At 40.0% G+C, this 576716-nt stretch overlaps 7 protein-coding genes, 3 long non-coding RNA genes and 3 pseudogenes across 18 annotated transcripts; 8 read left to right on the top strand and 5 right to left on the bottom strand.

The window, feature by feature from the left end:
- Window positions 1–2164: 2164 nt before the first annotated feature.
- On the top strand, window positions 2165–78347 carry PDXDC1 (pyridoxal dependent decarboxylase domain containing 1). Of its 3 annotated transcripts, none has more exons than XM_058286412.2 (23): window positions 2165–2727; window positions 31784–31857; window positions 32366–32431; window positions 34329–34409; window positions 36312–36458; window positions 37961–38150; window positions 47309–47377; window positions 48572–48650; window positions 53506–53590; window positions 55337–55385; window positions 55528–55629; window positions 56474–56599; window positions 65186–65236; window positions 67333–67396; window positions 68506–68600; window positions 69651–69756; window positions 71813–71984; window positions 72532–72650; window positions 72923–73044; window positions 74501–74593; window positions 74682–74778; window positions 75749–75853; window positions 76281–78347. In XM_058286412.2, exons 1-23 carry the CDS (start codon window positions 2707–2709, stop codon window positions 76535–76537), a joined length of 2370 nt encoding a protein of 789 aa, XP_058142395.1. In that variant the 5' UTR covers window positions 2165–2706; the 3' UTR covers window positions 76538–78347. The 3 variants fall into 3 exon arrangements, with proteins under 3 accessions (XP_058142395.1, XP_058142396.1, XP_058142394.1); XM_058286413.2 differs by lacking the exon at window positions 2165–2727 and adding an exon at window positions 2761–3117; XM_058286411.1 differs by lacking the exon at window positions 2165–2727 and adding an exon at window positions 23115–23212.
- Window positions 78348–78936: 589 nt separating this feature from the next.
- NTAN1 (N-terminal asparagine amidase) lies at window positions 78937–92700 on the bottom strand. 2 transcript variants are annotated; one of them, XM_004471863.5, is made up of 10 exons: window positions 92545–92700; window positions 86981–87083; window positions 86839–86904; window positions 86430–86538; window positions 83975–84048; window positions 82721–82774; window positions 82150–82203; window positions 81076–81173; window positions 79671–79784; window positions 78937–79266 (listed from the first exon to the last, which is right to left on the bottom strand). In XM_004471863.5, the coding sequence occupies exons 1-10, from the start codon at window positions 92623–92625 to the stop codon at window positions 79087–79089; spliced, it is 933 nt and encodes a 310-aa protein (XP_004471920.1). In that variant the 5' UTR covers window positions 92626–92700; the 3' UTR covers window positions 78937–79086. The 2 variants fall into 2 exon arrangements, with proteins under 2 accessions (XP_004471920.1, XP_004471921.1); XM_004471864.3 differs by lacking the exon at window positions 86981–87083 and having other exon boundaries at window positions 92545–92666.
- A 4665-nt stretch (window positions 92701–97365) lies between these two features.
- RRN3 (RRN3 homolog, RNA polymerase I transcription factor) lies at window positions 97366–146370 on the bottom strand. 2 transcript variants are annotated; one of them, XM_071211340.1, is made up of 19 exons: window positions 144937–146370; window positions 128355–128562; window positions 126988–127093; window positions 126253–126309; window positions 119869–119958; window positions 119588–119717; window positions 119111–119170; window positions 118686–118749; window positions 117457–117526; window positions 112796–112894; window positions 111110–111202; window positions 110102–110240; window positions 107979–108109; window positions 106742–106872; window positions 105575–105759; window positions 103725–103833; window positions 101642–101794; window positions 100028–100115; window positions 97366–99136 (listed from the first exon to the last, which is right to left on the bottom strand). In XM_071211340.1, exons 2-19 carry the CDS (start codon window positions 128441–128443, stop codon window positions 98954–98956), a joined length of 1977 nt encoding a protein of 658 aa, XP_071067441.1. In that variant the 5' UTR covers window positions 128444–128562; window positions 144937–146370; the 3' UTR covers window positions 97366–98953. The 2 variants fall into 2 exon arrangements, with proteins under 2 accessions (XP_071067441.1, XP_004471918.2); XM_004471861.4 differs by having other exon boundaries at window positions 128355–128990; window positions 144937–146365.
- A 97-nt stretch (window positions 146371–146467) lies between these two features.
- Window positions 146468–310064, top strand: LOC131275614 (acyl-coenzyme A synthetase ACSM5, mitochondrial-like). The gene is made up of 9 exons (XM_071211342.1): window positions 146468–146576; window positions 147879–148042; window positions 183022–183178; window positions 209644–209703; window positions 290136–290267; window positions 303277–303487; window positions 305897–306040; window positions 308242–308385; window positions 309911–310064. The coding sequence occupies exons 5-7, from the start codon at window positions 290169–290171 to the stop codon at window positions 305932–305934; spliced, it is 348 nt and encodes a 115-aa protein (XP_071067443.1). The 5' UTR covers window positions 146468–146576; window positions 147879–148042; window positions 183022–183178; window positions 209644–209703; window positions 290136–290168; the 3' UTR covers window positions 305935–306040; window positions 308242–308385; window positions 309911–310064.
- On the top strand, window positions 165406–167316 carry LOC101417394 (G protein-coupled receptor kinase 5-like; annotated as a pseudogene).
- LOC101416094 (acyl-coenzyme A synthetase ACSM5, mitochondrial-like) lies at window positions 306208–337360 on the top strand. Its single transcript, XM_071211473.1, is given in 11 exon segments — window positions 306208–306211; window positions 306468–306675; window positions 308242–308385; window positions 309911–310178; window positions 311572–311651; window positions 313085–313208; window positions 314087–314167; window positions 314310–314411; window positions 336149–336276; window positions 336367–336466; window positions 337132–337360. Coding segments are annotated over 11 exon segments (1380 nt in total). The 3' UTR covers window positions 337273–337360.
- LOC131275615 (uncharacterized) lies at window positions 321284–324953 on the top strand. Its single transcript, XR_009183026.1, has 2 exons — window positions 321284–321363; window positions 324908–324953. It is a non-coding gene; the product is annotated as an uncharacterized lncRNA (long non-coding RNA).
- Window positions 321357–324899, top strand: LOC139437419 (zinc finger protein 709-like). Its single transcript, XM_071211341.1, has one exon. The coding sequence runs from the start codon at window positions 321420–321422 to the stop codon at window positions 323001–323003; it is 1584 nt and encodes a 527-aa protein (XP_071067442.1). The 5' UTR covers window positions 321357–321419; the 3' UTR covers window positions 323004–324899.
- An 8784-nt stretch (window positions 337361–346144) lies between the features above and the next one.
- Window positions 346145–348986, bottom strand: LOC101415663 (echinoderm microtubule-associated protein-like 4; annotated as a pseudogene).
- A 73593-nt stretch (window positions 348987–422579) lies between these two features.
- LOC101440527 (acyl-coenzyme A synthetase ACSM1, mitochondrial-like) lies at window positions 422580–465170 on the top strand. Of its 3 annotated transcripts, none has more exons than XM_058286414.2 (14): window positions 422580–422760; window positions 427148–427382; window positions 441323–441533; window positions 444306–444513; window positions 446115–446255; window positions 448464–448623; window positions 451781–451860; window positions 454010–454133; window positions 456137–456217; window positions 457211–457312; window positions 460912–461039; window positions 462025–462124; window positions 463007–463126; window positions 464821–465170. In XM_058286414.2, the coding sequence occupies exons 2-14, from the start codon at window positions 427197–427199 to the stop codon at window positions 464923–464925; spliced, it is 1746 nt and encodes a 581-aa protein (XP_058142397.1). In that variant the 5' UTR covers window positions 422580–422760; window positions 427148–427196; the 3' UTR covers window positions 464926–465170. The 3 variants fall into 3 exon arrangements, with proteins under 3 accessions (XP_058142397.1, XP_058142398.1, XP_058142399.1); XM_058286415.2 differs by having other exon boundaries at window positions 427152–427382; XM_058286416.2 differs by lacking the exon at window positions 422580–422760 and adding an exon at window positions 422833–423045.
- Window positions 439444–439539, bottom strand: LOC111758736 (U6 spliceosomal RNA; annotated as a pseudogene).
- Window positions 465171–467390: 2220 nt separating the features above from the next.
- Window positions 467391–480771, top strand: LOC131275702 (uncharacterized). Its single transcript, XR_009183148.2, has 3 exons — window positions 467391–468014; window positions 470356–470430; window positions 480248–480771. It is a non-coding gene; the product is annotated as an uncharacterized lncRNA (long non-coding RNA).
- A 30009-nt stretch (window positions 480772–510780) lies between these two features.
- LOC111758731 (uncharacterized) lies at window positions 510781–523736 on the bottom strand. 3 transcript variants are annotated; one of them, XR_002792906.2, is made up of 5 exons: window positions 523552–523736; window positions 516733–516793; window positions 515958–516028; window positions 514874–514977; window positions 510781–510958 (listed from the first exon to the last, which is right to left on the bottom strand). It is a non-coding gene; the product is annotated as an uncharacterized lncRNA (long non-coding RNA). The 3 variants fall into 3 exon arrangements; XR_009183027.2 differs by lacking the exon at window positions 523552–523736 and adding an exon at window positions 517472–517563; XR_009183028.2 differs by lacking the exons at window positions 516733–516793; window positions 523552–523736 and adding an exon at window positions 516434–516685.
- Between the last annotated feature and the right edge of the window lie 52980 nt (window positions 523737–576716).

Below are 576716 nucleotides of genomic sequence, written 5' to 3' on the forward strand. Positions count from 1 at the left end.
TTTGGTAATTTAAAATTTTTTACATTGCCATGAGTAATAATTAAACCTTCCATATGTGTTTCTTAGTTGATATTAAACGTTAAAGACCAAAAAACAGCATCTGCTGTTATAGAAATATTATTCAGGACAGAACAAAATTGTGTGAATGGACCCAAAGGGAAAAATAATCACATACCTTCTTTATTTGGTTTGCTTTTTGCTTATTAATTAAGGTCTGTAACATCATACATAATCCAAATGTCATTAAAAATTAAACTTCTCCACAATTAGTGGTTTCATGTTTTTTAAATTTATATTTCTGTACTAGTCCAGGAAATGCTGCATTATAATTTATCAGCTTAAATATCTGTCCATTCACAAGCCAGATGGCTTAATTTCTCCCCTTCCTGCTACCTGGGGGTGAGTGGTAGGTGATGTCACAGATTTGTCTGAATATAAAATGAAAGCTATGGACACCTTCCCCCAAAAATGTACTCACACATGCAAAATTTTGGGTATCATTGTTTCAAAGGTTTCCTACTGAGTTCCAAAGTAAAAACCTTTGCCCTAAAAAGTGTTTCTCTCCAGGGCAGAGTTTTTGTCTTTTTCTTGTTTGTATTTCTAACACCTGTCCAAGAGATAGCAGTCAATAAATGTTTGGGCAAATATTATATGAACCAAATATTTCCACTTTTTCTGTTGGATTTTCAAAATCTCTTAAAATATGAAAGTTCACTTTTGTCTCTTCTTTGTACTTAGTGCTACTTTAACTCCAAAATGTAAGGTAAAAGTATATAAAAACACTCAGTCATATCAGATATCCTTACAAATTTCGTCTTCTTGAAATCTCTCCAAGAGCCTTCTGTCTTGCTCAGGTCTGAACTGATTAACTGCTGTATTGGGCAACCAGGGACCTCTTTTCACCTTCATCCTAGGGAGGCCCTGTTTTCTCTATTACATGACACAGCAGTTTTTAGTTTATACCCTCATTTTGTTGGAGCATATCCTTCAGTAGCTTCCTGGGAAAGGATACATGGACAGGAAAATTTTGAACTCTGTTTTTATGTCACTTGTGACTTTGGGTAAATGACTTCATGTCTCTGAGCCTTAATAAGAATTTCCTATCCATAAAATGGGAATAAGTATTTTTGCATGCCTCAAAGAGTTATTGAGAGTGGAATGGTATGATGCACATAAATGAAATAATGTACCTAAACTACTGGAAAAGAAATTACCAGTTTTTAATGATACCCAGTCTGAAATGTTTAGAGATGAAATATACTGATGTCTGAAACACTGAACTACTTCAATACAGAAGATGGATTGATGGATAGAGGAATACATATATGATAATGCAAATATAGCAAAATGTTAATCCTAGGATCTAGGCAGGGGGTACAAGGGTGTTCACTCTACAATTCTTTCAAATTTTCTAAATGTCTGAAAATTTTCATTACATTGGAAAAAATGACTTGGTTTGCTCAAGAAGAGGTACATTCAATTTTTAGTTCCTGGAATATATAAATAATTCCTTCTCTTTGCCAAGCTCTTTGGAAAATCAGAACAATTCCCACTGTACACACTCTAAAGCAGCACACTAGGTTTCCTTTGGTAGAAAATGCTATTATTTAACGTTCAAAATAGGGACCCAGTCATTTACACAGATTTGGGAAGAGATGGGTATAAAACAGGAGAGGAAGGGATGATTTTACGGTTGTCACGTCAACGGTCATCTAGCGGTGAAGAATGTTACTGACTGCAACCGCGGCAATAGACGAGTTTATTTCAGTTTCCCTCATTAGGGTTCCAAGGAATATAATAAGCAAATTCACGTCCTTTCTCATTCCTTAGAAACGCATTACGATTAGATACCAAGGGTGAAAGCCGTTATGGAGGCAGTATAGTGTAGCGTACAGGCAAATGGAGACAATAATGATGTCTACATCATAGGACCATTTTAAGATAAAATGGGAAGAGCAGCAGCTAGTCTATTATTGCCCAGCCATCACTTGACAAGTAATAATTGTGGCTTGACATGAAGGAGACTCGGCCAGCTGTCTCAAAAAGTATTTTCCGTCTAGAATTCTGCGAAGAGTCTGGGACAAAGAATTCAGCGCTAATCGGCACCTCTTTGGAGGTGCGGTCACTCAGCCAATCCTTGAATCCCCGAAGCCTCTGATCACCTAGGAAACTGTCTATCCTGCGCATGCGCAAGGGTTCTTGCACGCGCGCCCCGCCCTTCTGCAGTGAATGGCCTGTTCCATTCGTAAGGAAAGATGACGGGTGGGGGAAGGTTTTGAATGCTTGAAACCGAAAGCTCAGGTGCGTTACTAATACTGCAAGCGTCTCACTATACGAATAACAATTCGTTATTGTTATCTTTCTATTCTGATGGTTTGCAAGAGTCCTCTGAATAGAGGGAATTTGGAACCGCTCGACCGTCCTTCCTCCCCCTCTCACCTGGGAACGTTAGGACTGGCCAGCTGAGGGCCAGGTACGGAAACCTCGAGGGCCCCGCCCACCCGACGGGCTCCGCCCCGCCCCCCGGCTACCCGCAGGTCCTCCAGCCCGCGGCGTCCCCAGGCGGCTCCTCCTCCTCTCCCTCCGCCAGCCGCCGGCGCCGGGGACGTCAGAGCTGCCAGCGTGGAAACCGCGGCCGGTCGCGGGAGGCGGAAGTAGCGCCCGGGACCGCCGGGCCACCATCGGGCTCCGCCGACCGCCTCAGCCATGGACGCGTCCCTGGAGAAGGTAGGTTCGGGGAGGGGGGCGGCGCTGCGGCCCGTAGTCCCCGCCTCCAGGGCGACTATTTTCCAGTTGCGACCTGCCATTGTGACCCAGGGAGAGGACCGGGGGCCCCCGGACCCGCCTGTGGAGGCTTGGTCGCCAGGGCGTCTGGCCCGGCTCTCGAGGCTGGGGCCTGGTCATGTCACCGGGCCCAGGGCCGCGTGAGTCTAGAGAGGGGCTGGGCGGGACCGGGTTCTGCCGCGGCCCGCGAGGGGCCCTCAGCTCTTTGCAGGTGGGGGCCGCGGGACCGGCTTGAGCCCCTCTCGTTCTTTCGGGTGTCAGGAACTAGCGGTTTGCGGCCCCAGAAACCCCTGGAAAGAAGCCTCCAGTTGTTTCGGAGCCAGCTACAAACATGTAGGTCTTCGGGTTAGGAAGAAAAAACGTTAAAGCAGTGATTTTCCAACTTCAGCATGAATAGGAATCACCTAGGGCCCCGGGTGAAAAAAACTCCAGATTTTCAGCCCTCCCTTCAGGACCTCTGGGGGGGCGGGACCCGGATCTGCGTGTTTAACTCGTTCCCCCATGTGATTCTGATGCTGTAAGTTCTGACTATCGGTTAAAAATCTGGCGGGTCCAGAAAGGCGTGGGGGGAGGGGGCCGGGTGTTCTTCAGATCGTGAATTTGGTGTCGGGCATCACTGCTGCGGCACAGCTTCTTTGAACCCCCATTACGATGGTGAGGACTCGAAATCCCCTGTAGCAGCGCCTGCCTCTGGTTGCCCCTAGGAGAATAGCAACGTGATAAACCTGGCTGACTGCCCTGGCATGTGAAATGGATTCTAATTGTCCCGGATTTAAGGCTGGTAAATGAGAACCAATGGTTGGATTTCTTGATATAGTCCTTCCTTTGGTGACTGACATTATGCCTTCCCTCAAGCTCCTTCTGCCTGTTCAAGCTTGGGGTTCTGTTTCTCCAGTTTATTCCCCACCCAGTTTTTCATACGAGTGAAATTCAGGAGCCGTGCAATGTTCTAAGACTGCTTCATTTGAAATTTGAACTGGCAGAAATACCATATTTTGCCGTTTTTCAATGCGGCAGATGCTGTAGATTTGTTCACGTGTCCCTGGGAGTTCAAAGGAGTAATTGTACAAGTTCCCCCAGGTGTCTTTTTGAGCACAAAATGGAATATCCCCACCTGGGTCCTTTAGCCTAAGTTGAGTGGAAGAAATCAAGAAAAGAAAAAAAATTTTTGAGACTCTTTTTGGTGAATGTTACATGTTTTTCTGGCAAGGAATCAGGTCTTTCCAGGCTTTTGATTAGCACAATGTCTGCTTTTGGTACATTGAGTTTCAGTCTAGATCAGTAGTTCTGCCATTTTATTCCCCAGGGGACATTTGGCAACCAATGGAGATATTTCGGGTTGTCACAACCTGGGGGGTGGGGCAGGGTTGTACTGCTGGCATCTAGTGGGTAGAGGCCAAGGAATCTGCTAAACATCCTACAATGCACAGGATAATTACCTCAAGAGAAAATTCAGTCTCAAAATGTCTATAGAGCTGAGGCTCAGAAACCCTGGTTTGAATCATGTGCGTAACACCAGTAGTTGAATACAAATAATGATGCTAAAAATGTCCCTTCAGTGTGGTTTCCTTTCCAGTTTCATGAAAAGATGAGATGGGCTTCGTGGTCAATTCATTTAGACACCTAAAGAACTAGGGTGATATTTCCTCCAAGAATAGTTCCTTATGGGCAAATCTGCAAAGCAGAGTGGGCTGGAATTCGTCTTTATGTGTTACTTTTTTTTTTTTTTTTTTTACATTTGATTAGATTACAGTGGTGGTTCCTAAATGTTAATTGATGATAAAGAATCTTAAACTCTTCAGATGAAGTTTTGAAGAGGTATGGAAACTCCAGCCTGCTCAAGGCTGGAGCAGTCAGCAAAATTGTAGGCGATCTTTTAGGAATTCAAACAAAACATGTGGACTGGAAGTTTCTGCTTAAGGCCTGTGTGAAAATTCTGAATGTAACTTTTTAAGAAACAGGAGTGTGTCTATTTTTATATTTCCCTAAGTAGTTAGAGTGCCTTATATGTAATAAACAATTTTTGTTGTTGCTAAGTGGGCAGAATAGAAAGAGCAGTGAGGACTTGGTGTTCTGAAAAATAGTTTGAATCAAAGTAAAACATTGAATTGTGTTCTTCATTCCTGTTTCCTTGAGGATTAAAATATTCTGGGTTAAGTTCTACATTGCTAATATTAATTTGAGAGCTATTTCAGCAGTTCTGAATGATCTCATTTAAACTGATCCTTGCATAATTTATACTGCCTCCAGAAACAAGGTTATTTGATACCTATCTTATAAAATTTCAAATAATATGTTACTCTAAAATGTGTTCTGCCATTATCATTTAGTAGAATCACTCAGTACATTTTCTTTGGTCAAAATATTCTGTACCATTGCTTTTTTTTTCAGGTAATATGTACAGACCTGCAACAACAGCCATTTTGTCTTGATTTGCTTCCCTCCCGCCCCCAAACATAGTGTCAGTTTTCTTGTATCTGAAATTAGTGCCATCTCAAGAAACCAGAGAGGTTAATTGAGGGAGCAGAATTTCAAACTGGGAGAGGAGTTGGGGCATCAGTCCCCAATGCAATATATCTAAGACCTTGTAGAGGTTTGAGTAATCAGAGAGATAATTCATAGTCTCATAGTATTTACTTTTGTTTATATTCAAAGGGAAAAAAATGCTACAGGTAATAATTACTCTGATGCTGAAGATCTTAATAAGTTATTCAACACATACACTTTTTAGTAAAATTTTGCTACTTTAAACTTGTAGAACAGCCTAAGCCTTTTTCTCTTGGGTGGAAAATCTCATTCTTCCTGGATATTATGTTTAGACAAGGTGTACTGCCGTTTGTTTTGCATTTACTTCAATTCCATCCCTAAGTAAACTTAGAGTTTTTCAACCTTGGCCTACCAACATCTTGGGACCAGATAATTCTTTGTTTTGGAGGCTATCTGTGTCTTGTAGGATGTTAAGCAGCCTTCCTGGTCTCTAGATACTAGTAGGACCCCTCTCTTTTCTACTTGTGACACCCCAAAATGTCACCAGTCATTGCCACATGACCCAGAGGGGGAGGCAAAATTAACCCATCATTGAGAATTGCTGATTTAAAGCATCTAGAACTGTGCTGTCAAGCTACATTTGGCTACTTAAATTTTGATAATTAAAATGAAATAAAATTAATTCAGTTCTTTAGTTGCACTAGCCACATTTTAAGTGTTCAGTAGCTATATGTGGCTTGTTGCTACCAAATTGGACAATGCAGATAATAGAACATTTCTTTCACCATGGAAAGTTCTGTTGGATGGGGCTAAAAAGCTGGGCCAATTTAACTTATTTGTTGTTATATCTAGTTCTTAGAGGCACCTTTCACCCTGTTTCTTACCTAACTACAACTCGGCCCTTTATTGGTTCTTGTACTCCTGCTGCACTAAGTTTCCTCCTTTGGGCCTGTTTGGAGAATTCTTTATCACCTTCCTGTTAATGCTTGAAGTTTATAAAGAGCTGCAGGAGCAACATGAAGGGAACTTTTTTGATCTCTACTTACTAATGCAGACTGCCAGAATTTCTATTCTTGCGTTTTACTTAAAAAGTGCGAGAAAAGAACCCCTAGTAGCCAAGTTTGAAAGGACCAACTTCTGTGTATGCCTTTGTAGATCCCACTTTTATATAGAATGGGAGGAGTTCTGTGAGCAGATAATGGGCTGATCCTTACATCTTCTAGGTCAGAATTTTGCGTACAGATGTGTGGTGGCTATGGTGGTAAATGATTATCGAATGCTGGGTGTCAGGGAACACTGATAGCACTTAGCTGTGGGTACAAAGTTCCTGATCTTAAAAGTTTATGGCATTGGTGATTCTTGATTTACTCCAGGTTGCAGAGGTAGTTTTAGTAGCAGAGCTATTGGTGGTTGCCAGCACTGTGTTTATTCAAATATATATATATATATTTATATATTTGTATATATAGGATTATGAGTTGTAATTATGGGTAGGGATAACTTGAGCTTAATGTCATCTATTTTCACCTAAAGCAGAAACCTGTTTTGGTTTATAAGCTTTATTATTTAAAGGCCATTTACAGTCAAAGCCTAGTGCCAGGGGCTAAGGGACACACGAGGTAGATACGACATGAACTCTCCAGGAGGTTACATAGCCCTTATACAGCAAGGGGGTAATAAATATCACAGGAATTAAGAAACAACAGGGAGCGCATTTAGTGTGTGACCAGGAAAGATTTTGTGAAAAAGATCATCTCTTTAGGAGAGAATGTTTAGTTTAGAATTAGGTTTTCTAAAGTGTATCTGCATTTAGTGTAAATGTAATGTATAATTTTACTTTATAATTGTCCTCACGTTTTGTTCATACAACACAAATCAAGGGAAAGGAAAGCCATTTTCACCTTAAATTTTTTTTTTTTAAATTAGAGAAGTAGGTTTGCAGGAAAATCATATAAATGATGCAGCATTCCCACGTATTCCCATATTGTTAACACTTGGCATTAGTGTGATACCTTTGTTAACAATTGATGAAAGAATATTAAAATTGCACTACTAACTATAGTCCATAGTTTACATTAGGGTGTTTTTCCCCCCATATACCACCCTATTATTAACACCTTATACGTGTGGTACATTTGTTATAATTCATGAAAGAATATTTTTATAATTGAACTGTTAACTATAATCCATTGTTTAAACTAGGATTCACTATGTTGTACTGTCCTATGTTTTACCCTTTAATTTTCATTCTCGTAACATATATAGGACCTAAAACTTCCCCTGCCTTTTAATCACATTCACATATATAATTCACTGCTGTTAATTACACACACAGTATTGTGCTACTGTTCCCAGCTCCAATTCCAAAACTTAACAATCAACCTAAAAACAAATTCTGTACTAATTAAGCATTAACTCCCATCTCCTACCCCAAATTCAGACCTTGCTAACCTGTATTCTGGATTCTAACTCTGTGAGTTTCGTTATTCTAATTATTTCATGTCAGTTAGATCATACAATATTTGTCTTCTGTGTCTGGTATCTTTCACTCAGCATAATGTCCTCTAGGTTCATTCATGTTATTGTATGTATCAGTACTTCATTCCTTTTTATGGCTGAATAATATTCCCTTACATGTATATACCACATTTTGTTTATCCATTCATTGCTTGATGAACACTTGAGTTGTTTCCGTCTTTTTTGCAGTTATGACTAATGTTGCTGTGAACTGTGGTGTGTAAATAACTGTTGAAGTCCCTATTTTCAATACTTTAAGGTATATAACTTGAAGTGAAATTGCCAGGTCACATGGTAATTCTGTAATTTCTGAGGAATTGCCAAACATTGGCATGCAAATATGTTTGAGTCCCTGCTTTCAACCCTTTGGAGGTATATACCTAGTAGAGGATTTGATGATTCTATATGATAATTATATACTTAGTTTTCTAAGGAACTACCAAAGTGTCTTACACAGTGGCTGCAACATTTTACATTACCACCAGCAATAAATGAATGTTCCTATTTCCCCACATCCTCTTCAACTCTTGACATTTTCTGGTGGGGTTTTTTTTTTTTTTGTTGTTGTTTTTTAATAGTAATCATGCTAGTGGGTGTGAAATGGTCTCTCATTGTGGTTTTGGTTTGCCTTTCCTTAATAGCTGGTGATGTTGAGCATCTTTTCATGTGCTTTTTAGCCATTTGTGTATCTTCTTTGGATAAATGTCTATTCAAGTCTTTTGTCCATTTTTTTTTTATTGGGTGTCTTTTTATTGTTGAGTTGTAGAATTTCTTTATGCATTCTGGATATTAAAACCTTTATAGGATGTGTGGTTTTCAAATATTCTTTCCCATTGTGTAGGTTGCTTTTTTCACTTTTGTGATAAAGTCCTTTGATGCCCAAAAGTTTTAAATTTTGATAGGTCCCATTTACCTATTTTTCCTTTGAAGCTCTGGGTGTAAAGTCTAAGAAACCATTGTCTAACACAAGATCCTGAAGATGCTTCCCTCATTTTTTCCTAGGAATTTTATAGTCCTGATTCTTAAATTTAGGTCTTTATTTATATTGACTTAATTTTTGTGTGCAGTGTGAGATGGGGGTTCTCCTTAATCTTTTCTGAATGGATGTCCAATTTTCCCAGCACCATTTATTAAAGAGACTATTCTTTCCCAATTGAGTGGAGTTGGCAGCCATGTCAAAAGTAAATTGGTTATATATGTGATAGTCTATTCTGAACTCTCAGTTAGATTTCATTGTTTTATATATCCTTATGCCAGTACCAGGCTGCTTTTTCCACTGTAGCTAAGTATATGCTTTAAAGTCAGGAAGTGTGATTCCTCCAGCAGCATCCTTGTTTTACAAGATGTTTTGGCTATTGAGGGCCCCCTAATCCATTTATATAACTTTGATAATTGACTTTTCCATTTCCGCAAGGTAGACTATTAGAATTTTCATTAGTACTGTGTTGAATCTATAAATCATTTTGGGCAGAATTAACATCTTAACAAAATTTAGTGTTCTAATCCATAAGCATGGCATATCCTAACATTTATTTAGCTCTTCTTTTATTTATTTTAGCAAAGTTTTGAAGTTTTCTATTTTTACATAAATGCTTTAGTTCCTTGGTTAAATTTATTCTGAGGAAGGTTCTGGGAAGATGGCATCGATGTAGTGAGTCCCTGGCAAGATTTTGATAACTTAAGCTGGGAAGTTTTAAAGACTTAGGATAAGTTGAACCAAATATCAAAGAAGAGCTGTGAAAAAAATAATAACAATAGGCAAGAGAGAGAGAGGCCATCAGCATGAATTCACCAATGTATTCAGATGCCCAGACATCAACAAAAAACTACAAGCCATACTGGGAAACAGGAAGACATGGCCCAACCTAAGGAACAAGCCAAGATGCTGATGAGATACAAGATTTAAGACAACTAATCAATGATAGTCACTCAAATGTCCTAAATCAATTCAAAGAATTGAAGGAAAATATGACTAAAGAGATAAAGGATATTAAGATACTGGGTGGGCATAAAGAACAATTTGAAAGCCTGCAAAGAAAAGTAACAGCTTATGGGAATGAAAGTCACAATGGATATGATTATAAGTAGATTACAGAAATCAAAGAGACAGAAAAAAGGGAAAATTCACAAATAATATGGAGATTAAACAACATGCTTTTAAATAATCAGTGTGTCAAAGAAGAACTTTAAAGAGAAATCAATGAATACCTCGAGATGAATGAAGATGAGAACACAACATATTAGAACCTATGGGATGCAGTGAAGGCAGTGCTAAGAGGAAAATTTTTGCTCTCAGTGCTTATATTACAAAAGAAGAAAGAACTAAAATCAGTGAGCTAACTACACATCTGAGGAACTAAAAAAAGAACAGCAAACTAATTCCAAAGCAAGTAGAAGGAAGGAAATAACAAAGATCAAAACAGAAATAAATGAAATTGAGAGCAAAATAACAATAGAGAGAATTAACAAAACTGAAAGTTGGTTCTTCGAGAAGATTAACAAAATCAACAAGCCCTTTATTAAACTTACAAAGAAAAAGGAGAGAAGATGCAAATAAATAAAGAAGTGAGAGGAGGGACATTGCCAATGACTCTGGAGAAATAAGAGAGATCATAAGAGAATACTATGAGCAACTGTAAGCCAAAAAACTAGACAATGTAGATGAGAAGGACAGATTCCTAGAAACACATGAACAACCTACACCGATCCTAGAAGAAAAAGAAAAGAAGGCCCCCCAAAACCAATCACTAGTAAAGAGATTGAAGCAACCATCAAAGAACTCCCCAAAATAAAAAGCCCAGGACCAGATGGTTTCACAGGTGAGTTCTACCAAGCATTCAAAGAATGTTTAATACCAGTCTTACTCAAGTGCTTCCAAAAAATTGAACAAGAAAGAATGCTATCAAACACATTCTATGAAGCCAATATCACACTAATAACAAAGCCAGATAAAGATATTACGAAAAAAGAAAATTACAGACCCATTTCCCTAATGAATATGGATGCAAAAATTCTCAACAAAATACTTGCTGACCAAATCCAAATGCAAATGAATTATATACCATGAATGAAGTGGGTTTTATCCCAGGTATGCAAGGGTTTTTCAACACAAAAAAAATCATCTTCTTTAAAGTTGCTAAAAAGTTACAGATTAGGAACTTTGAAGAAGAAAAATCACATGATCCTCTCAATTGATGCAGAAAAGGCATTTGACAAAATACAGCATCCTTTCTTGATAAAAATACATCAAAAGATAGGAATAGAAGAAGATTTCTCAATATGGTAAAATGCATATACAGAAAACCTACAGCTAGCAGTGTAGTCAGTGGTGAAAGAATGAATGCTTTCTTGCTGAAATCAGGAAAAAGGCAAGGATGTCCATTGTCACAGCTGTTTTATTCAGTATTGTGCTAGAAGTTCTATCTAGAGCAATTTGGCTAGATAAAGAAATACAAGGTACCCAAATAGGAAAGGAAGAAGTGAAACTTCCAGTATTCACTGACATTATCTTCTATCTAGAAAATCCTGAAAAATCCACAACGAAGCTACTAGAACTAATAGACAAGTTCAGCACGTGGTAACATACATGACTAATATGCAAAAATTAGTAGCTTTTTTTATACACTACTGACGAGCAATCTGAGGAGGAAATCAGAAAAAAAATCCATTTATAAGAGCAACTAAAAGAATCAAATATTTAGGAATAAATTTAACCATGGACATAAATGACCTATATTCAGAAAAAATAACAAAACATTCCTAAAATAAATCAAAGAAGACTTAAATAAATGGAGGGACATTCCATGTTCATGGACTGGAAGACTAAATATCATTGAGATATAAGTTCTGCCCAGACTGATTTATAGATTCCACATAATTCCAGTAAGAATCTCAACAGCCTTTTTTGCAAAAGTGGAAAATCCAATTACCAAATTTCTTTGGAAGAGTGAACTATTAGCGTATAGATTACTAGGAAATAGAAGGTGGTTGAGAATGGGAGATGATGCTTAGTGTATGTAACATTATTATTATGGATAATTATAAAGAAGTGGAAATGGAGTTGAGAGTAACACATTATAGTGAGTATAACTGACACCATTCATTTATAAATGTGATTGTGGCTGAAAGGGGTAGTCTGTGGAAGTAAATGTCAGTTGAAAGGAGACTAGAGAATATACAAAGGAATGTTTAACAGTGATTTCAGTAGTTGTTGGAGATAGTGTAAATATAAGAATGCTCTTTATAAAGTGTTAAGAATATGGTGATCCATGGGAAAATTACAACTAATGTAACTTCTTTTTTATATATATATTATGGGACTCTGTTGTGACATGCATATATATTTATGGTCATTTTTTTTTGCTGGACTGTACCCATTTATCAATATAAAATATCCTTCCTTGTTTCTTTATTTTTCTTTTTTATCAGTTTTATTGAGATATTGTCATATACCATACAAACCATCCAAAATGTACATTCAATGGATCTTACTGATAGTTAAGTAATATTGTAATATTTTGTAGCAATGGTAAGAAGATATTATTTCAATACTAAGGGACAATAATAGAGGTATAAAAGGGAGTATGGGGGAAGTGGACTTGGCCCAATGGAGAGGGTGTCCGCCTACCACATGGGAGGTTTGCAGATCAAACCCCCAGCCTCCTTGACCCGTGTGGAGCTGGCCCATGTGCAGTGCTGATGCGCGCAAGGAGCGCCCTGCCACCCAGGGGTGTCCCCTGTGTAGGGGAGCCCCCCACACAAGGAGTGCGCCCCGTAAGTAGAGCTGCCCAGCGCGAAAGAAAGTGCAGCCTGCCTAAGAATGGTGCCGCCCACACGGAGAGCTGACACAAGATGATGCAACAGAAGGAAACACAGATTCCCGTGCTGCTGACAACAATGGAAGCGGACAAAGAAGAAGATGCAACAAATAGACACACAGAACAGACAACTGGGGTGGGGGGGAAGGGGAGAGAAATAAATAAATAAATAAATAAATCTTTTTTAAAAAAGGGAGTTTGGGATTTTTCTTTTTGGAGTAATGAAAATGTTCTAAAATTGACTACGATGAAAATGAGAGCCACTGAGAGTACACTTTGAATGGATTGTACAAAGCATGACTGTATAACAGGTAATCCAGTGGTGGATGATGGGCTGTGGATAACAGGACATATATGAGAACATTTTCTCCTCAATGATAACAAATATATAATATTAATATAGGATGTTAATAATTGGGTAAGTTGGGGAAAATACACCAATTGTAAGATAAGGATTATAGTTAGCAGTAATATTTTGATGATACTTTTTCATAGTTTGTAACAAATGTTTCATAACAATGCAAGATGTTGGTGGTGGGAAGATGTATGGGAGCCTTGTATAATGATATGCATGTTTGTTTTATAAGTTCACAAATTTGACTGTATTATTTGTGTATGTTCACGTATGAATGATACATAGTCATTCCTTGTTACTTGACTGTTTTGAAACTTGTTGAATTTATTACTTGACGTATTTTGACATGACAGTTTTGTCCTGTTACTCGTCATTTGGTACTCGATGCACAAGCTAGAACTTGTGAGTGCCTGTTGCTTTGTGACTTGCTCCCCTTTCCAATCAACAAAGGGTCACACGTTAGTCACATGGTAGCTGTTGCCCTGTGCACATCCCATTACAGTCTTGTCTTAGCTTTTGTGGTCATTTTATATATTTTTGTGTCTTTTACTCATCATGGGTCCTAAGAAAATGAGCAGTGATAGTGCTGAGCAGAAAAGAAATGACTCTGCACCACCACTGAGGGAAAAAAAAGAAATAAGTAAATATGAGAGTGATATTCACATTACTGATCTTCCTGGGGAATACCATATGCCTAGTACAACAGTCTCTACCATCATTAAGAATAAGGAAGTGATAAAAAAGGCTCATGTTGCAAAGGAGTTAAAGTAGTAACAAAGCAGCATTTCTAAATATTCGAGGAAGTTGAAAAGCTATTATTAATTTGAGTAAACGAGAAACAGCAGGCGACAGTGTATTGGAAGCCATGATATATGAAAAAGTGAAAGTTTTGTGTGCCAATCTTTTGAAAAACATACCGGAACTGAGTGATGTGAGTGTTGACGTTTTTAAGGCCAGCCACAGCTGGTTTGATAATTTTAAAAAGAGTACCAGCATCCATAGTGTCATGAGGCTTGGTGAAGCAGCCAGTGCTAATAAAAAGCCTGCTGGTGAATTTGTCAGTGAATTTCAGGACAATGTAGAGGCTGAGGGTTTTATTCCCCACCAAGTTTTTAACTGTGATAAGACCAGAGTATTTTTTGGAAAAAAGTTCCGAGTAGAACCTACATCACAAAAGAGGGGAAGGCATTACCAGGCCAATAAGCAATGAAGGATAGGCTCAGTTGTTGTATGGTAATACTAGTGGGGACTTAAAACTCAAGTCTTCTAGTTTATCATAGTTAAAAAAACCACGAGTTTTCAAGAAGCATGTCATAAAAAGCAAACTCCATGTGATGTGGAGAGCAAACGGCAAAGTGTGGATCACGAGGCAGCTTTTCACCAAGTGAATAAATGAAGTGTTTAGTTGCTCGGTGAAAAAATATTGTCCTACATCTGGACGATGCGCCTGCCCACCCTCCAGGCTTGGAAGATGACTTACTGGAGGAGTTCTGCTTCATCACTGTAAGGTTCCTGTCCTCCCCAACACTACTCTCATCCAGCCCATGGAACTGCAGGTCATTTCAAACTTCAAAAAGTTGTACACCAAGGCACTTTTCCAGAGGTGCTTTGAAATCACCTGTGATCACCTGTGACACCTGGTTGACCCTCACAGAATTCTGGAAGGAGCATTTCAATATCCTGCACTGCCTTACCTTATTGATATAAGACCTGGGATGAAGTCTTTTATAGGACAATGAGTTTGGCATGGAAGAATTTCTGACCAGAAGCTGTGACTCAGAGAGACTTGGAAGGGTTTGAGACGGACCCTAAGCCTGCAGGTACAGAGGGTACAGTTGTGCAGGATTGTAACTTGGGCCAATCCATGGGTCTAGAGGTTGATGCTGATTTTGAGGAGTTAGTGGAAGAACATCATGAAGAGCTCAGCATTGAGTTGCTGCAGGAACTACAGAAGGAGCAGCAACAAGAGGTGGCTGAATAGATTTCTTCAGATGAGGACATAAGGGAGGATATCTCCAGTTCCTTGATAAAAGAAATGTGCAAAATGGGCAGAAGTTCAGAACTTTGTGGAACAGTACCATCCAGACAAAGCTCTGACAAGCAGAAATGTGAGTTTATTGAATGACCAAACAATTTCATGCTTTCAAAAAATTCGATAAAGACAGAAGCAGTCCTCATTGGATAAGTTTTTAGTGAAGGTGACAATGTCAGAGCCTGTGGTGCAACTTGAAAAAGGCAGAAAAGAGAAAGAAACCTGAAGTACAAGTACCCGATGTTCTATTGGAGGGGGACTCTTCTTCCAAGCAACACTCCATATAACCTCTGCTCCTCACTATTCTCCTCCCACCATCCCATTAAGCCATGGACTCCTCTCAGTATAGATAAAGTGAAGTTTTTATCTTATTTAATCTAAGTATTTAATTTTTATTTTTAGGTTTATTTTTCATGTAAAGTAATGATATACAACCCTATCTTTTTACGTACTGCTTTAAAAATGTGCATTGTCTTGGTTTGGGAACACATTAAATTTATTTATATTATTCCTTATGGGAAAAATTTGTTTAGAACTCATCATTTTTAGTACTTGTCATGCCTTCCGGAACCAATTAATGATGAATACCGAGGTACCACTGTACTTCAATAAAGTATTATTTAAAAATTTTATTCCAAGACATTTGATTCTTTTAATTGCTATCCTAAGTGGAATATTTTCTTGATTTCCTCCTCAGAATGCTCATTTTTAGTGTATAGAAACCTAATTGATTTTTGCATGTTGATCTTGTACCCTGCCAATTTGCTGAATTTATTAGTTCTAGTAGCTTTGTTATAGATTTTTTGGCTTTATATAGAATCATGTTGTCTGCAAAAAAAAAAAACTGATTAAAAAAACTTTTTATCAAGAAATGATGCTGGATTTTGTCAAATGCCTTTTCTGCATCAATTGAGATGATCATATTTTTTCCTTTTGGTTGTTGATGAGATATATTACATTTATTGCTTCTCTTATGTTGAACTGCCCTTGCATACCTGGGATAAAACCCACCTGATCATGGTGTATAATTCCTTTAATGTGCTTTTGGATTCAATTTGCCAGGATTTTGCTGAGTATTTTTGTATCTATATTTATAAGAGAAATTGATCTGTAATTTTCTTTTCTTATAGTATCTTTATCTGGCTTTGGTATGAGAGTGGTGTTGACCTCTTGATCTGGGTAGTGTTCCTGTTGTTCTGTTTTTTTTAGAAGAGTTTGAGCAGGATTGGTATTAATTCTTCTTGGAATGATTGGTATTCACCTGTGAACCATCTGATCCTTGGCTTTTCTTTGTTGGGAAGGATTTGTTGTTGTTTGTTTGTTTTTTATTGACTCAATCTTTTCACTAGTTATTGGTCTGTTGAGATCTTCTATGTCTTCTAGAATCAGTGTAGGTTGAGTGTTTCTAGGAATTTGTCCATTTTATCTAGGTTGCATAAATACTTACGATTGTTATTTCTTCTTGCTGGGTTGCCACTTTTATTAATATATAGTTCCTTCTTTGTTTCTTATAAGTTTTTGACTTAAAATCTATTTTGCCTGATATTAATATATCTACCTCAGCTCTTTTTTGGTTACTATTTACATGGAATATCTTTTTTCTGTCTTTTCATTTTTAGCCTATTTGTGTCTTTGTGTCTTAGGTGAGTCTCTTGTAAACAACATATAGTTAGATTTTTAAAAAAATCCATTCTGCTATTCTGTATCTTTTGATTGGGAGTTTAATCCAAAACATCAGGGTTATTGCTGTTAAGACAGTGTGTACTTCAGTGATTTTTGTCCTTTGTTATATATGTCTTATCTTTTTTTTTTATTGGTCTCTTTCTTTATATGTTCTCTTCATTTTCTGTATAGTTGATCTTTTGTGGTATATCTTTTTTTTTTTTTTTAAGATTTATTTATTTATTTAATTCCCCCCCCCCCCCCCCCCCCCCGATTGTCTGTTCTCTGTGTCTTTTTGCTGCATCTTGTTTCTTTGTCCGCTTCTGTTGTCGTCAGCGGCATGGGAAGTGTGGGTGGCGCCATTCCTGGGCAGGCTGCACTTTCTTTCGCGCTGGGCGGCTCTCCTTATGGGCGCACTCCTTGCGGGTGGGGCTCCCCTATGCGGGGGACACCCCTGCGTGGCAGGGCCCTCTTCGCGCACATCAGCACTGTGCATGGGCCAGCTCCACACAGATCAAGGAGGCCCGGGGTTTGAACCTCGGACCTCCCATGTGGTAGATGGACGCCCTAACCACTGGGCCAAGTCCGTTTCCCTTTTTGTGGTATATCTTAATGATCCCTTCCTCATTACGGTTTCTGTGTATTTTAAAAATACTTCCTTTTGTATTTACCCTTTGGGGTTTATATTACACACTCCATATCTATAATTCACTGATTTGAAAAAGTACCTACTTAGTTTCAATAGCATACACATTTACTGCTCCCATATCTGTCTGTCTGTTCTCTTTGTCTTATTTTTGTCCCACATTAGCTCTTTATATTTTGCTTAATAGTTATCAGGAAATATGCCCTTTTCTTGTTCAATTGTATTTTGACTCTTGCAGAAAATAAAGAGTAGAGTTGTGTAATGAGGATATAGTTTTGCATTTTCCCTTTCAGTACCTTTACTGAATATCTTCATTTTTTCACACTACTTGAAGCCACTCTCTTCCATCTTTTCTTTTCAGCCTGCAGAACTCCTTTTAGTAATTCTTGCAGGGCAAGTCTCTTGTTGACTAAATCTTTCAGTTTCTGTTTTTCTGTGAATATTTTAAACTCCTTCATTTTTGAACGTCAGGTTTGCCAGATAAAGAATTTTTGGCTGGCAATTTTTTCTCTTTCAGTACCTTAAATTTATCTTAGCACTGCCTTTTCACCTCCATGGTTTTTGCTGATCTGTTTAAATTCTCTCCCTCACTCAGTGGCCCTTTTCCCTTATACATTTTAATTCTGGGACCTGACCTGTCTTATAGCAATTTTTTACAGATTTAATTAATTAATTTATTTATTTCTCTCCCTTTCCTGCCCTCTCCCTGCCCGGTTATCTGCTCTCTCTGTTCATTTGCTGTGTGTTTGTCTGTGTCCGCTTGCATTCTTGTCAGCGATATCGGGAGTCTGTGTCTCTTTTTTGTCACGTCATCTTGCGGTATTCGGTCTCCATGTGTGTGGTGCCACTCCTGGGCAGGCTGCACTTTTTTTTGCGTGGCGCGGCTCTCTTTGCAGGGTGCACTTCTTGCACGTGGAGCTCCCCTATGTGGAGAACATCCCTGCATGGCATGGCACTCCTTGTGCGCATCAGCACTGTGCATGAGCCAGCTCACCACACGGGTCAGGAGGCCCTGGGTTTGAACCCTGGACCTCCCATATGGTAGGCGGGCGCTCTATCAGTTGAGCCAAATCTGATTCCCTTATAGCGGTTTAGTGTCCCATTCCCCCCCGCCTCACCTTTTTTTTTCTTTCTGTGAGCCTTTTCTGCCTTCTGTTTCTTCCCCATGAGGGTAACCCACCCTGGGGGCCCTGATGGAGTCAATCCAGAAAGGTGGGTGTAGCAGCTTGATATGGTTCATGAATTCCAAAATAGATATTGAATTATGTTTGTAAACTGGTCTGTACCTGTGTGCGATTAAATTATGATTAGGGCTTTGATTGGGCCACATCAGATAAAAGATATGGCAAAAGACAGAGATGGAGTTTTGATGCTGAAGTTTTGAGCTGGAGCCCAGGAAGTGAATACACAGGAGAACACAGAGGAATAGAGACGGCTCCTTAGACTCAGCAGAAGCCCCGGGGAGAGAGACAGAGCCGTTTACCTGATAGTCTACAGCTGACCGTTTGGGGAGAAGCAAGGTCTAGAGGGCCTCATAGTCTACAGTGGACCTTGGGGAGAAAACAGACGAGCTGAGCCTGGAGAGAAATGAACCTCGGGAAGAGAGGAACCAGGAAGCCATTTTGTTCCAACACATGGCAAAAGACTTTGGTGAGGGAAGTAACTTACGTGTTATGGCCTGGTAATGGTAAGCCTCTATTCCAAATAAATGCCCTCTATAAAAACCAACTGATTTCTGGTATTTCTGGTATTCATCAGCACCCCTTTGGCTGACAAATACGGTGGGTCAATCCAGAAAACTCCATTTTGTGTGAGTTGGTCCACCCAACAGAAATTAAATTGGGTGTGCGCAGCTCTTGCCAGCAGTTCTGCGTGGTTTCTTTTTCCCCTCTCTTGGAGCCTTTTTGTATGCCTCAGCAGCTTATATTCCATCCTGGGTCTCTGTGGACTTAGGTCCCTGTGCCTGGATATGCATGGGGTTCTTTCTTACTTCTGAGAGTGGCTCTATATTCTGCATCTGTGGCAGGAAGAACCCAAGTGATTCGAGGGATCTAGACTGGCAGGTCTGGGATGGAAATTTCCCACCTGATCTTGGAAAATATTTTTCCTATTCTTCGATTCAGCTTTTGTGGATTCCTTCTCCAATCTCTGTCATCCTCCAGAGTTCTAATCAAGTGATATTTGTCCTTTTATTTGTTGATCCTGAGGAGAGACTTTCCCAGGGGATATCTTACATTGCCATGTTGATGACATCACTCTTGCCATTTCACCTTTTGAAATATTTAAAAATCAGATATAAAGAAGGAACTGCCTCCAATCACCTTGAAAATGTTCAAAAATTCCTTTTGTGTAATTTTTTAGAAATGTAATTTTTCTAGCTTAAATTAAATCTGTTCTCTTCAAGCAACATTCAAGAGCCATAAAAGTGTTTTGGCTTTAAGTTTTTTGTTTACTGTTGTTATTGTGGTAATTTTTTGTTTTGTTGCACATGTTAAGTATTCAGCTGAGGTAGAGTTAATTCTTCCTTGAGGTCTAGTCTGGAGTTATATCCAATCTTTATTCCTGTGAAGAATGCATTCTGAGTTTTAATGACTGAGGGAGAAGTAAACTTTTCTAATATGATCTTTCTCCTATGTGCAGAAAAATAGAAATGACAGAATAAAGCCTTTACTTTGAAAGAACAGCTTGGTGACTTTGGACATTTAGCTGCAATGAACCTTACAGAAGCCTAGTGAGACTGAATTACTTAATAGACTGCGTAATGTATTAATTAGATGGAACCATGTAAAGTTGTTCGAACATTAAAAAACAGTTGAATACTGGATTTTAATGTAGTTCACACTTAAAGTGCTTAAGATACACAAGCATCAGGAATTTATGGTTTCCTTAACTCAGAATTATTCTTACTGTTTTTAAGGTAAACCAGGCAATATTAACTAGTCCTGCATAACTCCAATCCAATTTAAAATATAATGATATTGATAAAAATAGTGAAGATCTTTGTTCTTCTGATTTGATTTCCTGCTGTCTAGGAAACACTCCCTTTAAGAAGCTTTTTTCTCAGTGAAAGAGTTAGTGTTTTTCAAAAACCATAGTATGTTTCCCTTTAAGCAGTTTTCTTTTTGTTCCAGAGTTTAAGTATATGATTCCAGTTAAGCTAGTAAACCTTTTAGAAATTGAGCTTGCTCTGCGATAGTTTTCCATCTATGGCATTATTTGGAAGCCTTTACTCATGTTTGTCCAGAAGTAGTGACCTTTAGGAATACAGGTTTTGAAACTTAGACTTGGATCCCTAGTGTTCTCAACATGTATCTTAAGGCAAGTGATTTCGCTGCTCTTTTTTTCCTTCGCATACTTCTGTGGCTGAAGTTTGATCTGGTGTTAACTTTGCTTCTGATCTTTTACCTCTCTTGTGTAGTCTTGCCTTTCTCATTCCTATTTGTTCATTTCTGCCTCTCAGAAATTTGAAAGGTTAACATTAATAGTTATACCTTATACAATACTTGCATATCTCTTTTCGACTAGGAATAATACAGTGCTTAATGAGCCAGTAATTACAGTATGTTTTCATGTTCTCACAGGCACAACCAAGCATAGAGTCCATGAAAGTTAAATACAATTTTTTTTTAAAAAAAAAAAGAGTATCCAGTTCTTAGATGGCAGAAAGAGCCCAAAACCTGGTTCTTAATTAAATACTCTCTCTTCTCTTAAAATCAGTGCCTGTTTTGCAAGGTACAATATCAGCTTGGAGAATTTCTCTCTTTTTCTTTCATCATTGACTCAAAAGGAACTGTTGTGTTCTTGGAGGCGCTGCAGCTGCTACATTTTTATTACTCAGAGATATGCAATGGGTAGGTACATATGTAGTATTGGAGGCATTTGTTTAAGTAGTGTTAGACAGCAGATATATGTTTCACCTGAGAGAAGAAAATATGATTTTTAGAGGAGTGATGGTTGCATGGTATCCTTGTTTAGAAACCTGGGGAAGGCAAGAATAGTTGATGCGTTTGAAACTCAGTGATTTGGAGCTTTGTCTAATCACTGTGATCAGTTGAAGAAAGGTAGTGGTCTCCAAATAGTGACATAGTCTTCACAGTAGAGCAGAGATTGTTTTATGTGTTTGATGCATCTGTATAGCATTTGATAACACCAAGGTCTTCTAGCTGACCCAAGCTAGATTATACTTTAGTCTATATTATATTATAATACTAGATTATGCTTTAATTTTTCTTTGTTAATAACCCTAGAGCACCCCAAAAAATTCCTACCCTAAGAAAACTGTTTATTGAAACTACAGTATTATATACTTCCTTTATTAATGCTTTGATTTATAGACTTTAAAAAATTACATTTTAGCTTCTTTTTTTTTTCCTGGAGGCTGCTTCTCTTTAAAGGTTTAGGTTTGTATTTCCCAAGAATAGTTATTCACATACCTTCTTTGTGATTTTTGTCACATCAGAGTACTACTGTACTAAATATTTACTTAATATGTTCTTTTATAGTGACTTTAAATCAACTCACCCTCTCTTTATACTGAAGAACAGTTTACATGCAATAAAATTTACCCATTTTAATTGTACAATTTGTGTTTTGGCAGTTGTATGCAGTCACCTATCCACCAGCATGATCAAATATTGACCATTTCTTTCTCTGTAAAAAGTTCTTTTGTGCCCCATTGCAGTGAGTGGCTCCCTGAGCAGATCAGAAAGGTTAGCCCCACCCCTCCAAAACCCCCCCATACCCACCTCTTTTGGGAAAAAAAGCTTAGATTTGTGTTAACCAGTAATGTTTGAATTCAGGAGTTTGAGGCATTTATTTTTTCCTTATTTATGTAAACATAAATGTATAATTTTTTAAAAATGACACTTTGGTAAATTGGTTTAACTGAAGAAAATATATATACAAGAACTTGATTTCATGCCTGAAAACTAAGAAAAAAAGTTTAATATATTTTTATTTATTTTTAAAAGATACATAGATCACACAAAATGTGAGGAAATTTTTTAAGTAACTCTGGTTTAGTGGTGCTGAAATCTTAAGGCCCAAAGATCCTTTTAGTATTTTTCTACTGCAGTTTTCACTTTTGAAAGGTTATGGTAAACAACTTCATAGTTAGTATATTAAACATTATTAGCAAATGATTATCCCATTATTAATCATTGTGAACATCTATTAAAATGTTATGTTTTCAAACTTCAGGTTATATCCTATATTTGTGGTGTCAAATCAACTGAGCAGTTATGGCTGCTGTTAAAAATATATAAAATAGAAAATAGAATGTATTTCAAGTAATAAAGGTAGGAATCGTACTAGTATTACCTCTTACTGAATTGATATAATTGTAACCAATAGCAAAAATAAGTGCTTTTTTTCATTAATCCATGCAGCTTTATTTAAAATACATTTATGATTTTCTATTAGCTTTTTAAAAAATTTTGAGAATTGCTCCCTGACTTCCTTTACTACTTCACCTCGTATTTGACCCTTGATTTTTTTTCCCTCCAACATTTTAATTGGGAGAACTTTAGGTAATATAATTTTTAAAGATTTATTTATCCTCCACCCTGCTACCTCCACTTGCTGTCTGCTCTCTGTGTCCATTTGCTGCATGTTCTTCTGTGTCTGCTTGTCTTCTCTTCTTATCTTCTCTTTGGGAAACACTGGGAACTGATGCTGGGACCTCCAACGTGGGAGAGGCACCCAATTGCTTGAGCCACCTCAGCTCCCTGATTTGTTGTGTTCTCATTTTCTTTCTTCTTTGTCTGTTTTTGTTGTTGTTATTGCATCATCTTGTTGCGTCTGCTTGCAGCGCGGGCCAGCTTCACTTTCACCAGGAAGCCCTAGGAACTGAATCTGGGACCTCTATATGGTAGATGGAAGCCCACTCACTTGAGGCACATCTGCTTCCCAAGGTAATAATATTTTAATATTACCTGTTTAATATCTCTTCTTCTGATAGTGGCAGGGCTTTTTAATACTTCTTCCTGACTGAAAGTGATGAAAATCATCTAGTATAAAAATGATTCTTGGGAAGCGGACTTGGCCCAATGGATAGGGCATCCGCCTACCACATGGGAGTTCCATGGTTCAAACCCTGGGCCTCCTTGACCCGTGTGGAGCTGGCCCACGTGCAGTGCTGATGTACGCAAGGAGTGCCCTGCCACACAGGGGTGTCCTCCGCATAGTGGGGCCCCACAAGCAAGGAGTGCGCCCCATAAGGAGAGCCGCCCAGTACGAAAGAAAGTGCAGCCTGCCCAAGAATGGCACTGCACACATGGAGAGCTGACACAACAAGATGATGCAACAAAAAGAAACACAGATTCCTGGTGCTGCTGATAAGGATAGAAGTGGTCACAGAAGAACACACAGTGAATGGACACAGAGAGCAGACAACGGGGGGGGAGGAAATAAATAAAAAATAAAAAATAAATCTTTAAAAAAAATGATTCTTGAAGAAAATGTTCATAAAGCAATGAACAGTGAGGCTTCTTGTTTTACAAAGTAAGCTGCCTTTTAAAGTCTCAGTTCTGTGATGGTTACCATACATACAATTGAACCGTTCTCCTTAGGAACCTTGAAATTGCATTAAGCCATACCATGCATCTGTGTTAGCTATAATTGCAACAAAAATACTGAATCCATTTCATTACACAGCAGAATCAGCAATAGCTGAAATATAATTTAAAAATTTGCAGTCTAATAAGTATAACTATGAATTCTCAACAATGAGCATATATCACTTTTGTAATTAGAAAGTATGTATGTGAATAAACGCACTCTGTAAATGCTTTGTTGCTTCTTTTGTTTGTTTTTAGTGTGTAATTGCTACAAGACTTATTAAGGCTCAGGGACCCCAGGGTGACCCAGGTCCTAGGAGTCCAACACAGAAATCTGTATTGACTACAACTCCCTTTCCTAGAAAAGCATTGGAAAACACCACATTCACATCTAGAAACCACCTCCAGCTAAGCCCTCTTAACTTTGAACAGCCCAGAGTGGTTATTGAGTATGTTCAGTGTTTATGACCTGGGGTGGCTTGCTTCAGGACAGTAGGAAGGGAAATGGAGAAGAAACAGACTAAACACCAGATGGCCTCAGAAGGAGTGAGAGGAAGTCTGTTGAGTTTTGTTGTTGTTGTTAATAAAGAGACCTCTCTTCTAACATTGTTTCTAGTAGACTCCAGTGTGGTCAAATCACTTTACTCAAGATTTAAATAAGGGAAAATGTATTCAAATGGGGAAAGAAGTCGTTGTGGCAATACTGTTGTATCAGTCTCGGAGTACTGAGACTGAAGCCCTAGGTAATACCTACACTGCAGGTGTACAACTTCTGAATTATATGTTGTTGTTTTAATCTAAAATACATGCTATCTTCTTATATTGACTTGCATTCAGTGCTAAAACAGAAGTCACTTAGTGAACTTTGAAAACACTATCTTGATTAGATATTTAGAGATTTTTTAAAAAGGTATTTAGATTACATAAATGTTATATTAAAAAATACAGGGGATTCCCATATGCACTGCTCCCCACACCACCCACATTTACCCCCATTAACAACATCCTTCATTAGTGTGGTACATTCATTGCAATTGATGAACACGTTTTGGAGTATTGCCACACAGCATGGATTATAGTTTACATTGTAGTTTACACTCTCTCCCTCACAATTCTGTAGGTTATGGCAAGATATGGAATGGCCTGTGTCTGTCGTTGCAGTGCCATTGCAAGTCTTGAAAATGCCCCTGTATTACACCTGTTTTCCCTCTCTCTGACCTCAGAACCTCCAGTGGTCACTGCCTCCACATCAACGATATAAGTTCTTCCATTGCTAGAATCACAATAAGTCTATAGCAGAATACGAGTAAGTCTACTCTAGTCCGTAGTTCATTCCCCAATCCTGATGATTCAGGGATGGTGATGCCCACTCCACCTCTAATTGAGTGGGGACTTTAGTCCCATATGACTGATAAAGGGGACTTTCTTGCTTGCAGTTGTAGGCTCTCTTGGTTGCTTGATATGGTGATTGTCCATCATCACTTCCTTGTTAGTTGTCCTGGGTGAATCTGATGAACTGGAGAGAAGGTGTTGCAACTCCACTGATGCTTAGGGCCCAGCTGGCAGATGGACAGTCCAAAGATTCAAGTCTCCTGGGCATACATCTACCAATCCAGCACCAACTATAGGTTCAAATTGAAGAGACCAAAGAGCCATGTGTAGAGAAACCACAACTGAGTCCAACCCTGTCATACTGGGGAGCCCAAGCTCCAAAGTAGGACCTACTGGCAAGGCAAGAAACTCAGGAGCTGTCTGCCCTGACTATAATGCCTGGGTGTCTCCAGAGCCCTTTGGAGCCTCACTATTTGGGAAAGTGTCTAATTTGGCAATCAGATCCTGCTGAGACATGCATAAGCTTAACCTCTGGAATGACCTCCCGACTCAATTTGAAGTCTCTTAGCCATATAAATTCATTTGTCTTTATCATTTCCCCCTTTTGGTCAAGGTTTTTTTCCAGTTGCATTGCTAGTTGGTGCTTGGTAGTAATCCCTCAGTGCCAGGGAGGCTCATCCCAGGGAGTTATATCCCATGCTGGGGGAAGTTATTGCATTTATATGCTGAGTTCAGTATAGAGAGAGGCCATATTTGAGCAACAAGGAGGCTCTCAGGAGGTAATGCTTAGGCACTCTATAATACTATGTGAAGTTTCAATTTTAAGAGTAAAGGTTCATAAGCACAGTCATCAATATCAAGGGCCTGTCAATGGACCATCCTCCTTTATTAGCCATTGCCTCTGTACTTGGGGTATTCTCACTGTTCCATCAGAGAATATGGCAAAGCTCCCCAGGATGGGAATTCAATATATATGTTGTCTTTTATTTTACTTTATAACTAACTCATGAAGTACCTCATAAACTTCACTGCAGAAAATTTGCATGGGCTTCCCTAGATGGAATAATAGTTTAAGATCTGAAATATGCATTTAATTGAAGCCAAAGTAACCTTACCTATGGGTAAAGGTAACTTTATGATCATTTAGTTAAGGTTGTTGTAGAGTAGAAATTTTTCTGGTAGGGAGAGTCTTCTGATAACTTTTACTCTAGGTGAAAACATTAATCAAGGATGATCTTTAAAAGTTAGACCTTGGTTTTCATTAAGATTTTGAGTGTAGAGATTTTTGAAAATGTCAGTTGTTTTATTTAGTTATTTGATAAAATCGAGAAGCAGTATTGCCTAATGGTTCCACTCCCCTCAAAATAGGACATAACCCCCTCCTGGGTCCTCTAATGCAGATATTCCTTTGCCACAAGAGAGCACTAACTCTAGAGTCATACAGACTATGTTTTAAATTCCAGCTCTAAAGTGTACCAACTTTATGACTGAGTAATCAGAAGATATTGCTGGTAAAGAGATTAGTTAGGGGGAAGTGGACTTGGCCCAGTGGTTATCCGTCTACCACATGGGAGGTCCGTGGTTCAAACCCCAGTCCTCCTTGACCCATGTAGATCTGGCCCATGCACAGTGCTGATGCGCGCAAGGAGTGCCATGCCATGCAGGGGTCTTCCCCGTGTAGGAGAGCCCCACACGCAAGGAGTGTGCCCTGTAAGGAGAGCTGCCCAGCGTGACAAAGTGCAGCCTGCCTAAGAATGGCACCGCCCACACAGAGAGATGACACAACAAAAAGAGACACAGATTCCCGTGCTGCTGACAACAGAAGCGGACAAAGAAGAAGATGCAGCAAACAGACACAGAGAACAGACAATTGGGGTGGGTGGGGGATGGGGGGGAGAGAAATAAATAAAAACCAAAACAAAAATAAAAAACAAAAAAATTTAAAAAAAACCAACAACATAAGTTGGGGAAGTGGATGTGGTTCAAGCATTTGAGCATCTTCCTGGCACATGGGATGTCCCAGGTTTGGTTCCCAGTGCCTTCTAAAGAAAAAACAATGGGCAAAAAACAACACGCAAATACAGTGAGCAGATGAGTGCAAACAACGAGCGAAAACAATGAGCAAACAGACAAGGGAGCCATGGCAGGGGACAGGGGGGAGATTAGTTAGCATAAGGCTTGGAATATAGTAAGCAGCTCAGTAAATGTTAGTAATTATTAAGGATGTAAATCTTATTGAGCTCTTTGAATCAGACCCTGTGCTAGGTGCTAGGGATACAAAAATGATATGACATTCTTCCCAGGAACCTGGCACAGAATATTATTTTTTTCCCTCAATATCATTAAACCATCTCCTTCTGTATACTTAATAGAAGTCTTCATACAATTTAATTTCCCATTCACTTAGCTTTGTGCCTGGCTGTTGTTCTGCTATTGTTTATTAACATTTCTCACTCAGCTACTGTAACAGGTTACTGGCATGTGAATAAGAACATAGCTACCCTCAAGAGGTGTGTGGTGATGAGTTTTTTTGTGTGTCTTAATTAAATATTTAATAAATGTATACTTTTTCTTAGAACATTCCTTGACTTCAATTCTTGGGCAACTGGATAACATTTATGTCTTGGATTATCCAATGAATGTAGCAAACAAGTGATGGTCTGCAACATTGTGCACTGGAGTCATATCATATTCACAGTAAAGTTTCCCAAATTCAGTAATAAGTGCTACTTTCCTTACCCACCCACCCCTACCTCCATTCACCTCCCAAAAGAGAGTAGGAACAAGAACAATTTTAATGTAATCCACTCTACTCTAGAGGGAGAAATGTGAATCTCCTGTTCCCTCCTGCATTTTACAGTTTATCTTGTTATTACATGATTCTAGTGTTTAAAAATACATACTGTTCTTGTAAAGTATTTCATTCATCTGCTGCTTTTGTGCAATGAAATCTCAGGCAAGCCTGATGGAGGAAAGAGGGGCAGGGAAGGCAGGTGGGAAATCTGCCTGAAGATTCTATTAAATATACTCTTTTGTTGAACGCAGTTAGCTACTGATACGTTCATGTTGTTACGGGAGCCTTTAAAACAAATCATGGCAATCACACCCCTTCCTGTCCTATCCCTCGTCTCTTTACTTCTCAAGGAAAAATAATTTGGTATATAGAATATTTATTTTAAGAACTTTAGTTGCATCTTTAAAGGTACCCAATTCAAGAGGTCTTATCATTAAATGCAGCCAATTTGTAGGATTTCTGATTCTCTTTTGCACTCAGAATTAATGTGGTTTTATTGAAATGATTACTGTAGCTGCAAAGTGTTTATGCAGAAAAATATTAGGGAAAATCTAATATGTCAAGATGACATAAGATAAAAAACTTGAAATTAAAGATTAAAAAATATATTGTTAATACAAAGTAGCTTCTCGGTGTAAGCCACCAACATCTGTTCTTTTTTAAATCAATTTTATTGATGCATATTAATAAAGCATACAGGGAAGCAGCTGTGGCTCAATCAGTTGGTCTCCCGTCTCCCATATGGGAGGCCCTGGGTTCATGTACCAGGGCTTCCTTATGAAGGCAGGCTCACCCGCCAGCACCATGGAGTGCTGCCTGGCCTGCCAGCGCAGCGGAGAGTCGACTCAGCAAGGTGACACAGCAAAAAGGGAGACAAGCAAAAACACAAAAACTATGGGGGACCTAGACCCTTTTTGATTGGTTTCTTTTTTCTCCTTTTTTAATTTGCTTTCTAACTCGTCTCATGGGCACACTGAAATAGTGAATTTTATTGAAAAAGATTTTTTTAAAAGTATTTTTTCTCTTTTGTTTAAAAACTCAGGTTGGATGTGACTAGATGATTAAATTGTAATCCCTTGTGGAAGACTGATGTAGCAGAAAGAGCCTGGAAACAGGAGTAAGGAAATGGGGGTTCTGGCACCACTCTGTCATTTACTAGCTGTATGACTTCAGGCAGGTCACCTAAGTTTCTTCACCTCTAAAATGTTAGACTGTAAATCAGGTACTTTCAAGCAATACTTTTGTCTTTTTATTGAAACTTTTTACAAATGAAACTTTACTAAAACCCTCTTATATCCCAAGGACTCTGGGGACATCTGAACATCATAGGCAAGTCACATGACTTCATAAAAGCAGTACTTCCTCAGTGGGCCTTATTTGGAATGTATGAAAATCTGTTTCCCCAGTATAACATAGTAATACTCATTTATTATTCTTCTAATCATGATTCTTCTATTCCTTTTATTCAAACCTATACTTTTTAATATACCTATTAAATGTATTTTTCAGAGACTTAAATCTTTGGATTGTTTTTATGCCAGTTGAGCTCTGAAACCCAGCAGAGTTGTGGCCAACTTCTACTCTGCAGTTGTTTGGGCTTGCCTTTGACAACTAACAAAATGATGATGATGGACAAGTCCCATCCCCAAAACAAAGGAAATGCAAGCAAAACAGTTCCTTTCCTCTTCTGCGTAATGTCTAAGTCTTCTCTAAGCCTGAAGCAGTCAGAGCAGACATCATGCCATATCTCTCAAGATGGAGGAATGAACAAACATAAGTGGGGGGAGTGTAGCCATGGATCAAAGTGTATTTATTGTTATTGTAGTTATTAACGTGTTAACAGTGTAACTTGTAACTTTGATCTAAAAAATAAAAATTGAAAAAAGTTAAACAAAAAACCTCGTATTAAACAGATCTGATCTTATTAGGGTATAGAGATAGGGAGCTAGAAGTCCCAACTGCCTCCCCAATTCTTCTTCCCAAAAATTCTTTCCTGAGCATAAGGCTTAGTGCAACAGAGATGGAAAATCCCTAGGGTCCCTTCTAGAATTGAACATTTTCTGATTCTTACATTGATAAAGTGAGTAATAAGTTGAGTAGAATTTCTTTAAAACAGTGTTTTGAAGAATTAATGCAATACAGTATACAATGCACACTCCCCTACCCCTGCCCCCCTGCTGTTTTGCTGTGTCCATTCATTATGTAATCGTTTGTGTTTCTTTTCCTTTTTGTCTTCTCTTCTTGTTTCTTCCTCTAGGCTTTGCTGGGATTCAATTCCAGGGATCTCCGATGTGGGGGAGAATTGTTCCCTGTCGCTTGCGCCATCTCAGTTCCTGCTTTCTGTTGCGTCTTGCCTTGACTCTCTCCCCCGAGTCTCTCTTTTGTTCTGTTGTCATCTTGCTGCATTGCTAGCAAGCCCAGCACAGGCCCAGCTTGCCAGGTGGGCCCACCTTTACCAGGAGGCCCCAGGGATTGAACCCCGGTCCTCCCATATGGTAGATGGAAGCCCGGTTGCTTGAGCCACATCCACTTCCCCATGTACGCTTATTATACACTATGTATGAAATAGGCAATAAGAAGAGAAAAAAAGGTAGTTACAGGCCCTCCTGTACTTGTATTGTTCCCTTGAAGAATAAGACGGTAACGAGAGAGCTTCTGTAATTTTTGTATTATATAGAGATTCAAGGCAACAAGATTTTCTTCCCAAAAACCACTGTAGAGATTAAGAAGGAAGAAGGAAAATGAGTGTGTGTTAATTCTGCAAGGATATTTAAAAATTTTGTTTCATTTAATTTTCGAATGGAAGATAGATGTACACATGGTACAAAATCCAAGGAGAACAAAAGGCTGCGAAGTGTTAAGACTCCCTCTGAACCCTGTGCCTGTCTACCCAGTTCCCTTTTCCAGAGGCAGTTCCTATTACTTCCTTGTGTAAGCTTCCAGAGATATGCTCTGTTTATAGAGGCATTTGCACATTATATATGGGCTCTATTAGTAACCTATGGCTGCTGTAACAAATTAGCACAAACCACATGGCTTCAAACAACTGAAATTTATTTTCTCACAGTTCTGGAGGCCAGAAGTCTGAAATAGGTATTCCTGCTGTCTGTCTCCTGAGTCTCCTAGAGGAGAATCCCTTCCTTGTCTCCAGCTTCTGGTGACTGCCAGCATTCCTTAGCTTGTGTTGCATCACTCCAGTCTTCGAATCTTGAAATCTCCGCTCTGTCTTCATGTGGCATTCTCCCCTGGGTGCACAGTGTCAATCTCCCTTTGCCTCTCTCAGATTAAGATACTTGTGGTTGCATTTAGGATCCACACAGATGATTTTGGATAACTCCCCCTCTCAAAATCCTTGTCTTAATCACATCTGCAGCAACTTTCCCATATTAAGGTAACATTCCATTCATCCAAGACTGGTTAAATAAACTATGGTACATCATCGAATGGAAATAGGTGTAACTTTAAGAAGAATGAAGTATATGTTTACATGGAAGTATGTTCATTATAAAGTAGAAAAAAACAAGTTACAAAGGCATGTATAAGTCAGTTTAAAATTTGGGAAGATGTATGTCAAATTTAAAAGTGCCTTCATGGGAAGTGACACTGGAGGTAATACTTCTTATGTTACATTTTTGTATTGTTTGTAGTTTTTACTGAAGCATGTACATTATAATCTATGTATTTTATAATAAATCCTGGAGAAAATGGGGCTGCATTTAATTTTTCTAGATGAATTATTTTGCAGAAGTAATAGAGAATTATTAAAATTTAACTTTTTGGGGGGTTTTGTTTTTTTTCAGTTAGCAGATCCTACATTAGCTGAAATGGGAAAAAACTTGAAGGAAGCAATGAAGATGCTAGAGGACAGTCAAAGGTAAGCATGTGGAACCAAAGCAGCCCTGGTAAACATGTTCAACCTGCTGTGAAACTGGTTTTACGCATTTATAATTCTATCAAAGACACCTCTTGGTTTCAGAGTGTCACACTTAACTTTGACCAACAATTAATTGGTATTTGTCTCGGGGAAGATGGTGCTTTATAATTAAAGGATTTTGAAATTGAGAGGGAGGACTTATAATTTTCAGTTCTGTCTATTAAGAATTTCATTTACTTAAATTGATTTCAATCTATAAATACTTGTTACATATCAGGTTGTGTAGCACATCAGCTAACCAAGAAATGGGTTGAAGTATTATCTTTCATGTTGTTTTCTATTCCCCATTCTTAAATTATACCCAAAACTGGGGCTGGGGTGGGGAGTGTGGTAAAGGGTTTCAAATCCTAAATCTTGTGTTTTAAATGGACGCATATTTGCATGCTCAAATGTTAGAAATTCGTTTTGATAAAACAAGTAAATAGTTTTTTAATTTCCTTTAAATTAGAAGAACAGAGGAAGAAAATAAAAACATGCTCAAAGCAGGAGACATTCCAGGGCCACTGCAGGGCAGGTAGGTGTCAATGAAGATAAGTAACTTTAGTGAGGTTGTAAAATTCTTTTTAAGCCAAGATTTTATCATCAATTGATTTACAATTTTAGTTTTAATGAGCCAAAGCAAATTGAAATATAATTATCTGCAGTAGAATATTAGAAAGTTGAAATATCATTGGCTCATTGATCATTCTGAACCTACCCCCGCCTTCTCTTTTCCTGGACAGAATTTAATACAACCTTATGACTCAAAAACGATGCATGAATTTATGAATTTTAAAATTATAACTGGAATATCATACCTAGTTCTTCTTTTAAACTTGTAATCTATTTGGTAGACTGAGATTTCTTGTGAGATATATTTTAATTTGATAATTTTTTATTATAAAATAAGTAAAAGGGAAATGTCAACTTTAATCATTTTATTGGCACACTGGTTTATTTTTGGCAGCTAAAAGGAATCTGTCAAGTCTTTTTGGTTTGAACTAGCAAGGAAAAGACCAAGAAATAAGTAACTATCTGATTAGAAATTTCACAGCATGTTATCGTCAGTTTGGAATTAAAGTCCCAGCCCAGCTTCCCTTACACAAACTTTTTTTTCTTTTATAACCAGGAAGCTGCATGTAACTAAATATTGCAACACCCTTAAAGTGTTCTTTGACCTGAATATAAATATGTACAACATTGAAAGGAAATGTATGGAGGAAGGATTACAATGTGCTACGAAATGTCACATTTTACATGCCCAGTTACTAATATTTGAAAATAGTGTTAACTCCTACTTGCAGCATGAATAGTGCTGATTTGAAACCCTCTTGGTGTAAAGTGCTTCCTACAACTCAAAACAGGAACCAGGCCTATATTAAAGGGGATAAATGGGCTTGAGGTTTGTTTATTCTTGTTTCTACTGACTTCCCTAAAAAAGACATACTGTCAAGAAGTGACATTTCTCAAAGTGGTAATGCATTAAAGCCATTGGCCAGGAGTGTTCACACACAATGATACTAATAACCGGCATTCATTGAGACTAATAATATGCCTGGTATGATGATAAATGCTTTATATGCACTGTCTGATTGTATCCTCACAACATTCTATAAAATATGGGCTTTGTAAATTTGAAGAGCTAAGTACCCAGGTCTGCCTCCAGGGCCCTTGCTTGTAGATCAGCACCTTGTGAGGATGGGTTTGGGGCATTGTTTGGACAGTGCTTCTTTTTCATTAGTCATATTTTTTTTAGTTATATTTTTATTAATGTGTTACAAGTTGCCTTGCCATTGGTTACTACTTTAGGTATTAATATTCTTCTCATAAGAGTTTTTACCTCATGTAGTGAATGTTTAGTAACATATCTTGAATAGAAGTAAATCTGTTTATACTTTAAGCAGATCTGAGTTTCCCAGCTTAAGGGGTGGAGGGGTGGTATAATTGATGTTTGCATTATATGTTTCAGGCTGTTAGTCCAAATAGATAAGATTCCTACATGGAGGGAAACTAGATATACCAATGGCATTGGTGTATTCTTGCAGCTTCTGTGACTTTCCAACATCTTATGAGGGCCTTTGGCTCTTACAACATGCTTATTAAATATTTGCCGTCTTGTACCCCAAGATTCCAATTAATGGGTATAGAAATATTGCTAAAGCAATGCTGATGAAATTTTAAAAGTTCAGATTCATATTCAAGTAGAAGATTTAATTCAATACAGATACGGTCATATTAAGAATTCAGTTCCTAATTTCAGGTTTGTTTTTAAAAGTTGTATACTGTATTGTAACATACATTCTTTCTCTTGGAGCTACACAGTTTTAAAAAAAAAAACTTTGTTCAAGCTAGTTTGGATGAGAGAAATAGTGGGAGAATTGTGAGGGATATGTGCTCTTTCCACCAGCCCATCAACTGTTTTTCTTCTCTAGTGGACAAGATATGGTGAGCATCCTCCAGTTAGTTCAGAACTTGATGCATGGAGATGAAGATGAGGAGCCCCAGAGTTCCCGGTAATGGAGAATGGTTGCAGCTTTGAAAGTATATGTGTTTTTTTTTTTTTTTTAAATTGTTTCACATGAGTTGGCTCCCTTGCACAGTTTTGGGTTTTTTTTCCATTGCTCATTGTCTCCTATTTGTTCTTGCTTGTTGTCTGCTTGTTGTCTGCTCGTTGTTTGTTTTGTTTTCTTTAAGAGACACCAGGAACTGAGCCCAGGTGGATGCTCAACTGCTTGAGCCACATCCGCTCCTCACATGTGTGTTCTTTTTTTTTTTACTTAAAAAAAATTTTTTTGTTTTTTCATTTTTTATTTTCGTATGTGTGTTCTTGATGTCAAGAGTGATTGTAATTTACAAGTTGCTCGAACAAGCTATGTTTCATTAAGAGTTATATATAGTATTAAAATTATGTTTATTTTTTTCTTTCTGAGAGCCATTTTTGTATTTAAGATATTTTGTAAAAGGAAGGTACTATATTTAACTAAAGTATTTATTTTTTATGATGTAGTATCTTAGGGGCTGGCAGGAGACCAAAGGATAACTGCTGTGTGCTTGCTTTTCTGCCTCCTTTATGATTGCTAAGAATTGCTGCACCTGAATTCGTTGGGTAACAAGTCATATTGTCTATGGATTACCCATTTGTTTTATCTATTTAGTTAGGTTCATTTTCTCTTTAAATCTTTAAAATCTCAGTTTTTAATAAGTAATGCATTCATTTTCCTGATTCAAAATTCAAAAGATTAAAAAATGATAATTTCCCATCCTACCTTTGCCTCCCTACCTAGTTCTCTTCTCTAGAAGTAGTCATTGTTACCAGATTCTTGTGTGTTTTGTATTCTTCCTGAGATATTTTATGTGTATGTATACACAAGCAAAACCATCCATACCTACCCTTCCAATACATAAATACTCCACACATTGTTCTGCACCTTTCATTTTTCTTGTGGTTCATTGTCAGCACACAGGCTCTTTGTCCTCCTTTTTTAGAGTGTTTAGTTTTACTTTGAACAGATGAACCAAATTTTATTTACCCAGTCCTCTATTAAGGTTTTTCTGTTAAAATATTGTTGCATTGAATAATTTTGTACATGTTCATTTCTCATAGAAGCAAGAATGTCTGTAGGATAAAGTCCTAAAAGTGGGATTGCTAGGTCAAATAGTATATGCGTTTGTAATTTGATAGATATTGCCAAATGGCCCTTCAAAGAGGTCGTGCCAGTTTACAGTCTCACCAGCAGTGTAGGAGAATACCTTTTTCCCCACACCTTAAGGATCTTTGCCAATCTGATAGTTGAAAAGTGGTATTTCAACATGGTTGTAATTTGCATTTTCTAAATTATGCACAAGTTTAAGCAACTTTTTGGTTTTTTTTAAGACCCATTTATATTTCCTTTCCATAACCTGTTTTTTGCTTACTATTTTATTTCGTTGTCTTTTTCTTATTAAGTTGCAGTTATCCTTTATAAGGGAAATTAGTCTCTCGATTTTAATTATATAAAATAGTTAATTCTCCTTGAATTTGCTGTATTATTGTTATAAATAACTAGTTAATGCAGGAGACTGCTCTTCATTTAGTGATTCTTAAAAACAGCTTTCTATGCATTTATCTCAGCTCTATCCTTCGTGGTTCTTAAGACCAATCTTTAATTTTAAAAAAGTTTTAAGAGAAAATTATTAAAAATAACAGCTTGTATATTTTTATATCAATAAAAGAGAGATATTTATTTCCTAGTACTTGGATTTTAAAAATGTTTTTCTCTGCAAACTAGATTTATCTGAATTTCTTATGGGCCATTAAGTAGATTTCAAGTCTGAAAGAAATTTCTATGAAGTACTATATCTCCCAAGTTTTATTTCCTAGTAAACATGCCTTGATACTGATAATTTTTTTTAATCTAATGAATTTTGATTAACAGAATCCAAAATGTTGGAGAGCAAGGTCATATGGCTTTGTTGGGCCATAGTCTGGGAGCTTATATTTCAACTTTGGACAAAGAGAAACTGAGAAAACTTACAACTAGGATACTTTCGGATACTACCTTATGGCTATGCAGAATTTTCAGGTAAAGACATTTATGAGTCAGGTACAGATTGTGAGATACCTTTTTTCTGTAGTTATACAACCTAGGTTCAGATATGACTTTCTGTCTTAGAAGTGTTTAACCTCTCTGTGCCTCCTTTTCTTCATCTATTAAATGGGGATAGTATTAGCATCTATTATGTGGAACTCTTAAGAGGATTAAATGAGCTAATGAACCAATGTATGCGAAGAGCTTAGAAGATAAAAACATAAGGGTTTTTTTTTGTGTGTGTTTATTTTGTTTTTTTTTTTTTTTTTTTTTTTTTGAGGTACTGGGGATGAGGATTGAACCCGGGACCTCATATGTGGGAAGCTGGCTCTCAACCACTGAGCCACATTGACTTCCCTGAGTTGTTTGGTTTTTTTATTTGTTTCATTTGTTTTGCTCGCTTTTGTTTTTGTTTTTGTTTTTTCAGGAGGCTCTGGGTATTGAACCCAGGACCTCCCATGTGGGAGGCGGGCACCCAATGTTTGAGCCATATGCTCCCCCTAAGATTTTAATAATGCCAGCAGTTATTTATTTTTAGGATTCCTAATTGGCACATATTAAAAGAAGATAAATGATCTGAATTCAGATATTTTTTATCTAATTATAAGCTTGTACATTAGTAGAAAGGAAAATCTGTCAAAAGGAAAATGAGAATTTGTTGTGAAATTGTAATTTGCTTTATACTGAGATAATGTTGACATTATAAGGAATTACATTTGTCAGATTCAGTAAAAGCTACAGGTTTATGGTTTTTATATTATTACTTTTATGGAAAAGCAATGTTTGCTAACCCTGGAATATTTAACATTGAAGACTACTTGTTGGGAAAGAACTTGGCCTGGCAAGAAAATAATTATGCCTAGCTTTATTACAAAGAAGACTTTTCTTCTTTTTTCATAAAAATACCTGTAATTGAAATTCTTCCTCCTCTAGGAGATTGGGAAGAATAAAGAGTCTCAAACAGATAATAGTAAAAGCAAAAGTTAGCCTGACTGGGTTTTTGTTTGTTTTTTGTTTTTAAAAGGCACCTGGGATCGAACCTAGGACCTCATACACAGGAAGCAGGCACAGACCCTCAACCATCTGAGCTACACTCACTCTCCTGACTAAGTTTTTGACAGTTTTGTTTACTTCAGATGTTTCAGCACTGCTGATAACTGTGCCTGCGTTATCTATTGCTGATCCTGTGGAATGAGCTACAACCATGTGCTTAGACCTTTTTATACCTGACCTGGGGGGCTACTATTCTGTTTTCATAACTTTGCTTTTTATAGAATTGGGCAGAGATGTTATCACTTCACTCCTTCATAACCTCCAGCTGTAATAAGTTGTCAGCCATCCACTATGAGAGTGTTTTACATTCATATCCCCTTTGGCTGATCTAGGTGGCAGTCTGTAGCTTAAGAAAGGAATTCTTTCCATGATTATAATATTGGGACATAAAATTTGAATTAACAAGAAATAAGAGTGTATTGATATGTGGATGTCTCTTACAGGTATGAAAATGGCTGTGCTTATTTCCATGAAGAAGAAAGAGAGGGACTTGCAAAGATCTGTAGACTTGCCATTCATTCTCGCTATGAAGACTTTGTAGTGGATGGATTTAATGTGTTATATAACAAAAAACCTGTTATATACCTTAGTGCTGCTGCTAGGCCTGGCCTGGGCCAATACCTTTGTAATCAGGTAATGTAGTATAAGGTGGATATTTTAAAGAAGCTTGAAATTTTTTAAAAGTGTATAGACTCGTGCTAGCTGCTGTTCTTTTCCAGTAAAAAGAAAAATGACTTTTTTTTAAAAAAAAGCTTGTCATTGTAAAAAATATAAATATATATTAATGAATTTAGAAATAAAGAATATGTAAAAGATATAAATTTTTATAATTGCTCACAGGCAGACACAGTCAAGATTTTACGTCCTTTCTTTCCAGACTTTAATCAAAGGTATATGTGTGTTTTTACATGATCATACCTGGCTTTTTTTTTGCATGTTTTTTTCCTAGCCCTTTTTTTCAATTTATTGAAATGTATCACTCATACATAAACATACATAAACAGTAAGTGTATAATAATTGTGAACTTACAGAACAAACATATATAATCAAACAAACATATATATAACATCTCACCCTACCACCAATAACTTGCATTGTTTTTAAATATTTTTAACTAATAATTAAAGAGCATTGTCAAAATATCATTACTAAACAAAGTAGTTTTCCCCTAACCAATCCGATTGTTATTATCTTTATATCATTTATATATGAACATACATAAACAATTAAGTGTATAGCAAAAGTTGTGAACTTACAAAGCAAACATGCATAACATCATACAGGGGTCCCGTACATCAACCCTCCACCAACACCTTGTATTGTCACGAGACGTTTGTTACAAACCATGAAAGAACTCTGTCAAAACCTTACTAGTAATCATAGTCCTTATCTTATATTTGGTGTGTTTTTCCCCCAACCCACCCTATTATTATTTTTTAAATATATATATTTTTATGAAAGAAGTTGTAAACTTATCAAACAGTCATGCACAGGTGCAGAATTCCCAAACAACACCCCTCCATCAACACACCAAAATGCGGTGTATCATTTGCTACAGATAAAATAATATCATCTGATTGTTACCATGTCCATAGTGTACATTTGGCTCACATTTTCCATACTGCCTCAGTATCAGCACAGTACATCATTTGCATAGATGCAAGACTATTATCTTACTATTACTAACCACAGTCCATAGGTCACTCTGGCTGTATTTTTCCCATGCTTCTCCATATTCCCATCACCCTGCAGTAGTGATGTACATTTGTTCTTGCTAACAAAGGACACTCTTGCATCTGTACCATCAACCACAATTCTCACCCACCTCTTGGTTTACTGTGCTATCCAGTTCCTAGATTATTCTCAAGCATTCTGTCAATGGGCATTTACATAACTAGATTACCATTTTCAGTCACATCCCCATTTATAAACTAGCTCTTACTCACTGTGTGTTACCATGCACTCTATACATTTCCACAATTTTACAGTAAAGCTAATTAAAACTTCTACATACATTAAACATCAGTAGTCCACTCAGTCCTTCTCTTATCTCCTTTAAGAATCTACCGCCTTCCACCAGGCCTTAAAGATATTTTCCAATAATTTCTTCTAGAAGTTTTATGGTTCTTTTATTTTCAGTTTTTTGATCCATTTTGAGGTAACTTTTGGATAAGGTGTGAGATAGGGGTCCTCTTTCCTTCTTTCAGCTATGGATGTCCAATTTTTTCAGCACCATTTGTTGAATGGTTATTTCTGCCTGAGCTGTGTGAGTTTGACAAGCTAGTCAAAAATCATACCTGTTAGCAAAACATACTTTGACTATACCTGTGAGGGTCTGTTTCTAAACCATAAATTTGGTTCCATTGGTCTATTGTGTCTGTCTTTAGGCCAGTACCATGCTGTCTTTACCACTATAGGTAGATATGATTTAAAGTCTGGAGATGAGGGTTCCCTTTTCCTTTTTATGATGTTTCTAGCTATTCAGGACTCCTTACCCTTCCAAATAGATTTAATGGTCATGTTTTCAATTTTTTCTTTAATGCTGGTGGAATTTTTATTGGGTTTGCATTAAATCTATATATCAGTTTGAGTAGAATTGACATCTTAATGATATTTAGTCTTCCAGTCCATGAGCATGGAATGTTCTTCCAGTTATTTAGGGCTTTTTCGATTTAACATTGAGTTTCAGTTTTCTGAATACAGGTGCTTTACATCATTGGTTAAGTTTATTCCTGACTATTTGAGTTTTATCTGTCATATTTTATTTTCACCACTCTTTTGACACTTTTAGTTACTTTTATTGATATAATCTTCATATCTAGACTCTCTTCCAGGCCCCTCTCTCCTGTCTTTTCAGGCTCTAGCACACCCTTTAGTATTTCCTGAAATTCTGGTCTCTTGCTTAGAAATTCTCTCAGTTTCTGTTTATCTGTGACTTTTCTAATTTTGCCCTCATTTTTGAAAGACAGTCTGTTGGATATAAGATTCTTGGCTAGAAGTTTTTCTCTTGTAGTATCTTAAATATATCAGACCACTGTCTTCTTGCCTCCATGGTTTCTGTTGAGAAATCATCACTTAATCTTATTGTATATCCCTTATATGTTATGCATTGCTTTTCTCTTGCTGCTCTCAGAATTCTCTCTGTGTCTTTGGCCTTTGACGTTCTGATGAGTATGTGTCTGGAGTTGGTCTATTTGGATTTTTTCGGATGGGAGTACATTGTGCTTCTTGGACAGGGATATCCATGTCCTTCAATAGGGTTGGGAAATTTTCTACCATTAATTCTTTACATATTCCTTCTGCCCCTTTTCCCTTCTTTTCTCCTTCTGGGACACCAATGAAACGTATGTTTGCACACGTTTAGCTGTCATTTAGTTCCCTGAGACCTTGTTCAATTTTCCATTCTTTTTTTCATCTGTTCTTTTGTATGTTCACTTTCAGAGGCCGTTTCTTTAAGCTCACTAATCCTTTCTTCTGTCTCCTCAAATCTGTTATTATATGGTTCCAATGTTTTTTAATTTTTAAAAAATTTTTAAAAAATTTATTTCTCTCCCCTTCCCCCCCCACCCCCCTGTTGTCTGCTCTCTGTGTCCATTTGCTGAGTGCGTGTTCTTCTTTGTCCACTTCTGTTGTTGTCAGTGGCATGGGAATCTGTGTTTCTTTCTGTTGTGTCATCTTGTTGTGTCAGTTCTCTGTGTGCGGCACCATTCCTGGGCAGGCTGCACTTTCTTTTGCATTGGGCAGCTCTCATTACGGGGCGCACTCCTTGCGCATGGGGCTCCCCTACATGGGGACACCCCTGCGTGGCATGACACTCCTTGGGCGCATCAGCACTGCACATGGGCCAGCTCCATATGGGTCAAGGAGGCCCGGGGTTTGAACCGTGGACCTCCCATGTGGTAGACGAATGCCCTATTCACTGGGCCAAGTCCGCTTCCGTCCAATGTTTTTTTAATTTCATTGATTGCACCTTTCATTCCCATAAGATCTGCTATTTTTCTGTGTATGCTTTCAAATTCTTCCTTGTGCTCATCCAATGTCTTCTTAATATCCTTAATCTCCTTAGCCATCTCATTGAATTTATTAAGGAGATTTGTTTGAACATCTATAATTAGTTGTCTCAACTCCTTTATGTCGTCTGGAGGCTTATCTTGTTCCTTTAACTGGGCCATAGCTTCCTGTTTCTTGGTGAGGATTGTAATTTTTTGTTGGTGTCTTTGCATCTGGCTTACTAGAGTATTTTTTTCTTGGTTTGGTTTTTCTCTTTAGTTTAGGGCTTCTTATTGTTTCTCCCTTACTAGTTATGCAGTAGGAGCCAAGCATGTAGTTGGTGCTGTAAGCTGTCGAGGCTCAAGGTGCCCTTATTGCACCAGGGACCAATGAAGCTGCTTCGAACTTTCTCCTTTGCCAGGGGTAGGGACAGCATCACAGCTATGTGGAATAATCCAGGTGCAGGCCTAGACTATAGTTGCCCAGAGAAACTGATGAAGCTTCACATCCTTCTCCCCTGCCTGGGACAGGGATGGAACTGCAGGTGTGGGCAGCAATCTATGCAGTGCGGGTCCAATATGACTGCAGTTGCCCTGGTAGACTTCTGATTTTCAGTCTTTGCCAACCAAAGTTATTTGCAGTTACCTGTATAGGCTGGTGCAGGGCTCCTCAGCCTCCTCCCCGCCAGAGATGGGGCTGAAGCCTAGGTGGGCTGCAGGCTGATCTGCATGAAAGAAACTGGTTCCTGCCGACACCCAGAGTTTCAGTTAGCCTGGCTTCCTCTCAGGCTGGGGGTGCAGCCAGAATGGCGGCTACTGGCCTCTTTCTGACTTGGGCTGGTTCACACCCCAGCTGTTCCCAGGGTTATCTCTTAGCCAGCCAAGTCTCCCATTCAGTAGCTGAAATCAGCAGCCAACCATCTCCTCCTCCCCTGTTTTTGAGAAATGGAGCTTCCAATTCCCATCACAGAACAGTTCCTGGGGTGGTTCATGCCGCCAGAGTAGGACAATCACCGGCCTCCTCGGTTTGGCCGGTAATTTCCCGGAGAGGCTGGCACAGGTCCCTGCAGCTTCCTCCCTGCTGGAGGTGGCACTGGGGCCTAGGCTAAATCTGCAATATGATCTGGATGGAAAGAAGCTGGTCCCCACCAGCACTGGAATTTTCAGTCCACCCCGCTTCCCCTCGTGCCAGGTGTGGAGTTAAGATGGCAGCTCCCAGCCTCTTTCCGACCTGGACAGGCTCAAGCTTTAGCCATTCTCAGTATTATACTGTAGCCCGTTGAATTTCCTCATCAATAGCTGAAATTGGTGCCCAACCATCTCTTCCTCCCCCGTTTTGGGGAAGTGGAGTTTTTAATTCCAGCCGCGGAACAGCTCCCGAGGTGGCTTGTGCCTCCAGGGGAGGATGGGCACTGGCCTCTGGGCCATGGAGCACTCTACTTACGAGTCTTCTCTGCAAATGGGCAGTTTTCTCCTTCCACTCCTTCATGGATGTGACAGAATGCTCTTTTGGTCTCCCAGAGCCCCCAGGGAGGTGCGTCAGCTAGCTTCAGAGAGCTCTGGGTGTTTGCTAACTGCCCTGTAGCAGGAGCTGACTCTAGGAGCACCTTACTCTGCCGCCATCTTGCTTGTTCTCTAGTTTTGCCATACCTGGCTTTTTTTGCTTACTATTGTTACAAGAGCATATCATGTCTTCAGAGAAAGTTTATTTGTAATATGTTCGTCATATTCTTCACTGGTGGTTTCATTATGGTTTTTATTTGCAGTTTCCTAATGACTACTGTCTTTAGGTTGCCTGGACTGCTTGTAACAAAGTACCATAAGTGAGTTGGCTCTAACAACAGTAATTTATTGTCTCATAGTTCTGGAGGCTAGAAGTCCAGAATCAAGGTTTTGGCCAAGACCGTGCTTCCTCTGAAGTCTGTGGGGTGGTGGCTTGCAGGCGATCCATGATATGACTCAATCTCTGTCTCTGTGACATGGTCTCATTCTTTCTCTGTATTAGTGGTGTGTATCTTTGTCCATATTTCCTCTCCTTATAAGGACTATAGTCAAACTTGATTAAGTCCCACCCTAAACAAGATTGGCCTCATTTTAACAACATCTTCAAAGATTCTTCAAATATCCTTCAAAGATCATTTGTAAATCCAAGTGAGTACACACTCATGGGACTGGGTGTTAGAACTTGAATATGTCTTCTGAGTAGACATGATTCAGTCCATGAAAGCTAATGACTCTGAATATCTTTTCATGTGCCTTTTGACTATCTTTATTGGAAAAATGTCTGTTAAAGTCTTTTGCCTATTTTTAAATTGGTTTTTTTTTTTTTTGGTTGTTGGTCAATTGTAGGTGTTATTAATCTATTTGTGGATATTAAGCCTCTATCAGATATATGTGACTTGCAGGTATTTTCTCTCATTCTGTAGGTTCTTTTCACTTTCTTGGTAGTATTAGTGATGCACAAGTTTTTTATTTTAATGAAATCCATTTTATCTATTTTTCCTTTCATTGCTTGTGCTTTTACACCAAATCCAAAAGGATTTGATTCCCCTATGTTGTCTTCTAAAAGTTTTATGGTTTTAGCTCTTATATTTATTTTTGCTCATTGATCTGGTTTGTGTTAATTTCTCTATATAGTATGAGATTGGGGTCCAGCTTTCTTCTTTTGCAGTTTTCTTAGCACCATTTGTTGAAGAGACTATTCTTTCCCCATTGCATGTACCTGGTACCCTTCTTTAAAGTCAGTTGGCCATAGATGTGTGGGTGTGTTTCTGGACTCTCAGTTCTATTCCATTCGTCCATTTGTCTTTCCTTATGCCAGTATGACACTGTTTTGATTACTGTAGCTTTGTAGTAAGTTTTCAAATTGGGGAGTGTGAGTCTTCCAATTTTGTTCTTTTTCAAGATTGTTTTGTCTATTCAGGGTCCTTTGCAATGCCTTGTAAATTTGAGAATTGGTTTTTGTTTCTGCAAATAAGGCTGCTGGAACTCAGGTAGGGATTGCATTAATTGTGTAGATCACTTTGGGAAGTACTGACATCTTTTTTTTTTTTTCGTATTGACATCTTAACAATAATAATTTTCCCAATCCATGAACTCAGATTGTCTTTCCATTTAATAGATCTACTTTAATTTCCTATAACCATATTATGTCATTTTCTGCATATAATTCTTCCACTTCCCTGATTATGTGTTATTGTAAGTGGAATTGTTTTCTTGTACAAAAACACAACTGATATTTTATGTGTTTACCTTTTACCCTGTGATTTTGCTAAATACGTGTATCCATTCTAATAGCTTTCTTGTGGATTCTTTGGGGTTTTCTATAGATAGGCCCATGTCTTCTGAGAATAGAGATAGTTTTACTTCTTCCTTTTGGTATTACATTTTGTCAGATGCCTTTTCTGCGTCAGTTGAGATGGTCATTTTTTCCCCCCTTCATTCTATTAATGTGGTGTGTTACATTGATTTTTGTATGTTGAACCACCCTTGCATTCCTGGGATGACTCCAAATGGATCAGGGCATATAATACTTTTAATATATTATTGGCTTCGGTTTGCTAGTATTCTGTTGAGGATTTTTGCATCCATGTTCATAAAGGAAACTGATCTGTAATTTTCTCGTGCTGTCTTTATCTGGGTTTGGTAATGGTGGTAATGCTGTCCTTGTAGAATTAGTTAGGAAGTGTTCCCTTGTCTTTAATTTTTTGGGACAGTTTGAGAAGGGCTGGTGTTAATGGTTCTTTTAATGTTTGGAAGAATTCACTAGTGAAGTAATTTAGTTCTGGACTTTTCTTTGTTGGGAGAGTTTTGATTAACCATCCAGTCTTTTTGCTTGCTGTATGTCCATTCAGATTTTCTATTCTTATTGGGTTAGTTTATGTAATTTCTGTATTTCTAGGATTTTTTTCCTTTCATCTAGTTTATCTCATTTGTTGCTATATATTTCTTCACAGTGCTCTCTTATAATCCTTTTTATTTCTGTAATGTCAGTAGTAATATTACTGTTTTCATTTCTGGTTTTAGTTTTGTGCCCCCTCCCCCCCACTTTTTTTCTTTTTGTCAGTCTAGCTAAAGGTTTGTCAATTTTATTGATCTTTTCAGTGAACCAACTTTTAGTTTGGTTGGTTCTCTCAATTTTTTTCATTTATCTCCTCTCTAATATTAATTATTTCTTTCCTTCTGTCATTTTTGGTTTAGCTTGTTCTTTTTCTAGTTCCTCAAGATGTGAAGTTAGATTATTGATTTGAGATCTTTCTTTTTAAATATGTGCATTATAGCTATATAGTTCCCTCTGAGTATTATCTTTACTGTATCCCGTAAGTTTTGGTAGGTTGTGTTTTCATTTTCATTTGCCTCAAAATATTTCCTAATTTCCTTTTTGATTTCTTCATTAAGCCATCGGTTATTTAAGAGTATGTTGTTTAATTTCCACCTGTTTGTAAATATTCTAGTTCCTTCTGTTACTGATTTCTAGTGTCATTCCATTGTGGTTGAAGAAGATCGTTTGTATGATTTCACCTTTTAAAATTTATTTAGGTTTGTTTTGTGACCTAACATGGTCTAATCTAAAGAATAGTCAGTGTGCACTTGAGAAGATTTACTTTTTATTCTTCTTTTGTTGGATGAAGTGTTTTATATATGTCTTTTAAGTCTAGGTGGCTTATAGTATTATTCCTTGTCTAGATGTTCTATCCAATATTGAAAGTGGCGTATTGAAGCCTCCAACTATTATTGTAGAACTTTTATATATCCCTTCAATTCTGTCAATATTGCTTCAGATATTTTGGGCCCTGTTGTTAGATGCTGTGTGTTTATAACTGTTTTCTCTTCTTGTTGAATTGACTCTTTTATTAATACATAATGTCCTTTGTCTCTTCTAATAGTTTTTGACCAAAGTCTGTTTTGTCTGATATTAGTATAGCTATTCAGCTCTCTTTTGGTTATTTGCATGAATTATGTACATTTTTTAATACTTAAAATCTTTTACAAACACTAGGTATATTTTGATATCTTGACAAACATATATTCATATAAATACATATATTTATCCTGAGAAAATTTCTGGATGATTATATACTAAGTGTTAATATTAGTAGATTGGTGGTTTACTTTCTGTATTTGTTTTATTTACTGGGATTTCACTCATAATTATTTTTTTTTAAATCCTTTAAGAAATTATGTGAATTAAATTCCCATTACATTTTTGCCTTTAAATGCTGCTAAGTCTTAGTTATAAAGAAAAAATATGCTACAAATGCTTAAAATTCCTAAAACTATAAATTCCTTGTGCATTTCGAAGCTAAAAATGAAGAATATAAAGTTAATTTGACAATAACTCTCTCCTTCCATAATAGTGGTTTCACTTCTCTTAAGAAATGTGTATCTGCTAGCCCATATTTATTGCATTTTAGGGGTGGGTGAACCCAGAAATAAGATGTTTTTTTCTACCTTTGGCTGATGTTATTTATCAGTATGACTGGAGGAAGAATCCCAAATTATCCTCCCATTCTCTATTGGGGAAGGTGTTTTTGTTCTTGTGTTTTGGTATGTTCTAGCATACACCAAAGATGATTACTTGACTAACTTAGAAAGTTCTACATCTTTATCTCCTTATAAGACATCTCAACTCCTGAGATTTCTATCTATTTATATTATCTATGTATAATATTAAGAGCTCCTAAGGAGAGAGCTTTTTTTAGAAAAGAATAATTATGGCTTGTTTCAATCACAGTCTTTTGGGGGCAAAAGTGAATGGTGACAAAGATCCTTTCTGTTAAATTATGTGTTCCTTCTTGCAGCTTGGCTTGCCCTTTCCCTGCTTATGTCGTGTGCCCTGTAACACTATGTTTGGATCTCAACATCAAATGGTGAGTTAGCCTTTCAATCTGTAAAATGGTAGCATGGAATTGTGTTTTAGAAACTGTATCTTCCTCCTTTCAACTGAAGTTCTCTTTGCTCGTCTCTGATAAATAAGTGAATAAGCTGATACTTAGGTCTTTCCATTGTTTTTGTGTTTGAGTATCCTTGAAGGTTGGCCAGCATATGGTGCTGTTAGGGAATTTTGTAATCCCTATGTCTCCTCTTTTAAAGAGAAACATGCAGTCCAATTAGGAACCAGAATTTCCTTTACTTTTATTTTTATTTTTTTAAAGACACATAAATCACGCAAAATGTTACATTAAAAAATATGAGGTTCCCGTATACCCCACTCCCTACACCCCCCACTCCTCCCACATCAACAACTTCTTTCATTAATGTGGTACATTCATTGCATTTAATGAGTACATTTTGGAGCATTGCTACACAGTGTGGATTATAGTTTATGTGGAGACAGAATTTCCTTTTAAAGCTCATGATTTTAAATGGTTATTGCTGTTGCTTGGATTTGTGAATGGGCATTTTGAAAATGAGATTCTTCATTGTATTCCTGGGATTGGTTTCTACTGCTTTTTAGATATGTTAGTGATAAGCATCCCCATACCTTAGCCAGAAGCAAAAGAGAGATTTTAGAGGTCTATATTTTTTATTTCAAGGTAGTTTCATTTTCTGATTCAGGTGCTTCAGTGAGTACTATTAGAGATACTTTCTTGGCTGATTTTTGGAGGGTGCAGAACATCTTCTTTAAATGTAAATGTTTAAAACTAGAGAATTTTTGGTTCATTGTATACAGTTTTTAACTTAAGTCTAATCTCATCCTATTTTCGAATTAGTTTTTAAGGAAAACTATTTTATTTTCACATTTATGCTTTAAGTAAACAAAATTACCAAGGGGTTAGTTTGATAGTCATCTGGTTTGTATGTTTGAATGTTTAGAAGGAAATTCTGGTGCTTATTTGGACTACTATGTTTCTGTTTAAAAGAAGAGACATAGTAATTACAAGGTTTCCTAAAAGCCACATGCTTCTGACCCATATGCCAGTCAACCTCTATGAATATTCAGACATGTGATTTGAGAGGTTAATTTTGAGAGTCATCTGTTTCATTTGGAAGTCATAATTGCTCATTTTAATAGCTTTTATATTGGTCACCTTATGTTTTCATGGTTTGTCTTTTGGTCCCAGGATGTTGCTTTCTTGGAGAAACTGATTAAAGATGATATAGAACGAGGAAGACTGCCACTGTTGCTTGTTGCAAATGCTGGTAGGTATCATGAACCTGAATCTTCAATTTTGGTTGTATGAGAGAGAAGCTAGGTACTTAGCCTAAAAAAGACCAAGTCTTAAGAAGTGTTTGTGTCACATGTTTAAGATAGTCTATAATGGCATTATGGTGAGAACTATAATATCAAATTTGGCTTGTCAGTCTCTTTAGTTGTTGGTTTGTTCTGAGAGTTATTTTGTTTGTGTCGGTATAGAGTTTTTAATTTAGTTTGTAAATGCTTCTCTCTTTTTATGTATTTTATTCTTTCCTAATTAAACTAAAAAAGAAAGGCACACTTAAATACTAGTGGCAGGTCAACTACCACTATCTCCTCCACTTACCATCTTGTATTCAGCATTGTAATTGAAGCTCTGTAGAGTACAAAAGTGTAAGAAGAATAATTAAGTGGCATAGCGTTTGGAAAGGAAGAAGTAAAACTGCCTTTATTTGTAGATGACCTGATTGTATAGATTGAAAGTCCAAACAGAACAAAAGAAAAGCTATTAGAACTAATGAGTGAATCTAGCAAGGTTGCAGGATTTGTGGTCGATATGAAAAGATAAATTGTTTTTCTTTATACTAGCAATAAATGATGGGACTTGAAAATTGAATTTAAAAATACCAAAACACATAAAAAAATGTATGGATAAACTTAAAATATATGCAAGACCTGTACACTGAAAACCAAACTACAAATTGTTGCTGAGAGATATTCAAGATGTCCCTAGTAAGTGGAAAGATATAGTATTTACATGTATATGGTATTGAAAGAACTCAGATTTCTCGAAACTGATCTATAAAGTTACCCCAAATCCAGTCAAAATCTAAGCAGAGCAGAGTGGATGTAGCTTCCCAATACAACTTTTAAAATGAACAGATTTGAACGGTGATTGACTAAAGAAGATATATGAAAGTATAAGTACCTGAAAAGATGCTTAACATCATCAGTCATTAGAGAAATGAACAGGTGTTGGTGAGGATGTAAGAAATAGGAACCCTCATATGTTGTTGGTGGGAATGTAAAATGGTGCAGGCACCATGGAAAACATTTTGGTAGATCCTCAGAAAGCTAAACATAATGACTACCATATAATCCAGCAGTCCCAAATCCCAAATATACCCACAGGAACTGAAAACAGGGACTCAAACAGATATCTGTACACCAATATTCATAGCAAAATTGCTCATATTATACAAACAGAAGCAACCCAAGTTGCTTCCATCCATCAGCAGATAAATGGATAAACAAAATGTGGCATGTGCATACCATAGAATAGAATGTTATTCAGCCATAAAAAGGAATGAAGTTCTGACTCATCCTATAACGTGGATGAGCCTTGAAGACACCATGTTAAGTAAAATAAGCCAGACAAAAAGACAAATATTGTGTGATTTCACTTACATGAAATATCTAAAATATGCAAATTCATAGAGACAGAAAGTAGATTACAGATTATCGGGACTGGTGGGGGTGGAGGTGGGGAAAGGGTGGGAGGATGGAAGGGAGGATAGGGAGTTAATGCTTACTGGGTACAGGGTTGCTCTTTGGAGTGATGAAAAGGTTTTAGTGATGGTTGTTCGTGATTGATAGCACAATATTGAGAATGTAATTGCTATCATTGAATTGAACACATGAAAGTGGTTAGGGAAATTTTATGTTGTATGTGTTACCACGATGGAAATTATTTTTAATAAAAACCCACAGTAAGGTACTGCTGCAGTCTGTTAGAATGGAGTAAATTAAAAATTTTAATGCTAAGTGCTGACAAGGATGCAGAGCAACTGGAGCTCGTATACATTACTGGTAAGAGTGCAAAATGTTACAGCCACTTTGGAAAATAATTTGTCAGTTTCTTATAAAATTGAACATACATTTACTATGGGATCCAGCATCCTACTAGGTATTTATGAAAGAAAAATGAAAACAAGTGTCCACACAAAGATTTGAATGCACATGTTCAAAACTGGAAACAATCCAGGTGTCCTGTAGCTGGTGACTGGATAAACAAATTGTAGTATGTCCACACAATAGAATATTATTCAGCAGTAAATGGAAAGAACTGCTAATATACACATCAACATGGACAAATTTCAAAAGCATTATGCTAAGTGATAAAAGCCATACACAAAGAGTTACATACTATTTGATTTTGTTTATATAGAATTCCAATAAAGGCAAAAGTACAGTGACAGAAAATAGACCAGGGTTGCCTGGGGCAGTGAGGAGTGGGAAGAGGAGTAACTGAATGGGGTATGAGGGAACTTTTGGAGTGATAGAAATATTCTACATCTTGATTGTGTTGGTGGATACACAACTGCATAACTACACATTTGTCACAACTCACTGAACTGTGTACCTAAATGGGTACCTTAATAAGACTTATTAATACCTTAATAAATGTAATTTATTAATACCTTAATAATGTAAATTATACCTTAATAAAGCTTATTTTAAAAAAAACAACAAAGCTAAATATCTATTGCCAGCATGAAAACTATCATTTCTTGCCTCACTTACCATATTGTATGTTTAAAAAGCAACGTAAATCCACCATACACACTTGATAGATTGAAGAGGCTATGATTTGCAAGGGACTGATTGACTTACCAGTATGTTGGCATTGCAGTTGCTAGAGTACACATCCCAGGGATTAGTCAGCAGGCATTGCCAAAACTTATGAAAAGGGAATCTGAATGTTGTCCTGTCACTAAATCACAGTACTTTATTTTATATTTTGATGAAGGGTTTCATGTGAGACAACCCATACATTGGCAGATGCTCTTTTTTCAACTAAATCAAATGTGTCAGTTGAGTTTTTTGTTGTTCTCATCGTTGTTTTAATTTAAGGTAGGTTATGTGTGGGGAAAAACATTTTCAGTCCTTTTCTTGGCACAACAGAATCACTTTCTTTAGTGTGTTTTAGGCAGTTGAAGTCTTAAAATCTTAGTAGTTTAGGTCATTTGGGAGAGTCATAACTCTACATTTTACTTAAGCTCTGTCTTTGAAGAGAGGATTGGCACAGCAAAATCTGTTGTGTAGGCAATTTACTGTTTAATATAATATTTTTAAGTGGCTTCAGAATGCGTGACCTCTATTAAAAGAAAGTATCTCTCAGATTGGGAAAAAAAAAAAACAAAAACAAAAACAACAGAAAACAAGCAAAAACAATGAGAAGACAACAAGCAGACAATGAGCAAACAATGAGCAAACATTGAGCAAAAACAAAAACGAGCAAAAACAAACAGGGAGTGGATGTAGTTCACGCAGTTGAGCACCCACCTCCCACATGGGAGGTCCTGGTTTTGGTTCCCAGTGCCTCCTAAAGAAAAAACGGGCTATAAGCAGACAACAAGCAAAACCCCCCTTCCAAAAAACCCTGAGCAGATAATGAGCAAAAACGATGAGCAAACAGATGAGGGAGCCATCTTGGGGTGGGTGGGAGTGAATAAGGTCCTCTGCCTTCATGGAGCTTACATTCTGCTTCTGTTAATTTTCTTACACAGGCATTTGGCAGGCACTGAGGTATAACATCTCAAATCATTTCTTTTTAAGGAAGAGCATACATAAAAATGTTCTCTAATTTTTATCAGTTTGTTTTCTTTATGTTCTTTATTTTTCACACATTATTTTTTTTAGCTTTTTATTTTGATATATTTTAAACTTTTACTGAACAGTCAAAAAAAAAAAAGGAAAAATCCCATACACTGCAAGGGAATTTTTAATTTCTTTTACTGTGGTTTTTAGCTCTGTTTATTCCCTCTTATAATTTCCCTCTGACGTGTCTGTTCATTAAACTTGTATTTAGCCAGTGTTATGGCAGAGCTTTCTTTGAATGCCAGGAGCTAATAAATTAAAAAGGTAAAAAAAAATTCACCTTACACTCTTTCTTTATACTGAACACACCTAAGCTTAAGTAACAAAGAAAGTGATTCAAAAAATAAAAACATGGAAAAGGCTGTCTAGGACAAATGCCAACAAATAGAAAGCACTGTAGCATATTAGTGTGAATTGAAATAGACTTTACATTTAGGAAGGTGTAATATAAGAGATATAACGGTGTGAATGTTTTGAATGTACCTTTGAAAAACATAAAGGAAAAACTGTTACAATGCAAGTATAAATGGACAAACCCACCATCTTGGTGGGAGATTTTGAATAATCAACAGATCAAGTAGAAAATAAGTATAGAAGAGGATTTTAATTAACATAATTAAAAGGCTTGACTTAATAGATACATGTAATGGAGAATACACACTTTTCAAAACTTGCATAATCACCTTGCAAAAGTTGCTTTAAAAGTAATCCAGGGAAGCAGACTTGGCCCAATGGATAGGGCGTCTGCCTACCACATGGGAGATCTGCAGTTCAAACCCTGGGCCTCCTTGACCCGTGTGGAGCTGGGCCATGCGCAGTGCTGATGCGCACAAGGAGTGCCGTGCCAAGCAGGGGTGTCCCCCACATAGGGGAGCACCATGCGCAAGGAGTGCACCCCGTAAGGAGAGCCGCCCAGCGCGAAAGAAAGCGCAGCCTGCCCAAGAATGGTGCCACACACACGGAGAGCTGACACAACAAGATGATGCCACAGAAAGAAACACAGATTCCCAGTGCCATTGATAAGGATAGAAGGGGTCACAGAAGAACACACAGCAAATGGACACAGAGACAGACAACGGGGGCGGGGTGGGATGGGGAAGGGGAGAGAAATTAAAAAAAAAAAAGTAATCCAAAGAAAATCTCAATAAAATAGGAACATATTGTTACTTCCTCCTTGAGGAGATATTGTATATAAAAGCTTCTGATGCTATCTCAGAAAATATTTGTTCCTTTTTGTATTTTTTGTTTGTTTAATCCTAGGAACTGCCGCAGTAGGACACACAGATAAGATTGGGCGTTTGAAAGAACTCTGTGAGAAGTATGGCATCTGGCTTCACGTGGAGGGGTAAGTAGGTGATGAAGTTGGCTCCATGTTGGCCCTGCACACGGCTGTCATGGAGGACGGGCATGCAGGCTCTCAATTTGTAGTAACCTTTATTCCTAAGGGCTCTTTGAGTTGTAAATAACAAAATCATCCTGATTTGGCCTAAGCAAAGGAGATTTTATTGGCTCAGATACCTGAAAAGACCTGTGCTAGAACTGGGTCTAAGCACAATGTGAACTAGGACTTTGTGTATGTCTCTCTCCCCCCACCACTGGACTTAATTTCCTCAATGTTAGTTCAAGTTAGAGTTAAAGTATTATGGTCAAAGTAGCTGCAGCCAGGTTCTTGTTCAGTGGGCCAGAAGTCTACTGAACCAACTACTGTGGACAGGGAAATGTAACACTGGTGGTTGAGGTTATTTGCCTCTGGAGCAGGTGGTGGTATCTCCTCCATTCAGAGCTTGTGGTCTGATAGAGGAGAGGGAGGGGGGGTGGTCCCAGAAGGCAGGTGGAATGCTGTTAAAAGAAGAGGGGGGAAGTGAATTTGGCCCAACAGACAGGGCGTCCGCCTACCACATGGGAGGTCCAAGGTTCAAACCCAGGGCTTCCTTTTTTTTTTTAAGATTTATTTATTTCTACTCCCACCCCGCCCCCCACCCCCAGTTGTTTGTTTTCTGTGTCCATTTGCTGTGTGTGCTTCTTTGTCTGCTTCTGTTGTTGTCAGCAGCATGGGAATCTGTGTTTCTTTTTGTTGTGTCATCTTGTTGTGTCAGCTCTCCATGTGTGCGGCGCCATTCCTGGGCAGGCTGAAATTTCTTTTGCGTTGGGCAGCTCTCCTTACGGGGCGCACTCCTTGCGCGTGGGGCTCCCCTATTGGGGGGACACCCCTGCCTGGCATGGCACTCCTTGTGTGCATCAGCACTGCACGTGGGCCAGCTCAACACGGGTCAAGGAGGCCCAGGGTTTGAACTGCGGAACTCCCATGTGGTAGATGGATGCCCTATCCACTAGACCAAGTCTGTTTCCCTAAATCCAGGGCTTCCTGACCCGTGTGATGAGCTGGCCCATGTGCAGTGCTGATGTGCGCAAGGAGTGCCGTGCCATGCAGGGGTGTCCCCTGTGTAGGGGAACCCCATGTGTAAGGGGTGCACCCTGTAAGGAGAGCCGCTCAGTACAAATAAAATGCAGCCTGCCCAGGAGTGGTGGTGCCACACACACGGAGAGCTGATGCAGCTAGATGACGCAACAAAACGAGACAGATTCTGGGTGCCGCTGACAACGATACAAGCGGACACAGAAGAACACACAACAAATGGACACAGAGAGCGGACAACTGGGGGGGGGGGGCGGGGAAGGAGAGAGAAATAAATAAAAAATAAATCTTTTAAAAAAGAGGGAGCAGAGGAAGCAGGACAACCCTAAGTAGCCTATACCTACTATGTCCTAGTAGGTAGCTTTCTTTTTTATTTAATCCTTATGGGAAAGAATCATGACTGGAAAGAAAAAACTGAAAGATATAAAATGTTACACCCATTATACTAATTAAGTAGGAGGCATCCCCTGAAATGCATCTTGATTAAAATGTATTTTCAAAGTTTTCCTGAAATTTATATAAACTACATTTTCTGTTATAAAAGTTAGTAACACATCTGAAAGACGTTTAACTGTCAGCTTGCAACAATGCAACCTTTTTTTTTTTATAAAGTTCGTGCACAGTGAATAAGCAACAACAAATAATTCATTCTTACACTGGTGTCTTTTCTTCCAGTGTGAATCTGGCAACACTGGCTCTAGGATATGTCTCCTCATCAGTGCTGGTATGTTCTTGATTTACTAAAATTGGGGTTTTTAAGGAGGACTTTAAATTCACTCAGTCACTGTATTTATGAAAGGAAGAGGGTGTTGAATTGAGTGTATTTTTCTCAGATACTCTGACAAAAGTTGTTCTCCTTTTGGTAGGCTGCAACCAAATGTGATAGCATGACACTGACTCCTGGCCCGTGGCTGGGCTTGCCAGCTGTTCCTGCAGTTACACTTTACAAACACGACGATCCTGCCTTGGTAAGCTTGCTCTCACCAGGGAAAGGATGGAGACTGGCTAATCATCATTATTAGGTTTTGGGACAAAATTCAGAAATATAAAGGGAAAAAGGGAAAAGTTTCCTTAATTCTATGTCTCTTACATTTTCTTGAAGTTCCTTCTAGCTTTGTTCCGAAAAAACTGTTAATGTAAGTGAATCATACCATGTATTTTGTTTGTTTTCCCCATACTTCCCTATGAGTATAAGAATTTTTATGACATTTTATGATTGCATAGTATTCTATCATTCTCCATTAATGAACTTTTAGCATGTTTTCCAATTTTTGTTACTGAAATAATGACAATGAGCATCTTTCTACAATTCAAATTATTTCCTTAGAATAGGTTCCCAGATGTAGAATTACTGGGTTGGAATATTTTAAGGCTCCTGATCCATATTGCGCAAAAGGTCGGAGCATGATATTTTATTTTAAAAAAACATAGTAATGGTTCTTGATAGTGGATCAGTTAGTAATGGGCACCTGCAAAATAAGCTTTAAGTGATTCCTACTAAGACAATTCATGTCTTGTTCAGTTGATAATGGCCATTTATTTGAGTATGCTCAGAGCAACCTTGGAAGGGTCTGTCTCTTGAATGGCTAAGAGCTCTGGCTCTGGAATTTAAATGATCTGAATTCTCATCCTGGCTTTGCTGAGTTGCCTAGACTACTTACCTCATAGAGTTTTTGGATGGTCAACTGTGTAGCGCAAGCAAAGTGCCTACCATGGTATCTGTCATATGGTAAAGGTGTGATTAATGGTAATTTGTTTGATTGTGTGATTTCAATGGTTTTGATTAGTAAAACCCATATTGGCATTTTTCAGACCTTAGTCGCCGGTCTTACATCAAATAAACCAGCAGACAAACTCCGTGCCCTGCCATTGTGGTTATCTTTACAATACTTGGGACTTGATGGGATTGTGGAGAGAATAAAGCATGCTTGTCAATTGGTGAGTAGAAACCTGAAGTTTAAATGGGCCACAAATATTCTATGGCAAAGGCAGAAAAAGACTTCATATATTTACCCTCCATCTAATAACCTCAATTGTCTGGATGTACTGTATTATGAGCAAGCAAATTGTCTTGTATTTATATGGTCCTTGTTCAAAGTTTTGGGAGAGACTTATCAGGATTTGTGTCACAATGAAACTGGTTTAAAATGAAAGCCAGTGTCAGCATGTGATCAGAAAAAAAGTGTAAGATGACAGCCAAGTAGTGGAGAATGATACCAAAGGCAGGGGTAAATGTTCTGCTTGACTGACTGATTCCTGAGCATGGGGGAATATGGTGGTTAGCGGTTTGTTATGCATTGCATGTGTATTTTGAACAGCAGTTGCTTTGGGTTCCCAAATTGCAGTGCTCTAGAAGTAATTGAAATTCTTTTCATTAACTTGAGGTGTTCTAATTGTAAAAAATATATCTAACTATGCTGTAGTCAAAGCCTCAGGATGGAGAAATAACGTATGAATTAGAGTGGACTTACTGGTATTCTGCTATAGAATTACTGTGACTGTAGCAATGGAAGAAACTGTTTCATTAATATGGAGACAGTGGCCTTGGGAGTTGCTGAGGGCGGGGAGAGGGAAGAAGTGTGATATGGGGGTATTTCCAGGACTTGAGTTGTCCTGAATGATATTGTAGGGACAGATGCAGGACATTACATATCCTGCCATAACCCACTGAATAGACTGGGAGAGAGTGTAAACAACAATGTAAACTCTAATCCATGCTGTGTAGCAGTGTTCCAAATGTATTCATCCAATGCAATAAATGTGCCACACTGATGAAAGAAGTTATTGATGTGGGAGGATTGTGGGGAATGGGGGTATATGGGACCCTCTTATACTTTTTAATGTAACATTTTGTATGATCAATGTGTCTTAAAAAAAAAAAAAGAAAGCAAATAAATGTCATATTTATGCAGTTTGAGAGCTGAGCCCTTACCTAAGCTTAATAGCATAATGTCACTTCTCTCTACCTTCATTTTCATATCTGTAAAATAGGGATAATATAATAAAAGTTAGTTATGAGGATTTAATGAATTCATGCACATAAAGCTCTTATAGTAGTACCTGATCATATAGTAAGTTATGCATAAAGGTTTGAGAATAAATATTTGTTTTAAATATCTTCTTGGGGAATTTGCATTTCCTCAACTATCATTCTGATGTTTAAGAAAAATCAGTATTTTCTGTTACGGTAGTCCTTTGATTCATAATATGTTAAGATAGTTCTTTTTTACATTAAAAGTGTTAAGATTTATGCTCATTATGTTTACAAAGCACGTTTAAAGAACAGTTTTCCCACTGTGCTATTGCCTCCTGCCTTGAGGTTTAGCTCTGTGGAAGAAGTCCTTATTGCCATAATAAATTAGTCAATTTGGGGAAGGTTCTGGTTCTCAAGGGAGGGCTTTAATTCCTCTTGGTCTGTGGAGTACAGGAAAATAATGACATTAACCATCAAACCCTTGAAGTCACATAGCTCTGGCATCTAACTCCAAGTAAAAACTGTGATTTCAATTATTTGCATGGACTTGAAGATATCTGCTGCTGACTCACCACCGTTAAATGTAGGCACTTGTGAAACTGGTTGGAAATTTAGCAAATGCGGTTGTCTGTGTACATTTATGTCTTATATTCCATACTAGATCACAGGTTCCCTGTGAGCAAATATCAGTATCCTTCTTTTCCTTGTCCTCCTCCTCCTCCTCCTCCTCATCCACATCCCCTTTATCATCATATGTAGCAGTTCTTGAGCATTTACTTGGTGTCAAGCACTGCAGGCACTTTATGTGGATCGTGGTCATTTGATCACCACAACTTCACTATAATGTAAAATCCACCAATAACAAATTAAGAAGTAGTTTTCATGAGGGTCTTCCCAGGGTCCAATACTCAATAAATAACTGTTAAGTTCATGAACCCCAGCCCCAAGAGGTAAATGCTATTGTTATCTCCAAATCAGTGATGGAACTGGGATTGAGAGGTGAATATAACACTGATGGTCCTGAGGATGGTAGCCATCACTTGCATGGTGCTTTCTATGTTCTAGGCACTCTTTTTGAACACTTAACATATCTCCACACATTTTAATCTTCACAACAACCCTGTAAAATAGATACTGTCATCCCTATTTTATAGTTGAAGGAACTGAAGCACATGGAGGTTAAATAACTTGTCCAAGGTTGTAGGTAGTAGGTAGCAGATTAATTTATCCATGTTATACAACTGGTAAATGGCAGAGCAAGGGTTTGAACCCAAGTATGTCTGATTCTAGACCCAGCTGTTAAGCATCACGCTGTGCCCTCTCTCCCAATATACAGTACTATGCTTTACATTCAGTAGTTTTTGTGAATGACTTACTTAAATTGCCAATATGACAGATCCACGTTTCTCATTAGAAAAAGTATTTCTTGAACCACTAAATGTAAGTTTTAATGGAAAGGATAGGGAATATGTGCAGATCTTGAAATAGATTGATAGCCAAATTTAGAAATCACCAAGTTGCCTGAGATCTTGTTTGCAGACCTACAAAGAAAAAATACATATGTAAACTTTTTAATTAGAGAACTTGTAGGTTTGCAGAAAGATCAAGTAGAAAATAGAGTTCCCATGTGCCCTCTCACACACACAGTTTTCCCTGTTAATTAGTGCGTTACTGTGGTACCGGTGTTAAAATTGACAAAACAATATTACTGAAAGTATCGTATTAACTATAGTTCATAGTTTACACTAAGATTCACTGTGTTGTACAGTTCTGTGTTTTTTAAGAGTTTTTATTCTAGTGAAATATATACAACCCAAAATTTCCCCTTTAAACTACTTTCCTATCTACAATTCATTAATGTTAATTACATTCACAGTGTTGTGCTCCCATCACCACCATCTATTACCAAAACTTTTCCATCACCCCAAATTGATATTACCAATTAAGCATTAATTCCCCATTCCCTACCCCTACCCCAGCCCCTGGTAACCTGCCTACTAATTTCTGACTCTTTGAATTTACTTATTTTAATTATTACATATCATTGAGCTCATACAATAATTATCCTTTTGTGTCTGGCTTATTTCACACAACATACTGACTACAAGATTCATCCTTGTTTCAGTATGCATCAGAACTTTATTCCTTTTTACAGCCAAATAATACTCCATTGTATGTACAATATTACATTTTGTTTATTCATCTGTTGATGGACACTTGGGTTGGTTCCATCTTTAAGTAATCATGAATAATGCCTCTGTGAATGATTATCAGTGTGCAAATATCTGTTCAAGTTGCTACTTTCAATTCTTTTGGATATACCAAGAAGTGGAATTGCCAGGTCATGTGGTAATTCTATACTTAACCTTCTGAGAAACTACCAAACTTTTCCATAATAGCTGAACTATTTTACATTCCCACCAGTGATGAGTGCATGCTTCTATATATCTCCACATCCTCCAACACTTGTAACTTTCCATTTTTGTAATAGTAGCCATTCTAAGGGTGTGAAATTGGTATTTCATTGTAGTTTTGATTTGCATTTCCTTAATGGCTAATGATGTTGAGCTTCTTTTTATGTGCTTATTTGCTGTTTTTATATCTTCTTCAGAGAAATGACTATTCAAGTGTTTTGCCCATTTTCTAATTGGGTCATTTGTCTTTCATTGTTGCGTTGTAGGATTTCTTTATTCTGTATTAAGTCCTTATCAAATATGTGGTTTTCAAATAGTTTCTCCCATGAAAAACTGCTTCTTATCAAAGACTTAACCTCAAAACTGGAAAAACTAGAAAAAGAAGAGCAAGCTAAATTCAGAATGAGCAGAAGGAAGGCAATAAAGATTAGAGCATAGACAAATGAAATAAGGAATAAAAAAACAGAATGAAACCAAAAGTTGGTTTTTGAAAAGATCAATAAAATTGACAAACCTTTGGCTAGACTGATGAAGGAAAAAAAGAGAGCGGACACAAATAACTAAACTCAAATGAAAATGCAGGCATTACTACCAACCCCACTGAAGTAAAAAGAACTGTAAGCACGTACTGTAAACAGTTGTTTGCCAACCAGTCAAATAACCTAGATGCAATGGACAAATTCCTAGAAACACGTAAACTACCTACCCTGAATCAAGAAGGAACAGATCTCTGACAAACCAATAACTAGTAAAGAGATTGAATCACTAATCAAAAACCTCCCCAAAAAAGAAAAACTCAGGACCAGATGACTTCATTGGGGAATTTTACCAACCATTCTAAGAAGAATTGGCACCAGTCCTGCTCATACCCTTCCAGAAAATTGAAGAGGAAGGAATACTCCCTAATTCATTCTGTGAGGCCAACATCACCCTTAAACAAAAGGCAGATAAAGATACCACAGGGAAAGAAAGTTACAGACCAGTATCTCTTATGAATATAGATGCAAAAATCCTTAATAAAATGCTAGCAAACCCAATACACATTAAAAGAATTATACACTATGATCAAGTAGGATTTATCCCAGGGACACAAGGGTGGTTCAACATAAAAAATTAATGTAATACACCACATTAACAAAGGGAAAAAACTACATGGTCATCTCAACTGATGCAGAAAAGGCATTTGACAAAATCCAGTACCCCTTCTTGATAAAAACCCTGAGAACATTATAAATAGAAGGAAGCTTCCTCAATGTGATAAAGGGCATATATATGAAAAACCCACATCTGATATCAATAGTGAAAAACAAAGCTTGCCCTATAAATGAAGAACAAGATAAGGATACCTACTGTCACCACTGTTATTCAACATAGTACTGGAAGTTCTTGCCAGAGCAATTGGGCAAGAAAAATATTTTATCCATATTATAAAGGAAGAGGTAAAACTTTCCATATTAGCAGATGGCATGTTACTATATACAGATAATCCTGAAAAATCTTCAGCACAGTTCCAAAGAGCTACTAAATGAATTAAACAAAATGGTGGGGTACAAGATCAACACCTCAAAATCAGTAGGGTTTCTCTACACTAACAATAATCAGAAGAAATCTAGAAAAAAATTCCATTGACAATAGCAACTAAAAGAATCAAATATCTGGGAATAAATCTAACTGAAGATGTAAAAGATTTGTACGCTAAAAACTATAACCATCAAAGAAAACCTAAATAAATGGAAGGATATTCCATGTTCATGGATTGGGAAGACTAAATTATTAAAATGTCAGTTCTACCCAAAGCAATTTACAGATTCAGTGCAATCCCAATTAAAATTCCAACAAATTTCTTTGTGGAAATGGAATAGCCAATCATCAAATTTATATGGATCTAGAAACAAATAAGGAGGCATGGGGAACAGTTGTCATTTCTTTCCACTCTCTCTTGAATATTACTTCCTTAAATACATTGCTTTACCCCTCCAACTAAAACATATCATTGGCTTGCTTTATCTCCTGTCCCTTGTTTTATATTCCTTCATACTTCTTATCATCACTTGAAATCAAGTAAAACATTTGCAAGCTTTAAAAAATTTATATGCATCTGCCCCATGGACTCAAGGCCCCTCACGATTAAGAAGCAGGGGGGGGCATCACCATCCCCAAATCCTCAAGATTGGGGAATGAACAAATGGACTAAAGTAGACTTATCTTTATTCTAGTATAGATTTGTTGTTACTCTAGCAATGGAAGAACTTCTATCATTGATTTGGAGGCAGTGGCCACCAGAGGTTCTGAGGAGGGGAAGAAGGAAAAATAGATATAATATGGGGGCATTTTCAGGACATTGGAATTGTCCTGAATGACATTGCAATGACAGATACAGGTCATTATATATCTTGTCATAGCTTACAAAATTGAGTGGGACAGAATGTGAACTGTAGTGTAAACTGTAATCCACGCTTAGTAGCATGCTTCAACATGTGCTCATCAATTTTATCAAATGTACCACACTAATGAAGGATGTTGTTGATGTAGAAAAGTGGGAGGAGGACGGAGTGGGGCATATGGGAATCCCTTATGGTTTTCATGTAACATTTATGTAATCTAAAGTTTATTTTAAATAGCTAAAGCCATCTTGAAAAAGAAGAATGAAGTTAGAGGACTCAGACTTCCCAATCTTAAGCCTTATTACAAAGCAACAGTAATAAAAACAGCATGGCACTGGCAGAAGGAGAAACATACAGACTAATGGAATCAAATTGAGAATTCAGAAATAATCCCTCATTTTATATATAGCCAATTAGTTTTGACATGATTGACAAGTCCACTCAATTGAGAAAGAATAGTATTTTCAACAAATGGTACTGGGAGAACTGGATCTCCATTTGCAAAAGAATGAAGGTGGACCCCTACTTCACACCATATGTAAAAGTAAATTCAAAATGGATTGAAGACCTAAAGAGAATAACCAGAAGTATCAAACTCCTAAAAGCAAATGTAGGACAATGCAAGGTATTGGTGGTGGGATGAGGTAAGGGAGCCCTGTATTATGACACACGTTTGTTTTGTAAGTTCAAAACCTTTACTGTACATTTATTGTTTATGTATGTTCATGTATGAATAATATACTTCAATAGCATTTTTTAAATGAAAAAAAAAAGTAGGGAAGCATCTTCAGAGTCTTGGGCTAGGCAGTGGTTTCTTAGATTTTACACCTAAGCACAAGTAATAAAAGAAAAATTAGATAAATGGGAACTCATCAAAATTAAAAACTTTTCTGCATCAAAGGATTTATCATGAAAATAACAGTCTATACAATGGGAGAAAATATTTGGAAACCACATATCCAATAAGGATTTAATAACCAGAATATATAAAGAAATCATTCAACTTAACAACAGAAAGATGAACAACCCAATTTAAAAATTGGGAAAAGACTTGTTTATACATTTTTCCCAAGAAGATACACAGATTGCCAAAAAGTACATGAAAAGATGCTCACCATTAGCCATTAGGGAAATGCAAATTAAAACCACAATGCGATACCATTTCACACCCTTAGAATGGCTACTATTACAAAAACGGAAAATTATAAATGTTGGAGGATATGGAGCTATAGGAATACTCATTTCTGGTGGGAATGTAAAATGGTACAGCCACTGTGGAAGACAGTTTGGCGGTTCCTCAGAAAACTTAGTATAGAATTACCACATGACCTGGCAGTTCCACTTCTTGGAATATACCCAAAAGAATTGAAAGCTTGATCTCGAGCAGATATTTGTACCCCGATATTCATAGCAGCATTATTTACAGTTGTCATAAAATGGAAGGTGGGAAGTGGTTGTGGTCAGCTGATAGAGCATCCGCCTACCATATGGAAGGTCCAGGGTTTGATACCTAGGGCCTCCTGACCCGTGTGGTGAGTTGGCCCATGTGCAGTGCTGCTATGCACAGGGAGTGCCGTGCCACGCAGGGGTGTCCCCCATGTAGGGGTGCCCCCCCATACAAGGAGTGTGACGTGCAAGGAGAGCTGCCCTGTGCAAAAAAAGCGCAGCCCGTCCAGGAGTGGTGCCACATACACAGAGAGCTGACGCAGCAAGATGTCTCAACCAAAAAAAAAAAAGTGACAGTTTCCCAGTGCTGCGTGACAAGAATGTAAACAAACACAAAAGAGCACACAGCAAATGGACACAGAGAGCCAACAATGGGGGGGTGGGGGAGGGGGGTGGCGGTAGGGGAGAGAAATAAATCTTAAAAAAAAAAAGATGGCAACCCAAGCGTCCATCAACTGATGAATGGATAAACAAAATATAGTATATATACACAGTGAAATATTATACAGCCTCTAGCAGTTTGATATAATTGATGAATTCCAAAAAGAAATATTGGATTATGCTTGTAATCTGATCTGTACCAGGGCATGATTGAGTTATGATTAGGGCACTCACAGACAAAAGGTATGGCGAAGAATAGTGTTGAGGGTTTCTGATGTTGAAGTTTTGATGTTAGAATTTGATGCTGAAGACTTAAACTGGAGCCCCAGGAAGTCAACACACAGAGGAAAGAAAAGCCAGGCGCAGGAAGGAAGGAACCTTGAAGCCAGAGTAAAGCAAGCCCCAGGAACATAGGAACCCAGGAAGCCTGAACCCTCACAGACGTCGGCAGCCATCTTGCTCTAAATAAACTTTGGGGGAAGTAAATTATGCTTTATGGCCTGGTATCTTAAGCTCCTATCCTAAATAAATACACTTTATAAAAACCAACCAATTTCTGGTATTTTGCATCAGCACCCCTTTGGCTGACTAATACACAGCCGTTAAAAGTAATGACATTCTGATACATGCTAAAACATGGATGAATCCTGATGATATGTTCGACGGCATAAACCAGACACAAAAGACAAATACTGTATGATCTCACTAATAGGAAATAATTAAGCAAACTCATAGAATCCGAATCTAGAATATAAGTTACCAGGGGATGGTGAGGGCAGGGAATAGGGAGTTAACCACAATGAATTATATATTTGAATGTGGTTAAAAGAAATTTTAGGTTGTACATAAATTTCTATAATAAAAATTCAAAAACTTTTCAATATGTTGTATCTAATTAAATTACTTAAGCTATTGTCATTTGCAGAGTCAGCGGTTACAAGAAAGTTTGAAGAAAGTGAAGCACTTCAAAGTCTTGGTATGGTATATAACTTCAGCTATTTTTAAAATAAATAACTTTTGCCTTCAGCAGTTTAGAATATTTTCTCCAGATTTGATCCATTTCGATAAAATTATGGTAGCTCCAATAAACATAGTCATTATAGTCTATTTCAGATTGTTGTTTTAGTATCTCAGTCTTGGAGGCGCAAATCCCATCCTCTCCATTGTGTCTGCTGACTCATGCTCCCTGTGTATTGTAATTTTTTATTAGAAGCTAGATTTTTTTCCACTTTGGGAATTTATGCAGCCTGAGTAGGGGGTTCAAGAGTTTGACTAGCCTAGGTCTATTTATTTATGTTAGATTCACAGCCTTGGGAGTCCTACCCTGTATAGGACACAAACCCAGGTGCAATGCACACCTGACATTTTGACTTTTTTATGAGAGAATGTGTTTCTCCCTTTTTAGAGCTTCAGGCAGAGTTGAGTTAAGCTTTCCTGCTAGTCAGCGAGTAGTTTTTCTGTCCCTTCTTTTAGAAGGAATATTCTTTATGCAGGATTCATGGTAACTTTCCAGGCTTACCACCTGTCTCAGTCCCAATCTTTGTCTCTTGACCCTCACTTGGGCATTAAAACCCAAGACCCTAGACACTGAAGACACATTCCAGACTCCATACGTGTCACCCACTATCCCTGCAGTTCAGCTTACACATTTACAGATCTTCTCTTTTTTCTTTTAATTTCTGTGATTCACCTTTTTTGAACCCTGCAATGATTTACTCTTTTTTGTTTGTTTGCTGTTGTTTTTTTTTTTAATCCAGAATTTTAGGTATTTAGAGTTTGGTGGTTTCAGTATTAGCTCAGTTGATCATGTTACTAGAACCAGAAATTTATGTATAGTGTTTCTTAGGCCCATTGACGTTTGAGGCCACTGAGCTCAAAGAAAGAAGGAAACAAGACAATCTGTATATAGAAGTCACACACAAATCATTCTTATCCTAATGAAGGATGGAGAATGAGTGGAGAACTTTGTTGCCTTTTTTGTTCCTTCTTGCTCGTTGGGCTTATTCCATTCTATTTTAATAGTAAGGCCCTAGAACTTTAAAAGTATTAATAGATGTATCTGTTTATGTGAAAGTTAAATGAGATAATAGATGTGAAGGCACTTCAGATAGGAACTGGCTCAGTAAATAACTGCCTTTTTGAATGTCAGGTTTGCTTGACAAGAACCACAAAAAGAAAAGTTAGTAGAGTAGATCTTGACCCATCTACTTCCTCTCTTTCCAAGTCAGCATTTCCTGTTGTGGTCCTATTAATGAGATATCACACTCAGAGCCTTGGGACCTAGGTTTTATGCCTGGAATCATAGTACTGGAATTGGTGACTGTTGAGAGATCTTCTCCCACAGGCGCATCATCCCCACACTGGCCAAAATTATTGAAAAGTCTGTCAAGGGCATTGCTGTTCCCTTTGTATCCTGATCCCATGGTGATGCTCTCAGTGGAGAGCATGAATTTAGTGCTGGATTATCTTACTACGTATTTTTATCTGTTTATGAAGTCCATTAGTGAAGAAGTTGTCTACTTGACTCTAAGTGCTGCTTTAGAAAATATATAGATTTACTTTTAAACTGTGGTTATATACATTGCCAGCAGGACTTGCATCCTGTTCTGAGAGTTTTGGAAGGTGAGAAAAAAGTACTTGTCTTTTTTCCAATGAGTTTAAAAAGTTACGGTCCTGAGTGGATTAGCATGATTTCTGGTATTCTTGAAAGCATTGATCTCTTCAACAACACTGAATCTGTTTCTACTTTTTCTTGCATTTTTTTTCCTGATCTTTGTATGTTTCACTATGTTTATCTATTATTATTAAAATTTCTCCTGCTTTAGGTTCAGTGTACTCGTGTAAAATTATTAATCTTTTAAATCATTAGTTTGTACTTTAGGACTGTTATTCATAGTTATTTCTAGAATTTTACTAAACCCTGATTCCTCTAACAACTGAAATTAACCCTCAAACTTTTTAATTTAAAAAATATATCATCTCTGGCCTATTTTTTCAAGCTCACCATTTTATCTTGTAGGTGTGTGTGGAATTTAATTTGTTACTTGGTAATATCAGATTTCCATTTTTCAGGTGGAAGATGAGCTTAGTTCTCCAGTAGTGGTGTTCAGATTTTTCCAGGAATTATCAGGCTCAAGTAAGTGATTTTTTTCTTTATAAGAGGGCTCTTTGTTTATCTGCATTTAAGGACTTTGATTTGAAACTCTCTCAAGCAAATAGTCCAAAATATTTTCATTACTAAAATTTTCAGTCATCATTTAAGAAGAGTGTAACCATTTTCACAATAATTCCAGTCCTAAATGCTTTCACATTTTACTGTTAGTTTCCTGTTATTAAACCAGTATTTCCCAAATGCTAGTCCCTGGACTGGTGCTGGAATGACTGAGAAAGAATCACTTGAAAATACAAATTCTTAGACCTACTCCCCAGATATTTCGATTAAGTAGGTTGGACCCAGGGATCTCGATTTTTAAAGAATGGCCCAAGTGCCACATCCTGGTCTAAGCCACCATTTTGTTTCCTAGAATATCCCCCACTCTCTCCTAGTGCATGGTCTTTGCACTTGCTGTTCCCTCTGCCTCAAACACATTCCCCCTCGTTCTCCTCATGGCTGGCTCCTTCTTACCATTTAGGTCTCAACTAAATGTCCCTCACCTCAGAGAAGCCTTCCCTCTCTGTCCTGTCTAAAGTGACTCCGTTGTACTCTGTTAGAGCCTCCACCCTCTTTCATGGCACTAACGACAATATATAGTGACGTTCTTTCTTTATGGTCTGTGTCCTCAATTAGAATGTAAGCTCCAGGATGACAAAAACCTTGTCTGCCTCCTATCTTGAGTGCTAGCACAGTACCTGGCACAAGGAGGCACTCAAGCCGTTTGATGAGTGAAGGATAATTCTATTGTGAAGCCCAATTTGGATGCTCTTAGGTACTCTGATTTACCTTGTATAGTGCATGGTAGACTAGATAACTTATCACTTTACACTTTGGTATCCTCCCAAAATCCCTTGAGAGAAAATTATTTTTAATGCAATTAATAATTCTGTTTGTGCAAATGTTTTCAAGACTTATATTTTTCTTGAGAGCATATGTGGAACCTATAAACTGTTTATCAGATATTCATTTCACTTCTGTAATATTGGAGAATATTCCCTTGGATTAATACTGGGATCTAGGTGAAAAGATTTGGAGGGTGTTTGTTTGGGTTAGATATGTTTCTGGGAGTGAATCCCCTTCCTGTGTTTTAGGGTCTGACCCAATGCTTAAGGCTGTACCAGTGCCCAATATGGTGCCTTCAGCAGCTGGCCGGGAGAGACACTCCTGTGATGCACTGAATCGCTGGGTAAGAATGGCACCCATCTGCTTTTTCTTTTACATCCCAGAACATCGTCACCTGATCTGGTGGTTTTGGATAATACATTGTAATGCATGGGAAATCAGATATGCATGCACCTCCTACAAGGGTGGTGGGCTTTGTTCTGGGTTCTGTTATTAAATCACCACCTCACATACTGCACCACTTCTGGCAAGTCATTTCAGCATAGTTCCCTCAGTTTCCCCATGTGACTGTTTCCTTGCTGCTATGTAAAGATGTAAAGCAACATGCAAAATACTTATCACAATGCAGCTGCTTTGAAGTTCTGGTGAGCATTCTCCTGCGATATCAGAAAACACATAAGCTAGATTTTCTTGAACTCTGGCAGTCTGGACCAGAGGCATTATGTTGGGGCAGCCTTTTGACACCAGAATTTACCTCCAAGATTTTAGTCTAAAGAATCAATCATGGATGCCCTAAATAGAAGGATGTTCATTGCAGGAGTATTAATCTTAGAAAAACCATGGACATGCCTAACCTTTGGTAAGTTATGGAACATCTATACAGTGAAGTTCAAAGCAGTCATTAAAAACCATGTAGCTGAATGTTCAAGGCAGAGGGAATTGTCATCATAAATGAAATGAAAAAATATGTGTAAATTAAATGAGAAAATGGTGACATTTTTGTTGTTTTTACAATTAAAAAATATAAATACATACCTGACTCACGCGTAGAGAAAAGACCAGGAAACAGTATACCAAGATGTCAACAGAAGGTATTTCTTCTGAGTGGTACATTCTAGGTAATTTTTATTTTATTTATTTATTTTTTACTTACCTGTATTTCCTAGATTTTCTACAGTGAGCTTGTGCGTTTTAGTAAAAAAAAAAAAGTGAAATGTACTGTTTTTTTTTTTAAAGAAGCTGTCTTAATTCTTCAAGGAGAATCATAAAACTAGAGGAAATAAAGCCCTCTAAAGAGCTTCTTTGGTCTGGGTCTGAGTGGCTGCATGTAGGTCTTGAGGACATTTGACTTCCTCGCTGAGGGAGTGTGTTCACCCTGCCCTTTGCTCTGCAGCTGGGAGAACAGCTGAAACAGCTGGTGCCTGCAAGTGGCCTCACCGTCATGGATCTGGAGGTTGAGGGCGTGTGTGTGCGCTTCAGCCCTTTGATGACAGCAGCAGGTAAGTGGTCTCAGCAGATTTCCCTCCCTTGGGGAGCTTTGTTCTGATGAGAAGCAATTGCATGTCCATTCAGGTCTAGGCTCTTGGGGTCAGTAAACTTTCCCTTATGATAGTCTGTCCATCTATAGTTACCAGAATCACCTTTTGGAGGGCTATTTTCTTTTGAACTAAATTGAGGTAGATTTGCCTTTCATTGTGACTTCTCAGATATAGACTCAGACTTTTGAAGTTATTTGAATCCCTATGTTTTGATATCCTGTGACCCTTTTCTTTTCCCACAGTTCTTAATCCTCACTTCATATTAGAATCATCTGTGAAGCTTTTTAAAAAAATACTAATTCTGATTTAATTGGTCTTGGTGTAGTCTGGGCATCTGTGTATTTTGGAGCTCCATCAGTGATGCAAATGGGCCAGTAAAAGTTGAGAATCACTGTTTTAGACTTATTTAAAAGCAATATCGCTGAAAGTACTTGAACTTTAATGACAGAAAATCCTGAGTCTCATGCCACTCAGCCACTTTATAACTTTGGGACCTTGAGCGAATTTTTTTTTTTTTAATTTTTTAATTCATTTTGTAAAAATATTACATTCAAAAAATATGAGGTCCCATTCACCCCCACCGCCCCCACCCCATCACTCCCCCCCCCAGCAACACTCTCTCCCATCATCATGATATATCCATTGCATTTGGTAAGTATATCTCTGGGCATCACTGCACCTCATGGTCAGTGGTCCACATCATAGCCCACACTCTCCCACGTTCCATCCAGTGGGCCCTGGGAGGATCTACAATGTCCGGTAATTGTCCCTGAAGCACCACCCAGGACAACTCCAAGTCCCGAAAACGCCTCCACATCTCATCTCTTCCTCCCATTCCCCGCACCCAGCAGCCACCATGGCCACTTTTCCCACACCAATGCCACATTTTCTCTGTGGACCTTGGATTGGTTGTGTCCATTGCACATCTATGTCAAGTGGGGGCTTAGATTCCACATGGATATGGATGCAATCCTCCTGCTTTCAGTTGTAGGCACTCTAGTGAGCAAATTTTTTGATCTCCTGACTTGTTCTTACTTTAAAAATAGAGATACTAACACCTCAGGATAATGATTTGAAGATTAAAATGAGATCAGGTATTAAAAAAAAAGTGAAATAAGAAATGCCTAATAGAGTGCCTGGCAGATAGCAGGCACTAATTTATAAGCTGGAGGAAAAAAAATTGGTCATGCTTTTTAGGGAGATGACTTAAACATTTTCAGAAAATGATGTTATATCATGAGATATTTTCAAGAGTTTTGGAAAAGTATTTCCTCAAAGACATCAACTTAGGAAAGTGCAGGTGTTACTTATTTGTCCGGCAAAGAAGGCATCATGAAGATTGCTGGTGGGTCTTCGCCTCGTCTCTGCTAATGTTTCGCAGTGTGGTTTCACCCCCAGCTTGAAGCCTCCTCTCTAAAACTGGAAAAGCAGAGACTGAGGACACCCCGAGGCAGCATCTGCTGGGCTTAATAAAATCATATCCAGCATTCGAATTGGAATAAGCAAGGAGGTTGACATGTGGACAAGCCTCTTGGATCCCTGAAGCCCTGAGACTTCTCAAGCTCTGACCTTCAGGAGTGAAGTGGACACTTGGAACTGTAGTCATCACCCTGACCCTCCTGCCCTCTCCCCTTTCTCTCCATCGTGTTAATGGAAGAGGGAACCATGTGGTTGCCATTTTACTTTTAGCCTATTTATAACTTAACTGAAGCAGATTCTTCCTGCTTCTGATTTCTGAATTAGAGAGTTGCATTATGTATTAAATCAGAGGGGTGAATTCTGTCTTCTGTGTAAGAAAAAAATCTGCACATGGAGCAGCCTGCTTTATTAATTTTTAAAATCTGATTGATTCATTCCTGAGTTTCGTGGCTTTTTCCCTCCAACTCCTCAGCTCCAGCTAATTGGATGTACCTAAAGTTTTTGACCTTTCTGAGAGCAGAAGTGGAACGCTACGCTCATTTTTTCAGCCATTCCATTAAGTATTTCTCAGAATATTTTGTGAACATTCCGTTTTCAGTTTTAGGGACTCAGGGAGAGGATGTGGATCGGCTCGTAGCCTGCCTACAGAGCAAGCTGCAGGTCCTGACCTGTACCTTCCAGCTGAGAGAAGAGTTCAAGCAGGAAGTGGAAGGAACAGCTGGTCTTTTGTACGTGGATGACCCCAACTGGCCTGGAATAGGTGTTGTCAGGTAAAGTTCTGGCTTGGGATCTTGTGAAAAAATTTTTCTTTTTTACATAAAGAACATGGATGTATCATTTTTGGAACAAGCTTAGAAATCCAAGATGAATATATACAGTCACAAATATATGTATGTGTCTTACAAAACGCCAGCTAAGTTTTCTGGGTTTTTAAGAAAGCATAGTGCAGCAGGTGAATCTGCCCACCATTGCACTCAAATGGGAGTTGCTGTGTATACTTTATTTGTGACAATCTTAAGTTAGTAAGAGAAGGCGTACATAGGCATGTAACTGACAAATCATCACCACCTAAAGTATACAGAGAATTACAAGTCTCCTTTTTCCTTTTAATATTGCAAATGTTGAGACTTCCAGATATGACCTCACTTTCTAAATTTCATGGCTTTCCTCGTGACATACTTGAAAGTGCTAGGTCTTGAGACACTATCGTGGCTCCTTTGCCTATTTGTTTTGTTCCATGTTCTTTTGAATCTGCCTATAATCCTGTGCCTAAAGAGATACTTTGTAGACTGAAATACTGTTTGATATTGTTTATAGATATGAACATGCTAATGATGATAAGAGCTGTTTGAAATCAGATCCTGAAGGAGAAAAAATCCATGCTGGACTCCTGAAAAAGTTAAATGAACTGGAATCTGACCTTACATTTAAAATGGGTAACTACTATTTTATATAAGTCAACTGAATTTTGGAAGGATGTTTTCTAGTTGGCTCAAAGGGAAGTGGGGTTTATCTCTTTGGAGGAAACTGGTTTCATTCTGTGATGGTGTGGTTCTTAGGCTCACCTGCGGTGGCTCCCCTTCCCCTTCCTCACTCCATAGAGGAAGCCTCCTTTTCTGTGGTCATACTGATATACAGGAGGGCAGACCCACATCTGACTCATGACAGAGGACTTTGGGAACTGAGTGTGTCTTGTTTCTTCCCTCAGGCCCTGAGTATAAAAGTATGAAGAGCTGTATTTACATAGGCATGGCAAGCGACGACGTAGATGTTGCTGAACTAGCAGAGACCATTGCAGTCGCAGCCAGAGAAATTGAGGAAAACTCAAGGGTCAGTAAGACTCATTGGTGTTTCTTTCCTTTTCTGGGGCTTGCCTAGCCAACTAGCTGGGGTCATGAAGGAAACTCTCCTCTGAACTGTCTGTCCAGTCAATCTTTTTTTTTTTTGTCCAGTCAATCTTTGACAAAATGTTTTTAACTGCTTCCTGTGAGTATTTGGAATATTGCACCAAGATTACACCAACACCTGAGAATAGCAGGTTGATTTCTCACAGTACCTGCCCTTGGTGAACTTACAGGCTGTGGTGTAGCGAATGCCCTGGCATAGAGTGAGGGGTAGCTGAGCATTAAGGAAGACTCCTCCAGCTCTGCCTGACAAGGTTAGGGAAGATTTCCTGGAAGAGGTAACTAACACTGGAGCTGGGTCCTGAAGGATGAAGGGTATTTTGGTAACATAACTTCCCATCAGTAATAGACCTGCTTCTATCAGGCAGTTGGCATGGAGGCCCAGGCTATAAAGTTTAAAAGACATTTTCTAAACCAGATGTTTGATTCACTAGCAATCTCTTAAAATGAGAGAAAAGAAACTACAGCAAGAATGGCCTTAGAGGAGACAGAAAGACATGTCATGTGGCTCATTTTTGGTCGCAGTAGGGAAGTGTAAAATGAGGCAAAGGGGCCAGCTTAATTCATTCTTGGATAGACCAGATTTCTTCCAAATCTGGCAATGACTTCTGGCTCCATTTCCATAAATGTTGAGTTGTGTGTCTGTTTTCTACTGATATGTTATGCAAATTAGAGGAACAGTTATCCTTCTCTGTTCCCTGGCAGAGATGAGGCTGGTCACCAAGGTATGTCTGCCTAGGCCTCCTTGAGCATTTTGTCTTCTTCTATTTGATCTTTTTTTCCCTAAGCACCTGGTTCTTTTAAGATAAAAAATTATTATCCCACTAATGATACACTTTAAGGAACAACATATGGTTGTCTAAAATTTCTTACAGATTTTAGGAGGTATAAGCAAAGTCTGTCAGAAGTTTATCCCTAGGACACATTTTGAAGCACATAAAATTCTTATCAACACTCTCAGGCACTGTATTACAGTAAAAGTGGTTGACATGTTCTGGACATTATGCTCAGAAACATGGAACTCTAAAAAATACCAGTGCATGGTTCCCATTCCAGAACAATGATATGAGACCCTTTGGAGATGGGGTGGGACCTTGGCATCGGAGATTTTTTTAAGGTCTCCAAGTGATTCCCGTATGCAGTCAGGGTGGAGAGTCAGCATTCTTAGTGCCCTTCTGGACAGAGAGAGCCTGAATTTATAATCCCAGTTAGTGAGGTGATGGAATTATCCTCTTCTATTTGATTTTTTATTTTGTTCTTACACTGACATTTTAAAAATACAGAATTCCACTTACTGACATACTTCTGAAAAATGTCCCTAGTTCTTCTAGGCCCCAGGCAAGAATCTTAGACAAGTAATGCCTTTCTTGGTCTTAACACAGCTGCTGGAGAATATGACAGAAGTTGTTCGGAAAGGAATTCAGGAAGCTCAGGTTCAACTGCAAAAGGCAAATGAGGAACGACTTCTGGAAGAGGTGAGTCTGCACATTGGACTTCCCAACTGGCATCAGGCTCGGAGCAGATGCAGCAAGCTGACCTTGAGCAACGGGTTGTCCTTTGCAGGGAGTGTTACGGCAGATCCCCGTAGTAGGATCCGTGCTGAATTGGTTTTCTCCGGTACAAGCTTCACAGAAGGGAAGGACTTTTAACTTAACAGCAGGTAGGACAAACTATCCTCTCCACAGAGCTCATTTACATTGAGAATTTTGACCAAACACCCTTGGTCCTGACACTTTTCATGCTGGGGATCCTTTTATGGTTCTCATTCTTTATTACTGAGTACTGTGCTAAGTGTCTAAGGAAACAAGATTTATCTGCCCCAGTCACACTGTCTTCTCCTTTCTCCCACCCCGACTGCTGAAATAGTATGAAAGCATTTCTTATGACAAGCAGACTCATCTTCCTAGAATCCAATAAGAAATGTGTTCATTCAGCTGTCCATATACTCAGGATAATATGTGTTGGACATTTTGGTTCAGTGTTAGTATTCCTTGCACTCCTTGTTTTGCCCCAGTAAATGTCTTCTTTTGAAAGGGGAAATTAAAAGATTCTTGTATGTGCCACTGTAATGTGTTATTTCAAATCAGGCAACCAGCAAATACTACCAGTTGCTAGGATCTTGGGGAGAGGATATTAAACTATATGATTTCTTTCCTTGGTGGTGTTCTACCAAGAAAATCATTCCCTAAATATGTAGTCACTTCCTTTATTCTTTCCCTAGGAAATGACTACATTGTCATATGATAGAAAAAGATAATCTGATTTTTAATCAGCCAAACCTCAGCCTTTAGCAAAGAAACACCCATTTCTTGCTGGTAAATGACATTTCTCAGTTGTGCCTGGTTGCTCAGGCCCACTTGTGTCACTGCAGCAGTAGCTGTTTTCAGCTGTCCTCAGGGTACTTAGAGAGAGAAGGGTAATGCAGGACTGGGACTTGGGAGCACAGCTGCCAGGTAGCTTTCTACAGTTCCAGGCACATTTCAGGAGGACCAAAGCCTCTGTCAGTCTTTGGGAAGCTGAATGGCTGGAAGAAGCTTATCAGCAAACAAGGTTGAACAAGGGCAGGTGGTAACTCCCAGGACAGCCTGTGCCCAGGATTTACCAACCTCCGTCCTTTCTTCTCCCGGCAGGCTCTCTGGAGTCCACAGAACACACATACGTTTCTAAAGTACAAGGTACAGGAGTAACACCGCCTCCAACCCCCTCAGGCCCTCACACTAAACAGAGACTTCCAGGTATGTTCCACCTCCACGTTTGAATTCGTTAATATTGAAGAAAATTGTGTTATTTTGGGAAAATAGACCTTTGCATCATGTAATGTGGTTCCCCCACCCCCAAGTTTGCTGGTACCTGCATTCTTTTGTCTTTTTGGTTCTTTAATCCAAAGTTCTTTTTTTCTTCGTTTAGGACAAGCTTTCAGTGATCCTTTAAATTAGCCATTTTAGTAGCTGAGGGAAGGCTTGAGCCTTGACAAGAAATACCTGTGTACACCCCAAGGAGAAAGTGAGGGTCTTTAACTTTAGTGCCCATGGGATCAGCAAAATGCTTCTGAATGCTGAGGCTGTTATAATTAAGCATAGCAATTGCTTGTGCACAGACAGCTTTTGTCGCAGATGCATCCTGTAGTGACCTTTCAGCACTGTTCGTCTAATCTTTCTCTAGGCCAGAAGCCTTTTAGAAGGTCCCTGAGAGGCTCAGATGCCTTCAGTGAGACAAGCTCAGTCAGTCACATTGAAGACTTAGAAAAGATGGAGCATCTGTCCAGTGGGCCAGAACAAGACACCCAAGAGGCTACCTGCCCTGGGCAGCAGCCGGGGGATCCTGCCCTTCAGGATGCAGACCAAACCGAGGCCCTCCAGGCCGGGACCCAGCGCCCAGAAGACTGCCCACAGGGAGAAGAGACGGAGAGCTTAAGATAAAATTCAGTGTTGGTTTGAGACTGTACTGAATATTGTTTCAGGGAAGATGAAGTTATATTGAAAATGTGAACTGTGCCACATACTAATAAATAGGAATTACTGTTATTTGTGCTTAACTGGGATTTTTGCACAAATATTTGCCTGAAGGCCAGGCTTTCTAGGAGGGCAGTTGAATGTTCAATTTAATGGTATGTTGAACAACAAACAACTATTGTTTCTATCTTAACCAACTGTAGTTAATACCATTTTTCCCTAAGTTACCACAAACACTTTTTATTCAAAAAGAACACTTATAATTTCAAGTGCCTGCCACTTGGAACATTTGCTGTTATCTTTCTAAACATAGGTGTAAATTATTAGGTTGCACGTAACTTTTTCGTAAATAGCTTTCTTTTAGAACTCTCTGGGTTTTCTACTGTACTTCTACAGAGGAGAGACAGCATTCTTTGCCATATGTTTGAGTTGGTGTTTTAGTTTGATCAAGTTGCAGTGTACAACTGGATTGTTTTTGGCTTAAAGGAGAATGGGTTTCAGTGGGACTGTAAGTAAGTGTGTCAGAAGCCCTCTCCTGCCACCCCCAACTGCTGCTTTTCCTGGAGACTAAGTAAGGACTGTGTCCGCTCAAGCTGTGGCAGGGTTATCACACATGGTAGACTGGGCAGTGCTTCTGTCTGTGACTTTCCTCTGCCACAAATCTATTTCTCCCTTTATATACTATTTGTAAACAAATTAAAAGGACTCATCTGTTAAGAATAACTGTAAAGTCTGATCATATATATATAAATTTTTTTAATGCTGGTAAAGCTTTTAAATTGGCACACAGTACAGAGTGTGCTCACTTCTATGTTTACGATATGAACACCTGATACATATTCCCCTTAAGAGCCTAATATTACATATGCTGTATAGCACCTAGTTAAGTTCAAAATAAGTATACCTTTGACCTGTCTCACAATTACGAAGCTTCTGTAGCTTCTGTTCCTTCAGCAGTTCACCCTCTTTGGCCCAACTCAGAAATAAGAACCAGAAAAGTCATCTTTCTCAGGCTGATGAAGCCAGATTGCTACTGAAATAATTGGAAGCAAGCCCTGAATTACTGCCTATTTCTACTCTTCCAAAGTAAACTGCATCATTTCATTTATTGTAAGTAAAGGCTGGCCCCTGTGCCTTTTTCATCCAGCAAATTCAAGGTATAGATCTTTTTAAAATGGTGGGGAACTCACATTGGGTTTGTGGCTTGGAGTATTGTTATCCCTTCTATACCACACTAAGCTTAATTACACTCTGATTTCATGTTATTTCTGACATTTGGCATTCAAAGTCATCAGAGTAGGTTTTTGTTTTTTTTGGTGTTTGTGTTGGTGTGTGTGTGTGTGTGTGTGCAAATGATTAAACAAAGTATGTTTTTCTTTTCTTTTTCTTCTGGGGTACCGGGGCCAGGTAGTGAGCCTGGGACCTCATATGTGGGAAGCTGGCACTCAACCACTGAGTCCCATCAGCAATCCTGAGTTATTTTTTTTGTTTGTTTGCTTGTTTTTGTTTTGTTTTTAGGAGGTACTGGGAACCAAACCTGGGACCTCCCATGTGGGAAGCACACATTCAACTGCTTGAGCCACATCCACTCTCCCGTTTATTTGGTGCAATGAAGTATAGCAAATAAAATGGGGAAGGGGTAAATTATCACCTTTAACAAGATTAATTTTTAAATGTTTTTATATTTGAAATTGTTAATTTGGTTTTACTGAAACAGAATCTCACCCTTAAGATACTATTTGAATGTTGGTTTCAATAAAGGTTCTTGAAATTGTTACTAATGCGTTCAGTTCATAAGTCTATTACTTGGGCATGATGATTATACGAGCTTTTCTGTATATCTTAATTTGACTTCCTTGTAGAGAGCAACTTCAGGAAAACAAGTGCCTAAAAATAAAACTTGCACAATAACCACAATTAAGGCATTATTTAATGACCTAATACCTAAAAAAAACAGATTTACCAGTGGTCTTATATAACTCTGAGATTAAATTTAGCTTCATAATAATGATGTTTTAGAGATAATTGGAGAACTGCAGAGATCAAATCCTATTTTCTCTCTGAACCTTTCATCCCATTTATTCAGAAATCAGTTTTGAAGAACTAAAACATTTGGGGGCCAAAAAAAAGCCTTTGAGATACATAAATCCTCACTGAATTACTGTTTTAATTTTTTTTTTTTCCCCCACAAACTCGACTGCAGTTTTTACCTTGATTCATTAGAAATTCCTAACCTATCTGAAATAGCTGCTTATAGAACAAGTGAGACAGGTAGCTTTCTCCTCTGCCCTTTATTACTAACCCAAAAGAAAAGGCTGGCCCAATATTGACTTTGTGGTAAAAAGCAAGAAGTAAATTTAAACAAATGCCTTTGACAAAATAAGATTTTATTTTGAAAGACACTGAGTAAAGAGACCTAAGACTCAACTGGTGTAGATTACAAATTCATAGTCTTTCCAACCCCACCAATGGTCTTTGTCATACCAAAAAGTTGCTTTCTTTGGTAATTCCTAGTTTTAGCTTCCTGGAGAAGAGATCTTTTCCCATAAGCCGTCTTCATTTTTTTTGTAGAGTAGAGCTTTATTTCCAGGAAACAGCGTGTCGGTTGGAGATGGGTATTTTTTTAAAAACATCAAGGTGGATCGGATATGGTCCACAAAGTGGGAGGGCTCAGCCAGAGGTGACGTGGAAAGGTTCTGAAAAAGAAGGTTAAGGGCATGAGAGAAGAGCACCCTTAACTCTGTTGCCCTACTTTGATAAAGATGTCAAATTGCTTTGTGTTCCTTGGACACTGATCAAGATGTTCTCAGAATTCTGTGTGTATGTGCAGCTTTGGAAAATTACATAAGAAACAAGTTGCTGGGTTAATGAGGAAAAAAGCAGTTCACTGCTTCAGCTTTACCTATGCAGATTTCTATCCAGGACATTATTTCTTATTCCCAATTGATAATAAAAGTTAAATGGGGTCTGCCAATGGCACCCTAAAAACAATGCCCACAGAAGGAAAAGGTGACTGTTATCTTATCTAAACCCTTTTTTTCCTTACAGATGAGAACCAGGGTCCAGAGATTTAAGACTTACCCAACCAGTAAATTCTTACCTCTAGTATTTCCTTATCATCTTGCTGCAACCAGAAATCCACATGGGGAAATGGCATCCAGTAATATGGTCCTATACGAAGTTGTTCTGTCTTTGCATCATATATGCTAATCATCTAAAAAAGAACATTTCAAGGATACAATTTCAGGAGTAATCTCTTCTCACATCTTACCATTAATGCAAGTTCCAGTGTAATCTAGTATTTAAGCATTTGTCTGGATAAAAATTTTTAAAATTCTGTCTCACATAATAAGAAAAGTTGCTGCTTACTGAATACTTTCATTATGTCTGGTACTGCACTTTGTGGATAACATGTATTATTTTGTTTAGTCCTGCAGTCCCATTTTGGGTGAACCTGCCTCAAATAGGAGGCCCACTGCCCAGTCAGGTGTCCAGGAAGCATGAGAATAGCTGATCACCAAACCCAGGTGTGTCTGGCCAAAACAAAGTCCATGGTCCTCCCTCCTACAGAAACATTGCCTTATCATATATATCCCAAGCAGCTTGCAGCTTACAAACATACAACTCTTGTTGCCCCATCACAAGAAAGGAAAAACCAATTTGCAAAAAGCTAATTTACCAACTGACCTATTCTCTGAATTCCCAAATTTGCCAGTGGTAGTTTTCAGCTTGACCAGCAGTTGTTCAATTTTGGTTTCTGAGACTGAAATACGTTCTTCTGAATATTAATTAAATTAAGGTTATTATGCTCCTTAAGAAATTGCACAAGGAATCCTAAAAATGTTAAAGGATTGGCAAAACCACTGAATCCAAATGTATTTTTCATTGAAAATGTCAGCATTTCATAAACGAGCAGATTGCTTTTTGGGTGCTCTGAATGTGATTTGTTTTTTCACACTTTAAGCATTTTTAAAAATTCTATCCATCCCTCAAATGGCATGCAAATGTTAGATTTTTGAGTGTTTAAAATTTAAAAAAAAATTTTTTTTTCATTAAAAAGCACCCGAAAGGAACCAGAATTTTAAATTAATTTGATCATTTTTCAGGTAAATTAAGTCCCTCCAGCAAAGTGATCTTCAGTGACCTGGTCCAGAAGACTGCATTATCTCAAAGTACAGCGAGGAGAAACCTTACTTGGCGCTTCCTGGCTTCCCTTGCTTAAAGAACCTCTAGATATATATTCTCTTTGGATCTGGATGCCGTGCATTCACACGTACCTCTCTCCACTTTTTAGACACTGAACTAAATTCTTGAGCTTATAATCTAAAAACATTTATTACTCTTCTATGTATGTGTGTGTGGGGGGAGGTGGTCCCTGATAATTTCCATCCTCAAAGAAGCCGATATAAACTTTTCCTTTCTAAGATCTATAAAAATTAAGGCTTAGGAGTTTGATGCCTTCCCCCCGCCTCAAGCCCTTAACACAAAGATGATTTCAAACTCACCGGTCCTCCTGTTAGAGCACGTGCGGCACGCAGCTCCTCCTCTGGACCTCGATCTTGAAAGGAGGCTCTGTAAATCTCTGCAGTTTTAATGTTGACAGCTGTGAGGGGCAACAGATGACTTTCAATTGGCAAAAGATTAAAATGGAAAATGTGCATAGTCTCAACGTTTCTACAGAGACAGAATATATGGATAAAAGAGTCGCCAAGAAAAAGAAAGAATGGAAACTGAACAAAATTACCCTTAAGTGCCTGTAGTTCCCCTTTTCTGGAAAGGGAAAATACAACCTTTTAGCCAAGCATCTCACTACAAATAGCTGGGGCCTGAGTTGGACTACTCATTAGGGAAGACTTGCTTCCAGAGAGCGGCTGCTCCTCCTAACAGCCCCGCTTCCTGGGGCATGTTCTTCCAACAGGCGTGGGCCACAGCCCCCTGGTCAGCTCTGCGGCCAAATGTGTTCACGGCTGAGAACAGAAGTGTGGCCTGTGATCTCGGCAAAGTCTAGTGTTTTTCGTTTCTGCGGATTTCTATTTACTACCTACCTCAGACTTTATAAAGTTAAAGAGAATAAAATAACGAACACCTAAGTAGCCACCACCCAGCTAAATAAATACCACGGATCCGGCAGAAGCCCTAGGCAAGCACAGCCATTTTCATCCCAGACCCTCAGAACACTAGGGGCTGTCACAGGAGGGAGGCCGCAGGGTCTTTAGCCTAATGGCCTGACACTTGCTTCTGTGGAAACCTTACTCGGTTCCCTATGTATAAAAGATTAAAATGCCTCCTGGACCCCAGCACACCTGGCCTCGGAGGACATGCGGGGAGCTCTGTTATGGGGTGACACATCTGTATTTGCCGCCTTGTTCTTCAGTCGCAGAATGTGGATCTTCTCTCTTTTGTAGAAAAAGAGAAGAGAGGTCCAGCTAACTTGCCGAAGGTCTCTCAGCAACTATACCGAGGAGCTAGGTAGGATTTGACCTCAGTCTGTAGGAGATCACCAGCAGTGGGGAGCACTATTTTGCCTGCCTTGTCAACCTGTAACCACACCTCCAACCCTGAAATAAACCCCTACTTACCAATGCCATAAATTATTGGAAAGTGTTTTTCATTTTCTTCTCGATCATTTAATTCTAACAGGAAAAAAAGGAAAAAATTTAAGAAATATTAAACAGTTTTTATTTTACATAAAAATGGCCAAGAAGGAATCCCCCATTGCAAAGGGAAAAAAAAAATCCAGGAATAAATGGACTTTTCCTGTTTCCCTACTGAGAGGCAGGTTAGTTAAATTTACATTGAACAAACTGCCACTCCCAGAATTCCTGCGTCCTGGCAATCTGCTGTGCAAGGTGGTAGCTCCTCTGTGAAATCCAGTCCCTGTCTCCCTTCCAGGAGTAGAGAGAGGCTTCTGGAAATCCCAAGGACAAAAAGATGAGTTGTACTTGAGCAGGCTCAGCATCTGATTTGAAGGCTGAGCAGGATTTGGACACCGGGAAATAGAGGAAGGCAGTTCCAGCAGATGGGAAAAGCTGGATCCAAAAGTCAGCAAAGCATCAACTAATTGTGCTTCTACCACTGAGGTCCTGCTTGAAGGAGAAGGGTAAGAAGTTCCCAAAATCGGCCTTGTTTGGGAAAGATGGCAGAACTTACCTGTCACACATAATGTCACCAAGTGAATATCATCTTCTTGTCTGTCAAATTCACCTACAATTAGAATTTTAAAACTGATGTCAAAAAAAGTTCCTTTAATTAGCAGAACATACTCTGAGCAAGTTAAGAGGGGGAGGGCAGGGCCAGAAGGCAGCTGCTCAGTCTCTGCTCCACTGCCCTTTCGGCCACAACCTGGCCTGCGAGCGGCCAGACCCACGTGAGCCCTCCCCCACTGCCGTGCGACAGACACTCCCAGCCCTGAGACCAGAGGAAACCCTGACGAGGCTTTCCGCTTCCCTCTTCATCCTCAGAGGGCCGGGGGAGAGATTCCTAAGAGCAGATATTTACTCTTTTCCTAAGTAACGTTTTTTTTTTTTCCTGATTATCAGAGTCATAAAAAATTTGATCATTCTGAAAAGTGTGGAAAACACAGGAGAGTATAAGGAAGGTTTTTAATGCCCATAATCCCACTGTTAATAGTCATTATATTTTCTTCCATATTTCTCTGTGCATAGCTGAGTTCATACCATGTAGACAATTTTATATCCTGATTTGTTTTGGATACAGGCATTTTTTTCGTGTAATTAAAACCTTTTACTAAGTATTAATTTAATGGCTAGGTAACTATTTCCCTACTGTTGGACACTCAAATTGTTTCCTATTATAAATAATGCTCTACACCTCTCATCTTTGGGCATAAATCTCTGCATATATCAGAGTATTTTCTTAGAACAGATTCCCAGATGTGGAATCACTGGGTCAAAGGATATGAACCATTTTAAGACCCTGGACACACTGCCAGATTGCTTTCTCAATAGGTTGTTCCAATTTATGTTCTGACACTGTGTGAGGCTGCCTACCTCACTGCCTCATGGGTTAACACTGAACCATGTCTTTCTTATAAAAACAAAACAACTAATTTAATAAGGAAAAAAGTGTTTTAATTTTCTGTAACAGATGGAAACAGAAATTTCTGCCAGGAGGGTGGTTCTGTTTTACACAACTGAGTTTAATATTTTGGAATGAATCCATTTCTATTTTAAAAGACAGCCTTGTTCCCTATTCCTGTTGGCCCCCAGCCATTCAGCTCTCTGCTATCAATCTTTATATACTACGATTCCAAACGGAGCAGTTCCTGCTGCTTTGTCACCTCAAGTGTGTGTGCCTCTCTTAAGTTTTGTGTTAATTGGGATTTTTATCCAAGAAAAAATAGGTAGAAGTTTTAATCAAATTTAGGGGGGAAAGGGAACTTACTAAGAAGTTGATGAGTAAGTTTTTGTGACAACTGCCTATCGTCACTGAAGCCTCCCACGAGGTGTACTTCCAGCCTGGCAAAGAGATGGGACGGAGGTCAGAGGCCAGCACAACACATTGACAGCGTGCACTGGTTTCACTTTGAATTTTAGTTCTCAGCTTCCACGAACCATTGCTCTACAGCAGGGCTTCTGAGCCTTATCCTGTCATGGCCGACAGAGAAAAGATTTGTGGCACACTGAAGAAACGGGAGGATGCCACGGCAAGCTTCTGGGAACCCTGCTGAGGCCTGAGGGGATCCACATCGTAACACAGATGTGAGGCCTCGATGCAGGAAGAAGCAGCACTGTTCTAGAAGAATATGATTACATCATGTTATTTACCCACCCAAAGCAGGGTACTTCCAAAAACCTCTTAAATATCTTAGCCTAAGAGGACTGGGGTATAGGACTGGGAAGGGAAGAAAATGTAGGTCGATTAAAGCCCGTTTTAGACACCAAATCTTGGTGTGTATTTCCGTCTTCCTCTTCCATTTCTCAGCAAGCTCTGTTCTTTCCCCATTTCCCAATAAAGTCTTTATACTGGCCAAATTAAAAAAAAACACCCATTTTGTGGAGGCGTTGAATTAGTTTCTTGACAGGTTTTCTCATTTGATGTCTACCATATCTTGGTGAGAGAGTATCATCTCCATTTTAGAGAGGAGGGAACTTGGAGTCATCAAATAAAACCTAGGTCTGTTTCTAAAGCACATGTTTATTCCACTATACCAGCTTTTCCTGAAGTGTATTCCATTGAACATTATCTGCATGAGATGGAAAAGTGTTCTTGGAATGAAATAAGAACAGGAAATCCTGTCTACTGTAGCTCCTCCCTAGAGAGTCACAAATGCACATTAGCAAAATAAGGCCTAGGAAGCTGTACAATTAAAAAACCAAACTAATTTTGTTAACCCTGGGTCTCCCACACTCACTTGCCTACTAATTCCCTTTTCCATGGCCTACAACAACATGGGAAACTAGTGCTTGGGAAAATGCTGCCATATTTCACACTGCCTTCTACCAGAGACAAAAACTTCTAAGGAATGATCCAGAATCTTATATGTACCCAGTACCAGGCCTAATTATCAAGTAGCCTCATAATAGACATTAAATAGTAAGAGGCTTCGCTCTCCACTGAGCTACCATGTTTGCCATCTGAGAAACCAAGACTCACCAAGAGCAAACCTTCCAGAATGGCCAAGAACAGATAAGGTTGACCTCACAATCATGTGCTGAGAACCAGAATCAGGTCTGCAGACAGGTCTGGTTATTTACTCTCCGGAGTGCAGTGCAAAATGGAATTGCAGGGCCCTGGTAAGCACAGGTCACATGCCCATGAAGCAGGCCTGCCTGTGGCATGGACTCAGCTACAAGAATTAAATTAAAAAGTTGATCTACATTGCCCTTGCAGAACTCTCAAAGAAAGATTTTTTTTTTTTAAGCCCTGGGGTTCCAAAAACTTCTATGCAACTGGAATTGTTCACTCAATGGCTACCTTAGACTTCAAATAAAATGACAGCAATGCCTGCAAAAGTTGACATAAGAAAGGAGACAAAAAGAGGAGGTTATGAGTGAGCACTGGTTTTATAACCAGACCCATGTCCTAACCAGCTGTGTGACTCCAAGAAAGATGAATCTCAGTTTCCTCATCGGTAAAATGGAGATAGCACATCCTTCAGGTAACTATTGAGATCAGATGCTGTTGTGGACGGTGAGGTCAGAGGGCAGTCTTTACAGCAACCCATGGAGAAACAACTGACCCAGTGACATTTAAATTGCCACTCCTTGGGAAGCAAATGCAGCTCAGTGGTTGAACGCCTGCTTCCCACGTACGAGATCCTGCGTTAATCCCTAGCACCTCCCTAAAAAAAAATAGCAACCCCTTACCACCTACCCACCCCATGGCTCTTCCCTGTTTTACTTTTCTCCAGTCCTTTCCACCATTTAACATCTTTTATAGTTATATTGTCTGTCTCCTTGCATTAGAATATAAACACCTTATGTGCAGGTTTTCTTATCTACTCTGCTTGCTGTTACATCCTTGGCACCTGTAACAAGTTTTTGCTCACAGGAAGCAGTCAACAAATAATTGCAGAGTGAATGAATGATTAAATGAGGAGATACCACATCATGGGTAACAAAACAAAGCCAAGACAATAGAAAAAGAAAATAAATCCATAGGTTCAACATCAAGCCTTCCATTTAAAACCTAGTACTGTTTCCATGTGCAGGCCCATCGTCCATTCACTCAACAACAACTGGCCAAGTGCCAATACTGGGCCAAGTTCTGCTTTAGTGGAACAAGGCAGACACAGTGGTGTTGACATTCTATGTTGCTATAACACATCCAAAGCCATTTCCTTTACACAATGGGGCACAGTTCCCAGTGTCACATAGCAGTGTGTTGTGGAGCTCACCTTCCACATTGAGAGTGGTTGGAAAAGGATTTTATGGAGTTCATGATCAAGGGGACCTCAGCTTTGGTGTCGGATCCATCACAATGTGTCAAGCAGGTAGCCCCATTACCTGAAGAACAAGGGTGAAATGACTCATGTTATTCCTGATGAGAACTGAGTAGGCAAGCCAAGTCTATTCCTGTCCATCTGGACCACCTCATCTTTGTCCGTCCTGCAAGAAAGGAAATAGGAAAGTGTGTGCTGCCCAGCCAACCCAATCTGACCAGGGCAACTGGGAGATACCATGCAGGCTGGAAAAAAAGGTGAGCAAAGTCAGGTTTCAAATAGAACATCAGGAAACTCAAATTCAGAAATCAAATGGTCCCAAATGTTGGGTCAGTTAAGTAATGGTTTCCTTCATCTCTCATACCTGTGTGCCTCAGGACCACAATGTGACAAGTGGTGGCATCATCAGAACCCAGAATGGAGATGGAGCCTGTTTAAAAAAGAAATAAAATAAAATATCCAATAGCCTTTTGTGATCATGCCCAATTCACTGCTTCCTAACCTACCATCCTTTGGGGAGGTCACTGCAAGCTCTCTTTGCTGAACATACAGAAGGCCCTGGGGTCCCACTTGTTGAACAGACTGACCTCTGAGAAGTCTGGCTCTTTCCTGTTTAATTAAAAAAAAAATAAAAATAGTGATGTAAATTAGTGAGGCTTGAGTAACTAGAGAGGAGGAGAGAGCCAAAGTGTACTCAAAGTGGGACACACTAGTTTGTCAGAGGTGTGTGTATGACTTGACAGAAAGGCTGAAATAAAAAGACAACAATAATAATCACTTGGAACAATGCAAAGAAAACAATGAAATTCTGTCTTTTTTACCTATAAATCAAGATTTTAGTAGCTATGAAATAAGATGCAAAAACCCTTTATCCCAATCCCTTACTACAGAGTGTGAGACCCTTAACAATTTAAATTTTACAATTGTAAAAACAATCAGATAATATGAAATAATGGCCTGGGTGGCTAAGAGACCACATGATTTTTTTTACTTTAAAGAGGAAGAGGGGTTAAGAACTTCTGCTAGCTCCTAATTTCTTTGACCTTTGAAATTCCACTTCTGGAAAGCTATATTGAGAAAACAGCTCTCAAATGCAGTTAGCACTGTGTTTAGGAAGGCAGAAAGCGGGAGCAGTGACGGAAGAGGTAAGGAAATTACGCGGAAACAACTCACCACTCACTACTCAGTTGTAAAGAAATGAAGACTATGGAAAAAATAATTTGGAAATGTTAACTGAAAAATAAGATACAAACACATAAACTTGAAAAAAATGCTATAATACAACACTGCTAAAATGTAGGTCCACATAGGAAAAATTACTGGAAGGCAATTCACCAGTATAACCAAGGCTGTGTGGGAAGAGAGGAAATGCGAGGGATTTTACAAGCGGTTCTACTGGTGCTGTGGTCTTCTGTCTAGTCTCCAAATGTTCTGTGATGTAGTTATGCTATTATTAAATGGAAACACAAAAAGGATTCCTCATAAATAAACGCATTTATGACAGGAGTATGTTAATATTAGGTGCCAAAAATTTGACTAACAGAATATTTATATACATTCTTAAGCAGTAAGCCTGTAAAAAGAACTTAGGTATGTTTAATTCTTGGATGAAAACTGAATTAAACTTTTGTTTTCAAAAACGTCATATCTCGATATGACAATACTGGAAATACATCAAAACTTTCATTTTAATTGCAACAAATTCTTATTCACATGTGTAAACACAGCCTATGTGTATACTGCCTGGACTTGAGAACAGTGTTGAGTCTTAAACAGGCTTCTCTTCATTTCTTAAGACCGGTGCTAATTTAGGTTATAGCTTAAAGTACAAGAAGATGTCGTCAACAGAATGATCAGTTTAATTAGATACAGTGTGTTCTTCTTTCAAAAAACTTTCATTAATTGGAAGCAAGCCCTAAAAATGAGGCAAACACCTCAATTTAAGAAACACACTAAGGGTTAAGCAACTGCAGAGTTAGAAAGGCAAGACAGCTTTGCTGGCCTAGAAGTCAATGCGAAACGGATGTGGCTGGCTGTTCTGACACTTAGAACACCTGCTATCAGTGGGAACTTTTCATTTCCATACCACTTCTCACTCCACCTTAATTTAAAATAATGTAAGAGAGAATTCCGAATTCCCTTTTTATTTTTCCCTAAATACTTACCCTTTTGCTTTGTTCTTTCCCGGGCAGGGGGTGGGAGGTGGGAATAAAGGCAAATGTTTACCCCTCATTTTCACCACTGGGTCACCACCCAAGAGCAAAGCTATTTGTGAGGAATGAATTACCACTTTCATACCGTGTGTAAAAAATCACCAAGTCTCTCTTCACACAGTGATTTCCCAAAGAAATAAAAGCAAAAATTATCAGAAGACACAGTGCCACCACGCTAAAACGGGATGTGGCTTTGTCTTTCACTTCAAGAAATGAAATCGCCCAACTGCTGCTCTTTGGGAAAAACACACGGTCCTACTTTATAAACTCCCCGATGTTCTGAAATAAAGACAGCCCCAGTTTTCTTAACTTCTAATACTGTCTGGACACTAACATTTACTAACAACCTTTCCTTCGACCTCTCCCCACTGCTCCCATCCTCATTTCCCAATTCCCACTCCCTGGTACTATTTTCTTAACCCCAGGATCAGCAAACTTTCTGGCCAGGGCCAGACTGTGCAGGCTTCGTGGACTGGGCGGTCTCCAGGGCAGCTGCCCAGCTCCGCGGCTGGCGCACGGAAGGAGCCGGCGCCGGGATGGAAGCAGACGCGCGTGCCGCTGAAATCTGAATTTCAGATCATTTTCACATCATGAAACACATACTTTTTGTTTGTTTGTTTGTTTGCAACCACTTGAAAATGCAAAACCCAGTCCCGGCTTGCAGGCGGTACAAACCCGGATTTGGCCTGCAGGTGGCAGCTCCCCGACCTGCCCGAGGCAGCCCGGCCCTCAGCTGTAGCCCGGGGCTCGTCACCTGTCCCGTCAGCCCTGCTGCCCTTTTCTGCCAGTTCTTCCTTCAGAAACTGAAGAGCAAGGATGACGGGGCCTTGTGAATTGAAAACCCAGTGGGAGGGAGATTATGGCTAAAATGTGGCGCTCTCAACTTGAGCCTTCTTTTCCAGTCCCACTTGTGCTGCCTTAATTCAGTCCTTTAGCATTTGACTAATATGGAACTTAAGAGGAGAAACAGGGCAAGATGTCGCTGGGCACGGCGCCCCGGCCCTGCCATTCACCTCTGCGCTTCCGTTTCCTGCCCTGTAAGTGGAGAAAGCGATGCCACCTCATCAGGCTGCCGTGGGGACTAACGGAGGGGAAGGGTGTGACGGGCTTGCACCCGCCGGCGATTCGCCATCTGTGTCCCTGCCACCGGGCCCCCGTACCCAGCCCATCCACTGACGGCTGCCAGCATCGCTGCTTCGAAACACTGATTTTCTTCTGTCACTTTTCTGCTCATGAACCTTTCCGGGTCCAGCAACATATAGGAATACAAACTTGAGAAACTAATTATGGGGGCTTCTAAAGATTTAGCTGAGAATGTTAATACACATAATTATCATGCATGCATGAACTGCAGAAACTAAATTATGGTGCATTCACGTGGCAGTCTAGGGGTCCACCAAACAAGATGCTGTGGGAGTGGTGATACTGGGCATCCAGTGACTGGTGAAGGGGGAAGGCTTCGGGCAGTACTGCCCAAAAGAACTTTCTACAAGATGGAAATGGTCTCTCCCTGCGCAGTCTCAGACAGTAGCCACGACCCACACGTGGCTGTTAAGCACTGGAGATGTGGCCACTGCGACTGAGGAACTGCATTTCACATTGTATTTAAGTTTTATTCATTTAAATGTAAACAGCTGCATGTGGCTCATGGCTATTGTAGGGGGCAGCACAGTTCTAGGTTCAAGGACAACGGCCACGGTTCTAATCCGAACTTCACCAGTTAGACTGTGTGACCTTGGGCAGGTTACTCAACCTCTCTGTGCCTCAACCATCCTCATATGTAAAATGCGGATAGGGATCCTTGGCAGATTCCTTATCACTGTCATTTTTATTTTTATCATTATTATATTCTTGGCACAGCTATGGAAAGCTTATAATAGCTGGTACTATATACTCATACTGTTACAAGAAAAAGGCACACTATAAAACAATATACAGTATGCTATCATCGTTTAAAAGTATATTATATAGAAAGCAAAACCTCTGTAAGGATATTCCTCAAAATGTGAAGAATGGCAGTTTGACTTTCACTCTTTCCCTTCCCGCACTCACAGTGCCAGGGGCCCTGGCCAGCCCCCTGGTCCCACACACACGTGGCAGCTTGCCCGACTAGAGCGCCCTGCCCTCGCTCCTTGTTAGCTCTCTCGCCTCCATCCTCTTCCCCTCAGGCTGCTCCAGGGGAAAGCCATCCTCCTTCCTCCGCAGTCCTGGAAGGAGAACTGGTCCACCGCACAGAATGTCTAGGCCGTCTCCCTAACAGGCCACCGCCTCCCTGGGAGAGAAGCCTGCCCTGGCTAAGCCACCAGATCCAGCCCCCTCTCCACACTCGGGGCACTGCCTGGGACACGGATCCTTCCAACTTATCATGGAAATTTTTTAATAGACATAAAAGGAGAAAGTGTCACCTAAATTCTTGAGACAGCTGAAATTGCTTTCCTTGGTGAGTCCTACTCCTAGTTAACCATGTGACAGTGACAGTACAAGGAAAGCGCTTACTCGGCACCACGGCTGGATCTCCGAAGGCCCCTAAATGTGGCTAACATCAGTACAGTTTGGGGAATGCAAGCTGAGAGCCACCCAGAGCTGCCTGCCTTCCTGCTGTCGGTAACTCTCTTAGTTCCGTTGTCATTTTGTTCACTCCTTTATTTAACACCTATCACTGTGCACCGACTCGTTATGCCAGGAACTGCCCAAAGCTCTGAGGATACAAAGGGAATGGCAGATACTTTCAAGAAGTTTACGTTCTTTCTGGGAGACAGTTCAAAGGAGAGGAAACAAAACAGGTAAGCAGACAAACAATCGCAAACGGTGCAGCGCTTGGGAAGAATCTACAAGCCCCCTGGAGCGTGCCTTTCCTAACCCCACACTAGGCAGGCCCTCGACTGCACACCTCCGAGGGAAACTGCATTACCTGCACAGCACTCAACAGTGCGTGATATCTGACCCATTCTTTGGTTAAAAAATCACCACCACCCACCCCCAGACTGTAAGTGTCCGGAGGGCAGGGACGGTGCCCAGCACAGTAATTAGCTCTTAAGTCAAGGAATGGGGGCCTGATCATCCCTGAACTGGATCTTTGGCGAGGAGGCTGCCTGGCCCCCAATTTTTTGCGCTAAGAATCCCTCCCCAACAGTCTCTACATTAGCATGTGAATCGGATTAAGGGGTTCAGCGATCTAATTGAGGACAAAAGCAGGCGGAAGGAAAAAACTCTTCCATCAGGGCGTGGTCCTCTCCACCGCCCAGCGGGGGAAAAGCAGAACCCTTTCTTTCTTTCGGCTAAAAATAACCCGGTGCCCTGGGCCCCAGGAAGGGGGAAGGGCCCCGCCAGGACGCTCCTGCTCCAAGCTGTGCGAAGCCCACCCTGGAATAAGCCCCGCTTCCTGAGGACGCCAGGACGAGGCGACGCGCACCCCGGGGCGGGGATCATCTGCGAGAGCCAGTGGGCAAGGGCGGGGGCCCAAATTTGCCTCTCCGAGCCAAGTTTGTCTGGAGAGGAAGGATAGCACAAATCTGGGAATGTAGGTCGTTCCGGGTATCCTCAAGTCGCGGTGCTGTGCGACGTCGGGCAAATCACCTAACCTCTCTGGGCCTCCGTCCGCCTCTCTACAAGAGGCGCCTTGGCAGATGCCCTCTAAGGTCTAGAGAAGGTAAAAGCGCCACAGACCTCTCAAGTGAAAGCAGAAAGTCGGCGGCCGGGGCTGCGAGGCGCCGACCGCACCTCGGCTGCACCGAGTTTGAAATCTCTCGGGGAAAACGCGGGGCGGTGGCGGCGGGGGTGGGGGAGGGGGGAGTCTTCCCGTCCCGCAGGTTACACTCGGGTCCGCCCCGAAGCCCTCGCGCCCGCGCTCCGCTCACCTCCAAAGGCGGGTGGGCTCGGACGAGGTCCCGGGCGGTCTGCGGCAGCCGCACTCGCCGCCCCTGGACGAGCAGCGGCATCGCGGAGGCGGCCGCCGGGGCAGGCCCAGGGAGGCGGCGGCCTCCCCAGCCCCGGGCCGCCCGCCGCCCCCGCCCCTCGGGCCGCCGCGCCCCGCCCCGCCCTGCCGCGGGCGCTGCCGGGAAGTGAAGTCCGGACGGAGGCGGCGCGGCCTGCGAGGGCAGGGGAAATGCCGGGCGAGGCCGCAAGGAGCCACGGGAAATGTAGTCCAAAAGCTAGGAAGCGGCGTCGAGAGTGGCAGGCTGGCGGCTTACCCCGCAAGGGGCGCTGGGAAATGTTGTTCCAAAGGTGCGTGGGGGTGGAGGCGCCCGCCACGACAGCCTTTGCTTGCACCCTGCGCTAACCCAGCTCTGCTGCCTGGGGTCAATCCCGTGCTCTACAACTCTCAGTCCTATGACCTCGAGCAAGTCATCTGCCTTTGAGAACCTATTGTGCTGCTCCAAAAGACTGTACTGCATGAACAAGGCACGTAAACCAGCCTACACTGGGAAAAGAGGTCTTTAATCTTAATAGCCCCACGCTTTTAGAAAGCGCCAATCACACCGGGCTTGGCATCCAGTAGGCACCAATAGATGAGCCAGAACACTGGGGATAAAGCTCAGCGAGATACTCAGAGTGGCCAGAGAAGACAGCCAATGCCTGTGCCCCAGCCCCAGCTTATCCAACTTCTTACCAGACAAAAGAACTCTCTAGTGACTAGAAAATTATTTCTTTTATGACATCTAGATTTCTCATTCGCTTCTCACAAACCCAGAGGCTAGAATCAATACCTGTTATTACAGATGAAGCAACTTGGCCATGGTCATATAAATAAGTGGTAGGAATGAGATGAAAGCCAGCTTCATATGATTCCCAAAGTCAGAGCTCTCAATCACTTTCTATACTCCTAGATAGTAGAACTGTAATCAATTTATTGTTTTGCAGAAATAATGAAATAAATCCCAAGTAAGAAGCTCAGGGCTAAGAACAGGGTTTGAATCAGGAGTGAGCAATTACCAACTGTGTGACCTTGAACAAGTTACTTAACCTCTCTGAGCCAGTTTCCTCATACATGGAATAGAGAAATAACAGCATCTATCTCTTACCTGACAGTAAGGAATTCAGATAGCTATTACTGGAACTGCAGAATAGAGACTAGTCAATAAAGGTAAGGCATTCGGGAAGTGGAAGGTCTAGAAAAATGCTGTCCTGATCTTGCCTGGGGTTGAAGCAGTTTGCCTTAGCAAATTGACTGTTGGCTTTTCAAGGGTCTTTTCCCAAGGAAGTTCAGGTTTATGAATCTCCTAGGCTAAGAATCCTTGTATTAAAGGATTGAATCAATCAGGTAAGAAGGGAAACCAACTGTCTGACCCCACAGTCGGGCAGTTTAGCCTGTAGGTAATGTGGAAGCAATCAGAATTTCTGACTTTGGACTAATCATGAGACTGCAAAGCCCATTTTTTCACAGAACAAATATATGCACAATAGAATCGGCCACCTCCCAGAGCGAGGCCTGAAGGGGATGCAGGAAACCTGATCAAGGGGATGCAGGAAGCCTGGTCGGAAACCGGGTCCCAGGGGAGAAGCTCTGTAAACTAAGTCTGCAGCCAGAGGGCGAGCGCAGCAAGAGTGGGCGGGATCCAGTCTCCAAGTCCAATTAATTCAGAAATGAAAAGGATAAAAAGAAAAAGACAAAATAAGACAAAAGAAAAAAAAAACCACACAGAGTGATTCAGAAATGAAGTTGCCTTCACCCCATGTAAACCAGCCGGCAAGGGGCTGTGCAGGCTGGGTTACTGAGCCAAGGACATGGTTTCCCCATAGGTGGGAAGCTGAACTAGGAGAGTATTTCCCCCCCCCCGCCCCGGCAAACGTTTATCTTGGTCACGGTAAGTGGGTGGGGGGTTCCACTGTGCCAGGCCCTGCCTTGCTGGCACACCACTTGCAGCCTGGAGGTGACACGGATTGGCCCACATACGTGCAGTGAACTCCCAAGAATTTGCATATGACAGAGGAGAAAGTGTCGCCGAAAAGTGGGTTTCACTGGGCCCAGCCAAAAGGGCACGGGGCTGCCCTTTCCCTCCCCAGCCCCCACTTCCCACCTCTCAGCCCACTTGCATCCCAGGCCAGGGCCTCACCTTCCTTTTGGACAACCCAGAAACCTCAGTCTTCTGGAACTCCTTCGCCTTTCAAGTCCACCCCATACATCTCTGTGAAACCCTGCCCCCTGCCAACCAATCCTGCCGACCCTAACAGGGTCCCCCCTAGACCCCGTGCCCACCTCCCACTGAGCTCCCCCTACTACCTCTCCAGGCCCATCTCATCTCCACTTAGCAACCAGAGATAGTTCTAAAATGAAATCTGGCCCACAGCCCTTTCTACAGCTCCTACTGCCCTGGGGTTGAAGCCCCTTTCCTCAGCCACACCAGCGCCTTCCCTATGTGGAACCGGTCGGCCTAATCTGACAACCACCCAGCTTCCCAGCCCTGCCCTGACCACCTCACAAGATGGCTGACTGCAAGGTTCAAACAATATATTTATATGGAAGTGTTTCTAGAAACCATTCACCTAAATAAACCCAACCAAGTATCACAACCAAACAAAAAACCACCCTTCATGGATGGAAGATGTTTTTGCAGCTTTATTCATGATAGTGATAATCATGATCAACTTTTAAGGTATGGCATAATCCCAGCTCAGCAACACTGTCGTATATCATGATTAAGAAATTACGTTATGTAGATACTTTTAAAGATTTAGCAAAAGGATTCAAATTAGTATATGCAATGTAAATACAACTAAAAACGCATATGGTGATTAACTGAAATATACAAAAAGAAAGCATTTGATGAGTTAGCAACGTGGAGTTATGGAGTTATGTATGCTCATCTGATAAAAAAAAGTGCAGCTGTGAGCCAATAAATGAGTCTCAACTCTGCCTACACTTCAGCATCACCTAAGGGACTTTTTCAAATACATCAGTGGTATGATTCCATTTGTATGAAATATCTAGAATAAGCAAACTCATAAAGAGTAGATTAGCATTTGCCGGGGTGGGGGTGGGGCGAGGAAGAGTGGGGAATGATGAGGCATTACTGCTTCAGGGATAGTTTGTTTTGGGTGACACGTTTTGGTAATGGATGGTGCCATGGTAGCACGTTTTAAAAGTAATGAGTATCTCTGAAATGTACTCTAAAAATAGTTAAAATGGCAAATTTTATATGTTACAAAATGAACAGATCAATGCTCAGCCCCTTGCTCTGGAGACTGATTTAATTGGGCTGTGGTAGGCCTGGGCAGCCAAAGGTTTTCAAAGGTCCTGAGAGGATTCTCAGGCATAACCAAGGTTAAGAACCACCATCACAAGCCACTGGCAAAGCACTCTGACCCTTCCTCTCCAGTACAGATCTCCTAAATTAGTGCCAAGGAGGTAATATGGAAGAAATGATCTTTGTCTTGAGAAGACTTTTCCCTCAAAGTGCTTCCTGGTAAACTAGACTTTCTCACAAGGCAGCCAAACAGCAGCTGTCCTTAAGTGACTGCAAGCACCCTTTATTGAATCCTCAGTTTTAAGCAGATATTTCTACTTTACAGATCAGTGAAAACGGGGAGGCAACTTGCTGAAAGTCACACACCTGGTGTATCAGTCAGCCAAAGGGGTGATGATGCACAACACCAGAAATCAGTTGGTTTTTATAAAGGGTATTTATTTGGGGTAGAAGCTTGCAGCCACCAGGCCATAAAGCATAAGTTACTTCCCTCACCAAAGTCTACTGCCACGTGCTGGAGCAAGATGGCTGCTGCTGTCTGCCAGGGTTCGGGCTTCCTGGATTCCTCTTCCTGGGGTTCATTTCCCTATGGGCTCCGCTCGTTTTCTCCACAAGGTCAGCTGTAGACTACGAGGCTCTCTAGCCTTTGCCTCTCTCCACAGGGCTAGCTGTAGACTATCAGGTGAATGGCTTGCTTCTCTTCCTGGGGCCTTCTCTCTTTCCTCATGACCAAGCTCCTCTGTGTGCCTACTTCCCAGGGCTCCAGCTCGAGACTCCAGCAGCAAAACTCCAATTCTGTCCTTTGTCATGTCTTTTATCTGGAAGTCCTATCCACCAAGGGGTGGGGACTTAACACCCTACTGACATGGCCCAATCAAAGCCCTAATCATGATTTAATCACACCCAGGTACAGACCAGTTTACAAACAGAATCCAGTATTTATTTTTGGAATTCATGAACCATATCAAACTGCCACACCTCGATAGGTAGGGAAGCCAGGTCTGATACCCACTAACCCTTCTGCCACACCTGCATGAATTAGCCCCATCTCATTAGGGAGGATCCAACCAGAGCACACAGAATCACGAGAGATGGGCCCTGAGAACTCCAACCCAAATGAAGGTTCACTTCTCAGAAGAGGGAAAGAAAAACCCCTTGGTTCTCATACAATTTCCAGGGAGTTTCACCATTTTCCCCATAGATGTTCCTTCAAAACATGTAACTATTTTGAAAAAGTGTTCGCTTCCCTTGAAATACAGGACAAGTTCAAGTCAATCACCCCTGGCTGAATGCAAGCAGGCAGTTACTGACACTTAAGATGATATACCTGGAAGCCACCCTCAACAATGGCATGCAATTTATTTCTGAATACGCCCAATCACACTGGCAATGCTTTCTCTTTAATAGTGAAGGTTCAAGGAGCAATTTTTCTGTTGCAAAATGGTGCTTTCATAACATTTGAGCAGTAAAAAATACGCAGAAAACAAAAGAACATTCATGTGAGAACTCTTCTTTATTAAGGTACCTCCCTTTAATGGCATAAGAATTAAAGTTCCAGATTAACCATGTCATTGTCTTATTTTCATGGTGGTCTTTTCTGAAACTCTTTCTTTGAAATTAAACACTTATTTGTCAATATATCTTCCTACATTAAAACTACTTTCCAAGCCTCAGAGAAAACCCCACTTACCTTTAAAGTCAATAGACATATTTTCATTTACTCTTTTTATCCACTACAAAAAAATTCCACTTGTCAGCAGTTAAAAAACAGAACTCTTAAGGTTCTCAAAGTTCAGTAACTTTCCCCAAGTTACTGAAAGATCACCAAATCTGAAACTTTTTAAAGCAATAAAAATTTCTATTTTCCGAAAAGATATTTACAAACTGAAATTTAAATTCTACATTACCATTGATATAATTATACAAGAGTGCACAAAACTCTAGGAAAGAGCAAGTATTGTATTACTACAAAATATCTGTGATCAGCAAACATTACTGGCTTTTAAGAACAGAAAAATAAATATGTTTAAAGATGCCTGTTTTCATAAGTAAACAAAGAGGTACACACAGAGAAAAAAGCAAAAATACTCACGGGGTTCAAAATGACTCTAGCAATGCACAAATTTGTTATAAAGCAAGGCTGTCTTAAGAATCCCCTCACTGGGGGTTTGGTTATAAAAATACAAAAAGAGCCTCACTAGAGGATTTCATCCAGCTGAATCCATATGACCAGCCATTAGATAGCAGCTACAGTAAAAACCTCAGTCTATTGTTACTAGCAAAGTCACTGCGCCAAGACAACTGAAAAAACTCTTTTTTTCATATTTGGACAAAGAAATTCTCAAAGCGGTCAACCAATGCTGGTCCAAAAAAAAACTTGCAATAACATTTTACTAAAAACGAGCAGTTCCACTCTTAAGCCAAAGAGTAAAATACTACGAATATATTTTATAAAAGTCCAACCCAATTTTCAGTCAAAATGAATTACATTTACCTTGAAATCAATTTTTTCTTTTAAATTCAGTTTTATACAGCACAAGTGTATTATTTGTCTGGTTCTGATTCCCTAAATTCTCTATCTCTTCCTTACTGGCCTTTATTGGTCTCTCAAGTCCCTGGAAATCTAAGTGCCAGCCCCAACTTTGGGCATCCCAGACCAACTCTGGTGACCATCCCCACTTTCCAGCTAGATCCCCCACACAAAAACAAATACAGCAGAAGGCAAACAATGTGTCCAAAATAAACACATTCTAGCTCAAGTCTTTAAATAGTGTCCTAGAAGATTTTTTCACTGAAAAGAAATCCACACAGTCCTGTGACTATGGCTTTGACTACAACCTATTTTTAAAATGCAGTCTTTAAAATAGACTGGTGCAATTAGAAATTTCACAATAATTATGTCAAGTCATAACAAAAAATGTATACATTAAACATACAAACAGTCCTCAACATTTGCCATCAACCCCACTGCAAAATATTGCACATAATATTCAGTCTTTTCCTTTTGTCTGTAAGGGAAGCAAAAAAGAAAAAGGGAAAGAAAAAAACACAAACAAAACGTGTCCAGATTCTAGCGTAGCTCTCAATCACAGATCCTTGATATCAGAGGGGACTGGTCTGGTATATACAACACTGGGGGGGAGCCCACACTACTCGAGGGGCTTCGGAAATGTGAGTCAAAGGAGCTCGGTGTAATCCCAATCACAGGATCATTCTGGGGAACTTCACCTTTCAGAAAATCATCATCTTCATCTTCCACCATCTCCTGTGTAAAGAACAGAGCTTATCAATCAGATTCACAAGTGATAGTTCAGAAGCTTTCAAGGGTTCCTTTCCTCAGAAATGTGCTACCTCTGTAAAGATGAAGGTAAAGAAAATAACTGAAGCAATTCCAAAAGTGTCCAAAGCATCCCTCTGATATGGTCTTCTATATTATAAATCACTGACATAATATTCACCATGTTCTTTAACTATCTGGTGAAAAAGTCTGATTTTCAAACAGATTTTAAGCTCAACGAGGGCACTGATGTGACATGTTTATCTTGCTTGATGTTACAGCTCTGGTATCTAACACAGCATGCCCCCATGCCCCAAGCCAAATATAAAGTAAACTTAAAATGGCCCTTCTGATGATTATCTATAAAAAGGAGACAATCATGAAAAATCTGACTTTTAATGTGGAAAAAATTTGCTATAAAGAAAGAAAATGATAGCACTAATTACTACTGATTATAATTTTCTTCTTTGACGATAACTGACCCAGGCCCACCTGATACTGCACTGGAGGATATGCTGCACATCAGTATCTTTACTACCTATTTATTAGGAAGATCTACAAAATCATTGTAATCGTCCAGTATAATGTCAGTATGAGGTAATTTAAAATTGTTACTTGGTGGTAATAATCAACAGATAAGATGTAAATTTAAATTTGTTTAGCTCGTTTTCAATTAAATTTCATTTCCCAAAGTCAGGATGTAACTTTAATTAAAAAACCAAAAACTCTTTTCATAAGAACTAAATCTGTGCTTGGAATTTTAAAAAACAGAATAAATAAAATGTAGTATTTTTAAGTTTAGCATTGCTGTTCACTATTTGACTGGGACCTGTAACCACAAAGGAGATTCCCAGAAAGTATATGGAATCATAAATTCACCTTCTTAATGGGTTTCTTAAACTCTTGAAGTTCTTCAGCATTCATGTCTTCCCATATCTGATAAACAGGATCAATGAATTTCTTAGATCTGTAAACAAAAATACCAGTTAAATGACTTTTCAGAGTTAAATATTATAGAGAAGGTCAAACATATTTAGTTCTTTTCTCACAAGACCCATCTCCCAAAGTCAATAATGAAAACTATGGCTCAAACAACCACAATGTCAAAAAATACTGTATGCAAGTACCATATCTAATGCTTTTTAAGAGTTCATCCATTCACACAGATGAATTATTTCATCTACTGTGTCTCATCCTTTCACTTTCTACACTTTGTAAAGTCTGACAAGCAGATTATAGTATATGCAAATTGAAACTAAATTATAATATTCTGGAATATCCTTTTATATATTACTATAGTAACTTGCTGCAAATTAAGAAGTCTGGGGAAAAAAAACTAACCTAGTTTTTTAGTCAACCAAGATTTGGGGGACCAGATAATCCAAAGTAACAGTGTTGCTAGTTAGAAAATGTGTAATAAACAAAAATCTGGCTTCCTTATATGGATGCAAAGTTAAGACTGGCTTAGTGGTTTTCCAAAATTATCCAACTAGATAAAACACTTGGCTTTTGTTTATCCTGTACAGCAGTATGGGATGTGGTCTCTAAAGGAAGGAGCAAGTCACTTGGCAGAGCTAAGAAAAGGCAGCATACTCCCTTCTCTTGGTAGCTCAAGATAGATTTTAAGCCCTTGTATATTTCAGTCAAGGATTTAGAGAAACACAAACAAAAACCTTTGCTGTCAATCTGGATTCTTACTGAGGGAAAGCTCTACCAGCTCTGTGTGTCCATGACATTCAGTAGACTGTGACAGTCATTTCCTACCTGGGGCCTGTGAGCTATGTGCAAAGAGACCATGAGACTCCAAAGAACAGCAAGAAAGGGGCCGCTTGTGACAATGACTCCCTACATCTCAATCTCAGGAAAGGCCAGTAAATATATATGGCATTTACATTTACCACTGCCAGCATCAACTGTTTAAGAGTGTAGCAGTTTGATATTACTGATGAATTCCAAAAAGAAATATGGGATTATGTTCATAAACTGATCTTTTCCTCTGGGCATATTAGATTATATTCGATTCATAGGTTTACTTGATTGAATAATTATGTAGCCCTCTTGTGCCAGCAGGGTGTTAAGGAAAACCTCACCAAAGGGTGGGGACTCACAGATAAAAGGCATGCAAAGGACCTAGTTGAGGGTTTTTTGATTTAGAGTTTTGATGTTGGAGTTTGATGCTGAAGCCTTAAATTGGAGCCCCGGGAAGAAAAGCTCACAAGGGAAAACAGAAGCCATCCCCAGGAAGAGAGAAACCCTGAGCCCAGGAAAAAGAAGACTGAGAAAGAGAAGAACCCAGGAATCCTGAACCCTCACAGACATAGGCAGCCATCTTGCTCCAACACGTGAAAAGACTTTGGTGAGGGAAGTGACTTATGCTTTATGGCCTGGTATCTATAAATTCCTACCCCAAATAAATTACCCTTTATAAAAACCAACCGATTTCTGTTATTTTGCATCAGCACCCCTTGGCTGACTAATACAAAGAGTACCTACCTCTTAAGAATGCAAGGATCAAAGGGGAAGAAGGTGTCAAGTGGATTTGTGCAGGTCTGCACAGAGTCCCCGCCAGCTGTATTTCGAATAACTGGTAGCATCTGGCGATTGTTCCTCTCGATGATGGTGTAGCAGAAGACTAGCTGATATTTACTGTGGGACACCAAAACCGATAGACAGAGCTATTAACATGATGGAATCCCTCCATCTGGGCACAATGGTTTATGTGTGACCACTACACTGACCACGCCAATACTGCTAAAGATAACTGGAGTAAATAATAATAATAATAATAGCAACAACAACAGAAAGCAGAAAGCAATGCTTTTATGGTACAGTTCTCAGGGTCTGCTATTTCTAAGGTTGATAATGAAAAATGCAATGTGGCTACCACTTAGAAATTCTATGGGATCAGGCTTAGATTAATAGGTATTATCCACTAAAAATTAAAATGATTATAAGGCACAAATTTGCATAATTACATAGCTTTTTTTAAAAAAATGTTTGCAAAAGAACTAAAAGGTTTGGTTAAAGAGATTGAGGACTTAGTGAGAAGGAATAGTTGGTTGTTGCTCGAGAAGCCTGGTTGTTGGTGGAAAAAATTAGAACTTTCCTGAGGGAGGGACACAGGGTTGAATGAGTCTGGAACTCCCCTCCCACCCTCCCCTCCCACAGTATTTATTCAGATATGTTTTCTAAGGTTTTCAGATCACTAGTGCAACTTTAAGCAACAGACTTCTATTTCTGTTCCATTAACCAAGGATTGTATTTGACTCTCTGTTCCTGGTGGGAGTGTAGCTCAGCAAAACCACACTGGAAAACAATTTGCAATACCTGCTAAAGCTGATGAGGCGCATCGCCTACACAACCGCACTTGTGTGTGACACGTTAAGGGTGAGCCTATATACCCGGACACATAAAATGCTCCTAAGCCACTGTTACCAATACTCAAAAACCAACACAACTCAAATCCCAAAGAACTCATCTAAAAAAAATAATAGAACATTACACAGCAGTTAAAATCAAAAGGTTACGTGTCAATATGGAGGACTGTCAAAACCATTAAGTGAAAGGAATAGCTGAGAATCTGTCTTAATAAGCCTTAGATACAGACTTTTATTCTGATCCTGTTCTTAGCCTTATAGCTCACTACTAACCTCAGCTGCACATACCAAGCCCAAATACATTCTTAGGTGCAGCTGCCTCAGTCTGCCTCATGAGCCCTTACTCTTTTTCCAAGCTCCTTCCCATCTCCCAGCAACATGCTGACATTTTTTAACTATGAATCACTCTTGCCTATGGTAGGTTTCTATAATCCTTTTAATTCTTTACTATTGTTTTCTGAGATCTTAGGAGAGAGAGGATACTATCATCTTGAACTAGATGGCCAGCAAAGGAGAATTAAAGTTGCTGAATGAGAGAAGCAGGCTAAAGGGGCCTGAGGAATGAAGGATCATTCTTGTCCTCTAATAGAACAGACTCTTTCTGTTAAGGATATTAACCTTTGGTCCAGACTGAACATCTTGATTAAATTAATGCCCACAATCTCCAGTTCACTTCCTACACAAAGCAGACACACACACTGAATGCTTATGAAGAGGCCAGACTGCCTGTATTCAAATCTTGGCTCAGTGTAGCTATAGGACCTCAAGTGAGTTATTTAATGTCTGTGCCCCTCTTTCCCCATTTACAAATGGGTTAATAATGCAGAGTTGTATGAGGATTAAATGAGTTAAAGTGCTTAGAACTGTGCCAGGCACACAGTAAATGTTTTATGTGTGTGCTGCACCCACAGGCCTGAGAAAAGGCAGTCCCATTCTAAACCAATCTCTTCTGGCTGGATATTTATCTATGTCCAGTTTACATCTATTAGGAGTCAGTCTATTAAGCATCTTTGGTTTGTACCTCTTAGCTTACTAGTTGCCTTCCTTATTTCAAAGCACCTAGGCTTCTGTTGAATAAAAAGTAGTGTCTATTCCAATGCCTCCACAGTATAAAAACAACAGCTCCACTGCATTCTTCACTGCAAAAACTGGTTCATCAGTTTTAAAATAATTTCTAGCAAAAAGTGTAAATAATTTACCTTGTGATAGCAGCAAAAAAGTTAACCACTGAGGGCAAGCAAATCTTCAGAGGATTTAGCTGACTCATTACGATGCGTTCAAAATTTAGACTCTGAAGGTACCTCAAGCCTTTGATTAAAGAAAAGATTTTTAAAAAGGAACAGATATAATTTAAAAATCTAAGATACATTTAAAAGCACAGATTATGTCACATTTTAAAAACAGACTTACATACTATTTATTTGTGGAATTGCTTAAAATAAAGGTACAGGGAGATAGTACACAACATGCAGAAGAAGCAGCAGCTCACTAAGCCAAGCACATTTGTTTATGAGCATGCCAGCTTTTCCTTGATGTAAGGCTCGTGTTCCTAGTGGGCTCTAAGCCTGTATTTCAGTTTGGAATTTGAATATATGCAAGCTCAGCATACACTGAGTTGGTAGAGAAAAAAACCCTAAAAATGAGCATGTGATTTGATTTTCGCTAACAATTATGAAATTTAGAAAGGCTTCCTTAGAAAGCGAAATTTTTAAAAAATCATCTAAGGTTATTGTAATAAAATGTAAATAAGAAAGAAGTTAAAGCAACAAAGTAAAAGCCCCCACACTTCCTAGAAGTAATGACCATGAACAGCCTGGAAGGTCTCTTTGAATTCCTCAACATAAATATTCCAACCTGACAGCCAACGAAACAAAATAAGAGAAAACTCAATTTAACTTGCATGACTTTATTAGTCATGTTGAGCCTTTTTCAAATATGCATTAGTTGTCTGTATTTCACGAAAACTGAAAGTAGAAGAAAAAATTTCAACTAAGACTACTGCCTTGGAACTAATGAATATAATTCTCCTCCTATATTAATGAAATAAAGACACCACACTTATTTAAGAAGCAGAACAAACTGTGCTTAAGTATATTTTCTTAGGCGGTTCTTCAATGTATATTTTTGATAAAAATGACATAAAGGGCCGTTGTCAGGAAGTGGACTTGGCCCAATGGATAGGGCGTCCGCCTACCACATGGGAGGTCCGCGGTTCAAACCCTGGGCCTCCTTGACCCGTGTGGAGCTGGCCCATGCGCCATGCTGATGTGCACAAGGAATGCCGTGCCACACAGGGGTGACCCCCGCGTAGGGGAGCCCCACGTGTAAGGAGTGTGCCCCGTAAGGAGAGCCGCCCAGCATGAAAGAAAGTGCAGCCTGCCCAAGAATGGCGCCGCACACATGGAGAACTGACACAACAGGATAATGCAACAAAAAGAAACACAGATTCCCGGTGCCACTGGTAAGGATAGAAGCAGTCACAGAAGAACAAACAGTGAATGGACACAGAAAGTAGAAATCTGGGAGGTGGGGAGGGAGGAAAGGGGAGAGAAATAAATAAAAAAAATAAATCTTAAAAAAAAAAAAAAAGGGGCCAATGTCATTCATGGCTTACATACAAGAAGTAAATCTTCTTTAACCAAAATGTCTGTTATTTATTTATAAAAACAAAAGCAGACATTTTGCTTACCTGGTGATAAAGCTTTGTCCTACTACTAGTTCATACAACTAATTTTAACCCATACATCTTTTTAGAACTACTCAAGATAAAAACATATATAACACAATAGGTACAAAAATTTCCATTTAGAACTAGGATTCTCAACCAGAGGCAACTGTGTGCACACATCCCCCAACTGGTTTTGTTTTAGTTGTCACAACTGGCAGGGGGATGCTACTGGCCATCTAGTGGGCAGACGCCAGAGATGCTGCAAACCACCCTACAATGCACAGGACACATCCCTGTATAATAAAGATTAATTTGGTCCAAAACGTCAAAAGTGCTGAGGTTGAGAAACCCTAGTTTAGAGAAAACAGCCACAAAACTGACCTTCCTTCAGGTTTCCACTTAAAAGCTGCTTGTGTCTAAAAACAAAAGTGTAAAACACAGCTTGGCAGGCTGAATAAAATGGTCCATGGAGAGCAACATCACAAAAAGCTTTTGTTCCTGAATCCTGATTATTAAGGTATATGTGCAGCCAGTTAACCAAAAGGTCTAGGCATGATTTTACAGTTCTAGAGAGAGAGAGAGAGAGAGAGAGAGAAACCAGTATTACTTGCTTTGTAAAAAAAAACAACAACAAAAAACTGGAGTAAAAACTGTGTTTTTATGTTACTGTGTGTTTCCATGTAGTGTGTTATACACACTACAAACTATGAACACTCTACAGGCTTCTTTAAACTTTACCCCTGGCACAGAAAAGCAAACAAAGGAATGAAAAGAATGGGTTGAGGTGGAAGACAACCTCCCAATTACAAGGTAGTAGCCCGGAATTTCTAGGAAGAACTGGTAGATGCGTGAAGTCCCAAGGGATGGGGAAAGTTTCTTCTAATCAACTCAAAAGGGTTTCTTCAATGCTCCCCACCACCACCTCCAATTCTCCAAGGGAGATACTGTCAAAGAATGGGGTATGTTTACCAACATCTTACAAGGAAAACATGACTGGTTTCACCACTCCTTACAGGGTTCTGATGTAATCCTCAGGTCAACAATTTAGGGCCAAAATGGCCAGAGAGCCTTCAGTTGTTGGGGAAGGATTCTTAACAGCAGCCTTGCCCAAAGACCAGTTGAAGAAACAAGGGCCAGAGCTGGCCCTCCTAGATAAGGTCTTTCTATTATCTTTAAAAGATACAATTGATTCAAAATGCAAATCAAAAACGACAAACCTATAAAAAGAATTGGAATAGTATAGAACACTGTGTAGTATGCATGAGAACAAATGGGTCTTCACGTTCAAGTGCAACCACACAGAACAGATGACAAAAGCTATGCATATAAGACTCTCTTTATCTAAAAAAAAAAAAAAAGGAGGCACTTCATTCTGAAGTTGTCTCTTGGAAACAATCACTTACATAAAATGAGGGGTAATTAATAGCTTTTTTTTTTCCACTTCAAAAACAGACCAAAAAATAACGCAGATAGTTCTCTGATTTGAGACAATGCTTTAATTTTTTAAAGCATGATACAAAAATGCATTTAGAAAATTAGGTTACTTACATAGGAGGAATAAATTTAGCTCTTGCCAAGAAGCTTCCAATGTAATTTCCAGCAGCTTGCCTGATGACGGCAGGATTATTCGGATCCTGAAATTTTTTCCAGAGATGCTCCAAAAAAGCTTCTGCAAATCCCTATAAAAAGAGAAGGCATTGGTCTGACCTTCTTTTTTTTTTTTTTAATGTCTAAGACATGCTGGCTATCAGAATCCTAAGATTTTAGTTCACGGATGTGGGAAAATTCTAGGGTCTCAGTTACACTCATAAATAAATAATGAATAAAGTTACCAAAGCTCTTATTTTTAAAACACTTTAAATAAGATACTACTATAAAAACACAAGGCATCCTGGGCAGTAAATGATCCAATGGATCCCAAACCTACCTAAGCATCAAAATCAGCCCTGAAGGTACAGGAGGTTTGTGACAAGGGCTTCGGAATCGCATATTTTAAAAGCTCTACAAGTGATTCTGATGCTCAGCTGGAATTGGAAACCAGTGATAATCCATACTTGCATGGGAATTCCTTCTACAGTACCTTTCAGAGTATGAAGTATCCTTCCAGTCTTTGACTGCGCATATTGATCTTAATCAGAGACAGAACTGTGGATTAAACTACAGTCAGGATTCAACTAATTATGCTAATCATGGAACAAAAGTGTTTCTTTAATAAAGGGTGCAACTCTTCCCTCTACTGCTACCCCAAAAAGTTCTTTTCAAAAGCTATCAACACAAACTTTTGGGGTAAATTAACTTTTCTTACCCATCATCAGTACTCTCCTAACTATTTTAGGAAGCATCAAAAGAGAAAAAAGAACCTTTCATGATTTTTGTTTCCCAAAAGCAAAAGGCCTAAGGTTTTAAAACTCTGGATTAAAAAGTTTATTTGAGATATTGAGGAGTCCACCTGAGAGAGCACAAAGCTAACTCAACAGCTCTCAGAGGAGCTTAGATTTGAAGAAAGGCTTGAGCTGAGGGGAAGGGCACTGCTTCGTGCCCAAACGCAGGTGACGTTTTCAGGGCCCTTAGCTAGCACACAGGCAGCAGCAAGTCCCTCTGCCCTTCCCACATGTCGAAAAGGGAGTGCAGCTTAACGAGGGGCAGCGAAATGCAGAGCTCAAGAAAAACAATCAGAAAGACTCAGTTAAAGAACTTATGGTCTCCCCGCCCATTTTTTAAGAAAAAATTATTAGTGGGCGAGACCAAGATAAGCTAAGATGATGTTAATGACGGTCCTACTTACCAATTTGAAGCTACAGAGGTAAAACATGAAAAACTGCACATGGCAAGAGGCATGAGTTGGCAAGAGGAGTTTGTCAAAAATGTTTATCAGATCTCGATATAAATCCTTAGTTTTGCTGTTATCAATCTTGCCTATAGGGAAAATAAAGCATTTCAGTCTCATAAATATGTATTTGTAAGCTGTTTTCATTTGCCAAAATTTAAGAAAGAAAACAAGACCATTAAGAAACACATCAACCATTAAGCTACGATTAAAATGAAGTCCCATTTTACTTTGCAGAGATTTTTCTTTCTTTTTAAGTATAATAATCCAGCCCTGGTAAGAACGCAGGCCTGAACCTGCCACATATTGTGATGGTTTCCGTATGAACACCATTCTGGAGAGCAATTTTATTTCATGCAGCAGAAGTCTCTGACACAGTAATTCTACTTCTTAGGAATTTATCAAAAGCAATGGGTACAACTGGATGGATTGTGTGGTGTGTGAATAAAACTGCTTTAAAAAGAAAAAGCAACATGTGCAAGGAGGCTCATTATAATGGGAAAATAGGGAACAGTTAAATCAATATGATGGGATACTAGAGCATCGTTAACAATTACATTTTAGAGGAACAGTGAATGTTATGAGAAAATGTTTACAAGAGTTAGATGAAATGGGCAGGTTATGAAACTGTACAGTGTGATCCAAAATTTATAAAGAAATAGTAACTGCGACAATAGACATATATCAAAATGCAATAACTGTTTTCCAAACAGTGAGAACACAGTAATTTAAACTGTCTTTTTTATACTTTCCTTTATTTTCAATATGTTTTCTATTCAACGTGTACAACTTTTCTAATAGGAGGAAAGTTAAGAGAGAAATACTACTCAGACTCGTCTATTATTCTAAGTGGTTGAGCTCATTCTTAAATCTTTGAACAGAAAAAAAAAAAAAATTTTTTTTTCTCATAGCAAAATCACTAGACTGAAAGCTCCATGAGAGCAAGAAGGCTATCAGGGTGGTTCTGGGCCACGCCTGGAACAGCAATGGTACCAGGCAGACCTTCTCAACCCCACACTATACCGAGCACCACAAGCCAACATCTCCTGTACCGTTCTTAGATGTCTAGAGTGTCTTGAGTATAATTTGCTCTCTGCCTAAGACTAACCAAGCTGCTTATATAATTTTATTTTTAGACTAAGAGAACTGAAATTCTCACAACCTACAACGAACCATTTTAAAGTGTACAATTCAGTGGTAAATGTGCACTTGGATGTTGTACAACCATCACCTCTCTCTAGTTTCAAATTTTTTTCATCAACCCAGAAGAAAACTCTGTACCATTAAGTAATCACTCCCTATTCTCTCCCTTCCCCCGGCCACTGGCAAGCACTAATCTGTTTTCTCTCTACAGATATATCTATTCTGGGTATTTCACGTAAAAGGAATCGTACAGTATGTGGCGATCCTTTTGCTTAGTGTTTTCAAGGTTAACCCATGCTGAAGCATGCATCAGATCATTTATTTTTATGACTAACATTCCATTGTACGTATACATCACAATTTGTTAATACATTCATCAGTTCACGGACATATGGGCTGTTTCCACTTTTTGGCTATTATAAATAATGCTGCTGTAAGCATTTGTTTCCAAGTATCTGTGTGGACATACGTTTTCACTTCTCTTGGACATAAACCTAAGAACAGAACTGCCATGTTATATGGTAATTCTATGTTTAACTTTTTGAGAAACCACCAAACTGTGGTTTTGGTTTCCATTTCCTTAATGGCAATCATACTGAATACATTATGAGCTTAGAGACCATTTCTATATTTTCTTTGGAGAAATCTCTATTCAGCCTATTTTTAAAATTCTTTACACATATATTTTTTGATATATTATTTAGTGGAAAGATCAGGTACTTAGTAGATAGATATAAACTGAGCCAGAATCCTAATACTGCCATTCTCAAGATATGTGACATTAGGAAGTTACCTGACTTGTCTAAACCTTTCTTCATACTCAAATATATTTATAGGATTATTATCATACTAGAGATAAAAATATGTACAATGCCTAGCACATAACCAAATGCAGTATAAGTGATCAGTAAACAGTAGCTGTTGTGACAGGCTATTACCATCTACATAGCAGACATCCTTAATGTAGGACAAAAGTAAAGACAGCAGGATATCCAGGCGCTCAGCTACAGGGTGTACCATCTGACTGAGCCGTTCAGGATCAGCTTTTGTTTCACCTTCAGCTTCTTCATCTTCATCCTTTGAAGATTAAAGTAAAGAGTGACCTCAAAAAATGCAGTAGTGTGGCTCAGTGGGTAAACTCACAGAAGTGCTTATTTCCTTTAAAAGCTAAAACAAAACAAAAACAAAACTACAGATAACTTTCCAGGCAGGGACTTTGAACCAGGGGTGTAAATCAGAACCACTGAATCCCATTTATAAGACCCAAGAAGAGCCTAGCTGTGCAACCATGATCCATTTCCCCAGCTCCTGGTGTCCACTGCAGTGGGCACTGTTGGGACCAGATATCCTTTTCCAGGCCAGGACACCCAGGCCCCAGGTGCTGTGTTGACTTGGCAGCTTGCAGCTGCCTCTTCTCCAGAACAATGCCCTCACCAGAACAGGACCCAGAAATGCCTTTCTTGCACTCTCTTGCCTATCCCTCAGAGCCAATTATTGCCTAAAGAGAGGTCACAAGGGACCTCAAGCTGGGACCAACTCTGTGGTGCTATTAATTAGTGTGTCTGACATGCAAGGGGGATCAGGTTGCAGTGACTTTCCAATTGAGACTAAACCCTTGCTTGGTTTGTTCCCCTTCCTTTCTCTGCTTCGTCATACCCTGTGTCCCAACAGCACCTGAAACGGTCTCAGACTCTCCTTCCAGGAAACCCAAACTTAAAGATCTCACCGCAGGTAGAAGTACTGCTCTAAGGTATACAACTTATAAAATAGAGAAATTAAACTGGCATGCTTTTCTATTTATCATGCCTTCAAAACAATATGTACTTATCAAAAAATATCAAAATAAACAAGTTTATAAGAATAAAAGTGAAACATTTTTGGCTGTCCCTTCTCACTCTCGAAAATGCAAACAGTGTATGTTTGCTTTCATTCGTATAAATGCTGACCATATTAAACAAGCGTTCTGGGGCATCTGTCCCACCACCAGTTTGAGTTGCTGCTTCCTCAGCATCTTCAATATCCTGCCGGGATGCATTCACCTACATCATAACAAAGGAAAGAAAAATAAATAAATAAATAAAAGCATTTAAAATACAAGTATGTTATTTGGGGCTAGAAGTTCATTTGATATACCCACTTTGAAGGTATCCAGATTAGCACCTTTTATAGCAAAAAAACACAACATAAAATTAGGATACAGACCTTTCAACTTGATCGGGGTCATTAATTTATAAGATTATAAACCAATTCACAATTGCTATGTATTTGTATACAATCACCATAAACTGTGACAAGATGCTCTAAATCAGATTGCCTTGACGAATTCAGCATTCATTTGATCTCTTATTATGCACAAGGAATGTTGTATGTAAGAAGCATACAAATGAATAAAGGATGAAATGCAAGGCAGCATTTGAAAGTTTTTGGCACAGCACATCAAATATCTTGTTGAATACACCATTCAATTCAGGTATTTTTTCCTATCCTATGCATGACCTTCTTTCTAAACATATTCTTAAATGTCCCTCATACCAAAGAAAGACTTTGCGGATTACATACATAGTTAAACAGAGAGGTGCAACTCAATATCAGCACTGTACCAGTGTAGTGTGCCCAATTTCCACTTCTTCCAAGACCTGCCTCCTTGCAGCTCCCTTCCCCCATTAGCATCATCAATTATTTTTTCTCCTCCAATCTCCTCTGTCCACAAGCCTGGTCAAATCTTTCCAATCCTAAAAAAATCCTTCTTATTTTGTTCCATCCCCCTTCCTTTCATCACAAAACCTGTAAAAGCCTCCATTTCCTAGCCATCCAGGTTCTCTTCTAAAATGGAGTTTCTACCTTTTCAATGAGACTGCCCTTTAGAAGGGAAAGAAAAAAAAATCTTCTAATCATCAACCGCAAGGCCTTTTGTTTTTCCCACCCTCCTTAAAAAATGTCAGCAATACCAACGCTTCTTCAAATCCTTTCCCGGTATCCATAGCTGTGGATTTCCTCCCACTCCTGATGACCGATCCTCTCCCCTACCTTTAAGTGTATTATTACTCCACAGATTTGTTCCCGGTCTCTTAACTGCAGTTACATGCTTGGTGAGTATTCTCCACCTAGCTACCCAACCCAGCTACTCAACCTGTCCAAACTGGAACTCATCATCTTCAAAATTCTTCCTCTGGACTTGTCTTATTATTAATGCCAACACTAAGATTCTATTCCACAAGGAGCTTCTTTGAAGGACTCCTTTACTTCCCCTTACTTCTTTACTTCCAAACCCGTCTCAAGGACCACCTTTCTTCTAATGTTGCTAGAATCCACCACTTCCATTCCATTCCCACTGTGCCATCTCGGGTATCTTTTTAAAAAAAAAGTTTCTTTACAATTATAATTTGCACTCATACTATACTTAAATTTGTGTCACTATCTAATAAATGCTTCTTTCCCCAATCATGAGACAGGATTGTCCATAAGCCCCAGCACAAGGATGGAGTTCAACAAATATTGCTGAAGGAAATGAATCAAAGGATGTGCGTTCTTTTTCATTGTTGTTATTGTTGCTCTGCATATGGCAATTATAACAAATGTAATATGTTCAATAAGTGAAAATTAAGGAGAAAAACAGATTATTCAGTACTTACATCCAACTTGAGTAATTTTTCAATAACAAGCTCCAGAATTTCATGCCTCAAGGTTGGAAAATATACACTAGTTCTTAGTAAGTTATGAACATAACATTCCTAAAACATAAAAAGATAAACATTTCAACAGAGAATATATTTTATAATAATGTATGCAAGCCATCAATTATACAAACTTTAGTTTCAAAATTTAAATGAATAAAAATATAGATTCTCCAACAACAGAGAAACTATATGAATCTGTTATTTTCCTTTTATTGCCATCCTAGTGGGTGGGAATGATGATTTTATTCCAGGTTTGATTGGCATTTCCCTGATGGCTAGTATTTGTTGGGCATCTTTGCATGTGCTTGTTGACTATTTCTATTATCTTTTGTGCAGAAATATCTACCCAGATACATTCTTTTTAAATCTGTTTTTTTTTTGCCTTTTTATTACTGAGTTAAAATAATAATAAGAGTTCTTTAAATATCCTATGATTATATTCTAAATACAAGTATATATAATTTATTAACTATTCTAGGTATAAATCCCTTATGAGATATGATTTTCAAATGTTTCCTCTAATTCTATGGGTTGTCTTTTCACTTTACGGTATCCCTTGAAGTTTAAGAAACAGAACGCTGTGAGTGAGCAGTCACAAAGTTCTGCCTAGGGCAAAAGATTGTTGGCTGCAGCACATAGAGTGAAGTGTCTGGAATGGTGAGGAAACTGATTCCTAGGGAAGAGGGAACACTTGGAACTGGGTAAATAGAGGACAAGGAGAATTCTTACAGCCACATACACAAGCCCAAGACAACACAAGTTCAGAAAGGATCTGGAGGCCCCTATACTTTGGCCTGGGGTTATTCTCTAAATTCAGTGTATGAATAAGCCCTCACAAAGTCAATCTGCAAAGATGGGAAAGGTATTTACTTTGTTGTTGTTAGCTGCTGGCATTCAAAGAAAGCTGTGTCCTAACACTAGCTGGATATAAGCTTAGGGAACACAGGCTTAGAGTCTGAATACCAGAGACAGCAAATTAAAAGATCAGTATGTCCAGGTTTCAAGAGAAGGTCACAAAACTTAGAAAGAAACAGGAGGCGGTGACCCAGGCAAAAGAGATTAAAGCATTAGAAATGATCAATGAGGAGAATCATGTGAGACACATCACAAAGATTTTTCAAAAATGGTCCTAAACATGCTGCAAGAGCTAAAAAAACATGGACAAAGAACTAAAAAAAAAAATCAGGAAAACAATAGATGAACATAAAGAGAATATTAAAAGAGATGGAAATAATGAAAAACAACCAATCAGCTAAAGACCACAGTAAAAGAAATTACTAACTCCCTAGAGGAATGCCCTGGCAGAAGAAAGAATCAAAGAACTTGAGGATAAGACAAGTGAAATCATCTAGTCTAAGGAGCAGAAAGAAGAATGAAAGAAGAAAAGTGAACAGAGCCTGAGGGACTCATGAGACATCAGCAAGCATACCAATATATGCATTGTGGGTATCCCAGAGAAGAAAAGAGGAAGGGCCACAGAGAACATTCAAAAAAATAATGGCTAAAAAACTTCCCCAATTTAATGAAAACATACGTAATATACATTTAAGATGCTCAATGAACTCCAAGCAGAATAAACCCAAATAGACCCAAACAGTGGCCTATTACAATCAAACTGTCAAATGTCAAAGACACAGGGAGAATTCTGAAAGCTGAGAGAGAAGCCAGCATGCCACATACAAGGGAGCCTAATTAACATTAAGTGCCAATTTCTTATCAGAAACCATGCAGGCAAGAAGGCAGTGGGAAGATATATTTAAAATGCTGAATGCTAAAAACTGCTACCCAGAATTCTATATACAGAAAAACCATCTTTCAAAAATGAGGGAGAGATCAAGACATTCCCAGATAAACAAAAGCTAAGAGAGTTCATCACCACTAGATATGCCCTATAAGATATGCTAAAGAACAGATTAAAGGAAAGGGTAACAGACAATAGATGGAAGCTGCATGAAGAAACAAAGATATCTGGTTAGAGTAATAACATGGGTAAATACCAATGCCAGTACTATTGAATTTTCGGTTTGTCACCCCACTTATAATTTCCTACAGGATCTAAAAGGCAAACGTATAAATTGCAATGAAAAATCAGTGGGTCTGGACTCATTATCATATATATAAGTATATAGACATACATATATATGTGTCCAGAACTGCATAAAGATGGGGGGACAGAAGGGTATAGGAACAGTGTGTACTACAGAAGTTAAGACAGCATCAAAGCAAAAGAGATTGTTAATTTAGGATGTTAAATTTAAGTCCCATGGTAACTACAAAGAAAATATGGGAGAATATGCAAGCTCATAGAGACTGAAATTCAGGTATAGGCTATCAGGAGCAGAGGACAGAAGAAATGGGCAGGTAATGCATATTGCATGATGGGTGTCGGACTTTGGTTTGGGGAGATGAAAAAGTTTTAGTAATGGAAGGTGGTAATGGCACTGCAAATACTGTGATTAATCCCACTGAATGGTCTAACAGTTTGAAGCTTTGGTGACTCCCAGAAAAATAGCATGTTTTTAGAAAGGACCAATTTCTGTGCATGTGGGACCCTCTAATTGCATTAGATTCAGTTAAGGGATCTTCTGATCACTTTTGATTAGATTGCTTTAGGGCATTTAATTGGACTACATCAGTGAGACATGACTTGATCCATTTTGCTGGAATCTTATATAAGGGGAAAACTGAAAACAAAGACACACAGTGAAAGATAGCTGCCATTTTTACCCTGCCATGTGAGAGAGGACTCCAGAATTGCCTATCACTGCAGAAAGAGAAACCCCAAGATAGTGAGAGACAGGCTGAAGGTGGACCAGTCAAAAGTTAAGGTTCAGGCCCAGGAAGAGACCCCTATGCCTGAATGCCCACAGCTGAGCTCAGGGAAAAAGTGAGCCTGGAGGAGAAGGCAGAGATGGCCACCATCTTGCCTTGCCAAGTGGAAAGAGTCCAGGATTGCCAAAAGTCAACCTTTGGTGAGATAATAATCTGTGATGATGCCTTAATTTGGACATTTGCACAGTTTCAGAACTGTAAGCTTTTGCCCTAATAAAATCCCTTTATAAAAGCCAACCTATTTTTGGTATTTTGTTCCCAGCAGCTTTAGCAAACTAAAATAGTATGCTCGGGAATGGATAAGATGAGGAAGTTATGTTGTATATATATTTCCACAATTTAAAAAAGACAGAAAGAAACAGCATTTAAAAAAACAATGACAGGGAAACGGACTTGGCCCAGTGGTTAGGGCATCCATCTACCACATGGGAGGTCCGCGGTTCAAACCCCAGGCCTCCTTGACCAGTGTGCAGCTGGCCCATGCGCAGTGCTGATGAGCGCAAGGAGTGCCCTGCCACGCAGGGGTGTCCCCCGTGTAGGGGAGCCCCATGTGCAAGGAGTGCGCCCGTAAGGAGAGCTGCCCAGTGCGAAAGAAAGTGCAGCCTGCCCAGGAATGGCGCCGCCCACACTTCCCGAGCCGCTGACAACAACAGAAGTGGACAAAGAAACAAGACGCAGCAAATAGACACAGAGAACAGACAACGGGGGGGCGGGTTAAATAAAAAAATAAATCTTAAAAAAACAATGACAAATAAGTGCAATATATGATTCTGTCTGGGGTCTAGTAAGGTAAAGGAGAAAAGGCTCAAAGGGTCACTCGGGTATATGAAAAAAATAGGAATACAGACCATAAGCTTTGTATCAATGTTCAATTTCTTGAACTTGATAACTGCACTTCAGGTGGTTACGTAAGTGAATATGCTTATTCTTAATAAATGTACGTGGCAGTACTAAACGTTCAAGGAGCATGATGTATACAACCTAAACTCAAGTGTTCAAAAAATGGAGAGCAAGGAAGAAACAGGAGGGAGGAAGGAAGGGCAAGCAAATGAGGGGTGCAGTAGGGGTATGTTGGAATTCTCTGTATGGGATTTGCATTATTTTATAACTGAGAGTTTCAAAGTATTTCAAAATAAAAAGTGCTAAAAAAAAAATTAACCTTCAATTACTGGGATAAATTCCATGTAGACATGGTATACAAATTCTTTTATATTTGAATTCAGTTTTCTCGTATTTTGTAAAGGATTTTTGCATGTATATTTATACAAGACAGAGTGGTATTTAACACTCCACTTCAAGCACACTAACACAAAAATTTGCAAAACTATCAACTTTTAAAATATACATAATATCAGGAAAAAAATCTATGCTTAGGTGGAAACTTAAAATTATTTAAAACTACACAGAAGATCTAAATATTGCACAAAAATTTAAGCAAAATTCATCTACAGAAGATTCCGGTTTCATCTTCAAATAAGGCAATACTTATATTTAGCAACACAGGAACGATTAACTTCTAATAGTTCTTAACCATATAAGCATTAAGTTTGTAAAAATATTTCTGAAAAGGATCCCACCCCCTAAATGCTCACTGTAGTAACAGGAAAGAGGCATTGGGAATGCCTAATCTCTTGATAAAAAAGATAACTGGGTCAATTTCTTAGCCTTGGGTTTAAAATCTAAAAGACAAAACAACTTTTAAGAAAAAGACATAATAATATCAACTAAAACCAAATCACACAAAACAACTTTTCTATTATTTTCCCTTTGAAAAGATTTCTTACCAATGTTCTCTCTGATTTTCGAACAAATGGAAATTTTTCCACCAGTATCGGCATAAGAAACCACGGTGTCCTGTGGGGTATCAACCAATCAATATTAACTGAACTGTCCAGGAAGATATTATTTCCACTCTCAGAACAAATAAATACAGATAAAGGAAACAAGCAGTACCCTTTCCTTTAATCAACTGGTTCTTAAAAGAAATCAGAGAAATTCTATGACTTTGGGGGTGGGGGGGAGAGAAGCTTCCCAAGTTATATCTGGAAAAAATATTAACTTTGATATCAATAAGCAAATGAGAGGGGGAAGCTTTTTTCCCATAAGCTAAATGAAGAGCTTCAGTTTAAAATACATATATTTTCTACTCTCTATATACATTATTTTTAATTCAAAAAATTATTACCTTGGGTGTTTTTGTACGTTAACAGATAATAAAATGGAAGTCCTGCTACCCTTCCAAAAGAAACCAACAAACCTGAAAAGGTTTTGAGAAGTGAAATTTTTATTTTTATGGGTTAACACAAAACACCCAGGGGATTCTCACTGAAAATTTTTCTATATTACATCTGTTGAAGATAAAAGCAAACAACCACTACATAAAGTTTGGGGGAAAATCTCCATATAAGTTTTGAAAAAGTAAACAGAAAATACAGCATTCTGTAAAATGTAATGGTTCATCAAGAGGACATAAAAACACATGGTATACAACTTGAGTTTTGATGCAATTAACATTTTATGAGGGAAGTGGATTTGGCTCAACTGATAGAGCATCCGCCTACCACATGGCAAGACCAGGGTTCAAACCCAGGCCTCCTGACCCATGTGGTGAGCTGGCCCATGCGCAGTACTGATATGTGCAGGGAGTGCTGTGCCACGTTGGGGTGTCTCCCACGTAAGGGAGCCCCAAGTGCAAGGAGTGCGCCCTGCAAGGAGAGCCATCCTGCGCAAAATAGTGCAGTCTGCCTAGGAGAGGCACCACACATATGGAGAGCTGACACAGCAAGATGACGCAACAAAAAAAGAGACACAGATTCCCGGTGCCGCTGACAAGAATACAAGCGGACACAGAAGAAGACACAGCAAATGGACACAGAAAGCAGACAAGAGGGGAGGGGGAGAAGGGAAAATAAATTTTTTTAAAAAATCTTAAAAGACATTTATGATTTTCTATGAATTGATCACAATTTTCTTGAGAACTAAACATCATGATTCAAAATAAAAGTATACTCACGATGGGACATATCTCGCTATTATTTGCAAGGCTCTGTGACATGTGTCAAAATTTGCAGGAAGATCTATAAAGAAAAATGAGAGGATTAGCATCAAAATAAAACTTTAAAACAGAAAATTACACACTCAAAACCAAAAACACCTGTTAATCAAAACTCGTTCATAAGAGAAGTTAATAATTTCAAGATTTTTCTCTGCAACCAAGTGTCAGTGAAAACTAAACTGGTTTATTATACCAATAATGCATTTAGGGCAATTTTGCATAAAAATGCTAAATACAACAAAGCATTCCCTAAAAAGCTGCCATTTGTTGCAGGCTACTTATTAGAACATGTCCTGGAGTCGCAAGTACACTTTAACATTCAGCATGTCATCCTCTAAGACAACACACGAGGCATTCTTTGCTTTAATCTTCTTTATACTTACTATCATCTTCATCATCAGAGTCTGAAACATCCAAGTCACCTTCCTTAATGATTACTCGGGCTTTTGAGAGAAAAAGAAAATGTCTTTTTTTTTTGTCCTTGACTGAAACAACAAACAGCTCTATAAAAAAGCTTTTTCCTAAGCCCAAACTTTGCAGAATGATAAATCTACAATCTGAAAAAAGTAAAATAACTTCCTTGTTTTTAAAAAGTTAAAAATTTCTATTTAAGAATTCTAAGACTGTCAGATGTTCACTAAAGCAAATTACAACCTGCAAAAATCACAGCAACAAGTGAATGAATCTAAACAACTTATGGAGGTCAGTGTAGAAGGCAAAGGTGTACCAGAATTGGTGTCAAAATATACCTGAAATCTTCCAAGGTGGTGCAATCTCAAAAGTGTACTGGGGAGGCAGGATTTTAATAAAGAGAGGTATTTAGAAAAAAAAATCAAAGCAAGCAATAAGTAACCACTTACGAGGCACAAAGTGGGATGCAATCATGCTAAGACAAGGTCTAAGAAAGACTGTCTGAGCTGATACAAGATTACCAAGGAAAGCCAAGTATTCCTCCACTACCTTCTGACTTCTATTCAACCACTTCAATCTCTAGGGTTGGGAGAGAGGGAAGACAAGAGAAACATTTTATTTTTGTATACACAGAAAAATATACTATAGATATGTTGATAATAGTATCAATATATACTATTTTCAAAGTACTGAATTCCAGATTAATCACCAAGATAAATGATGGACTTACCAATAGAATACTAATAATCTGCTCAAAGTCTTTTGTTAAGTACATGATGGAAGAGCGGAATTCTAGCAGCCAGTTAATGATCTGGTCATCCTTAAATTGAACAAAGAAAAGTACTTTCAAAATCATAAGTCCTCTAAAATAACAAGAAAAAAATACCTACCTTGCACCAATCACCTAATAATATTTAAGTTGGGGAAAAAAGTCACAAAGTTGGAATTAGGATGAAAAGTTTTTAGCTTATATCAAAACAGAAATATGGCACAATAAACTTTTCTGATGAAAAAATGGTAATCAAGCAACTGATATACAGTAAAAAGGAGTTAATTAAATGCAATTTTAATGATTAAAACCCTTATAACTTTTGTTTGCTCTAAAAAAAAATGAAAATGTTGACACCTTGGACTTTTTTTAAACTGCAGAATTATAGCAGATTCAAATACTGTAAGACCACAATGGACCAACAGCCATTAACATTTCCTCTGTATTCAAACTGACCTGCAAGTGCGCTGGTATCATTCAATCTAGGCTAATCAATTGGAGTCATCAGTAAATAGTTTTTTCTAAACTCAAATCTTTAGTTCTCCCACAGGAGAAATCAGATTCTTATTTAAACCAAACAAACTTCAGCTGGTAGAAATACAAGCAGTCCTTTCACTCTGCATGACTCCAATATGCACAAATTTCAGTTACCAGAGTTTAAATAACACCAGTCTCCTAACACCATGGTTCAAATTTCAGTCACCATGGCATGTTAACTGTGAGTAGATGCGTAAAGTACAAACTTCACTACCAGCTGTTCAACCCACAAATCACTACATAAATAACAGGCATGCATCATGACTCGTAACAAGTCACTTCACTTCTTTCAAAGTCTGTCACTGTGCATCTGTTATTCTGTCATTCAGACAGGAATACATGTCGTTGTGTTGCCTCCAGGTCTCAAAGTACAGCAAATGCGAAGTGCAGCAAAGAAATGTGGTAACAACGGAAGTGAAATTCTAATGAAATATAAATGAAATTTTAGAAAGAAAGAGCTGACTGTGTAATATTGACATTGCTGTCATTTGAGACTCTAAATATGGAGCCAGAAAACTTGGTGAAGGTAAATTTATTAACCTAAATGAGGAAAGTGGTTAGGATGAAAATGTTGAAGATGTCCCAAACAGAGTGATGAAGACAGTAACTTTCATATGAAAGGAACTCTAAGATATTTTATGACACTGAAAGCACAAAGGAAAAAATACTGGAAGCTGAGCTAAACTTACAAAGGAGTATGACAATTCACCAAGGCAAAGAAGAGGTGTGTGCACCATATTACACACTATATGAGAAGGCAATCAGTGTTCAGTTCAAACTACTTTTGGTAAGTTTTATCTAAAAAATAAAATATTTCAATTCTCAGTGTTTCTAATGTTTTAAATTAAAGTGAACTAAATTAATATTAGTTCTATTTAAAAACAAAATCTCCCAGGCAGCGGACTTGGCCCAGTGGTTAGGGCTTCCGTCTACCACATGGGGGGTCCGTGGTTCGGGCCTCCTTCACCCGTGTGGAGCTGACCCATGTACAGTGCTGATGCGCGCAAGGAGTGCCGTGCCACGCAGGGGTGTCCCCCGCGTAGGGGAGCCACACGTGCAAGGAGCGCACCCCATAAGGAGAGCTGCCCAGCGCGAAAGAAAGTCCAGCCTGCCCAGAAATGGTGCCGCACACACAGAGAGCTGACACAACACCACCAAAAAAGAAACACAGATTCCCATGCCGCTGACAACAATAGAAGAGGACAAAGAAGACCCAGCAAATAGACACAGAGAACAAACAACCGGGGTGGGGAGTGAAAGGGGAGAGAAATAAATAAATAAATCTTTAAAAAAACCAAAAACATAAAAAAACGAAATCTCCCAATACATTTTTAAACAACAGTATGAGTGTTTTTTAATGCTTGCATGGTCATTTTTGTGGTCCTGGACTACCACACAAAGCAAGGAATACCTGCATTAAATTGAGAACTTTTCTGGTAAATACCATGGGAATATGTTTATCTACTTTCATCTATTAATTTCACTTGCAGTTTTGCAGATTTGTGACAAGAGATGTTCACGGTAGGGTGTTTTGTTTTGTTTTGTTTTTCAATTAGCAAAACCAAAAATAAAAACACACAAAAAAAGGGAAAAAAGGAAATAACCTAAATATAAAACAAAGGAAAAATGGCTAAGTAAATTGAGTAAAGATGTCCATACATCATGTTTCTAAATAGTTGGGGATTTTCCAGAGATCTTACAGATTTCTAATAACCTCACTGTGGTCAGGGAATACATATATAACTTACCATTTGAATGCTTTTAAATGAGTTGCAGTGTGTTTTATATAAATAATGGTTGAACCATTCCATGAAATATTTTTCAGGCGATAAAAAGGATATTCATAATATTTAGTGACATGGGAAAAATCTAAATAAAAAAAGAAAACAAGCTATGCATATATTATGGTATGAGTTATGTCAAATAAAGGTATCATTTGTATTCACACACGTATAGCAAACATATATGAGAAAAACCCATAAGAAAAAGGGCCCTCTTTTGTGTAAGTGGTTAATGCTGATTAAGACCCAGTAGAGGGCAGACACAAATTTTTAAAAAGCAATGCAATATGTACCTATCATGATAGACCATAAATAGGCAGTACTATTTAGTGAGGACAACATTATGTGCCAGGCATGGTACGAGGCAACACACACATATCTTTTTCTACCCCTAACAACTCTGCAAGATGTTATTTCCACTTTACAGTTGAGGAACCTAAAGCTAAAAGACATTAACAAGCATCTTGCCCAATCTGGCAGCCAATAAAGAACTAGGAATCAAACCTGTCTGTCAAAGCCTATGCTCTGACCACTCACCCACTAGGCCTTGCAGAAGCTCTCCACCTTTTCCCCACCTTCATTCAACCACTGAGTACTTTCTACCTGATATCTATACCATAAACTTCCAGGGCATTGACCGTTTTCTGATGAAACCCCAAGTAACTTGAAAGTGAAATAAAGTAAGGTACTTCTCTGGTGCACTCTGGTAATTTCATGCTCACAGCCATTAAGAACGAGAAATCAATGTGGTTCACTAAGGCCACAGGCATGGAGACGATAAGCTAAGTTATGTGTAAATAAAGAAGAGTTAGGCTCTCCAGCCGCGACCGCGGTGGCAGTGGTGGGAGAAGGGTACAGGGAGGAGGTCTGGCCCTACGGCAGCCATCACTGGGCCACCGCCACCACCCGCCTGCCCGGATCGCCGAGGGGGACCTGCCCGAGACAGCGCCTGGCCCACGGATTCGCTTTGGCTCAGCCACACGTATATTTTCCTTCCTCCATGATCTCCAACACTTACAAAGTGGAAGAAACTGAGGAGGTACCAGGGATTGAACCCAGGATCTCATTGAACTGAGGACCTTATACATACGAAGCAGGCACTCCACCACTGAGCTATACCCACTCCCCCACATGGTCACTTTTAAAGCTAGTTTTGGTGAGGAAGTTTTAGTTAACAATTCAAGACTATGAGAATCCATTACAGTTTAGAATTTTTAAATTTAAGAATTTTATCTATTTCTGAAGAGAATTTATATAACATATGTCTATCACAAAAAATATTAAAACGAATACATGCACCCATAATCCACTTTAATAAGTAAGAGTATTTAAAAAAAAAAGACGAGTTACATCTATCCTATTATTTTCTCCTTTATTTAAGTTATTTTCTCCTTTAAAGATAAAGTGCAAAAAAATTACAAGGATAATGCTTAAACTGCTCTTGTTTTAAAATAAACCATTCACAAACCTTGACACCTGAGTACTTTATTATTAGAAACAAATTACTTGTGACACACCTCCTAACTAAGAGACACAACTGATGTGATTCTTGGTATATCAAGATACCAAGAATGAGAAGTGCTTATATAAAGTACAGTGCAACCCAAAGAAAGAGGTCCTTTCTACCTACAAAGGAAGGTGAGGGTCAATAAAAGCTTCAGAGAGGTGATGCCACAGGAGTCGTATTCACTGGGATTTATCTTCCCTACAGAGAGAAAAGTACATTTTCAGGAAACTGAAAGTAGTACAGCAAGGCTGGAATATATGGTGAGCAAGTCAACAGACAGATCTGGGAGACAGCTCAGGGAGGGCCTTGAAAGCCAGTTTTGTAATTAGAAAGGTTGGTTGGAAGTATGGAAAATGGGACTGAATGAAGGAACAACCATGTGCTTTGAGAACTAGGGAATGCACCACAGAAGAAATCACAGCTGAGCTGGGTCTTGAAGAGTAGGAGGAGGGGTGTACATTTAATGGTAGTAACTGTAACAGTGATAAGAAAACAGGAGCATAGCACTTATTATGTACCAGGCACTGTTCTATGACAGGAACTAAGATTCTAAGTTATAGATCCATGCGACTCTTTAATCCTCACAACTATGCCATGAGGCAGGCAGGTCCTACCACTTGTTCACTTATATATATGGGGACACCAAAGTACAGAAGCAGAGCAACCTGCCCTAGGTCACACAGCTAATAAGGGAGGGAAGAATATAGTCAGAGCCCATGCTCAAGGAGTTAGCAAAAAAAGATACAAAGCTTTCCTCCAGCCAGAAATAAAAGGCATATGCAAAGGCATGAAGGTGAAGAGCTGACAAATTCAGGAACTGAAAAATCCAATGAGACTAAACAAAAGATTATATGTGAAGTGTTTGGAAATGAGGGTGGAAAAAAAAAAACACAACAGAAAAATGTTGCAGGCTATGCTAAGAAGCTGGTCCCTTTATGCTTTCAAAGGCATGATAATTTTTTAGTAGGGCAATGGCATGCTTAGACATGTTTTAGAGAGATGATTTAAGTGCACTGTGTAGGAAATGGTTTTTGAGGGTGGAAGGGAGGTATAAGGTTTTCCAAGAATCCAGACAAGAGGGCACAAATGAAACAGGAAGTCTTGAAAGATTTTTTTCCAAAGTATGTGGTGAGTGAATGGATATCAGAGGTCAGAACATCCAGAAAGAATTCAAGGTTCCTAGCTTAAGAACTGGGTAAGGAATAAAATCAGGCAAGATAGAGAAAGGTTGCAGGAGGTGTAAGTTTGGGAGAGGTAGAGTTATTTTCAAGCCATGCTAAGTTAAGGGCACCTGTTACACTTCTGAGTAAATCATATATCCAGCAGGCAATTAAAAAAATCTGGAGCCCATAAGAGCAATCTGAGCTATAGACACAAAATTGGGAGTTAAAAAGATACAGGTGGATTTCAAAGCCTTGAAGACATAAGGAGATTGCACAGCAAGAATTTGCAAAGAGGTCAAGTTTGGAAACCCAATCAACACCAAATTTAAGATGAAGAACAACTAGTCAAGAGACTGACTACAGATAAAGGCATTACACAAGACAAGAGAATCACAGAAGCTGAAGCAGAGTTTTTACAAAGTGGGTGGCCAAAGGTGCCAACTGCTATTATACAAAGAACAAGAATGCCACCCAAAAGGTCCACTGTCAGTTTGTAAGAAGTTACTAGTATCCACTGTTAAAATTTCAGCAGTGGTAAGAGAGGTAGACTTAAATACGACAAGGAAGCGAGAATGTACAGACTGTTGGGAGTAACAACAGAAAAATAACAACTAACAAATACAAAACTCTTTGTAATTTGAGCCAGGGATGGGCTAAGTGCTCCTCATGGAATCATCTTAAAACCTCCATGAGATAGAAGTTATTATTTTCCTGGTTTTATGAGGAAAACAGAGGAAGGGAGGTTAAGCAACTTGCCCAAGATGACACAAAAGGATCATTTCATCCCAGTCAATTGGAAACTACTCTTTTCCAATACTGGACAGTGAAGGAAGAAAAGGGAACCCAACTTACTGGTTGTTTCTACATGGCAAGTATATAGCTTCAAAGACAAGTCTTTTGTTGTGGGTTTTTTTGTTGTTGTTGTTGTTTTTTAGCATCAGAGACTTGTAACTTGCAAGCCAGTCTAAAGGAAAAAGGTACTGGAAAGAGATGAATTAAAGGCAGGGTTTCTCAACCTTGGCACTACTGATGTATTGGACCAGATAACTGTTCGTCGTGAAAGGCTCTCTGGTGCACAGTAAGATGTTTGGCAGCATCCCTGTCATCCACCCACCAATGCCAGTAGCAATTCCACCTGTCTCCCTCCCTGATCATGCTGTGGCAAACAAAATGTTTTCCAAGCATTACCAAATGCTAAATGTCCCCTTGGGGACAAAAGTGCCCCTACCTGGAAACTTTGCATTAAAAGAAGAAAGTATCTTGGAGAGAGCAAGGATGGAATAGGACCAAAAGTGCAAATCAGTATCTGTATAAAGTGACAATAACTTGGTGAATGACCAAACACAAAATTAATTACCTTTATGTCTGGATCTGACAGCTGGTTCTTCAGCAACTCAAAATCACTTGTTTCACCCTTAAGAAGGGAGAATAAAATGATGTTATGATTGCTTTGGTTTCCTATTAAAGATCAACAGCAGGACTTTCAACAATACCTTAACATCTGATGAAATTACAAAACGAACATTATAACTTTCACAATCAATTGCAGATTATAAAAAGTTAAAATCGCATGTTAATGGGGCCAAGGGGTTTGGAAAAAAGAAAATGCCAAATAACTAAAAGCCATATTTAACTATGATATATAGTTATGTATTAACATTTGAATATGACAGCAATATTCTGAGAATTTTCAAAATACATAAGAAAAAGTCTCAGTGTAATGATCCAATTAATGGAGAACTAAGATATTATCCATTCATATATATGGATACAAATAGGTATTTTATATATACGGACAGTCATTTACATTTGCCCTCCACTGCTAAGATTTAATAGCATCATTTGTAAACTAATCCTAAAAATTAAATAACAAACTAACAAACTTATCATCAGAGTTATTTGTCCCCAAGTAATGCTTAATTACTTAAGGAAGATAAATGTTCTGATCTAACAGCAGCATGCTCTTATTAAATATCTGATATCAAGACTGATACCTAAAATTTCATTTTACCGTGTCTACTGGTCTTTAGTATAGCTTCTATGGTTGTATTCTGACCAATAAAATCAATCATCATGTTATCTCCTCTTTTACCTTTTTGTACTTCAGTAAGACTTCCGTTACAGTTCCACCGAATCGAACAGTTTTTCTTGGGGGAGAATTGAAGAAATCATTCTCTGGTGCTAGCATATCTGAAATTCTGTAAAACCAAGATTATCAAGCTATTAAGTACATGACAGAGAATAACATAAATGATTAATAGCCAACATTTATTGAACCAAGCAATCAATATCATTCAATGGGACTACTGCAAAAGTTTCCTGACTTCCACTTTTGTCCTCCAATGATTCATTATTTACTCAGTTGCCAAAGCAATCTAATGATCTTTTAAAAAGTTAAAACAGATTATGCCACTCTACTCTCCGCTTAAACTCTCTACTGTCTTCCTGCTGCACTTAGAATGAAAAATCCGACTCCTTACTATTGTCCTCAAAGGCCTACATTAATCTGGCCCCTGCCTACTCCTCAGACCTTGTCTTCAACCACAGCCTCTAACGCAGACATAATGTTCCTGCTGTTTTTCAAAGTTGTCAGGCTGTTTCCCATTTCACTTGCTATTCCCTGATATACACATGGCTGGATTCTTGTCTTCATTCCAGTCAAAGCTCATGTCAAAGAGGCCTTCCCCACCAAAAATCTAAAGTACCCACGCTTTCCCTTCCCGTTACTCTGTTTCATTTCTTCACAGCACTTACTCCTATTTGAAATCATCCTATTCATTTATTTATTGACCTATTTATTGTACTTCTTCCCTAGACCATAAACTCGCTGAGTGCTGGGACAGATTTTGCATCTTCTGATAGACTGTCTCACCGACTCAATGAGCTGGCATTAAATATCTATAGTGAGTGGTATTTTGCCAAGCGTTTTAAAAGCTCTGCCTTATTAAACCACAGCAGCTCAGTGAAAAAACATAGCACTCTACTAATGACTTGTTAAAACAAGGTGTTGCGGGGGGTGGGGAGTGGGTAGGAGAGCTTTAAAAGACAAACCAAGGAAAAAACAAGGAAAAAAACAAACAAAAACAAAATTAGGATTCAGTTTTCCATCAGCGACAGCGTTTGGCTGATAGTCCAAATAGCCCAGGAAATCACTTTAAAATCTAGTCGAAAAAGTGGGAGGAAAGAGTGAAAGGAATGGACGCTGTATCTAGGCCCGAGATGCTAAAAGGGAGCCCAGAGGGGGAAAGGGAGACTTTGAAACAGAGAATGGGCTCGTTTTCCCAGCGTCCCCTATCTCTTCCATTACCAGCCTGGAGAGAAAGGGCTCATTCTTGAAACCCTGGGATGACCCTCTATCCCCTGCTCCCACCCCACTCCATCACTGACCCAGACCCTTCCCCAACCCCGGTCCTGGGCTTTGGTCCGAGATGCGCAGAAGGAAGTTGTCCAGACTCTCACCCAGTCTTCGATGCCCCCAGCGTCTTGATCGCAGAAGCCGAAGAAGACGCATCTCCAGGAAACCGCGTGTGAATCAGCGGGGCCGCCATTGAACCAGACACGCACGACTGCTTCGCCTCGCGCCGGAAGTTGTACTCCTTCCAACCACCGTCTCTGTTCCGGAAGTCGTGCGGGCAAGTGGCGGCCTCCAGCCAATCAGGGAGCGTAACTGGAGCGAGAGTAACGAGTTCGCCGGCTAGAGTGCTGCCAAAGCTTTCTCCCCATCAGGCACCTCCGTCTTCCTGGAGGACTTTTGCTTGGCGGTCAGTGCTAAGAATGCCCTGAGGATCTCAGACAGGGCTTAAGCAGTTGTTTGGTTCCCCTGAGTATTAACTTTTGGAGTCAGAGTATTCCTCAATCAAAGCGCTTTTACCAACATTATAATTGAAGATAAATGAGAACTGGTTAATCAGGGAATAACCCAAACCCTCACATAGAAAAGGGGTGGGCCTGGAATTTGAACCAGTTTCCCTGACACAGGAGCCTGGGCTCTATATCCACCAAATTCTCAAGATACCCAAGATAATCTTATCCTCAAGGAAAATGAGGTTTGACGAAGTGAATTCTCCCAAAGCATCAGAGCTGTGGATGTTGAGGCTGTAATGAGAAATCAGAGGAGAGAGAGGGGACGTTTCCTTAGAGGAGTTAATTTTTGAGCAGGAGGGACAGGAGTCAGCCACACCAACAATGCAGCAAAGGGTTCCAGGCACAGAGAACTGCAGACCCCTCCTTTCAATTTCTAAGAGGTGAAAAATGTTGCACTTTCAGAACTATATACAACTATCAATAGCACATAAAACCAGCTACAATGATACATGTTAACTATAAAGTACAGTTCTGTTTTTGCAATAGTGTAAAACCGGTAACTCTTTCTGCTGTTTCCTTTCTGTCCCACCACCATTTGTTCCCTCACTGTTTTAGAGTTCACGGGGAATGGTAGGCAGAAATCATCAATGTCCCAAGAGCAGAGGAAACAATTAGCTCACAAGGATGCTTCAAGACAGCTGTTTAAGTGGGAATCTCTTTCCCTCTTTGACCAAAGCAAAAACAAAATAAAAAAAAAAACACAAAATGTTATCGCCATTATTTTTTTTAAAGATTTTATTTATTTATTTATTTCTCTCCCCTCCCCCCCCAGTTGACTGTTCTCTGTGTCTATTCGCTGCGTGTTTTTTCTTTGTCCGCTTCTGTTGTTGTCAGTGGCACAGGAATCTGTATTTCTTTTTGTTGCGTCATCTTGTGTCAGCTCTCCTTGTGTGCGGAGACATCCCTGGGCAGGCTGCACCCTCCTTTGTGCTGGGCGGCTCTCCTTATGGGGCGCACTCCCTATGCGTGGGGCTTCCCCACGCGGGGGACACCCCTGCGTGGCTCGGCACTCCTTGCATTCATCAGCACCGCCGGTGGGCCAGCTGCACAAGGGTCAAGGACGCCCGGGGCTTCAACCGCGGACCTCCCATGTGGTAGACTGACTCCTCGACCACTGGGCCAACTCCGCCGCCTGTTATCGCCATTAGTTATTACAGCACTGTCAGTAGACATGCAGCTTTGGGCTGTCAAGCAATTTGGCAATTATTGTATTCTTTCATTTTTTAAAAAAGTCTCATCTGTACCAAATAATATATGTTAACATTTTAATGTATATAAAACATAATAAAATGAATAATTATGACTACAGTGTATCACCTGTTGAGACTTGCTGTGTGCTCCTCCCATTGCCCACCTTCTCCCTGATTTCCTCTCAAAGATAATCACTATCCTGGTTTTTTAAAAAAATTTTGTGGCAACACATATGTAACATAAAATTTCCCATGTTAACCACTCTCACGTGTACAATTCAGTGATACTGTGCTACCATAACCACCATCCATTCCCCAAACTTTTTCATCACCCCAAACAAAAAGTCTGTACCCATTAAGCAATAACTCGCCCCTCCCCTCCCCTCACAGCTCCTGGTAACCTGTAACTTTTTCTCCCTATGAATGTGCTTATTCCAAACATTTCATTTGGGTCTAGCTAATTTCACTAAGCATAATGATTTTTTTATTTTGTTTTGTTTTATTCCCCCCCTCTCCCCTGTTGTCTGCTCTTTGTTCTACTCGCTGTGTGTTCTTCTGTGTCTGCTTGCACCCTCGGTAGCACTGGGAAACTGCGTCATCTTGCTGCATCAGCTGTGTGTGTGTGTGGCACCACTCCTGGGCAGGCTGCACTTTTTACACGCAGGACAGCTCTCCTTGTGGGGCGCACTCCTTGTGTGTGGGGCACCCCCACGCAGGGGGGGGGGGGCCTGAGTGGCACAGCACTCCTTGCCCGTGGCAGCTCTGCATGTAGGCCAGCTCACCACATGGGTCAGGAGGCCCTGGGTATCGAACCCTGGACCCTCCCACATGGTAGGCCGACGCTCTATCAGTTGAGCCACGTCCGCTTCCCTAAGCATAATGTTTTTCAAGGTTCATCTATGTTGTAGCATGTATCAAAACTTCATTCCTTTTTATAGCTGAATAATATTCCATTGTATGTGTGTGTGCTATGTGTTTATTCATCTGTGGACACTTGAGTCACTTCAACCTTTCAGCTATTGTGACTAATGCTGCTGTTAACACTGGTGTTCAAATATCTACGTAAGTCCCTCTTTTCAATTCTTTGGGATATACACCTAGAAGTGGAATTGCTGTTATCATAGGATAATTCTATGTTTAAATTTTTGAGGAACGAAAAACTGTTTTCCACTGTGGCTGCACCGTTTTACATTTCCACCAACACTGCACAAGGGTTCCTATTTCTCCACATCCTCATTAACACTTGTTGTTTTATTTGTTTTGATAATAGCCATCCCAGTGGGTTTGAAGTTGTATATCACTGTGGTTTTGATTTGCATTACCTAATGGCTAATGATGCTGACCATGCTTTCATGTGCTTATCAGCCATTTTTATATCTTCTTTGAAGAAATGTCTATACCAGTCTTTTGCCCATTTTAAAATTGGGATGTTTGTCTTTTTGTTGGTGATTTGTGGGAGTTCTTAATATATTCTGTATACTCTCCTGATTTTTAAAAAATATTCTAACTTTTCTTTATGTAATTACCATATATAAATATATCTCTAAGCAGACACTTTCATTTATCTTTGAATTTTATAAAAACTGCTTGCTTTATTAAATTAACATTCTTCTTCTGAAATCAGCCCCGTTGTATGTAGTTATGATTTATTTATTTTCCCTGCTCTATATCATTCCATTACATGAATATACCATGATTTATCTATCCATTCTATCACTGGACATTTTGGTTGTTTCCTTACTTTTTTATTTGCATTATTATAAACATCACTATGAATATTCTTGTATAGTCTCCTGATGCACATGCACATTTTTCTAGGTTAAAATTGTTGGCTTGATGGATATACAAGAAATGGTTAAAGAGCTTTCCAAAGTGGTTGTCCAATATATATTCTCTATAATATCTTCTCCTTAAGCTTAAGCACAGTTCCTTCTTTATTTTCCACAGTACACCTAAAACTAGGCTACCTTGATTTTTAAAAATTGAAATTGACTTTGCCAAGAAAGTAAAAAGCAGCCTATTCAATGGGAGAAAATATTTGGAAAACACATATCCAGTAAGGGTTTGAAATCAGTGTTATATAAACAGATCATACAATTCAATGATAAAAAGACAAGCAACCCAATTTTAAAATGAGCAAAAGACTTGAATAGATATTTCTCCAAAGAGGAAATACAAATGGCCAAAAAGTACATGAAAAAAGATTCAACCTCACTAGCTATTAGGGCAATGCAGATCAAAACTACAATGAGATCCCATTTCATATTTTAGAGAATGGCCATTATTAAAAAACAAACAAACAAAAAATCTACAAGTGCTGGAAAGGATGTGGAGAAACAGCAACACTCCTTCACTGTTAGTGGGAATGTAGAATGGTGCAGCCTCTGTGGAAAACAGTTTGGCAGTACCTCAAGTAGCTGTATATACCACTGCCATATAGTCCAGCAATCCTGTTTCTAGGACATATTCAGGAGACCTGAAAGCAAGGACACAAACCAACATTTCCATACTGATGTCCATAGCAGCATTATTCACAGTTGCTAATATATGGAACCAGCCCAAGTGTCCATGAACCATTGAATGGATACACAAAATGTTGTATATACATAAAATGGAATACTATTCAGCTGTAAAAAGAAATGAAATCAGGATAGTTATGACAATGAGGATGAACCTAGAAGATACTATGTTGAGTGAAATAAGCCAATCACAAAAGGACAAATATTGTATGGTCTCACTAACACAAACTAAATCTAATGAGTAAACTCGCGGAGGTAAACTCTGGAGTACAAGTTACTAAGAAATAGAATGTGGGTTGAGAATGGAAACTGATGCTCAATAAATGTAGAATTTTTAGTAAGATTTCTTGTAAAAGCATGGAAATGAATAGAGTTGATGGTAACACATTATAGTGAGTATAACTAAGAGTGCTGATTTATAGACAAGATTGTGCCTGAAAGGGGTAGTCTGTGGACATAAATTTCAATTGAAAGGAAAGTAGAGAAGAATCTAGGTCATGTGTAATAGTGATTTCAGTGGTGCATGAACATTGTGGTTAATAGTATAAATATAAGAATGCTCTTCTTTTACAATGCACTAAGAATATGGTGATACACAGGAAAATTACAACTAATGTAACTTAGGGATGATAATTAATAGTAATATTGTAATATCCTGCAGGAATGGCAAGAAGATATTATTTCAATACTAAGGGACAATACGTGTATATAAGGGTTACAAGATTTTTCCTTTTGGAGTAATAAAAATGCTCTAAAATTGACTGAGGTGATGACAGCACAACTCTGTGATGAAAATCAGAGCCACTGAGCACACACTTCGAAAGGATTATACAAAGCATGGGACTGTATAACACAGGGAATCCAGTGGTGGATGATGGACTGTGGTTAACAGAACAGATATGAGAACATTTTCTCATGAGCGAAAACAAATATAAAAGCATTTTCTCATGAATAATAATAATTGGGTGAATTGGGGGAAGAACACACCAAATGTAAGATATGGGCTACAGTTAGTAGTACTATTTTGACGATGCTCTTTCATAGTTTGTAAGAAATGTTTCTCAACAATGCAAGATATTGGTAGTGAGGAAATGTATGGGAGTCTTCTATCATTATATACATATTTATTTTGTAAGTTCACAACTTGTTGTATGCAGTCATTGTTTATGTATGTTCATGTATGAATGATATACTTCAATAAAATTATATTTTAAAATAATTGAAATGGAAGCCTAAGAATAATACAAGAGAAAACTTAAAACCAAATAGCACAGGGGTTCTTAACCACTTTTTTGTTCCATGGACCCCTTTGCCAGTCAGGTGAAAACCACGGACCCCTTCTCAGAATGTAGTGACAGATAGTTTTATGACACTCAACATCAGATGTCAGAGAAGATAAAGACAAGTTGATTTTTTTCAATTCAAGCTCACAGACTCCTTGAGATTTTTCCACAGACCAGTTGAGGGTCTGTGGAAGCCTGGTTAAGAATCCCAGAAATAGCATAATTCACTATTTGAATTATTTGGTCATCCCTTTCATTTGGGACCCTCTACTCAGTCCCCTGTTAATGGACCAATTCATCTTTCTGGGTTAAAAGTCCCTTCATCCAATCTTGTCTTCCCTAGAACCCCATCTTCCTTTATGTTCAGCCCTGATCAGAGAAAATAAAGCACCCCTCTCTCCAAATATGTTAACACAGTACCTACAAAAGATGCAGCCTTGCCCATGGTGTAGTCATCATTTTATGACACTATGCTATATAGTTATTGCTAATTATTCTGAGTTACTTCATTCCAGGATGAATTTTTGCTTTACTTTCATATACCCAGAAGACTCATTAAACTGTTGTTGGTTTTTTTTTGTTGTTTTTTTTTAAAAGAGCAGTCTTTCCCTAGGGATGAATTCTGCAACTATCTCTAGAGAAATAGGTAGTTCTGTTGGTTAAAACTTTTTGGTTTGCAAGTAACTAACTTGAGCTAGCTTAGGCAGAGAGAATTTGCTCTAAGTATAAAGGGATATCTTAACATACCAGAAAAGGATTTCCTATTGGCCAAGTTTGCATCAACACTGGCTAGAGTGGGGAGATGATGTTTTTACCAAATAACTTCCAATGAGCCTTTGCTGTGGGTGACAGGATCACTATAAAATGCTCAACGAAAGGTTTTCAAATGGCTGAGTGGTTGGGAGGATCCAGATCGATAATTTCTGAATAGCAAAACCAATTGTGTGTATCCTATATGTTCCTTTCTCTTTTCCAAAAAGAATCAACAATTATTTTGAGACTATTATTTTTATGAGAACTCCATTTGCTAACAGAAATACAAGATCTCAATTGTAAATCTTTAGTGAGATAGGTAGGTAGGTAGGTAGAGAAAGAGAGAGAGAGAGAGATAGAGAGACAGACAGCGATGTGTGTGCAAATAAGCCATTATTTTTAGAGCCTTCCTCCTGCTCAGTATTATAGAGAAGTACTCATGAAGTTCAGTTTCTCAACCTTAGCACTGATATTCTGGGCTGGATAATTCTTTTTGTGGGTGGAGGGAGGATGTGTAGCAACAACTCTGGTCTCTACAGTAGGAGTTCCCATCCCATTCCTCTGCTGTAAGAGCAAAAATATCTTTAGACATTGCCAAATATCCCCTGGTAGTAAAATTTTAGTTCAACCGAAGACACAAGACATATTTGAAACGATTAGAGAACAAAAAAGTAAAGCATAATATTCCAAAATCATGTTGTACATACTCATAAAATTTTCCATTTATACCTCTAATATTCTTGGGGGAACACTGACAAATAAATTACTTCCCATTTTATTTTGCTGGAATACAATGGTGGTGATATACAGGTGTCTCATGCTGTACAATTTCTATTTGGAACATGATTTTTATATTTTTACCAGAAGGATGACAGAGAAGAGCACCTTAATTTTCTCCAAATTCCTCAAAAGATAAATGTATCTGACTGAAATTGTGAATCAATAAAATGTTTTATTGTTTTATTGGTATGATATTAGAAATTAACTTTATCTGTCTTTCTAATCAGTCTTTGGTTGGTACGGACCACCTAACCTTAGCTTTACCTTTGCCTACAAGCTTTTAATAGTAACCAACATCTGGGAAACGGACTTTGGCCCAGTGGTTAGGGCGTCCGTCTACCACATGGGAGGTCCGCGGTTCAAACCCCGGGCCTCCTTGACCCGTGTGGAGCTGGCCATGCAGTGCTGACGCGCGCAAGGAGTGCCCTGCCACGCAGGGGTGTCCCCCGCGTGGGGGAGCCCCACGCGCAAGGAGTGCGCCCGTGAGGAAAGCCGCCCAGCGTGAAAAGAAAGAGCAGCCTGCCCAGGAATGGCGCTGCCCACACTTCCCATGCCGCTGACGACAACAGAAGCGGACAAAGAAACAAGACACAGCAAATAGACACCAAGAACAGACAACCAGGGAGGGGGGGAAATTAAATAAAAATAAATAAATCTTTAAAAAAAAAAAAATAGTAACCAACATCTATATTCATCCATTCAATAAATATTTCTTGAACACTCAGGTCCAGACCCTATGTTAGGTATTTGATATGCAGTCAGCAAATAATAAATCCTCCTTAGCCCCATGGAGCTTACAATCTCATGAGAGAAACAGACATTAATCAAGGAATCACATAAAGAAATGTGAATTTACAAATGTATTAAACCCTTTGAAGGAGATTACATCATGCCACGTGGTTCTTTAATGGGAAGAATTTGTCTCTTTATCTGAGAGAGAGATAATTGAGCTGAGATCTGAGAGTAACCAGGCAGGGGAGAATGCTTTCAAGGCAGAGAGAAAAGTACATGCAAAGGCCCCTGCCAAGAACATAAAAGGGGCTCTTTCTTAGGATGTTAGTTTAATAGTCCACCCTGATTTGGAGGCGAGTGATGGTGGCTTGGATGAAGAAAATCAATTGAAGTATAGATAATGGGAAAACAGTCAACACAGGAATCCTGAAATGAAAGGAAGATTGTCTAGGAATTAGTTTGTAATGCAAATATTTATTCCTTTTCCTTCTTTATATTCAAATTTCTATATTCTAGGACTTTTGCAAAGCAAGATACAAGCATACACAAATTTAAGTTTAGTTTTCCGTTTCAGAAGAAAGAATACATTATTTATGAAGAGCAGTTTACCATGGTATAATTTGATAATGGTGCTGGCATTTTTTTCCATACTAAGTGATTTATTTAACTAAAAATGCATTTTATATTAGAGAGGCCTTAGAACTGCACTTAGCTGTATGATCTATTTCCCTAATTTATTAATATACTATGTTAGATGCATATTGTATGGTATAAAAGCATGTTAAGGAGGCAAAATGTCACAGTGGAAAGAGCTAGGTTCTAAAACAGTATGCCTTTGGGAAGCAGATGTGGTTCAAGCAGTTGAGCACCATCTACCACATAGGAGGTCTCAGGTTTGGTTCCCATAAGCTGAGCAAGACAGCGAGCTGACAAGACGGTTTGGCATGGCAAGCTCCTGCAACAAGATGACACAACAAGGAAACCCAACGAGAGACACAACAAGCAGGAGAGGAGGTGCCAATGGGAACCTCCCTCCCACATGGGAGGACCTGGGTTTGGTTTCCCATGCCTCCTAAAAAGAGGAGCACATAATGAACAGACACAGAGAGCAGACAGTGAGCACAAGATAAGGGGGTGGGAATGGGGGTGGGGGAAATAAATGGATAAAATAAATCTTAAAAACTGCAACAACCAAAAAACCGTACGCCTTTGACCTATCTCATAACATTTATGAAGCTTCTGTTCCACTAGCAGCTTACCCCTTTCAACCAAACTCAGAAACAAGAGCCAGAAAAGTAATCGTTTTCGGGTTAATTAAGCCATACTACTGCAGAGATAATGAGTTAAGCGCCTAATTACTGCCTGTTTCTACATTTCCAAAAGTACTGCATCACTTTGTTTATCATTAAGTAATGGCCCCTGTGCCCTTTTAGTCCAGAAAAATCAGTTTATGAAAGTTCTTCTTAAGACTGTGAGAGTTGACACCGGGTTTTGACTATAGTATGAGAAGCCTTAGCCACACCACGCTGAGCCTCTGATTTGATGTAATTTCTGACATGTGGCTTTTGTCAAAATGAGGTTTCTTTTCTTTTCTTTTTGTGCAGCTGACTAACTAAAAGGCATGCATGTTTATTTCATGCAAGGAAGTATATTAACTCATAAAATGGGGGAAAGGTAAATAATCATGTTTACCAAGATTAATTTAAAATGCTTTTATATTTGGAATTCTTGGATTGGTTTTGCTGATAGAATTTCACCCTTTAGAACCAGGAGTCACATGAAGCAAGATTCTTAATCCCAGCTTTGTCATTTACTCTGTGACTTACTGCCTTACCTTCTCAGAACTTTAGTGTCTTATCTATAAAATGGAAGTAATAATTTACTTTTTCAAGCTATTTTAGAGCTGTTGTAAGGATTAGATTAGAGCCTATAAAGCACAGACTATAAAATATGGCACACTGTGCAGGACAGAGTAGGGTCTTGTAAATGGTGATTAGTAGTAGTTGTCCATTTATCTTCCTGTAAATGTGAGCTATGCTGGGATACTTGATATAGTTGCAGGTAGGTGAAAATTGGCCTATGAAATAGATAACTAGATTGTAAAAAAGAAAATAATCCATAAATTGCCCAGCAATAATATTTTGCATCATCTTACTTAGAATTTAGTTTGTTTCCTATGGCTGTTAAATCTTTTCATTTTACAAACTGTAGCCAATGTCTGATTATTCAGGGCTTGATTATCTGGTTATGGAGTACTGAGCTCCCTAACTTCTTGCTGTACAATAGTAAAAACAAAGAAAGGAAATGACTTCTACAGAAATAGAATCATCTTTCTGTCCCCTGCACTTAGTATGTGCTAAATACAAAATAAATCAATTTAATCACTTCTTAGTGACTCCAGTTATAAAAGTCTTGGGTAAGACCAAAAGTAAATGATACTCTTTGAGCTGTTACTTTATTTTATCCTGTCAGTATGCCTAGCCTTTTTACAACTGAGTTTTGCTATGGCAGATAAATTAAATCAAATGTTTTGAATAGCGTTGAATAGAACACACATTGATTCTTACTCAGGTTTATAACAAGTATGACTGTAATGACTAGGATAAAACTAAATGCAAAAATACTTAAATGTATATTATATGTTCTATGTGAGATACAAAAGAGGAAAAGGAAAGATGATTCCAGCTTTCAAGGAGTTTACAAGCCTGTAAAATCAACTTTTAATTTGCATATTAAGAACTTTAGAGAAACGTTCAAAGGGAAGGTACACTTCCCTCCAGATGTGGGACATGACTCCTGGGGATGAGACTCCCCAGCCCTGAGGGATTATTCCCAAGCATTAATCAGTGATGCATTGGGGAAAAAGACCTTGGCCAAAAGAAGGAAGTATTAAATAAAAGAGTTTTTATGGCTAGGATATTTCAAAGTGAGTTGGGAGGTTATTCCAGAGGTTACGCTTATGCTGGTCTGAGGTAGATTTCACAAAATGCCACAGTAAACAAAGCCTCAAACAAAAGTGCTCCTGGGGGTTCTAGATATGTCCGGACACCATAGGCAAGGCACACAGCCTCATGAAATCAACACCCCCTTGACAGGCCCTATTTGGGAATATTCAAAAATCTATTTCCCCAATATAACACAGTTATACTCATTTATAAATCCCCTAATCACGATCCTTCTCTTCCTTTTATTTGAACCTATAATTTTCAATGTACCTGTTAAATATATTTCTCAGAGACTTAACTATTTGGAATGTTCTTATGCAGGTTGAGTCCTGAAACCCAATAGAGTTGTGGCCAACATCTACTCTCCAGTTCTTTGGGTTTGCCCTGGACAACAAAATGATGATGAACAAGTCCCACCTCCAAAACACGGTGTATCCTTCAATTGCAAGCAAAACAAATCCTTTCTTCTGCCCCATAATATCAAAGTCACCTCTCAACCTGAAACAAATCCCTCAAGATTGAGGAATGAGCAAAAATAAGGCAGAAGAGTAACCACAGAAAAAAGCAGATTGATTGTTATTGTCATTATTGTCTTGTGTTAATGGAGTTACTTGTAACACTGGTACTAAAAAATTAAGTTAAATTGGAATTTAAAAAGGAAAGGCACACAACCATATGTATAGTATCCTGCCATTTTGTTAAAAAAGCATACACACACACACACACACACACACACATATATATATATATATATATACATCTATGATGGATTAGCATAGACTCTGGGTGGACACACTAGGCTAATGTCAATGATAATCTCTGGGAAGGGTGACAAGAAGGAATGGGGGATCAAGGGTTAGAGGAAGATTTACTTTCTACTCTATACCCTTTAGTACTGTTTCATTTTTCTTCTTTTTTATACCATGTTCATGTACTACTACATTTTTAAAAAATTAAAATGTTTCGGTGGTAAGGGTAAAGTAAAATGCCTCATTATCCTTTCTGTGCTCAAAATCAAATGTCTAAGATGATCTTTTTAAAAAGGAGGCTATACTACAGTGAAATGATAATTCTACTAATTTGGTGGAAAGAGGACTCAAAGTCAGAGTTTAATCCAACTTCTGCCACTAACTGGCTATGTGATCCTAGGCAGGTCACAAGGATTTCTGCTTGTTTTTTGGGGGGAAGGATTAGACTAAATGACCACTAGATTTTTTAATGTCAATGATCAATCATTAGCAGTTGACCAAGGTCCTTATTTATTATTAAGAACATTAGATTGAAAACTGGTTAAATTATGATACATCTACTCAGTGGAATACTGTTTTCATAAAAAATAGTAAGAAAGCCCTTTAACCTCCAAAATAGTAAGATACCCAAGATATACTGTTAAGTGATAAAAACAAGGTGCTGAACAGCATGTGAAAAAACACTGGACTATGTAAACACTTTTACAATATGTGTATGTGTGTATAAGAATTTACAAAAAACTAATAACATTTAATGTCTGTAAAGAGAATTGTGCTGGTGTTTTAGGGAGACATCACTATGAGTATTTTTATGCTTTTGAATTTTGTAATATGGAAATATATCACCTAGTCAGAGAATTAATTTTAAAAATCTATCCAGGGAGTAGATGTGGCTCAAGTGGGTGAGCACCTGCTCCCCACATGGGAGGTACTGAGTTGAGACCCCAGTGTTTCCTAAAAAAAAACAAACAGGGAAGTGGATTGGCTCAAGTGATAGAGCATCCATCTACCATATGGATGATCCATGGTTTGATCCCCAGGGCCTCCTGACCCATGTGGTAAGCTGGCCATGTGCAAGGAGTGCCGTGCTACACAGCAGCATCCCCGCATAGGGGTGCTCTATGTGTAAGGAGTGCACCCTGCAAGGAGAGCCACCCTGCGTGAAAAAAGTGCAGCCTGCCCAGGAGTGGCGCCGTACACAAGGAGAGCTGATGCAGCAAGATGACACAACAAAAAAGAGATGCAGTTTCCCAGTGCCGCCAGATAATGCAAGTGGACGCAGAAGAACACACAGTGAGTGGACACAGAGAGCAGACAACAGCAGGGAAGGGGAGAGAAATAAATAAAAAATAAATCTTTAAAAATAAACAAACAAAAAACAATAAGCAAACAAATGGAAAAAAAGTACAACTCAGGAGGAGCCGACGTGGCTCAGTGGTTGAGTCCTGGCTTCTCACATGAAGTTCTGGGCTCATTCCCTGGCCCTGGTACCATAAAAAAAAACAAAAAAATAAACCAAAACAAAAACGATTAAAAAAACCAAACAAAAACCTAACCATTCTGTAAAAACATTTCTTTTAAAACTCAGAAGAATAAACCAGGAAAGTTTAGTGTTTTAAAAATACATGAGGGAAGTGGATGTGGCTCAAGCAATTGCGCTCCCATCTACCTATAGGAAGTTCAGGATTTGATACGCACGGCCTCCTGGTGAAGGCAGGCTGGCTCATGTGGCAAGCTGACCCATGTGGAGCGTTGCCCCGCACAGGAGTGCTGGTCCATGCGGAGAGCTGGCACAGCAAGATGACACAACAAAAAGAGACACAGAAGAGAGATAATAAGAGAAGCAGCAAACCAGGGAGCTGAGGTGGCACTAGAGAACAATTGCCCCTCTCCCACTCTGGAAGATCCCAGGATTGGTTCCCAGAGCCACCCAATGAGAATACAAGCAGACATAGAAGAACACATAGCGAATGGACACAGAGAGTAGACAATGGAGGGAGGGGGGAAGAATAAATAAATAAATCTTTTAGGAAAAAACAAACATGAATCTCTATATTCATTAGGAAGATCAAAGTGGTTTCTAGTTTTCTTTCAAGGTGACCATCTTCTGCTGCTAGGCATACTGTATGTACCACCAAAGGTTCATTAATCACTGTTCTCAAGAATGACCTCCATTTATACAAGATGAAATCTAAACATATTAGTATTGACAAGGCATTGCAAGATAAAAGGTTTTTCTGCAAATGCATACACCTGCCTTTTACAATGTCCTCTGCACCTATCCAGTACTTTGTTATGTAATGCCTTTGAGATGATTTCTCTCTAAGTTTCTAAATGTAGTTCTTGAATTTTTTTTTAGGAGGTACCAGGGATTGAACCCAGGAGCTCATACATGGGAAGTAGGCATTCAACCACTGAGCTACACCCACTCCCCTTGAATTATTAAAATTACCGTTTTTACTGGATGCATTGTTTTTGTAGAAGGTCAACTTTTGCATAAACTTATCACTTATAAAGAAATTTATAAACATCACATAGTTTTTAAATTGCTGGTTCCATCCAACTGTTTCTTTTTTTAAGGGTCTGTATTATATAAAGTCTTCTAGCCCGAGTTAATTTTATTTTTTTAATTAGAGAAGTACTGGGCAAACAGAAAAATATACAAACAGGTAAAAATTTTGGAAGTTTCCATCCAGAATATTAAAAACCTACTTTGGCCTATAATTGGAGATTTAAAAAGGAAATTATACATTAATCATTCTTACATAAATAATCCACGATGTAAGAAAAAACCTAAAAGGATGACAATCCCAAAATAAATTTATCATTAAAGTATGTAATAATATCAGCATATTTTAAATCCTTATAAAAAAAAGAAACTCAAATGTTACATAAGTCAAATGAGCATAAAAATATCAGTTGTGGCATGTTTTAATGCATTGGTTGCCTCAACTCTTTCTGATAGCTATTTCATAATGAGTTCACAAGCCATCCTTAAATACAAGGAGTTGTATTTTCCCATTTCTGTTGGAATTTTACTTACATACACCTTTATCCACAGTATGAGACCTTATTTTCCATTTGGAATGCTGTAATGCTTTCATAAGAAAAGTTTATTTTAAAAATCAACTAATTTTAAAACAAAGTTCATTTGGAATAACATAGTTTATTATGGCTTAAAATTCGGGCAATAAATAACTTTATTGTCTGAAGCTAGAAAAACTGTCCCCAAATACTGAAACATGTCCACTTGTCAGAGGCAGTCCGGTAAATGTGCTGGTCTGAGATAGGTCGGGACTCCAGATAGAGGTTTCCAATATGAAATTAAGGTTAAGTTTTTGTGCTTTTATAAAGGTGGCACTTATATCTGTAGAAATATTGGTGAGTTCTAGAAAGATAAAAAGCAGTTTTACTTAATATAAGTTTTTACTTAATATAATATTCTAGAATTTAACAAGAAAATTGCAGAATTGCTAGTATTTATTCTGAGAGTAAAGCTTTAAAAAGAGAAATAGCCCACAGATTGATCTGTTGTAGTATATAGCTCAAGTTACAATGAACAGGCTCAAGACAAAGACGAAACAAAATGGGATACCATACATCTTGGTCTGGTAGTCTAGTACAGAAGATAACCATTATTATATAGGAAGTAAGGAGTCACCCGAGGATCAAATTAAGATTTTTTTAAGTTCTTCATGAACAATAGAGCACTTTTTTATTATTCTAGATCAAGGTTTCTCAACCTTGGCATTACAGATATTTGGGACTTGATACTTCTTTGTTGTAGGGGTTGTCCTGTGCATTTCAGGATGTTTAGCAACATTTCTGGCTGCTGTTAGTAAGTTCCTACCACCACCCCTTTTTTGGATGGCCATGGATACTACTCCTTCCACGGGATGCTGAAGTTGAGACAGCTGGGTTCTCTGGGAGGAGAGAATGGCATGCCTAAATCTGGGTATACCCAGGGCAAAGTGAAATAGACCATATTGGCTGCAGGCCTTGAAGACCAGGACCCTCTCCCTCAGGCCATTTGCTCTTGATCCAGAGAATGATCCCAGGTGTTACAACTGGACTCAAAACCCAGAGTGGGAGGAAGAGATGTGATGTGGGGGCATTTTCGGGGGTTGGAGTTGTCCTGGGTGGTGCTGCACGGGCAGTTACCAGACATTGTAGGTCCTCCCATGGCCCACTGGGTGGACTGTGGGCAAGTGTGGGCTATGGTGTGGACCATTGATCATGAGGTGCAGCGGTGCTCAGACATGTATTCACCAAATGCAATGAATGTCTCATGATGATGGAGGTTGTTGTTGTTATGGGGGGAGGAGGAGCGGGGTGAGGGGGGTGGGGGGTATATGGGGACCTCATATTTTTTGAATGTAACATTAAAAAAATAAAGAGGAAAAAAAAAAACCAAAAAACCCATTCTGGAAGGCCTAACCCAGGCAAACAGGGATGTTTTCATCTCTTAATTATTGGCCCCTTGCCATTACTTTACAGCAGTGACCACAAGTAGAACTGGGAACTAAACACTACTCTACGCTGCTTTAAAAAATCTTCAAAGGTTTCCCATTGCCTACAGGGTTAATTGCATATTCCCGGGAAATATCTATAAAAGACCCTTCACCAATTGTACAAAACCAAAATAACCAAAATGCTTTACCCCTAAAGATTATATATAAAATCCATATGTGTGTAAATAACTAGAGATAGGATGTATATATATTCTCTAAAGGAGAATTTGAGAAAAATTTAAGGAAATTACATGTGGTTTAGAACAAATAGCCAATTGTTTCCCATATTTAAGAATCATTCAACTGTCACCTTATAACTAGTTAATATTTCTCTTTAAATTGACTCATGTAAAATGTTTTTTACTTAAACAAGAATATTTAAAAAGGAACCATTACTACTGTAAGTAGAAAGCCAGTATCACTTTGCATAAATAGAAGTTATCTTGAAGTAGCTTTCTGAAAACAGATGTTAATAAATCCTAGCTGGATGCAGTTATTACCTACTGATGCATTAAGTTAGCAAGGAAGTATTAGAGAGGTGATAAAGGTCACTACTCCAAACTAAGAGCATTCTCCTTGATATAATCAAAAGGACTGAAAGCCAATTGAACAGGAAATAACTTTCCCACTCTACGATTCAATGTTATTTAATATCATCTAAAGTCACCATCATTTAAGGGATAATGTACTTAAATATTCTTCCAAAGGCACTTACTTGGCAGAGGACTGAGTTGCAACTCAGCGGCCGTGCTATGGCCTGGGCTAGAGAAGGCTATATTGCTCCTCAGCAGCAGAAGCTGGCGCGCTCTTGGTGGCAACTGACCCCTGGCTCTGGGTCACTGGAGCTGCTGTCTTAGAGGCAGGAGATGGGGTATCAGCTAGCTCCTGGGGGGACCGGCTCTCAGAAACTTGAGCAACTGGCTTATTATGAAATTCCTGGACATTCCAAGGCTGACGTGGAGAAATCTCTTGGGCTAACGACCTGGTTTGGGAGGACGGTTGGGTTAAATATAAGGCCTGGGAGTCCTGGACAGCCTGAGAGACCTGTGAGTGCACAGGTTTGGTCAGAAAAGACAGGTCAGACTGAGGTTGCATCAGAGAGACCTGGGTGGCCACGGCCTGGGATTGAGAAGCCTGAACAGTCTGAGTGGGGGCCTGAACAAGATTCCAGAGCTGACTCTGTGAGGCCATGGGGATTGCAGGGTGGCTTTTTGAGGCATGGGGGACTGGAGGCTGAGTTGTTGAAGGCGAGGGAACAGTGGGCTGGCTCTTGGTGCCCAGGGGGACTGGAGGCTGAGTTGTCAAAGCCACGTGGACAGCAGGCTGGCTCTTGGACACAAACATGGCTGGAGCAAGGAACTCCTTTGAAGAGGACAAGGTCCTTGGATACAGGTCTAGGGGACTTTCGGTGAACACGGGTAGCACCAGTTGGGACGGTGACCGCTTCAGAAACCATGGCGGATCAGCATCAAGGCCTGGAGAGTGAATTGACTCTGAACTTCTCACAGCTTCAGATTCCGGGCCCAAATTCTCTCCACCAAAGCCCTGAAAGCCGATGCTCTCGATGCTTTCCGATACGTTTTTCTTCTCCTCCTTCTCTGGCTGTTTTTCTAGCTGGCCCGTGACGGTCATACTGAGAGAAGGAGTCCCGCCAACGGCCCTCCTTCGGCGCTGCTTCCTGATCCGCATAAAGGCGCTGGAAACGTTAAAGATATTGAGAGAGAAGTGGCGGCGGTTTACGCTCTGGCGGAGAGCTTCCACCAGGGTGGAGGAGTGCACGTGGAAAGGCGTGGCGAAGAGGAAGCTCTCATCAGCGGGCATTTCAATGTTGCCGGTGTACCAGAAGACCCACCAGAGAAGGCTGAAGAAGATGATGATGGACCCCAGGTAGAGCAGTAGGTCATAGAAGAGGAGGTCGGCGAAGACCCCGGTGAACAGCACCACCACGCCCACCGTGTCGAAGAGGACACCCAGCCAGAAGAAATGCTGGCACCGGCCCAGGCTCGACCTCTTCTGGGGCGTAAGGACGTCATTTCTCGAAAGCTCCATGGGCTCCCACCGTAGCCGCCGCTAGGATCGCAGAGATGACCCGGCGGGCCGCGCCGCCGGCGCCCGCTGTGTCCCCATGGCAACGCCCTAGGGGTGAGCCGCACAGGGGGCGGGGCTAGAGGACGGGAAACCGCTCACCCGCCCTCAGGAAAGAAGGGCACCTCCCGCGAGACGGGGCGCATGCGCGATCCGCCCCGCCTGTCGTGCGACCCACTTCTTCGCATGCGCAGTCGGCCGTTCCCGTGCGTCCTTTCCGTGCGTCCTTCGCGCGCTTGCGGCTTGAGCGTACTGTGTGAGTCTCCCGAGGTGCGCAAAAATTGCCTCTCTGGCCTGGGGGTCGGGGGTGTGGCCACGAGAAACTGTCGCGGTTGTTCGGGAGGAAGGTCTCTATCTACACCCTACCGCTCCCCACCCCTGCCTTCAAGAGCGAGGGCGAGATCCTCCTCAAATAACTAACTGCTCTTTATCAAATAGGGGTACAGTACAGTTTTGTCCCAGAATTTAGTCACTTTTCGAGGAGTTACTGTTTTTCATTTTCATTGGGTGAAGTGGCTAAATTAGGATCTGTCGTTATAAGGAACTTAATTCCAGTCTTACCCGGTTGCCCTGTTATGACTCAACCATTAACATACTTGTGTTGGTTAATAACAGACCTAGAGGTGAATTCTATAAGGGTTTTCTCATCTTCTCCAGTTTCTTCCCTTTATTGTAGCATGTTTGTTGGACTGTTAGCCCAGACCCTCGGGGATATTTATACTGCTTTTCCCACTATCTCAATAGAGTAAGGCAGGAAAAAAAGAAATAATGGAACCTGTGACTCCTTGTAAGACACTGCTTAGCCTGGCTACTCATCCAGACATTGCCCTAGAGATTTGTCCAAACTTGAGTGTGAACTTCCCTAATGCTAGGCTAGGTCCCTGGGCTGACCCGGAATCTATTCCGAGCTCCTAAATAAGATGAGGCAATACTCCATCTAAATCACAGAATTTACTATTCTCAGAAAGACTGCACAATTTCTCGAGCTCCTTCCTTAAGCCCATTGCCAGACCCCTGACCTTTTCCAGACCTCTGCAGCAAGTTTTCAGGTCCCTTTGCCTCTTGTAGACATCCCTCAGACCCTCAGTTATTTTTACAGTTCTTCATTTTCCTTACCCCTTGAGCACATTGAAAAATCAACTTACCTCTGTGCTAATGGGAGTTAAGACCAGCTAACTGCTGACTTCTCCTCTCCTCTGCCATGTTAGTTGAAATAACTACTGCCACCATAGCTACCATCTGGTGCTTTTCTTTGACAAACCTGAACATTAGCATAGATTAAAATAGAATATACTTCAAGTTTGAAAATAGTATGCAAGAAAATTAAAACAACTTTAAGACCTGTTATCATTCAGGTTATCTTAGTGGAAAGTTAAAGCCAAGTATTGGCGCTTAGTTCCTCAATTGCTACGGGTGGACTTTTTAATAAACTTTTTTTTTTTAAGAATAGATTTAGGTTTATAAAGAAGTTTGAAAATAGTACAGAGCTTCAATGTACCCTATACCTAGTACCCTTTTTTTTTTTAATGAATTACAAAGCTCCTTATTTACTCTCTCTCTTTTTTTTTTTAGATGTTTCTACAAGTTCCAGAAATAATGTTAAATGTTCTGGAAACAATTAATAAATCTACTTCTGAAAACGGACTACATTCTGTACTCCAAAAGTATGCTAAGAGTGACATGATGTCTCCAGATAAACATAGTCCATATTCCTGCAATGCCAATTTGCCTTGATAGTGAGTACTTTAAAACATTAATATTGCAAAAACAAACAGATGTGGAATAACCTCAAAATCAAAGCAGAAGCATTGGATAAATAAATCTAAAGTCACAGGGTATAGGTTTATTCTCTTCTGGGCTACTCAGGAATACTGGTCAAAGTGATGCAGTATACCAAAAGTCTCAGTGTATAAAAATGTACTTTTTCCAGGAATCTCAGTTTCTTAGAGATAAGAAACTTGGAATTTTTATATGAAATATTTACTTTTATTTATTATATATATAAAATAAGCATGGGTATATTATGGAATAGTATAGAAAATACATGTACATTTAATGTAATAGGAGACACCGCTTTGTGACTAGAATAGGTGCTTTCTTTCTCTGACATTAGAGATACCTGATTAGAAAATTGTTGTTGAAATATTGTTGAATATATAGAACGGTGACATAAGAGAAACGCTTTGATTTTGTTAGGGAAGTAAAACAAATCTGCCAATTAAAAACCCCTCTATACCAATGTAAAAACAGAAAGAGAAAGAAAACTATGTATTATTGAGTAAGCATTAACATATATAGATGGTAGCAGGATTGCCCACCTGAGAGAAGTGCCACCATAGCTTTGGGACCTACTTGTTGCCACGACAGTAGTCAGGAAAAATCTTCCTTGTCACAATGCAAGGTGTTGGTGGAGGGTTGATGTGTGGGGCCCCTGTATGATGTTATGTTGGTTTACTTTGTAAGTTCACAACTTTTATTATACACTTAATTGTTTATATATGTTCATTATAAATGATATAAAGATAATAATAGGGTTGGTTAGGGGAAAAATACTTTGGTTAGTAGTAATATTCTGACAATGCTCTTTAATCATTAGTTAAAAAGGTTCAACAACAATGCAAGTTATTGGTGGTAGGGTGAATTATGAGAGTTCTGTATGATTTTATATATGTTTGTTTTGTAAGTTCACAACTATTATACACTTTTTGTTTGTGTATGTTTATGTATGAGTGGTATACATAAATAAATAAATTTAAAAAAGAAAAAGCTTCCTTGTCATAGCCCCTTCCTGCTGAAGAGGAAGCTTTGCCAATGGCTTCTCCTGAGATATATTGCTCAATTAGTGAGCATCAAAACCTTTTCATTTTCTGGACTGTTCTCATGAGTTTTATTTTTTCCCCTATATTATATAATATTTTAGCAAGAAGGTTTACAAAAGTATCCATTTACCAAAAGGTTTGATGACTCCAAATGATAGCATGTATTTTTTACAGATGCAGTATTGTTTCTGGAGAGAAATTCTGACAATTCAGAGAAAGGGGAAATGCACATTCATTTGGGAAACAAACATTCCAAAATTTGGGGCTTTCCAGTCAAATGAGTAGGAGACACATGCCAGTGCCCAGATGAATCATATTGGAGGCTGAGGTGAAAGGGAAAATTTGTACCAGTTATGTACATGCTTTTATTATTTTAATGGTTAAATTTTTCTATAACATTAAAGTAGTGAAAAATATTGAAATATTGAAAAGTAGGCATATTAGAACTATTTTAAGTTAAAATATATTATTTGTTCCTAAACCAGGATTTATTACAATTTTATGTTCCTCTCTTTAATGGAAGCAAACTCATCCACAATATTTTTAAATAAAATTTTATTGAAGTATATCATTCATACATGAACATACATAAACAATGAACATATAGTGGAAGTTATGAATTTACAAAACAAATGTATATAATCATACAATTTCCATACATCTTGTCACCACTAACATCTTGCATTGTTGAGAAATATTTCTTAACAAACTATGAAAGAGCATCATCAAAATAGTCCTACTAACTATAGCCCATATCTTACATTTGGTGTGTTCTTCCCCCAACTCACCCAATTATTATTATTCATGAGAAAATGCTTTTGTATTTGTTATCGCTCATGAGAAAATGTTCTCATATCTGTTCTGTTAACCACAGTCCATCATCCACCACTGGATTCCCTGTGTTATACAGTCCCATGCTTTGTATAATCCTTTCAAAGTGTGTGCTCAGTGACTCTGATTTTCATCACAGAGTTGTGCTGTCATCATCTCAGTCAATTTTAGAACATTTTTATTACTCCAAAAGGAAAAAATCTTATAACCTTATATACACGTATTGTTGTCCCTTAGTATTGAAATAATCTTCTTGCCATTCCTGCAAAATATTACAATATTACTATTAATTATCATCCATAAGTTACATTAGTTGTAATTTTCCTGTGTATCACCATATTCTTAGTGCATTGTAAAAGAAGAGCATTCTTATATTTATACTATTAACCACAATGTTCATGCACACTGAAATCACTGTTACACACGACCTAGATTCTTCTCTACTTTCCTTTCAATTGAAATTTATGTCCACAGACTACCCCTTTCAGGCACAATCTTGTCTCTAAAGCAGCACTCTTAGTTATACTCACTATAATGTGTTACCATCAACTCTATTCATTTCCATGCTTTTACAAGAAATCTTATTAAAAATTCTACATTTATTGAGCATCAGTTTCCATTCTCAAGCCACATTCTATTTCTTAGTAACTTGTACTCCAGAGTTTACCTCCGCGAGTTTACTCATTAGATTTAGTTTGTGTTAGTGAGACTATACAAAATTTGTCCTTTTGCGTCTGGCTTATTTCACTCAACATAATATCTTCTAGGTTCATCCACGTTGTCATAAGCATCCTGATTTCATTTCTTTTTACAGCTGAATAGTATTCCATTGTATGTATATACCACATTTTGTGGTTCATGGACACTTGGGCTGGTTCCATGTATTAACAATTGTGAATAATGCTGCTATGGACATCAGTATGGAAATGTCAGTTTGTGTCCTTGCTTTCAGTTCTCCTGAATATAGTCCTAGTAACAGGATTGCTGGATTATACGGCAGTTCTGTATACAGCTACTTGAGGTACTGCCAACTGTCTTCCATAGAGGCTGCACCATTCTACATTCAGTGTACATTCCATACAACAGTGAAGGAATGTTCTGTTTCTCCACAACCTTTCTAGCACTTGTGGTTTTCTGTTTTTTTAATAATGGCCATTCTATGAGGTGTGAAATGTATCTCATTGCAGTTTTGATCTGCATTTCCCTAATAGCTAGTGTTGTTGAGCATTTTTTCATGTGCTTTTTGGTCATTTGTATTTCCTCTTTGGAGAAATGTCTATTTGAGTCTTTTGCCCATTTTAAAATTGGGTTGCTTGTCTTTTTATCATTGAGTTGTATGATCTTTTTTCATCCATAATTTTAAAAAAATGTACTTAACTTATCTCATTTCAGTTGAGAGAAGTGCCACGTGACAATATTCATGAATCAGTAATGATTTTAAATAATTCAAGTTTGCTAAAACGTCTTTCTCAGCATCCCATTCTGGTGTCGTTAAATATATGTATATGGCCACCTTTGAATTTAGATAATATTGTACTTAGGTAAAATTTGTTAATTACCTGGAGGGTTTTTTTTACTTAAAAAATTTTATTGAAGTATATCACTCATACATATACATAATAAGTATATAATAATAGTTGTGAACCTGTAAAATAAACATACATAACATCATAGAGGGCTCTCATAGCTCACCTCACCCTCCCACCAATACCTTGGATTACTGTGAAACATTTTTAACTTGTGGTTAAAGAGCATCCTCAAAATATTACTGCTAACTGAAGTATCTTAAGGGGAACGGACTTGGCCCAGTGGATAGGGCATCCTTCTACCACATGGGAGGTCTGTGGTTCAAATCCCTGGCCTCCTTGACCCATGTGGAGCTGGCCCACGCACAGTGCTGATGCGCGCAAGGAGTGCTGTGCCACGCAGGGGTGTCCCCTGCGTAGGGGAGCCCCACGCCCCCACACGCAAGGAGTGCACCCTGTAAGGAGAGCAGCCCAGGGCGAAAAAAAGTGCAGCCTGCCCAGGAATGGCACCGCACACACAGAGAGTTAACACAGCAAGATGACACAACAAAAAGAAACACAGATTCCCATGCCACTGACAACAACAGAAGTGGACAAAAAGAAGAACATGCAGCAAAATGGACACAGAACAGACAACTGGGGAGGGGGAGAGAAATAAATAAACCTTTAAAAAAAAAAGTATCTTAAGTTTGGTATATTTTCCCCCCAACCTATCCTATTATTATTATTATCATTATTATTACTATATCATTTATATATGAACATACATAAACAATAAGTGTATAGTAAAAGTTGTGAACCTACAAAGCAAACATGCACAACATCATATGGGGGTTGCATACATCAACGCACCACCAAAACCTTGCGTTGTTCTGAGACACCCATTACAAATTATGAAAGAATATTGTCAAAATCTTACCACCAACTATAGTTCCTTATCTTACATTTGGTGTATTTTTCCCCCAACCCACCCTATTATTATTTTTTAAATATATCTTTATGACAGAAGTTGTAAACTTACAAAACAATCATGCACGTGTGTAGAATTCCCATACAATACCCCTTCATCAATACAACACACTGTGGTAGAACATTTGTTACAAATTATGAGATAATATCAGACTATTACATCTGGGGAATTTTTTTTTTTTTTTAAAGATTTTATTTTTTATTTAATTCCCCCCCCCTCCCCCTGTTGTCTGTTCTCTGTGTCCATTTGCTGCATCTTGTTTCTTTGTCCGCTTCTGTTGTCGTCAGCGGCACAGGAAGTGTGGGCGGTGCCATTCCTGGGCAGGCTGCTCTTTCTTTCGCGCTGGGTGGCTCTCCTTATGGGGTGCACTCCTTGTGCATGGGGCTCCCCTACGCGGGGGACACCCCTGCGTGGCACGGCACTCCTTGCACGCATCAGCACTGCGCATGGGCCAGCTCCACACGGGTCAAGGAGGCCCGGGGTTTGAACTGCGGACCTCCCATGTGGTAGACGGACGCCCTAACCACTGGGCCAAGTCCGTTTCCCATCTGGGGAATTTTTAACAAATTCTGATGCTTGGGTCCCATCTTCAGAGATTCTACTTAGTTAGACTGAAGTAAGGCCAGGCATCAGTATTTTTTTTAAACAACTTTCTAGGCAAATCTCCTGTGCAACCAGAGTTGAAAACCACTGCTTTTTACAGAATTTTTTTACTTCTTTAAATCAGAGTTGAAAATCACAGCTTAAAATCAAAAGATCAGAGAATTTATAATTTTAGAAGGTTTGAGCACATAGATTTCGACAAATTCAAAATGTAAACAAGAAGAAAAAAGGAGGGGGAAAAGTCTATGTATAACAAAAACAAACAAAAACCCACTGTAAGGAACTATCTTGAAAGTTTAACAGTGCTTTTGATTGATTGGAAGGATTGTGGGTGATGGTTATTTTTCTTTGAGAGTGTAATACTTCTCATCTTGTGAAAGTATTCTTGTTCTTTTTACATAAAACAGGCTATTATTTATAGCTATTATTTTTCAATTCTAAGAAACTGTCCACTTAAATAAATTCTATGAGGAGAAAACACTTCTGGGGATGGTATTTATCAAGCTCTTTAGCTTCCAGCAAATTTTCAAGTGGGAGGGCATCACTTGACAACATGTTTTCACTTCTTTTTAAAGTATGAACAATGGGTGAGCCAAAGCTATTTCCCTATTCTATCCCTACCCCACTTTGTGAAAAGATTGGTGTTAAGGAGAAGAGATAAGGACATTGTAATTGCTGAATTAATGTAAGAAAAACTTAGTAATATAATTCAGAGTAAGAAGGGTTCTTTTGACCTAATAAGAGCAGGATTCTAATTTCACCTAATACTGTTCATGTTTTTCTAATAAGGATTTCTTATGTATATCAGTTCTGGGGGTCTTTAAAGGAAATTGACCCTTTCAATGTGTTCCGACTGATTTTAGATATTTTAGAAAAAACAAGCGTTCTGCATCAGAAAACCCTACCTTTCTTCCTCCAGTGTACTCTAGGCAAGTCACCAACACTGAAATCATTGTTTCTTGTGTAGTAATAATAGCTAACATTTATTGTTTACTATTACCAGGCACTGTAAGATGCTTTACAGGTATGATCTCATTTATCCTCATAATAACCCCATTTCACATAGAAGAGCCTGAGGCCTAGAAAGGATAAAGGCACACAGGTAAAAAGTGGCAAAGGTTCTAGAGCCCTTGTTCTAACCAACAGTTCTCAAAGTTTAGCATGAATCTAGAAGATGTCCATACTTGATTTACATACAGTAAAATTCACTCTTTTTGGTGTATAGATCTATGAGTTTTGAGAAAGGCATAAAAAGCACATAACGACCCCCACACAAAGATAGAGAACAGCTCCATCATCCCCCCCTCGCCCCAAATTCCTATGTGCTATCTATCCCTTTGTAGTCAAATCCTACCCCAACCCTTCACCCCTGGCAACCCCACTGATCTATTCTCCATTCCTATAGTTTTGCCTTGTCCAGAATGTTATATAAATGGGATATTACAGTATGTTACATTTTGAATCTGGCTCTCTTTCACAAGCATACTGCATTTGGGATCCATCTGTGCTGTTTCATGTATCAATACTTTGGTCTTTTATTTTGTCAATTTTACTGACATGTATTCATAAAGCATACAATACACCAAAGTGTGCAGTCACTGGTATTGGTATATTCACAGAGTTGTGCATTCATCACTTCAATCAGTATGAGTGTTTTCATTACTCCAAAATAAAATCATAAAAAACAAACAAAAAAACTTCTACTCTTTTAGTAGTTACCTTTCAGTTTCTCTATCCCTCCCCTGCCATACATAACTGCTATTCTATTTCTATCTTTCTCATTTATTTGTATTTATATTTGGTATAGATGGAGTAAAAGAAAATATGTAGTATAATACCGTTTGTCTAGTTTCTTTCACTTAGCATATTTCCTTTTTTTCCACCATTGATGGTAAATGAAAATATTACCCTATTAATATCTTGTAACTTTAGCATACATTTATTCTGTTCCAAAGAAAAACAGTCTTATATATGTAATATTTACATACTCTTTTTTAACATGAGGGTTTGCTATGCTATACAGTCTCATGCTTCATTTTTCAGCTTTCCTTCTAGTGATATACAGGACCTTAGGCTTTTCCTTTCAACCACTATCAAACTACTGTTAGCTACAAACACGATGATGTGCTTTCACCATTTCATTTCCAAAGATTTATAAACAATCTTTTCAACATTCTGACAGATTAAACCTCAGCTTTCCATTCTCTAACATCATTCTATTTTCTGGTGACCTATATTTTAGTTAATGCCATGAGTTTGCTCGTTATATTTAGTTAATAATATTGCAATCATACAGTATTTATCCTTTTGTGTCTGGCTTGCTTCATTCAACATAATTGCCTCCAGGTTCATCCATGTTGTCATATGCTTCATGACTTCATTTCTTCTTACAGCTTAATAATATTCCATCATATATATATATATATACCCAAATTTGTTTATCTGTTCATCAGTTGATGGATAACTGGGTTGTTTCCACCTTTTGGAAATTGTGAATTCTCATGATAAACATTGGTATACAGATGTCTATATGTGTCACTCTTCCCATTTCTTCTGGGTGTATACGTAGAGTGGTTTTGCTGGGCTAAATGGCAAACCTTTATTCTACTTCCTTAGGAACTGCCAGTCTTCTACAGTGGCTGTACCATTCTTCATCCCCACCAACAGTGAATAAGCATACTATTGCTCCACATCCTCCCCAACACTTCTAATTTCCTGTCTTTTTCAGTGGCTCTTATAATATGTGTGAAATGATATCTTGTCGTTATGATTTGCATTTCCCTAATAGCCAGTGATGTTGAGCATTTTTTCATGTTTTTTTGCCATTTGTATTTCTTCTTTGAACAAATGTTTATTCAAGTATTTTGCCTATTTTTCAACAAGATCTTTTTTTTTTTATTGTTAAGTAGTAGGGTTTCTATATTTCATGGATATCAGACGCTTGTTGGATATGTGATTTCCAAATATTTTTTTTTTAAGATTTATTTATTTCTTTCTTTCTCTCCCCCCCCCCCCCCCCCCGCCCTGGTTGTCTGTTCTCTGTGTCTATTTGCTGCATCTTCTTCTTTGTCCACTTCTGTTGTTGTCAGCGGCATGGGAATCTGTGTTTCTTTTTGTTGCATCATCTTGTTGTGTCAGCTCTCTGTGTCGGTGTCACCATTCTTAGGCAGGCTGCACTTTCTTTCATGCTGGGCGGCTCTCCTTACAGGGTGCACTCCTTGCACGTGGGGCTCCCCTATGCGGGGGACACCCCTGTGTGGCAGGGCACACCCCTGCGTGGCAGGGCACTCCTTGCGTGCATTAGCACTATGTATGGGCCAGCTCCACATGGGTCAAGGAGGCCCGGGGTTTGAACCGTGGACCTCCCATGTGGTAGACAGCCACCCTAACCACTGAGCCAAGTCCACTTCCCTCCAAATATATCTTCCCATTTGCATTTAAAGTCTGCTTTGTCTGATATTAATGTAGCTACCCCTTTCATTTTTTGGTTGCTATTTGCATGGAGTATCCTTTTCCAACCTTTCACTTTCAACCATTTTGTATCCCCGGGTCTAAGATGAGTTTCTTTTAAGCAGCATATGGATGGCTCATGGGTTTTTTTAATCCATTCTGTCACCATGTATCTTTTAATTGGTGAATTTAATCCTTTCACATTCAGTGATATTACTGTAAATGTACTATTTACTTCCATCATTTTATTCTTTGGTTTTCCTATGTTTTATCATATTTTTGTCTGTCTTTTTACTCTTTTGGTTATTCTTTCTGCTATTCTTTCTTCTATACTCTCCTCCAAGCCTCTCTTTTCCTGTCTTTTTCTTTCAGGTTCTAAGGCTTCCTTAATATTTCCTGCAAAGGTATATTATTTTTTGCAACCTAGTTGCTGTTTGTTTGTGAATATTTTATACTTACTTTCATATTTGAAGGATAGTTTTACTGGATAAAGAATTCTCAGCTGACAATTTTTCTTTTTCAGAATCCTAATTGTATCATACCACTGTCTTCTCACCTTCATGGTTTCTGTAGAGAAATCTGTGCTAAGTCTTACTGTACGTCCCTTGTACATGATGGTTTGCTTCTTCCTTGCTGCTCTGAGAATTTTCTCTTTATCTTTGACATTTGACATTCTGAGTAATATTGTCTTGAAATAGACCTATTCAGGTTTATTCTGATTGGGGTATAGTGTGCTTCTTGGACTATGTAAGTTAATTTTTGTGAGAATTGGGAAATTTTCAGCTATTATTTCCTCAAGTACTCTTTCTGCCCCTTTTCCCTTCTCTTCTTCTTCTGAAACTCCCATGACACATATGTTGTTGTGTTTTGTTATCATTTAACTCTCTGACCCCCTGCTCATTATTTCCATTCTTTCTCTTTCTGTTCTTTCATTCCCATGAGCTCTGTTATCTTTCTGTTGAGGATTTCAAATTCTTCTTTGTGCTTGCTCAATGTCTTTTTGATGTCATTTATCTCTTTAACCATATTGTCTTTCAACTCATTAATTTGATTTTAGAAATTTGTGTGCATCTCACTCATTAGTTCTCTCAAATTCTGCATCTCTTCTGGGGCTTTGATATAGTCCTTTTCTTGGGCCATGTCTTCTATTTTCTCAGTATGGCTCATAATTTTTTGCTCATGTCTAGGCACCTGAATAGGATGTAGTTTATTCAGGTGCTCAATTTCTTTCCTTTTTGTAGGGATTTAGTGGCAGGAGGCTGTGTGTTACCTGTGCTCTTTGATTCTTGGCTTGACCTGGGTTGTTAGAATTGTTCCTGCTGTTTGCTCAAAACTGGGCACTGGACCCAGTACTTTGTGACTCGCTTCCTAGGGCCTTGGGGAGGGGAGCTAAAGAAGGCTAGAAAAAGCCTCTTCTACTTATTTTTACTTTTCTCACATGCACTTCCTTGGTCTGCCAGCAGGTGGCGCTCTTTAACACCTCTCAGTTTAATGCCTGGTCAGAGTGTATTTGTTGCAACACAGATGGGATCAATGTGGTAACGCTTCCTGTCCGGAGGCTAGGAGCCTTGTAATTCAAACTTTCTCTGAGACAGTTCTCCAGCCTTCTCTGGCAACCCCCCTCCCTTTTCCTGGGTAGGGAGTCCCTAGCAATCAGTCTTGGTTAGCAGAGAAGGAAATTGAAAGGTTCATATATCTTTAGCCTCTTGAGGGCTCCCAAGGCAAACAATGGCATGGAAGGGCTAGTGGCACACAGCAGACCAAATTTATGAGTCAAAAGCTGAGTCAGCCTTAGCCTGTGCCCTCTCTCTCCCCTTTCCTGGGGCATCTTCAACAATCAGCCCTAACTATGGGAAGGTCAGATTTCTCCAGTCCTGTGCTCCCAGGGCAAACCACCGTGTGGTCCCACTGGCCTGGGAGGGCTCTTGGGACACAGCAAACCAAATTTGTAATCAGAAGCTGGGTCAGCATTAGGCTGTGTCCCTCTGTCTTCCCTTTCCTGGGGTCGTAGATCCCTGGAACCCCCTTTTTCTGTAGCCGCAGGCCCAGAGGCCTGATTCCAAAGTGTCTTTAGTGTGGGGGATGGTACCGGCAGCAGTAGCTGCTGGTTTCAACTCACAGTTCTGTCATAATGATTTCTCTCCTTTGTCCCTCTCTCCTCTGGGCAGTGTCCAGCCTTTGTCTGGTGTCCAAAACCCTAGAAGACCTTTTTCTAGACTGTTTCAGCCTGTCCTCTAGCTATTTTTCTGGAGGAGGAGAGAGTCCCAGGTCCTTCTAGTCCGCCATCTTCCTGGAAGTCTGAAATGTCTAGAAGGTTTTAAAACAGGTTGCTGGGTCCTAAACCCAAAGTTTCTGGTTCTGTTGGTCTACAGCGGGCCCAAGAATTTATATTTCTAACAAATTCCCAGGTGATTCTGATGTTTCTGGTTTGTGGACCATACTTTTGAGTTTTGATGCTGCGATCAGCTCAGCGATAGTTGGCGCAAAGGGAAGGCAATGCAGAACTTTAAGAGAAAAAGGACAGAGAGAGAGAGATGAGAGAGAAGATAAAGCTGGGACCAGGGGACTCACAGCTTCTGGAACTGAGAGAGCCTTGACCCTAGTTTCCACCTTTTGCTATTGGAAACTACTGAGCAGCTGTTTTCTGTTAGAACTACAACATCATCTACAATAATAGGAAACAACTGCAACATCTAACAACTGCAACATCTACAATAGAACAAGTGAAACTCGTTTTCCCACATATTTCTCCCTTTTTGTTTTTGCTAAGTCTGCACAAGTGATATTTCACTGATTAACAAAGCTTCTTGCATGATATTTTTACTTTTAGGTTTGAACAATACTCATTAAATTTTTGCTCATTCAGTCCTAGGATTGTTCAAACTTAAAACAAGAGATTTACATCAAGGTACATTTATATATCACTTACAGTTCATCAAGTCACTTAAGTACACAATATGTTTCATTATTAAAGTTCTGATTAGTATTCAAGCATTTTATACATAATCCATAACTACTGTAGACTATACAACAACAAACAATAAGGGTCCCAACTAGCAGACATTTAATGAATATACTTTCATTTCTCATGGGCTTAAAATTCCCAACCAGCAAGGCTGTATAGGCCAGTTCTCGATATTAGTGCTGGCCACATCCAATTCACAGGCTAAGTCATTACAAACTCCATTAACATGAGAAAACATTGTATTTATCAATTACAGCAGAGAATATACTTTTGTCTTACTCAAACATTTAAGAATTTGATTGAGCAGCAGGGACCTTACAGCTTGTCCCAATTGTTTGCCAGGCCCTTACAATACCATTGTCTCTGATGTTTTTTAGTAGTGTCACTGTCGCAGGCTTCTTCTGTGCAGCCAGATTCATTGCCATCAGGCCAGGGCAGAAGGCCTTGAAGAACTGCAAAAGTCCATGGAGGACCTTTTCACACAGTTTTTGGACTTTTTGTGTTCATTCAGATTTGTTTTACTTTTTCAAAACACGTCATCTCATGGAATGCTACCATAATACTTTTACAACTTACTATAGGAATACTAGTTCTGTCCTGCGTATCTCCATATTAATCATTTTATTTTAGGACAAAATACACCTTAAAACATTTTAACTGAAATTCCCACAAACTTTTTACCTTTTTTAATATTTGCTTAACTTTTACATCTTTTATTTTATCCTTTCTTTTTCTTTTTTCTCTTCCTTTTTGTCTTTATCTCTTTTCTCCTTTTTCTTTTTTCCCTTCTTTTTCTCTTTTTCTTTCCTTTCTCTTTTTCTCTTTCCTTCATTTTTCTTTTTTCCTTCCTTCTTTTTTCTCTATTTGTCCTTTTTCTATCTCTTTTCTTTTTTCCTTCCTTTCTCTTTTTCTCTTTTCTTCCCTTTTTTCTCTTTTCCTTCCTTTCTCTTTTCTCTTTTCTTCCCTTTTCTTTTTTCCTTTCTTTGTCTTTTTCTCTTTTCCTTTTTCTTTTTCCTTCCTTTCTCTCTCTTTTCTTCCTTTTTCTTTCTATCTTTCTTTTTTCCTTCCTTTTTCTTTTTTTCACTTACTGTAATAATTACAACACACACACTGACACTGAACAAACACAAAAGCAGTTCTAAATCTATTAATGTAGAATTTCTTCATTGCTTACTTCTATAATTCAACATTTCTTTTCCAGTTTTCCTCCTCTCAATTTCCTTCTTAATCTTTTTGTCCCCAAGTCATACTTGCTTTATGATGCCATGCTTGAACAAGTTCTGTAGTTTAGATACTTCGATGTAAAATCATTCTAGTCTTCAGAATGAGACCCAGCCATGCAGTTTCCAGTGTCTGTCTCTCCATCTGCATGACCGGAGGTTTTGGGTTCCACAGGAACTTTTGTCGACTCTTAGCGTTCATGGTATGGCTTTATCTGATGAGCTGGTATCCACACAGGACATTGTGTGGGGAAATAAAAACAAACCCTTGAGGACTTTGAAGGCTTTCTAAACCACTCAGGGCTCTGTGCCTTTACAACCACTTTAGTTTTGCTCGAGGCAATCCCTCTTCCATTCAGGTCCCTGGTCAGGCCCCAGATGCTGCAAGCCTTTTTCCCTTCATGCCCCACATTGGGTGCCAGTTTCCATGCTAAGTCAGCAATTGGTTGCCTTGAAGGGAAGGCCACACATAACTTTATAAAATAAAGGACAGAGAGAGATAGATGAGAGAGGAGATAAAGCTGGGACCAGGGGACTTACAGCTTCTGAAACTGAGAGAGCCTTGACCCTGGTTTCCACCTTTTATTTATTGGAAACTACCGAGCAGCTGTTTGCTGTTAGAACTGCAACATCATCTACAATAATAGAGAAACAACTGCAACATCTACAATAGAACAGGTGAAACTCTTTTCCCACATTTTGGGATCAAAGAGCATGCATATTTTGAAGGTAAAACCCTTATTCTTCAATGCAATAGTACTACTTTATTATGGGCTGCATTAATAGATACTGTGATGCAAATTGTAAGACTTTATTATAATAGATACTATTTAACAAATGCCTACTTGTACTTGATGCTTTATATTCATTATCTCTGATACCAGAACCCAGTGAGGTAGATATTATTATCTCTCTTTTACAATACAAAGTTATCTCTCTGAGAACCTGATGGTCTGGTTATTTGTACAGGGTTTTTTTTTTTGGTTTTTTTGTTTTTCTTATTTCTCCCCCCTCCTCCTGTCCATTGTCTGCTCTCTGTGTCCATTTGCTGTGTGTTTTTCTACGTCTGTTGTAGTCTCATTAGGCAGCTTCGGGAACCTATCCTGGGACCTTCCACAGTGGGAGAGAGGTGATCATTCTCTTGCTCCACCTCAGCTCCCTAGTTCATTTAATCTCATATTATCTCTTCTCTGTGTCTCATTTTTGTTGCGTCATTTTTCTGTGTCAGCTCTTCATGTGGGCAGCACCAGTCCTGGCTGAGCTGCACTCCTGCATGGGGCTGCACTCCTTGCACAGGGGTACCTTTGTGTGGGGTGACACTCCTTGTGCAGGGTAGCATTCCAGGTGGGCCAGCTCACCACATGGGCCAGGAAGCCCTAGGTGTCAAACCTTGGACCTCCTATATGGAAGGTGAAAGCTCTATCAGTTGAGCCATATCCACTTCCCTGTACAGGTTTTTTATGCCTTTCAAAGTTTTATAGTTTGTGTGAGGGCCTTCCACATTTTTCAGATAATTTTCTAGATATTGTACTTTTTGTTGCTGCAGATGAAATCTCCAGTCCACAGGAAGGCACACATACTACCAATGGAATAATCTTTTCCAACAGCACTTTAGCTATACTTTAGTTTAACAATAAACCTAGGGCATTATTAGAATGCTTAACAGTTTTAATTATTTGCAAGTGATCCCAAAGAACTAGGACATGTGACACATCAAATGTGTGAGCTGGTCCACTACTCATCATCCATATCTCACCTTAGCTTTATTATTCTATATCTGCATATCAAATGGTTAAAGGTAGGTGCTAATGGCATTTGAGTAGATGCCATGAAATCCCAGCTCTCTGCACCACAAACCTATTCCCTCTATGAGGCCCAGCATGGAGCCTAGGAAAGAACATATATAGCACTTTTTCTCAAGCCCAGGATTACTGATATTTGTACTGGATAATTCTTTGGTGTGGGGGCTGTCCTGTGCATTGCAGGTGTTTAGTAGCACCATTGGCCTCTACAGCATTAGTTGCTAATAGCACTCCCTCTTACCCAGTTATTACAACCCAAAATGACTTCAGACATTTTATGTCCACTAGGGAGCAAAATTGCCCTAGTTGATCATAAATAATCAAGATAGCAGAGTAAGACACTCCCAGGCTCCAGTCTCCCCACAGAAGATTTAAACAACAGACTATCTTTCTCAAAGCTCTGGAAATAAAGGGTTGAAGTAACAGGGCAAGTGCTGAATTAAGAAAAAGGCAACTTAAAAACAATATGATTTCATGGCACCCTTTCTGGCCCTTCCTTCATCCCACATCCTGGTTCTGGAGGGATAATAATAACCCTTGTGCACATACTAGGGTGCATGTTTGTGTCATTCTGTCTGGTGGTAACCTGAAGGATTAAACCAGGATGCTCATCTTAGGATCACTGTCCCAGAACTTGCCCTGTGAATAGAGGCAGATCACAGAGTTCTCCTGCAGAATGCTGTAGAGCAGTCAAGTCACGTTTTCCTAGGGCTGAGAATTGCCAGCTGTGGACATACACTATAGCACCTGGATCATGATCAAACCCTGTTTCCTAGGGAAAGGGGGACATTCAGATGGTATAAATAGGGGAAATTCTAGGGCCATATGCATATGCCCAGAACTAGATACATGTAAAGGCCTATGCTTTGGCCTCAGGCTATTCTCTAAACTTATTGGGAGGATTGTTAAGCAATGAGGGAGAGCACTCATACAGGCCAATCAGCAGAGGTGATTTTGTTTTGTTTTGTTTTGTTTTGTTTTGTTTGTTAGTGTCTGGCATTCAAGAAAATCTCTGTCATAACTCTAGCTGGATTCAAGTTCAAGGATCAGATATCTCAGCATCTAAATTCCAGACATAACACCTTAAAATATAAAAATTTCCAGGTTGCCACCAAAGATTACAAAACATGCAAGGAAGCAGGAAAACTATGTCCCATGCAAAGAAATGGGGTAAAGCATTAAAAATCATCAATGAGGAAGATCAGACCTTGGATAGTCCAGACAAAGACTTAAAAAAAAAGTGGGGGAAGCAGACTTGGCCCAATGGGTAGGGCATCTGCCTACCACATGGGAGGTCTGCGGTTCAAACCCCGGGCCTCCTTGACCCATGTGGAGCTGGCCCATGTGCAGTGCTGATGCATGCAAGGAGTGCCCTGCCACACAGGGGTGTCCCCCGCATAGGGGAGCCCCACACACAAGGAGTGCACCCCATAAGGAGAGCCGCCCAGTGCGGAAGAAAGTGCAGCCTGCCCAAGAATGGTGCTGCACAAATGGAGAGCTGACACACCAAGATGATGCAACAAAAAGAAACACAGATTCCTGGTGCCGCTGATAAGGATAGAAGCGGTCACAGAAGAACACACAATGAATGGACACAGAGCACAGACAACTGGGGGGGGAGGGGGAAGGGGAGAGAAAAAAAAATGGAGAAAGACTTTTTTAAAAAAATGGTCCTACATATGCTTAAAGAACTAAATAAGCCATGCACAAAGACCTAAAGGAAAATCAGGAAAGTAAAGATAGAAACCGTAAAGAGAAACTAAACCCAGCTGAAGGTTACAGTAACAGAAATAAAAAATTTTCCACAAGGGTTTAAAGGCAGATTGGAGCTGCCAAAAGAAAGACTCAATGAACTAAAAGATAATATAATTTATTCAGTCTGAAGAGTAGAAAGAAAAAAGAATGAAGAAAAGTAAACAGAGTCTGAGAGACCTGTGGGAAACCATCAAGGATACCAATATAAATATTATGGGAGTCCCAGAAGGAGAAGAAAGAGAGAAAGGGGAAGAAATAATATTCAAAGAAATAAAGCCTAAAAACTTCCCAAATTTTATGAAAGACAAGAATATACACATCCAAGAAGCTCAATGAACTGCAAACAGGATAAACCCAAATAGACCCACATAGACATATTATAATCACACTGTGAAATACAAAAGACCAAATTCTGTAGACCACTGGTCATGCACAAGGAAGTCTCAATAAGATTTTGTGCCAATTTCTCATAGAAAACCATGGAGGCAAGAAGGCAGTGAGATAACAATTTAATGTGCTGCAAGCAAAAACTTGCTAACCAAGAATAATTCGTATCTGATAAAACTGTTTCAAAAATGAGGGAGAAGAAGCATTAAAGCATCTGAGGGAGCAGAAAGGGAGGAGAATAGAGTGACAGAGAAATGTGGAGGGTGGGGGGTGGGGGAGAGGCTTCTGAAGGAGGCAGGGAGGGGGGACACAGAGGGAAGAAGGAGGATGGCTCCTCTTTGTAGAGGGAGGAAACTCCTGGGGATAAAAGAGAAATAATGAGGTTGGCACAGCTGGCTGCTTGCTCCTGGCTCCAACTGCAGTGGCAGTACTCCCAGGTGCTGACTGCCCCACCTGCGACTCAGATGCTGACCATTGAAGCTGGAAAACATCATGGCCAATGAAGATGTTGCTGAAAGCCAGGGAAGGGGGCACAGGGAAGCACAAAGGGAAAAGCAAGAAGTGAAAGGAAATACTGAAGTTCCTTCACATTTGCTTGTGTGAAGACCTCTGAAGGACCATAGACAGAGATTACTGCTGTTTATGTGACAAGCAACTGGTTGGGAGGCTGCTTTTCCAGAAGTTCAATGAGACCAGACCCGGGCTGCAATGTTACATTCAGTTTCTGGACTTGGTATAATACGAAGTTACTCCTGAAGAAAAACTGAGAGAGAAGGGGAAGAAATTATGACCAAGTACCTCACCCCAAAGTTCATCACCCAAATTGGCTGAGACCTTGTCTCCCAGAGGAAGGAGAAGCTCCTTCAGAGGCCTACAAAGAACTCTTTTTGGCTTGTGTACAATCTGTCCACGACTACCTGAGGGGGAGAACCAATCTAGGAATACCTGGACAGCATGTATTTTGACCACTTTCTCCAGTGGAAATGGTTAGAATGGCAACCAGTGACCAAAAACACTTTCAGGCAATATCCAGTGTTAGGAAAGAGGAGCTTTGGGGAGGTCTGTGCCTGCTAAATTCTGGCCACTGGGGAAATGTGTGCCTGCAAGTGCTTGGGATCAAAAAGAAGAAAGGGGAGTTGCTGGCACTCAATGAGAAGCAGATCCTGGGGCAGGTCCCTGGTTAGTTTGTGATCAACCTGGCCTATGCCTACAAGACCAAGGACACACTGTGCTTGGTGCTGACCATCATGAATGGGGCGACCTGAAGTTCCACATCTGCATCATGGGCAACCTGGGCTTTGAGGAGCATGCCCTGTTTTACATAGCAGAGATTCTGTGTGGTTTGGAAGACCTCCACTAAGAGAATGCCACCTACAGAGATCTGAACCCTGAAAATATCCTGTTGGACAATTACAGCCACATTCAGATCTTGGACCTGGGTCTCCTGTGAAGGTCCCCAAGTGTGACTTGATCTGGGGCCGGGCGGACACCATCGGCTACATGGTTCCAGAGGTCCTGAACAACCAGAGATATGGCCTGAACCCTGACTACTGGGGTCTGGGCTACCTCATACATGAGATGATTGAGGGCCAGTCATTGTTCTGCCAGCACAAGAAGGTGCAGTGGGAGGAGGTGGGCCACCAAATCCTGGAGACAGAGGAGATGTACTTCCACAAGTTCTCTGAGGAAGCCACGTCTATCTGTAAAATGTTGCTCACCATAGATGCAAAGCAGAGACTGGGCTGCCAGGAGAGGGAGCTGCAGAAGTCAAGAGACTCCTTTTTCAGGAACATGAATTTCAAAAGTTTATAAGCCAGAATGCTGAACGTTCCCTTTGTTCCAGACCCAAGGGCTGTGTATTGTAAGGACATACTGGATATTGAGCAGTTCTCCACCATGAAGGGCTTCAACTTGGACCACACAGATGATTACTTCTACTCTAAGTTCTCCACAGGCTCTGTGCCTATCCTGTGGCAAAATGAGATGATGTGGACAGAGTGCTTTTTTAAAAAAATTTGCACTGGGTGGTTTTCCTTACAGGGCACACTCCTTGTGCGTGGGGCTCCCCTATGCAGGGGACACCCCTATGTGGCAGGGCACTCCTTGTGCACACCAGCACTGTGCATGGGCCAGCTCTACATAGATCAAGGAGGCCCAGGGTTTGAACTGCAGACCTCCCATGTGGTAGGCGGACGCGCTATCCATTGGGCCAAGTCTGCTTCCCTACAGAGTGCTTTAAGAAGCTGAAAATGTTTGGACCTCATGGCACACTCTCACCAGACCTGAACAGAAGTTACCCTCTGGAGCCACCGAAGAAAGGGCTGCTCCAGAGAATCTTCAAACATCAACATCAGAACAATTCTAAGAGTTAACCCAATTTCAAAACCAGTTTTAACCATCACATAAATTCAGACCATGTCACTTCAAACACCAATGTGGAACCAGCCCAAACCCTTCCATTTAGAAGTGGAACTGGTGACCAGGGGAGCTGCTGCTCCAGCTGGACACACAGGGAGCCCCTCCAGGAACTGGGGAGGGAGGCCTTCTGACTCACTTGAAGTAGAGCCTTGGTTTTTCTCAAAGAAATTTCCACTCAGGTCTGTTTTCAGAGGTAGCCTTCAATCCAGGGTAGATTAGATTTGTCTTTGTTGAACATTGCAATAGAAATCCACTTGGATATGATACTTGCATGTATTTTAATAGTGTCATAACTAGAACTGAATTTTGTCTTTATTATTTTTAAAGAAAAATTTTGTAAATTTCCCTATTGTCTGAAGTTTGCATTTTGTGTATTTGTATTTAAATAAAAGTCAGACTCTGAGGGTGTATATTTTCTGTGTAACCACTGTTATGTGTTTTAAGGCATTTTAGGAGTGGGGTGGAGGAATTTACAAAAAAATAAAAAATTGACTCAAGGCTTCCAGAGCCTCAAATGAGAGAATGTTTTTATTAAATGTAGAAAAAGGAAAAAAAATGAGGGAAAGAGAAAATTTTTCCAAGGTAAAAGCTTAGGGAGTTTGTCATCATTAGACTGGCCCTACAGGTAGTGCTAAGGGAATTTTTCAGCTTGAAAGGAAAGGACACTAGAGAATAGATTGAAGACAGATGAAGAAATAAAGATCATCTTCAGTAAAGGTACTGATGGGTAAATATAATTCTAGTTCTATTGTATTTTTGGTTTAAAACTCCATTTTTTACTTCCTATATTATCTAAAATGCAAATGTATAAAAATATATAATTTGTGATAAGAATTACATAAAGGTTGGGGGATAGAAGAATACAGGAACATAGGTTGTGTATGCTATTTAAGTTAAGTTGGTGTCAAACCAAATAAGATTGCTGTAGATTTAGGATGTTAAATTTAAGACTAAAATTTAATCACAAAGATTTAAATTAAATCACAAATAAAATATTGGAAAAATATGCCTTGAAGGAAATGAGAAGTGATCCTAAAGGGTTCACTACAAAAGATCAAATAAGTACAAACATAACCAGTAATGGAAAAATTGAGGGATTTAAAAAAAAGGTATAAAACTTGCAAAAACCAAACAGCAAAACTACAGAAGAAAGTCCTGCATTATAAGTATTTACTTTACATGTAAATGGATTAACATTTCTAGTTAAAAGGCAGGTCTTGGCAGAATGGATGAAAAAAAGCATGACCCAACTATATGCTAGTTCCATAGATTTAAGTAGGTTGAAAGTGAAAGAATGGAAAAAAATATTCCATGTAAATAGTAACCAAAAGAGCCTAATGTAGCCACACTAATAGCAGACCAAAAGGACTTTAAGTCAGAAACTGTTAAAAGGGACAAAGAAGGCCACTATATACTAATAAGAGTGTCAATTCATCAAGAATATAGAACAATTACACACATATATACACATAAAAACAGAACCCCAAAATATATGAAGCATTTGAAAGGAGAAATAGATGGTTCTACATTAATAGTAGAAGACTTCAATAAACCACTTTGTATAATCAGTAGAACATCTAGAGGGAAGATCAAAAAGGAAATAGAGGACTTGAAAAATAGTATAAAGCAATAAGGCCTAGCAGACATATATTGAACACTTTAACAACAGCAGAATACATGTTTTTCTTAAGTACATATGGATTGTTTATTTGGCTAGACAATATAGTAAGTCACAAAACAAGTGTCAGTAATTATTTTTTTAGGAGGTACTGGGATCAAACCTGGGACCTCATACATGAGAAGCAGGTGCTCAACCACTGAACTACACCTGCTCCCCACCAGTAAATTTTAAAAGATTGAAATCATATAAAGTATTTTGTATAACCACAGTGGAATGAAGCTAGAATTCAGTGCAGAGAGAGAACTGGACAATTTACAAAGATGTGGAAATTAAATAACATACTCTTAAACAACCAGTGGGCCAAAGAAGAAACCACAGGGAAAATAGGAAATATCTTTAGATAAATGGAAATAAAAACACAGTATACCAAAACTTATGAGACACAGCAAAGGCAGTGCTCAGAGAGAAATTTATAGTTCTAAATGCCCATATTAAAAAAGAAGAAAGATCTCAAATCAGTAATCTAACCTCACACAGAGAACATATAGGAAAAGAAGAGCAAACTAAACATAGTGAGATGAAGAAAATAATAAAGATTAGAGTGGAGATAAATGAAATAAAGAATAGAAAAAACAATAGGGAGAATGAATGAAACCAAAGTTTGGATCTTTGGAAAGAGCAATAAAATTTGACAAACTTTTAGCTAGACTATCAAAAATCAGAGAAATCAGAAATTAATGGGGGATGTTACTACTGACCTTACACAAATAAAAATATTATAAGAGGATGCTATGAACAATGGTATGCCAACAAATTAGACAATCTAGATGAAATAGACAATTTCATGGAATCACACGAATTACCTTAACTGACTTCAGAGGAAATAAAGGATCTCAAAAGGCCAATAATAAATAAAGAATCTGAACCAGCAATCAAAAGCCATCCCAACAAAGAAAAGTCCAAGATCAGATACCTTCACTAGTGTTTATTCCCAAACATTCAAAAAAGTATTATCATCAATGTTTCTCAAACGCTTCTAAAAAGTTGAGAAGGAACACTTCCTCTTATGAGGCTAAGTAGAAATATTCGTAACACTAAAGCTAAATAGAAATAACACAAGAAAAGAAATTTCAGACCAATGTTCATCATGAATATAGATGCAAAACTTCAACAAAATATTAAAAAACCAAATCCAATTGCACATTACAAGTATTATACACATGATCAAGTGGGATTTATCCTGGGAATGTATGGATGGTTCAACATAAGAAAATCAATTTAATACACCACATTAATAGAATGAAAGAAAAAACACAATCATCTCAACTGACAAAGGACATTTAACAAAATCTAGCACCCTTTTGCAATAAAAAAAAATTCAGAAAACTAGGAATGGGAGGAAACTTAATCAGCATAATAGAGGGCATATATGAAAAGCCCACAGCTGACATCATACTCAATAGTGAAAGACTGAAAGCTTTCCCCTAAAATCATTAACAAGACAAGGATGCGTATTATCACCATCCTAGTCAGCAATGTACTAGAATTGCTAACCAGAGCAATTAGGCAAGAAAAAATAAATAAAAGACATCCAAATTGGAAAGGAAGAATTAAAACTATATCTATTTACAGAAGACATGTTCCTGTATATAGAATATCTCAACCAATTGACAAGAAAGCTACTAAAGCTAAAAATGAAATCATTGAAGTAGCTGGGTACAAGATCAATATGCAAAAGTCATAGAGTTTCTATATACCAGTAATGAAAAATCTGAAAAGGAAAACAAGAAAACAATTCCATTCACAATAGCAACTGAAAAAATTAAATATCTAGGAATAATTTTAACAAAGGATGTAAAGGACTTGTTTGAAAAAACTATAAATCATTACTAAAAGAAATTAAGTCCTAAATAAATGAAAAGATACTCTGTGCTCATGGATTTAACACAATCCCAATCAAAATTCCAACAGCCTTCTTTGCAAAAATGAGAAAGCCAATAATCACATTCATATGGAAAGGCAAGGGACCCCAAATAGCCAAAACCATCTAGAAAAAGAGCATTAGAGGACATTTTCTGACTTCAAACTTTATCAAAAAGCCATCATAAATCAGCACAAGGCACAAGGACAGACATAAAGGAATAGAGTAGAAGGTTCAGGGAAGCAGATGTGGCTCAAGCAATCGAGCTCCTGCCTACCACTTGGGAGGTCCCTGGTTCAGTTCCCTGTGCTTCCTAAAGAAGATAACGAGATGGCATGATGGGCAGGTATAGCGGGCTGACATAACAAGATGACACAGCAAGAGACACAGAAGAAGGAACATGGTGGGGGATGTGACAGAGCAGGGAGCAGAGGTGGCTCAGGTGATTGGATACCTCCCTTCCACATTGGAGGTTTGCTTTCTAGTACCTCCTAGAGAAACAAGATGAACAGACACAGTGGGTACAGGCAGCAAGGGGGTAGGGAGAAATGAATAAATAAAACCTTTTAAAAAAATAATAGAGTTCAGGAATAAACCCTCATCTTCATGGCCAACTGATCTTTGACAAGGGTTTGAAAGTGGGGAAAAAATAGTCCCCTCAACAAATGATTTTGTTAAAACTGGATATCCATATGCAAAAGAATGAAAGTGGACCCCTACCTTACACCATATACAAAATTAATTCAAAGTGTTTTAAAGACCTAAGAGCTAAAGCTGTACAATGCCTACAGAAAAACATAGGGGAATGTCTTCAGGACCTTGTATTAGTCAATGAATTCTTAGACTCTACACCAAAAGAATGAGCAACAAAAGAAGAAATAGAAAAATTGGAACTTCACCAAAATGTAAAACTTTTGTGCATAAAGGAAGTTATTAAGAAAGTGAAAGGTTAACCTATGCAATCAGAAAAATGATTTGGAAACCATATATCTGATAAGGGTTTAATGTCCAGAATATATAAAGAAATCCTACAACTAAATGAAAAAAAACAATCAGCCCGGTTAAAAATGGGTGAAGGACTGGAATAGACAGTTTTCCGAAGAAGGTATACAAATGGCCAGTAAAGAGAAACGGACTTTGGCCCAGTGGTTAGGGCGTCTGTCTACCACATGGGAGGTCCGCGGTTCAAGCCCCGGGCCTCCTTGACCCATGTGGAGCTGGCCCGTGTGCAGTGCTGATGTGCGCAAGGAGTGCCATGCTACACAGGGGTGTCCCCCGCATAGGGGAGCCCCACGCGCAAGGAGTGCACCCATAAGGAGAGCCACCCAGTGGGAAGGAGGGAGCAGCCTGCCGAGGAATGGCGCCGCCCACACTTCCTGTGCCGCTGACGACAACAGAAGCGGACAAAGAAACAAGACGCAGCAAAAAGATACAGAAAACAGACAACCAGGGGAGGGGAGGGGAATTAAATAAATAAATAAATAAATCTTTAAAAACAAAATAAAACAAAAAAAACAAATGGCCAGTAAATATATAGAAAGATGCTCTCTATCATTAGCCATTAGGGAAATGCAAATTAAAACCACTATGAGATATTTCTTTATATCCAATAAAATTATTAAAATAAGAACAGAAAATAAGTGTTGATGAGGGTGCAGAGAAATAGGAACCCTCACGCATTGTTGGTAGAATGTAAAATTCCAGTCATGGTGGAAATAGTTTGGTGGTTCTTCAGAAAGTTAAGAAAGAGTTACCGTATAACTTGGCAATAAACCTTCTAATATACCCAAAAGAATTGAAATCAGGGACTCAGATATCTGTACACTAGTGTTCATAGCATTATTCACAATAGCCAAAAGGTAGAAGAAACCCAAGTGTCCCCCCACAGATGAATGGATAAACAAAATGTGGTATATACATACAATGCAATATTATTCAGCTGTAAAAAAGAATGAAATTCTGATATATGCTACAACATAGATGAAACTTGAAGGCATCATATTAAATGAAAGAAGCCAGATAGAAGCCTCATACACATAAACAATATGCAAAATCAGAGGCCTAAAGTAGAATACAGGTTACCAGGAACAAGGGGTAGTAGGAATGGGGAGAGGGTGAGAGTTTTTGTGTGGGGTGATGAGAAAGTTCTTGTGATGGATAGTGGTTAGGGAAGCACAATATTGTGAATGTGAGTAATGCTTGAGAATGTTTGGGTTGGGAAAATTTACTTTGTAAATGTTTCCATAGTTAAAAGAAAAAATAAACAATGACAATTAAATGTAATACATTATTCTGGACTGGATCTAGTAATGGGGAGATAATGCCAAAATGGTCTTTGGAACATATGGAAAAATTGGAATGTAGACTAAACTTTATATCAATGTTAAATTTCCTGAACTCGATAACTGCACTTAAGGTGGTTTTGTTAAGTGAGTATCCTTGTTCTTAGGAAATGTTCGTTGAAGTATTAAGTGTTCAGGGAGCATGAGGTTTACAGCTTACTCTCAAATATTTAGAAAATACATAGACACAGAGAGAAAGAATGATATGGCAAATGTGACAAAATCTTAAAGGTTGGTATAATAGATCTGAATATGTGTGTGTGTGTGTGGGGGGGGTTGTTGACATTCTTTGTTTGGGGTTTGTATTATTTCTTCAACTATCTTGTAACTTTGAAATCTCTTCAAACTAAAAAGTTGGTGGAAAAAATTGCCCTAGTTCAGAACAACTGATATAGAAACAAAAGATGTCTATCTGATCCTAAGAGTCCTGGCTCTATTTTTCTTTCTCTTCATGGGGGCCAGCTGTGAAAGAGAGAAAACCTCCTGTGGTGAGAAAGAAGCAAAGATCCTGGGTGTCAACACAGTTATGAGTTACTGGGCAATATCAGAATCCTGAACATAATTTCTGTTTAAGAAATGGGACATTATTGTATGGATTTTCTTCATGTTTTCTGGGGCCCACCTAATTTATGTTCTCTAGCAAAGTCTAAAAGGCAGGTTTTCCTCAATAATTATTATTATTTTTAGGAGGTACCAGGAATCTAACCCAGAACCTCATATGTGTGAGGCAGGCACTCAACCATGAAGCTACACTTGCTCCAGTATTTCTTCTTTTAACGGATCAGTTCATCAAAGTTAAGTGGGAATAGGAGTTTTGCCCTCCTTTATTCTAGAGGGCACTGATTCTAGAACTCTGGAAAGGTTTAGTACACAACTGGCTCTGAAGAATTTCTCCCCAAATCTTGTTCTCTCCATTGTTGCACTATAATATTCATCTGTTGTATACAAGTACCCCAAGAAGAATTAGTCCCAGGATAAAAGATAGCTATTCTTCATTTGACAAAACCACTGCAATAGTAAGCATTGAATATCCTAAGATAAGAGGAATGGTGAATTCCTGTTGCAGAGGCAATGCCTTCCCTCAGCTCTCAGTAGTTTCTAAGATGGTATTTATATCAAGAGCATGCAGGATCCCAGGCATGGTAAATTCTTGCTGGTGACTGGAAGAAGAGAGAAAGATTTACAAGTTGGTTTAAAGGCTGAGTGAAGAACTACTTTCTCATTTTGGAAGGAACACTGTTGTGGATGAAAAGCCTATTTGTACTGATATTGAACATGACTGGTCAGCTAGGGTTTTCCTCTGTCTAGTTTTGGGGGAATAATATAAAGAAAGCTATGCTCTAGTATATTCTGGAATACTTCCATGAAAGATCTTCGTAAAGAATAGGAGAATGAGCCTAGCTTTGATTATATATGGCTTTACACAACTTTGGGAAGCGATCTGTCATGAATGTATTGAACAAACCCCAGGGGAACTGGTTTTGAAACTGGGACAAACCATGTTTTCCTAAGGCATGCTAGGGAGTACTTGAAACGAGCAAAGTTTCTATATCTTTTTGGAATATAATTTTTAATATGTGGCAAGTAATTTTATACTTTATAAAAATAAACATAAATATGATCAATGAAAGTAAAATCCATATGTATTTAAGAATCAACAGTTTGAACCACAACTCTTGGATATCCAGATAGTAAACTGTAATTACTTTATAGGTATAAAACATCTGATTTGCCACTTTCAAACTTGCTTTAAATACAGATATTTCCTAAATGTCTCACAATTAAAAAGGGGTTAGTGTATACTCAGGGGACTTGAATCTCTGGACTGGCCATGTGCCAGCTGGACCCCGAGCCTCAGCAGAGTGGCAACACCTATTCTCTGGTTCGCTGGACTTACGTAGGTCAGCTAACAGGGAGGTGAAGATGGTCAACCACCACACCAGGGAACAGAGAGTGCCTGCAACTGCAAGCAGGAGAATTGCATCCATCAGCAATGTGGGATCTAAGCTGCCTCTCGATTTAGAGGTGAAGTGGAATCACCATCTCAGGGCCCACAGGATGGAGAAATAAAATATGGATTAGAGTGGGGAAAAAAAAAGTATTAGCTGTTAAGTAAACTGGTCAGGACCTAGGATAATGTAGGTATTTGCTGAATTAAGTCCTTGGCCTCACACTCGTATGCTAGGCCAAGGGACTTTGAATACCAGGTCATGGATATTTGAGAACAACCCCATGCCCTTGGTCAAGTTATCTCTATCCTCAGTTTCTTCATTAGTAAAAATACCTACCTTATTTCGTGGTTGAGAGGATTAAATCACAGTTTATTTAACAGGCTTAGTATAGTACCTGCTATAACAGATAATATCTTTTAAGTTGTCTTAAGCCTGCCCCCCCAGAGCAAAAATTCAAAAACACCTGAGTAGTGAAATGAAAGCACTCCTCAACTACCATTTTCTTGTACAAGTCATATTCTTTTGTGAGGAACAGGTGTCTGGAAATGAGTTTGAGGTCTCATCTTACAGCTTTACTAGCTGCATTCAATCTAAAGCCTATATGTAGTTTGAAGAAATGCAGGCAACTCAAAGGGCGAATCTTAAATACCAAGACTGGAACTTTTAAAATTTGATTTCTGACCACTAAGTTACAGGTCTTCCACCCTTATGATTCAGTAGAAAGATGGAAAGATGGAAACTCAAGGCCGTCTCTAGTAGAACGCCTTTTGTAAAATGGGCTACCCTATCTTCTCTTGTTTTTTTTTTCAGTTTCTTTAAGGGAATGGTGAGAACATTTATGTGCTCTTCTCTTCACGAGTTGTAGATCCTACAATTATCCTTTCAAATTTGTCATTGGATGATTGCATTTATGCATTTTACTTTTTTTCAATAAGGTCTCAATAGAGAGAAATGTACTAATGAGACCCTTTGACAAGCATATAACCTGTTGAGAAACTTGCTTTATCAGATTCTTTTTCAAAATCAGTGTGTACATCCAAGAAGTTCACAGATGCTCTTCACTCTTAACACTGTTAACTGTTAACACTGTTAAAAGCATCCTGGTGTGTAAAGTTGAGAACAACTTCACAACACAGTCTAGAGTTGTGAAAGGAACATAAACCTGGGAATCTGAGGACAGGGTCTTAGAGTTCACATATACCTGGATACTAAGATTCAGAAATGTCAATTATATTAGGACTTGCCTTCAAACAGCTCAGTCTGGTAGAGGGCAACACAGGTGTTTAATTAAAGTTGTGCAACATAATATTTATTATTTGTGTGACTATAGAGGTAGAAACAAGGGACAGTGTGAGAGAATGGATGGAGAGGTGACAGGATGGTCTTGTAGCAAATTGTGAGTTTGGTCCTACAATATGACTTATATATGGTTGGTAGAAGTGGGGGGCATATTCTAGCTAGGCAAAATGGTAGTAAGCATCAAGGCATCATGGAATGATGCAGGATCCTACATGGCTAATGACAAGTAGTTTATCATGGCCAGGGTGGAAGCTGGGTTCTGTGTATCTGGGAGGGGCTAGAAAAGAAGTGGAAGGGGTAAATAGGGCCCAGATTATAAAGAACCTTATAAAATTTTATGATTTGGGCAGTAGAACAAACCTTCAAGAGTTTTAAGTCAGAGAAATGTGAACTAAAGGGTTAACTTAGCAGGCCTCAGCTGCCCAAACTCTACACATTCCATGGTCTTTAGGACTGCTCTTGACCAGCTCCTAGGAGATAGCCTCTGAGCCCTTGGAACATCCTGCCTGGTAAGAGTGTCTTGGTTCAGCTGGGCCTTTGGCAACTCCAGACAGTTAATGTTTACAATGTGATTTATTGTGAATTCCTGGGGACTTTGGGCCATGAGTTATCAGTTTGACCTCTGAGAAGGGCAGGGTTGGAGACTGAGTAGTTAAGGTCAGTCACTCTGGCACGGCATACCTAAGTGATTGACCCTCAGGAATTACCTTGGATACAAGGCTTGAGTGAGCTTCCCTGGTTGACAATACTTCATATATATTATCACACATCATTATTTGGAAGAATTAACTGCTGTTCATATGACTTCACTGGGAGAGGAAAACTAGAAGCTTGTGCATGGTGGCGTATCCTGGACTTTACCCTATTTACCTTTTTCTTTGTTTACTTTAATCTGCATCCTTTTACTATAATCATTACCCTGAGTTCTGTGCATACTTTTAGTGAGTCATTGAACCTAAGGGTTGTCTTAAGGATTCCTAATATAAGAAAGTAATAACTGCATTTGAAAATTCACACTCATGAGAATGATGGATTTGAGGGGACCAGTCTTAGTATTAGGGAGTCCAGAAAGGAGAAGTAAGGGCCTCAGCTAAGGCAGTATTAGTAGGGACTGAGAAAAAATTGTTTATGAAGACAAATGAGCAGGACTTGGTGACTGTGTGTGTGTAAACATGAGAGTACCTGGCTTGGGTGAATGAGTTATAGTAGCTATGTTTTCTAAGATCATATACACAGGAAAAACAGGTTCTTTGGCAAGGAGGGTGAGTTTAGTTGTGGACATGTCAGGATTGTGCTGCTTTGATGAGATCTAGGTACCTAGGTCTAGTGGGAAAGCATCCCAAGCCCAAGCACAGCAGGCACACAGAAAGTAGTTGAAACTTTGGGAATGGGTAAGATCATCCTGAGGGAGTGAGCAGAGAGCTGTGAAAACAGATAGGCACAAGATCTAGTGGTACAGTGGTGGGTTTTTGTGTGTGTGTGAATGTCTCTTCCACCCCAGTGTCCTCTTCTGTGTGAGAATGGATGATGCTAGCTAACCTCCACTAAATTTCTCCCTGTCACTGGATATAAGATGTGCATCCAACTTCTTATTAAGGTCATCTGGCTCTACTCCAAGAGAGCAGAAACCTTGTCAATTTTTTTGTTGCTGCTCTAAGTGCCCATCATTTAGTAGCTACTCAAATACTTCTTTAATATAGTTGTTCTGTATGTCCTGCCATGACCCACTGGGGGAGAGTATAAACTACAATGTAAACCACTATCCATGTGGTGCAGCAGTGCTCCAAAATGTATTCACCAAATGCAATGAATGTGCCATGAGAATGAAAGAGGTTGTTGATGTTGGAGAAGGCGGGTAACAGGGGTGAGGGGTATATGAGGACCTCATATTTTTTGAATGTAACATTTAAAAAAAATAAAGAAGAAAAAAATGAAAGAAACTAATATAAGAAAAGGAAAAAACAAATTTATGCTAGTTAAATCATCCAAATATGGGACCATACATAAAACCTGAATATTCTGAGTTCTCCTACTTAATAGTGAAAAATAAAAAATTCTAGGCTTAAAGAAAAAAAATATAGAGAGAGGTTCTGAAATGAAATAATACTAGCACTACAGGGAAAAAAGTAAATTATGTTTTTTGGCTAGCCTGATTGAGGTCCTATATCAGGTGAGAAAAATATCACTTGTTTAAATTCTTTGTACAAGGGTTAGCTGGAAACAAGAGTTTGAGAAGTTGGGTAGGGAGTGGGGAATACATACACAAGCCAGAAGACCTACCTTGCATCTGAGGACTGGTAGATCTTTACAATGGATGAAGAAGTGCTGAGGTGCTTCTGTTCTTAGTTATCACAGGCACCTCAGGTATTTCCTTATTTCTTCAAAGGTGAACACTCATCCCAAGAGATGCTTCATGAATAGAAGGTTTTGCTGTCAAATGAGTTTGGAGAATGCTACACACTCTTTTAGGGTTTCACCATGTACGAGAATGCACTAGAGGTTCTGGGAAGCTTTGCAATACTTTGGCTTGTTAAATCCAGTGTTGCCAACCAGGTCATGTGACCAATGAACCCATTTCATATGAAAAACCTTTTAAAATCCTACAGAATTCATGTCTCTCAAAATACATCTTACCAAATACCAAGTTTGAATACTCCAAATGCTTTCCACAGGGCAGGCACAATTTTATAAAACCAGTTTTTGACACTGAACATTGTAATAGAAAGCAGAGTAAGCTTTCCTGTCTAGTGAATCTATGGTTTCTTGTGGCCTACATTAAGGCAGGTATGGAAGACTTTATAATTTAGATGTATAACCCAGTTTAACAGTGAAAGAGCTTTGGCATTGGGTAGGTCTGTACTAGAGGACAGAAACAAAGAACATGGGTGCTGGAGCTGCACTATCTGGGTTGAAATCCACCCTCTGCCACTTTCTAGCTTGGCTTAACCAGGGGGGATGAGAACGTCAGTGCTTCCCTCAGAGTGATTTACCTGAGGTATTACCTGGTACAAAATAATGGCTTTACAGCTGTTAGCTATTTTTTCTTTGAAGTTACTGTGCATTTTGTAATTATTAATTGGTGCAGGATTCTAAGTAAGTAATTTTAAAAGAACAGGAGTATTCACATCTATTAAAGTATTTTAACTTAAAATGGATATTGGAAATTAAATGTTTTCAGAGAATAGCAGGCATTAATGTACAGGTTAAATAGAAAAACATATAAGTAAAATAATGGAGGAAACCTACATTTTAAAGAATAGCAAACTTTCAGGAAAATAGTGTCATTTAAAAAGACTCCAGATTTACTCGCCTAGTTAAAAGATGTTTCCAAGCAAATATCAAGAAACAGTTCTGTGAACAAGTACCATTCAAAACAAACAATATCACCAGAGAAAAATGATCTTTTCTTCCTTTTATAAGGAATAAACTCTTTATCAGCTAATACAACAGGGATTTCTAAAAGAGACCTATTGTTTTGTTATCAGATTTTGTTTAGGTTTTTACTATGCTGCAGAAATGAATTTCAGGAGCACGTTGGGGGAGTTAGGCCAGTAATTTATTCAGATAGGGTGGGATGAGAAATGGGAGAAAAGAACACATCAGGGGTCCCAGGTAGAGAGGTAGGGCTCTCATAGTTTAACTCTCATTAAAAAAACTCTTATTTTTAGCCACTAAAGACAAAAATGTATATTTTTAGAAAATAAATGCTTATCTTTATTATGTGAAAGTCATTTAAGAGAAACTGGAAAATAAAGAACAAGTGAAAGAATGATACAAGGAAAACATATCCTATATAATAAATGAAATCTAGAAGAAACTGCACCAATACGTTGACAGCAGTTATGATTGGAAAGGTACTTTTTTTTTTAAGATTTATTTATTTATTTATTTATTTCTCTCCCCTTCCCCCCCACCCTGGTTGTCTATTCTCCGTGTCTGTTTGCTGTGTCTTCTTCTTTGTCTGCTTTTGTTGTTGTCAGAGGCACGGGAATCTGTGTTTCTTTTTGTTGCATCATCTTGCTGTGTCAGCTCTCTGTGTGTGCCGTGCCATTCTTAGGCAGGCTGCACTTTCTTTCACGCTGGGCGGCTCTCCTTATGGGGCACACTACATGGGGGACACCCCTGCGTGGCACAGCACTCCTTGCGCGCATCAGCACTGCACATGGGCCAGCTGCACACGGGTCAAGGAGGCCCGGGGTTTGAACCGCGAACCTCCCATGTGGTAGACGGACACTCTAACCACTGGGTCAAGTCTGTTCCCTGAGGTACTTTCATTTTAAAAAGGGTTTAGTCTGAAGAGTTCAAAGTACTTCGCAGGTACTCTCTGGAAGTACCCTATTTCAATAATGGAAAGATCAAAGCATCCAAGGCTATTTGTTGCCGATACTGACACACAATGCCAAAGGAACTGCCTTTATGGAAGATCCACAGAGGAATGTCTGGTGGTCCTGTGGTGAGGAAAACCTACCTGATTGGATGGTCCTGTTCCAGGGATCAGCTTCACCCTCCTTGTTGCAGGAGGACTGGGAGTAGAGGTTTGGGAGAAGGGAGTAGGAGACTTGGGACATTGTTTTGATAAATTCAGAACATATGTACTTTTAAAATCTCTAGTAACCTTTATTCTGAGCCATCTGGATAGTGACAAGCTAAAAGCAACACGGAATTCAATCATCCTTTCAAAAATTTGTAAAAATGACTATGACTGATTAAAGTAAATTCTGAGGATCAACAGTCATTACAATACTTTCTAAATAGAAGGAATTTTAATTCACATGAGGGAAACATGAAAAGCAAAAGCAAAAAAAAAAAAAAAAATCTGAAGAATACCAAGAAATCTTTTAAGAAATTTTTTTTCACTTATTAGAAAAAGTAGCTCTTAGACAATGAATCAGAAGACATTTCCAGAAAAGACAAGAAACCCCTTTGCCTGTAGAGAGAAACTTTTTTGACCTTCCTCTCTCATGTTTTTAAGTAAACAGGATGGATCTTCATTAGTTAATTACAATAACATGAATTTTCAGAGAAACCACATTTACAACTCAGATTTTTAAAATTTTCTTTAAATAACCATATGGTTTCAGTGCTTTTCTCGAAACTATGAACAAACTCATTAACTGGTCTGTGAGCTTACCAGTGGTTCTCAACCTTTGCGCAGAAGAATCAGTCAGTCACCTCAGGACCTTTTAAAATTGCAGAGGCCTCGTCCCCAAACCAAACTGTCAGAATCCAAGCCTCTGGAGTAAGATCTTGCTTCAGTAGATGTTAAAAGCTCCCTACATTATTTTAAAGCCCATCCAGGGCTGAACATCACTGCTTAATTTGAAGATAGTTGTGTACAAAGTTAGAAAACAGTAGATCCATTTAATATTACCGTCTGTTTCAAATTAGAAACCGTAATTGCTTTTTCATTTGGTTTCATCTGATATAGGTGTTTCTTCTAAATGAGGGCTACTTCTTAGCAATTGCAGTGGTTCTCAAAGTGCCACCCCCAACCAGCAGCGTCAGCAGCATCCAGAACTTGATAGAAATACACAGTATCAATACCTACTGAATCAGAAAGTCCAGCTATCTGTGTGTTTGCTAAGCCTTTAATGCTTCCCGAAGATTGTGAGCCATGGGACCACTGCATACTTTAAATCTAGGATTATCAGATTAAACAGGACACCGAGTTAAATTTGAATTAGCTAAACATCAAGTAATTTTTTTAGTATAATTGTGTTCCAAATATTGACTGAGACATACTTAAAATAATAAATATATTTGTTGTTTATCTGAAATTTAAATTTAACAAGATGCTCTGCCTTTTTATTTGCCTGTTAAAATCTCTCCCACCTGGTTTTTAATTTTAGATTTGTAAGAATATGAGATGAATGTATCCTGTTTAGAATAAATGCTTTTTTCTTTGTAAAAATAATTTCATAAAAATATTTGAAAACATGATTACATTGAAAGAAAAAAAAGGAAACCCTGTGCACTAAAAAAGCAGTATGAAAAAAATACACAGAAGTGTTCATGCTATTCACACTTAGCAGAACAGTATCACTAGTAACATTATTTACTACAGAACTGATTCTGAATAATTCATGACAGTTTGAATATCTAAAGGAAATGTTTCCAATTTTTTGATGACAAAACCAAGCATGAAAGGAGTTTTGCAGTTGATTTAAAAAGCAAGAAAAGAAAAGAAAGAAAATTAAGGTATTGTGTATTTGGAAACTTTGTAGAGAAGTAATGGTACCATATGTTAGAGAAAACACTCCCGAGGTCTCTGGCTATTTTGATTTACTTTCACCCATCACTAGAAGACTTTGGAGGGGGAGGGTGCTGGTAGGTGAAAGGAAGGAGGTTACAAATACATGGGGTTGGAAGGGTCTCTTGGCATTTAAAAAGCATATTTTAAAACATCTTCTGTAACCCGTTTTCTAAGAATCATCAAGATAGTGATTTAGGAAAAATATCTTTCTTAAAACACTTTTTTTCTTACAGTTTGTAGAAAATTTAGAAAATTATCAAAAAACAAAGAATAAACATAAAATTATTATTAAAATTAATGTGTAAATCTGCGACTTTCTTTCAGTGAGATTATACACATATTATACAACAAAATTGGGATATGTTGCTATACATACCCTGGCACCCTTTAGCCCCTGCCTCTAAGCTGTTCATGAGACTGATTTGGGGGTTGAGTTTCCAGCACTGATGCCCTCTGGAAACCTGGCTGAGGGGAAGGTGCCAGGTGCTGCCCTGCTTCACTGGGTTTCAGCTTGGGTTGGTGTTGGTGTTTCTTTTGTCACATGAGAGTATTTCAAAACTTCACATCTTTCTGCTCTGCAGGATAATATGGCTGCAAGGGGGCCCCCTCCTTTCCCAGGACTGCCCTTCATGCACTACCCCATGGGATGCCCACCACCACCACTGCTGAGATGCCGGCCACCTCCTCCACCCTGGGGGCCTCTCGGACCTCCCCCACCACCTCCCCCTCCACCATTTGGTAAGAGGATTTGAACAGTATGAATTCTTTGCAGCAAAGGTCACCGTTGCTACTTGGGTTTTCCAATGCAAGGGTCACCCTGGCTGAGGACATTGTAACCCTCCTCAAGTGTTTTAGGACACACATGGGCTGTATCATTTCCCCACAGCAGCTGTCCTGTGGAAACAAGTAACAAGATTGATTATAGAGAGCCAGAAATATCTGTTCTGCAGATGTGTATGGAGTCACAGCCTTGTGCCCGGCTCTGTCAGGGCTAAGACACACCCCTAATTGTAAGAGCTTAAGATACCCCACAGGAGAGTGGCACTGCCATGTCATGGCACAGAACATGTGATTGCCCATAACAGAAGCACCAGTGGAGGTCCCTGGAGTCCAAAAGAGGGAGATGGGAACTGCCTCTAAAATAATAGGGAGAATTTTGAAGAGAAGGAAGAGTTAAATTGGAGCAGAAAGATGTTTTCAGCATTTAAATAGATGAACCTGGAAGGCCATTCCTGTTGGGGCAGCACCTTAAGCCAGCACTTTGACAGCAAACGTGAGGTCCAGGCAGAGCTGCTAGCAAGGGTATGCAGATGGCACAAGAGGGGAATGACCTTGATCAAAATGTCCTTGGTGCCATAAAGTCCTACTCCGTAAGTTGAAATGTAGATGGTTTTTTTCCTTTCAAATTCTGAAGGTTCTAGATCTGCATGAAAGAATCTCAGGTAGGGGGTGGGAAATTTAATTTGGTTCTATCAGGATGTTATGTTTGCCTGAGTTTACTACACCCCAATGAAACAAACTGAAGGCTAGACCTGGTTCACAGGAGCACCATGTGGGCCTCCAGGATGAGCGAGACTCTCTGTGGGGCCTTCACGGCCCCCAGTTGGATCTCCATCACCACGTCCCCTGCAGCATCTACGTTCCCACCCAACTCACAGCTTCACATCCACAAACATACCATGCTGTAGCCTGATTCTTTGCCTGTGTTCCTATGCCTCAGCTCCTAAAACCAACCCTCCTGGGGGGTCTACTCTGAGCCTCAGTTTTGTCTGTATGAGAGAGGGATAATATTGGTTTGATTAGGTCAGTTTTGAGGATGAAGAGATAAAGTACATGAAGAGAGCATCTTGCAGAATATCTGGCCCATATTGGACCTTCACCCTTCTCATAGTTTAAATGAAAACATTTGCACACAACCTTCATTACATTACATTACTTTACACTAACCTATAGCTAGACAGAGTCTGGGCCCAGAGGCTCGCAATCTCCATTTCAAAAGATAGAGCTATGAGTCTGTTGTATTAAAATTCAGCTCCTACCAGATAAAAAAAGAGAATGTGCACACAGTGAAATTCTGAGCCTCCATCTGAGATGTGGTCAAGGTTGTTGCATTACATATAGACCCACAGCTGCAGAACACACTAAAGTATTCATCCAGGGACCACAGCCATATTGTAGAAGACAAAACGTATGAAGGAAAAATGAGATCAGATTGAAATAACCAGGGCCCTTTTGCCTTACAGGACGATTATATTGATACTTGAAGAGGACCCTCAGCAGTGGTCAGCAGGCTGAGGCTGTTAGAAAGCTAGAAAAGGTGTGAGAAATTGCCTTAAGATCTGAAGTCTCCCTGTCTCAACCTGCTCCCGCCCGCCTTCATTTTTCCTTGGTGTTTTCCTAACAAACTTCTAGCTATTATTCTACCCCCTGTCCAGCATCTGCTTCCTGGAGGACCAACAACAACCTCCCAGGTGACACCTCCCCAAGGGGGGTTAGCATTTACATAGTAGGAAAAAAGCCAACACCAAGGTGATGAGGCAGAAGCAAGGTTCCCCTCTGGGGCATTACTGACTGGGAGGGTCCCAGGGAAGCTTCCTGAGTGGAGGAAACATCCATGTCCTGCTCTGGGAGGTGGTGGTGTGAACTCTTTCAGTAAATGGACACTGAGCCCAAGGGACTGCCAGTTACAGTGTGCCAGATGATAAGACAGACAGGTATTTGACTCTGAGGAGGGCCAATTTCTGTGATGGGGGATGTGTGAGGGGCCAGAAGTGGCTAAAGAAACCAATGAGGAGACACCACAGTGGTCCAGGCCTCTGTTAGTGCCCTGGAGCACTGTGCCAGCTGCCCCCTGTAGCACCAGTTCAGAGGGGCTCTGACAGAAGCTGAGCTGGAAGCAGAGTTTTCTTGTCAAGTCCAACAAGTTCTCACAATCTGCCTATGATTTCCTTTTTGAGGGATGGACAGAGCAAAAGTCAGTGGTGGTGACCCCCTCCCAAGGGGAGTGAGCTGGATGGAAAAGTCTGGGTCCCCTCCAAGTTATTCAATCCATTGCATTCTGTCCCGGGAGCCCTGGGAACCCACAGGGCCTTACCTCCTGCCAGTTGTGGGAGGTCCCATTTGCCAGCAACCTGGGTTCCCAGGTGAGACACCAAGGTGTCTAGGCCTGGATATCCACAGGCTGCTCCAGGAGAGGCTGCCAACAGCAGGGGGTCCGTAACTAGGCAGGAGCAGACATCTGGAGCTGCCTCTGCTGTGAGCAGGGCCTTGGCCAAGGGCTGGGATACGTGGTGCCCCTGACTTCTGGACTGGGCAGGAGCAGCAGGCCTTAGGGAGTGAGCCAGGGAGAGGCAGAGAGAGAGAGAGACAAAGATGGAGAAGATAAATACATGGATATTGAGATGAGAATGGAGAAAGAAACAAAGATGTACAGAGAGGGAAAGAGAAAGGAAGGGTGAGAGAACACCAGAGACAGTCAAGGAGAGAGTTGGGAGGAGATGCATAGAGTCAAAGAGAAGGAATAGCTTGGGAGAGAGGAAGGGAGATGAATGCAGCACACACACATGCAGAGATCCAGAGTTGGACAGAGACAGATAAAAACACACAGAGATAAAGGAGAGGAATGGAGGCAGAGATGGAGAGGCCATGACAGTCTGGGAGAAGGACCCAGGGCAAGCAGTAGGGAGAGAGAATCAGAAAGAGACAGAAATAAAGAGGAAGAGCTAGAGTTGGTGAGAAACAAGGGCAAAGAAATTGGGAGGGAGGTGGGAGATGGGAGGGAGAGAGACATGGAAACAGGGAAATAGAAACAGGCAGAGAGAAGCAGCAACAGGGAGCAAAGGGGGGATGGAGGGAGCAGGTGGGGCATGGGGAGAGGGAGTGATGGGCCCGGGTGGAGATCTGGGAGGGTCCTGGGAGTAGGGGTGTGGACAAGGCAGGAAGGCCATGGAATCAGGGACTGGGGAGTCCTGGGTGCTGATGCTTTCAGGTCCATTTGGCCAAGATCCACAGGGACCCTTGCAGTAAAAAATACAGGTCCCCCTTTTTGGCTGGAGCTGCTCTGTCCACCTGGGGGATCTGTCACTGAAGGGGGGGACTTCTGGGAGAGAGGGTGGCCATTTGGCAGGTTTGCCCTGGAGGGCAGGTTTGCTCTGTGGGGAGATGATCCTTAAGCAGTCTCCCACACTGCCCCAGTCCCTGCTGCACTTCCCACCCCCACCAGCTGAGCCTTATCAGGTTCCAAAACCAGGCCCCAGGCCCTGTGCTGCCCCCAAGGTCACACAGCCTGAAACCAGCAGAACTGGGGTTGGATCCCCCAAGGTGATGGGCCCCCAAACTCTGTGTCTCCTCCTGCTGTCAACCTATAGAGTGTGAGCCATCCCTTCTAAAATGTATTGAGAACCCACTTCACGTGGGACAGTGTGCACAGAGCAAAAATTTTCACGTTATCTCATTTACTTAATTCTCCCAGTAACCCATTGTATAGATGAGGAGATGGACTAACCTAGCAGTGAAAGTTTACTTCTCACCCACACTCCATGTCCACAGCAGGTGGGCTGTGGCTCTGCTCCACCTCATCTTCCTGGTGGGATTTGGGCTAATGGTGAAGCCTCCATCTGGAAGCTGGACAGTCTTGGGTTAGAGGGACAAGAGACAGGGTGGGCTACTCACTGCCTCTGCAAGCCTCTGTTAAAGAGTGACCCACAGGCACACAACAACCAAAAGAATATTGAATTCCCATCCTGGGGAGCTCTGCCACATTCTCTGAGGGAACAGCAAGAATCTCCCATGTACAGAGACAATGGCTGGTGAAGGAGGATGGTCCATTGACAGGCCCTTGATACTGATGACTGTACTTATGAACCTTTACTCTTGAAATTGAAGGTTAGACTAGTATTATAGGGTGCCTAAGAGTTACCTCCAGAGAGCCTCCTTTTTGCTCAAATGTGGCCTCTCTCTAAACCAAACTCAGCATATAAGTACATTACCTTCCTCACAGCAAGGACCTCCCAGGGATGATCCTCCCTGGCACTGAGGGAAAACTACCAAGTACCAAGTACCAACTAGCAATGCAACAGGAAAAATAACTTGACCCAAAGGAGGAAAATGTAAAGACAAATGAGTTCATATGGCTAAGAGATCTCAGAGTAAGTGAGGAGATCATTCCAGAAGTTATGCTTATGCACTTCTCAGCAGGATCTCATTGACTGCCAAATTAGCCTCTTCCCCAAATAATGGGCTCCTGAGGGTTCTGGAGTCATGCAGGCACTATGGTCAGAGCAGATTGCTCAGGAGTTGGTGCCTTGCCAGGGGATCTACTTTGGAATTTGTGTTCCCCGGCGTGACAGAGTTGGACTCGGTTGTGTTTTCCCTACACATGGTCCTTCTGTCCTTCTATCTGAACCTATAGTTTGTACTGGAGATGGTAGGTATACATTCAAGAGACATGAATCTTTGGGCTGTCCATGTGCCAGCTGGGCCCTGTGTATCAAAAGAGTTGCCACACCTACTCTTCAGTTCATTGGTCTCATCCAGGACAAGTAACAAGAAGGTGAGGATGGACAACATCATATTAAGGAACCAAGAGAGTCTACAACTACAAGCAAGAGAGTCCCAGCCATATGGGACTGAAGTCCCTCTCAACTAGAGGTGGAGGGGGCATCACCATCCCAGAATCCTCATGATTGGGAAATGAACAATGGACTAGAGTGGACTTATTGGTCTTCTAGTATAGACTTATTGTGATTCTAGCAATGGAAGAAATTACATCATTGATGTGGTGGCCATGGCCACTGGAGGTTCTGAGGTCAGAGAGAGGGAGTTGGTGAGCATTTTCAGGACTTGGGAGTTGTCCTGAAAGACATTGCAACAACAGATACAGGCCATTACCTATCTTGCTATAACTTACAGTATTGAGTGGGAGAGAGAATGTATAATCCATGCTCCAAAATTCAATTGCAATGAATGTACCACTAATAAAGGATGCTGTTAATGTGGGTAAATGTGGGTGGTGTGGGAAGTAGGGCATATGGGAATCCCCTATATTTTTTATGTATTATTTATATAAATTGAATATCTTTTTTTAAATTAAAAATATATTAAAAAAAATAATAGAGTGATCCAGTTCTCTACTGCTATTTTACTGACCAAAGTCTGACCCAGGCCCATGCCTGACTTGATGGGGTGGGGTGTCCTCTCACTAGAGGGGACAGCAACCATTGTGATCACTTCTAAAGGCCACCCTGAGACCTCAGGGAGTTTTTGTTTTGCTCGGCTTTGCTTTTTTGTTTTCCCCACCAGTATTCACTCTCCTACTTCTGTCTCCCTCTCAGCAACCAGTCCCTGGCTTCACAGTCTTTGCTTTGCTGACCTAAACCTCAACCAAACCAGATGTCATTTATTTCCTGGTTGGCTCTTCAAGAGACACCAACGTGGTCCTGAAGGCGGAGGCCAGTTCGCCCTCCTCTTGTTCCCCATTTCCCCCCTGCAGGTTGAGCATCCCCTGGGGACCAGGCTCCCTGAGGCCTCCTGACTGGGTGTGGCAGCCCCCTCTGCCTGGCCTGCTTTCTCTCCTTCTCCCCTAGACCTCCTCCACCCACTTCTGAAGGGTCAGCTCAGACATCTGCTCTGGGAAACCCTCTCTGACCCTGCTGCCACCTCTGACCTGACTGTGGACAGATGGCCTTGGACACCTCTTGTCACCTGCTCACATTCCTGGGCCACCCCTTGGAATCCAGCCAGGTCTCAGCAAACAGTTTCAGGCAGGCTGTGACCTGTATCCCACATAGCTTACTTCCTGCCCTGCTCCCCATGGGGCAGCTCTCAGCCAATGGGAGACAGGAGTAGGTGGCTAAATCCTTCTTTTTAACCCTCAGGCAGGCTATTCTGATAAGCTTTCTAGATGGATCCCTAGAACATCCTTTGGAGACTAGGCCTTCATTGCTCACATGTGGTGTCCTGGATAACAGCCTTTGTCCTGGCTTTGCTTCCTCCTTCAAGCTCCCCACTCCATCACTCTGCCCCCTCGACCCACTTCCCCTAATAAAACACCTGCCCTGAAGTCCTGGTTCCAGACCCTGCTTTCTGTGGGGGTGGGGAGCCCAGGCCAAGACAATGAGGCTCTGACTCTGGGCACCCAGAACCCTCTGTGCCCCCACCCTCACAGCCCTTTCACGCCATCATGCTTCATGCCTGTCCCTTTAGCCTGAAGGTGCACTCCTTGCGGGCAGGAACTGGGTCAGTTCCTCTGTGCCCCAGCGCCCAGCAAGGACCTGGCTCTGAGGATGCCATCAGTAGAGACTGGAGGGCTGAGTGATGAAGGAAAACAAATGAGGCTTCATGATTAGCTTTCTCTTCATACTAAAAGATTCCTCACTCTGAGCTCAGTTTTCTCCTCTATTAAATGGACATGAATGTGTTAGGTCTACCTGAACCCTGGGCAAAATCCAAGGCTTGCACAGTTCTGGTCCACTAGCACAGGATGGGCATTATATCTGTTATAACCTCTGAAGTGGTTATGCCATGAGTGATGGCATAATAAAATTTATAATCCCCTTGGCCCACTGGTCAGGACATTATGCAATTCTGGAGAATTTTTATTTTGGGGTTGGGAGTGAGATCTGCAATATTTCAAATTCTGCACTTAAAATGGGTTTCAAAGACTTATGCTGCACTACTCCAAATCCTCAAAGTTCAGGGGCACACATCAGCACATGCATCAGTCCTGCCTGACTGGGGTATGGTGAGGCTGGAATGGGTGGGTGGAGCCCCTGGCGGGATGCATGAGATGCCAGCCTCTGGACCAGGGCCCAGCACACAATAGGTACTTTATAAGCTGGTGGTCCCTTCCCTGAGCTCCTTTTGATAAGCTTGATGGATCCCAGTTCCTGGGTCTCCCTCCATCCTCTGGGTTGGATATGGAAAAGCCTGCTCCAGTGCCCATGAGATGCTGCAAGCAGACAGTAAAGTAATGGGAAGATAGCAGACCATTTGAAGGTCCAGGGAGACAAAAACCGCCACTGTAATTTTTCCTTCATTGGTGGGTCAACAGAAGCCACCCGGCAAGTGGACAATTGGTGTGATTCGGTGCCCCCAAATAAAAGAGGCAGGTAGAATGGCCAGTAGCAACAATCTGGAAAATAAATAGAATTTAATCCTTATCTTAAAGGGAACACTAATATAAATTCCAAATGGATCAAGATTTAAGTTTTACAGAGAAACCATATTTTAATGGGGGTATATATCTATCAAAACTCATCAAATCCTACTGTTTAAATAGAGCTCATTCATTATGTATTAATTACACCTCAGTAAGGTTGGTTTAAGAAAAACACAAAATTATTAGAGTAAACAGAGAATACCTTTGTGTGTGTGTGTGTGTATGTGTAGGGAGATGAAGTCTTTTAAAGCATGTTTTTCAAACCATTTCAAAAGCCACAAGATAACGTTATTGAAAAATTTAACTATCTAAAATTCAGAAGCATCTATTGGCATCAAACACCATGAATGAATGCAAAAGACAAGTGCAAACTGGGAATATATTTGCAACTTGCCCCACAAAGGACTGATTTCTCAAATATAGAAAGAGCTTGAAAATGAGAAGAAAAAAAATGCAACAACCCATGAGGAGAATGGGCAAATGGAAAAAGACACACAAATGGCTCTAAAACACATGCAAAAGCAATCCACTTTCCTGAAAAGATAAATACAAATTTAAACTATGCTGAAATATTATTTTTCTCCCCCTAAGTAGGCAAAAAAAAAAAAAAAAAAAAATCAAAGCTTGAAAACAATGTCAGCAAGGCTGAGGGGAAACACAAACTCTAATGCATGGCTGGTGGCAATATAAACATAGATTGGCACAATTCTTATGAACAACAACTTAGAGCAAATTAGACATGCATCTATATTTTTGATCCAGCAATTTCATTTAAACAAGTTGCACATTAGTGTACAGATAAGCATAAACAGAGTACACAATTTTTATTTGCTTGTTTGTGCATAGAAGAAAACACCAGAAGCACACATTTAAGGAACTAAGACACAGGTTTTGGAGAAGCAGAAGTCTTGGCATTTCTTTTTGTTGATATTTTCTTTTTGATTTTTTAAATTTGGTGTCTCTTTTAAAATAAATGTTTTATTACTTTAGCATTTCCAATTATTGGCAGCCTTAAGTGTTGACATGACTTGCATATAGCTCTAATTAAACAAAAATAATCACTGGGCAATGACCAAGTCATTGGAATGTAAGTCTATGTGGCCAGGGTCCCTTCTGTCCTACCACTGCTGTGTTCCTTACTAGTACCCAGAATGCATTCCACACCCCTCCTCACACACTCCTCATCCACAGGAAGGCATGGCTGCTTGTTTGAATGAATCAAATTTCTTTATGCCCAGTTTAAAATACAGTGTATTATCTTCTAATGAAAATGCTTTATACTTTTTATCTGAACAGTAATAACTTGGTTATTATTTAACAAATATGTATTGAACACTTAAGTGTATCTATTTACATTAGATTGCTTTTCTCTAATCCATTTTGTGAAAATAATTCATACCTATTTTCAGTAAAGCTAATGTATAATCTAAAAATCCTAAATCTTGATTGCTCCAAGTACTCACCTATTTTTTAAGCTGTCCATTGAAATTAATGAAAATTATTTTAAAAAGTGCCAAATCCAACAAAATCTGCCTCTATAACATTCTGCATGGGAATGGTTAATATCATGCTCCAACTTGTCCAAGTTATGATGTTCAGTTGTTTATTCAAGCAAACACTGGACTGATTGTTACTGTGAGTGTATTTATTTCACATATGGATTTGCATCTATAGTCACTTGAGTGCACATTGGCTGATTGCATCTACAATCAACAAAGGAGATTGCCCACAGCAATGAGGGGAGTCTCCTCATCCAATCAGTTGGAGTCTTAAAGCCAGAATTGAGAATTCCATAAGTCAGAAAGAATTCCGCTGCTACTTCAGCCAACCAGCTTTCCTTGGGAATTTAACCTCATCTTCATCAGAGTTTCCAATTTGTGGCCTGTCCTATGGAATTCACACTTGCCAATTCCTATCATAATCTCATATATATAAGCTACCAGTTCTATTTTTCTGGATAACACTGACTAACTCAGTTTTTGGAACCATAAAATGGGGTGCTACTATTAACAAATACCCAAAAATGTGGAAGCAGCTTTGAAATTGTTAGACACTTAATAGAAAAAGCTTGAATAAAGGAATAAAGGGAATAAATTGAAGAATGACTTCAAGGGCAGTGCCTTTGCAGCAGAGGTCTGGTCCTTGAGTGGACAGAGGGCCCACCCACTTGTGTGGCAAGGGCAGTTCCACCCCTGTGCTTAGAGGGGGTGGGGCTTCCACCCTGATAGGGGAAAGTTCAGCTACCACCTCAATGCTTAAAGCGGGTGGGACCTGAACTCCTGTTCTGGGGCAGAGTGGGCTGTTACTCCAGTGCTCAAAGAGGGTGGGATCTATGCTCAATATTTTGGGAGAGCTTGGCCACTACCCCAGTGCTTGGAAAGAGTAGGGCTGTCACTACAGCAGCCCTGGAGGACAAAGCATCAATCCACTGATGACTCTCCAGACCTTGAGATCTAATAGAGTTTTCCCTGCTGGGTTTTGTCCTTTCTTAAAGCCTGTGAACTCTGTTTTCCTTACAATTTCTCCCTTCTGGAAAGGAAATGTCTATACTGTGCTAGTCTCGTCACTGTATTTGGAAGCAGAGAACTTGTTTTCTAGGTTTCACAGGGCTGCAGAGAGAAAGGAATTTTGCTCCAGAATGGACAACACCTATAAACTTTTTTGATGAGATCTTGGATTTAAAATTGCTACAGCAATGACAAGATTTTTCAGAATATTAGGAAGGATAAATGTTTTTGATATGTGGGGAGGACATGTCTTTCTGGGGTCCAGAGGCTGCACTGTGATAGATGGAATTATGTTCCAATTTGGGCATGTTCTTAATCCCATTCCTGTGGGTGTGAATCCATTATAAATAGGACTTCTTGAAGATATTGTTTCTAGTTTAGGTGTAGCCAAATGAAAAGGGTGGGTCTGAATCTGGAGTACTGGAGGCTTTATAAAGAGAATTTGGAAGTCATAGAAGAATGGGAAGGACATCACAATGTCATACAAACTCACAAATTGAGGACTACCATCACCAGGAGGCTACTGACCCTGGGAGAAAGCAGTCCATGTACATTCCTGGTTTGTAACTTCTGGCCTCTAAAAGAATGAGCTATAAAGACCTGTTTCTTAGCCAACCCACTGTATAGTATTTCTACTAGTAGCCTCTGCAAAATAAGACATTTTTAAAGAAAGTATGGATAGTCATTGGTCCTTATTAGAAATTTTCTTAAAGTTATGGGAAAAACCCAGCATTTAAATAACTATATTCTGTCACAAATTCACTTAATTTCATTTATTTCTCAGAACACCCTATATGAAATAGATATTTTTACAGTGAAGAATTGTGAACAGGGTGATGTCAACATGGTGATGTAAGACATACCCTGGAAAAGTCTCCCATCAGAATTGGCTAATAAAAGGACAAGTTCCACTTCCTTGGAATTTCAGAGGACAACAGAAATTGGAGAAGAACTCCACAAATGGTGCATTGAAGAAAAAGAAAAACAATCTCCAAGATCAGGTTGGAGATCTTCCTGGAGCAGCCAGGCTGGATCCTTACTTGGTCTCACACAGCTTGGGAGCAGCACAGAGGCAGCACAGCCTGGGGTCTTCCTAACTTGGATGCAGACTATAGAGCCACTGACACCAGAGAGTTAGAACCCCATGCATATCCAGGCAAAGGGACAGAGAGAGACACAGGGCAGAACACAAGCCACCAAGGCATACTGCATATAAAAGGGCTCCAAGAGTTAAAAAAAAAAAGAGACACCTCTCCTATTTTTTTTTTCTTCAGAATTATTGATAAAAGGTATATACCATTAACTCAGTTTCTCTTGGCTGGACCACCTTAATGCAAACTGGAATTTTCTGGATTGTCTCACCTCTCTGGATTGACCCCATCTGGGTCTTTGGGAGAGGATATGCTAATGGGGATAAAACTGGAGGCAGAAAAGCCTCACAGAACTAAAAATAAAGGGGGGGAAGGGCTGAATTGTTAAGACCAGAAAAGTATAAGGGAAAGGAGGCAAGAAGTGAGGGAGAAAATTTAAATCATAGGAGCTGAGGACAGCAGTACAGATCAAGATTCCCAAAGAAGGAAGAGAGGAAAGGAAGCTAACTCCTGGAGGTGAAAAATTGCACAAAAAGTGCAATCTTAAAAATTGTACTGCATATCCAGGGTAAGACTCAGATGAAGAAGAGCTGAGAAAATCTGAACAGTTAAACATGGACTTCTGTGTGGGAAAATAAATTGAATTTGAATAGGGGAACTTGGCTTGAAGTTGAAACATTTCCATAATGCAGATCAGAAGTGCAGACTTAGGAAAACTGGGCCTTAAAGATGGAACACTGTCTGGTCAACACGAAATTTTTTTGTGTGAGGCCATGTTTCATCTTTGTATGGCCTGTTCCCTATTGAAGATGTTGCAGCTCTAATAACAAACAGCCTTGCAAGTAAACAGAGACAGCCCTTGCTTTGTAATTTCTAATAAATAAGATGTGGAAACTAGGGTCGGGGATCTCAGTTTCAGAAGCTGTGAGTCTCCTGGGCCCATCTTTATTTTCTCCCTTGTGTCTTTCTGTCCTTTTATTTCTTAAGTTCTGCATCACCTTCCCTTTGAGCAAACCTATTGCTGAGCTGGTCTCAGCACGACTGTATAGGTCCAGAATAAGTTGTACCACATGTCACAGAAGCACTTTAACACAAAGCCAATCATGAATAAAACCCTGGATAAGAGGGAGAAACTGACCTTCTGAATTAGCCCATCAAGATAATCAGATGCCCAGGCATCAGCAAAAAATGACAAGCCATAGTAAGAGACAGGAAGATATGGCTCAGTCAAGGGAACAAAGAAACTGAAGAAGACTTAAACAAATGGAAGGACATACTGTGTTCATGGACTGGAAGACTAAATATTGTTAAGATGTCAGTTCTATCCAAACTGATTTATAAATTCAACATAATCCCAATAAAAATCCCAAAAGTCAATAATCATATTTATATGGAAGGCTGAGGGGTCCCAAATAGTCATAAACATCTTTAAAAAGTAGAAGGAAGTTGCAGGACTTTCACTCCTGACTTTAAAGCATATTACTTAGCTACAGTAGTAAAAACACAATGGTATTGGCATAAATATAGACATCTTGACAAATGGAACCAAATCTAGAACTCAGAAATAGACCCCACATCTACAGTCAAGTGATTTTTGGCCACGCTGTTAAGCCCACCCAGCTGGGCTAGAGCAGTCTATTCAACAAACGGTGTTGGGAGAATTGAATGTACATATCCAAAAGAAAGAAAGAGGACCCCTATCTCATACCTAATGCAAAAATTAACTTGAAATGGATCAAGGAGCTAATGTAAAAGCAACAACCATAAAACTCCTAGAAGAAAATACAGGAAATCATCTTCAGGATCTTGTGGGAGGTGGTAGTTTCTTTAAACTTACACCCAAAGCACGAGCAACAAAAGAAAAAAAATAGATAAATGGGACTTTGGCAAAATTGTGCACTTTTGCTCACTTCATATAGGGTGTTCACAGTCAAAGAACTTTGCTAAAAGGGTGAAAAAGGCCACTGACTCAATGGCAGAAAATATTTGGTAATCACACATCTGATAAGGGCTTAATATCCATGATCTGAAAAGAGATTATACAACTCGACAATAAAAAGACAATCTACCCGTGGCAGTTTGGTATTGGTTATGAATTCCAAAAATAGATACTGGATTCTGTTTGTAAACTGGTCTGTTCCTCAGGGCATATTATGTTGTATTAGACTCAGAGGTTTCACTTTTACTTTATTAAATCAATACTAGGGCTTTTATTTGAGCACATCATTAGGGAGACTCAGTTTGAGTCCCTGCCTACAGCTAGTCTACAGCTGTGGGCTATATAAATGGATGCTCAATCAAAGAGAGGAAAGTAAATCCATGGAGAAGAACACAGAGTTTAGTTTGGGATACTGGAGTCCCAGGGAGTCAGGGCATTCACCTGATAGTTTGCAGTTGAAGAGATCAGAGCCCTGAATAGCTGAGAAAGCCCAGAAAGAAATGAGCCCTAGGGAGACAGACAAGCCTTATGCTAGCCTACAGCTGAGAACAGAACAGATCAAGATTTCCAAAGAAGGAAGAATGGAAAGGAAGCTAACTCCTCGAGGTGAAACAGTTGCACAAAAATTGCAATCTTTTAAGAGGAAGAGAAAGGTTGAGCCCTTGCAGAGACCAGCAGCCATCTTGCCCCAACAGAGGGTGACAGACTCTGGTGACAGAATTAACTTATGCTTTATGATCTTGTGACTGTAAGTGTCTATCCCAAATAAAAACCCTTTATAAAAGTCAATAGATTTCTGGTACTTTGCATCAGCGTCTCTTTGACTGACTAAAACAGGAGACAAATTACCCAATTTAAAAATGAGTGAACTAGCAAAAAGATATTGAAGGATAAGACCATGAGAAAATTATGAAATAAGTCTGAAAAATCTGAAATAAGTCTAAGTTGCCATTAGTTTTACCTATGCGTAGAAATGTGTGTGCTTTAAAAAAATCAATAAGAATAAGGGAAAAAAAAGAATATAAAAGAAATGTGTGTAGTCAAATTCTTATTTTCATAATTATTATTTTTAAAGATTTATTTATTTATTTCTCTCCCCCTCCCCCCCACCCCAGTTGTCTGTTCTCTGTGTCTATTTGCTGCCTCTTCTTTGTCCCAATTCTGTTGTTGTCAGTGGCACAGGAATCTGTGTTTCTTTTTGTTGCATCATCTTGCTGTGTCAGCTCTCCGTGTGTGCAGCACTATTCCTGGGTAGGCTGCACTTTCTTTCACGCTGGGTGGCTCTCCCTATGGGGTGCACTCCTTGTGCGTGGGGCTCCCCTACGCGGGGACACTCCTGCATGGCACGGCATTACTTGTGCACATCAGCACTGCGCGTGGGCCAGCTCCATACAGGTCAAGGAGGCCTGGGGTTTGAACCACGGACCTCCCATGTGGTAGATGAATGCCCTAACCACTGGGCCAAGTCTGCCGCCTATTTTCATAATTAAATGCAAAATTGAAATACATTTATTTGCTGTTGTGAAGTGTTTTGTCAAGCGCTGATATTAATTTTCACAATACTCTTTTTTTAAAATAGTAAACAAAATAATCAAGTTCCTATGAATAAAGGGATTTTCTTACCTGTTTAGGGAGTAGCGCAAACCCTTAATTGTCATTTAACAATTTTTGATAATCTGTTTAGTTTTACTGACAATATAGATTTTTTATGCCATATATATGCCATTTTGAGGATAGTAAATGAGTCTTTTTTTAAAAGATTTATTTATTTATTTCTCTCCCCTCCCCCCTCCCACCCCAGTTGTCTGTTCTCTGTGTCTGTTTGCTGTGTCTTCTTTCTTTGTCTGCTTCTGTTGTTGTCAGCGGCATGGGAATCTGTGACTCTTCTTGTTGCATCATCTTGTTGTGTCAGCTCTCCGTGTGTGCGGCACCATTCCTCGGCAGGCTGCACTTCCTTTTGCACTGGGCGGCTCTCCTTACGGGGCACACTCCTTGCGCATGGGGCTCCCCACACGGGGGGACACCCCTGCGTGGCAGGGCACTCCTTGCGCGTGTCAGCACTGCGCATGGGCCAGCTCCACACAGGTCAAGGAGGCCCGGGGTTTGAACCGCGGACCTCCTATGTGGTAGATGGATGCCCTAACCACTGGGCCAAGCCTGTTTCCCAGTAAATGAGTCTTTATTACTATATTTTAAAGCAGTTCTATTAGTAATAACTTTGTAAATAAATATTTAAATCCTCTCCCTAAAAGACAAAAGACTTGAAATGATAATTGTCCACAGAAAAAATATAAATGACAAAGATGCACATGAAAAGTGTTCAACATCACTTGTAATTAGAGAAATGCAAATCAAAACTATAATATCAGGGGGAAACGGACTTTGGCCCAGTGGTTAGGGCGTCCGTCTACCACATGGGAGGCCCGCGGTTCAAGCCCCGGGCCTCCTTGACCCGTGTGGAGCTGGCCATGCGCAGTGCTGATGCGCGCAAGGAGTGCCCTCCCACACAGGGGTGTCCCCCGCGTAGGGGAGCCCCACGCGCAAGGAGTGCACCCCGTAAGGAGAGCCGCCCAGCGCGAAGGAGGGAGCAGCCTGCCGAGGAATGGCGCCGCCCACACTTCCCATGCCACTGACGACAACAGAAGCGGACAAAGAAACAAGATGCAGCAAAAAGACACAGAAAAACAGACAACCGGGGGAGGGGAGGGGAATTAAATAAATAAATAAAAAAAAAAAAAAAAAAAAAAAAAAACTATAATATCATTGCACACTTATTAGACTGGCCACTATTAAAAAGCCAGAAAACCATAAATGTTGGAGAGGATGTAGAGAAATAGGAATGCTTATTCACTATTGGTGGGAATGTAGACTTGCACAGCCATGGTGGATGTCTGTTTGGCATTTCCTAAGGAATTTGAATATAGATTTGTCATGTGAAGTTGCAATACCATTACTAGGTATAGACTCAGAAGAATTGAGAACAGTGACACAAATAGACATCTGTACACCACCCGATGTTCATAGCAGCATTATTCATAATAGCCAAAAGTTGGAAACAACCGAGGTGTCCACCAACTGATGAATGGATAATCAAACAGTGGTATATACACACAATGGAATGTTGAGTGAAGCGAGCCAGACACAAAAGGACAAATACTGTATGACTGTGTTATTACGAACTACATAATTATGTAAACTCATGAAATTAATAATTAGAATATAGGACACCAGAAAATAGAGAGAGGATAGAGAATGGAATGCTGATGGTTAATCTGTACAGAATTGGTTAAAAGGTTGTTTGTAAATATTAGGACAGGAATGGAAATAGTAAGTGCACATCATGCTGTTTGTGACTACCAGAGCTATTATATGGGTATGACAGTGGTTGAAAGGGAAAGGCTAAGTACATTTATATTACTAGAAGGAAAGCTAAAAAATGTAAAATGTAATATGGGACTGTATAATATTATGAAATGTCATGTAAAATATGAATATGGATGATATTGCATATATAAGAATGTTTTTACAAAATATAAATAAACTAGAGAGAAGGAAACAAAATAGCAGCTATGTATGGCAGGGGAAGCATACAGAGATTCAGAGGTGATGAATTCTGTTTGTTTGTTTGGTATTGGTTTTTTAGTATTATTATTGCTGGAATAATGAACATGCTATAAAAATAATTGGAGTGATGAATGCACAACTATGTGATTATAGAGAAGACACAGCATTTGGAACAACTAATCAAAGAAGTTCAAACAAATCTCCTAAATCAATTCAAGGAGATGAAAGAAAATATGGGTATAGAACTAAAGGATATTAAGAGAAAAATGTGTGTGCGGAAAGAGGAATTTGAACATATAAAAACACAACAGAAAAGAGGGGGATGAAAAGCACAATACTGGAGACTTAAAAAAAACAGGTGATTTGAACAGGTAGAATAAAGAATCAGTGAATAGAAGACAGGACAATCAAAATCTTACAAACAAAAAATATAGAAAAAAATAGAAACAATTGAACACTGTCTCATGAATTTGAATGACAGCATAAAGTGCACAGCATACATGTCATGAGTTTCTCAGAAGGAGAAGAGAAGGGGAAAGGGGCAGAAAGAATATCTGAGGAAATAATTGCAGAAAATTTCCCAAGTCTTATGAAAGACATAAATATACATAGCCCAGAAGTACAGCATACACCAGAGTAAACCCAAATAGACCTATTCCAAGGCATATACTAATCAAATGTCAAATATCAGAGAATTCTGAAAACAGCAAGAGAAAAGCAATTCATCATGTACATGGGATCTGCAATAAGACTAAGTGCAGGTTTCTCATCAGAAACAGTGGATGGAGAAGGCAGTGGTATGATATATTTAAGGTACTGAAAGAGAAAACCTGCCAGCCAAAAATTCTTTACCTGGCTGTAGAAGTTTGACATAGTTATAAATTCCAAAAATAGATTTTGGGTTATGTTTGTAAGTTGGTCTGCACCTGGGCATGATCAAAAGGGCTTTGATTGGGCCACATCATCAAGGCATTGAGTCCCCACCCCATGGTGGGTGGGGACTTGCTGATAAAAGGCTTGGAAAACAACAGAGTTGGAGCTTTTTGATGCAGGGGGTTTTTGATGTTGGAGTTTTGATTTGGGGTTTGATGCTGGGGTCTTGAGCTGGAGCCCTGGGAAGGAAGCACACAGAGGAATGAGAAGCAAGCCCCAGGAAGAAAGGACTTGGCCCAAGAGAAGAAAACAGAGGAATAGAGGTGGCTCCTTAGACATGGCAGAAACCCTGGGGAGAGAGACAGAGCCCTTCATCTGGTAGTCTACAGCTGACCTTGTGGAGAGAGGAAAGACCTAGAGAGCCTTACAATCTGTGACTGACCTTGTGGAAATACCAGAGGATCTGAGCCTGGAGGGAAGCAAGACCTGGGAAGAAAGGAACCCAGGAAACCTGAACCCTCGCAGACATCAGCAGCCATCTTTCTCCAACACATAAGAAGAGACTTTGGTCAGGGAAGCAACTTAGGCTTTATGGCCTGTTACCTGTAACCTCCTACCCCAAATAAATACCCTTTATTAAAGCTAGGAGATTTCTGGTATTTTGCATCAGGACTTCTTTGGCTGACTAATGCACTGGCAAAACTGCCATTCAAAAATGAGAAGTTGAAAATATTCACAGATAAAGAGAAACTGAGAAGATTCAACAAAAACCCTGCCCTACAAGAATTAATAAATGGAATTCTGCAGGTTGAAAGGAAAACACAGGCTTGGAGGAGTGTAAAGAAATGAAGATCTTCAGTAAGGGTAACTAAAAGCATGAATACAAAACCCATTAGTATTGTATCTTCAATATACAACTCTGCTCTTTAATTCCTATAAAAGACAGAATACGATTGAAGAAGAAACAAGCACATTTCCTGAAAATGGACACACAAAATTCAAAGATGTAGGACAAAAGCAACATAAAGAGGGGAAACAGAGGGACATGTGAGCAGAGAACATGGGAGCTGTAGAAGCTGAGTTGGTGTCTTTTACATTAGCAAGTTCGATGTAGGTCATGTGATACCAACCCCAGGGTGACCACAGAGGAAGTATCTGAAAAATACACAGAAACAGAAATTAAAAAAAAAAAGATCTGGCCCATGCGCAGTGCTAATGCATGCGCAAGGAGTGCCGTGCCATGAAGGGGTGCCCCCCGCATAGGGGAGCCCCACGTGCAAGGAGTGCGCCCCATAAGGAGAGCTACCCAGTGCGAAAGAAAGTGCAGCCTGCCCAGGAATGGTGCCGCAGACACAGAGAGCTGATACAGCAAGATGATGCAACCAAAAGAAACATATTCCCATGCTGCTGACAACAACAGAAGCAGACAAAGAAGATGCAGCAAATAGACACAGAGAACAGACAACCAGGGTGGGGGGTGTGGTAAGGGGAGAGAAATAAATAAATAAATCTTTAAAAAATAAATAAATATCAAAGGATAAAATGGCTGAAGTAAGTACTGTTTTTATGGTAATAACTCTGAATGTTAATGGATTAAACTCCCCAATTAAAGGACAAAGATGGACAGAATGGGATAAAAAAAAAGAAGCATGATCCAACTCTACGCTGTTTGCGAGAGACTCACCTAAGACCCAAAGACACAAATAGTTTGAAATTGAGAGGATGGAAAAAGGTATTCTATGCAAATAGTAACCAGAAAAAGAGCTAAGCTAGGTATACTATTGTCAGACAAAAAGACTTTACACCAGATAAGGCCATTATAGATTAAAAAAAGAGGCCATCTTCCAAAGAGAAATTACAATTTTAATTATTTTTACACCTAACCAGGTGCCATCAGAATACATTTGGCAAACATTGGCAAAACTGAAGTGAGAAATAGACATCACTGCAATAATAGTTGAGACTTCAATACACCTCATCAATTGATACACTAGACAGAAGTTCAAAAAAGGAAACAGAGAACTTGAGTAATATGATATATGAACCTAACAGACATATACAGAACACTGCACCCAAAAAGAGCAGGATATATATTCTCAGTTGCACATGGATTGTTCTCCATGATAGACCACGTGTTGGGTCACAAAACAAGTCTCAAATTTTATTTTATTTTATTTTTTTAAACATTTATTTTTATTTATTTCTCTCCCCTCCCCCCCCGCCCCAGTTGTTTGTTCTCTATGTCTATTTGCTGCATGTGTCCACTTCTGTTGTTGTCAGCAGCATGGGAATCTGTGTTTCTTTTTGTTGCGTCATCTTGCTGCATCAACTCTCCATGTGTGTGGTGCCATTCCTGGGCAGGCTGCACCTTTTTTCATGCTGGGCAGCTCTCCTTATGGGGCACACTCCTTGTGTGTGGTACTCCCCAACACAGGGGACACCCCTGTGTGGCACAGCACTACTTGCATGCATCAGCGCTGTGCATGGGCCAGCTCCACACAGGTCAAGGCAGCCCAGGGTTTGAACCACGGACCTCCCATGTGGTAGACAGATGCCCTCTCCACTGGGCCAAGTCTGCTTCCCTTAAATTTTAAAAGATTGCAATTATACAAAGCACCTTCTCTCACTATAATGGAATGAAGATAGAAATCATTAACAGGTGGAGAAATGGAAAATTCACAAATATATGGAGGTTAAACAACACAGTCGAACAATCCTTGGGTCAAACAAGAAATTGCAAGGGAAATCAGTCAATATCCTGAGACAAATGAAAATGAGAGCACGATATATCAAAACTTATGGGATGCAGCAAAGGTAGTGCTGAGAGGGGAATTTATAGCCCTAAACACTTACATTTCAAAAGAAGGCAGTGCTAAATGCAAAGATCTAAGTGGACACCTGGAGGGACTAGGGGAAAAAACTGGCAAACTACTCCCAAAACAAGCAGAAGGAAAGAAATAAAGATTAGAGCAGAAATAAATGAAATTAAGGCTGAAAATATAATAGAATGAAAACCAAAAGTTGGTTCTTTGAAAAGGCCAATAAAACTGATAAGCCCTTAGCTAAACTGACAAAGGAAAAAAGAGAAAAGACAGGAATAGATAGAATCAAATAAGAGGGAGGACATTGGTACTGATCCCATGGAAATAAATAAGAGGATACCATGAACAACTGTAAGCCAATTAGACAGTCAAGATGAAATAGACAAACTCCTAAAACACACGAAGAATGTACACTGACTTCAGAAGAAATAGAAGACCTCAACAGACCAATTACAAATAAAGAGATTGAATCAATCATCAAAAACCTCCCAACCCAGAAAAGTCCAGGACCAGATGGCTTCATAGGTGAGCTCTACCAAACATTCTAAGAAGAATTAACACCAACCTCTGCTCAAACTCTTCCAAATTCTTGAACAGGAGGCAGCACTGTCTAGCCCATTCTTTGGGGCCAGCACCATCCTAATACCAAAGCCAGATAAAGATACTACAGGAAAGAAAAATTACAGATTTCTCTCATGAATATAGATGCAAAGATCCTCAACAAAATACTGGCAAATCAAATCCAACAGCTCATTAAAAGAATTACACAGCCCCACCCACCCGGGGCTCCTGGGCCCCCTCCCCACACGCGCTCACTCCCTGTGGCCTGTGTAGCCACCTCTCCACGCGGATCCACGTGGGTGACTGCAGGGGTGGCAGAGCACCAGCCCAGCTCCCCAAGAGGACGCCTCCCACCCTGGCCCCACCCCGCCAGCCCTGCGAGGAGGCGGTGGGTGTGGAGGTGTCGCCACTCAGGGCAAGGAGCAGCGCCCCAGGAGTGTGGCAGCCACCGCCTGCTTGGACCACTTCGCTGTCCGGTGCCTTGTGTCCATGTCCAGCCACATGGTCGTGCACAGGCCCCGGCAGGGGCCCATGACCACGCTGTCCGGTGTCCAGCTGTGCCGGGAGTGTAAGGACAGCGCATTGCTCTTCGTGTTGCACGGGTCCTGGTGGACCTCAACCTGCAGGCACCTGCGCCCACCCGGGCCGAGCACAGGGAAGGCGTTACGGCCCAGAATCCTCCAGCCCCGAGTGGAGCGAGCCTGGAGGCTGCAGACAAACCGGCCACTGCATGGTCTGCACTTCTACAGCCAAGAAGAGGAGAGAAAAAACTTTCTGAACATTCTACCAAAAAACTATTTTTCTTCTCCCCGTGTGTTTAAATAGTGTAAAAAATTTTTTAATTTTTTCTTCCCAAAAACACCATACCTGGGGAGCGGATTTGGCTCAAGAGGTTGAGCACCTGCTTCCCACATGGGAGGTCCCAGTTCCATTCCTGGTGTCTCCTAAAAACAAACAAAAAGCAAACAACCAGCAAACAAAGGGGAAAACCACCTCGGGGGAGCAGATGTGCCCCAGTGGCTGCCGCTGGCTGGAGTCGGCGTTTGCCTTGCAGGCAGGTCCATCGTCCTGCAGAGGGACACAGCCGCTCACGGACACAGTGGCTAACACTCGGGCTTCTGCAGCAGAACCCATCAGCAGCGAGCGCTGCTTCTCCCCGGCGCTGCCCACCAGGGTGCCCAGGTTCCAAACCCTGCGGGCAAACCCCAAGGCAGACTTGGTGAGAGACAGGCCGCTTCAGATGGGTGCCATAAGCCGCGGCGGGCAGAGGAGCGCTCCGGGGGCAGACGGCCTGGGCGGCTTCCCGCTGCCTGGCCCAGCGCCTGCCTCCTCCAGGGCCGGCGCCATGCGGCCGTCAGAGGCCTCAAAGCAGAGACGCAGGTCTGGCCGGCGAGCACCAGGGCACCAGCAGCGTGCTCGTGTGGTTTGGGCTGTTCTCCAGACTACTGACTGAATTATTTTAACTTCTGGCAGGAGTCACTGAGATTAGAAGTAGAGAGATATAGATCTTTTTTAACCCACTTGTAAAACCATCATGTAGTCATAGAAACGGTGCCAGAAGATTTAAAATGGTTTTATATATGGGTCACATTGCAACCAGGAAGAAATAGGAAGAAGCACTGCTTTGCGGGTGCCCTGCATCTTTTACTCTCCAAAGATTCCGTAGGGGATACTAGTGACCATGTTTTCCAAAGCTCCAGTCAAGGAAGCAGGTTGACAGTTTTTTGAATTCAGGCTCGCTGGGGCAGAGCCCACCATGTGACCCATTTTCCTAATTCCAAGGCCTGGTTTCAAAGTTTTGCCCAAGACATATTCCCGAGTTTACTACCAGATTTTTTTAAAATTATTTTTTTATTTTAATTTTTAAAGAAGCTTTATATTGCATAAATGCCACATAAGAAATATAAGTCATTCCCAAATGCCCCACTCCTTCCCCCTCCCACACTTTCCCACATCAACAATATTTTTCATTAGTCTGGTATATTTGTTACAATTGATGAAGCATTGTTACATATCGAAGCATCACTGTGCTTCTCACTGAGGGTGGCCTTAGATCTCCCAGGGCAGATGGATGGAACTTTCTTGCCTGCAGTTGCAGACACTCTCTGTTTCTTGATGTGGGTGTTTGCCACCTCCATCTCCTTGTTAGTTGCCCTGGGTGGGTCCAATGAACTGGAGAGTAGGTGTTTCAATTCTGCTGAAATTCAGGGCTCAACTTTCTGCCAGAATTTAGATGCACCACACAACTTAATCTTGACAGACACCTGAAAGGGGCTTGAGGCAAGACCTGTCCTCACAGGCTTCCCCCCAGCTCAGTCCTCACCTGCTGCCCCATCATTTGTTCACCCCAAGAGTGGGGCTTGGCAGGAGGTGGGGCCTGGAATCCTCACAAGAAAGGCCATGACCCCATCTCAAGATACTGAACTGGCAGTGGGAACCATCCCCCACCCCACCGTGCTGCCCAGCCTCTCTTCTCATGCAGCTTTAGAGCGTTACTCCTTTTATTTTAAAAGGAACAGGATAGGAGAAATGCAGCCTCCCTTGCCCTACATGGCATGCATTCCCTCAATGGCGACTGACCGAAAGCTTTCCTTCTAAGGTCTGGAACAAACAAGAATGCCACTGACCCCACGGTTATTCAACATTGTGCTTTAAAGTTAGGCAAGAAAAAATAAGAGGCATCCAAATTAGAAAGGAAGAAGAAATTTTCCTTGTTTGCAGATGACATGGTCGTATCTATAGAAAGTTGTGGAAAATCTACAACGAAGCTACTAGAGCAAATAAATGAATGCAGCAAAGTAGTGGGATACAAGGTTAACATGCAAAAGTCAGTAGTGTTTCTATACACTTGTAATGAACAATCTGAGGAGGAAATGAAGAAAAAATTCCATTTACAGTAGCAACTAAAAGAATCAAATATCTATGAATAAATTTAACCAAGGATGTAAAGAATTATACTCAGAAAACCACAAAACTTTGCTAAAAGAAATCAAAGAAGATTTAAGATTCTTGCTCAGGGATTAGAAGAATAAATGTTAAGGTATCACTTCTACCCCACATGATTTCTGGATTCAATGCAACCCCAACTAAAATTCCAATAGCCTACATTGCAGACATGGAAAAGCCAATTATCAAATTCTTTGGAATGGGAAGTGGATGTGGCTCAAGCAACTGTGCTCCCATCTACCATATGGGAGGTCCAGGGTTCGATTCCTGGGGCCTCCTGGTGAAGGCAAGCTGGCCTGCATGGAGATCTGACCTACCCTGAGTGCTGGCCTGAGCAGAAATCTGCCCTGCACAGGAGTGCTGGCTTGCACAGCAAGCTGGCCCTAGCGGAGAGCTGGCACAGCAAGATGATACAACAAAAAGAGACTCAGAGGAGTGAAAATAAGAGATGAAGCAGACCGGTGAGCTGAGGTGGTGCAAGAGATGGAGCACCTCTTTCCCTCTCTGGAAGGTCCTGGGATAAGTTCCCAGTGCCGCCTAAGGAGAAGGCAAGCAGACACAGAAGAACACACAGTGAAAGGACACAGAGAGCAGACAATGGGGGCAGGGGGAATTAAAAAAATTCTTTTGGAAGGGTAACGGGCCTCAAATAGTAAAAAAAAACAATCTTGAAAAAGAAGAATGAAATTGGAGGACACATGCTTCCTCACGTTAAAGATAATTACAAATCTGCAGTGGTCAAAACCTCATGGCATGGCACAAGGATAAATATAATGACCAATGCAATCAAATTGAGAGCTCAGAAATAGAGCCTCATATCTACAACCAACTGACTTTTTACAAGGCTGCCAAGTCCACTCAGTAGAGAAAGAATAGTATCTTCCACAAATGGTCCCATGAAATCTAGGTATCCATGTGCAAAAGAAGGAAGGAGGACCCCTCTTATACCATATAATAAATTAACTCAAAGTGGATCAAAGACCTAAATTTAAAAATCAGGACTATAATACTCCTAGAAGAAAATATAGGGAAGCATCTTCAGGATCTTGTGTTAGGCATTGGTTTCTTCGACTTTGCACCCAAAACACAAGGAACTAAAGAAGAAATAGGCAAATGTGATCTATGAGAAATTAAAAACTTTTGTGCATCAAAAGTCTTCATCATGAAAGTGAAAAGACAGCCTACTTAATGGCAGAAAATATTTGGAAGCCATACATTGAATAAGGGTTTTCTATCAGGAATATATAAAGCAATCCTACAACTCAACAATAAAAAAAGACCAAGCAAACCAATTTTAAAATGGGCAAAAGATTTGAACAGAAATTTCCAAAGAGGATCTATAAATGGCTAAAAAGCACATGAAAAAAATGTTCAACATTACTAGCGCTTAAGGAAATGCAAACCAAAACCACAATGAGATATAATTTCACATGCACTAGAATGGGTACTATTGAAAAAAGAAAATTACAAGTGTTGAAGAGGATGTGGAGAAATAGGAGCATTCATTCATTGCTGGTGGAAATGTAAAATGGTGCAGCCTCTGTGGAAGACAACTTGGTTGTTTCTCAGAAAGCCAAGCATAGTATTACCATATTACCCAGTAATCCCTCTACTAGGTATATACCCAAAAGAATTTAAAGCAGGGACTCAAACAGATATTTGAACACCAATGTCCATAGCAGCATTATTCACAATTGCCAGAAGATGGAAGCAACCTGAGTGAGTATCAGCCGATGAATGGATAAATAGAATGTGGCATATACTTACAGTGGAATATTATTCAGTGTTAAAAAGGAAAGAAGTTCTGATTCAAGTGACAACATGGATGAACCTTGAATTCATCATGTTGAATGAAATAAGCCAGACACAAAAGCGTAAATATTATATGATCTCTTTGGTATAAAATAATTAAAATATGCAAACAAATAGAGTTAGAATCTAGATTGCAGGTTACCAGGAGTTGGTTTGGGGTAGGGAAGGAGGAGTTAATGCTTAGTTGGTACAGAACTTCTATTTGGGGTGATGGAAAAGTTTTGGGAATGGATGGTGGTGATAGGAGCACAATGTTGTGAGTGTAATATACAGTGCTGGGTTATATGTGAAAGCAGTTAAAGGGGGAAATTATAGGTCATATATGTTATTAGAATAAAAATTTAAAGATAAAACATAGGACTGTACAATACCATGAACCCTATTGTAAATGATGGACTGTAGTTCATAGTACAATCATTAAAATGTTCTTTCATGAATTATAACCAGGGTACCACACTAATGCAAGTTGATACACATGGGGGGCTGTAATATTGGAATGTTGTATTTTTTACAAGATTTTTCTGTAAACCTACAGAAAAACATTTAAAAATGTATAAAAGTGCAGAACTGTGGAATAAAAGTTAAACCATTTGTTTAAGATCATTCCCCTATGGGACAAAGATAAGATTCAAACACACCAAGATTTGGATAATATGTTTCTCTGTAACACAGTTGTCAACACCAAAACCAAATAAATATGGTAAATTTACTGTTAGCAATGGAGTTCCATTGGGTCCTTCACTCCTACAATTAAATTTTCATTACAAACTCCAATTAAAACAAAAGAGAGTAACTAATCAAAATAGAATTTTGTATAAGCAAATATTTTTTGAACTACTTTTACTGGCATTGTAGTTAATCAGGTATAATTTTTCTTCTCTAACATACTTCCATAGTCAACTTTTTTCCCTTGGTTCATTATTTTTCCAGGTAAATCTCATTAAACATAAACAATCAAGATTCTTAATTGTTCTGGAGTTTTGCTGTAAAGTAAGTACCTAACAATTTGTAAGTAGTACATACAAAAAACATTGAAATTTTAATGTATGATCAACTATAATTTGTCTTTCTCTACCAAATAGCCCCCTATTTTAGTTTGCCAAAAGGATGTTGATGCAAAGTACCAGAAATCTGTTGGCTTTTATAACAGGGATTTATTTGGGGTAAAAGTGTACAGTTCCAAGGCCATGCAATGTCCATTCAAAGCATCAGCAGAGAGGCTTTCTCACCGAAGTCAGCTACTGTTGATGCTGGCATTATTGCCACGTGGTAAAGCAAGATGGCTGCTGATCTATGCCATTGTACAAAAGGAGTCAGAGAATGTATAAAAAGCAAACAAGCATGGCTGTGTTCCAAAAAACTTTTATTTATGGATAAAATTTGAATTTAATATAATTTCTAGGTGTCACAAAATATTCTTCTTTAGATTTTCTTTTAATCATTTACAAATGTAAAAAACTTTCTTAGCTCACACTCCATTCAAAATCAGGTGGTTGGCCAGATTTTGCCTATGGGCTATAATTTTCTCACCACTAGTCTAAAGAAATATTCTTTTTGACATATTTATTTTCTGGCAATTAGGTAACTTCTACTTTATTATTAACCTAAAGTAAGGATAATAGACTTTGCTTAAGGCATTGTATAAATTGCTAGTGTAGAAAATTTAAGACAGAATTCTTAAAATTACTTATGTAAAAATTAAATATACCAAAAAATAAATTAAAAAAAACAAAAAAGGAAAAAAGAAAACAAAAACAAAAAAAAATAAATATCTGAGAGGAACAACCTAACCACATTGCATTTATTCTTTAATCACATCTGCCCAGCTCTCACACATACAAAAGGAAAGTCTCCTTGGGTTCACAATGGCATTTGGCTGCATTTCTAATAATAACACAGCAAGTGCAAATTCATTTGGAAATGTACATTTTTACAAATTATATCAAAGACTGCACCCTTATGATCTGTGATGGTAAAAGCATGTTTTGACAAGACTAAACCATTTCTTCTTGGTTTAATATAAAATGTACTCCATCCTTTAAAAATGGCTTTTTGGGGCAAAATATAGCATATTTGGTGGTAAATATAATCATTGATCATTTGAAAAATAATCTTCTAAATTTAAATCTTTGCTACTGAACAATTATATGAATATACATTATGGTAGCGAGAAACAAATTTGCATTGGGCTTTATTTTTATCAACATCTCTAAATGTTGAAAGTTATTCATAAAGCAATGAAATGATTTTATTAAAATATTATAGTCTATTAATAATATAATATTTTGTTAATATATTTTTTAAAAAAATAAATGAAATCTTTCCTTTCCACATTTTAATGTGGTATGTTGCTTTCAAGTCATACATATCACAAATCACTTGGTTGTTTTTAAGTCAAACATGTACTTGTAGTTTCTAAAATGTTAAACCACAGACCACTTTCTTGTGATATTGTATAATGATATACAATTTATATTGTATATTGATATTTGTAAAACAATGCAAATGAAAGAGAAAAATCACTGCTATCCTATCAAAGGAACGGTTCCTTTTCTAACATTCTTTTGAAATATACATATTCCAATTTTCACATCTCAACCAATGTGGCAATGTAAAAAATACACTGGATTTTTTTTCCCTCACTACTAAATGAATGTCCCCAGACTATCTGTTAGAAGCTCTTTTTTCTTGATATCTCCAGTGCTTTCTCTATTGTTTTGTTCTGTTCTCCCCTTCTACATTTGGGACAGCACCTCTTGCCCTTTAGTTTATGATTAAGTCCCAGGCAAGACAAATGGGGCCTCTTGCACAGAGAGCATTTTGGTTCATTCAGGTCGATGGGAAGATCTGCAGGGGAAGTTTCCCTCTTGACTTTGACCTTAGAGTGTGTCTTTTTCTTTTACATTTTTGCTTTCTCCTCTTTTGGTGTTCCTGAGTTGATGTCGTTGTGATCATGGTTATTATTATGGATGCATTCACTCTGTTCTCTGTTTCTCTGTCGCCAGGATCGTTCTCTCTCTCTCTCACTCTTTTTTGAGAATGCTTTCAGTATTTCATTGTATCATATTTTATTTTATTTTTATTTTTCCTAGCAATAAACCCCTTTCCCCCTCCCTTATTATCTCTTATTAGTGATATCTCTTCCTATTGGGTTCTCAGCTTGAATGATGGTCTCATTCTTCGATTCCTCTTGGCTGGTTTTGCCACTGCTGCCAATGATTGGTCTGTTGATGTGCCTCTTGACTGCCCACTTCTGGGGTCCACTCCTCATTCAGCTCTACCATGTGCCTCACAACCGAATCTGTCAGCATCCAAGTCCTGACTCTGAATCAGGGCTCCCGAAAATCAATGTAAAACTCTCCTCTTGTGCATGTTATGCAAGAAGCATGTTGAATACAGTTGACTCTCCAATGTTTAGAAAATTGATAGATAGAATGATACAGTAAATGTGGCAAAATAGTAAAATTGGTGGATCTGAGTATGGGAGTGGAAAAGTTGGAGTTTTACTCTGGGTTTTGTATTTTCTTTTTATTAGAGAAGTTGTAGGTTTACAGAAAAATCATGCAGGAAACACAGAGTTCCCATATACCCACCTCTCACACCAAAATTTTCCCTATTGACACTGCATTAGTGTGGTACCTTTGTTATAATTGATGAAAGAATTTTATTATAATTGTACTGTTAACTCTAGTCCATTGTTTACATTAACATTCACTATGTTGTATGGTTTTTAAAACTTTTTTACTTTGGTAACATAGAGAGACAACCTAAAATGTCCCCTTTAAACCTCCTTTGAATTTACAAGTCAGTGTTGTCAATTATATTCACAATTTTGTGCTAACATCATCACCATCTGCAGTCACCCCTCGGGCTGAAGTGTGGTTTGCTGGCCTGGTGGGGGAGCGGCCACAGCAGGCCAAGCCGCTGCCCCCATAATAGGGTGGCTGGTCGGACCCACCGCCACCCCTGAAGGAAGCTCGGCATGGGCGCAGAGTGCCCTCGGGTCTCCCCTTCTCAGCAGCCATGCTTCCGCGGCCGCCCCTCCTCCCGGATGGCGCCACACGATGCCTGTGGGGCGGCACCCTTCTTCTTCTTTCTCCCTGCGCAGGCGCAGGGCAGAAAATTCCAGTCTGCCCTTTTCCCCTCCCCCGACAGCAGCAACAGCCAGGTGTGGGCGGAAAAATCCAGTCTGCCCTTTTCCCTCCCCCTGACAGCAGCAACAGCCAGGCGTGGGTGGGAAACTCAAGTCTGCCCTCCACCCCAGCAACAGCAGCCACCAATCCCTAAACCCTGCCACTTCCCCCAGCAACAGCAACAGCCAATCCCTAACCACCACCCCTCCCCCGTCCAGTACCGCCCACTGACCTTTCTCTGGCAACCAATCAGAACAGGGTGTGGCTTCGACCAATCAGCCTTCCCCAGCCCCTATAAAACTGTTGCCTCTCCCTCAATAAAGTTGGACTTGCGTGTTTACCTTGTCTCCGCGGTAGTTCTTCTGCCTTGCGCCCTCCAGTCCTGAGAGCCCCTGACAAGGGCCTGGCCTCCCTTGTCCCCAGTTCGTCGCTTGCTTCTCCGGGCGACCCCTTCGTCGCTGGCTTCGCCGGGCGACCCCGTCAGCCAAACCGCGCAACCCCTTGTGAGACCAATCCCTCGTCTGCTGCCGGACCGACCCCTCGTCCCAAGCGGGACCAACCCCTCGTCCAGAGCTGGACCGACCCCTCGTCCGCAGCCAGACCCCACCTCTACCGACCGAGCAAGCTGCCGCAACCATCCATTACCAAAACTTTTCTATCACCACAAATAGAAAGTCTGTACCAAGGAAGCATTAACTCCCCATTGTCATACCCCACCCATGCCCCTGGCCACCTGTATTCTTGTTTCTGATGTGATTAATTTGCACATTCTAATTATGTCATATCAGTGAGATCAAACAAAAATTGTCCTTTTGTGTTTGGCTTATTTCACTCAAGACAATGTCTTCAAGGTTCATCCATGTTGTCGCATGGATCAGGACTTCATTCCTTTTTTAAGTTTTAAAAAAATTTATTGAAGAATATCATTCATACATGAAAATACATAAACAATATGTATATAGTAATAGTTGTGAACTTAAACTCACCTTATTATTTTTATGTCATTATATATGAACATATTTAACAATAAGTGTATAAAAGTTGTGAACTTACAAAGCAAGCATTTATTACATCTTACAGGGATCCTATACATCAAACCTTCACCAACACCTAGCATTGTCATGATATATTTGTTGCAAATTATGAAATAATATTGTCAAAACCTCACTGTTGGCAAGGCAATCTCTTTCATTCAGTCCTCAGTGTCTACATCCTTTTTTTTAATTTTTAATTTTGTCTTCTAAAAAGTTTTATTTTTATTTTTCTTCTTTATTTTCTCATAATTGTTACATTAAAAAAATATGAGGTCCCCATATACCCCCCCACCCCACCCACCCCACCTCTCCCACATCAACAACCTCTTCCATCATTGTGGCACATCCACTGCACCTTGTGAATACATTCTGGAGCACTGCTGCACCACATGGACAGTGGTCAACATGTAGTCCACACTCTCCCCCAGTCCACCCAGTGGGCCACAACAGGACATACAACATCCAGCATCTGTCCCTGCAGCACCACCTAGGGCAACTTCAAATCCTGTAAATGCCCCCACACCATATCTCTTCTTCCATCTCCCTACCATAAGCAGTCACTGTGGCCACCCTCTCCACATCACTACTACAATTTCTTCCCTTACTAATCACAATAGTTCCCCAGCAGAACAGCAGTAAAACCACTCTAATTCACACTCTATTCCTCCAAACTGTGGGCCCTGGGATGGTTATGTCCAGTCCCCCTCTACATCAAGAGGGGGTTTAGACTCCACATGGATGATGGGTGCAATTCTGCTTGCTGCTGCAGGCACTCTTGGCTCCCTGGTGTGGTGGTTGACCCTCAAACCTCCCAGTCAGCTGGCCAGGGTAAGTCCAAGAAACCAGAGGGTAGGAGCCACAAGTATGCTGAGGCCCAGGGCCTGGCCGTCACATGGACAGTTCAGAGATTCAGGTCTCCTGTGTATATACCAACCCAAATGCCAACCACAGGTCCAGTAAAAATAACAAGAGGCATGTGTAGAAAGGTCATATTTGAGTCCAACTCCATCACACTCAGGAACACAAACTCAAAGTAGGGTGAATTGACATGGCCCTGTACTCCAGAGCCATCTGCCATGGCCATAGAACTTGTGGGTCTCTGCAGCCCTCAGGAGAACCAGCACCTCGGTTTCCATCTACCTTGGCTGTCTCTGGTACCCTGCTGAGGCATGCATAAGCACCACCCCTCTGATGACCTCCCTACTCTCTTTTGGAAACTCATAACCATATAAACTCACTTGTCCGTTTCATTTCCCCCTTTTTATCCAAAGTCAAAAAGCAGTTTTGAACACCTGATATTACATGTAGACTGAGATATTCTGCTAGTCTGAGTAGACCCCTTTATTCAAGGTCTTTTTCTAGTTACATTATCAGCTGGTGCTTGGAAGTAATCCCTTGATGCCAGGGAGGCTCATCTCTGGGAGTCCTGTCCCATGTTGCGGGGGAAGGCAATGCATCTACATGCTGAGTTTGGCTTAGAGAATGACTACATTTGAGCAACATGGAGGCTCTCAGGAGGTAACACTTAGGCGACCCACAGCTGTAGGCCTAGTTCGTATTTTAGACACACAGGCTCATAATTGAAGCCATCAGTATCAAGAGCTCAACTTTTGACCATCCATCTTTATTGGTTTTTGCCATTGCTCTTGGGAGATTGTTGCTGTTGCACTGGGGAATGTGATAGAACTGCCCTGGCCAGGAACTCAGCACTCTCCCATCTGTTGTTTCCAACCCAAACCACTATGAAAATATCCAAACCTTTCTATGTACCCTCTATACATGCCCTGGAGAACTCCCTCCCAACTGTGTGACCCCCACCAGTAACACCCCACACAAGTGCTCCTCCCCCACCATAGTTGAACCTCTCTGTGATCCAAAACTTCCTCAAAAAGGAAGCCCAATATATTGCCCGGTTCCATTAATAGTAAAATGGGATATAGTGATGGGTTTACAGGTTAGATGTAGAATACACAGTAATTTAGAAAAATTAAATAAATGAGAAATAAATTGGGGAATCAAAAAAATAAAAAAATGAAAAACCTTTGTTTTTGACATTTTGCCTTTCATCACTGCTCCTGTATTGTACAGTGGCAAGGCAATTTCTTCCATTTCTTCCTCAATGTCTACCTCCTTTCTCTTCTTTCTTCTAATTATTAAGTTTGTCTTCACATAAGTTTTAGGTCACAGTAATTCACATATAGAATATATGGTACTCCCACATATCCAACATCAAACCCTTTGTCCCTTCCCCAGCAATGATCTTTTTACACGTTCATATTATATTTGCTGCAGCTTATGTACAGATATTGAAACAATAACTTGCAAACATGGTTCCATTTGGGTTTACATTATGGTTTATATTTTAGATTATACAGTTTTCTAAACTTTTAGCTATCTTGTGTTTTACATTATGGTTTACATTTTAGCCTATAGACTTCTATATATTTTTTGTGTAATTTAACATGTCCTATATCCATCATTGCATGATCTTGTGGCACACTTCCATTGCCCACATTTACACTGATTCCATGTATTCAACACCTCTACCATAACAATCAATCTTCATTACTTGAAGGACCATATTCAGGGATACTTGCAACAATGTTGAGGGCCTGACATACTTGAGTGCCATAACCCATTGGGAGCCACCAATTCTCTTGAGAGATGCAATTCCTTCTGTTTGAGAACATTGGTCCTCCCCAGGATGTGGGTATACTTTCACTCTCATTGTATGGGTCTCCGCCCAATGATATAACCCACTATGACAAAATGAGCACTCACACACTCCCTAGAAGATTGCCCTGTGTCAGATGCACCCCCTTAAGCATCTTAAACAGATAACCTTCTGTAATATATTTTCTAAAGAGTTTTCTCTGCATTATAATTTCAACCACATACCTGACAATTTCCTATGTACAAATGATCCTCCCACCTTCCCCCCCAATTTCTTGGGCCATCTGACCCATCCTCCCATCCCTAGAGCCCCTCAAGCCCACACAGCCCCACCCAAAGTTATTCCTATGCCTCAATTTTATCCCTTCCCTATACAAATATTTACCTCCAGCTTATCATAGATTTCACCCAGGTAGGTGTTGGCTCACAACCTTCCTCTGCCCCCCAACTTCCTTTAAGTTTATCATCCAGTCTCTAGCTCTCTGAGACAGCTTGGTTTAATTATTTCATATCATCTAGGCAATGTAGTATTTGTCCTTCAATGCCTCAGTTACTTCACTCAACATAAGGTTCTCAAGATTCATCCATGTTATCACATGTGTTTATACTGTATTTGTTCTTAAAGCTGAGTAGTATTCCATTGTATGTATATACCATTTATTTATCCATTCATCTGTTGATGGGCATTTGGGTTGATTCCAACTTTTGGCAATAGTGAATAGTGCTGCTATGAACAATTGGTGTGCATATATCAGTTTGTGTCCTTGTTTTCAGTTCTTCTGGATATAGAACCAGCAGTGGAATTGCTGGGTCACATGGCAAATCTATAGCTAGTTTTTTGAGAAACTGTCAAACTGTCCTCCAGAATGGCTGGATCCTTCTGCATTCCCACCAGCAGTGGATGAGTGTTCCCATTCCTCCACATCCTCTCCAACAACTACAGTCTTCTGATTTTTTGATAGCTGCCAGTCTTATGGTAGTAAGATGGTTATCTCATTGTTGTTTTAATTTGCATTTCTCTAATAGCTAGTGATTTTGAGCATTTTTTCATGTGTTTTTATTCATTTGTATATCATCTTTGGAGAATTGTCTGTTCAAATTTTTTCCCCATTTTTTAAATGGGCTGTTTGTCTTTTTTTTTTAATTGATGCATTTTAATCATTTAAAAACAGAACACAACACAACATCACATCTCCTTTTGCATCTATAATTCAGTTATATCCAAATATTCTAAGACCAACAGATAACCCCATGCCCATGAGCAAGGAATTTGAATGAGATGCTGAAGACACATGAAGGTGAATGCTGGAGATCAAAGTTCTGGCTGTAAGTCACAAGTCTTCCATTCAAACATTGTCTTTTTATTTTCAAGATATAGGAGTTCTTTATATATGCAAGATATAAGTCTCCTATCAGATATATGGTTACAAAATATTTTCTTCCATTGTGTAGGCTCTCTTTTCACTTTCTTGACAAACTCCTTTGAGGTGCAGAAGGCTTTAATTTTGAGGAAGTCCCATCTATCTATTTGTTCTTTTGCTGCTCGTGCTTTTGGTGTGAAGTTCATGAAGCCATTTCCTATTACAAGGTCCTGTAGATGCTTCCCTACGTTGCTTTCCAAGGTCTTTATGGTGTTGGCTCTTATACTTAGGTCTTTGATCCACCTTGAGTTGATTTTTGTATAGGGCATGGGTTGGTAATCCTCTTTCATTCTTTTACATATGGATATCCAGTTCTCCAGGCACCATTTGTTGAAGAGGCCATTCTTTCCCAGTTGAGAGGGTTTGGTGGCCTTGTCAAATACCATATGGCTGCATATATGAGGATCTATATCAAAACTCTCAATATGGTTCCATTGGTCAGTCTGTCTGTCCTTGTGCCAATACCATGCCATTTTCACTACTGTAGCTTTGTAGTATGTTTTGAAGTAAGGTAGTGCAATTCCTCCGATTTCATTTTTCTTTTTCAATATGTCTTTGGCTATTCGGGGCCCATTTCCTTTCCAAATAAGTTTCATAATTAGTTTCTCTAGGTCATTAAAGAATGCTGCATTGATTTTTATTTGGATTGCATTGAATCTGTAGATCAGTTTTTGTAGGAGAGACCTCTTAATAATATTTAGTCTTCCTGCCCTTGAACAGGGAATATTCTTCCATTTATTTAGGTCTTTTTGATTTCCTTGAATAGTGTTGTGTAGTTTTCTGTGTATAAGTCTTTCACATCTTTAGTTAAATTTATTCCTAGGTATTTCATTTTTTAATTTCCTATTGTGAATGGTATTTCTTTCCTGTTTTCCTCCTCAGATTGCTCATTATTGGTGTACAGAAATGGTACTGATTTTTATGCATTGATCTTGTATCCTGTGACTTTATTGAACTCATTTATAAGTTCTAGAAGCTTTGTTTGTAGACTTCTCAGGGTTTTCTATGTATAGGATCATGTCATCTACAAATAGTGAAATTTTGACTTCCTCCTTTTCAATTTGGATTCCTTTTATGTCTGGTTCTTGCCTCAGTGCTTGAACAAGTACTTCTAAGACTATGTTAAATAGGAAGGGTGATTGTGGGCAACCTTGTCATGTTCCAGATCTTAGAGGGAAAGATTTTAGGATTTCACCATTATAAATAATGTTAGCTGTGGGTTTTTCATATATTCTCTTTATCATGTTTAGAAAGTTTCCTTCTAATCCAATCTTTTGCAGTGTTTTTATCAAGAAAGTGTGCTGTATTTTGTCAAATGCTTTTTCTGCATCTATAGATAAGATCATGTGATCTTTTTCCCTTCAATCTCTTTATGTGGTGTATTACATTAATTGATTTTCTTATGTTCAACCATCCTTGCATACCAGGAATGAATCCCACTTGGTTATGGTGTATAATTTGTTTAGTGTGTTATTGAATATGATTAACAAGTATTTTGTTGAGGATTTTCATGGCTAGGTTCATTAGAGAGATTGGTCTGTAATTTTCCTTTCTTCTGGTGTCTTTGTTTGGCTTTGGTATTAGAATAATGTTGGCATCATAGAATGAGTTAGGCAATGTTCCTTCTGTTTCAATTTTTTGGAAGAGTTTAAGCAAGATTGGTGTTAGTTCTTTCCAGAATGTTTTGTAGAATTCACCTGTAAAGCCATCTGGCCTAGGGTTCTTTTTAGTTGGGAGGTTTTTAATGACTGATTCTATCTCTTTACTTGTGATTGGTTTGTTGAGATCATTAATTTCTTCTTTTGTCAATGTAGGCTGCTTATGTGTTTCTAGGAATTTGTCCATTTCCTCTAAATTGTTGTTTTTGTTGGAATATAATTTTTCAAAGTATCCTCTTTTGATAGTCTTTATTTCTGTGGGATTAGTGGTGATGTATCTTTTCTCATTTCTTATTTTGTGTATTTGCATCTTCCCTCTTTTTTTCTTTGTTAATCTAGCTAAGGGCTTGTCAATTTTATTGATTTTCTCAAAGAAAAAGCTCTTTGTTTTTTTTTTTTTCCAAGTGCTTTCTCATTTTCTATTTCATTTAGTTCTGCTCTGATCTTTGTTATTTCTTTCTTTCTTCTTCCTTTGGGGTTATTTTATTGTTTTTTAACTAATTCCTCCAAGTGCGCATTTAGTTCTTCAACTTTAGCTCTTTCTTCTTTTTTGATGTATGAATTTATGGCTATAAATTTCCCTCTCAGTACTGCTTTTGCTGCATCCCATAAGTTTGGATATGCTGTGTTATCATTTTCATTAGTTTTAAGGTAGTTATTAATTTCATTTGAGATTTCCTCCTTGACCCACTGTTTTTCTAAGAGTGTGTTGTTTAAATTCCAAATCTTGGTGCCAAATCTGGGTCTCTGGCCCTTGCAGATTTCCAGCTTCATTCCATGGTGGTCAGAGAAATTATTTTGTATGATTTCTATCTTTCTGAATTCATTGAGACTTTTTCTGTGGCCCAGCATGTCGTCTACCTTGGAGAATGTTCCATGTGCACTTGAGAAGAATGTATATCCTGCTGTATTTGGGTGTAATGTTCTGTATATGTCTATTAGGTCCAGCTCCTCTAACATATATAGTTCAAAGTCTTTGTTTCTTCACTGATTCTCTTTTGAGATGTTATGTCCAAAGTTGATAGTGGTGTATTAAAGTCCCCCACTATAACTGTAGAGGCATCTATTCCTTCACTTAGTTTTTTCCAGTGTCTGCCTCATGTATTTGGAGGCACCCTTGTTAGGAGCATAAATGATTATGATTGTTCTTTCTTCTAGAAAGATTATCCCTTTCAATAATATGCAGTGTCCATCTTTGTCTCTCACAATTGTTTTGCATGTAAGTCTATTTTGTCTGATATTAATATAGCTATTCCTGCCCTTTTTTGGTTATTGTTTGCTTGTAAGATTGTTTTCCAGCCATTCACTTTCAACCTCCTTGAAACCCTGGGTCTAAGATGTGTTTCTTGCAGGCAGCATATAGATGGGTCATATTTCCTTATCCAATCTTCCAGTCTGAGTCTCTCTCTCTTTTTTTAAAAAGATTTATTTATTTATTTATTTCTCTCCCCTCCCACCCCAACCCCGGTTGTCTGTTCTCTGTCTATTTGCTGCATCTTCTTTGTCCGTTTCTGTTGTCATCAGAGGCATGGGAATCTGTGTTTCTTTTTGCTGTGTCATCTTGTTGTATCATTTCTCCGTGTGGGCGGTGCCATTCTTAGGCAGGCTGCAATTTCTTTCTCACTGGGTCACTGTCCTTACAGGGTGCACTCCTTGTGCCTGGGGCTCCCCTATGCGGGGAACACCCCTGCGTGGCACAGCACTCCTTGCGCACATCAGCACTGCACATGGGCCAGCTCCACACGGGTCAAGGAGGCCCAGGGTTTGAACCACAGACCTCCTGTGTGGTAGGTAGATGGATGCCCTAACCACTGGGCCAAGTCCACTGCCCAGTCTGAGTCTCTTGACAGATGAATTTAATCCATTGACATTCAGTTTTATTACTTTCAAGGAATTACTTATATTAGCCATATATTCTTTGGATTTGTGTTTGTCATATTATGTTTGATTTTCTTTTTCTGTTTTTGTTTTTTTAGTTGCTCTTACACTCTCCTCCAACTCTGTCTCTCTTGTTTTCTTTTTTCTTCCTGCAGAACTCCCTTTAGTTTTTCTTGAAGGGCAGGATTCTTGTTGGCATATTCTCTTGGTTTCTGTTTATCTGTTAATATTTCGAACTCTCCATCATTTTTGAATACCAGCTTTGCTGGATAGAGTATTTTTCATTTGAAATTATTTTCTATTAGTACCTTGCCTATGTCATACCACTGCGTTCTTTTTGTGTGTGTGTGTGTTTTTATTAAAATTATTTATTTATTTTTAAAAATTACATTAAAAAAATATGAGGTCCCAATCAACCCCACCACCCCCACCCCTCACTCCCCCCACAGCAACACTCTCTCCCATCATCGTGACACATCCATTGCACCCAGTAAGTACATCTCTGAACATCACTGCACCCCGTAGTCAATGGTCCACGTCATAGCCCACACTCTCCCACGTTCCATCCAGTGGGCCCTGGGGGGATCTACAATGTCCCGTAATTGTCCATGAAGCACCACCCAGGACAACTCCACGTCCTGAAAACGCCTCCACATCTCATCTCTTCCTCCCATTCCCCAAACCCAGCAGCCACCATGGCTACCCTTCCCACACCCATTCCACATTTTCTCTGTGGACATTGGATTGGTTGTGTCCATTGCACATCTATGTCAAGTGGGGGCTTAGATCCCACATGGATACTGGATGCACTCCTCCTGCTTTCAGTTGTAGACACTCTAGGCTCCATGGTGTGGTGGTTGACCTTCTTCAACTCCATCTTAGCTGAGTGGGGTAAGTCCAATAAATCAAAGTGTAGGAGCTAAAGTCTGTTGAGGCTCTGGGCCTGGGTGTCTTATTATCAGTCCAGAGATTCAAATCCCCTAAATATATCTTAAACCCCAGCACCAACTACAATTCCAATAAAGTAGCATGCAAGTCTTGTGAGAAGAGATCCCCTCTGAGTCCAATTCCATCATGCAGAAACACCAGCTCCAAAGAAGGGCAGTGAACCCCATCTGCCATGACCATACAACCCGTGGGTCTCTTTATCCCTCAAAAGAACCAATACCTGGGGTTGTATCTACTTTATCTGTCTCTTAGACTCTGCTCAGTTGTGCATAAGGGCATTCCTTCTGACAACCTCCAGACTCTTTTTTAGAGACTCATAGCCTTATAATCTAATTTCTCCTTTCCATTTCCCCCTTACATTAGGTCAAACAGCATTTTGAAGTCATGTTATTATATGTAGACAGGGATATTCTGCTGATCCGTATTGAACCTTTAATTCAAGGTCATTTTCTAGTTGCATCTTCAGCTGGTATGTGGTAGTGATCCCTCGGTGCCAGGGAGGCTCATCCTCGAGTGTCATGTCCCACGCTGGGGGAAATGCACTGCATCTACATGCTGAGTTTGGCTGTGAGAGTGGCCACATTTGAGTAACATGAAGGCTGTCAGGAGGAAACTCCCAGGCACACTGCTACTCTAGGCCTTGTTCTTATTGCAGGTGTATAGGCTCACAAGCATAGCCATTAGTATCGGGAGCCCACTGTTGGGCCCTCCTTCCTTCCTGGTTCTTGCCGTTGCACCTGGGGGACTGCCACTGCTCCCCCAGGGTCCACGACAGTGACCCCCTGGCCAGGGGCCCAGTACCCCCCCAGGTGTTGTTTTTAATTGTTTCCACTATGAGTATATCTAGACATTACTATATACCCTGGGCATATACCCTGTATAACTCCCTGTCAGCCATATATATCCTGTCAATAACATCCCATATCAGTATTCCTCCGCTGCCATTGTTGAACCACTCTGTGATCCAAAACTTCCTGTAGAGTGAATCCCAACATAATGTCAGCTTCACAAGAGTCTTAGATCACCAAAATTCATATATACAATATACAGTACTTCCCCAGATCCACCATAAAACCTTTTCCCTTCCACAGCGGTAATCTTTTAGCTTATTCATATCATATTTTCTGAAACTGATGTACAGATTCCGAGACAATAGCTTTCAAACAAGGTGACATCTGTACTTACTATGTGGTCCATACTTTAGATTGTACAGTTTTCTAAATTTTTTAGTTATCCTATGTTTTGCCTTATGGTTTACATTATTAGTCTGTCATCCCCTATATGTTTTTGGTGTAATATTACATGTTTTATATTCATCCTCGTGTACTCCCACAGAACTCCTCTCTTGCCCCCATATTTACCTTGGTTCCATCCATTCCACATCCATTTTCCCCTCCCCTTGGGGCCCACAACGCCAGCCAATCTCCATTTCCCAAGAAACCATGTCCAGAGATACTTGCAGCAGTATCCAGGACCTGACTTTCTCAACTGCCCTAATGCCCTGGGAGCCATCTTTTCTCACGAGAGATACAGTTCTCTCTATTTGACAGCATTAGTCCTCCCCAGGATGTGGGTCCACCCCAACTCTCACTTCTTGGGTCTCTTCCCAATGGTACAACCCACCTTGGCAAAATGAGCCTTCAGCTATTCCCCCGAAGTCCGTCCCGCATCAGACCATACCCCCTGAGCATCCTAAACAGGTAACCCTCCTACTTATACTTTGATACGATTTTCTCAACATTTTCTTCTCAACGAACACCTGACACTCTCCCATGTTCGTATGTTGCCCCCCCTCCCCCCAATTTTTGGACAATATTACCCCTCTTCCCATCCCCAGCCCCCCTCAAACCCACAAAGCCCCACCCAAGGGCAACCCCTTGCCCCCATTTTGTCCCTTCTTTGTGCTCATACTTACCGCCAGCTCATCACAGATTCCACCCCTGCAGACGTTAAATCACATCCTTCCTCCACCCCCCGATTTCCCGTAAGCCTCTTTTCCAGACTCTAGCTCTCTGAGGCAGTTTGCTTATTTCATATCATTGAGATCATGTAGTATTTGTCCTTCAATGCCTGGGTTGCTTCACTCAACATAAGATTCTCAAGGTTCATCCATGTTATCATGTGTGATTGTAGTGTATTTGTTCTTACAGCCGAGTAGTATTCCACTGTGTGTATATACCACATTTTATTGATCCACTCATCTGTTGATGGGCATTTGGGTTGATTCCAACTTTTGGCGATAGTGAACAATGCTGCTATGAACATTGGTGTACATATATCGGTTTGTGTCCTTGTTTTCAGTTCTGCTGGGTATATACCCAGCAGTGGTATTGCTGGGTCATATGGCAAATCTATGGATAATTTTTTGAGAAACTGCCAAACTGTCCTCCAGAATGGTTGGATCCTTCTGCATTCCCACCAGCAGTGGATGAGTGTTCCCCTTTCTTCACATCCTCTCCAGCATTTGTATTCTTCTGTTTTTTTTCATACCTGCCAATCTTATGGGTGTGAGATGGTATCTCATTGTAGTTTTGATTTGCATTTCCCTGATAGCTAGAGATTTGGAGCATTTTTTCATGTGCTTTTTAGCCATTTGTATTTCTTCTTTGGAGAAGTGTCTGTTTAAATCTTTTTCCCATTTTTTAAATGGGTTTTTTATCTTTTTGTTTTCAAGATATATGAGTTCTTTATGTATGCAAGTTATAAGTCTCTTATCAGATATATGGTTGCCAAATATTTCCTCCCATTGTGTGGGTTCCCTTTTTACTTTCTTGACAAACTCCTTTGAGGTGCAGAAGGCTTTAATTTTGACCCCTGCCTTCTTGCCTCCATGGTTTCAGATGAGACATCACACTTAATCTTATGGATCCTCCCATGTATGTGATTGTTCTTTCTCTGGCTGCTTTTATTATTTTCTCTTTGTCTTGCACATTGGATAATTTGACAAGTATATGTCTTGGGGTAGGCCTTTTGGGATTTACACTGTTTGGGGTGTGTTGTGTTTCCTGGACATGTACATGCATCTCCTCAATAGGTTTGGGAAGTTTTCAGCCATTATTTCCTCCAACACTCCTTCTGTGATGCCTATAATGTGTATATTTTTGTGTTTTGCATTGTCATTAAGGTCCTGAAGTCCCTGCTGGATTTTTAAAAAAATTTTTAATTATCTTTTATTTTAAATTAATAGATTACACAAAACATTACATTAAAAAACACGAGTTTCCCATATGTCCCACTCCCTACCCCCACCTCTATAATTTTTTAAAATTGATTTTGTAAAAATATTACATTAAAAAATATATATGAGGACCCCTTCAACCCCACCACCCACACCCCACCACTTCCCGCCCAGCAACACTCATTCCCATCATCATGACACATCCATTGCATTTGGTAAGTACATCTCTGGGCACCTCTGCACCTCATGGTCAATGGTCCACATCATGGCCCATACTCTCCCCCATTCCATCCAGTGGGTCCTGTGAGGATTTACAATGTCCGGTGATTGCCCCTGAAGCACCATCCAGGGCAGCTCCAAGTCCCTAAGACGCCTCCACATCTCGTCTCTTCCTGCCATTCCCCATACCCATTAGCCACCATGTCCACTTTTCCCACTCCAATGCCACCTTTTCTCTGTGGACATTGGATTGGTTGTGTCCATTGCACCTCTATGTCAAGAGGAGGCTCAGATTCCACATGGATACTGGATGCAATCCTCCCACTTTCAGTTGTAGGCACTCTAGGCTCCATGGTGTGGTGGTTGTCCTTCTTCAACTCCATCTTAGCTGAGTGAGGTGAGTCCAATAAATCAGATTGTAGGTGCTAGAGTCTGTTGAGGCTCAGGGCCTGGCTACCACATTGTCAGTCCAGAGATTCAGATCCCCTAAATATATCTTAAACCCCAACACCAACTACAACTCCAGCACAGTAGCATGAAAGTCTTATGAAGAGAGATCCCATCTGAGTCCAGATTCATCACGCAGAAACACCAGCTCCAAAGAAGGGCCATCTGACATGGCAGTTAACCCCATCTGCCATGACCATAGCACCCATGGGCCTCTTTAGCCCTCAAAGGAACCAATACCTGGGGGTTGTATCTACTTTATCTGTCTCTTAGACTCTGCTCAGTTGTGCATAAGGGCAATCCTTCTGACAGCCTCCAGACTCTTTTTTAGAGACTCATAGCCATATAAACTCATTTCTCCTTTCCATTTACCCCTTACATCAGGTCAAACTGCATTTTAAAGTCATGTTATTTTATGTAGACAGGGATATTCTGCTGATCCGCATTGAACCTTCCACTCAAGGTCATTCTCCAGTTGCATCATCAGTTGGTAGTTGATAGTGATCCCTCGGTGCCAGGGAGGCTCATCCCTGGGTGTCATGTCCCACGCTGGGGGGAAGGCATTGCATTTACATGCTGAGTTTGGCTTTGAGACTGGCCACATTTGAGTAACATGAAGGCTGTCAGGAGGAAATTCCCAGGCACAATGCTGCTCTAGGCCTTGTTCTTATTTCAGGCATATCAGCTCACAAGCATAGTCATTAGCATCAGGGGCTCACTGTTGGACCCTCATTCCTTCCCGGTCCTTGCCGCTGCACCTGGGAGACTGTCGCTGCTCCCCTAGGGACTACGACAGAGCACCACTGGCCAGGAACCCAGTACCCCCCCAGCTGTAGTTTTTAATTGTTGCCACTATGAGTATATCCAAACATTACCATGCACCCTGGACATATGTCCTGTATAGCTCCCTGTCAGCCATATATCACCTGTCAATAGTATCCTATACCAGTATTCCTCCATTGCCATTGTTGAACCACTCTGTGATCCAGAACTTCCTGAAAATTGAAGCCCAATATAATGTCAGGATCCCTTACTAGCAAAATGACATATAGTGATGGGTTTAAAGGTTAGATATAGAATATGTGTTGACTTGTAAAAATTCTACATCCTATCTTTTCCTTTTTTTTCCCCCTAATTATTGAACTTCTCTTAACAAGAGCCCTAGACCACAGCAATTCATATATATAATATACAGCACTCCTACACATCCACCACAAAACATTTTCCCTTCCACAGCGATACTCTTACACCCTATTCACATCATATTTACTTAAAGTGATGTACAGAGTCTGAGACAATAGCTTTCAAACAAGGTGACATCTGTGCTTACATTGTGGTGCTTACTTTAGGATACACAGTTTTCTAATTTTTTAGTTATCCTACATTTTACATTATAGTTTACATTATCAGTCTGTAATCTATATGTTATGGTGTAATATTACATGTTTTATATCCATCCTTGTGTACTCTCGCAAAACTCCTCTCTTACCCCCCATTTACCTTGGTTCCACACATTTAACATCCATTTTCCCATCCACCTTGGTGCCCACAGTGACAGCCAACCTCCGTTTCCCGAGGAGCCACATCCAGAGATAGTTGGAATAGTGTTCAGGGCCTAACTTGCTCAACTGCCCCAATGCCCTGGGAGTCACCCTTTCTCTCGAGAGATACAGTTCCCTCTATTTGATGGCATTAGTCCTCCCCAGGATGTGGGTCCACCTCCACTCTCACTACTTGGGTCTCTACCCAATGGTGCCACCCACTCTGGCAAAATGAGCATTCAGACTTTCCCCAGGAGCCCATCCCGCATCGGACCATCCCCTCCGAGCATTCTAAACAGGTAACCCTCTTAATTATATTTTGATACGCTTTTCTCAGCATTTTACTCTCCACCAACACCTGACACTCTCCTATGTTCGTATGCTACCCCTCCCTCCCCCCACTTTTGGGCAATATTACCCATCCGCCCATCCCCAGCCACCCTCAAACCTGCAAAGCCCCTCCCAAAGGCAACCCCTTGCCCCCATTTTATCTCTTCTTTGTGCTCATACTTACCACCAGCTCGTTATAAATTCCACCCCTGCAGACGTCGCCTCACATCCTTCCTCCACCCCCCGATTTCCTGTAAGCCTATCGTTCAGTCTCTTGCTCTCTGAGGCAGCTTGCTTCTTTCATATCATTGAGGTCATGTAGTATTTGTACTTCAATGCCTGGGTTGCTTCACTCAACATAAGTTTCTCAAGATTCATCCATGTTATCACATGTGTTTGTAGTGTATTTGTTCTTACAGCCGAGTAGTATTCCATTGTGTGTATATACCACATTTTATTGATCCACTCATCTGTTGATGGGCATTTGGGTTGATTCCAACTTTTGGCAATAGTGAACAATGCTGCTATGAACATTGGTGTACATATATCGGTTTGTGTCCTTGTTTTCAGTTCTGCTGGGTATATACCCAGCAGTGGTATTGCTGGGTCATATGGCAAATCTATGGTTAGTTTTTTGAGAAACCGCCATACTGTCCTCCAGAATGGTTGGATCCTTCTGCATTCCCACCAGCAGTGGATGAGTGTTCCCCTTTCTTCACATCCTCTCCAGCATTTGTATTCTTCTGTTTTTTTCATAGCTGCCAATCTTATGGGTGTAAGATGGTATCTCATTGTAGTTTTGATTTGCATTTCTCTGATAGCTAGAGATTTGGAGCATTTTTTCATGTGCTTTTTAGCCATTTGTATTTCTTCTTTGGAGAAGTGTCTGTTTAAATCTTTTTCCCATTTTTAAAATGGGTTGTTTATCTTTTTATTTTCAAGATATAGGAGTTCTTTATATATGCAAGTTATAAGTTTCTTATCAGATATATGGTTGCCAAATATTTTCTCCCATTGTGTGGGTTCCCTTTTTACTTTCTTGACAAACTCCTTTGATGTGCAGAAGGCTTTAATTTTGAGGAAGTCCCATTTATCTATTAGTTCTTTTGCTGCTCATGCTTTTGGTGTGATATTCATGAATCCATTTCCTATTACAAGGTCCTGTAGATGTTTCCCTACACTGCTTTCTAAGGTTTTTATGGTCTTGGCTCTTATATTTAGGTCTTTGATACATCTTGAGTTGATCTTTGTATGAGGTGTGAGATGGTAATCCTCTTTCATTCTTCTACATATGGCTATCCAGTTCTCCAGACACCATTTGTTGAATAGGCCACTCTCTCCCAGTTGAGAGGGTTTGGTGGCTTTATCGAATATTATGTGGCTATATATGTGAGGTTCTATATCAGAGCTTTCAATTCGATTCCATTGGTCTGTGTGTCTCTCTTTATGCCAATACCATGCTGTTTTCACCACCGTAGCTTTGTAGTATGTTTTGAAGTCAGGTAGTGTGATTCCTCCAATTTCGTTTTTCTTTTTCAGTATGTCTTTGGCTATTCGGGGTCTCTTTCCTTTCCAAATAAATTTCATAGTTAGTTTTTCTAGTTCCTTAAAGAAGGCTGTGTTGATTTTTATTGGGATTGCATTGAATGTGTAGATCAGTTTTGGTTGGATAGACATCTTAATAATATTCAGTCTTCCTATCCATGAACAAGGAATATTCTTCCATTTATTTAGGTCTTCTTTGATTTCCTTGAACAGTCTTGTATAGTTCTCGGTGTATAAGTTTTTTACCTCTTTAGTTAAATTTATTCCTAAGTATTTGACTTTTTTATTTACTATTGTGAATGGTATTTGTTTCTTGATTTCCTCCTGATCTTGCTCATTATTGGTGTACAGAAATGCTACTGATTTTTGCGCATTGATCTTATAACCTGCGACTTTACTAAACTCATTTATGAGTTCTAGAAGCTTTGTTGTAGATCTCTCAGGGTTTTCTATGTATAGGATCATGTCATCTGCAAATAATGAAATTTTGACTTCTTCTTTTCCAATTTGAGTGCCTTTTATATCTGGTTCTTGCCTCAGAGCTTGAGCAAGTACTTCTAAGACAATGTTAAATAGGAGCAGAGACAATGGGCATCCTTGTCTTGTTCCTGACTTTAGAGGGAAGGATTCTAGGATTTCTCCACTGTAAACAATGTTGGCTTTAGGTTTTTTGTATACACTTTTTATCATGTTCAAAAAATTTCCTTGTATTCCAATCTTTTGGAGTGTTTTTATCAAGAAAGGGTGCTGTATTTTGTCAAATGCTTTTTCTGCATCTATAGATATAATCATGTGATTTTTTTCCTTCAATCTGTTTATATGGTGTATTACATTGATTGATTTTCTTATGTTGAACCATCCTTGCATACCTGGGATGAATCCCACTTGGTCGTGGTGTATAATTCATTTAATGTGTTGTTGAATATGATTAGCAAGTATTTTGTTAAGTATTTTTGCGTCTAGGTTCATTAGGGAAATTGGTCTGTAATTTTCCTTTCTTGTGGTGTCTTTGTTTGGCTTTGGTACTAGGGTAATGTTGGCATCATAGAAGGAGTTTGGCAATGTTCTTTCTGTTTCGATTTTTTGGAATAGTTTCAGCAGGATTGGTGTTAGTTCTTTCCGGAATGTTTTGTAAAATTCACCTGTGAAGCCGTCTGGCCCTGGGTTCTTCTTTGTTGGGAGATTTTTAATAACTGATTCTATCTCTTTGCTTGTGATTGGTTTGTTAAGATCATCAATTTCTTCTTTTGTCAATATGGGCTGCTTATGTGTTTCTAGGAATTTGTCCATTTCCTCTAAATTGTCATTTTTTTGGAATATAGTTTTTAAAGTATCCTCTTATGATAGTCTTTATTTCTGTGGGGTCACTGGTGATATTGCCTTTCTCATTTCTTATTTTGTGTATTTGCATCTTCTCTCTTTTTTTCTTTGTTAGTCTTGCTAAAGGTTTGTCAATTTTGTTGATCTCAAAAAACCAGCTCTTGGTCTTGTTTATCTTTTCAAGTGCTTCCTTATTTTGTATTTCATTTAGTTCTGCTCTTATCTTTGTTATTTCCTTCCTTCTTCTTCCTATTGAGTTACTTCGTTGTTGTTTTTCTAATTCCTTCAAATGTGCATTTAGTTCTTCAATTTTCTCTCTTTCTTCTTTTTTGATTTATGAATTTATGGCTATAAATTTCCCTCTCAGTACTGCTTTTGCTGCATCCCATAAATTTTGGTATGTTGTGTTATCATTATCATTTGATTCAAGGTAGTCATTGATTTCTTTTGAGATTTCCTCTTTGACCCACTGTTTTTCTAAGAGTGTGCTGTTTAATTTCTAAATTGTGGTGTGAAACCTGGGCTTCTGTCTCTTGCAAAATTCCAGCTTGACTCCACTGTGGTCAGAGATATTGTTTTGTATGATTTCAATCTTTCTGAATTCATTCTGCCTTTCTTTGTGGCCTAGCATATGGTCTATCTTGGAGAATGATCCATGTGCACTTGAAAAAAATGTATATCCTGCTGTGTTTGGGTGTAATGATCTATATATGTCTATTAGATCCAGCTCCTCTAATATACTGTTCAAATGTTTTGTTTCTTTAGTGATTCTCTTTTGAGATGTTCTGTCCAGAGTTGATAGTGGTGTATTAAAATCCCCCACTATAATTGTAGATGCATCTATTATTTCACTTAGTTTTTCCAGTGTTTGCCTCACGTATTTAGAGGCGCCCTTCTTAGGAGTATAAGTATTTATGATTGTTCCATCTTCTTGACAGATTTTCCCTTTCACTAAAATGTAGTATCCTTCTTTGTCTCTCACAATTGTTTCACATTTAAAGTCTATTTTGTCTGATATTAATATAGCTACTCCTGCCTTTTTTTTGGTTATTGTTTGCTTGTATGATTGTTTTCCAGGCATTCACTTTCAATCTCCATGCATCTCTGGGTCTAAGATGTGTCTCTTGTAGACCGCATACGGATGGGTCATATTTCCTTATCCAATGTCCCAGTCTGAATCTTTTGATAGGTGAGTTTAATCCATTGACATTCAGTGTTATTACTTTCAAGGAATTATTTGTGTTAGCCATATTTTGATTGGATTTGTGTTTGCCATATTTTGTTTGTATTTTTTTCCCTTCTCTTTTTGTCTTTTTTTGTTGTTGTTGTTGCTCTTATACTCTCCTCCAACTTTGCCTGTCCTGTTTTTTCCTTTCTTCCTGTAGAACTCCCTTTAGAATTTCTTGAAGGGGAGGTTTTTTGTTGGTATACTCTTTCAGTTTCTGTTTGTCTGCAAATATTTTGAACTCTCCATCATGTTTGAATGCTAGTTTAGCTGGATAGAGTATTCTTGGTTGGAAATTTTTTTCCTTTAGTACCTTGACTATATCATACCACTGCCTTCTTGCCTCCATGGTTTCAGATGAGAAATCAGCACTTAATCTCATGGAGCTTCCCTTGTATGTGATGGTTTTCTTTTCTCTTGCTGCTTTTAGGATTTTCTCTTTGTCTTGAGCATTGGATAATTTGACAAGTATATGTCTTGGGGTGGGCCTGTTGGGGTTTATGACTAGTGGAGTGCGCTGTGCTTCTTGGATATGTACATCTGTCTCTTTCAGTAGATTTGGGAAGTTTTCAGCCATTATTTCCTGCAACACTCCTTCTGACCCCTTTCCCTTCTCTTCTTCTGGAATACCTATAATACGTATGTTTGAGCGTTTTGCATTGTCATTCAGGTCCCTGAGTCCTAGCTGGATTTTTTCTATCTTTTTATCAACCCCTTCTACTATCTGTTTGATTTCTGATATACTGTCTTCCACATCACTAATTCTCTGCTCTGCCTCTTCTAGTCTGCTGATATTTGCTGCAAGTGTATTTTTGATTTCTTGAACTGTGGTGTTCATTCCCATCATATCTGTTATCTTTTTGCATATGTCTGCAATTTACCTTCCAAGTGATGTCTTCATGTTGTTAACCTCTTTCATTACTTCATCAAATTTGTCGGTGACAAATGTTCTGAGATCTTTCATTGCTTGTGCAAAGTTCTGCTCCCCTTCCTGCTTTTTGTTTCGTTGATTGGATTCAACCATGTTTTCCTGATTACTGGTTTGGTTTGTAGATTTTTCTTGCTTTCTGGTCACTATTTAATCTTGATGGATTTAATCAGTTCCTTAGCTTCTTTGTCTACTCTTGGAGATTAATTAGCTGTTGTTTTTGCATAAGTGTTATATCTTCTCTTTGTCACTTTGTTCTTCTTATTCTAATTTCTTGTTGTTGGTTAAGTTCACTTTAAAGGAAAGTATTAGTGCTGGGGAAAGGCAATTGTGTAAGCAAGGGAAAACTGTAAAGTAGTATTGGTGATATATGTTAACAAAGCAAGAATATGAGATCTGGGAGGATGGAGGTTAGATTCATGTAAATTGTGTAGAGTTATAGCAGTAGGTAGAGTACCTATTATGAGGTAGATGATTGAATATGGGAGGAGTATGGTATGAGCTGAAAAGCTATTGTTTTCGTGAAAGAGGGAAAAAGAAAAGAAAGGTAATAGTTTCAAGAGTGGATAACAGACAAAACAAAACAAAGGTATTAGAAATTAAGACTTAGACACTTTGTGGATCAAAGATAGGGAGGTGGGAGGTGGAATATAGGAGAGACAGTAGATGATGGTGGATATCAAGATGTAGGGGAAAGAGGATAGTGTAGGTAGCCTAAATCAGTTCACACAGAAATGAGGCAGTGGAGGATGAGAAAACCCCAGCAAATGTGAGGTGTTTCCTGCTGCACCTATTGTATAATTGAGTTAAAATAAAATAAGTAGAAGATGAGGGACACGACGGAGAGAGAAAACAGAAAAAGAAAAATAAATAAAATAAAAGGGGGGGAAGAGAAGAAAGGAAGAAAGGAAAAGGGGGTGGCCAAAGGGTGGGGAACAGGTAGGGGAAAGAAAAAAAAACAGATATACACAAACCACAATTAAAACACCAACTACACAACAACAACAACAAAAAAAAACCTAAATAACTGAATAAAAAAAAAAGACTTTGGGGGTACGCTGTGAGAAAAGACTAGGGGATAATGTGGTGTTAGCAATCAGGACATTAAAAAAAGTAAAAAATAACTCAAAATGAAAATAAAAACAAAACAAAATGAAACGATGAAGAAAAAATGCCAACATTGAAGGCTAGGGCATTCAAGGACCTCAGATGGACGTCAGGACGTGATGGACTCAGGGGTGGAAAGTCTGAGATATTAAAGACTCAAGAGGTGTGATTCTCTGGGGTGTGGGCACCAGCGTTTAGGGGATTCAGACCAGGCAACCTCCAATCTGGTCAACAGGAAGCCTAGGAGCCCCGTAGTGTAACACAGCCCTCAGGGATTCCCACAGCTGGGCGCCAGCCCTATGGGGGAAATCAGATCCACAAACTCTATATTATGTCTGAACCCTGCAATTCACTTACTTAGTAGGGCTCATTAATGTGGGTATATCGTCACTTCAGCTTTTGGACAGCTCGCGCCCTGTGCTTCCAGAACCCTGCCACTTGAGGGCGCCTTTACACCGCAGCCACTTTACTGGCACAGATCCGAAGACCAGCCCGTGACGCCGAAAACAGATTCCAAAACCGGAATTCCCAAGTTTCGCAAAATATTCCCTAATCGGCTTCCAGACGTGTCCCCCTCCCTCGCCGCACCCTGAAACAACTTCTCAATTACATCCCTTTATTGCCTACAGCCTAATTCGGTTGCAGATCGGCAGCCGGGCTTGTGGGGGCGGGGCTTCAGGCAGAAGTGCTATTATTTGTGTCCACAATCAAAAATTTCCCCCGCTTCACAACAAAACACCGTCTATCTCCCCAAATTGATCCGCAAAGGTGACCGATTGCATCAACCCGCCAACAGCCCACCCAGGACTCGCAAACTCCCCAGCACCGCAGAGCCACCAAAAAGCTGAGCTGCTGGGCGGCACCGTGGCTCCACCCACCCCCAAGAGGGAGGAACCCATGTGTGGGTCTCACCTCAGGGCAATAGAACCCAAAATATATCTTATAGACCAATCCTCTCTGTTACCTTTCCACCAAATTGATGTCCAGACACTTCCTGCCCTGCAAAAATCCCAAAAAAGCCCCACCTCGGAGAACCTCAAGCCGCGCCCAGCCGTTTCTTCCCAGGAGAGATCGCAAGGCAAGTTCACTCAGCCACCATCTTGCTTCTTCACCCCCCTGCTGGATTTTTTCTATCTTTTTATCAACCAGATCTACTATCTGTTTGATTTCAGATGTACTGTCGTCCACATCACTTAATCTTTCCTCTGCCTCTTCGAGTCTGCTGTTATTTGCTGAGAGTGTATTTTTGATTTATTGAATTGTGCTGTTCATTACCATCATATCTGTTATATTTTTGTGTATAATTGCAATTTCTTCTGTATTCTCTTCAATTATTTTCTTCTTATTCTTAATCTCTTCCTTCACCTCATCAAATTGGTCCCTAATATAAGTTTTGAGGTCTTTAATTACTTGTTCGATGTTCTGCTCCTCTTCCTGGTTTTTAGTTTGTTCATTGGATTGGGGTTTGTTTTCCTGATTATTGGTTTGGTTTGTAGTTTTTTGTTGCTGTCTGATCATCATTTTATCTTGGCAGGTTTAGTCAGTTGCTTAGCTTCATTGTCTAGTTTGGAGTTTAATTAGTCGTTGTTTTTGCATGCGTGTTAAGTCTTCTCTTTGTCACTTTGTTCTTCTTATTCTATTTCCTTGTTGTTGGCTAAGTTCACTTGAAGGAAAATATTAGGGCCAGAGAAAGCAAAAGGAGTAAGAAAAGAAAATGAATAATAGCAGTATTGATAGTAAATATTAACAGAGGAACCATGTGAGATATAGGAGAATAGATATTAGACTCATGTAAGGTATATAGAGTTATAACAGTAAGAAAAGTAGAGTACATAAAAATCTGAATATGGGGAGGAATACAATGTGAAGTAAAAGGCTTGTGTATTCAGGAGAGAAGGAAAGAGAAAAGAGAGGAAAATAATATAAAGAGTGAATATAAGGCAGAAAACAGAACAAAGGTATTAGTAATAAAAAGTAAAAAAAAATAGGGGGGCAAACAAAGAGAGGTGTAATGTAAGAGAAACAATCAATGATGGAGGATAGAAAGATGTAGAGGAAAGGGAATAGTGTTGGTGGCCAAAATCAATACACAAAGAAAAGAGTAAATGGAGGATGAGGAAATACAGAAAATGTGAAGCTCTCCCTGCAGCACCTAATGTAAGAAGAATAAGAAAGCAGAGAAAGAAAGAAAGAAAGAAAGAAAGAAAGAAAGAAAGAAAGAAAGAAAGAAAGAAAGAAAGAAAGAAAGAAAGAAAGAAAGAAAGAAAGAAAGAAAGAAAGAAAGAAAGAAAGAAAGAAAGAAAGAAAGAAAGAAAGAAAGAAAGAAAGAAAGAAAGAAAGAAAGAGGAACAAAAGGGAGTGGGGAAAAAGAAAAAGAGAAAGAAAGAAAAAAGGGCCTTAGAGGAATAAAGAGGAAGGAAAATCAAGGAAAACCAACCAAATACTAGGGTAAGTTTCAAGCAAGGAATCCTGCTTGTAGTTAAATAAAACACGTAGGGATCTAACATTCCCCCTTTTTTCCCTTCTTCACTTCCCACTTTCCCAGGCAGCAGGAAAGCTGCCTGAGAAGTCTGGTAGAAGATTCAAGTGGGTCTTTGTTGAATCAGTTCTGCACAGAAAACAATGACTTTTAGTTTCCAGAGTGAGAGTACCCACTCCTCACCAGGAGCCCCAAGTATGCTATTGGAGGCTTGGAAAGCACCTCATATAGTCCCTCTCCTTTAGGTGTGCTATGAGAGGGCTTGTTGATTTTCTGACTCCACCTTCTCCCAGGCCAAGTTTCCTATCCTGGGGTATTCAGGTGAATTAGGCTTTCTCAGCAGATTTGCCACTCTTCTCTTCCCAGACTCTCCCCAAGCTAGCCGGTATGCTCCTCCAAGCGCAAGAAAAGAAAGAAAAGGAAAAAAAAAGGGGGGGGGGGGAACACCAGAAAATTGAACCCACACTAGCCAGGCCCCCCCTACTGTATCCCCCACTGAATCCCTCCCACCCACGGAGTCGGTCCAAAACCAGAGGGCTAAGGCAATCCTGGAACTCCAGGAGTGCTGGACTTGGGAAAGGGAAGTCCAGGGCTCTGCAGACCCAAGGCATGTAGGTCTGTGGAACACAGGCTATGGGGGCTTAGGGGACACTGACATGGGGACCACGCATCCAGGGACCACGGGGCCCAGGAACACCACCACACAACAGACAGTTCTCAGGAAACTCCGCAGTCGCCAGCCCCAGTGGTCTCCACCCTTGCCTCTAGCTCTTTCTGGTACTTCGGCAAGTTTTGTAATCTCTCTGAGTCTAATTTCTTCCCTGGTAAGCACTCAATGCAGGTTACTGCTCAAGCAGTAATAAAGCCAATTCTCATGATCGTTGGAAAAATAACTCACTTGTACATGGCATACCACTAGCATTTCCAAGAGAGCAGGAACCCTGCTTATTTTATCCACATCACCCATAGAGTGTCTGGCATGTGAATAGTCTCAATAAACATTTGCTGAATGAATTTTCTTCCCCAAACACTGTCTCACTTGATTTTCACAGAAATTCTATGAGGGTGGCCTTTTCTTTCTATTAGAGAAGTTGTGAGTTTGCAGAAACATCATGCAGGATTCCCACATACCACTTTTATTAGTCAGCTGAAGGGGTGCTGATGCAAAATACTAGAAATCTGCTGGGTGTTATAAAGGGTATTTATTTGGGGTAGGAGCTTACAGATACCAGGCCATAAAGCATAAGTTACTTCCCTCACCAAAGTCTGTTTAGAACAAGATGGATGCCGATGTCTGTGAGGGTTCAGGCTTCCTGGGGCTGGTGTCTCTTTCCTCTGTGAGTTCACTTCCTGGGGCTCCCACTTAAGTCTTCAGCATCAAATTCCAACATCAAAACTCCAACTTCAGAAACCCTTGCATCAAAAGCTCCAACTCTGTCCTTTGTTATGCCTTTTATCTGTGAGTCCCTGCCCACCAAGGGGTGGAGACTCAATGCCCTAATGATGTAGCCCAATTAAAGCCCTAATCATAACTCAATCATGCCCAGGTACAGATCAGATTACAAACATAACCCAATATTTATTTTTAGAATTCATCAATTATATCAAACTGCTACACCACCTTATTAGTGACACCTTGCATTGGTGTGATACATTTTTTACATTTGATGAAAGCACATTTTAAAAATAATTGTACTATCAAATATAGTCTAATAAAAATATATATAGTCTATAGTTTTACTCAGGGGTTAGGCTGGCATTTCTTAAAAAGTAAAACTTTAAATTTTGAGATAACTGTAGGTTTATGTGTAGTTATAAGAAACTTCAATGAGAGCCCATGTACCTTTTATCTTGTTTCCTCCAATGGAAACATCTTGCAAAACTATAGTTCAATATCACAACACAGTGGCATGGATACAGTCCACCAGTGATTCATCTATGTCATCTTACTTGTGTTCATTGGTGTGTGTATTTAGTCCCACACAATTTTATCACATGCATATCCTGTTCCCCCACCACAACCAAGATCCAGACCAGTTCCACCATCACAAGCATCTCTGGTATTATTCTTTTATAACCACATTCATTATTCCCTTATTCTCTATCCCTCCATCATCTGCCCCCTTTCCAAGCCCCTGGCAGTAAGTAATACTTTCTCCATTTCTATAATTGTGTTATTTTAAGAATGTTATATAAATAGAATCATTCAAGATTTGTGATTGACCACTTTTGCCCAGGATGATTCTCTGGAGTTTCATCCAGATTGCCACATATATTTAAATGCACATAGCTCCAGTTTGTTTAACCATTCACCTGTTGAAGGACAGCTGGGTTGTTTCCATTTGGGGTTATTATGATGAATAAATAGGTATTTTTATAGCCCACTTTAAAAAAGAGGAAACAGATGCTCAGAGAGGCACAAGAGCTTGCTCAAAGTCACTTACTAGTCAAATAAGGGTTGGAATATGGAGTAAAGCTCCCCCCACAGTCTATGCACATGACTATTAAGCTATTTCTTGTCTTCATCCCTTGGGCAAAACATGACATTATTTAACAGGTACATGAAAAAATATTTTAGAACACTGAATCACATTCCTTTTGGGATTCCCTTCCAATTCTTCTAATTATATTGAGGAGACTCTTGGTTTGGTCCTAACATGTCTTTAACATCTCTGAAAGCCTTGCTCCTCTCCCTTTGTTTCCCCAGGAGGAGGGTAGGGTTCAGGATAAGAAATTTTGGCAGGATAAGAAATTAGGAAATGATTTAACTAGAATTTAAGAAAATTGGTTTGTTTATATCACTCTTATGGTAATATATGACTTGGATTTTTGTCAAATGATACTGTTTCCTGTGTAGGGTCATCAGGTAAACTTTTCTTTTTTACAAGGGTTTTCAAGTGCAGTAAATGATCTAAAGAGAAAATTAAAGTAAATAGTAATATGGATGGCTATGGAAAGAGAATAACATAGTGGAGGTGGACGTGAATGACTGAAATTTAGGAAACATCACACCAGGTGTTCAGCAATGCACCCCCTACCTGTACCCCTGGAGCTGCTGTGCAGTTCAGTGGACTGTGTTTTGATACCTTTGGTCCCCTGGAATGGACTTTCTCAATGCCGAGCATGGTAGGTTGGGCATCAGAGTGGAACCTGGAAGATGGCCTTAAACATCTGCCTCTTTCTCTAGGAGCCTGGGTTTCTTGGAGTTGGAGCATCAGGGCCCCAAAGAAGCTTCCTTAAAGGAAATGTATCTCATATCCCTCATAGAGGTGGTCAGAGTCGGCCAAGGCACTCAGGTGAGTGCTTTTTAAAAAATACCATTGCTCTGCACTGTCCCAGTTCAATTTAACCAGAATATCTGGGGATGGACCCAAGCATCTATGAAGTTTCTTTTGTTGTTATTTTTTAAGCTCCCCAGATATTGTCACTGTGTTGTTAGTTTTGAGAATTACTGGTCTCTATACATGTTTCTCTGTATTTATTTTCCCTTTGATTCAAGCTTAAATTTGTGCTCCTGAGAATGAAGGCTAGGACCTGCATTTTTGCCTTTTGGTAGTATTGTCACAAGAGGAGCCATGCCCTCATGAGGCCATGTTGACAATGACATCAGGAGCAGATGTTTGCTCAATAGCTGGTGCACCACTGACCATGACTTTGAAGAAGGGATGGTTTTCAAAGTCTGATCACCCTTCCATGGTCATTCTTGGAAGTGAAAAATTTCCCCCTTTAGGGGTAGGGTTTGTTTTGATGAGAAGTTTCAGCAGGTTTCTTTAGATCCTGTCACAGTTTTCTGTGATCCCTGGGTTTCTCCCCCAAATTAAAGTGTGGGGGCTTTGGGCTCAAAAGACATGGATTTGACTCCTATGCTGGATCTACCATTTATATGATATGAAGAAGTTTCACAATGCTTCCATGCAGCAGTTTCTTCCTCTGTGAAGTGAGGATAATGCCCCCTGGATGATCAGTGAGGTTAGTGATTGGACCAGACCCTGTAGTTGCTGAGTGAGATGGTTTTTACTGGAACCCAATCTGCTTGACTTTGAAACCTGCATTCTTAACCACAGGAGTTCCTTGGTACCCAGGTCTGGAGGGTCTGAAGTCATCTTTCTCCCCATTAGCTGGCTCCTTAGCACCAGATGGGTTAGAGCAGGAAAGCATGTGGGAATGTACTATAAGCTCTGGGGGTAGGGATGTGTCCATCAGAACAGCTTCCCTGAGTTGGAATGATGAGGAAGTCATGGGATGCAGAGTTGTATCCACCCCTCACCACCCCCACAGTTCTCTGTGGGGATCTAAGGGTTGGAGATGGGGATGGGGTGCCCTTACTTCATACCCCAAAAAAGACTGATGGGGTTGATCCTGATGCTGGCATTCCTTTTAGTGTGGGGTGGCAGGACGTTGCCCTTGTCATCAATGATCTGGAGCAAAAATCCTGTGAGTCCCACCCCACAGGGCTCCCCCATCCCCTTCTCACCACCCAGCCATCCCCTGGCTCATTCATGTGGCCTCAGTGGGGACGATGAGATTGGGGGAGTGGTGGAGGATGACCATCAGAAAAAATATTCAAACTGTCAAAAGTCATTGAAGTCAGCAAATAGCGACATTCAAATCATGAGTCTCATTGTTTCATGGACATATTGACATTGCACATGTTTCTTCAAGTCATAGAACATTGATCAAGGAAAACTGAAAGCCCAGACAGCGGTGAGAGCTGCCAGTGCTGACTCTGGACCCTCTGTTCCCCTGCCTCATGCATGGTGCCCACAGAACTGCAGGTGTCAATTCCAACCTGCATAGGACATTGGAGGGAAAAGAGGGAGGGAGGAGGCAGGACAGCCAGGGCAGGGGAGCACAGCTGTTTCTGCCATCTGGTGCCACACAACTACCCAACACCAGCCAAGCGTTGTCTACTCTTTGCCAATGCCATTATGGCCAAACCTGCATGTTGAAGGGTGGGATGGCCTTCCCCATGGAACCTGGCTTGATCTTCATGCCCCTGTAAATGCCACAAGTTACTCCCTGTTAGCAAAAGAAGAGGCTGGGGTAGGCAGGGTGATCACAGAGCAGCAGGAATGGTACACAGCCTCCCTCTGTTCACAGGATGGAGCACCATCAGCCCTCTTGGGGACGTGAGGGTGGCTGGGTGACATTCTACATGCTTAAACCTGAATCTAATGGAGCTCATGGTCCTGCAGGTGGGTAACCACAGGAATTGGGGAATGCCAGGCACAGGCCCATTTGCCAGTGGAAGGCTGTGACAACAGATCTTATGTGGGGCTGTGGAACAGGGCTGGGAATCCACTCCCCCTGCATTGAGGATGAGCTCTTTCTTGCCATTCCTTCTGCTAGCACTGTGCCAACTTGCCTTCTGATGAACTTCATTCCTTCTTTGTGGTTCTCTCAAGTGTCATTCTTTTTCTGGCTAAGAGCCTTTAAGCCAGACAGACCAGGAGTTGATTCTTGAATCCTCCACTCACTAGCTGTGGGCCAGTTAATCCCCCTTGATTTCCTCCTCTGAAGGAGGGGATGATTATGAAACTGTGTGAGTGCTTGTGAATGTGAGAACAACTTAGTGCAGTGCCTGGCATGGAAGACTGTTCAATAAGTGACTATTACTGTTACTCAGGCCCCAAGAGAAGTCAGTTGGAAGAGTCTCCTGCTGTTGGCTATTTCTCCATATTTCTATTGCAGCGCACAGGGCACTATAAGTATTTTTGTCTGTCTTTTCCTCCTTGGTAAATAATGGACCTCCTGAGTACGGAGATGGCCCCACTCACTCTGCACTCTCAGCATCTAACACAATTCCTACCTCCTTACAACAGTAAGTACAATGCAAGCACATTTTATGAACTGGCACTGCAGCCAAAGCTTTCCTCCCTTCATCTCATTTACCGACCACAACCCGGCACCTATATTAGCCCATTTTAGGGATGGAGAAGCCAAGACTTAGGAAGGCTGAATGACATGCCTCAGGATTTGAAGCCTGTCATTGGCAGGGCTGAGACTTGAACCAAGGTCTGAGCTCCTGGGAGCTCTTTTCCCCCTGTCACTTCACTGCTCATGCTGGAGATTCTTGAAAAATGTTACACAGATGAGTAAAAAGTGCATTGAGAAATAAAGCACTTCCTGCCTATAAGGGACTGTGTATTCTGTTGCTCCAAGTAGCTGACTGAAGGGACTGGGGTCTTGGATAGAGTGCCCAGTTCTGGTCTTGCCCAAAGAGAAACTCTGAGCCAATTGAGGACAGGACCTGAATCTCAACATTTCTCAGACCTGCAAGAAGATCAATGGACTTATTTATTAACTTTTTCCCCCAAAATATACTGTCAGCCAAGTAAATGAACAGGGACTAAAAGGTCTGAGATGGGAGAGTCCTCTGTTAGCTGGAGGGAGAGTAGGGTGGGGAGTGGGGGTGGAAGTGGCTCTGTCCCACATTGCAAATGGACTGAGAATGTGTTCAAAGTCAGCAATACCACCCAGTCACTGATGCCATCTTGAGATCTGAGACATGCATGATCTTCTAAATGCCATGCCTACCTGGCATGCAAACCAAATGTGCTAAAAGCTTATCTAGAATGTATGAAGTCCATGCTAATAGTTTACCTAGGATGCGGAAGATATATGCTAATTCAAGCCTATTGAGCACTGAAACAAAGAACCATTTGGCCCTTCCTCTGTATAAAAGGAATTCAGAAATCTTGTTTGGGGCTCAGATTTTGGAATGAGAAGGTCTGAGTCTGGCTGGTCATAAATAAATCATTTTTCCTTCCCAAAAATTATTCCTAAGTCTTGGCCTTTCTATATGCAAATAATTGAACCTCTTGACTTCTACAACAACAACACACACACACCAGCTACCTGGCCTTTGTTGAGCCAGCAACCAGAATCCTTGAGACCAGAGCTTGTTCTGGCTGCTGTGCTTTTTCAAAAATGTGAATTCCATGTCTCATGTCCAAAGTTTAATCAATAGGTTTGGGGAAGGGCTAAGAAATATGCATTTTCATAGAGGTTCTGTCTGATATGATCCTGAATGGTGACTCTTGTCCAGGGTGCCAACCTTTTATATAATATAAGACACCCAGACCAGGTATAAACTAGGCTAATGGGCTTCTTTACAAAATAAAGTCTTTCTCACAAGGGTCCATCTTCTGACTTTGAAGCCTGGGTTTCTTTGAGGAGTTTGTTGATACTAGAAGGATAGTCTGCTTACCTGTACAATGAACTTGGGGTCAAACTGGGGCAGATGATGAAGAGTGTAGACCCTGCTGTCCACAGTTCAAGCAGGGCTCTTATGAGTGCTACAATCCAGCCTGGGTCAGACAGGCACCAGAAGATAGCAGAAGTCTAAAAGACTGGAAATGGCTGTAGCCATTTCCTGCTAACTCCAAAACACAGTCATCTCAGCTAGGTGATCTGGGTAGAATGTGAGAGCTGCTGATCCTGATTTTTGGGTACTGGCCCCTTTCTCTCATTCACAGTACAGGTGTCTAGGGTGGGGCTCCAGACTCACCCTCTACATCCCAAAAGAAAGCTGCAAATTAAACAAGCATATTTCCTGGCACATGTGACATAAATCGGATCAATCACTGTGATCAGGAATTCTGGGAGAGTCTGTCATTCTTTGACTGGAGTTGAATGTTACAGATAAGGGTGCCAGCCATTTTGGCTCAGCCTTTCTGAGAAGAGTATCAACAGAGCTAAAACATAGCTGAGCCATGGAGAGATGAAATCCTAATCTGGAGGCTATGGCACCAGGTCTGAAGTCAAACCTTGAGCTGCTCTGTTTCATGAGCCAGTAAGTTCCCTACTCCCTCTTTTATTTAAAGAGGTTAGGGTTAGCTTTTCTGCCATTTGCAATGGTGAGAGATAGAGATTGAGAGAGAGAGAAATAGAGTCAGAGAGAGAGAGAGAAAGAGACCTAATTAATATCCCATCTCACCAAGGGAGTAGAAGAAATTAGTCAAAGGGCAATCATTTATCCAAGGTTGCAAGGTAGAAGGTGGAGGATTTCCCACTTATCCACCCTATTCTTACTGCTATTAATAAAGGGCCTCTGGCGTGTAGCCACTCCTTGAGAAAACACAACCATCCCATTCCAGGATATTGATCCGAGGAGCTTTTTTTTCTTAGTGGGCAGGGGTTTTGATGAGCCATCTACCCCCCATCCCATGTTTCTTAAGATTGTGGTAGGCAAACAGGAAATTACTACCTAGGGGGCTCTTTCTTCTAAGCTTCACTTCACATTCATTCTGGGATGTATCTCAGGCCTCCTAAAAACCAGCGTATCTCAATCCCTTCTGCCTCCCTAAGTTTTGAATAGATTCTCCTCCAGCATCTCTGTATTTCAGTGAATGTCAGAAATCCATGCATCAACCTTGACCCCTTCTTCTCTCTTCCTGTTGTAGAAGATGAGAGAGGTTCAATTGTTTGCATATAGAAAGGTCAGGACTCAGGAATGATTTTGAGAAGGAAAAAATGATTTATTGATGTCCGGCTGGACTCTGATGCATTCTATTTCAAACCTGAGCCTGGAACAAGAATTTTGAGTTCGTTTTATAAGAGGAAGGGCCAAATCATTCTTTGTTTCAGTGCTCAATAGGTTTGGATTAGCATATATCTTCCACACCCTAGGTAATCTTTCAGCATGGACCTCATACATTCTAGATAAGCTTTAAGCACATTTGGCTTGCATTTTCCCTGAATATTTAAAGTTTATAGAGTTTGGGTTGCTAACCTGTCTCTCCAGGACTGGAGTCATTGCCATGGTCGGTCATCAAGCGCAGGGCTGCAGCCTCTTACTGTCCCACACCCACAGGTCAGGACACATACAGCTTAGGTTATCTACAGACAGATGAGCAGCCTCCCACCCATAGCCCACATCATTTCCCCCCCTTATGCCGAAGCTTAACTTTCTAACTTGTTGGAGTTATAAGGAGGGTGGCTGTTTGTGGTTTTGATTGATTACTTATCAATTTTCAGTGGGGACTTAAAGACAAAGTTCCTGTTTTTAGAAGTTTTTGTTCTGGACAGTAGAATCCTGGGTGTGGGGCCCCCTGCAGTTATCCTGGGACCACCGGTGCTCATGTGGATTTCTAGTCAAGCTCCAGATCCATCTATTAATTTTATTTTACCTTTAAAGAGTTTACACCTTTGATCTTAAAGGGGTGCTGAAGGGAGATGATCTCTTTTCTGTAAGTGCTTCCTGCTGGCCATGGGCTGTAGTCATTGCCTAACAAGGTATAAAACTTTTATTTTATTTTAACTGGAGGAGGGTGGATCTGCCATTCTGTATGAAGTTGGATGAAGTCTTCATATGGTTAATAAGATGTTCATTCTGAAAAAAACAAACTTAATTAAAATTTTGGAATACCCATTTTTAAAAGAGGACATTGGATTACAGAGGTAGACAAGGTTAGATGCCTATAAAGATGGCACCCCTTTTTAAAAGCTGGTGGGAACAGTATATATATATACATATATATGTATATTTTTATTTTATTTATTTTCAGAGAGAAATTGCAACAGATACTTAGTTTTGTTTTGAAGATGCTTTTCAGGCTGTTAAATGATTGGCACTCATGTGTTTGTTAGATGCTCCTGGTGAACTGGCACTTTTTGGGCAGTTGGTTTCATTCAGGATTGAACTGGCTGAGCCTGGCTAAGACTGCCACCTTATTTTATAGACATGTTTATTAATTATTTAGAAAATGAAGTTACCAAATTTAACATGTCTAATATACTTTTGTACCTGATCCAGAATAGAAAAGATAATGCTATAATTATTAGGCATATATTTAGTATAGGATAAAAGTACAGCACTTAATATTAATTCATATAGTACTTAATGCACAAGGATTCTGAGTTGCAATTAATAGTTTTAAGTTTCAGGTTTGTAATACTTTATTATATGTTATTTATCCATGGGAGCAGGCCATAATGTCAATTGTGTTTAAGTTTTACTTACAGTATCCTGGTATCATGGCTCCACTTAGCATGTTCTTCTCACAGTGAGCAAGTCGCAGCATCATTGATCCTAGAGAGAGTTTCCAGTATTCTACCAGTCTGGTGCATAGTGCTCTCTGGCACTATGGAACAGTGCCAGTCTGGAGGTGATATCCATTGTACACTTGAATGTACTGAGTCATCATTGGCTGCTGCAGGAGCTTGAGACTGCAATGTGGTTTCTGTAGACTTCAGGAGTATAACCAGAGGCTGATATAGCAAATATTTTTATTTGAGCAGTCAGTCACCAGCCTAGCCAATAATTCACATGGAGAGGCAACCTGTAATGTATTCAAGGCTTGGTTTGAATGCACAAAAGAGTTTGACAATGTTAAAGTTTATTCCTTGTTTTTATATTTTTTAAACATTTTAATGCAACACATCATATATCAAATGATTTTGTTTACATAACAATTTTATTATGGAGATAATAGTAGGTATTTTACTTTAGTAGTAGAGGGAAAAAACCTATTTTTCATTGTTAAAATGAAAATGGAAGATTTCCAATAGAATCAAGATAACTTTTCATTACCATTTACTTAAATATGCACTTTGTGGTGGCCTTTAGACAGGTTTTATTATTACGAAGTTATTCTTTGCTACTAATATCAATCCAGGTTTTTAGTTAATAATGACTTTTAGAACTAAACCATTTAAACATTTTTAGTTTGGAAGATGTTTTTATAAACTCTTTAAAATTGACCACAACTACATAGACTAGTTACCTTACATTTAAATAAACTTATTAAGTTGCAATTACCAACCAAAGAAGTTTACTTTATTTATTTTAGAGAGCTTATCTACAATTTTTTCTTTAGCTTAATTTCGTTAACATGAACTTACAATTTTCATTACTCTAAAGATTTTGTAGATACAATGTTAATTTATTTAATGGGTATTTTTAAACTAAGGGAGATTATACCCAAGCTAAATAAAACTGAAACTATTATAGTTTATGCAAGGAATGCTTTCTCTCCTTTTCCCATGGGAAGTCAAAACCTCTTTTCTTTGTTTAAGTTCTGAAACTGTGAATAATTTAAAAGCATCCTGTCTACCAGGTTCTGAAACACATTACAATCACATAATTTGTTTATTCATAATCCAGGAAAGATCTTTCTGTGGCTTTTATGAACTTTCCTTTACTTACTGATATTTGGCAACAGAACTACTGACCACTCTTATTTTAAGGCTGTCAAAAGGTTTAAATTGGGAAATTACAGGGCAAACTGATTCTTAATTCCCCAGCCTAGTAGATAGGTTTAATCTGCCACACCTAGTTACCCCCTCAAAGCTCTTGCAAAGAGAAGGCCTTTTTCCAATAGTTCCTATAATCAGATTCCTATATGACCTCTCTATCCTGCTTAGTCTAATTTGTGCTCCAGGAATATTTATTCATATATATAACTGCATATTTAATTTTTAACAATTTGAATAGAGCTCTTTTAAGAATTTTCATTTGTTAATTGATATTATCATCTTGATGTATGAAGATATACACTGAGAAAATGGGGCAGACACAAAAAGAGTTAGACACAGAAATACAACTCATTGATGTTACATAAAATTTGCATTATTTTATATACCATTTAAATTAATTTGGGTTCCAGAAATATATATTACTTATATAACTGCATTTTTAACCCTAACAATTTGAGAAAATAGGTAGACATGAATAGTTTGACCCAGAAACATAACTTAGTTACTTACAAGTTTCATTTTTACAAAATAAGTATGACTGCAAAACATTTCAAAGATTCCTGAAAGTTTTTTTTTTAATTTGCACTATGACCATGCAGTTTTGCACAAGAATTTTGTTTCTTAACTAATGGCTTGTAACCAAAATGTTCCCAATGCTTTAACACAATTTTCTTTTCTTTCAGAACCGTATATTTTACTTTGAATTTCATGAGAGAAAGCAGAGTTACTAGTACCAATAGGACAGGAGACAGGGAAGTCTCATGCTGCTTTTCCCTGGACTATAGGGGCAGAAGCTGTTATGAAATAACCATAAGCAAAGGCAAGGGGTGAGGCTAGGCTTGAAGTGACCATAATCAAAGGTAAGCTTAGTTTAGAATTTACACTTACAATAATAGTTTCAGATTAAATTCACCCAGTTTTAATTTCAATTATTATCTTCCCACTGTTTTATAATATAAATGCATCTATAAATGATCTTAAGTCTTACAGTTTTCATTAAGTGTTAACCTTAAGGTGAATTAGATACCTTTATTAATTAAGCTACAAAAATTTTATTAGTGGCAATCCTGTGAAGTTCTGCCTTTTCCTAGTAACAGAACAAGTTTTCATCTGTGAGTTATGCATTTAATTTACCAGCAAGGGAGTATTGACATTTAAATATTCATTTTTAAATTATCTTTTTACCATGAATTCTTAGGCACCAGCAACTGACAAAAGTCAAACACAGATTTTTTTCTGTAGTTTTATAACCCTGTTGTTCCCAGCCAGACCATTAAAAAGGTAATCAAGTGATTAGAGGTCTATTGTTTCAAGCAATAGCCTCTTTTTTAAAAAATTTATCTCCCCTTACCCCTCAGTTGTCTGCTCTCTGTCCATTCGCTGTGTGTTCTTCTGTGACTGCTTCTATCCTTATCAGCAACACCGGGAATCTGTTTCTTTTTGTTGTGTCATCTTGTTGTGTCAGCTCTCAGTGTGTGCAGTGCCATTCTTGGGCAGGCTGCACTTTCTTTCATGCAGGGTGGCTCTCCTTATGGGGCATACTCCTTCTGTATGGAGATTCCCTAAGCAGGGGACAACCCTGCGTGACATAGCACTCCTTTCATGCACCAGCACTGTGCATGGGCCAGCTCCACACAGGTCAAGGAGGCCCAGTGTTTGAACTGTGGACTTCCCATGTGGTATGCGGATGCCCTATCCATTGGGCCAGTATGCTTCCCAATAGCCTCTTTTTTTTTTCAGACAAGTTTACAATTCTAAAACATTTCAAAGCATTTCTACATAGTTTCACAGAGAGAGAGAGATTCAGAAAAGCAGATGAACATGGGCAGAATGCAAATTAATTTTGGCCTTTGATACCCTAGGGAGGGAATTTTATTGCCTTTATTTGATCCTGCTTTTCATCCCCTTCACCTCCCCCCTTCCAGGCAGTTGGTTGCACAGTGATCAAATAGGAATGTGGCTTATAAATAGGTGTGGACTCTCTGGAAAGGGGCAAGCCATTCCTCCCTTTCCAGCTTTCCAAATTCCCACCAAAATGGGCAGAAAGAACCTACTCAAATTTGGCACCTCTCCTGGGGACGCAGCACCCCAACTGGGGCAGCCCAAACAAACCCAGGTGTGTGGCATGGACATGGATGGCCCCCAAGCCCTGGCAAAGGGGTGGACTGGAGATGAGACAGCAGAGCATGCACAAACATCCAGACTCCACAGTTTTGCCCCATAATCAATTCACCCCATAATCAAAACCACCCCAAGGGAGGGTTCCAGCTCAACCAAATTCCACCATTTTACATAACTACACAACTCCAACACCAGCATTGAGCTGATACAGACAAAAGCACAAAGGTCACTAATCTGACCCACAAGTTCTATATGTATCTTTTTCACCACAGCAGTCCCCGCAGCCATTGCAAACCTTAGAAAGAGAGAACACTTAACACTAATATCTGGTATAAAGCGAATTTACTTGCAAATCAGCACCATAACAAAAGATTTCAGCTAGACTTTTTCACTGTTTAACTTTACATCCAGACCAAGTTTCCCTAGAAAACCCAATTCATTTTCCTGTAACCGAGTTTTTCAAAATCCAGACCAATTTCCAGGATGTTAGGACTTGAACCTATAAACATTCTTTCCCATAATAATCAAGCCTCCACTCTTTCAGCAGAGATAAGACAAGTACTAGATACTAACATGCAGTTAGACAAACCCAAAACACCAGGCTTTCTCTTTTTTTCAGACTTACAGAGAACAGCTTCCCCCCAAATTTTTGGAGATGCTAGGGCTCTTTCTCCTGGGAAGTGATCAGCCTCCCACCCTAGCAATTAAAGCTAGGGTTCTTCTGAATGTGCTCCCCAGGGAGTCTTACCTTCTTCCAGGTTCAGAGTTATTTTTCATTCCCAAAATTTACCTTCAGGCCTTCCATTACCCTCAATTTTTGTTGGGAAGACTGTGGTGGAGCTTACATCTTTTCTGTATTAAACTTAATCCAGGGGTGCCCTGATGATTGGGGTTCACCCAAGTCTTCCTAGTTTCTTCAGGGACCTGGAAGGGGCAGCAAAATAGTACCATCTCTGGCTTTCATTTTCAAACCTGGACAAGACCCCAAAAATGTTGTAGAAGATGAGAGAGGTTCAGTTATTTGCATATAGAAAGGCCAGGACTAAGGAATGATTTTGAGAAGGAAAAAATGATTTATTGATGGCCAGCCAGCCTCAGATGCTTTTGTTTTGAACCCAAGCCCCGAGCAAGATTTTTGAGTTCCTTTTATACAGAGGAAGGGCCAAATCCTTCTTTGTTTCAGTGCTCAATAAGTTTGAATTAGCATATATATTCCACATCCTAGATAATTTTTTAGCATGGACTTCAAACATTCTAGATAAACTTTTAGCACATTTGGTTTCCATTTTCCCTGAATATTTAAGAGTTATAGAGTATGCATTGCTAAACTATTTCTCCAGGACTGGAGTCATTGCCATGGTCACCTAGGGCAGGGCGGGAGCCTCTTACTGTCCCACACCCACAGGTCAGGACACATACAGCTTAGGTTATCTATGAGGAGATGAACAGCCTCCCACCCATAGCCCACATCATTACCTCCCACGTCTGCCAGCAGAAGCTCTCTACTCTATTCACTAACATGTCATCTCTCTTTCATTTGGTCTAGGCCACCACCATATTCCATATGGATTCTCTTAAGAGCCTCTAATTCTTTCATGATTTCACTCTCACTTTCTCCAACCCATTCTCCACCTTTCCACCCCCATCCCCACCCCCATTACAGTGATCTTTGCAAAATTCAAACTCTTCACTACCCCTCCACTACTTTGCTGGATGAGGTCTAAACTCCACACCCTGGCCCACAAGTCCTATATGCTGTGAACCCTCCTGACTTTTCCAATTCTCACCATTTGTCCCTCACCCCCACTTTAAGCACCAGGTTTTCTCAAGTCTTTGTACTTCCCTGCTTTCTGTGTCTGTATGCCTTTCCACTGAATGGGAATCCCTGCCTTCCCCTCCCTTTCTCTCACTCTCATTCCTCCTGGGCATTAGCTACTCACCTGTTATATTATCAGGTTACTAAAGAACCTACTGCCCATGAGAAAGAAGACTTTTCTGCCCTGTAATCAAGTTTAATAATTTAGAAAATATATAGAATGTGATTGCTAGTTTGGGGTGGGGGTTTGTGGAGAGGGAAGAAGAGGTTTGGTTTAGAGATGACTTCCCTGAGGGTAGGGGTTCAGACTCTATTGTTTGCTTTAGTTTGGGGGCAGTGGCTTGGAGGTGTGGCTTGGTCCAGTTATTGTCTTCTGAAATAGCTCATGACTGTGAAACTCTAAGTCTGATTGGTCCACAATGGGAGAGAGGAAGGATCTGTCACCTCAATTCATAAAGCTAAAATATTCTCTGTCCCAACAAACCCTGGAGCCACTGACAGGGAAACAATGACTCATCATTTGTGTGGCTTGCAGAGTACCTGCTGCTTCCAACCACCTTTCCTCCCACATCCTGTGAAAGTGTCCAGACACCACACAAATGTGCCATCCTGTGTTGTCCCAAGGTCTCCATCAGTAAACACTTTAGGATTCCACAAGCTTCACCTCTCAGACCCCAGAGGTCTGGACCAAAGAAAGCAGGAAGGAGAAGCAGAATGGAGTCACTGTTACTTGGAGCTTCTTCTCCAGCACATGCACATGTGCTCACGTGCACACACCCACACCCACACAACCCCCCATCCCAGGTGTGTGCCCCAGCTTCTCAGGGGGTGTCCTGCTTCCTGCCACAAAGGAAGGAAGGATCGTAAGGCAAGTCCATGACTGTGTTTTGCCATCTTGGGGTAGGCTGTGGTCCCACTGGTGAAGATGGCCATTGGGTCCATGGTCTTTGACTTAATACAGGTGTGTTCTGGGGATGCTGATCTGCAAGGGGATTTAAGACAAAAGGGGAGAAATCACATTTGCTGTTTTTCTATCCTCTAGGGAATCAAAAAAAGGAACACAAGGCTTCGAGTCAGGAAACTGGGGATGTGTCATGCTGGAGGCAAAACTGACTCTCCTTAAGCATCATACTGACTTTATGAGTGGTTTTGATGTGGGCTATGGGTGGAAGGCTCTTTGTCTCTTCAGAGATAACTAAGTTATTTGACTTGTGGGTGTGGAATGGTAAGAGGCTGCAGTCCTGCCCTTAGGGACGGTGACAGCAGGCTCCAGTCCCAGGAAATGTTTAACAAAGCAAGGGCTATAAACTTTAAGTATTTAGGGGAAATGCAAAAACCAAGGCTTATCTAAAATGTCTGGAGTCCTTGCTAAAAGCTTACCTAAGATGTGAAAGAGATATATGCTAATTGAAGCCTATTGAGAACTGAAACAAGGGGACCATTTGGCCTTTCCTCTCTGTATAAAAGACGTTTGAAAATCTTGTTCCGGGCTCGGGATTCAAACAGAAAGCTCCCGAGTCCGGCCGGCCGTCAATAAACCATTTTTCCTTCTCAAAATCATTCCTGAGTCCTGGCCTCTCTATTCTCAAATAATTGAACTTCTCTTAAATTCCACAACAGTTTGGACAAGTGGATTGCTATTTCTTCCTGTCAAAAATGGAAAAACACAATGCTGTTGTTTGATTTAACAGGCACTTACAGAGCTCTTACTATGTTCCAGGCAATGCACTGAGGTGGATTCTACGCTTATGGTTCAGATTATGCAGATGAAAAAGCAGAGGTTCCTAGAGGTTAGAAAACTTGCCTAAAGACACAGCTAGCAATTGACAGAGCCAGGATTCAAACCCAGGCAGTCTGATCCACACTCTACGCATTTCACCACACTGCTAAGCTTGTTTGATACACACACTGACTTTACAGGAATTTAATGGTAATCTTGGTGATAGAGGATGGGGCAAAGAGCAAGGGAGAGAAACAGTGGATGATATATATGTTATATATTTCTTATTGTATATTACATAAGACATATACATATAAGCATCATTCCACATGATATGTATTTGTCTTGGTGTAAACGTGAGATGGCAGACAGAATGAATGGTACCCTCAGTCTGCCTTGATTCTCAGGAGCTTCTCCTAGACTGAGACCACTTGGGATGGTTCTATATGCAAACTAGCTACCTTATTTGATGTTCAACCAAAGAAACTATAAACAATTCCAATGCCATGTCTATTGGTCTTCCTGAGAAAGGATGACACATGGACTCCGGGTGATTTAAGAGATTTTTCAAGAACACTCTTGATTTTAACTGTTTTCATTTCATTCTCTGACTTTAGACTGTAGCATAAGATGTGACTTTACTGTAATATTTGCCTTTTGGGAGTGAAGCAAAGAGCTTTAAAAACAGATGTTACTTCAAGAAAACAAGCCCATTATGATTTATGTGTGTAATGTGAAAACTGACAGAACATTTACAGAATTGGAGTTTTGGAGGTATAAAGGGACTTTTCTTTCTCTAACATTTCCCTACATTTGTCCCTGTGCCCAAAGGCAAAGGAGAATGAACACCTACCACTCTGCCCCTGGGGTATTTGAAATGTTGCCCACCAAAGCTGCCTGCCATCTGTGGTCTCAGTTTTTCTTGAAGTCTCAAGTTTCATCTTAAAAATTCATCTGAATCTTTCATTCAACTTCTTAATATATTTATTTTTTTCTATAAAAGGAAGATGTAACATAACAACCCTCTGACTTTATATATCCTCTTAGCACAGTCTAGGAGTGTGTACATTTTTATAAGAGGAAGATAGGAGTTCAACTTCCTATTTTACAGATAAAACAACTGAGACCAAGAGAGGGGAAGGTACTAGCCAAGGGTCACACAGCAAGTCAGCAACATAACTGGGAAGAGAAGATTTCTGACCTCCAGCCTGGTGAGCATCACACCACTGGCCCTTGGTCTTCCAGCCCTTGGGAGCAGATGGCTTTCTTTCACCAGCCTGCAGATAGTGCAATCAATAGGCCAGAAACTCACTTAATCAATGATGAGAAGTTCAGCCACCCTTTAGGGCTGTGGTCAGATACCGGCTGTGGTCAGGAGCTTGACTTTCAGAGCAGGGCATTCAGGAGCCACAGAGTCCACTTCTGGGGCCAGGGCATCTGTGGTCACAACACTTTTGGCCTTAGATGCTTGGCGTCAGTAGAGAATGTCCCTGGCCCTCATCTGGGTGGTCACCAACATGAAGATGATCCCTGGGGATGAGAAAGGAACTGTTCATTTCCTGGTTATCTTCCATAGCCTTGGGTTTCAGCCCTGGCTCCACTGCACAGAAACTCTTGCTCTGCAGTGTTCTTTATGAACCAACAGCATCAGCACCACCTAGGAGCTTGTTAGAAATGAGAATCCCAGACCTCATCTCAAACCTGCTGAAATGAAATCTTCATTTGAACCAGATCCCTAAATGATTCTGATGCACCTTGCAGTTGAAAGCCCTGCCATAACTTTTTCTACTACAGATGTATCACACCAGAAGACAGACAGGTAGTTCCTACTTTACACAACCTTCGGCAGGTCTGGGAAGATAGATATGAGTAGGGCAGTGACCTCCATATCAGGACCAGCTGTCTGTCTGCCCTTGGAATTCCTCCTCTCACTTTCTTCTCTTCAGTACCTTGGTGCCATCTTGAATCTCCTCTCCTCCCTTTAATCCTCATATGGAGTTTAGCAGTAACTACATTGTCTTTTGAACTTCCCCTCTATCTCTACCACCAACAATTAGTTCAGATCTTCAGATGACTCATTGGACTCAAGCCTCTCCACCTGTTCTTCATCTTCCTGCCATCCCACCTTCTGTATTACTGTCTGGTTAATTTCTATGCAGAACTGAATTTTTTCCCTCCACATTTCTTCCCTGCACTAACATGTGTGTCCTCTCTCCAGGAAAACACCAAACTCCCCATCCCAACATTCAGTCACTGCCCATTCTCCATCTTTCTCTCCCACAATACCCATTCTTTATTTTGAAAGGGCCATCCTTCATAGATGTTCTTCCTGACTCTGAGCCTTTCTGTGTGCTGTGACCACAGTTGGAATGCCTTCCTTTGCTATGGCTCCTTCTAAATGGTCATTATACCAAAGGGCTCAACTCATGTCTTGAGTAGCCCATGTCTGTCTCTTAGTTCTACAGAAGACATGGCTCTTTCCCCCATCCTCCCTCTTCCTTTGCTGCTAATTTTTTATTTTACATGAAATTTCCAAATTAATAAACTATTTTATGTTTGAGAAAATATGAGCATGAGAGAGACTGAGATAAAGACACACACACAGAGAGAATATGAGCAAACAAGCTTGGGTGTTGTGAGTGTGCAAGATGGAATGATAGAATGAGAGAAGTTATTAAAAAAAGAATCCATGACTCCCATACTGATTCTAAATTAGGTAGACAATAGAAGGCAGATGAGACATGTTAACAGATACTTAAAAAATAGAAAGAAAGCTCTTCTTTGAAGAAGAATTGTAGCTAGTTAAATGTAGAGAGGATGACAGAGATAGAAAGTCACTGTTTAAAACCGCCATTATAGTGTTCAAATTCAGTCAAGAATCATCAATGGATACTAAAACCATTGGGTGAAAGACAGGTGGGGAATAGGGCATTCACAGTTTCATAAGCATTATACCACAGATTAGTTATTAATTGCAGTGGGCAAAAGGAGGCTTTACAAAGGAGAAGTCTGGCCAATACTACCTTATTCAAGTGATCAAATGAGATCACTGATGACGAGACAGACTGTCTTCCTACACCCCATGATGTGATGCCCTGAGAAAGTAGGACACTACACTTGCAGTGCTTTAGCTGAAAGTGTGTAGCCCAAATGTAATCATGAGGAAAGACTCAAATATAAATGTAGGATCATTGTGAAAAACAACTGGCTTGAACTCTTCAAAAACATCACTGCCATGCAAAAAAAAAAGACTGGGGGACTGTTCAAGAGTAAAGGAGACTGAAGAGACCGGGAACTACATGCAGTGCATGATAGTTGACTGCATTTTGGATTTAAAGAAAAAATATAGCAAATATAAACAACATTAATTGGACAGTTGAGGAATTCTGACAATAGATGTACATTTTGTTAACATATTAGTCTTCTTGTGTGATAACTGCATTGCCATTATTTGAAGGAAAGAGCTTTGCTCTTAGCAGATGCATGCTGCAGTATCCGTGACACAATGCAACTGATTCTCAAATGATTCCATCAGAGAGAGAGGGAGAGAGGAGAGAATGAGAGGAAAACACACACACAGACAGAGACAGAGAGAGTGGGCACGAGTCTGGCAAAATGCTAATAACTGATGAATCTTTTAACATTTAAGATTGTGCAAGAGAAAGAATATAAAAGAGAGAAAGAGAATGCATGAGATTGTGTTTGAGAGTCTATGGGCATGAGAATTTGAGGGAGAAAGAGTGAGATGTGAGAGGGAGTGAGAGAAAGATTGTGAAGAAGAAAGAAAGAGGAAAGAGAAGGCATGTTCCTTTCCCAACCGATTGTTAATTCCCAGAGGGCAGGGAGGCTTGCTCTGTAGTGCCAGCAAGAGGAGCTGAGGCCAGATCCTCGGAGCAGGGTCCCAATGTCCCAGGACCAATGGGCTCGAGGTCAGCCCTGAAGTCCATTGGGGTCCCCTTGAATCACTGACCTGTTCGGATGCAGCCCACGGTCACCAGCCACCACTCAGGCACTTGGGGAAGAAGCAAGACCAGACTGCCCCTGGGTTGCAGGCCATAGGCCTGCAAGAAGACATTGGCTACACGGCAGGTTAGATTTGTCATCTCACCAAAGCTCCACTTCACTTCATTCCCTTCACTATTCACCCACCACAGAGCTGGGTTGGGACCTCTCCTGCCCTCCTGGTCAAGAGCATACACCACGTGTTAGCTCCTACTTCAAGAGAAAAGGGCACAGAGTTGGCCAATCCACTGCCATGGTCACATTTCAGTGTGAACCTAGCTCAAGCACTGAGCTTCCATTTATAGAGACAAGAAAAGTGGGAGGCAGGGTAGGATCCATTCACCTACTTCTGGCCTTGTATAGAACCTTTTCCCCCTTTCCCCCACAACCTCACCAAGCCCCACATGACCATGAACAGCCTTCAGGGCATCTGTTGAAGATTTAAAACATCATTCTCCCATATGTCAGTCTTAGTCCCATAGGAACAGTGGGTTCCTCTCTGTGCCTCAGTTTTCTCAGTTTTGAAATGGGGACAATACAGCTACTTACAGATAGTAAAGTTTTAAGGGTTTTAATTAAATGAGTAAAGTGCTTATAATTGTGCCTGGCACATAGTAGGGTCAACAATTATTATGGCAACAAAATAAAATGAGGATAACTTAAGTTCTCAATTATAAGGGAATATTTAAAAATTAAGTTACTTCTGTATGATGAAATATGATAATATCAATAAATATTTTCAGAATATTTGCTCACAATATAATATTAAGTTAGAAAATAAAAGTAAAACCATATATACATTGTAATCCAAATTTATGTAATAACAGTCATTCATTCATTAGATATTTACTAAGTCCTCACTGTTTGTTAGGCTCTGTTCATTGACAAAAAGGACACAAGAGTGAATGAGATAGACTTACACATACATATATAAATGGTTTAAAAACTATGGTTAATTTTCTTGTTTAATTTCTTATTTTCCTGACATTTTCTATAATGACCATGTTTTAAAAATAGTTTTCATATTTTTATTCTCAGAGCAAATGATATTTAGAGTAAAAATTTAGGCAATCGAAAGCTTTTGATGTAAACAGAAAATCCTTTAAATGCCTCATCTCATTTTCCTTTTTTCTTTTTTTCCAAATTCTACTCAATTTATTCATTTTTTAAAAAGATATTACATTCGAAAAATATGAGGTCCCCATTCACCCCCACCGCCCCCACCCCACCACTCCCCCCACAGTAACACTCTCCCCCATCATCATGTCACATCCATTGCGTCTGGTGAGTACATCTCTGGGCATCGCTGCACCCCATGTCCTGTGTTCCACACCATAGCACACACTTTCCCATGTTCCATCCAGTGGGCAATGGGGGGACATACAACATCCAGCAATTGTCCCTGGAGCACCACCCAGGACAACTCCAAGTCCTGAGAATGCCCCCACATCTCTTCTCTTCCTCCCATTCCCCACACCCAGCAGCCACCATGGCCACTTTTTCCACATCAATGACACATTTTCTCGATTATTAACTGCAATAGTTCATGAATAGGATATCATTAAGTCCACTCTGATCCTTACTGTATTCCTTCTTCCTGTGGACCTTGGCTTGGTTGTGTCCACTCCACATCTCTGTCAAGAGAGGGTTTAGATTCCACATGGATATTGGATGCAATCCTCCTGCTTTCAGTTGTAGGCACTCTAGGCTCCATGGTGTGGTGGTTGACATTCTTCAACTCCATGTTAGCTGAGTGGGGTAAGTCCAATAAATCAGAGTGTAGGAGTGGAAGTCTGTTGAGGCTCAGGGCCTGGCTATTATATTGTCAGTCCAGAGATTCAAATCCCCTAGATATATCTTAAACCCCAGCACCAACTACAATTCCAGTAAAGTAGCATGAAAGTCTTGTGAAAAGAGATCCCATCTGAGTCCAGCTCCATCACGCAGAAACACCAGCTCCAAAGAAGGGTCACCTGACATGGCAGTGAACCCCATCTGCCATGACCATAGAACCTGTGGGTCTCTTTAGCCCTCAAAAGAACCAATATCTGGCATTGTATCTACTTTATCTGTCTCTGAGACTCTGCTCAGGTGTGCATAAGGGCAATCCTTCTGACAACTTCCAGACTCTTTTTTTAGAAACTCATAGCCATATGAGCTCATTTGTCCTTTCCATTTCCTCCTTACTTTAGGTTAAACAGCATTTTAAACTCCTGTTATTATATGTAGACAGTGATATTCTGCTGGTCCACGTTGAACCTTTAATTTAAGGTCATTTTCTAGTTATATCATCAACTGGTACTTGGTAGTAATCCCTTGGTGCCAGGGAGGCTCATCCCTGGGTGTCATGTCTCACGCTGGGGGGAAGGCATTGCATTTACATGCTGAGTTTGGCTTCAAGACTGATGACATTTGAGTAACACGGAGGCTGTCAGGAGGGAACTCTTAGGCACAGTGCTGCTCTAGGCCTTGTTCTTATTTCAGGTGTATAGGCTCACAAGCATAGTCATTAGTATCAGGGGCTCACTGTTGGACCCTCATTCCTTCCTGGTCCTTACTGTTGCACTTGGGGGACTGCCACTGCCCCCCTAGGGACCATGACAGAGCCCCCCCCCCAGCCAGGAACCCAGTACCCCCCCAGCTGTTGTTTTTAATTGTTTCCACTATGAGCATATCCAAACATTTCCATGCACCCTGGACACATGCTCTGTATAACTCCCTGTCAACCATATATCACCTGTCAATAACATCTCATACCAGTATTCCTCCACTGCCATTGTTGAACCACTCTGTGACCCAAAACTTCCTGAAAAGTGAAGCCCAATATAATTTCAGGTTCCCTTACTAGTAAAATGGAATATAGCAATGAGTTTAAAGGTTAGATATAGAATACATATTGATTTGGAAAAATTCTACATCCTATCTTTTTCTTTTCTTTTTTCCTAATTATTGAGCTTCTCTTCACAAGAGCCTTAGATCACAGTAATTCATACATACAATATACAGTACTCCCACACATCCACCATAAAACCTTTTCCCTTCCACAGTGATAATCTTTTAACTTATTTATATCATATTTACTGAAACTGATGTACAGACTCTGAGACAATAGCTTTCAAACAAGGTGATATCTGCGCTAACATTGTGGTCCATACTTTAGGCTATGTGGTTTTCTAAATTTTTTAGTTATCCTATGTTTTACATTATGGTTTACATTATTAGTCTGTCATCCCCTATATGTTTTTGGTGTAATATTACATGTTTTATATCCATCCTTGTGTACTCTCGTGAAACTCCTCTCTTGCCCCCACATTTACCTTGGTTCCATCCATTCAACATCCATTTACCCCTCCCCTTGGGGCCCACAGCGACAGCCAATCTTCATTTCCCAAGGAGCCATGTCCAGAGATACTTGCAACAGTGTTGAGGGCCTGACTTGCTCAACTGCCCTAATGCCCTGGGAGCCACCCTTTCTTTCGAGAGATACAGTTCCCTCTATTTGATGGCATTAGTTATCCCCAGGATGTGGGTCCACCCTCACTCTCACTACTTGGGTCTCTACCCAATGGTACAACCCACCCTGGCAAAATGAGCATTCAGACATTCCCCAGGAGTCCATCCCACGTCAGACCAGGTAATCCTCCTGCTTATATTTTGATACGGTTTTCTCAGCATTTTACTCTCAACCAACACCTGACAGTCTCCTATGTTCGTATGTTTCCCCTCCCTCCCCCCAATTTTTTGGGCAATATTACCCATCCACCCATCCCCAGCCACCCTCAAACCCGCAAAGCCCCACCCAAAGGCAACCCCATGCCCCCATTTTATCTCTTCTTTGTGCTCATACTTACTGCCAGCTCATCATAGATTCCACCCCTGCAGACGTCAGCTCACATCCTTCCTCCACCCCCCAATTTCCCGTAAGCCTATCTTCCAGTCTCTAGCTCTCTGAGGCAGCTTGCTTATTTCATATCATTGAGGTCATGTAGTATTTGTCCTTCAATGCCTGGGTTGCTTCACTCCACATAAGGTTCTCAAGATTCATCCATGTTATCATGTGTGCTTGTAGTGTATTTGTTCTTACAGCCGAGTAGTATTCCATTGTGTGTATATACCACATTTTATTGATCCACTCATCTGTTGATGGGCATTTGGGTTGATTCCAACTTTTGGCGATAGTGAACAATGCTGCTATGAAATTGGTGTGCATATATCGGTTTGTGTCCTTGTTTTCAGTTCTGCTGGGTATATACCCAGCAGCGGTATTGCTGGGTCATATGGCAAATGTATTGTTAGTTTTCTGAGAAACCGCCAAACTGCCTCCAGAAGGGTTGGATCCTTCTGCATTCCCACCAGCAGTGGATGAGTGTTCCCCTTTCTTCACATCCTCTCCAGCATTTGTATTCTTCTGTTTTTTTCATAGCTGCCAATCTTATGGGAGTAAGATGGTATCTCATTGTAGTTTTGATTTGCATTTCCCTGATAGCTAGAGATATGGAGCATTTTTTCATGTGCTTTTTAGCCAATTTGTATTTCTTCTTTGGAGAAGTGTCTGTTTAAATATTTTTCCCATTTTTTAAATGGGTTGTTTATCTTTTTATTTTCAAGATACAGGAGTTCTTTATATATACAAGTTATAAGTCTCTTATTGGATATATGGTTGCCAAATATTTTCTCCCATTGTGTAGGTTCCCTTTTTACTTTCTTGACAAACTCCTTTGAGGTGTAGAAGGCTTTAATTTTAAAGAAGTCCATTTATCTATTTGTTCTTTTGCTGCTCGTGCTTTTGGTGTGATGTTCATGAAGCCATTTCCTATTACAAGTTCTTGTAGATGTTTCCCTACACTGCTTTCTAAGGTCTTTATGGTCTTGGCTCTTATATTTAGGTCTTTGATCCATCTTGAGTTGATCTTTGTATAAGGTGTGAGATGGTAATCCTCTTTCATTCTTCTACACATGGATATCCCGTTCTTCAGGCACCATTTGTTGAATAGGCCATTCTCTCCCAGTTGAGAGGGTTTGTTGGCTTTATTGAATATTATATGGCTATATATATGAGGTTCTATATCAGAACTTTCAATTAGATTCCATTGGTCCATGTGTCTCTCCTTATGCCAATACCATGCTGTTTTCACTACTGTAGCTTTGTAGTATGTTTTGAAGTCAGGTAGTGTGATTCCTCCAATTTCGTTTTTCTTTTTCAATATGTCTTTGGCTATTCGGGGCCTCTTTCCTTTCCAAATAAATTTCATAGTTAGTTTTTCTAGTTCCTTAAAGAAGGCTGTGTTGATTTTTATTGGGATTGCATTGAATGTGTAGATCAGTTTTGATAGGATAGACATCTTAATAATATTTAGTCTTCCTATCCATGAACAGGGAATATTCTTCCATTTATTTAGGTCTTCTTTGATTTCCTTGAACAGTCTTGTGTAGTTCTCAGTGTATAAGTTTTTTACATCTTTAGTTAAATTTATTCCTAAACACTTGATTTTTTAATTTACTGTTGTGAATGGTATTTGTTTCTTGATTTCCTCCTGATCTTGTTCATTATTGGTGTACAGAAATGCTACTGATTTTTGCACATTGATCTTATAACCTGTGACTTTACTAAACTCATTTATGAGTTCTAGAAGCTTTGTTGTAGACCTCTCTGAGTTTTCTATGTATACGATCATGTCATCTGCAAATAATGAAATTTTGACTTCTTCCTTTCCAATTTGAATGCCTTTTATATCTGGTTCTTGCCTCAGTGCTCAAGCGAGTACTTCTAAGACAATGTTAAATAGAAGGGGAGACAGTGGGCATCCTTGTCTTGTTCCTGACTTTAGAGGGAAGGATTTTAGGACTTCTCCATTGTAAATGAAGTTGGCTGTAGGTTTTTCATATATACTCTTTATCATGTTCAAAAAATTTCCTTGTATTCCCATCTTTTGGAGTGTTTTTATCAAGAAAGGGTGCTGTATTTTGTCAAATACTTTTTCTGCATCTATAGATATAATCATGTGATTTTTTTCCTTCAATCTGTTTATATGGTGTAGTACATTGATTGATTTTCTTATGTTGAACCATCCTTGCATACCTGGAATGAATCCCACTTGGTGGTGGTGTATAATTCATTTAATGTGCTGTTGAATATGATTAGCAAGTATTTTGTTAAGTATTTTTGCATATAGGTTCATTAGAGAAATTGGTCTGTAATTTTCCTTTTTGTGGTGTCTTTGTTTGGCTTTGGTACTAGGGTAATGTTGGCATCATAGAAGGAGTTAGGCAATGTTCCTTCTGTTTTGATTTTTTGGAATGTTTCAGCAGGATTGGTGTTAATTCTTTCTGGAATGTTTTGTAGAATTCACCTGTGAAGCCGTCTGGCCCTGGGCTCCTCTTAGTTGGGAGGTTTTTAATGACAGATTCTATCTCTTGACTTGTGATTGGTTTGTTGAGATCATCGATTTCTTCTTTCATCAATATAGGCTGCTTATGTGTTTCTAGGAATTTGTCCATTTCCTCTGAATTGTCATTTTTGTTGGAATATAGTTTTTCAAAGTATCCTCTTATGATAGTCTTTATTTCTGTGGGGTCAGTGGTGATATCTCCTTTCTCATTTCTTATTTTGTGTATTTGCATCTTCTCTCTTTTTTTCTTTGTTAGTCTTGTTAAAGATTTCTCAATTTTATTGATCTTCTCAAAAAACCAGCTCTTGGTCTTGTTTATCTTTTCAAGTGCTTTTTTATTTTCTATTTCATTTAGTTCTGCTCTTATCTTTGTTATTTCCTTCCTTCTTCTTCCTGTTGGATTACTTTGTTGTTTTATTTGTAATTCCTCCAAATGTGCAGTTCTTCAATTTTTGTTCTTTCTTCTTTTTTGATATATGAATTTATGGCTATAAATTTCCCTCTCAGTACTGCTTTTGCCGCATCCCATAAATATTGGTATGTTGTGTTATCATTTTCATTTGTTTCAAGGTAGTCATTGATTTCTTTTGAGATTTCCTCTTTGGCCCACTGTTTTTTTCTAAGAGTGTGCTGTTTAATTTCCAAATCATGGTGTGAAATCTGGGTCTCTGGCCCTAGCAAATTTCCAGCTTCACTCCACTGTGGTCAGAGATATTATTTTGTATGATTTTGATCTTTCTGAATTCATTAAGCCTTTCTTTGTGGCCTAGCATATGGTCTATCTTGGAGAATGATCCATGTGCGCTTGAAAAAAATGTATATCCTGCTGTGTTTGGGTGTAATGATCTATATATGTCTATTAGATCCAGCTCCTCTAATATACTGTTCAAATGTTTTGTTTCTTTAGTGATTCTCTTTTGAGATGTTCTGTCCAGTGTATTAAAATCCCCCACTATAATTGTAGATGCATCTATTCTTTCACTTAGTTTTCCAGCATTTGCCCCACATATTTAGAGGCACCCTTGTTAGGAGCATAAATATTTATGATTGTTCAATCATCTTGACAGATTGTCCCTTTCACTAAAATGTAGTATCCTTCTTTGTCTCTCACAATTGTTTTGCATTTAAAGTCTATTTTGTCTGATATTAATATAGCTACTCCTGCCTTTTTTTGGTTATTGTTTGCTTGTAAGATTGTTTTCCAACCATTCACTTTCAGCCTCCATGAGTCTCTTGGTCTAAGATGTGTCTCTTGTAGACAGCATATAAATGGGTCATAGTTCCTTATTCAAGGTCCCAGTCTGAATCTTTTGATAGGTGAGTTTAATCCACTGACATTTATTGTTATTACTCTCAAGGAATTTTGTATGTTAGCCATATTTTGATTGGACTTGTATTTGTCATATTTTGTTTGTTTGTTTTTTCCCTTCTCTTTTTGTCTTTTTGTTGCTCTTACACTCTCCTCCAACTCTGCCTGTCCTGTTTTTTCCTTTCTTCCTGCAGAACTCCCTTTAGAATTTCTTGAAGGGGAGGTTTCTTGTTGGCATACTCTTTCAGTTTCTGTTTATCTGTGAATATTTTGAACTCTCCATCATTTTTGAATGCTAGTTTAGCTGGATAGAGTATTCTTGGTTGGAAATTTTTTTCTTTTAGTACCTTGACTTTATCATACCACTGCCTTCTTGCCTCCATGGTTTCAGATGAGAAATCAGCACTTAATCATATGGAGCTTCCCTTGTATGTGATGGTTTTCTTTTCTCTTGCTGCTTTTAGGATTTTCTCTTTGTCTTGAGCATTGGATAATTTGACAAGTATATGTCTTGGGGTGGGCCTGTTGGGGTTTATGACGATTGGGGTGCGCTGAACTTCTTGGATATGTACATCTGTCTCTTTCAGTAGATTTGGGAAGTTTTCCGCCATTATTTCCTGGAACACTCCTTCTGACCCCTTTCCCTTCTCTTCTTCTTCTGGGATGCCTATAATACGTTTGTTTGAGTGTTTTGCATTGTCATTCAGGCCCCTAAGTCCTAGCTGGATTTTTTCTATCTTTTTATCAGTCAATTCTACTATCTGTTTGATTTCCGATATACTGTCTTCCACATCACTAATTCTCTGCTCTGCTTCTTCTGGTCTGCTGATATTTGCTGCGAATGTATTTTTGATTTATTGAACTGTGGTGTTCATTCCCATCATATCTGTTATCTTTTTGCATATGTCTGCAATTTCCCCTCCAATGGTTGTCTTCATGTTGTTAATATCTTCCTTTACTTCGTTATATTTGTCGGTGATAAATGTTCTGAGATCTTTCATTGCTTGTGCGAAGTTCTGCTTCCCTTCCTGGTTTTTAGTTTGTTCATTGGATTCAGCCATGTTTTCCTGATTACTGGTTTGGTTTGTAGATTTTTGTTGCTGTCTGGGCATCATTTTATCTTCACGGGTTTAATCAGTTCCTTAGCTTCTTTGTCTAGTTTTGTGGATTAATTAGTTGTTGTTTTTGCGTAAGTGTTATATCTTCTCTTTGTCACTTTGTTCTTCTTATTCTAATTTCTTATTGCTGGTTGAGTTCACTTTAAAGAAAAGTATTAGGGCCAGGGAAAGGCAATTGTGTAAGCAAGTGCGGTCACCCCTCGGGCTGAAGTGTGGTTTGCTGGCCTGGCAGGGGAGCGGCCGCGGTAGGCCTAATTCCGCTGCCCCCATAATAGGGTGGCTGGTCGGACTCACCGCCACCCCTGAAGGAAGCTCGGCATGGGCGCAGAGTGCCCTCGGGTCTCCCCTTCTCGGCAGCCATGCTTCCGCGGCCGCCCCTCCTCCCAGATGGCGCCACCCGATGCCTTGTGGGGCGGCACCCTTCTTCTTCCTTCTCCCTAGGGCAGAAAATTCCAGTCTGCCCTTTTCCCCTCCCCCGACAGCAGCAACAGCCAGGTGTGGGCGGAAAAATCCAGCCCGCCCTTTTCCCCTCCCCCGACAGCAGCAACAGCCAGGTGTGGGCGGAAAAATCCAGCCCGCACTTTTCCCTTCCCCCGACAGCAGCAACAGCCAGGCGTGGGCGGGAAACTCAAGTCTGCCCTCCACCCCAGCAACAGCAGCCACCAATCCCTAAACCCTGCCCCTTCCCCCAGCAACAGCGACAGCCAATCCCTAACCACCACCCCTCCCCCGTCCAGTACCGCCCACTGACCTTTCGCCGGCAACCAATCAGAACAGGGCGTGGCTTCGACCAATCAGCCTTCCCCAGCCCCTATAAAACTGTTGCCTCTCCCTCAGTAAAGTGGACTTGCGTGTCTACCTTGTCTCCGCGGTAGTTCTTCTGCCGTGTGCCCTCCAGTCCTGAGAGCCCCCGACAAGGGCCTGGCCTCCCTTGTCCCCAGTTCGTCGCCTGCTTCTCCGGGCGACCCCTTCGTCGCCGGCTTCTCCGGGCGACCCCTTCGTCGCCGGCTTCGCCGGGTGACCCCATCAGCCGAACCGCGCAACCCCTTGTGAGACCGATCCCTCGTCTGCTGCCGGACCGATCCCTCGTCCCAGGTGGGACCGACCCCTCGTCCCAAGCGGGACCGACCCCTCGTCCAGAGCTGGACCGACCCCTCGTCCACAGCCAGACCCCACCTCTACCGATGAGCAAGCCGTCGCAGCTGGCGCCCAACGTGGGGCAGAGCACCCCCACCGCCACCGACTGAGCAAGCCGTCGCAGCTGGCGCCCAACGTGGGGCAGAGCACCCCCACCGCCACCGACTGAGCAACCCGCCGCAGTTGGCGCCCAACGTGGGGCAGAGCACCCCCACCGCCACCGACTGAGCAAGCTGCCGCAATTGGGTAATTGGAGAGAATAAAATAGATAAAATTCATTTATTCAGTAAAGCCTTTTGAGAGCACAATTTAGTGAATCATTACAGTACGACCTCATTGTTTTGTTTGAGTTGTACTGATAACAATATTTTACACCACATCTATCCTAAAGTAATTATAAAATCCAATATATACTATCAAAGATAAATATTTTTGTGGCTGATGTTTTAAAGTATTTCTGTTTGCAACCTTTAATACAAATAATGAAAAAATGATTTATTTTAATATGTAATAAGCTGATTTATTGTGTAGTGACTATAATATACTATAGTTATATTAAATTGTTAACTGTCCCCTCAAACACATTAGGAAATAACCCCAAAATATTCAATTTTACATTAGATATAAAGGAGACTGTCGGAATCATCGACCCAAAGGGTATCAGGAATGAAAGAGAAAGAGAGATTGGGATCAGGGCACCTGAGAGCATTGAATCCTCCAGCTCATCAGACAAGTTTATTAATTTCAGGGGCTTCCTTTTATACCCCTTCAGAGCATGAAAGCAGGCAATTATTCCTAGTTAGTTATTACCATTACATCAACCCATTCCAGGAAAAGTAGATACACATGTAATGTACAGAACCTACATGATTACACCTCTAAGTACAAAATCACCATGTTCTTTAACACTATTCTAGAAACAAACCTATAAATCTTTTTGCTCACTTTGCCTTGTTCCACCTGAACACCCACATCTCCTTGCTGGCCTTGTGACCTGCATGTAAAGCCATGGCGATAGTATGTTGCAGTGGTCAAGGAAGTAACTTGCTTAATGGAAACAATGTGCCTTTGATTTCCACAGGAGACCCTTTGGGTGTTAAAATTATTCAATTATTTTGAGGCAGACAAAGCTGTTACCCCAACTGATTTAGTATGATCTGTAATGGAGAAAATGTTGACCAAATTATACTTTTCAGTGTACATTTTATAGGGGACATAATCTGTACATAGTGAATAAATAACTTTTACAGCATCACAAAAGTGTTTATGATTGTTCTTTCTTGATAGATTACCCTTTTCATTAATACATAGTGCCCTTCTTTGTCTCTTAGAATAGTTTTGCATTTAAAGTCTATTTTGTCTGATATCAGTATAGTTACTCCACGGTTTTTGGTTGTGGTTTGCAAGTGAAATTGTTTTCCAACCATTGATTTTCAACCTCCTTGCATCCTTGGGTCCAAGGTGAGTTTCTTGGAGACAGCATATTACCCTATTCATTCTGCCCATCTGTATTTCTTGATTGGAGAGTTTAATTCACCAATATTCCATGTTATTACTGTGAAAGCATTACTTACATTAGCCATATTTTTTAAAGGTTTTTTATTATTTAAAAAATTTTTTTTAGATTTATTTATTTCTCTCCCCTTCCCTCCCACCCCCAGTAGTCTGTTGTCTGTGTCCATTTGCTGTGTGTTGTTCTTTATGTCCGCTTCTGTTGTTGTCAGCAGCACAGAAATCTGTGTTTCTTTTTGTTGCATCATCTTGCTGTGTCAGCTCTCCATGTGTGCAGCACCATTCTTGGGCAGGCTGAACTTTCTTTCATGCTGGGCAGCTCTCCTTATGGGGTGCACTCCTTGCATGTGGGTCTCCCCTAGATGGGGACACCCCTGCATGGCACAGCACTCCTTGCGTGCATCAGCACTGTGCATGGGCCAGATCCACATGGGTCAAGGAGGCCCAGGGTTTGAACCGTGGGCCTCCCATGTAGTAGACAGATACCCTATCCACTGGGCCAAGTCCGCTTCCTGCCATATTTGTTTAGGTTTATATATGTCTTATGTTGTTTTTATTTCTCTCTTATCTTTTCAGTTTTTCTTATCAATAATGTTCCTTCCTCTACTCTCTTCCAACCCAACCATCTCTCTGTTTTTTCCTTTCAACCTGCAGAACACCCTTTAGTATTTCTTGAAGAGCAGGTTCCTTGTTGACAAACTCTTAATTCCTCTTTATCTGTGAATATTTTGAACTCTCCCACATTTTTGAATGTCACCTTCATTGGATAGAGAATTTTTGGCCAACAGTTTTTCTTTTAGCACCTTAACTATGTCATACCAGTGCCCTCTTGCCTTCATGGTTTCAGATGAGAAATCAACATGTAATCTTATTTTATTTATTTATTTTTAAAGATTTATTTTTATTTATTTAATTCCCCCCCACCCCCTCCGGTTGTCTGTTTTCTGTCTTTTTGCTGCGTCTTGTTTCTTTGTCCACTTCTGTTGTCGTCAGCGGCACGGGAAGTGTGGGCGGCACCATTTCTCGGCAGGCTGCTCCCTCCTTCCCACTGGGCGGCTCTCCTTACAGGGCGCACTCCTTGCGCGTGGGGCTCCCCTACGTGGGGGACACCCCTGTGTGGCAGGACACTCCTTGCGTGCATCAGCACTGTGCATGGGCCAGCTGCACACGGGTCAAGGAGGCCCGGGGCTTGAACCACGGGCCTCCCATGTGGTAGACGGACGCCCTAACCACTGGGCCAAAGTCCGTTTCCCAACATGTAATCTTATTGAGCTTCCATTGTATGTGATGGATATCTTTTCTCTTACTGCTTTCAGTATTCTCTCTTTGTCTTAAGCATTGGACTATTTGAGAAGTATATGTCTTGGGGTAGGAGTGTTAGAATTTATACTGTTTGGGGTATTTCATGATTCCTAGACTTATACATACATGTCCCTCAAAAGAGTTAGGAAATATTTAGCCACCGTTTCCTCTAACACTCCTTCTGCTCCCTTTCCCTTCTCTTCTCCCTCTAGATGGCTATAATGCATATGTTTGTGCATTTTTTGTTGTCATTCAATTCCCTAGGGCCCTGCAGTATTTTTTTCTTTTTTATCTATTTGTTCTTCTATCTGTCTGATTTCAGATGTATTGTCTTCAATATCACTGATTCTTTCCTCTGCCCATTCAAATCTGCTGTGATGTACATCCTGTGTATTTTATTTCTTGAATTGTGCCATTTATCACCATCTGATTTTTTATCTTTTTATGCATGTTTACAATTTCTTCAGTATTTTTCCCTCAGTGTCTTCTTAATTTCCTTCATATCATCCGTCACTTCATTCAGTTGATTCATGATATCTGTTTGGACATCCTTGATTGGTTCTTCTGTGTTCTGCATTTCCTCCTATTCTTTAGTTTGTTCACTAGACTCAACTGTGTCTTCCTGTTTCTTAGTATGGCCTGTAATTTTTTGTTGGTGTGTAAGCATCTATTTATCTTGATGGGCTTATTTGATTGGTTAGCTCTCTTTCTATTCTAGGATTTCATTTTGCTGTTCTTTTGTGTGTGGTAAGATTCCTTTTTGATACTTGGGCAATTTTCCACCATGATTCCATTATTCTGTGTCCTTGCAGTTGTTTGTGTTCCCTTGCAAAAGAGTTTTAGGACCAGAGAAAGGAAAGAAATAAGAGAAAAAGAATAACAGTAATAATTTTTAAATGGTAGGAGAGGAACCATCCAAGAGCTGGGAAAAGTTTTCCTTTGACCTCTTTTTCTCTTTGTCCCACTCTCTCCTGGATGATGCTCTGCAGCCTCCTGTTCTGTAGATTCCCAAAGCAGCTCCCTCAAGTAGGTTGTGTCCTTTCTCTGCTGTTTTTTACAAGAGAGTTGAGCAATGCCTACCTATATTGATGCCATTTTCCCAGAAGTCTTTCCTTTGTATACTTTAAATCTTTTGAGATTCATTGTGATCTATTCTGTAACTAACATATGGTGTATCCTGAAGAATGATCAATGTGTGCTCAAGAAGGATGTATATTCTGCTGTATTTTGGTGTAATGTTGTGTGTATGTCTATTCCCTATACATCCTCTAATGTATTGCTCAAGGTCTCTGTTTCTTTATTGACCCTCTGTCAAGATGTTCTGTCTAATGGTGATAATGGTGTATTAAAGTCCCCCACTATAATTGTAGAGGCATCTATTTCTCCATTTAGATTTTCTCTTGTTTACCTCATGTGGGTCACCCTGTTTAGGTAGGTGCATAAATGCTTATGATTGCTCTTTTTTCTTGATAGAGAACCCCTTTTATTTATATATAGTGTCCTTTCTCTTACAATAGTTTTGCATTTAAAGTCTATTTAGTCTGATATTAACATAGCTACTCCCAGCTTTTTTCCTTATTGTTTGCATGTCAAATTATTTTCCAACCATTCATTTGCAAACGCCTGGCGTCCCTGTGTCTAAGATGAGTTTCATGTAGACAACTATAAATAAGTCACATTTCCTTATCCATTTTGCTACTCTGTCTTTTGTTTGGAGAGTTGAATCCATTAACATTCACTGTTATTACTTTCAAGGCTATACTTATGTTAGTCATTTTTCTTTAGGGTTTTATATGTCATAATTTGTTTTTATTTTTTAATTATTCTTACTAATAATATTCATTTCTACACTCTTTTCCAATGCTCTCTCCTGTTTTTTTCCTTTCAACCTGCAGAACTCCCTTTATTATTTCTTGAGGGGCAGGTTTCTTGTTTACAAGAATAAGAAATGTCTCTTTATCTGGGAATACTTAGAACTACCCCTCGTTTATGAATGTTATGATTGTACAGAATTCTTGGCTGGCAGTTTTTTTTTTTTTCTTTTCGCATTCTTAACTATGTCATACTACTGCCTTCTCACTTCTTAATCTTATCAAAGCTTCCCTTGTGTGTGATGTATCTCTTTTCTCTTGCTGCTTTCGGTCTTCTGTCTTTGTCTTGAGCATTTGACAATATGATAAGTATATATCTCAGGGTAGGCCTGTTAGCATTTATACTCTTTGGAGTGCACTGCACTTTCCTGAACACGTACATCCATACCCCTCAATAAAGTTGGGAATTTTTCCACCATTATTTCTTCCAGCACTCCTTCTGCCCCCTTTCCCTTCTCTTCTCCCTCTGGGTAGCCTATAATGCATATAGTTCTGTGTTTCATGTAGTCATTCAGTGCCCTGAGTCCCGGCTGAATTTTTTCTTTTTATCTATCTGTTCTCTGTGCAATTTCATATGTACAATCTTCAGTGTCATGAATTCTTTCCCTGCCTGTTCAAATCTGCTGTTATAATCTTTCAGCATATTTTTGATTTCCTGCATTGTGCCATTCATCACCATCAGATCTGTTATCTTTTTATGTATGTTTACAGGTTCTTCAGTATGTTCCCCAGTTTCTTCTTCATATCCTTTATCTCTTCCTTCACTTCATTAATTTGATTCATGATGTTTGTTTGAACATCTTTATTAGTTTTTTCTCATTCTGCATCTCCTCTTTTTCAGTTTATTAGACTGGTCCATGTTTCATGTTTTCCTGTTTCTTAGTATGGCTTGTAATTTTTTGCTGGTATCAATGCTTCTGTTTTCTATTGATGGACTTATTCAAATGGTTAACTTGTCTTTCTTTTCTGGTGTTTTATTTTGTTTTGTTTTCTTTTAAGGTTTTCTCTTTGATGCTTGGTTCCACTTACTCTATATCCTTGTAGTTGTCCATTGTCCATGTGCCCCCAAAATTATTAAGTCCATAGAAAAGTAAAAAAAAAAGAAAAAAGTATATAAAAAAGATAAAGATGAAAAATGAACCTGAAAAGAACCAAGAAGAAAAATTAAGTAATAAGAATGAAAAGTCATAAAAAGTAAAAAAAAAATTAAGAATAAAAACATGGAATAAAAGAAGAAATTAAATGTGAAAAAATAGAACAAAATTTTTAAAAAATGGAAAGATGAGAAAAGAAGAAAGAAAATGAGTGTCAAACAAGAGAAGGTGGAATGAAGGAAAAGCAGTGGAGGAGGGGCAAATGAACAAAAGGAAAGAAATAAACTAAGGAGAAAAGAGAGGTGAAAGATGGGGAAAAAACAACAAAACAAAAATCCAGGAAGAAATAGGCTTCCATCTCAAACCACTAGCAACCATTCCTGGCTGCCAGTGCCGACCAGTCAATCACCTTGCAGCCTGCCCTGACTGTACCCAGGTGTAGAGAAAAGAATACGGAATAACATTAAAAAAATAAATAAGTTAAAAAATTTTTTCAGTCTAAGTTCCCTGCCCCCAGGTTGCTTTTCTTTCAACTCCTGCTCCCTGCAGCTCCTGGGGAGCCTCTCTGCTTCTCTCCACTCCTTTCATTACTCAGGACAGTTAGGCGCTTTTATTTTTTAAGAGTACCAAGGATTGAACCAAGGTACCAAGGCTCTTTTATATGTTAGGAGGTACTAAGGATTGAACTCTTATGTATGTAAAGCAGGAGTTTAACCACTGAGATACACCCACTCCACCTGTTAGCTTCAGCTTCTGAAGGCTTCTGAAGACTTATCATCTGCCTCTGCCTGCCCTTTTTACCTCATACCAGGTAGGCTTCTGATTTGCCATTGCTTCTCCAGGCTTTTCACTCTTTCAGGTTGCCAGTGCACCCCCTCACTGACGTGGTTCCTCCTTCTCCCAGGGCAAGCGGGTATGAGAGCCTGCACGATAAGCTCACTCTTCCCATCTCCCTGCTGCAGCTGCTTCAGCACCTACTGAAATTGTTTTTGTTTCTGGTCCACCCACCCTATCTCCCCTCCTTTCCTACACCTCTCTCCCCCTGACTTGGCTGTGTAATGATCCCCCACACCTTTTTGTACTGAAGCTCCCCCACCTCAAGAGCCAGCTGGGTATCAGGACACTCCACTGGTCACCTGGGAGACAGGAGATTTAACTCTATCTTGGAGCCCACCGAGGGCTGATATTCCAGCCAAGTAATTCCCTGGCTTCCTCCACCCTCTGAGGCAGCTTGAGTGCCCTATCTCTTTTGGGTCCCTCTCCTCTGGCCAACTGGGTCCTCCCTCTCCAATTGCCCCCACAGTCATGCAGCTTCTTTCTGCTAGCTAAACCTGCTTACATTCCCAAAGTTTCTGGAGGAGGATTGAAGCCTGCCATTCCCTACGCCTCCATCTTGGAGCTCCTCTCCTTAACTTCTTGATTTGCCTGAATGCTTCAGAGTGGAAGGGCATGTTTAAGTTCATGCAGCACCCAAAGCTCAATTTGAATAGTCACAGATAGCTGAACATAATCCAAGCACATAACATGTCCTTCCTGATGGGCCAATGAGCTTGGTAGTTGGGGGGAAAAAAGGTGTTGAAAATTTTGTTTATCCTGGGAAGGGAAATTGTCCTGTTCCTCCTATGACTGCCAAAGGAAACACTTCAGATGAAGCAGCTGATATGTTTCTGTACATTGACTGTGCCCATTACTGAAGTAATAGTAAATTCTGTGATTAAGATGGCCCTTCTGCATGGGAACGCTATGTAAGCTTACTGCTGCAAAGTCTGGCAATGGTTTGAAAAACATTAATGAATTTGCTTCCTCAACATTCCCTGATAGGTCTCTTCTTTTCCTTTTTTAAACAGATATATAGATTACATAAATGTTACATAAAGTATAGAGGAGTTTATGGTTCTTATAGATGCTAAAAAAATATTAGTATTTCACAGGAAAAAGGGATGAAGACAAAGATGAGTCAAAGGACTTGTCCCAACAGGGTGGAACTATTTAGGTGTATATTAATAAATGGAATGGATAAAGCAATATTGATGGGGTTGAAATGAAGCAAGACTGTCATTGGTTAGCAGTTCCTTAAACAAATCTGCTTGCTTTATCCTAATATGGAGAAATTTTAAAAAGAGGAAGTAAAAGATGATGGCAGAACTCTAACCTGAAATTGCCTCAGGCAGCAGCCTGGCAGTTAATCAAGAGGGAATGTATTTGGCCACATTTGAGCAACAAGGAGGCCCTGAAAAGGTAACTTTTAGGCAACATAATACTAATCTAAGTTTCAGTTTCAAAAGAAAAGAATCATAAGTACAATCATCAATATCAAGGGACCATCGCAATGGTCTGTCCTCCTCTAAGCCTCACCCCTGTACTTGGGGGATTCTTGCTGTCCCATTAGAGAATGGACGGGGATTCAGTATTCTTTCATATATTGTGTGGATCTCCACCCACTGTGACAAAACCCCATGAACGCTTGAACACATTCATATGCCTTAGAGGTATGCTCCAGCTGAACCCCCTCCCATGCATCCCATCATTACTTATAACCTGCACCAATGATCCTCTCCTGCCACTATTGTGACCCTTCTGTGATCCAAAATCTCTCCAAAACTGAAGCCAGCCAAGAAAACAAATACAATTAAAAGAAAATGAAATAATAATGATAGTTTTTACAATAAATAAAATAGAGAAAATGTTTTAAAAATTGAAATAATAAAATTTTTAGACATTGTCTTTCATTGCCAACCCAAAATCCTCAAGATTGGGGATGAACAATGGACCAAAGTAGACTTGTTATTTTTCTATTGTGAACTTATTTTTATTCTTGGAGTGGCAGAACTTGTATCATTGATACAAAGGCAATGACCACCAGAGGATCTGAGGGAAGGATAGGTATAATATGGGGGCATTTTTGGAACATTGACATTGTCCTGGATGATGTTGCAATGATGGATATAGGCCATTATATATTTTGGCAAGGTTTACAAAACTTTGTGGGACAGACTGTAAACTATAATGTAAACTATAATCCATGGTTAGTGGCAATGCTTCATTATGTGTTCATCAATTGTAACAAATATATCACACTAATGAAGGACGTTGGTTAATGTGGAAAGCATGGGATGAAGAGGGAATGAGACACATGGGAATCCCCTATATTTTTATGTAACATTTATGTAATCTAACAAATCTTTTAAAAAATAAAATGTATTTTTTAAAAAGATGAAATGTCACTAGCCAGGGTCCCATAGCCCATTCTCCAGCTGGGGACCCAAGGCCATATGTACATGAAAGGGTAAAATGATCAGAGGTAAGAGAAGTTTTGAGGATTCTCTGACACAGTAGTCCCATGCTCTGTGATTTCAAAAGTTAAGGGAAATCCAAATGGGGGTCATGATTAGATTGGGAGGATATGGAGATGCAAGAGTTAATGGGATTATGAAAATTGTTATGTTTGAAAAGGCTGTATGTTAAGTGTTTGTGTCTCCTTTGCCTGAAAGTTTTGTGGGATTGAACATTAGATCTGACTGAAGAATACTTGTCATCTATTATTATGATCCTGAAACCTGTTGGTAAAGTCCTGAGGGGGCTACAATTAGATTGAGACTATTAATGCAGTGGGTTGATGGGATTAAGGTGAAAATTAGAATGTTTCAGCAGACTTTATGTCAAGTGAGAGTTTCTCCCTTACTTGAATGTATTTTGGGAATGGATATTATTTCTGACCTGGGAGCATTTCCCCTACCTGGTATTGAAAAGCACAAGGGAGCCCCAGGAAAATGGTGCTGAGTTGGGTGGTCAGAGTCTGACTCTGATGGAAAAAAAGGAGCAGAGAGAAGGCTGAGACCTACCCAGAAGAGCTGCTTTTATAGAGGGAATGGGACGGTGCTCTGAGCCATCTAGGGGGGTGTTGGCAATATAAAGAAGCCAAAGGAAAACCAGGAGTTGCTCACCCATGTGGCTGGAAAAGGCACGTACACCCCACCCTCAGGACAAGGAGCCTGGGTGGAGCCCCAGGACCACTACTTTGAGTAGAGTGTGAGAGCATTCCTTGGGAGGAAGAGGGGTCTGGGAGGGTGGAGAGTTGTTTATTTGCAGTGAGTTTTGCCAGCTGAGCCCCCTCTGAATGTCAAAAGGGACACTGATCAAGTGGAGAGAGGGAGGGACTATCTCCTCAGGCAGGCAGTCAAGCCTAGCCACCCACCCCTGTAAAGAGCAGAATTAGAGGCACTAGAGACAAGCAGGCAACTCATCAGCATTGATCTGGCAGACTACTAGGAATATGCCCTGCCAGAGGGAAAGAGGGGTGGATAGGTTTCTGAAAGGCTAACTGGCCTAAGGAGACAGTTTAGTTCAGTGTAGGAATTCTTGTCTTGTATATACAAGATCCCTGATTCAATTCCTGGCTCTTCTTAGAAATGACCCACTGGTTGTCAAGCATCCAGCTGATACTTTATGACAGAGAACATAAAGAACGGTCTTTTGGTATGAGTTTTTCTTGGCTCTCTTATTTTTTTAAGAAAAGTTACTTTTCCCTCCCTAATTTTGCTCACTAAAACCTGGTTCAAAACCTGCAGAGGGGGAAACAGACTTGGCCCAGTGGTTAGGGTGTCCGTCTACCACATGGGAGGTCCGCGGTTCAAACCCCAGGCCTCCTTGACCCGTGTGCAGCTGGCCCATGCGCAGTGCTGATGGGTGCAAGGAGTGCCCTGCCACGCAGGGGTGTCCCCACGCAGGGAGCCCCACGCGCAAGGAGTGCACCCGTAAGGAGAGCCACCCAGCATGAAAGAAAGTGCAGCCTGCCCAGGAATGGTGCTGCACACATTTCTCATGCAACTGATGACAACAGAAGCGGACAAAGAAACAAGACGCAGCAAATAGACACAGAGAACAGACAACCAGGGGAGGGGGGGGGATTAAATAAATAAATCTAAAAAAAAAAAAAAAAAAACCTGCAGAGGGCAAGCTGCAGGATGATTGATTGATGAAATACCAGCAACCTGAGAAGCCCCTTAGGGACCTAAGAGGGAAGGCTATTTTTCTTTGTGCTTCTTTGTTTTCTTTTGTTTTTTTCCTTCTATCCTTTTTAACAATTTTTATTAGTTGCTGCTGTCTTGTTTCTTGTTTGTTGTGTTTCCCCTTTCTTTGTTTTTCTTTTTTCTCATACCAATTTTTCTACCTATGCTATTTCCATTCTTTCTGTCATTTCTCTATCTTCTGTTTTCTTTTGTTGTTCTTACATTCCACCTCTTTTTGTTTGGCCTTCAGTTTTTCTTGGTTTATTTCTCTCTCTTTTCTGTTTTAGTTCTTTTTTCATTTTTCTTTTCTGTCTTCTTATCATTATGGCCTTTTAATTCATTCTATATATTTTTGTCTATTTTGTTTCTTATCTCATTATTTCTATGCCACAGTTTTATTCTTATTCCTCTGTACTTCTTACTCATGTTACTTCTTTTCCTATCTCTTGAATGGTTCCTTGTCTACCTTTTATTATTATTACTATTATTATTCTTTTTCTCTTCTTATGTCTTTTCTTTTCTCTGTTCCTAATTTATTTTTGAGGGAACATAGAAAACAGCAAGGAAAAAGAATAAGAGGAAAGAAGTTCCAAACTGAAATCCTACTCAGAAACAAAAATAATGAAATAAAACCCTAGAGTAGAAAGAGAAGCTAACAAACCAATACACCCATCAAGATAAATAGATGCCTAGACACCAACAAAAAATTACAAACCATACTAAGAAACAGGAAGACAAGATCCAGTCCAGCAAACAAACTAAAAAACAGGAGGAGATGCAGACATGGAAAAACTAATCAGAGATGTACAAACAAAATATCATGAATGAACTTAATGAAGTGAAGGAAGAGATTAAGAATATTAAGAAGACATTGAGAGAACATAATGAAGAAATTATAAACATACTTAAAAAGATAACATATGAAGGTGATGAATGGCAAAATAAATAAAAGATATGCTTGAAGCACATAACAGCAAATTTGAACATGTAAAGGAAAGAATCAGTGATGTAGGAGATAGTATAACTGAAATCAGATAAATAGTAGAACAGATAGATAAAAAGATAGAAAACATCCAAAATGGATGTAGAGATTTTAATGACAACACAAAATGCACAAACCTATGCTTTATAGGCATTCCCGAGGGAGAAGAGAAGGGAAAGGGGACAGAAGTATGGAGGAAATAATGGCTGAAAAATTCCTGACTCTATTGAAGGATATAGACATACATGTCCAGGAAGTGCGGCACAACCCAAAAAACTATGCTAACAGGCCTACTCTAAGATATATGGTTGTTAAATTGTTCAATGCTCATGACAGAGAATACTGACAGCAACAGAAAAGAGATCCATCACATACAAGGGAAACTCAATAAGATTAAGTACTGATTTCTCATCAGAAACCTTGGAGGAAAAAAGGCAGTGATAGGACGTAGTTAAGGTGGTAAAAGAAAAACCTTCCAGCCAAGAATTCTCTATCTAGCAAACCTGGCATTCAAAAATGAGGGAAGGATTTAAACAGGATTGGTATTAATTCTTCTTAAAATATTTGGTAGAATTCATCTACGAACTCATCTGGTCTGGGTTTTACTTTGTTGAAAGGTGTTTTTTTTTTAAAATAAAGATTTATTATTTATTTATTGTCCCCCCTCATTGCTTGCATTAGTGTGTTTGCTTATTTTGTGCTGGTCTTTAAGGGGCACTGGGAACAGAATCCAGGAGACCTCCAATGTGTAAGGGAGGTGCCTAATTGTCTGAACCACCTCTACTCCAAGGTTGTTTGTGTCTCTCATTATGTTTTCCTGTGTCTTCTTGCATCATCTTGGTCATCTTTTTTAGGAAGCATCGGGAACTGAACTGCAACCTCCTGTGTGGTAGGCAGGAGCTCAATTGCTTGAGTCACATCTGCTTCCCTGTTGAATGATTTTTAAAAAAAAACTTTTTATTCATATTGTAAAAATATTACATTAAAAAAAATGAGGTCCCATTCAACCCCACCACCCCCACCCCTCCACTCCCCCGCCCAGCAACACTCTCTCCCATCATCATGACATATTCATTGCATTTGGTAAGTATATCTCTGGGCATCACTGCACCTCATGGTCACTGGTCCACATCATAGCCCATACTCTCCCACGTTCCATCCAGTGGGCCCTGGGAGGATCTACAATGTCCAGTAATTGTCCCTGAAGCACCACCCAGGACAACTCCAAGTCCCAAAAATGCCTCCACATCTCATCTCTTCCTCCCATTCCCCACACCAATGACACATTTTATCTGTGGACCTTGGATTGGTTGTGTCCATTGCACATCTATGTCAAGAGGAGGCTTAGATTCCACATGGATACGGGATGCAATCCTCCTGCTTTCAGGTGTAGGCACTCTAGGCTCCATGGTGTGGTGGTTGACATTCTTCAACTCCATGTTAGTTGAGTGCAGTAAGTCCAATAAATCAGAGTATAGGAGTTGAAGTCTGTTGAGGCTCAGGGCCTGGCTATCATATTGTCAGTCCAGAGATTCAAATCCCCTAGATATATCTTAAACCCCAGCACCAACTACAATTCCAGTAAAGTAGCATGAAAGCCTTGTGAAAAGAGACCCCATCTGTGTCTAGTTCTATCACGCAGAAACACCACCTCCAAAGAAGGGCCAAGTGACATGGCAGTGAACCCCATCAGCCATGACCATAGAACCTGTGGGTCTCTTTAGCCCTCAAAAGAACCAATACCTGGAGTTGTATCTACTTTATCTGACTCTGAGACTCTGCTCAGGTGTGCATAAGGGCAATCCTTCTGACATCCTCCAGACTCTTTTAGAGACTCATAGCCATATAAACTCATTTCTCCTCTCCATTTCCCCCTTAATTTAGGTCAAACAGCACTTTTAACTCCTGTTCTTATATGTAGACAGGGATATTCTGCTGGTCCATGTTGAACTTTTAATTCAAGGTCATTTTCTAGTTGCATCATCAGTTGGTACTTGGTAGTGATCCCTCAGAGCCAGGGACGCTCATCCTTGGGTGTCATGTCCCACGCTGTGGGGAAAGCATTGCATTTACATGCTGAGTTTGGCTTCGAGACTGGCCACATTTGAGTAACATGAAGGCTGTCAGGAGGAAACTCCCAGGCACAGTGCTGCTCTAGGCCTTGTTCTTATTTCAGGTGTATAGGCTCACAAGCATAGTCATTAGTATCAGGGGCTCACTGTTGGACCCTCATTCCTTCCTGGTCCTTACCGTTGCACCTGGGGGACTGCCACTGCTCCCCTAGGGGCCACGACAGAGCACCCCCGGCCAGGAACCCAGTACCCCCCCAGCTGTTGTTTTTAATTGCTGCCACTATGAGTATATCCAAACATTACCATGCACCCTGGAGTTATGACCTGTATAACTCCCTGCCAACCATATATCACCTGTCAATAACATCCTATACCACTATTCTTCTGCTGCCATTGTTGAACCACTCTGTGATCCAAAACTTCCTGAAAAGTGAAGCCCAATATAATGTCAGGATCCCTTACTAGTAAAATGGAATATAGCAATGAGTTTAAAGGTTAGATATAGAATACGTATTGATTTGGAAAAATTCTACATCCTATCTTTTTCTTTTCTTTTTTCCTAATTATTGAGCTTCTCTTCACAAGAGCCCTAGATCACAGTAATTCATATATACAATATATGGGACTCCCACACATCCACCATAAAACCTTTTCCCTTCCACAGTGATAATCTTTTAACTTACTCATATCATATTCACTTAAACTGATGTACAGACTCCGAGACAGTAGCTTTCAAACAAGGTGACATCTGTGCTAACATTATGGTCCATACTTTAGGATATACAGTTTTCTAAATTTTTAGTTATCCTATGTTTTACATTATGGTTTACATTATTAATCTGTCGTCCCCTATATGTTTATGGTGTAATATTACATGTTTTATATCCATCCTTGTCTACTCTCATGAAATTTCTCTCTTACCCCCACATTTACCTTGGTTCCATCCATTCAACATATATTTTCCCCTCCCCTTGGAGCCCACAGTGACAGCCAACCTCCATTTCCTGGGGAGCCACATCCAGAGATACTTGCAACAGTGTTCAGGGCCTGACTTGCCCACCTACCCTAATGCCCTGAGAGCCTCCCTTTCTTTCGAGAGATACAGTTCCCTCTATTTGATGGCATTAGTCCTCCCCAGGATGTGGGTCCTCCCCCACTCTCACTACTTGGGTCTCTACCCAATGGTACAACCCACCCTGGCAAAATGAGCATTCAGACATTCCCCAGGAGTCCGTCCCACACCAGATCATCCCCTCTGAGCATCCTAAATAGGTAACCCTCCTAATTATATTTTGATACGATTTTCTCAGCATTTTACTCTCAACCAACACCTGACACTCTCCTTTGTTTGTATGTTGCGCCCCCCTCCCCCCGACTTTTGGGCAATATTACCCATCCGCCCATCCCCAGCGCCCCTCAAACCCGCAAAGCCCCACCCAAAGGCAACCCCTTGCCCCCATTTTATCTCTTCTTTGTGCTCATACTTACCGCCAGCTCATCATAGATTCCACCCCTGCAGACGTCGGCTCACATCCTTCCTCCACCCACCGATTTCCTGTAAGCCTATCTTCCAGTCTCTAGCTCTCTGAGGCAGCTTGCTTATTTCATATCATTGAGGTCATGTAGTATTTGTCCTTCAATGCCTGGGTTGCTTCACTCAACATAAGGTTCTCAAGATTCATCCATGTTATCACGTGTGTTTGCAGTGCATTTGTTCTTACAGCCGAGTAGTATTCCATTATGTGTATATACCACATTTTATTGATCCACTCATCTGTTGATGGGCATTTGGGTTGATTCCAACTTTTGGCGATAGTGAACAATGCTGCTATGAACATTGGTGTACATATATCGGTTTGTATCCTTGTTTTCAGTTCTGCTGGGTATATACCCAGCAGTGGTATTGCTGGGTCATATGGCAAATCTATGGTTAGTTTTTTGAGAAACCACCAAACTGTCCTCCAGAATGGTTGGATCCTTCTGCATTCCCACCAGCAGTGGATGAGTGTTCCCCTTTCTTCATATCCTCTCCAGCATTTGTATTCTTCTGTTTTTTTCATAGCTGCCAATCTTATGGGAGTAAGATGGTATCTCATTATAGTTTTGATATGCATTTCCCTGATAGCTAGAGATTTGGAGCATTTTTTCATGTGCTTTTTAGCCATTTGTATTTCTTCTTTGAAGAAGTGTCTGTTTAAATCTTTTTCCCATTTTTAAATGGGTTGTTTATCTTTTTATTTTCAAGATATAGGTGTTCTTTATATATGCAAGTTATAAGTCTCTTATCAGATATGTGGTTGCCAAATATTTTCTCCCATTGTGTGGATTCCCTTTTTACTTTCTTGACAAACTCCTTTGAGGTGCAGAAGGCTTTAATTTTGAGGAAGTCCCATTTATCTATTTGTTCTTTTGCTGCTCGTGCTTTTGGTGTGATGTTCATGAAGCCATTTCCTATTACAAGGTCCTGCAGATGTTTCCCTACACTGCTTTCCAAGGTCTTTATGGTCTTGGTTCTTATATTTAGGTGTTTGATCCATCTTGAGTTGATCTTTGTATAAGATGTGAGATGGTAATCCTTTTTTATTCTTCTACATATGGCTATCCAGTTCTCCAGGCACCATTTTTTGAATAGGCCATTCTCTCCTAGTTGAGAGGGTTTGGTGGCTTTATCGAATATTATATGGCTATATATATGAGGTTCTATATCAGAACTTTCAATTTGATTCCATTGGTCTGTGTGTGTCTCCTTATGCCAATACCATGCTGTTTTCAGTACTGTAGCTTTGTAGTATGTTTTGAAGTCAGGTAGTGTGATTTCTCCAATTTCGTTTTTCTTTTTCAATATGTCTTTGGCTATTCAGGGCCTCTTTCCTTTCCAAATAAATTTCATAGTTAGTCTTTCTAGTTCCTTAAAGAAGGCTGTGTTGATTTTTATTGGGATTGCATTGAATGTGTAGATCAGTTCTGGTAGGATAGACATCTTAATAGTATTCAGTCTTCCCATCCATGAACAAGAAATATTCTTCCATTTATTTAGGTCTTCTTTGATTTCCTTGAACAGTCTTTTATAGTTCTCAGTGTATAAGATTTTTACATCTTTAGTTAAATTTATTCCTAAATATTTGATTTTTTAATTTACTATTGTAAATGGTATTTGTTTCTTGATTTCCTCCTGATCTTGCTCATTATTGGTGTACAAAAATGCTACTGATTTTTGCGCATTGATCTTATAACCTGTGACTTTACTAATTTATGAGTTCTAGAAGCTTTGGTGTAGATTTCTCCAGGTTTTCTATGTATAGGATCATGTCATCTGCAAATAATGAAATTTTGACTTCTTCCTCTCCAATTTGAATGCCTTTTATATCTGGTTCGTGCCTCAGTGCTCGAGCAAGTACTTCTAAGAGAATGTTAAATAGAAAGGGAGACAATGGGCATCCTTGTCTTGTTCCTGACTTTAGAGGGAAGGATTTTGGGATTTCTCCATTGTAAACAATCTTGACTGTAGGTTTTTCATATATACTTTTTATCATGTTCAAAAATTTTCCTTTTATTCCGATCTTTTGGAGTGTTTTTATCAAGAAAGGGTGCTGTATTTCATCAAATGCTTTTTCTTCACCTATAGATATAATCATGTGATTTTTTCCCTTCAATCTGTTTATATGGTGTATTACATTGATTGATTTTCTTATGTTGAACCATCCTTGCATACCTGGAATGAATCCCACTTGGTCATGGTGTATAATTCATTTAATGTGTTGTTGAATATGATTAGCAAGTATTTTGTTAAGTATTTTTGCGTCTAGGTTCATTAGAGAAATTGGTCTGTAATTTTCCTTTTTTGTGGTGTCTTTCTTTGGTTTTGGTACTAGGATAATGTTGACATCATAGAAGGAGTTAGGCAATGTTCCTTCTGTTTCAATTTTTTGGAATAGTTTCAGCAGGATTGCTGTTAGTTCTTTCCGGAATGTTTTGTAGAATTCACCTGTGATTCCGTCTGGCCCTGGGCTCTTCTTAGTTGGGAGGTTTTTAATGACTGATTCTATCTCTTTACTTGTGATTGGTTTGTTGAGATCATCAATTTCTTCTCTCATCAATATGGGCTGCTTATGTGTTTCTAGGAATTTGACAATTTCCTCCGAATTGTCATTTTTGTTGGAATATAGTTTTTCAAAGTATCCTCTTATGATAGTCTTTATTTCTGTGGGGTCAGTGGTGCCTTTCTCATTTCTTAGTTTGTATATTTGCATCTTCTCTCTTTTTTTCTTTTTTAGTCTCACTAAAGATTTGTCAATTTTGTTGATCTTCTCTAAAAAGCAGCTCTTGGTCTTGTTTATCTTTTCAAGTGCTTTCTTATTTTCTATTTCATTTAGTTCTGCTCTTATCTTTGTTATTTCCTTCCTTCTTCTTCCTGTTGGATTAGTTTGTTGTTGTTTTTCTAATTCCTCCAAATGTGCAGTTAGTTTTTCAATTTTTGCTCTTTCTTCGTTTTTGATATATGAATTTGGCTATAAATTTCCCTCTCAGTACTGCTTTTGCTGCATCCCATAAATTTTGGTATGTTGTGTTATCATTATCATTTGTTTCAAGGTAGTCATTGATTTCTTTTGAGATTTCCTCTTTGACCCACTCTTTTTCTAAGAGCATGCTGTTTAATTTCCAAATCATGGTGTGAAATCTGGGCCTCTGGCCCTTGCAAATTTCCAGCTTCACTCCACTGTGGTCAGAGATATTTTTTTGTATGATTTTGATCTTTCTGAGTTCATGAAGCCTTTCTTTGTGGCCTAGCATATTGTCTTTCTTGGAGAATGATCCATGTGCACCTGAGAAAAATATATATCCTGCTGTGTTTGGGTGTAATGATCTATATATGTCTATTAGAGCCAGCTCCTCCAATATACTGTTCAAATGTTTTGTTTCCTAGTGATTCTCTTTTGAGATGTTCTGTCCAGAGTTGATGGTGGTGTATTATAATCCCCCACTATAATTGTAGATGCATCTATTCTTTCACTTAGTTTTTCCAGCATTTGCCTCACTTTTTAGAGGCACCCTTGTTAGGAGCATAAATATTCATGATTGTTCGATCTTCTTGACAGATTGTCCTTTTACTAAAATGTAGTATCCTTCTTTGTCTCTAACAATTGTTTTGCATTTAAAGTCTATTTTGTCTAATATTAATATAGCTACTCTTGCCTTTTTTGGTCATTGTTTGCTTGTATGATTGTTTTCCAGCCATTCACTTTCAACCTCAATGAGTCTCTGGGTCTAAGATGTGTCTCTTGTAGACAGCATATAGATGGGTCATATTTCCTTATCCAATGTCCCAGTCTGAATCTTTTGATAGGTGAGTTTAATTCATTGACATTCAGTGTTATTACTTTGAAGGAATTATTTGTGTTAACCATATTTTGATTGGAGTTGTGTTTGTCCTATTTAGTTTGCTTTTTCCCCCTTCTCTTTTTGTCTTTTTTGTTGCTCTTACACTCTCCTCCAACTCTGCCTGTCCTGTTTTTTCCTTTCTTCCTGCAGAACTTCCTTTAGAATTTCTTGAAGGGGAGGTTTCTTATTGGCATATTCTTTCAGTTTCTGTTTATCTGTGAATATTTTGAACTCTCCATCATTTTTGAATTCTAGTTTAGTTGGATAGAGTATTCTTGGGTGGACATTTTTTTCCTTTAGTACCTTGACTATATCATACAACTGCCTTCTTGCCTGCATGGTTTCAGATGAGAAATCAGCACTTAATCTTATGGAGCTTCCCTTGTATGTGATGGTTTTCCTTTCTCTTGCTACTTTTAGAATTTTCTCTTTGTCTTGAGCGTTGGATAATTTGACAAGTATATGTCTTGGGGTGGGCCTGTTGGGGTTTATGACGATTGGGGTGTGCTGTGCTTCTTGGATATGTACATCTGTCTCTTTCATTAGATTTCAGAAGTTTTCAGCCATTATTTCCTGCAACACTCCTTCTGACCCCTTTCGCTTCTCTTCTCCTTCTGGGATGCCTATAATGTGTATGTTTGAGCATTTTGCATTATCATTCAGGTCCCTAAGTCCTAGCTGGTTTTTTTCTATCTTTTTATCGACCAATTCTACTATCTGTTTGATTTCCAATGTACTGTCTTCCACATCACTAATTCTCTGCTCTGCCTCTTCTAGTCTCCTGATATTTGCTGCAAGTGTATTTTTGATTTCTTGAACTGTGGTGTTCATTGCCATTATATCTGTTATCTTTTTGTGTATGTCTGCAATTTCCCCTCCAAGTGTTGTCTTCATGTTGTTAGCCTCCTCCATTACTTCATTAAATTTGTCGGTGATAAATGTTCTGAGATCTTTCATTTCTTGTGCGAAGTTCTGCTCCCCTTCCTGGTTTTTAGTTTGTTCATTGATTCAGCCATGTTTTCCTGATTACTGGTTTGGTTTGTAGATTTTTCTTGCTGTCTGTTCATCATTTTATCTTGACGGGTTTAATCAGTTCCTTAGCTTCTTTGTCTAGTCTTGAGGATTAGTAAGCTGTTGTTTTTGCATAAGTGTTATATCTTCTCTTTGTCACTTTGTTCTTCTTATTCTAATTTCTTTTTGCTGGTTGAGTTCATGTTAAAGGAAAGTATTAGGGCCGTAGAAAGGCAATTGTGTAAGCAAGGAAAAAGTGTAAAGTAGTATTGGTGATAAATGTTAACAGAGCAACAATATGAGATCTGGGAGGATGGATATTAGAGTCATGTAAGTTGTGTAGAGTTATAGCAGTACGTATAGTACCTATCATGAGGTAGTCGACTGAATATGGGAGGAATATGGTATGAATTAAAAAGCTAGTATTTTCATGAGAGAGGGAAAGAGAAAAGAAAGGTAGTAGTTTCAAGAGTGGATTACAGACAGAAAACAAAACAAAGGTATTAGAAATTAAGAGTTAGGGAAACAGACTTTGGCCCAGTGGTTAGGGTGCCTGTCTACCACATGGGAGGTCCACGGTTCAAGCCCTGGGCCTCCTTGATCCGTGTGGAGCTGGCCCATGCGCAGTGCTGATGCACGCAAGGAGTGCCGCACCACACAGGGGAGTCCCCCGCGTAGGGGAGCCCCACACGCAAGGATTGCACCCATAAGGAGAGCCGCCCATTGTGAAGGAGGGAGCAGCCTGCTGAGGAATGGTGCCGCCCACACTTCCCATGCCGCTGATGACAACAGAAGTGGACAAGACAACAGAAGCAGACAAAGAAACAAGACGCAGCAAAAAGACACAGAAAATAGACAAACAGGGGAGGGGAGGGGAATTAAATAAAAAAAGAAAAGAAATTAAGAGTTAGACACTTTGTGGATCAAAGAAAGGGAGGTGGAATATAGGAGAGACAGTAGATGATGGAAGATATCAAGATGTAGGGGACAGGGGATAGTGTAGGTAGCCAAAATCAATTCACACAGAAATGAGGCAGTGGAGGATGAGAAAATCCAGCAAATGTGAGGTGTTCCCTGCAGAACCTATTGTATAATTAAGATAAAATAAAATAAGAAGAAAATGAGGGACAGGAGAGAGAGAAAAACAGAAAAAAAAAAAAAAGGAGGAAAGGAAGAAAGAAAAAGGGGGTGGGTAAAGGGTGGGGAACAGGTAGGGGAAAGAAAAAGAGATATACACCAACCACATCAGCAACACAAACAAAAAAGAAAAACCCTAAATAACTGAAAAAAAAGAGACTTTGGGGGATACGCTGGGAGAAAAGACTAGGGGATAATGCAATGTTAGGAATCAGTACATTAAAAAAAGTAAAGAATAAGATAAAATGAAAATAAAAACAAAACAAAATGAAATAAAAAAGAAAAAACGCAAATGTTGAGGGCTAGGGCATTCAAGGACCTCAGATGGACCTCAGGGAGTGATGGATTCAGGGATGGAAACTCTGAGTTATTGAAGACTCAAGAGGTGTGAGTCTTTGGGGTGTGGGCCACCAAGGTTTAGGCGCCTCAGACCTGGCAACCTCAAATGTGGTCAACAGGGAGCCTGGGAGCACCACAGTGTAACACAGCCTTCAGGGATCCCCGCAGCTGGGTGCCAGCCCTATGGGGGAAGTCAGATCTGCAAACTCTATCTTATGTCTGAACTCCACAATTCACTCACTCACTGAGGTCTATTCTGTGGATGTATTATCAATTCAGCTTCAGGAGAGCTCCCACTCTGTAAGCCCTGAGAATGGCCACCTGAGGGCACCTCTACACTGCAGCCAATTTAATGACACAGATGGGAAGCCAGGCCCGGGGTTGGGGCTCCAGCCGGAAATGCCGACAGCAGAGTCCAAAACCAGAATTCCCAAACTTCACAAAATATTCCCCAATTGGCTTCCAGACATGTCCCCCCCTCGGTGCACCCTGTAACAGCCTCTTACGTCCCTTTATTGCCAGCAATCTAATTCCGTTGCAGATCCACAGCCAGGCTTGTGGGGGCGGGGCTCCAGGCAGAAGCGCTATTACTTGTGTCTGGAATCAAAAATTCCCCGCTTCGCAAGAAAACCTCGTTTGTCTCCCCAAATCGGTCTGCAAAGGCGTCCCATCCTGTCAACCCCCTAACAGCCCGCCCAGGGCTTGCGAATTCCCCATTACCGTAGAGCCTCCAAAAAGCACGAGGGCAGTGCCGGTTCTGCGGCTCCACCCCCCAAGGAGGGAGCGGCGGCGCCCAGCTCTCACCTCCTGTGCAATAGAGTTTCAATTATATCTTATAGACTAATCCTCTCCGTTACCTTCCCACCAAATCGATGTCCAGACACTTCCTGCCCTGCAAAAATCCCAAAACAGCCTGGTCCTGGAGAACCTCCAACGCTGCCCAGCCGCTTCTTTGCAGGAGAGACTGTAAGGTAAGCTAACTCAACCACCATCTTGCCCTGCCCTCTGTTGAATGATTTTTGATGCCTGATTCAATCTCTTTGTGATTGGTTTGTTGAGTTCCTGTATTTCTTAGTAAGTCAGTGCAGGATATCTGTGCATTTCTAGAAATGTGTCCATTTCTTGTAGGTTGTCTAATTTGTTGATATACCATTTCTCATAGTTTCCTCTAATGATCCTTTTAATTATGCGGGGTCAGTTGTAATGACTGCCTTTCATTCCAATTTTATTTATTTGCATCTCCCTCTCTCTTTCTTTTTGTTTTGTTAGTCTTGCTAAAGGTTTGTTGATTTTATTGATTTTCTCAAAAAACCAGCTTTTGGTTTTGTTGATTTTCTCTAGTTTTTGTTCTCAATTTCATTTATTTCTGCCCTAATCTTTGTTATTTCTTTCTTTTTGCTTGCTTTGGGACTGTTTTACTGTTCTTTGTCTAGTTTCTCCAGTTGCTCAGTTAGTTCTTTTATTTTAGCTCTTCTTTTTTGATATAGGTGTTTAGGGCTATAAATTCCCCTCTCAGCACTGCCTTTGCTGTATTCTATAAGATTTTGTAAGTTGTGCTCTCATTTTTATTTGTCTCAAGGTATCTACTAATTTATCTTGCAATTTCTTCTTTGACCCACTGATTGTTAAAGGGTGTGACTCCATATATTTGCAGATCTCTCCCTTTTCCACCTATTGATTTCCAGCTTCATTCCATTATGATCAGAAAAGGTGCTTTGAATAATTTTAATAATCTTGAATTTATTGAGAGCTGTGTTATAGCTAAGCATGTGATCTATCCTGGAGAAAGATTATTGAGTACTTTCATGTCATCCACAAATAGTAAGAGTTTACTTCCTCTTTTCTTATTTGGATGCTTTTTATATTTTGTTTTGCTGTGTTTTTTTTTTTTTAAACAAATCAATTTCATTGATACATACTTACAATGATAATATATACCCAAAGTGTATAATTTATAGTATTTGGTATAATCACATATTTATGAATTCATCACTTTAACTGTTATTAGAACATTTTCATTATTTCAGTGATAGTAATAAACAAAAAACAAACATACAAAACTCATCACCTCTCAATCCCTCTATGTTTCCCTGGCTGTACATAGCTGCTATTCTCTATCCAAGTCTATAGTTTATTTGTATTTATATTTTGTAAAAAACAGTCTTATATATGCAATACTACCCATATTCATATTCCATATTTTCATTATGTTGTACAGTCCCATGTTACACTTTTTTAGCTTTCCTTCTAGTAATATACCTGTCCTTAGAGTTTCCCTTTCAACCAGTTCATCCCATATAATAGCACAGCAAGTTACAAACACTAGGATGTGCTTTCACCATTTCTACTTGTTTTTTTTTTTTCTTGTCTAATGCTCTAGCTAGACTTTCTAGCACAATTGTGAATAACTATGGTGATAGCGGGCATCCTTGTCTTGTTCCCAATCTTAGAGGAAGAGCATTCAACCTTTCCTCATTCAGTACGATGTTGGCTGTGTGTCTTTCATATATGCCCTTTATCATATTGAGGACTTTTCCTTCTATTCCTGTTTTTCAAATTGTTTTTATCAAGAAAGGATGCTGAATTTTGTCGAATGCCTTTTCTGCATTGATTGAGATGATCATGTGTTTTTTTTTCTCTTCAATTTGTTATATGGTGTATTACGTTAATTTATGTATAATCACCCTTGCATTTCTGGGATGAGTCCTACTTGGTAGTGGTGTTTAAGTTTTTTGAAATGCTGTTGGATTCTATTTGTGATTATTTTGTTGAGAATTTTTGCATCTATGTTCATTAGCAATTGGTCTGTAATTTTCTTGTAGTGCCTTTATCTGGCTTTGGTATTACGGTGATGCTGGCTTCATAAAATGTATTGTGTAATTTTCCCTCCTCTTCAATTTTTTGGAAGAGTTTAAACAGGATTGGTGTTAATTCTTTTCAAAATGCTTGGTAGAAATCACCTGTTCCTGGACTTTTCTTTCTTGGGGCATTTTTGATGAGTGGTTGAACCTCTTTAAATATGATTGGTTTGTTAAGTTCTTATATTTCTTGTAGCAGCAGTGTAAGTTGTCAGTACTGCCATAACTGTATTAAGAAATACCCTCTTGGTGATATTTATGATCCAGCAAGTTTGGGAATATTGTAGCAAATGAAATCCACTTCTAAGCTATTAAATGCATGAAACTTCTCTTAGACCTTTTAATATTAGACATTTTAAAAGGTAGGATGGGTGAGAGATGTAGCTCAAGCTGTTACCCACCTGCTTCCCACATAGGAGGTCCTGGGTTCAGTCCCCGGTACCTCCCAAAAACACAAGAAAGAAAGAAACAACAATCAAACAAAAAAAAACAACAACCAATCCATCAGAGCCAATGTGGCTCAGGGGTTGAGTGCCAGCTTCCCTCTTAGCACGTCCTGCATTCAATACCTGGCCTTTGTACTGAAAAAAAAAAAGTAGGATGAATGTGGAATGTATAATTTTGCCAATTTGTTTTTCATCTTAGAGGTACTTTGGTATAAAGGTATAAAAAGATGGGCAAGAAGAAGGACAGAAGAAATAAACATAAGCAGTAACATAAAAGAAGTGGAAGAAATGTGCCAAAATGTTAACAGTGCTTATATTTAGGTATTGTAACTCTGATCAATATGATTTATTGTAAGCATTTAGTCTCAGCAATTCAGAACATGTTAAATTATCTTGTGGAAGGGTACCCACTTCATTGATGAAAAACCCAAGAGTGGTGGTTTGAAACTGATGTTTCCTGCGGTCACCCCTTGGGCTGAAGTGTGGTTTGCTGGCCTGGCGGGGGAGCAGTCACGGCAGGCCAAGCCGCTGTCCCCATAATAGGGTGGCTGGTCGGACTCACCGCCACCCCTGAAGGGAGCTCAGCATGGGCGCAGAGTGCCCTCGGGTCTCCCCTTCTCAGCAGCCATGCTTCCGTGGCCGCCCCTCCTCCCGGATGGCGCCACACGATGCCTGTGGGGTGGCACCCTTCTTCTTCTTTCTCCCTGCGCAGGTGCAGGGCGGAAAATTCCAGTCTGCCCTTTTCCCCTCCCCCGACAGCAGCAACAGCCAGGCGTGGGTGGAAAAATCCAGTCTGCCCTTTTCCCTCCCCCCGACAGCAGCAACAGCCAGGCGTGGGCGGGAAACTCAAGTCTGCCCTCTACCCCAGCAACAGCAGCCACCAATCACTAAACCCTGCCCCTTCCCCCAGCAACAGCGACAGCCAATCCCTAACCACCACCCCTCCCCCGTCCAGTACTGCCCACTGACCTTTCGCTGGCAACCAATCAGAACAGCGCGTGGCTTCGACCAATCAGCCTTCCCCAGCCCCTATAAAACTGTTGCCTCTCCCTCAATAAAGTGGACTTGCGTGTTTACCTTGTCTCCACGGTAGTTCTTCTGCCGTGCGCCCTCCAGTCCTGCGCCCCTGACAAGGGCCTGGCCTCCCTTGTCCCCAGTTCGTCACTTGCTTCTCCGGGCGACCCCTTCGTCGCCGGCTTCGCCGGGCGACCCCGTCAGCCGAACCGCGCAACCCCTGTGAGACCGACCCCTCGTCTGCTGCCAGACCGACCCCTCGTCCCAAGCGGGACCGATCCCTCGTCCCAAGCGGGACCGACCCCTCGTCCTGAGCTGGACCGACCCCTCGTCCGCAGCCAGACCCCACCTCTACCAACCGAGCAAGCCGCCGCAGTTTCCCAGAAAATCATCTTCTCAAATTTATCCGTTCCTGTGGGTGTAAGCCTAATGTATATAGGACCTTTTGATGAGACTATGTCAGTTAAAGCGTGGCCTAGGATGGATCTTAATCCTCTTATAGGAGTCCTTTATAAATTGTGAATGCAGAGAGGGAGAGAGAGAGAGAGAGCAAAAGCCATGAAAGCAAGAAGCTGAAAGCAATGAAACCTGGAAGAGATGGGAGAGACCAGTAGACACCACCTGTGGTGCCTTGCCACATGACAGAGGAGTCCAGGATCATAGCTGTCAGTTTTTGGGGAGAAAGCATCACCTGATGATGCCTTGATTTAGACATTTTTCTCAGTCTCAAAATTGTAAGCTTGTAAGCTAATTAATACATTTTCCTATTAAAACCATAAATTTTGTGGTATCTGACAAATATTTGTTGCTAATATTAAAGAAATAATTAGCAGCTTCTGTGGAAAACAGTCTGGCAGTTTCTCAAGTAGTTAAACATAGACTCACCATATGACCTAGCAATTCCACCCCTAGGTATGTACCCTGAAGAACTGAAAACTGGTATTCAAGCAAAAACTTACACATAAATGTTCATAGCAGTATTTGTATTTAAAAAAATAGCTGAAAGGTGGAGTCAACCTGTAAGTCCATCAGTAGATGAATGGATTAAAAAATTATGGTGTATCCATCCAAAGGGATATTATTCAGCCGAAAATGGACTGAAGTACTGATACATGCTAGAATACGGATGAACCTTGAAAACATTATGCTAAGTGAAAGAAGCCAGTCACTAAAAGCCACACATTGTATGATTCCATTTATATGAAATACCCAGAATATTTCAGATCCATAGAGACAGAATGTAGATTGGTGGTTGCCAGTGGTGGCGGGTGGGTGGAGTGGGAATGACAGCTTAATGGGCTTGGGATTTTCTTTAGGAGTGAGAAAAATATACTGGAACTAAATAGTGGAATGGTTGTACAACATTGTGAATGTTCTTAATGTCTGAATAGTACATTTTAAAATGATAAATTTCGTTATGTATACTTTACAACAACAACAACAAAAATAATAAGGAATTATTATAAGATACAAAGGAATGAATGGATGGTACTGTGGGTTGCAAAATCTTTCCTGATGCTGTTGGTCACCCTGACAAACCTCAGCCTCTTTGTTTCTGGAGGGCTTAGTGTAGGGGTATGGAGATGGACTGTGTTGAGTAGCAGCTTTTCCATTTCTTTGATCATGTGAGAACATATTCGTATCTTCTGTGGCCCTACTTCTTGTCTTCAGGATCATCAGAATACTTAATCTACTCTTTGGAACAACTTTTTTTTTTTTTAATTTATTTTTATTTATCCCACCCTCCCCTTACAGTTTGCTTGCTGTCTGTTCTCTGCGTCCATTCACTGGGCATTCTTCTGTGTCTGCTTGACTCCCCTTTTGTTACATCATCTTGCTGTTCCAGCTCTCCATGGGTGTGGGCCAAAAGCTCTCTGTGGATGTGGGCCATCAGCTCTCCACAGGCACAGGCCATCTTGCCTTCAGAAGGAGGCCCTGGGACATGAACCCAGGGCATCCCATATGGTAGACAGGAGCCCAATTGGTTGAGCCACAGATGCTTCCCTGGAATAATTTCAAGAATATAACATGCTTAGTATAAACATTTTGGAAAATAAGGAAAAGTATGTATGGCAGTTTGAGATTATTTATGAATCCCCAAAAGAGATAGATTATGTTCATGAGCTAATCTAGTTCTGAGTGTAATAGTCTTTGTATTGAATTCAATTGATAGGACTTTGATTTGATTACGTGTTAAGATTGCTTTTATGGCTCTTTTGGTTGACTCAACTCAGGCTGAGTTCCCACCCCCTTGCTGGGTCTGATATAAATGGGTGCTCATACATACACACAGAAGAGAGAGCTTTGTCATTTTTTACCCTGCCTTGTGACAGAAAGAAGGCACAAATAGCTAAAGCTCAGGAGAGAGGTGAACCATTTTTCCTGATAGGTTACAGCTGACCTTGGGAAGAGAGCTGAGACTCGTAGAGGAAGTCTGAGAGAGAAGCCCTATATTAGCCTGTGGCTGAAATCAGGAAGAGGCAAGCAGCTAAGCCTGAAAGATGACACTCAGAAGAGAAGGCTGAAACCTCACAGAGATGGCTTGCCATCTTGCTTCAACATGTGGCAGCTGATTTTGGTGAGAAAGTACCTCTTATGGTACCTTGAGATGGACTTTCCAAGGCCTTGGGACTGTAAGATTTTACCCCAAATAAATACCTTTCATACAAACCAAGAAATTTCTAGTACTTTGCATCATCAGCCCTTTGGCAGATTAACATAGCATCCTATCCTTCAACTCAGAGATAACCACAGCTCCTATTCTGTGAACAACCTCAGGTATAAATATATTTATATATCTCACATAAGGCACACACAGTTTTATAACCTTCTTTTTCTACTTTGTAGACTGAGTATATATTCCCATGCTGTGGCAGTTTGAAATTATTCATGAATCCCAAAAAGAGAGACTATGTAAACTAATCTATTCCTCAGGGCGTGATACCCTTTGATTGTATTAGATTCAGCTGAGATGTCTTCGATTAAAATATGTTTAAGATTGTACAATAATCAGGTAATTGCAAGGGTTTGTTTTAGTTTGCTAGGGCTCCCAATGCAATATATGAGAAATGGGTTGGCTTTTATAAAGGGGGGATTTATTTGGGGTAAAATCTTACAGTTCCTAGGCTGTAAAAATATCCAAATCAAGGCATCATTATGCTCTCATAGACTTCTGCCATGTGGTGAGGCAAAATGGTGGCTGCTTTCTGCCAAGGTCGCTGCCTTCCCCTCCAGGCTTACCTTCTTGAGCTGAGCTGTGGGTGATCAGTCATGTGGCTAGTCTCTTTTCTGGCCTCTTCTCTTCAGCTTCAGCTTCAGCTGTTCTGCTTTAATAAACATATTAGCATTCAGCCTGATGACTGGGAAAGAAAAAACAAAAATTGATAACCATTATTAATATTAAAATTTACCAGTTAGATGATAAGGCAAGAAAAGATCTCATTTCCAGATGAACTAAACAGATATTACCTAGGAATAAACCTAATCATGTAAGATCCAAAGACAAAACACATTCTGAGGAATGCAAGAAATACTTGAACCACTTAGATTGGCTTTTGTCTTGAATAGGAAGACAAATTTTTAAAGATGTTAATCCTACCTAAGTTAATCTAGGGGTCTAGTATAATATCAAAATATACCAATTGGGAAAGAACCAGCAAGATGATGGTGGAGTAAGGAGCTCCTAGAGTCAGCTCTTGCTACAGGGCAGTTATCAAACACCCAGAGATCTCTGCAGCTAGCTGAAAGCACCTGTTTGGTGGCTCCAGGAGACCAGAAGAGCATTCTGTAACATACTTAAAGGAGTGGAAGAAGAAGACTGCCCATCTGCAGAGAAGACTCATAAGTAGAGCCGCCTACGCTGCAGAGGCCATTGCCCATCCTATACTGGAGGCACAAGCCACCTCACAAACTGTTCCATGGCTGGAATTGAAAGCTCCACTTCCCCAATGTGGGGGAAGAAGGGATGGTTGGGCACCAATTTCAGCTACTGATGAGTAAATTCAGTGGGCTACAGTATAATCCTGAGAAAAGCTAGTTTCAGCCTGTCCAGATCAGAAAGTGGATGGGAGCCACCGTCTTAATGCCATCCCTGGCACGAAGGGAAGTGGGGGTGGATTGAGGATCCCAGTGCTGGGGGACCAGCTTCTTTCCATCCAGATCAGACTGCAGGCATAGCCTAGTCACCAGTGCCACCTCCAGCAGGGAGGAAGCTGTGGAGATCTGCAATAGGTTCTCTGGGAAATTACTGGTAAAACTGCAGAGGCCTATGTTCATCTTACTCTGGTGTCACGAGCCACCCCAGGAGCTGTTCTTTGGCTGGAATTTGAAGCTCCATTTCACAGAAATGGGAGGAAGTGATGGTTGGCTGCTGCTTTCAGCTGCTGATTGGTGGAGTTTGCTGGCTAAGAGATAACCTGGGAACAACTGGGGTGTGAATCAGCCCAGGTCAGAAAGAGGCCAGTAGGCACCATTCTGACTCCACCCCAGCCAGAGAGGAAACCTGGCTGACTGAAACTCTCAGTGTCTGCAGGTACCAGTTTCTTTCATGCAGATCAGCCTGCAGCCCTAGCCTAGGCTTCAGCCCTACCTCTGGTGGGGAGGAGGCTGAGGGCCCTGCACCAGCCTATACAGGTAACTGCAGGTAACTTTGGCTGGCATAGACTGAAAATCAGAAGTCTACCAGGGCAACTGCGATCATCTTGGACCCACACTGCATAGATTGCTGCCCATACTTGCAGCTCCATCCCCACCTCAGGTGGGAGAAAGGAATGTGAAGTTTCATCAGTCTCTCTGGGCAACTACAGTCTAGGCCTCTACTTGGATTGTCCCACATAGCTGTGACTCTGTCTCTACACCAGGTAAAGGAGAAAGTTGGAAAAGGCTTCATTGGTCCCTGGTGCAATTAGGGCAGCTTGAGCTCCACAGCTTACAGCACCAACTACATGCTTGGCTCCTACTGCAAAACCAGCAAGGGAGAAACAATAGGAAGCTCTAAACTAAAGAAAAAAACTTCATGCAGAAAAAATACTCTAGTAAGCCAGATGTGAAGACACCAGTCAAAAATTACAATCCACACCAAGAAACAGGAAGCTATGGCCCTGTTAAAGGAACAAGATAAGCATCCAGATGACATAAAGGAGTTGAGACAACTAATTATAGATGTTCAAACAAATCTTCTTAATAAATTCAATGAGATGACTAAAGAGATTAAGGATATTAAGAAGACATTGGATGAGCACAAAGAAGAATTTGAAAGCATTCATAGGAAAATAGCAGATCTTATGGGAATGAAAGATGCAATCAATGAAATTTAAAAAAAAAGATTGGAATCATATAATAGTAGATTTGAAGAGGCAGAAGAAAGGATTGGTGAGCTTGAAGAAATGGCCTTTGAAAGTGAACATAAAAAAGAAGAGATGAAGAAAAGAATGGAAAAATTTGAACAAGATCTCAGGGAACTAAGTGAGAGCAAAAAGCATGCAAAAATATGTGTCATGGGTGTCCCCAAAGGAGAAGAGAAGGAAAAAGAGGCAGAAGGAGTATTCAAAGAAATAATGGTAGAAAATTTCCCACCCCTATTGAAGGACATAGATATCCCTGTCCAAGAAGCACAACGTACTCTCATCCAAAAAAATCCAAATAGACCAACTCCTAGACACATACTCATCAGAGTGTCAAAGGCCAAAGACAGAGAATTGAGAGCAACAAGAGAAAAGCAGTGCATAACATATAAGGGATATCCAATAAGATTAAGTGCTGATTTCTCACCAGAAACCATGGAGACAAGACGACAGTGGTCTGATATATTTTAGATTCTATAAGAGAAAAACTTCTAGCCAAGAATCTCATATCCAGCAAGACTGTCTTTCAAAAATGAGGGCTAAATTAGAATATTCACAGATAAACAGAAACTGAGAGAATTTCTAAGCAGGAGACCAGATTTTGAGGAAATGCTAAAGGGTGTGCTACAGCCTGAAAAGAAAAGACAGGAGAGAGGGGCCTGGAAGAGAGTCTAGAAATGAAGATTATATCAATAAAAGTAACTAAAAGTGTCCAAAGAGTGGTAAAAATAAAATATGACAGATAAAACTCAAATAGGAATAAACTTAACCAATGATGTAAAGTACTTGTATTCACAAAACTGCAACTCAGTGTTAAAACAGATAAAAAAAAGCCCCCAAAATAACTGGAAGAACATTCCATGCTCATGGATTCTAAGCTAAATATCATTAAGATGTCAATTCTACTCCAACTGATATACAGATTTAATGCAATCTAAATAAAAATTCCACTAACATCAAAGAAAAAACTGAAAACACGATCATTAAATTTATTTGGAAGGGTAAGGGGTCCTGAATAACCAGAAACATCATAAAAAGGAAAAGTGAACAGTCATCTCCAGACTTAAAATCATAATACCTACTTATAGTGGTAAAGACAGCATGGTACTGGCCTAAAGACAGACCAAATGGCCTAAAGGCAATAGGCCAATGGAACCAAATTTATAGTTCAGAAACAGACCCTCACAGGTATGGTCAAGTGATTTTTGACTAGCCTGTCAAACTCACATAGTTCAGGTAGAACAATCCATTCAAGAAATGGTGCTGAAAGAATTGGATATCCATAGCTGAAAGAAGGAAAGAGGACCCCTATCTCACACCTTATCCAAAAATTAACTCAAAATGGGTCAAAAACTATTAAATAAAAGCAAGAACCATAGAACTTCTGGACGAAATTGTTGGAAAATATCTTCAAGACCTGGTGGTAGGTGGTGGATTCTTAAAGGAGATAAGAGGACTGAGTGGACTACTGATATTTAATGTAGGTAGAAGTTTTAATTAGTTTTAATGTAAAAGTGTGGAAATGTATACAGTGGTAACATGCTAACAACTACTTTTTAAGTGGTTGAAATAGTTGAAAATGGTAGCCTAGTTGTGTAAATGCCAATTGACAGAATGCTTGAGAATTCTGATTTAGCACAGTAAACCAAGAGATGGGTGAGAATTGTGGTTGCTGGTACAGATGCAAGAGTGTCCTTTGTTAGCTGGAACAAATGTATATCACTACTGCAGGGTGTTGGGAATGTGGAAAAGCATGGGAAAAATACAGCTGGAGTGACCTATGGACTGTGGTTGTTAGTAATAACATAAAATTCTTGCATTTATGTGAAAGATGTACTGTGTTGATACTGAGGCAGTATGAAAAATGTGAGCCAAATGTACACTGTGCACATTATTTTATATATCTGAGGATATTATTTTATCTGTAGCAAATGACATACCACATTCTGCTGTGTTGGAGGAGGAGTGTTGTTAGGGAATTCTGCACATGTATATGATTGTTTTATAAGTTTACAATTTCTGTCATAAAATGTATTTAAAAAATAATAATGGGGTGATTGGGGGAAAAACACACCAAATGTAAGATAAGAACTATGATTAGTAGTAAGATTTTGACAATATTCTTTCATAATTTGTAACAAATGTCGTGACAATGCAAGGTGTTTGTGGAAGGTTGATATATGGGACCCCTGTATGATGTTATGTATGTCTGTTTTGTAAGTTCACAACTTTTACTATACACTTTTTTATGCATGTTCACATATAAATATATAATAATAGGATTGTTAAGGGGGGAAATACTTTGTTTAGTAGTAATATTTTGATAATGCTTTTTAATCATTAGTTTAAAAGGTTTAATAATTTTTAAAAAATGGACAATAACAACTGTTGGTGAGGATGCAAGGAGCAATTTGAACCTTTGTACATTGCTGGTAGGAATGTAAAATGCTCTAGATACTTTGGAGAACAGATTGTATTTCCTCAAAAAGTTAAATAGAATCACCATATGTCTAAATAATGTCACACCTACATATATACACAGAGACTTGAAAACATGTCCACATAAAAATCTGTACGTAAATGTTCATAGAGGAATTAATCATAATAGCAAAAAAATGGAAACAACCCAAATGTCCAAGCACTGAGGAATAGATAGAAATAATATGGTATATCCATCCAATGTGGAATATTTTTCAGCCATAAAAAGGAAAGAAATAGTGATACAAACTACAACATAGATGGGCCTTGAAACATTATGCTACATCAAATAAGCCACACATAAAAGGTGACATATTGTATGGCTCCATTTATATGAAATATCCAGAATAGGCCAATCCATAGAAACAGAAAGCTGATTAGCTGTTGCCAGGGCATAGGGTAGGGGGAAATGGAAAGTGATTGCTGATGAATATGGGATTTCTTTAGGGCAAGATGAAATTTCTGGAATTAAATAGTAGTAATGGATGTGTTACCTTGCAAATATCCTAAAAACAATTGAATTGTATAATTTAAAATGGGGAATCTTATGGTATTGTGAGTTATCTCAAAAAAAAAAAAGGGAAGATACAGAAGAGTGTAAATCATATGCTACCTTGTGCATTAAAAAGTGGGATGGCCCAAGGAACAGAGTCGACAACTGCAAGCAAGAGAGTCCCATCCATCTGCCCTATGGGATCTAAGCCCCTTCTCAATTAGAGGTGGAGTGGGCATCATCATGCCAGAATCCTCAGGGTTGGGGAATGAATGATGGACTAGAGTAGACTTACTATTATTCTACTATAGACTTATTGTTATTCTAGCAATGGAAGAACGTTCATCACTGATGTGGAGGCGGTGGCCTCTGGAGGTTCTGAGGGGAGGGAGAGGGAGAAATTGGTGTAATATGGGGGCATTTTCAGGACATTGGAGTTATCCGAATGATAATGCAATGACAGATACAGGCCATTATATGTCTTATAATAACTTACAAAATTGTGCAGGAGACAGTTTAAACTATAATGTAAACTATAATCCACACTTAGTGACAATGCTCCAATATGTGTTAATCAATTGTAACAGATGTACCACACTAATGAAGATGTTGTTAATGTGGGAAATTGTGGGAGGGGTAGGGAGTGGGGCATATGGGAATCCCCTGCATTTTTTATGTAACATTTATATAATCTAATCTAAAAATTTTTTTTAAGGTGGGATGGCAAAAAAATATATATTTATGTTTGCATAAAAAAAACCACAGAAGGTATGTAAGAAACTAATAAGTGGCTATGCATTGAGGTGGTCAAGTGTGGAACAGGGTAAATAGCCACCAAGGTGGGAGCAAGACTTCTCAATGCACACCTTTCCATGCTTTTCTCCCCTCTACCAAGATGGCTCCCTCATGTGTCTGCTCATTGTTTCCACTCATTGTCTGCTCATCTTCTTTAGAAGGCACTGGGAACTGAACCCAGGACTTCCCATGTGGGAGACTTGAGCCACATCTACTTGAACCACATCCACTCCCTGCTCATTGTGTCTGTTGTGTCACCTTGTTGTGTCTGCTTGTTGCATCAGCTCATTGTGTGTCTGCTCATTACATCTGCTTGTCTTCTTTAGGAGACACTGGGAACTGAACCTGGGACCTCCCATGTTGGAGGTGGGTGCCCAACTGCTTGAGCCACATCTGCTCCCTCTCCATGCTGTTTTGACTTTTGAACCATGTGACTGTACTAAACATTGTAAAAAAAAAATTTAATCCCATTAAAAATTTTTTCTTTAAAAACCAGCAAACAATAATCTTCATAAAATGGCTTCTCTTTATTTTCTGCCTGTACCATTGTCTAGGCTGGGCACCGGCCTCCAAATCCTGCATTCTGGTGGGTCGACGGACTGGGAGCAGAAGTCAAATGGAGCTTTGAGGAGCTGGGGAAGCTGTCCAGGAAGGCGGCCAATGTGCTAAGAGGCGTGTGCGGCCTGCAGCCTGGGGACAGAATGATGTTGGTGTTCCCACGGCTCCCGGAGTGGTGGCTGGTGAGCGTGGCTTGTATGAGGACAGGTCAGTGAGCAGGGCTGGGAGTCCAGTGGGGTTGATACAGTTTGACAGGGTTTTGCAGTGGCCTCAGGACTTGGAGGGATGGAAAAAAATGGGGAGTTTTGTTTACTTCCCTTTTGTCCAACAATCACAAACTTGATTGTGTGCAAGGGCCAGACAGTGATGTAAATGTGTACAGCAGGCGGAGTGTGAGGCCATAGGGAACAGTGAAGACTGTAGTGAACTGGAGATCCTTTGTCCTGTCTGATGGGGCAGTTACTTTTTTGTTCCAAACAAATGCTGCCATGCAGTAATGAGAGCCAGTGTTATCAGAGCTTCTGGTTTTGTAATTGAAAACACAGGATTTTTAAGAGAAAACTTAAGCCTTTCAAAGCTGGTACCTAAATCATTTGTAAAATGATTCCGCTGGTTTCGGGAATACCGGTATGCATGCAGCCTTGCCCTAGTCCCTAGATTTTTACCTGGAGACTGAGAATCAATGGAATTAGGGATGAGGGGCTCTCATAACCAATCCACATAAGTTTCAGTCTTAAACTTTATTACAGCAAGAGACAGTATAGAGGGACAAATAATCAAAGCTGTAAGGTAGGCGCCTGGGGGAGAAGCATCCCCCTGCTGTCATGACTGCTCACGGCATCAGGGCCTCTGATATCCTTGGGCTGAGTCCTCCAGCAGAAGAGCAGACGAAGCAAGAGGACACAGCCTGGTGGCCCTGGAGAGCCTCTGCTGATGCCCACTGGCACTCTTTTCAAGGGGCTGAGGCTTTAGGGTGGTTTTACTAAAGCAAACTGACCAGTTAAGATGGGGAGCTGGTTTCTCCATCCCCCAGAAGCTTTGGACCACTTGGAATGTTGTCCACCCCCTTCCAGTTGTGGTCTTGATGGGATTGGCCCAAATCACATGATTAAATGTGTCCAGAGAACAATTTACCTGAAATACAGGTGGTTTCATAAATAATCTGTGCAAAAGAGATGTATAAATTCATGCTAGAAAACTAGCTTTTCTCTATGAACAAGTTTTATTCAACCAGGTTGTGAAGGGATTATCCAAAAAAAGGAGAAACTTTAATTTTAATTTTTGTATATATTTCCACAATATACAAAAGAGAAAGAGAGAATGAATGTCATTAAAGTATTTTCAGTTCTCAGGGAAACAGGCACATAGGTTGGAGGAGCTCTCCATATTCCACTATGACATACAAGGTCCTGTTTTTCAAAAATTTATTTTATTTACTTTATTATTTTTCTTTATCACCCCTGCCCCTAGATGGTTCTCTCATCTGTCTGCTCATTGTTTACTTGCCTTTTCCAGGAGGCACCAGGAACCTAAACAGGGACCCCCCACTTGAGAGGCGAGTGCCCAACAACCTGAGCCACATCCGCTCCCAGTGGGCTGCCGCATCTGCTGGCTTGTGGCATCCACTTGTTGTGGCAGGGGCAGAGTCTAGCTTGTTGTGGTGGGAGGTGGCGTTTGATCATCTTCTCTTAAGAAGTACTGGGACTGGAACCCAGGACCTCCCATGTGGTAGGCAGGTGCCAAAGGGGTTGAGCCACATCCACTTCCTACAAGGTTCTTTTAAATAAGAGTCATAGTAAGGGAACCCTGCACTTTTCTTGAGCACCTACTATGTGCCAAGCATTTTGTTAGGAAATATGCATGACCAAAACTTCCCTTTGGGGTATTATTAGCATTATTTTTCATGTTACCTCAATGCCCCCAATTCTTCCAATTATACAGTTTCACCCATTTTTCTGATGTCCAAACAAAATAACTCAAGACCACATCCCACCTTGCCATGCCAACTCTAGCATCCACTCCAGTACTGTAGAGGCTCATTTTTACATTCTTGCATTCCCATATTCTCCTGATATGCACTTGTCCCTGCTCATCCAGTTTCCTGTGTTTGATTCATTTCTCTTGCTGACAGCTGTGGCTGTCTATCATCTGCTTTGCCCTCAAGCTTGAACACGACCCACAAAGCACCACAAACATATCTCTGTGTGGGACAGTCATCTATTAGAAGTAACTAAGAAAGAAAATTGTCAAATAAGGGGATTCCATTCAGCTAAAAAAATTCATGTTGGGATTTCAATCCTGTAAAAGTTTGAGATATACAACAAAGAGCAAGGAGCCTTGGTTCATCCTCCATGCTGTCTTGAGTCCTTGAAATTTGCCCCTTCTTCTGTCTTGTGTCCTTGCTTACTAATTGGCTGTGGCAAAGCAACCAATTCAGAACCACTTTCTTCTCATCTCTGAAATGAGCGTTAGACTCAATGGAGTGTTGACAACCTGCATTTTGAGAAACTCAAATGATTTTTTAAGTGTCTGATTCAATTTGAGAAACTCAAATGATTTTTCAAGTGTCTGATTCAATTTTCCCCCTATGTTTGTTTCCTCACTCATTACTCTTAGGAGATCAACTCGGCCATCTTCAGAGTTGCCTTGGTTGAATCCCGGAATCCCCACCTACCATATCCCCCAACAAGCAACCTGCACCTACATACCTGGGTTCCTTGTAACAACTTATTTGAAAGATACAAACAGCCATTGGACTAGGTAATCTCTAAGGCAATGTAATATGATGGTGAATATTATGGACTCAGGTTTACCTCTGCTTGGGTCCACATTTCCAGCTCTATAGCGTATTAGCTGTGTGACCTCAGGCAACGTATTTTACTTATCTGAGGCTTAAAGGTCTAAGTCTTCATTTCTTCATCTGCAAAATGGGTATAATAGAATCTACTTCCTAGGGTGGTGAGGATCAAATGAAATAATACATGTAAAACTCTTAGCACCTGTAAATGCTCCTTAAATATTTTCTAGATTTCATTATCATCATTATTGTTACCTTTTCCCAGCACAGGCATTTCAACCTTCTCCATCCCCTTCCTGCCCCCATCATACGTGGGACTTTTGGTCTGGACCTCTGCACAGGGGTCCTCTCCTCTTCCCCTGTCAACAGCCTTTCTCTGTGTGCTGTCAGGGGTCGTCTTAATACCTGGCATCTCTCAGCTGACAGAGAAGGACCTCAAGTACCAGCTGCAGGTGTCCAGAGCCAAGTCCATTATTACCAGTGACTCTCTGGCCCCATGGGTGGACACCATTAGCACTGACTGCCCCTCCCTCCAGACCAAGGTGCTGGTGTCAGACAGCAGTCATCCAGGCTGGCTGAACTTCAGAGAACTCCTTCAGTGAGTTGGGGGTCTCTGGGAGGACAGCACAAAACAAAGCTGAGGCTTGTCTCCTATATGCCGTAAGAGGTGGAACACGTTGCTGATTGCACATGAAAGGAAAGAGTCAGGGAGGAATGCTCACTTTGGAAGCTCTAGACTGACCTGAGACCTAATCCTGGTGACCACTTTAAGATGGGTCAATGGTTCAAAGTCACTCACTCAGTCCTGGATCTGTCACTATATTTTCTGTGCCTCATTTGTCTGTATGTTGGTGATGCTAGTTATAGAGCTATAAGCCAGAATAAATGATATAACCTACCTGATGCTTTAGTATATAGTAGGTGGTCAATTAATATAGTAATAGTGGTAATGTATTGAGTGCTTATTGTATGCTAGGCTCTGTGCTAGGTAAGTATTAATGTATATTCATTCAACCTACAAATATTCAATAAATATCTACTTTGGGACAACCTTGTGTTTGGTGCTCAGAGTGTGATAATGAATAAGACAGCATCTTAATTAATCTTTGAAAACAAAACCCTATGAAGTACGCTTGAACCCAGTTTTACATGGGAGAAAAATGAGTCTTGGAGAAGTAAAGCGACTTGCCGAAGTTCCTAAAAAAGAGTCAAGTCAAGATCAAAACAGAGATCTGCCTTATCCCAAATCCAAGACTACTTCTGCCTTTGAGCAAGGTCCTGGTAGAAACCTATCTAGGAATTTGAGACTTTGCCTGATTAGAGGCTAGAATCAAGGGGGGCACCTCTCATGGGCCTGCACCATTGAGTCCCAAATGCCCATCCTACACACCAGCTGCATCATATTTACCTGGGTATGGTTTTGAATATAGATCCCAAGGACCCACATCTTACCTACTGAGTCAAACCTATTTGGGCATGGGCCCTGGAATCTGTAATTTTTTAAAAACCTGCCCAGGTGATTTTGATGAGTTACTGGGTTGGCCTAGACCACTAGTTCTCAATTTTGATTGCCTTTAGAATTACCTGTGGAGCTCTTAGAAACTATCAGTGCCCAGGCCTACCCTCAAAGATTCTGATTTCATTTTTGTGTGGCCCAAGCAAGGGTATTTCCTTTAAAACTTAAGCAGGTAGTCTGAAAGATTGAGAACCAGTGGCTTAGATGATTCTACAAATCACAGAACTGTAGGAATTACCCAGATCTCAAGTCCCTGAAGTTGAGGAACACTTTAGAGAATGGCTCGAAATTGCCAGGAATTGATGGGGGGACAGGCTGTGCCCAAATGTGCAAAAGTATGTATGTGTATGTGTTCCACCAGAAAGTTCCTCCTGCTCTGTAAAAAGAGCATGGGTTCTTTCAAGTTAGTCATTTAAACATTTTGAGCCTCAATTTCCATATCTGTAAAAGTGTTGTAATGATAGTACCTACACCATGAAGTGGCTGTAGGGATTAGAGACTAAATGCAAGCTGGAGTCCCCTGCACAGTGCCTGACATGTGGTATTTATTAAAGTGTTAGCCAGAATTGTTGTTATAAATATTATTGTTACTATTATATTACTATTTTTCCATACTAGCATCAAACCTATTATTTTCACATTTTACAGAGCGGCATCCACAGAGCACAGCTGTGTGAGGACTAGAAGTCAGGACGCACTCTCCATCTACTTCACCAGTGGCACTACTGGGGCCCCCAAGATGGTCGAGCACTCCCAGTGCAGCTATGGACTGGGTTTTGTGGCCAGTGGAAGGTACTAGGAACAGGTCACCTGGTGGGTCCAAGGAACAGAATGTGAGTGAGCTGGAAGAGTGTGAGTGAGGGGGAAACAATCAGAGTTGAAGTCAGAGAGCTAACGAGGGAGAAAACCAGGCAGGATCTTGAAGGCTCTGGCTTTTACTCTGAGTGAGATGAGAAACCACTGGAAAGTTTTGACCAGAGAAGTGACATGATCTGATTTGCTTTTTAAAAGAATCACTTTGGATGCTGGGTTGAGAATTAACTATAGAAGGCAAGGAATGAAACAGGAGAGAGGCTACAAATGGCAAAGCTGGTAGCTTGCCCAGGCTAGTAGTGGTAGGAATAAGAAGAGGTGAGATTCTGAATGCATTTTGAAGGTAGGCCTAAAAAGTATTTGCTGGCAGGTTTGGTGAGGGTTGAGAAAGAAAGAAGAGAATCAAAGATGATTCTCAGGTTTGTGTGGCACCAATGGCCAGAAGCATTAAATGATTTGGAGAAGACATGGGATGAGCAAGTCTGGTGGGAGGAAAATGAGGAGTTCACTCTGGACATTGTAAGTTGGAGATGCCTATTGGACATCTTCGTCCTCCTAGTTAAGAGCAGGGATGATGAGTAGGCAGTTGGATACACATGTCTGGAGTTAATGAGAAAGAGTCATTCAGGAGTTATCAGCATAAAGATGGCATTTAAAGCCGTGAGATTGGAAGAGATGAGAAAATAGTAATATAAATGGAAAAGAGAAGAGGTCTACAGACTGAGCTCCTGTGGTATTTTTACATTGAAGGGGAGGGGAGGAGGACTCACCAAAGAATACAGGGAAAGAAGAGCCAATGAGTAGAAGAAGGAGCAGGAAAGTGTGTGTCTCAGAGACTGAGTGCCCAACATGACCATTTTTCTATTTCCCATGTTTGCAGGCATTGTTTCCCCTTCCCAGGCTGCTCGGTCTTCTCTGCCACACCTGTGTACTTTCTATATGTCATTTAAGTCTAATTCAGATGTCACCTCCTCTATGAAAGCATGTCACAGACCCCACCTTTACCCTTGCTCTGGTTAAGTGCCCATTCTCTGTAATCACACAAGGCTCTGTGTTTACCTCTATCAAAGCATGTTCTCTAGGGGCTTCCTAGATTTTTATATTTATTGAACTATAAGCTCCTTGAACAAGACTGATCATTCATTTCTATATCCCTAATAACAAACCAGTGTAAGTGCTGAGTAAATGTCACCTGAATAGATTAAGTGTACTTATCACACTGGATTGAGATTATTTGCTCTTCCATATATAACTCCCACTAAATTGTGAACTTCTTGGGAGCAAGGAATCTTTTAAATTCTGTACCCATAGTGTGGGGCACAGGTATGTAGAAGTTGTTCAATAAAAGCTTTTTGCAACGATAGGTGGCTTATGGTTCTTATGCATGTTTGACAAGCACGAGTACTTACCGTGGGAAGGACTACAAATAAGGTGATAAGGGCAACGGAATCCCTTTGAAAAGCAGAGGCCTTGCTGAGGATGCTGACTCTCTACTTCTTGGCAGGCAGTGGGTGGCCTTGAGCGATTCGGACATCATGTGGAACACGACTGACACTGGATGGGTGAAGGCAGCCTGGACCCTCTTCTCTGCCTGGCCTCATGGATCTTGCATCTTTGTACATGAACTGCCCCAAGTTAACGCCAAAGTAATTCTGAATGTAAGAGACAAAAACACCATCGACATGTTGGGTGAAAATGAGTGGGAAATAGGTTCGGAGTTTGCAGTAGAAAAGGCACGAATTAGTGGCAATATGGCTTCTTTGGTGCTTAGAGTAACCACAGGTTCCCAGGACCTTCCATAATCTGGTTCCTGCCCACTCGATTATGCCTCCAGTCATTGCCTATGCCCTAGAAAGATCCCTGGAAATTAGCCCATTTCGTATCTCCGAACCTTTGCATATCCTCTTTCCTCTCCTGCGGGGTCTCTCCTTCTGCCTCCTTCTTTCCTATGCTCCTGTCAAATCTTTGGGCAAAACCGTTGCCTACGCCCCACCTGCATGCCCTGTCCATGGTACTGAGCATGAGTCTCTAGAGCCCTGGTGACTCCGGCTCAACCTCCTAGGGTCTTCTTGTGCAGAGGTAGGAGAACTGATGGCCCCAGAGACGATATGGGTCACCTTCCTTCTGCCCTCCACATCCTAACTGCCATCCCTTAAAGCAGCGGAGGGCCCATCTGCCCAATCTCTTAGTTTTGAAGCAGGTTGTGGTACATGATGGGTAATAGCACAGGGTATGCAGTCAGTTAGACCTGGCCTCTGATCCTGCATCTTTCAGTTGCTAGCTGTGTGAACTTGGGAGTCTTCTGGCCTCTCTGAGTATCCACTTCCACAACTACAAAAGAAGGCTAATAACGTTTTATAGGTTTTTTGTAAGAATGAAATGAGGTAACATATATCAAGGGATCAACACAGGGTCTGGTACAGTATAGGTTCTTAACACATATTAATTATTATTACCATTATCAGATTCACCAGCATTCATTCATGTAAGCCTTGATCAGCCAGTGTCTGCCTTCTCCTGTCACTGCCCCCAGCCTTGACATAGTGCATTAGTTATCTACTTTGCTGTGTAGTAAATTATCACCAAAAGTACCAGCTTAACATGAACATGTGTTATCTCACAGTTTCTGAGGGTCAGGAATCCAGGAGCAGCTTAGCTGGGTGCCTCCAGCACAAGGTCTGTCAGTGTCTGCTGGGGCTGCAATCATGTCAAGGCTCAATTCACCCTGGAGAAACTCACACGTGTGATTTGTGGCAGACTTCAGTTCCTCACTGCTCACTGGGCCTTCAGTGCCTTAGGATGTGCATTTCTCCATAGAGCTATTGGCAACCTAGCAGCTGACTTCCTCCAGAGAGCGTAATTCAAAAGAGGGAGAGTGGGAGCATCCAAGACAAGCCTTTTAGAAACTAATCTTGGAAGTAACATTCCATAACCTCCACAGTGTGCTATTGGCCACACACAGCCCAAACTTGGTACACTGTAGGAGGGGCCTCCTCAAGGGTATAAATGCTGGAAGGGGGCAAATCATCTTGGAGGCTGGGTACTTCACAGTTATCAGCTTCTCTCCTTTGATGATGAACAGATAAAGACCCAAACCACCTGCATTTCCAGGAAGTACCACTTCAGTGATTCTAAACAGATCCTCTAGCCTTTGTTTTGTTTTAGACTCTCTCTCGGTTCCCAATCACCACCCTCTGCTGTGTCCCCACCATCTTCTGGTTGCTTGTGCAGGAGGATCTGATGAGGTATGGTGCTTTGGGGCTTACAGATGTGAATATACACCACAGGTACACCCACCTTCATTTCTCTCTCTCTCTCTCTTTCTTTCTCTCTCTCTCTCTCACACAAACACACACATTCCTACAGAAGCAGAGGCACATCTGCTCCTTAAGCAAACACACTCATGTATACATATACAGACACAACTCACAAGAATATATATCAATACCCTCATAGACAACCCTCAAGGATGAGCTTCTGGCCTACAGGAATTTGCATCCAACTGGAACATGTAAAGCTTTAGGGAGTCTGAAATGTCAGCACTTGAGGTGGTCTCTCACCTCACCACACACCCATGGGTCATTTCCTTGGCAATGCATATGTATTACTTCTACATAATTAGAGAAATTTTTGGATGATCATTAGTTGCCTATGGAATGGGGCTTGTAGCCAGGGCCCCTATGTCTAGTGGGACTAAAAGGTCACCACAGGGGAAGTCCCATTCTTCAGCCCTATATTAACCTCAGCCAGTCACTCTCTGAGTGAAGGTCATTGGGTATCCAAAGGGAGGAGACAAGAAAATGTGGATGGCACCCATTCAAACCCTTTATGGAGAGGTCCATCACTCTTCAGTAACCTACTGACCCTGATCCATGACTTTCCACCCCTTTCCTCTTCCAAGACATGGGAAGTTAGAACCCCTCTGTCTTCCCTAAACATAAGTGTCTGCCTTGATGTGCCTAAGAGAGTGAGTTCTTACATGAAACTCAACATAAACTCTTCTATAATCTAAGAATTTATCCTACTCATTGATCTATATATTTATCTTCACATTGGCATTTTGGCTGAAAGCAGGCTCTGGGCCATTTGTTCAAGAATAATTTAATTGAAAGACACTAGGCAATAATTTAGTCAAAACCAATTTGATCCAAAGGAAAAAAGATGTTTGAAAATATATTTGCCATCATTGGTTTTCCTCATCTTGGATAATTTGTTGAACTGAAGAGTAGTTTTGCAACATATTTAATGTCTAGGAATTTTGGACCCATTCATCAAAATCTTAGAGCTCTTAGAGTACTAAGTTTCATTTTTAAATTATTTGTAAATGATTTATAATTTCCAACCAAATTATTGCTTGACCAATTTATTTTTAATCAGTTTGTTTCCGAATAAATTTTTTGTGCCAGTCTATCTGAAGTTCATCATGTTATGCCAAAAAACTCCTATATGAGGTTCTGGTTTTATTCCAAACTCAGAATTTTTAAAAAATATATTAACCTCCCATGAGGAACGAGACTGCAAAGTCAGAGGATGGAACCTTTGGAGTGAATTATAAAACATGGGAGTTTACCCTCTGGTGCTTTGGGGAGGGCACAGCCTGGACCCAGGCATCTGTGCTGTAGAATGGGGTGGCCCTGGGAACCCTGATGTGGCTGCCTTATTTTGCTGGCTGAGAAAGGTACCAGTTTCAGAGCTTGAAGCACTGTTTGACTGAAGGAGAGGCCCTCAATCCTGATGTGAGGGAGAAGTGGAAGAGCCAGACGGGCTTGGAACTGCATGAAGGCTATGGCCAGTCTGAGACGGTGAGCACTGGGTGGACCTGGAGGCCCTGCCCCAGGTCCCCTCCTCTGACCCCAGCCAGCCAGAGCGAATGACTGGCCACAGCACCCTCCAGCCTTTCCAGCTGCCATCTTGGGGAGGCCTGACTGCAGGGAGAGCAGATGGTAATAAAATTCCTTTTGGATTAAAGGGGTGAATCACACATCTTAGCCCCTGTTACATGAAACTATTCTCGAGAGAGGGAAACGTGAAAAATTCAGGAGTTAGTTGTCCCTTTGTTGGTTGAATTTTAAAACTTTTCCAAAGATTTGATTTTTTTGGGTAGTGGGATGTATAGTATAGGGAACGTGGGTATCTAGTCCCCCTCTAAGAGGAATATGGAATAGGATAAGCAGGGGGTTTAATGCCCAACATTGCTTTTTTCACAATTATTTCCAATGAAACAACTCTCAGGGGCATGGATATTGTTTGTCTCCACCAGGACAGCCAAAGAGCTGTCCTGTCTGTGATCAGGGCCCAAGACCCTAAACCATATGCTCTACAACTGTTCTGGTAGGATTTGGGGGATCAGTGAGTCTTTTGGGCTTAGTGACATGTCGGGTTCTTTATGTGAGCACTCATTACAGAGCTTGATAAATGTTGATATGGAAAGACTAGAAGAAAGAAAGAAAGAAAAGAAGGAAGGAAAGATGTAAATTAGGATAAAAAGAAAAAGAAATAAAAAGTAAGAAAAGAAAAAGAAAGGAGGAAGAAAGGGAAGAGAAGGGAGAGAAAGTGAATAAAATGAAGGAGAAGAAAGAGGGAAGGAGAAAGAGTTGGAAAGCAGGGACAGAGAAGGGATGGACCAGAATGGAATCTAAGGGAAATAGGGTCCTTCTTATTGGTTCTGGTTTCTCTCCAGGTTGTAATTTGTGCCAATCCAAAAGGCACGAAAATCAAGTCTGGATCCATGGGGAAAGGATCCCCACCTTATGATGTGCAGGTATGCCGCCTCTCCCAATCACCGGAGAGGCCTGGTTTGAAGAGGAGTGAGACTCAAGCCCTTTGGTTAGCAACACAGGCTAGGCAGGTGGGGGGCCTGGTTGTGCAGACATCCACACACCTTCTTGTGATTTTTCCATCAGATTGTGGATGACGAGGGCAACATCCTACCACCAGGAGAAGAGGGGACTATTGCTATTCGCATTAGACTTGCCCGGCCCTTCTGTTTCTTCAATTGCTATTTGGTAAGAGGCAGAGGATAGACCATTCTCAGCAATTACTGTGTGCCAAGCACTGGGCTCCACACCTTATAAACATCTTTGTTTAACTCCTCCAATAACTGTACTATTGATAAGAAAACGGAAGCTAGAAAGGTGAAGTGAGTTATTCAATGCCATATAATTAGTATGGGCAGGGCATGGGATTTGAACTTGCATGTGTCTGAGAGCATGATGATATGACAGGTGACAGCAACCCTATTATCTTAATGATGAGACAAGTGAGGTTCAAGGAAGTAAAGCAACTTGCCAAAGTCAAGCTGCTATTTCATGTCAGAGCCTAGTTGTCACAATTCTGTCTGTCTGGAGTTGCCTGGGTTTTACAGTTGGGTTTGTTCCCTGAGATTCTAGTCCAAGTTTCTTTCATAATATAATAATTACATCTCCCTTAAACCCACTGTTTCAGTTTCTTGGCTACTAAAACAAACAGCATGCAATGGATTGGTTTAAACAACAGGAATTTACTGGCTCATGGTTTTGAGGCTAAGGAGAAGTTCAAAATCAAGGTGTCTTCAAAGCGATGCTTTCTCCCAGAAGACTGTAGTATTGGGAGGCTGGCTGCCGGCAATCCTTAGTCCTTGGCTTCTCTGTCACCTGGCAGTGTGCATGGCGGCCTCTCCTGGCCTTTCTTCTGCCTCTGCTGACTTCCAGCTTCCGGCTGCTCCCTGGGGCTTTTTTTGTCTGACTTTCCCTCTGCTTATAAAGGACTCCAATCATACGGATTAAAGCCCAACCGGATTCATTTGGGCTACAGGAATGGATTAAGTTTAAGACGATGTTTTTCTGAGTTGCCTAGCTCCAAGCCACCACACCCACTCTTGTATCTATCATGGGTTTTCTCTTTTCTAAATCCTCTCTAAAAAATCTGCTGAAATGGCTCTCAAACTTGACTGCACATCAGAAAAACCTGGAAATCTTTAACAGTAATTAATGCTTAGCCCCCACACCAGCCTAATGTTCGCCAGGTGATTTGAATGTGCTGCCAAGCTTGAAGACGACTGCCTTATGGAAGTGCCATCTGGTATGGATATTAAGCTGTCAGTCACCTATGATATTGAAGCTAGCAGGTAAATAGCCCATTTGTTTTTGGGATGTTGTATCCGTTATTTGTATTTTAGTGTTTTTCTCTGTGATTATTAGAGAAATTGTCTCTAACTGAATTTTACTTAAAATCCCAGAAACTTACCTCCAGAAAACCAAAAACCATAGTAATCACACCAAGCAGAGATAATGTTAACATTTAAAGGTATTTCTTTGTGATCACTTTTGTAGGCAGTGGTAAATTCTTGATCTTCCTGAGGAACTTATTCATTCATTATTTCCTGAGTGTGTGCTTCATGCCACTAGGTGTACACCAATGAGCAGGAAACATGTGGCCCTGGGACTCACAGAACTTACACTCTAGTTGAGGGAAACAGATGATAAATAAAAGACAGTGAAGTGATAGAGAGTAAATGGAAGGACAATGTCTATGATATTCATAAATCCCTGTATTTGTAACTATTGATAGATGATGATGATAGATAGATAGGTAGATAGATAGATAGATAGATAGATAGATAGATAGATAGATAGATAGATGGATGGATGATACGTGGCATAAAAGTCCATAAAGTATAACAGAATATGCAACCTTTCTGGATCTGTGACAATTCCATTGAATGCTAGAGTAATTTGTAGAGATACTTGCTGGCCAATAACCTTCCCTTCAAATTTTCTTTCCAAACACCAGCACCAGCAGTTTGGGATCTTTTTTGTTTTATGAGGTAAACTTTGCAGGACATAAAATTAACCATTAACCATTTAAAAGTGTACAATTCAGTGTCATTTCATATATTCACAATATTGTGAAAATGTCACCTTTCTTTGGTCCAAGATATTTTCATTACCCCAAAGAAAATGCCATACATACACCAAAGAACTGAAAACAGGCACTCAAACAAATACTTGTATAGAAATGTTAATGTCAGTACCATTCACAGTAGCCAAAAGGTGACAACCACTCAGATGTCCATCAAGTGAAGAATAGGTAAACAAAAGTGGTCTACCCATACAATGCAATATAATTCAGTCATGAAAAGGAATGATGGACTGATACCTGCTATAACCTGGGTGATCTAGAAAACATTATGTTTAGTGAGTTCATTTTTAACTAAGAAAAAAATATTAAATCTCTTCATGAGAATCATGGCACTTGTGAAAGGTAACAGAATGTCAGAACAGAGGTAGGCTGTGAATGATGAGTGGTCAAGCTCATCCTCTCTCCTCAGCATGCACATTTCAATTCAAGTTGGTCACTCCCAAAGAGCCAAATACATCTAAGTCAATTTTATATCCAGAGTTGTTTCTTAAGGAAATGAACTGTCAAATGAGAGACGTTCAATACTGTGTTGTTTACAACAGACAAAAAATGTGGAGGAACTATTTAAATTTCCAAACCCAGGAAATTGGTTATATAAATTATATTACAGTATTCTTTATAAAACCAAAGAAAAGCAAAGAAGAAAGAAATAAAATGAATAAAATGAAAAAAGAACTTAAATTTCTAACAACGGGAAATTGTTTAAGCAAATAATATTATAGCCACACAGTGGAATATTTTTTATTTATTTATTTATTTTTTATTGACTTTGTAATAATATTACATTAAAATATATATGTGAAGTCCCATTCAACCCCACCCCCCCACCCCACCTCTCCCCGCCCCCCCCCAGCAACACTCATTCCCATCATCATGACACATCCATTGGATTTGGTAAGTACATCTTTGGGCACCTCTGCACCTCATATACATTAGTTCACATCATAGCCCATACTCTCCTCCATTCCATCCAGTGGGCCCTGTGAGGATTTACAATGTCCGGTGATTGCCTCTGAAGCACCATCCTGGGCAGCTCCATGTCCCAAAGACACCTCCACCTCTCATCTCTTCCTGCCTTTCCCCATACCCATCAGCCACCATGTCCACTTATCCCAATCCAATGCCACCTCTTCTATGTCACACAGTGGAATATTATGAAGCAATTTGACCTGATATCATTTTACTCTTGTGAGAGATATCCATGATATAGTAACTGAATTCAAATTGGGTTATAGAAATATATGTATAATATGGCTCATTTTTATAGATAATACATTTGTATACATGTATATAAATAATAAGCAAGGAAAATTCCTAAAGATTATATCATAATTTTAGTGGTGGGACTATGCTCTTTTGTCACTCTTGGTTTTCATTTTCCATTAATTCTATAGGATATGTGTAATTTTATAACATACAAATAATACATGTTTTGAAATGAAATCTGTGCAAAAGTCCTTCAAGATATATCTTTACATGTAATTGTCACCATGCCATTAATAAAAGCTTGCACACCACATGCTTTAGAATTAAATTATGTCTTGAACTTTTTCATGACACTAAACATCTGAGAAAAAATTTCTTCTCTGTGACTGCATCATACTCCTTCAATTTTGCTTTGGTGCATTTCCTTCCCAGGGCCAATGGGCTGTCAGGGCTTCAGTTATGCTCTGGAGCTCTGAATCCCTTCCTCTACACCCAGCCTCACCTCCCCCAAGAAGGCTAGCCCCTCCTGTCTCCGGCCTGATCCCCTGGGGGACTGCTTGTATGTGAAAGGAAAGGAGGGCCAGCCAGAGCAGCCTCTACTTTTCAAAGATTACCCTGTTCTCTTTGGCTGCAAACTATCAGGCAAAAGTCTCACCTCTCTTCATGGGGCTTTAGCTGTTTGAACCTTCTCCTTTCTGTCACATGGCAGGATCAAAATGAGCAAGTTTGGGAAGCAGACTTGGCCCAGTGGTTTGGGCGTCCGTCTACCACATGGGAGGTCCGTGGTTCAAACCCTGGGCTTCCTTGACCCATGTGGAGCTGGCCCATGCACAGTGCTGATGCATGGCACGTGCAAGGAGTATGCCCCATAAGGAGAGTGGCCCAGTGGGAAAGAAAGTGCCGCCTGCCCAGGAATGGTGCCGCACACACAGAGAGCTGACGCAGCAAGATGACACAACAAAAAGAAACACAGATTCTCCTGCCACTGATAAGAATAGAAGCGGTAGAAGAGCACACAGTGAATGGACACAGAGAGCAGACAACTGGGGCAGGGGGCAGGGCTAGGGAAGGGGAGAGAAATAAATAATTAAATAAATAAATTTAAAAAAAAATGAACAAGGTCTCTCCTCTTCAGCGTATGGAACTCTCTCTTCTCATGTGTCTTCTTGAGTGAGTTTCCATTTATATAGGCTCACAAAGTGGGCAGGGACTCAATTTGAGTCATGCCCTTCTGACATGATCCAATCAAAGCCCTAATTTTAACAGGTAATATAATCAAGACATGTCAGCTGAATCTAATGCATTCAAAGGGTATCGCATACAGAGGAATAGATTAGTTTACAAACAATCTCTCTTTCTGGGATTCATAAATAATCTCAAACTGTCACAAATGTGTTGTATGAATTAATCACCGTTTATCCATTAAACTATATTTGGTAGTTTAGCTTATTTCCATTCTTTTACTGGAAAATTGTGCTGCTGGAAATATACTCAACCCATGTTTCTGGTATGTATATGTTAAATTTGCTTGCCAGACTGTATCTAACTATGAAATTAGATAGTTAGGTATGCAAATGTTCAACTTTCAAAAAAATGTTCAATTTTGCTAACGTGGTTGTACAGATTTACACTCCCAGAGAATCCTTGGATCAGGTCACCATGGGCCTGAGCACTTGTGATCTCCTTCAATTCTGACAGGAGTGCAATGGTTTGGCCCTTTTGTAAAGTAATTTGGTAAAAGATAGCCAGGGCTGTGAAACTGGCCATTTTGGTTCAGGAATTCTATCTTTGAGAATTGCTACAAAGAAGAGTATTCAGACTGCAAAAACTGTTTGGCATACAAAGATGTTCACTTGAGCATTGTTTATAACCATGGAAAAAATGAGTGGGTGAGTGGGTGGGTGGGAGAATCTCAATGGCCAAATTAGGGGAAATGTAAAATAAATTGTAGTAGATTGACAATCTTGAGTGTAAATGGTATCTCATGGTATTCTTGATTTATGTTTCCCTGTTTGCTAATGAACTTGAACATCTCTTCATATGTTAATTATCCATTTGTATTTCCTCTTCTTGGAAAGGCCTGTTCATTGTGTTTTTTTCCCCATTTTTATTGAGTTGTTCATTTTTTTCTAATTGATTTATAGGATTCTTTTATATATATATGTATATATATATTTGTATTAGAGAAGTTGTGGGTTTACAGACCAATCATTCATAAAATACAGGATTTCCATTTGCCACACCACCAAAATCTTGCATAGGTGTGGAACATTTGTTACAATTGATGATAACACATTTTCATAGTTTTACTATTAGTTAAAGCCCATGGTTTAACTTAGGATTCCCTGTTTGTGCAATGTAGTTCCATCAATTATTCAAAAAATTTTTGGTCTCTCCTGCCCGGAGTGGCCCTGGGAGGCCCTGCCCGCGCCCCCGTAGTCCTGTCCGTCCCCTGTACGGGCCGGGGGCCTCGGCAGGCGGAAATGGACTCAGTGACCTTTGAGGATGTGGCTGTGAATTTCACCCTGGAAGAGTGGGCTTTGCTGGATTCATCTCAGAGGAACCTCTACAGAGAGGTGATGCTTGAAACCTTCAGGAACCTTTCCTCAGTAGATGGTGAGACTCACTTTAAAGACAATGAATCATTTTCCCAGGAGAGTAATTTTGGGCAAAACATGTCCAAGGAACAGATAACAGCAAAGTTCTCAAGAAATGATTTCTGGGTATGCACTTTAGGAAGAAGTTGGAACGACAGTAACAATGGATATTAGCACAAAAACCAAGGGAAACACCTAAGGTGAGTTGCATGCAAAGAAAAAGCAGTATTCCAAAAGAATCTTGTTTGATCATGAAATTATACAAAGAAACAAAGTACATAAGCCTAACTTCAAATTTATTCTAGAATTTTCACCAAAAATGTTGTCTTAAATTGACATATATATATATAACAGAGTTCAGTTGGAAACAATGTTAGGAAACACCATGTATTAAAAAACCTAATGACTATTTTCATGCCTTCTTATAGAGTACTCTGTTTATTAAACTTTCTGATAATTCAGCCATGTGACAGCCTAAAATTTCAATGAAAATAAGTATTAAGTCTTTACGAAGGTAGCCATTAGTAATATACTTCTCATTTTTAGCAGAAATCAGATGGTGCAGAGAGTCCTTGAAAGCAATAAAAGTAATAAGTGTAGAGAAACCTTCATCCAGATTCCAAACCTTAATCTGTACAATAAAACCCCTGGAGTATATCTGTATGAATGCAGTGAGTGTGGAAAAGTCTTCATGCATCATGCATTACTTAAGTGGCATATCAGATCTCATACCGGACACAGATCGCATGAATACCAGAAATGTGGGCAGACTTGCACTTCACCTTCCTACCTGAGAATGCGTATGAAAACTCACAGCAGAAAGAAATCCCATTTCTGTAAATTTTGTGGAAAAATCTTTACTCATTGCTATTGGTTCACTTGACCTATAAGGACTCACACTGTATATAAAACCTATGAATGCAAGCAGTATGCAAAAATCTTCAATGAGTTCTCCTGTCTTACATGATGTGGGAGAAACCACAGTGGAGAGAAGCCATATAATTGTAAGAAATGTGGTAAAGACTGTATTTATCCCTCATCCTTAGGAAGACACATGATGACACACATGGAGAGAAACCATATGAATGTAAACAATGTACTAAAGCCTTTATTTGTTCCACTTCCTTTCGAAGACATGAAAGGATTCACACTGGTGTGAAACGATATGAATGTAAGCAACGTGGGAAAGCCTTCAGCTATTCCCATTCCTTTCGACGACATGAAAGAACCCACACTGGAGAGAAACCTTATGAATGTAAGTATTGTGGGAAAGCCTTCCGTTGGCTCGAATCTTTTCAAGGACATGTGAGAATGCACAATGGAGAGAAACGCTATGAATGTAAGTACTATGGGGAAGCCTTCAGTTGTCCCACTTCCATTCAAAGGCATGAAAGGACTCACACTGCAGAGAAACCCCATGAATGTAAAAAATGTGGGAAAGCCTTCAGTCGTCCCAGTTTATTACAAAGACATGAAAGGACTCACACAGGAGAGAAACCCTATGAATGTAAGTGTTGTGGGAAGACTTTCAGTTGGCTTGAATCTTTTCAAGGACATGTGAGAATGCACAATGGAGAGAAACCCTATGAATGTAAACAGTGTGGTAAAGCCTTCAGTTGTCCCACCTCCATTCGAAGGCATGAGAGAACTCACACTGGAGAGAAACTTCACACATGTGAAAAATGTGGGAAAGCCTTCCTTTATCCTAGTTCATTACAAACACATGAGAGGACTCACACAGGAGAGAAACCCTATAAATGTAAGTGTTGTGGGAAAACTTTTAGTTGCCTTAAATCTTTTCAAGGACATGTGAGAATGCACAGTGGAGAGAAACCCTATGAATGTAAACAGTGTGGTAAAGCCTTCAGTTGTCCCTCTTCCATTCGAAGGCATGAAAGGACTCACACTGGAGAGAAACCTTATGAATGTAAAAAATGTGGGAAGGCCTTCAGTTATCCTCAGTCCTTTCGAATACATGAGAGAATTCACACTGGAGAAAAACCATATGAATGTAAGCAATGTGGGAAAGCCTTCAGCTATTCCCAGTCCTTTCGGCAACATGAAAGAACCCACACTGGAGAGAAACGCTATGAATGTAAGTACTGTGGGAAAGCCTTCAGTTGTCCCACTTCCATTCAACAGCATGAAAGGACTCACACTGGAGAGAAACCCTATGAATGTAAGTGTTGTGGGAAAACTTTTAGTTGGTTTAAATCTTTTCAAGGACATATGAGAATGCACAATGGAGAGAAACCCTATGAATGTAAACAGTGTGGTAAAGCCTTCAGTTGTCTCACTTATATTCGAAGGCATGAAAGGACTCACACTGGAGAGAAACCCTATGAATGTAAAAAATGTGGGAAAGCCTTCAGTTGTCTCAGTTCATTACAAAGACATGAAAGGACTCACACAGGAGAGAAACCCTATGAATGTAAGTCTTGTGGGAAAACTTTTAGTTGGCTTGAATCTTTTCAAGGACATGTGAGAATGTACAATGGAGAGAAACCCTATGAATGTAAACAGTGTGGTAAAGTCTTCAGTTGTCCCACTTCCCTTCGAAGGCATGAAAGGACTCACACTGGAGAGAAACTTCACATATGTAAAAAATGTGGGAAAACCTTCCTTTATCCCAGTTCATTACAGAGACATGAGAGGACTCACACAGGAGAGAAACCCTATGAATGTAACTGTTGTAGGAAAACTTTTAGTTGCCTTGAGTCTTTTCAGGGACATGTGAGAATGCACAATGGAGAGAAACCCTATGAATGTAAGCAGTGTGGTAAAGCCTTCAGTTGTCCCTCTTCCATTCGAAGGCATGAAAGGACTCACACTGGAGAGAAACCCTATGAATGTAAAAAATGTGGGAAGGCCTTCAGTTATCCTCAGTCCTTTTGAAGACATGAGAGAATTCACACTGGAGAAAAACCATATAAATGTAAGCAATGTGGGAAAGCCTTCAGCTATTCCCAGTCCTTTCAGCAACATGAAAGAAACCACACTGGAGAGAAACACTATGAATGTAAGTACTGTGGGGAAGCCTTCAGTTGTCCCACTTCCATTCAAAGGCATGAAAGGACTCACACTGCAGAGAAACCCCATGAATGTAAAAAATGTGGGAAAGCCTTCAGTCGTCTCAGTTTATTACAAAGACATGAAAGAACTCACACAGGAGAGAAACCCTATGAATGTAAGTGTTGTGGGAAGACTTTCAGTTGGCTTGAATCTTTTCAAGGACATGTGAGAATGCACAATGGAGAGAAACCTTATGAATGTAAACAGTGTGGTAAAGCCTTCAGTTGTCCCACCTCCATTCGAAGGCATGAGAGAACTCACACTGGAGAGAAACTTCACGAATGTAAAAAATGTGGGAAAGCCTTCCTTTGTCCCAGTTCATTACAAAGACATGAAAGAACTCACACAGGAGAGAAACCCTATAAATGTAAGTGTTGAGGGAAAACTTTTAGTTGCCTTGAATCTTTTCAGGGACATGTGAGAATGCACAGTGGGAGAAACCCTATGTATGTAAACAGTGTGGGAAGGCCTTCAGTTATCCTTAGTCTTTTCAAATACATGAGAGAATTCACACTGGAGAAAAACCCTATGAATGTAAGGAATGTGGGAAATACTTTATTTGCCTGTCAGCCTTTAGGAGACACATGATAATGCACACTGGAGAAAAACCCTATAATTGCAAACAATGTGGTAAAGCCTTCAGTTGTCCCAGTTCTGTTTGAAGACATGAAAGGACTCACAGTGGAGAGAAGCCTTAAGAATGTAAGTACTGTGGGAAGGCTTTCCGTTGGCTTGCATACTTTCAAGGACACTTGAGAATGCACACTGGAGAGAAACCTTAAGAATGTAAACAATGTGGGAAGGCCTTAAGTTGTCCTAGTTCATTTAGAAATCATGAAAGGACTCACACGGGAGAGAAACCATATGTATGTAAGTATTGTGGGAAAGCCTTTTGTTGGCTTGCATCCTTTCGGGGACATGTGAGAATACACACTGGAGAGAAACTGTATAAATGTGAAAAATGTGGGAAAGCCTTCAGTTGGTCCTCATCCTTGTTAAAACATGTGAGAACACACAGTGGAGAGAAACCCTATGAATGCAACCAATGTGGGAAAACCTTCAAGTGGCCTTCATCTTTACAGAAGCATCTGAGGATGCATTCCTGATAGAAACTCTATAAATGTTCAAAAGGAAGAAAACCTTTAATTCTCATTCTGAGAACATCAAGGAACTCCCTCCAAGGAAAGCTCTGTAAATAAAAGTAATGTGGGAGTACTTGATGGTGATGAATTAATATTGGTTCAGAAAGTTCAAGCCATGACAGAAATCTTATGAAATTAAAAAATGACATTGTCTTGACATAGTACCTCATTTTTAAAATGGATTCCTGAGCTAGGAATTTCCAGTTCTTAGTTTTGGACATAGAACGTTGAGGTGACAAATAATTTTCTAAGTAATCTTTTACCAATACCACAAATGTTTTAATGGATAGAGTTTATTTTTATAACTTAAGTAATCAAAAATTGAAATTAAGAAATGTTATAATTTAAGTAATCTGTTGGATCCATTGGTAAATTTGAAGTGTATTTTTAATATGCAAAATAGATTTAATTTCTAAATCATTTTTAACTGCTCTGTAAATAAGGGGCCATTGGAAAATTTACATTAATTTGTTGAGATTTTCTTACCAGCCTCGTGTGGCAGGTACTAGATATCATTTACCAATTGTATAGTCCATTCTTCTTCTTTACTTGATTAAAGCTATTTTTTTCCTTTTTTTCCCCTAGAAGAGCCTTATTCTACTTTCCGTGCTAATAAATAATCAACATGGAAGTGTTAAGTGTGAAAAGTTTATCCAAGTATAATCTCATGTGAATTGTTTCCACCTTTTGCCCTTTTGCCTTTGTCCTTGCTTCTGGGTGGGATTTGAATGATACTGTTTGATTAAGTGAGAACTGTGATATGACAATAAAATCTATAGAGTTGAAAAAAACAAAAACAAAAAAAAAATTTTATTCTGTTACCATATACACAATCTAACATTTCCTCTTTTAATCATATTAAGATATATATTTCAGTGCTTATAATTACATTCACAATGTTGTGCTACCATCACCAACATCCATTACCAAAACATTCCCATCGTTCCAAATAGGAACCCTATATATTTTAAGCCTTAACTTTCCCTTCCCAATCCCCACCCCACCCCCTGATATCCTCTATTCTAGATTCTGATTCTGAGCTTGCTTATTCTAATTGTATCAAATCAGTGAGATCATATAATATTTCTCCTTTTGTGTCTGGCTTATTTCACTCAACATGGTGTCTTCAAGATTCATCCATGTTGTTGCATGTTATCAGGACTTCATTCCTTTTTACAGTTGAATAATATTCCATTGCATGTATATGCCCCACATTATTTATCCATTCATCAGTTGATGGATAGTTGGGTTGCTTCCATTTTTTGGCAATTATGAATAATGCTGCTGGTATGCAAATATTTGTTCAAGCTCATGATTTCAATTCTTTTAGGTATATACCTAGAAGCGGGATAGCTGGGTCATTTGGTAGTTCTATACTTAGATTTCTGAGGAGCCACCAAGCTTTCTTCCACAGTGATTGAACCATTTTATATTGCCACCACCAATTAATGAGTGTTCCTATTTTTCCACATGCTCTCTAACACTTGCTATTTTCTGTTTTCTAAAAGTAGCCTTCTAATGGGTGTGAAATGGTATCTCATTGTGGTTTTGATTTGCATTATCCTGATGGCTAATGATGTAGAGCATTTTTTCATGTGCTTTCTGGTTATTTGTATATCTTCTTTGGAGAGAGGTCTATTCAAGTATTTTGCCAATGTTTTAATTGGGATGTTTGTGTTTTTGTTAGGTTGAATATGTATATATATTCTAGATTTATATATATATTCTAGATATTAAACCTTTATCAAGTATGTGGTTTCCAAATATTTTCTTCCATTGTGTAGATTGCTGTTTTACTTTCATGATTAAGTCCTTTGGGGAGCAAAAGTTTTTAATGTTGTTGAAGTCCCATTTACCTATTTTTTTCTTCCATTGCTTGTGCTTTAGGTGTAAAGTCTAAAACCATTGCCTAATACAAAGTCCTAAAGATGCTTCCCTATGTTTTATCTAGGAGTTTACAGTTCTAGCACTTGTATTTAGGTCTTTGATTTTGAGCTGATTTTTGTGTATGGTGTGAGATAGGGGTCTTCCTTCTCTTTTCTTTTATTTATTTATTTGCAAATGGGGATCCTGTTTTTCCAGCACCATTTGTTGAAGAGACTTTCTTTCCCAATTGAATGATCATTGCCACTTTGTCACAAATCAGTTGGCCATAAATATGAGGCCTGATTTGTGAGCTCTCAGTTCAATTCCACTAGTTTATATGTCTGTCCATGTGCCAGTGCCATAAGGTTTGATTACTGTGGCTTTGTAATCAGTCCTCCAACTTAATTCTTTTTCACGATGGTTTTAGTTATTGGAGGCAACTTGACTTTCTATATAGTTTTTTTTAGGAGATACCAGCGATTGAACCTGGATCTCTTGAACATTGTACGTGGGAAGCAGGTGCTCAACCCCTGAGCTACACCCAATCTTTGCTATATAAATTTGATGATTGGCTTTTCCATTTCTGGATTTGTATTGAATCTATAAATTGTTTTGAGTAGTATTGACACCTTAACTATATTTAGTCTTCCAATCCATGAACATAGAATGGCCTTCCATTTATTAAGCTCTTCTTTGAGTTCTTTTCACAGTGTTTTGTAGTTTTCTGTGTACAAGTCCTATATATACTTGGTTAGATATATTTCTAGATATTTGATTCTTTTAGTTACTATTGTGAATGCAACTTTATACTTGATTTCTTCCGATTGTTCATTTCACGTGTATAGAAACACTACTGATTTTTGGCTGTTGATCTTATATCCCACCAATTTTCTGAATTCATTTATTTAGCCTAGGAGTTTTGTTGTACATATTTCAGGAATTTCTGCATACAGGATCACATCATCTTCAAGTAGGGAAAGTTTTAGTTCTTCCTATCCAATTTGGATGTATTTTTTTTTTCTTGCCTAATTTCTCTGGCAAGAACTTCTAGCACATTGTTGAATAACAGTGATGACAGTGCATCTTTATCTTGTGCCTGATTTTAGAGGGAAAGTTTCCAGTTTTTCACCATTAAGTAGGATGTTAGCAGTGGGGAATTTTCATATATGACCTTCATCATGTTGAAGAAGTTTCCTCCTTAGTGTTCTATGTTTTATCAGGAAGTGGTGCTGGATGTTGTCAAGTGCCTCTTCTGCATCAATTAAGGTGATAATGTTGTTGTGTTTTTTCCTCATTCTGTTAATGTGATTTTCTTAAGTCGAAACAATCTTGCATACCAGGGATAAATTCCACTTGATCATGGTTTATAATTCTTTTAATGTGCTGTTGGTCTTGGTTTGCTAGTATTTTGTTGAGGATTTTTGCATTTATATGCTTTGGTATGAGGGTAATGTTGGTCTCATGGAATGAATTGGGTAGTGTTTGCTCCTCTTCAGTTTTTTTGGAAGAGTTTGACCATAATTGGAATCAAGTCTTCTTGAAGTGTTTGGTAGAATTCCCCTGTGAAGCCATACAGTCCTGTACTTTTCTTTCTTGGGAGGTTTTGGTTTACTGCTTTAATCTCTTAACCAATAATTGGTTTGTTGAGATCTTCTATTTTTTCTTTGTCAATGTAGATAGTTTGTGTGTTTCTAAAATTTTTTCCATATCTTCAAGGTTATTTAATTTATTGGCACACAGTTGTTCTTGTAACCTCATAGTTCATTTTATATCCTTTTCATTTCTGATTTTGGGTATTTGTATCTTCTCTCTTTTTTTCTGTTCATTCTAGTAAAAGGTTATCAATTTTATTGACCTTTTCAAAGAACCAACTTTTGGTTTTGTTGATTATAATTTTTTGTTTTATATTTCATTTATATCCAGTCTAATGATTTTAATTTCCTTTTTTCTGCTTATTTTGGGTTTGGCTTGCTCTTCATTTTTTAGTTTTTCCAGTTAGGTCTGGATTTTTCAAGTTAGGTCTCTGATTTGAAGTCTTTCTTCTTTCTTAGTGTAAGCATTTAGAGCTATAAAATTCTCTCTCGGCACTATCTTTGCTGAATCCTATAAGTTCTGGTATGTTATATTTTCATTTTCATTCACCTCAAGATATTTGTTTGTTTTGTTTGTTTTTGAGGTACTGGGGTCTGGATTGAACCCAGAAGCTCATATATGGGAAAGCAGCAGTCAAGCACTGAGTCACATGGGCTCCCCTGAGTTGGTTTTTTCATTTGTTTGCTTGTTGCTTATTTTTGTTTTCAGGAGGCCTGGGGACCAAACCCGGGACTTCTCGTGTGGGAAGCAAGCACTCAACCACTTGAGACACATTTGCTCCCATATATTCTGGTTTTGTTGGGTGAACTGTTCCATATATGTCTGCTCAGTCTAGTTGACTTAGAGACTCACTCAAGTCTTGTATTTCCTTATTGATTTATTTTACTAGATGTTCTCTGCATTATTGAGAGTGGTGTATTAAAGTCTTTTACTATAAATGTAGAACCATTGATTTCTCTCTTCAAGTCTGTCAGTATTATTTGCTTCATGTATTTTGGGGATCTGCTGTTAAGTGCCTATATATTTATAATTGTTTCATCTTCATGGTGCATTGTTCCCTTTGTCAGTATATAATGGCCATCTTTGTCTCTTGTAAATGATTTTATTTAAAGTCTATTTATCTGATATTAGGATAGCTACTCCAGCTCTCTTTTGGTTACTACTTGCATGGTATATATATATTTTTAATCTCCTTTCACCCTCAACCTACTTGTATCTTTGAATTTAAGGTAAGTCTCTTGTAGGCAGCCCTATAATTGGATCATGCTTTTTTTAATCCATCCTGCCAATTTCTGCCTTTAGACTGGAGAGTTTAATCCATTTATATTTAAAGTCATTACTGATAATACAGGATTTACTTCTGCCATTTTGCTATTTATCCTCTGTAAGTCTTATGCCTTTTTAAAAAATTTATTGAAATATATCACTCATACATAAACATACATAAACGATAAGTGTATAATAGTTGTGAACTTACAAAACAAACATATATAACATCAAACAACATAAATAACATATCACCATATGACCAATAACTTGCATTGTTTTTAAACCTTTTTAACTAATGATTAAAGAGCATTGTCAAAATATTACTACTAAACAAAGTTTTTTCCCCTAACCAATCTGATTATTATCTTTATATCATTTATATATGAAAATACATAAACAAGTATGTAGTAAAATTGTGAACTTACAAAGCAAACATGCATAAGATCATACAGGGATCCCATACATCAACCCTCCACCAACACCTTGCATTGTTATGAGATGTTTGTTACAAACTATGAAAGAACACTTCAAAAATCTTACTATTAATTATAGTTTTTATCTTACATTTGGTGTATATTTCCCCAACCCACCCTATTATTATTTTTAAAATATATTTTTTATAACAGAAGTTGTAAACTTATAAAACAATCATGCACATGTGCAGAATTCCCAAACAACACCCCTCTATCAACACACAGTGGTGTGTCATTTGCTACAGATAAAATAATATCATCTGATTATTACCCTGTCCATAGTGTATATTTGGCTCACATTTTCCATACTGCCTCAGTATCAACACAGTACATCTTTTGCATAGATGCAAGAATATTATACTATTACTATTAACCACAGTCCATAGGTCACTCCAGCTGTATTTTTCCCAAGCTTCTCCACATTCCCAATACCCTGCAGTACGGATATACATTTGTTCTAGCTAACAAAGGACACTCTTGCATCAGGACTATCAACCACAATTCTCACCCACCTCTTGGTTTACGGTGCTATCTAGTTCCTAGATTATTCTCAAGCATTCTGTCAATTGACACGACATAACTAGACTACCATTTTCAGTCATATCCCCATTTTTAAACTAGCTGTTACTCACTGTATGTTACCATCCACTCTATACATTTCCAGAATTTTATAGTAAAGCTACTTAAAACTTCTACATACATTAAACATCAGTAGTCCACTCAGTGCTTCTCTTTTTTTTTTTTAATTTTTTTAAAAAAGATTTATTTATTTATTTAATTCCGCCCCCTCCCCGGTTGTCTGTTCTCTGTGTCTATTTTGCTGCATCTTGTTTCTTTGTCCGCTTCTGTTGTTGTCAGCGGCACCATTCCTGGGCAGGCTGCACTCTCTTTCGCGCTGGGCGGCTCTCCTCACGGGCAGACTCATTGGGCATGGGGCTCCCCTACGCGGGGGACACCCCTGGGTGGCACGGCACTCCTTGCGCGCATCAGCACTGCGCATGGGCCAGCTCCACACGGGTCAAGGAGGTCCGGGCTTTGAACCGCGGACCTCCCATGTGGTAGACGGACGCCCTAGCCACTGGGCCAAGTCCGCCGCCTAGTGCTTCTCTTATCTCCTTTCAGAATCCACCAGCTACCACCAGGTCTTGAAGATATTCTCCAATAATTTCTTCTAGAAGTTTTATGGTTCTTGCTTTTATTTTTAGTTGTTTTTTTTTTTTAATCCATTTTGAGTTAATTTTTGGATAAGGTGTGAGATAGGGTCCTATTTCCTTCTTTCAGCTATGGATGTCCAATTCTTTAGCTATGGATTGTTCTGCCCGAGCTGTGTGGGTTTGACAGGCTAGTCAAAAATCACTTCACCGTACCTGTGAGGGTCTGTTTCTGAACCATAAATTTGGTTCCATTAGTCTATTGTGTCTGTCTTTAGGCCAATACCATGCTGTTTTTACCACTAAAGGTAGGTATTATGATTTAAAGTCTGGAGATGAGGGTTCACTTTTCCTTTTTATGATGTTTCTGGTTATGCAGGACTCCTTGCCCTTACAAATAAATTTAATGATTGTGTTTTCAATTTTTTCTTTAATGCTGGTGGAATTTTTATTGGGATTGCATTAACTCTGTATATCAATTTGAGTAGAATTGACATCTTAATATTTAGACTTCCAATCCATGAGCATGGAATGTTCTTCCAGTTATTTACAGCTTTTAAAATTTGTTTTAATATTGAGTTGCAGTTTCTGAATACAAATGCTTTACATCATTGGTTAAGTTTATTCCTGTCATATTTTATTTTCACCACTCTTTTGGCACTTTTAGTTACTTGTATTGGTATAATCTTCTTTTCTAGATTCTCTTCTAGGCCCCTCTCTCCTGTGTTTTCTTTTCAGGCTCTAGCACACCCTTTAGTATTTCCTGAAATTCTGGTCTCTTGTTTAGAAATTCCCTCAGTTTCTGCTTATCTGTGAATATTCTAATTTCGCCCTCACTTTTGAAAGACAGTCTTACTGAATATAAGATTCTTGATTGGAAGTTTCTCTCTTGTAATATCTTACATATATAAGACTACCGTCTTCTTGTCTCCATGGTTTCTGGTGAGAAATTTGCACTTAATCTTATTGGATATCCCTTATGTGTTATGCATTGCTTTTCTCTTGCTGTTCTCAGAATTCTCTCTTTGTCTTTGGCCTTTGACATTCTGATGAGTATGTGTCTTGGAGTTGGTCTATTTGGATTTTTTCAGATGGGAGTATGTTGTGCTTCTTGGACAGGGGTATCTATGTCCTTCAGTAGGGTTGGGAAATTTTCTACCATTATTTCTTTATATATTCCTTCTGCCCCTTTTCCCTTCTCTTCTCCTTCGGGACACCCACGACCAGTTGTTTGCACATCTTTTGCTGTCATTTATTTCCCTGAGACCTTGTTCAATTTTTGCCATTCTTATCTTCATCTGTTCTTTTATATGTTCACTTTCAGAGGCCATTTCTTCAAGCTCACCAATCCTTTCTTCTGCCTCCTCAAATCTGCTACTTTATGATTCCAATGTTTTCTGAATTTCATTTATTGTGCCTTTCATTCCCATAAGATCTGCTATTTTTCTATGTATGCTTTCAAATTCTTTTTTGTGCTCATCCAATGTCTTCTTAATGTCCTTAATCTCTTTAGCCATCTCATTGAATTTATTAAGGGGATTTGTTTGAACATTTATAATTAGTTGTCTCAACTTCTTTATGTTATCTGGAGGCTTATCTTGTTCCTTTAACTGGACCATAGCTTCCTGTTTCTTGGTGTGGACTGTAATTTTTTGTTGATGTCTTTGTATCTGGCTTACTAGAGTATTTTTTCTGGGTGCAGTTTTCATGTTCAGTTAGGTCTTCCTATCATTTCTCCCTTGCTGGTTGTGCAGTAGGTGCCAAGCATGTAGTTGGTGCTATAAGCTGTGGAGGCTCAAGCTGCCCTCATTGCACCAGGAACCAATGAAGTTTCTTCCAACTTTCTCCTTTGCCAGGGGTAGGGACAGAGTCACAGCTCTGTGGAATAATCCACATGCAGGCCTAGACTATAGTTGCCCAGAGAGACTGATGAAGTTTCACATCCCTTTCTTCCTTGCCTGGGGCAGGGATGGAGCTGCAGGTATGGGCAGCAATCTATGCAGTGTGGGTCCAAGATATCTGCAGTTGGCCTGGTAGACTTCTGATTTTCAGTCTATGTCTGCCAAAGTTACCTGCAGTTACCTATATAGGCTGGTGCAGGGCTTCTCAGCCTCCTCCCCACCAGAAGCGGGGATGAAGCCTAGGCGGGCTGCAGGCTGATTTGCATGAAAGAAACAGGTTCCTGCCAACATTGAGAGTTGCAGTCAGCCCGGCTTCCCTTTGGGCTGGGGGTGGAGTCAGAATGGCAGCTACTGGCCTCTTTCTGACTTGGGCTGGTTCTCACCCCAGCTCTTCCCAGGGTTATCTTTTAGCCAGCCAAGTCTCCCATTCACTAGCTGAAATTGGCAGCCAACCGTCTCCTTCTCCCCTGTTTCAGGGAAATGGAACTTCCAATTCCCATTACAGAACAGCTCCTGGGGTGGCTCGTGCCGCCAGAATAGGATGGTTACCAACCTCCGTGGCTTGACCGGTAATTTCCTGGAGAGGCTGGCACAGGACCCCACAGCTTCCTCCCTGCTGGAGATGGCACTGGGGCTAGAACTGCAATATGATCTGGATGGGAGGAAGCCAGTGCCCACCAGCACTGGGATTTTAAGTCCACCCCACTTTCCCTCGTGCCAGGCATGGAGTTAAGATGGCAGCTCCCGGCCTCTTTCTTACCTGGACAGGCTCAAACTTTAGCTGTTCTCAGGATTATACTGTAGCCCACTGAATTTCCTCATCATAGCTGAAACTGGTGTCCAACCGTCTCTTCTTCCCCCATTTTGGGGAAGTGGAGCTTTCAATTACAGCCACAGAACAGCTCTCAAGGCGACTTGTGCCTCTAGTGGAAGATGGGCACAGGCCTCCAGGGCATGGAGCACTCTACTTACGAGTCTTCTCTGCAGATGGGCAGTCTCCTCTTTCCACTCCTTCAAGGATGTTGTAGGATGCTCTTCTGGCCTCCTGGAACCCCCAAACAGGTGCTTCAGCTAGCTCCAGAGAGCTCTGGGTGTTTGTTAACTACCCTGTAGCAGGAGCTGACTCTAGGAGCTCCTTACTCTATTGCCATCTTGCTGGTTCTCCCTGTCTTATGCCTTTTTTGTCCCTCATTTCCATTAATGCCTACTTTCGTATTTGATTTTTTTTCATTTACCATATTGAGTGCTTTCTCATTTCTATTGAGATATATTTCCCATCTGTTTTCTTTGTGGTTACCATGTGGTTAAAATTTAACATTCTAAATACATAACGATCATATTTGGTTTGATACCAACTTAACTTCAATAGCATGCACATATACTTTTCCTATACCTCTCTGTCCCTCCATAATTTTTTTGTACTTATTACCACTTACATTTTTATACACTGTATGTCCAAAAACATATATATATCATTACATTTTAAGTATTTCATCTTAGCACCTGTAGGAAGTAACAAATGAGATTAAATACCAAACAATATATTACCATAATACTGGCATTTGTAATTACCCAAATGGTTAACTTTACTGCCAGTCTTTATTTCTTGATGCCACTTTAAACCATTGTCTTATGTCCCTTTCCCTTCTGTCTGAAGAATTCTCTTTAGCATTGCTTTTAGAGTCTAGTGATGATAAATTCCCTTAGCTTTTGTTTATGTGAGAATGTCTTGATCTCTCCCCCATTTTTGAAAGAAAGTCTCACTAAATATTAAAGTTTTGGCTGGCAGTAGTTTCATTTCAGCAGTTTAAGTATTTCAGTCAACTGCCTTTTTTGCCTCCATGGTTTCTGATGAAAAATCAGCATTCAGTCTAATTGGTACTTCCTTGAACATAACATGTTGCTTTTCTCTTGCAGCTTTCAGAACTCTATCCTTACCTTTTGTATATCATAGAGTGATCATTATATGATGGGGTGTTTTTCTTCCTGTTTATCCTGTTTGGGTTTTCTGAACTTCTTGGTTGTGCATATTCATGTCTTTTGCTAAGTTTTGGAAGTTCTCTGTCATTATTTCTTTGACTATTCCTTCTGCCCTTTACCTTTGTTTATTGGTATGTATGATGGTGTCCTAGATGTGCTGTAGTCTATTTTCACTATTAATATTTTTTTTCTTTCTGCTTCTCAGCCTAACTCATTTCAAGTGACTTGTCTTCAAAATCACTAATTTTTTCTTCTGCCAGCTCTAATCTGCTTTTGAACCCCTCCTGGGTATTTTTCATTTCAGTTATTGTGGTTTTAAACTCTACCAGTTCTGTTTATTTCCTTTTAAAATTTTCTACCTTTTTACTAAACCTCTCATATTGCTTGTTCATGTTTTTCTGATCTCCTTTAGTTCTTTCTATTTTCCTTCATCTCCCTGAGCATTTTTAATATTATTTTCTTAAATGCTTTTTTGGTATGTCCACATTCTTCTCATCTTTGTTGGTGTTTTCTGAATTTTTATCCTCTTCCTTTGGGCAGGCCATCATTTCCTGTTTCTTTGTTTCTCTTATTCTCTTTTGTTGCACACTGTACATTTTAATATTTTAAAATATTAACTCTGGGTTTTATTCCCTGAGATGTCAGTTTCTTGATTTTGTGACCTCCTGATGATAAACTGGAAGCAAGAAGCTGAAAGTCAACAGAACCTGAAAGAGAAGGGAGAGGCTAGAATGTGTGCATTGCTATGTTCCAGAGCAACCAAGGACCAAGGATCACAGGCAGATAGCCCAGAATGCCAGTCTTTGAGGAGAAAGCAACTCCTTGATGATGCCTTGATTTAGACTTCTCCTAACCTCAAAATTGAGCTAATACATTCCTATTGTTTAAGCCAACCCATTACATGATATTTACTTCAGCAATGAAGAAACTAAAACAGTGAATTTTGACAAATGTATACATATGCCAACCACTACAATCAAGATAGAGAACATTTTAATAACCCTTAAGAGTTCCCTCATGCTCTTTGCAGTCAATCCTTCCAACTCCCAGTCCCAGGCAATTACTAGTTTGTTGTTACTATAAATTAATTTGTCTTTTAAAAATAACTTTTAAAGATTACTTTTGAGAGTCATCCTTGTTGTTGCAAGCATCAGCACTTACTTTCTTTTTACTTTAAAAATCAGAGTTTGAATTTTTCCTCTCTGTGCCCACCCCCAATAAAGGACTTTATGGCCCACTCCTCCCTTTCCACCATTTGTGATTTCTGAGCTTAAAGAGCCTCACTGTGTTTCTTTATTCTAAAAACAGGACCATATCCCTGCATTCACTTATGCGTCCTATGACCCCTTTCTAAGGGTGGCCATGGGTGGCTACCTTCAATGAATTCCTGGAAGCTTCTTTCCAATTAAAAGAAGCCTACAAATTCCCTGGTCACTGGTGCTCCCTGTGCAGTGAGGAATTCTGGCAGCTTGGGCTTTGGAGACTCCTGGACTTCCTATGGGGACATCAGCCTCCTGCATGGGGCAGCTCGGGTAGTTGCTGGCCTGAGTGGCTGTGTCCAGATGGTCCTTCATGTACTTTCTTCACTTTCAGGACAACCCTGAGAAGACAGCTGCAGCAGAATGAGGGAGCTTTTACATAACAGGGGACCGAGCCTGCATGGACAAGGATGGCTACTTTTGGTTCGTGGGAAGAAATGATGATGTGATCAATTCCTCAAGGTCAGTTTGTCTGTTCTTTCCCCTCCCTTTGAACATTCCAGGGACCTGGGGAGGGGAAGCCATTTTGAAGGGTTTGTTTTTCTCTTCTAGCTACCGGATCGGGCCTGTTGAAGTGGAAAATGCCCTTGCCGAGCACCCGGCTGTCCTAGAGTCCGCTGTGGTCAGCAGCCCGGACCCTGTCAGGGGGGAGGTAATTAGCCCAGCCAAGCATCTGTTCTCCTAGTCTCAAACCTTTGAGCACCCAACAGAGTAAGCAGGAAGGTCCAGATTCCCCCACATCTCACCCCCATCCAGGTCCCTCAAGGTCTGAATGCCACCACAGGCTCATGCATATGAGGACCTGTGAGGTACCGTAATGCTTACCTTTGGGTAAAGCATTGCCCTCATGTCTTGAGAGATGTAAATACTCTCTAAAAGGCTAGACAGTGGCTGCATTTTTCCCAATTGCCTGTCCAATCCCATGCCTAGTTACCTTCCTCCTCAGGAAAACCTGGAAATAATTTGCCCTATGGAGTTAGTGAAGCTTTTCTCTGCATTTTAAGAGAAGCAATTTGGCTCCTAAAGTCATTTCAGGTCTGAAGAATAGTTTGGGAAATAGTTAAGGGTCTGAAATCAGTCCACAAAAGCTAATGCTCCCAATAATAAATCCTGGAAAGGCAGGCAACAGAAAAATTGGTGGTGTCCATTTTGCTGACTTCCCCCAAAGAACCATAGATATAAGCTGGTAAGATGTGAGCTGGTGAGATGTTGGGCTGGTAAATGTGAGTCCTTATTCACAAGGTTAGATTAAGGAAAAAAGGTTTGTTATACAAGCCTGGATCCTTTTCCTTTTCTTTTATTATTTTTTCCTGGCAGGTTGTAAAGGCATTTATAGTCCTTTCTCCAACCTTCTTATCTCATGATCCAGAGGAACTAACCCGGGAACTCCAGGAGCATGTGAAAAGGGTGACTGCTCCGTATAAGTACCCAAGGAAGGTAAATGTCTGGGGGTTCTAGGAAAAGCTGAGCTAGAAAATCACATCCAGGCACCTACTCAGGGCCAGGCCCTGTGCCAGGCTCTGGGGAAGACAGAGATACATATAACACAATCCCGGCAGCTGCTTCAGCCCTTTCTCACTCTTTCTTCACCGGACCCTCCCCAAAGCACATTTTATTCTTATTCTCAGTGATATATGAACAACATTGAGGTGTTGAAACACTCTCAAAAAGATCAGGTGCTCCAGGCTCTACTTGTTTTGACTGATGCCAGTTGGAGAAAACCATGAGTGATGGAGTCTTTCCAATGAAGTGGAAGAGGGTAATGATTCTTCCAAAATAAGTCTTTCTGAGAAATGTTGGTTTCAGGGTTTTATTTATTTTGTTTTGTTTTGTTTTTGTCACCAGGTGGCCTTTGTTTCAGAACTTCCAAAGACAGTTTCTGGAAAGATTCAAAGGAGTAAATTGAGAAACCAAGAGTGGGGGAGATGAGGTGCAGCCACAGAAAGGCCCCATAGGCCTCTGAGGGTTCCAAGAGGAATGGGCAGGCCAGCTCCTGCTTGGAGCATCAGCCTCTCAACCTGTGGACATCAGAGGCTTTCAGCTTCCAAATGGGCATCATCAGAATCATTGGACAGCCCTGGGTATGAGCAGGAGATCATTCACCCAGCGTTCATGGCCACTGCCCAGGCTAGTAAATGAATACATGCTTCACATGTATGAGGTCCTGGGTTCAATCCCTGGTACTTCCTAAAAAACTGATGAAATAATATTATTATAATTATACTACTGACTACAGTGCATACTTTATATTAGGGTTCACAATTTGTGTTGTACAGTCTGATGAATTTTTTAGTTTTAATTTTAGTTAACATATATACAACCTAAAATTTTCCCTTTACCACTTTCAAATATACAATTCAGTGGTGTTAATTACATTCATAATGTTGGATTACCATCACCACCACCCATTACCAAAGCTTTTCCATTACTCCGAAAAGGAACTCTGTACCAATTAAGCATTAACTCCCCATTCCCTACCAGCACTCCAGCTCCTGGTAAGCTATATTCTAGTTTCTGACTCTATGAATTTGCTTATTCTAATTATTTCATTTCAGTGAGATCATGCAGTATTTGTCCATTTATGTCTGGCCTATTTCACCTATGATGTCTTCAAGGTTTACCTATGTTGTCACATGTTTTAGAACTTTGTTCCTTTATACAAATGAATAATATTCTATTGCATATATATACTACATTTTCTTTATTAGGGCATCAGTTAATGAATACTTGGGTTGCTTTCCTCTTTTGGCAACTGTAAATAATGCTGCTATTAACCTCAGTGTGCAAATATCTTTTCAAGTCCCTGCTTTCAATTCTTTTGGGTATGCCCAGAAGTGAAATTGCTGGGTCATGTGGTAGTTTCATATTTAACTTTTCTGAACTGTTTTCTACAGCTTCACAGTTTTACATACCCACCAACAATGAACAAATATTTCTATTTCTCCACATCCTCTCTAACACTTATTTTCCATTTTTTAAATGGTTGCCATTCTGGTGAGTATAAAATGGTATCTCCTTGAGGATTTTTTTTTTTTTTTACAGCTTGAGTATTTTATTTTTAAAGCAGTTTTATTGCTATATAGTCACATACAATACAATCTATCCAAAGTGTACAATCAGTGGCTTTTAGCATAATCACAGTGTTGTGCCTTCATCACCACAGAAAACTGTAGAACAATTTCATTACTATTTAAATAGTAATGAAATAGGCTATAGGTATAGGCTTTGTCTCTCAGGATTATAGGCATCTGATTATCTTTCATAGGGATTTAATGGCAGGAGGCTGAGTGTTACTGCTGTTCTTTGGTTCAACCTGTTCTAGGTCTTTAGGACTGTCCCTGTTAGTTGTTCAATTCCAGGTCCTGGACCCCAGTAATGGGTTGCAGACCCGCTTCCTAGGGCCTTGGGGAGAGAGACTGCCAAGGCAGGAAAAAACCTCACTTACTTTTATTTTTTTTTTAAGATTTATTTTTTATTTATTTCCCCCTCCTCCTTACCCCCCCCCCCCCATTGTCTGCTCTCTGTGTCCATTCGCTGTGTATTCTTCTGCGTCCACTTGCCTTACTGGTGGCACTAGGAAATTACATCTTTTTTTGTTGTTGTTGTGTCATCTTGCTGCATAAGCTCTCCCTGTGTGCAGCGTCACTCCTGGGTGGCTGCACTTTTCACATGGGGCAGCTCTCCCTGTGGGCACACCCCTTGCGTATGAGGCACCCCTATGCAGGGACACCCCTGTGTGGCACAGCACTCCTTGTGCACCGCAGTACTGCACATGGGTCAGCTCACAGCACGGGTCAGGAGGCCTTAGGGATCCAACCCTGGACCCTCCATATGGTAGATGGTCTCTATCAGTTGAGCCATGTCTGCTTCCCCTTTAAGTACTTTTAACTTCCTCCCATGCACTTCCTTGGTTGGCCAGCAGATGGCGCTCTTCAACAACCCTCTCAGTTCAAAGCCTGGTCAGAGCATGTTCTTTGAACACGGACCAGATCAATGTGATAAAGGATTCTACCTGACGCCTAAGAGCCTTGCAATTCAAATTTTCACAGAGGCAGCTCTCCAACCGTTGCTTGCAGCCCCATCTCTTCCTGGATTGGAAATAATTCTACTCCTTTCTGCATCCTCAACAACCAGTCCTGGTCAGTGGGAGAGTGCTTGAGGAGGCTAGATTTCTGTAGTTCTGTGTGGGCTCCCAGGGCAAAAGTGGTGCAACCCTTGCCAACCTGGAAGGGCTTGTGGGACACAGCAGACCAAATTTATACATCAAAAGCTGTCAGCCTCAGACTTCTTGTCCTGTTTCCTGGGAAGGTGGATTCCTGCAGCCCCCTTTGTTTGCAGCCCCCAGCCTGAGACTGGAGAACTCAAAATTGTCTATAGGGTGGGGGAAGGCACCAGCAGCTACAGCTGCTTTAACTCCCAGTTTTCTTTTGCTTCGTGCCTCTCTCTTCTGAGCAATGTCCAGCCTTCCCCTGGTATCCTAAACCCTAGAACACTTTTCCAGGCCATTTCTCCCTGCCTTCTAGCTATTTTTCTGGTCTGCTATGTCTTTCTAGTCTGCTATTTTCTTGGAAGTCATATCATTATTATTATTGTTTTGAGGTATCAGGAGCCAGGGATTAAATCTAGGACCTTGTATGTGGGAAGCCAGCACCAACCACTGAGCCACATTGGCTTCCCTGAGTTGATTTTTTCATTTGTTTTGCTTGTTGTTTGTTTTTTTCAGGAGGCACTAGGAACTGAACCTGGGACCTTCCAGGTGGGAGGCGGGTGCTCGATGGCTTGAGCCACATCTGATCCCTATTTTATTTTTTATTTTTATTTTATTTTTTAAATTTTATTTTATTTATTCATATTTTTAAAAAATATTACATTCAAAAAATATGAGGTCCCCATTCACCCCCACTGCCCCCACCCCACCACTCCCCCCACAGTAACACTCTCCCCTATCATCATGACACATCCATTGCATCTGGTGAGTACATCTCTGGGCATCGCTGCACCCCATGGCCTGTGGTCCACACCATAGCCCATACTCTCCCACGTTCCATCCAGTGGGCCATGGGAGGACATACAATGTCCGGCAATTGTCTCTGCAGCACCATTCAGGACATCTCCAAGTCCCGAAAATGCCTTCACATCTCATCTCTTCCTCCCATTCCCCACACCCAGCAGCCACCATGGCCACTTTTTCCACACCAACGCCACATTTTCTCGATTATTAACCACAATAGTTCATGAATAGAATATCATTAAGTCCACTCTAATCCTTACTGTATTCCTCCTTCCTGTGGACCTTGGCTTGGTTGTGTCCATTGCACATCTATGTCAAGAGGGGGCTTAGATTCCACATGGATACTGGATGCAATCCTCCTGCTTTCAGTTGTAGGCACTCTAGGCTCCATGGTGTGATTGTTGACATTCTTCAATTCCATGTAAGCTGAGTGGGGTAAGTCCAATAAATCAGAGTGTAGGAGTTAAAATCTGTTGAGGCTCAGGGCCTGGCTATCATATTGTCAGTCCAGAGATTCAAATCCCCTAGATATATCTTAAACCCCAGCACCAACTACAATTCCAGTAAAGTAGCATGAAAGCTTGTGAAAAGAGATCCCATCTGAGTCCAGCTCCATCATGCAGAAACACCAGCTCCAAAGTGGGGCCAACTGACATGGCCATGAATTCCATCTGCCATGACCATAGAACCTGTGGGTCTCTTTAGCCCTTAAAAGGACCAATACCTGGGGTTGTATCTACTTTATCTGTTTCTGAGACTCTGCTCAGGTGTGCATAAGGGCAACCCTTCTGACAATTTCCAGACTCTTTTTTAGAGACTCATAGCCATATAAACTCATTTGTCCTTTCCATTTCCCCCTTGATTTAGGTCAAACAGCATTTTTAACTCCTGTTTTTATATGTAGACAAGGATATTCTGCTGGTCCGCATTGAACCTTTAATTCAAGGTCATTTTCTAGTTATGTCATCAGCTGGTACTTGGTAGTGATCCCTCGGTGCCAGGGAGGCTCATCCCCGGGTGTCATGTCCCATGCTGGGGGGAAGGCATTGCATTTACATGCTGAGTTTGGCTTCGAGACTGGCCACATTTGAGTAACACGGAGGCTGTCAGGAGGGAACTCTTAGGCACAGTGCTACTCTAGGCCTTGTTCTTATTTCAGGTGTATAGGCTTTTTTAATCTTCAAATTTTTCTGCCATAAGACAGGAATGCATGATAGAAATGGCTCAACATCTTCACATTAAACACTTAGATTCATTTTCATTCGCAAGTTTTTCTAAAAATAACTAGCAATTTCATAATCCCACCCATGTCCAACATTATCACAGATTTAATTGACTATTAAACAGTAGTTGCCAGCAGCAAAGACCTGGGATACTTTCTGTGGGATACTTTCAAATCTACCACCCAAGAGTATCATGATTACAAATCTCATTGTACCTGGCGACCCCCAAGGTGACTGATGTCCTCAAAATAAGCTCCCTGCTTACCATGGAGATCTGTATCCCAGTACTTAAAGAAATGCTTTTCCTCTCCTAGAACTACCTGGGGTATTTTTCTTGCAGGGAATAGCACATGCAGATCTGATTATTTAAATCATCACTGCTAAGAGGCAAATTAGATACCTGATAATAGTGCTCTCTGTTAACTATGTACAAAACATACTTTGAAAAACATGGGATGGCAATGCCCACTCCACCTCTAAATTGAGAGGGCGTAGACCCCACATGGCTGATGGATGGGATTCTCCTGCTTACAGTTGTAGACCCTCTTGGTTCCTTGGTGTGGTAGCTGACCATTCTCACCTCCTTGTTTGCTGATCTGGGTAATTCCAATGAACTGGAGAGTAGGCATTGCAATTCTGCTGAGGCTCAGGGCCCAGCTGGCATATGGACGGTCCAGAGATTCAAGTCTTCGGGGCATACACCAACTCTAGCACCAACCACAGGTTCAGTAAAAGTGACAGAAGAAGCATGTGTAGAGAAGTCACATCTGAGTCCAACTCCTTCACACTCAGGAGCACAAATTCCAATGTAGGGCCAACTGGCAAGGCACCAAACCCCAGAGCCATCTGCCATGACCATAGGACCTGGGTGTCCATTCCCAGGGTCCTCAGGCTGGAGGAAAAAAATATGGACTAGAGTGGACTTACTGATATTTTATTATAGAATTATTGTGACTCTAGCAATGGAAGAAACTGTATCATTGATGTGGAGACAGTGGCCACAGGAGCTGCTGAAGACAGAAAGAGGGATAAAGAGGTGTGACATGGGGGCATTTTTGAGACTTGGAGTTGTCCTGAATGATATTGCAGGGACAGATGCAGGACATTATATATCCTGCAATAATCCAATGAATGGACTGGGAGGGAGTGTAAACTACAATGTAAACTATAATCCATGCTGTATAGCAGTGCTCCAAAATGTACTTATCAAATGCAATGAATGTACCACACTAATGAAAGAAGTTGTTGATATGGGAGCAGTGGGGGTTGTGTGGAATGGGGTATATGGGAACCTCTTATATTTTTTAATGTAACATTTTGTGTGATTTACGTATCTTTTAAAAAAAGATAATTAAAAAAAAACATGGGTTGCTTGAAATCTATATCCAAGAGAACTACTTTGAGGTGGTTTTTTTAAATTAGTTGTACACAAAAGAGATATACACTGACATATATCTATACACGGAGATATACACTGAGTATTTTCAATGTTGTGCATATCTTCATTTCTAGAGCTACAAAGACAAAGTGTCGACACTCACACCTTCACACACAACCCACACCCTACACACAGAGTGTGAATATAAATGCTGTAAGTGGCCTTGGCTGTTCACTGGAGTTTTTTTATTACCAAGTGATGATGAAATATCTGATTTGCATTAGTCCTGAGAAGATGCTAGAAGGAAATGATGGTTCTGAAGCTCTTTGGAGTGGCACAGTCATGTAAAATGCTTGCATACTTACACTTAAGACTTCTGAACACATCCAAAGTTTCTTAACTTGAGCCCGCCCAAAAAAGTCAAAACAAAGCAGCAAGTTTAAAAATAAATTAAAACAAAAAGTTTTTTATAATCAAAGTATAAACAAATAGTTAGGAAATGCATATTTACCAGTAATTATTTTTAAAGACTGAAACGTGTACTTAAGGAAAATGCAATTGTCTGACAAAACTTTAAAGAGCAACTTCCCAATGCTTACATATGCACTGACCTAAAGAGCAGTGGGTAGCCTTATTAGAATTGCATGGCTTATAGCAACTCTAGCAGAGAAAAATTACCATATAAGCAAGTCTGTTAAGTGTGCAATTTATAAAAAAATTACTGTCACTGTTATTCACACTTCTGTAAAAAAGAATTGCACTTTGTTGAGTATCTTATCCTTTCATAAAATTAAACTGTATATCACATCTTTTACTATACACTTAATTGTTTATGTATGTTCATATATAAATGATATAAATATAATAATAATAGGGTTGGGGGAAACAGACTTGGCCTAGTGGTTAGGGCATCTGTCTACCACATGGGAGGTCCGTGGTTCAAACCCTGGGCCTCCTTGACCCGTGTGCAGCTGGCCCATGTGCAGTGCTGATGCGTGCAAGGAGTGCCCTGCCATGCAGGGCTATTCCCCGCGTAGGGGAGCCCCATGTGCAAGGACTGCGCCCCGTAAGGAGAGATGCCCAGCGTGAAAGAAAGTGCAGCCTGCCCAGGAATGGTGCCGCACACACTTCCCGTGCAACTGACGACAACAGAAGCGGACAAAGAAACAAGACGCAGCAAATAGACACCGAGAACAGACAACTGGGGAAGGGGGGGGGGGGGCGGAATTAAATAAATAAATAAATCTTAAAAATAATAATAATAATAATAAGGAAAATACTTTGGTTAGTAGTAATATTTTGACAATGCTCTTTAACCACTAGTTAAAAAGGTTTAACAACAATGCAAGTTATTGGTGGTAGGGCGAGTTATGAGAGTCCTGTATGATTTTATATATGTTTGTTTTGTAAGTTCACAGCTATTATAATACACTTATTGTTTATGTATGTTTATGTATGAGTGATATACTTCAATAAATTAATTTTTAAAAATTAAACTGTATAAAAATTATAACTAAACCAATTTCAAGCAATGGTACAGTCACATGTTTACTGTATATTCATATTTCATCTATTATTGAGGAAACAATTATGATGAAAGGCTAAGCTAAAAGTAGCCAGGCTATTATTACAGTTTAGTTTTATAGGAATATGGTTTCTTTCCTTTCCATTCATTCAAAGGCCAAACATTCAAAAATGCCTAGGCTAGTAAAGGAGCCCTTGGTGGAATCCATTGCTTCTGAGTATCAGTGGTTTAATATACATTCAAAGCTCTTTAACAAATGAATGCTTTCTTCATTTTAGGACAACATTTTGCACACAAGATGTTAAGGAACTCTTCCTCACTACACCTTTAGAAAAGGCAGCACCTACAGATTAGACTAACAAGCACATCCAGATACTGGTAGTGTAAGAAAATGGCATTATTATTCAAGAAGGCAACATTATTGCACATGGCATTACTAAAGCTTTTCTTAATTAAAACATGTTCATTAGACATTTGGAGTGGGAGGATATCTCAATAAGCACTTTTTCCCCCTAATTTTGTTTTCTGTATAGGGGGAATAAAAGTAGCACAGTAGATGAGTAACAGTGTTTGTGATACATCTGGTTGTTCTTGAAGAACACACGTTCAGATAACAAGGAGAGTAAATTAAAATCAGTACAGTTTTCTCTGCCTACAGGGCCCACACCAAATCTTGGTGTGTATTTCCATCTTTCTCTTCCATTTCCGAGCAAGCTCTGTTCTTCCCCCCATTTCCCAAAGAAATTCTTTTTACTGACCTAACTAAAAAAAAAAAAAAATCAATACAACTGGGGAGCAGATGTAGATCAAACAGTTGAGTACCTGCTTTCCATACAGAACGTCTGGGATTCAGTGCCCAGAGCCTCCTAAAGAAAAAAAAAATCAGTACAACTGCTGTTTTTCTTTCCAGTATTTACATTACACTACTTAAACAGTAATTTCTGAGACATAATTAATGTTTCATTCTTTCCCTACTATTAAGTTTGGTTAAATTTCAATGTATACCAAACTGAACTTTTAGGTCAACTGCATTTGAGAGAGTGAAGGTAAGACTACTGAAGAAAACAGATTACCTGGTGACCCAAATCTCCATCAATGGTGATTCTCCATCACTTCTCATCCTCTTATCTGAACTCTATCACAAAATAACATGAGGTTGAAGGAGTAAAGAGCGTCCCACTGAAGTTCTGGTGTTAGGAGAGGGGTGAATGACCCCGCTGGTCCTTGGTCAGAGCAGCTTCACTCTGTTCCTTGCTTGTCTTGGAAAGCTGTTCATAAATCAGCTCACCGAGGTCTTTGCTGCCACCTTCACTTGCTCCAGGCTATTCTCCCAAAGTGTGGGAGATTGGCTTAGTCTACTTTCTTCTTCAGCTGTCTCATATAAAGGCTGAGAAGGAGGCGGAGTTGGGGAGAGTTGGGGGCTTTGGTTAGGGTAGTATCTGGTACAATCTCATCCTGAGGCAAATATAATCTTTCCACAACTTTCCACTGAATAATGCTCGTGTCTTTTCCACCAGTTGAAATCAGATGACTGTCATTGGGTGTAAAACTGGCATTGGTGATGTGGCTGCTGTGGGCACTAAACTTATGACTGGGAGCCTTTGTTTTGGAGTAGGGATAGTGAAACAGATGAACTTGGCAGAAGTCATCAGCCACTATTGCCTTTCTCTTGTGGGATTGCACCAGGGCATTGATATCTGTCCGATCAGATCCTTCTGGCCAGACACCAAAGACATGAAAGTACACAGGCATATGTCATCTGATCAATATTCTTATGATGCAATTGATTCATTAGTTTGCAGCCATGTGAAATGTCCCAGGACAACCTCTCGTAGTCTTCTGAGTTAGACGTTATATAGTTGTTGTCTGGAGACCAATCCAGGTATGTGATATAACTGCACTTTCCATATCTGCTGTATTTTCTTCCATTTTCTGAGCTGACGTGGAGATAAATATTGTCATGAGATCCTATAGTCAAAAAGGTACCATCTTCTGAGAAGCACATCACAGGGAGTTACTCATTCCCATCTGGGCAGATAGAAACAAGGTCTCTGGTTTCTGCATCCAGAACAAACCACCTGCCTGAGTGTGTTCCTATGGCCACCACTGTGCCACTTGGATGCAGATCTGCACAGCGTTCTGGTTCATCTATGAGCCTGGTCCATTCCAGCTTGTGTTCCACTGAATTCCACATAAAACTTGACTGTCCTGAGCACATGCCAAAAGCAAATCTTTAAAGGTATTGTGTGGCAAGACCCTAAAGCTCATCTGTTTAACCCTGTACTTCTATTTGGAAGCCATCATGAAAAGTTCCCTGTAAAATAGTTTTGTGATGTGCCTACTAAAAATGGACCTGCCTTTCCTTCTGCTACAGCTCTGATTTGTTGAGTATTGAGCGGGAACCTCTATTTCTCTTTCAGGATTCAGCTCATGATCCCACAGAATTTTTTTTCGGTCTTTCCCTCCTCCTGTTAACAACATCTCATATCTCCTCAGACAAAGTGAAAACACACTGCCATCAGGAGCCTTGACTTGTTTGCTGATTTGATATATACCTTTAGGCTCTTTCCCAGGTGTGGGTTCTATGGTGGTTTTGCTCCATGTAAATATGACTCCACCTGAGTCTCCAGTAAGAACATCTCCATTCCTCAAGAATGCTGAACACTGCACAACTTGTTTTTTCATATTTCCCAAAGCTTCCTAGTTTTTTTGTTAGGAAATTGCCACTCTAGATTCAGGAAAAAAAACAAACAAACAGATTTACCACATGTTATTATGGTATTTGCATCTGTTGGGAGGAACTGCACAGCCAAAACAACATCATATGTTGTCCTTATTTCTGCTCTTTTTGCTTTTTTCTGCTGGTCCTGTACAGCAAGCATGTGCTCACTGGGGTCATCAGTAATTCATAAATGAGCACCAGAATCTGTTTTTCAAAAATCCAGGCACCCACTTTCACCCTCAAAAGTCCAATTATTTGCCATGTGGCAAGACTAACTGAATCCCACACTCTGACATGGCATTGCAGAGGCCTTCCACCTTTGTCCACTGCAGCAATCTGTCCAGTTGCAATTCTAATTTTGTCAGGCCATATAGCAAGGCATTTCTCATGGTCTGCATGACCCAGGTCATGTCGTCGAGTTCTTTGTTCATAATTAAATAGGACTACTACTGATGCTATAGAATCAACTGTTCCGCCAGTTGGAAGAAGGCAAACATTAGCTCAACAACCCTTTCCTCTACAACTAAATACCCACACCAGTTTAAGCCTCTCAGGCAGCAGTTCTCTTCTGATGCCATCATAGTTGCCACAGTCAGAAGAAATGAACATTGTGTCTGCCCCACCTCATATAAACATTTTAATATACTCTCTTTCTTGGTTGATGATAACATCTATATGTTTGTCTGCATTTTAATAACTTTTGATATTCATTTTGATGTTGGAGCTGTCCTCAATTATTTATTGCAATTACCATCTGAATTTTCCCATGACTTTTGTGACTTTTCAGCTGCTGGTGGTCATTTTATGCTTTGGGTGGGAGTGGAATTCTTGCTTTCTTGAGTTTGTATATTTGGAGAGGCTGTGAAGAAGGTTGAGGAGGAGGTGATGCTTGAATTTGTGGACTTGGATAATTAAAATGAGATTCCTCTTTTTTCTCTCTCTGTCCTTGTGGTTTTTCTTTCTTTTTTCTGTATCAGTTTTGGTGCCAGGAGAAAGGGTGTCTTTTCTTGCAACTGAGACAGAACTGGTGTGACTTGGTTTTCTGTTTCCAGCACTGCCATTGGTTATACAGGATATGGAAATATTATAGATTATCCAATGCCTAGCTGGCCTTTATTTGGGACTCATTTTTTCACTGAGGCCACATGATCAGAGATTGCAAGATGCCTCAAAACATCAGCCAAAGCTGCTTTCAGAACAGTGATTCTGTCTTCTTGTTGAACTCATAACTTAAGAGCTGAGAGGTGATCTTGAACTTCAGAGGTACTTGCAGCAGATGTACAATCATCAAACCTGCCAGCAAAACCATCCATCTTGTGGAGAAAGCACAGGGCTTGGGGCTCAGCGGGAGGGGCATATCATTGAGGGTACCAACAGAGTGGCCTGATGTGAGGCTGACCAGCTGGCTTCCTGGGTCACCCGACTCAGCTCCTGGCCCTGCCTCCAACCAGCTGGCCAGCCATCAACCCCCGGGCAGTCAGCCACGGTCGCCCACACTGTGCCCAGTTCACTGCCCTGGCAAGCTGAGCTCCATAGCGAAGCCTCAATGAATTATCTTCATTATCCATATGTTAGGATTCAGGAATAGTATAGTTAGAGGGTCCTCAGCAATAAATAGTGCACTTGAGAGAAAATTACAATTGGAAAGAATTTATAATTTTACTAAGGGTTCATGGATAGGAAATGGCTGAGAGGAACTCAAAACCATGTTTCCTGCCTCTTAAATTATATCATCTCTGGTCCACAGTGAATATTTTTGAGTGCTTACTCCATGCCAAGAACCTAACCAGTATAGTCTCATTTGATTGTCACAAGATGAGGTTGTTAGCCTCCTCTTTACTCAATGGGGAAACTGAGTATCAGAAAGGTCAAATGACCCATGCAAAACCAGGTAAGCATTGGAGGATGGCCTGGAGCCCAGACAGTCTGATACTGAAGCTCAGGTGTCTGACCATACTGCCCTGCTGCTTCTTCTCTGTCCTAGAGCATGTCTAGGATCGGATGACTAGAACTTCATGACCAGTGCTAGCCATCGTCTTCTTGTCCTTGTCCCAGAGCACTTTCTGAAGCTTCTTATTCTAAATGGTGCTGCTCTGGGAGTTTTCCAGGGTAAGTTCTCACTCACCTGGAGCTCCAAGCTCAAGTTTCCTCTGATGCCTGAGCAAAATTCAGCCCAGTTCAGGACACAGATGGCCCTCCCTGCAATGATCTTTCCCAACTGCTGGAGTTTGTCTTGGACCTGCCCAAGAGCACCACTGGGAAAATTCAATACGGGAAGCCTTGGCACAAGTTGTGGAAGAGGTCTGGGCTAGCCTGGGTCCAGTGAGGCCAGCAGGGAGATTTATATTGTTCTCTCTCTTTCCTCACCTTCCCTTTGGGTCCTCCAACTCCCTTGGAATATATTAGATTCTTTAGGGCAGGACATGAATCTGATTTTGATTTGCCTTTCCCTGGTTAATAGCACAAAACTTTTCCATGTTAGATGTTGAAAGAAAGGAGAGAGAGAGGAAGAAAGAAATGGAGAGGGAGGGGGAAAGAGAGAAAAAAAAGAAAGAAAAATAAGAGAAAGGGAGATTAAAACAGCAAGGGAAAGTAATTGAGAAAGAAATAAAGGAGGGAGGGAGAAAGTGAAATAGAGAGGAAGTGAGCAGAAAAGAAAGGAAAAAAAGAAAGAATTGGAGAGGGGGAGAGACAATGAGAAGGAAGGAAGAGAAATAAATAGGAGAAAAAGGAGAGAGAGAAAACAAGAGAAAGTGAGGAAGGAAAAGAAGGAAGAAAGGAAGGGCGGGAGGGAAATTTAGAATGGCTCCCACAGAGGGCAGATAGACCAATTCACAGAGTGAAGGAGAAAACAGAAGCCTAGGCAGGTTCATTACTGAATGTTTTGAAGAATTAAAACATGTCGTAGATTATGCATGGTGGATAATCATCTACTGAAAACCCCAAGGCCTCCAAGTCTTGTAAGACACAGAAGAATCATACTTTATAAGGGGCTCTGTGGAGATCAAGGAAGAAGAGGTCATGTAGAGCTGCTAGACCTTAAGGCTGTCCTAGAAAGACCTGATGTGGCTTCATGTGATGCCTTCTGCCCTGGAGGTAGAGTAGATGGGAGCAGTGATGGAAAATGATGATGAGTAGAGGTCCCCATGCCAATGAAGGGCAGAGGGAAAATGCTAGAACAGAATTGGAAAACTTTGGAAATAGAGCAAAACGAAGCAATATTTTTGGAAGATTTCCAGTTAAAAAACAGTGCGAACTCCCAGTGCCATGTTGTTCACATAAACTTCAGGAGTTTACTGTTTTTAAGTTTTCAGGAGTCAGATGAGAGTTTCTATGAATGACTTATTCTGCAGAGACTGGATCACATACCTTCCTGGTATTTATTTGTGATTTATATCAATTGAAATGATCTCAAAAAGGTGTTGTTGATAAGAGCAGATTTTTTTTTTACTTCCCTTTAATGTAAATTTATATCCAATGAAATGAACAAATCATAAGTGCACATTCACGGAATTTTGACAAATGCATACCAGGTTTACACTTTCTTTTTCTTAACATTTTTACCCTTTTCCCCTGCCTCTATCTCCTAATAAATTTTAATCTACCTTCAAGAGCAGATACTTTTGAACAAAGAAATGTGATTTAGAAATGAATCCTGGCCCTGTCTTTACCATAATGTTATTTTAAAATCAATGCTCTTAGGGTCACAAGGCACTGAAACCTATTCAGATCAGAAAAAAGTATTCTAGTTCAAGAAGACAGAGTTATTTCACAGAATTAAGTGGCAGGACAGTCAACCAGACCTAATGAGCAAGTAACTAGCAATGAGAAAGTCAAGAAAAACCAAGGCAGCTACTCCATCCACCTCTGTGGGGCCAGTTGATCATTTGCATCTCCTTTTCTCCCCTAAGAACCTATATCATTTGTTTTCTTTCTGAGTAACTAATCTAGTGTCACAATGTGGCCTCTCCTGACTTCCAGCTTCATTACTTCCCAACTTCAGTACCCAAAATAATGAATCTGAGTGACTCAGCTCAAGTGAGTTATCCACTCATAGTCCAATCATCACATAGCACAAACATGCTAGAAGGGTCTAATTTTGTAGAATTGGGGGAAATTCTAGGAGGATAGTGTCTGACACCTCCAAACTTAACTTCCCATTTAGACACCAATTGGCAAGGCTTGAGTCTGAGTTCCAACACTCTTTAGTGCCCCTTTTCTCCTCCCTCTTCCTAAAATCTTGCTCTCATTGTCCTTAACCTCTGCTCCTTCTTTCTCTTTGAATTGTTGATTACAGAGAAAGCTTAACCTCAAGTGTTCACGCTCAATACCTCGTGTAATTAAGACATCCTTAGCTGAAGACAGTTTCATATCAAAGCTCTCTCAGGGTAGAAGATACTGAAAGATGTTCATCTGTAGAATAGAGTGACATGGTCTGATTTCCTAAACACTAGTTATCATGCCCCTTCACGGGTGGTTTCCTGCTAACCCTGGTTGTCTCCCACCTTAACCTGTGGCCTATGGTTTTATAATGAGAACATTGTTTTTCATATTCCCTTATTCAGTGCCCAGCACAAGAGCTCCTTAACCTCTTCAGGTCTGAGGATGATTGATGATGGGAACCTATTATCTTAGGGAAATGCATGCTTAAGGAAATATGTGCTTGGGGGAAATATAAGTAGTGTAATTTCCCACTCCTGCCTCCCACTCCTATAACTTGAACAGAGAAATCAATATTCAACCTGCACCTTTCACAAAGACTGGTTTACTATGTCTACAATAAAATCACCAACTCTTATGAATGAGGTGAAGATAGAATAATTTGTCTGTTGGCTCATCTCTGATTTCTACTCACAATCTATTGTAACTCTTTGAAAACTCACATAGATTCATCCAAAACCAAACATAAAGTATACATATCTATTCTGATTATGTATTGCTACATAACAAATTATATTAAAATATGGCAGTTTATAAGATCATTCTATATGTTCACAAATTCTGTGGGCCAGGGATTTGGAAGGATAGTGGGGGATGTTTTGTTGTTGTTTTGTTTTTCTGTTCCAGTATGTCTAGGGCCTCAGCTGGGGACAACTTACAAGCCTAAGGCAAGAATCATCTGGGATCACCTACACTCCCATGGGACTTGATCTGGGGGTGTTGGTTGGGACACATACCAGTGGCCTTGTTATGTGACCTGGACTTTCTCACCACATGGCTGCCTCAGATTTCTTATACGATGGCTCAGTGTGGAGCTGGCCCATGTGCAGTGCTGATGCACTCAAGGAGTGCTGTGCCACACAGGGGTGTCCCCCGCATAGGGGAGCCCCACATGCAAGGAGTGCACCCCGTAAGGAGAGCCACCGAGTGCGAAAGTGCAGCCTGCCCAAGAATGGTGCTGCACACACAGAGAGCTGACACGGCAAGGTGATGCAACAAAAAGAAACACAGATTCCTGGTGCCACTGATAAGGACAGAAGGGGTCACAGAAGAACACACAGTGAATGGACACAGAGAGCAGACAACTGGGGGTGGGGGAGGGAAGGGGAGAGAAATTTTAAAAAAATAATTAAAAAAAAAACTATTGCGATAAGGGTGGGGCAAGATGGGGTCTGAGTAAGTATACCCTCATCATCTCTCTCACAAAAAACTGGCTGTGTGGTGATGGAGTCCTACTGGAGCAGGCTGTTTCAGGAACCTGCAAGGTGGGAGGTGTCTGGACATAGATCTGGTGAGATTGCAAGAGAACTGGAGTTTACTCAAGGTAGAACTGCAGGTTTCTATCACTGAACTCGGAAGCTGTGGGAAGATAAATCCCTTCCCCCCTAGGGCTAAGAGCCGCAGCATTCACTGAAAACTGCCAGTCATGGGGCAGAGTTTCCAAGCCCTGTGTTCCCCAAATGCATGAACCCCAAGCCTGAACCCCCACAGCCCACGTTTCACAGACCTACATACCCTGAGTCGACATTCTCCTGGGGCTCTGTTTCCTGAGCCCAGCACTCTGGGAAACCCAGCATTGTCCTACTCTTCTGGTGTCGGACTAACTCCAGGAGTGGGAGAGTTTAGGTGGGAGGTGCAGAGGGGCCAAGGAGTGCAGGTTCAATTTTGTGGTCCCCCTCTTTTATTGAGTTTGGAGGAACATATCAGTTGACTTAGGGAGAGCCTAGGAAGAGAGGAGAGGTGAATCCACTGAGAGCCCAACTTACCTAAATGCCTTGGGATAGGAAACTTGGTCTGGGAGAAGCCTGAGTCAGAAAATTAACTAGCCCCCTTGTAGCACACCTAAGGGAGAGGGACAGTAGGACATGCTTTACAGGCTTCCAATAGCATATTTAGGGTTCCTAGCAAGGGGTGGGTGCTCTCTTAAGAAATTAAGAGAAATTATTTTCTCAGGTGAGTTAGTTCACCAGGGGCCCATTTGAATTTCCTATAGGAGCCCTCAGGCAGCCTTCCTGCTGCCTTGGGAGAGAGGGAAGTGAGGAAGGGAGAAAGAGGGAAGGTCAGACTCCTAAGCAGTTTATTCAGTTGCAAAGAGGATTCTTTGCCTGAGACCCTGTCTGGTCTTTTTTGTTGGTTTATTTTCTTGTTTTTCCTTCCTCTTTATCTCTCCACCACTCCCCCCCCCTTTTTTTTTCTTTTTCTTTTTCTTTTTTCTCCCTCCCCTTTTTCTTGCTCTTTTTTTCCTTCTCTCTTTCTTTTTCCTTTTTTCCTCTTTTCCTCTTTTTTTATATTAGTGCTGTAGGCAACATTTCTTATGTGCTGTGCTTCCTCATCCTCAATTTTCTCTTTTTTGTGTGTACTGATTTTGGCTACCAATGCTTTCCTTTACATTGTTCTCTCCTCCATTATTTATTGTTTCTCTTACATTCCACCTCTCTCTGTTTAGCCCTCAATATTTCTGACTTTTTACTCTGATACCTCTAATCTGTTTTCTATCATTTATTCACACTTTATATTATTATCCTTTCTTTTCTTTTTCCCTCTTTCCTGACCACACTGACCTTTTAATTCATATTATATTCCTCCCCATATTCAGTTTACTATCTCATTATAGGTACTCCACTTTTTTATGGTTATAACTATACACAGCTTACATGAGTGCAATATCCATTCTCCTAGATCTCCCATGGTTCTTCTGCTAACATTCACTGTCAATACTACTATTATATTTTACTTTTCTTACCCCTTTTGCTTTCTCTGGACCTAATATTTTACTTCAAGGGAACTTAGCTAACAATTAGGAAATAAAAGAAAAAGTGACAAAGGGAAGACTTAACAGGCACACAAAAACAACAACTAATTAAACCCCAAGACTATATGAAGAAGATAATCAACAGAATAAACCAACAAGATAAAATGATAACCAGACAGCAACAAAAAACTACAGACCATACCAATAATCAGGAAAACATGGGCCAATCCAATGAGCAAACTAAAAATCAGGAAGAGAAGTGGAACATGAATAAGTAATTAAAACTCTCAAAACACGTATCATGGACCAATTCAATGGCATGAGGAAGAGATTAAGCATATTAAGAGAACCTTGGAGAGTATATAGAAGAAATTGTGATCATGCACAAAAAGATCACAGATATGACGGGGATCAATAGGACAATCAGAAAAATAAAAAATACACTCTCAGCAAATAACAGCAGATTTGAAGAGGCAGAGGAAAGAATTAGTGATGTGGAGTATGGTACATCTGAAATCAAGCTGATAGCTGAAATGATCGATAAATATAGAAAAAATCCAGCAGGAACTTAGGGACCTGAATGCAAGAGAAAATGCACAAACATATACCTTATAAGCTTCCCAGAAGGAGAAGAGAAGGGAAAGGGGATAAAAGAGGTGTTGGAGGAAATAATGGCTGAAAACTTCCCAAACCTATGAGGGAGATGCATATAGAGGTCCAGGAAGCACAATGCACCCCAAAACAGCATAAATTCCAACAGGCCTACCCCAAGACATATGGTTGGCAAATTATCCAATGCTCAGGACAAAGAGAAAACACTGAAAGCAGCAAGAGAAAGGGGAACCATCTCATACAAGGAAAGCACAATAAGATTAAGTGCTGATTTCTCACACTGAAACCATGGAAACAAGAAGGCAGTGGTATGGCATAGTCAAGGTACTAAAAGAAAACAATTTCCAACCAATACTCTATCCAGCAAAGCTGGCATTCAAAAATGATGGAGAGTTCAAAATATTCACAGATAAACAGAAACTAAGAGAGTATGCCAACAAGAAACCTGCCCTTCAAGAAATACTAAAGGGAGTTCTGCAGGAGGAAAGGAACAAACAGGAGAGACAGAGTTGGAGGAGAGTGTAAGAACAACTAAGAAGACAAAAAGAGAACAAAACACAACATATGACATACACAAATCCAAAGAAAATATGGCCAGTGTAATTCTTTGAGAGTAATAACACTGAATGCCAATGGATTAAACTCACCTGTCAAGAGACTCAGATTGGAAGAATGGATAAGGAAATATGACCCATCTGTATGTGTCTACAAGAAACACATATTAGATCCAGGGATTCAAAGAGGTTGAAAGTGAATGGCTGGAAAACAATCTTACAGGCTAACAATAACCATAAAAGGACAGGATTAGCTATATTAATATCAGACAAAATAGACCTTAAATGCAAAACTATTGAGAGACAAAGATGGAAACTACATATTAGTAAAAGGGGTAATCTGTCAAGAAGAAAGAAAAATCATAAGCATTTATGCTCCTAACTAGGGTGCCTCCACATCAATGAGGCACACACTGAAAAAAACTAAGTGAAGGAATAGATGCCTCTACAATTATAGTGGGGGACTTTAATACACTATCACCATTGAACAAACATCTCAAAAGAGAATCAATTAAGAAACAAAGACTTTGAACAATATATTAGAGGAACTGGACCTAATAGACATATACAAAACATTACACCCCAATACAACAGGAAATACAATTTTCCCAAGTGCACATGGATCATCCTCCAAGACAGACCACTTGCTAGCCACAAAAAAAGTTTCAATGAATTCAGAAAGATCAAAATCATACAAAATAATTTCTCTCATCACAGTGGGGTGAAGCTGGAAATCTGCAAGGGCCAGAGGCCCAGATTTGACACCAAGATATGGAAGTTAAACAACACACTCTTAGAAACCAGTGGGTCAAGGGGGAAATCTCAAAAGAAAATAATAACTACCTTGAAATGAATGAAAATGATAACACAACATATCAAAACTTACGGGATGCAGCAAAAGCAGCATTGAGAGGGAAATTCATAGCCATAAATTCATACATCAAAAAAGAAGAAAGAGCTAAAACTGAAGAACTAACTGAACAATTGGAGGAATTAGTAAAAAATACAACAAACTAACCATGAAGAAAGAAGAAAGAAAGAAATAACAAAGATCAGAGTAGAACTAAATGAAATAGAAAACAGGAAAGCACTCAAAAAAAGAAACAAAATAAAGAACTGGTTCTTTGAGAAGATCAATAAAATTGACAAACCCTTACCTAGACTAACAACAACAACAAAAAGAGAAGAGATGCAAGTACACAAAATAAGAAACAAGAGGGGTGATATCATCACTGACCCCACTGAAATAAAGACTATCGTAAAAGGATACTTGAAAAAATTTATTGAAACAAGAAAGACAATTTAGAGGAAATGGACAAATTCTTAGAAACACATAAGCAACCTATATTGACAAAAGAAGAAATCAAGGATCTTAACAATCACAAGTAAAGAGTCATTAAAAACCTTCCAAGTAAGAAGAACCCTGGGCCGGATGGCTTCACAGGTGAATTCTACTAAATATTCCAGAAAGAAATAACACCAATTTTGCTTAAACTCTTTCAAAAGATTGAAATAGAAGGAACATTGCCTAATTCATTTTATGATGCCAACATTACCCTAATACAAAAGCCAAACAAAGACACCACAAGAAAGGAAAATTACAGACCCATCTCTCTAATGAACCCAGATGTGAAAATCCTCAACAAAATACTTGCTAATCATATTCTACAACACATTAAACAAATTATACACCATGACCAAGTAGACTTCATTCCTGGTACACAAGGATGATTCAACAAAAGAAAATCAATAATGTAACACACCACATAAACAGATCAAAGGAAAAAAAATCACATGATCATATCTATAGATGCAGAAAAAGCATTTGACAAAATACAGCACCCTTTCTTGATAAAAACACTGCAAAAGATAGGAATAGCAAGGAATTTTCTGAACATGATAAAGGGCATATATGAAAAACCCACAGCTAACATCATTTACAATGGTGAAATCCTAAAATTTTTCCCTCTAAGATCAGGAACAAGACAAGGATGCCCACTATCACCCCTTCTATTTAACATTGTGTTAGATGTACTTGTTTGAGCACTGAGGCAAGAACCAGATATAAAAGGGATCCAAACAGGAAAGGAAGAGGTCATAATTTCACTCTTTTCAGATGACATCATCCTATACATAGAAAACCCTGAGAAGTCTACACCAAAGCTTCTAGAACTTATACGTGAGTTCAGTAAAGGCACAGGTTACAAGATAAATGCTCAAAAATCAGTAGCATTTCTGTACACCAATAATGAGCAATCTGAGGAGGAAATCAGGAATCAAATACCATTGACAAAAAACAATAGGAAATAAAAAAATCAAATACCTAGGAATAAATTTAACTTAAGATGTAAAAGATTATACACAGAAAACTACACAACGCTGTTCAAGGAAATCAAAGAAGACCTAAATTAATGGAAGAATATTCCCTGTTCATGGATAGGAAGACTAAATATTATTAAGATGTCTATCCTACCAAAACTGATGTACAGATTCAATGCAATCCCAATAAAAATCAATACAGCCTTCTTTAAGGAACTAGAAAAACTATCTATGAAATTTATTTGGAAAAGAAAGAGGCCCTAAATAGTCAAAGACATATTGAGAAAGAAAAATGAAACTGGAGGAATCACACCACCAGACTTCAAAACATACTACAAAGCTACAGTAGTGAAAACGGCATGGTATTGGCACAAGGATAGATGCACTGACCAATGGAACTGAATTGAGAGTTCTGATATAGATCCTCACATATACACTCATCTTATATTTGACAAGGCCACCAAGCCCACTCAACAACTGGGAGAGAATGGCCTTGTCAACAAATGGTGCCTAGAGAATTGGATATCCATATGCAAAAGAAGGAAAGAGGATTACCATCTCACACCTTATACAAAAATCAACTCAAGATGGATCAAAGACCTAAATGTAAGAGCCAAGACCATAAAGACCTTGGAAAACAATGTAGGGAAGCACCTATAGGACCCTGTAATAGGAAATGGCTTCATGAACTTCACACCCAAAGCATGAGCAGCAAAAGAAAAAATACATAAATGGGTCTTCCTCAAAATTAAAGCCTTCTGCACCTCAAAGAGTTTGTCATGAAAGTGAAAAGAAAGGCTACCCGATGGGAGAAAATATTTGGTAACCATATATCTGATAGAAGACTTAAATTCTGCATATATAAAGAACTCCTATATCTTGAAAATAAAAAGACAAAACCCATTTAAAAAATGGGGAAAAGATTTGAACAGATGCTTCTCAAAAGAAGAAATACAAATGGCTAAAAAGCACATGAAAAAATGCTCAACATCACTAGCTATTATGGAAGTGCAAATCAAAACTACAATGAGATACCATTTTACACCCGTCAGACTGGCAGCAATCAAAAAAAAAAAAAAAACAAAAACAAACAGAAGTCTATAAGTGCTGGAGAGAATGTGGAGGAATGGGAGCACTCACCTACTGCTGGTGAGAATGCAGAAGGATCCAACCATTCTGGAGGACTGTTTAGTGGTTTCTCAAAAAGTTAGCTATAGATTTGTCATATGACCCAGCAATTCCTGAAAATAAGGACACAAACTGATATAGGCACACCAATGTTCATATCAACATTATTCACTATTGCCAAAAGTTGGAATCAACCCAAATGCCCATCAATGGATGAATGGATAAATAAAATGTGGTATATACATACTATGGAATACTACTCAGCTATAAGAAGGAATACAGTACAAACACATGTGATAACATGGATGAATCTTGAGGACCTTACATTGAATGAAGTAAGCCAGGCATTGAAGGACAAATACTACGTGACCTCTCTGATATGAAACAAGCAAACTGAACTGTCTCAGAGAGCTAAAGACTGTAAGATAGGTTTAAAGGAATTTGGGGGGGGGAGAGGAAGGTTGCGGGTGATGCCTACATGAGTGATGTCTATGATAAGCTGGATGTAAGTATTTTTATAGGGAAATGATAAGATGGGGTCATAGGGATAACTTTGAATGGGACTTTGAGAGCTTGAGGGGGCAAGGGTTGGGAGAATGGGTCAGCTGACCCAAGGAATTGGGGGAAGGGCTGGGGGGAACTGTTGAGTATGGGAGAATGTCAGATATATGGTTGAAACTATAGTGTTGAGAAAACTCTGTAGAAAATATAATAAGAAAGGATCACGTTTTTAAGGTTCTTAGTAGGGGAGCACCTGGTACAGGGGCAAGCTTTTAGGGAGTGTGTGAGTGCTCATTGGGTCATAGTGTGTTATATCATTGGATGGAGACCCATACAATGAGTGTGAAGGTGTACCCACCTTCTGGGGAGACCTGATATTCCCAAATAGAGGGAATTGTGTCCTTCAAGAGAATGGCTGGCTCCCAATTAGTTAGGGCAGCCTAGTATGTCAAACCCTCAGCATTGTTGCAGTATCTGTAAATCTGGTTCCTCAAGTAGTGAAGATTGATTGTCATGGTGTGCCCTGAGGGGAGGGGGAGAGAACTATAGCATGGATGGAAGCAGGGCAACGGGGGTCAATGGAAGTACTCTACAAGATCATGCAATAATGGGCATGTCAACTTACATCTAAAGTGTGTAAGTCTATAAACTAAAATGTAAACCATAATGTAAAACATAAGGAAACTAAAAAATTAGAAATTTGTGCAGTCTAAAATATAAACAATGATGCAAACCAAAATGGAACCATGTTTGATAGCTTTGTTTCAAAATCTGTACATCAGCTGCAGCAAATATAACATGAACATGTAAAGAGATCATTTCTGGGAAAGGGGAAAAGAGTTTGATGTTGGATATCTGGGAGTCTCCTATATTGTGTATGTGAATTACTGTGATCTAAAACTTTTTTGAAGAGAAAATTAAAAATTAGGAAAAAAAAGAAAGAATGTACACACTGAGGAACAAATGAAAGTGCCTTGCCACTGTACATACAGGGCAATACCTATTACAATGATAAAAGGCAAAACATTAGAAACAAAACTTTATAATATTTTTCATTTTATTAATACACCCATTTATTTTTACTTTATTTTAGTATTTCTAAATTACCATGTATTCTATTTCTAAACTTTAAACCCATCGCTACATTTCAATTTCCTATAAATTGAATTTAGCAATAAATTGGGATTCATTGTTGAAGATTTGGACCACAGAGAGGTTCAACTATGGCAGGGGAGGAATTCTGGTGTGGGGTGTTATTGATGGGGGGGGGCACATGGGTGGGGAGGGGAGTTCTCTGGGGCATGTATACAGGGGACATAAATATGTTATGATGTATGTTGGGTATTTTTATAGTTGTTACAGTTACAAATGTCAACTGAGAAAGTGCTGAGTTCCTATCCAGGGGAGCTCTGTCACATTCCCCAAAGGAACAACAATAATCCCCCAAATGCAATGGGAAAGATCAACAAGGAAGGATGGTCCAATAATGAGTGCTTGATACTGATGACTGTGCTTAGGAGCCTGTGTGCCTGAAAAAGGAACTAGGTCTAGAGCTGTAGGGTGCCTAAGAATTACCTCCTGAGAGCTTCCATGTTGCTCAAATGTGACCACTCTCTAAGTCAAACTCTGTATGTAAATGCATTATCTTCCCCCCCCATGTGGGACATGACTTCTGGGGATGAGCTTCCCTGGCACCAAGGGATTACTACCAATCATTAACTGGAGAAGCAACTAGAGAGAGACCTTGAATAAAAGGGTCAACTCAGACCAGCAGGATACCTCAGCCTACATATTGGATCAAGTGTTAAAAACTGTTTTTTGACCTTGAATAAAAGGGGGAAATGGCAAAGACAAATGAGTTTGTATAGCTAAGAGTCTTCCAAAAAGAGTTGGGAGGTCATCAGAGGGGTCACGCTTACGCACACCTCAGCAGGACCCCAGAAAAAGCCAAAGTAGATACAACCCTAGGTACTGGTTCTCCTGAAGACTATGGAGATCCACAGGGTATATGGTCATAGCAGATGGATTTGGAGCCCTGTGCCATGTCAGAAGGCCTTACTTTGGAATTTGTGATCCTGAGTGTGATGAAGCTGGACTCAGGTGTGACTTTTCTACACTTTTTTCCCCCTCTTCTGTCACTTTTACTGAACCTGTGGTTGGTGCTAGGGATGGTCCATACTCAGGAGACTTGAATCTCTGGACTGCCCATGTGCCAGCTGGACCCTGAGCCTCAGCAGAGTGGCGACTCCTACTCTCTAGTTTCTTGTCTTACCCAGATCAGCTAACAGCGTGGTGAAAATGGTCAACCACCACACCAGGGAAACAAAATTGTCTACAACTGCAAGCAGAGGAATTGCATCCATCATCCATGTCTAATGTAAGCCCCCTCTTTATCTAGAGGTGGAGAGGACATCGCCATATGGACTAGAGTGGACTTACTGATATTCTACTATAAAACTATTGGGATGAGTAATACAAGAAATTTTAGCATCGAGGTGGAGAAAGTGGCCATGGTAGTTGCCAAGGGCAGGGATATGGTAGAAGAGATGTGATGTGGGGGCATTTTTGGGATTTTGAGTTGTCCTAAATGATATTGAAGGGTCAGATGTTGAACTTCATGTATCCTGCCATAACCCACTGAATGTACTGGGGGAGAGTGGAAACTGCAGGGTAAACTATTATCTATGTAGGGCAGCAGTGCCCCAAAATGTGTTCCGAGTGCGATGAGTGTGCCACAGTGATGGGGGAGGCTGTTGGTGTGGGAGGAGTGGGGTGGGGAGGTAGGGGGTATACCAGGACCTCTTATATTTTTTAATGTAATATTTTTTTGTGATATATATATCTTCAAAAAATATAATTTACAAAAATGATGTGGTGGGGGTGGGGAGTGGATTATATGGGAACCTCTTATGTTTTTAATGTAACACTCCTTGTGATCTATTAACTTTAATTAAAAAATACAGGGAAAAATATTTACTCTTCAGAAAAAAATTATATAAAAATTAAAAAGAAACCTCTTTGAAAACAAATAAAAGTTTTTGTAAAATTGTAAAAAAAAAAAACCTCTATTGCAGGAGCAGATTTGGCTCAAACAGTTGAGCACCTGCTTCCCACATGGGAGGTCCTAGGGTCAGTCCTGGTGCCTCCTAAAAACAAAAAACCAGCAACAAGCAAATGAAATAACAAAGTCAAGGGAGCCAATATGGCTCGGTGGTTGCAGGCCAGCTTCCCCCATACAAGGTCCCAGGTTGAATCATCTGCCCCAGTACCTTAAAAAAAAAAGCTCTATTGCCTTTCAGGATCTACCCTCAGGGTTACATAAGCAAACAGTTACTAACATCAACTCACATTCAAAGGTAAAGGACATAGACTCCATCTGCCAATGGGAGGTATGCCAAAGAATTTGTGGATATATTAGAAAATTGCATGAGACCTCCCCAACATAAACCCAACATAAATGTGTTCACAGGCCACACATACTGGACACAAGTAAGAGGAATGTTTCCCCTTATTATTTATCAAGGGTATGGTCCTGCTGAAACCATACCCAGTTTATGTTAGTAAATGGAGCGTTGGCCCTCTCAGTCTAAGGCAGGGTTTGCACACTCAGATAATATTACCAGGCAGGTAATATTCAATGAGAGAAGGCCAAAATGAGAAAAGCTGGCCCTGTGTAATAACTTAGAAGGGTTTATTTCATAATCATGAGTTGTATTCTCTTGACATAGTTGTATCATATATATTAAACACATAGGAATATTCTTCACTTTTATAAAGTAACATGCTATGCTCCCTCATCTCTGATACATGAGATCCTCTCTGTCTATGCTTTGCTTTCTTCTTGATAGCAATAGGAGTTGGATAAATTTTTCACTTTTCTTTTAATTCTACATTTAGGAAAAAGAATGTAAATGCTTTCTGAGATCTGGGAGCAGATGGTGCCAGCAAACTGCAAAACAAATGATACAAGAGGTGAGGGAGTCTGAGGAGGGAAGGTCCAAGGAACTGGTCTCTACCACTGCATATCTCTACCAGGGACAGGAGTTGACGGGCCCTTGAAATTTTCACCAAACGTGATAGACCAGACTTCCTCCCCTGGCTAAAAGAGACCATATGCTCTAATACCCTGTCACATAGGGTTCATTGCTTCAGCAATTCTCCAGATCACTGGAGAAAATCCTCCAAGACCTCAGGGGCAACACACCCCAGCAACATCCAGAACCCAGAAGTAATGATTTGCAAGCACCTCTGACTCAGAATATGAGGGGCATAACTCTCCTGGACACTTATTAGCTCTGGGGGATGCCCAAACTCAAGCCAGGAAGTTCATTTGTGCATTAGTGTTGGTGGCATAAAGTGCTCAGACTTGCTGCTGTTATCTAAAGATCAATGAGGGAACTTACCTATTAGTACTCTGGAGAAGGGTAACTGCCTTATCTATTTTCAATAGGATTTCAGCATTGGTTAATGTTGTAGAATGGCAGAAAAAGTGGTCATTGTATCTCCTGCTAAAGAATTTGAACTTCATCTGGACATTAATGATGAACTATTGAAAGTATTAAGGAGGCAATGAACTTAGTCAACTCTGCATTTTTAAGTGATTACCCTGATAGCTGAAAGGTTAATGTATTAAAGGGAATTTGAGAAACTCTTAGAATAATTCTTTCTTCTGCTTGGGACTTGGTGACTTAGTGAAAAATAAGAGATAGGAGTTCAGGGAAAGGGGCACTGAAGCATGACTTGTAGGTTATTGATCGAAAAAACTGTGGTAGATGGTTATAACACTTTCTGAGAGGAACAGATTTGCAGGTGGAAGCTTTGAGTTCAATTGCGCTCATGTCAATGATCAGTTTCAGTGGAGTAATGGACTAAAAAACTGAGAGTTGTGGGCTGATCAATGAAGGATGGGAAGAAATAGAAACAGCTAATGTAATCTATTCCTTCAATAAACATGAACAAATAGGAGATGGAACAGAAGATATAGAATAGATATAGAATCAAGGAAGCAACATTTGAAGGCAGAATGGACTTGAACAAAGATACCAAGCATGGTTTTTCTCCTATCCAACAGCCATCCCCCACCATTACCTCAGTACCACCTTCCTCCTTGCTAAAAGAATACTAATTTTGTTCAAGTTGGCAGTGAGTCCATCATTAACTGGATTTTTTAACAAATAAATTTTATTGATACATATTAATAAAGTATACAATTAATCTGAAGTATACAATCAATGGTATTTGGTATAATCACATAGTTGTTCATTCATCACTTCAATCATTATTAGAGCATTTTCATTATTTTGACAATAACAATAATAAGCAAAAACAGACAAACAAACAAGAAACTTCCTCACCTCTCAATGTTTCTGTGATTCTGCCACTGTACAAAGCAGCTGTTTCTGGATATTCTATCCAAAGTGTATAATCAATGGCTTTTGGTATAACCACAATGTTATACATTTATCATCTTAAAAGGTTTAGAACAATTTCATTACTCTAAAAAAAAAAAGACTTCAAACCCCCTTAGCATTCCTTCTTCAGCCCTACCACTAATCTCATTTCATCTTTATAAATTGATTTATATTTACATTTTATATAAATGGAATCATACAATATGTGGTATACTCTGTGTCTGGTCTCCACTTAATTTAATGGTTTTTTTGTCTGATATTAACATTTTGTAGTATTAAATTACATTTGTTCAGTTTCAAAGAAAAATGGTCTTTTATATGCAATTCTACCCATATTCATATTTCAAACAATATACTTAGTTCATAATAGTGCAATCATACAGTATTTGTCCTTTGGGTCTGGCTTGCTTCACTCAACATAATGTCCTCCAGGTTCATCTATGTTGTCATATGTTTCAGAACTTCATTTCTTTTTTTAAAAAAAGATTTGTTTATTTCTCTCCCTTTCTCCCCCACCCTGGTTGTCTGTTCTCTGTGTCTATTTGCTGCCGAGTCTTCTTTGTCTGCTTCTGTTGTCAGCAGCACGGGAATCTGTGTTTCTTTTTGTTGCATTATCTTGTTGTGTAAGCTCTCCATGTGTGCAGCACCATTCCTGGGCAGGCTGCACTTTCTTTTGCACTGGGTGGCTCTCCTTACAGGGTGCACTCCTTGCGTGTGGGGCTCCCCTATGGGGGACACCCCTGTGTGGCATGGTACTCCTTGCACGCATCAGCACTGCACATTGGCCAGCTCCACACGGGTCAAGGAGGCCTAGGGTTTGAACCGAGGACTTCCCATGTGGTAGATGGACACCCTAACCACTGGGCCAAGTCCGCTGCCAACTTCATTTCTTCTTATTTCTGTGTAATATTCCATCATGTGTATACTTCACAGTTTCTTTATCCATTCATCAGCTAATAGACACTTGGGTTTTCTCCAACTTTTGGCAATTGTGAATAACGCTGCTATGAACATCAGTGTGGAGGTATCTATTCATGTCACTGCTCTCAGTTCTTCTGGGTATATACCTAGCAAAGGTATTCTTGGGTCCCATGGCAAGTGTATATTCAATTTCCTTAGGAACCACCAAAAGGTCCTCCAAAGTGGCTGTATCATTCTACATTCCCACCAACAGTGAATAAACGTTCCTATCTCTCGATGTCCTCTTCAGCATTTACAGCTTTCTGACTTTTTAAAAATTAATTAATTAATTTTTTCTTTTAAATGTTACATTCATCTGACTTTTTAATAGCAGCCAGTCTAATAGGTATGTAATGATATCTAATTGTAATTTTTTTTCTCACCCATATTCGAACCCCTCTGTGGTCCAAAACTTCTTCAAAAATGAAGCCTAATGTATTGCCAAATTCAATTAGTAGGAAAATGAAATAGTAAGGATAGGTGTAAAGATTAGAAATAGAATGCATACTAATTTAGAAAAACTAAAATAAAGTAAAAAATAAATTGGGGTATTACAAAATGAAAAATGTCATAAAACATTGTTTTTGACATTTTGCCTTTCTTCATTGTAATAGGTGTTGCCCTGTATGCACATTGCAGTGGCAAGGCAATTTCTTCCATTTCTTCCTCAGTGTCTACACCTTTTTTTTTTTTTAATTTTGTTTTCAAAAATTTTTAGATCACAGTAAAGTCACATATACAATATAGGGGACTCCTGTATATCCAACATCAAACCCTTTTCCCCCTTCCCCTGCAATGCTCTTTTTATATGTTCATGTTGTATTTGCTGTAGCTGATATACAGATATTGAAACATAGCTACCAAACATGGTTCCATTTTGGTTTACATTATGGTTTATATTTTAGACTGTACAGTTTTCTAAATTTTTAGTTACATGATGGTTTACATTATGGTTTACATTTTAGACTATACACTTTTATATATTTTTGGTGAAATTTAGCACGTCCTATATCCTTCTATGCACGATCTTGTGGAACACTTCCATTGTCCCCCATGTACCCTGCTTCTATCTATTCTATTCCTCTCTCCCCCTCCCCTCAGGACCAACAGCAACAACCAAGCTTCACTGCTTGGTTTATATTTTCTAAAGAGTTTTCTTAACATTATAGTTTCAACCACAACAATCTCCCATGTTCATCTGTTCCCCCAATCCTCCCCTCGATTCCTTGAGCCATGTGACCCATCCTCCCAACCCTAGGCCCCACAAGCCTGCAAAGCCCCACCCAATACTGTCCCTATGCCCCCATCTTATCCCTTCTCTGTACCAACTACTTAGGTCCACTTTATCATAGATTTCACCCATGTAGGTGTCAGCTTGCAACCTTTTTTTCCCCACCAATTTCCTGTAAGCCTATCTTCCAGTCTCTAGCTCTCTGAGACAGCTTGGTTTTCTTATTTCATATCAGAGAGATCATGTAGTATTTATCTTTCAATGCCTGGCTTGCTTCATTCAACATAAGGTCTTCAAGATTCACCCATGTTATCCCATATGTTTGTACTATATTCCTTCTTAAAGCTGAGTAGTATTCCATTGTATGTATATACCACATTTTGTTTATTTATTCATTTGTTGATGGGCATTTGGGTTGATTCCAACTTTTGGTAATAGTGAATAATGCCTCTATGAGCATTGGTGTGCATATATCAGTCTGTGTCCTTGTTTTCATTTCTTCTAGGTATATACACAGCAGTGGAATTGCTGGGTCATATGGAAAATCTATGGCTAGTTTTTTGAGAAACCGCCAAACAGTCCTCCAGAATGAGTGGGTCCTTCTGCATTCCCACCAGCAGTGGATGAGTTTTCCCATTTCTCCACATCCTCTTCAACACATTTAGTCTTCTGTTTTTTCATAGCTGCCAGTCTTACGGGAGTAAGGTGGTATTTCATTGTAGTTTTGATTTGCATTTCCCTAATAGTTAGTGACTTTGAGTATCTTTTCATGTGCTTCTTAGCCATTTCAATTTCTTCTTTGGAGAGGTTTTGTTCAAATCTCTTGCCCATTTTTAAAATGGTTTTTTTGTCTTTTTATTTTCAAGATATAGGATTTCTTTATATATTCAGGATATTAGTCTCCTATCAGATATATGATTACCAAATATTTTCTCCCATTGTATAGGCTTTTCACTTTCTTGATAAACTCCTTTGAGGTGCAAAAGGATTTAATTTTGAGGAGGTCCCATTTACCTATTTTTTCTTTTGCTGCTCATGCTTTGGGTATGAAGTTCATGAAGCCATTTCCTATACAAGGTCCTGTACATATTTCTCTATATTGTTTTCCAAGGTCTTTATGGTCTTGGTTCTTATATTTAGGTCTTTGACCCATCTTGAGTTGATTTTTGTATAAGGTGTGAGACCATAATCTTCTTTCATTCTTTTGTATATGGATATCCAGTTATTCAAGTATCATTTGTTGAAGAGGACATTCTTTCCCAGTTGAGTGGACTTGGTAGCCTTGTCAAATATCAGGTGACTGTATATTGAGAATCTATATCAGAACTCTCAATTCAGTTCCATTGGTCAGTGCATCTATCCTTGTGCCAATACCATGCCATTTTCACCACTGTAGCTTTGCAGTATGTTTTGAAGTCTGGTGGTGTGATTCCTCCAGTTTCATTTTTCTTTCTCAATATGTCTTTGACTATTTAGGTCTTTGTTCCTTTCCAAATAAATTTCATAGCTAGTTTTTCTAGTTCATTAAAAAATGCTGTGTTGATTTTTATTGGATTGCATTGAATCTGTACGTCAATTTGGGTAGGAGAGACATCTTAATCATAGTCTTCCTATCCATGAACAGGGAATATTTTTCCATTTATTTAGGTCTTTTTGATTTCCTTGAACAGTGTTGTGTAGTTTTCTGTGTATAATTCTTTTATATCTTAAGTTAAATTTATTCCTAAGTATTTGATTTTTTAATTTCCTATTGTCAATGGTATTTGATTCCTGATTTCCTTCTCAGATTGCTCATTATTGGTGTACAGAAATGCTACTATTTTTGTGCATTTATCTTGTAACCTGTGACTTTACTGAACTCATGTATAAGTTCTAGAAGCTTTGTTGTAGACTTCTCAGGGCTTTCTATGTATAGGATCATGTCATCTGCAAATAGTGAAATTTTGACTTCTTCCTTTCCTATTTGGATCCCTTTTATATCCGGTTCTTGCCTCAGTGCTCAAACAAGTACATCTAACACAATGTTAAATAGAAGGGGTGATAGTGGGCATCCTTGTCTTATTCCTGATCTTAGAGGGAAAGATTTTAGGATTTCACCATTGTAAATGATGTTAGCTGTGGGTTTTTCATATATGCCCTTTATCATGTTCAGAAAGTTTCTTGCTATCCTTACCTTTTGCAGTGTTTTTATCAAGAAAGGGTGCTGTGTTTTGTCAAATGTTTTTTCTGCATCTATAGATATGATCATGTGATTTTTTTTCCTTTGATCTGTTTATGTGGTGTGTTACATTATTGATTTTCTTATGTTGAATCATCCTTGCATACCAGGAATGAAGTCTACTTGGTCATGGTGTATAATTTGTTTAATGTGTTGTTGAATATGATTAGCAAGTACTTTGTTGAGGATTTTCACATCTAGGTTCATTAGAGAGATTGGCCTGTAATTTTCCTTTCTTGTGGAGTCCTTGCTTGGCTTTGGTATTAGGGTAATGTTGACATCATAGAATGAGTTAGGCAATGCTCCTTTGTATTTGTATTTCAATTTTTTGATAGAGTTTAAGCAATATTGGTGTTAGTTCTTTCTGGAATGTTTGGTAGAATTCATCTGTGAAGCTGTCTGGTCCAGGGTTCTTCATCGTTGGGAGGTTTTTAATGACTGATTCTATCTCTTTACTTGTGATTGGTTTGTTGACATTGTCAATTTCTTCTTTCAACAATGTAGACTGCTTATGTGTTTCTAGGAATTTGTCCATTTCCTCTAAATTGTCCTTCTCATTGGCATATAGTTTTTTAAAGTATCCTCTTATATTCTTTATTTCTGTGGGGTCAGTGGTAATATTCCCTTTCTCATTTCTTACTTTGTATATTTGCTTCTTCTCTCTTTTTTACTTTGTTAGTCTAGCAAAGGGTTTGTCAATTTTATTGAACTTCCCAAAGAACCAGCTTTTTGTTTTGTTTATTATTTCTAGCACTTTCTTATTTTCCATTTCATTTAGTTCTACTCTGATCTTTGTTATTTCTTTCTTTCTTCTTCCTTTGGGGTTAGTTTGTTGTTTCTTTATTAATTACTCAAGTGGGCAGGTAGGTCTTCAATTTTAACTCTTTTGTTTTTTTTTGATATATGAATTTATGGCTACGAATTTCCCTCTCAGTACAGCTTTTGCTGCATCCCATAAGTCTGGATTTGTTGTGTTATCATTTTCATTAGTTGCAAGGTAGTTACTGATTTCTTTTGAGATTTCCTCTTTGACTCACTGTTTGTCTAAGAGTGTGTTTTTAACTTCCGTTTCTTGGTACCTAATCTGGGTCTTTGGCCCTTGCAGATTTCCAGCTTCATTCCACTGTGGTTGGAGAAATTATTTTGTATGACTTCAGTCTTTCAGAATTCATTGAGACTTTCTCTGTGGCCTAGCATGTAGTCTATCTTGGAGGATGATCCTTGTGTGCTTGAGAAGAATGTATATCCTGCTGTATTTGGTTTTATATTCTGTATATGTCTATTAGGTCCAGCTCCTGTAATATATTGTTCAAAGTCTTTGTTTCTTTATTGGTTCTCTTTTGAGATGTTCCTTCCAATGGTGATAGTGGTGTATTAAAGTCCCCCACAATAATTGTAGAGGTATCCATTCCTTCACTTAGCTTTTTCAGTGTTTGCCTCATTTATTTGGTGGCACCCTGGTTAGGAGCATAAATGCTTATGATTGTTCTTTCTTCTTGACAGATTACACCTTTTATTAATATGTAGTGTCCATCTTTGTCTCTCAATAGTTTTGCATTTAAGGTTTATTTTGTCTTATATTAATGTAGCTACTCCTGTCCTTTTTTGGTTATTGCTAGCCTGTAAGATTTTCTTTTCTTTTTTTAAAAAATTTTTTATTCATTTTTAAAAAAATATTACATTCAAAAAATATGAAGTCTCATTCAACCCCACCGCCCCCAACCCCCACTCCCCCCACAGCAACACTCTCTCCCATCATCATGACACATCCATTGCACCTGGTAAGTACATCTCTGGGCATCGCTGCACCCCATAGTCAATGGTCCACATCACAGCCCACACTCTCCCACGTTCCATCCAGTGGGCCCTGGGGGGATCTACAATGTCCCATAGTTGTCCATGAAGCACCACCCAGGACAACTCCAAGTCCCAAAAATGCCACCCATCTTACCTCTTCCTCCCATTCCCTGCACCCAGCAGCCACCATGGCCTCCCTTCCCACACCAATGCCACATTTTCTCTGTGGACATTGGATTGGTTATGTCCATTGCACATCTGTATCAAGTGGGGGCTTAGATTCCACATGGATACTGGATGCAATCCTCCTGCTTTCACTTGTAGGCGCTCTAGGCTCCATGGTGTGGTGGTTGACCTTCTTCAACTCCATGTTAGCTGAGTGGGGTAAGTCCAATAAATCAGAGTGTAGGAGCTGAAGTCTGTTGAGGCTCAGGGCCTGGCTATCATATTGTCAGTCCAGAGATTCAAATCCCCTAGATATATTTTAAACCCCAACACCAACTACAATTCCAGCAAAGTAGCATGAAAGTCTTGTGAAAAGAGATCCCATCTGAGTCCAGTTCCATCACGCAGAAACACCAGCTCCAAAGAAGGGCCATCTGACATGGCAGTGAACCCCATCTGCCATGATCATAGAACCTGTGGGTCTCTTTATCCCTCAAAAGAACCAATACCTGGGGTTGTATCCACTTTATCCGTCTCTGAGACTCTGCTCAGGAGTGCATAAGGGCAATCCTTCTGACAACCTCCAGACTCTTTTTTAGAGACTCGTAGCCATGTAAACTCATTTCTCCTTTCCATTTCCCCCTTACATTAGGTCAAACAGCATTTTATAGTCATGTTATTATATGTAGACAGGGATATTCTGCTGATCCGCATTGAACCTTTAATTCAAGGTCATTTTCTAGTTGCATCTTCAGCTGGTATTTGGTAGTGATCCCTCAGTGCCAGGGAGGCTGATCCCCAGGTGTCATGTCCCACACTGGGGGGAATGCACTGCATCTACATGCTGAGTTGGCTTCGAGACTGGCCACATTTGAGTAACATGAAAGCTGTCAGGAGGAAACTCCCAGGCACAATGCTGCTCTAGGCCTTGTTGGTATTGTAGGCATATAGGCTCACAAGCATAGTCATTAGTGTCAGGAGCCCACTGTTGGACCCTCATTCCTTCCTGGTTCTTACCGTTGTACCTGGGGGACTGCCACTGCTTCCCTAGGGACGATGACAGAGCCCCCCAGCCAGGAACCCAGTACCCCCCCAGCTGTTGTTTTTAATTGTTTCCACTATGAGTATATCTAAATATTACCATGCACCCTGGACATATGCCTTGTATAACTCCCTGTCAACCATATACAGCCTGTCAATAACATCCCATACCAGTATTCCTCCACTGCCATTGTTGAACCACTCTGTAATCCAAAACTTCCTGAAAAGTGAATCCCAATATAATGTCAGGTTCCCTTACTAGTAAAATGGAATATAGCAATGAGTTTAAAGGTTAGATTTAGAGTATGTATTGATTTGGAAAAATTTCTACATCCTATCTTTTTCTTTTCTTTTTTCCTAATTATTGAGCTTCTCTTCACAAGAGTCTTAGATCACAGTAATTCATATATAAAATATACAGTACTCCCACACATCCACCATAAAACCTTTTCCTTCCACAGCGATGATCTTTTAACTTATTCATATCATATTTACTGAAACTGATGTACAGACTTCGAAACAATAGCTTTCAAACAAGGTGACATCTGTGCTTACAATGTGGTCCATACATTAGGATATACAGTTTTCTAATTTTTTTAGTTATCCTATGTTTTACATTATGGTTTACATTATTAGTCTGTCATCCCCTATATGTTTTTGGTGTAATATTACATGTTTTATATTCATCCTCGTGTACTCTCGCGAAAATCCTCTCTTGCCCCCACATTTACCTTGGTTCCATCCATTCAATATCCATTTTCCTATCCCCTTGGGGCCCACAGTGACAGCCAATCTCCATTTCCTGAGGAGCCACATCCAGAGATATTTGCAATAGTGTTCAGGGCCTGACTTGCTCAACCGCCCTAATGCCCTGGGAGCCACCCTTTCTCTCGACAGTTACAGTTCTCTCTATTTCATGGCATTAGTCCTCCCCAGGATGTGGGTCCACCCCCACTTTCACTTCTTGGGTCTCTACCCAATGGTACAACCCACTCTGGCAAAATGAGCATTCAAACATTCCCCAGAAGTCTGTCCCGCATCAGCCCATTCCCTCCGAGCATCGTAAACAGGTAACCCTCCTAATTATATTTTGATACGATTTTCTCAGCATTTTACTCTCAACCAACACCTGACACTCTTCTATGTTCTTATGTTGCCCCTCCCTCCCCCCAATTTTGTGGGCAATATTACCCATCCACCCATCCCCAGCTCCCCTCAAACCTGCAAAGCCCCACCCAAAGGCAACCCCTTGCCCCCATTTTATCTCTTCTTTGTGCTCATACTTACCACCAGCTCATCATAGATTCCACCCATACAGATGTCGGCTCACATCCTTCCTCCACCCCCCGATTTCCTATAAGCCTATCTTCCAGTCTCTAGCTCTCTGAGGCAGCTTGCTTATTTCATATCATTGAGGTCATGTAGTATTTGTCCTTCAATGCCTGGGTTGCTTCACTCAACATAAGGTTCTCAAGATTCATCCATGTTATCATGTGTGTTTGTAGGGTATTTGTTCTTACAGCCGAGTAGTATTCCATTGTATGTATATATCACATTTTATTGATCCACTCATCTGTTGATGAGCATTTGGATTGATTCCAACTTTTGGAGATAGTGAACAATGCTGCTATGAACATTGGTGTACATATATCGGTTTGTGTCCTTGTTTTCAGTTCTGCTGGGTATATACCCAGCAGTGGTATTGCTGGGTCATATGGCAAATCTATGGTTAGTTTTTTGAGAAACCGCCAAACTGTCCTCCAGAATGGTTGGATCCTTCTGCATTCCCACCAGCAGTGGATGAGTGTTCCCCTTTCTTCATATCCTCTCCAGCATTTGTATTCTTCTGTTTTTTTCATAGCTGCCAATCATATGGGAGTAAGATGGTATTTCATTGTAGTTTCGATTTGCATTTCCCTGATAGCTAGAGATTTGGAGCATTTTTTCATGTGCTTTTTAGCCATTTGTATTTCTTCTTTGGAGAAGTGTCTGTTTAAATCTTTTTCCCATTTTTTAAATGGGTTGTTTATCTTTCAAGATATAGGAGTTCTTTATATATGCAAGTTATAAGTCTCTTATCAGATATATGGTTGCCAAATATTTTCTTCCATTGTCTGGGTTCCCTTTTTACTTACTTGACAAACTCCTTTGAGGTGCAGAAGGCTTTAAATTTGAGGAAGTCCCATTTATCTATTTGTTCTTTTGCTGCTCATGCTTTTGGTGTGATATTCATGACGCCATTTCCTATTACAAGGGCCTGTAGATGTTTCCCTACACTGCTTTCCAAGACCTTTATGGTCTTGGCTCTTATATTTAGGTCTTTGATCCATCTTGAGTTGATCTTTGTATAAGGTGTGAGATGGTAATCCTCAATCATTCTTCTACATATGGCTATCCAGTTTTCCAGGCACCATTTTTTGAATAGGCCATTCTCTCCCAGTTGAGAGGGTTTGGTGGCTTTATCGAATATTATATGGCTATATATATGAGGTTCTATATCAGAACTTTCAATTCAATTCCATTGGTCTGTGTGTCTCTCCTTATGCCAATACCATGCTGTTTTCACTACTGTAACTTTGTAGTCTGTATTGAAGTCAGGAAGTGTGATTCTTCCAATTTTGTTTTTCTTTTTCAATATGTCTTTGGCTATTCGGGGCCTCTTTCCTTTCCAAATAAATTTCATAGTTAGTTTTTCTAGTTCCTTAAAGAAGGCTGTGTTGATTTTTATTGGGATTGCATTGAATGTGTAGATCAGTTTTGGTAGGATAGACATCTTAATAATATTCAGTCTTCCTATCCATGAACAAGGAATATTCTTCCATTTATTTAGATCTTCTTTGATTTCCTTGAACAGTCTTGTATAGTTCTTGGTGTATAAGTTTTTTACCTCTTTAGTTAAATTTATTTCTAAGTATTTGATTTTTTTAATTTACTATTGTGAAAGGTATTTGTTTCTTGATTTTCTCCTGATCTTGCTCATTATTGGTGTACAGAAATGCTACTGATTTTTGTGCATTCATCTTATAACCTGCGACTTTACTAAACTCATTTCTGAGTTCCTATGCTTTGTTGTAGATCTCTCAGGGTTTTCTATGTATAGGATCATGTCATCTGCAAATAATGAAATTTTGACTTCTTCCTTTCCAATTTGAATGCCTTTTATGTCTGATTCTTGCCTCAGTGCTCAAGCAAGTACTTCTAAGACAATGTTAAATAGGAGCAGAGACAATGGGCATCCTTGTCTTGTTCCTGAGGTTAGAGGGAAGGATTTTAGGATTTCTCCATTGTAAGCAATGTTGGTTGTAGGTTTTTCATATATACTCTTTATCATGTTCAAAAACTTTCCTTGTATTCCAATCTTTTGGAGTATTTTTATCAAGAAAGGGTGCTGTATTTTGTCAAATGCTTTTTCTGCATCTATAGATATAATCATGTGATTTTGTTCCTTCAATCTGTTTATATGGTGTAATACATTGATAGATTTTCTTATGTTTAACCATCCTTGCATACCTGGAATGAATCCCACTTGGTCGTAGTGTATAATTCATTTAATGTGTTGTTTAATACGATTAGCAAGTATTTTGTTAAGTATTTTGCATCTAGGTTCATTAGAGAAATTTGTCTGTAATTTTCCTTTCTTGTGGTTCTTTGTTTGGCTTTGGTACTAGGGTAATGTTGGCATCATAGAAGGAGTTCGGCAATGTTCCTTCTGTTTCAATTTTTTGGAATAGTTTCAGCAAGATTGGTGCTAGTTCTTTCCAGAATGTTTTGTAGAATTCACCTGTGAAGCCATCTGGCCCTAGGCTCTTCTAGTTGTGAGGTTTTTAATGACTGATTCTATCTCTTTGCTTGTGATTGGTTTGTTAAGATCATCAATTTCTTCTTTCGTCAATATGGGCTGCTTATGTGTTTCTAGGAATTTGTCCATTTCCTCCGAATTGTCATTTTTGTTGGAATATAGTTTTTCAAAGTATCTTCTTATGATAGTCTTTATTTCTGTGGGGTCAGTGGTGATATCTCCTTTCTCATTTCTTATTTTGTGTATTTGCATCTTCTCTCTTTTTTTCTTTGTTAGTCTCGCTAAAGGTTTGTCAATTTTGTTGATCTTCTCAAAAAAAGCAGCTCTTGGTCTTGTTTATCTTTTCAAGTGATTTCTTATTTTCTATTTCATTTAGTTTTGTTTATCTTTTCAAGTGATTTCTTATTTTCTATTTCATTTAGTTCTGCTCTTATCTTTGTTTTTTCCTTCCTTCTTCTTCCTGTTGGGTTACTTTGTTGTTGTTTTTCTAATTCCTTCAAATGTGCAGTTAGTTCTTCAATTTTTGCTCTTTCTTCTTTTTTGATATATGAATTTATGGCTATAAATTTCCCTCTCAGTACTGCTTTTGCTGCATCCCATAAATTTTGGTATGTTGTGTTATCATTATCATTTGTTTCAAGGTAGTCATTGATTTCTTTTGAGATTTCCTCTTTGACCCACTGTTTTTCTAAGAGTGTGCTGTTTAATTTCTAAATTGTGGTGTGAAACCTGGGCCTCAGTCCCTTGCAAATTTCCAGCTTCACTCCACTGTGGTCAGAGATATTGTTTTGTATGATTTTGATCTTTCTGAATTCATTAAGCCTTTCTTTGTGGCCTAGCATATGGTCTATCTTGGAGAATGATCCATGTGCGCTTGAGAAAAATGTATATCCTGCTGTGTTTGGGTGTAATGATCTAAATATGTCTATTAGATCCAGCTCCTGTAATATACTGTTCAAATGTTTTGTTTCTTTAGTGATTCTCTTTTGAGATGTTCTGTCCAGAGTTGATAGTGGTGTATTAAAATCCCCCACTATAATTGTAGATGCATCTATTTTTTCACTTAGTTTTTCCAGCGTTTGCCTCACGTATTTAGAGGCACCCTTGTTAGGAGCATAAATATTTATGATTGTTTGATCTTCTTGACAGATTGTCCTTTTCACTGAAATGTAGTATCCTTCTTTGTCTCTCACAATTGTTTCACATTTAAAGTCTATTTTGTCTGATATTAATATAGCTACTCCTGCCTTTTTTTGTTATTGTTTGCTTATATGATTGTTTTCCAGCCATTCACTTTCAAACTCCACGAGTCTCTGGGTCTAAGATGTGTCTCTTGTAGACAGCATACAGATCGGTCATATTTCCTTATCCAATGTCCCAGTCTGAATCTTTTGATAGGTGAGTTTAATCCATTGACATTCAGTGTTATTACTTTCAAGGAATTATTTGTGTTAGCCATATTTTGATTGGATTTGTGTTTGTCATATTTTTTTTGTATTTTTTTTCCTTCTATTTTTGTCTTTTTTTGTTGTTCTTACACTCTCCTCCAACTGTGCCTGTCCTGTTTTTTCCTTTCTTCCTGCAGAACTCCCTTTAGAATTTCTTGAAGGGAAGGTTTCTTGTTGGTATACTCTTTCAGTTTCTGTTTATCTGCGAATATTTTGAACTCTCCATCATTTTTGAATGCTAGTTTAGCTGGATAGAGTATTCTTGGTTGGAAATTTTTTTCCTTTAGTACCTTGACTATATCATACCACTGCCTTCTTGCTCCATGGTTTCAGATGAGAAATCAGCACTTAATCTTATGGAACTTCCCTTGTATGTGATGGTTTTCTTTTCTCTTGCTGCTTTTAGAATTTTCTCTTTGTCTTGAGCATTGGATAATTTGACAAGTATATGTCTTGGGGTGGGCCTGTTGGAGTTTATGATCAGTGGAGTGCGCTGTGCTTCTTGGATATATACATCTGTCTCTTTCAGTAGATTTGGGTGGTTTTCAGCCATTATTTCCTGCAACACTCCTTCTGACCCCTTTCCCTTCTCTTCTCCTTCTGGAATGCCTATAATACATATGTCTGAGCATTTTGCATTGTCATTCAGGTCCCTAAGTCCTAGCTGGATTTTTTCTATCTTTTTATCGACCCCTTCTACTATCTGTTTGATTTCTGATGTACTGTCTTCCACATCACTAATTCTCTGCTCTGCCTCTTCTAGTCTGCTGATATTTGCTGCAAGTGTATTTTTGATTTCTTGACCTGTGGTGTTCATTTCCATTTTATCTTTATCTTTTTGTGTATGTCTGCAATTTCCCCTCCAAGTGTTGTCTTCATGTTGTTAACCTCTTCCTTTACTTCATCAAATTTGTCGGTGATAAATGTTCTGAGATCTTTCATTGCTTGTGCGAAGTTCTGCTCCCCTTCCTGATTTTTAGTTTGTTGTTTGGATTCAGCCATGTTTTCCAGATTACTGGTTTGTTTTGTAGATTTTTGTTGCTGTCTGGTCATCATTTTATCTTGACAGGTTTAATCAGTTCCTTAGCTTCTTTGTCTTGTCTTGGAGATTAATTAGCTGTTGTTTTGGCCTAAGTGTTATATCTTCTCTTTGTCACTTTGTTCTTCTTATTCTAATTTCTTATTGCTGTTTAAGTTCACTTTAAAGGAAAGTATTAGTGCTGGGGAAAGGGAATTGTGTAAGCAAGGATAAAGTGTAAAGTAGTATTGGTGATATATGTTAACAAAGCAACAATATGAGATCTGGGAGGATGGAGGTTAGATTCATGTAAATTGTGTAGAGTTGTAGCAGTAGGTAGAGTACCTATAATGAGGTAGATGACTGAATATGGGAGGAATATGGTATGAACTAAAAAGCTATTGTTTTCGTGAGAGAGGGAAAGAGAAAAGAATAGTAATAGTTTCAAGAGTGGATAACAGACAGAAAACAAAACAAGGGTATTAGAAATTAAGAGTTAGACACTTTGTGGATCAAAGAAAGGGAGGTGGAATATAGGAGAGGCAGTAGATGATGGAGGATATCACACAGAAATGAGCCAGTGGAGGATGAGGAAATCCAGCAAATGTGAGGTGTTTCCTGCAGCACCTATTGTATAGTTAAGATAAAACAGAATAAGAAGATGGGGGATGAGAGAGAGCAAAAAAAAACTTTGGGGGATATGCTGGGAGAAAAGACTAGGGGATAATGCAATGTTAGCAATTAGAACATTAAAAAAAAATAAAAATAGAATAAAAACAAAACCAAAACAAAACAAAAGAGAAAAAACACAAACGTTGAGGGTTAGGACATTCAAGGACCTCAGATGGACCTCATGGTGTGATGGATTCAGGGATGGAAAGTCTGAGATATTGATTACTCAAGAGGTGTGAGTCTCTGGGGTGTGGGCCACCAGGGTTTAGGGGACTGAGACCTGGCAACCTCAAGTCCAGTTAGCAGGAAGCCTGGGAGCACCACAGTGCATCACAGCCTTCAGGGATCCCCACAGCTGTGTGCCAGCCCTATGGGTGAGGTCACATCCACAAGCTCTATCCTGTGTTCTGTACCCCACAATTCACTCACTCACTAGGGTCTATTCTGTGGATATATCACCAATTGACTTCAGGACCCCTCCCACCCTGTGATCCCCTGGAATGGCTACCTGGGGGTGCCTCTAGGCTGCAGCCAGTTTAATGACACAGATCAATAGCCAGTTCTGGGGTAGGGGCTCCAGCTAGAAATGCTAATAACAGAGTCCAAACCCAAAATTCCCATGCTTCGGAAAATATTCCCCTAATCAGCTTCCAAATGTCTCCCACCCTGCCAGACCCTGGTGGCGTCTCTTTATTGCTATCACTTTAAGTCCACTGTAGATCGGCAGCCAGATTTGGGGGGGGCGTGGCTCTAGGGGGAAGTGCTATTGTTTGTGCCCGCAATCAAAAATTCCCCCCACTTTGCCATAAAACTCCCGTTTGTCCCGTTTGCAAGCACCTCCTGTCCTATTAACCCCCCAATAGGCCACTCAGGGTTTATGAATTCCCCAGTACTGCAAAGCCTCAAAAAAAAAAAAAAAACCGCCCCCCCCAAGGAGGGAACTTTCCGCGCACAGCCGGGACCTCCGTGTATATTTTATAGACGTATTTTCTCTGTTACCTTCCCACCAAATTGATGTCCAGATACCTCCTGACCTGCAAAAATCCTGAAACAGCCTGGTCCCAAAGAGCCTCCAATGCTGGCCAGCTGCTTCTTAGCAGGAGATATTACCAGGTAAGCTCACTCCTGTAAGATTGTTTTCCAGCCATTCACTTTCAACCTCTTTGAATCCCTGGATCTAATATGTGTTTCTTGTAGACACATACAGATGGGTCATATTTCCTTATCCATTCTTCCAATCTGAGTCTCTTGACAGGTGAGTTTAATCCATTGGCATTCAGTGTCATTACTTTCAAAGAATTACACTGGCCATATTTTCTTTGGATTTGTGTATGTCATATGTTGTGTTTTGTTCTCTTTTTGTCTTCTTAGTTGTTCTTACACTCTCCTCCAACTCTGTCTCTCCTGTTTGTTCCTTTCCTCCTGCAGAACTCCCTTTAGTATTTCTTTTTTTTTTTTTTTAAAGATTTATTTATTTATTTAATTTCCCCCCTCCCCTGGTTGTCTGTTCTTGGTGTCTATTTGCTGCATCTTGTTTCTTTGTCCGCTTCTGTTGTCGTCAGCGGCACGGGAAGTGTGGGCGGCACCATTCCTGGGCAGGCTGCTCTTTCTTTTCACGCTGGGCGGCTTTCCTCATGGGCGCACTCCTTGCGCGTGGGGCTCCCCCACGCGGGGGACACCCTTGCGTGGCACGGCACTCCTTGCGCGCATCAGCACTGCGCATGGCCAGCTCCACACGGGTCGAGGAGGCCTGGGGTTTGAACCGCGGACCTCCCATATGGTAGACGGACACCCTAACCGCTGGGCCAAAGTCCGTTTCCCCCTTTAGTATTTCTTGAAGGGCAGGTTTCTTGTTGGCATACTCTCTTAGTTTCTGTTTATCTGTGAATATTTTGAACTCTCCATCATTTTTGAATGCCAGCTTTGCTGGATAGAGTATTGGTTGGAAATTGTTTTCTTTTAGTACCTTGACTATGTCATACCACTGCCTTCTTGCTTCCATGGTTTCAGATGAGAAATCAGCACTTAATCTTACTGTGCTTCCCTTGTATGTGATGGTTCCCTTTTCTCTTGCTGCTTTCAGTGTTTTCTCTTTGTCCTGAGTGTTGGATAACTTGCCAAGTATATGTCTTGGGGTAGGCCTGTTGGGATTTATGCTGTTTTGGGGTGCATTGTGCTTCCTGGTCCTGTATATGCATCTCCCTCAATAAGTTGGGAAGTTTTCAGCCATTATTTCCTCCAACACCTCTTTTATCCCCTTTCCCTTCTCTTCTCCTTCTGGGATGCCTATAAGGTATATGTTTGTGCATTTTCTCTTGCATTCAGGTCCCTAAATTCCTGCTGGATTTTTTTCTATATTTTTATCAATCAATTCAGCTATCAGTTTGATTTCAGATGTACCATTCTCCACATCACTAATTCTTTCCTCTGCTTCTTCAAATCTGCTGTTATTTGCTGAGAGTGTATTTTTGATTGTGCCATTTGTCACTACCATATGCATTATGTTTTTGCATATGCTTACAGTTTCTTTTGTATGCTTTTGAAGTGTTTTCTTAATATGCTTAATCTCTTCCTTCACTTCATTAAATTGGTCCATGATATATATTTAGAGAGCTTTGATTTGTTGCTCAAAGTTATGCTTCTCTTCCTGGTTTTTAATTCATTCATTGGATTGGGCCATGTTTTCCTGATTATTGGTATGGTTTGTAATTTTTTGTTGCTGTCTGGTTATCATTTTATCTTGATGGGTTTGTTTGGTTGATTAACTTCTCTGTCTAGTCTTGGGACTTATTTAGGTGCTGTTTTTTTGTGTGTGTTAAGTCCTCTTTTTGACACTTTGTTCTTCTTATTGTATTTCCTTGTTGTTGTCTAAGTTCCCTTGAAGTAAAATATTAGGGCCAGGGACAGCAAAAGAGGTAATAAAAGAAAAAGTATAATAGTAGTACTGATAGTAAATTTTCACAGAAGAACCATGTGAGATCTAGGATAATGGATATTAAACTCACATAAGTTGAATAGAGTTATAATAGCAAAAAACTGGAGCACCTACAATGAGATGGTAAACTGAATATGGGGAAGAACATAGTATGAAATAAAAGGCCAGTGTGGTCAGGAGATAAGGAAAGAGAAAAAAGGGCAATAACATAAAGCGTGAATAAAAGATAGAAAACAGAATAGAGGTGTTAGAAATAAGTCAGAAAAATTGGGGACTAAACAAAGAGAGGTGGAATGTAAGAGAAACAATAGTTAATGGAAAATAAAAAGATGTAAAGGAAAGAGGAAAAGAGGAAATTGAGGGTGACAAAGCACAGCAAATAAAAACACTACTTGCAGCACCTTGAGCAAGTACTCTTTTTGTCTCATTCTCTCCAGATCAATGTTGAGAAACCTCCTGTTTGTGGGTTCCTAAAATTCTTCACTTGGGCAGGATTTTGTCCCCACTCAGTCAGTTTTTTGCAGAGGAGATGACGTGGGTGCACTCACTTGGGTGCCATCTTGCCCCACCCTGTCTCTCATTGTAATTTTGATTTGCATTTCCCAAGTGATGCTAGACATTTTTTTCAATTGTGTTTCTTCACCATTTGTATTTCTTTGGCAGTTATCTTTTCAAGTCTTCTGCCCATTTTTTAATCAGATGTTTGTCTTTTTATTGTTTAGTTGTTTAGGCTCCTTATGTATCATGGATATTAAACCTTATTGGATATCCAATTGCCAAATATTCTTTCCCATAGAGTTGACTGCTTATTCACCCTTTTAACAAAGTCCTTTGAGGTGCAAAAGTGTTTAATTTTGAGGAGGTCCCATTTATCTATTTTTTCTTTTCTTGCTCATGCTTTGGGTGTAAGGTTTAAGAAACTACTGCCTACTACAAGATCTTGAAGATTTTCCTTCATTTTCTTTAAGGAGTTTTATGGTTGCTGTTTTTATATTTAGGTCCTTGATCCATTTTGAGCTAATTTTTGTATAATGTGTGAGATAGGGGTCTTCTTTCTCTCTTTTGGATATGGTTATCCACTTTTCCCAGTACCATTTGTTGAATAGACTGTTCTGGCCCAGCTGGGTGGGCATTACAGCTTTGTCAATTTATGAGTTCTTGATCCAGTTCCGTTGGTCAATCTGTCTGTCTTTATGCCAGTACCATGCTGTTTTTACCATGTAGCTAAGTAATATGTTTTGAAGTAAGACAAATTTTAGTTGGACTAGGCCAGTCCTTTTCCAGTTATCTTCCTCTTATGATTAAGACTTAATCCATCCTCATGCCCAGGAGCTGGTATTCTTAGCTGGACATGTTCTCATGGGAGGGAAAAGACCCAGGGGTATTCACCTCCCATGAGTTGGCCAATTTGGGGCTTTTGGATTACAGGAAAGGTCTCAGAAGGGCCTGGGCAGTGAGCTTGTCCTGTGTGTCTCCATTGCAGATCTATGTGTAGTGAGGATAAATGGCAGAAAGACAGACCTCATCTTGAAAATGCTCAGAATTCTACAGAAATGAAATCTTCCCCCCAACACACTGGAGGTAGTGAGTTCAACTTTACTGTGGTGCTCACAGTTCTCACTGGGCTAGCTGACCTCCAAATTCTCCATTTCCTTCTGGAATGGTACCAGACAAAGCTTGATGAGAGTAGCTCAGTTGCTCAGGGTGGGACTATGTTCTGATCCCCACCCCCCTGCCTTTCCACTAAGATTCTCAGGCACACAGATCCAAGACAGGTGGAAAGGAAATCAAACAGGCAAAGATCAGGTGCATGTGAATGACAGTCACTCTCTCCACCAGGTTGCACCCTAACTCTTGCAATCATTTACTTAACTAATTAGGTACTGTCATATACACTGAGGATACAAATTAAAACAAAGTCCCCTCCATCATGGAACCCACATTCTAACATGGTGGGGGAAAAGAAACAATAAACAAGATAAGTGGAATACAGAATAAGTGGTATGGAGAAAATTAAGCTGGTAAGGGGGTTTTGGAGCTTCACAGAGTGATTGCAGTGACATCATCAACATGGAGACAGAATGGATCCCCTGAAAAAATGTCCCCAGAAATTCAGCGAATATAATGACAAATTTCACCTTCTCAGAACTCTGGAGGGTGGGAGAGACTGGAGAAGGACTTCACAAATGCTAACTCGAAGAAGGAGAAAAATATCTGGTAGGAAACTTCCATTCTGGACCATCCAGTACTCTTCCCCTCCCTTGGTCCCTTGCAAAGTTTGGGAGATCTCCAGAGGCAGCAGCCTGTTCCCTCCCACCAGGGACAGGGATCCTGAAGGAGCCCACAGAAGTGAGGTAGAATCCCACACTCATCCAGGCTGGATTTTGTCTAGGTTCTTTTATTTTTATTTTTATTTCTTTTTATTTTTTATTTTTTTTTATTAGTCAAAAGGGTATTTATTTGGGATAAAAGTTTACAATTACAAGGCCCTAAAGAGCCCAACTCAAGGTTTCTTCCTTACCAAACTCTATTGCCACATGTTGAAGCAAGATGGCGGGCAACATCTGCAAAGGTCCAGCCTTCCTCCTCCCTCTTTTTTTTTTTTTAATTATTTATTTATTTTTTTAAAGTTACATTAAAAAAATGTGAGGTCCCATTCAACCCCCCCGCCCCCACCCCACCACTCCCCCCCCGCCCCCCCAGCAACATTCACTCCCATCATCATGACATATCCATTGCATTTGGTAAGTACATCTCTGGGCATCTCTGCACCTCATGGTCAATGGTCCACATCATGGCCCATACTCTCCCCCATTCCATCCAGTGGGCCCTGGGAGGGTTTACAATGTCTGGTGATTGCCCCTGAAGCACCATCCAGGGCAACTCCAAGTCCCAAAGGTGCCTCCACATCTCATCTCTTCCTGCCATTCCCCATACCCATCAGCCACCATGTCTACTTTTCCCACTCCAATGCCACCTTTTCTCTGTGGACCTATGATTGGTTGTGTCCGTTGCACCTCTATGTCAAGAGGAGGCTCAGATTCCACATGGATACTGGATGCAATCCTCCTGCTTTCAGTTGTAGGCACTCTAGGCTCCATGGTGTGGTGGTTGTCCTTCTTCAACTCCATCTTAGCTGAGTGAGGTGAGTCCAATAAATCTGATTGTAGGAGCTGGAGTCTGTTGAGGCTCAGGGCCTGGCTATCATATTGTCAGTCCAGAGATTCAAATCCCCTAAATATATCTTAAACACCAACACCAACTACAATTCCAGTAAAGTAGCATGAAAGTCTTATGAAAAGAGATCCCATCTGAGTCCAGTTTCATCACGCAGAAACACCAGCTCCAAAGAAGGGCCAACTGACATGGCAGTGAACCCCAACTGCCATGACCATAGAACCCGTGGGTCTCTTTAGCCCTCCAAGGAACCAATACCTGGGGATTGTATCTACTTTATCCATCTCTGAGACTCTGCTCAGGAGTGCATAAGGGCAATCCTTCTGACAACCTCCAGACTCTTTTTTAGAGACTTGTAGCCATATAAACTCATTTCTCCTTTCCTTTTCCCCCTTACATTAGGTCAAACAGCATTTTAAAGTCATGTTATTATATGTAGACAGGGATATTCTGCTGATCCGCATTGAACCTTCAATTCAAGGTCATTTTCCAGTTGCATCATCAGTTGGTAGTTGATAGTGATCCCTTGGTGCCAGGGAGGCTCATCCCCGGGTGTCATGTCGCACGCTGGGGGGAAGGCATTGCATTTACATGCTGAGTTTGGCTTCGAGACTGGCCACATTTGAGTAACATGAAGGCTGTCAGGAGGACATTCCCAGGCACAGTGCTGCTCTGGCCCTTGTTCTTATTTCAGGCATATAGGCTCACAAGCATAGTCATTAGTATCAGGGGCTCACTGTTGGACCCTCATTCCTTCCCGGTCCTTGCCGCTGCACCTGGGGGACTGCCGCTGCTCTCCTAGGGACCATGACAGAGCACCCCCGGCCAGGAACCCAGTACCCCCCCAGCTGTAGTTTTTAATTGTTGCCACTATGAGTATATCCAAACATTACCATGCACCCTGGACATATGCCCTGTATAGCTCCCTGTCAGTCATATATCACCTGTCAATAGTATCCTATACCAGTATTCCTCCACTGCCATTGTTGAGCCACTCTGTGATCCAGAACTTCCTGAAAATTGAAGCCCAATATAATGTCAGGATCCCTTACTAGCAAAATGGCATATAGCGATGGGTTTAATGGTTAGATATAGAATACGTGTTGACTTAGAAAAATTCTACATCCTATCTTTTTCTTTTTTTCCCCCTAATTATTGAACTTCTCTTCACAAGAGCCCTAGACCACAGCAATTCAAATATACAATATACAGCACTCCCACACATCCACCACAAAACCTTTTCCCTTCCACAGCGATACTCTTACAACCTATTCACATCATATTTACTTAAAGTGATGTACAGAGTCTAAGACAATAGCTTTCAAACAAGGTGACATCTGTGCTTACATTGTGGTGCATACTTTAGGATATACAGTTTTCTAAATTGTTAGTTAACCTATGTTTTACATTATGGTTTACATTATCAGTCTGTTGTCCCCTATATGTTTATGGTGTATTATTACATGTTTTATATCCATCCTTGTGTACTCTCGAAAAACTCCTCTCTTACCCCACATTTACCTTGGTTCCACACATTTCACATCCATTTTCCCATCCCCTTGGTGCCCACAGTGTCAGCCAACCTCCATTTCCCGAGGAGCCACGTCCAGAGATATTTGCAACTGTGTTCAGGGCCTAACTTGCTCAACTGCCCTAATGCCCTGGGAGCCACCCTTTCTCTCGAGAGATACAGTTCCCTCTATTTGATGGCATTAGTCCTCCCCAGGATGTGGGTCCACCCCCACTCTCACTACTTGGGTCTCTACCCAATGGTACCACCCACTCTGGCAAAATGAGCATTCAGATATTCCCCAGGAGCCCGTCCTGCATCAGCCCATCCCCTCCGAGCATCCTAAACAGGTAATCCTCTTAATTATATTTTGATATGATTTTCTCAGCATTTTACTCTCAACCAACACCTAACGCTCTCCTATATTCGTGTGCTACCCCTCCCTCCCCCCACTTTTTGGGGAATATTACCCATCCGCCCATCCCCAGCCCCCCTCAAACCTGCAAAGCCCCACCCAAAGGCAACCCCTTGCCCCCATTTTATCTCTTCTTTGTGTTCATACTTACCGCCAGCTCATCATACATTCCACCCCTGCAGAGCTCGGCTCACATCCTTCCTCCACCCCCCGATTTCCTGTAAGCCTATCTTCCAGTCTCTAGCTCTCTGAGGCAGCTTGCTTATTTCATATCATTGAGGTCATGTAGTATTTGTCCTTCAATGCCTGGGTTGCTTCACTCAACATAAGGTTCTCAAGATTCATCCATGTTATCAAGTGTGTTTGTAGTGTATTTGTTCTTACAGCTGAGTAGTATTTCATTGTGTGTATATACCACATTTTATTGATCCACTCATCTGTTGATGGGCATTTGGATTGATTCCAACTTTTGGCGATAGTGAACAATGCTGCTATGAACATTGGTGTACATATATCGGTTTGTGTCCTTGTTTTCAGTTCTGCTGGGTATATACCCAGCAGTGGTATTGCTGGGTCATATGGCAAATCTATGGTTAGTTTTTTGAGAAACCGCCAAACTGTCCTCCAGAATGGTTGGATCCTTCTGCATTCCCACCAGCAGTGGATGAGTGTTCCCCTTTCTTCATATCCTCTCCAGCATTTGTATTCTTCTGTTTTTTTTTACATAGCTGCCAATCTTATGGGAGTAGATGGTATCTCATTGTAGTTTTGATTTGCATTTCCCTGATAGCTAGAGATTTGGAGCATTTTTTCATGTGCTTTTTAGCCATTTGTATTTCTTCTTTGGAGAAGTGACTGTTTAAATCTTTTTCTCATTTTTTAAATAGGTTGTTTATCTTTTTATTTTCAAGATATAGGAGTTCTTTATATATGCAAGTTATGTTTCTTATCAGATATATGATTGCCAAATATTTTCTCCCACTGTGTGAACTCCCTTTTTACTTTCTTGACAAACTCCTTTGAGGTGCAGAAGGCTTTAATTTGAGGAAATCCCATTTATCTATTAGTTCTTTTGCTGCTCGTGCTTTTGGTGTGATATTCATGAAGCCATTTCCTATTACAAGGTCCTGTAGATGTTTCCCTACACTGCTTTCCAAGGTCTTTATGGTCTTGGCTCTTATATTTAGGCCTTTGATCCACCTTGAGTTGATCTTTGTATAAGGTGTGAGATGGTAATCCTCTTTCATTCTTCTACATATGGCTATCCAGTTCTCCAGGCACCATTTTTTGAATAGGCCACTCTCTCGCAGTTGAGAGGGTTTGGTGGCTTTATCGAATATTATATGGCTATATATGTGAGGTTCTATATCAGAGCTTTCAATTCGATTCCATTGGTCTGTGTGTCTCTCCTTATGCCAATACCATGCTGTTTTCACTACTGTAGCTTTGTAGAATGTTTTGAAGTCAGGTAGTGTGATTCCTCCAATTTCGTTTTTCTTTTTCAATATGTCTTTGGCTATTCGGGATCTCTTTCCTTTCCAAATAAATTTCATAGTCAGTTTTTCTAGCTCCTTAAAGAAGGCTGTGTTAATTTTTTTATTGGGATTGCATTGAATGTGTAGATCAGTTTTGGTAGGATAGACAACTTAATAATATTCAGTCTTCCTATCCATGAAAAAGGAATATTCTTCCATTTATTTAGGTCTTCTTTGATTTCCTTGAACAGTCTTGTATAGTTCTCAGTGTTTAAGTTTTTTACCTCTTTAGTTAAATTTATTCCTAAGTATTTGATTTTTTTATTTACTATTGTGCATGGTATTTGTTTCTTGATTTCATCCTGATCTTGCTCATCATTGGTGTACAAAAATGCTACTGATTTTTGAGCATTGATCTTATAACCTGCAACTTTACTAAACTCATTTATGAGTTCTAGAAGCTTTGTTGTAGATCTCTCAGGGATTTCTATGTATAGGATCATGTCATCTGCAAATAATGAAATTTGACTTCTTCCTTTCCAATTTGAATGCCTTTTATATCTGGTTCTTGCCTCAGTGTTCGAGCAAGTACTTCTAAGACAATGTTAAATAGGAGTGGAGACAATGGGCATCCTTGTCTTGTTCCTGAGGTTAGAGGGAAGGCTTTTAGGATTTCTCCATTGTAAACAATGTTGGCTGTAGGTTTTTTGTATATACTCTTTATCAAGTTCAAAAAATTTCCTTGTATTCCAATCTTTTGGAGTGTTTTTATCAAGAAAGGGTGCTGTATTTTGTCAAATGCTTTTTCTGCATCTATAGATATAATCATGTGATTTTGTTCCTTCAATCTGTTTATATGGTGTATTACATTGATTGATTTTCTTATGTTGAACCATCCTTGCATACCTGGAATAAATCCCACTTGGTTGTGGTGTATACTTCGTTTAATGTGTTGTTGAATAAGATTAGCAAGTATTTTGTTAAGTAGTTTTGCATCTAGGTTCATTAGAGAAATTGGTCTGTAATTTTCCTTTCTTGTGGTGTCTTTGTTTGGCTTTGGTACTAGGGTAATGTTGGCATCATAGAAGGAGTTCAGCAATGTTCCTTCTGTTTCAATTTTTTGGAATAGTTTCAGCAAGATTGGTGTTAGTTCTTTCCAGAAAGTTTTGTAGAATTCACCTGTGAAGCCGTCTGGCCCTGGGCTCTTCTTTGGGAGATTTTTAATGACTGATTCTATCTCTTTGCTTGTGATTGGTTTGTTAAGATCATCAATTTCTTCTTTCATCAATATGGGCTGCTTATGTGTTTCTAGGAATTTGTCCATTTCCTCTGAATTGTCATTTTTGTTGGAATGTAGTTTTTCAAAGTATCCTCTTATGATAGTCTTTATTTCTGTGGGGTCAGTGGTGATATCTCCTTTCTCATTTCTTATTTTGTGTATTTGCATCTTCTCTCTTTTTTTCTTTGTTAGTCTCGCTAAAGGTTTGTCAATTTTGTTGATCTTCTCAAAAAAGCAGCTCTTGGTCTTGTTTATCTTTTCAAGTGATTTCTTATTTTCTATTTCATTTAGTTCTGCTCTTATCTTTGTTTTTTCCTTCCTTCTTCTTCCTGTTGGGTTACTTTGTTGTTGTTTTTCTAATTCCTTCAAATGTGCAGTTAGTTCTTCAATTTTTGCTCTTTCTTCTTTTTTGATATATGAATTTATGGCTATAAATTTCCCTCTCAGTACTGCTTTTGCTGCATCCCATAAATTTTGGTATGTTGTGTTATCATTATCATTTGTTTCAAGGTAGTCATTGATTTCTTTTGAGATTTCCTCTTTGACCCACTGTTTTTCTAAGAGTGTGCTGTTTAATTTCTAAATTGTGGTGTGAAACCTGGGCCTCAGTCCCTTGCAAATTTCCAGCTTCACTCCACTGTGGTCAGAGATATTGTTTTGTATGATTTTGATCTTTCTGAATTCATTAAGCCTTTCTTTGTGGCCTAGCATATGGTCTATCTTGGAGAATGCTCCATGTGCGCTTGAGAAAAATGTATATCCTGCTGTGTTTGGGTGTAATGATCTATATATGTCTATTAGAGCCAGCTCCTCCAATATACTGTTCAAATGTTTTGTTTCCTAGTGATTCTCTTTTGAGATGTTCTGTCCAGAGTTGATGGTGGTGTATTATAATCCCCCACTATAATTGTAGATGCATCTATTCTTTCACTTACTTTTTCCAGCATTTGCCTCACTTTTTAGAGGCACCCTTGTTAGGAGCATAAATATTCATGATTGTTCGATCTTCTTGACAGATTGTCCTTTTACTAAAATGTAGTATCCTTCTTTGTCTCTAACAATTGTTTTGCATAAAGTCTATTTTGTCTAATATTAATATAGCTACTCTTGCCTTTTTTGGTTATTGTTTGCTTGTATGATTGTTTTCCAGCCATTCACTTTCAACCTCAATGAGTCTCTGTGTCTAAGATGTGTCTCTTGTAGACAGCATATAGATGGGTCATATTTCCTTATCCAATGTCCCAGTCTGAATCTTTTGAGAGGTGAGTTTAATTCATTGACTTTCAGTGTTATTACTTTGAAGGAATTATTTGTGTTAACCATATTTTGATTGGAGTTGCGTTTGTCATATTTAGTTTGCTTTTTCCCCCTTCTCTTTTTGTCTTTTTTGTTGCTCTTACACTCTCCTCCAACTGTGCCTATCCTGTTTTTTCCTTTCTTCCTGCAGAACTCCCTTTAGAATTTCTTGAAGGGAAGGTTTCTTGTTGGTATACTCTTTCAGTTTCTGTTTATCTGCGAATATTTTGAACTCTCCATCATTTTTGAATGCTAATTTAGCTGGATAAAGTATTCTTGGTTGGAAATTTTTTTCCTTTAGTACCTTGAATATATCATACCACTGCCTTCTTGCCTCCATGGTTTCAGATGAGAAATCAGCACTTAATCTTATGGAGCTTCCCTTGTATGTGATGGTTTTCTTTTCTCTTGCTGCTTTTAGGATTTTCTCTTTGTTTTGAGCATTGGATAATTTGACAAGTATATGTCTTGGGGTGGGCCTGTTGGGGTTTATGACTAGTGGGGGGGTGCTGTGCTTCTTGGATATGTACTTCTGTCTCTTTCAGTAGATTTGGGATGTTTTCAGCCTTTATTTCCTGCAACACTCCTTCTGACCCCTTTCCCTTCTCTTCTCCTTCTGGAATGCCTATAATAGGTTTGTTTGAGCATTTTGCATTGTCATTCAGGTCCCTAAGTCCTAGCTGGATTTTTTCTATCTTTTTATCGACCCCTTCTACTATCTCTTTGATTTCTGATGTACTGTCTTCCACATCACTAATTCTCTGCTCTGCCTCTTCTAGTCTGCTGATATTTACGGCAAGTGTATTTTTGATTTCTTGACCTGTGGTGTTCATTCCCATCATATCTGTTATCTTTTTGCATATGTCTGCAATTTCCCCTCCAAATGCTGTCTTCATGTTGTTAACTTCTTTCATTACTTCATGAAATTTGTCAGTGATAAATGTTCTGAGATCTTCCATTGCTTGTGCAAAGTTCTGCTCCCCTTCCTGATTTTGGTTTGTTGATTGGATTCAGCCATGTTTTCCTGATTACTGGTTTGGTTTGTAGATTTTTGTTGCTGTCTGGTCATCATATTATCTTGATGGGTTTAATCAGTTCCTTAGCTTCTTTGTCTACTCTTGGAGACTAATTAGCTGTTGTTCTTGCATAAGTGTTATATCTTCTCTTTGTCACTTTGTTCTTCTTATTCTAATTTCTTTTTGCTGGTTATGTTCGCTTTAAAGGAAAGTATTAGTACTCCAGAAAGGCAATTGTGTAAGCAAGGAAAAAGTATAAAGTAGTATTGGTGATATATGTTAACAAAGAAAGAATATGAGATCTGGGAGGATGGAGGTTAGAGTCATATAAATTGTGTAGAGTTATAGCAGTAGGTATAGTACCTATTATGAAGTAGGTGACTGAATATGGGAGGAATATGGTATGAGCTAAAAAGCTATTGTTTTCGTGAGAGAGGGAAAGAGAAAAGAAAGGTAATAGTTTCAAGAGTGGATAACAGACAGAAAACAAAACAAAGGTATTAGAAATTAAGAGTTAGACACTTTGTGGATCAAAGAAAGGGAGGTGGGAGGTGGAATATAGGAGAGACAGTAGATGATGGCAGATATCAAGATGTAGGGGAAAGGGGATAGTGTAGGTAACCTAAATCAGTTCACAGAGAAATGAGGCAGTGGAGGATGAGAAAACCCAGCAAATGTGAGGTGTTCCCTGCCACACCTATTGTATAATTGAGTTAAAACAAAATAAGTGGAAAATGAGGGACAAGAGGGAGAGAGAAAACAGAAAAAGAAAAGAAAAAAAAAAGAAAGAAAGAAAGAAAGAAAGAAGAGAAGAAATGAAGAAAGAAAAAAGGGGTGGGCAAAGTGTAAGGAACAGATAGGGGAAAGAAAAAAAACAGATATACACGAACCACAATTGCAACACCAACTACAGCAACAACAAGAAAAAAAAACCCTAAATAACTGAATAAAAAAAGACTTTGGGGAGACACTGGGAGAAAAGACTAAGTGATAATGCAATATTAGCAATCAGGACATTTAAAAAAGTAAAAAAAAATAAGATAAAATGAAAATAAAAGCAAAACAAACTGAAATGATAAAGAAAAAATGCAAACGTTGTAGGCTAGGGCATTCAAGTACCTCAGATGGACCTCAGGGCGTGATGGATTCAGGGGTGGAAAGTCTGAGATATTGAAGGCTCAAGAGGTTTGAGACTCTGGGGTGTGGGCCACCAGAGTTTAGGGGATTCAGACCCGGCAACCTCAAATCTGGTCAACAGGAAGCCTAGGAGCCCCACAGTGTAACACAGCCCTCAGGGAGCCCCACAGCTGGGTGTCAGCCCTATGGGGGAAGTCAGATTCGCAAACTCTATTTTATGTCTGAACCCTGCAATTCACTTACTCACTAGGGTTTATTTATGTGGGTATATCGTCAATTCAGCTTTTGGACAGCTCCCCCCCTGTGTTCCCACAAAACGGCCACGTGAGGGTGCCTTTACACCGCAGCCAATTTAATGATGCAGATCCGAAGCCCGGCCCATGGGTTGGGCTTCAGTTGGAAACACCAAAAACAGATTCCAAAACCGGGAATTCCCAGCCTTCACAAAATATTCCCCACTCGGCTTCCAGACCTGTCCCCCTCCCTCGCTGCACCCTGTGACAACCTTCCAATTACATCCCTTTATTGCCAATAATCTAATTCCATTGCAGATCGGCAGCTGGGCTTGTGGGGGCGGGGCTCCAGGTGGAAGTGCTATTATTTGTGTCCGCAATCAAAAATTCCCCTGCTTCACAACAAAACACCGTCTGTCTCCCCAAATCGATCTGCAAAGGCGTCCCGTCCCATCAACCCCCCAACAGCCCGCCCAGGACTTGCAAACTCCCCAGCACCGCAGAGCCACCAAAAAGCGGAGCCGCCGCACCGGTACCATGGCTCCACCCACCCCCAAAGAGGGAGCAACCCGTGTGCAGGTCTCACCTCCAGGAAATAGATCCCAAATTATATCTTATAGACCAATCCTCTCCATTACCTTTCCACCAAATTGATGTCCAGACACTTCCTGCCCTGCAAAAATCCCAAAAAAGCCCGTTCTCTGAGAACCTCCAGTGGCGCCCAGCCGCCTCTTCCCAGGAGAGACCACGAGGCAAGTTCACTCAGCCACCATCTTGTTTCCTTCTCCAAAGCCTAGGTTCTTGACTATGCTGCGGAAATGAATTTCAAGAGCCAGAAATTGGAGAAAATAACAGACCAGAGGCTCCTGGTAGAGAGGAAGGGGCTGAAAAATGATAAAGCAGGCTGATTTACAGACTGCAATTACCCATTATTGATTATAAATGCCCAGGTTTTACTTGTGTGGTGATCCAAGCAGGGAAGAAAGCAGCAAGAGTCAGGGTCCAGAGGTGAAAGAGTGCATAAGAGACAGTGGTCATTCAGGCCTCATGCCTGGCTTTTTGAATGGTTAATTATTCCACCCATTTGCTAGTGGCAGGGGAGGAGTTCCAGCTGTTTGCTGTTTTGATTGATTACCCCACCCATCAATTCCCTGTGAGGGCCCAATGGTAAAGTCCTGGGGGAAGAGCCAGGGTTTCTCCTGGCTTCCAGAGGAAGTTTTTGTTCTGGATGGCAGGATCTTGTATGTGTGTGTGGGGTCTTCCAGTGGCCAACTTGGGGTTATAGATGTCCACGTGGACTCTGTCAGGTTCCAGATTCATCTATTGGTTCCCTATCTTACTAACTGGCTTCACCAGGACCCAAGTCTACAGAGACCCTGGGGGAAACAAGCTGCTGAGGAGTGCTGCATACAAAAGAGTCCCCCACCTCAGGGGAGGGGATTTAAAGGAAAGAGGGGACAAAAAACAGCAGAGGGCAAGTGGTGCTCTTAATCAATCCAGTCACGGTCCCTGGGACTCCCTAAAAGCAAAATGGACTTTTCTGGAGTGATCCACTTTCTGGGTTGAACCCATCTGGCTCCCCAGGGCAGCATAACCTAACAGGGAAGAAAACAGGTGCAGAAAAGCTTCATGGAGGAAAAAAAGGCGTGTGTGTGTGGGGGGGTAGTTAATCTGAATTTCTGTGAGATAGGATTGGCCCCAGAACAAAAAGTGTAAGCAAAACTGGGAACTAAGTGAGGGGCAAAATTTTAACAGATAGTGGGGAGGAGGGACTTCATACAGAAACAGAACAGATCCAGATTTCTAGAAAAGTAACAGAGGAAAAGAAGCTTTCTCCTGGAAGTGAATTATGCAAAAAGTGCAGTCTTAAAAATTGCACTGTATTTGAAGGGCAAGAAACAGATGAAGAATTCCTGGAAAGATCTGGTCAGTTAAACTAGGGTTGTCTAGAATAAGTTGGACTAATTGTTAAAGAAGAGCCTAACACAAAGCCAATCAATAATAAAACCCTATATAAAAGGGAGAAAAGACCTTCAGATTTAACTCATCAAGATAATCAGACGCCTAGATATCAGCAAGAAATTACAAACCATACTAAGAAAGAGGAAGATATGAATACAGAATTTCCTTCCATTCATTTTAGGTTTCCTATGATTTCTTTTAGCAATGTTTCATAGTTTTCTATATATAAGTCCTTAACATCCTTGGTTAAATTTATTCCTAGCTATTTGATCCTTTTGGTTGCTATTGTAAATGGACTTTTTTCTTGATTTCCTCATCAGATTGCTCATTACTAGTGTACAGAAACAAGACTCAGAGAAACAGGTATAGCTCAGTGGTTGAGTGCCTGTTTTGCATGTATGAGGTCCTGAATTCAATCCCTGGTACTTCCTAAAATTTTTTAATTAAAAAAAAAACAATACTGATTTTTGCTTGTTGATCTTGTACCCCACCACTTTGCTGAATTTATTTATTAGCTCTAATAATTTTGTCATAGATTTTTCAGGACTTCCTATATATATGATCATGTCACTTCCAAATAGTGAAAGTTTTACTTATTACTTTCCAACTTGGGTGACTTTTATTTCTTTTTCTTGCCTAATAACTGGCTAGTACTTCCAGTACATAATATATAAAGAAATCCTACAACTCAACAAATAAAAAACAAACAACCCAATTTAAAATGGGCTAAAGGCTTGAATAGACATTTCTCCAAAGAGGACATACAAATGACTAAAAAGCACAGGAAAAGATGCTCCACATCACTAGCTACTAGGGAAATACAAATCAAAACCACAATGAGATATCACTCCACACCTACTAGAATAGCTACTATTCAAAAAAGAGAAAACTACATGTGTTGGAGAAGATGTGGAGAAATAAGAATGAACACTCATTCATTGTTTGTGGAAATGTAAAATGGTACAGCTGCTGTGAAAGATAGTTTGGCAGTTCCTCAGAAAACTATGTATAGAATTACCATATGACTAAGGAATCTAGCTATGGAATATTATTCAGCTTTAAAAAAGAACGAAGTCCTGATGCATGTGACAACATAAATCTTGAGGACATTATTTTTTTTTATTGACTTTGTAATAATATTACATTAAAAATATATATATATGTGAGGTCCCATTCAACCCCACCCCCCCACCCCCCCTCTTCCCCCCCAACAACACTCGTTCCCATCATCATGACACATTCATTGGATTTGGTAAGTACATCTTTGGGCACCTCTGCACCTCATAGACAATGGTCCACATCATGGCCCATACTCTCCTCCATTCCATCCAGTGGGCCCTGTGAGGATTTACAATGTCCGGTGATTACCTCTGAGGCACCATCCAGGGCAGCTCCATGTCCCAAAGACGCCTCCACCTCTCATCTCTTCCTGCCTTTCCCCATACCCATCGTCCACCATTCCACTTTTCCCAATCCAATGCCACCTCTTCTATGTGGACATTGGATTGGTTGTGTCCATTGCACCTCTATGTCAAGAGGAGGCTCAGATTCCACATGGATGCTGGATGCAATCCTCCCATTTTCAGTTGTAATCACTCTAGGCTCAATGGTGTGGTGATTGTCCTTCTTCAACTCCATCTTAGCTGAGTGTGGTAAGTCCAATAAATCAGATTGTAGGTGCTGGAGTCTGTTGAGGCTCAGGACCTGGCTATCACATTGTCAGTCCAGAGATTCAAATCCCCTAAATATATCTTAAACCCCAACATTAACTGCACCTCCAGCACATTAGCATGAAAGTCTTATGAAGGGAGATCTCATCTGAGTCCAGATTCATCACACATAAACACCATTTCCAAAGAGGGGCCATCTGCCCTGGTAGTTAACCCCATCGGCCATGACCATAACTCTCATGGGTCTCTTTAGCCTTCAAAGGAACCAATATCTGGGGGTTGTATCTGCTTTATCTGTCTCTCTGACTCTGCTCAGTTGTGCATGAGGGCAATCCTTCTGCCAGCCTCCAGACTCTTTTTTAGAGACTTGTAGCCATATAAACTCATTTCTCCTTTCCATTTCCCCCTTACTTTAGGTCAAACAGCATTTTAAAGTCATGTTATTTTATGTAGACATGGATATTCTGCTGATCCGCATTGAACCTTCCGTATAAGGTCCTTTTCCAGTTGCATCATCAGTTGGTAGTTGATAGTGGTCCCTCGTTGCCAGGGAGGCTCATCCCCGGGTGTCATGTCCCACGCTGGAGGGAAGGCATTGCATTTACATGCTGAGTTTGGCTTCGAGAATGGCCACATTTGAGTAACATGAAGGCTGACAGGAGGAAATTCCCAGGCACAATGTTGCTCTAGGCCTTGTTCTAATTTTAGGTTTATCAGCTCACAAGCATAGTCATTAGCATCAAGGGCTCACTGTTGAACCCTCACTCCCTCCCGGTCCCCGCCGCTGTACCTGGGAGAATGTCGCTGCTCCCCTAGGGACCACGACAGAGCACACTGGCCAGGAACCCAGTACCCCCCCTGCTGTGGTTTTTAATTGTTGCCACTATGAGTATATCCAATCATTACCATGCACCCTGGACATATGTTCTGTACAGCTCCCTGTCAGCCATATATCACCTGTCATTGGTATCCCATACCAGTATCCTTCCATTGCCATTGTTGAAACACTCTGTGATCCAGAACTCCCCGTAATTTGAAGCCCAATATAATGTCATGGTCCCTTACTAGGGAATGGCATATAGCGATGGGTTTAAAGGATAGATAAAGAACTTGGATAAAGTTAGATAAAGAACTTAGATAAAGAATGTTGATTTGAAAAAATTCCACATCCTATCGTTTTTTTTTTTTTTTTCCCCCCCTAATTATTCAGCATTTCTTCACAGGAATCCTAGACCACAGCAATGCATATATATAATATACAGCACTCCCACACATCCACCAGAAAACCTTTTCCCTTCCACAGTGATACTCTTACGCCCTATTCATATCATATTTACTTAAAGTGATGTACAGAGTCTGAGACATTAGCTTTCTAACAAGGTGACATCTGTGCTTACATTATGGTGCGTACTTTAGGATACACAGTTCTTTACATTTTTAGTTATCCTATGTTTTACATTATGATTTACATTATCAGTCTGTCATCTCCTATATGTTATGGTGTAATATTACATGTTTTATATCCATCCTTGTGTACTCTCAAGAAACTCCTCTCTTGCCCCCCATTTACTTTGGTTCCACACATTTAACGTCCATTTTCCCTTCCACCTTGGTGCCCACAGTGACAGCCAACCTCCGTTTCCTGAGGAGCCACTTCCAGAGATAGATGGAATAGTGTTCAGGGCCTAACTTGCTCAACTGCCCCAATGCCCTGGGAGCCACCCTTTCTCTCGAGGGATACAGTTCCCTCTATTTGATGGCATTAGTCCTCCCCAGGATGTGGGTCCACCCCCACTCTCACTACTTGGGATTCCACCCCATGGTGTCACCCACTCTAGCAGAATGAGCATTTAGACATTCCCCAGGAGCCCGTCCTGCATCAGACCCTCCCCTCCGAGCATTCTAAACAGGTAACCCTCTTTATTATATTTTGATATGATTTTCTCGGCATTTTACTCTCCACCACCTCCTGACCCTCTCCTGTGTTCGTATGCTACCCCTCCCTCCCCCCACTTTTGGGCAACGTTACCCATCCGTCCCTCCCCAGCCACCCTCAAACCCGTAAAGCCCCAACCAAAGGCAACCCCTTGCCCCCCTTTTATCTCTTCTTTGTGTTCATACTTACCACCATCTCGTCTTAAATTCCACCCCTGCAGACATCGGCTCATATCCTTCCTCCACCCTCCGATTTCCTGTAAGCCTATCGTACAGTCTCTTGCTATCTAGGGCAGCTTGTTTATTTCATATCATTGAGGTCATGTAGTATTTGTCCTTCAATGTCTGGGTTGCTTCACTCAACATAAGGTTCTCAAGATTCATCCATGTTATCACATGTGTTTGTAGTGTGTTTGTTCTTACAGCCGAGTAGTATTCCATTGTGTGTATATACCACATTTTATTGATCCACTCATCTGTTGACGGGCATTTGGGTTAATTCCAACTTTTGGCAATAGTGAACAATGCTGCTATGAACATTGGTGTACATATATCAGTTTGTGTCCTTGTTTTCAGTTCTGCTGGGTATATACCCAGCAGTGGTATTGCTGGGTCATATGGCAAATCTATGGCTAGTTTTTTGAGAAACCACCATACTGTCCTCCAGAATGGTTGGATCCTTCTGCATTCCCACCAGCAGTGGATGAGTGTTCCCCTTCCTTCACATCCTCTCCAGCACTTGTATTCTTCTGTTTTTTTCATAGCTTCCAATCTTATGGGTGTAAGATGGTATCTCATTGTAGTTTTGATTTGCATTTCCCTGATAGCTAGAGATTTGGAACATTTTTTCATGTGCTTTCTTGCCATTTGTATTTCTTCTTCGGAGAAGTGTCTGTTTAAGTCTTTTTCCCATTTTTTAAATGGGTTGTTTATCTTTTTATTTTCAAGATATAGGAGTTCTTTATATATGCAAGTTATAAGTTTCTTATCAGATATATGATTGCCAAATATTTTCTCCCACTGTGTGGGCTCCCTTTTTACTTTCTTGACAAACTCCTTTGAGGTGCAGAAGGCTTTAATTTGAGGAAATCCCATTTATCTATTAGTTCTTTTGCTGCTCGTGCTTTTGGTGAGATATTCATAAATCCATTTCCTATTACAAGGTCCTGTAGATGTTTCCCTACACTGCTTTCTAAGGTTTTTATGGTCTTGGCTCTTATATTTAGGTCTTTGATCCATCTTGAGTTGATCTTTGTATAAGGTGTGAGATGGTAATCCTCTTTCATTCTTCTACATATGGCTATCCAGTTCTCCAGACACCATTTGTTGAATAGGCCACTCTCTCCCAATTGAGAGGGTTTGGTGGCTTTACCGAATATTATGTGGCTGTATATGTGAGGTTCTATATCAGAGCTTTCAATTCGATTCCATTGGTCTATGTGTCTCTCCTTATGCCAATACCATGCTGTTTTCACCACCGTAGCTTTATAGTATGTTTTGAAGTCAGGTAGTGTGATTCCTCCAATTTCATTTTTCTTTTTCAGTATGTCTTTGGCTATTCGGGGTCTCTTTCCTTTCCAAATAAATTTCATAGTTAGTTTTTCTAGTTCCTTAAAGAAGGCTGCGTTGATTTTTATTGGGATTGCATTGAATGTGTATATCAGTTTTGGTAGGATAGACATCTTAATAATGTTCAGTCTTCCTATCCATGAACAAGGAATAGTCTTCCATTTATTTAGGTCTTCTTTGATTTCCTTGAACAATCTTGTACAGTTCTCGTTGTATAAGTTCTTTACCTCTTTAGTTAAATTTATTCCTAAGTATTTGATTTTTTTATTTACTATTATGAATGGTATTTGTTTCTTGATTTCCTCCTGATCTTGCTCATTATTGGTGTACAGAAATGCTACTGATTTTTGCGCATTGATCTTATACCCTGCGACTTTACTAAACTCATTTATGAGTTCTAGAATCTTCATTGTAGATCTCTCAGGGTTTTCTATGTATAGGATCATGTCATCTGCAAATAATGAAATTTTGACTTCTTCCTTTCCAATTTGAATGCCTTTTATTTCTGGTTCTTGCCTCAGTGCTCGCGCAAGTACTTCTAAGACAATGTTAAATAGGAGCGGAGACAGTGGGCATCCTTGTCTTGTTCCTGAGTTTAGGGGGAAGGAGTCTAGGATTTCTCCATTGTAAACAATATTGGCTTTAGGTTTTTCATATACTCTTTATCATGTTCAAAAAATTCCCTTGTATTCCAATCTTTTGGAGTGTTTTTATCAAGAAAGGGTGTTGTATTTTGTCAAATGCTTTTTCTGCATCTATAGATATAATCATGTGATTTTGTTCCTTCAATCTGTTTATATGGTGTATTACGTTGATTGATTTTCTTATGTTGAACCATCCTTGCATACCTGGGATGAATCCCACTTGGTCGTGGTGTATAATACGTTTAATGTGTTGTTGAATAAGATTAGCAAGTATTTTGTTAAGTATTTTTGCGTCTAGGTTCATTAGAGAAATTGGTCTGTAATTTTCCTTTCTTGTGATGTCTTTGTTTGGCTTTGGTACTAGGGTAATGTTGGCATCATAGAAGGAGTTGGGTAATGTTCTTTCTGTTTCGATGTTTTGGAATAGTTTCAGCAAGATTGGTGTCAGTTCTTTCCGGAATGTTTTGTAGAATTCACCTGTGAAGCCATCTGACCCTGGGCTCTTCTTAGTTGGGAGATTTTTGATAACTGATTCTATCTCTCTGCTTGTGATTGGTTTGTTAAGATCATCAATTTCTTCTTTCGTCAATATGGGCTGCTTATGTGTTTCTAGGAATTTGTCCATTTCCTCTAGATTGTCATTTTTGTTGGAATATAGTTTTTCAAAATATCCTCTTATGATAGTCTTTATTTCTGTGGGGTCAGTGGTGATATCGCCTTTCTCATTTCTTATTTTGTGTATTTGCATCTTCTCTCTTTTTTTCTTTGTTAGTGTTGCTGAAGGTTTGTCAATTTTGTTGATCTTCTCAAAAAACCAGCTCTTGGTCTTGTTTATCTGTTCAAGTGCTTTCTTATTTTCTATTTCATTTAGTTCTGCTCTTATCTTTGTTATTTCCTTCCTTCTTCTTCCTGTTGGGTTACTTTGTTGTTGTTTTTCTAATTCCTTCAAATGTGCAGTTAGTTCTTCAATTTTTGCTCTTTCTTCTTTTTTGATATATGAATTTATGGCTATAAACTTCCCTCTCAGTACTGCTTTTGCTGCATCCCATAAATTTTGGTATGTTGTGTTATCATTATCATTTGTTTCAAGGTAGTCATTGATTTCTTTTGAGATTTCCTCTTTGACCCACTGTTTTTCTAAGAGTGTGCTGTTTAATTTCCAAATCGTGGTGTGAAATCTGGGCTTCTGTCCCTTGCAAATCTCCAGCTTGACTCCACTGTGGTCAGAGATAATGTTTTGTATGATTTCAATCTTTCTGAATTCGTTCAGCCTTTCTTTGTGGCCTAGCATATGATCTATCTTGGAGAATGATCCATGTGCGCTTGAGAAAAATGTATATCCTGCTGTGTTTGGGTGTAGCGATCTATATATGTCTATTAGATCGAGCTCCTCTAATATACTATTTAGATGTTTTGTTTCTTTGGTGATTCTCTTTTGAGATGTTCTGTCCAGAGTTGATAGTGGTGTATTAAAATCCCCCACTATAATTGTAGATGTATCTATTCTTTCACTTAGTTTTTCCAGCGTTTGCCTGACGTATTTAGAGGCACCCTTGTTAGGGGCATAGATATTTATGATTGTTCGATCTTCTTGACAGATTTTCCCTTTCACTAAAATGTAGTATCCTTCTTTGTCTCTCACAATTGTTTCACATTTAAAGTCTATTTTGTCTGATATTAATATAGCTACTCCTGCCTTTTTTTGGTTATTGTTAGCTTGTATGATTGTTTTCCAGCCATTCACTTTCAATCTCCATGCGTCTCTGGGTCTAAGATGTGTCTCTTGTAGACAGCATATGGATGGGTCATATTTCCTTATCCAATGTCCCAGTCTGAATCTTTTGATAGGTGAGTTTAATCCATTGACATTCAGTGTTATTACTATCAAGGAATTATTTGTGTTGGCCATATTTTGATTGGATTTGTGTTTGTCATATTTTGTTTGTTTATTTTTTTTGTCTTTTTTTGTTGTTGTTGTTGGTCTTATACTCTCCTCCAACTTTGCCTTTCCTGTTTTTTCCTTTCTTCCTGCAGAACTCCCTTTAGAATTTCTTGAAGGGGAGATTTCTTGTTGGTATACTCTTTCAGTTTCTGTTTGTCTGTGAATATTTTGAACTCTCCATCATGTTTTAATGCTAGTTTAGCTGGATAGAGTATTCTTGGTTGGAAGTTTTTTTCCTTTAGTACCTTGACTATATCATACCACTGTCTTCTTGCCTCCATGGTTTCAGAAGAGAAATCAGCACTTAATCTAATTGAGCTTCCCTTGTATGTGATGGTTTTCTTTTCTCTTGCTGCTTTTAGGATTTTCTCTTTGTCTTGAGCCTTGGATAATTTGATAAGTATATGTCTTGGGGTGGGCCTGTTGGGGTTTATGACTTGTGGAGTGCGCTGTGCTTCTTGGATATGTACCTCTGTCTCTTTCAGTAGGTTTGGGAAGTTTTCAGCCATTATTTCCTGCAACACTCCTTCTGACCCCTTTCCCTTCTCTTCACCTTCTGGAATGCCTATAATACGTATGTTTGAGCGTTTTGCATTGTCATTCAGGTCCCTAAATCCTAATTGGATTTTTTCTATCTTCTTATTGACCCCTTCTACTATCTGTTTGATTTCTGATGTACTGTCTTCCACATCACTAATTCTCTGCTCTGTCTCTTCTAGTCTGCTGATATTTGCTGCAAGTGTATTTTTGATTTCTTGAACTGTGGTGTTCATTCCCATCATATCTGTTATGTTTTTGCGTATGTCTGCAATTTCCCCTCCAAGTGATGTCTTCATGTTGTTAACCTCTTTCATTACTGCATCAAATTTGTCGGTGATAAATGTTCTGAGTTCTTTCATTGCTTGTGCCAAGTTTTGCTCCCCTTCATGATTATTGGTTTGTTGATTGGATTCAGTCATGTTTTCCTGGTTATTGGTTTGGTTTGTAGATTTTTGTTGCTTTCTGGTCATCTCTTTATTTTGGCGAATTTAATCAGTTCCTTAGCTTCTTTGTCTGCTTTTGGAGGTTAATTAGTTGTTATTTTTGCATAGGTGTTATATCTTCTCTTTTTCACTTTTTTCTTCTTATTCTAGTTACTTGTTGTTGGTTAAGTTCACTTTAGAGGAAAGTATTAGTGTTGGGGAAAGGCAATTGTGTAAGCAAGGGAAAAGTGTAAAGTAGTATTGGTAATGTATGTTAGCAAAGCAAGAATATGAGATCTGGGAGGATGGAGGTTAGATTTATGTAGATTGTATAGAGTTATAGCTGTAGGTAGAGTACCTTTTATGAAGTAGATGACTGAATATGGGCGAAATATGGTATGAACTACAAAGCTATTGTTTTCATGAGAGAGGGAAAAAGAAAAGAAAGGTAATAGTTTCAAGAGTGGATAACAGACAGAAAACAGAACAAAGGTATTAGAAATTAAGAGTTAGACACTTTGTGGATCAAAGAACGGGAGGTAGGGGGTGGAATATAGGAGAGACAGTAGATGATAGTGGATATCAAGATGTAGGGGAAGGGGGATAGTGTAGGTATCCTAAATCAGTTCACACAGAAATGAGGCAGTGGAGTATGGGAAAACCCAGCAAATGCGAGGTGTTCCCTGTAGCACCTATTGTGTACTTGAATTAAAATAAAATAAGTGGAAAATGAGGGACAAGAGGGAAAGAGAAAACCGAGAAAGAAAAGAAAAAAAAACTAATTATAATAAAGAAAAAAAGAAAGACAAGAAGAAAGGAAGAAAGAAAACGAGGATAGGCAAACGGTGGGGAACAGATAGGGGGAAGAGAGATACAGGTATACACGTGTCACAATTGCAACACTATCTAAAACAACAACCAAAAAAACCCCCCAAATAACTGTATTAAAAAAAAAAAAAAAGGACTTTGGGGGACATGCTAGGAGAAAAGACTAGGGGATAATGCAATATTAGCAATCAGGGCATCAAAAAGAGTGAAAAATAAGATAAAGTGAAAATAAAAACAAAACAATATGAACCAATAAAGATAAAACGCAAACGTTAAGGTCCAGGGCACTCATGGACCCCAGGTAGACCCCAGGGCGTGATGGATTCAGGGGTGGAAAGTCTGAGACACTGAAGACTCAAGAGGTGTGAGTCTGGGGTGTGGACCGCCAGAGTCCAGGGGACCCAGACCTGGCAACCTCAAATCTGGTCCACAGAAAGCTTAGGAGCCCCGCAGTGCAACACAGCCCTCAGGGATCCCCGTAGCTGGGTGCCAGCCCCGTGGGGGAAGCCAGATCCGCGAATTTTATATTGAATGTCTGATCCCTGAAATTCACCTACTCCTCAGGGTTTCAACCTTTGGACAGCTCCCTCCCTGTGCTCCCACGCAACGGCCACTTGAGGGCGCCTCTACACCACGGCCAGTTCAATGACCCAGATCCCAAGCCCCGCCGGGTGGGGTGGGCTTCAGCTGGAAACTCCGAAAACAGACTCTAAGATCTGAAATCCCAAACTTCGCAAAATATTCCCCAATCAGCTTCCAGACGTGTCCTCCTCCCTCACTGCACCCTACAACAGTCTCCCAATTGTGTCCCCTTATTGCCCCAAATCCAATTCCGTTGCAGATCGGCAGCCAGACCTGTGGGGATGGGGCTCCTGGCGGAAGCGCAACCCCCCCTGTCCGGCGACCAAAACGTCCCCCGCTTCACAACAAAGCACCGTCTGTCTCCCCGAATCGATCTGCAAAGGAGTCTTGTCCCAACAATCCCTCACCAGCCAGCCCAGTATCGGCGAATTTCTCAGCACCACAAAGCCTTCAGAAAAAGGAAAAAAAAACCAAAAACCCCTGGCCGCCGCGGCTCCGGAGCTTCAGGGACGCCCGCTATCGCGGCTCCGCCCACCCAAGGAGGGAACTTCCCGAGCCCAGCTGGGACCTCCGTTTATATATTATAGACGTATCCTCTCTGTTACCTTCCCACCGAATTGACGTCCAGACACCTTCCAACCAGCAAAAATCCCCGAAACAGCGCGGTCCCAAAGAGCCTTCAACGCTGCCCAGCCGCCCCCTGCAGAGACATTACCAGGCAAGCTCAGGCAGCCACCATCTTGCCTGTATTCTCTTCTTGAGGACATTATGCTCAGAGAAATAAGCCAGACATAAAGGACAAATATTGTATGATCTCACTGATATGAACTAATTATAATAAGTAAATTTATAGAGTTTAAATCTTGATTATATATTATCATGGAATAGATTGGGTTTAGAGAATGGCAGTCATGCTTAATTTGTACAGAATTTCTATTTAGGTTGATGGTTAAAGTTCGGAAATGGATGGTGGTGATTGTAGCACAATATTGTGAGTGTAATTAACAGCACTTAATTATATAGGTGAATGTGGTTAAAAGGGGGATCTTTGGGAAATATACATGTTACTAAAATAAACGTGAAAAGATAAAATATAAGATAGTAGAGTACAGTGAACCCAATTATACATGATGGACTACAGTTAATAGTACAGGTATAAGAACATTCTTTTGAGAATTATAACAAGTATATGGTGCTAATACAATGTGTTAATAATAGAAAGGTGTATTAGTCAGGGTTCTCTGGGGAAACAGAATCAACAAGAGATATCTGTTGATAGTATGTGTTTATAGTATGTGACCTATAAAATCACATGACCATGGGGATGCACAAGTCCAGGTTCCGCAGGCAGGCTGCAACCAGAGGCTCCAATGAAAGTCAAATGAAGGTGCTTGATGAGTTCTGGGAGACACTGGCTGTCCAAAGGTGAGCTGGGAAATTCTCACTCAATGCTGGAATCGCTTCCTCTAAGGCATTCTCAACTGATTGGATAAAGTGTCACTCAGTGCTTATGGCAATCTCCCTGATTGATGTAATTGTAATCAGTTATCTATGATTTACCACTGCGTTAAAGTCAATGGTGACTAAAGTCCATAAATGTCCTTGTATTACAATTAGCCCAGTGCTTGCCTGACCAGACAACAGGGCACAATCACCTGGCCGAGTTGACACAATAGCCTAACTGTCACAGATGGTATATGGAAACATATACCTAATGTAAACTATGGATGATAGCTAATAGTATCATAATAACTTTTCATCAATTGTAACAAAGGTAAATATGTTACAAAATAATACAATTTTTTAATAAAGTGCTGTCATTATTGTAACAAATGTTCCACACCAAAGCAGGGTGTTGGTGGTAGGGCGATATATGGGAATACTGTATGTTGTACATGACTGTTCTGTAAGCCCACAACTTCTCTAATAAAAAAATAGCAGTCTAGATTTGAGGTGGAGTAAATGTAAAAGAGGTCAGAAGGGGCAGCATAGGCTGACTTACAGAGTTCAGTCTCCTCCATGGGCATGGAAAGGCTTTAACTAAGGAAATCATCTGATAAATTTGTTTTTCAGAGGTGATCCTTCCAAACCAGATCTGGTCTGACACCATCAATCATGACTTCCCAGAACCATAGGACATCAGAGCTGCAGGTGCCAGCTCTGCTGCATGGTGGTAGAGAGGAAATGGGACAACAGGATGTCGTTCAGCTGTTGTGGAATCCCCAAAAGATGTCACCCACAGGAATCCCTGGGTAGGTCCAGTGAAGGCTAATTACTTAAGAATCTCAATAGTCCAAGACTAATTGCTCTAGCAGACTGGACCATCTGGCCTCTTCCAGTTTGCCAAAGGAAGAAACAAGGGCTTGTTCACCCAAGTTTTACATGACAAATATTCATTGAATGCCCACTATATGAAGGACTATGCATAGGTGTTTAAATTCAATATCCTATTTAATCTTCATAACTCTGCATGGTTGACCCTACTAGATTCTCCAATGATACACTGACCAAATATGTTTTGAGTATCTACTATCAACCAGAATCCAGACATCATGGTGAGAAAAACAGTCCTTATCCTACAGAGCTTACATTTTTTAAAGGGAGACAATTCACAAGTCAAGAAATAAAATATTTTTATAAATTACACATTAGGGTCAATTCTCTGATGGGAATAGATAGGTTGCTGTATTGAAAATAATAAGTACAGCCTACTTTGAATGGGGTAGTCAGGGCAGGCTTTACTGAGGAGGTGATGTTTAAGATGAGACTAGAAGATAGCAGCAGCCAAGATGCAAGGAGCAGAGGAAAGAAGCAATCCAGACAGGCACATAGTGAGTACAATGGCCCTGAGGCAAGAACTAGCTTAGCAGGTGCCTAAGTTTCTAGGTAACTCAGGTCTGACATGAAAGCTCCAGAAAGTACTTTCCAACCAATGGGCTTGCAGGGTTTTCAACCAAGAAATTTGCCTGGATGAGGTAGGATTTTTCAACTTGTTGAGACATTGTTAGAGATTGGAGTGCTGCTTCTTTTGTTTCTGTTCAGAGAGGAATTGGGGCAGATAAGTGCTCTTTATTTATATAATTTTGTAAGATTTATTTATTTATTTATTTCTCTCCCCTTCCCTCCCCACTCCCACCCTGGCTGTCTGTTCTCTGTGTCTATTTGCTGCGTCTTCTTCTTTGTCCTCTTCTGTTGTTGTCAGTGGCACGGGAATGTGTTTCTTTTTGTTGCATCATTTTGTTGTGTCAGCTCTCCGTGTGTGCAGCACCATTCCTGGGCAGGCTGCACTGTCTTTTGTGCTGGGCAGCTCTCCTTACGGGGCGCACTCCTTGTGCATGGGGCTCCCCTACGTGGGGGACACCTCTGCGTGGTACGGCACTCCTTGCGCGCATCAGCACTGCTCATGGGCCAGCTCCACACGGGTCAAGGAGGCCCGGGGTTTGAACTGCAGACCTCCCATGTGGTAGATGGATGCTCTAACCATTGGGCCAAGTCCGCTGCCCCTGATAAGTGCTCTTTAAAGGCAGATACAAAGGAGGCTGTCTGGAGTGTGAAGGATGGGTGAGGGTTAAGGTTTTTTGCCAAGTTCTCTCATCTAAAATAGGGTGTGGCTGGTCCTCATTTTTCCATCCCTGGCTGTTCACTGGCTGAGCTTGGTCAGCCATACCAAGAGCTCCAGCCAAGATGCTCTGTCCTTTAAACTGGATGTCATTTGTGATCCTTGTGTAAGTCAGGACACCTGAGCAAGTCACTTGACCTTGGAGGAATTTATTGGCTTTCTTGGCTGTGAATGAGCCAGGATGTAGGACATCTGTGATGTTTATCTAAACAATCCAAAAATGTGGTTCTTCTAGGTCTGGAAGAGAGTGGGAAGGAGTGAAGAGGGAAACAAGTCTGGGTCAGGATGCTGCAGCCCTCTGGAGTCTTCCCCTGGAACCAGAGGGGTCTTTGCAGAGTTCTTTCCTATGGTCACCCTAATGTGAATTGTGAATGTGAACTCATCTAAGGCAGAATCTGGAGAATTGAGCTACCTCCCCCAACCTTCTGCTTTGGGACATGCTTCCAGGTAGCTGGTCTTTGGAAATGTGGGTTGGAGAACTTGTGATGACTGACCCTTCAAAGAAGGGCCCATTCTTGCAAATTCTCAGCAAGCTGGTCCAGAATACTTTTGGGCAAAATTTGCAAGTAAAGCTGGGAGGAAGTGGAGATGAGAGGTCTCAGCCTGGAATTCATAAATCCTACCCAATGGAGGCAAAAAGTTTGTGAATCATCTCCCTCTCTGATAGTGACATAAATGTAAGCTTTGGCACATTTGGCAGAATGGGTTCAAGACCTGTCTCTGCTACATCTTTGGATGTTTCTTTAGGAAAGTTAATTTATTATTCTGAACCTCAGTTTCTCATGTATGAGAAAAGAAACAATCATAGTATGTATCTTGGAGGTATGAAAATTAAAAGACCTATTTTGTGCTCAGTGCTTAACAGAGAGCCAGCACATCATGACTGCTCAATAAAAGTTAGCAATAATATCCTTCGGAGTACTTACTATTGACTAGATTCTGCAACGAATATCCTATATGTAATATTGGATTTAATCAGCACCATGATCTTACAGAAGGACATATTTTTCATGTTTCACTTTATATATTTGAGAAACTAATATGGCCTGTGCATAAATTCAAACTTATTGTATATCCAAGTATGCCTAGTTCCCTGGGAAGCCAATTGAGAGAGTAATAAACTCTATAGGCTTTGGATAATCAGGGTGGATGCAAACTAAATGTGTTAATTAAAGCTTACCTGAAATATAGGGTGCTCATGTTAAAAGTTAACCTGGAATGTGGGGGATATGTGTTAATTCAAGCTCACCAGGAGGATATAACCTATCTGATACTCAGATAAAACACTTGAAGAAACTAACAAAAAGTCTTTTGCATCTAAGCACCATTTGACTCCCTGCTCATACATCTTCTGTATAAAAGGGACACAAAAATTCTATTCAAGGCTTGGGAAGTGTATGTGCACCATCCTAGCAGCTGTCTCCATCACCATCCATACCTAGAAGTGTGTCCACATCATCCCAGCCCCTGTCTCCATCACCATCTGTACCCAGAAGTGCATCCACATCATCCCAGCAGCTGTCTTTGCCGCCATCTGCACTGAGAAATGCAACCCAGCTGACCCTGAAGCCATTTTTCCCCTGGCAGTGTAGTGCTGACCTTCAGTCAGGAAGGAGTCCCTGAAAAATGACAACTCAGATCATGGGGAGCCCGGGGGGGCAGGGGGAGCAGGGAGAAGGGCAGCCCTACAGTTACCTCTCTGTGAAGCCTGAGCTCCAATTTATTATGATGCAGATGGCCAGATTCAAGGGAAAACTGAATGTTCATGTACCAGCCCTTTACTATAATGGACCTCTTTAACTGGAAAAGCCACACCCCACCATACTTGGAGAATCCTCAGGCCAGGACAGACCTCTTCCAATCCATCCTATAGACCCACAAACCCGCCTGGGCCGATTGTAAACAACTTATCATGACCTTACTTAACTTCAAAGAAAGAATGCAAGTCACACCTGATTTGAAGAGCACCCACCTGAGGGAACTTTGGACAGCAGCCAATATGCCCATACACAGTTCCCAGACGAGGACACAAAAAACACCCAAATCCTACAAACTCTTTTTTTGTGTGTGTGATTTGCATTTCCATGTTTATTAGTGAAGATAAACATTTATTTTTTAATTATTACTTCTCTTTTAATTAATTAATTTATTTTTAATGTTACATTAAAAAACATGAGGTCCCTTTATACCCCCACCCCCCTCATCCCACTCCTCCCATAACCAAAACCTCCTCCATCAACATGGGACATTCATTGCACTTGGTGAATACGTCTCTGAGCACTGCTGCACCACATGGTCAATAGTCCACATTACAGTTTACACTCTCCCCCAGTCCACCCAGTGGGCCATTGGAGGACATACAATGTTCAGTTACTGTCCCTGCAGTACCACCCAGGACAGCTCCAAGTCCTGAAAATGCCCCCACATCACGTCTCTTCTCCAGCTCAATTCTATGAGAGACTATGTGAGGTGTTTCATGTATACACACCCTTTAGCCAAGACACTCCCAAAAACCAAACGATGGTCAATGCAGCATTCATTGCCCAATGACAAGGACATCAGAAGAAAGCTACAAAAGTTAGATGGATTCACTGGTATGAATATTTCTCAGCTCATGGAAATAGCCACCAAGGTTTACATCAACCACGATGTAGAAACCAGAAGGGAAGAAAATCAGAAGATGAAAAAAAATCAGACATTCTCGCCGTAGCAATAGTCAGAAAAAGCAATCCTGTGTTAAGGAAAGTAAACTGGGAAAACCTTGCCCCAAAGTCAGGGAGGGGCCCACCCCTAGGGCGAAATCAGTGCACATACTGCAAGGAGGAGGGGCATTGGAAGCAGGAGTGCCCCAGCAGGCCACTTGACCCCCATCACTGCAAAAAAAAAAAGTGGCTGAAACATTAACCAGGAAAGCTAGCAGAGCATCGCAAACCAAATCCTGGGCTTGCAAAAATTCAGAAGAAAGACCTGCAAATCAGCTCATTGGACTTGTGGAAATAGAAGACTCTGATAGAATTATCAGAGATCAGATTAGGACAGACAGGGCTCCTATTCTCTTGGCTCCATGGAGCCTATGGTCAGAGTCCAAATTGGGGGCCATACCATACATTTGATGGCCAACCCTGGGGCTCAACACTCTGTAATGACCAAACCAGTCAGGCCATTATCAAAAAGAGAAGCGGACTTGGCCCAGTGGTTAGTGTCCATCTACCACATGGGAGGTCCGCGGTTCAAACCCTGGGCCTCCTTGACCCATGTGGAGCTGGCCCATGCACAGTGCTGATGCGCGCAAGGAGTGCCCTGCCATGAGGGGTGTCCCCCACATAGGGGAGCCCCACGTGCAAGGAGTGCGCCCCATAAGGAGAGCCGCCCAGCGTGAAAGAAAGTGCAATCTGCCCAGGAATGGCACCGCCCACACTTCCCGTGCCGCTGACTGACAACAGAAGCGGACAAAGAAACAAGACACAGCAAATAGACACAGAGAACAGACAACCGGGGGGGGGGGGGGGGGATTAATTAAATAAATAAATCTTAAAAAAAAAAAAAAAGACAAGCCACTATCATAGGGGCCACTGGTAAAAGTACCCAGCAGCCCTTCCTCCAAGCCAGAACTGGTAACATTGGGGGTAAGGAAGTTACTCATGAATTCCTGTACCTCCCAGAGTTCCCAGTTCTCCTCCTGGGTCAAGACCTGCTGTTTAAACTACAGGCTCAAATTATCTTTAAAGTCATGGAACAATCCACATTAACACTGGGACCACCAAACCCTCCAAAAATATCTCTAACCCTCCCTCTGCAGAAGGAATGGAGACTGTTCTGCCTCAGCAAAGCCAGCCAATATATGGCTGCACAGCTCCCCTTTGAAAATGTGCCCAAAGTATGGGCAGAGGACAACCCAACAGGGATGGACATGACATTCCTCCAATTATTATTGAAATGAAGTCCACAGCCAGCCCAGTGAGCATAAAGCAATATCCAGTTTCATGTGAAGTGCAAGAAAATGTCTGGCTACGTATTCAGAGATTGCTGAATGAAGGCATACTAAAACTGGGCCAGTCTCCATGGAATAACCAACTCTTCCCAGTTAAAAAGGCTGATGGGGGTTCCAATCCAGTCCAGGACTTATGAGCAGTTAATTTGGCAGTAATAACTCCATTCTGTGGTTTCTAATCCATATACTCTTCTCAGCTTAATACCCTCATCGGCAATCTATGCCTGGATCTTAGAGATGCCTTCTTCTGCATTTGGGTAGCACCCAGAGCCAACAGATTTTTGCCTTTATGTGGGACAATCTAAGCTCTAGCAAAAAGCAACAGCTAACCTGGACATGGCTCCCTCTGGGATTTAAAAATGGACCCACTATTTTTGGAGAAGCCTTGGCCAGTGATCTCAAATCCTGTAAACCAGAAAGCCATAACTGTTTTCTCCTCTAATATGTAGATGACCTCATCCTTGGAAGTCTCACCTACCAAGACTGCACTTATGGAACCCATGCCCTCTTAAAACATCTGCAACAAAAGGGCTACGGGTGTCCAAAAAAAAACCCCAAATCTGCCTACCTCAGGTCAAATATCTAGGTTATAAAATAACACAGGGGCTCCATGAATTGGGACTTGAAATGAAGAAAGCAAACTGTAGACTCCTTGAGCCCAACACCAACCAAAAGTTGCGAGAATTACTCAGAGCCACATTTGGATCCCCAATTTTGGGGTCCTCATGCACCCTTCATATGAAGCCACAAATGGGGGAGATCATGATCCTCTGCTCTGGGAAAGCCCACAGTAAGATGCTTTCACTGCTCTCAAGCAGGCTCTGATGGAAGCACCAAGTCTCGGGCTTCCAGATCTCAGTAAACCATTCTACCTATACATTCATAATCACCAAAGCATCGCAGTAGGAGTACTCACTCAATACCTGGGTTCCTGGGAAAGACCTGTAGCTTATCTATCCAAACAACTGGACACTGTAGCCCAGGGATGGCCCTCATGCCTGCAAGCTATAGCAGCTGCAGCAATGCTAACACTGGAAGCTATAAAATTAACTCTTGGGCAGCCTATAATGGTTCAGGTAAAGACAAAAGAAAGAACTGAGAAACAATATTAATTATCTTGATCTAATTGAAATGTATAAAATACTACACCCAAGAACTGCAGAACATACATTATTTTCAAGGGCTCATTGCATGCTCAAAAGATAGATGATATATTGGGTCATAAATCAAGTTTCAATAAATTTGTAAGAGTTGAAATCATACAGAGTATGTAGAAATCAATAACAATAAGATATCTAGAAAAATGAAAATATTTGGAAATTAAACAACAGTTCTAAATAATCCATGTGTTAAAAAAGAAATCACAAGGGAAATTAGAAAATATTTTGAGTTGAATGATAATGAAAATACAATATATCAAAATTTCTGGGAGACATCTGCACACCGATGTTCACAGCGCATTATTCATGATTGCCCAAAGTTGGAGAAAACCCAGGTGTCCACCAGCTGATAAACGGATAAACAAATTGTAGTGTATACACATGATGGAATATTATGCAGCAATAAGAAGAAATGAAGTCATGAAGCATATGACAACATGGATGAAACTGGAGGACATTATTTTGAGTGAAGCAAACCAAACACAAAAGGACAAATACTGTGTAATTGCACTATTATGAACTAAATATATTGTATAAACTCATGGAGTTAATAATTAGAATATACCAGAAAATAGAAAGAGGCTAGAGAATAGAAAGCTGAATGTTAATCTGTGCAGTGTTGGTAAAACGGCTGCTTGTAAATCTTTGGAAATGAATAGAAATGTGAAAGCACATCATGGTATTTGTAACCAGCAGAGCTATTATATAGGTATGACAGTGGTTGGAAGAAAAGCCTAAACTCGTGTACATTACTGGAAGGAAAGCTAAAAACTGTAACATGGGACTGTATAAGATAGTAAAACCTCATGTAAAACACAAATATGGATTATATTGCATATATAAGACATTTTATAAAATATAAATGCAAATATACTAGAGAGAAGGAAAAAGAACAGCAGTTTAGTATGGCAGGGGAAGCGTAGAAAGTTTGAGAAGGGATGACTTTTGTTCGTTTTTTGTTTATTATTATTATTGGAATAATGAAAGTGCTCTAAGAATGATTGAAGTGATGAATACACAAATATGTGATCACACTGATTACACTGAATACCATTGATTGTATACTTTGGATGGATTTATGCTTTATTATTATGTATCAATAAAATTGACTTGTGAAATAAAAACTAAAAAATTTTTCAAAAAATCAAAGAGATAGTTTTAAGTAAAATAATATATTTTATGGTTTGCTTTAGGAAGGTAGAATGTCTAAGTTGTCAGGAGGTTTTAACAGCCAATTAAATAGAAACAGAGGTCACTACGAAACAATACTTGGCTCTCTTCCTTAATCAAAGGGACAATAAAAGATTTTCAAAGTTAATATAGAGGATAACATGAAGGAAAAAAACCTTTTTTCTCAAAAAACAAAAACAAAAACAAACCAGTCAAGGACATGATGAAGTTAGCATAAATACAAGAAATTATTTGGATTAAAAAATTGTGTGATGGAGCTAAAGTCATTCAGGGAAATTTATAGCTTTAAAAGTTTATATGCAAAATAGAAGAAATAATTATAATTATTACCATAGTGTTTAAGTGCTGTTAAGTACAGTGACAATACTGTAAGAGAATATTAGAGTGGTGGAAGATAAAACCCATTCTACCTGATGCCAAAGTGCCCCAGGAGATAACATTTAGACATGAGTAGAGGTCTGAAAAATGAAAGGTCAAGTGGAGAGGGAGACAGGGAAGGAAGAGAACATTTCCTGCAGAGGGGACAGAATGCATGCAAGCCTAACATCTGTTCTGAGAGCTAAAGGCTCAGTGGGATTGTCCAGAGGCGGGTGGCAGTGGTGGACAGGCAGTGGGAGTCCCTGAAGGGAAATGAAAGGGAAAAACTTGGCATATTCCAAGCACTGAAAGAGGCTCAAAGTGGCTCAAGTGGAGGGAGCATGAAGAAATGAGAGTGGCCAGGTTACAGGAAACAAAGCAGGCTTCTCAGAAATGGGGTGCCATCTTCCAGGCTGCTGGCTGTGGTGAGAGCTGCTGGGCATTTGTTCAGAGGGGTAGAGACAAAGATGTGAGCACTCAGTCCATCCTATGAGCAAAAGGAGAGTTGCTAGGATGAGGAGTACTAGAGAGGGACAGGTAGCAGATGAAGAAGTGATGAATTGAAAGGAAAACAGTAAGGACCGGAACTAGGTAAAGCTATGACATGATGTTGGGTCTGGTTAAAATCTCAGCTAGATCACTTGGCTGATTCCTAACTTGGCTGGGCAGAACTCCTGTTTCCCCTACCTCTCCCTTGAAGCTGTATCACATAACCTCTCTTCCTCCCTTCTAATGTAGCCTGGGTCCTATGTCCTGTTTGCTTGGCTTTTCTACTGAGTTTTTCACTCCCCAAGCCCTGACCTGCAACCCTTGGCCTTCCATAAACAGAATATATTATTCTAAACTTCTCTGCTCCCTGAATATAAATTTTACTGCTAAAACTGCAAGTAACACTAGGGGTTATGGGGATTCCAGCCTCAGGGGGAATGGTGACATTTTAAAATCCCATAGTCTTCTTGGCTCATTGAAATGTCAGTGGGGCTGAGGGTGTAGTCCTCCAAGCACCTTTCTGGACTCCCCTCTTAGCATTTCTATGAGCTTCTTTATGTTCTCATCTTCTACTTCTTTTATTTCTGAGGATAGATGCTCTTGTTATTCTGGTAGAGCAAAGATGGAGAATGAAGAGAGGGAAAGAGGAGGAAAGGCTGCTACAAAGGAGGCTTGGGAGTGTGGACTCAAGTCAGCATTCTTGGGTTCAAATCCTAGCTCTGTTGAGTGCTTGCTTTGTGAACTTAGGCAAGTTGTTTAACTTGAGGTTTTGTTGTAGCAGAGAGAAGTTGGTCATACACAATATTGAAGGCCATGATGCAAGAATTCTGTGAAGGAAGATTTATTATGACTGGCTGGACTCAGCAGACTCCTGTCCTAATGAAAACCAAGCCAAAAATATTGGGTCTCTTTTATACAGAGGATGTAGGAATGGGGAGTCAAATGGTGCTTATGTGCAAAAGAACTTTTCGTTAGTTTGCTCAAGTGTTTTATCTGAGTATCAGATAGGTTATATCCTCCAGGTGAGCTTGAATTAACACATATCCCCCACAGTTCAGGTAAGCTTTTAAAATGAACCTCCCACATTCCAGGTAATCTTTTAACATGAACCCACCTCCCACATTCCAGATAAGCTTTAATTAACAACTTTGCTTTTCATCCTCCCTGATTATCCAAAGCCTATAGAGTTTATACCTCTCTCAATTGACTTTGCAGGGAACTAGGCATATTTGGATATAGAATAAGTTTGAATTTATGCACAGGCTATAAGCACAGGCAAAGGCTTCCCCCCTTTGATGCATGCTTAAGGTTATTAAGCTTTGGCATCACTATTGTGAGAGTTTCTCTGGACTGACTAGTATGTATATAGAGCCATGAGATAGGTAGCTGTCTGCGTTTTTGCTATACCATTTATTAGAGTGCATATTCTGTTTATGATGAAAGGGAGGAGGCAAGGAAATATGGTGCATCTTCCTTTGAGGAAGGCAATTATTCCCACTAGAAGCTTGAAATTGTTTGCTATGGATTGCCAGCTTCCAAAAGGATTACTTAAATTCCAACCATTCCAGGTTTGCACTGGAACATGAGCAATTTTTACCATTTTGCTTGTAATTTCATCAATAACATTTCCAGTGCTGTCTAGTTCAAGGCAGCAGTTAGAGAGAATTTTCCACAAACTCCCCTTTTCGCTGCCAGGAGATAGTCTACGGTGAGACAGTTTTGATAGATAGTGTTTCTGAATTTAGTTTGCTGTTTGACTAGTAAGTTTAGAGCCTGGGCAGTTTCATTAGTTATTATTTCTACCATGGCTTGTAGGCAGATGATTTCATTTATCATATAGATAGGGATTCGATTCCCTGCATGCCATCCTCTGCCCAATTTGCTGGCCCATAGTACTGGATTATATGCTCAGGGGGCCATTCTTCACCTCTCCAGGTAATGAAAGCCCTTTTTCCTCTTATGTTTTGATATGCTGGCTGGTTTAGCTCTTTCACTTCTGCTAAGCAAGCGAGGAAGAAGGGGGGTTTTATTGTGCCGAGCATACAAGTACCACACCAGTTTCAAGGAAGTTCTCAGAATGCAACTTTTCCATAAATCCAGTACAGACCATTTGGGGCAGTAAAAGCACCCTTTGTGGTAGAGGTCCATACTGTGATTAAGTTGGGGAAGTAAAATTTATAAGAATGAGGTCAGATTCATTCCATGTTCCCCAAGGCACCATTGTATTGGTGGTGTAATTTTGGAATTTTCTCCCTGTACATGTTAGGTTTCCAACAGATATACAGGAGTTTAGGCAGGCCCTTGAAGCACAATATTTTCCTATGACATAAGTTTCAAGGGCCACATACTATCTCAGGGGATAGCCAGGACGCCAGTTTTGTTACATGGTTGGCTGTAATTTTATTCTCTAGTTTCCCAGGGCCATTGATCTCCCGTATTAGTACCTCCACAACATAGCATGAGGAGACATTCACGGCTACCCCTACAACTTCAGCTAGGTTTATAAAGAGGTTCTTTACTGCTTGTAGAATGGAAAAGGGCCTTTCCATTTCTCCATAGAAGGAATGGAACACAGAGTGGGCTTTACTTGTGAGTGGGTGTTCCTGATACCCAACCCACATGTAGGCTCCTGGGTCTATTCCCCTACCATCAATGTGGAGGCCCATTTGAACTCCCTGAGTCTGCCAGGATTCAGGGTTATGGATGATGAGGTTTAAGGGGTTATGTTGGCCACATGGACAGTTAACCATGGCCATTCCTTTGGTGAGGACGGCTGTTTGTTTTGTTGTGTGTGTGTTCCAGGTGGCCCCAGTGAAACAGGACCAGTAGGGGCAGTAGTATACACCTATGTATTTGCACCAGAAGCCTCTTCCTTGGGTTGTACTTTTTATTTCTGGAGTGCACGTGTACTTATTGTTATCAGTATATTTCTGCTCCCAGCTAAGCCCTCCACATTTGGTGTTTCATGGTATCCCAGAGTCTATAACTTGGCATGCGTCAAATAGAAGGGACACTCGGTTTCAGGTAGTGACTGGGGTGGAGTTAACTACTTTCCCATTTTGATTAAACACTCTTATTTCCATTTATGGGAGACTGTTGAGGTCTTGGGGTCATAGCAGGCTATTTGGCGGGATATGTTACAGACACTATAGCAGATTCCCTGAAATTGGCAGGTGGTTATATGGACTTGCAGGTGTAATGGCTATGATATATTAATGAGGTATTGACATGGGCCCCCATTTGCACTTCTTGGATACATGACTTACACTCTGGTACTTACTTGGGATGAGGGGAGGGTCAGGGCTAGGAGTAGGGAAAATAACCAAAGGGGTATTTTAACTGGAATTAAACCAGATTCCTATTCTTCAGCTATGCATAGACCAGTGGGCTTCCAGGGTGTGACTGGAACAGAGCTCGGTGTTCTGTCCTCAACCTTCAGCCATGCATGGACCAGTCAGTTTCTGGGGTGCAACTGGAACAGGGTTTGGTGTTTTGTTCTTTTGCAAGATGAGTTTGGTTGAGTTGTGGGTATCTGGAATATAGGTTCAAGACTCTGGGGAAGCTCCTTTGACCCAGCTATGGTGTACCCATGGGATGATTTCAGCTACTTTAACTGCACTGAAAGTGGATAAAATGACAAGATAGGGTCCTTGCCATTGAGGGGTTAGTGGAGCTGATTTCCAGTCTTTGATCCAGACTGCATCTTCTGGCTCATATGGGTGTATGGAGTTGCATTAGCTAATGGGGGCCCTTTCTTGGACCCAGTGATACAGGTTTTGTAGGGTTTTTCCTAAGCTGCTCATTTGCTGAGCTATTGATATGTTTTCTTTCTCTGAGACCTCCTTCTATATTTCAGATTAAGGTGGGGGAAGCTCCCAAAGAGGATTTCATAAAGGTTTAGGCTTAGCTTTCAGCTTGGGCTGGTCTGAGTTTGGAAGAGAGCACTTGGGAGTACTTGCACCCATGTTAGCCCAGTTTCTTGGCAAATCTTGGTAATATAAGTCTTTATTGTATGGTTCATTTGCTCTACTTTTGCTGAGCTTTGAGGATGGTAAGCGGTGTGCAGTTTCCATTGGATGTGCAGTGATTTAGCAATCTTTTGAGTGATTTTGGAGATGAAGGCAGGTCCGTTGTCAGAGCCAATTGAGAGGGGTAGCCCATATTGAGGAATGATTTCACTGAGGACAACTTTGGTCACTTCTTCAGCTTTTTCTGTTCGAGTGGGGAAGGCTTCCACTCAGCCAGAAAAAGGTGCAAATGAGGACTAGGAGATATTTATAGCTTCCAGATCATAGCATTTCAGTAAAATCAACTACTAGATCTTTGAGAGGCATATTGCCAATTCTTTGGACTTCTGGGGCTCCCATGGGTTGCTGGTAAGGGTTATTTTTTGCACATGTCATGTACTGCTGGCATACGGCATGGGTGATAGCAGCTAGACTTGGTATGTAGAAGAATCTTTCTAACATTTCTTTAAGATGGGTTTTTACCAAGTGTGTGTTTTTGTGGTAGTCTTGAACTATGGTTGTGGCTAATATTTGTGGCATGACCATTCTGTGATCAGGCAATGTCCACCACCCGTTTGCTCCTTTTGTCCTGCTTTGAGAGAGTATATACTCACTTTCTCTCGGCTTGAGTATATTGTGGTTCCTGGTGATTCAGAGTTTGCGGGAGAAGAGCAGGCACTTCATACTGGAGTTTCTGATAATTAAGAGGTGGAGGAATGAGGGCAGGGGCCAGGTTTTCAGGTAGCGATCCTTTTCATGCTGCTCTTTTTGCTTCAGCCTCTGCCCTCCAATTTCCTTGAGTGACAGGGCTGTGACTTGTCTGGTGTCCTTTGCAGTGCATCACTGCCACTTTGATAGGCTCCCAAACTGCTTCTAGTAGTTCCAGAATCTGTGTACCATATTTAATGCTCTTTCCTCTTGAGTTAATGAGTCCTTTTTGTTTGTATAGGGCTCCATACACGTGCAAGGTAAGGAAGGCATATTTGAAGTCTGTGGAGATGTTAACCTTGGCCCCAATCACAAGTTGTAGGGCTTGGGTGAGGGAAATGAGTTTGGCTTTTTGTGCTGATGTGTTATCTGGGAGGTGCTGGGCCTCTACTGTGGTTTCAGAGGTTACTGTAGTGTATCCTGCTCACCTGTCACTGCCCCTGAATAAAGCTACTCCCATCTGTGAAGAACTCCATGTTGGGATTTGGTAGTGGCTGGTCTTGGAGGTCCAGCTGGCTGTAATATACTTCTTGCAATGTTTCCAGGCAGTTATGGATTGGAATTCCTGGCTCCACAGCTAGCAGGATAGCAGGATTTAGGGTTTTTACAAGTTCCAGTTGGATGGATAGATTTTTACATAATAGGGTTTGATATTTAACCAGACAGTTGTTAGTTTAGTAAGCCAGTGTGTTCCTTTGGCTTCTAAGATTGTGAAATGATTTGGTCTTGTTTTTCTGTCTCTCTTTGCTTCCTGTCCTGTGACTTCTGAGTATCTCCTCCCCCTCCTGAACCACCTAATCCCTGCAAATTTCTCCCCTCTGAGTCTCCCCACCTGTGCCTAGGAGCCGAGTTTTGCTGTGTGCACAGTCCTGGGGAGGAACTTGTCAGAGAGAACAAAGGATACAAAGCTCCTTTTTCTGTACATATCCCAGGTATGATGGAAGTGAATGCAGATTCTTTGGTGTGGATGTGTGTAAGTGTGTGCATGCATGCACACATGTGAGTGCCACAGTGCAGGAAAGTGTATATAAAGTCCTGAACTTAGAACCAGAAAGCCTGATTTCAAGTTCTGGAAATGCCATAAACTGGCTGATCTTGGGCAAGTTACTTTCTCTGATACTTCATCTCAACTGCAAGATGAGAATGGAGGCCTTTGGTGACAGGAATAAATGAAAACATACAGGTGATATGCTTGCATGGTGGCTGGCCCATAGAAGGTAAGAATTTTAATGTTGGACATTTCCAAATGCAGTGGACCATGGAAGGTGGATGCAGAGGGGAGTAGAAGAAAGCAAAAAGTGAAAGGTTGGAAGAAAATGACATGATGCAGGAGTTGGTTCACATTCTATAAAGTGAATGCTTTTCATTTATAATTTAAAAAATATGTATCTCTCTGGAGGGGTTTGGCTTCAGAATTTGCTGAGAGTTAGAAGACACCTTAGACATTAATTAAGCCCTTACTGTGTACCAGACACAGTGACAGCAAAGTGGTTGGTGTGAATTGTCTCACTAATCCTCTCAGAAATCAGGGGTAGGCTCAAGTTCAGAGACATGAAAGTTGTTCAAAGTTACCTAGCAGGTCGGTGGTGGAGTCAAAAGTCTCTGGGACCTGGACGCCCCTCACAATGCACTAAGTACATTGTCTCCATAAAATAAATGGCTTTTCCCATCCAGAGGCTTGAAAACAAAGGGCTATTGCAGGAATTTCTCAACATTTATTCTACAGATATTTACCTGGGCATGTCGTCATGAGCCAAGCCTCCCCTCAAAGCCATGACATCAGTTGCTTTCAAAACACCTTTTAGAGCACTTTAAAAAATTGTTCTTTAAAAATACTTCATAAGGTGTCATTAGACTGTAAGCTTTAAAAGGTGAAGACTCTTTCACTCTAATTAATCTCCTCATTCTCAGTACCTAAAACCACAGCAGGCACATAATACATACACAATGTATGTGCTTAATGAATTAAAAAACATATTTTTCTATAATTCAGATATTTTGTGGACAGACCAGCTTTTCTCCTCCAAATTTTCATCTCCTAGTTTCCTGAATAAAGACAAAGAAGGGAAGAAACTAACATTTTGTTGAGTATCTATTATGTGTTGAGACTGTAAGGAGTAGAGAGACATGGATAGATAATATAAAGATATTCATATATATCTTTATCTCTATATAGATGTTGATATAGATATAGTTAGACGATAAAGAAATTAGTATAGGTATAATTATAGATATATATATATATATACAAGTGTGATTTTAGATACATAGTTATATAGATAGAGGGATAAAAATAGATGTAAATATAGATATAGATGTGGTAAATATAATTAGATAGATGTATAGGTAGCATGGCAGATTGATAATATTAATAAATGCTAAAAAGAGATATTGATTATGTTTGTAAACTGGTCTGTTCCTCTGGGCATGATACCACACTGATTGCATTAAATTCAGAGGTTCCACTTTTTCTTTATTAAATCAAGATTAGGCCTTTGATTCAACCACATCATTAGGTCATGCAGGGTTGAGTCCCCACTTCCTTGGTGGTCTATATAAATAGATGCTCAATCAGGAAAATAGAAGTAGATGCACAGAGAAGATACACAGAGGAAGAGAGCAAGCTCCATAGACCTGGCAAGTGCCCTGAGAAGAGAGAGGAACGATTCACCTGATAATTTACAGCTGACCTTGTAAACAGACTGCAGCAGCTGAGCCAGGAAAGAAATGAGCCCCAGGAAGAGAAAAGAGCCCTATGCCACCCTGTGTCTGAGGTTAGAAGAAGCTGGACCAATGGAGCCTTAGGAAGGAAGAGGAAGACTGAACCCTCACAGATGTTGCAGGCCATCTTGCTTCAACACAGGGCAACAGGCATTTGATGAGAAAGTACCTGATATGGTACATAGAGTTGGACTCTTTAGGACATTGTGACTGTAAGCCTCTACCCTGAATAAGTACCTTTTATAAAAGTCAACAGATTTCTGATACTTTGCAGCAGCTCCACTTTGACTAATACAGGTAGATAAATAGAAATAGAGGTGATAGAGATGATAGAGATAGAGATAGAGATGATCGAGCTATAGATACAGATGATAGACATAGAGGTAAAGGTAGAGTTAGAGGTAGAGGTAGAAGTAGAGGTAGAGGTAGAGGTAGAGGTAGAGGTAGAGGTAGAGGTAGAGATAGAGGTAGAGAGAGAGAGACAGATGTCTGCATTTAGTTCTCTTTTTACACTGTGAGATCAGGTATCAGTGAAGAAGCTGGAGCCTGCAGTATCCACATTCAAGACCTTATTCCTGTTTGTTCTCTTCAGACTCTAACATCAAAGGTCTGGCAGCCATTCCTTTTGGTGAGGCTTAATTATTCAATGAGAGTTTCCCCAGAGAATGTGTTCACTAATGATAGCTCAGTTATCTTGGTCTTTTGCATGTTTCATTTGTCTGTGCTGGCTCTGGGCTAAATGCTTTACACAGGATGTCATTCATTCCCACATCTCCAGGAAGCAGGTTTTGGTGAAGGAGTTGGAATTTGAGCCTGTGCTGTCTATCAACCTGAAGCCATGCTCTGAATGTTCCAGGTCCTCCTCATCTGGGCACTGCACTTGATCCGCTCATGTGGTATCAATTAATTTGGAATTACAAGCACATATTGAAAAGAGAATGCTAAAATAATTGTCTCTTTATTTGATCAAGAGGGTTTAATGAATTCCCCCAATCATGTCTCCTTTCATTTTGGTCTTTAGTCAGTAATTAAGGAGTTCTTTGCATTCTTCTTGGGGAAAATAGTGAGTTGGTATTTTAAGGAAGATCCTTAGGCCATTAACGCATCTGTGTATGAAAATAGCAAAAGTCTGCTAATCTCACTCTAAATTAGCTGTGTGTATGGAAGGAGATGTGTGATGGAAAAAAAAATAACCCAACAGGTCTGTCTTCTAGAACCATTTCTGCTATGGAACTTTCCTTGCAACCCTGGGGAAATCCCTGCCACTCCAGGGCTGTTGGCTTAGATCATGAAGTTCAAGCTCAAAAGCCCACAGGGACTGTGCGGGCACACTAAGCAGAGAAATAGGCAGAGTGCTGGAAACTGTGTCAAATTGGAGAACAGCCCATGTAAATGAAGTATCATTTCTCAATTCTAGCCTGTTCATGCCTTTTGAAATAAAGGCCCAGTGTTGCCAGGTCCTCCAGGTTTTCATGAGAAACTTTCAATTCAGAATTTTAAAAGTAAATCTCTCACACTTGAAATGTTAACAATTCAATTTTTTTCTCCCAAACCTGAGGGCCAAATAGAACATGTCTGAGGGCCAGATCTGGGCAAGCTGGTATCTTAGGGTCTTTCTAGCCCCAAAATGCTCTGATTAAATAAAAGATGGCCCTGTTGAATGGCAGGTACTAAAGAAGGGACATACTTTGGTTTCTATGGGAAAAGGATCAGTGCTGACAACTAATTTTTAAGGGCTGAACTTTTCATATCTCCCTCATTTCTACCAGTAGAAAGTCACCCCAGGGTGTATTTAGCAGAGACTTACATATTAAAAATGTGTAGCAGAGTTCTGGTTAACATCCAAAATTTAATTATGGTTAGTTTTTCATGGGTCTAAATTGCTGAAAAGTAAACTGAGTCAAGTTTTATAAGTCTCTTCTATGGATCTATCATCAAACACAATCATCTTATTGGTCATGAGATGGAAGGAACTTATTGTGAACTTTGAGAAGGACATTAATATATAAGGGTTCTGCTCCTATAGTGGGGGCATTTGCCAGTATTTGTGGTGGCAAAGAGGTTTCATTTCATGTGTCAATTCTAATGGATTTGTAATGGCTGCTTGGGGTCAAAATCCTGGGGGATGAATGCTCAACTCTGGACCAACTAACTTTGTCCAGAGGTGGATCATTTAATAAGATGACAGTTTCCATGGAAACCTCATGATTAGATTAGGGGAAGAGATGTTTCCAACGAAAGGGGAAGTTGGAGTAAAGGGCATTCAGAATGATGAATTTCTTCCACAAGGGGGGATGATCTCATGGCTTCCATCTGGACTTAACTCCTAGGGAGTACAGGAAAGGAAGACTCCTAGGAATGCATAAGTAATAACTAGCCCCTCCCCAGCATCTTCTGCCTCATGGTTTCCCAGTTAGAGAGATAGGAATGAGGTTCCACTTCACCAGGGATGCTCTTGGTTACACTTTACCACCTAAGTCCATAAATTGAGCCCTCCAGATTCTGAGAAGGTGAAACAAAGCTAAAATTCTGAAAATTAACCATTTTATGGAGGAAATACCTAGTGTGCCACCAACCTGTCAGCCATCTCTTCCCAAGGCAGGTGGTGACTGAGAATTCTGTTCCTGCTTCCTGAGGACTGCCCACCATGCAGTGGCTGATGAGGTTCCGGGCTCTCTGGGGTATCCAAAAATCCTTCCATTGGTTTCACCCTGCCCCTCAGCACCTGCGCAGCCAGTGTTTATCAGAAGCCCCAAAGTTGAATGACTATGATAGACCTGAAGAATTTAACTTTGCAAGGGATGTGCTGGACTACTGGAGTCAAATGGAGAAGGTAAGGGGGTATCTCTGGTGGGGTTGGGGAACATGAGTGGCCTCACTGTCCTTATCTGAGGGTCACAGAACCAAGGACAGCTTCTGCCTTAGCTCATCAGCATCATGGAAGAAAGTTACACTTCAATTTGGCCACTTCTTCACTTCTCCGAGCCTCAGTGTTTTGGTCTATGAAATGGGGATAATATAGGGTGGTTGAGTAATTTCATTTAATAAATAAGGTAACAGGTGAAAATATTTAGTACACAATTTGTGCTCCATAATTTTGACCAAGTGCAAAGTTCTAGTCACAGGGTGAGCAAGTTTGTATTAGTCTGAGTTCTCACCTTCAACTGATGGGACTGTGACTCAATCTAGACTTCATCTCATCAGACTTGGGCTTGACTTCTCAAGGTTCACCCAGAGGGAGGTATAGACCACCTGAATGTGTACATGAGCATCTGACTCATTTGTCCAAGCCATGATATCTTCCTTCCCTTGAAGATGGCAAGTCTAACTCAAATCAACACCCTACTTAACCTTAGTCTCTCTAGGTTTTACATGTCTCTGCAGGAAACCCAAGAGCTTGGTTTATTTTTTACCAAGGGACAGATTAGGAGATCAGCTGTGGTGACATGAGGGGTTCAGGTAAACAATAGGGATGTTTCTAGCTGTTAAGTTCCAGCCCACAATGCCTGCAGTATGAAAAGTGGCCCAGCATGCTCCTTGTACAGAAAGTTGCATACACCTGAGATGGAGGCGGAGCATTGTGTAATTTTTAAGTTTCACATGAACATATGTTCATATGCTACTAATTATATTTAAGGCTCTTATGCATTTCATGGGGGCTTTCTCATTTCCTTCTTTCTCCTTCCTCTGAATTTTCAAACTAACCTCCAGAATAACAGAGCTTTCAGTCATAGAGGCCATCTTTAATGTGCCATTCAAGCTCTTTAAATTTAATCTTCTGATCTGATGGGTGAGGGACCTGGGGTTCCAAGGGCTTAAGTAACCCTGAAGGAATCAAATACCTAGTACATGGAGGAACAGGATTTAGACCCAAGCTGTCTGATTATAATGAATGTTACTAGCCACAGTGCTCAATGTTTTTTATTGAACCTGTCTTACTCTATAATGATGTCAAAATGTCCCTGTGTTCAGAGTATAAATTGGCATTTCTAATTGCCCAGAGCAGCAATCTCGTTAAGAACTTTTGAACCATGAGATGGGCTGGAGAGGGAGGATGACCAAGGAAGAGCCATCCTCCTTGCAAGTCTTATCTTCATAAAGTCCTTATTAGCTGGTCATGCAGTGGCCCACAGTTTTAACCACCAAGTAAATATTCCTCCCCCGGGATGCCAGATTTTGTTAGTTTTTTTGATCGTCTTTATCAGTCATTGTCAACCCCCCATAGCTCCAAATCCACCCCCCAGCCTTCCCATCCCATTAGTGTTCCTTCTCAGCACTTCTCTTCCACTGGTTTCAGCAATTCCATTGGTCTTGTTCATGATCAATAACTGACATCATCATTTTCACACAGCAGTGATTTGCACAGTGCCTGACACCTAGCAGTCCCTCAAGAAACATTCGTGGAAGAAATGAATTTTGATACCTGCCTTACAAGCATCATAGATATTGATTCCAATCATGTGAAAGACCCTCCAGAGGTCATACCACTGCACTCCACTCCTGCTTTCTGTACCCCTCCTTTTACGTTAATAAATGTCACACAGAAACTTGATCCTTGACCAAAATGGCAAAACAAGTGAAGCCACAACACATTTAAGGGATTTGTTTTCACTCACCTTTCAACACATTTTACTCTTTTTTTTGCTGCTGTCAAATACTTTTTTACATAATACAGCAAAGTACCTTGTGGGTCAATCCTTGGATGGAATACAGTCACTCATTCAGGTCACCAATTCATAACTCCTGTTTCTTCTTTTAAATTAAACCCTAGGCAGCTTCCTAGCATTTTACACTCAACTTCGATAGACTCCTGGAGCAGCCTCCCAAATCCACACATGAGAGGTTGTGCTCATGCAAACAGCTGTCCATCCCATCTCTTAGAGGATGCATTTGTTCACTTAACACTCAGTGAGACTCTAACATGGGCCAAGTTCTAGTCTAGATGCTGGGAATAGAAAAGTAAACAAAACAAATAACTCTACATTTTCCCTCTCATATAGTGTGATTCCCACTCCATGTTTTAGAAGAGGTGAATAGACATCTGGGACATTCAGATGTATTTATTTTGATAAAAACCAAGTCAGGAGCAAATACTCCCTACCAATCCCTGATGTAATTTAACACTAAACATTGCCATGTCAATATAACCAAGTATATATTGATGCAAAGCTTAAAAATCCAATAGCTGAACACCATTACCTAACTCTTTGTTTTATATTCTTGGCTCAAGCAGATGAATATATGTGTTGCAAACACCTCAAATTCCTTAGGATCCAATAGTCATATCTGACTATGTTTCTTTGAGTTGATGTGTCTATTTTGTGGCTCCTGAATTTAATTTCACAACTTTACTTAAATCATTAATTAGCAGTCATGGGATCAATACAATTTAAAAGGGTCCTCAGTTTCCTCTGAAGCAATTAGGCTTTTGTCCCAGCATCCCATAAGTGAGTCCTCCATGGTGTTCACAAAGGCTCTGTCTTTTATAATTCTAATACACACGCAGTATCATTGGCATGAGAAAGTAAGTTCCTTGAGGTTGTGAAACTTTTATCAAAATGATAAAATGATTGAGTGTTGTATTCCCAGCATGGAAAACATGACTACTATATTAACTATTTATTGAATGAATCGAGACGCACACAGCAACACAACCTCATCAACTGAACAACATTCCTGCCTGGCCATGAAGTGATTGTCTATCTAGCAAAGAGCTATCTGCTCCCTCCTGGAAGGGTTAAGCTCTTGCAGTGGCAAAGGACAGCTTTCCAGAGTTCTTTCATTGTAGTAACCTACTGGAAATACACACATGGGAATAAGGAAGTTTATCACAACTAAGCCTCGTGCAGTAAAGGAAACATGGTTCAGGAACTGGAAACTGGCTTTGGGGGCTTCTTTTGTAAGATCAGATCTCATAATACTAAACACACATTCGCTCCTGCATGGCGGCTGAGTATTTACTACCCCCTTGGAAAGCACCTGGCTTTTCAGCTTGCCCCAATGAAATCTGAAGTCTTCTCTCATTTGTTACAAGTCTGACCCTTGTAGGCTCTGAGTTTACAACCTCTGGTATAAAAACCAGATTATACCAATTTATCTAAATATTAATGGCATAATACCTATTATTTACCAATTAAACCTGAGCCAAAAAAGTATTAACTTATAGGCTTTACAATTATCTTCCTTGGTAAATTCTTTTATGTTCCAAGTATCGATCAATTAGTTCATTCATGTGAATTGATTCTCCATGATTCTGTTTCCCAGTTTGACATATCATATTATGCCTTTTTATTTTTTTATTTTATTTTATTTTAAAGGGCAGCTGCGAGCCCTTAGCAGCCAATACTCTTTTTTTTTTTTAAAGATTTATTTTTTATTTATTTAATTCTCCTCCCCTCCCCCAGTTGTCTGTTTTCTGTGTCTTTTTGCTGCGTCTCGTTTCTTTGTCTGCTTCTGTTGTCGTCAGCGGCACGGGAAGTGTGGGCGGCGCCATTCCTGGGCAGGCTGCTCCCTCCTTCACGCTGGGCTGCTCTCCTTATGGGTGCACTCCTTGCGCGTGGGGCTCCCCTACGCGGGGGACACCCCTGCGTGGCAGGGCACTCCTTGCGCGCATCAGCACTGCACATGGGCCAGCTCCACACGGGTCAAGGAGGCCCGGGGCTTGAACCGCGGGCCTCCCATGTGGTAGATGGACGCCCTAACCACTGGGCCAAAGTCCGTTTCCCATATTATGCCTTTTTAAAAATCTTTTTCTTTATTAGAGAAGTGGTGGGTTTATAGAACAATCATGCAGAGAAAACAGGATTCCCATATACCACCCCACCACCACTCCTTGCTTTGGTGTGGAACACTCAGTACAATTGATGAGAGCAAATTTTTATAGTAATAATATTAATTAAAGTCCATGGTTTAACTTAGGGCTCACTGTATAGTTTAGTTCCATGAAATTAAAAAAAAAACTATTCTGTTACCATATATACAATCTAACATTTTCCCCTTTTAATCATGTTTCAGTGCTGTTGTGTTCACAGTATTGTGATAACATCACCAACATGCATTGCCAAAACATTTTTGTCATTCCAAACAGACTCCTGTACATTTTAAATCTTAACTTCCCATTCCCTGTCCCCACCCTGTCCCCTAGTAATTTATATTCTAGTTTCTTTAAAAAAATTTTTTTTGTCTTCATTTTTTTAATGTTACATTCAAAAAATATGAGGTCCCCATAAACCCCCCACTCCCCTCCCCCCACTCCTCCCCCCATAACAACAGCCTCCTCAATCATCATGAGACATTCATTGCATTTGGTAAATACATCTCTGAGCACCACTTATATTCTAGTTTCTGACTCTACAAGTTAGTTGTTTTAATTTTCAAATCAGTAAAATCATGCAGTATTTGTCCTTTTGTGTCTTATTTCACTCAACCTGATTTCTTCAAGGTTCATCCATTATGTCACATGAATCAGAGCTTCATTCCTTTTTACAGCTAAATCATATTCCATTGTATGTATATAACACATTTTATTTATTCATTCTTTTGTTGATGAACACTTGTCTTGCTTCCATGTTTGCAATTGTGAATATGCCACTATGAACATCAGTGTGCAAATATCTGTTCAAGTTCATGCTTTCAGTTTTTCAGGGTGTATAGCTGGAAGTGGGATTGCCAGGTCATATGGTAATTCTACACTTCACTTTCTGAGGAACTGCCAAACTGTCTTCCACAGCAGCTGCACCTGCAGTGAGTGAGTGTTCTTATTTCTCTGCATTCTCTTCAACACCTGATATTTTCCATTAGTTTGTGCTTTTTAAAATAAAATTTCATTGAAGTATATCATTCATACATCAACATACATGAACAATAAGTGTAGTAAAAGTTGTGAACTTACAAAACAAACATATCATCATACTGGGCTCCCATATATCACCCCACCACCAACACCTTGCATTGCTGTGAAACATTTGTTACAAACTGTGAAAATGCATTGTCAAAATATTATGACTAACTATAGCCCATGTCTTACATTTGTGGTATTTCCCCCAACCCACCCAATTATTAAAATCCTATATTGACATTATATATTCATTATAGTTCTTGAGAGAATGTTCTCATATTTGTTCTGTTACCACAGTCCATTTTGCACCAGTGGATTCCCTGTGTTATACAGTCCCATGTTTTATACAGTCCATTCAATGTGTACACTTAGTGGCCCTTATTTTCATCATAGAGTTGTGCTGCCATCACCTCAGTGAATTTTAGGCTGTTTTCATAACTCCAAAAAAAAAATCCCATACCTGCTTTTACCGCCCTATTGTTGTGCCTTGGACTTGATATACCTTCTTTGCCATTGCTTCAAAAAATATTATATTACCGTTAACTATTGTCCATAAGTTACATTAGTTGTAATTTCCCCATGCATCACCATATTGTTAGCACTTTGTAAAAGAACAGCATTTTTATATTTACACTATTATCTTCAATCTTCACTCACCACCAAAACCACTATGTTATACATTCCCTAGATTGTTCTGTAGTTTCCTTTCAATTGACATCTGTATCTGTTCTGCTAAGAAAGAGGCAGAAACTGTAAATGCTATATAAAAGCGGTTTTATTCAATTAAATGCATGTCAGGTCAGGTTATATCAGAGGTTATATCAAACACAACATCTGATCTCTTATGAGGCCAAGAAGTCTGTTTGGTGGCCAATCAGAATCCCAAGTGGAAAAACAGTCCCAGGCAGAGTGTCCCCTCATAGGTGAGACTTCAGCCTGCAGCTAAAAGGGGCCCTACTTTTATAAGAGACTAATCTGTGATCTCAGGGTGGTCATGCAACTCATGCTTTGTCAGCACCCCCTGGAAAAACAATGCCCATCCAGGAGAGTGGCCAGTTCCCCCGAGGAGAGCCACCGTGCCCCAAAGTGCTCTATTCTATACATGAACGGGAACATGAAGGTTTTCAGCCTTTTGTTTTACAGGACATGTAAATGTCACATCTGATAACTTGTTCCTTTTAAACATTTCTCTTTTTTTTTGTTCCTGGCTGAGGGGGTTGTCTGCATAGTAGCATTACAACATTCCAAAGGATGATGGATAAGTTCATCATTCACATTTCCAGGCTAAAACAGCAGACACTATTGATTAGAAAGCTTATGAATTCACAATTCTTAGTAATTTTCTTATAATGCATTGGTCCAAAGACTACTTCTTTCAGCCACAATCACATTTATAAGTCAGTGTGTTGATTATATTCGCAATGCTGTGTTATCATCAATTCTATTCATTTCCACACTCTTATTAACCCTATTAAACATTCTACATGCATTATCTGCTCCCATTTTCAATGTACACTCTATAATTCTTAACCAGGGGTCCATGAGCTTGAATTGAAATTCAAAACAAAACATTATTCTTATGGGAATGTGTTGGTGCAGGTGTGATATATTTTTAAAATAATATACAGTATAGTGTTGACTTAATAAGGGGTCCATGGTTTTTACCTGACTGACAAAGGAGTCTATGGCACAAAAAAGATTAGAACCCCTGCTCTAGAATTTACCTCTGTGAGTTTACTCATTGTATTTAGTTCATATTAATGAGACCCTACAATATTTGTTCCTTTCTATCTGGCTTATGTCAGTCAACATAACATCCTCAAGGTTAATCCATGTTGTCATATGCATCCCAATTTGATTTCATCTTAGCTGAGTAGTATTCCATTGTATGTATATACCACATTATCCATTCATCAATTGATGGACACTTAAATAAAGTGAAAAATGCTGCTATGAGCATCCATGTGCAAATGTCAGTTAGTGTCTTTCCTTCAGTTCTTCTTGATTTATTCCTAGGAACAGGATTGCTGGATCATACAGCACTTCTGTAGTCTATAATGCTATATTAAACTTCCTGAGGTACTGCCAAACTGTTTCCCACAGAGGATGCACCATTCTATCTTCCCACCAATAATGAAGGAATGTTCCTACCTATCCACATCCTCTCCAGCATTTGGAGTTTTCTGTCTCTTTTTTTAAATAATAGCCATTCTATATGGTGTGAAATGAAATCTCATTGTAGTGTTGATCTGCATTTCCCTACTAGCTAGTGATGTTGAGCATTTCTTAATGCGCTTTTTGGGCATTTGTATTTCCTTTTTGAAAAATATCTATTCAAATCTTTTGTGCATTTCTCAAATTGGATTGTTTGTCTTAATTGTTGAGCTGTGTGATCTTTTTGTATATCATGGATATTAAACTCTTATCAGATATATGATTGCCAAATATTTTCTCCCATTGAGTCAACTTTCCTTAGAGATGTAAAATTTTTAAATTTTATAAGGTCCCATATACCTATTTTTTTCACTTATTATTTGTTGTTTGGGTTTCAAATCTAAGAAACCATTGCCTAACACCATGTCCTGAAGATGCTTCCCTATGTCTTCCTCCAGAAGTTTGATAGTTTTAGCTCTTTTATTTAGGTCTTTGATCATTTTTTATTGATTTTTTAATATGGTGTGATGTAGAGGTCCTCCTTCTCTCTCTGTCTCTCTGTCTCTCTGTCTGTCTGTCTCTTTTAAATGGAGATCCAGTGTTCCTTGCACCATTTGTTGAAGATACTATTCTTTACCAAATGACTGATGTTTGCCACCTTGCCAAAAATCAGTTGGCCATAAATGTGATAGTTGATTTCTGAGCATTCAGTTTTATTTCATTGGTCATTCTGTCTGGCTTTATGTCAATACCATAATGTTTTCATTACCATGGCTTTGTAATAAGTTTTAAGATTGGGAAGTGTGAGTCTTCCAACTTCATTCTTCTTGTTCAAGATGGCTTTAGCTATTGGAGCCAACTTACCTTCCATATAAATTTGATGATTGACTTTTCCATTTCTGCAAAGATGGTTGTTGGAGTTTTGATTGGGATTGCATTTAATCTATAAATTGCTTTGGGATAAATTGTATTGGCATCTTAACTATATTTAATCTTCCAATTCATGAACATAAAATTACTTTCCATTTTTTAAAGTCTTCTCTCATTTCTTTTAGCAATGTTTTGTAGTTTTCTGTGTACTTGTCCTTTATATCACTCATTAGATTTATTCCTAAACTCTTGATTCTTTTAGTTTCTATTGTGAATGGAACTTTTATTCTTGCACCTCATATTACATCTTGATCATTTAGTTGAGACTGTGAGAAGTAATCCTATTTCTTATCTACAAAAATCTTTAAAAGGAATTATATGCCATTTATAATTTTAGGTTATCTTTAAACCACTTTCTTTATAAATTTAACTGTGGTCAATCTTATGTCTAGTCATATGGAAATGGCTAGTTTAGACAGAATCTATATCAAGGAACATTTGATCATTGTCCAATTTAAAAAACCAAATTATTCCTTCTCTGAAGAAATAAAAGCCAAAATCCATCTTTAGATTCAATTAAGTATTAAGTTCCCTAACATTCCTTATTTATAAGGAATGTTTTCTTATTGAGTCAATCAACAAATACTGTTTGACAGGCATTCTTCTAAGTGTTTCCAGAAAGAATTTTAAGGCTATTACTATTTTTAAAAAGGTATCAGTTTTCTAAGACAAACTCTTAACATACTATTGTACATGTCAAAATTTTTAGACATAGCTTATTCTTATTGGAGAGGCAGCATGGTATAATGGTTAAGGTTATTGACTTTAGAAGCTCATTGCCTAGTTTTAAATCCCAACACTGTGACATTGAACAAATCACTTCACTTTTCTATGCCTCTTTGTCTCAGAAAAGGAGAATAACAGTAATGCCTACCTCAGGGGATTTTTAAATATGGATTAAACTAATTAATAATCCTCAATTAGTAAAACACTTAGAACAATTACTGACCCTTAGAAAAAACCAAGGGAGTTGTGACAAATAAGTAAATAAATAAATGAACAAATAAATAGGTTATCTGTGTGTTTAACATTTAGATTTTAATCTTGAACATTTATGCACACATAAAATGCAAACACTTACAAAAATTTAACTATTATCATGTTTATTATCTGAGGAAAGGACTCCAACAAAATGTCATCTGACAAAATGTAATCAATGGTTCATTTGCCTAGAAAAATGGCTTTAAGCTTTTCTGAATACAACAGCCTCCAATTTAGGAACACAAATCACTGTTCTTTCAAGGATATTGGTTACTTTTTGTTATATTTGATATATTTTATTACTTTTATTAAAGTTAATGTATATACATAGAGTGCACGTATTTGATCAATTTTTACATAGTAAAGAAATTTTACATAGTGAACTTATCATAATCCAGAATAAGGAACAGAACATCACTAGGGCCCCCCAACCCCCTTTCAACTCCTTGCAGTTACTACTCTTACCACACAACTGCCTAGAGTAGCTTATTACACAGGCTTATTGCAGTATAGATTAATTCTGCCTAATTTTGAATGTTATATAAATGAAAGATACAATATGTACTCTCTTTGGACAAATAATGGATTCTTTATCTCATCATTGGATGAGGTGCACCCATGCCATTGCATGGAGGCAATTCATTTTTGTTGCCATAAAGTATCCAACTGTCTTAGTTGTATGACTTGATCCCAAATTATTTATCCACTCTACAATTAGTGTGCAGTTTAGGTAGTTTTCAACTAAAGGCTAATATGACTTAGTCCTGCATGGACATTCAAACAGAAGCCATACAAGTTTCTGTTAAGTATATACTTAGGAGCAGAAACGATGGGTCACATGACACATGCGTACATTTAGTTGAGGGCGATATTGCTGCACTGTTTTCCAAAGTGGGTTGTACGAATTTATACTCTGACCAATAGTGTATGAGAATTTCTGTTAGTACATGTTTTCACCAACACTTAATGTTCTCCTTCTCCCTCTCTATTTCTCCCTCCCTTTCTCTGCCAATCTTGTGGATTCATAGTGGTATCATTGACTGATTTCAATTTGCATTTTCTTAATTACTAATTAGATTGAATAGCATTTTATATATTTATTGGTCATTAGGCTACCATTTAAATAAATTCACTGTTCAAGTCTTTTTCCAATTTTCTATTGGGGTCTCAGTATTTTTCTTACTGATTTGTAGAAGTTCTTTATATATTCTGGATCTTAGACTTTTGTCACAAAAATGTGTATTGTGGATATCATCTCCTACTACATGAATTGCCTTTTAATGCACTTATTGGATCTCTTTAGGTAAACAGTATTTCTTAATGAATGTAATCTATTTTAGGATTTTTGGGGTTTTTTACCATTAACACATTTTGTATCTTGGTTTAGACATTTTTGCCTATTTGAAGATCCTTAAAATGCTCTCCTATGTTTTCCTTGAAATGTTTTGTTTTATCTTATGTATTTAGACCTGCAACACTTCTGGAATTTATTTTTGTATGGTCTAAGGTAGGGATTTTCCATGAGCTCTCCAACTGATCGAGCACCATTTATTGAAAATATCATCCTTTCCCTACCACACTGCAGCACTACCTTTATCATAAAGCAAGTAACTATGTATATGTGAGTTTTTCAGTTTCTGAGCAATTTGCTCTGTTACATTGGTCAGTCTGTCTATCCTTATGCCTAAATCATGCAGTTTTAATTGCTATAGCTTTATAATACATTATCAAAATAATGTATTTTGTGCTATATATTATCTAGCCCTGTTATCCTCCAGGTTTGTTCTTCTTCATCAGATTTTCCTGACTGATTCTTAGCCCTTTGTATTTCCATAAAAACTTTATAATTAGCTTGTTAATCTACACACCCATACACACACACCCTACATTCTGAGAATTTAATTGGGATTTCATTAAATGTATTTTAAAAATTGGGGGAGAATTGACATTATAATATTAAGCTTTTAATCCATAAGTATGGTACTATTTAGATCTTATTTAATTTTTCTCAGTAATGCTTTATAATATCCAATACTAAAATCTTGTAATCCTTCATAAACTTCATTCCAAGATATTTGTTTTTGTTGCTAGTAAATTGTTTTTGAAATATTACTTCCTACTTGTTTGTTGCTTGCATATAAAAATTCAGTAGATTTTGTGCATTGATGCTATCCACTGACCTTGCTAAATCTATTTATTCATTATATAAATTCATCTGTTAATTCTTTTGGATTTTCTACATGCATAATGATATTATCTCTGAATAAGGTAAACATTATAACTTTCCTCCAATCCTTACACTTTATTTCTTTTTCTTTTCTTATTATATTACCAGAACCAGCAGTATGACATTCAATAGACTGGGCATCTTTGACCCCTTCCAAGTTTCAGAGGAAAGTTTTTAACATTTTATCATTGATTATAAGGTTTCCAGTAGGTTTTTGGTTGATATTCATTATTAAATCAAGGAAATTTCTATCTAAGTCTTCTAAGACTTTTTAAGATAATAGTGTTGGATTTTGTCAAATGCTTTTTTGAAATAGCCATGTAATTTTTCTCTCTTTTTCCCATTAGTCTAGTAAATTGCATAGATTGTTTATCAAATGTTAAACTATCTTAAATATCTAGATAATGTCCCATTTTGAAATGTTTCATCCTTTTAATATATTACTGTAATTGTTTGATAATATTTTATTATACCTTTTTATATCAATATAAATGGAAAAGATTGGTTGGTAACTTTACTTTTTTGTAATGATGCCCCTTGCAGGACTCAAGATTATAGAAGTCATAAAAATTTGGGAAATGTTTCCATTTTTTGTATATTCTGGAAGATGTATGTAAGATTTCTTTTGTTTCATTTTATGATAATTCGCTGGTAAATCCATGTGGTCCTAGGGTTTTCATGGTAACAAGGTTTTGAATAAAATATTCAATTTCTTCAATAGATACAAGGTTATTAAGATTTTTGGAGCAACTTGTCCTTTTCATCTAAATTGTTAAATCTGCATGTCATCCTTGCATAGGAGCCATGCCAATCTTCTCTGATTCATTCCAATTTTATCACATGTGCTGCCAAAGTGAGCACTATCAATAACTTTTCTTTTTTTATTTTTGTTATGAAGTACCAAAGCCTGGGATTGAACCGGGCCCTCATATGTGGGAAGCCAGCACTCAACCACTGAGCCACGTCGACTCCTCTGAATTGACTTTTTCATTTGTTTGCTTGTTGTTTGATTTTTTGTTTTTTAGAGTCATCGGGGACAGAACCCAGGACCTCTCCTGTGCGGAGCAGGTGCTCAACCACTTGAGCTAAGTCTGCTCCCAATCCATAATTTTTTGTTTTGTTTTGTTTTGTTTGTTTTTTGGTTGTTTGGTTTTTGGCTTAAGCAATGAGCATTTTATTGGCTCCTGGTTTTGAGGCCAGGAGATGTCCAAAATCAAGAAATTGAAAAGACAGTGCTTTCTCCCAGAAGCCGATCTATAACATTTTAAGCAATATCTCTCCCAAATTGCAAGAGTTAGAGTCTAAAAACACGAGTCAGGTTTCTGAGCAACAATATTTGCTTTCTACTTTATTGCAGCAACTTTCCCATCATTTTGTGAACTCATACAAAAGTACTACATACATTGTTCTCCTTATAAGAGCAGTGCATAACTTCATTTGTACTTTTTAATATTCTTTTATATGTTGCAGGGACTTTTTCATGATAGATTTTTCTCCTATGTGTGAATACATATATAAAGTACTTATACATTATTCTCATCTTCCCTTACCTCAGATAAGATAGACTTCTTTGTTCCAAACCTCTGCGGTGAAGGCAGTAGAAGCATGTTTGCATGTAGGTGGAAAAAGATTCAAGAAGAATATACACTAGTTACTAGTGTTGACCTCCAGGGAGTAAAAAATGAGATGGGGCATTTAAAGGATTTTCTCTGTTTACATCAAAAGCTTTTGGTTGCTTAAACTTTTATTCTGAATATCCTTTGCTCTGAGAATAAAAATATGAAAACTATTTTTAAAACAAGCTCATTATAGAAAATGTTGGGAAAATAAAAAAGTTAATTAAACAACAAAAGAAAAGTAACCATAAGTTTTAAACCATTTACATACATATGTGTAAGTCTATCTTAATCACTCTTGTGTTCTTTTTGTTGATGAACAGAGCCTAACAAATAATGAGGACTTAGTAAATCTAATGAATGAATGAACATTATTACATAAATTTGTATTACAATATATATATGGTTTTACTTTTCTTTTCTAACTTAATATTATATTGTGAGCAAAAATTATTCTGAAAATACTTATTGATTTTATCATATTCCATCATATAGAAGTAACTTAATTTTTAAAATATTCCCTTATAATTGAGAAATTAAGTTATCCTCTTTTATTTTATTTTGTTGCCGTAAGAATAATAATTGTTGAGCACCTACTATGTGCCAGGCACAGTTATAAGCCCTTTACTCCTTTAATTAAAAGCCTTAAAACTTTACTATCTGTAAGTAGCTCTATTGTCCGCATTTCATAATTGAGAAAACTGAGGCACAGAGAAGAACCCACTGTTCCTATGGGACTAAGACTGACATATGGGAGAATGATTTTTAAATCTTCAACAGATGAGTTGAAGGCTCTTCATGGTAATATGGGGCTTGACTAGGTTGTGGGGGAAAGGGTTGGTTGCTACACAAGGCCACAAGTAGGTGAATGGATCCTACCTTGCCTCCCACTTTTCTTGGCTGTATAAATGGAATCTCAGCCCTTGAGCTAGGTTCACAGTGAAATGTGACCATGGCAGTGGATCGGCCAAATCTGTGCCCTTATCTCTTGATGTAGGAGCTAACACGTGGTATATGCTCTTTACCAGGAGGGCAGGAGAGGTCCCAACCCAGCTCTGTGGTGGGTGAATAACGAAGGGAAAGAAGTGAAGTGGAGCTTTCGTGAGATGACAGATCTAACCTGCCGTGTAGCCAACGTCTTCTCACAGACCTGTGGCCTGCAACCAGGGGACGGTCTGGTCTTGCTTCTTCCCCGAGTGCCTGAGTGGTGGCTGGTGACCGTGGGCTGCATCCGAACAGGTCAGTGATTCAAGGGGACCCCAATGGACTTCAGGGCTGACCTCGAGTCCATTGGTCCTGGGTCACTGGTACCCTGCTCCGAGGATCTGGTCTCAGCTCCTCATGCTGGCACTACAGAGCAAGCCTCCCTGCCCTCTAGGAATTAACAATCGGTTGGGAAAAGAACATACTTTATCTTCCCTCTTTCTTCCTTCTTCACAATCTTTTTCACACTCCCATATTATCTCACTCTTTCTCCCTCAAATTCTCATGCTCATAGAATCTCAAACACAATCTCATGCATTCTCTCTCTCTTTTACATTCTTTCTCTTGAACACTCTTAGATGTTCTCACTTTTTAAAATGTTCATCAATTGTTATCATTTTGCCAGATTTGTGCCCGCTCTCTCTATCTCTGTCTGTGTGTGTGTCTTTCTCTCCTTCTCTCCTCTCTCCCTCCCTCTCTCTGACGGAATCATTTGAGAATCAGTTGCATTGTGTCACTTCACCCATAAACACTGCAGCATGCATCTGCTAAGAGCAAAACTCTTTCCTTCAAATAATGGCAATGAAGTTATTGCACAAGAAGACTAATATGATGCAATATGTACATCTATTGTCAGAATTCCTCAATGCCCTATTAATGTCATTTATATTTGCTATATTTTTTTCTTTAAATCCAAAATCCAGTCAAGTATCATGCAGTGCATTTAGTTCCCAGTCTCTTCAGTCTCCTTTAATCTAGAATAGTCCCCCAGTCTTTTTTTGCATGGCAGTGACATTTTTGAAGAGTCCAAGCCAGTTTTTTTTGCTCAAAGATCTTCAAGGTTTGTATTTATGAGTTTTTCCTCATAATTACATTTGGCTTACACACTTTTGGCTGAGTACTGCAAGGGTAGTGTCCTACTTTTTCAGTGCATCACATCATGGGGTGATCACTTCATCATCAGTGATCTCATTTGATCACTTGAATAAGGTAGTATTGGCCAGACTTCTCCTTTGCAAGGCTTCCTTTTGCCCATTACAATTAATAAGTAATCTGTGGTATAATGCTTAGGAAACTGTGAATGCCCTATTTCCCAACTGACTTTCACACAATGGTCTTAGTATCCATTGATGATTCTTGAGTGAACTGAATACTATAATGGTGGTTTTATTTTTTTGTTTTTGTTTTTTGTTTTTTGGTTTTTTTTGCAATGTATGGTCTTTTTTTTTTCCTTTTTTAATTGATTTTGTAAAAATATTACATTAAAAAAAATATGAGGTCCCATTCAACCCCACCACCCCCACCCCACCACTCCCCCCCCCCCCCCCCAGCAACCCTCACTCCCATCATCATGACACATCCATTGCATTTGGTAAGCTCATCTCTGGGCATCTCTGCACCTCATGGTCAATGGTCCACATCATAGCCCAATATAATGGTGGTTTTAAATAGTGATTTTCTATCTCTATCATCCTCTCTACATTTAACTAGTTAGAATTCTTCTTTAAAGATGAACTTTCTTTCTACATTTTAACTATCCATCAACCAGTTTCATCTGCCTTATATTGTCTACGTAATTTAGAATCAGTGTGGGACTCACGGATTCATTTTTGAATAACTTCTCTCATTCTACCATTCCATCTTGCATGTTCACAACACTCAAGCTCTCCATTACTCATATTCTCTCTCTCTCTCTCTCTCTCTCTCTCTCTCTTTATCTCTGTCTCTCTCATGCTCATATTCTCTCACACATAAAATAGTTTATTGATTTGGCAAAATCATGTGGAATAAAAAATTAGCAGCAAAGGAAGAGGGAGGATAGGGGGAAAGAGCTATGTCTTCTGTAGAACTAAGAGACAGCCCATGGGCTACCCAAGACTTGAGATGAGTCCTTTGGGATAATGAGAATTTAGAAGGAGCAGTAGCAAAGAAAGGTATCCCAAGCATGGTCACAGTACATAGAAAGGCTTAGAGTCAGGAAGAACATCTATGAAAGATGACCCTTTCAAAATAAAGAATAGGAATTGTGGGAGAGAAGGATGGAGAGTGGGCAGTGACTGAAAGTTGTGATGGGGAGTTTGGTGTTTTCCTAGAGAGAGGACACATGTGTTAGTGCAGGGAAGAAATGTAGAGGGAAAAATATCATATCAGTTCATGACAGAAATTAACCAGACAATAATACAGAAGGTGGGATGGCAGGAAGATTCAGGACAGGGCATCAGGTGGAGAGGCTAGAGTCCAATGGGGCATCTGAAGATCTGAACTAATTGTTTGTGGTAGAGATAGACGGAAAGTTCAAAAGGCAATGAGATTACTACTTAACTCCAAATGAGGAATGGAGAGAGGAGAGGAGAGGAGATTCAAGATGACACCAAGGGACAGAAGAGAGGAAAGTGAGAAGAGGAATTCCAAGGACAGAGATGCTGCTGGTCCTGAGGTGGGGGCGACTGCCCTGCTCATATCTATCTTCCCAGACCTGCTGTAAAGTTGTATAAAGTAGGAGCCACTTATCTGTGTTCTGGTGGGATACATCTATAAAAGAAAAGGTTGCGATAGGGCTTTCCAACTGGAAGGTGCATCAGAATCATTTAGGGATCTGGTTCAAATGAAGATTTCACTTCAGCAGGTTTGGGGTGAGGTCTGGTATTCTGGATTTCTAACAAGCTCCTAGGTTGTTCTGATGCTATTGGTTGATAAAGAACACTTGCACAGCAAGCTCTTACGGGGTTTCTGTGCAGTCAAGCCAGGGCTGAAAGTCAAGGCTATGGAAGATAACCAGGAAATAAACAGTCCCTTTCTCATCCCCAGGGATCATCTTCATGCCAGGGACCACCCAGATGAGGGCCAGGGACATTCTCTACCGATTCCAAGTATCTAAGGCCAAAGGTGTTGTGACCACAGATGCCCTGGCCCCAGAGGTGGACTCTGTGGCTTCTGAATGCCCTGCTCTGAAAGTCAAGCTCCTGGTATCTGACCACAGCCATAAAGGGTGGCTGAACTTCTCATCACTGATTAAGTGAGTTTCTGGCCTGTTGATTGCGCTCTCTGCAGAATGGTAGATGAAAACCATCTTCTCCCAAGGGCTGGGAGGCCAGGGGCCAGTGGTGAGATGCTCACCAGTCTGGAGGTCGGAAACTCTCTTTCCAGCTATGTCCTTTCCTCAGCTGTGTGACCTTTGGCTAGTTCTTTCCCCTTTCTTGGTCTCAGTTGCTTTATACCTAAAATAGGAAGCTGAAATTCTATGTTCCTCTTATTAAAATGTACAGACACCTGGACTGTGCTAAGAGGATATATAAAGGTAGAAGATTGTTATGTTACATCTTCCATGTAGGTGGCTACTCTAAGATATTTAATTTATAGAAAAATAAATATATTAATTACTTGAATGAAAGATTCAAATGAATTTTTAAGATGAAACTTGAGAACTCAAGAAAAACTGAGACCATAGCTGGCAGGCAGCTTTGGTGGGTAACATTTTGAATCCCCCAGGGCAGAATGGTAGGTGTTCATTCTCCTCTGCCTTTGGACACAGGGAAAAAGGTAAGGAAATATTAGAGCAAGAAAAGGCCCTTTCCACTTCCAAATCTTGAATTCTGTAAATGTTCAAGGCAGTTTTCACATGACACACATAAATCATAATGGGCTTGTTTTCTTAAAGTAACACATGTTTTTAAAGCTCTTCAATCCCAAAAGGCAAATATTTCAGCAAAGTCACATCTTATGCTAAAGTCTAAAGTCAGAGCATGAAATGAAAACAGTTAAAATCAGTAATGTTCTAGAAAATATCTCTTAAATCACCCAGAGTCCACATGGCATCCTTTCTCAGGAAGACCAATAGACATGGCATTGGGATTGTTTATAGTTTCTTTGGTTGAACACCAAATAAGGTAGCTAGCTTGTATTTAGAACCATCCCAAGTGGTCTCAGTCTAGGAGAAGCTCCTGAGAATCAAGACAGACTGAGGGTACCACTCATTCTCCCTGCCATCTCAAGTTCACACCAGGGCAGATACATATCATATGGAATGATGCATATATGCATATGTTTTATATAACATATAATAAGAAATATATAAGATATATATCATCCACTCTTTCTCTCCCTCCCTCTTTGGCCCATCCTCCATCACCAATATTACCATTAAATTCCTGTAAATCAGTGTGAGTTTCAAACAAGCTTAGCAGTGTGGTTCAATGCGTAGAGTGTGGATCAGACTGTCTGGGTTTGAGTCCGGGCTCTGCCAATTGCTAGCTGTGTCTCAAGGCAAGTTATCTTTCTTCTATAAGCCTCTGCTTTTTCATCTGCAAACTCTGAACCATAAGCATAGGATCCACCTCAGCGAATTGCCTGGAACATAGTAAGAGCTATGTAAGTGCCTGTTAAATTAAACAGCAGCCTTGTGTTTTTCCATTTTTGAAAGGAAGAAATAGCAATCTACTTGTCCAAACCACTCATAAAGTCAGTATAATGCTTAAGACCAGGAGAGCCAGTTTTGCCTTCAGCATGGCACATCCCCAGTTTCCTGACTTGAAGCCTCATGTTCCTTCCTTTGATTCCCTAGAGGATGGAAAAACAGCTAATGTGATTTCTCTCCTTTTGTCTTAAATCCCTTTGCAGATCAGCATCCCCAGAACACACCTGTATTAAGTCAAAGACCATGGACCCAATGGCCATCTTCTTCACCAGTGGGACCACAGGCTACCCCAAGATGGCAAAACACAGCCATGGACTTGCCTTACGATCCTCCCTACCTTCATGGTAGGAAGTAGGACACCCCCTGAGAAGCTGGGGCACACCTGGAATGGGGGATTGTGTGGGTGTGGGTGTGTGCATGTGAGCACATGTGAATGTGCTGGGGAAGAAGTTCTAAGTAACAGTGACTCCATTCTGCTTCTTCCTGCTTTCTTTGGTTCAGAACTCTGGGGTCTGAGAGGTAAAGCTTGTGGAATCCTAAATTGTTTGCTGATAGAGACCTTGGGACAATACAGGATGGCTGGCATATTTGTGTGGTGTCTGGGCACTTTCACAGGAGGTGGGAGGAAAAGTGGTTGGAGGCAGCAGGGACTCTACAAGCCATGCAAATGATAGTCATTTTTCCCCTGTCAGTGGCTCCAGATTTAGTTTGGGAGAGACAGAATAGTCTAGCATTATGACGTGAGGTGACAGATCCCCTCCTCTCCCCCATTATCAGAAAATCAGACTTAGAGTTTCCCAGTCATGAGCTATTTCAGAAGACAATAACTGGACCAAGCCATGCCTCTAAGCCACTGCCCCCAAACTAAAGCAAACAATAGAGTCTGAACCCCTACCCTCAGGGAAATCATCTCTAAACCAAACCTCTTCTTCCCTCTCCACAACCCCCCACCCCAAACTAGCAATCACATTCTATATATTTTACTAAATAATTAAACTTGATTAGAGGGCACAAAAGGCTTCTTGTGGGCAGTATGTTCTTTAGTTACTTGATAATATAACAGGTGAGTAGCTAATGCCCAGGAGGAATGAGAGTGAGAGAAAGGGAGCTGAAGGCAGGGATTCCCATTCAGTGGAAATTAACACAGATACAAAAAGCAGGAAAGTACAAAGACTTGAGAAAAGCTGGTGCTTAAGGTGGGGGGTGAGGGACCAATGGGGAGAATTGGAAAAGTCAGGAGGGGCCACAGCACACAGGGCTTATGAGCCAGGGTGTGGAATTTAGACCTCATCCAGCAAAGCAGTGGAGGTGTATTGAAAAGTTTGAATTTTGCTAAAATCACTGTGGCTGGAGGATAGAAAATGGGTTAAAGAACATAAGAGTGAAATCGTGAAAGAATTAGAGTCTCTTAAGAGAATCCATATGGAAGATGGTGGTGGCCTAGTCCAAGTGAAAGAGAGATGACATATTAGGGGATAGAGGAGAGAGCATCTGCGGGCAGATGTGGGAGGTAAGAGAGAAGAAGGAGTCAAGATTGACGTGTGGGTTTCTGACATTCGCTGAAATACAGAGATGCTGGAGGAGAATCAGTTCAAAACTAAGGGAGGCAGAAGAGATTGGGATCTGCTGGGTTTTAGGTGGCCTGGGAGACATCCCAGAAGAGATGTGAAGTGAAGCTTAGAAGAAAGAGACCCCTAGGTAGTAATTTCTGTTGGCCTGCCTCAATCTTAAGAAACATGGGGTGAGGGATTGTGAATGGCTCATCAAAACCCCAACCCACTAAGAAAAAATCTCCTGAGATCAATATCCTGGAATGGGATGGTTGTGTTTTCTCAAGGAGCTTTTACACACCAGGGGCCCTTTGATGGCAGTAAGAAAAGGGTGGATAAGTGGGAAATCCTCCCTCTTCTACCTTGCAACCATGGATAAGTGATTGCCCTCTGACTAATTTCTTCTACTCCCTTGCCAAGATGGTGTATTAATTAGGTCTCTTTCTCTCTTTCTCTCTCTGACTCTATTTCTCCCTCTCTCTCTCACTATCCCCATTTCTATCTCTCACCATTACAAATGGCAGAAAACCTTTCCCTAACCTCTTTAAGTCAAAGAGGGACTAGGGAACTTACTGGCTCATGAAACAGAGCAGCCTGAGGTTTGACTTCAGACATGGTGGCATAGCCTCTAGATTAGGGTTTCATCTCTCCATGGCTCAGCTAAGCTTCAGCTCTGGTGACACTCTTCTCAGAAAGGCTGAGCCAAAATGCCCAGCAGCATCACCTGGGACCCTTACCTGTAACATTCAACTCCAGTCAAAGAACAACAGACTCTGCCAGCATTCCTGATCATTGTGAGTGATCCGATTTAAGTCACATGTGCCAGGAAACATGCTTGGTTAATTGGCAGCATTCTTTCGGGATGTAGGGGGTGGTCTGGAGCCCCAACCTAAGCCCCTGGACTGAGAATGAGAGGAAGGGGCCAATACCCAAAAATTGGGATCAGCAGCTCTCACATTCTACCATGATCACTCGGCTGAGATGACTGTATTTTGGAGTTAGCAGGAAATGGCTACAGCTAAAGACTTCTGATATCATCTGGTGCCTATCTGACCCAGGCTGGATTTTGGCAGTCTTAGGAGCCCTGCTTGAACCATGGACAGCAGGGTCTACACTCTTCATCCATCATCTGCCCCAGTTTGACCCCAAGGTCATTGTACAGGTAAGCAGACTATCCTTCTACTATCAACAAACTCCCCAAAGAAACCCAGACCTCAAATTCAGAACCTTGTAAGAAAGATTTTATTTCTCAAAGAAGCCCATTAACCTAGTTTAAACCTGGTGTGGGTGTCTCATATTATATAAAAGGATGGTACCCTGAACAAGAGTCACCATATCAGGATCATATCAGACAGAACTGCTTTGGAAATGTATATTTCTTAGCCCTTCCCCAGACTTTAGATTAGACTTTGGACATGAGACACATTTTTGAAAAAGCATAGCAGCCAGAACAAGTTCTGGTCTCATGGGTCCTGGTTGCTGGCTCAACAAAGGCCAGATAGCTGGTGTGTGTGTGTGTGTGTGTTGTTACTCAATATAGTGAAGTATTTAGAAGGGGAGACCTTGGATATGACAGATCTAGCATCTTGTCCCAGCTTTGCCATTTATTAGCAGGTTACATAAACATGCTGAGTCACAGGTTCCTTATCTAAAACATGGTAGGGGCTGTTAATGGTTACTACCTCATGTAATTATAGTGCATATTAATGAGATAATTCAGGCAAAGTGTGCAGAGTGCTTACTCCAGAGGCTAGCATGTGGAAGGCATTCAGTAAATGGTAGTCTTTGCTCTTATTTTTATGTGCAGAGCACCTTGATGATTTAAGGCACCTGCTTGAACCCCTTCCTGTAACCTGAAAACCCTCTGTGTCTCCACTCACATCTTTGCTTTCCATCACAGAGGCAGACCTGCCTTACCACCTCTCAACGTCCACCCCTGACACACACAACTGCTGCACGTCCTGTTTTCTCTGCCCCTTGCCACCTACCTTTCCTCCTTTATTTTCAATCCCTTCATCCTCCATCAGCTCTACTCCCTCAGTCATAGACATGCTCAAAGTTCGTACTGTAAAGATACCTTCCCTTGACCCTGCTACCTGTTGGGCCAGCCCTGTCTTTCTCCTTCATCCCAAACTCTCCATAGAATATTCTCCACTTTCTGCAGCCCACTCCTCTTAACCCTCTTGCCCCCTAAAGCCTGCAGATCTCCAAGGCTCTGCCCTTACCTTCCCTCTCCCTTCTAAATGATCTCCTTCACTTTTGTTTCTCCAGCAAGCACATCAATGCAGGTGACTCTCAAAACTGTGCTGCAATCTCATCTTCTCTCTCCAGGTTAATTCCCCTGTATTTAAGTGCTAGCTGGTCAAGTTCATCTGATCATCCCTCCAGCACTTAAAACCACTCTTCCACATGTCATCACATGTGCTAGGATGCTTTAAGCATCTGAGGCTTAAACCTGAACAGTCACACCAACTCTCCTCCCCAAGTCTAATTCTCCTTCCATGCTGTGGGGGGTCCGCAAAGTTATAGAGTAGTTTTAATCATGAATTATTTCAAAAGCATTCATGTTACACAATAAAAAAAAAAAGCAACAGCATTTGAAAGTTTAATCATTTAGATTTATGTTTCACATATTACTTTCGTGAAGTTTTAATAACAATTTTTGATTTATTATTTCAGTCTCTCTGATGGATGATTGAATATTTTTAATCTAATAAAAAATGTACTATTCACAATTCACAAAACAAAACATTCCCTCTGCTTCCTCTGTGCCCAAGCCCTAAACTTAGCTCTCTTGCCAGCTCCATTCTAAGAGCATCCTGCTCCCAGCCCCCTACCACAAGCTGCAAAGTCCCCAGATGAGTCATAAACTGCAGCTTAGCCACAATAATCCTAGCCAGCATCTGATGAGTGCCTTCTAAGTGCCAAGCTCTGGGAAAGACCCTTTACACATATTATCTCTAATTCTTACATACTAAGCAGTGCTCCATTGGGTGCAAGTAATAGAAAGCCCATCTCATGGAAAAGTGCATGGGTGGGGGCACATTGGGGCAGCTCATGAAACTGGAAAGGCAGAGGGCCAGTTCTGGAACAGGAACCAGATAAGCATCAGGACTGCAGGCAGCTTCTGTGTCTCCTCTCTGCTTCTCTGCTCCCTTCTTTCTCTCTGGGGACCTGCTTTGCTGCTTTGTGTGCACAGAGCTGAACATGGTGACCACAGCACACTCAGCTTCCATCTGTCCTTCCCAAAAGCCCATCTAGATCAGTTAGAATCCAGGTGGCCCAGCCTGGTCACCTGTCCATCACCGGCCCAATCCTCAAAGCCAGTGCAAGGTTACAGAGACAAACAAGGCTGCCCAGGGGCTGGGGTGAGAAGCTGGAGAAAAACTCTTGGTGGGAGCAGAGGGCCTGGAAGTGGGGGTAGAACTGAAAATACAAAAGAGGAGATGAATGTGAGGTATTGCAGAGATATTGCTGAGTCCAAGGAGAGAGAGAAACCAAGAGTGGCATGAGATTCCCACCCCACCCCTCATCACCATCCTACAAGGAAGATATGGCTATCTCTTTTTGCAGAGGATACAGAGTAGCAGAGAAATTAATAGTTAAGGATTTAAATTCTAGCCAGTTAGATGCCCAAACCCACATTGTCTTCTCTTTGCTGCTTCTCTCCTAGCTTTTCTCCACCCTGACATGAAAGCTTGAAAGGCTACACCTCTAGCCAAACAAGGGTGACTAGCATGCATTTTTAACCCTACAGAATCTGGATCCAGCTAGTTCTAACCACCCTAAATTTTCTTTCTTTCTCCTATGTGTCTAAGTATACCTCATTACTTGATGACTTTAATATTTTTCCAGCTCCTGAGCCTTTGCTCCTGCTATTCCTTCTATCATGATGGGCCTCCCCCTGTTCTCTGCTCACATATCCTATCCACTTCTCAGTGCCCAAACAAAATGCTACCTCTTCCATCAAGTCCCCTGGACCACCAAACTGGAAGAAATAGTTTTCTCACTATATCCATATAGAACTTCCTTCAAATCTAACTTCTGACAACTCTAGCTTTATCTTTTGTGTCCTGGCATTCAATATTAGCACCTGCTTTCCATGTGAGTTTGACTTCACCTTACTCTTCTTACTTTCCACCAGCAGTACCTGACACAGGGTCATGTATGAAATTCATGCTCAATATATGTATACTGAATGAATTAGCAAGTGACTAAACGGGCTTTCTAGAGAGGAGGTCAGACCTGAAATGCTAATAGTCAGTGGATAGTGTCATGTGAACTGTAAAAATAAAATTCCTTCTCTTCTCACTTTTCAGACGCTCTTCAAATACCCCGTCACCCTGTGCTTTGGTGCACCAGCTGTATATCGAATGATTCTGCAGCAGAATTTCCCCAGGTATGGTAGAAGTGGTTGGTATCAGTGATCTTTGGGTTGGATTTTGAGGATCTGATGCATGACAGACCTGACCATGTTTCCCTCTGGTTCTTTGAGTGTAATCTGTGGGTGCCTGTGTTTGTGTGTGTCTATTAAGTATTGGTGGTGATAATTATCAGCCATCCAATTAGTTCATTAAACCAGAATCCAGAGAACTCAGAGAAACACTTTAGTGAACCTTGCATCATTATGGGGTTTTTCTTTTTAAAACATTTTCACTGTGAAATAAAAAGTACACAGAAAAAGTACATAAAACAGAAATGTACAGATTAATGAATTCTTGAAAAGGCCTGTTCAACCACCACTCATGTTACAAAAACAAAACATTGACAGCACCCTAGAACTCCCAAAGGCCTTTCTCCCTTCCCTAAAGGCAACCACTATCTTGATGAAATATCCCTGAAGAAAATAATTCAGTTTTATCTGCCTTTGAGCTTTATACACCTACTCATGCATTATCCTGTAAAATCTGGCTTCTTTAATTCCACATTATGTTTCTAAAATGAATCCAGCTTGTTGCATGTGTTCACAGTTAATTTGTCAATTTTCATTGCTGTATGATACCACATTTCATGAAAATACCATAAATTTTTAAATCAATTCTATGATTAATGGACATTTGGGTAGTTTCCACATTGGGGCTATTGCTGAATAATGCTACAGTGAACTCTTGTACCTGTACCCTGATCATGTGAACTAGCATTTCTGTAGGGTCTTTCATACAGTGCTGGGTCATACGACAATACCATTTTCAAAGTAGTGGATCAGTTAATGCTTCCACAAACAGAGTAGGAGAATTCCCATTAGTCCCCATCCTGGCTAACATTTGTTATTGTCAGAGTTTTGAATTTTTGGCAAAATCTGGTGGATTCATGGTGTTATCTTGTTGTAGTTTTATTTTTACATTTCCCTGTGTTTGAGAGTTAATTTTTAACTAAATTTAAATCTGGTCTTTGAAACTGGTGGGGGGTTTATGTCTCTTTTAAACACTCTGAAATTGAAATGGCACTTCAAAAACCACAGGTAAATAAGTTTTAGACACAAAAGTTAAAATATCAAGGAGCTTCCTGACTACCGTTATGAAAGAAATTCTGAAATACAACACAATCTTATTCATGGAACCTCAGTCTAGCTAGATTCTGGTTCTATCTATATTTCAAAGCTTATGTTATTTTCTACAACATTCTTCAGATGATGGTCCTTGTGGAAGCCAGGAAAAATCCAATCCCATTTATCTACTTTGGATAAAGTCCCAGAAGAATGAGAAAGAAGCCCTCAGTGAATCCAGCCCCCCTTTTCCTCATTCTCAACTGTGAGCCACACGAGGTTGAGGAGGCTGGAAAAGTGACACCCAAGAGGTGGCCCATCCTTGCCCCATGCCAGCCAGCACTCAGACCCCATCACATCCCCATTTTCTTCAAGGAACCTAATCCTTCTTGGTGACAGTTTTTATATTCTTCATGTTAGATTTCATGGGGGAAATGGAGGAGAGCACACATATCACCTGATGTGCCTAAAACCACTGCAGATGTTCACATCAGGCATCATGTTCTCCCCAAAATGCCTTCTCTCAGGGCTGCTGCTGGTGACCCTTCTCCACTCTTTTCCCACATTCAACACAGAAGCCCTATATTCTAAGCAGTTCATTTCCAGCCCCTAATATGCAGCACCCACTCAGAAATGAGCACAAAAGCCCTTCTATGCCCTCCACAGTAGGCAGTGTAGTTTGGTTATCTCTCTACCATGCCTTTTGGGGTTTTATCCCTCACCCCTTTACAGTTTATAAAAATATCCCTTTTAGCCACATAGAATGCTTCCCTGAGATAGTTCTGATAAACATGCTTCTCTCCCTCCCATTATTACATCATCATCCACATTTCATCCAAATGTCCCCCAATTTACCTCATAGCCTCATCCTCCCACACCCTGCCAGAACACGGGAAATGACACCACATGGCCTTGATCATGGGTATAATGCCTAGAAGGCAAGCGAGAAAGTGAGGATAAGCTGATGCCAGCGCTGAGTTGGCTCTCACTACAATTGGGTGGGCCTGGAGCAGAGCCTGCAAGGCTGACCTGAGATGCCAGTAACTCCCTGCCTTCCCCTAAGCCTCAGATTCCCGACCCTGGAGCACTGCGTCACTGGTGGGGAGCCCCTGCTGCCCCAGGAGCAAGAGAAGTGGAGAAGACAGACAGGCGTCCAGCTCAGCGAGGCCTATGGACAGTCAGAAGCGGTAGGTGGACAGGTCCTTTCTGGGCTGGTCCAGCTTTGGCAGACATCAAGCCTGGCAGATGAGCTGACTGTGGACTCCAGAGTCCCAGGAGAATTTGCCCAGAGTCAGTTTCGAGAAGGACATTGCACAGCTCCTCAACTCATCAAGGAGCCAATAATGCTGAAAATGATTGAACTACTGGACAAAAGCATAAGAAGGGGTCTGAGGACACTTTGCCACTGGCCTTTTGATCACTAGCTCAGGGGAGCTCAGACTGCTGATGGGATGGGAGGGTTTCCACAGCAAACCTGGCCACTGCCAGCAAGGCCTGCCCACTCCACCATTCCTTCCTAGGGTGGCAGCCATAGATGCAGCCTGGGAAGGGTCTCCAGATGTTCACTTCTGGATATATAGTGTGGAGGGGACAAGACTTGTTGTATGCATCATACATACTGTGACCCCAGAGAGGGTCCCTGAGCTGCCAGGTAGGCATGGCGTTTAGAATATCATGCACATCTCAGATCTCAAGATGGCATCAGTGGCTGGGTGGTATCACTCACTTCAAACATGTTCTCACTCCATTTGCAATGTGGGACAGAGCCGCTTCTGCCCCCACCCCACTTCCCTGCAGCTAACAGAGGATTCTGACCCATCTCAGGTCCTTTAGTCGCTGTTCATTTGCTTGCCTGACAATTTATTTTGGAAAAAAAAGTCAATAAATAAGTTCATTGGTCTTGCAGGTCTGAGAAATGTTGAGATTCAGGTCCTGTCTTCAAATGACTCAGAGTTTCTATTTGGCCAAGATCAGAACTGGGCACTCTACCCAAGACCCCAGTCCCTTCAGTCAGCTACTTGCAACAACAGAATACTTAGTCTCTTACAGGCAGGAGGGGCTTTATTTCTCAATGCAATTTTCAATCTTCTGTGCAACATTTTTCAAGAATTTCCAGCATGAGTAGTGCAGTAGCAGAGGGGAAAGAGCCCCCAGGAGCTCAGACCTGCATTCAAGTCTCAGCTGTGCCAATGACAGGCTTCAAATCCTTAGCCATGTTATTCAGCCTTCCTAAGTTTTGGCTTTTCCGTCCCTAAAATGGGCTAATACAGGCGACCTTGCCAGGTTGTGGTAGGTAAATGAGAGGAAGGGAGGAAAGTTTTGGCCACAGTGCCAGCTCATAGAACGTGCTTGTGTTGTCCTTACTGTTGAGTGTAGAGTGAATGGGGTGGTCTCTGTACTCAGGACGTGTTATTTACCAAGCAGGAATAGACAGGCAAAAATAATAAGTGTGTCCTGTAGGCTGCATAGAAATATGGAGACATAGCCCATAGCAGGAGACACTTCCAACTGACTTCTCTTGGGGCCTGAGTAACAGTTAGTAATAGTCATTTACTGAACAGTCAGCATGTGCCAGGCACTGTACTAATTGTTCTCACATTCACAAGCACTCATACAGTTTCATAATCATCCCCTCCTTCAGAGGAGGAAACCAAGGGGGATTAACTGGCCCACAGCTAGTGAGTGGGGGATTCAAGAATCAACTCCTGGGTTGTCTGGCTTTAAGACTCTTAGCCAGAGAAAGAATGACACTTGAGAGAACCACAAAGAAGGAATGAAGTGCATTAGAAGGCAAGTTGGCCCAGTGCTAGCAGAAGGAATGGCAAGAAAGAGCTGATCCTCAACACAGGTGGAGTGGATTCCCAGCCCCAAGTAATATATGTGGACACTCAGCCTTCTGCTGGCAAATGGGCCCATGCCTGGCATCCCCTAGTTCCTGGGGTTACCCTTCTGCTGGACTGTGAGCTCCTGAGGACTTAGTAACCCCACATCTAGAATGAGTCCAGCCCACTTGGGGGTGGCAGACATCTGCTCATTATACTCAGGTCTAAGCACATAGCCTGGAACCCAGCCGTCCTCATGTCCCCACGAGGGCTGCTGGTGCTCCATCCTGTGACCAGGGGAGGGCTGTGTACTATTCCTGCTGCTCTGTGATCAGCCTGCCCACCCCAGCCTCTTCTTTTGTTAACAGGGAATAACTTGTGGCATTTACAGGGGCATGAAGATCAAGCCAGGTTCCATGGGGAAGGCCATCCCACCCATCGACATGCAGGTTTGGTCCTAATGGCATTGGCAGAGTAGACAATGCTTGGCTGGTGTTGTGAAGTTGTGTGGCACCAGGTGGCAGATCCAGCCGTGCTCCCCTACCCTGGCTGTCCCACCTCCTCCCTCCCTCCCTCTTTTCCTTCCAATGTCCTATGCGAGTTGGAATTGACACCTGCAGTGCTGTAGGGACCACACATGGGGCAGGGGAACAGAGGGTCTGGGGTAAGCACTGGCAGCTCTCACCACAATCTGGACTTTCAGTTTTTGTTTGTGTGTGTGTGTGTGTTTAAGATTTATTTATTTATTTTATTTCTCTCCCCTCCCCCCATCCCAGTTGTCTGTTCTCTGTGTCTATTTGCTGCATGTTCTTCTTTGTCCACTTCTGTTGTTAGCGGCACAGGAATCTGTGTTTCTTTCTGTTGCATCATCTTGTTGTGTCAGTTCACCGTGTGTGCGGTGCCATTCCTGGGCAGGCTGAACTTTCTTTCATGCTGGGTGGCTCTCCTTATGGGGTGCACTCCTCGCGCATGGGGCTCCCCTGTGCAGGGACACCCCTGTGTGGCACAGCACTCCTTACATGCATCAGCACTGTGTGTGAGCCAGCTGCACACAGGTCAAGGAGGCCCAGGGTTTGAACCACGGGCCTCCCATGTGGTAGACGGACGCTCTAACCACTGAGTCAAGTTCACTTCCCTCAGTTTTTCTTGATCAATGTTTTATGATTTGAAGAAACATTTGCAATGTCAATATGTCCATGAAACAATTAGACTCATGATTTGAATGTTGCTATTTGCTGACTTTCAATGACTTCTGATAGTTTGAATATCTTTTCTGATGGGTGTCCTCCACCACTCCCCCAAACCTATTGTTCAGCTGAGGCCACATGAATAAAGGACACGGGATGGCTGGGTGGTGAGAAGGGGATGGGGGAGCCCTCTGGGGTGGGGCAGGAGGGAGGGGGGAGCCCTTCAGGGTGGGATTCACAGGCTTTTTACTCCAGATCATTGACGACAAGGGCAACATCCTGCCACCCAACACTGAAGGAAACATCGGCATCAGGATCAAGCCCATCAGGCCCATAGGTCTCTTCTTGGGCTATGAGGTAAGGGCACCTGTCCCCACCTCCAACCCTCAAATCCCTGCAGAGAGCTGTGGGGGTGGTGAGGGGTGGACACAACTCTGCGTCCCATGACTTCCTCATCATTCCAACTCAGGGAAGCTGTTCTGATGGCCCTGTCCCTTCCCCCAAAGCTTATTGTGCATTCCTGCATCCCTTCCTGCTCTAACCCATCTGGTGCTAATAAGCCAGCTAATGAGGAGAAAGAATGACTTCAGACCCACCAGACTTGGGTACCAAGGAATTCCTGTGGTTTAAAAGTCAAGCAGATTGGGTTCCAGTACAAACCATCTCACTTAGCAAAAACAGGGTCTGGACCAGTCACTAACCTCACTGATCCTCCAGGGGGCATTATCCTCACCTCACAGAGGAAGAAATTGTGGCATGGAAGCATTGGGAGACTTACCCGTATCATATAAATGGCACAAATCCATGTCTTTTGGGTCCAAAGCCCTCACTATATAATTTGGGGGAGAAACCCAGGGTTCACAGACCTCTGTGACAGGCTCTAAAGAAACGTACTGAAACTTTTCATCAAAACAAACCCTAGCCTTCCCGGGGTCGTACTAGTCCTAAAGGGGAAATTCTTCACTTCTAAGAATGAGCATGGAAGGGTGATCAGACCTTGAAAGCCATCCCCTTTCTCCAAGTCATGGTCACTGGTGTGCCATTTTTGAGTAGATGTCTGCTCCTGATGTCACTGTCAACATGGCCTCAAGGGGGCATTGCTCCTCTTGTGACACTATTGCCCAAAGGCAAACATGCAGGTCCTAGCCTTCATTCTCAGGAGCACAAATTTAAGCTTGAATTAAAGGGAAAATAAATACAGGGAAATGTGTATAGAGACCAGTGATTCTCAACCCTGACTGCAGAATGACAACATCTGAGGAGCTTAAAAATTAGCAACAACAAAAGAAACTTCATAGATGCTTAGGTCCATACCCAAAGATTCTCATGAAATTGAACTGGGACAGTGCAGAGCAATGGTGTATTTTTAAAGCACTCACTTGAGTGCCTTTGTCGACTCTGATCACCTCTATGAGGGAGATGAGATATATTTCCCTCCAGGAAGCATCTCTGGGCTGAGGCTCTACCTCTGGGAAATCCAGGCTCTGAGAGAAAGAGGCAGATGTTTAAGGCCATCGTCCAGGTTCCCCTCTAATGCCCAACCTGCCATGCTTGGCATCAAGAAAGTTCATCCAGGGGACCAATGGTATCAAAACACAGTCCACTGAACTGCACAGCAGTTCCAGGGGTACATCAGGGGTGCATTGCTGGACACCTGGTGTGATGTTTCCTAAATTTCAGTCATTCACATCCACCTCCACTATTTTTTTCCTCTATCCATAGCCATCCATATTATTATTTATTTCAGTTTTCTCTTTAGATCATGTATTTCACTTGAAAACACTTGGAAAAAAATAAAGTTTACCTGATGACCCTACATAGGAAGCAGTATTACTTGACAAAAATCCAAGTCATCCATATTACCATAAGAGTGATGCAAACAAAATAATTTTCTTAAATTCTAGTTAAATCTTTTCCTGCCAAACTCTCTTATCCTGAAGCCTACCCTCCTCCTAGGGAAAGAAAGGGAGAGGAGCAAGGCTTTCAGAGATTTTAAAGACATGTTAGGACCAAACCAAGACCCTCCTCAATATAACCAGAAGAATTGGAAGAGAATCCCAAATCAATGTGAATCAAAGTTGTTAAAATATTTTTTCATGTACCTCTTAATTAATGTCATGTTTCACCCAAGGGTGAAGATAAGAAATAGCTTCATAGTCATGTGCATAGAAATTGGAGGGAGCTTTACTCCAAATTCCAACCCCTGCTTTGACCAGCTGAGTGACTTTGGCAAGTTACTGTGCCTCTCTGAGCATCTGTTTCCTTTTCTTTCAAGTTGTCTATAAAAATAGCTATTTATTCTTTGTAATAGCCCCCAAATAGAAACAGTCCAGCTGCCCATCAACAGGTGAATGATTAAACAAACTGTATATGTGATTTAGGTATATGTATCAATCTGGATGAAACTCCAGAGAATCATGCTGAACAAAAAGTGACCAATCACAAATCTTGAATGATTCCATTTATATAACATTCCTGAAATGACACCATTATAGAAAAGGAGAAAGGATTACTTATTGGCAGGGGCTAGGGAAGGGGGTGGGTGGTGGAGCAATTGAGAAGGGAATAATGCATGTGGTTACAAAAGAACAATACCAGAGATGCTTGTGATGGTGGAACTGGTCTGGATCTTGGCTGTGGTGGGGGAAACAGGATATGCATGTGATAAAATTGTGTGGGACTAAATACACACACACACACAAATGAGCACAAGTAAGAGGGCATATCTGAATAACTGGTGGACTGTATCCATGCCACTGTGTTGTGATGTTGAACTATAATTTTCAAGATGTTTCCACTGGAGGAAACAAGGTAAAGGGTACATGGGCTCTTGTTGTAGTTTATTACAACTACATGTAAATCTACAGTTATCTCAAAATTTAAAATTTTACTTTTTAAAAAATGCCAGCCTGACCCCTAAGTAAAACCAAATACTATATATATTTTTAGGAGCATTTTTTTAGTAGACTATTTAATAGTACAATTATTTTTAAAATATACTTTCAATTGTAACAAAGGTAAGGTGTCACTAATAGGGTGTCAGTTCTCTAGACTTCAGCAAAGTGTCACTAATAGGGTGTTACATGGGGATCCTGTATGTCATGCATGATGATTCTGCAAACTCACAACTTCTCTAATAGAAAGAAAATGTCAGTATCATAGAATTTCTGTGAATATCAAATAAGACAGAGTTTGGAGAAGAAAATTCATTCAGCCAATGTTTATTGAAACCACTCACATGCCAAGCACTGTATGGGTGCTGAGCTTAGAGCAGTGGATAAAATAGGCAGCGTTCCTGTTCTCTTGAAAATGTTAGTGGTGTGCCACGTACAAGTGAATTATTTTTTCAATGATCATGAGATTTGGCTTTATAACTTCTACTGCTTGAGCGGTAACCTGCATTGAGTGCTTCCTGGGAAGAAAATAGACTCTGTATTTTGCATCAGCACCCTTTTGGCTGACTACTACAGGTGGTATATGGGAATCCTGTATTTCATGCATGATGGTTCTGCAAACTCACAACTCCTCCGATAGAAAGAAAAGGCCAGCCTCATCGAATTTCTGTGAAAATCAAATGAGACAGTCTTTGGGGAAGAAAATTTATTCAGCAAATTTTTATTGAGACCACTCACATGCCAGACACTCTGTGGTGCTGTGCTTAGAGCAGTGGATAAAATAAGCAGGGCTCCTGTTCTCTTGATAATGTTAGTGGTGTGCCATGTACAAGTGAGTTATTTTTTCAATGATCATGAGATTTGGCTTTATAACTTCTACTGCTTGAGCAGTAACCTGCATTGAGTGCTACCTGGGAAGAAAATAGTCTCAGAGCAATTACAAAACTTGCCTGAGTACCAGAAAGAGCTAGAGGCAGGAGTGAAGACCAGATCTGAGCCCCAGGGCCAGGCTCGTCATCTCTACACTGACTGCCTTCAGCAGGGGTGCTCTTATCTTTGCAGGGTGACCCCAAGAAGACAGCTGAAGTGGAGTGTGGGGACTTTTACAACACCGGGGACAGAGCAACTATGGATGCAGAGGGCTACTTCTGGTTTCTGGGGAGGAGTGATGATGTCATCAATGCCTCCGGGTAGGTCTGGTGATCCCGGGGCCAGCAGGTGCCGCTTCCACCTGCCTGATGGGATATCACCTGCCAAGTCATGCCTCCAGGACTGATGAGGGACCCTCAGCCTAATTCCATGCAGAGAAGCACGTAAGGGGGCTCTGGCCCAGGGGGCCTCTTTTTGTGCACCTCCCCCAACCCGTGTCCGGACAAATCAAGCAAAATAAGGACCCAGGGGGTCTGGAAAGAGCCAAACTAGTAATGAGACATCAGGAAATTTAAGGGGTGGGTATGGGAAAGGAGGTTGCTCTTGGGTCCCCATTGGTTGGGGAGCTTATTTTATCTTGTGCTCCATAAATGGGGTGCAAGATGTCACAACAGAAAATAATAGCTAACAGTTATGGAGTAGCTACTAGATAAAGTCTTTGTATCTATTAACTCACTTAACCCATCCTCAATATTATGAGATAGATGCTATCATTTCCCCCATTTTGCAGATAAGGAAACTGAGTCACAGAGCAATAAAAATTTTTGCTTAGTGTCATAGAGAATACAGGGCAAAGCCTAGACTTAAATGGAGGTAGTCTGACTCCAGGATTATTTTTTTTAAAAAAGACATTTCTGTGCAACACTTTCTCTTGGAAATTGAATTTTTAAAATTTTCTATAATAAACACTGATATACTGGGGAATCAGATGAAGAATTTGCACGAACGTTTTAGATGAAGCTTGAGGTTTCCAAGGAATTTCACGCTGGTGGAAGCTGCTTGAGCCAAGCAACAGGGCTTTGAGAGGACAAAGCATTGGAGGCAGGGATGGCAGGAGCCCTGGGAGCCATCGAGCCTTGGTATTTCCTAGCACAGAGCATCGAGGTCTTCCATCTTGGGTCCACGACAGGCAAGTTCTAGGTCTCTGGCAGATGTGACCCTCCAGAGTACAAGATTTGGGGCCCAAGCCACCCCAATTCTGGCTCTGCCTCAGAACCTGTGAAGGAAAGAACAATTGATCTTCAGGTTCCGCATCGGGCCGGCAGAGGTGGAGGACGCCCTGGCAGAGCATCCAGCAGTGGCTGAATCAGCCGTCGTCAGCAGCCCGGACCCAATTAGGGGGGAGGTGAGCAAGAGGACAGGGAGGCCCCCATGACCCAGAGCAGGGAAACGTCCAGTCTAGGCCCTGCAGGGGAGGGAAGGCAAAGTGAGTGTGTGCACTTACACGGCGTGGGCAGCAGGGGCACTGTGGCCTCCCTGTTGTCCTGAAATGCTTTTGATTAACATGACAGTTAATATTTAATGAGCTGTTACTATGCATTAATGCATTTAACCCTCACCACAACCAAATGAAATAAGGACTCTTTTCCTACCCTTTTTTAAAAAATTAGCTGGTGAACAATCCAATTTTAAAAATATATACCTTTTTTATAGTATGGGCATAGATGAATAGACATTAAGTGGTTGCCCACAACACACAGCTAATAAGTGCAGGGGCCAGAAAGGAAATCTAAGCAATCTGACTGTGGAGCATGCATGTATTGATTCAACAAGTATTTACTGAGCACGAACTATACATAAGACCCTTATAATAATAAGCAACAGCACATATCAAACATCCACCAGGTCCCAGACACAAAACCAAACATACAGTAATAGTAAGAATGATGGTGATATAATCATGAGAGAAATAAAATTAAATTGAAACTAATCAGACATTTTACATGCATAATTTCATGGAATCTTTTACAGAAACTCTGAGAGAAGAAATTTTATTGTCACTATTTCACTGAGAAGGAACTGAGGTTAAGACAGGTTAAGTAACTTTGCAAGGCATGGAATGGAAATTGGATTTGAAGCTGGTCCTGCCCTTTTCCAAAGCCACCATGCCCTTAGCCACTTTATGGCTCAGCATCAACTTGTTGCTCTGATCATTCAATAACATTTACTTTTTCTTAACTATATAAATTATCAACCCTCACCCTGAGCCTCTGCTCCTGTCCTGCAGGTGGTGAAGGCATTTATTGTCCTGGCCCCACCGTTCCTGTCTCATGACCGGGACAAGCTCACCAAGGAGCTGCAGCAACATGTGAAGTCAGTAACAGCCCCGTACAAGTACCCCAGGAAGGTGAGCTGGGCGGGTGGATCAGGTCTGACCCAGGCTTGGTTGCCACTAGTCTGCTAGGGCTGCTGCGCAGAAGCCTAGAGAACCGACAGCATTAGCCTTTTCTGTGGCAGAAGAGGCAATTCAGCTTCACAGGGGTGGGGGAGCAGACTTCGATGGAAACTTTATCCTGTGTCAGACACACAAAAGGAATCTATTGCTGGCAAGTTAACCTCAAGGAAGAAATCAGACAAGCACCCAAAGTTATTCATCCAAGAAAGTTATTGATAGTCTTGCAAATTTTGAAAAAGAAATCAAATTCAGTAGCTTCAAAACTTTTAAAAACATGATTAGTGGTAAGAAAGGTGTTTTACATAACAACTCTAGATAGATATAACATGCATACATGTATAAACATACATGTATACATGTATACACACAAACAGGCAAAAATTAACAAAATCATATCCTTAAAACATGTGATATATTCTGATAGTTTTAGCCTATTTTAATTTTTAAGTGATGATTGCGATCTACAAAGTTAAGTTTTCAACCCACTAATGGACCATGGTCTGAACTTTGAAAACCACCATTCTAAATGTTCAGTGATAGAGAGTTGATTTGAATCACTCATGAAATTGTATATTAGCCTTTTAAAAATGTTGATGCAGATCTTAATTTTTGACATAAAAAATCTCTATATTATGGAAAGAGCAGAATATGAAATATTATACATAGTATGCTCCTATTTTAAAAAAAGTTTGAAAGGATACATATGACAAAATGGTAGCATTTCCTTCTTTGCTGCATTGTCTAAATGCATATTATACACTTATTGGACTCACATTTACGGAGCACTTATATGCCCCAGCACAGTTAACCCTCATCAAAACCAATGAGCTAAGGACTCTTGTTATACCCTTTTATAGATGAGGAAACCAATGTGTAAAGAGGTTAAGTAACCTCTTATTGTGTAGCTATCAGGCCAACACTTAAGGAGAACTTACAATGTGTGCCCAGCCCTGTCCTCAATTCTCTGCATGCACTGTTATTTCATGTAATCCTGGCCACAACTTGAGATGATGTAACTATCCCACTTTACAGACAGGAATCTGAGGCTCAGACACTCAAAGTAAATTGCCTGAGATTGCAGGTCATAAAAGGCAGAGAGGGAGCTCAAATCCAGGTGTGTCTGGCAACCAAGTTCATGCTTTTAATGCTAGGCTATGCTGCCTCACAGAGAGGAGAATAGATGATGTGTACCAGTTAGGATGGGCTGGGTTATGTGGCAGGTAACAAGCAGCCCTGAAGGCTTAGAGGCGTATAACACTGGAGGCATATTTCTTGCACATACACATGTCCACAATAACTCTTCAGGGACCTCTTCTCCACATCCCCTCATCCTGGGACCAGGATAAAGGAGCAGCCCCCATGTAGGTACCTGCTGGGTGCTATGGCAGATGGAGAGAGAGGGACCCCATTGCATTGAGCTGAACTCTTCTGCCTAGAGGTGCCATGTCATTGGCCAAAGGAAGCCACGTGGCTATCACCAACATCTGAGAGTCAGGAGAACCTGAAGTACCCAGTGGATCACATTAAGGCCAGCACAGGATGTCATCCTCCCTGGGGGTTTGTGCAGGATGAAGGAGGGAAGTGGGAAATTGTCAGGAAATGACAACCAGGCTAAGCCATGGTGGCTTTGCTCTATCTTCACCCAGGTGGAGTTTGTCCCAGAGCTACCCAAAACTATCACTGGCAAGATTAAACGGAGTGAACTTCGGAGAAAGGAGTTTGGTCAGATGCAATCAACAACAAAGCCATAAACTCAGACCTCCCAAGTGGACAAAGCCCTGACTGCCTCAGTATCCCCACTGTGATGATGGGGGTGAGGGTTTTGACAGAGTTAATTGGGGTGGGTGGGAATCAGGAGCACCAAGATCATGACTATTTTTGGTTTTTTAAGCTAAGTGCAGTCACTGCCCCTCCTCCAAGTCCTCTGTCCCTTTGAATTGTCCAAGTGAGCACCGGGCTTGGGTGGGGGGTAATAAAATATGAACATCAGCATCAACAGTGCCCCTGTGTTATGAGTTCCCTCTGTGTCTCAACCTGTGCAGAGCACTTTCCAGAACTTTCCTTCCTAATTCTCCACAATCTCTGATCTGAGATAAGCCCAGGACCATATTCCAACTTTCCTCTCAGCCCCATAGTGACCCTGCATGCCCTTTCCATGGCCAAGTACAGCAAGACCCAACAGGTATGACCCAGTTCTTGCTTTGCTCTGCCTGTGTCCTGTGGGTGAGACCAGGACAGTGTCACTGGGAGTCCAGGGCTCCCCAGCCTTGCCCAAGCGTGCCCCCACTCATCCCTAGTAAGAGCCTCAAAGCCCTGCCTTGCAACCCACCCTGGGGAAGCCCATCCAGTCATTCCTTCAGAGGGACTCAGGACTTGCCCAGCCCTGTCCTGGGACACAGAATCCTCCCCAGAAACCTCCTCCCACCCACTAACACCCTCTCCAGCTGCTGGGAGCTCTCCCTGCCCCCATGGCCTGAAGGTGTGACCACCTGGAGGACATCTGCTGTGGAGAGCAGCAGGGGCAGCAGGGGTCCAGTCCCTCCAGAGTGGCAGAAGGATGTCTGGTCCCCCACCCTCACCCCCTCTGGGGGCTCTTGGAGAGGTGCCCTGCACAGCTGCCCACTACTGGGGTGCACATAAACACCCAGGGAAATATACAGAAGCGATGAGCACCAAGACATGCCTGGGCACACAATCACCCCCAGACACACCTGGGCACAAAGGTTTGGAGCCCACGGATACACACCCAGACCCACGCAGCAGTAGGGCAGAGACACCCTGAGGGAAACACACACATACACACACACACACACACACAGGTACACACACATGCTCAGGGCTCCAGAAATGGCCCCAGAGGGAAGACTCAGACACAGTGGGCACACATACACACTCATACACACACAGGAATACCCAAAGGGGCAAATTCACACACAAAGATACAAAACACAGGCACTCCAGCAGGAGCAAACACAGACACACACGCACACAGAGGTAGGTGCAGACACACAGATATGCACAACTGACACACATTCACTGGCAACATGCAGACACAAACACAACGAGAGACACCTAAGCATAACCACCTGGGAAAACACACTCAATCAATACCCTCCCAAACACAGAATCTCACACACTCACAGACACAACTGAGACACATGGAAATGCACGCAGATTACACAACTGAAATGTAGAGAGTCATGCCCAGGGACACACATACACACTCAGATTCATACACCTGCAGTGACACTCACACACCCAACCCCCCAGGGCCCACGGGATGCCTGGGCAGCCCTGGAACCCACCAAATTGAGTTATTACTGTAATAAACTTTATTTCAAAAGTTTTGCATTTTTTTTTGGATGTCAGTTTGAAGACAATTTCCAGTATCTTTCTGGGAACTTAAATAGAGTCCTAGTTAAAAAAAGAAAGTAAAAAAAAAAGAAAGAAAAAGTTGACTTCTTGTTGCAGAATGAGAAACAGGAAAGTGTAGGACAAAACCTGAAAGGACGTGGAAATGGTAGAAGGCTGGTGGAAATGAGCATTGTCATAGTTGGCCCTAAGATTTGACAGGTTTATTTATAAAATTTTTCATATCAAGTGTATATTTGTCCAAACTAGAATTTGTTTTTCTCTTTATTAATATGATGAAATTTCCTTGGGTAGTGATCAGCTGTTGGTAATAGGTTGTAGAAGTTCTTAACCGAGAAGGCAAAGATTCTGTGCTTTACATTGACCTTATTAAGAGAAAAAGTCATCTCACTTCTAAAAGAATTAAGGTTTTGTTTTTGTTTACAATCATGTTAACTCCTACATTTACTTTGAAAATTTTTTTGTCACTTTGGTTAAATAGGGAGCCAACTATTTTTTATCAGTGATGTATTATCTGATTTAACAAAGTGTTCAAACCTCCTGACAAATTTTGGCATTTTCCCTTCTCAGAGTCAAGCCCCAAATATCTTTTTTATTTCAGTTGCCTCTGGGGTTATCCAGAGAGTCCCTAGAAAATCACAAAGGATTTGTTCTTTCACCTTATATAAAAAGAAGTGCTAAAAATAGTTTGATTTGATATGTCTTGAGTTACATGGAAAGTGTCAAAGGGGATTTTCTAATATTCTGTTGGGTAAATTCGTATGGGGAAATGTTATTAATTAAATATTTGAGAAATCATATATCCTAGAGCTTTGACAATGTTTTCACTGTCCACAAAGTGTCCTAATACTGATCTGCCTGGATATTGGATCACAACATGGGGTTGGTCATCATTTTAGCTATTCTTTAAAAATGTTACATGCCCCAGAAACAAGCACATTTCCTTGTCAGCTGCACTGTTTGACTATGATGTTACCCAGAAAGTGCTTGCAATCAATTACAGGTCAGAGCTTCAACATCAGCAAAAAACAAAACAAGAACAAAAAACAGACTTTAATGGAGAAGCAAGACAAGTATATGAATCATGTTCCACCTGTCATTTAACAACCCTGGTAAAAGTGTACACCTGGGGCTGCTCCAAAAACATCCAGCAACAGGGCCCTTTTGAACATCTTCAAATGACTTTATACATCTCCCCTTGTCTATGGGATGTGAACATGTCCTTGTTATCATATGTCTATTTCCAGATGAATAGAGGTCTTTTTTGTCACAAGGGTATTGCCATCACAGTAACTAAAGAACAAACAAAAACAAAACAAAAAACCAAAAACAACTACTATGAAATTCCTGCTATGCTCTCAAATGATAGTGGCACTCATTTTACAGGAACTGTAATCAAGGAACTTTGCAAAGTCTCATCCATCAGCCACAAGCTACACTGTCTCTACATCTTCAATCACCAGGAAAGGTAAAAAGAGCAAATGCTATCTCAAAACTTAAATTAGCTAAATTATATGAATCTCTCTCTACCTTGACCTAAGGTTCTTCTCTTAACCTTGATGGCCATAAGGCTTAGACTCTTGAGAGAACACCAGCGGGTCCCCCTTTGAAGTCATAATGGGAAGACCCATGAAGCTCATTATTTCTCCTGCTGTACCAGACTCCAATCTATTAGAATCTGAAATTTCTAATTACTGTAAAGGACTAATTGCATCTACCCAGTTCCACCATTCACAAATCCAGGCTCCTTTCCCAAGGTTTCTCCACAGTAGACTATATATGACCTTCAAACTGGAGAACTTATATACTGGAAGAGACACCAATGAAAGACTGTTTTAGGACCTAGATGGAAAGAACCTTATCAAGTCTTATTGACCATCACTACACAGGAAAACTACAGGGAATTGACCCCTAGCTCCACATGTCACAACTGAAACATATTCCAAGCCCCTGGGAATTCACTGCAATTTCAGTCCTCAGGCTAAAATTGACATAAGGATTCTAGAAGCAGACAGCATCTGATGTAGACAGCTTTTACCCAAACAGACCATGTCCAAGATCATGGATCAAGACCCTCCTGGATTTCTTTATTCCCTGTCTCTTCCTTTTCCCCATCTGCCTAACATTCTGTCATTCAGCCTATTCCCCTCACAATGCCCAGTCTCCATCCCCAACAATACCATACCTTTGCCATGATTTTCTTTTATCTTCTCTTTACACAATCCCCCTTCCTTGAACACAAGACCTTTGTCCTTCCAGCACAACACATAGCAAAGAAAACCAATCAGAGTAACTGCTGGGACTGTGCTCATCCCCCACTGGTCTCAAAACAGGTACTCCTCTAATAACCACACCCTTCCACTTGTAGATCTTGCCCTGTCAGAAAACATCACACCCAGTCAGGTAGATCACCTTTTTGGAATGACTCTGGGCTGTGCCCTAAGAGTGCCTGAGACTGGGATTAAAATATGGCATCTTTAACCCAAGGAATGTGCTGTTTTACTAGAAACCAGGCAGATAACAATGACCACTTTGAGGCCATAGTAAATGTTCAGTTGCTATATGACAAGACTCCTTTCGCTTTCATGAGACAGGAGTAGATGGTGGGAGCCAGATGTCCTTTAGAGACACATTTTTCTCCACAGTTTTAATAACATAAGTAGTTATTCCACTTAAGGCACATATTTCTGGTCGGCTGCAGGGTCAGACAAGGGAAATTGTTGGTTATGTGTGACCAAGATATCAGAAAATGATGAAGATGATGATTTTGGCCCTCATTTTGGAATTTATACCAAATTAGCTCGATAAGCCTATATCCCATTCCTTATGGTACTCATCATAAACTGGGTTGCTTCCACTTACATAGCCAATGCTGTTCCCCAAATGACTATTTATGATACAGTTCCAAAAGGGAAAATTAGACAAATGAGTGCGCTTATGTTGTCTTCTCATACTCTAGAGTGAAGAGACTGTTGCCAGATGAGATACAGCTCTAAATGGATCCTAGAAAAACCCATTATCTCAGGCTACACTCACAGAGTGTTCTGTTCTTGGTATAATTTCTTGTCACTGGGGCAACCTCCTGTGTTGGAAGATACACCATAAGGCTATTGGAAAATGTAGTTTTAGAGTGAGAAAAATCTATTGCCCACCTAGGGCAGGCAATCAGGTCACTAGCTGATGAAGAATCAGAACTCCACAAAATGACTCTACAAAATCAACTGGCATTAGACTGTATTCTGATTTCCCAAGGAGGTGTGTGTGCACTGGTGGGCACCCAGTGCTGTGTATTTGTAAATAACAGTCAAAAGGAAGTTTACCAAGAGGCAGTGGCAGCAGAAGCCTATGCTAGGGAAGTAGCCAAGTCAGCTGACACACCTCCAGAATCTGATTGGTCTGAGCCTCTTTCTAGGTTCATGGGGACCTTAGCTCAGAGATGTAAACATAGGGGCACATGTTATCTGCTTTATCATAATATTCATAATACCCCTCAGTCATTATTTGATCTCTCAACTCTTAAATGCAACTACACAGCCAGTAACTCTACAAATGATACAAACCAGTATGAATGGGATCACAAAAATCTCAAACTTCAGTCAACCCATGAAATCAGCAATGAAACATGAGAGACAATTAGTGGTGAATGAGAGAATGAGAACATCACAATGAAAGTGGGGAAATTGATAAAATTATATATAAAGAAAGCCATGAAGACCCTCCAGAGGGGGAAAAAAAACCCTAAAGAGCTTTTGTAACTCATGATGCACAAGATATTGTTAATATTATCCCATGATTTTGGTTTCGGCTAGTTTTCAGCTGATCCTGAAGTGTGAGGCCAGATTGCCTTCTGGAGCTAGAGGAGCAGATTACAGAGAGTCCTGAAGGTAACTTTCTCCTTTACTTCCTAATTTTACAGTGGGGATGTTAAACGTGGAAAAGCACACTTCACTTTCCCTTCTGATAACATTCAGGCATGGCAGCTGTAGTCCTTTGCCCTCAGATAGAGAATGAATCCCTCAACATTCCTTGGATAAACAGTTTCCAAATTGGGACAAGCCAGATTTTCTACTTTCATCTTTACTGCTGGAGGTTCCTGATTGCAATCAAGGTTAGAAAGTAATTTATCCAGGACGGTCGAATCCCAAACTGCACTGAAGTCCTCTGTGTCAAAAAGGTTGTAAATGTGATGGAGAATCTGATGACAGAAACAGGTGGCTTGTGTCGCATGGGTGTTGGTGACAGCACTTCTGTTCTGTGGAAATCTGAAGGCTATCCTGGCATTCTGTCCTGCCAAAGAGGGTGTTTTTAGTGATTAAAATGCATGAATATTTCCTTGTTTTCCCAGCCCTGTTCACACGCAATGGGCAGCCCAGCGAGCAGGCTTGCCTGGAGCAGGGCATCTGCAGGGCCAAGAGCAGAGACCTGGGCATTGAGAATTTGAGTGATTCCCAGGACAGCAGACGGTGCCTGAGCTGCCTGTTCTGGCCACTGGTGCCATGCAAGGAGTCAGGGTCATCGCCCGGCACCCCAGGCCTGGCATCCACAGGTTGATCCAGCGCATTGTTCCTGTGGAATCTGCCGCCATGGAGATGCTGCCGCCCCTCTAGGACCAAGTTGGCCCACATGGATGGTGAATCAAAAGCTGCTTTTTCCCTGATAGCTAGAGATTTGGAATGAAGGTCCAACAATGAGCCCCTGATACCAATGACTATGCTCGTGAGCCTGTGTACCTGAAATAAGAACAAGGCCTAGAGCAGCAGTGTGCCTAAGAGTTCCCTCCTGAGAGCCTCTGTATTGCTCAAATGTGGCCAGTCTTGAAGCCAAACTCAGCATGTAAATGCATTGCCTTCCCCCCAGTGTGGGACATTACTCCCGGGGATGAGCCTCCCTGGCACCAAGGGATCACTACCAAGTACCAGCTGATGACATAACTAGAAAATGACCTTGAATAAAAGGTCAACTCGGACCAGCAGAATATCCCTGTCTACATATAATAACAGGAGTTAAAAATGCTGTTAGACCTAAATCAAGGGGGAAATGGAAAGGACAAATGAGTTTATATGGCTATGAGTCTCTAAAAAAGAGCCTGGAGGTTATCAGGGGGGTTGCCCTTATGCACACCTCAGCAGAGTCTCAGAGACAGATAAAGTAGATACAACCCCAGGTATTGGTTCTTCTGAAGGCTACAGAGACCCACAGGTTTTATGGTCATGGCAGATGGAGTTCAGTGCCATGTCAGTTGGCCCTTCTTTGGAGTTGGTGTTTCTGTGTGATGGAGGTGGACTCAGATGTGATCTCTTTCCACAAGCCTTTCCTGTTACTTTACTGGAATTGTAGTTGGTGCTGGGGTTTAAGATATATCTAGGGGATCTGAATCTCTGGACTGACCGTATGATAGCCAGGCCCTGAGCCTCAACAGACTTCAGCTCCTACACTCTGGTTTATTGGACTTACCCCACTCAGCTAACATGGAGTTGAAGAATATCAAACACCACACCATGGAGCCCAGAGTGCTTACAACTGAAAGCAGGAGGATTGCATCAGGCATCCCTGTTCAATCTAAGCCCCCTCTTGACATAGATGTGGAATGGACACAACCAATCCAAGGTCCACAGGATGAAGGAATAGAATATGTATTAGAGTGGACTTACTGATATTCTATTCATGAACTATTGTGGTTAGTAATCGAAGAAAATGTGGCATTGGTGTGAAAAAAGTGACCATGGTGGCTCCTGGGTGTGGGGAATGGGAGGAAGAGATGAGATGTGGAGGCATTTTCAGGACTTGGAGTTGTCCTGGGTGATGCTGCAGGGACAATTACCAGACATTGTAGATCCTCACATGGCCCACTGGTTGGAACGTGGGAGAGTGTGGGCTATGATGTGGACCATTGACCATGAGGTGCAGTGATGCTCAGAGATGTATTCACCAAATGCAATGGATATGTCATGATGATGGAGGGGAATGTTGCTGTGGTGGGAGTAGTGGGGTGAGGGGGGTGTGGGGTACATGGGGACCTCATATTTTTTTAATGTAATATTTTAAAAAATGAATTAAAAATATAAATTAATTTTTTTTAAAAGCCGCTTTTTCAGGCTCTGAGGGCTGAGGGAGTTTTCCCGTGGCTCCTCTTGAAACACTTTCCTTAAACAGCGATCATAGAACCTTCCACCTTCTGGACAGTTTTCAAGTGTTTTAAGGTTGACTTTTTCATTTAGTAATTTACAGGGCTAATTTTATTTAAAAATGTACATGATTGAGAGGCTTGTGCCTCCAAATCATGGACGCTGTCGTATTTTTTACTCGTTCAGGATTGCTTGTGGGGAAAAGTCGGGACACAAATTCACAGAAAGGAAAGCCAGAGGGAACTGAACCCCCAAATGCTGGGACCTTCCAGGAAATGAGTCAGGGACATGGGACTTCTTGGCCCTGAGAAGAAGGGAGGATGCCACTCTGTATACAGGTTTTTAGTACATTGTTTTAATGTTGTGGTGGTTTTTTCCCAGTAGTTTCTAAGTAGGAAAATACTACAAAAGTAAAGAGTAGGTTTTCAAACTCACAACATTGTTTTAAGTTTAAATATTTAACTTATTCCTAAACCAGATTTTATTATAATGCAACTTTTCTGGCTTGAACGTAAGCACACTTATCAGTAATATTTAAAAATCTATTTCTTATGTTTTCTAATTTTCAATTGAAAGAATTGCCATGTTTAACCACCTGAAATCATTTTTAATTAATTTCATCCTACTGGAATGTCTGTCCCAGGACCCTCTCCTCTGGGCCTTTAGTATTTTCAAGAAAAGTAATCAAGCCTACTTCCAATTTGGGATAAATTGCAGTGTTAATATTTCATGAATCCGTTTTTAGAAGATCAAAACTTGGTTCTGGATCAAGTGTTAAAAACTGCTCTTTGGTGCTTCACGGACAATTATGGGACATTGTAGATCGCCCCAGGGCCCACTGGATGGAACGTGGGAGAGTGTGGGCTATGATGTGGACCATTGACTATGGGGTGCAGTGATGCTCAGAGTTGTACTTACCAGGTACAATGGATGTGTCACGATGATGGGAGAGAGTGTTGCTGTGGGGGGAGTGGGGGGTGGGGGCGGTGGGGGTGAATGGGACCTCATATTTTTTGAATGTAATTTTTAAAAATAAATAATTTAACAAAAACACACAAAAAAAACTGCTCTTTGACCTTGAATAAAAGGGAGAGATGGCAAAGACAAATGAGTTGATATGGCTAAGAGACTTCCAAAAAGAGTCGGGAGGTTATCAGAGCAGTTGTGCTTATACACACTTCAGCAGGACACCCCCAAAAAAGCCAAAATAGATACAACCCTAGGCACTGGTTTTCCTGAAGGCTACAGAGATCCACAGGGTATATAATTATGGCAGATGGATTTGGAGCTCTGTGCCATGTCAGAGGGCCCTACTTTGGAATTTGTGCCCTGGGTGTGATGGAGCTGGACTCAGATGTGACTTTTCTACACATGCCTCTTTTGTCACTTTCACTGAACCTGTGGTTGGTACTAGGGATGGTCCATACTCAGGTGACTTGAATCTCTGGACTTGCCCATATGCCAGCTGGGCCCTGAGCCTCAGCAGAGTGGTGACTCCTACTCTCTGGTTCATTGCTGTTACCCAGGTCAGCAAACAGGGAGGTAAAGATGGTCAACCACCACACCAGGGAATCAAGAGTGCCTACAACTGTAAGCAAAGGAATTGCATTAATTATCCATGTGGAATCTAAGCCCCATCTTGATCTAGAGGTGGAGGGGTCATGGTCATCCCAGGGTCCACAGAATGAAGGAATAAAATATGGACTAAAGTGGACTGACCGATATTCTACTATAAAATTTTTGTGATGAGTAATAGAAGAAATTTTAGCATCAAGGTGGAGAAAGGGGCCACAGTAGTTGCTGAGGGCAGGGAGAGGGTGAAAGAGATGTGATGTGGGGACATTTTTGGGATTTTGAGTTGCCTTAATTATATTGCAGGGTCAGATACAGGACTTTATATATCCTGCCATAACCCATAACTGTATTGGGGGAGAGTGCGAACTACAGGGTAAACTATTATCTATGTAGGGCAGCAGTGCCCCAAAATGTGTTCATTGAGTGCGATGGGGGTGCCTCAATGATGAATGAGGTTGTTGCTGTGGGAGGAGTGGGGTGGGGGGGTAGGGGTTATACAGGAATCTATTATATTTTTTAGTGTAACAGTTTTTTTGTGATGTATATATCTTCAAAAAATACAATTTACAAAAATGATGTGGTGGGGATTGGGTTATATGGGAAACTCTAATGTTTTTTGTTTTTTTTAAGATTTATTTATTTATTTATTTTTCTTCCCTTCTTCCATCGCCCCGGTTGTCTGTTCTCTCTATCTATTTGCTGTGTCTTCTTTCTCCACTTCTGTTGTTGTTAGTGGTACGGGAATCTGTGTTTCTTTTTTTGTTGCATCATCTTGTTGTGTCAGCTCTCCATGTGGGTGGCACCATTCTTAGGCAGGCTGCACTTTCTTTCATGCTGGGTGGCTCTCCTTACGGGACGCACTCCTTGTGTGTGGGGCTCCCCTATATGGGGGACACCCCTGTGTGGACGGCACTCCTTGTGTGCATCAGCACTGCACATGGGCCAGCTCCACATGGGTCAAGGAGGCCTGGGGTTTGAACTATGGACCTCCCATGTAGTAGACGGACACCCTAACCACTGGGCCAAGTCCGCTTTCCTTTATGTTTTTTTAATGTAACATTCCTTGTGTTCTAGTAATTTAAAAAATTTAAAAAACAAAACAAAACTTGGTTCTATTTTTTTTCCAATTATGGATACTGCATGCAGCTTAAAACCACTTAAGATGAAATTTCTACAGTATTTAAATGATCAAAATATATAAAAGCTAAGGCAGTGGCTGGAAGTTAGATGCATTCATTGAAAATAAATGTTCTCTCAAAACTTGAGCACAGAAGGCCTTTAATTCCATTTTTTATCTTCACCTCAGAGGTAAATTATGTGTATAATTTCCTTATTTTTTGATATATCTATTTCCCATAACATTGATAGTTTCATCCAGTGATTTCTCCTTTTACCATATCTTTTCATTTTTGATTTTCACACTTGAAAAGTATATTCATTCTGAGTGCTCAAGTTTTACATTAATCAAACACATTTCTAAAATGACTTTCATTGTTGAAAGCAAGGGCATAGGCAGAATAAGCACATAGCTTTAAAAACTGTCAGGATTTTTCTTGGAAGTCTTTATTTACTTTATCCTTTTGTTTGAAATTATCTTCCTGCAGTGAGAAGTTGCATAAAAATTTGTAATATATTTGCACGAATATACTCTTGATTTCAGTATGAAGTGCTTCTTCAATATTTTGTGTTCGTATTGAATGAATACAAAATGGATATTAATCTGAGAAGTACCCAGATTGTATCTAACCTTGATGTCCATTGGGTATCCTTATGTGATCACAGCAGGGTAGGGGTTTTGTTTGTTGATTTTTGACTGGCCTGTCAAACCCACCCTGCTTGGGCAGAATAGTTCATTCAACAAATGGTGCTGAGAGAACTGGATTCCAAAGACAAAAGAAGGAAAGAGGACCCATATCTCACACCTTATTTTTAAAAATTAACTCAAATTGGATCAAAAACCTAAATACAAAAGCAAAAACCATAAAGCTTCTAGAAGAAAATGCAGGAAAATATCATCAAGACCTGGTGTTAGGTGGTGGATTCTTACAGAAGAGAAGAAGAGCACTGAGATGGAGTACTGATGGTTAATATATGTAGAAGCTTTAATTAACTTTACTGTAAAGATGTGGAAATGTATGGAGTTGATGGTAACATATTATAGTGATTAACAGCTGGTTTATAAATGTGAATGTGCCTGAAAATGGTGGTTTAGGGATGTAAATACCTGTTGACAGAAAGAGAATAATAACTGAATAGCACAGTAAACCCAGAGGTGGATGAGAATTGTGGGTGATGGTACAGATGCAAGAGTGTCCTTTGGGAGCTAGAGCAGATGTACATCACTTTGGCAGGGTGGTGGGAATGTGAAGAAGCATGGGCAAAGTACAACTGGAGGGACCTCTGATCTGTGGTTAAGAGTAATAATGTAATATTCATGCATCTATGCCAAAGATGTACTGTGTTGATAATGGGGGAGTATGGAAAAAGTGTGCCAAATGTATGCTGTGGACCTGGTAATAATCTGATGATATTATCTCATAATCTGTAAGAAATGTTCCATAGTCTGTAACAAATGTGGCATGTTGATGGAAGGGTGTTTGGGAATTCTGAACATGTGCATGATTGTTTTATAAGTTTACAACTTCTGTCATAAAAGAATATTTTTAAAATAGTAATAGAGTGGGTTGGGGGGGAATACATCAAATGTAAGATAGAACTGTAGTTAGTATTAAGATTTTGATAATATTCTTTCATAATTTGTAACAAATATCTCACAACAATGCAAGGTGGTAGTGGTGAGTTGATGTATGGGACCCCTGTGTGATGTTATGCATATTTGCTTTTTACATTCACAGCTTTTACTATACAATTATTGTTTATGTATGTTCATGTAAAAATGATATAAAAATAATAATAGGGTGATTGGGAGAAAAATACTTGCATTAGCAGTAATATCTTGAGGATGCTCTTTAATCATTAGTTTAAAAAGTTTCACAACAATGCAAGGTTTCGATGGTAAGGTGAGGTATGAGAGTCCTGTATGATGTTATGTATGTTTGTTTTGTAAGTTCACAACTGTTACTCTACATTTATTGTTTATGTATGTTTGTGCATGAGTAATATACTTCAATAATTTTTTTAAAAAATCAAAAACAAAACAAACTAAATAGAACAGGTAGGCACCAGTGCGTAGTGGGCCCCTATAAATTGTTGAGGCAATGTACTCCTCATTTGGGTGAGCTACTGTAGCCCATTTACTGAGTGACCAGAAAAGTTGTGTTTAATGGGTCCCAGAAGAAGAGAAAACTGTGCAACAGAATCAGACCACTGCACAAGCTGCTTGCCACGAGGGCCATAGGACCCAGCAGCTGCAAAGATGCTCCCCATGCCTGTGGCAGATGGAGTTGCTATTTGGAGTGCTTTTGTATTATTATGATCAGGAAATACCTTTTTTCTTTGAAAATACAGATTATATAATGACCAAAACCTAAAACTTCATTATGTGTGTGTGTGTGTGTGCATGCATATAGAGTTCATACATAGTTGTAATTTCAGTTTTCTGAATTCTTATGAACTCTACTTAAATGGAAATAGCTTACTGGATTGTTAATTATATCAATAAGAACCACTATAATTAATATGTGGAATGTTTTTATAGCCTCTGTGTTGCTCAAAGTTCACTGGGGAAACTAACCAGATAGGCAATATACATACATATATCATACATGTTATATAAAATGAAAATTTTTAATAGGAAATGGCTCATGCAATTGTAGGAATGAAAAAGTCCAAATTCCATAGGCAGGCCAAAACCTGGGAATTCTGACAAGGGTTTTTGATGAATTCCACAGGAGAAGGTATCTGACTGAAGAAGAGATGGAAAGTCTCCCTTCTGACCCCTGAAATCATCCCTTCTCCTTTTAAGGCCTTCATTTGGCTGGATGAGACTTCTCTCATTGTTGAAGGCAATCTCCTAAACTGAAATAGATTAAGTCAGCCATAGATGCAGTCCACTTACTGATGATTTAAATCCATGCAGTATCCTCTCAGTAACAATCAGGCCAGTTCTTGCTTGACCAAACAGCTGGACACCACAACCTAGCCAAGTTGACAGATAAACTTAACCATCAGCATGTGTTATCAGCAGCCCCCAAAATTTTCCTTTGCCCTTCTTTGCAATCAGTCTCAAGCAATCATTGAGACTCCATTGTAGTTTCTTTTTACCGGCAATATATAATTCCTCATAAATGGAAATGCATGGTGTGTCCTGTTTGGTGTCTGACTTTTCAGCTTAGCACAGTGATCTTTAGGGTTTACTTGCAGGCTCACAGGTATCAGCAGGTTGCTCCCTGTTAGTGGGAAACTGGTACAGTCCATCTACTCAACTGTTGATAATTATCCAAAAGGTTTTTTTCTTACCTTTTTCACTTACTGTATTCTTACAAATGCATATATCATTTCTTCCTAAATGTAAAGAGCTTTGCTGTGTTTTTGACTGTATCAGTTATCCAGGCACCTTGACAAAAAAATTCAAACAATATAGAAAAGTATGAAAAAGAAAATTCAACTCAGCCGAGATCCCACTTCTCAGAAAACTCTCATTAACCTGAGTTGAATATGGTATTTCAGTGAGCTTTCTGCTCATATACCAAATTTTAGGTAACTCATAGTTTTTCTATACAATTTTGCTCTTTTAACTTGGTATATTATTTTATGCATATATATTTTAATGGTTGCACATTATTTTATGGAAAGGTACACCAGTGTAATTGAGCTATTATTCAGTGATGTCTTCAAGGAAAGATTGAAATTTGGAATAAACTTTTTTGCCCTTCCTGGAAATGTTAGCTGTCATTTCTGGTGTCACTTGTGCCTTTTCTCTGGCCCTCTTCCTCTCTCTTCCCTTCCCTTATTTGGTGGCCTCTGTTTCCAACGGTCTGGCAAAATCATAGGATCTGATTTATTCAAAGTTTGTCAGGTCAGAAAATTGCCAACTATTAAAAAATAGATTTTTTAAAGATGTTTTCTGTTGAAAGAGGCGTATCCTAGTCCAAAAATTATGCCTTCTCTTTTATTTACTCAGCAGCTTTTAAAACAATACTTGGCTTAAAACTCATTATGGCTATAGACGTTGACCGAAACATAAGTTTAGGTAAATGACACATTAGTACCTTTTTATAAAAATGTCTGTAATTTCCATTTTTAAAGTTAAGTTGATTGGTATACATTTAATAGCATGCAAGAATGGAGTATAAAGTGTTTACCTTAAAGCTCTTTACAGAAATGGTTCATGAAGGAAATTCTTACTTTTTTCTTATTTTTAAGCCTTGAATTCTTTATGTTGAACTAAAAACCATTATTATAGTTTTTATTGGATTAAGATTTTGGTTGCTTTTTCAGGAAATATAGACTTTATTAATATGTTTGACATCAAATGTAATTTTGTTTTTCACTCTTTGAAGTAAAGCCAGGTATTTATCAAAGTAATATTTTAAGGTTATATTGTCTCCGTAATATTTTCATTGTAGATGACTTCTGATGTACTTTTTGGAAATAATACTTTCCTGGGTAGTCTCCTAAATGATGGAGTAGGGAGTGGGGCCACCAATTGAGATAGGAGACCAGGAGGCAGAGCAAATGATGGGAGTGTGGAGAAGAGGATGAGTTTAATTTGATAGATTTATTAAGGTTGCAGAGAGCGGTTTGACATGACCTGACTGTAGCAGCAAAGTAAAGCTAGTAATACATTTTCGGTGCCTATCATGGAGCTTAAGTCTGGGAGAAGAGTCCAGTCCAGATAAGGCTACTGAAAGGGTAGCCTTACCTTTTGCCTGGAGGGCAAATGACTCAGGAGGGGCCACTAATTTAGTGGAGAATGAGCCAGAAAGAACACGGTGCAAAATGGTGATAATGAATTCTGTATGTACTTACAGGGAGTGATTATGAAATGGTGCCATCTGTTGAGAGCCAGCATGATAATAATTGCTTCTGTTTCTTACAGGGATGGCAGCACTGGGATGGTTACAAGTGTGAGCTACACATTTTGGTGCACACATTTTGGTCAGAGGAGAAAATGAGATGCCAGTGAGAGGAGTGTGGCTTTCTGCCTTTTTCAGGGGCTGCTGTGTATGGCATCCCCCTGGAAAGTGGGTGCTTCATGCTGTTGATTCCATGTCCGGTGGGAGACAGCATTCTCATCTTGGGAAATTTTAAAATCTTGTATGTTAAAGCTATTGTGACTTGTCCAGTGTACTCTAGCAACCAAGTCATAAAGCCAAGTTTCAACCATGTGCACTTTAAAAGGATTGCAGTGACTAATTGATTTCCCTTGATAGTTAGACCACAGAGATATAGGTAGACAAGATGCTTGACTTTTCTCTGTTTCATCTCTAGTGATAGTATAGCTATTTTCAATGCTCATACTTTTTTTTAAAGAAGAATGGGGCTTAGTAAAAAATCAAGATATTAGTTTAGGACATTTTACTGTGTTTTCCTTCATTGAAATAAAATTAAATGGGAATATTACTGAGATAGGGTTCTTATTTTCATATTTATTTGTTTTCATAAATTTAAATGCCATTTAATAAAAAATGTTTTTTTCAACACTATAGTAATGCTAAGAAACCATTTACCACATAGTGCCAGACAGGGTACTTTTGCTGTGAAAACAATGGAGTAGTTCAATTTTCTTAGTTTTTCCCAATAATCTGAAAAACCATTTAAAACCTACTTTTAGTTAATTTAAAGAAAACTTCAGTCAAGATAAATAATTCCATCAATAAGTCCATCAAGGAAAACAAAGAACTTGAAAAAAAAAATCCAGTTTAAACAGATGGTGCAATTATCCAATCAATATTTTTTCATGGGGTCACCTTGAATTACTTTCATTTTCTTGTATTTCAGGTATTTTATTATCTCTTCTTTAATCTTGGTGTTTTATTACATTATGTTCCATAAACAGTACAAATTCAAAAGAAGCATCAAATGTGTAAATTGATGCTTTATTTGTGTAAGGAATCACCCACTTAAAGACAGATTTTGCAAGCCCTATGTCATGTTTGAATTCTGAGTCTTTTATTATGTATTTGTATAAACCAATGAATAAAAAAAACAAGTTCAAGATACTAAGCATAAAATAAGATTCTCCCTGATAAAGTAAATTTAAAGTAAAACTATCTTTTTTTCCTAGATTACATTCTAAAACAGAAGTAAATGTAATATCTCATCTTAATATGCTTTTTTTTGAAGAATAACATCAAAACTTTTGAAAGAACTAATGAAATCGTGGATGATATCATTCACATTGCATGTGCCAGTAGAAACTTCCATGGTAGATGATGAAGTAGGGGTCTCCAGGACTCAATGCTTCCACCAAAACCAACTGGTTAACAGGCAGGAATGGACTCAACCATTTTCAAACTCTAAGGGCCAGAAGAACACTGTGCACATCCAGGGAAGAGTGTGAGGAACAGGCTGATAAACTGTAGTAAAGAACAGTAAATGGCTCTCCCTGCATGGTGGCTACTAGTGCCATTCCCCACTTTCAAGGAGGCTGCCATGGGGTTCAGTCCCTGGCTAGGTGCTGGTGACAGAAAGCAACATAAAAATCCTCTCCCCCAAAATGTGGGTGGGCACAGCCAGTCAGTAACCATGGCTTTTGATGAGCAAATTTGGACCACTGGTTTCCAGCTTTGAGGGGAGCTATTCATTCACACTTTCTTGGACAGGGGTAGAGGCCATGGAGATTTAAAGATGCAGCATTTCCTCAGGGCTGCAGGGGACAGCTAGCTAAAGGGAATTTGCTGGGAAGGCCAGGAAAGCTCAGCTTTGGGGAGCTGTTGGAGAAGCCTTTGGAAGCCCTTCCTGATCCCCACCCTAGGGACTTTGGAGCTGGTCTCTGTCGCCTTAATGGGTCCCTAGCCCTGTTTCATCTGGGAAAGACTGACAAGGGAAAGGCCTCTGCGGGGGTGACTGCCTCACAAAATTTGCCCTCCAGGGAAAAGTAGCCTGAGACAATGAGAGAAGTATGAAAATCTATGGAGACAGCCTGGGACAAAGGCCTGTCAGCTGCCAATACCTGGGAGAGGGAGGTCTGTCTCCTGGGAAACAGAGGGGACAAGCAAACTCCCTTAAAGAGGGGAACACTGAAACAACTAACAAGCAAAACCCCAGGACAAGACAGAGGCCCAGAAAGACAGAAAACCTGCACACTGCGCTCGCCTTGGGCAGACCTTCTCGATAGGAGAGCTGAGCCTCAAGACCATCTCTATCTTAACACCACTGGTTATTGTTTAGTTTGCCAAAGGGCTGCCAATACAAAGTACCCAGAAATGGGCTGGCTTTTATAAAGGGGATTATTTTTGGGTAAAAGCTCACTGTTCCAAGGCTGAAAAGTACAAATTGAGTCATCATAAGAGGTACTTTCTCACCAAATGCAGCTGCCATGTTTTGAAGTGAGATGGCCAATGATATCTGCTGAGGTTTCTGCCTTTCTGCAGAGGTAGGCAAACCCGGTGGAGGGCTTATCTCTTCTTGAGCAGCAACATGGGCCCAGAATTTTGGGGCTTTCATGCTTAAGTGAGCTTCTAGTCCTCTCTCACATAGCAGGAAAAAATATGGCAGCTTCTTTTTCCTGTCTGTCTGTGTCTCCTTTTTCATCAGGTCCAGCAAGGGGGTGGAGATTCAGCATGAACCATGCCCTACCGTGTAGTCCAATCAGAAGCCCTGGTGGTGACCTAGAGGGTAGTCAGGAAGCTGTTTGCTGAGGAGCCGGGGTGTGGGTAGGTGGTTACTGGTGACTGCAGGTGGGGCTGGCCAGTCAGCCCAGGTGTCCTGCACAAGGGAAGGAACTGGTCCCTGGGTAGTCCACCCACCTATGCATCCTGGCTGCATGGCTAGCCTGAGCCCAAGTGGCCCTGAGCACTGGGGTCACCGTGCTCCTGGTCACTTGGGGCTTTGGTGACTGTAGCTGACTGCTCGCCCCGCTGGGCATCCCCAGCCTCACAGGAGAGAAAACACCACCCGGAGACCAGTAGGGACCAGGCCCTCATCCTCACCCCCCTCCTCTGCCACTTTCACTCCTGTCACCTTGGTCTTGCTCAGGTTGTTTTTGGCACCTTTGCATGCCTGGAATAGAAGACCCATTATGCTTAAAATAATCCTAATTTGGTTTGTTTTTTTTTTTAAAGAAATGTTATTGCAAATAATAATTTGAGTGTTAGCGTCAGAAGAATGAGTTATATATGACTGGAGTGCCCATTGCTTTGTTATTCACACATTATAATGTAACTTAATCATAAAGCACAGCACTGTGCAAAGAAATATGTACTGCATCACATCCCATTCTGATTCGGTCCCCAGTTTCTTCGTAAAATGCTCTCATTGACCCTCCAATCTCATTCATTTTTGTGATTTTAAGTTTGTCACTGAATTCCTCATCTAGGATTGCTTCTCTTGCTTGGCTACTACCCCATAATAATCAGGCTAAGATGATACATAGGCTTATTTTCTTTCCCTGTGAATGTATTTGTGAGTTGCGTTCATTCAGTCTCCTTTTTCTCTCTCAATATCTGTATTTTTTAAAAAAAGAGTCCCTCCACCCCCATTTCTGTGGTGGATTTGTAAAATACAGGAAAAGACAAACTGTCCTGTAATTCTCTTTCTTAACCACAGATCCCACTCCCGCATGGCCTTTTTAAGGGGGCTATGGCTGAAGCAGAATGAGCATGGTATTTTATGTGCTTAGCCTAACTTGCCAAGGATGCTCTTCTCTAACACAGGAGACTGCAGTCTAGTATTTCCTGTGCTTGGGGTAGAATTTTCTGGAATTTCTGCTCCTAGATTTTAAATGTTTGCTCAGCATTTCAAATTGTTTTTAATCAAATTAATTTTCCTGCAGTGAAGTTACATATGGGTAAGAGTTTTACCCTCTTATTTGTGTATATTTGTCCAGGGAATAATGTTTCTACTAACTGACAAAAAGACACAAAATCCCTTCCATATTCAGGCAGTAAGCATATAAAATTTTTGTTCAGCTCAGTTGTAGGTTGATTGGTCAAACACCATCATATAAGTAAAATTGAATTCAGTGGTGTTTTCAATTTTATCTAGTCTATTAAGTTTTATTTGCCAAGGTAGTTCTTGAAATGGCATTATTCTTAATTTCTTTGTTTACCAAAGCATTTTTACACAGCTTTCTCCATATTAAATGCATAATACCAAATAAAATACTAGCTTCTCTGGGGAATAAAAAAAAAAGCCCTAAAGTGATCTTACAAAATAATCTAATCAAAGGCCCTTCAGCCAAATTAAATGCAGTCAAATGTATCACACCCACAGGAATAGATTAGTTAAAAAATATAATCATTCTCTTTTTGGATTTATAAAATAATCTCAGACTGCCAGAGTTATAAAACCAAGAAGCAGACATCTCAGGAAACAAATTCCAAAGTTAACATTTTTAAATATTAAAATGTATAGTGTGCAACAAAAGAGACAAAAAAACAGGAAATAATGGCCAGTCCAAAGGAGGAGGATAAAATTTCAGAAAACAATGAAAAAATGAGAATGTGGACATACTGAACAAAACCTTTAAAAAATGATCTTTAAAATGCTAAAGAAAGTGGAGGAAAGTACAGAGAAAGAACTATCAAATATCAGGGAAACAATGATTGAGCAATATGAGATTCTAAGCAAAGAGAGAAAATTATGAAAAGGAACCAACAGATCTAATGCAGTTGAAGACCATAATAACTGACATGAAAAATTCCCAAGAGGGTTTCATGAGCAGATTGAAGCTGGCCAAAGGAAGAACCAGTGAACTTGATGATAAGATACTGGAAATGAGTCATTCTGAGGAACAGAAAAAATATATGTAATAAGTAAAAAAAGCTTAAGACAGCTATGGTGCTATGTATATTGAGAGTCCCAGAGGTTAAAAAAAGAAAGGGGCAAATGAATAGTCAGAGAAATAATGACAGAGAACTTCTTAAACTTAACAAAAGACATGACTATACATATCCAGGAAGCTCAGAGAACACTAGTCAGGATAGCTTGAAGAAAAATACAGCCCATAATATTGAATACGCTCTTGAATGCATGGCACAAGGAGAGAGTTCTGAAATCTGCAAGAGAAAAGCAACGTGTTATGTACAAGGGAGTCCCAATTAGATTGAGTGCTGATTTCTCATCAATAAACATGGAGGCAAGAAGACAATGGGTTGAAACACTTGAAGCACTGAAGGAAAACAACTGTCAGCCAAGAATATTATTTCTGGCAAGACCGTCTTTCAAAAATGAGGAAGAGTTTAAACATTCTCAGGTAAACCAAAGCTGTGGGGGTTCATCACCATTAGACCAACCCTATGAGCAATGCTAAAGGGAGTTCTTCAGACTGAAAGGAAAGGACTGCAACAGTGGGTTGAAGTAGCATAAAGAAAGACCTGTGGTAAAGGTTACCATTTGGGTAATTACAAATGCCAGTATTATTGAATTGTACTGTTTAGTATGTAACTTCACTTGTTATTTCCTACAGGTGCTAAAATGCAAATGTATAAAAAGTAGTGGTGAATCTATGTTTTTGGACATAAAATGTACAAAGATATGTGTAATAAGTGCATAAAAGGTGGGGAGCACAAAGGTGTGTAGGAAAAGTACATGTGCATGCTATTGAAGTTACATTGGTATCAAATCAAATATGATTTTTAATATTTATGATGTTATATTTAGCCCCATGAGAACCACAAGAAAAATGAGTGAAAAATGCTTCCAGATAGAAATGAGAAATCACTCAATATGGCACAACACACACACAAATCAATATAAAATAGGTATAATAGTCATCCAAAGGGATGCTGAAGCAAAGTACCAGAAATCTTTTGGCTTTTATAAAGGGTGTTTATTTGGGGTAAAAGCTTATAGAGTTACAGGGTCCTAAAGAGTCCAACTCAAGGTACTTTCTCACCAAAGTCTGTTGCCACATGTTGAAGCAAGTTGATTGTTGATCTCTGTGAGGGTTCAGTCTTCCTCTTCCTCTTAAAGCTCCTTGGGCCCAGCTTCTTCCCAACCTCAGATGTATGCTGGAGAGCTTATTTCTTTCTGGGCCTTCTCAGCTGCTCAGGGCTCTGGGCTCTTCGGCTGCAAACTATCAGGTGAATGTCTGTGCTCTCTGCAGAGCCCCAGGATCAAAACTGACAAAGTTTTCCCTCTCTTCCTCTGTGTCTTCTTGAGTGAGTGCCCATTTATATAGCCCACCAAGAGGGCAGAAACTTAAACTGAGTTATTACCCTACTGAGATGGTCAAATCAAAGCCCTAATCTTTTATTAAAAAAGATTTATTTATTTATTTCTCTCCCCTTCCGCACTCCCACCCCTGTTGTCTGTTCTCTGTGTCTATTTGCTGCATCTTCTTTGTCCGCTTCTGTTGTTGTCAGCGGCATGGGAATCTACATTTCTTTTTTTGTTGTGTCAACTTGTTGTGTCAGCTCTCCATGTGTGTGGTACCATTCCTGGGCAGGCTGCACTTAATCTTAACATAATTTAATCAAAGACATCTTAACTGAATCTAATACAAACAAAAGGTATCACACTCAGAGGAACAAACCAGATTACAAACACATTCTCTCTTTTTGAAATTCATAAATAATCTCAAACTGCCACAATAGGTATTAATGGAAGTGAGAGATAATACAATATAAGACTTATGGAGGTTAAAAAGGAAATGACAGAATAAAATCCTATATTATCAATAGTGACTTTAAATGTTAATGGATTAAACTCTCCACTCAAAAGGCAGAAACTGGCAAAATGGACCAAAAAGCATGACCCAGGTGCATTCCCTCTTCACCCAGGCCAGAGGAACATCAAGCTGGGAGCCAAGCTGCAATGCTGCCTCCTTCCCACAGTGCCTGGGCATCCTCCTGCATCATGCCAGGGGCTGGGCCCTAGAAGCAGTTCCCCACAGCCACCAACTTTGTAGTAGATACAGCAATGTGGTGGCAGAGTAAAGAGCTCCTAGAGTCAGTGCCTGCCACAGAGCAGTTAGTAAACATACAGAGCTCTCTGAAGCTAGCTGGAGCACCTGTTTAGGGGCTCCAGGAGGCCAGAAAAGCATCTTGAAACATCCTTGAAGAAATGGAAGGAGGGGACTGCCCAGCTGCAGAGAAGACTTGCAAGTAGAACTCTCCACAGCACAGAGGCCTGTGCTCATCCTCTACTGGAGGCACAAGTCACTTTGGGAGTTGTTCTATAGCTGGATTTGAAAGATCCACTTCCCAAAAATGGGGGAGGAACAGTGGTTGGGCACCAATTTCAGCTACTGATAAGTAAATTCAGTGGGCTAAAGTATAATCCTGAGAACAGCTAAAGTTCTGTCCAAGCCAGAAAGAGCCTGGGAGCCACTGTCTTATCTCTGCACCTGGCATGAGGGGAAGGTGGGTGGACTGAAAATCCCAGTGCTGGTGGGGACCAGCTTCATTCCATCCAGATCAGATCACAGCTCTAGCCTAGGCCACAGTGCCACTGCCAGCAGGGAGGAAGATGTGGGGACCTGCACAAGCCTCTCCGGGAAATTACCAGCCAACCTGGGGAGGCCAATGACTATCCTACACTGGCAATAGGAGCCATCCCAGGAGCTATTCTGTGACTGGAATTGGAAGCTCCATTTCCCAAAAATGGGAGGAGTCAGCAGCTGGCTGCCGATTTCAGCTTCTAATTGGTAGACTCAGCTGGCTAAGATGTAACTCTGGGAACAGCTGGGGTGTGAATCAGCCCAATTCAGAAAGAGGTCAGTGGCCACCATTCTGACTCTGTCCCCAGCCTGAGGGGAAGCCAGGCTGACCAAAAATCACAGTGATGGTAGGAACTAGTTTCTTTCACCCAGATTGGTTTCCAGCCCTAGCCTAGGTTTCAGGCCCACCTATCTCATGGAGCAGCCTGGTGGGCCATGCTTCAGGCTATCCAGGTAACCTAGAGCCCCTAAACAGGTAACTGCTGATAAATTTGGCGGCACAGATTGAAAATTGGAAGTTGACTGGGATAACTGCGGTCATCTTGGACCCACAGTGCATAGATTGCTGCCCACACCTGCAGCTCCATCCCTGCCACAGGCAGGGGAGAAAGAGATGTGAAGCCTCATTAGTCTCTCAGTGACTACAGTCCAGGCCTGCATGACTTGGATTATTCCACACAACTGTGACTCTGTCCCTACCCATGGCAAAGGAGAAAGTTGGAAGAAGCTTCGTTGGTCCCTGGCACAAAGAGGGCAGCTTGAGCCTCCACAGCTTACAGCACCAACTACATGCTTGGCTCCTATTGCACAAACAGCAAGAGAGAAAGGGCAGGAAGCCCTCTACTAAAGAGAAAAACTGCAACCAGAATTACTGGTTAATTCTGGATTACTCTAATAATCCAGGTGCCAAGACACCAACCAAAAATTACAATCCACACCAAGAAAGAGGAAGCTATGACCCAGTTAAAGGAACAAGATAAGCCTCCAGATTACATAAAGAGTGGAGACAACTAATCATAGATGTTGGAACAAATCCCCTTAATAAATTCAATGATGGCTAAATAGAATAAGGATTTTAAGAAGACACTGGATGAGCACAAAGAAGAAGTTGAAAGCATACATAGAAAAATGGCAGATCTTATGGGAGTGAAAGGTGCAATAAATGAAATTTAAAAATTGGAATCATATAATAGCACATTTGAAGAGGAAGAAGAAAGGACTGATGAGCTTGAAGAAATAACCTCTGAAAGTGAACATACAAAAGAAAAGATAAAGAAAACTTTGAACAAGGTCTCAGGGAACTAAATGACAGCAAAAAGCAATCAAACATACATGTCATGAGTGTCCCAGAAGGAGAAGAGAAGGGAAAAGGGCAGAAGAAATGTTTGAAGAAATAATTGTAGAAAATTCCCCAACCCTATTGAAGGGCCTTGATATCCATGGCGAAGAAGCACAACATACTCGGATCAGAATGTCAAATGCCAAAGACAGAGAATTCTGAGAATAGCAAGAGAAAAGCAATGCATAACATATAAGGGATATTCAATAAGATTAAGTGCTGATTTCTCAGCAGAAACCATGGAGGCAAGAAGATGACTATCTGATATATTTAAGATACTACAAGAAAAAACTTCCAGCCAAGAATCTTATATACAGCAAGACAGTCTTTCAAAAATGAGGATGAGATTAGAATATTCACAGATAAACAGAAACTGAAAGAATTTCTAAGCAAGATACCAGATTTTCAGGAAATGCTAAAGGGTATGCTGAGAAAAAAGAGAGGAGAGAGGCCTGGAAAAGAGTTTAGAAATGAAGATTATATCAATAAAAGTACCTAAAATTGTCAAAACAGTGGTGAAAATAAAATGACAGATAAAACTCAAATAGTCAGGAATAAACTTAACCAATGATATAAAGCACTTGTATTCAGAAAATTGCAACTCAATGTTCAAAGAAATCAAAAAAGACCTAAAAAAAAAAAAAAAAAACTGGAAGAACATTCCATGCTCATTGTTTGGAAGACTAAATATTACTAAGATAATGTGAATTCTACTCAAATTTATTTATGGAGTCAATGTAATCCTGATAAAAATTCCACCAAATTAAAGAAAAAATTGAAAATACAATCACCAAATTTATTTGGAAGGGTAAGGGGTCCTGCATAGCCAGAAACATCATAAAAAGAAAAACTGAACCCTTATCTTCAGACCTTAAATCATATTACCTAGATATAGTGGTAAACAGCATGGTACTGGTCTAAAGACAGATACAATAGACCAATGGAACCAAATTTATGGTTCAGAAACAGACCCCCACATGTATGGTCAAGTGATTTTTAATTAACCTGTCAAACACACAGCTTGGGCAGAACAATCCATTCAAAAAATGGTGCTGAAGGAATTGGAGATCCATAGCTGAAAGAAGGAAAAGGGGACCCATATCTCATGCCTGATCCAAACATTAACTCAAAATGGATCAAAAACATAAAAATAAAAGCAAGAACCATAAAACTTCTAGAAGAAATTATTGGAAAATATCTTCAAGACCTGGTGGTAGGTGGTGGATTCTTAAAGGAGATAAGAGGAAGACTGAGATGAACTACTGATGTTTAATGTATATAGAAGTTTTAATTAACTTTATTGTAAAAGTGTGGAAATGTTTAGAGTGGATGTTACATACAGTGAGTAACAGATTATAAATGAGGATGTGACTGAAAATGGTAGTCTAGGTATGTAAATACCAATTGACAGAATGCTAGAGAATAATCTAGGAAATGAATAGCACAGTAAACCAAGAGGTCAATGAGAATTGTAGTTGAAGGTACAGATGCAAGAGTGTCATTTGTGAGGTCGAGCAAATGTACATCACTACTGCAGGGTGTTGGGAATGTGGAGAAGTATGGGAAAAATACATCTGGATTGACCTATGGACTCTGGTTAGCAGTAAGAATATAATATTCTCGCATCTATGCATAAGATGTACTGTGTTGATACTCAGGCAGTATGGAAAATGTGAGCCAAATGTATACTGTGGCCATGGTAGAAATGATATTATCTTATCTGTAGCAAATGTTCCACCACAGTGTAATGTGTTGATGGAGGGGTGTTGTTTGGGAATTCTGCATATGTGCATGATTGTTTTATATGTTTACAACTTCTGTTATAAAAAATATATTTAAAAAATAATAATAGGGTGGTTGGGGGGAAAACACCAAATGTAAGATAAGGACTATGATTAGTAGTAAGATTTTGATAATATTCTTTCATAATTTGTAACAAACATCTCATGACAATGCAAGGTGTTGGTGGAGGGTTGATGTATGGGACTCTTGTATGATGTTATGCATGTCTGCTTTGTAATTTCACAACTTTTACTATACACTTGTTTATGTATGTTCTTATATAAATGACATAAAGATAATAATAATAGGGTAGGTTGGGGGAAAATACTTTGGTTAGTAGTAATATTTTCACAGTGCTCTTTAATCATTAGTTGAGGAGGTTTGGCAGCAGTGCAATTTGTTGACTGTCGGGTGGGTTGTGGGAGTCCTGAAAATCACAAATGAAAAGGGAGACATTACTACTGACCCAGCTGAAATGAAAGGGACTACACAAGGATACTATCAAAAATTGTATGCCAATAAGTTAGATAAGCCAGACGAAATGGACAAATTCTCAGAAATGCACAAACTACCTACATTGACTCAAAAAGAAATAGAAAATATTAAGAAACCAATTACTAGTAAAGAGATTGAATCAGTAATCAAAAACCTCCCTGGGAACCTCTTATATTTTTTAATGTAACATTTTGTGTGATCTATGTATCTTTAAAAAAAAAGATGGCATTATTATATAATGATAAGAAACCTGGAGAAATCCTGGAGAAAAAATGATGAAGACATAAACTAGCAGTGGAAATAAATTTCATTAGAATTTTAAAAAAATAAACCTCCTAAAATTCAGGTGAGTGTATCTTACTGGTTGAGCACCTGCTTCCCATGTATGAGGTCCTAGGTTCAATCCCTGGTGCCTCCTAAAAAACCAAAACAAAGCAAAATTATCTCCCAACAAAAGCCAGGAGCAGAAGGCTTCTCAGAGGATGTCTACAAAACATTCCAAGAATACTTGATTCCAGTTATGCCCAAACTCTTCCCAAAAATTGAAGAGGAAGGAACACTTCAAACTCATTCTATGAGGCCAAATTACCCTTATACCAAGGCTAGATAAAGATACCACAAGGAAAGAAAATTACAGGCCAATATCTCCTATGAATATAAATGAAAAATCCTCAGGAAAAAAACGCTAGCAAACCTCATCCCATAGCATATTAAGAAAATTATACACCATGACCAAGTGGGATTTATCCATGATATGAAAGGTTTGTTCAGTATAAGAAAATTGATTAATGTAATGCACCACATTAAGAGAATGAAGGGAAAAAACACATGCTCATCTCAATTGATGAAGAAAAGGCATTTGACAAAATATAGCACCCTTTCTTGATAATAAGACTTAGAACACTAGGAAGAGAAGTAAACTTCTTCAACATGAAAGGGCATATATGAAAACCCCACAACTAACATCCTACTTAATGGTGAAAGAGTGAAAGTTTTCCATCTAAAATTGGAAGCAAGACAAGAATGCACACTGTCTCCACTGTCATTCAATGCTGTACTGGAAATTCTTACTAAAGCAATTAGGCTAGAAAAAGAAATAAAATCCATCTAAATTGTAAAGGAAGAAGTAAAACTTACCCTATTTGCAGATGCTGTGATCCTATATACAGAAAATCCTGAAAAACCCACAACAAACTTCTTAGAGATAATAAATGAATCAGGAAAGCCACAGGGCACAAGATCAACTCCCCAAAATCAATATGTTTCTATAAACAAGCAATGAACAATCATAAGAAGAAATCAAGAAAAAAATCCCATTCTCAATAGCAACTAAAAGAATCAAATATCAAAGATAAATCTTAACCAAGATGTGTATAGGACTTGTACACAGAAAATCACAGAACACGACTAAGATAAATTAAAGAAGACCAAATAAGTGGAAGGAAATTCCATGTGTATGGCTTGGAAGACTAAATATCATAATGATATCAGTACTACCCAAAGAAATGTTTAAATTCAATGCAATCCCAGCAAAATTCCAACAACCTTCTTTGAAGAAATGTAAAAGCAGTGCTCCAGGATGCATTCACCAAATGCAGTGAATGTGCCATGAGGATGAAAGAGGTTGTTGATGTGGGAAGAGTGGAGTGAGGGGGGTGGGGGGTATATGGGGACCTTATATTCTTGAATGTAACATTTTAAAAAACAAAGAAGGAAAAAAGTGAAAAAAAGTGAAAAAAAAAAGGTCAATCATCAAATTTATTTGGAAGTTAAGGGTGTATTGAATAGTTAAACCATCTTGAAAAAGAAGAATGAATTTGGAGGACTCACACTTCCTGATCTTAAAACTAAGTATAAGGCCACAGTAATCAAAACAGCATGGTACTGTCACAAAAACAGAAACAGAGACCAATATAGTAAACTTGAGAGCTCAGAAATCAACCCTCGCATTACCAGCCAACTGATTTTTGACAAGGTGGCAGTGACCTCTCAATTAGGAAAGAATAGTCTCTTCAACAAATGGTGCTAAGAAAAATGGAATTCCATTTGCAAAAGAGGGGGGACCCCTATCTCACACCATATACAAAATTCAACTCAAAATGGATTGAAGACCTTATTAAAAGAGTTAGAACTATCAAACTCCTAGAAGAAAACATAAGGAAGCATCTTCAGGAACTAGTATAAGGCATTGGTTTCTTAGATTTTACACCCAAAACACAAACTACAAAAGAAAAAATAAATAAATGGGACCTCTTTAAAATTAAAAACTTTTGTGATCAAAGGACTTCATCATGAAAATTAAAAGACGACCTACTCAATGGGAGGAAATATTTGGAAACTACATATCCAATGAGGGTTTATTAATAGTATCTAGATTATATAGAGAAATCCTTCCATTCAATAATTAAAGGACAAAAATAACATTAAAAATGGACAAAAGACTTGAACAGACAGACATCTCTCTAGTGAAGATATACAAATGTCCAGGGAGCACATGAAAAGATACTCCATATAATTAGCCATCAGGGAAATGCAAATCAAAACCACAATGAGAGACTTCCAGGATGATGGCAGACTTCGAAATACATGGGACTCTCTTCTCTCCCAGGAAAAAAGCCAGAGGACATGCTGAAATGATAGGGAAAAAAAGTCTTCTAGAGTTTGGACACCAGAGAAAGGCTGGACACTGCCCAGAATAGAGAGGGCAAAAGGACAAAAATCACGACGGCAAAATGCTGAGGTAAAAGCCACAGGTCCTGGCATAAACCCTACCCTAAGACACTTTTGAATTTGCAGGCTTCAGAGCTAGCCTAAGACTGACTCAGCTTTTGACCCACACATTTGGTCTGCTGTGTACCATGAACTCTTCCAGGTTGGGTGGGGTGAAACCATTGTTTGCCTTGGGAGCCCTCAAGGGACTAAAGAGACCCTACCTTCTCAATATCCCTCTCTACAGACTGGGACTAGTGGATGATGATGTGGAGGGGAGTGGATTTATTTCCTGCCCAGGAAAAGGGAGGGAACTGCTAGCAATGGTTGGAGAACTTCCTCTGAGAAAGTTTGAATTATAAGGATCTTAGACTCCAGGCAGTATCCTCTATCACATTGATCTGGTCAGGGTCAATGATTGCAGCAAACACACTCCAATCGGGCATTGAGTTGAGAGGGCTGCCAAAGAGAACCATCTTCTGGCAGACCAGGGAAGTGTACATGAGGAAATTAAAAGTAAATAAGAGAGGCTTTTTCCATTCATTACAGCCTCCCTCCCGAAGGCCCTGGGAAGCAGGTCTTCCAACCCTTACTGGGTACAGGGCCCAGATGTAAGCAAATAATAGGGACAATCCTAAACCCAGAACAGGTTGAACCAAGAATCAAAGAACAGCAGTTATACCTTCCTACCACTAAAACTCTATGAAAGAGAGAAATCAAGCATCTGAATAAACTCACTACCCTAATCAGATGCCTATCAGCAAAATAATACAAGCCATCTAAGAAAATGGAAGACCTGGCTCAAGAAAAGGAATATATCAAAGCCCCAGATGACAGGCAGGATTTGAGATAATTAATGAGATGCACACACATTTCCAAAATCAGATGAATGAGGGCAAAGGCAATATGGCTAAAGAGATAAAAAACATCAAGCTGACACTGAGTGAGGACAAAGAAGAACTTAAAATCCTGAAGAAAAAAGTAACAGAGCTCATGGGAATTAAAGACATGATACACGAGACCAAAAACACATTAAAGGCATACAATAGCAGATTTGAAACAATATAAGAAATACTAAGTGTTACAGAGGACAGAAGTTGAAGAGAAAAAAAAAAAAAGGAAAAAACTGAGCAGGGGCTCAGGGAGTTGAGTGATAATGCGAAGCACAACAATATCTGTGTCTTGGGAGTTCCAGAACAAGAAGAGAAGAGAAAAGGCACAGAAATAGTATTTGAGGAAATAATAGCTGAAAAATTTCCAACTCTCATGAAAGAAATGAACTTACATGTCCAAGAAGAACAGAGTACCCCAATCAGAATAAATGTGAATAAACCTATTCCAAAACACATGCTACTCAGAATGTCAAACATCAAAGATAAAGAGGAAATTCTGAGAACAGCAAGGGAGAAGCAAAACATTATATATATACAAGGGACACCTTGTAAGAGTTAATGTGGATTTGTCATCAGACACTATGAAGGCAAGAAGACAGTGGTATGATGCAATTAGGGTTCTAAAACAGAAAAACTGCCAGCAAAGAATTCTTTATCCAACAAAATGGTTCTTCAAATATAAAGGTATGTTTAAAATATACAGAAACAAACAGAAGCTAAGGGAGTTCATGAAAAAGAACCCACCTTTGCAGGAAATATTAAAGGAAACCTTAGAACTTGAAAGAAAGAGAAAACACAGAGAGTCTTGGAGGAGAGTATAGAAGAAAGAATGGCAGAAAAGCTAACCAAAAGAGTAAAAATACAACAAAATAATACATGACATGAAAATAAAAGAATAAAATATTGAACAGAAATAATTCATTGACCATAACATCATTGAATGTGAATGGATTAAACTCCCAATCAAAACATAGAGGGTGACAGAATCATTAAAAAACATGAGCCATCCTTAGGCAGCCTACAGGAGACTCACCTTAGAGGCAGGGATACAAACTGGCTGAAAGTGAAAGGTTGGAAAAAGATGTTCCATGCAAATAGTAACCAAATAAGAGCAGGATTAGCAATGCCAGTACTGGACAAAACAGACTTTAAATGCAAAAAAAGTTATAAGTGGTACAGATTACCATTATATATTAATAAAGGTACACTCCACCAGGAAGAAATGAATCATAAATATCTGTGCATCCTAGCCAGGGTGCCCCAAAATACAGGAGGCAAAGTCTGGCAAAACTGAAGGGAGAAATAGCCATCTCTACAATACTAATTGGAGACTTCCACCCACCCCTTACATCATTAGATAGAGCAACTAACTAGTCAGAAGATCAACAAGGAAACAGAGAACTTGGACAACATGAAAAATGAGCTAAACCTAACAGATATATACAGAACATTATACCCAAACTCAGTGGGTTATATATTCTTCTCAAGTGCCCATGGATCTTTCTCCAGGATGCACCACATTAGTCACAATGCAGGTCTCAATAAATGTAAAAATATTGAACTCAACAAAGCAATCACGTTTAAAGAGATTGACTCTGTCATCAAAAGTCTTCCAACAAAGAAAGTCCAGGACCAGATGGCTTCACAAGTGAATTCTACCATGCACTTCAATAAGAATTAACACCAATCCTGTTTAAACTCTTCCAAAAAAATTGAAGAGGAGGGAATATTACCCAACACATTTTATGAAGTCATCACCCTAATATCAAAGCCAGATAGACACCACAAGGAAATTACAGACCAATTTCTCTAATGAGCATACACATAAAAATTCTAAAGAAAAAAATTTGCAAATAGAATCCAACAGCATATCAGAAGATTTATACACCACGACCAAGCAGGATTTATTCCTGATATGCAAGGGTGGTTCAACATAAGAAAATCAATTATCATAATGTACCACATTAACAAATTGAAGGAAAAAAACCACATGATCATCTCAATAGGTGCAGAAAAGACATTTGACAAAATCCGGTATCCTCTCTTGATAAAACATTTTGACAGATAGGAATAGAAGGAAATTTCCTCAATATGATAAAGGGCATATAGGAAAAACCCACTGAGTATGAGCAACCATTGAGTATGAGCAACCCTCATACTCAATGGGGAAAGGTTGAAAAATATCCCTCTAAGATCAGGTAAAAGATGAGGATGCCCACTGTCACTATTGTTATTTAACATTTGCTAGAAGTTCTAGCTAGAGCAATTAGACAAGAAATAAATAGTAAAAGGCATCCTAATAGGAAAAGAGACAGTAGAACTCTCACTATTTGCAGATGTCATGATCCTACATTTAGTAAACTCTGAGAAGCCTACAACAAAGCTACTTAAACTAATAAATGAGTTCAATAAAGTGGCAGGAAACAAGATCAATGCACAAAAATTGGTAATATTTCTGTACACTAGTACTGATCAATCTGAGGAGGAAAAAAGAGACAATTTTCCATTTTTAATAGAAACAAAATGACTCAAATTCCTAGGAATAAATTTAGCCATAGACGTACAGGACCAATATGCCAAAAACTATACAACAATGCTAAAAGAAATGAATGAAGACCTAAACAAATTGAAAGACATTCTGTATTCATGGATTGGAAGGCTAAATTCATGAAGATATCAATCCTACCCAAACTGATTTATAGATTCAATACAATACCAATAAAAATTCCAACAGCCTTCTTTACAGAAATAGAAAACACAATTATGGACTGTATTTGGAAGGGAAAGTGCACCTGAATAACCAAAAGCATTCCAAAAAAGAAGAGCAACATGGGAGGAATTTCACTGCCTGGTTGTGAAACATATTACAAGCTATAGTTGTCAAAACAGCATGGTATTGGCATAAAGATAGAAAGGTCAATCACTGGAATAGAAATGAGAGTCCAAAAATAAACCTTTACCTCTATGGCAAACTGGTTTTCAACAAACCCACCAAAGCCAAGCTAATGGGACAAAACCGTCTCTTTAACCAGTGGCGCTTGGAAAATTGGATATCCATAACCAAAAGATTGAAAGAGGACCCCTTTCTACTCTCTATACAAGAACCAACTTAAGATGGATCAAAGACCTAAATATTACAGGCCAGGCCAATAAAATTACTAAAAGAAAATGTAGGGCAATATCTTAAAGACCTTCTGGTAGGTGACGGTTTCTTGGACCTTACATCCAAAGCATGAACAGCAAAAGAAAAAATAGGTAAATGGGACCTCCTCAAAATTAAACACTTTTGCACCTCAAAGCACTTTGTCAAATGGGTGAAAAGGCAACTAACTCAATGCAAGAAAATATTTGGAAATCATATATACAATAAGGGTTTAATATCCAGGATATATAAAGAGAAGTTACAACTCAACAATACAAAGACATATGACTCAATTAAAAAGTGGGCAAAAGACTTGAGCAGACATTTGTCCAAAGAAGATATACAAATGGTAAAAAAACACATGAGGGAAGTGGACGTGGCTCAACTGATAGAGCATTCATCTACCATATGGAGGGTCCAGGGTTCGCTCCCCAGGGCCTCCTGATCCATGTGGTAAGCTGGCGCAAGCACAGTGCTGCCACATGCAAGGAGCACTGTGCCATGCAGGGGTGCCCCCATGTAGGAGTGCCCCACATGCAAGGAGTGCACCCCTCAAGGAGAGCCGCCCCTCATGAAAGCAGCCCAACCAGGAGTGGCACCACACAGATGGAGAGCAGACACAGCAAGATGATGCAACAAACAAGTGATTGTCCTACTCTGATGGTGCAAGCTGCCCCAGGAGCTGTTCTGTGACTGGAATTGGAAGCTCCATTTCCCAAAAACAGGGAAGGAGAAAATGGTTGGCTGCCAATTTCAGCTACTGATTGGTAGACTTGGATGGCTAAGGAATAACCCTAGGAACAGCTGGGGTGTGAATTTGTCCAAGTTGGAAAATGGCTGTGGTGGCCACCATTTTGACTCCACCCCCAGACTGAGGGGAAGCTGGCTTGACCGAATATCACAGTGATGGTAGGAACCAGTTTCTTTCACACGGATCAGCCTGCAGCCTGGGCCTAGGCTTCAGTACCACTTATGGTAGGGAGGAGGCTGGCTAGCTCAGCATCAATCTATCCAGGTAACTGAGGGTCCCTTTGGCTGGCAAAAACTGACTAATTAAAAGTCTCCTGCAGCAACTCTGCAGTCTTCTTGGACCCACACTGCATAGATTGCTGCCAACACCTGCAGCTCCACCCATGCCTCAGGCAGGTGAGAAAGGGGCGTGAAGATTCACAGTCTCTCTGGGCAACTGCAGTCTAGGTCTGCATGACTTGGATTATTCCACACAACTGTGACTCTGTCCCTACCCATGGCAAAGGAGAAAGTTGGTAGAAGCTTCATCTGTCCTTGAAGCAATGAGGGCAGCTTGTGCCTCAACAGTTTATAGCACCAATTACATTCTTGACTCCTACTGCACAAACAGCAAGGGAGAAAGGGCAGGAAGCCCTAAACTAAAGAGAAAAACTGCAAACAGAATAAATACTCTAGTAATCCAGATGCCAAGACACCAAACAAAAATTACAATCCACACCAAGAAACAGGAAGCTATGGCCCAGTTAAAGGAACAAGATAAGCCCCCAGATGACATAAAGGAGTTGAGACAACAAATCATAGATGTTGAATCAAATCTCCTTAATAATTCAATGAGATAGCTAAAGAGATTAAAGATATTAAGAAGACACTGAATGAGCACAAAGAATTTGAAAGCATGCATAGAAAAATAGCAGATCTTATGGGAATGAAAGGTGCAATAAATAAAAATTTTAAAACGTTGGAATCATATAATGGTGGATTTGAGGAGGCAGAAGATTGGTGACCTTGAAAAAATGGCCTCTGAAAGTTTACATACAAAAGAATAGATGAAGAAAAGAATGGAAAAAATTGAACAATTTCTCAGGGAACTAAACAACAGCCAGGGATGTGCAAACATATGTGTCATGAGTGTCCCAGAAGGAGAAGAGAAGGGAAAAGGGGCAGAAGAAATAGTTAAAGGAATAATTTCAGAAAATTTCCCAACTGTATTGAAGGACAAAGGTATCCATGTCCACGAAGCACAACATACTTCCATCTGAAAAAATCCAAATAGACCAACTCTGAGACACATACTAATCAGAATGTCAAATGCCAAAAACAGAGAAAATTCTGAAAACAGCAAGAGAAAAGAAATGCATAATATATAAAGAATACCCAATATGATTAAGTGCTGATTTCTCACCAGAAACCATGGAGGCAAGAAGACTGTGGTCTGATGTATTTAAGACACTACAAGAGAAAATCTTCCAGCCAAGAATGTTATATCCAGCAGACTTTCTTTCAAAAATGAGGGCAAGATTAGCATATTCACAGATAAACAGAACATGAGAGAATTTCTAAGCAAGAGGCCAGATTTTCAGGAAATACTAAAGGGTGTGCCAGAACTTGAAAAGAAAAGACAGGAGAGAGAGGCCTGGAAGAGGGTCTAGAAATGAAGATTACATCAATAGAAGTAACTAAAAATGTCAAAGAGTGGTGAAAATAAAAAACAACAGATAAAACTTAGTCAGGAATAAACTTAACCAATGATGTAAAGCACTTGTATTCAGAAAACTGCAACCCAATGTTAACAGAAATAAAAAAAGGCCTAAATAACTGGAAGAACATTCCATGCTCATGGATTGGAAGACTAAATATCATTAAGATGACAATTCTACTCAAATTGATATACAGATTCAATGCAACCCTGATAAGAATTCCACCAGCATTAAAAAAAAAAAAATTGAAAACACAATTAGCAAATTTATTTGGAAGGGTAAGGGGTTCTGAATCACCAGAAACATCATAAGAGGAAAAGTGAACCCTCATCTCTGGACTTTAAATTATACTACCAAGCTATAGTGGTAAAAACAGCATGGTACTGGCATAAAAACACACACATAGAGTAATGGAACCAAATTGATGGCTCAGACACAGACCCTTACATGTATGGTTAAGTGATTTTTGACTAGCCTGACAAAACCACACAGCTCAGACAGAGCAGTCCATTCAGCAAAATGGTGCTGAAAGAACTGAATATTTAGAGCCAAAAGAAGGAAAGAGAACCTCTATCTCACACCTTATCCAAACATTAACTCAAAATGCATAAAAAACCTAAAAATAAAAGCAAGAACCATAAAACTTCTAGAAGAAAGTGTGGGAAAATATCTCCAAGACCTGGTGATAGGTGGTGGATTCTTACTGGAGATAAGAAAAGGACTGAAAAACTCCCTTGAGGTGCAGAAGGCTTTAATTTTGAGGAAGTCCCATTTATCTATTTGTTCTTTTGCTGCTTGTGTTTTTGGTGTGATATTCATGAAGCCATTTCCTATTACAAGGTCCTGTAGATGTTTCCCTACACTGCTTTCCAAGATCTTTATGGTCTTAGCTCTTATATTTAGGTCTTTGATCCATCTTGAGTAGATCTTTGTATAAGGTGTGAGATGGTAATCCTCTTTCATTCTTCTACATATGGCTATCCAGTTCTCCAGGCACCATTTGTTGAATAGGCCATTCTCTCCCAGTTGAGAGGGTTTGATGGCTTTATCGAATATTATATGACTATATATATGAGGTTCTTTATCAGAACTTTCAATTCGATTCCATTGGTCTGTGTGTCTCTCCTTATGCCAATACCATGCTGTTTTCACTACTGTAGCTTTGTAGTATGTTTTGAAGTCAGGTAGTGTGATTCCTCCAATTTTGTTTTTCTTTTTTCAATATGTCTTTGGCTATTTGGGGCCTCTTTCCTTTCCAAATAAATTTCATAGTTACTTTTTCTAGTTCCTTAAAGAAGGCTGTGTTGATTTTTATTGGGATTGCCTTGAATGTGTAGATCAGTTTTGGTAGGATAGACATCTTAATAATATTCAGTCTTCCTATCCATGAACAAGAAATATTCTTCCATTTATTTAGGTCTTCTTTTGAGGGCTAAAGAGATCCACGGGTTCTATGGTCATGGCAGATGGGGTTCACTGCCATGTCAGTTGGCCCTTCTTTGGAGCCAGTGTTTCTGCGTGATGGAACTGGACTCAGATGGGATCTCTTTTCACAAGACTTTCATGCTACTTTACTGGAATTGTAGTTGGTGTTGGGGTTTAGGATATATTGAGGGGATTTGAATCTCTGGACTGACAATATGATAGCCATGCCCTGAACCTCAACAGACTTCAACTCCTACACTTTGATTTATTGGACTTACCCCACTCAGCTAACATGGAATTGAAGAATGTCAACCACCACACCATGGAGCCTAGAGTGCCTACAACTGAAAGCAGGAGGATTGCATCCAGTATCCATGTGGAATCTAAGCTCTGTCTTGACATAGATGTGCAATGGACACAACCAATCCAATGTCCACAGAGAAAATGTGGCATTGGTGTGGGAAAGGTGGCCATGGTGGCTGCTGGGTGTGGGGAATGAGAGGAAGAGATGAGACTTGGAGGCGTTTTCGGGACTTGAAGTTGTCCTGGGTGGTGCTTCACGGACAATTACGGGACACTGTAGATGCCCCCAGGGCCCACTGGATGGAACTTGGGAGAGTGTGGGCTATGATGTAGACCATTAACTATGAGGTGCAGCGATGCCCAGAGATGTACTTACCAAATGCAATGGATGTGTCATGATGATGGGAGAGAGTGTTGCTGTGGGGGGAGTGGGGGTGGGGGCGGTGGGGTTGAATGGGACTTCATATTTTTTTAATGTAATATTTTTTAAAAAATGAATAAAAAATAATAATAAAAAAAGAAAAGGACTGAGATGAATGACTGATGTTTAATGTATGGAGAAGTTTTAACTAGCTTTACTGTAAAAGTGTGGAAATGTATAGAATGGATGGTAAAAATAGTAATAGCTAGTTTATAAACAGGAATGTGACTAAAAATGGTAGTCTAGTGATGTAAATACCAATTGACAGAATGCTAGAGAATAATCTAGCAACTGAATAGCACAGTAAACCAAGAAGTGAATAAGAATTATGGTTGATGGTACAGATGCAAGAGGGCCCTTTGTGAGCTAGAGCAAATGTATATCAATACTGCAGGGTGCTGGGAACACATGTGAAAAATACAAATGGAATGACCTATGGACTGTGGTTAGCAGTAATAATATAATATTCTTGCCTCTATGCCAAAGACGTACTGTGTTGATAATGGGGCAGTATGGAAAATATGAGCTTAATGTATATATGGACATAGTAACAATCAGATGATATTATCTTACCTGTAACAAATGTTTCACCACATTGTGTTGTATTGAATAGAGGGGTGTTGCTTGGGAATTCTGCATATATGCATGATCGTTTTATAAGTTTACAACTTCTGTCATAGAAAGTGTATTTAAAAAATAATAATAAGGTGTGTTGAGGGAAAAACACAGCAAATGTAAAATAAGGACTATAATTAGTAGTAAAATTTTGACAATATTCTTTTGTAATTTGTAACAAACATCTCACAACAATGCAAGGTGTTGGTGGAGGGATGATGTATGGGACTCCGGTATGACGTTAGGCATGTTTGGTTTGTAAGTTCACAACTTTTACTATATACTTAATTATTTTTGTATGTTCATATATAAATGACATAAAGATAAAAATAGGGAGGGTTGGGGGAAAATATTTGGTTAGTAGTGATATTTTGACAATCATTAGTTTAAAAGGTTTAACAACAATGTAAGGTGTTGGTGGTGTATGAGAGTCCTGTATGATGTTATATATGTTTGTTTTGTAAGTTCACAAGTATTACTATACACTTATTGTTTATGTATGTGTATGGCTGATATATTTCAGTAAATTAATTTTTAAAAAAAATAACAGCATGGTATTGGCATAATGATAGAAACATAAATTAGTGGAATAGAATTGAGAGTCCAGAAATAAACCCTCACCTCTACAGCCAATTGGTTTTCAACAAACCTACCAAAGCCATGCTAATATGACAAAACAGTTTCTTTAACCAGTGGTACTTGGAAAATTGGATATCCATAACCAAATGAATGAAAGAGGGCCCCTTTCTACTCTCTATAGAAGAACCAACTCAAGATGGATCAAAGACCTAAATATAAAGACCAAGAGAATAAAATTATTAAAAGAAAAAGTAGGGAAATATCTTAAAGACCTTCTGGTAGGTGATGGGTTTTTGGACCTTACATCCAAAGCACAAGCAGAAAAAGAAAAAAATAGACAAATGGGACCTCCTCAAAATTAAACACTTTTGCACCTCAAAGCACTTTGTCAAATGAGTGAAAAGGCAGCCAACTCAATGCCAGAAAATATTTGGAAATCATATATCCAATAAGAGTTAATATTCAGGATATATAAAGAGACGCTACCACTCAACAATAAAAAGACAAATGATCCAATTAAAAAATGGGCAAAAGACTTGAATAGACATTTTTCCAAAGAAGAAATACAAATGGCCAAAACACACATGAAAAAGTGTTTAACATCACTAGCAAGTAGGGAAATGCAAACCAAGGCTACAATGGGATATCATTTCACACCTGTTAGAACAGTGACTATTTTTTTAAATTCATTTTTTTAAAAAATATTACATTCAAAAAATATGAGGTCCCCATTCACCCCCACCGCCCCCACCCCACCACTCCCCCCACAGTAACACTCTCCCTCATCATCATGACACATCAGTGACTATTAAAAAGTCAGAGAACTACAAGTGTTGGAGAGGATGTGGAGAGATAGGAACACTTATTCACTGTTGATGAGAATGTAGAATGGTACAGCCACTGTAGAGGACTGTTTGACCGTTCCTAAAGAGGTTGAATATAGATTTGCATGTGACCTGGCAATACCAATACTGGCTATATACCCAGAAAAACTGAGAGCAGTGACACAAACAGACATCTGCACATCGATGTTCATAGTGACATTATTCATGATTGCCAAAAGATGGACACAACCTAGGTGTCCATCAAGTCATGAATGGATAAACAAACTGTGATGTATTTAAACGTTGGGATGTTTTTCAGCTGTAAAAACAAATGAATTTGTAAAGCATATGACAACATGGGTGAACCTGAAGGACACAGTTCAGTGAAGCAAGCCAGACACAGAAGGAGAAATAATGTATGAATATACTACTATGAACTAAATATATTGTATAATCTCATGGTGTTAATAAATTGATAGTGGATTGCCAGAAAATAGAATGAGGCTAGAGAATGGAAAGCTGAGGGTTAACTTGTGCAGAATTTGTAAAAAGGATGTGTGTTAATCCTTGGAAATGAACAGAAAAAGTGAAAACCCAGCATAATGTTTATTACTAGCAGTACTATTTTGTGGGTACAAAAGTGGCTTGAAGAAAATGTCTAAGGTCATGTATATTACTAAAAGGAAAGCAAAAAATGTATTAAGAACATGGGACTGCATAGTATTATAAAACCACATGTGAAATATGAATATGGGTAAAGTTGCACTTTTAAGACCATTTTTCTTTGAAACTCAACAAATGTATGTTAATACTACAAGATGCTAATATCAGACCAAAAAAAATTATGCCAAGTGAAAGAATCTAGACATAAAACACTACATATTGTATGATTACATTTACATGTAATGTAAATATAAATCAATTTATAAAGATGAAATTAGATTGGTGGATATGCAGGGCTGGAGAAGGACTGCTAAGGGGTGTGGAGTTTTTCTTTTTGGAATAATGAAATTGTTCTAAAAATATTTTGTGATGATGAATACATAGCATTGTGATTATACAAAAAGTCATTGACTACACTTTGGCTAGATCAGATGGTATGTGAATATATCTCAGTGAAAGTGCTTAATAAATTAATATATATGCAAGAATAGTCAGAAATAGCTAATACAGCAGGGAAAACATAGAGAAATTGAGAGGTGAAGAATTTTCTTATTTGTTTGTCTGGTGTTTATTATTATTTTGAAATAATGAAAATGCTCTAAAAATGGTTGAAGTGATAAATGCACAACTATGTAATTATACCAGATACCATTGAGTGTACACTTGAGATTAATTGTATGCTTTATTAATATATATCAATAAAATTTGTTTAAAAAAAACACAATGAGATGCCATTTCACACCAATGAGAATGGATGCTATTAATAAAAAACAACAGAAAATGACATTTTGGTGAGGAATCATGGAACTGGGAACAGCCATTCAATGCTGGTGGCAATATAAAATAGTGCAGCCACTGTGAAAGACAGCCTGGCAGTTCCTCGGAAAGCTAAGTATAGAATTACCATATGACTTGGCAATCTCACTGCTAGGCATCTACCCCCAAAGAATAGAAAGCAGGGACTCAAAATATTTGCATACCAAAGTTTTAGAGGCTTTATTCACAATTGCCAAAAGGTGGCAGCAAGCCAGTGACCATCAACTGATGACTGGATCAATAAAACGTGGTATAGACATACAATGGAATATTATTTAGCTGTTAAAAGGAATGACGTCCTGATGCATGCTACAGCTTGAATGAACCTTGAAGATATCCTGTTGAGTGAAATAAGGCAGATACAAAATGACAGATATTGTATGATCTCACTGATTTGAAGCAACTAGAATAAGCAAACTCATAAAATCAGAATCTAAAATAGGTTATCAGGGGATGGGGTGGGAGTAGGAAGTTGAGACTTAAAATGTACAGCAATCCTATTTGAAAAGATGGAAATGTTTTGGTAATGGATGGTGGTCATGGTAGTAAACATTGTGAATGCAGTTAATAGCACTGAAATATATATCTGAATATGATTAAAAGTGGAAGGTGAACAGAGGTGGCTCAAGCGATTAGGCACCTCCCTCCCACATCGGAGGCCCCAGGTTCGCTTCCCAGTGCCTCCTAAAGAAACAAGAAAGATGAACAGACAGAGCAAGTACAAAACAATGAGGCAGTGGGGAGAAATAAATAAATAAATAAATATAAATCTTTAGAAAAAGTGGTGTCATATTATATATATGGTACCAGAATAAATTTTTTTAAAGTCCTGGAACTATACTACATAAACTGTGAACTCTAAGTTAAATCTTGGACTTTAACTAATACATAATTATAAAAATATGCTATCATCAATAGTAACAAATGATCTACAGCAGAGCAAGTTGATGGTGGTAAGATGGTGTAGCAGTTTAATATTATTGATAAATTCCAAAAAGAAATATTGGATTATGCTTGTAATCTGATTTGTACCTGGGCATGATTGAGTTATGATAAAAGGCATGGCAAAGGACAGAGTTGAGGGTTTCTGATGTTGGAGTTTGATGCTGAAGTCTTAAGTTGGAGCCCCAGGGAAAGAGACAGAGCCATCTGCCTTATAGTCTAAGCTGACCTTGTGGAGGAAACAGAGGAGCTGAGCCCAGACGAACCCAGAAAGCCCAAAACCACACAGACATCAGCAGCCATCTTGCTCTAACATGAGGAAATAGACTTTGGTGAGGGAAGTAACTTATGCTTTATGGCCTGGTAACTGTAAGCTCCTACTCCAAATAAATACCCTTTATAATGCCCAGCAGATTTCTGGTATTTTGCATCCACACCCCTTTGGAGGACTAGTACAAATGGTATACGGGAATGCTGAATTTCATGCATGATTGTTCTGTAAACCCACAACTTCACTAATAAAATATATATATATACACACACAATGTATACATTATAAATACAAAATAGTTTGTATTTTCTAGAATTTCATATAGGTTGAATCATGCAGTATGCCATTAGAAAGATTACTTGTGCCATGGGACAATCTCACAGAGATCATAATGTCAGGAATCAGGTCTTGGTAAGAGTTTGCTGCTAAGTGCTAAGATAATTTCTCTTGTGAGCCTCTCTATCTGTGGGGAGAATTGAGCCCTCCCCGCCCCTGCCCTGTCCACCACTAAGAGTGGGTGTCTCAGAAGCTGAACCTCTTTCTGAACATTGATATGGAATTTTAAGAAGAACTAATACGGCAACAGCTTTTTATATTGAAAAACCTAGGAAGTATATACTTTTTATAACCCTGCGTAATGTTCACATCATTCTGAAGTATCTGTCAAAGTATACAGAAAAACTGAGAAAATGTATCTTCAGTCATCAACAATCCCTACCACTTAAGGCAGGATAGAGAATGTTGAAGGTGGTTGAGTTTTTTTCTGCCATTCAGAAAAGCCATTCATTCGAGCTGTTTGACCTTAAAGATTTGCCACATCTTTGCTCTTCCCTTGTCATCCTTTCATCTGTCCCATTATTTCATAAAGAAGAAACTTGTGGATGCTGAGAAGTACTTATGCCATCAGGTATTTTTTGTTCCTCCTTTCTTTTCTATTAATCCCAATCTGTATCAATTATTTTTACATTGAAATATAGGGCTTAGATGTAGAATATGTTACATTTCTTCTTTTTAGCTTTTCACCCAGCATTTCTTTTGGAATCCTAATATAGGTTTTCTTTTGTATCCTACATGCAGATATTGGAAAAGAAATCTATAGAAAACTCAAAAGTTATTTCAGTAAATGCATCAGAAATGGCCAAACTACAGCTGCCTGAGCTTGCTGCAGGGTTTTCATGGTATACCTTAGCTTTATTGGGGAACAAATATTTCATGTCTTATAAAATTAAAATTACATGATGTCTCTTGGAATAACTTTTTCTGTTCTTGGGAACTAATTTCTTAATGAGATTGTTTGGCTTTAGAGTTAAATTTCCCTTCAGGAAGCTCATGTCTGTGTTGTGAAAGTGAAGTTGAAGATCAGCAGGTACACAGGAAAGTGCTTGGCTTAAGGTCCAGAGGGAGCAGCTGAAGAACAGTTTCTTTCATTAATTGTGCAAATTAGGAAATGGAAAATCAGTACTTTTTGAATGTTTTTTCTTAAATCTGTTTTGAAGGATTCCATTCTCAGGTTTCCAAACCTCAAAAAGTGGCCCCAGGACCAGGATAGGAATAAGTATTTTGTAGGAGTGATTAACACCTACAATTAGTTGACTGTACCTAAGCTAGAATACTCTAACATAGGTGGGCCTCCTTCGATCAGGCAAGGCCTCTATAAAAAGTGAGATTTCTTAGGGAAGAACAAATTCTGCCTCAAGACTGCAAATTCAGCTCCTGATGATTTTCCAGACTGCCAGCCTTCCCTACACATTTTGGCCTTGCCACCTCCCACATTCATATGAGCCAACACCTTACAATAAACCCCATAATATACACGCCACACACACATATGCATATCTATCCATATATATACATACAGATATATATATATACGTGTATAGATACACACTCATGTATATGTATGTGTATATATGTTCTGTGGAGAACCCTGACTGAAACAAGGATCTTCATATAAGCCTACTAGCATAATTGGTGATTATTTCATCAAATATGGTGATCACACCTTGTGAAGAATGCGTGAGAAAAAGATATGGTGAGAGGAACATGGAGGAAAAGAGCTGGTTCCCCTTCTTTCACATTACTAGAAATTATTTAAATTCTAAATAGCAATAACATCATATAAGAATATTATTTGGAAATATGGATACAAATAGCAGAAAAATATGTGAAAGACTTGAACATGGTAAACTCAAATTAGGGGTTGAGAGGTGGGAATTGGGCCCTCCTGTTTCCAGTATAAGCCTTCTGTGTGTTTTACAAGAGATCCATATTCTTACTTTTAATGTGAGTTATTTAAGGCCACATGCTGTATAATCCCCTTTATGTGACATTACAGAAAAGGAAATCTAAAGAAATGGTAAAAAGATGAGTGGTTGGCAGAGGTGGGGAGTGGGGATGACAAGTGGAACAGGCACTGCATCTGTAGGATACATTAATGGTAAATAACTGCCACTAAGCATTTTCAAAAGCCATGGAATTTTGAGGCACACACTGTGAATCTTAAGTGTATGCAAAATTTTAAAAATATTTTTGGGAACTCATTATTCCAGGATGGAAGGCAGATCATGACAAAAACATCTAAGTCTGTTACAAATCTCTAAAACAGGCTCTCCATGTAATGAGGTCAGTGAGTGAAATCTGTAAATTTAAAAGGAGCTGTACTGAAGCACTGAATTCTAGTTGATACTGGTACTTCCCACAGGGGGTTGGTTAATTAATTCTAAATCATTATGCTCATGCACACACACATACTTGAGTTGAACCTTAATTAAATAGATGACAGATGGGTGGAGCAAGGTTTCTTACTACTGGAGTAGAAGGTTACAGAAAAGCAAAATTGGAGAAGGCAGTTTATCCATATGATACTGGGATAAAGTTGGACACACCAGTATGAACCCTTGTTTAGCATAAGGTACATCCAGATGGTTCCATGCAGTCATTTTTATTTGCATATACACAATTTAGTATACACTCATTTCCTTGCACCATCTCCTAAGAGGTGAGAGAAACAAGGTACCTGAGTAGGAAAGAGCATACTTAGCCACCTGATCTAGGTTGTTAATGCCTTCATCCAGTGAAAGGACCCAGGGATCCTTGGAGAAATGGCTGATGCTAGGACTGGGGAAGGAAATTTACAAAGTGACCCTGCATAATCTTATACTTCGAGAAAGAAAGAAAGAAAGATGGTGCTAATACAAAAAAAAAAAAAAAGCCCTGTGATGGTTTTAGGTAAGTGGGACATGGAAGTGAACTGAAAAAGCTCCCAATGGCCAAAGTGAGAGGGATGTGAGTAAAACATTGAAATAATAATGTAAAATTTAAACTCAAAGTATAAAATAAATAGCCATGAGTCATACCAACATAAATAAGTAAAAGAAGTTTATTAGGGTAAACATCTAGGAAAGTTGAAAGGGAGAGGAAACTGGACAGCACAGGGAAAACCTTCAGACTATAACGTAGATCTGACTCTCTTTCAAACTATTATGGCCACAGCCTGCTGACCACTTTGAGAGGCCTCTTCAAACATCAATTTAACTGTCCTGTAAGGCAAAAAGATCTTGATTTATATCAAGTTGATCTTATTTTTCCTCATATATTTTGTCTTTACCACTTTTCTCTGGACCCTGATTTGTATTTCAGTGTGTTCTGCAGCTGTGTGTCTATATGTGGTGAAACAACTTGACTTCTAATCTCAGCTAGAGAGCTCTGAATTTAACTCTGTGCACATTCTCACAACTATCATTTCTTTACCTGGTAGAAGCTGAATGTTCATACAATAGGAAGTCAGCACCTTAATTTTTGAAATGGGATTTGAAATCTTTAGGCCCAAAGCATACCAGCCTTATTTTAATTTCTGTAATCCATGGAACATTGTCAGTGTCAGAGTGTAAATCATTTCATTTGAACTCTGAGTAAGGTGAATGTCCAACATAGAGCAGACGTTTTGCAAGATTCATTCTTCAAGTACTTTATTTCTTCATCCTCAAATAGAGCTTATTTCCAATATCATCCCTGTCTCATACATCACAAAATTGAAGTTCTTGGTAACCTCCAGAAAAAGCTGGTGTTAGGCACTGAGACCCAGGAACACAGGCAGTGAATAGGGTCCTGTGTGATATGTTTGTGGGTGTGAAGCCCAGAGCCAGGGCCGCCTAGAGGCTGCAGGGCACGTGGTGATGGAGGTCCAGCTGGGGCAGCCCCTGAAGGCCCTGGATGCCCACGGAGGGTCTCACTCACTCTGGAGGCCAAGGAGGCCACTCATTTCAACCTGGTCCTGCCTTCACTTTCAGTTTCACTGGGGCATAGGAAACCCAGGCAGACAAAATATGCTGTCAGAACCAAATTAAATTTCCAAAACCTATAGGGGATTCTGTCACTCTGATCCAAAACCTTCAGAATCTCAAGGGAAATGAAGAACATTTATTTCAGGTTATGAACTAAAGTCTTTATAGCAACAATGAAATTTTCATCAAGAAATTTCCAGTGTTGACTCTTTGGCCATCTGAACATCCATGCAGCCAAACTTCCTGCTCAAGCAGCTGCACTGACAGGGATCAGCTTGCAGGTTCAACTGCTTGAATGAAAGAAACACCCATTGTACCTGTTCAATGCTTCCTTCCCCTCAATACCCTGATTATTTCTGGTGCAATTCCAACTCCCTCTTTTGCACTTCAGGGCCCTCCACTGGTGCTTCCATTAAAGGCGATCACATGCTCTGTGCAGTGTCATGGCAGTGCCTCTCTCTCGAGGGACACCTTAGGCTCTTGAAGTTAGGGATGTGTCTTATCCCTGATAGAGCCAGGTACAAGGCCAAGGCTCCATACGCAGCTGCAGAACTGATATTTCCAAAATCAACCTTATTTCTTGTTGCCATGAACACCAGCAGTTGGGCGATGAAACTGCCATCATGTGTCCTAGAACACTTGAGGAGGGTTACAATGTTCTCATTCAAATTGATCCTTACATTGGAAAACCTAAGAAGCAGCTGCCACCCTTGCATGCAAAGAATTCACACTGTTCAAGTCCTCTTCCACATGCTGAGGGGGAGGCAAGGGGGGAGGTGGTGGGGGAGGTCCAAGAGGGCCCCAGGGCAGAGGAGGTGGCTCCTCCCTCAGCATTGGCTGTGGAGGGCCTTGCACAGAGTGGCACATGAAGGGAGGTCCTGGGAAAGCAGGGGCCCCCCTTGCAGCCATATTAACCTGCAGAGCAAAGGATGTGAAGTTTTGAAATACACTCACATGACAGACAAAATACCAACACCAACCAAAGCTGAAACCCAGTGAAGCAAAGCAGGTCAGCACCTGGCATGTTCCCTCGGTCAGGTTCCCAGAGAGCATCAGTGCTGGGGAACTGGATGCCCCCCACTCAGTCCCATGGACACCTTAAGGCAGGTGTTCTTTACAAGGGGTCCATGAGCGTGAATTTAAATTTAAAAAAACATTCTTGTGGGGATGTGTTGATGCGGGTGTGATATATATATTAAATAATACACAGTAGAGTGTGGACATTGTAAGGGGTCCATGACTTTTGCCTGCCTGGCAGAGGGGTCCATGGAACATGAGAGGTTAATAACCCCTGGCCTAAGGGGAGAGAGGCTAAAGGGAACCAGGGGAGAGAAATACTGGGACCACACAGCACTGACTGTGTCTGCAAATGAAGGAAGGGCAAGTGGGCTGTCCTAGAGCCCTAACAGAGGTCATTCCAAACTAAGAAAAGCCCACAGTCCAGGCAGACAGGTGTCGACTTCCAGGGCCCTCCAGCCTCCCTTCAGCAACACACAGAAGCTCGCTCTTTGCTTATTGGAAACAGAGAGAATGGGAGAGGGTGAGAGGTCCATTCTCTACACAGGAAATGGAAGCTGCTCTTCAGAGTCCTTCTGCATCCCCTCACTTCTCTCTTCCCATTCTAGAACTATGAAAGTTAAGTCTGACCAGCCTGCTCTGAGTCTCAGGGACAGACACCCTGAGAGGAACGGGAGCCTTGGCTTCAGGGTCACAGCTTGGAAGAGACAGGATGAGTTTCAATACCAGCTCTGCCTCCTGGGCTTGCTCCTTCTCCCTCTGCCTTTCCCTGACAGGGATCTTCTCCCCTCTGGAGCTGCTGCCCCGGGCTCTGTGGCCTCTTGATGGACACATTACCTAGAGCCCTGCAGGGAACCAGGGAAAGGGTTTTCAGACAGAAAAGTGAGAGGAGCTCAGCTATCATATTTCTGAACATCCAAAGGTAACACTATTTTAGGTACAACCTGAGATGTAGACTTAATTTTGCCCCATGGAAATATGCCCTGGGAATTCTCCATGACTGAATTAAATGTACTTTGATTTCAAGGTGGAGAAGTCCCATGAGGATGTTCAGAGGACTTGGTGGCCCTGACAGCCACACAGGTGTCACTAGAGCACGCTGATGGGAACCGAATTTAAAGGCTCTGCTCTCCAGGACATAAGCGACTTTCTCTCCTCGCTATTTCACTCATTTACATTTTGACTAAATTGTGTCTTTTTTTTTTTTAGATTTTTAAAATTTATTTCTTCCCCCCCCCCCCCCCCACAGTTGTCTGTTCTCTGTGTCTATTTGCTGTGTGTTCTTTTTGTCCGCTTCTGTTGTCAGCAGCACGGGAATCTGTGTCTCTTTTTGTTGCGTCGTCTTGTTGTGTCAGCTCTCCGTGTGTGCGGCGCCATTCCTGGGCAGGCTGCACTTTCTTTTGCACTGGGTGGCTCTCCTTATGGGGAGCACTCCTTGCGCGTGGGGCTCCCCTATGCAAGGGACACCCCTGCGTGGCAGGGCACTCCTTGAGCGCATCAGCACTGCACATGGGCCAGCTCCACACGGGTCAAGGAGGCCCGGGGTTTGAACCGCGGACCTCCCATGTGGTAGACGGACGCCCTAACCACTGGGCCAAGTCTCCTTCCCTGTGTCTTTTCTTATAATTCAGCATAATTTTACAGAGGGGAAAGCAGGACTGATTCTACAATAACACAATTTTCAGAGATGGGGCAATGATGGATTATGACATTTCCAATGAAATTATTTTGTTGAGGAGCACTCATAATTGCATGAAGCCCACAGTGAAATTGGAAAATGAGTTTTTCACATTTTTTTTGAGTAATGAGGATGAGAGCACTTTAAACAGGAAAACAGGAAATCAGCTTCTCCAAATGAGGAAAGATGGAAATTAACAGCAACGTCAAAATCACATTTCGGTAACCCACAAACTAAAGGATATCATTAAGGAATCAACTGCACCATGAGATGTGAAGTAGGGAGTGAAAGGTCTTTCTCCTCCAGTTCCTTCCAGAAATATAACTGGGCAGCCCTTCAGTCCTCAGCCTCTAAGGACTTACTGCTTCTGGAGGCATCTCCAAAGGTGATCTCCGGGGACTGGCACTGCCCACACTGCCATGAGGTGAGAGAGGATTTGTATAAAGCAATACAAGTTTCCAGAAATAGCTACTTACCATTGAAAGTGAGGCAGCACTTATCTTGCCCTCATCTGTCCACCCAGCAGGGAATGAGCTTCCAGAGCTGTTGTTCCAGAGGGGAGCTGCACCAGGTCCTGGATCTAGGGAAGGAAAGAGAACTGCTGGGGATTTCTTCAGATCTGGGGGAAGAATAGCAAATCCTCCACCACCTTCCTCTGTGATCTCAGGCTTTTTACCCCATTTAGGTTCCCAGCAGAGGCCCTGGGTTTCAAAGATGTTCAGATGACCCCGAGAATGGAGGAAGGTCCCCTGACCCTTGAGGAGGACATGACAGGTCTCTGACACAGGTCCAGGTGTTTTCATAGCAACTGAAGCAATGGGGGCAAGTCAGGGCTCAGATTAGCTGGACATTGTTATGAAAACCAGCACAGCTTGTACTCCACTAGCCATGGGGGGATTGGTCAGACATCTGTCTCTACATAACCTGATTTCCATTTGTGACCTGGATTATTTAAACATTTACAAATAGAAATGGCCTTAGAGACATTTACAAGTAGTAATGGGAAAAGGAATGAGTCATTAATAGTAAAATGGGAGGACTACATTTATTAGGTAGAGTATAATTACCTAGAAATTTATAAAGCACTGTCATTAATAGTAAAAAATGTAAACAAGCAAACAAATAACAAAGAAACCATTAACAATAAATGAATGCTTGTTGTCTTAAAGCAGATCTTATACTAGACTTTGTGTTCACTAAGACACATCAAGAAAATGCTTCTCTAACCAGGCCAGAGATGCCACATTCTAAGAAATTTTGTGTGATTTTTCTCAAAGGGAGAAAAAATAAACTCTTTACAAGGGGGAAGGGGTGCTGACCCAAATTCCTGCTACTGCCATCTCTCCAGCTGAGAGTAACCCCAAGGTTGAGGTGGAGGGTGTTTGCTGTCACTTCAGGGATGTGCGCTCACCCTGGATGGACCAAGGAGACCCTGTGGCTCGGGGACATGAGGTGATAGCATCTGGATCCCCCTGAGGCAGACTGCTCTCTTTGGTAAGTGTGTGGAATTCTTAATTGCAGCAGAAATTAATTCAGGGCTCTCCACAGGGTGCTTCCTACCTCTCTGTGGAGGGGCGTCCACGTCAGGCATTCCTGGCACCAGTATCTTATTTTTCTGGGATATTTTCAGTCTGGAATAAGGGAAAGAATGCAATGGAATAAAAATGAGAAAACCATGCCCTTAGATCAAGAACATGCTTGGTCTCAAAAACATGAAAGTGCACTGAAAAAAATGGATGTCAAAGTCTTATACCTTTTAGGTTTATGTGCTCAAGGAGTATGATGTGTACAACCTACTCTCAGGTATTTACCAAAATAGGTAAATGGATGGAAGAAAGAAAGGAAAGGAGAGAAGGAGGGAAGGAGGGATAAAGGGATGGAGGATGACAGCAAATGTGGCAAAATGTTCCAATTGGTAGATCTGGGTTGGGGGAACATGTTGGAGTTCTTTAGATGGGGTTTGTTTGGTTTAAATTGAGAGTGGTTCTGAAAGTTTCAAATTACTTCAGTTTTAAGTTTAAAATAAAATCCTGTACCTGTGTTTCAAGTAGGCAGCTTCCCTGATCTGCTTGACCAAAGCCCTCTGCAAAGCATGCGTTTTGAGCTATGTGGGGAAACACATCCACAATGAGTTGTGGTAGACTGTGCTCAGAAGGACAGAAAGGAAAAGAACAAAATCTTAGCCAGCTCTCATGAGCTTTCTCCTCATGAAGAGCAACCTGAAAAAGACAACAAATACAAAAGAAAACTGTGTGTTTAGGGCTCCCGAGGTCCATTATAATCATCTGCATGAGGTGCTGAATATTCTGCACCAGTTGGGTGGTGTGAAAGTTACCTGTTGTCTCAATGAGCTCTCTGTTTGCGGCAGGTTTTATTTCATTTCTTCAATTCTTTGCCTACAAAAGACAATTGATTATACCTGGTAAAGCACAGGTCTGCTGACCCCATTCACTGATCTGCTTCTGTTCCTATGACACACAGAGCTGGCCCCTTGGAGACAGTATCCCCACATGTACCAACACATGGCACATAATTACAAGGGCATAACAGGATAAAAGCAGTGCTGCATAGTTGCCCCATTTATTCGTGACTGCCTCGAGGGTTCTGAATGATATGCTATGATGTTCTTACCCACTCTCAGTATTTCCCTGATTATTCCTGCTAAGAGAATCTTTCATCATAAAGCTTGAATCTTCCTTTACTCATGTCCTTAGCATATTGCCCAGGGCTCTGATGACTGAGGCTATCAAATGCACATTTTTAGGGTTCATTGTTCATACCACACCAAACTGCTTTACTAAAGAATTATGACAATTTACATCACCCCCAGTTGTGTTCGCATGAACCATGTTCCCACACACTCTAGCTAATAGATAGGATCAGGAAATTGGGGGTAACTTTATATTCTTCCTTTGTAAGCTTATTAGTGGGTGTGTGTATGTGTGTGTGAATTCTCTGTGTATTCTGACCATTCAAGGTTTTGCACTACCCTTCCCAAACAATGTACAAAAGGTTAACAACAAAACTTTTCAACTGGGGTTTTCTGAGCGATGGTGTCTGGTAGGTGAACTCACATGTAGTACTTGACTTCCTCTGTCACCACCCTTGCTTTTTCCTCTTCCTCTAAAAACTGCAAGTGGCATTTGTGCCACTCGCTTTCTCTTTCAGCTTCCTAAGATGGAAAAGAAAGGAATATACACCATAATCATCTACCCAAGTGACGTTTTTACAGTTTATGCTGCTGAGAACACAGTGCAGAAAAATGAGAGAGGTTTCTGTGGACCTGGGGGAGCTGTTTGGAGCCTACAGCTGAGATGTTGGGGAGGGGGCTGTTGGGGTGGGGCTGTAGAGGCCCCAGGGACTCAAGGAGGAAAAGAACCTTGTACCCTGCAGAGGGGGCTGGAGCCACCCTGCAGACAGAGGCATGTCTTCCTTAGACCTTGAGCCTGGAACATGAATTCCAGTGTGTAATCTAGACTGTTTGAGTGAAGGAGAGGAGGAGGGAGACTGGGATAGGAAAGATGGGGCCTTTGGAGGGAGAGTGCGGCAGCAGAAGGGACTTAGAGATGCTGGAGAAACAATCGGTATCAACAAGAAAACAACTGGCATTTAGGGAACCATCTGACCACATGAGGCAGCGATTAGTTCTTCGAAAACAATGACTGACATGAGAAACTTAGCCTCATCAAATGGGAATCTCAACAGTATTTAGTAAGTAATTAGGGGACACTTGGTGAGATCAAAAGGAGAAATCAATGAGTGGTCTGGTGTCATGATTTAATGGCATAAGAGAATAGTGGCCTGAGCAATGAAAAAAGAGAACCTGTATTTCCTATGCAAGACATGTCTTCTCACAGACTACTGTATACTCTGAGGGATAAAATAGAGTAGCAAACACAAATAGCAATGGCCCCGGAAAGCCTGTTCTCAGAGAAATTGAGTATTTTTGTGGAAGAAGAACTAAAAAAGCACAATAAACATGTATATTTCAAAAGCTATCGAACACTAAATTTGAGAGGTACATTGCAAGGAGTATTGAATTACCCTAGTATGTTTTCCAAGACTATATTCCTTGCCTAACTACATGCTATAATATATGCTGGGTGAATTTTCCTTATTTCCAAAAAGCATGACACTTTTTTTTTTTAATTGACTTTGTAATAATATTACATTAAAAATATATATGTGAGGTCCCATTCAACCCCACCCCCAAACCCCCCCCTCCCCCCCCAACAACACTCGTTCCCATCATCATGACACATCCATTGGATTTGGTAAGTACATCTTTGGGCACCTCTGCACCTCATAGACAATGGTTCACATCATGGCCCATACTCTCCTCCATTCCATCCAGTGGGCCCTGTGAGGATTTACAATGTCCGGTGATTACCTCTGAAGCACCATCCAGGGCAGCTCCATGTCCCAAAGACGCCTCCACCTCTCATCTCTTCCTGCCTTTCCCCATACCCATCGTCCACCATGTCCACTTTTCCCAATCCAATGCCACCTCTTCTATGTGGACATTGGATTGGTTGTGTCCATTGCACCTCTATGTCAAGAGGAGGCTCAGATTCCACATGGATGCTGGATGCAATCCTCCCACTTTCAGTTGTAATCACTCTAGGCTCCATGGTGTTGTGGTTGTCCTTCTTCAACTCCATCTTAGCTGAGTGTGGTAAGTCCAATAGATCAGATTGTAGGTGCTGGAGTCTGTTGAGGCTCAGGACCTGGCTATCACATTGTCAGTCCAGAGATTCAAATCCCCTAAATATATCTTAAACCCCAACATTAACTGCACCTCCAGCACATTAGCATGAAAGTCTTATGAAGGGAGATCCCATCTGAGTCCAGATTCATCACACATAAACACCATTTCCAAAGAGGGGCCATCTGCCCTGGTAGTTAACCCCATCGGCCATGACCATAACTCCCATGGGTCTCTTTAGCCCTCAGAGGAACCAATATCTGGGGGTTGTATCTGCTTTATCTGTCTCTCTGACTCTGCTCAGTTGTGCATGAGGGCAATCCTTCTGCCAGCCTCCAGACTCTTTTTTAGAAACTCGTAGCCATATAAACTCATTTCTCCTTTCCATTTCCCCCTTACTTTAGGGCATGACACTTTTGATAGCTAAAAATTCTTTATTGTATTTGAAGATTTTATTCTACTGAAAAAGCATGTCCTCCAAAACACTGCAGATTTTTAAGAGCTAATACAACAAATGGGAGAGAACATCTGAATCGAGTAACTTGGTCACAGAGAAAGCAAGGACAAAGGAAGTACTGGAACACAGAATGGAAACAGATCATTAATAAGACAGAAACCTCTCAGCAGCAATACCTGGTAGAACCAGTGCCCCTTCTGTCCTCCCAGAGAAACTACAAGCATGTGTCTCTGAAACTAGCCAGCATGGAAAGAAAAATGGAAATCAAAACAGTAAGGCAAAGTAATTCTGTACTGATTAAAAGTTGCAAAAATATTCTGTGGGAGTTGGTGTAGCTAAGCCGTTGAGCACCTACTATGCATGTAGGAAGGTCCTGGGTTCAAACCTCACTACCTCCTATAGAAAAAAAAATCTGGATATTTTTTCTGGAAGTATGGCATTTTCCTCCATGCAGATATTGATCTTCCCCCAAATTTGCTGTAAATTCCCTAAAAAGAGATAAAAACAATCTCTAAAATTATTTGGAAAATCCTATAAAATTGAATTACCCCAGTATATTAGCAAAAAGATACATTATCTGGTGCTTTGAGTGTAAACTTAAAAAATACTATCATGCCTAAAAGAAACAGTTTTTAGCAAATGACACATAAATTGATTTTATAAAATATGAAAATAAGACTCCTACTTCAACGAGATTCATATTTAATTTTTTTCAATGATTGAGAATCACAGTAAAAATGTCTTGAACTAATAAATCTCCCTTCACTCAGCACCCTTCTTAAAAAATACGATTACTTCAAATTGTTGTACTATTGCCAGTGATAAAAGAAAGAAAACCTGAGCATCCTGTCCACTTATATCTCTGTCCTCTAGTTATCAAGATCAATAAGTATGTCACTGCCATGACTTTACAAAAGAAAACCTCATGCCTCCTCCCACTTAGAAAAGCACACTGTAATTCCATGGAGTTCCTTCTGAAACATCACCTGCTGGACCTACTCAGAGGCATCCTGGGTTGTCCCACAGCCCAGCTGAACACACTTCATGACCACCAGGGTGGGGTGGTCTAGAGATCTTTGGCTTGGGAATCAGATGCCCCTGGTTGAACCTTGGCATTACCACATGGTCTACAGAAGGCCGTGAACACCTCCCAGTATCTCTAAGTCACAAGATTTTTCTTCTCCAAGGTGAGAGTGTTATCTCCCATCATTCAGGTAAACAGCTAGCACACACCTTACAGGTGGACACCATTTATAAAGCACCTCAAACTGGGTCCAGGAAGCCTGACTCCTCAGACTGGCTCACCTGACCCCAAAGAGCACACTTATCTCCTATTGCCCAACCTGACAGTTCTGGTGCCCTGAGGCCAAGATTCTCACCAGAACAATGCTGTCATCTCTGTGATAAACAGCAGCATTTGAGGGCCTACAATGTGCCATGCAGCCATCCTGCCCTATAGAGAGCTCCACTCAATCCTCACTATCAATGAAGCACATACAGATTTCATCATTTCCATTTTATGTTGGATTCCTGTTTCACGTTCCACCTGGAATCAGTGGCCCTTTTTTTTTTTTTCAATTTTTTGTCTTTATTTATTTTTTTAATGTTACATTTAAAAAATATGAGGTACCCATATACCCCCCACCCCCCTTACCCCACTCCTCTTCCCATAACAACAAGCTCCTCCATCATCATGAGACATTCATTGCACTTGGTGAATGTATCTCTGAGCACCACTGCACTTCATGGTCAATGGTCCACACCATATCAGTGGCCCTTCTTGACCCCCACAGAATCTGGTTGAAACTTCTATGAGGACACATCTCTGCATAGCAAGTCCTAGACACCCCTGGGCTTTAACTTCTCAACAGGCACAGCTACTATCATAATCATCTTTCTTTGCTCCCACAGCAAGGTTGTGAAGGATAGCTTGTGCAGACTCCAGACTCATCAGCACCATCTTAAACCTTTTCCTCCTCCACATCACCTGTCTCACTGGTGGCACCTCCATCCACTCTGTCATCTAGGCTGACAGCCCAGAAACAGTAAAATTTCAAGAGGTAAAAAGTGAACCAGACATCAGAAATCACCATATTTCCTTCTGTTTGAATTAGAACCCAAATCAACACCAGTGTTTACAGAATATTAGAAAGAAAATATGAGTCTAAAATTGTACCTCGATATATTTGAGGTTTTACCTAGAAGAATGACAACCAAAATTAAATTTGATGTCAAAACATATTGCTAATAAGTCTTTTGTTCATGATAAGACAAAATAGTAATTCAATTACAAAAGTTGTTTAGTTCAGAATAATGTATTCACTGACTTAAAATCTGAAAAAAAAATACAATAGCCTATTTAAATGGTGATAATTCATGAATTATTTCACACACAGAAAAACACTAAGTTCAATACCTTTATCTTCAGCCAAAGATCTGTTAACACCCTTTTTTGTTTTTAAGTAGGTACAGGGGATAGAACTGAGGACCCCCTACCATGTTCAATCACTGAGCTACACCCGCTCCACAACACTAGTTTAAAAAAGAAAGGTGTAATTTACCTTAATATGAAATTTGCACACATTTATATGATAGATATGCTAATGTGTCATTTACTTGAAAACATTTTTTGTTAAATCCAATGGCCAGAGTGATGGTCATATCTGGGTTGCTGAAAAAGCCTCTTAAAAAATAAGAAAAAGGAAAATCTTTGGATTAAGATATGCCTCTTCCATTCACCAGAAAGTATCCAGGATATCAAGTCAGAGCTGACTATTGCCTGAATCGATAAACAAATTCAACTAAGCAGGTCCTTTGAATGTTTCGGACCCATAAACACAGAGGTTGTCGAATCAGAAGTGCAGGGGGAGATAAGCAGGGAAAAGCACAATCAACACCAGAAATGACAGCCCCATGTTGGAGAAACTGTTTTAATGAAACTAGAGAGAAATATGTAGTTTCTGCTTTTTTCTTCTTCACCTTAGAGAAAGAGCATGATCCATGTCCTGATATGCCTTTGAAACATGAATTTTAATATGCCCTGTGAGGATGTACAATGATGTAACTCTTTCTGGACTTTGGATAACTAGGGTTGTTCCCACGTTTCACTGCAATAAATATTATGCCATCGATTGTTCCCTTCCAAGATCTTTGGATGCATGTTTGTTATTTCATAGGATTGATTACCATATATGGACTTTTTCCTGCATAAAAAGGATATGAACATTTTAAAGGCCTCCGACTCTATTTAAGTATTCAACTGCTTTTCAGGTGAGTCCACAATTCCACTAACACTGTATGAAGGACTCAGAAAATGCTTAATATTACTACTTCTTTTTGATAGAAAAGATTTATAAATTGAAGTATTTTTATCAGTATTATATAGTTGTCCACTGAGTTCTTATTTAAAAGATTAGATAGTTTCATATCATTAGCTTACATTTCAAACATTAACTAGTATTCATGTCAGTAATCTAACAGCAAAATAGGGAAGTGGACTTGGCCCAGTGGTTAGGGTGTCCGTCTACCACATGGGAGGTCTGCGGTTCAAACCTTGGGCCTCCTTGACCTGCGTGGAGCTGGCCCACATGCAGTGCTGATGTGTGCAAAGAGTGCAATGCCATGCAGGGGTGTCCCCGTGTAGGGAACTCCCACATGCAAGGAGTGAACCCCATTAGGAGAGCTGCCCAGCACGAAAGAAAGTTCAGCCTGCTCAGGAATGGTGCCACACACATGGAGAGCTGACACAACAAGATGATGCAACAACAAAAAAGAGACACAGATTACCGTGCCATGGACAACAACAGAAGCAGACAAAGAAGAACACATAGCAAATAGATAAAGAGGACAGACAACTGCGGGTGGGGAGAAGGGTAGAGAAATTTTTTTAAAACCTATAAAAAATAAATAAAAGCAAAATAAATGAAAGTTTACAGAATTCACAGCTTATTTAAGAGCCCAAGCACTCATATGAGGCACTTGTTAAGACTCACAGGAAGCACAGAGCTCCAGATGAAAATGGCCAATGAAGCAATTCCCAAGTAGGCAGCAATAATGATAGGCTTCTGAGAAATTCCATAAAAACCAGGATCAGGATGAAAATGATCAGGCAGATATTCAGACAGCTGGAAAAACAATGAGGAGCCTCAATGAAATTTTCAGGTAGCAGTCACAAAGAATCAACCACAGAAACCCTACACCAGCCTCCAAGAGGTAACGACACCCCTCCAACATTTCCAGTGGTTCAGGATTCCAAGAATGACTGGGAGTTGGCATTGCCCATGGGGCTGGCAGTATTGTACATTGTGTGTGTTTCCTTAAGTAGAGAGCAATTTCCAGGTCACCATGTGACCTACCCATACCCGTGTCTAAGACTGGGCACAGTGTTCTCTTGGATACCTTGATTTCTATCATAGCCATGAACATAGGGCAATGAATTACAAAAATGCATTAGAGAAATGAATTTATTCAGAAGTAATCAACTTTTAGAGTTTAAATAGAACTTAAATGGCCATAATGAAAATGACACTAAGGTGAGATTTCTTTATGATTCTTGATTTTAATTCACTACACTCTGCTATGAATGACGTAAATTATACAATGACCTTGATAAATGGTCTAGATAGACTGCTCAGAATGTAATAACTGGTTTTTCTTTTTACACTTGATGCTACGATAATGTTTCCTTGAAGACAGCACATTAAACAGACATTTTCATTCAACAGACATGACTGAGAAAGGCAAAGGGATGAATTATTGATCCTGGCAACAACATGCATGAATCTCAGAAACACTACTCTGAGCAGAAGTTACAAAGACACAAAAGTGTACATGTGGTAAGCATCTATTTATTTGAAATTCTACAGCAAGCAAAAGTAACCTCTGATGAATGGGCTGGGTAAGAGTGTAAGGGTACTTTCTGAGGGTTAGGAATCTTGACCTGGGTTTGGATTATTCTGCCATATGTATTTGTCAAAACTCCATGAATTTTCACATGCATTTCATGTACTTTACTCAATGTAAATTTTATATTAAAAAATTCTGCCAACACATATAGAGCTCTAGTTAATTATAAACATGCAGAATATTTACCATGAGTGATAATAATGCCAGCAATTTACTTTAAAATGGATCAAAATTAAGATGTGGAGAGTGGTTTAGCTCAGTGGTTGAGCACCTCCTTCCCTAATACCAGTTACCTCCTAAAAAAAAAAAAGTCACCAATGTTAAGATGGATAGTTGGAGGATAGATGGATGGATGGGTAGACGGATGCATGGATGGTTGCATGGATGCGTGGATGGATGGATGAATTGGAAGAGATGTGATAAGTCAATATTAATTAAATGTTAATGAATTAACAGTGCTGTCTGTTTGAAATTTTTCATAAAATATTAAGAATCCTTAGTGAAACCAAACTAGCAAAAGTCAGTGACAGATCTTTTGAAGTAGACTTCCAAAAATAATTGTTATTAACTGCCTAAGTGTTTCAACAATTTTAGGCACAGTCACAAATGTTTTTTTTTCCAAACTAATTCAGCATTGAATTATAAAATGAAGATATACACTGGGACAACCTCACAGAAGTGCTTTGTTCTGGTCATGAAAAAAGGGTTAAATCTTGCCCCAGCTCTCTTTCCAAGGTAAAGGATAAACAAAGTAGTATGTCTTTACAAAGGAATTATTCTAATTGATAAAAAAGGAACAAACTATGAATACATAAAACAAGATAAATCCCAAAATGATTATGCTGACTTATAGAATCCAGAGCAAAAAAAATCACCACCACCCCCAGGAATCCATTACATAAAATTCCATAAAACTGCAGAACAGTGGTTGAGGGGAGATGGTGCAATGGGAAGAGGCAATGGAAAGATGGATTACAAGGAGCACAAGAAAACTTTTGAGCTTGTTGGATAAGCATACCACCTTGATTGTTGATGGTTTCAGCGTTGTTGTATACATACGTCAAAATCAACTAGTTATATACATTAAATAGGTGCTGTTTATTACCCATCATATAATTCAATCAAGGTTTAGAAAAATAACCTGAAACACAAACTATAGGATTTTTTATTTTCTTTGGAATGAAATCTAATATTTTTTAATAGTTAAAATTTAACTTATGAATTTGGGGAGCAGATGTAGCTTAGCAGCTGAGTGCCTGCTTCCCATGTAGAAGGCCCTGGATATGTTAATTTATAGATTTATGAGCCAAAATGTAATAGAAAATTTAAAAAAATATGGATATTGAATGGGAACCATAGCTCTTGTTCTATATATCCTTGAATTACTTGAAGTAAATTGTTTGTAAAGTTTTCAATAATACATTCAACCTGTATGAAGGAATGCAACACAATAGCAATGAAAATTCTATATTAAAGATTCAATTTATACACATATGCTTACAAAATGGACATGACTGATAGGCAATGGTTATTATACTGGTATTGTAATTATTCCAATAAAAATTTAGGACAGGATATTGGTAACCCCAAGATTCTAAAGCCATTGAACCTTTCTTTCCATATTCAGGGCATGTAATGTTAGATTTTTGTATTGCATATTAATAGATTTGCTACTAGAGGAATCTTGTATATTTTATCATTAAAACTATAAGGATTGTAGCTAGTTTGAAACAGAATTTCCAGTAGCCACCAGCTAGAATTCACTTTCATACTGCATAGTAGTTGTCCACGTTGTCCCTATCTGACAAAAGCATCCCCAGTCAGGGCATTCTTGTTATATCTTGAGTCTGTATCAGAAGTGAACTGCTAGCTAGACATGAGCAGAAAGGACCCTGGAAAGCTGTGTTTCTAAGTGCTAATATGAGAAATCTCTAGACACTAAAAATAAATAAATACTGCACGATGAAATCTAAAACACAGAAACAATCATTTAGATAGCCAAGTGTGGGAGAACTTAAATTGTCCTAATGAACAAGGTTTGTTGAAGAGAGAAGAGACAGGGAAAACACACATTTCCTTTTGAGGAAAATAGGGATGAGAGAATCTGAACAGCAAAAGAAATCTGAAGTCTGTGAAGAAAGGCAGATATTTTCATTTGTTTCACTTTTGGCAGTAAGAAATGGGTGATATCAACTCTATTTTTAAACAGGGTGATGTTAATTTTCTTACAATCTTACAAGTAATTTTGCAGAATAATATCCCTTCAATACTGGAAGCAATCTGAAGAGCCCCATCTGATGCTTGACCTTACTTTTATGCATCATCCCTCCTTAGGAAGTACTCCTTGGACTTGAACAGCAAGGTAGAATATGTCTGAGAAGATCTACTTATCACTAAGGTGTGTCTTCAGTCTCCCTCTCCCCCTCCCCCCTTTCTGGGGACATGTTTTCTTGATGAGAAGGAGAGGGACAATGTTCACAGTTGCACCATCCTATGCTGGGACAATCATGCGGATGTCAAGGACCCTGTCTGTTTTGGGTAAATTAGGAGCTGAGGACATCTTTTACAAAGGAAAGGGCAGTAACTCCTCTGCATCCTGGCCATGTCCCTCCCAGGGAATCCACTCATTAGAAACATCCCAGTAGGATGCTGCATGGATTTCCAGGTCTCACGGGTTCTCTGGGCTTCCACAGAGGGGGGTAAACTCCAGTAGCAGAAGGAAAAGGATGCCCCAAAAGTGCTAAAGCCAAGGAAGAAACTGGAAAGCACAGATTGCAAAGGGCACTTTACTTTTTTAACAGACTAGTAATAACACCAATGAGCAGGGATCACGGGTGCCAGGGCAGCCGGGCTTTCACAAATATGAATAAATACGTATAGGAAAATGTGAAGTGCACATGGGACACACACTAAACTTGCAGGCTTGGAGTGGGACCTTGCTTAGACCTTCCAAAAGCAAGTGCAATGCCCATGACACCTAAGAAATGAGACGTCCTTCCTTTTTTTTAAATAAAACAACGTCATGGGGTAATTTCCATATCATGAAGCCCCCATTCGAAACGTAAGGCTCAATAGCTTTCAGTATAGACCCAGTTGTTGACTTTTTTTGAAGCTATAAAGTCACTATTTTCATGTTTCCACCACTTCATTCCTTCCTGTGTCAGGGAAAAGCAGGCCGGCAAGACCCAGAGCTCCCTGTGAACAGCGGCTGCCAGGTCCTAGCAGCTGGTTACGAAACCCCTGAGGTCCTGGGTCCTCCAGTGCCCCCCCACCTCCACCCCACGAAAAAGCTGTTCTTTAAACCACAGGGTGACACGCCCAGGGAAAAGGAGGACAGCGCGACGTGGGCGTGCACTCACACTCGGGGTTGGGTAACTGGGACAGCCCAGCAGGATGAGCCAGAAAAGCAGGCTGGGCGCCTCCCTGTCCCGGTCCCCTGGGGGTCGAAGGTGGCGCCGGTAGGAGGCGGGGCGACGCGGCAACCGGATGTGGGCGGGGCAGGAATGGGGGTGGGGCGGGGGAGGAGCTGGGATGGGGGTGGGGTGTGAGCTGGGAGGGAGGGGCGCTTGGGGTCCTAAGAGGGGGAGGGGTGGGGGTAGGGAGAGGTGAGGGAGGATATGGGGAGAAGGGAAGGGAGGAGGGGAGGAGGGGAGCCGACTGCGCTGGGGAGAGATGGGAGGAAGGTTCAGAGACAGGACAGTAGGTTGAGGGGTGGTAAACCAGCAGGACGCGGGGCCACAGGCGCGGGGGAGTGGACTCGCAGGAGCAGTGGGAGAGGAGGACGAGGCTCTGTCTTCCTTGGTCCCTACTCTGGTTTGGTCGCTGCCTTGGCAATCTGGACGCTTTAGACCCTCCCTGGACCAACCCCCCTGCCTTCACCCCTCTCCCACCCATTCTTAGAAACCGCCTCCCCCTACCTGATCGCCCAGCACGCGCCGTCCCAACCGCAAGGCCCCTCTGGAAACTTCGTGGACCTTGAGATTTCTGGTCCTCCCCAATCCGCTCTCCTTCTTTCTGCCCATTCTGGGCTCTGCTGTTCTTATCCGAAGACCAAAGTTTTCTCGTGGCCATTCTAGGCTGCAAGTCCTGAAAAGCAAATGACGGCTGAAATGTAGAAGGAAGGAATAGACATGCAGAATGAGAGATTTTAGCATCCCTCCCCCAGCTACTGAGAGGAGACAAATCATTAAAAAATTTAAACTCCATAACATCAAAACCATATAGACCAGTTACACTAACAGCTGCAGAAGAGGCATTACTTTAACACTACTTAACCCCAAAATCATCTCACTATATTTCAGAGGAATGCAATTACCCAGATTATATTCTTTGATCATAATGTACTTGTACTAGAAATCAATACTAAAACACTAACCCGATATTCCTCCATTCCAAAAATGAAAAGTACTCTTCTAAGTAAGCAAGAGTAAAAGAAATCGCAAAGAAAAAGAGAATATATTTAAACTGAATAGTAAAACGGGATAAAAATTGTCTCCTTCTGGCCCTGTTTTGGGTTGGAAAGATGTTATAGTCTCAAAATCATCCCCTTTACCTAGTCTGTGGATCTGCTCCCTCACTATGGTGCCCACTACCGACAACAGTGGGCTCTAAACTATGAACACAAACAGAAAAAGCTTTCTTTGCTGACTCGTGCTTGACCTCCCTCTGATCTCCAAGTCATTGTGACGTTTTTGCAGAGAAAGTGAACCAGCTCCTGAGGAGATTACCGGACAACGCCTAGACAGTTTGGCAGCACCAGTGGGTGGGTGGGAGAGGAGGAGCAGGTAGGCAGGATCCCGGGGGACCAGGTGCCTGGGCAGAACCCACTGCCTGCCGTCCTTCTGGAGCCCTGTCCTCAGCTGAGCCGCCGCATGTGTTTATCTGCATGATTGCACACCCGTGTTTCCCTCATTCAGACCCCAGCACTAAAAGGTTATTGTTTAAATCGTGTTTTACTATTAAGTAAATTTATCATAAACAGTATACTTGGCATCACTGCTGTACATGCAATAGTACGTTATCCTTTCCTTCCTATAGGTATAAAGAAATGATGAAACCAAGCTGAGGATTGCTTTGAAAAGCATCTTGTGAAATGAGGATGCATGACACTGTTCCAGTAGTAGAAAACCCTTTCAGGTCAGTCTGCTGCCCGCTGTGAGTCAAAGGGCTACTGAGGGTGTGAGCCACTCTGTTCTCTGCCCATTCCTGGGAACCATGTCACAACTTCAGGTGAGCTGGCCCCCACATGCTAGAGGCTCCACCCTGCTGCTGCAGGGGGAAAAAATGGACATTGGGGCTTTTTACCTGAATTCGTTGTACCAAATATTATCTTTGAAAATTTCCAAACACAATGGAGAGTTGTAAAATTCTTCCAGTAATACCTATATATCCACCATGCAGATTCCACCATTACCAATTTGTTTCATCTCTTGCCATTCCGTCTGTCCATCCTTCTATCCATCTCTCCCTCCACAGCATGATTTTCCTGCATTTGAAACTTTGTTATAGCCATCCTTCTATACTTGGGGCTGTGTTTTCCTTTCTTTTTAACTTTCAATTCATAAGCAGTTCATGAATGTTCATTTGTTTAACACTGGAAATGTTATGGAGAACACACCGCCCTCCTTTGCCATCACTCCCCTTAGCCTTATCCTGTGATCTGAGACCACTGCAGCCATCCTCGGTTTGGAGAGTATCCTTACACCCCTTTTGCTGAGCTTTGAGTTTGCCTGTAGAAACATGGAAGGAGTATTATACTACTTAGCAAGTCTCTCCTTTCCTTTGTATTTTTTTTTTCAACCCAAATGATGATTCACTGGACAAGTACTTCTGCTTTTTCACTCACCATCTTTCCATGTCAGCACATGCTTCTATATCATCCTTGCTCTGGCTGCCGAGCATTCCATACTGCAGATATATTGTGGATTTATTTTATACTTTTTATATAACTGAGGGTTGCATTCATTTTCTTCATATAAAGGAAACCTTATCCTCACATAGAGGACTTGAAAGCACCGTTTGCTCTACATGCAGGGTTCATCCTAAGGAAGCACATAGAGGTAAATCTCCCCCTCCAACACTTTCTGTCAGGAGTGTATGCACTCAAGATCATTTACCACTGTATCTGATGTTAACCTAAATCATCTGGCTGAGGTCATTTTTGTCAGATTTCTCCCCTGTCAATTACTCATTTTTCATGTCCTTACTCTATGGTCTTTCTCAAAGAAATTCACTATGCACCACCCACACATAAAGAGTGGAAAGTTATACTCCTTCTCCTTGAAGGTTTGGTACCTGCATATGTTGTTTGCAATTCTTTCCCATGGGAGATTTCTCTTCTGTCCCTTTTATTTGTTTATCTAGTCCTCAATTGATACTGGTATGCCTGGTACTGTAACTGTATTATGCCTTGTACTGTAATCCAATACTAATCTATTTACCTATTTAATTAAAGTTTTGTAGAGATATAATTCACATACCATGCAATTCATAGAAAATGCACAATTTCAGTAACTTTGTTATAATCTGAGTTGTGCATCCATCACCACAACCATCTTTAAAATCACCTCATTACCTCCTGAAGGATCCCCACAGTGCCATCTCTGCCAAACACCCCAATACCACCAGCCCTAGGCATCCACATTCCTCCTTGTGTGTCTAGACATGTGCCTATTCTGGACATTTCATTGAGCTGGAACCTCACAGTACTTGATCCTGTGTACCTGGCTCCTTTTACTTAGGACCATCTGTCTCGTAGCATGTGTCATTATTTCATTTCATTTTATTGTAGAATGATATTCCATTGTCTGTTATAACATATTTATTTATTCTTTTTTCAGTTGTTTCCAATTTTGGCTATTAAGAGTATTGGGGCAAGTAATATTGTACATGTTGTGTGGGGATATACTGTTTTCATCTATCTTTAGGTATAAACTAGGAGTGGAATTGCTAGATCATAGTTTAAGGTGATTTTTAACCACCTGAAGAATGTCCAAAGCAGCTACACCATTTTACATGATGACGGGCATTGTATGAGGGTTCTGATTCCTCTATGTTCTCTTCCACACTTGTTATGCTCTGTGATTTTGAATTTAGCCTTCTGAGCAGGTGTGAAATGTGTCATCACTGTGGTTTTCAGTTGCATTTCAAAGACCCAGTAATTTTGAGCATCTCTTCATGTGCCTTTTGAATATTTGTGTATCTTCTTTGCAGGAAAGAAACCATTGCTTAATCCAAAGTTACAAGGATTTACTTTTGCCTGCAGAGTTTATTGACTTACATCCTACACTTAGGTCTTTGATCCATTTGTAGTTAAATTTCTATGTGATGTGATAAGAGAAATTAACTGCTTCCCTGGTTGGCTTCCGACTTCTTCCCTTGGCTTTTTCTCTGTGTCTCAATTTCATTCTCTTTATAACTTTATAAGGAGACTCCAGGAATAGCATTAAAACTGGTATTCTACTATGGACTATTGTGACTAGTAATGGGAGAAACTATAGCATTGATGTGGAGAAAGTGGCCATGGTTGTTGCTGAGGGCAGGGAGAGGGAAGTAGAGATGAGATGTGGGGGCGTTTTCAGGACTTGGAGTTGTCCTAAATGATATTGCATGGACAGATGCTGGATATTATATATCCTGCCATAACCCACTGAATGTACTGGGGGAGAGTGTAAGCTACTATGTAAACTATAATCTATGTGGTGCAGCAGTGCTCCAAAATGTATCCACTAAATGCAATGAATGTGCCACAATGCTGAAAGAGGTTGTTGATGTGGGAGGAGTGGGAGAGTGAGGTGTGGGGTATGTGGGAGCCTCTTATATTTTGTAATTTAACATCTTTTGTGATCTATGTATCTTTTTTAAAAAAGACAATTTATTTAAAAAATTAAATTAAATTTTTAAAAAAATCCATCTTGACTTTTTGGGTCATACCTTAACTGAAGTAACCTCATTACAAGGTCCTATATACAATGAGTTTACACCCACAAGAATGAATTAAGATTAAGAACACATTTTTCTAGGATACATGGCATCAAGCCACCACACCACCTTTATGTCATTGCCATACACTCTTCCTTTGTAGCTTGGAAATTGGAACATGTGAGTCCTCCACCTTTGTGTTCTTATTCAAGCTGTTTTGCCTAATTGGGGCCCCTTGCAATTCTCTATGAATGTGAGGCTTAGGTTGTCCATTCACATAAAGAAGTCAGTTGGAATTTTGATGGGGATAATTTATATATTTTGTTGCTTACTTTGTTGCAGCTTTGGCCACTCAGAACTCTTTCAGTTGTCCCTTCTGTCCTGTGATATATCCTCATATTTATGTTTTCATTTTTAAGATTTAAGAGTTATAAGATATTGAGGTTCTTGAGTATTTCCTGCTCTGGTCCTAAATCAGCCACTTCTCCTTTTACTGAAAACTGTTTAAAGAACCTAGGCATTGGAGACAATCATGGTCATTGCTACTGGAATCTCCAGGCTGCCAGGCCCTCTCAGCTGCTGACATAAAGAAATATATGTGTGTATACTAGCCTGTGTACATACACCTAACAGTAAATATTTGTCAAGGAACCACCTGGATCTATATTGATGTACACATGAGTCCATATCTCAACTCAGTCTATTACAACATGGATCATTCTAGCTTTCTTCAAAATCTTTTGTGTAATCTCCCACTCTGACAGTGAGGTTGATCCCACCATCTTCCAACTCTTTACCTAATTGCTCAATTCCTGCTGTGTAGGTATGTAATGATTTTAGAATTCCTAAGTAGTCCCTGTGTGGGGAAAAAAAATGTATCATCTAGAGTTCCTTTTGCCATTAGGCTTATAGAATCCACTCCTTTCCAAAATTTTGTCTCAGCACCTTTTCCCCCAATACCTGCCGTGAGTTTGTTTCATATTGTAGTACAATTAAATCTTTTATTACATCTGCATTCAACCTAGGATCCATCAGGATACTGCATCATTTTAAAATTTGTGTATATTAAGATTCACTCCTGGGGAGCAGGTGTAGCTTGAGTGGTTGAGCACCTGCTTGCCACATACCTAGTCCCGGGTTTGATCACTGGTACTCTGAAAAAGAAAACAAACCACAAACAAAAAAACAACTCAGGGGAACCAGTGTAGCTGAGTGTTTGAGTGTTGCCTTTCTATGTATGAGGCCCCAGGTTCATTCTCCAACTCCAGGACCACAGAAAAAAATTATTTTTTAAATTATTTTCTTCTTATATTTAAAGAAGCTTTAGACTACATAAATGATACATTAAAAATGTAAGAGATTACCATGTGCCCCACTCCCTCCCCCTCCCACACTCTCCCACATCAATACCATCCCTCATTAGTGCGGCACATTTGTTACAATTGAGGAACATATCTTGAAGCATTGCAACCAATTATGGATTATAGTTTACATTATAATTTATACTCTGTCCTGCACAATTTTATAGGTTATGACAAAATATTCAATAGCCTGTATCTGACACTGTGATGTCATGCAGACAAGCCCAATGTAACAGAAAATGACCCCATATTGCATCTATTCTTACCTGTCCTTATCCCTCAGAACCTCTGGTGGCTACTCCCTTTATATCAATGATAAGAGTTCTTCCATTGCTAGAATAATAATAAGTCTATAGAAGAATAATAAGTCTATTTTAGTCCGTTGTTCTTTTCCCAGTCTTGAGGATTTGGGGATGGTGATGCCCACTATGCTTGGGGGGCAGATGGATGGAACAATCTTGTTTGTAGTTGCAAACACTCTTTGTTCTTTGGGATGGGTGTTGTCCATCATCATCTTCTTGTTAGTATCCTGGGTGATTCCTATGAACTGGGAAGTAGGTATTGCAACTCTGCTGAATTTCAGGGCTAAACTGGCCTATGGATGAATCAAAGATTTAAGATCCTGGGACATATGTTTATCAAGTATAGTACTATTAATAGGTTCAGGTAAAAGGGGCAGAGGAGCTAGTTGTAGAGAAACTATAAAGGAGTCTAAATCTGTTACACTGGAGTGCATAAATTCCAAAGTAGGGCCCACTGACAGGGTGCTGAATTCCTGAGCTGTGTGCCCTGCTTATATTTTCTGGATGTCTCTGGAGCCCTCAGGAGCTCTGCTATTTGAAGTAGTATTTACTTTGGCAGTCAATGAGATCCCTGTGAGATGGGTATAAGTGTAAACTCTGGAATGACCTCCCGACTCACACTGAAAGTTCTTAGCCATAAAAACTCAGTTGTCTTTACCCTTTCCCCCTTTTGGCCAAGGTCTTTTCCAGATGCGTTGCTAGTTATCACTTGGTAATAATCCCTCATTGTCAGGGAAGCTCACCCCGGAGTCACATCCCATGCCGGAAGATAGTTAGTGCATTTATATGCTGAGTTTAGATTAGAGAGATGCCATGTTTGAGATAAAAGGAACCTTTCAGGAGCTAACTCTTAGACTGTATATAATACTAGGCTAAGTTTCAGTTTCACAAGAAAAGGTTCATAAGTACAATAATCAACATCAAGGGCCTGGCATAACGGTCTGTATTCCTTCACTAGGCACTGCCCTTGCACTTGGGGGCTTCTTGCTGTCCTATTACAGAATGTACCAGAACTCCCCAGTATGGGAATACAATATTCTTTCTGTCCTTGTGTGGATCTCCACCCACCAAAGCAGTGTTAACTAAATACTTGAACAGATTCATATACCTTAGAGATATACTACATCATTCTGGACATTTCTAATGCTCTACATTCCATCTATTCTATTCTTCCCTCCCCTTCCCCTCAAAACCTATAATAACCACTAAGTTTCAATTTTTGAAGAAAAAGATGCATAGTTACTTCCAATACTATTAAGGGTTTGACATACTGCTCTGTTTTCTTTTAATCTGGTGCTGCCTATGTTCTCAAGAAATTCTTGTCCCTCTAATTGAAAACACAGCACACTCCCCAGGATAGGAGTTTGATATTTTCTTGTTTATTTTGTGGGTCACAAACCCCTGATTAAACACATTATGACAAGATGAACTCTTACATATTCCATAGAAGCTTGCCCCAGGTGCACCCTATTCCACATACCCCTCCACATCCAATACCCTACACCAGTAACCTTCCCCTGCTGTATTTGCCAAAAGTACCTTCCCAACACTGTAGTTTTAACCACAGACCTGCAAATCCCCAAGTCACCTGGTCCTTTCCCTGACCTCCCCCCCCCCAAGTTTCATGAATACGCCAACACAACCATCCCACCCTCCTCATCCTCAGACCCAGCACTGGTGAACCGCATCACAGCACTGCACCACTCATGCTCATCCACTGCACAACTGCACCCTTCCACCTTATGGTAGATTTTTTTCTCTTTTTTTTTCTTTGTTTTTTTTTATCATATATTTTGCCCATATAGGCATCAGTCACCACCCTCTACTCCATTTCTGTCTCCTGTAAACCTGTCTTCCAGACTCTAGCTCTATGTGTCTGTTCATTTTGCTTAAATGATTTTGCTTCCTTCCTAATAAAAGTTTTACAACAGCATTTTTTACTGAATTGGAAAAGCTAAATATGAAATTTTTTTTAAGATTTTATTTATTTTATTTTATTTTTCTCCCCTCCCTGCCCCAGTTGTCTGTTCTCTGTGTCTATTTCCTGCATGTTCTTTTGTCTGCTTCTGCTGTTGTCAGTGCCATGGGAATCTGTGTTTCTTTTTGTTGCATCACCTTGTTGTGTCAGCTCTCCATGTGTGCATCACCATTTCTGGGCAGGCTGCACTTTCTTTTGCACTGGGTGGCTCTCCTTACAGGGTGCACTCCTTGCGCGTGGGGCTTCCCTATGCAGGGACACCCCTGTGTGTCAGGGCACTCCTTGTGCACATCAACACCGCACATGGGCCAGCTCCACACGGGTCAAGGAGGCCCGGGGTTTGAACCGCAACCTCCCATGTGGTAGACAGATGCCCTAACCACTGGGCCAAGTCCGCTTCCCCTAACTATGAAATTTATGTGGAAGGGCAAGGAACCCTGAATAGCCAAAGAAAAAAACTTAAAAGATTCACTCTTTGTCCTTTAAAATTCCCTGTAGTTTTTAAAAATTATCTGGTCCTGGGATTGAACCTAGGACCTCATATGTGGGAAGTCAACATTTAACCATTGAACTTTACCAACTCCCCCAGGTTGATTTTTTTCTTTATTGGTTTGTTTTGTTTTCATAGGTAGCAGGGGTCAAACCCAGGACTGCATACATGGGAAGCGGGCGCTCAACCACTTGTGTTACGTCCACTTCCCTTCCTGTGGTTTGACAAATGTGATTGCCAGGTATCTGCCATTAAATTATCAGAGAGATTGCTTCACCCATTCATCCCATCTCCCTCCCCCAACACTACCCTGAAACCCTGGCAACCACTGATCTGTTTATGATTTCCATAATTTTGCCTTTTTCATGATGCCACACAAATGGAAACTTAAAATATGTCTTCTTCTCTGACAGATATCTTTACTTATCAATATGCATTTAAGATTCATCTGTGTGTTTGCATCACTTGAGAATTCATTGCCTTTTATTGCTTAATAGTATTCCACTGTTTGGCTGTATCACAATTTTGATCAAATCACTTATGGAGGGTATCTTAGTTAACTCCAAGTTATGCAATTATGAGTAAAGTTGCTATGTAATTTCCATGCTTGTTTTGTGTGTACAAAAGCTTTCAAATCACTTGGGTAAACACCTACTAGCACCTCTATCAGAAACAAGTAACTGGGAAGTGGATGTGGCTCAAGTGATAAGGTCTCTGCCTACCATACGGGAGGACCTGGGTTTGATCCCTTGGGCTTCCTGGTCCAAATGAAGTGGAAAAAATATGCCTGCATAGTGAGCCAGTGCCCAGAAGTGAGCCGGGTGCCCATGCAGTGAGCCAAGTGCCCATACAGTGGGCTGACTGCCCACATGGCGAGCCAAGTAGCATGTATGTGCCTGCACAGTAAGCCGAGTACCCACAGAATGAGCTGAGTCCATGTGGGTGCCCAGATGGTGAGCTGAGTACCCACATGATGAGGTGAGTGCCCCCATGGTGAGCCAAGTGCCTGCATGTCAAACCAAGTGCTCACAGAGTGAGCCAGTGCCATGTGGTAATCAAGTGCCTGTGCACATGCCCACATGGAGAGACAAGTGCCCACATGAGTGCCTGTGTGGTGAGACAGTACCCACATGGTGAGCTGAGTGCCTACAGAGCAAGCCGAGTGCCCACATGGTGAGCTAGTGCCCATGCAGGTGAGTCACACAGCAAGATGATGACACAATGAAGGAGAGACAAAGGGGAGCATCAAGGTGTAGCACAGCAGAGACCAGGAACTGAGGTGTCACAACTGTCAGGGAACGTCTCTCCAGGTCAGAGGTCCCCAGGATCGAATCCTGGTGCATTCTAGAAGAGCAAGACAAGAAAACAAAGATACAGAAGATCACACAGTGAATGGACACAGGCAGCAAAAACAGCAGGGCAAGGGAGGGGGAAAAAAAGAAATAAGTAACTGCCTTTAGGGTGGCTTTCATATTTTCATTCCCACCAGCAGTGTGTGAGAGTTCCTATTGTTTTGCATCCTTCTCCACATATGGTACTGTCTCGTACAGGGATTTTAGACATTCTAATGTCTGTGTAGTGATATCTCATAGTGGTTTTAGTTTACTTTTCCCTAATGATGAGTGTGAGAGAACACCTTTTTGTTAAGCTGAAATGCCATCTATGTATTTTCTTTGTTCTCTGGTGAAGAGTCTGTTCCATCTCTTCTCATTTTTAAAGTGTGTTGTTTGTTTTGTTTTTGTTATTGTTGTGCAGTTCTGTGGATCTTTAAATTACAGCAGTAGTATGTTTACAGAAATATTGTACATACACAGTTGTTGTGTACCACCCTATTATTGACACCATTAGCATGGTACAGTTGTTACAAATGATGAAAGAACATTGTTGTCATTGTACTATTAACTATAGTCCATGGTTTACATTAGGGTTCACTGTTGGTGTTGTGTAGGTCCATCAATTTTTTAAAAATTTCTATTCTAGTAAAATATAAGGAACCTAAAATTTCTCCCTTTTAAATCCATTCAAATATATAATTCAATGCTGTTAATTACATTCACAATGTTGTACTATCATCACTACCATCCATTATGAAAACTTTTCCATCAACCAGAATAGAAACACTGCAATTTAAGCATTGACTCCCCATTCCCGAGGGCCACCTGGCCCTTGGTGACCTATATTCTATATTCTGACCCTTTGAGTTTGCTTATTCTAATTATTTCACGTCAGTGAGTTCATAGGATATTTGTCTTTTTGTGTCTGGCTTCTTTCATTCCACATGATGACTTCAAGGTTCATCCATGTCATCATGTTTCAGAACTTCATACCTTTTTATGGGTGAAAAATACTTCACTGTGTGTATAGATCACATTTTGTTTATCTTTTCATTGGTTGATGGGCACTTGTGTTGCTTCCCTCTTTTGACCAATAATTTAATGAGTTTCTTGTAGGTTTTGACTACAAGTCCTTTTTCAGATTTGTGCTTTTGCACCTATTTTCTCCCAGTGTATGACTGGTCTTTTCATTCTCCTAAAAGTTTCTTTCACAGAATAGATATTTTAAATATATTGAAGTCTAACAGGTTTTTTTCTTTCTTTCTTAAATCATACTCTTGGACATGTATTTAAAAACTTACCATCTTCTCCCTCTGGGATGCCTTTAATGTATATGTTTGTGTTTTTCATGTTGTCATTCAAATCTCTAAGTCCCTGCTAGACTTTTTCTATCTTTTTATCTATCAATTGTACTATCGCTTTGATTTCAGCTGCACTGTCTTCCACATCACTTATTCTTCCCTCTGCCTGTTCAAATCTGCTGTTGTATGCTTCCAGTATGTTTTTTACTTCTTGCGTTGTGCCATTCATCACCATCATATACGTAATCTTTTTATGTATGTTTACAATTTCTTCAGTGTGTTCTTCTAGGGTCTTCTTAATATTCTTAATCTCTTCCTTCACTTCATTAAGTTGATTCATGATATTTGTTTGGACATGTCTGATTGGTTGTTCCTTGTTCTACATGCCCTCCTGTATATTAGTTTTTTCTTAAAAAAAAAAGATTTACTTATTTACTTATTTCTCCCCCTCCTCATTGTTGGCATTTGCTGTCTGCTTTTTGTGTCCATTCCTTGTGTGTTCTGTGTCTGCTTGTCTTCTCTTTAGGCAGCACTGGGAATTGATGCTGGGACCTTCTAGAGTGGGAGAGAGGTGCTCAATCTCTTGTGCCACCTCAGTTCCCTGGTCTGCAGTGTCTTATCATCCCTCTTCTGTGTCTCCTTTTGTTGAGTCGTCTTGCTGCACCACTCTCCACATGGGCCAGCACATATGTGGGCCAGCACTCCTGCACAGGGCAGCATTCTGCATGACCTGCACTCCATATGGGAAAGCTCTCCACTTGGGCCAGCTCACCATGTGGGCCACCTTGCCTTCACCAGGAGGTTCCAGAAATTGAAACCTGGACCTCCTCTCATGTAAATAGGAGCCCAATTGATTGAACCACATCTGCTTCCCTAGTTTATTCTTTGGACTGGATCATGTCTTCCTGTTTCTTAGTATGGGTTGTAATGTTTTGTTGGTATCTAGGCATTGTTTATCTTGATGGGTTTTTCAGTTGATTAGCTTCTCTTCCCACTCTCCAGTTTCATTATGTTGTTGTTTTTGTTTGTGTGGTAAGCTTTCACTTTGATACTTTGCTCCTCTTATTCTTGCTGTTGTCCATGTTCCCTTGAGAAAAATAATTAGAACCAGAGAAAAGGAAAGCGGTAGAGAAAAAGGATAATAATAATAGTAGTAAAGATAGAAATAATATTAAAAGGTAGAATTAAAAAAATTTTTTAAACATTTTTTCATTATTCCAAATTTTTCTGTTTCTATTTTTAAAATTTTTTTGTATTTCATTTCTTATTTTGAAAACTATCATTATTTCATTTTCTATGAGTTGTATTTGGTTATTTTGTTGGCTTTGGTTTTGAAGAAGCTTTGGATCTCAGAAGGGTTACAACTATGGTGGGGGAGGATCAATGGGCAGTGTGTCAGTGATGGAGGATACATGGGAGGGGTTTCACCTGGGGCATACACATAAGGCATATAAATGTGTTCAAAATTTCATGGGGCATTGTCACGGTGGGTAGAGATTCACACAATAATCAAAAGAATATTGAATTGCCATCCTGGAGAGCTCAGCCACATTCTCCAATGAAGCAACAAAAAGTCCCGAGTACAGGTGCAATGAGTAGTGAGGGAGGATGGTCCATAGATGGGCCCTTGATATTGATGACTGTGCTTATAAACATTATTTTAAAAGGGGTTTTAGGTTACAGAAAAGTTACATCAAAAACATGAGGGATTCCCATGTAACCCCTCCCTCTCTCACATCATTCCCTATTTTTTAAAATATAGCAAACACTTTATTACAATGTATCTGCAAATTCCACTCATTAAAAAAATGCACATTTTAAAAAATGACTCTCTCATGGTAAGGACTAACTTACCTACAGTGATAATCTAAAAAATAAAACCATCATTGTGACATTTATCAGTACTTCACACATATAACAAATACTGAAGGAGGCATCTACCATTGTTATAACTTCTTTAAAGCCAAAAACTTCAGCATGAGTCTGAATTAAGTAAAACTTCAGAATGTTCACATTTGCATAGATTTTTGGCTGAGGTTTCAAAGATTCTGCATATAATAAAATGACAACTTTGAGACAAAATGAATATTAACAACACTCAAGCTTGAGGCAAACTTACTCTTGAGAAGCAAGGAAAACAGAGTGAATAGTAATAGTCATATATTTCTAAGAGAGAAACAATGACTTATTTCCTTTATCATAAACAAAAGTCAATGAGTTGACATTTTAATAACACTGACCAAGTTATTTTCACTTCAAGAATTTGCTTTTCAAGTCGTGTCTTTAAAATGTGTCCATCCATATATTTGGATTAAATTCAATTAATATATCAAAAACATGCTCAGGGAAGCGGATGTGGCGCAAAGTGATAGAGTTCTGCCTACCATATGGGAGAACCGGGGTTTGATCCTTGGGGCCTCCTGGTGAGAAAGAAGAAGAGAAAGCATGCCCACATGGTGAGCCAGTACCAGCATGAGTGCCCACATGAGAGTCTGTGTGGTGAGCCAGTGTCCCATGCAAGTGAGTCACAAAGCAAAGTGATGATGCATCAGAAGAGAGACAAGGGGAAAGTCAAGGTGAAGCACAGTGGAAACCAGGAACTGAGGTGGTGCAATTGACAGGATATGTCTCTCCCCATCAGAAGTCTCCAGGATAGAATCCTGGTGAATCCTAGAGGAGAGAAAATGAGAAGACAACACAAAAAACCAGCAGGGTGGGAGGAGAGGAAAGGGGAAAATAAATAAATAAATCTTTAAAAAATAACACATGCTCAGAATTTTAATCTTAAGTATAAACCATAACTTATCAAAGCATAGTCCAAATACCATACAATAATGCTACCATTTAGATTTATATGCTTCATCTGAAAGACTTATCTTACAAACAGGAGTTTTGTCCTGCTTCTCCAGAGTAAATGTCCCTGTGTTGAAAACTATAAATGTTAGTACAAAAAAGACAGATTCAAATAATTCATGCTATGCATTATCCTTCATTGGACTTAGATAAATTATTCTCCAAATCTCTCACCCTTGCTTTTTCCTTTAAGGTTACATCACCCCTTTAGTATCTCTTGCAAAGTTGGTCTTTTGGTAACATATTCTATCAGTTTTTGTTTGTCTTCGAAGACTTTGAACTTACCTTCATTTTTGAAGGACAGCTTTGCAGGATACAGAATTCGTGGTTGGCAGTTTTTCTTTTTCAGTACCTTAAATACATCATACCACTTTCTTCTCTCCTCCATGGTTTCTGATGACAGGTCAGCACTTAATCTTATCAAGTTTCCTTTGTATGTGATGCTTCGCTTTGCTCATCCTGTTTTCAGAGTCCTCTATCTCTGATATTTGTCATTGTCAATAGTAGGCGACTTGGGGTAGGTATATTCCGATTTATTCTGTTTAGGGTGTGTTGTCCTTCTTGGATACTGACATTTATATCTTTCATAAGGGTTGGGAAGTTCTCAGTCATTATTTCTTCAAATATTCTTTCTGGCACTTTTCCATTTTCTCCTTCTGGGACTCCAATAATTTGGATATTTGTACATTTTGCATTGTCATTCAATTCCCCGAGACTCTATCCCATTTTTCTCTTCTCTTCTCTTTCTGTTTTCCTTTCTTTTCCCATTCATATGTTCTGCCCTCAAAATCACTAATTTCATCTTCAAGCAATTCAAATCTACTCTTAGTTGTCTCTAATTTATTTTTAGTCTCATCCATTGCATCTTTCATTACCATAAGGACTGTTACTTTCCTTTGCAGGCTTTCACATTGTTCTTCTTTATGCTCTCCCAGTGTCTTCTTATTCCATTCTTTCTTTAGTCATATTTTTAAAAAATTCTTTGAAGAGATTTATTACAAGAATTGTGTGATTATCACTGATTAATTGGATTAAATCCTGTATCTCTTCAGGATATTTGGTTTGTTCTTCCATCTGTGCCATCTCTTCCAGTTTCCTAGTGTGGCTTGTAATTTTTTGCTGATGTCTAGGCATCTGAATATGTTGGTGTTGTTACTCTGATGATTATTGTCTCTCTCTTGCCTATTCTTTTATCTTTTTTCCAAAAACAGCTCTTCTTTGATATTTGGTTCAACTTATTCTCAGTCTTTAAGATTGCCCAGCTTAAGTTTTCAAAATGAGGGCAGGGACTCACTATGGGGCACAGATTTTCAACCAAGGGTTGGATACAGAAAGTGTGAGCAGTTTTTGTCCATGCAGTTTTAAGACAAACCAGCAGATGGTGCTAGCCAGTGCCCCTTTCCATGGAGGTGTATCAGTCTGGGTTTTCTTGTGTTTTTGTGCTGAATCTCCAGAATGGAGATTCGCAGCGTGCTCTGCTGGTCAAATTCACTGAAGAAAAGCAAGGCTACCTACCCTCCCCTTTCCCTTGACACAGCCAACAGGGAGAAAGATGTCAGTTCCCCTCTCAGTTGACTGCAGTGAGACAGGCATTTTACCGCAGCTTAATACCTTGGGGATGTGGGAGGGGAGCCTTTCCTGGCTGTGGCAGGGGCTTAGTAACTCATGTTTCTCTTTATGGCTTCTTTGTTTCTCTGTCCCTTGCCCTCCGGGGAATTGCGTAGCACTGTCCTTGTCTGCTGACACCCAAAGCAGGTCAACCAGAGAGCTTTTGGTTCCTTGTTGTTTTTGTGAGAGCATTGAACTCTGCCAGTCAGTCCATTGCCATCTTCCCACAGTCCCTCCCTTTATTTTTGAAATTAAAACTTAACCTAGTATTATAAGGTGCTTAAGAGTTACCTCCTCAAAGTCTTCTTGTTGCTCAGATGTGGCCCCTCTATAAGTCAAACTCAGCATATAAATGCATTACCTTCCCCCAGCATGTGGCATGATTTCTGGGTATGATCTTCCTGTGTACCAAGGGATTACTACCAAGCACCAACCGACAATGAAAGTGGAAAAAGACCTTGACCAAAAGAGGTAAAGGGATAAAAACAAATAAGTTTATATAGCTAAGAAACCTGAAAGTGAGTTGGGAGGTCATTCCAGAGGTTAAACTTATACACATCTCAGCAGGATCTCACTGGCTGCCAAAGTAAATACTACCTCAAAATACTGAGGGCTCTGGAGAAATACAGACAGTGTAGTCAGGGTCCACAGCTCAGGGGTTTGGTCCCTTTTCAGTGGGCCCTACTCTGGAATTTATGCACCCAAGTGTGACAGAGTAGGACTCAGGTGTGGTTTTCCTACACAAGGCTCTTCTGACTGACCCTTCTATTTGAAACTATAATTAGTACTAGAGTTGATAGTTGTACATGCAAGAGAGTGAAATCTTAGGGCTGTCCTTTACCAGGTGGGCATGAACCTCAACGGTATTGTCACACCTACTCACCAGTTCACTGCACTCATCCAGGACAACTAACAAGGATATGATGATGGACAATGACCACCCCAAGGAACAGAGACAGTCGACTACTGCAACCGAGATAATCCCATCCATCTGCCCTATAAGATCAAAGCCCCTGGTCGATTAGAGGTGGAGTGGGCATCACTATCCCAGAATCCTCAGATTTGGGGAATGAACGATGGATTAAAGTAGACTTATTGGTATTCAACTATAGACTTATTGTGATTCTAGCAATGAAAGAACTCATATCATTTTTTTTTTAAATTTTTTTATTTTTTATTGACTTTGTAATAATATTACATTAAAAATATATATGTGAGGTCCCATTCAACCCCACCCCCCCACCCCCCCTCTCCCCCCCCCCAACAACACTCGTTCCCATCATCATGACACATCCATTGGATTTGGTAAGTACATCTTTGGGCACCTCTGCACCTCATATACATTGGTTCACATCATGGCCCATACTCTCCTCTATTCCATCATGTAGGCCCTGTGAGGATTTACAATGTCCGGTGATTACCTCTGAAGCACCATCCAGGGCAGCTCCATGTCCCGAAGACGCCTCCACCTCTCATCTCTTCCTGCCTTTCCCCATACCCTTTGTCCATTATGTCCACTTTTCCCAATCCAATGCCACCTCTTCTATGTGGACACTGGATTGGTTGTGTCCATTGCACCTTTATGTCAAGAGGAGGCTCAGATTCCACCTGGATGCTGGATGCAATCCTCCCATTTTCAGTTGTAATCACTCTAGGCTCCATGGTGTGGTGGTTGTCCTTCTTCACCTCCATCTTAGCTGAGTGTGGTAAGTCCAATAAATCAGATTGTAGGTGCTGGAGTCTGTTGAGGCTCAGGATCTGGCTATCACATTGTCAGTCCAGAGATTCAAATCCCCTAAATATATCTTAAACCCCAACATTAACTGCACCTCCAGCACATTAGCATGAAAGTCTTATGAAGGGAGATCCCATCTGAGTCCAGATTCATCACACATAAACACCATTTCCAAAGAGGGGCCATCTGCCCTGGTAGTTAACCCCATCGGCCATGACCATAACTCCCATGGGTCTCTTTAGCCCTCAAAGGAACCAATATCTGGGGGTTGTATCTGCTTTATCTGTCTCTCTGACTCTGCTCAGTTGTGCATGAGGGCAAACCTTCTGCCAGCCTCCAGACTCTTTTTTAGAAACTCGTAGCCATATAAACTCATTTCTCCTTTCCATTTCCCCCTTACTTTAGGTCAAACAGCATTTTAAAGTCATGGTATTTTATGTAGACATGGATATTCTGCTGATCCGCATTGAACCTTCCGTATAAGGTCATTTTCCAGTTGCATCATCAGTTGGTAGTTGATAGTGGTCCCTCGTTGCCAGGGAGGCTCATCCCCGGGTGTCATGTCCCACGCTGGGGGGAAGGCATTGCATCTACATGCTGAGTTTGGCTTCGAGACTGGCCACATTTGAGTAACATGAAGGCTGACAGAAGGAAATTCCCAGGCACAAAGTTGCTCTAGGCCTTGTTATTATTTTGGGTTTATCAGCTCACAAGCATAGTCATTAGTAAGAACTCATATCATTGATGTGGTGGCAGTGGCCACTGGAGGTTCTGAGGGCAGGGAGAGGGAAAAACAAGTGTAATATGGGGGCATTTTGGGGACTTGGGAATTGTCCTGAATGAGATTGCAATGACAGATACAGGCTGTTATGTATGTTGCCATAACTTATAAAATTATATGGAAGAGAGTGTAAACTGATTATATGTAAACTATAATCCATGCTTAATGACAATGCTCCAAAATTTGTTCATCAATTGTAAGGAATGTACCACACTAATGAAGGATGTTGTTAATGTGGAAAAGTGTGGGAGGTGTAGGGAGAGGCACATATGGGAATCCCCCTATTTTTTATGTGACATTTATGTAATCTAAGTATCTTTAATATATATATATTTTTTTAAACTTATCATCCAATCTAAGGTCATATAGACTGCTTCCAATCATTTCTTCTAGACTTTTATGTGTTTGCATTTTACATTTACATGTATGAACTATTTTGTGTTAATTTTAGGTAAGATGTAAAGTTTGTTTCTAGATTCTCTCTTCTTTTATTTTTTGCATATGTATGTCCAATTATTCTAACAGCATTTCTTGAAAGACTATCCTTTCTCCATTGGACTACCTTTGCTCCTTGTCAAAAGCAGTGGACTACATATTCGTACGTATGTTTCTATGTACTCTACTTTCTTCCTTTCATCCTTGTGTCTTCTTTCCCAATTTTGCACTCTCTTAATTATTATAGCTTTAAAAGGAGCTTTGGAATTGAAAGAATGCGCGTCATTCAACTTTGCTGTTCTTTGGTGTTATGTTGGTTAATCCAGGTCCTTTGCCTTTCCATATAAAGTTAAGAATAAGTTTGTTGATATCTACAAAATGTAATGCTGTAAGTTTGATTGCTTCCATCAACAAATGAAGAGATAAACAAAATCTGGTGCATACATAAAATGGAATATTATTCAGTATTAAGAAAAATGCGATGGTATGAGACATGACAAAACCTGGAAGAACTTTGAAAACATTATGCCCAGTGAAATAAACAAAACATAGGGCATGGGATGGTTTGGCTAATGTGTTTTATTTGCCAGGAAATGGTGCCCAGTTGTTTGGTCAAGCAAGCACTGGGCTGATTGTAATACAAAGACATTCCATGGACTTTAATTATTAGTGGCTTGACTGCATAGATGGCTGATTCCATCTACATTCAACTAAGGAGACTGCCATCAGCAATGAGTGAAATCTTATCCAAGCTTTTGAAAACTTTAAAATGGGAAGTGATTTAAGCATTGAGAGAGAAGTTCTAGCTACTTCAGACAGCCAAAGTCTCCTGGGAATTCATCCAGGATCTTTTTCAGAGGCCCTGGTTATTTGGCCTTGTGCATCTCCACAGTCACAGGAGAGAATTTTAAAAATTTCAAACTACTTACCGATGTCTCCTTTTGGTACTGTTTCCCTAAGGACCCTGAATAATACAGGACAAAAATCCTGTGCTATCACTTAAAGGAGATGATTAGTAATGGCAAATTCGCAGAGATTGAAATCAGATTAGAGGTGTTCCTGCGGTTATGGAGAGGCGGGGGAGGGAAACTGTTTCGTGTTCTGGCTGCCAAACCAAATACCATAGGAAGGGTTGGTTTAAGCAATGGGAGTGGTTCAGGGTTTTGAGGCTTGAAGTCCAATTCAAGCCCTCATCACGGTGCTGCTCTCTTCCCTTTCTTTCACTTTAACCTCCAGTTGTTGATTGCAGATGGGACTCGATTGCTGGTATCTCAAGCTAAACTAGAGTTCTCTGAGTCTAAGAGGTTGTAGATCTGATGGAGAAAGTGATGGCAGAAGCAGGTCGATGGTGACTCCTGGTTTCGGTGACAGCACTTCTTTTCTATGTAAACCTGAATTCTATCATGGCATTCCGTCCTGATACAGAAGGGATTTTTTTTTTTTCCAATGTAAAATAAAACTTGAAGATTTTCTTGTTTTCCCGGCCCTGTTCGAGGCCTGGGGCAACCCAGAATACAGCAATGCCAAGAGCACCAGAGCAGGGCATCCGCAGAGCCGTAAGCAGAGATCTGCATTGAGATTTTGAGCGACTCCCGGGGTCCCAGCGAGGCGTCACGTGGTTGCAGCTCCCCAGCGAGCGGGCGCCTCCCTGCGTGGGCGCCGGCGGCCGGCAGAGGGCGCCCGAGCTGCCTGTTCCCGCCGCCGGCGCCGCGCCTGCTGTGGAAGCGTCGTCGGCTTCGTGACGTGGCGCCGGGTCCGCAGGTGGAACAAGATCGCGGTCCCTGAGGGCCTGGCCGCCGTGGAAGGGCCGCCGCGGCCCTGACTTCAACTTGTGCCACTGAGTGTTGAGTCCAAAGCCGCTTTTTCTGGCCCTGAGGGCTGAGGTAGCTTCGCCCTCAGAAGCGGTTGCTTTGGAAACATTTCTCTTAAACTGCAGTGACAGAACCTTCCACGTTCTGGACCGTTCCCAAGGTTTCACTGGTTACTTCCTCAATTTACTAGGGGTTTAAAAAAAAACAGATATATTTTCAGAGTGTGTCCCTGAAAATCATGGCTCGTGTCTTATGTATTCAGGATTGTTTAGGGGCGAGATCCCAACATAAATTCAGAGAAATGGAAACATGGAATCGCGAACACAAGCCCCAAAATGCTGGAACCTTCCAAGGGAATGAGTGGGGACACCGCCGGCCGGCCGAGCCTTCTTGGAGCCTAAGAGAGAAGGAAGATACTCATATTAAAGCATTTTAATGGTTAGTTTTTCCTAAAATGTTAAAGTAGTTAAAAATACTATAAGTATTTGACTTTAAAACTCACATTATTTTGCTTACTTGTTTTACTTATATCAAAACTAGAACTAATTCTCATTTTGCTTACCTGGCTGCAGTGGGAAGAAATTGTTCAGGAATGTTTTTTAATGACGCGATATGGATCGTCTTCTTTTCCTTGAGAGATTAGCCAGGTTTAACCTGTCCATTAACCCAGTGATGACTTAAGGTTATTTTTGTCTAATTTCACCAGACCACTGAAGGCAAAATAAATGTATGTCCAGGCCACTTCCAAACTGAGATGAGATCACTAAGTACAAATTATGAATCAGTTTTACATCTAGCACTATGGTGTATATAGAGATATAGGCTTAGTACAAATTCTTTATATTGAATGCTGCTTAAAACCATTGAAAAAGGAATGTTTACAGGATTTAAGTCTTTAAATATTTAAGATCCAGGTCAGGGGCTGTAAATCAGTTATAGTCATTCTTTGAAATAGGTTTGCTCTTGTAAAAAATTCAAAATCTGGAGGCACTTAGCTGAATTTTTTATATCTCTGTTTGAAAGGTGAAATTAGGATGTCTCTAATTTTATTTTTTAATGTCTATTTCCCATATTAATTGATACTTTCGTCTGGCGATTCATCCGTTTCCCTTTTCCTTTCTGTTATTTTCTCATCTATAGTAATTCATAAAAGCAGAACTTTCATACATGAATTTAAGAATTTTCATCAGCAAGGCACAACTGTGGCAGAATCAATTTAAGGAAGGCAATAAGGCCTTTTATCCATCATTCATCTGCCACTCTTGCTCTATTATCGTATCTCAGGCCATGAGTATTTTTATGTCAACATCATCTTTTTCAGTTTCTTAATAATTTCCAAAGCTACACCATACCCCCTTGTCTCTTTCATTTCAACTGTCAACAAATCTCTCTTCAATTGTAGACATTATGTTTAATGTGAACATGCTTTATAGTCAGGCCCATTTGGGCATGACAGGCTCCCTCTGTTTACACAATCAAAAAGTAAGAAGTATATTAATTCTTGTATTCGCCATAGTAGTTCATTTCTAGCATGGTTTCCTAGTAGCATTATAAATTCCTCTTGAATTTCACTACACAAAAAAGACCCAGCTCCCTTTTCACCATTAAGAATAAGATCAACTTTATCAATAATAAAATAACTTCAGTTTCTCTGAACTTGGGAACATTCCATGCGTTTCTTTTCAATACTTTCTCTATGAGATAAATTAATTATTGTATAAAATGTCACAACATCTAAAATCACTCCCCAAATACTCTCCTGTTTTTTCTCTTTTATATCTATCAGCAAGCCATCAGCTAGCAAACTCTCATTTTGAAAAATTTTTAAATTTTTAAAGTGGTAATACATATACAACTTAAAATTTCCCATTTTAACCACTTTCAAGTATAGAATTCAGTGGTATTAATTATTCACGATGTGCTACCATTACAAAAACTTTTTCATAACTCCTGTGTTACTTTGCCAGGCTGCTATGACAAACACCCCACAATGGGTTAACTTAAAAGAGAAAGCATTTATTGTCTCATGATTTTGAAAGTTTCCTCTTATGTCTTTCTCTAAGAGTGTTATGTCTTTAGCTCTTATAGTCAAAGCCTTGATCCATTTAGAGGTCATTTTTGTATATGGTATGAGGTAGGGATACAATTTCATTTCTTGCAGTGGATATCCAGTTTTCTGAGCACCATTTGTTTGTTTTTCTTTTTCTTTTTCCATTGGTTGAAGAGACATTTCTTTTCCCACTGAATGGACTTGACACCCTTGTCAAATATCATTTGGCCATTCATGTATGGGTTTATGTCTGAACTCTCAATTCTGCTCTACTGCTCTGTATGTCTATCTTTATGCTCATACCACTCTGCTGGTTTTCTTTGTTATTGTTGGTTTTAGGTTTATTTTTGATGTGTTTTTTTCTTTTCTTTTTTTTTTTTTTTTTTAGATATCGGGGTTGGAGGATTGAACCTGGGACCTTCTTTGTGGGAAACTATCCCTTTACCATTGAACCACATCAGCTCCTCAGAGTTAGTTTTTTCATTTGTTTTGTTTGTTGTTTGCTTTTTTTTTTTTTTTTTTAGGCAGCAGAATCTACACACAGGACCTCCGATGTGGGAAGCAAGATCTCAACTGCTTGAGCCAAATCTGCTTCCCCTCACTGCTTTGATTACTGTGGTATTGTAGCAAGTTTTGACATTGGGAAATATGACACTTCCAACTTTTTTCTTCTTTTGCAATATTGATTTATCTATTTGAGGCCTCTAGCAATTCCATATGAATTTTTAATCTTTTTATATAATAAACTTTATTCTTAGGTAAGTTTTAAATTACATCAGTTATATCAAAATTATATGGGACCCTATCTCTTCCCTTCCCACATTTTCCCTTCTTAGAAACATCCTACATTATTGTGGTACATTTGTTACAATTAATGAACAAATAATGAGGAATTACTAGTAACCAAGGTCTGTAGTTTACATTATGGTTTACACTTTGCACTGTACATTTTTATGGATTTGGCAAAATGTATAATTGGCCTGTATCCATCATTGCAATATCACGCAGAACAATTTGAAAGCCTTAAAAATGCCTTATGTTCCACCTATGCTTCCCTCCCCCTCACTGCAGAACCTCTGGTACCCACTATCTTTATGTAACTGTTACAAGATCTTCTATTACTACATTACTAATAAGTCTACTTTGATCCATGATTGCCATCCCCTCTCCCTTTATGTTTGTTCATTGTTCGATCTTGAGGATTTGGGGATGGTGATACCTATATTGCTTCAGATTGAGAGGGGGCTTTGATCTTATGGGGCACCTGGAAGGAAATGTTTTGCTTACAGTAGTGAATACTCTTTGTTTTTGGGATGGAAATTGTCTGTCATCATCGTTTTTTAGCTATTGTGATGGTTAGGCCATTGTGTCAACTAAGCCATGTAATTGTGCCCAGCTGTTTGGTCAAGCAAGCACTGGGCTAAATGCAATATAAGGGCATTTATGGACTTTAGTCACCATTGACTTGACTACAGTGGTAAATCATAGAAAGCTGATTACAATTACATCAGTCAGAGAGATTGCCATAAGCAATGAATGAGGCTTTATCCAGTCTATTGAATGCCTTAAAAGGGGAAGTGATTCCAGCATTGAGTGAGAATTTCCTAGCTTGTCTTTGGACAGCTGTCACTTCCCAGAACTCATCATGGACATTCACTGGACTTTCATTGGAGCTCCTGGTTGCAGCCTGCCTGTGTAACCTGGACATGTGCATCCCCACGGTCATATGAGAGACTCTTAAAAAATGGCATACTATTGACAGCTATGTCTTGCTGATTCTGTTTCTCTAGAGAACCCTGACTAATATAGCTATCCTTGGTGAGTTGGATGAACTGGAGAGTAGGTGTTGGACTCAACTCTGCTGAGATTCAGTGCTCAGCCAGCATATGAACAGATGAAAGATTTAATTCTCTGTATTTAATGGATATAGTACTAATTAAAGGTTCAAATAAAAGGGGTTGAGGAATCATGTGTAGGGAAATTATACATGAATCTAATTCTGTTGCATTCAGGAAATAGCTTTTCATACATTCCAAAGTAAAAACCACCAAAGAGATGCTGATTTCACGGGGTTGTATACCTTGCCTAAAGTGTTTAGATGTCTCTAGAGTCCTCAGGAGAATCTTGTTTGGGCTTTGTTTTTTGTGACACTTAGTGAGATCTGCCTGAGAGGTGCCTAAAGCATAACCTGTGAAATGACCTTACAAATCACTTTGAATCTCTTAGCCCAAAAAACTCTTTTGTATTTAATGTTTCCCCCTTTTGGTGAAGGTCTTTTCCAAATGCTTCAATGGTTGGTTCTTGGTATAAATCTCCTTGTGCCAGGGAGGCCCATCTCCTGGAGTCAGGTCCCAAGGTAGGGGGGAAGATATTAAGTTTCTTTGCTGAGTGTGCTTAGAAAGAGACCATGTCTGAGTAAGAAGGAGGTTTTAGGAGGTAACTCTTAGGCAGTAATTATAAGTCTAAGTGTGAGTTTTAGAAGAATAAGGCTCGTAAGTACAAGCATTTCTGTTGAAGTCTTGGAGTATTGTTCTGTTTTCCTTCTATTAGGCACTGCCTATGTGCTCTAGAGATTCTTGCTACTGTATTTGAGAATATAGCAGTACTCCCTACTATGATGTTGGTTATTGTGTGGGTCTCCACCCACTGAGATAACCCCTATGATAATATGAACACATTCATAATCCATAAAGCATGTTCCAGGTATACCTTCCCCCACACATTTCCCCACCACCACTCCCTACACCAGTGACCCTGGCCTGCAATAGATACCTAAAGAACACTCCAGCCATTGTATTCTCAATCACATATGGATTTGAGGATCAGCTTTTCCATTTCTGGAAACAAGGCTGCACAGATTTTGAGAGGTCTTCTATTTCTTCTTGAATCAGTTTATGTAATTTGTTTGTTTCTAGGAATATCATCCATTTTATCTTGGGTATCTAATTTGTTGGCATACAGTTGTCCATAGTACAATATAATAAAATAAAAATATTTTTATTTTTGTAAGTTCAGTAGTAATATCCCTTCTTTCATTTCTGATTTTATTTATTTGCATCTTCTTTCTTTTTTTTCATACTTATTTAAGCTAAAGATTTTTCAATTTTATTGAACTTTTCCAAGAACCAATTTTTTTATATCATGATTCTCTATAGTGTTTTTCTATGTCTATGTCCTTCATCTCTACTTTAATCTTTGTTATCATTCCTTCTGCTTATTTTGGATTCAGTTAGCTCTTATTTTTCTAGTTCTTCCCATTGTGAAGTTAGGTCATTGATTTGAGATATTCCTTCTTTTTAAATTTAAGCAGGAGGCGGGGCAAGATTGCATCTGAGTGAGTGCACCTCAAAATCTGTCCTGCAAAGAAGCAGCTGAGTAGGGTTGGAATCTTGCCTGAGTGGGCTGTTTCGGGGGCTTGCAAGGCAGGAGGTGTATGGACGTTGATTTGCAGAGACTGTGACAGAAGTAGTGCTTGCTAAAGGTAGAATTGTGGGTTACTAGCACAGAGGTAGGAAGTTGTGGGGAGTTGGGACCCTTCCCCCTAGGGCTGGTGGCTGCATTCTTCCCTGAAAACTGTCAGCATCCCCAAGCCCTGTGATTCCCAGATGCATAGTACCCGGGTTCATGTCTCCTAAGCCCCTGTGGCCTCTGTTCCACAGACCTACATACCCTGAGTCAGCAGTATCCCAGATTTCCCTTTCCCAAATCCAGCATTCCCAGAGGTCTGGGATTACCCTAGCCCTCTTGTTTTGGACTGACGCTGTGAGTGGAAGGGATTCGGTGGGAGGTGCACAGGGGCCAAACAAGTGTGGGTTCAATTTTCTGGTGTGTCCCCCCCCCTTTTTTTTTTTGTGCTTGGACGAACATACCAGCAGCTTGGAGAAAGCCTGGGAAGAAAAGAGTGGCAAATCTGCTGAGAAAGCCCAATTTACCTAAACACCCTGGGATAGGAAACTTGGTCTGTGAGAAGATGGAGTAAGAAAATCAAGTAGCCCTCCTATAATATACCTCAGGGAGAGGAACTGTAGGAGGTGCTTTCCAAGCTTCCAATAGCATACTTGGAGTTCCTGCTCTCTCTCTGGAAATCAAGAGTCATTGTTTTATGTGCTGAGCTGGTTCAACAAGGAACCACTTGAATCTCCTACCAGATCTCTCAGGCAGCTTTCCTGCTGCCCTGGGGGGGAGGGAAGTGAGGAGGGGAGAAAGGGGGAACCGTAAGTGTTTTCTTTAACTGCAAAGAGGATTCCTAGCTTGAAACTTTGCCTGGTATTTTGTTGGTTTGTCTTCTTGTTTTTCCTTCCTCTTTATCACACCAAGGCCCTTTTTCTCTTTTTTCTTTTTTCCCTTTTTCTTTCTCTTGCTTGCTTCGCCCCTTTTCTTTCTCTTCTTTTTTTTTCTTTTTTTATATTAGGTGCTGCAGGGAGCACTTCACATTTGCTGTATTTCCTCATCCTCCATTTCCTCTTTTCTATGTGTATTGATTTTGGCTACTTACATTATCCCCTTTCCTCTACATCTTTCTATCCTCCATTATTTATTGTTTCTTTTACATTCCACCTCTCTTTGTTTGGCCCCCAATTTTTCTGACTTTTTATTTCTGATGCCTTTGTTCTGTTTTCTGTCTTATATTCACTCTTTATATTATTGTCCTTTCTTTTCTCTTTCCCTCTCTCCTGAATACATTGTCCTTTTAACTCACACTATATTCCTCCCCATATTCAGTTTACTGTTTCATTATAGGTATTCTACTTTCCTTACTGTTATACCTCTACAGAGCTTACATGAGTCTAATATCCGTTCTCCTAGATCTCACATGATTCCTCTGTTAATATTTACTATCAATGCTACTATTATTCATTTTCTTTTCTTCTTTTTCTTTCTCTGGCCCTAATATTTTCCTTCAAGTGAACTTACCAACCAAAAGGAAACAGTATAAGAAGAAAAAAGTGACAAAGAGAAGACTTAACATGCATGCAAAAACACTAATTAAGTCCCAAACTAGACGAAGAAGCTAAACAACTGATTAAACCTGTCAAGATAAAATGATGACCAGACAGCAACAAAAAACTACAAAGCAAATCAATAATCATGAAAACATGGCCCAATCCAATGAACAAACTACAAAGCAGGAAGAGTAGCAGAACATTGAACAAGCAATTAAAGCTCTCAAAACCTATATTAGGGAACAATTTGATGAGGTGAAGGAAGACATTAAGAATATGAAGAAAACACTTGGAGAGAATACAGAAGAAATTGCTATCATACATAAAAAGATAACAGATATGATGGTGATGAACAGCACAATTCAAGAAATCAAAAATACAAATAACAGTAGAGTCAAATAGATAGAGGAAAGAATTAGTGATGTGGAAAACAGTACATCTGAAATCAGATAGTAGAACTGCTTGATAAAAAGATAGAAAAAATCCAGCAGGAACTTAAGGACCTGAATGACAATGCAAAATGCACAAACATATGCATTATAGGCATCCCAGAAGTAGAAGAGAAGAGAAAGGGGACAAAAGAGTGTTGGAGAAAATAATGGCTGAAAACTTCCCAAACCTATTGAGGGAGATGCATGTACATGTCCAGGAAGCACAAGGCACCCCAAACAGCATAAATCCCAACAGGTCTACCCCAAGACATATACTTGTCAAGTTATCCAATGCTCAAGACAAAAAGAAAATTCTAAAAGCAGCAAGAGAAAACAGAACCATCACAAACAAAGGAGGGTCCATAAGATTAAGTGCTGATTTCTCATCTGAAACCATGGAGGCAAGGAGGCAGTGGTATGACATAGTCAAGGTACTAAAAGGAAAAATTTCCAACCAAGTATACTCTGTCCAGCAAAGTTAGCATTCAAAAATGATGGAAGTTCAAAATATTCGCAGATAAACAGAAACTAAGAGAGTATTTCAACAAGAATCCTGCCCTTCAAGAAATACTAAAGGGAGTTCTCCAGGAAGAAAGAAAGAAACAAGAGAGACAGAGTTGGGGAAGAGTGTAAGAACAACTAAAACTACAAAAAGAGAAAAAAACACAACATATGACAAACATAAATCCAAAAAATATATGTCTAATATAAGTAATTCCTTGAAAGTAATAACACTGAATGTCAATGGATTAAACTCACCTATCGAGAGACTCAGACTGAAAGATTGGATAAGGAAATATGACCCATCTATATGCTGTCTATAAGAAACACATCTTAGACCCAGGGATTCAGGGAGGTTGAAAGTGAGTGGCTGGAAAACAATCTTATAAGCAGACAATAACAACAACAACAAAAAAGGCAGGAGTAGCTATATCAATATCAGACAAAGTAGACTTTAAATGCAAAACAATTGTGAGAGACAAAGATGGACACTACATATTAGTGAAAGGGATAATCTTTCAAGAAGAAAGAATAATCATTAACATTTATGTTCCTAACAAGAGCTCCTCCAAATACTTGAGGCAAACAGTGGAAAAAATAAGTGAAGGAATAGCTGCCTCTACATTTATAGTGGGGGACTTTAATACACCACTATCAACTTTGGACAGAACATCTCAAAAGAGAATCAATAAAGAAACAAAAGCTTTGAACAATGTATTAGAGGAGCTGGACCTAATAGACATATACAGAACATTACACCCAAATACAGCAGGATATACATTCTTCTCAAGTGCACATGGATCATTCTCCAAGATAGACCACATGCAAGACCACAGAAAAAGTCCCAGTGAATTCAGAAAGATTGAAATCATACAAAATAATTTCTCTGACCACAGGGGAATGAAGCTGGAAATCTACAAGGGCCAGAGACCCAGATTTAGCAACAAGATTTGGAAGTTAAACAACACACTCTTAGACAAACAGTGGGTCAAGGAGGAAATCTCAAAAGAAATGAATAACTACCTTGAAACTAATGAAAATGATAAAAACAGCATATTCAAACTTATGGGATGCAGCAAAATCAGTACTGAGAGGGAAATTCATAGCCATAAATTCATACATCAAAAAAGAAGGAAGCTAAAATTGAAGACCTAAGCGCACACTTGGAGGAATTAATAAAGAAACAACAAACTAAACCCAAAAGAAGAAGAAAGAAAGAAATAACAAAGATCAGAGCAGAACTAAATGAAACAGAAAATAAGAATGCACTTGAAAAAATAAATAAAACCAAGAGCTGGTTCTTTGAGAAGATCAATAAAATTGACAAACCCTTAGCTAGACTAACAAAGGAAAAAAGAGAGAAGATTCAAGTACACCAAATAAGAAATGAGAAAGGAGATATCACCACTGACACCACAGAAGTAAAGAATATCATAAGAGGATACTTTGAAAAACTAAATGCCAACAAGAAGGACAATTTAGAGGAAATGGAAAAATTCCTGGAAACACATAAGAAGCCTACACTGAAGAAAGAAGAAATTGACCATCTCAACAAACCAATCACAAGTAAAGAGAGAGAATCAGTCATTAAAAACCTCTCAACTAAGAAGAGCCCTGGGCCAGATGGCTTCACAGGTGAATTCTACCAAACATTTCAGAAAGAATGAACACCAATCTTGCTTAAACTCTTACAAAACATTGAAGCAGAAGGAACATTGCCTATCTCATTCTATGATGCCAACATTACTCTAGTACCAAAGCCAAACAAAGACACCACAAGAAAGGAAAATTACAGACCAATCTCTCAGCTTATATGTGAAAATCCTCAACAAAATACTTGCTAATTGTATTCAACAACATGTTAAATGAATTATACACCATGACCAAGTAGAATTCATTCCTGGTATGCAAGGATGATTCAACATAAGAAAATCAATTAATGTAATACAGCACATAAATAGATTGAAGGAAAAAAATCATATGATCATATCTATAGATGCAGAAAAAGCATTTGATAAAATACAGCAACCTTTCTTGATAAATAACACTGCAAAAGATCAGAATAGAAGTGAACTTTCTGAACATGATAAAGAGTACATATGAGGGAAACAGACTTGGCCCAGTAGTTAGGGCATCCGTCTACCACATGGGAGGTCTGCAGTTCAAACCCCGGGCCTCCTTGACCCATGTGGAGCTGGCCCATGCACAGTGCTGATGCGCGCAAGGAGTGTCGCGCCATGCAGGGGTGTCACCTGTGTAGGGGAGCCCCACGTGCAAGGAGTGCGCCCCATAAGGAGAGTCACCCAGCATGAAAGAAAGTGCAGCCTGCCCAGGAATGGCGCCGCCCACACTTCCCATGCCGCTGACGACAACAGAAGTGGACAAAGAAACAAGACGCAGCAAATAGACACAGAGAACAGACAACTGGGGGAGAGGTGGGAATTAAATAAATAAATCTTAAAAAAAAAAAAAGTACATATGAAAGACCCACAGCTAACATCATTTACAATGGTGAAATCCTAAAATCTTTCCCTTTAAGACCAAGAACAAGACGAGCATGCCCACTAACACCTCTTCTATTTAATATAGTCTTAGAAGTATTTGCTTGAGCACTGAGGCAAGAACCAGACATAAAAGGCATCCAAATTGGAAGGAAGAAGTCAAAATTTCACTGTTTGCTAATATGATCCTATATGTAGAAAACTCTGAGAAGTCTACCAGAAACTTCTAGAAGTTATAAATGAGTTCAGTAAAGTCACATATCACAAGATCAATGCACAAAAATCAGTAGCATTTCTGTACACCAATAATGAGCAATCTGACGAGGAAATCAAAAACAAATACCATTTATAATAGTAAATAAATCAAATACCTAGAAATAAATTTAAAGATTTAAAAGACTTATACACAGAAAACTACACAACACTGTTCAAGGAAATTAAAGAAGACCTAAATAAAGGGAAGAATATTCCCTGTTCCTGGGTAGGAAGACTAAATATTATTAACATGTCTTTCCTACCCAAACTGACCTATAGATTCAATGCAATCCCAATAAAAATCAACACAGCATTCTTTAACAAACTAGAGAAACTAACTATGAAATTTATTTGGAAAGGACAGAGGCCGTGAATAGCCAAAGTCATATTGAAAAAGAAAAATGAAATTGGAGGAATCACACTACCTGACTTCAAAATATATTACAAAGCTACAGTAGTGAAAATGGCATGGTGTTCACATGAGAGAAGGAGAGACACACTGACCAATGGAACCGAATTGAGAGTTCTGATATAGATCCTTATATGTACAGCCATATAGTATTTGACAAGGCCACCAAACTCTCTCAAAAACTGGGAGAGAATGGCCTCTTCAACAAATGGTGCCTGGAGAACTGGATATCCATATGTAAAAGAATGAAAGAGGATTACCATCTTACACCTTATAGAAAAATCAACTCAAGGTGGATCAAAGACCTAAATATAAGAGCCAAGACTATAAAGACCTTGGAAAGCAATGTATGGAAGCATCTACAGGAATTCGTAATAGGAAATGGCTTCATGAACTTCACACCAAAAGCTTGAGCAGCAAAAGAACAAATAGATAAATGGGACTTCCTAAAAATTAAAGCCTTCTGCACCTCAAAGGGTTTTTTCAGGAAAGTGAAAATAGAGCCTACACAATGGGAGAAAATATTTGGTAAGCATATATCTGATAGGAGACTTATATCCTGCATATATAAAGAACTCCTTTATTTCAAAAATAAAGAAGACATACAACCCATTTAAAAAATAGGAAAAAGATTTGAACAGACACTTCTCCAAAGAAGATATACAAATAGCAAAAAAGCACATGAGAAAATGCTCAAAATCACTAGCTATTAGGAAATGCAAATCAAAACAATGAGATACCATCTTACTCCCATAAGACTCGCACCTATCAAAAACTCAGAAGACTATAAGTGCTGGAGAGGTTGTGGAGGAGTGGGAACACTCATCCACTGCTGGTGGGAATGCAGAAGGATCCAGCCATTCTGGAGGGCAGTTTCACGATTTTTAAAAAAACTAGCTATAGATTTGCCATATGATCCACCAATTCCACCTAGTAGAACTGAAAACAAGGACACAAACCGATTTATGCACATCAATGTTCATAACAGCACTATTCACTGTTGCCAAAATTTGGAATCAACCCAAATTACCATCAACAGATGAATGGGTAAATAAAATGTGGTATATACATACAATGGAATACCAGTCAGCTATAAGAACATATACAGTACAAACACATGTGATAACATGGATGAATCTTGAGACCCTTATGTTGAATGAAGCAACCTAGGCATTGAAAGATAAATACTACATGACCTCTCTGATATGCAATAAGTAAACCAAGCTGTCTCAGAGAGCTAGAGACTGGATGATAGGCTTAAAGGAAGTTGGGGGGTAGAGGAAGGTTGCAAGCTGACACCTACATGTCAGCTACACTATCATTGATGGATGAAATCAATGATAAATTGGAGGTATTTGTACAGGGAAGGGATAAAGTGGGGGCACAGGGATAACTTTGGGTGGGGCTTTGCACACATGAGGTGGGCTAGGGATGGGAGGTAGAGTCAGATGGCCCAAGAAACTGGCGACACATGAGGTGGGCTAGGGATGGGAGGTAGAGTCAGATGGCCCAAGAAACTGGCGGGAGGGTGGGGGAAACATTTGAAATAAGAGATTGTCAGGTATGTGGTTGAATTATAATGAAGAAAAAACACTTTAAAAATATAATAAGGAAGGTTAACCTGTTTAAGATGCTTAAGTGGGGGCATTTGACACAGGGCAAGCGTCTAGGGAGTGTGTAGGTGCTCATTTTGTCATAGTGGGTTATATCATTGGGTGGAGATGCATACAATGAGAGTGAAGGTATACCCACTTCCTGGGGAGGACTGATGTTCTCAAACAGAGGGAATTGTATCTCTCGAGAGAATTGGTGGTTCCCAGTGGGTTAGGGTAGTCAAGTATGTCAAGCCCTCAACATTGTTGCAAATATCTCTAAATATGGTCCTTCAAGTAATAAAGATTGATTGTCACAGTGGGCCCTGAGGGGAGTGGGAAAGAGGTGTTGAATAGATGGAATCAGTGTAACTGTGGGGCAATGGAAGTGTGCCACAAGATCATGCAATGATGGATATAGGACATGTTAAATTACACCAAAAATGTATAAAACCCTATAGGCTAAAATGTAAATCATAATGTAAAACATAAGATAACAAAAAATTTAGAAAATTGTATAGTCAAATATATAAACCATAATGTCAACCCAAATGGAACCAGGTTTGAAAGCTATTGTTTCAATATCTGTACATCAACTGCGGCAAATATAATATGAACAGGTAAAAAGATCACTGCTGGGGAAGGGACAAAGGGTTTGATGTTGGATATGTGGGAGTACTGTATATTTTATATGTGAATTACTGTGATTTAAAACTTTTGTGAAGACAAACTTAATAAGTAGGGAGAAAAAAAGGATGTAGACACTGAGGAAGAAATGGAACAAATTGCCTTGCCACTGTACATACAGGGCAACACCTGTAGCAGAGATGAAAGGCAAAATGTCAAAAACAGAGTTTTTAAATTTTTTCATTTTTTGATATGCCAATTTATTTTTATTTCATTTAATTTTTCTAAATTAGTACTTATTCTATATCTAACCTTTAAACCCATCATTTTGTTCCACTTTACTATTAATGGAAGACAATACATTAGGATTCATTTTTAAAGAAGTTTTGGACCACAGAGAGGTTCAACTATGGCAGGGGAGGAACACTGGTGTGGGGTGTTATTGATAGGGGGCACATGGTTGGGAGGGAGTTCTCCAGAACATGTATATGGGGTACATAAAAAAGTTTGGATATTTTCATAATGGTTTCAGTTAAAAATGACAATTGAGGGAGTGCTGAATTCCTAGCCAGGGGAGCTCTATCACATTCCCCAATGGAACAGCAACAATCCCCCAAGTGCAATGGCAAAGACCAATAAAGATGGATGGTCCAACAATGAGCCCTTGATACTGATGGCTCCAATTATGAGCCTGAGTGCCTGAAATATGAACTAGACCTAGAGCTGCAGGGTGCCTAAGAGTTACCTCCTGAGAGCCTCCATGTTGCTCAAATGTGGCCACTAAGCCAAACTCAGCATGCAAAAGCATTACCTTCCCCCACCCAGCGTGGGACATGACTCCTGGAGATGAGCCTCCCTGGCACCAAGGGATTACTACCAAGCACCAGCTGATGATGTAACTAGAAAAAGACCTTGAATAAAAGGGTCAACTCAGACCAGCAGAATATCTCAGCCTCCATGTAATATCAGGTGTTAAAAACTGGTTTTTGACCTTTGATAAAAGGGGGAAATGTAAAGGAGAAATGAGTTTATATGGCTATAAACCTCCAAAAAAGAGGCAGTCATCAGAGGGGTAAGCCTTATGCATGCCTCAGCAGGGTAGCAGAGACAGCCAAAGTAGATAGAAATCCAGGTACTGGGTCTCCTGAGGTCTACAGAGATCCACAGATTCTATGGTCATGGCAGATGGCCCTACTTTGGAATTTGTGTTTCTGAGTGTGATGGAGTTGGACTCAGATATTACCTTTCTACACATGCCTCTTCTGTCATTTTTACTGGACCTGTCGTTGATGTTTGGGTTCTGTAGACTCAGGAGACCTGAATCTCTGGACTGTCCATGTGACAGCCAGGCCCTGAGCTTCAGCAGACTTGCAACTTCTACCCTCTGGCTTATTGGACATGCCCTGGCCTGCTAACAGGGAGGTGAACAAGGTCAACCACCACACCAGGGAGCCAAGAATGCCTACAACTGCAAGCAGGAGAATTTCATCCATCATCCATGTGGAATCTAAGCCCCCTCTTGATATAGAGGGGGAGTGGATATAACCATCCCATGGTCCACAGGTTGGAGAAATAGAGTATGGATTAGAGTGGATTTACTGATATTCTACTATTGTGATTAGTAATGGAAGAAATTGTAGCATTGATGTGGAGAAAGTGGCCATGATATCTGCTGAGGGTAGGGACAGGGAAGAAGAGATATGATGTGGGGTCATTTTGAGGACTTGGCATTGTCCTGGATGGTACTGCAGGGACAGATGCTGGACATTGTATATCCTGCCATGGCCCACTGGGTGGACTGGGGAAAAGTGTAAACTACAATGTAAACCACTGTTCATGTGGTGCAGCAGTGCTCCAAAATGTATTCAACAAATGCAATAAATGTGCCATGATGATGAAAGAGGTTGTTGATGTGGCAGGAGTGGGGTGAGGGGGTGGGGGATATATGTGGACTTCATATATTTTAATGTAACAAAAAAAATAATAAAGAAGCAAAAGGAAGTGCTAAAAAAATAAGTATGGTCCTCATTAAAAAAATTAAGTGTTCTGTGAAAGGGAAAAAAAGTCAATGAATGACCATCAATAAATAAATAAATTTAAACATTTACAATTATAAATTTATCTCTGAGCATACCTTTACTACATCCCATGAGTTCTGGTGTATTGTCATTTTGATTTCATTTCTTTCAAGGTATTTCTTATTTCCCCTTGTGATTTCTTCTTTTAACCGTGGGTTATTTAAGATTATATTGTTTAATTTCCACATGTTTGTGAATTTCCAGTTCTCCCTCTCTCATTTATTCCTTACTCATTCCATGGTGGCTAGAGAAGAACCTCTGTGTGATTTCAGTCTTTCTGAATTTATTAACACTGCTTTTTTTTTTTTTAAAAGGAGTTTTATTGAGATAAATTCACATACCAAGCAATCCATCCAATATATACAATCTGTGGCTTTTAATATAATCTAAGAGTTGTGCATTCATAAATTATGCAATCAATTTTGAACATTTTCTTACTCCTAAAATAAACACCTCCTATACCTTAACAATCACCTCTCAATTGCTCTCTCCTTCCCTAGCCTTATATAACCACTAATCTATATCTGTCTCTACAGATTTATTTATATTTATATTTTATATACATAGAATTGTATAATAAGTAGTTCTTGTGTCTTGCTTTTTTCATTTAGCTTAATGGGTGTTTGCGTTTATTTTAAATTAGAGAAGTTGTAAGTTTACAGAAAAATCCTATAAAAAATAGTGTTCCCATACTTTCCCCCATCATTGTTGACACTTTGCATTACTGTGGTACCTTTGTTCCCATTCATGAAAGGCTATTCCTCAATATTCATCAGAAACAAGAGAGATCATAAGAGAATTCTATGAACAACTGAATGCCAAGGCACTAGACAATGGAGACAAGATGGACAGATTCTTACAACACATAAATCACCTACACTGACTGTAGAAGAAATAAACGACCTCAGTAAACCAATCACAAGTCAAGAGATTGAAATAGTCATCAAATACCTCCGAAAGATGAAAGCTGGGGACAAGATGGCTTCACAGGTGAATTCTAACAATCATCAAAGACTGAACCTAGAGGATGTTGGGTGAAGCAAGCCAGACACAAAAGGACAAATATTATGAGTGTGCTATTATGAACTAAATATATTTTGTGAAGTCCTAGAATGAACAATTAGAATATATGTCACCAGAAACTAGAAGGAGGGTAGAGAATGGAAAGCTGATGGTTAATCTGTACAGAATTGGTTAAAAAGTTGTTTGTAAATCTTTGGAAATGAATGGAAATGGTGAGAGTACATCATGGTGTTTGTGACTAACAGAACTATTATATGGATATGACAGTGGTGGAAAGCAAAAGCCTAAGGACATGTATATACTGGAAGGAAAACTAAGAAATGTAACACGGTCCTGTATGACATAGTGAAACCTCATGAAAAAATGATACTGCATATATGACTGTTTTTACAAAATATAAATACAAATCTAGAGAGAATGAAACAATAGCAGCTATGCATGTATGGCAGTGGAAGCATAAATAGATTGAGAGGTGTTGGGTTGTGTTCGGTTGGTTTTATTATTATTATTACTAGAATAATTAAGAGCCTCTGAATGATTGAACTGATGAATGCACAACTATGTGATTTTACTGAATACCACTGATTGTACACTTTTGATGGCCTTATGCTTTATTAATATGTATCAATGAAATTTATTTGCAAAAAGAAAAAAGAAAAGAGAACCACTTGATATACATGTTGAATGGTTTGTACAAGGCATGGGCCTGCATTAACACAGTGGTTCCTGACGTGGAAGACAGACTTTGGTTAACAAACAAACATGAGGATGTCCTGTCATGATATATAACATATCATACTAACACACAACGTTAATAATCAGGTAGATTGGGAAAAATAAACCAAATGTAATATATGGGCTATAGTTAGTAATATTTTGAAAATATTCTTTCATAATTTATAATAAATGTTTCACACCAATGCAAAGTGGTGGTGGTGGGGTGATGTATAGGAGCCCTGTATGATGAGAGCCTGATTGTTTTCTAAGTTCACAACTTTTACTCTACACTTGTTGGTTACATAAGTTCATTTATTTTCACTGATTAAGTGAAAAAATATTAACTATAGTACATAGTTTACATTAGGAGTATTTTTTCCCATATACCACCCTATGGTGAACACCTTGTATTTGTATCATACAATTGTTATAATTCATGAAAGGACATTCTTATACTATTAACTGTAGTCATCACCTGTAACAGGGTTCACTGTTATACAGTGCTGTTGTATCTTCTAAATTTCATTCTGTTAACATACATGGCCCAAAACGTCCCGTTTTCAACCACATTCATATACATAATTCTGTGCTAATAATTGCACTCACAATAAGATGGTACCAACACCATCACCCATTTCCAAACCTTTGCAATCAACCTAAAGACAAATTCTGCAAAAATTAAGTATCCACTACCTCATAATCTGCATTCTGGATTCTAACTCTGTGGATTTGCTTATTATAATTAGTTCATTCCAGTCAGATCAGACAATATTTGTCCTTTTGTCTGGCTTATTTCAGTCAGCATTATTTCCTCAAAGTTCATCATGTTGTCGCATGCATCAGGAGTTGGTTCATTTTTACAGCTGAATAATATTCCATCATATCTATGTACCACATTTTTTATTTTATCCCATTCTTCAGTTGATGGACATTCAGATTGCATCCATTTTTTGGCAATTGTGATTAAAGCCACTATGAACATCTTCATGAAAATATCTGTTCCAGTCCCTACTTTCAGTTCTTCTGATTATATACCTAGTAGTGAGATTGCCGTGTCATATGGTAATTGTATAACTTACCTTTCTGAGGTACTGCTAAACGTTTTCCACAGAAGCTGCATCACTATACAGTTCCACCATCAATGAATGAGTGTTCCTATTTCTCTGCATCCTGTCCAACACTTGAAATTTGGGTTTGTTTTTTTTTTCAATAGTAGCCATTCTGGTGGGTGTGAAATGTTATCTCATTATTTTGATTTGCTTTTCCTTTATAACTAGTAATGTTGTGTATCTTTTCATGTGCTTTTTTCTTTGTCCATCCTCTTTTTGATATACTTTTATTTATTTTTAAAAGATACATAAATCACACAAAATGTTACATTAAAAAATGTAGGAGGTTCCCATATGCCCCACTCCCCACTCCCCACATTTCCATCAACAACTTCTTCCATTAGTTTGGTGCATTCATTGCATCTGGTGAATACATTTTGGAGCTCTGCCACACAGCATGAATTATAGTTTACATTATACTTTATACTCCCTCCAGGTCCTTTCAGTGGGTTATAGCAGGTTATATAATGTCCTGCATCTGTCCCTGAAGTATCATTCAGGACAACCCCAAGTCCTGAAAATGCTCCCAAATCACACCTTTTCTCTCTCCCTGTCTTCAGCAACTCCAGTGGCCACTGTCTCCACATCAGTGATATAATATCTTCCTTTTCTAGAGTCACAATAATTCTACAGTACAATACCAGTAAGTCCACTTTATCCATATTTTATTCTCCCATCCTGAGGACCTGCATTGGTGATGCCCTCTCAATTGAGAGGGGTCTTGGATCCCACATGGTTGGTGGATGGCACTCTCCTACCCTTAGCTGTAGACTCTCCTTTTTCTTTGGTGTGGTGGTAATTCATCCTCACCTCCCTGTCAGCTGATCTGGATAAGTCCAATGAACTGGAGAGTAGATGCTCCAACACTGCTGAGGCTCAAGGCCCACTTGGCACATGGACAGCCCAGAGATTCAAGTCTCCTGGGCATGCACCAACCCCAGTGCCAACCACAGGTTCAATAAAACTGGTAGAAGAGGCACATGTAGAGAAGTTGTATCTGAGACCAACTCCATCACACTCTGGAGCACAAACTCCAAAGTAGGGTTCACTGACAAGGCACCAGACCTTGGAACCATCTGACATGACCGTAAGACCTGGTTGTCTCCACAGCCCTCAAGAGCATCACTACCTAGGGTAGTATCTACTTTGGCTGTCTATGAGATCCCGCTGAGACATGCATAAGCACATCCCCTCTGATGACCTCCCAACTAATTTTGCAGTCTCTTAGGCGTATAAACTCATTTCTCTTTATTAATTCCCCCTTTTATTCAAGGTCTTTTTCCAGTTGCATTACCACCAGGTGCTTGGTAGTAATCCCTCAGCACCAGGGAGTCTCATCTCTGGGAGTCATGTCCCATGCAGGGGGGAGGTAATGCATTTATATACTAAATCTAACTTAGAGAGTGGCCACGTTTGAGCAATATGGAGGCTCTCAGGAGGTAACTCTTAGGCACCCTGCAACATCAGGCCAAGTTGAAATTTCAGATGCAACAGTCTCATAAGTGTAGCCATCAGTATCAAGGGCCCATCATTGGACCATCCTTCTTCACTGGTCATTGCCCTTGCATTTGGGGAATTTTTGTGGTTTCATTTGGGAATGTGGCGGAGCTCCCCAGGATGGGAAACCAGCACTCCCTCAGTTATCATGTGCATCACTACCCACTCTGTCAATACCCAATGAATATCCAAACATATCTATATACCCTGTATACATGCCCAGGCAAAGTCCCTCCCATACATCCCCTACCAATGACACCCCACACCAATGCTCTTCCCCTGTCATACTTGAACCTGTTTGTGATCCAAAACGTCTTAAAAAATGAAGCCTAATATACTGCCAAATTCAATTAATAGGAAAGGAAACATAAAAAAAAAATGTATACTATTTTTCACTTTTTTAATACCCCAATTTTTTTACCTTATTTTATTTTTTACAAATTATTATGTAATTTATTTCTAATGTTTAAATGTATTACTACTGTTTCATTTTCATGTGCTTTTTAGCCATTTTTATATCCTCTTTGGTGAAATGTCTGTCAAGTGTTTTGTCCATTTTTTAATTAGGTTGTTTGTCTTCTAATTGTTGACATGTAGGATTTCTTTATGTATTGTGGATATTAAACCCTTATTGGGTATGTGGTTCACAAATATGTCATTGAGTAGGTTGTCTTTTCACTTTCATGATAATAGTCCTTTGAAGGTCCAACATTTTTAATTTCAGGAGATCTCTTTTGCCTATTTTTTCTTTTGTATTTGTGCATTTTAATTTAAGTCTAAGAAACTATTACTTAACAAAAGATCCTGAAAATGTTTCCCTATATTTTCGTCTAGGGGTTTTATACTACTGGCTCTTATATTTAGGTCATTGATCCTTCTTGAGATAATTTTGATTTTTCATTTGCCAAAGGGATGCTGATGCAAAGTGCTAGAAGTGTGTTGGCTTTTAAAAAGGGCAATCATTTGAGATAAAAGCTTACAGTTCCAAGGCCACGAAACATCCAAACCAAGGCAGCATCAGAGATGCTTTCTCACCAAAGTCAGTTTCTGCTGATCCTGGCATGTTGCCACATGATGAAGCAATTTGGCAACTGATCTTTGCAAAGGTTTCACCTTTTCCCTCTGGGCTCATCCTTTCCTCTTAAGTTGTACTGTGGGCCCTAGGCACTTGGGTCTTCATGCTTAAGTGATCCTCTCTCATACATGGTAGGATCAAATATGTGGCTGCATTTTCCTCTTTCTGCCTCTTTCGTGTTATCAGTCCCAGTGAGGGTGTGGAGACTCAACATGAATCATGCCCTGCTGACATATTCCAATCAAAAGGTCTGAATCTATCTTATCAGGTAATCTATTTAAAGGTCCCTCAACCAAATTTAATGCAAAGTGTATCACACATACAGGAATTAATTAGTTTTTAAATGTAATCTTTCTCTGTTTGAGATTTATTAAATAATCTCAAGCTGCCACAGTTCTGAAACCAAGAAACAGACATCTGAGGGAATACATCCCAGAGATAACATCTTAAAATGGTAAAATGTACAGCGTGCAACAAGAGTACAAAACAATCAATGAAACAGGAAATAATGGCCCATCCAAGGATAAAAATCCAAAAAACTCCAACAAAGAAGAAGAGAATGTGAACATACTGAACAAAGTCTTTTAAACAAAGATCTTAAAAATGATAAGGTATATGAAATGAAGTACAGACAAAGCACTAAACACTATCAGGGGCACAGTGAATGAGCAATATTAGAGTCTAAACAAAAAGAAAAAAAGGGACCAAACAGAAATAATGCAGTTCAAGACCAAAAAAAATTGAAAAGAAAAATGCCCAGGAGCTATTCATGAACAGTTTGGAGCTGACAGAAGGAAGAACCAGTGAAGTTGAAAAAAAGACAATTGAAATGAGTCAGTCTGAGCAATAGAACAAAAAATAATGCAAGTGAAAATAAAAGCAAGACAGCTGTGGCGCACCATCAGGTGCACCATGGTATGATGATGAGCATCTAAGAAGGAGAAGAAAGAGAGAAAGTGACAAAATGAAGTCAGAGAAATAATGATAGAGAACTTCCCAAACCTAGCAAAATAAGTGAATATGTGTATGCAAGAAGTTTAGAGAACACTAAACAGGATAATATGAAGAAACTCACATCTCATAATTGCTCACCTCAGATGTCTCTGGGCTGTTTCCTCATTGTTTTTGTTCATTGTTGTCTTTTGCTTTTTGTTTCACCCTTTGTCTGTTTGTTGTTTGTTGTTGTCATTTTTGTTTTTGCTCTACCCATTTTTTTCTCGTTCTTTGCTCATTGTTAGTTTTTTTTCTTTAAGAGGCATCAGGAACCGAATCTGGGATCTGTCATTTGTGAGGTGGACACTCAACTGTTTGAACCACATCTGCTTCCAAATCATAACATATTGATTACACTATTGAATGTAAACTACTCGTAGAGGGTTCTAAATCTGCAAGAGAAAGGCAACATGTTATATACAAGGGAGTCCCAATTAGATTGAGTGCTGATTGTTCATCAGTTACTAGAGAGGCACGAAGGCAGTAAGTTGAAACACTTAAAGTGCTGAAGGAAAACAACTGCCTGCCAAGAATTATAAATCCAGCAAGAATGTCTTTCAAAAATGAGGAAGAGATAAAAAAATTCTCAGATAAACAAAAGTTGAGGGAGTTCATCATCAGTAGGCCTGCCCTGTGAGCAATGCTAAAGGGAATTCTTCAGACTGAAAGAGAAAGGTCTCTAGAAAGTGGTTCAAAGTAGCAAAAAGAAATAAAGATCTGTGGTACAGGTAACCATTTGGTACTTATAAATGCCAGTGTTATTGCATTGTATTGTTTGTTATGTAACTCCACTTCATCTTTCCTAAAGGTGCTAAAATGCAAATTCACAAAAAGTAATGATAAATCTATGTTTTTGGACATACAGTGTACAAAGATATAAGTGTAGTAAGTACAAATGAAGGTGGTGGGCAAGGGAGTATATGAAAAGTATGTGAGCATGCTATTGAACTTCAGTTGGTTTCAAAACAAATGGGATTGTTATATATTCAGGATGTTAAAATTTAACATGTTAAAATTTAACATCCTGAATATATGGTAGATAGAACATCTACCTAGATGATTAAAAGGGGATTACAGGAGGTGAAGGATATACTAAACTAACTATAGCTAATAGACATATATAGAACACCTCACCCAACCAAACAGAATACACATCCTTTTTGAGAGCCTGTGAATCATTATCCAGGATAGAACATATATTGAGTCACAAAATAAGTCTCAATGAATTAAAAAGATTGAAATCATGCATAATATGTTCTCTGCACACAATGGAGTGTAGCTAGAAATCAGTAACAGTGGTAGAAATGGAAACTTCACAAATATATGACGATTAAACAAGATATTCTTAATAGGTTAAAGAGAAAATAAGGGGAAGTAGATTTGGCTCAATTGATAGAATGTCTGCCTACCACATTGAAGGTCCAGGGTTCAAACACATGGCCTCCTGACCCATGTGTGAGCTGGCCCATGTGCAATGCTTATGCACACAAGAAGTGCTGTGACATGCAGGGGTTTCCCCTGCATAGGGGAGACCCACGCATAAGTATTGCACCTATAAAGAGACTAGCCCCATCAAAAAAAGTGCAGCCTGCCCAGGAGTGACACTGCACACACAGAGAGCTGATGGAGCAAGATGACACAAGAAAAAGACACATTCCCTGTGCCACTGACAAGAATACAAGCAGACACAGAAGAACACACAGTGAATGGACATAGAGAGCAGACAACTGGGGGTAAGAGGGGAAGGGAGAGAAAAAAATAAAAAATAAATGTAGAAAAAAGAAAATGAGAAGTGAAATTAGGAAGTATACTGAGGCAAATGAGAATAATACAATATACTCATGGGATGCAGCAAAGTCATTGCTGAGATGAAATTTATACTCTAAGTGCCTATATTAAAAAAGAATAAACACTTCAATTCAGAGACCTAATCTCAAAACTGGAAGAACTAGTTAAAGAAGAGCAAACTAATCCCAAAGTAAGCAAAAGGAATGAAATAACAAAGATTACAGTGGAGATAAATGAAAGAGAAAAATAAAAGAGGGCATCAAAAAACCACAAAAGTTGGTTCTTTTAAAAGATGGATAAACTTTATGAACCTTTAGCTAAATGACAAAGAACAAAAAAGAAAGGATACAAATGATGAAAATCACAAATGAAAAGGGGCTGTTACTACTGACACTGCTGAAGTAGGAAGGACTATACCAATATGAAGGTCTGTGTGCCAATAAATTAGATAATGCAGGTGAAATAGACAAAGTCTTAGAAATGTACGAACTCCTTACATTGACTCAAGAGAAAGATATCTCAGCAAACCAAATATTAGTAAAGAGATTGAATCAGTAATCAAACACCTGCCAACAGAGAAAAGCCCTACCAAATGGCTTCCCAGGGGAATTCTACTGAACATTTCAAGAAGACTTAATTCCAGTTCTTTTCAAACTCTTCCAACAATTGAAGAACAGGAAACAAGCCTTAACTCATTCTATGAGGCCAACATCACTCTCCAAAGCTGGATAATGATACCATGAGAAAAGAAAACTATAGGGGAGTAGATGGAGTTCAAGTTTCAATCCCTGATACCTTCTACAAAAACAATTAAACAAAAAAAAACAACCCTCATTGGGGAGTGAATGTACTCATGGTTTAGTGGTTCACTCCCTGGAACTCCCTAAAAAAATAAAAAAGAAAATAAATGAGAAAACTAAAGATGAATATCTCTTATGAATACAGTGCAAAAGCCCTCAAAAAAAAGTCAACAAACCTCATTCAACAGCAGAGTAAAAGAATTATACACCATGACTTCGTGGGGTTTATCCCTGATACAGAACGTATGGCTCAACATAAGACAGTCAAATAATGAAATACACCACATTAGCAGAACAAAGGTGGAAAAACCTCATAATCCCTTAATTGATGCAGAAAAGGCATTGGATTAAATACAGCACACTTTCTTGATAAAAACCAAACAAACAAGAAAGGAAAAAACATGAAGTAGGAATAGAAGGAACTTGCTCAACATGATAAGGTAATATATGAAAAGCTCACAGCTAACAACCTAATTAATCGTGAATGAGTGAACACTTTCCCTGTATGGTCACGAAGAAGAGACGGATGCACACGGTCACCACTCTCATTCAACAGGTACTGGAAGGCAAGAAAAAGAAATTAAGAGCATTTGAATTGGAAAGGAAGAAGTAAAATGTTTCCTGTTTGCAGCTGCTATGATCATATATAGAGAAAATCCTGAAAAATCTACAACAACCCTCTTAGAGCTAATCAATGAATTCAACAAAGTGGCCAGGTACAAGATCAACACCCTAAAATCAGTAGTGTTTCTATACATAATCAATGAGCAATCATAAGAAGAAATCAAGAAAAAATTCCATTCACAATAGCAACTAAAAGAAACAAGACAGATTACTCAAGAATAAAAAGTGCACTTTCCTAGGGAAGAACAAATTCTGTATCAAGATTGCTATTTCAATTCCTGATGATTTTCCAGGACAACCTTCCCTATGCATTTTGACCTTGCCAGCTGCCACATTCATATGAGCCAATACCTTAAAATAAACCTTATAATATACCACCACACACACATGCATACCTATCTATCTACCTACCTACCTACTTACCTATCTATAAGCATAGAGATATATGTGTGTGTGCATATATATACATTCCCTTATATACGTGTGTATATATGTTCTGCTCTGTGGAAACCCCAGACTGAAACAAGAATCTTCATGTAGGCCTACTAATGTAACTGGAGATTATTTCATCAATATGGTAATCACCCCTCTGGAAGAGTGAGTGAGCAAAAGCATATGGTAAGAGGGTCGTGGAGGAAAAGGGCTGGTTCCCCTTCTTTCACAGTACTAGAAATCATTTAAATTTGAAATATCTGTAAGTCATCACATAATATCATTTGGAAATATGGATACAAATAGCAGAAAAATGTATGAAAGACTTGAACATGATAAACTCAAAAAGAAGGTGAGACAGTTTGGTCTAGGACACTCCTGTTTTTCAGTAAAAGCCTTCTATAATATGAGTTTTATTTATTTATTTATTTATTTAATTTCTCTCCCCTTCCACCCCCCACCCCAGTTGTCTCTTCTCTGTTCCATTTGCTACGTGTTCTTGTTTTTGTCCGCTTCTGTGATGGCAGCAGCACGAGAATCTGTTTCTTTTTGTTGTGTCATCTTGTGCCAGCTCTCTACATGTGCAGCACCTTTCCTGGGGCAGGCTGCACTTTCTTTTGCATGGGGCAGCTCTCCTTATGGGGTGCACTCCTTGTGCATGGGGCTCCTCTACGCGGGGGACATGGCACTGCGTGTCTGCGGGGCACGGCACTCCTTGCGCGCATCAGCACTGCTCATGGGTCAGCTCCACATGGGTCAAGGAGGCCCGGGGTTTGAAACGCAGACTTCCCATGTGGTAGACAGACACCCTAACCACTGGGCCAAGTCCGCTTCTCTATAATATGAGTTTTAAAAGTTGTCCATATATTACCTCTAAATGTGATAATTATTTAAGGCCACATAGTATATGATCCTCTTTATGTTACATTACAGAAAAGGAAACTATAGAAATGGTAGACAGATCAGTGGTTGACAGAGCTGTGGCGGGAGTATGGACAGGGTTGAATAGGGGATGCAACTGTAGGGCGTTTAATGGTACATATCTGCCCTAAGCATTTTCAAAAACTGTAGAAGTTTACAGCACAAAGAGTGAATCTCAATGTATGCAAAATTAAAAAATCATTTTGGAAACCAATGACCCCAGGTTGGAAGGCAGATCATGACAAAAGCCTCTAGATCTATGACAAATGTCTAAACAGTCACTGCAGGTGATGGGTCAGTGAGTGACGTCTGTACATTTAAAAGGAGCTGTACTAAACCATTGAATTCTAGTTGATCATTATTTCCCACAAGCGGATTGGTGAACAATTCTAAATCAATTTACTCAACACATTCACACACTTCAGTTTAACATTAAAAAGATGGCAGATGGGTGGAGCCAGGTTTCTTTAGGTTGGAGTAGAATGTTCCAGAAGAGCAACTAGAAAAGGCTAGAATATCCATATCATAATGCTTTAGAGTTGGATATATCATTATGAACCCATGTTTAGCATAAGGTATATCCAGAGGGTTCCATACAGATTCACTGTTGTTTGCGTATACACAATTTAGTATCCTATTACTCATTTCCTTGCACCATCTCCTAAGAGGTGAGAGAAATGAGATTACCTGAGTAGCAAAGACCACACTTTGCCACCTGATCTAGGTTTTTTGTGTTTTTTTGGCTTTTAAAAAAAGATTTATTTATTTATTTTCCCCCTTCTCCTCCTCCTGCCCTGTTTGTTTTGCTGTTTGTGTTGTCTTCTCTTCTCATTTTCTCTCCTCTAGGACTCACCAGGATTCAATCCTGGAGACCTCTGACGGGGAGAGAGTTTCCCTGTCAATTGCACCACCTCAGTTTCTGGCCTCTGCTGCACTTCACCTTGACTCTCCCCTTGTCTCTCTTTTGATGTGTCATCATCTTGATCTTGCTGTGTGACTCACTTGCACGGGGCACTGTCTCACCATGTGGGCACTTGTGTGGGCACTCATGTAGGCACTGGCTCACCATGTGGGCATTCTATTGGGTATGGGCTTGCCACACGGACATGCTTTCTCTTTTTCTTTTTCACCAGGAGGTCCCAGGGATTGAATCCAGGTCCTCCCATATGGGAATCTCAAAGAATTTGGTAAGCAATTAGGGGACACTTTGTGAGATCAAAAGGAGAAATCAATGAGTGGCCTGGTGTCATGATTTAATGCCATAAGAGAGTAGTGGCCTGAGCAATGATAAAAGAGAACCTGTATTTCCTATGCAAGACATGTCTCTTCACAGAGTACTGTATACTCTGAGTGATAAAACAGAGCAGCAAACAAAAATAGCAATGGCCCCAGAAAGCCCTTCTCAAAGAGATTGAGTATTTTTGTGGATGAAGAACTAAAAAACCACAGCAAACATGTATATTTCAAAAGTTATTGAACACTAAATTTGAGAGGTAGATTGGAAGGTCTATTGAATTGCCCTAGTATGTTCTCCAAGACTATATTCCTTGTCTAACTACCTGCTATAATATATGCTTGGTAAATTTCCCTTATGTACAAAATGCATGACACTTTTGATAGCTAAAGATTCTCTAAAGCATTTGAAGATTTTATTCTAGTGAAAAACATGTCCTGCAAAACACTGCAGATTTTTAAGAGTTAATAAAACAAATGGAAGAGAACATCTAAATCGAGTAACATGGTCACAGAGAAAGCAAAGGTAAAGGAAGTACTGGAACACAGAATGGAAACAGATAATTAAGAAGTTAGAAACTTCCTCAGCAACAGTTTCTGGTAAAGCCTGTACCCCTTCTGCCCTCCCAGATAAACTACAAGCAAGGATCTTTGAAACTAGCCAACATGGAAAGAAAAATGGAAATCAAAACAGTAAAGGCAAAGTATTTCTGTACTGATTAAAAATGGCAAAAATATTCTGTG

The sequence above is a fragment of the Dasypus novemcinctus genome, chromosome 23 (genome assembly GCF_030445035.2).
Source record: "Dasypus novemcinctus isolate mDasNov1 chromosome 23, mDasNov1.1.hap2, whole genome shotgun sequence".
In the NCBI taxonomy this organism is placed as follows: Eukaryota; Metazoa; Chordata; class Mammalia; order Cingulata; family Dasypodidae; genus Dasypus; species Dasypus novemcinctus.

Excerpts from the sequence above, each read along its gene's own strand:
- PDXDC1 (XM_058286411.1), top strand. The coding sequence starts at position 23,174 with ATGGAAGCCCACTCACTTGAGGCACATCTGCTTCCCAAG. Across the intron at positions 23,213-31,783 it reads AGGCACATCTGCTTCCCAAG|TTAGCAGATCCTACATTAGC; the intron begins GTAATAATATTT and ends GTTTTTTTTCAG. Across the intron at positions 31,858-32,365 it reads ATGCTAGAGGACAGTCAAAG|AAGAACAGAGGAAGAAAATA; the intron begins GTAAGCATGTGG and ends CCTTTAAATTAG.
- NTAN1 (XM_004471863.5), bottom strand. The coding sequence starts at position 92,625 with ATGCCGCTGCTCGTCCAGGGGCGGCGAGTGCGGCTGCCGCAGACCGCC. Across the intron at positions 86,905-86,980 it reads AGTGACCTCCCCAAAGGATG|GCTCCATCTCCATTCTGGGT; the intron begins GTAGGTTAGGAA and ends TTTTTTAAACAG. Across the intron at positions 84,049-86,429 it reads AACCACTCTCAATGTGGAAG|GCTGGAAGTACACCTCGTGG; the intron begins GTGAGCTCCACA and ends TCTCTTTGCCAG.
- RRN3 (XM_071211340.1), bottom strand. The coding sequence starts at position 128,443 with ATGGCGGCCCCGCTGATTCACACGCGGTTTCCTGGAGATGCGTCTTCT. Across the intron at positions 119,959-126,252 it reads TGTCAGATCCAGACATAAAG|GATGACCAGATCATTAACTG; the intron begins GTAATTAATTTT and ends GTTCAATTTAAG. Across the intron at positions 119,718-119,868 it reads AGATTATTAGTATTCTATTG|AGATTGAAGTGGTTGAATAG; the intron begins GTAAGTCCATCA and ends TCCCAACCCTAG.
- LOC131275614 (XM_071211342.1), top strand. The coding sequence starts at position 290,169 with ATGTCCAGACACTTCCTGCCCTGCAAAAATCCCAAAACAGCCTGGTCC. Across the intron at positions 290,268-303,276 it reads TTTGCAGGAGAGACTGTAAG|GCTGGGCACCGGCCTCCAAA; the intron begins GTAAGCTAACTC and ends ACCATTGTCTAG. Across the intron at positions 303,488-305,896 it reads CGTGGCTTGTATGAGGACAG|GAGATCAACTCGGCCATCTT; the intron begins GTCAGTGAGCAG and ends CATTACTCTTAG.
- LOC139437419 (XM_071211341.1), top strand. The coding sequence starts at position 321,420 with ATGCACAATGGAGAGAAACGCTATGAATGTAAGTACTATGGGGAAGCC.
- LOC101440527 (XM_058286414.2), top strand. The coding sequence starts at position 427,197 with ATGCAGTGGCTGATGAGGTTCCGGGCTCTCTGGGGTATCCAAAAATCC. Across the intron at positions 427,383-441,322 it reads ACTGGAGTCAAATGGAGAAG|GAGGGCAGGAGAGGTCCCAA; the intron begins GTAAGGGGGTAT and ends GCTCTTTACCAG. Across the intron at positions 456,218-457,210 it reads TCCCACCCATCGACATGCAG|ATCATTGACGACAAGGGCAA; the intron begins GTTTGGTCCTAA and ends TTTTTACTCCAG.